This window comes from Salmo salar, chromosome 01 (assembly GCF_965601325.2).
Source record: "Salmo salar chromosome 01, fSalSal1, whole genome shotgun sequence".
Lineage (NCBI taxonomy): Eukaryota > Metazoa > Chordata > Actinopteri > Salmoniformes > Salmonidae > Salmo > Salmo salar.
In genome coordinates, this window is record NC_138291.1 from 42,110,800 (window position 1) to 42,675,000 (window position 564,201).

At 42.9% G+C, this 564,201-nt stretch overlaps 10 protein-coding genes and 2 long non-coding RNA genes across 31 annotated transcripts in view; 3 read left to right on the forward strand and 9 right to left on the reverse strand.

Annotated features, from left to right (window-relative positions):
- Positions 1–19,484: 19,484 nt before the first annotated feature.
- Positions 19,485–68,408, reverse strand: LOC106602443 (nesprin-3). The gene is made up of 19 exons (XM_014195100.3): positions 68,218–68,408; positions 66,443–66,598; positions 57,936–58,108; positions 57,469–57,607; positions 56,955–57,125; positions 53,250–53,405; positions 52,704–53,051; positions 42,415–42,551; positions 39,798–39,972; positions 38,781–38,963; positions 38,247–38,390; positions 37,831–37,965; positions 36,586–36,747; positions 36,174–36,346; positions 34,656–35,751; positions 32,931–33,089; positions 28,257–28,454; positions 27,025–27,069; positions 19,485–22,873 (listed from the first exon to the last, which is right to left on the reverse strand). The coding sequence occupies exons 2-19, from the start codon at positions 66,584–66,586 to the stop codon at positions 22,685–22,687; spliced, it is 3,927 nt and encodes a 1,308-aa protein (XP_014050575.3). The 5' UTR covers positions 66,587–66,598; positions 68,218–68,408; the 3' UTR covers positions 19,485–22,684.
- Positions 68,409–68,800: 392 nt separating this feature from the next.
- Positions 68,801–105,200, reverse strand: LOC106602450 (gamma-aminobutyric acid receptor subunit rho-2). Its single transcript, XM_014195114.3, has 9 exons — positions 103,874–105,200; positions 102,297–102,403; positions 77,094–77,161; positions 76,051–76,274; positions 74,658–74,740; positions 74,264–74,404; positions 73,823–73,975; positions 71,273–71,493; positions 68,801–70,965 (listed from the first exon to the last, which is right to left on the reverse strand). The coding sequence occupies exons 1-9, from the start codon at positions 104,014–104,016 to the stop codon at positions 70,615–70,617; spliced, it is 1,491 nt and encodes a 496-aa protein (XP_014050589.1). The 5' UTR covers positions 104,017–105,200; the 3' UTR covers positions 68,801–70,614.
- Positions 105,201–134,248: 29,048 nt separating this feature from the next.
- rragd (ras-related GTP binding D) lies at positions 134,249–173,913 on the reverse strand. Its single transcript, XM_014195134.3, has 8 exons — positions 173,675–173,913; positions 171,459–171,604; positions 170,881–171,027; positions 170,012–170,211; positions 169,052–169,166; positions 145,572–145,714; positions 139,709–139,857; positions 134,249–137,377 (listed from the first exon to the last, which is right to left on the reverse strand). The coding sequence occupies exons 1-8, from the start codon at positions 173,811–173,813 to the stop codon at positions 137,175–137,177; spliced, it is 1,242 nt and encodes a 413-aa protein (XP_014050609.1). The 5' UTR covers positions 173,814–173,913; the 3' UTR covers positions 134,249–137,174.
- A 33,159-nt stretch (positions 173,914–207,072) lies between these two features.
- ankrd6a (ankyrin repeat domain 6a) lies at positions 207,073–211,330 on the forward strand. The gene is made up of 7 exons (XM_082974494.1): positions 207,073–207,744; positions 208,660–208,758; positions 208,917–208,994; positions 209,280–209,384; positions 209,619–210,044; positions 210,338–210,490; positions 210,920–211,330. The coding sequence occupies exons 1-7, from the start codon at positions 207,694–207,696 to the stop codon at positions 211,109–211,111; spliced, it is 1,104 nt and encodes a 367-aa protein (XP_082830620.1). The 5' UTR covers positions 207,073–207,693; the 3' UTR covers positions 211,112–211,330.
- Positions 211,331–211,720: 390 nt separating this feature from the next.
- On the forward strand, positions 211,721–214,140 carry LOC145878646 (uncharacterized). Its single transcript, XM_082974496.1, has 3 exons — positions 211,721–212,575; positions 212,795–213,156; positions 213,276–214,140. Exons 1-3 carry the CDS (start codon positions 212,143–212,145, stop codon positions 213,462–213,464), a joined length of 984 nt encoding a protein of 327 aa, XP_082830622.1. The 5' UTR covers positions 211,721–212,142; the 3' UTR covers positions 213,465–214,140.
- Positions 214,141–215,589: 1,449 nt separating this feature from the next.
- LOC106602505 (cation channel sperm-associated auxiliary subunit beta) lies at positions 215,590–259,171 on the reverse strand. Of its 5 annotated transcripts, none has more exons than XM_014195189.3 (28): positions 258,955–259,171; positions 257,348–257,414; positions 252,956–253,059; positions 252,564–252,713; positions 252,387–252,441; positions 249,208–249,327; positions 247,876–248,028; positions 246,622–246,711; positions 246,076–246,206; positions 241,332–241,364; positions 241,164–241,230; positions 241,014–241,060; positions 240,776–240,928; positions 234,985–235,125; positions 234,649–234,793; positions 225,304–225,455; positions 224,091–224,281; positions 223,394–223,590; positions 220,861–221,043; positions 220,468–220,608; positions 219,389–219,531; positions 218,883–219,080; positions 218,678–218,788; positions 218,382–218,492; positions 217,482–217,623; positions 216,432–216,532; positions 216,146–216,220; positions 215,590–216,007 (listed from the first exon to the last, which is right to left on the reverse strand). In XM_014195189.3, the coding sequence occupies exons 1-28, from the start codon at positions 258,979–258,981 to the stop codon at positions 215,786–215,788; spliced, it is 3,450 nt and encodes a 1,149-aa protein (XP_014050664.3). In that variant the 5' UTR covers positions 258,982–259,171; the 3' UTR covers positions 215,590–215,785. The 5 variants fall into 5 exon arrangements, with proteins under 5 accessions (XP_014050664.3, XP_014050658.3, XP_014050672.3 ...); XM_014195183.3 differs by having other exon boundaries at positions 234,985–235,128; positions 258,955–259,170; XM_014195197.3 differs by lacking the exon at positions 252,956–253,059 and having other exon boundaries at positions 234,985–235,128; positions 258,955–259,169.
- A 661-nt stretch (positions 259,172–259,832) lies between these two features.
- On the reverse strand, positions 259,833–268,793 carry LOC106602525 (eukaryotic translation initiation factor 2 subunit 1). The gene is made up of 8 exons (XM_014195204.3): positions 268,636–268,793; positions 267,907–268,148; positions 267,619–267,698; positions 266,505–266,656; positions 266,109–266,215; positions 265,115–265,212; positions 261,173–261,316; positions 259,833–260,900 (listed from the first exon to the last, which is right to left on the reverse strand). Exons 2-8 carry the CDS (start codon positions 268,145–268,147, stop codon positions 260,775–260,777), a joined length of 948 nt encoding a protein of 315 aa, XP_014050679.1. The 5' UTR covers position 268,148; positions 268,636–268,793; the 3' UTR covers positions 259,833–260,774.
- A 2,873-nt stretch (positions 268,794–271,666) lies between these two features.
- Positions 271,667–332,387, reverse strand: LOC106602535 (protein PALS1). 2 transcript variants are annotated; one of them, XM_014195210.3, is made up of 13 exons: positions 332,183–332,387; positions 304,201–304,325; positions 290,042–290,654; positions 288,653–288,861; positions 285,608–285,685; positions 284,594–284,740; positions 284,003–284,242; positions 280,806–280,989; positions 280,542–280,685; positions 275,823–275,990; positions 275,374–275,576; positions 274,696–274,806; positions 271,667–274,551 (listed from the first exon to the last, which is right to left on the reverse strand). In XM_014195210.3, the coding sequence occupies exons 3-13, from the start codon at positions 290,421–290,423 to the stop codon at positions 274,375–274,377; spliced, it is 2,043 nt and encodes a 680-aa protein (XP_014050685.2). In that variant the 5' UTR covers positions 290,424–290,654; positions 304,201–304,325; positions 332,183–332,387; the 3' UTR covers positions 271,667–274,374. The 2 variants fall into 2 exon arrangements, with proteins under 2 accessions (XP_014050685.2, XP_014050692.2); XM_014195217.3 differs by lacking the exon at positions 304,201–304,325 and having other exon boundaries at positions 332,183–332,371.
- A 309-nt stretch (positions 332,388–332,696) lies between these two features.
- LOC106601783 (gephyrin) lies at positions 332,697–455,978 on the reverse strand. 12 transcript variants are annotated; one of them, XM_082974504.1, is made up of 27 exons: positions 455,877–455,978; positions 390,500–390,578; positions 384,152–384,209; positions 383,526–383,618; positions 382,066–382,227; positions 381,190–381,363; positions 380,461–380,601; positions 379,777–379,914; positions 378,785–378,919; positions 352,204–352,245; positions 350,839–350,913; positions 349,011–349,076; positions 347,758–347,800; positions 346,893–347,030; positions 346,341–346,385; positions 341,365–341,457; positions 340,949–341,004; positions 340,331–340,450; positions 340,004–340,062; positions 339,678–339,831; positions 339,241–339,362; positions 338,974–339,061; positions 338,352–338,425; positions 338,138–338,202; positions 336,148–336,251; positions 334,837–334,933; positions 332,697–334,618 (listed from the first exon to the last, which is right to left on the reverse strand). In XM_082974504.1, the coding sequence occupies exons 1-27, from the start codon at positions 455,938–455,940 to the stop codon at positions 334,485–334,487; spliced, it is 2,619 nt and encodes an 872-aa protein (XP_082830630.1). In that variant the 5' UTR covers positions 455,941–455,978; the 3' UTR covers positions 332,697–334,484. The 12 variants fall into 12 exon arrangements, with proteins under 12 accessions (XP_082830630.1, XP_045573758.1, XP_082830643.1 ...); XM_045717802.2 differs by having other exon boundaries at positions 380,461–380,610; XM_082974517.1 differs by lacking the exon at positions 379,777–379,914 and having other exon boundaries at positions 380,461–380,610.
- LOC145878648 (uncharacterized) lies at positions 431,415–432,882 on the reverse strand. Its single transcript, XR_014392154.1, has 2 exons — positions 432,148–432,882; positions 431,415–431,921 (listed from the first exon to the last, which is right to left on the reverse strand). It is a non-coding gene; the product is annotated as an uncharacterized LOC145878648 (long non-coding RNA).
- A 285-nt stretch (positions 455,979–456,263) lies between the features above and the next one.
- On the forward strand, positions 456,264–457,664 carry LOC106602761 (uncharacterized). The gene is made up of 2 exons (XR_001328288.2): positions 456,264–456,930; positions 457,456–457,664. It is a non-coding gene; the product is annotated as an uncharacterized LOC106602761 (long non-coding RNA).
- Positions 457,665–556,752: 99,088 nt separating this feature from the next.
- The window catches only part of LOC106602554 (alpha-(1,6)-fucosyltransferase), a 120,152-nt gene continuing 112,703 nt past the window's right edge, over positions 556,753–564,201 (reverse strand). For all 4 annotated transcript variants that reach the window (XM_014195245.3, XM_014195254.3, XM_014195263.3 and 1 more), the window contains 4 exons: positions 563,731–563,977; positions 560,434–560,610; positions 560,044–560,194; positions 556,753–558,518 (listed from right to left, as the gene is read on the reverse strand). In XM_014195245.3, coding sequence (XP_014050720.1) covers positions 558,189–558,518; positions 560,044–560,194; positions 560,434–560,610; positions 563,731–563,977 — 905 coding nt within the window. In that variant the 3' untranslated portion in view covers positions 556,753–558,188. The remainder of the gene's footprint in view (positions 558,519–560,043; positions 560,195–560,433; positions 560,611–563,730; positions 563,978–564,201) is intronic.

A 564,201-nucleotide genomic window follows, 5' to 3' on the forward strand; every position in this document is an offset into this window, starting at 1 on the left:
TTTTAATGGACAAAAAAATGTGTTTTTCTTTCAAAAACAAGGACATTTCTAAGTGACCCCAAACTTTTGAACGGTAGTGTATATTTCCACACTATGTGGTTGGAATAATACTGTGAAATTGTGAAAATTATGAAAATGCCCTTCTAGCATAAGAGCTGTTTGAAAAGACCGCCTGAAATTTCTGCCTGTTTTGGTGGGATAGAGTTTTGGCCTTCCATTGCAACAATTAGTTAAATAGACCAAAAAGAAAGGGCGTTACAAACCTTGAATAGAAGACAACAACATATTTTGGGAAACAGTGCTACCTCTTAAAGGGGCATCATTTTCAAATACAGAAATATTTAATTTGCAGTTATTCTTCTGCTATTTATTCTGTTACCAATAACATCTTCTAATTATAAATATTATGTCCGATATTTTAACAAAATGCAAACTATTAGCTTAAATAAAATTTGAGTAGGTAAATCTAGCTGTCTAATAACACGTTCTAATGGAATGGCTTGTCCTGCACTTGCTAAATACCCAGAGTGCATTGAGTGAATGTCGGAAAAAGATCTTGGTTCCTTTCTAAACATAGCAATGTGAATGCAAAGAGGACTCAGCCCACAAAATAGGTGACGTGAACTGGCAAAAGAGTTGAGTCTTCAGTTAAAAGGAAGAGCAGTGTGAATACAAAGATAATTTAAATATTTAGCTTTTTTCATCCCAGAGTTCACTTTAAAGAGGACAGATTAGTTATTTTAAAGAGGACTGTATGTGAAAACACCCTAAGGTACATAATTGACTCTTTGCTAAGCCCCGCCCCCCTTGCTTACTATTGCAACCTCGGCCATTTTCCCAGGAAGCCCAATTCCCCATGCAACCATTGGCGAAATCTCCTCACAATGATCTCAAACTGTGTTTGTAATACACAATTAAATTAAACACAGACTACCCCTTGATAATTAGGAAACTCTTGGGTCTGTTGTGATGGACTGTCATTACAATTGCTTCACGGGAACCTGGGAAAATTATGTTTGTTGTGTAGCTAGTCACTGAATGGCTCTGAGTTCACTGTTAGCATGCAGTCAAAGCTATAGCCACATTTGGAGCCAATTAGTGCTCTCAAGTCGTATCCTGATGTTGACAGCAGTTTGGAGTTGAATTCTTAACATTGCTAACTACACAGCAAATTGGCAGTGTGACTAGTGTTGATTTTTCAGTGTGACATTTCTAGTGTTGATTCAGGTGTTAAATTAACTCTGTAAGTGTTAAATTAACAGTCATCGGTGTAAAAGAACCCCAGTGTTGGTGTTATTAACCATTGTTAAACAAAACCCATGCCAATCATTACCATATTTCCCAGCATGCTGTATTGCAGGCAGATTTTTTTTTTAAATGGTTTGTTTCAATATCTATGTTTTTGCATGTACATTGATTGATTAATTAGTCTTATGCTACTCAAATATAAATTATATATATATTTTCTAAACTAATCCAATCTGTTACATGGACTTATTGCCCAAGTTACTGAAATGGTTGTTCATGGTTTAGATGGTTTAGGTAGTCTCATATTATTCTGAATGGTTATGGGTGAATAAAAATTCCAAATGCTGGATATCCCCACTTTGGCTGGATTCCAATAGGAATTACACATCACTTTGCAAGCCATCATAATGTGACTTGCAGGCCTGTAAACTTTGAGTTTGCCAATGTACTATGGTAAAACTAGGCCCTCAAAATAAGGCCTTATTAAATTAACAAATACAGTCATGGGTGGTAACTCTACAATTCAGTTGAAAGGCATGTGCAAAATGTGCAGTTCTGTCACACAACACAGATGTCTCAAGTTGAGGGAGCTTGCAATTGGCATGCTGACTGCAGGAATGTCCACCAGAGCTGTTGCCAGAGAGTTGAATGTTAATTTTTCTACCATTGACCTGACTGCAGTTCGGCGTCGTAACCAACTTCAGTGGGGAAATGCTCACCTTCGATGGCCACTGGCACGCTGGAAAAGTGTGCTCTTCACAGATTAATCCTGGTTTCAACTGTACCGGGCAGATGGCAGACAGCGTGTATGGCATCGTGTTGGCGAGCGGTTTTCTGATGTCAACATCGTGAACATAGTGCCGCATGGTGGCGGTAGGGTTATGGTGGGGGCAGGCATAAGCTACAGACAACGAACACAATTGCATTTTATCGATGGCAATTTCAATCCACAGAGATACCGTGACGAGATCCTGAGGCCCATTGTCGTGCCATTAATCCGCAGTCATCACCTCATGTTTCAGAATGATAATGCACGGCCCCATGTTGCAAGAATCTGTACACAATTCCTGGAAGCTGGAAATGTCCCAGTTCTTACATGGCCTGCATACTCACCAGACATGTCACCCATTGAACATGTTTGGGATGCTCTGGATCGAAGTGTACGACAGCGTGATCCAGTTCCCAATAATATCCAGTAACTTCACACAGCCATTGAAAATCAGTAGGACAACATTCAACAATCCACAGCCTGAACAACTCTATGTGAAGGAGATGTGTCGCATTGCATGAGGCAAATGGTAGTCACACCTGATTAAAAAGAAATATATATATATATTTCACTTTTATTTAACTAGGCAAGTCAGTTAAGAACAAATTCTTACTTACAATGACGGCCTACACCGGCCAAATCCGGACAACGCTGGGCCAATTGTGCACCGCCCTATGGGACTCCCAATCATGGCCGGTTGTGATACAGCCTGGATTCAAACCAGAGTGTCTGTAGTGACACCTCAAGCACTGAGATGCAGTACCTTAGACCGCTGCGCCACTTGGGAGTCCCAATATTGACTGGTTTTCTGATCCACGCCCCTACCTTTTTTTTAAGGTATCTGTGATCAATATATGCATATCTGTATTCTAAGTGATGTGACATACATAGATTAGGCCCAGTTAATTTATTTTATCAATCTGCAGGGGTTTGATGTTTCTGGACACAGATGACAAGTGGCGGCAGCTCCGCCTATTTAAACTGTCTTTGTGTCTGTGTCCCAAATGGCACCTTATTCCCTAAAATTGTGCTTCTTTTGACCAGGGACTACATAGGGTGCTATTTGGGACAGTCCTGTGACTTCATAAGGCAGGGACACTTCCTTATTTCTGGGAGAGTTGACACCTATATTTCCTGTCTTGTTGTTATAAGAGAAAGCAGGGAATGTTTATGAATCCCCAGTGGTGATGCTAATGTGGTGGAGGAACTAGCATGGGACTAGTGTGACTCATTAGTCACTCTGTGCTTGGCAATAATGGAACTGGTTTGTAATGAAGCTGTAAGTAAACTTGTAGTGTGACCATTGAGGGGAAAAAAGAAGGAATGCAGAGAAAAGCTTTGGAGGAGATTGTCACGCCCTGACCTAAGAGAGAGGGTTTGTTTCTCTATGTGGTTAGGTCAGGGTGTGGGGTGGGCATTCTATGTGTTGTATTTCTTTTTGTTGGGCCGAGTAGGGTTCCTAACCAGAGGCAGCTGTCTATCGTTGTCTCTGATTAGGAACCATACTTAGGCAGCCTGTTTTTCCTTTGGGTTTTGTGGCTAGTTGTTTTCCGTTTTAGTTGTAAGTACCTGACGGAACTGTCTGTTGTCATTTTTTTTTATTTGTAAAGTGTTCATTCTTTCATTAAACCACAAGATGAACATATTCCACGCTGCACCTTGGTCTACTCATTTTGATGCCTGTGACAGAGATAGAGGCTCTGAGGTTTTAACCATACATTAGAATGATTCTATTTCTGTGATTGTAATGAACATGGACCACTGTACTCTATCTAGAAAAGCAGGTCTAACAAGTCAGTTAGGACATCTACTTTGTGCATGACACAAGTAATTTTTCCAACAATTGTTTACAGACAGATTATTTTACTTATAATTCACTGTATCACAATTCCAGTGGGTCAGATGGAAGAAGCCACTGCTCCAAAACCGTCATAAAAAAAGCCAGACTACGGTTGCAACTGCACATGGGAACAAAGATCGTACTTTTTGGAGAAATGTCCTCTGGTCTGATGAAACAAAAATTGAACTGTTTGGCCATAATGACCATCGTTATGTTTGGAGGAAAAAGGGGGAGGCTTGCAAGCCGAAGAACACCATCCCAACTGTGAAGCACGGGGGTGGCAGCATCATGTTGTGGGGGGTGCTTTGCTGCAGGAGGGACTGGTGCACTTCAGAAAATAGATGGCATCATGAGGAAGGGAAATTATGTGGATATATTGAATAAACATCTCAAGACATCAGTCAGGAAGTTAAAGCTTGGTCGCAAATGGGTCTTCCAAATGGACGATGACCGCAAGCATACTTCCAAAGTTGTGGCAAAATGGCTTAAGGACAACAAAGTCAAGGTATTGGAGTGGCCATCACAATGCCCTGACCTCATCCTATAGAAAATGTGTGGGCAACACTGAAAAAGCGTGTGCGAGCAAGGAGGCCTACAAACCTGACTCAGTTACACCAGCTCTGTCAGGAGGAATGGGGCAAAATTCACCCAACTTGTAGTGTGAAGCTTCTGGAAGGCTACCTGAAATGTTTGACCCAAGTTAAACAATTTAAGGGCAATGCTACCAAGTACTAATTGAGTGTATGTAAACTTCTGACCCACTGGGAATGTGATGAAAGAAATAAAAGCTGAAATAAATCATTCTCTCTACTATTATTCTGACTTTTCACATTCTTAAAATAAAGTGGTGATCCTAGCTGACCTAAAATAGGGAATTGTTACTAGGATTAAATGTCAGGAATTGTGAAAAACCGAGTTTAAATGTATTTGACTAAGGTGTATGTAAACTTCCGACTTCAACTGTACAGTCGTGGCCAAAAGTTTTGAGAATGACACAAATATTAATTTTCAAAGTCTGCTGCCTCAGTTTGTATGATGGCAATTTGCATATACTCCAGAATGTCATGAAGAGAAATCAGATGAATTGCAATTAAGTCCCTCTTTACCATGCAAATGAACTGAATCCCCCAAAAACAATTTCCACTGCATTTCAGCCCTGCCACAAAAGGACCAGCTGACATCCTGTCAGTGATTCTCTCGTTAACACAGGTGTGAGTGTGATGACGACAAGACCGGAGATCACTCTGTCATGCTGATTGAGTTCAAATAACAGACTGGAAGCTTCAAAAGGAGCTTGGAATCATTGTTCTTTCTCTGTCAATCATGGTTACCTGCAAGGAAACATGTGCCATCGTCATTGCTTTGCACAAAAAGGGCAAGGATATTGCTGCCAGTAAGATTGCACCTAAATCAACCATTTATCGGATCATCAAGAACTTCAAGGAGAGCGGTTCAATTGTTGTGAAGAAGGCTTCAGGGCGCCCAAGAAAGTCCAGCAAGTGCCAGGACTGTCTCCTAAAGTTGATTCAGCTGTGGGATCGCCAGTACAGAGCTTGCTCAGGAATGGCAGCAGGCAGGTGTGAGTGCATCTGCACGCACAGTGAGACGAAGACTTTTGGAGGATGGCCTGGTGTCAAGAAGGGCAGCAAAGAAGACACTTCTCTCCAGGAAAAACATCAGGGACAGACTGATATTCTGCAAAAGGTACAGGGATTGGACTGCTGAGGACTGGGGTAAAGTCATTTTCTCTGATGAATCCCCTTTCCGATTGTTTGGGTCATCCGGAAAAAAGCTTGTCCGGAGAAGACAAGGTGAGTGCTACCGTCAGTCCTGTGTCATGCCAACAGTAAAGCATCCTGAGACCATTCATGTGTGGGGTTGCTTCTCAGCTAAGGGAGTGGGTTCACTCACAATTTTGCCTAAGAACACAGCCATGAATAAAGAATGGTACCAACACATCCTCCAAGAGCAACTTCTCCCAACCATCCAGGAACAATTTGGTGATGAACAATGCCTTTTCCAGCATGATGGAGCACCTTGCCATAAGGCAAAAGTGACAACTAAGTGGCTCGGGGAACAAAACATCGATATTTTGGGTCCATGGCCAGGAAACTCCCCAGACCTTAATCCCATTGAGAACTTGTGGTCAATCCTCAAGAGGCGGGTGGACAAACAAAACCCCACAATTCTGACAAACTCCAAGCATTGATTATGCAAGAATGGGCTGCCATCAGTCAGGATGTGGCTCAGAAGTTCATTGACAGCATGCCAGGGCGGATTGCAGAGGTCTTGAAAAAGAAGGGTCAACACTGCAAATATTGACTCTTTGCATCAACCTCATGTAATTGTCAATAAAAGCCTCTGACACTTATGAAATGCTTGTAATTATACTTCAGTATTCCATAGTAACATCTGACAAAAATATCTAAAGACACTGAAGCAGCAAACTTTGTGGAAATTAATATTTGTGTCATTCTCAAAACCTTTGGCCACTTACTGTGCATAGCAAACAGCCACACATGCAAAACCATAGAGCCTAGCTCACACGCTCACAAACATAAACAAATAAACAGCTCCTCCCACCCCCACCCCTCCAGTCACTTCCGAAGCTCTCTGTCTATCTGTCCTCCTGATATGTAGCTTAGATGGTCAGAGGGAGAACTGGCTTTTAACCACAGACACACTGTGCATGCGTCAACCACACTGTGTCAGCACACAGACACTACTCTAGTCTACACACAATCTTATGCATCAGTCTAGACTCTAATGTATTACAGCAGCTGGGCCAAATACATGATACAAATACAATATGAATGGAGGTGTCAGGTGTGAAAACATCCTTTCCCACTCTCACCCTGTTGTGTCATCGTGACATAATTTCACCACACAGAGACCTAATTTTCTAGACCTAGATTCCCTGTGTATAGTTCTACAGTCAGCAAGTGTGTAGAAGTTTCATTTCCTGATGAGCAGATAGAAACACGATTTGTGTGACACTTACCGATGATCTGTCTGGATTAGTAATCACAAAATGTGTGCGGATTAGGAATAAACAGATGTGCCATAAGATTGCAGATATAAAAGGGTGTTGGTGAATCATGGACTAAACAAGCACTAAAGCGGACAGTGAACAAGAAAAAAAAGACCAAGATTCTGAGTGGATAAACTGTAACGATATACTATAACCTTATACGCCTACAGTATAATAGGGTTGAAAAGCTACCGGTAATTTACCAAAGTTACCGGAATCTTCAGTAATTTTGGTAATTAGCAGAAAATCTATGGAAATCTATTGTAACTTTTGTAAAACACATACAGTACCAGTCAAAAGTTTGGACACACCTACTGAAGTTTTTACATTTTTTAAAACTATTTTCTACATTGTAGAATAATAGTGAAGACATCAAAACTATGAAATAACACATATGGAATCATGTAGTAACCAAAAAAGTGTTAACTTCTTATGGATCCCTTCGCACGCCAATCCCTTTAGCGGGATCGATTTGACAACACCCAGTGAAATTGCAGCGTGCCAAATTCAAAAACAGAAATACTCATAATAAGAATTCATAAAACATACTAGTTATACATCGGTTTAAAGATTAACTTCTTGTTAATCCAGCCGCAGTGTCAGATTTCAAAAAGGCTTTACGGCGAAAGCAGACCATGCGATTATCTGAGGATGGCGCCCAGCATACCAACACATGAAAATCAGATTTCAACCAGGCAGGTGCTACACAAAAGTCAGAAATAACGATATAATTCATGCCTTACCTTTGAAGTTCTTCTTCTGTTTGCACTCCAAAATGTCCCATAAACATCACAAATGGTCCTTTTGTTCGATAAATTGCTTCTATATATCCCCAAAATGTCCATTTATTTGGCACGTTTGATTCTGAAAAACACCTGTTCCAACTCGCCCAACATGCCTACAAAGTATCTAATAAGTTACCTGTAAACTTTGTTCAAACATTTCAAACAACTTTCCTAATCCAACTTTAGGTATTTTAAAACATAAATAATTGATCAAATTTAAGACGGGAAATCCTGTGCTCAATACCGGACGAAAACAAAGTGAAGCACGTTCCAGGTCGCGCGCACCAAAACATTAGAGAGCACCTGGAGTGACACATGAAAATAACAGGGCTACTTCTTCATTTCTCAAAGGAAAAACATCAACCAATTTCTAAACTAGTGGAAGCCATAGGAACTGCAAGCATATTTCTATTAAAAAGGGATTGCCATAGAAAACTAATGGAAAACAGATTGAGCTCAACATATTTTTTCCCTGCATGGATTGTGCTCGGGGTTTCGCCTGCCAAATCAGTTGTGTTATACTCACAGACATTATTCAAACAGTTTTAGAAACTTTAGAGTCTTTTCTATGCAAATTTACTAATAATATGCATATCCTATTTGTGGAATTTCTTTCCTTCTTAATGTGTTTGAGCCAATCAGTTGTGTTGTGACAAGGTAGGGGTGGTATACAGAAGATAGCCCTATTTGGTAAAAGACCAAGTCCATATTATGGCAAGAACAGCTCAAATGAGCAAAGAGAAACGACAGTCCATCACTACTTTAAGACATGAAGGTCAGTCTGGAAAATGTCAAGAACTTTGAACGTTTCTTCAAGTGCAGTCGCAAAAACAATCAAGCCCTATGATGAAACTGGCTCTCGTGAGGACCTCCACAGGAAAGGAAGACCCGGAGTTACCTTTGCTGCAGAAGATAAGTTCATTAGAGTTAACTGGACCTCAGATTGCAGCCAAAATAAATGCTTTACAGAATTCAAGTAACAGACACATCTCTCAGGGGTGGCAGGTAGCCTAGTGGTTAGAGTGTTGAGCCAGTAAACAAAAGGTTGCTAGATCAAATCCTTGAGCTGACAAGGTAAAAATCAGTTAAGGAAGTTCCTACTGTTCCTAGGGTGTCAATATAAATAAGAATTTGTTCTTAACTGACTTGCCTAGTTAAATAAAGGTTAAATTAAAACAAAAATAAAAACATCAACTGTTCAGAGGAGAATCAGGCCGCCATGGTCAAATTGTTGCAAAGGAACCACTACTAAAGGACACCAATAAGAAGAAGAGACTTGCTTGGGCCAAGAAACATGAGCAATGGACATTAGACCGGTGGAAATCTGTCCTTTGGTCTGATGAGTCCAAATTTGAGATTTCTGGTTCCAACCACCATGTCTTTGTGAGATGCAGAGTAGATGAGCGGATGATCTCCGCATGTGTGGTTCCCACTGTGAAGCATGGAGGAGGGGATGCTTGGCTGGTGACACAGTCTGTGATTTATTTAGAATTCATGGCACACTGCATTCTGCAGTGATACACCATCCCATCTGGTTTGTGCTTAGTGGGACTATCAAACACACATCCAGGCTGTGTAAGGGCTACTTGACCAAGAAGGAGAGTGATGGAGTGCTGCATCAGATGACCTTGTCTACACAATCACCCGACCTCAACCCAGTTGAGATGGTTTGGGATGAGTTGGACAGCAGAGTGAAGGAAAAGCAGCCAACAAGTGCTCAGCATATGTGGGAACTCCTTCAAGACAGTTGGAAAAGCATTCCTCATGAAGCTGGTTGAGAGATTGCCAAGAGTGTGCAAAGCTGTCATCAAGGCAAAGGGTGGCTACTTTGAAGAATCGAAAATATTAAATATATTTTGATTTGTTTAACACTTTTTTGGTTACTACATGATTCCATATAAGTTATTTCATAGTTTTGATGTCTTCACTATTATTCTACAATATAGAAAATAGTAAAAATAAAGAAAAACCCTTGAATGAGTAGGTGTGTCCAGACTTTGACTGGTACTGTATGTTCGTAGACAGTGTTGGGCCAGTAACCAGAAAGGTTGCTGGATCAAATCCCCGAGCTAACAATGTAAAAATCTGTTGTTCTGCCACTGAGCAAGGCAGTTAAACTACTGTTCCCCAGGCGCTGAAGACATGGATGTCGATTAAGGCAACCCCCCGCACCTCTCTGATTCAGAGGGTTTGGGTTAAATGCAGAAGACACATTTCAGTTGAAGGCATTCAGTTGTACAATTGACTAGTTGTCCCCCTTTCCCTTTCCCTTTGCCTTTCATAGACAGTGCCTTCAGAAAATATTCACACCCCTTTGACTTTTTCCACATTGTGTTGTATTATAGACTGGATTTAAAATTGATTAAATTGAGATTTTTGTCACTGGCTTAAACACAGTACCCCATAATGTTAAAGTGGAATTATAGATTTTTATTTTTTTACAAATTAATTAAAAGCTGAAATGTCTTGAGTCAATAAGTATTCAACCCCTTTGTTATGGCAAGCCTAAATAAAATAAGTTCAGTTGTGAAAATGTGCTTAACAAGTCACATAATAAGTTACATGGACTCACTCTGTGTGCAATAATAGTGTTACCATAATTTTTGAATGACTACCTCATCTCTGTACCACACACATACAATTATCTGTAAGGTCCCTCAGTTGAGCAGTGAATTTCAAACACAGATTCAACCACAAAGACCAGGGAGGTTTTCCAATGCATCGCAAAGAAGGGTTGGTATATTGGTATAAAAAAAGCAGACATTCAATATCCCTTTGAGCATGGTGAAGATATTAATTACACGTTGGATGGTGTATCAATACACCCAGTCACTACAAAGATACCAGCATCCTTCTTAACTCTGTTGCCGGAGAATAATTAACCGCTCAGGGATTTCACCATGAGGCCAATGGTGTCTTTAATACAGTTACAGAGTGTAATGGCTGTGATAGGATGGATAACAACATTGTAGTTACTGCACAATACTAACCTACTTAACAGAGTGAAAAGAAGGAAGCTTGTAAAAAATAAAAAAACATATTCCAAAACATGCATCGTGTTTGTGGCAAGGTAATTAACTCTTTGTCCTGAATACAAAGTGTTATGTTTGGGGCAAATCCAATACAACACATTACTGAGTACCACTCTCCATATTTTCAAGCATAATAGTGGCTGCATCATGTTATGGGTATGCTTGTAATCGCTAAGGACTAGCAAGTTTTTCAGGATAAAAAATAAACAGAATGGAGCTAAGCGCAGGCAAAATCCTAGAGAAAAAAATTGGTTCAGTCTGCTTTCGACCAGACACTGGGAGATGAATTCACCTTTTATCAGGACAATAATCTAAAACACAAGGCCAAATCTACACTGGAGTTGCTTACAAAGAAGATATTCAATTTTCAAAACCTAGATTAGTGTAGCTTTACAGTGTCACGAGGTCATCCCCGAGGTTAAGACCCTGTGACAGCAACACGGTTGTCACTACTTACCACAGACACAAAGTCTCTCCCTATTTCTACAATTTATCTTCTTACAATGTGATTAGATAACGATCAGTTATCATCATGGCTGAACTGAGATGAATGTATAGGAGTTAAAAAATAAGAAAAACAAGGATGGCCGAGGGCGGTGACAGTAAGGTGAAAACAACCTATCAGAGAGGGAGCTGTAAATCTACTCGGACAGATTGATGGCAGGTCACATTCCATGACAGGACTCTGTCTACACACACACACATTCCATGGGGGGCAGAGACAGAACACAGCAGATCCACTGGTCTAGCACCTCACCTTTAAATGAATGTTTTGTTTTCCAAAGATCACACAGCTAAAACAAAAACATACTCAGACCGACTTAGACTATAAAGAGGCCTCAGCATTAGTGCTTAACCTGGTGAGAAGAGAAGAAAGACGAGAGAAAGATATTACATTTTCCAAACCTAGACTAGTGTAGCTTTACAGGGTCATCATATCAAGATTTATGAGGTCATCCCGAGGTCAACACCTTGTGACAGCAATGTGTTTTTTACTAGCTACCAGTCACAAAGTCATAAACCACGCCTATTACTAAAATGTATCTTCTTCAAATGTGAATGCCTAAGCCTAACCTTAAATGAATATAAAAAAGCGAATTATTGATATCATACATTTGTACGATATAGCCAATTTTGACTTTGTGGCTGTGGTAACTAGTGGAAACCCAGCAAGCAGCGGCTGCTATGGCAACGTAGTGAAGGATTAAATATTTACCCATGTGGGTGGTGAAGTGTCGGTCAGTCAATCAAACTACAAAATGGAGGTGGTCAGCAGACAGCAGTAGCAAGACAAAGGGGCCAGGTGCAGTGAGAGGGCAGTTGGAGTTCCTAAGTGGTGTTTACAGGCTAAGTGATCATGGGACTATACTGCTGTGGAGCACCTTTGAGCTGAGAGAGAGCCCTGACTGTGCAAGGACTACTGCACTATGTTATTCAATGCGTTTGTATGGGCTAATAGCAGTAAGGCCAAATTAACATTTTTTTGTAACTATTTTTGCATATATTTTATTTCATACGTCAATGTGTCTTAAAATTCCAAATCAAACAGCAAAAGGGTCCTTTGTATGACCTTAAAATAATTCCATATAGCTTAAGGAGTTAAATACATGTACAAAAAAAAAATACTTTTCCTGATCTTTCTTATATCTCGCACATTTAGGAAAAACACTTCGGAAAAAACTTCCTTTAGATTTTTTTTAGGTACTATCTGTTGTTCCATGTAGTGAATCTGTTATTCAATGACTTTGTATGGGCTAATAGTAGTATGTCGTGTTAAATGTTCATTTAAAAATAAAAAATAAAAACGTTCAGTTTCAATGGTCAGAAAACGTATGGCTTCGTTCCCACATCCAATGTGAAACCAAAAACGTTCCCACAACTCCCAACGAACCAAATGTGCTGGCTGGGTGTTTACCTTGATGCTGTGTCTACCCTCCGCCCCTTGAATACAGCTCTCTCCTCTGTTTACTCTGCAGTCTAATGACAATTGTCTGAATCCGGTTACCATAATAGAATCAACAACCTACTGTTCCGGAAGGCAGGCAGGTAGCTCACTAGTCATATGTCCAGCCACAGTACATACATCCGAAACACTATTCCCTAACTAGTGCACTACTTTTGACCAGAGATATGGGTCCTGGTCAAAATTAGTGCACTAAATAGGGAATAGCGTTCCATTTGGAATGCACACAGTGGTAGCCTTTCAACCTGCCGCTAAGCATTTCCCCCCTTTCATCTAGGTCATTACAAAAACACATAGCAGAGATATACAGAAGCCACTGACCAAGGTCACAAAAAAAAAAGATGCAGTGAAATACACTACATGACCAAAAGTATGTGGACACCTGCTCATCGAACTTCTCATTCCAAAATCATGGGCAGTTGGTCCCACCTTTGCTGCTATAACAGCCTCCACTCTTCTCGGAAAGGCTTTCCACTAGATTTTGGAACATTGCTGCGGGGACTTACTTCCATTCAGCCACAAGAGCATTAGTGTGGTTGGGCACTGAGCCATTGCTGCTCCTAGATGTTTCCACTTCACAATAACATCACTTGCAGTTGACTGGTGCAGCTCTAGCAGGGATGAAATTTGACAAACTGACCTGTTGGAAAGGTGGCATCCTATTACGGTGCCACATTGAAAGTCACTGAGCTCTTTAGTAAGGCCATTCTACTGATAATGTTTGTCTATGGAGTTTGCATGGAGGTGTGCTCGATTTTAGACACCTGTCAGCAACAGGTGTGGCTGAAAGAGCAGAATCCACTAATTTGAAGGGGTGTCCACATACTTTTGTATAAATAGTGTATAATATGATTATTATTGGCTAGTGATAGGATTGGGGGAAAACATTTTCAGATGGAATACAACCAGTCATGCCTTTAACAGTAATTGTGTTAGTTGTCTTGCTTTGAGGAGATATCTCTAAAGTGAATGGATGTGTCCAAAGTGAATGAGGGAGGAACATTTGGACTGTGTAAACAGCAGTAAGTATGCTGCTGTGCTCTCTCAACTGACAGGGGAACATACTGTTACATGGTGGTTACATGGAATCATGATTGATCATCTGGAGAATGGAAAGGACAAATGTGTGTGTGTGTGTGTGGGTATGCATGCACTATGTGTTTGTGCATTATCTACAGAACATGTGCCCTTCAGGCATCATGCAGTGCATTCTGAAAGTATTGAGCCTTTGACTTTTTGTTACGTTACAGGCAGTATTGTATTTTTTCCTCATCAATCTACACACAATACCCCATAATGACAATGCAAAAACAGATTTTTAGAAATGTTTACAAATAAAGAATTAAAAAAATACTGAAATATCCCATTTACATAAGTATTCAGACCCTTTACTCAGTACTTTGTTGAAGCACCTTTGGCAGCGATTACAGCCTTGAGTCTTCTTGGGACACCTGTATTTGAGGAGTTTGTCCCATTCTTCTCTGCAGATCCTCTCAAGCTCTGTCAGGTTGGATGGGGAGTGTTGCTGCACAGCTATTTTCAGGTCTCTCCAGAGATGGTCGATCGGGTTCAAGTCCGGGCTCTGGCTGGGCCCCTCAAGGACATTCAAAGACTTGTCCCGAAGCCACTCCTGCATTGTCTTAGCTGTGTGCTAAGGGTCGTTGTCCTGTTGGAAGGGGAACCTTCGCCCCAGTCTGAGGATCTCTCTGTACTTTGCTCCGCTCTTCTTTCCCTTGATCCTGACTAGTCTCCCAGTCCCTGCCGCTGAAAAACATCCCCACAGCATGATGCTGCCACCACCATGCTTCACTATAGAGATGGTGCCTGCTTTCCTCCAGACATGATGCTTGGCATTCAGGCCAAAGATTTCAATATTGGTTTCATCAGACCAGAGAATCTTGTTTCTCATGGACTGAGAGTCCTTTAGGTGCCTTTTGGCAAACTCCAAGTGGGTTGTCATGTGCCTTTTACTGAAGAGTGCCTTCCGTCTGGCCACTCTACCATAAAGGCTTGATTGGTGGAGTGCTGCAGAGATGGTTGTCCTTCTGGAAGGTGTCCCCATCTTCACAGAGGAACTCTGGAGCTCTGTCAGAGTGACCATCAGGTGCTTGGTCACCTCCCTGACCAAGGCCCTTCTCCCCCGATTGCTCAGTTTGGCCAGGCAACCAGCTCGAGGAAGAGTCTTGGTGGTTCAAGACTTCTTCCATTTAAGAATGATGGAGGCCACTGTGTTCTTGGGGACCTTCAATGCTGCAGAAAATGTTTTGGTACCCTTCCCCAGATCTGTGCCTCAACACATTCCTGTCTCTGAGCTTTACGGACAATTCCTTTGACCTCACGGCTTGGTTTTTGCTCTGACATGCACTGTCAACTGTGGGACCTTATATAGACAGGTGTGTGCCTTTCCAAATCATGTCCAATCAATGGAATTTACCACAGGTGGACTCCAATCAAGTTGTAGAAACATCTCGAGAATGATCAATGGAAACAGGATGCACCTGAGCTCAATTTCGAATCTCAGAGCAAAGGGTCTGAATACTTATGTAAAGGTATTTCTGTTCATTTTTTATACATTTGCAAACACTTCTAAAAACCTGTTTTCGCATTGTCATTGTGGTGTGTAGATTGATTAGGGAATACTTTTTAAAATCAATTTTAGAAGAAGGCTCTGATGTAACAAAATGTGTAAAAAGGTAAGGGGTCTGAATACTTTTCTGAATGCACTGTAAATGACAGACCATTCATTGTCTTGTCTTTACTCTCTCCCATCTTACTATATAAAGGATGGTCTATCGTTTATGATGACAAATCACCCCTTATAGAGAAAGAGGATAATTAATTGTATAATATCATTTAGCCAGGCTTTGAAGATGCTGTATGTGTGTGTGTATGTGTGTGTGTGTAAGCTCCTCAGAGGAGTAAGGGAGGACCATCCTCCTCAGTGAATTTCATAAAAATAAAATGGTGAAACATTAAAAAAGTGACCCTTTTTAGATAAAACTATACTAAATCCATTCACATTTCACTAAATAACTGATTAAAACGCACTGTTTTGCAATGAAGGTCCACAGTAGCTTCAACAGTACTCTGTAGGGTAGCACCACGGTGTAGCCGGAGGACAGCTAGCTTCCATCCTTCTCTGGGTACATTCACTTCAATACAAAACCTTGGAGGCTCATGGTTCTCACTCCCTTCCATAGATTTACACAGTAATTATGACAACTTCCGGAGGTTGTCCTCCAACCTATCAGAGCTCTTGCATGTTGTCCACCCAATCAAAGGATCAGAGAATACATCTAGTACTGAAAGCACAAGCTACAGCTAGCTAGCACTGCAGTGCATAAAATGTGGTGAGTAGTTGACTCAGAGAGAGAAGGACAATAGTTGAACAGTTTTGAACAAATTAATTTGTTACAAAATGAAGGAGAAGCAAGAGAGAGAGCTAGCTATATTTCATATTTCTTTCACTTACTTAGCTAGCCAATGCAGCTATCTAGTTTAGCCTACTCAAACACATGGCTGAAACAGAAAGAGGGATGCTATGTTAGCTAGCTGGCTATGGCTATCCAACACAGGAACTCTTCCAAGTCAAGTCAAGGTTTGGTTTAATTAATTTATTGCCACTGGGGCCCACCGGTGTAACTGCTAATCTGCCTGCTGACTGTACACTGTACTGCACGATTGTAGCGCGTTTGCTAACATGTTAGTTCTAGTAGCTATGTTGACTTGACATTAGCTAATATGGTGACAACGATGTAGGCTGTGCGTAGGTTTTTTCACCTGGTCACACAGCTGATGTGTTGTGCACTGAAGTCCACAAGCGAAGGGAAATGGTAAGAGGAGGAGAGCGTGTAGATGCGAGAAGGAATTATCGAACTATGAAAGGGACCACGCTGTTTGTATGTGGTTGATATGAAAGTTAACTGTGTTTGCCAATTCTGTTGAAAAACGCTTCTTAAACGGAAGCAAACGGAACGGGGATAAACATACCTGAACTCTCGTTTGCAACTGTTGGACTAATGATTACATCCTACATCCTAGGTGCAGGCAAGATTGACACATTCAATACTGCCTTGCACAATGTCTGTCTCCTTGATTACAAAAATGTATCTCGACCTGTGCATCTGTTGTAAACTTTCCTTCATAGACTAGGTTGCAGCAACCTCATGATGGGTATAGGGAAAATTTGAGTATCATGTAGTAGCCTAAACCTATCGATGTTACATTGAACTGGTTGAATGGAATATGAATGACAGTCATCTAATATGCTGTAATAGAAATAAGGCTATGCTCATGAAAAAAAATACAAATTGTCCTCCCTCATCTTAAATGGCACAGACCACCACTGTTGTGTGTATGTCTCTCTATATATATTCTCTGGGAAGTACTAAATATCCTATAGGAAGGCTTTGTGAGTAGGAAGGAGTAGAGTATTTCTATCACAGATGTTTTAACATGACAGATTGAGTGTCAGTGGTGTAGCTGAGAAAAGCAGGGTTGTGTGTGAGCGAGGATGCAGTTTGCAGAGAGTGGGTGGATGGGTAGAGGCAGTGAAATACACATGCACACTGATCGAGAGTGTGGTGAGGTACTGTGTACGTGGGTTTAAGGAAACAATCAGTGCAACACACACACACACACACAAGAGATGTATTAGGTAAGAGTTTGTGATCTGTTGTGTACGTGTGTAGTAGGAAAACACATTAAAAATCACAGGAGTACACATACAGCCACACACATTCACAGGGACACAGTGATTTCAGCTCTACTACCCATATCAGTGAGTGGGATGGTGGTATTCCGCACACATGGAACAGAGAGAGGAGAAGAGAAAACAGTCCCACTACACCAAGAGGGAATTCCACTTGAAGTAATTAGGCCAAACAAGGGCTTGCGCACATAGCAAAGTGTGCCACTGACTTCAGATTCTGACATTTATCCACGTTTATCCAAACGGCAAGTTTCGAAGTTGCTCCAATGTTACATTTCAAAGAGTTTTTGACACCCTGCTCCTACAGCGCAGCATCGTCCCATTTCTCCAAACCAAATGTCGACGTGTTTCTAAGTTAAGGGTTAAGGTGTGGGATAGGGTTAAAACATTACATTAAGAAATTCATTCTGAATGGTTAAGGGTTAAGGTGTGGGATAGGGTTAAAACATTACGCTTAGAAATCCATTCTGAATGGTCAAGGGTTAAGGTTTGGGATTGGGTTAAAACCCCCAAAATATATGAGTGTCTACCACTGGGATTGAACACGAGACCTTCGGATCCAGTCATGACCTTTGGATCCATTCGTAATGAATTCGGATCCAGTCATGGGATTACGGCCATCCGCCACCCACCCCCGTCCACAACGCCCAAGCAAACCCAAGCCTACTTCATGGTAATAGTACTCACTGTTGCCCCTAGTGGCTGGCTCACACACACACCTGGAAGGCAAACGGTCACCTGAGCGTTGCACCAGAGTGCTTGTCATGCACAAGCTGAGCACCAGACATAAATATTGTTTGTTTACCAAGAGGTTGTGTGTGTGTGCGTGGGTGTGTAGAATTGGGAGCTCATCTGTAACTAACAAATCAGATGTTTTGGCAGGGCAGCTAATGTGTCTTCCTCAGATGAGATGCTCTTGCTTCACTCGTGGCCTAAATCACAGCCAAATTAATTTACTGAGAATGTCATACTGCGATACAACTGCACATCTCTTGAGCTGTTTTGCAGAGAGAGAGAGAAATGGCAAGGCAAGCGGTAGAAAAGCTAGTAAATGCTTCATATTTGACTGAGGCAGTGGCTGTGTGTCAGGTTTTGGGTGTCAGTGTGTCTGGCGTGTTCAGTGGGGTCCACCTTGTTAGACCCGTTCAGTCCTAACCCTCTATTCAACACAGGTTAAGAAAAACCTATCTGCACCTATCAGATATGACTAGCTGGGCAGTATTTAATTCCAAAATGTTGTCCCCTCCCTTCTGCCTTTTGCTCACCCCTTCACAGAGCTGATACAACTGGAAAGGTAAAAGCAAGATGGTGGAAACTAGGTGTAGAAGTGAATGCGTACACCTGTTCAGTCATCTCACATCCAAAAAGGGCAGAAAGGAGGAAAGATATTTTATGGAATGAAATAATGACCTATAGAGGTGCAACCTAGTATGTGTATTAGTATGCAACCTGTTGTAATATAATATGCTGATCTCCTATGTTTATTTGTGTTCATATTTTTGTGAATAATTCACCATTTTTGCTAAATCATACTGGCCGCCATGAAGTCTTTTTTTGACATGTACAGGCACAAGTTCACAACCTCACCTAACATCCTGGTATGTGATAAGGAAATGTGTGCTTACTCCAAGACATGCTCAGAGCCTTTCAATCATTGACTAACCAGAGGCTAGTTAAACTAAACAGCCTGCTACACTTTAAACCTGTGTGCATCCCAAATTTACATTTACATTTAAGTCATTTAGCAGACGCTCTTATCCAGAGCAACTTACAAATTGGTGCATTCACCTTATGATATCCAGTGGAACAACCACTTTACAATAGTGCATCTAAATCTTTTAAGGGGGGGGGGGGGGGGGGTTAGAAGGATTACTTTATCCTATCCTAGGTATTCCTTAAAGAGGTGGGGTTTCAGGTGTCTCCGGAAGGTGGTGACTGACTCTGGTTTCACCAGAGCCCTGCTCTGGTCAAAAATAGCGCACTATGTAGGGAATCGGGTGCCATTTGAGTTGCAGATCTGGTAACTCAGGCATTTTACTCATGCTGATCCAGTAATTCCCAACAACAGCAGCTCAACCATGGGCAACACCATACAGACTCAGATATCAATTATACACACTGCATATTTATTGCCAGTTTTGAATACAATACAAAAATATTGGTTAGGCCCAGTTGATACATTTTAAGCATTTCATTCATTTCAAAATATAGTAATAAAATAGAGCATAATATTGTACCGTTTTACAAAAGCTTTGAATCTTCATTCCTGCATGCATGTGCGTTTAAAAGTAAAAAAAAAATTGCAAAGCAGATACTCAATTTGCAGGACACGCTATTCCAATCTAATGTCCATTTTTATTACATTGATACATTTAGCAGAGCACTTAGTAGACAAACTCCTTATAAAACACCTAGAGGAATCTGATTAGGGTTGGAAAATGTTGATAACCTGGGAATTTTGGAAAAGTTTTCCATAAATCCTGGTTGGAATATTCCCGGAATAAGGAGGTATCTGAAATATTCCAACCTTGAGATCTGTTAAAATAAAATTAAAATAAAAAAAGCTGAATTCTTCAACCCAACTTCCTATGCACACTGCGGAGTAATCTGATACAGTATTCCATGATATTCCCTTCATTCTCCACCACTGTTTCTCACCTATCCTAAGAGATTCCCAGTTCCACTGCAGATCCTTTCAAGATGAGCACTTCTGAAAAAGGTTCAAGTGAACGTCCATATGGATGCTCCACATGTATGGCTACACACATACAGTAAGGTTCCTGGCAGGGTATACATTTGAACTTGCATTGATTGTAAAGGTTTGCATACGCATCTAACTCACTAGCAGTGCAAGAAGCAGAGGTGCCAGACTGCCAGGTAGGCCTACTGTTGCTAATTGGTACTCAAAAGAATGCTGCATATTATGGTGACGTTTAGTACTCTGTATTTATTACAGCATTTACGTTTAATATTCTCACATTTAAAAGAGCTAGATATGTTTCATAAATATGTATGAAGACTGAATAAGAGCATTGCATAACTTGTGTATAGATAACAGTAAAATGGTATACATATTTCGGTTCAAGTGTGCTTTGTACAGGTAGGGCAGGCGGGTTTCCTTCAATTATTTCTTTAAAATTAAGTTTGTCATTTAACATTCATGATGACAGACGAAGACAGCCCTCTGAAACCTTCCCTGACGGAGAAAACAGACACAGATTGTGCTTCAACATTCTGAGACAAGGACAGTCAAACGAAACACACGCTCTCCCTCATTCTGAACAAAAGCTAACAGTTCAACTTTAATCAAATGGTAAAAACATCAAACTACTTGTGGGTTATAACCTAATTTTTCTGTCGTAACAAAAATATCTGGGCTGTGTGATAGGACACTAACAGATTTAATGCGATTTGGTTTCCGTTGCCCTAGCAACCCTCGGGTCTGTAAAACAAACATGTGCGGGAGGGAAAAGTACAAAAGTGAATGAGGGAAGAGACGGGGATGCAAGAGAGGAAAGAGAGAAAAGGTCGACTGGGTCATTGCGTCGTTTTAAGAGTCTGCTCAAAAAAGGATATTCTCCCATAACAGGAGCTTTCCATGATATAATCTGGGCCCTGCTGAACATGACGTAGTATAAAGAAAGCAAACTTGGCATCTAAAGTACTCTGTGGTCCAAGAAAACGTCAGGGGCAAAGATAAAAGTTAAACTGTGCGAAGGGATCATTACGACAGTGTTCAAATATAGCATAGCACCTTTAGGAAAGAAAAGCATATTGTTCAAACATACCTACAGTTCAGTATAAATACAATAAACGTATACAGTCAAAAGTAGGTACATCATGTATACCAGCACTGACTGATTTTCTGTATGGTCAGTATCACAAATTGACTGTTTTGTATTAACACTGAAACAAAACATGTCAAATTGATTCACTTGAATTGACACATGATAGAACAGGGGTGTAGTCATTACGCTGATTCTGTTGTAAAACATTATGTCCGTTTACTCCAAACAATGAAAACGAGAGTTCCTACTTGACAATTTCAGGTAGGTCCCTCTCCGTTTTTTTTCCTCTGTTTGCTTCCTTTTGGTCCTTGAAAACGGTAAAGGGTTTCCTTTGCAAGATGTAATGAATACACCCCAGACGTTGTGTTTTGGGATGTGAGCACATCCTGCACCTAAAATGCTGTTATGAACACAGTGCTAAAATTGATAAGGGTACTGTATGCAAAAGGCATTATGTACAGGTAAAAAATAAAGCTTACAATTACGCAAAAATAGAAAAAAGCATAACGTTATTCGCGCAGTTTAAAAGCATTCACATCTCTGTTATACACCAGTCTTTAAAGGGGTAGTGAACCATGATATTTTTCGGGGGTGTATGATCATACGCAGTAATTTTCAAAGACATTAAATCCCTCCAAATAGAGAAAATAAAAATCCACATCCTCTCCTCTCCTAAAGTGCTTGGTGGCCATTATTGTAGCTACTGTAGTACTGTAAAAAGGAGAGGGAGTGGAGCACTCTACTCTGTGGATGGATGGATGTGTTGCCAGCCTGTGTGATAGAGGAGCTGAATTGGCTTGATCATGTGGGTTGCAGAGTGGAGAACAGCTTGAGTCAAGAGGAACAGGTGGAAAGAGCCGAGGCTACCCGCCCACACAGTGACACATCCAGCACAGACACACATTCACACACTAAAGGCGTCAGCATGCTTCAGTTCGACTGGCGCCTAGCCGAACGAGTGTTCTCGCATACTCCCTTAAAAGACATTCACTTGAAATACTAGAAAAAAAGCAGCAACATTACTGTTTGTCCATTTGAAAACACCGTAGCCAGTATACACTTCCTCAAAATAGTAAGAACTAATTCAAGATAACCCAAGAAATCTGTCATTCATTTTGACGTTTTTGCAGAGGAGAGCTTAGTCGCGCAATTTTACATCTAAGATGTTTGGTGCAGTATTTCTCAATTGAAAGAATTTGCATGAAAACGAGTCGTCTCGTTGAATGACAACAAAGACTTTATTGAAGAATCCCTATTGTTGACCAATCACCGACGAAGGGGTGTAGACTTCGGCTCGTCTGTGTGCCCGAACAGCCGAAAAAAACGTCACAAGTCCAAAACGTCACAAAATGTCATAATATATGGACAAACTTCTCCGAACTGTTTCGGCTGGGAAGCATGCGGATGCCTTAACACACACACACACAGACTCTCACACATACACAGTCATAATCACACACATGCACTTACACACACAATGGATTGAGGGTGAAGAGGAATCAACTTATATAATCCTTCTATGTGGGTGGAGGTCCGTCGTAGCGTAGCATGATGTTGAAGGAGCGGGCAAAGTTGTTGGACAGAGAGCAGCTGGAGCCTTCGTCCATCCAGGGCAGGAAGAAGGCTAAGAGGAGTAGGGCCAACAGCAGGAGCCAGAGGGGCAGGGCCACCCGACACACACGGTACAGCAGGCCTGGAGTCTTCCCCTACAGGGAGACAATATTAATACATACACACACACACACTTTCCCATGCCTGTAATTTAGTAAGGGAAATATAGCCAATTACACAAACACTCACAGACATCAATAGATGTGAGTATCGTAATTGAACCCATCAAATCCCATTGTCAAACTTTCTCTCAAATGCACATGTAAAGTAAAAAAAATTTTTTTTACAACTTCTACATTCCTTGTCTATACCATTGAGCGCACGAGTAAATAACCAGTGATTGAGGAGAAACCATAAATCTTTTAGAGGGGCCATGTAATTATATGGGAACCAGAAATGCCTCAAATTCAACCCCAACTGACATCAAAATGAATACAAAAGTGTGTGTGTTTTACTCTCAGCGTATTTCTGTCTCCCATCCAACTGAATGTTAATCCAATGCACCAGACTCCCTGTACATCTGCCTCTCAACATGGAGGAACATTCTGTGATGCTGAAATTTAAATAAATGCTTCTCATACTTGCTAGATAATGACGCCACATTTGACTGGTTCATAATGAAACAACGTGCCAATGTCTCAGTCAGATAGGCATCTTAAAGGGGTAATCTGGGATTCCAACAACAACAAAACGACTGCTCAGCTACATTTTGTTGGTGGTCAGCTAGGCTTAAGAAATGTAACCACTCAAATTCATAGACAGCGTTATGGACTGACAATCCATTATAGTACAATTCTAGTTTTATGTCCCAGTTTGATGTACATATCCCAGATTGCCCCTTGAAAGGGAGTGTTAAACTAAGTCACTTTTAAGATGACTCATACAGTAGGGTCAGTGTTCGCTCGCTACGTAAACAACAAACAGTAAAAGCTCACAGCCCTTTCAATATAATCAGGATTGTGATGACATACACACACACGGAGCATTAACACACACCGCAGAGCAGAGTGCTCTTCCAAGTGAAGCGAGTAAATCCTCGCCCACTCTGTCCTCTCTGCCCTCCACCTTCATGCTCGCTCACTCAGCGAGAACGGCTCCATCAACCCCCTCTCAAACTACTTTCCAGAGCACCTAGGATCGAGAGAGGAGGAAGATGAGGAAGGGCAAGAGAAAGCCTCTCAACAGACCTGCACCTTTCCTCGTTCTACATCAAAACTCCCATCACCTCTGTAAGAATATTCTAAGATAAATACACAACCGCAGAGGACAAGAGGTCAAGAGGGAATTAACGATCAATGGAAATAGTTGTTTTTCTGTAACGGGGAGCTGAAAATTAAATGGGTCATGGACACAGGAGGGGTTTCAGTCCGGGACTCATAGCTAAATGTGGCAAGTTCTCATTGGTCCAAATTGTCTATACATTGTGCCTGAAACGGGATACTTGGTATTTGGCTATTGGCCCAATTTTATTGCAAAGAATTCTAATTGGTCAACGACAGGCTAGGCTTGGGTATAAACTACATCATGGCTCTTTATTCAGTGAAGAAAACACTGCAGACAGGGAAGAATCTACCATCTACTTCCCAGCATAAAAACTATGATTTGAATAAATATATTTTCTCCCCCCGATTTCCTTTTGGGTCTGCGTTATTGAAGAATAACAACTGCCAACACCTCAGTCTCAGATACTCAAACTAAGCAGTCCCAATAGCAATCCATTTGACAGACAGGTGCTAAGCGCCCTTAAAGAGATTAATCAATCAATCAATCATTGTATACAAGCGCTAAGCTCGTCAAGCACCGTTAAACTCAGCCTCCTGCCTGACAGAGCTACAGACAGCTCGGTGTTCAGAGTGAAAATTGCTCAGAGCTGTTCTAACGGGAATAGGGGTGATGAAGAGGATTATTTTATCATTTTTATGCACTTCAATGATAAATGAGATTGGTGATGAATTTTTGGGTAATTCATTATCTGGTGTAAGTGAGGATTGTGTGTAGCCAGTGAAAGAGATTGCTGTTGGCCAGGGGGTGTGAGTTTGTTGGGCAGTGGAGAGGTATAATGCAGGCCAGGTGGTGTGTGAACTCTGAGTTTAGTAAATTGGAGGGGTCCTCTGCAATCTTCCATGCCATCCTCTGCATGTTTGTGTTAAAGTTGACCAGGAAGTTGTTGTTGTTGTTGGGTTTGCCTTTTTTCAGTAGATAGGAAGGTTGTAGTCCAGGGGGCGCGATTATGTAAACAACCCTATGTTTATACTCCAAAGTAATGACAGGTCAGAAAGGAACTTAAACTAGCTAATGAGACCTGAAGAGTTAGCCATCTCCCTTGATCTCTGCATAGGTGTGTGTACGTGGGACAAAGGCATGTGTGTGTGTGTGTGTGTGGTACAGGAGCCATGTCTACAATCATAGGATAGTGTGCATTAAGAATGCTAACAAGCACCTTTAAAACATTACTAAAATAACTAAGGGAAGTAATAACAGTCGTCTATGCAGCGTGAAAATCCAAGTTATGACAGATGTAGAGAGACAGCCTGCAAAACTAGCAACCACAATTCCTATACAGTGATTTGTGGATGGATGAGTTTCAGTGTCTTAGCGCAGATGCTGCAGTGCGCTGATGTTTGTCATTGGGGTACTTTAGAATGTACTTTTGTCTTTGCTGTGAGTCACACTACCATTTTTTTCTTTCATCTGTGTCTGCTGTTTTACTCATATCAACAACCTGGGGGTAAACTCAGTGAGCTACTCTGCTTATTTTTTACATTCCATGCACCTGCTGCGTTCACAGCTCTATGATAGCGACAGAGTGCAAGAGAGAGCGACAGAGAGAGATAAGCGAGAGTGATAAGAGACCGGGTGAGGACAGAGTAGAATGAGGTTGCTCCTAGACAAGGATTTGTTATCCATTCCCCCCTTTCTCCAAATGGTTAAGGTGATGATTGTAGAAGGGTATGCTGATCCTAGATCTGTGCCAAAAGCAAACTTATACCTAGAGCAGAGGACTGGGAAGAGGCTGTCCACTTACTTAGCCATCAACAGATGGAGAGAGAACAAGGTTTGAAACCAAGGCTCCAGGTACAAGTTGCCCTTAAACTGACCTCAGAACTATGCCTGAGGCATCATCTACCTCCGCGACCATGGTGCAAATCCTCTGGAATTTTGTGTAATAGCGAGGGCCCTCAGGCTGTGGGGATCGGAGAGGGTGTGGGAGGGAGGCTCCACTCCACCCCACCGAAGGAGAGAAAGAAAGAGAGAGAGACCTGAGGGTGGGCGAGGGAGGGAGTGACGGGGCATGGCATTTCTTAATCTCTTCTCCACCCAGTCTGGTCTCAAAGACTAGATGTAACTAAGTAAATGTAAATCCGGGACACTCAAATTAGTAAAATATGTTACGTTTGATATGGTTACATAACACAGAAGGTTACTTAAGGTAAAAACGAAAGGAGGGTGGTTGGTCAGGGTGGGCGTATAGCGCAAACATCTAGCAACCCAAAGGTTGCATGTTCGCATATCATCAGGACTACATTACCTTTTTAGCTACTTTGCATGTTAGCTAACTCTTCCATGAACCCTAATCCTTTTAGCTAGCCCTTCCCCTTCCCCTAACCCTTTAACCTAACTCCTAAACCTATCTAACATTTGCCACCTAGCTAATGTTAGCCACAACAAATTGGAATTCGTAACATATTTTCCGTTTTGCAAATTCAAAATATATGGTACATTTTGCAAATTTGTAACGTAATCATACGAATTGTAATTCATAACATATCATATGAAATGGATGATGGACATCCAAAAATTAAGATATACCATACAAAACATATACTAAATGTAGTGTCCTGAATTTACATACAGAATGCTCTGAGACCAGGTTGCTCCACCCCACTGGGCTGCCAAATTAACTTTTTTTTTTTTTTGGAGACAGCAGGCTTGACTTGCTGCCAGTCTTGGGTGGTCAGACAAGTGGCCCTAGAGCTGTGTTTTCTAAACCCAGGGGAGTGGGGAGGCTCAAAGACTCCCCTGAAGAGGGACTTTTACTGCTTTTAAACTCTCTGGAGCAGTCCCACTCCTTGCATGTTTTCTTTCTTAATACGACAAAGACAGATAGGAGAGAGTGTGCTCATTCAAACCCATGTTGTAGCAATAGATGTGTTTAGACCACACGTTTTTCCATTTTGAACTACACTGAATATTAAAAGGAATGTTTGACCATGACACAAGCTCTGAGCTGGATTGATAACTGTACCTTAGCTGTCCTGGTGTGTTCCTCCTGTCCAGCAGCACTTGCACCCTAATGGAAATAAACCCAGAAAACTATACTGTGAAAAAAATACTGTAAAACTATGCTTTATACAGTACAGTTCAGTCAGACCATTACCTAACATTGATGATACACTGCTCCCTTGTGGTAGACCAATGTATTATCTCTTTATTATGGGATACTCTTCAACGCGCTCTGCTGGATGTACATTTTACACAGCACCCTAATTCCCTATATCAGAGGTCACCAACCTTTTCTAAGTCAAGATCACCTTCGAGTCAAAATGCAAACCGTGATCTACCACTCAGATTGTTTAAAAACATGACTTAAAAAATGTAAACCTACGCAACATTAACCAATTAAAAAGCTCTGTAGCAACGAGGTTTGTGTAGTAGGTTATAGGCCCAATACATGGCTATGCTTGAATTGCCCTGCCAATGTTTTTCTTCTCAGACCATTTTGAAATTATATTTAAAAAATGTGGTATATGATCAAACTGGTAATAGATAATTTGTTGTATTAATTGTGAGGCACAGCTGAGTGAACATAAAATATACATGCTTTATTTTTACTGGACTGATGGCCTGCATCTGATGGTCTTTCTTTACTTTGACTATTTTCTACATTGTACACACACCAATTGTTTTAGGGTACTTTTACCCCTTTTTCGTGATATGGAAGTAGTAATCAGGAGGCGAAGGTCGAGAGCCATGCGTCCTCCGAAACACGACCCCGCCAAGCCGCACTGCTTCTTCACACACTGCCCGGTTAACCCCGAAGCCAGTCGACACAGGAAACACCATACAGCTGCCGACCGAAGTCAGCGTGCATGTGCCCACCACAAGGAGCCACTAGAGCACGATGGGACAAGGACAACCCAGCCGGCAAAACCCCTAACCTGGACGACGCTGGCAAATTGTGCGCCGCCTCATGGGGCTCCCGGTCGCGGCCGGCTGCAACACAAACTGGGGTCAAACCCGGATCTGTAGTGACGCAGTGCCTTACACCCCTGCGCCACTCGGGAGGCCCTATCGTTGTTTTATTAACAGAAATGTTTGGTGATCGACTAGGAATTCCTTGGAGTTGGTGACCACTGCCCTATATAGTGCACTACTTTTGACAAGAGCCATATAGATCCTGATCCAAAAATAGTGCACTATAAAAGGGAATAGGGTGCCATTTGGGAGGCACAATACAATGTTTACAGCATCTCTTACCTTGACATTCAACAGAGCCTTGAGGTCTCCTACATCCTTCAGTTTGGACTTGTAGAGCATCCAGCGATAACGTATCTCCTCCATACCAACATCCTCAGCCCAATGGTCAGCCCCGGCCCCGGCTCCGGCTGCAGCCGCCCCAGACATCAGCAGTAGCTGGAACTGCTCCTGACCCCAGCCCACACCGGACCGCAAAGTCTGTGGGAGTGAGAGGAGAGAGAGAGGGGGGGATGGAAGAGAGAGGAGGAGGAGGAGAGAAGAGTCAAGTGAACAACAGGGGGATGGAGGATGAAGGAGACTAAACAGTTGCATATGGCTGAGGGGTAAGCAGAGGAATTGTTGCATAAAGTAATAACAATAAGCAGTGTGTGTGTCTGTGTGTAATGTCTACACAGGATCTTTGCACAGAAGAATAGCTACAGCAGTAAATCCTGAAGGAATACTTCTTAACCCTTTTTCTCTACTGAAACCACAGCAGCACATACATACTGTATATCCCCAAACAAACAAGCATACATCTTCAATCCCCTTTCTGCATTGATTCAATGTCTGCTGACATTGAGGCATGCTTTGTGCTCTGTTATCCTATCCTGACAAAAACATTCCAACATGCCCTGCTAGCATCCAAAATGGCACCTTATTTACTATATAGTGCACTATTTTGGGCCAGTGCCCTATATCAAAAGTATATAAATGTGAGTGAGGTGAGAGAATACACCCAGATGTCAATTCAATGTCTATTCCACGTTGGAAATTTCATTCAAATGAAAAGACGTAGAAACGCTGATTCAACCAGTGTGTGCCCAGTGGGTAGGGTGGCATTTAGGACATAACCTGTCTGACTGTCAGGCAGCTTGTGGTTGGGATGTAAGTGTACTAGCCGTCAGTTTAGCTGCCAAGTTATTTTAGTCGTCTAGAGGAGAGCTTGAAGGTTTGTGGTGTGTATCTGGGGTGTGTATTTGTTAGGGCCTTGCTGTAAGGCATGTTTCTACCAAGCCCAGTAATAAACTAAAGGAGCCAAACGCTACTCCTTATAGTCTAAGGACCTTACATGTTCTGTTTAGAGGCAAATTGGCTCTGGCAGCCAAAACAGCCAAATCCTCTAAAACGTAAATTGATTCTCAACTGCGGTACGATTCTATAAATATAAAGCCTTCTACTTTCATATCACATCAAAATAATTTCACAAATAGACACTTACTGTACACTGTTTTAACCAGTTTTAACACAGTTGCAGCCGACAGTATTTTTCAGTGACAACACGTTTGCGGCGTCCGCCTTCTGTTTACACACGGGTGCTCGGAGACGTAGATAGCTAATTAGCAGAGGTATGCCTCGGTCTTCCGTAAACAAGCGCTGTAACATGGAAATATGGACGTGGGAACTCCAAACAGCCCTATAAAGGTGTAGTAATTTAACCTGTTTTTTAAAAATGATTTCTCGCTAATATGAAAGATGCTATGTTTCCAAAACCGTACAGCAAGCGATCGGGGCTCTTAATAAAACTCAGCCGGCCAGATGATTAGTTTCGACCATCCTAGAGCTTTGTTAGGTGCATTCTGAACATAACGTACTCCAGACGTTCTCACAAAGTATGTATATTACTTAGAAAGTAACTTGTTTTAAGCCAACCCTGATGTCCTAGCCATGTCTGAATCCTGGCTTAGGAAGGCCAACAAAAATTCGGACATTTCCATCCCCAATTACAACACTTTCCGTCAAGACAGAACTGCTAAAGGGGGCGGAATTGCAATCTACTGTAGAGATAGCCTGCAGAGTTCTGTCATACCATCCAGGTCTATGCCCAAACAGTTCAAGCTTCTACTTTTAAAGATCCATCTCTCCAGAAATAAGTCCACCGTTGCTGCTTGTTATAGACCCCCCTCAGCTCCCAGCTGTGCCCTGGGCACCATATGTGAATTGATCTCTCCCCCCCCCCCCCCCATCTATCGTCAGAGTTCGTACTGCTAGGTGACCTTAATTGGGATATGCTTAACACCCCAGCTGTCCTACAATCTAAGCTAGATGCCCTCAATCTCACACAAATTATCAAGGAACAACGCCAAATCCGTAACCATGGGCAACCTCATAGATATCATCCTGACCAACTTGCCGTCTAAATACACCTCTGCTGTTTTCAACCAGGATCTTAACGATCACTGCCTCATTGCCTGCATCCGTTATGGGTCCGTGGTAAAATGACCACCTCTCATCACTGTCAAACGTTCCCTAAAACACTTCTGCAAGCAGGCCTTTCTAATTGACCTGGCCCGGGTATCCTGGAAGGATATTGACCTCATCCCGTCAGTAGAGGATGCCTGGTTGCTATTTAAAAGTGCTTTCCTCACTATCTTAAATAAGCATGCCCCTTTCAAAGTAGAACTAAGAACAAGTAGAACTAAGAACAGATATAGCCCTTGGTTCACTCCATACTTGACTGCCCTTGACCAGCACAACAACACCCTGTGGTGTACTGCACTAGCTTCGAATAGCCCCCGCGATATGCAACTTTTCAGAGAAGTCAGGAACCAATACACACAGTCAGTTAGGAAAGCAAAGGCTAGATTTTGTAAACAGAAATTTGCATCCTGCAGCACTAATTCCAAAATGTTTTGGTACACTAAAGTCCATGGAGAATAAGAGTACCTACTCCCAGCTGCCCACTGCACTGAGACTAGGAAACACTTACCACTGATGAATCCACGATAATTGAGAATTTCAATAAGCATTTCTCTACGGCTGGCCATGCTTTCCACCGTACCAACATGGACAACAGCTCTGCACCCCCCGCAGCAACTGGCCCAAGCCCCCCCCCCCCGCTTCTCCTTCACCCAAATCCAGACAGCTGATGTTCTGAAAGGGCTGCAAAATCTGGATCCCTACAAATCAGCTGGGCTAGACAATTTGGACCCTCTTCCTAAAATTATCCGCCGCCATTGTTGCAACCCCTATTACTAGTCTGTTCAACCTCTCTTTCGCATCGTCTGAGATTCCTAAAGATTGGAAAGCGGCCGCGGTCATCCCCCTCTTCAAAGGGGGAGACACTCTAGACCCAAACTGTTACAGACCTACATCCATCCTGCCCTGCCTTTCTAAAGTCTTTGAAAGCCAACTGAACAAACAGATCACCGACCATTTCGAATCCCTCCGTACCTTCTCCGCTATGCAATCTGGTTTCTGAGCTGGTCACGGGTGCACCTCAGCCACGCTCAAGGTCCTAAACAATATCATAACCGCCATTGATAAAAGACAGTACTGTGTAGCCGTCTTCATCAACCTGGCCAAGGCTTTCGACTGTCAATCACCGCATTCTTATCAGCAGACTCAACAGCCTTGGTTTCTCTAATGACTGCCTCACCTGGTTCACCAACTACTTCTCAGATAAAGTTCAGTGCGTCAAATTGGAGGGCCTGTTGTCCAGACCTCTGGCAGTCTATGGGGGTGCCACAGGGTTCAATTCTCGGGCCGACTCTTTTCTCTGTATTTATCAATAATGTCGCTCTTTCTGCGGGTGAATCTTTGATCCACCTCTTCGCAGACAACACCATTGTGTATACATCTGGCCCTTCTTTGGACATTGTGTTAAACCTCCAACCAAGCTTCAACGCCATACAAGACTCCTTCATCTCCAATCCAAAGTTAAATCTAGAATTGGCTTCCTATTTCGCAACAAAGCCTCCTTCACTCATGCTGCCAAACACCCTCGTAAAACTGACTATCCTACCAATCCTTGACTGCGGCGATGTCATTTACAAAATAGCCTCAAACACTCTCCTCAGCAAACTGGATGTAGTCTATCACAGTGCCATCCATTTTGTAACCAAAGCCCCATATACTACCCACCACTGCGACCTGTATGCTCTCGTTGGCTGGTCCTCGCCACATATTCGTCGCCAAACCCACTGGCTCCAGGTCATCTATAAGTCTTTGCTAGGTACAGCTCCGCCTTATCTCAGCTCACTGGTCACCATAGCAACACCCACCCGTAGCATGTGCTCCAGCAGGTATATTTCATTGGTCATCCCCAAAGCCAACACCTCCTTTGGCCACCTTTCCTTCCAGTTCTCTGCTGCCAATGACTGGAACGAATTGCCAAAAAAAAAAAAAAACGCCCCAAAACAAATCACTGAAGTTAGAGACATATCTCCCTCACTAACTTTAAGCGTTAGCTGTCAGAGCAGCTTACCAATAGCTGCAGCTGTACACAGCCCATCTGTAAATTGCCCATCCAACCAACTACCTACCTCATCCCCATATGTTTTTCTGCTCTTTTGCACACCAGTATTTCTACTTGCACATCCTCATCTGCACACTCCAGTGTAAATTGCTCAATTTTAATTAATTACTTTGCCACTATTGGCCTGTTTATTGCCTTACTTCATTTGCACACACTGTATACAGACTTTTCTATTGTGTTACTGACTGTACGTTTGTTTATCCCAGGTGTAACTCTGTTGTTTTTGTTGCACTGCTTTGCTTCATCTTGGCCAGGTCGCAGTTGTAAATGAGAACTTGTTCTCAACTGGCCTACCTGGTTAAATAAAGTTGAAATACATAAAAAAAAAAAAAAAAAACCCTAAGATGGCCACAGCACTTGAGTACCTCATTATTTCTGTGTGAATATAAACAGGAGCAGAATACTGTATATTTCTGAGAGAATTCATCAGCACCAACCTTGAGTGTGTTCTGCCTGATCTTGAGTTCTCTGGTGCTCAGCGGTCTCTTGATCTTGAGAATCCCTGAAAGAGTATCGTTTTCCTTCTGTAGCCAGGCCTCAAACACCCTCCTCCTGTCTTCGTACTCCGCTGCACTCAGAGCTGACCCTGGACCTGCCTGAAGGACCACAACAACTTACTTTAGGTGATATTTCACAAAAGAGAATCAGTTAGCTAATTTTCTAAATATTCTGGTTTATAACGGCAGTGTAATATCGGTTAATGAGAATATTGAGTGATGAGTCAATTAGTTTTAAGAAAAGGTTGACGCCATCCGCTCCTCATTCACTCTGCCTATTGAGTCCACTGGTCCCACTCAGACAGAACTAATATATTTTTCCATCCTGCGACTAGTGTTGTCCAGCCACCCGACAACATCCCCTTCTCCCTTCTCTGGAGACCTTCTCCCATTCCTCACAGAGCCGCTCCTCTCCCCGAGAAACCAACATTCGACCCCTCTGATGTCAAAAACTACAGACAGATATCCCTTTTTTTCTTCCCAAAACACTTGAGCGTGCTGTCACTGACTCGTTATCTCTCTCAGAACAATCTTCATCCTAACCAGTCTGGCTTCAAAATGGAGCACTCAACTGAGACTGCTCTCCTCGGTGTCACAGAGGCTCTCTGCTCTGCCAAAGCTGACTCCCTCTCTGTTCTCATCCTCCTAGATCTATCCGCTGCCTTTGACACCGTGAACCATCAAATCCTCCTCTCCACCTTCTCAGGGCTGTGCGTGCGTCTCAGGCTCTGCACACTCCTGGATTGCATTCAACCTGGCAGGTCGCTCCTGTCAGGTGGCATGGAAAGGACCATGGTGCGTGCCTACAGAGCAGCAAGGGGAACTGCCCCTCCCTACCTTCAGGCTATGCTCAAACCTTCCATCTCAACCCGAGCACTTCAGTCTGCCACCTCCGGTCTGTTGGCCCTCCCACCCCTACAGGAGGCCAGCTCCTGCCTAGCCCAGTCAAAGCACTTCTCAGTCCTGGTACCCCAATGGTGGAACCAGCTTCCCTCTGATGCTAGGACAGCAGAGTCCCTTCCCATATTCCGAAAACATCTGAAACTGTACATCTTCAAAGAGTATCTTAAATAAGAAATCCCCCCCACCCCAAAAAATAAACCTTTCATTTGTCTTTTCCTACTAGCACTGACTTTGCTGATAACTTCTGTATTGAGGAAAAATTAGCTAATACGACTGTGATATGTGGTTGTCTCACCTAGCCATCTTAAGATGAATGCACCAACTAAGTCACTCTGGATAACAGCGTCTGCTAAATGTCTAAAATGTAAAATGTTGTTATAAACCAGGGTGTTCGAGCCCTGAATGCTGATTGGTTTAAAGCTGTTTTATATCAGACCGTATACACAGGTATGACAACCCCAAAAATATTTTTACTGTTCTAATTAAGTTGGTAACCAGTTTATAATAGCAATAAGGAACCTCAGGGGTTTGTGGTACTGCATATGGCCAATATACCACGACTAACGGCTGCATCCTGTATCCGTGTTGCGTCATCCATAAGAACAGCCCTTAGCCGTGGTATATTGGCCAAATACCACACCCCCTCATGCCATATTGCTTAATTATACCATGCCCATTTGAAGCTGATATTCCTTTATTAACTAGAAAATAATGAGTATGTGATTGTGAGTTAATAGAATCATTGGAGACAGTAAACCGTACCGTGGTGTGTTGACTTGAGCTCTGTAGCCCTCCAGAAGTCTTTCTAGCAAAGCCTTGCTCCATGACTGAATCCTCCATCTTTGTCTTGATCAGGGTGAAGGACCCTCTGTGTCGCAGGTGTCCCCCTCCACTTCCACTCTGGTCTCCCATTTCACTTGTTCCCTCTCCATAGCTGCTTCTGCTGCCCTGACTATGACCTAGCCCTAACCCCACATCTACCTCCATGGCCACAGGTTCAGCCACACCTCTGGACCTCTGCTCATCCACCCACTCCTCTGTCCGCCCGCTACTGCTGGACCCAGACGCCCCGACTACCACCACTCCGCTACTCCTAGAGCCTGATCCCTCCATCACACCGCTACCTGTAAAACCAGTACACCCCACCACTCCGCTACTCCTGGACCCAGAGCCCTCCACCACTCCGCTACTCCTGGACCCAGAGCCCCCCACCACTCCACACTGGGGGCTTCTGCCTCCTGTGTGGCCTGAGGTTATCCCTGTGGTTCCCCCTCTGGTCTCCCCCTCTCCTCCCTGACCCTGACCATACCCCCCTCTCCAGGCAATGGAGTCCACCTCTTCAACGCCAAAGCTGTGCTCACCGCCACCCTTCTCCCTCTCCCTGCAATTGCCCCTGCTTTCAACCCCACTGCCCTGTCCCGGTCTCTGACTGCTTCCTTGGCTTAACATCATTGGACCCAGTTGTTGACCCAGAGTCTGTTGGCCACTGCCCTGTCTCTCCCCATGTTCAGAGAGATCCATATCCTCCACACTGCCCTCGAACCCTCCCTCGACCCACACACCCTCTTCTGCTCTAAAACTTGCCCCTTCGCTTTGCTCCATCCTTGCCCCTGACCCTGTTCTTCCCCCTCTCCCAGACTCTGATCCATAGCTCTGAGAGACCCAGACACCATGGTCCTCTCCTGGGGATCCCTCTGGAGCACCCTCCCTCCTGCTGCTGGAGCCTCTTCCTTTGATCAGGTCTCCTCCCTCCCCAGGAAAGAGCTCCCTAGCTGGACCTGTCAACTCCCCAGCCTGACCTCTCACCCTCTGGATGTCTAAGTCAGGGTCCTCAGAGGAGCTGTGCCCATTCAGCAGTCTGGGAATGGAACAGCAGACAGTCAGTACGTGAAGGAATCTCTTAGGATTGGTGTGTAATTGGCGGCATTAAATACTTTTCACCCAGATGCAGGGAGGGCATATGCAACATATTGACTTCTTTGTAAAAGGCTATGGTTGGTAAAGTTTTTGGAGATAGATGTGCACAAGCCATATGAGGTTGTCAAGAACCTCCACTGAAACACACTAAACTAGAGATGAAGTAGCATTAGTAGTAATGCTACTAGAGTAGTCCTCCCATAGAGACACTATCATTCACTAGAGTGGAAGATTCAATAGATGTGCATAGCTCTAGAATGTGATGATAATAGCAGCCATCTTTGTCAAGCATAGTTGTCGATTCCAAAGTTCTATATCTAATTCTAAGAGGTTTCCCATCAAGCCCGCTATAGTGTAATGTACCTGAAGAGGTTGAGGCTGAGGTCATGCAGGGCCATCCAGGACTCTCTCAGGCGCTTCATGTCCCTGAGGATGTGCACTCGTCCCTCCTCAGAGGTCCTCTTCAGCACCCCCTGGCCCTGCACCTCTGTCTGGTGCAGCTGCAGCTCCTTCTCTGGGAACTCACCTAGTGCCCTCTACAGGACCGGAGGAGGAATAACACGATGGGACCGGACGTATTAACTACATGCAAGTACAGCACTGGATAGAGTTACAGTTAATTTCCCATAACTCTTTGTCAGTAGAGAACATGTTTTCTTTTAACACAGGATATCCTCTCCATAGTAGTCCAGTGCCTTGTCATGTTTGTCTATCTTCATCAAATCCGCCATAATCAGAGTGCCACTTAACAGACAGATGTGTGGTATGTCAGTACCTCAGCTTCATGCTGTCTGTTGTCCACGCTCCACTCCCCAGCAGAACTGCGGTAGGACTCCAGCTTCTGCCTCATAATCATCAGCCACTTCTCTACATTCAGCAGGCTCTCGTGGAAACTCTCGTGCTCCCTGATGCTCTCCTCACTCTCGTTCCCCTTCACCTGCCACACACACACACACACACACACACGTTAATATCAAAGACAAACACTCAGTGCCGGTTTATTAGGTACACCCATCTGGTACCGGGGTGGACCCCACCCTTTGCCCCCAGAACAGCCTGAATTCTTTGGTGCATTCTACAAGGTGTCATAAATATTCTACAGGGATGTTGGTCCTTGCTGACGCAATGGCATCACACAGTTGCTGCAGATTGGACTGCGGTACATTCATGCTGCTAACAGCCTGTTCCATCTCATCCCAAAGATGCTCTATTCAGTTGAGGTCTGGGGACTGCGAAGGCCACTCAAGTAAACTGAAGTCGCTGTCAATGTTCCAGGCAATGTTTTTCCACTCCTCATTTGTCCAGTGTTGGTGATCACGTGCCCACTGGAGCCGCTTCTTTTTGTTTTTAGCTGATAAGAATGGAACCCAGTGTGCTCGCCTGCTGCAATAGCCCATCCATGACAAGGATTGACAGTTGTGCCTTCCGAGATGCTGTTCTGCACACCACTGTTGTACTGAGCCGTTATTTGTCTGTTTGTGGCCTGCCTGTTAGCTTGCATGATTCTTGACATTCTCCTTCCACCTCTCTCATTAACGAGCTGTTTGCGCCCACAGGACTGCCACTGACTGGATATTTTTTTGTTTGGTCGCACCATTCTCGGTAAACCCGAAACACTGTCATGCGTGAAAAGCCCAGGAGGGCGGCCGTTTCTGAGATAATGGGTGCGGCGTGCCTGACATTGACGATCGTACCATGCTCAAAGTCGCTTAGGTCACTCGTTTTGCCCACTCTAACGTTCAATCGAGCAGTAACTAAATGCCTCGATGCTTGCCTGCCTGTTTTTTATAGCAAGCCACATGACTCACTGTCTGAAGGTGAGTGTATAACAAAACTCACACAGCCAAATGAACACACTGATACACAACACATTAAGCAAATGCAATCACATGCTAAAATATTACTTCACAAATACGCAGATTGATGAATGGGAAATGTAATCCATTTCAAAAGCAATGTTTTGCCACTAAAGTATCATCTTTTTCAAAACTTCTGCTTGGTCAAATCCTTCCCGTCTTACCCGGACTGCCTTGTATAGGTTCCTCCAGTCCCCATACAGCCTCTCATACCGGGTCTTGTTAGCGGAGCTGGATGACACCAGAGTCTCCAGAGCTGTGATGTGGGCCTCACAGTCCTCCAAGTCCTTCTTGATCACCTGAGAGACACAAAGCAACTTTATGAATGCTTTATACATGCTTATATGTTCTTTCTACACGAGTCTCTTAGTGCCCCCTGGACACAGGCTCAATCTCAATTAATCTTTCCTCAATTATTTGCATCCTACCTCGTCGCCTCCTTGTCAACCATATTGGAGGAGAAGGTCCCTCCACTCAAACCTTCTTCTCCAAAGCCTTTGAGAAGGAGGTGAGGAGTGAGGATGCGAGGAAAGATTCATTGAGAATGAGCCACAGGTTAAGAATGCAGTAAGTGACCCACCCGTAGCTGGTCTGACTGGCTCTTCTTGGCCAGTATGTCTGGTTGGAGGGTGTCTGCTGAGATCAGTCTGTCTCTCAGGAGGGTCAGCTTGCTCCTGATTGACTCGTAGGCGTCGCCAAAGTCCTTCGTCCTCGAGATCAAACCCTAAGGACATACTTAAGCAATAAGGCACGAGGGGGTGTGGTATATGGCCTATATACCACGGTTAAGGGCTGTTCTTTGTACGACGCAACGCGGAGTGCCTGGATACACGCCTTAGCCGTGGTATATTGGCCATATACCACAAACCCCCGAGGTGTCTTATTGCTATTATAAACTGGTTACCAACGTAATTAGAGCAGTAAAAATACATGTTTTGTTATACCTGTGGTATACGGTCTGATATACCACAGCTGTCAGCCAATCAGCATTCAGGGCTCGAACCACCCAGTTTATAACATAAATTACGTTCCATCCCAAATGGCACCCAATTCCCTAATAATGCCCTACATATGACCAGAGTCCAATGACACACACACGAACGCACTCACACACCTGCAGTCTTCCCTTCCTCTGCAGAAGCTGGCTGTGCAGTAGCTCTCGGTTCCTCACAGCGGCGTTGAGCTCCGTCAGTAGACTCTCTGCTCTGTCAGAGCCAAACACTGAAGCCAGCAGATCTCTCTTCACCTGCAGGAGGCTCAACCGCTCTTGCAGCTGCAGACTTTGCATCATCAACCTCTGTAGGGGGGATAGAAAGAAATGGAGGAAACAAAGACAAAAAAAGAGAGAAAATAAATTCAAGAGGGCCACGCCACAGATGAAAGGTATGTGTTGTAGAAATATGTGCCTCAGGGCATCTAGATCACACATTCCTCTGTGCCAACGTAAAGCAAGCATGATCCTCAGATGTCTCTTTTTCATAGATCAGGGAATGATTGAACTCCCTGACCTGTGCTTTCAGTATTTCCATGTCTGGAGGGGAGGAGGTTATATAGGGAAAGCCACTTTATGCTGTCCACTGCGGAGGATAGATGATGGAGAAGGATGATAGGATGATGGAGAAGGCCCAAATGGCAGTCTCTTCCATATATAGTGCACTACATTTGACACCCTATTCCATATATAGTTCACTAATTTTGACCACAGCCCTATGGGCCCTGATAAAAAGTAGTGCACTAAATATGGAATAGGGTGCCATTTAGGACACGGCCCAAGCCAATCTCTGTCAAGTACTGTCTGTATGTAGGGCTGAATGGATTTCCATAGCTTACCTAATTAAGGTACCATGACTACGGTATATTATTATTACAGTGGAAGTCTCCAGGCCTTGAGTGCCACAGTGACTACAAGTTGGTTTCTCAGCCAATACAATCCTGGTTTAGCTGCTTGATTGATGGGATTGAATGTCACCTTTTCTCAATGCATTTTACCGTGTTGTATTAGCTGCATTGTATGTTTTCTGTATCATATCCTGCTACATCCCTTTTAAGCACATGACCAAACACATTTCCCCTGGTGGAATAATAGTTGATCAAATCAGTAGCAGCCTGCAGTGCAGTGTGGTGTTTATACCTCGATGTTCTGCACTAGCAAGGCGATGTGGGAGAACTCAGACACCTCTGCTGAGGCCTCCAGCACCTGAGAGACCAGCTGGCTCCACTGAGAGAAGCCATGCAGAGGGTCCTGCAGCACCAGTCTCAGGCCTGTCTCTGACTCCACACACAGCTTCATTGCACGACACTTCACACTATAGGCAGACAGGGGAGAGGAGATGGGCTTCAAACAGGTTAGATATGGTGCATTGCATGCAAAGACAAAATGTACTGTGTGTGTGTGTATATATATATATATATATATACATATACACACAGTAAAAAGTCAGAGGAAAAATGCAGCTTATACATTTAGCCTGTTACACTAAGACCAAGTAATAACTGTACGTTTCAAGAAATTATTCTGTTATAGAACAGCATAGACATCCTGTCTTTCCCTATAGAGAGAGCAAAGACTGTTTGCATTAATTATCATACAACATCAAAAGCAAATCCGTAAGGGAAGGTGGAATAAATTGAGCCATGTTTTTACATTCAGCATCACTCCGTCAAGGGGAACATAGTATTCTTTCTAACAAAGATATCTACACGTATTTCAGGATGTTGTGTATCCCTGGGAATAATCAGAATATAGGTAAACGGTTTTGAAAACATACACTACATGACCAAAACTATGTGGACACTTACTCATCGAACATCTCATTCCAAAATCATGGGCATTAATATGGAGTTGGTCCCCCCATTGCTGCTATAACAGCAAAGGGGGGAGCATGGCTTCTCTCCTGTTCTGTGAGCTTGTGTGGCCTACTACTTCGCGGATGAGCTGTTGCTGCTCCTAGACATTTCCACTTCACAATAACAGCACTTAGAGTTGACCCGGGCAGCTCTAGCAGGGCAGAAATTTAACTAACTGCTTATTGGAAAGGTGGCATCCCATGTCTGTGCCACACTGAAAGTCACTGAGCTCTTCAGTAAAGCCATTCTACTGCCAATGTGTTTCTACGAAGATTGCATGGCTGTGTGCTTGATTTTATACACCTGTCAGCAACGGGTATGGCTGAAATAGCAGAATCCACAAATTTGAAGGGGTGTCCACATACTTTTGTATTTAGAGTACCGTCAAAATGTTTGACTTCTTTATTTGGATTATTTTCTACATTGTAGAATAATAGTGAAGACAAAGTAGCCACCCTTTGAATTGATGACAGCTTTGCACATTCTTGGTCTCTCAACCAGCTTCATGAGGAAGTCACCTGGAATGCATTTCAATGAACAGGTGTGCCTTGTTAAAAGTTTGTTTGTGGAATTTCTTTCCTTAATGCATTTGAGTCAATCGGCTGTGTTGTGACAAGAAGATAGCCCTATTCGGTAAAAGTCCAAGTCCATATTATGGCAAGAACAGCTCAAATAAGCAAAGAGAAATGACAGTCCATCATTTACTTTAAGACATGAAGGTCAGTCAATTTGGAAAATGTAAAAGAACTTTGAAAGTTTCTTCAAGTGCAGTCGCAAAAACCATGATGAAACTGGCTCTCGGGAGGACCGCCAAAGGAAAGGAAGACCAAGCGTTACCTCTGCTGCAGAGGAAAGGTTCATTAGAGTTAACTGCACCTCAGATTGCAGCTCAAATAAATGCTTCATAGAGTTCAAGTAACAGACACATCTCAACATCAACTGTTCAGAGGAGACTGCGTGAATCAGGCCTTCATGGTCGAATTGCTGCAAAGAAACCACTACTAAAAGGACACCAATAAGGAGAATAAACTTGCTTGGGCAAAGAAACACGAGCAATGGACATTAGACCGGTGGAAATCTGGCCTTTGGTCTAACGAGTCCAAATTTGAGATTTTTGGTTCCAACCGCCGTGTCTTTGTGAGACGCAGAGTATGTGAACGGATGATCTCCGCATGTGTGGTTCCCACTATGAATCATGGAGGTGGTGGTGTGATGGTGCTTTGCTGGTGACACTGTCAGTGATTTATTTAGAATTCAAGGCACACTTAACCAGGTTGTGTAAGGGCTATTTGACCAAGAAGGAGAGTGATGGAGTGCTGCATCAGATGACCTGGCCTCCACAATCCCCCGACCTCAACCAAATTGAGATGGTTTGGGATGAGTTGGACTGCAGAGTGAAGGAAAAGCAGCCAACAAGTGCTCAGCATATGTGGGAACTCCTTCAAGACTGTTGGAAAAGCATCCCAGGTGAAGCTGGTTGAGAAAATGCCAAGAGTGTGCAAAGCTGTCATCAAGGCAAAGTGTGGCTACTTTGAAGAATCTGAAATATATTTTGACTTGTTTCACACTGTTTTGGTTACTATATGATCCCATATGTGTTATTTCATAGTTTTGATGTCTTCACTATTATTCTATTATGTAGAAAATAGTAAACAAAGAAAAACCCTTGAATGAGTAGACAGGTACTGTATATATAGTGTATCTGATAAGTCCATTATTTGCTACCTAGACTTGAAGCAAATTCTGCTGAACCATCCCTGTAAAGGTGAATCTCAATAGTCTAAAATAGGAAAAGTACTCGCAGAGCTTATTTTTTTTAATTCTCATAAATCTTAAAAAGCACCTTCCTCTCCATCGTCACTCTTCTTCTACACTGTGATGCGCTCTGAGTGTCCACTCACCTCTGGTGCTCCTTCACTACAGCCAGGACGTCATCAGAGAGATGCCGGGAATCTTGGGAAAAGCGGAAGAGTTCTTTAAGCTGGGCCTTGATGTTCTCCACCTGGGATTCCTCTGCTGACAGAGTATTCCGGACATTCTGAGGGGAATACCAAAAGGGAAAATCAGAACAATTGTTTAAAAATCTAATCACAGAGACCAGCCTGGGCACCTGGCAACTCGCTCTCTACACACAAAACACACACCAACAACAAAAACTAGCTAAAACTGGCGAGTGTAGAGAGTATAGAGATATTGTTATCCACGTCGGCACCAACGTCGGCACCAACGATGTTAGGATGAAACAGTCAGAGGTCACCAAGCGCAACATAGCTTCAGCGTGTAAATCAGCTAGAAAGATGTGTCGGCATCGATTAATTGTCTCTGGCCCCCTCCCAGTTAGGGGGAGTGATGAGCTCTACAGCAGAGTCTCACAACTCAATCGCTGGTTGAAAACTGTTTTCTGCCCCTCCCAAAAGATAGAATTTGTAGATAATTGGCCCTCTTTCTGGGACTCACCCACAAACAGGACCAAGCCTGGCCTGTTGAGGAGTGACGGACTCCATCCTAGCTGGAGGGGTGCTCTTATCTTATCTACGAACATAGACAGGGCTCTAGCTCCACAATGAAATAGGGTGCAGGCCAGGCAGCAGGCTGTTAGCCAGCCTGCCAGCTTAGTGGAGTCTGCCACTAGCACAGTCAGCGTAGTCAGCTCAGCTTTCCCCATTGAGACCGTGTCTGTGCCTCGATCTAGGTTGGGCAAAATTAAAAATGGCGGTGTTCGCTTTAGCAATCTCACTAGTATAAAGACCTCCTCCATTCCTGCCATTATTGAAAGAGATTGTGATACCTCACATCTCAAAATTGGGTTACTTAATGTTAGATCCCTCACTTCCAAGGCAGTTATAGTCAATGAACTAATCACTGATAATAATCTTGATGTGATTGGCCTGACTGAAACATGGCTTAAGCCTGATGAATTTACTGTGTTAAATGAGGCCTCACCCCCAGGTTACATTAGTGACCATACCCCCCGTGCATCCGGCAAAGGCGGAGGTGTTGCTAACATTTACGATAGCAAATTTCAATTTACAAAAAAAAAACCAGCAATGACGTTTTCGTCTTTTGAGCTTCTAGTCATGAAATCTATGCAGCCTACTCACTCACTTTTTATAGCTACTGTTTATAGGCCTCCTGGGCCATATGCAGTGTTCCTCACTGAGTTCCCTGAATTCCTATCGGATCTTGTAGTCATAGCAGATAATATTCTAATTTTTGGTGACTTTAACATTCACATGGAAAAGTCCACAGACCCACTCCAAAAGGCTTTCGGAGCCATCATCGACTCAGTGGGTTTTGTCCAACATGTCTCTGGACCTACTCACTGCCACAGTCATACTCTGGACCTAGTTTTGTCCCATGGAATAAATGTTGTGGATCTAAATGTTTTTCCTCATAATCCTGGACTATCGGACCACCATTTTATTACGTTTGCAATTGCAACAAATAATCTGCTCAGACCCCAACCAAGGAGCATTAAAAGTCGTGCTATAAATTCTCAGACAACCCAAAGATTCCTTGATGCCCTTCCAGACTGCCTCTGCCTACCCAAGGACGTCAGAGGACAAAAATCAGTTAACCACCTAACCGAGGAACTCAATTTAACCTTGCGCAATACCCTAGATGCAGTTGCACCCCTAAAAACTAAAAACATCTGTCATAAGAAACTAGCTCCCTGGTATACAGAAAATACACGAGCTCTGAAGCAAGCTTCCAGAAAATTGGAACGGAAATGGCGCCACACCAAACTGGAAGTCTTCCGACTAGCTTGGAAAGACAGTACCGTGCAGTATCGAAGAGCCCTTACTGCTGCTCGATCATCCTATTTTTCCAACTTAATTGAGGAAAATAAGAACAATCCGAAATTTCTTTTTGATACTGTCGCAAAGCTAACTAAAAAGCAGCCTTCGCAAATGGAGGATGGCTTTCACTTCAGCAGTAATACATTTATGAACTTCTTTGAGGAAAAGATCATGATCATTAGAAAGCAAATTACAGACTCCTCTTTAAATCTGGGTATTCCTCCAAAGCTCCATTGTCCTGAGTCTGCACAACTCTGCCAGGACCTAGGATCAAGGGAGATACTAAAGTGTTTTAGTACTATATCTCTTGACGCAATGATGAAAATAATCATGGCCTCCAAACCCTCAAGCTGCATACTGGACCCTATTCCAACTAAACTACTGAAAGAGCTGCTTCCTGTGCTTGGCCCTCCTATGTTGAACATAATAAACGGCTCTCTATCCACCGGATGTGTACCAAGCTCACTAAAAGTGGCAGTAATAAAGCCTCTCTTGAAAAAGCCGAATCTTGATCCAGAAATTATAAAAAACTATCGGCCTATATCGAATCTTCCATTCCTCTCAAAAATTTTAGAAAAAGCTGTTGCACAGCAACTCACTGCCTTCCTGAAGACAAACAATGTATACGAAACGCTTCAGTCTGGTTTTAGACCCCATCATAGCACTGAGACTGCACTTGTGAAGGTGGTAAATGACCTTTTAATGACGTCAGACCGAGGCTCTGCATCTGTCCTCGTGCTCCTAGATCTTAGTGCCGCTTTTGATACCATCGATCACCACATTCTTTTGGAGAGATTGGAAACCCAAATTGGTCTACATGGACAAGTTCTGGCCTGGTTTAGATCTTATCTGTCGGAAAGATATCAGTTTGTCTCTGTGAATGGTTTGTCCTCTGACAAATCAATTGTAAATTTCGGTGTTCCTCAAGGTTCCATTTTAGGACCACTATTGTTTTCACTATATATTTTACCTCTTGGGGATGTCATTCGAAAACATAATGTTACATTTCACTGCTATGCGGACGACACACAGCTGTACATTTCAATGAAACATGGTGAAGCCCCAAAATTGCCCTCGCTAGAAGCCTGTGTTTCAGACATAAAGAAGTGGATGGCTGCAAACTTTCTACTTTTAAACTCGGACAAAACAGAGATGCTTGTTCTAGGTCCCAAGAAACAAAGAGATCTTCTGTTGAATCTGACAATTAATCTGGATGGTTGTACAGTCGTCTCAAATAAAACTGTGAAGGACCTCGGCGTTACTCTGGACCCTGATCTCTCTTTTGAAGAACATATCAAGACTGTTTCAAGGACAGCTTTTTTCCATCTACGTAACATTGCAAAAATCAGAAATTTTCAGTCCAAAAATGACGCAGAAAAATTCATCCATGCTTTTGTTACTTCTAGGCTGGACTACTGCAATGCTCTACTTTCCGGCTACCCGGATAAAGCACTAAATAAACTTCAGTTAGTGCTAAATACGGCTGCTAGAATCCTGACTAGAACCAAAAAATTGTATCATATTACTCCAGTGCTAGCCTCCCTACACTGGCTTCCTGTTAAGGCAAGGGCTGATTTCAAGGTTTTACTGCTAACCTACAAAGCATTACATGGGCTTGCTCCTACCTATCTTTCCGATTTGGTCCTGCCGTACATACCTACACGTACGCTACGGTCACAAGACGCAGGCCTCCCAATTGTCCCTAGAATTTCTAAGCAGGTAGGAGGTAGGGCTTTCTCCTATAGAGCTCCATTTTTATGGAATGGTCTGCCTACCAATGTGAGAGACGCAGACTCAGTCTCAACCTTTAAGTCTTTACTGAAGACTTATCTCTTCAGTAGGTCCTATGATTAAGTATAGTCTGGCCCAGGAGTGTGAAGGTGAACGGAAAGGCTGGAGCAACGAACCGCCCTTGCTGTCTCTGCCTTGCCGGTTCCCCTCTTTCCACTGGGATTCTCTGCCTCTAACCCTTTTACAGGGGCTGAGTCACTGGCCTACTGGTGTTCTTCCATGCCGTCCATGGGAGGGGTGCGTCACTTGAGTGGGTTGAGTCACTGACGTGGTCTTCCCCCCTTTGGTTGTGCCATGGCGGAGATCGTTGTGGGCTATACTCGGCCTTGTCTTAGGACGGTAAGTTGGTGGTTGGAGACATCCCTCTAGTGGTGTGGGGGCTGTGCTTTGGCAAAGTGGGTGGGGTTATATCCTGCCTGTTTGGCCCTGTCCGGGGGTATCATCGGATGGGGCCACAGTGTCTTCTGATCCCTCCTGTCTCAGCCTCCAGTATTTATGCTGCAGTAGTTTATGTGTCGGGGGGCTAGGGTCAGTCTGTTACATCTGGAGTATTTCTCTTGTCTTATCCGGTGTCCTGTGTGTATTTAAATATGCTCTCTCTAATTCTCTCTTTCTGTCTTTCTCTCGGAGGACCTGAGCCCTAGGACCATGCCTCAGGACTACCTGGTATGATGACTCCTTGCTGTCCCCAGTCCACCTGGCCGTGCTGCTGCTCCAGTTTCAACTGTTCTGCCTGCGGCTATGGAACCCTGACCTGTTCACCGGACGTGCTTGTTGCACCCTCGACAACTACTATGATTATTATTATTTGACCATGCTGGTCATTTATGAACATTTTAACATTTTGACCATGTTCTGTTATAATATCCACCCTGCACAGCCAGAAGAGGACTGGCCACCCCTCATAGCCTGGTTCCTCTCTAGGTTTCTTCCTAGGTTTTTGGCCTTTCTAGGGAGTTTTTCCTAGGGAGTTTTTCCTAACCACCGTGCTTCTTTCACATGCTTTGCTTGCTGTTTGGGGTTTTAGGCTGGGTTTCTGTACAGCACTTTGAGAATATCAGCTGATGTACGAAGGGCTATATAAAAATAAATTTGATTGATTTGATTTGAAAAACAACCAAATTGTGATAAACACCAACTTAATTTCCTCCTTAGTGCCAGAGTTAAACTGCTATACAAGATCTTTCTCCCATAGAAGAGAAAATGTTTAAACTAGATGTAATTCACGTTAATGTCAAGCAATTTTAAGCCACTATTGCAATCCTCCTTGACAAGGGTGAAATTCACCTCAGTGGAATGAAAGCAGCAGGGACAAAGTGGCCTCTGATGCTGTAATTGGTTAAGTGGATTTTTCTAGACCAGGGGTCTCTCACCTTTTCTAGGATGAGAGCTACTTTTACAAATTGAAACCTTGCGAGCTACTCATTTTAAAATAAAAAAAATAATCTCTTCTCCACTACCCTGCAACTCTACCATTGGTCCTTGGTGTACAATATATTTTGTCAATAGACCTGGTAAAATAATGGGTAATCAACAACTCTAAGGGGGCCCACAAAAATAATATTTTCTTGGTTTTATTTTTCCTGTTTTTTTTTTGTATTTTTTAATTCCGTTTTTTTTCATCCTCAATATTACAATTATTCATAGAGAAACAATGAAAATGGATGTCCATGTCAATGCTTAAATCACATCAGAAGACCATTTTTGAAGTCTAGAGAAATGTTTTGGTCTGGCGATGCTTCTGCGTTAGGCCTACAAAATATTAGGCCTAGAAAATACAGCATGTGTTGATTGAACAACCCAATTTTGCTGCAGCACGTCATGGCAGAGTTTGCAAAACAATCCCCACCCAATTGATACAAATAATCTTGATATTGTCCTGTCAGGTAAAACTACTTTGCGGTTAACATTATAAGGTTTTGGGGGAAAGTCTGTCTTCCCACAAGATGGTTATCATTAGCATCGCTTAATGGCTACATACAGAGTGATAGACAAATGCGCGCACCAAACAGAGAGACGGGCAATATTGCTGGAAATTAATTGGCAGATAGTGTTACATTTGGCTTTTTAAGGCAATAGTGGCTAACCAGGGGTGGGATAATGTCAATGTGGCTTTGATATTATGAGAGAGTTTGCGATGGAACACGTGAAAAAAAACATTTTCAGAATTTATTGGCAAGCTACTCATAGGTGGGCCACGAGCTACTGGTAGCTCACGATTTAGCTGTTGGAGACGCCTGGGTCCAGATTCACAAAACACTTCTTACGCAAAAAATTAACCAGTCAAGGTATAGGCGGCAGTATTTTCGATTTCGGATGAAAAGCGTGCCCAGAGTAAACTGCCTAATACTTGGGCCCAGAGTCAAATATGTGCATATCATTAGTAGATTTGGATAGTTTTAGAAACTTCAGTGTGTTTTCTGTTTGAATGATGTCTGTGAGTATAACAGAACTCTTATGGCAGGCAAAACCCTGAGAAAAAATCCAACCACGAAGTGGGAAATCTGATGCTTGTAGTCTTTTCAAGTCATTGCCAATCTAACACACAGTGACTGAGGGTTCATTTTGCACTTCCTAAGGCTTCCACTAGATGTCAACAGTCTTTAAAACCTTGTTTCAGGCTTTTGCAGTGAACAGAGAGCGAACAAGAAGGCCGGGAAGTTCGTGACCCAGAAAATGACATGAGTTCATTGGCGTGCCTTCATGTGATGAGGTAGCTGTGTTCCATAACGTTTTTCAAGACATTGGAATCGTCCGGTTGGAATATTATTGAAGTTTTATGTTAAAAAGGCCCTAAAGATTGATGCTATACAACGTTTGACATGTTTCAACGAAGGTAAATATAACTTTTTTTGACTTTTCGTCGTGAAATTTTCGGCGCGCTTCCTACATTTGGAGTAGCTTACTGAACGCGCAAACAACAAGGAGGTATTTGGACATAAACTATGGACTTTATCGAACAAAACAACATTTATTGTGGACCCGGGATTCCTGGAAGTGCCTTCTGATGAAGATCATCAAAGGTAAGTGAATATTTCTAATGCTATTTATGATTTTAGATGACTCCAAAATGGCAGGTATCAGTATTGTATGATGTATTTTTCTGAGCGCCGTACTCAGATTATTGCAAAGTGTGCTTTCCCCGTGAAGCTTTTTTGAAATCTGTCACAGCGGTTGCATTCAGGAGATGTTCATCTATAATTCTTTGAATAACAGTTTAATATTCTATCAACGTTTATGATGAGTATTTTTGTAAATTGTTGTGCTGATTCACCGGGAGTTTTGGAAGAAAAATATTTTCTGAAGATCACGCGCCAATGTAAAATGGGGTTTTTGGATATAAATATGAACTTTATCGAACAAAACATACATGTATTGTGTAACATTGAGTCCTAGGAGTGTCATCTTATGAAGATAGTCAAAGGTTAGTACTTCATTTTAGCTGTATTTATGGTTTTTGTGACCCTTCTCCTGCTTGGAAAATGGCTGTGTGGTTTTTCTTGTGTTGGCACTGTCCTAACATAATCTAACTTTATGCTTTCGCCGTAAAGCCTTTTTGAAATCGGACAATGTGGTTGGATTAAGGAGAGGTTTATCTTTAAAATGGTGTAAAATACACTGCTCAAAAAAATAAAGGGAACACTTAAACAACACAATGTAACTCCAAGTCAATCACACTTCTGTGAAATCAAACTGTCCACTTAGGAAGCAACACTGATTGACAAATGTCACATGCTGTTGTGCAAATGGAATAGAGAACAGGTGGAAATTATAGGCAATTAGCAAGACACCCCCAATAAAAGAGTGGTTCTGCAGGTGGGGACCACAGACCACTTCTCAGTTCCTATGCTTCCTGGCTGATGTTTTGGTCACTTTTGAATGCTGGTGGTGCTTTTACTCTAGTGGTAGCATGAGAGAGTCTACAACCCACACAAGTGGCTCAGGTAGTGCAGCTCATCCAGGATGGCACATCAATGCGAGCTGTGGCAAGAAGGTTTGCTGTGTCTGTCAGCGTAGTGTCCAGAGCATGGAGGCGCTACCAAGAGACAGGCCAGTACATCAGGAGACGTGGAGGAGGCCGTAGGAGGGCAACAACCCAGCAGCAGGACCGCTACTGTCAGAGCCCTGTAAAATGACCTCCAGCAGGCCACAAATGTGCATGTGTCTGCTCAAACGGTCAGAAACAGACTCCATGAGGGTGGTATGAGGGCCCGACGTCCAAAGGTGGGGGGTTGTGCTTACAGCCCAACACCGTGCAGGACGTTTGGCATTTGCCAGAGAACACCAAGATTGGCAAATTCGCCACTGGGCGCCCTGTGCTCTTCAGCAGATGGAAAGCAGGTTCACACTGAGCATGTGACAAACGTGAAAGAGTCTGGAGACGCCGTGGAGAACGTTCTGCTGCCTGCAACATCCTCCAGCATGACCGGTTTGGCGGTGGGTCAGTCATGGTGTGGGGTGGCATTTTTTGGGGGGGCCGCACAGCCCTCCATGTACTCGCCAGAGGTAGCCTGACTGCCATTAGGTACCGAGATGAGATCCTCAGACCCCTTGTGAGACCATATGCTGGTGCGGTTGGCCCTGGCTTCCTCCTAATGCAAGACAATGCTAGACCTCATGTGGCTGGAGTGTGTCAGCAGTTCCTGCAAGAGGAAGGCATTGATGCTATGGACTGGCCCGCCCGTTCCCCAGACCTGAATCCAATTGAGCACATCTGGGACATCATGTCTCGCTCCATCCACCAACGCCACGTTGCACCACAGACTGTCCAGGAGTTGGCGGATGCTTTAGTCCAGGTCTGGGAGGAGATCCCTCAGGAGACCATCCGCCACCTCATCAGGAGCATGCCCAGGCGTTGTAGGGAGGTCATACAGGCACGTGGAGGCCACACACACTACTGTGCCTCATTTTGACTTGTTTTAAGGACATTACATCAAAGTTGGATCAGCCTGTAGTGTGGTTTTCCACTTTAATTTTGAGTGTGACTCCAAATCCAGACCTCCATGGGTTGATAAATTGGATTTCCATTGATTATTTTTGTGTGATTTTGTTGTCAGCACATTCAACTATGTAAAGAAAAAAGTATTTAAGATTATTTCTTTCATTCAGATCTAGGATGTGTTGTTTAAGTGTTCCCTTTATTTTTTTGAGCAGTATAGTTGTTTGTTTGAGAACTTTGAATTATGACATTTTGTGGTTTTGAATTCGGCCCTCTGATTTCTCACTGGCTGTTGAATATTGTGAACCGTGGGTGGGACGGTAGCGTCCCACGTAGCCCTGAGAAGTTAAGATGCTTCTTAATTAAGAAAAAAAAAGTTCATAAGGTAAGTGCAATTCCTCAACAATATCTTAAGATTGAATGATTTTCTTAAACTTCTGAAATATCTTCTTACACCTTCTTAAGATGTTTGTTGCTAGGCAACCATTTTAGCTAACTATGTAGCTAGCAATAGCAATCATGTTAGCATATTTCTTACTGAGATTACTGTTCTAAAACATGTTCTTGGGTTTAAAATAATCAAATAATAATCTCAAGTTTGAGAGTGAATTAAACATTGAATTGATTTCATGAGCTTTTTCTCTCACTGCCCTGAGTGTTTAGCTATCTTGGAATTCAAACATTTCCAATAACTTTATTTTCTAAATCTATTTTCTTAACTTTTTTGCTAAATGAGAAACATACTGTAAGAAATAGTGCAATACATTTTCCAATAACCTTTTTGAGAAACAGCAACTTTGCTTAACTTTCATTTTAAATCTATAGTTAAAGAAAAATAAATGGCAGTTAAGAAGACCTTTCTTCTTAAGAAGGTTTTGTGAATCTGGGCCCTGGTCTAGACACTGGGATAAAATGACTATACTAATTGTTTTGGCCTCTGTCAAATCTTATCACTCTTCTGCTAGCTTTTGTTTCTCAAACTGATAGCTTCCGAGCCCTATGTCCTCTCCATCTACAGTCCTAAATGGAACCCTATTCCCTACATAGTGCACTACTTTTCACCAGAACCCTATGATCTGAAAATACAGGACAGGTAAAAGTATTTTATTGAAAGCCTATGTAGGCATTTCCTTGCATCTGTCCAATTCTTTGACATCAGTAAATTGAAGGAGATTAGAAGAGGAATGAAGCCACTTCAGACAATCAATACAAATCCATAGACTGTGGGAACCTGCCCCACAGCACCTGCACACAACAGGTACGTTTTGACTGTGAGGATACAATACCATCCCACAACCATTATCTTCTATGTCATCTCCACCACACCTCTTCCAGGCATGTAGCCAGAGGGCCAATTCCTGCAAGGTAATAGTTAGAGCAACTTCCCATGCCGTGTCAGACCCTTATTGTAGCTAGTAACTAAAGCTGTAAGCCTTGGGTTGAGGAGTGAAATTGACAGAGAGACATTGAAAGAGAAAAAGAAAGCAAAGAACAAGTAAGGGGAAGGAGATAAGAGTGGAAAAGAGAAGGGTAAAAAAGGAAGGCAGAGGGAAGACTGGAGAGAGAGAGGTAGACAACAAGGAAATCAAATTAGAAAGAGAGCTAGCGAGAGAGAGAAAATGAGAACGAGAGAGAGACAGAGAGTGTGTATAAAGCCCACCATGTACTTCCTCCACTGCCCAACCATCTGTTCCTCTGTCCTGTCTCCCTCCATGGCTGTCTCCAGGTCTCTGGTCAGTCTGTGAAGCAGGTCCTGGAGCTGTGCGATGTCCTCCCCCAGGCGCTGGCAGTGGCTCTGGTACTGGCTCTGGGAGTCTAGGCTGCTCCTCAGGACCTCCCCAGCCTCACACAGGCTCTGTCGGAGCCTCTGCCAGGCCAGACGAAGCTCCTCCACCTCCTCCTCCACCACCTCCACCCCCCCGGGCGATGTGTTGGCCCGCACTGCCTCCGCCATGCCCTCGATGTGCTGCAGCGTCCGCTCCTCACTGGCCACACTGTCGTCCAGGGTCTGACAGAGGGGAGAGGAGTTATTCTGTGTCATGATACTTAATTCAAAGTGCATTAAAAATAACAAACTTTACAGTAAAACAATGTTTTATTTTTGTTTTGTTTTACGGCAAAAAGAAAAAAAGAACAGTGATGTGACTAGGGTGAACGCTCATTTGTCCCTCCCAGGAGTCGAATAACTAGGGTGTACTACTCTCACCTGTAGGGCTCGGAGATTGTTCTCGGCTGTGTCCTCTGTCTCAGTAAGTGTGTTCAGCTCCTTAGCCTTGGACACCAGCCAGGCCTGGAACTTTAGGACGTAGCTATGGTAAATCTGGTGCTCTTCAGCTATCTTCTGCAGCACCGACAGCCTCTCCTGTTGAAGGGGAAATCCACCCCTTTTTACCCTCATTCATCATCTCCAGCACCATACCAGGGTCTACATACAGTATTTGAAAATTACATGTTCCTAGATTCTGTAGGTTTAAAAGATAAGATGAAAACATTGCAAGAAAACTTTTAGAAAAAGCAACAGAAAATGCTCTATAATAACAGAGCTAGGAAATCCCATTGGTGTACTTGGTGAATTGTAGAATAGAATCGTATTCAGTGAGGGCCTACTAGCTTAGTGCCTTCAGAAAGTATTCACACCCCTTTGACTTTTTCCACATTTTGTTGCGTTACAGCCTGAATTTAAAATGGATTAAATTTAGATTTTATGTCACTGGCTTACACACAATAACCCATGATGTTAATGTGGAATTATGTTTGACATTTTTACAAATTCATAAAAAATAAGAAGCTAAAAATGTCTGGAGTCAATAAGTATTCAACACAATTATTGCAAGCCTAAATAAGTTCAGGAGTAAAAATGTGCTTAACAATTCACATAATAAGTTGCATGGACTCACTCTGTGGGCGATAAGTGTTTAACATGATTTTTGAATGATAAAAAAAGGAGGTATTTAACCTTTATTTAAGTCAGTTAAGAACAAACTCTTATTGACAATGACGGCCTACCCAGGCCAAACAAACCTGGACGATGCTGGGCCAATTGTGCACCGCACTATGGAACTCCCAGTCACAGCCGGTTGTGATACAGCCTGGAATCAAACCAGGGTCTGTAGTGACACCTCTAGCACTGAGATGCAGTGCCTTAGACCGCTGCGCCACTTGGGATATCTGTACCCCACACATAAAGATAATTGTAAGGTCCCTCAGTCGAGCAATGAATTTCAAACAGACTCAACCTCAAAGACCAGGGAGGTTTTCCAATGCCTCACAAAGAGAGGGCACCGATTGGTAGATGTGTAAAAAATAAAAAGAAACGCACATTGAATATCCCTTTGAGCGTGGTGAAGTTGTTCATTACACTGGATGGTGTATCAATACACCCAGTCACTACAAACATACAGACATCCTTCCTAACTCAGTCACCGGAGAGGAAGGAGACTGCTCAGGGATTAAAACAGTTAAGAGTTTAATAGCTGTGATAAGAGAAAACTGAGGATGGATCAACAACATTGCAGTTACTTCACAATACTAACCTAATTGACAGAGTGAAAAGAAGGAAGCCTGTACAGATAAAACTATTCCAAAACATGCAACAAGTGCCTTGTTGCAGCTGCAAAAAATGTGGCAAAGAAATTCACTTTTTTTCCGAATACAAAGCGTTATGTTTAGAGCAAATCCAATACAACACATTACAACAGTACCACTCTCTATATTTTCAAGCACAGTAGTGGTGGCTGCATCATGTTATGGGTATATTTGTAATCATTAAGGATTGGTTTGTTTTTTAGGATAAAAAAAAAAAAAGACGCAAAGCGGGTGAGCACAGGCAAAATCCTAGAGGAAAATCTGGTTCAGTCTGCTTTCCACCAGACACTGGAAGATGAATTCCCCTTTCAGCAGGACAATAACCTAAAACACAAGGCCAAACTTACACCGGAGCTTCTTACCAAGAACCATAGTGAATGTTCCTGAATGGCCTAGTTACAGTTTTGACTGAAATCTACTTGAAAATCAAGACCTGAAAACGGTTGTCTAGCAATGATCAACAATCAACTTGACAGAGCTTGAACAATTTTTTAAACAATAAATGGGCAAATGTTTCACAACCCAGGTGTGGAAAGCTCTTAGAGACTTACCCATGAAAGACTCACAGCTGTAATCGCTGCCACAGGTGATTCTAACATGTATTGACTCAGAGGGTTTGAATACTTATCTCTAGTCAAGATCTATTACTGTTTAATTTTTCATATATTCTTTACAAATGTTTTTGTTTTTAATCCACTTTGACAGAGTATGTTGGCAAAAAGTGACAGTTAAATCCATTGTAATCCCGCTTTGTAACGACAAAATGTAGAAAAGTCAAGGGGTGTGAATACTTTCTGAAGACACTGTAGAACTAGGTGGTTCTAGCTCCTTTCAAAGAATAGGGGAACAAATGTTTTCCTCTTTTGAGCAACAACCTCCATATGAAAGAGAATATAAATCATTAGAATGATATTCCCCCTTTGGACCAAACGCACAGCTCTGCCATGAGCTAAGCATGTTCAAACGGGCGAGGAGCACCGAAAGACTGTTCCCTTTGAAAGTAGAGACAGACAGGGAGAGGAGAGGACCGTTGTGGACTGTAAGATGTTTCAAAGACCTAGATGAAACAGAAAGAAACAGGAACGGCATTGCCTTGATTGTGTGACTACAGAAAAATAAAAAAGGACGTACACATCAAAAGAAGCTCGCAACAAATTGAAGAGTATTCACTAACAATGCTTAGAGACTCAAGTTACTCGACTCTGAGAACCTAGTTACTACCCTGCAGCCTGTCTGTCTGGAAATAATACCACTCAATGACAGCAACACGGTTTCGATCATTCTATTGTGTTCGCTATATAGCCTACCTTCGTCCAGATCCAAAATTCGAAATAATATCACGGGTCTGACAGTCATGGATTTCAGGTGTGTGTAATTTTAATTGACTTGTCCGGATTGACTAGTACAGGTCAGAACACGACTGCTGCAGTAGAAAGAAATAGATGTAATCATTTTTGCTGCTGCTCTTGCTTTTCACGACAGTGGCACGTGTAGCTTATTGTCGTTGTTGGCTAATCATCAAAGTGGCAATAGGCTACAGTCATAGAGCCTACATGTGTGGCAAGAGTTAGATATCTAATCAATGGAAAATGGAATTAAAATGACAATTAAAAGTTAAAAGGAAGAAGGATAGGCTACAACAACCAAGAGCCAACAGGTAGACTGCTACTTAATATTTTGAATGGAGTTATTCTTATTTGTAACTGTGTAGGACGAGAAAGCGCATGCCTCCATTAGCCTAGCTAGCTAACATTAGCTTCTCCAGTTTTAATGCAGTCAAGACAGGTAATAGGTAATCATATTTGATGATAAATAACCTAGCTATGGCAGCTATTAGTCTCCTATAGTGCGAGTCGTCTTGGTTGGTTGCGGGCTCTCGTCTCTCTCTCCATCCCCCCTGCTCACCATGTCACTTGCTCACACTCACAGTAGCCTACATACACAGCACGGCCCCTGCTAGAGCGTCAGCTCTCTCTACCTCCTCTCCCTCACGCTTTATCAGCTCTGGTTAATAAAGTATCTTAAAAATGAACTTTTCTGCTGCTTCCCTCACTCTGATCGGCCCGGGTCTGGATCCGACCAGGTCTAGTTTTCTTCGGGTCCGTTCGGAATGGGTCGCTATATTTAACACATTTATTCATGCATATTCTTTCCGAGTGAGAAAGCCCCAGGTCCATTTCGGAATGGGTCCTACTTTTTGGACCCGTTAAGGCCTCTAAGCTCATTACAGGAATGCTAGCTTGAGTTTTGTGCAGAAAATTCAAGGGAATAGATGGAGATTTTGTACGAGTCATCAGAAAGCCTCCATTATACTGCACACACACACCTCAGCCCTGTCCCGTATGCTGTTGTATGCCTCTTGCAGTCTCTCCTGTGCCTCCTGGTCCACACTGGGGTCCTGGGTACGGTTGTGCAGCGCTGCAGCCTCATCCATCAGCCTCTCCAACAGCAGTGCCTGGCCCTGCACGTCACTCAGCAAGACATGCTGGTGGTCCACCTGGAACACACACATTAGATAACATTATATACTTTCTACCTGGAAGACACACAAGTTAGCTACTGTGTGCATCGGTTTATGTGCTCTATAGGAATGATTGGCAGCATTTGAAGGCTAGCTTGATGTAGCTAGGTTTATTATTTCTTATGACCAAACAGCCAGACTCAAAATATGGCAGTACAGTTGGGCTAGTGATATGGTATCAGTAGTATTACTTTATATTCAGTATCCATTGGAACCACGGCCTACCCTCTTCACTCACACTCTAGAGAGTTTCCAGACTGGCTAAACATAGACATTACCATTGTTGACACCCAGGCCAGCGTCAGGTGTGTTCGCTCACCTGCCACAGTTTCTCCTTCACCCCCAGCTGTAGTTCCACCTCCGGCTCCAGACTGCGGCGCATGCGGACCAGCCACATCTCAACCTCCTCGTGCGCCTTCAGGTACTCACTCCAGTGCAGCCACACCCACTCTATCCGGCTGGGAAAGAGAGTAGTAGGGTGGGTTGAAGAGTAAATATCGACCATAGAAAAACAAAGACCTTAGAAAATTGTGTTAATATGGCCTAAACAAAAACAAGGCCTTCTGCCATGCCATTAACAATCAAATATTTTTAACTGAACAAATAGAATGTATTCCCTCATGCATACATTTTCCATGGGTGTGTAATATTTGCTGATGTGACAGACACTAAAACTCATGGCAATTCCTTTTTAAAAGGAGACATAGTAATTGACCTGCCCTTTTCAGCTGCCACAGAAGTCATTGGAGGTCAGGGAAAGTCACGGAGGGGTCGTGGGTTAGCTACCTGTGGCAGTGGATTATGAAGGTGCAGGTCTCCTCCCATGATGCTTTGAGCTCTTTGAGTCTGGCGTGGGTTTTGCTCCTGATCTCCTGGTCTCCATTCTGCAGTAAGACCTCAGCAGCCACCAGCACCATGTCCATCTTCACGCGACCCTCATGCTCAGACTCGTGGATTTTCTGTCCACCAATAACACACAGGAGATGCTTGATGAGATCATGAATTTTGGGCTGACATAATGTGGTCAAGCATAGGGTTATGGCGGTCACGAAATTGTCAGCCGGTGATTGTCAAGTAAATAAACAAACACATTTAGCATCTTCTGGCTTCCACACAGATTACAAGCCATTTAAAAAAGTCTAATAAATCCATGTAATATAGCCTACAACTTCACAATAAATCCATTATTTGTTTTAGACAGGTCTAAAGAAGCATGATATGAAGAAAATGTAGTCTATTTCAGAAGAAAATAATAGCATACTCTAAGTTGTCCTTATGTTAGGTCCTGATCTGGCTATGCCAAATGGCTGTGGGCTACACTACAGTAGTTCATTTAGCAGACAAGATTTGCTTATAAGTATAAAAATGTAACAAAGCTGAATAAAATATTAATATTTTCTCCAAATGATTTGAGGGAGTGTGCACATACGGCTATTCTGTGTTGAGCAGTTAACAAATAGGTACTCCTATATGCTTAAATTTAGAGTTATGTAACTTTAGGTGTTCTACAAACATTGGGCTATATGTTTAGATTTTAATACATTGTAAGGCTGCATGATGAGAGACTAATGATGATTTGAAAAAAGTATCTTGAAAGGCATGAGCTCTGCTTTGTTGTTTTTTTGCGCAGGCTGTACACACTCCAATAGTCTCTCATTCACAATTTGAGGAGCACTTGATAATACCTCGAATTTCACAGCGGCATCCCCTTTGTGGCTGTAATGCATCCTAAAAAAAACATGCCTTTTGCGGCCCGGAGTGCTGCGTTGTGCCTTTCTTCCCGAGTGTGCTGCGCAATCTGAAGCATCTCTCACAAGACTCTCAATCACGTGATCGGGTCTTTCTCACAGGCTACAAGTGAAGACAGACACATCGGGGACGCAACTGCGTGCATCTTTATCCAATTCCACGGTGCATATTGAAGATATTGGAAGAACTGTCCACATTTACTTTTCATCAGCCAACAAAATTAGTAGGCCTAACGAACAGCAAAAGAAGTAGCCTATGTCAATCTACTATCCCCCATAGTACAAAAGTCGACCTATTCTATTCTGTGCGAGAAATACATATTCCAAAATGTCTGGGACAGTTGTGGGATGCGATACAGCCCAAATTAATACAACCACCAGCATCAACTTTTTTTTTGCAATGCAGCTGACGCAACAGATTACAAATTGTATCAACATTTTAAGCTAAATGATTAGGCTATTTCTTCACATTATAAGCGCAGCAATGCACACGTGGTAGTAGGCTAGAATGTTCCATTAGTGGGAAAACACCATTATCAAAAGTGAACGCAAATGCAATTATGCATGTATTGCTTTTATTATAAAAAGGTGCATTTTTATGGTGAAAATGAGCTTCCCCAAACTTGAAACTCACGTGTTATTTGGCCACTTCAGTTGCAATACAAACCTTATTAAAACATATAGGCCTATGGACTAGGCTACATGATGCGTGTGACTACGTTGCAAAAAAAAAAGGCATTGTTTCTTATGCTGGACATCATTCACAAGTGATAATATATAATTCACAAGTGATAGGCTAAGTGTCACCCATCAGACTAATCTTTTATTTAACTAGGCAAGTCAGTTAAGAACAAATTCTTATTTTACAAATGACGGCCTTCCCTGGGCCAAACCCTCCCCTAACCCAGATGGCCCTGGGCCAATTGTGCGCACCCTTACAGTCCCGATCACGGCCGGTTGTGATACAGCCCGGGATCAAACCAGGGTCTGTACTGACGCCCTGCCTGGAGCAGGCCGTCGCACGCATCGGGGCCCACGCTGCCTCTAGATCGCGGTGCCGGCCATACGCGGGGCGCGGACATAACATCTATGCACTTAAATAGCGAATGAAGGATGCTTTTCCCCATGGTTTACTTTCATGCCAGCCAGGTAGGCTATTCTCCTGTTGTAAATATAAGCAATGTGCTTAATATTAGGAAAGTTGAAAAATAAATATAGTAGGCCTAGCCTATAGAAAGCTCATGGGATCCTCCTGTTTTTATTAGCGGCCATCACTCTGTTTTCTCCCGCAATTGCATAGCCTATAAAAATGTTGCGCAACATGAGCTCATGAAGTGTTTGATTAGATTTTATAATACATTTGCATTGATGTCAGAGTGATTAGAGGGACAATAGAGTGCTGAGTACCAGGCAGTTAGCAAGTTTGGTAGGCTAGTAATGACCAGCAGCAGCACCAGAGCTTGGAGAAGCCAAATTACCGTGACTAAACAGTCATGTGGAATTTGCCTGCCTTCATGTCTCGTGACCGCCGGTGTGGTGGTAATATGATCACCGCAACAGCCCTAGTCAAGCATATAGAAGCTAGGGCCTCCCAAGTGGCGCAGTGGTCCAAGGCACTGCATCGCAGTGATAGCTGTGCCACTAAAGATTCTGGGTTCGAGTCCAGACTCTGTCACACCCGGCCGCGACCGGGAGACCTATGGGGTGGCTCACAATTGGCCCAGCATCGTCCGGGTTAGGGTAGGGTTTGGCGGCAGGGATGTCCTTGTCCCATTGCGCACTTGCGACTCCTTTGGCAGTCCGGGCACAGTGCATGGAAACACCGTCCCAAGGTATACAGTGTTTCCTCCGGAACATTAGTGCGGCTGTGTTACGGATACAGGTAGTGTGTATCCTGTATTTGTATTTCTTTTCTCTCCTTCTCCCCTCACAGGTGACAATCATCATTCCCTCAATCAATCAGTCCCCAATCAGAAGACACCTGTTCCTTTTCCCTCAACCAATCACAGCCCCTTTCCCTTGGTTTAAAAACCCAGTCAGTTGTTTCCTCCCCAGATCAATCTTTGTGTTCATTCTCTCAATCTCTCTGTAGCTCATTTCTCACTCTGTGTTCATTCTCTCAATCGCGCCTCTCTCTCTGTGTCCCCAGCTCTATCTATCTATCTCTTGCTCTCGGTGTTGATCTATTTTGTTTTTGCAAACTACATGTCACTTTGTCCATCCCACCTGTGAGTATTGTTTTTGTTAAAGTGTTGACTGTTTGTTTGGTGGGAAAGGGGGGTACCAAGACAAGTCGCCCATGGGCATACATTACCCGTAGGAATACTTTGTCTAAGTACCCTAGTTAGAACTGGGCGGACCACCCACTGTATTTTTGGTTAGTTAGCTAGCTGTTCTTGAAGTAGGCTAGTCTAGCTTAGGGGTGTTTTGGATTATTGTTTCTTTGCTTGGGTCCAGCTCAGCCCCTTTTCTCACACCCTTTACCGTGTGTTTAAAATAAACCTTTAGAGTTTGACGGTAAACTTAAGTTGTCTGTGGTTTTTGATCTCATTGTTACTCGTCACTATTATAATTTGCATGATTTATGTTACGGGTCTCGTATCCATCCCCCCCCTAGACTGCAGGGCCAAAAGGGATTCGTAACAGGCTGGCTTCTGGGTTAAGTGGGCAATGAATCAAGAAGAAGTGCGGCTTGGTTGGGTTTCGAAGGACGCACGGCTCTCGACCTTCGCATCTCCCGAGTCCGTAGGGGAGTTGCAGCAACGAGACTGTCACTACCAATTGGATACCACGAAAATGGGAAATGTATATATATGAAGCATTTATTTGGGCTGCAATTTCTGAGGCTAGTAACTCTAATATCCTCTCCAGCACAGGTGACTCTGTGTCTTCCACTCCTGTGGAGGTCCTCATGAGACCCAATTTCATCATAGCACTCGATGGTTTTTGCAACTGCACTTGAAGAAACTTTCAAAGTTCTTGACATTTTCTGGATTGACTGACCTTCGTATCTTAAAGTAATAAATGGACTGTCATTTTTCTTTGCTTATTTGAGCTGTTCTTGCCATAATATGTATGGACTTGGACTTTTACCAAATAGGGCTATCTTACTCGACCTTGTCAAAACACAATTGATTGGCTTTGAGGAACAAAATTGCACACAGTAACTTTTAAGAAGGCACACCTGTTAATTGAAATGCATTCAGGTGACTACCTCATGGAAGCTGGTTGAGAGAATGCCAAGAGTGTGCGACGCTGTCATGAAGGCAAAGGGTGGCTATTTGAAGAATCTCAAATATAAAATAGATGTTGATTTGTTTAACCCTTTTTTTGGTTAATACATGATTCTATATGTGCTATTTCATAGTTGATGTCTTCACTATTATTCTACAACGTAGAAAAGAGTAAAAATAAAAAACCCTTGAATGAGTAGGTGTTCTAAAACTTTTGACCGGTGGAGTGTGTGTGTGTGTGTGGTGTGTGTACAGTCGAAGTCGGAAGTATTCATAAACCTTAGCCAAATAATTTAAACTCAGTTTTTCACAATTCCTGACATGTAATCCTAGTACAATTCCCTGTCTTAGGTCAGTTAGGATCACCACTTTATTTTAAGAATGTGAAATGTTAGAAAAATAGGAGAGAATTATTAATTTCAGCTTTTATTTCTTTCATCACATTCCCAGTGGGTCAGAAGTTTACATACACTCAATTAGTATTTAGTAGCATTGCCTTAAATTGTTTAACTTGGGTCAAACGTTTCAGGTAGCCTTCCACAAGCTTCCCACAATAAGTTGGGTGAATTGTGGCCCATTCCTCCTGACAGAGCTGGTGTAACTGAGTCAGGTTGGTAGGCCTCCTTGCTCGCACGCGCTTTTTCAGTTCTGCTCACAAATGTTCTATAGGATTGAGGTCAGGGCTCTGTGATGGCCACTCCAATACCTTGACTTTGTGGTCCTTGAGCCATTTTGCCACACCTTTGGAAGTATGCTTGGGGTCATTGTCCATTTGGAAGACCAATTTGTGACCAAGCTTTAACTTCCTGACTGATGTCTTGATGTTGCTTCATTATATCCACATCATTTTCCTACCTCATGATGCCATCTATTTTGTGAAGTGCACCAGTCCCTCCTGCAGCAAAGCACTCCCACAACATGATGCTGCCACCCCCGTGCTTCACGTTTTGGATGATGTTCTTCGGCTTGCAAGCGTCTCCCTTTTTCCTCCAAACATAACAATGGTCATTATGGCCAAACAGTTCTATTTTTGTTTCATCAGACCAGAGGACATTTCTCCAAAAATGACAATCTTTGTCCCCATGTGCAGTAGCAAACTGTAGTCTTGCTTTTTATGGCTGTTTTGGAGCAGTGGCTTCTTCCTTGCTGAGCGGCCTTTCAGGTTATGTCGATATAGGACTCGTTTTACTGTGGATATTGATACTTTTGTACCTGTTTCCTCCAGCATCTCCACAAGGTCCTTTGCTGTTCTGGGATTGATTTGCACTACTCGCACCCAAGTACGTTCATCTCTAGGACACAGAACGCGTCTCCTTCCTGAGCGGTATGACGGCTGCGTGGTCCCATGGTGTTTATACTTGCATACTATTGTTTGTTCAGATGAACGCAGTACCTTCAGGCATTTGGAAATTGCTCCCAACGATGAACCAGACTTGTGGAGGTATACAATTTTTCTTCTGAGGTCTTGGCTGATTTCTTTTGATTTTCCCATGATGTCAAGCAAAGAGGCACTGAGTTTGAAGGTAGGCCTTGAAATACATCCACAAGTACACCTCCAATTGACTCAAATGATGTCAATTAGCCTATCAGAAGCTTCTAAAGCCATGACATTTTCTGGAACTTTCCAAGCGGTTTAAAGGCACAGTCAACTTAGTGTATGTAAACTTCTGACCCACTGGAATTGTGATACAGTGCATTATAAGTGTAATAATCTGTCTGTAAACAATTGTTGGAGAAATTACTTTTGTCATGCACAAAGTAGATGTCCTAACTGACTTGCCGAAACTATAGTTTGTTAACAAGAAATTTGTGGAGTGGTTGAAAAACGAGTTAATGCCTCCAACCTAAGTGTATGTAAACTTACGACTTCAACTGTATGTATGTGTATATATAAAAATATATATATTAAAAAGCATACAGAAGCTTCCCTCGAGGGCAATGAAACTGAGTGAGTGGTGGAAGCATCTGAACGAAAAAGGAAAACTGGACTCCGGTGTCACATACCAGTGTCCTACTGTATTACAGGAGTTAAAGGTGAGGGATCGGTTGAGGGCAGTCTTAACAGCCATGTTGGAAAGGACCATGTGAAAAGACGTATCTGAGCCTGCACAGTATGATTCAGAATGGCTGAACAGTGTGAAACGTCTTTGACCCTCGTTCAGAAGTTAGGGTTCGGTCTCACCTCTTTCCCCTCTGAGCGAGTATGACTGGTTAGTTAGGGCTGGGTTTTGCTCATATCTCCTAAGACCGTGTCAGAGGTTAGTTGGGGTCAGAAACTGGCAGTATTTGTGAGTATTTTGTATGTTGAATTACACTGGGCTGAACTACACACCAATGCATTTTGCATCTCCAATGCAAAATACTTTCGAAAGCTGTAATTTGTATTTTCAAAATACTTTTCTATAGCATTTTTTTCCCCCTTCATAGTGGTTTACAATTTTGTGGCCCCCTTTCAGCCTGCATTGGTATCAAACGTCTGATCGCACTGTTGTGATAAGAGCGTCTGGTAAATTACAGTGCATTCGGAAAGTATTCAGACCCGTTCAATTGTTTCCACATTGTCACGTTACAGCCACAGGAGGTTGGTGGCACCTTAACTGGGGAGAACGGCTCATGGTAATGACTGGAGCAGAATCAGTGGAATGGTATCAAATACATCAAACTTATTTCAATGCCATTCCATTTGCTCCGTTACAGCCATTTATGAGCCGTTCTCCCCTCAGCAGCCTCCACTGGTAATGGCCTTATTCTAAAATGGATTAAAATCAATCTACACACAACCCCATAATGACAAAGCAAAAATAGGTTTTTAGGAATGTTTACAAATGTATTAAAAATTTAAAAAAACATACCTTATTTACTTCAGTATTTCAGACCCTTTGCTATGAGACTTGAAACTGAGCTCAGGTGCATCCTGTTTCCATTAATCACCCTTGAGCTGTTTCTACAACTTCGAGTCCACCTGTGGTAAATTCAATTGATTGGACAAGATCCTCTGTGGAGATGGGAGAACCTTCCAGAAGGACAACCATCTCTGCAGCACTCCACCAATCATGCCTTTATAATAGAGTGGCCAGATGGAAGCCACTCCTGAGTAAAAAGCCACATGACAGCTCGCTTTGAATTTGCCAAAAGGCACCTAAAGAACTCTCAAACCATGAGAAACAAGATTCTCTATTGTGATGAAATCAAGATTGAACTCTTTGGCCTGAATGTCAAGCGTCACATCTGGAGGAAAGCAGGCACCGCTCATAACCAGGCCAATACCATCAATACGGTGAAGCATGGTGGTGGCAGCATCATGCTGTGGGAATGTTTTTCATTGGCAGGGCCTTGGAGACTAGTCGGGATAGAGGGGGAAATTAACAGAGCAAAGTACAGAGAGATTCTTGATGAAAACCTGCTCCAGAGTGCTCAGGACCTCAGACTGGGGGCAACTGTTCACCTTCACACAGGACAACAACCCTAAGCACACAGAGGCTTCAGGATAAGTCTCTGGATGTCCTTGAGTGGCCCAGCTAGAGCCTGGACTTGAACCTGATCTAACATCTCTGGAGAGACCTGAAAATAGCTGTGCTGAGATGCTCCCCATCCAACCTGACAGAGCTTGAGAGGATCTGCACAGATGAATGGGAGAAACTCCCCAAATACAGGTGTGCCAAGCTTGTAGAATCATACCCAAGAAGACTCGAGGCTGTCATTGCTGACAAAGTTGCTTCAACAAAGTACTGAGTAAAGGGTCTGAATACTTATGTATAAAAAAATGAAACTGATATCACATTTACATTTTTAAGAAATAAAATCTAAAAAACTGCTTTTGCTTTGTCATTATGGGGTATTGTGTGTAGATTGAGGGGTAGAAAACGATTTAATCAATTTAAGAATAAGGCTGTAACATAACAAAATGTGGAAAAAGTCAAGAGAACTGAACACTTTCCGAATGCACTGTAACTATATGTATATGTAAAAATGAACAATGTCAAAGCATGATGAGTATTACTCGAATGAGCTCTGCCCAGAAACAAGGCCAATCTTATCCAGAGTGACAGTGCATTCAACTAAGGTAGATAAACAACAACATATCACAGTCAGAGCAAAACGTTTCTCTAACTGTTACTAAGAATGTTGCTGTTCGGCCAGCTACTTGCAAATCTATTTTCGTATTTTAAAATACATGCATTTTAATTAAATACAAAAGTATCTTATTTTGATACATTGGTCTTTAGGGTATTTTGTAGTTATATTTTGTAATTGTAATTTATTCCCATCCCTGGTTAAGAGTTCTGTGTCAGTGTTTAGGGTTGGGTTTCACCTCTGTCTCTCTGAGCCTGGCCTGCAGGGCTGCTCGGGGGCCCTGGGTGTTGTCATTGACCCGGAGCCTCTCCTGAACGACATGTATCCAGGACTGAGCTGCCTCCAGGCTATCGATAAACTCCTGCTGCTCCTGCTGAGTCATGTGGGAGCCAGACTGAGGCGAAACACAGAGAGGAGAGAGAGGTTTAGTCTGTATATAGTGCATTGGTAACCGAAGGTTTGTCAGGTGATGGACTGGAGATGGGCTTGTTTGACATGGCAGCCGAAATAGGAAACTGCAGATTGACTGATCTACAAATCACCTTGCATCATAAATACCTCATCATCATTTGTAGATCAGTAAGTCACAATTTACCCACAATTCATCAAATAATCTATACTCTCAACATGGCCGCTCACAGCTGCGTATTCAGGATGTAAACACTTGAGTAAAACTACACAACACCAGGCCTAGGCCTACTTCTTGGTTCATCGGTTTCTCTAGAGAAGGTTGGCAATACTTTACTAGGGAGGATCTACCACAACACATCTGATTCAAGGAGACACCACCACAAAATAAATCCTTGAACTGATGTAATCCTCATACTTCAGTCAATGCTGCACTGTTGACTCCTGGTTTGAAGGAATGAGGTTGTTACGTTATTGCACTCACCAGACAATATAGCATATCTATGCATTTGCATACTTTCTGAGTGTGTGTGAACATAACACCAATGATACTTGTAGTGTAATAAGGTGTATTTGACATGATGGCTTAATTCAGTCTTGCTGCAGACCTTGTGATGTCTGTAAAAAATGTTGTGCTTTTAAAAAACACAGAAATCTTTGTTTCTAATAGGCTAAAATCTATTTTTCTACTAGGCTAAAATCTGTTTCTACTAGACTCCTCTCTCAAGAAGATTGAAATCCTTGACTAGAATAGTGGGCATTGTAGGCCTTGTCATGATAATGCAATGTTAGGAAGGAAAGAAGGGGTGGTCTGAAAGCACATGGGCACCACAGCTCTTTTTTTTTCTTCACAGGTCAGAAAATGAAGCCAAACTCATTTTTCTGAGTGACTCATTTTCCCCGACAGATCAAAACTCCCCACGTATCCCCTTTTTAGGGAAGTTATACTCAACTGTGGATCTTGTATGTTCTCTAACGACTCATAATATAGAATAACAGAAAAATTGAAAGTACACATAATATAGTAAAAATGTAAGCGCTATATTAATGGAGAAAGTAAACTTTACCTACATTTCAAAGCCAATAATAGTCTAATAGACAAACTTAAAAATGTACTTTCAGAGTTTACGGGTAAGTTACTCCCCGCCATATGTTGTTTGACAGCTCACGCTTCGTAAATAGACTCGCAACATGATTGATATCTTTCACGCACTCGCTAACGTTACATTGCATCACTCCCCTGTGGCTTTATAATTATATATTGCCTGAAACGATAAGGATCTGCAATCTTTGCCCCAAGACTTGATCATTTGCCTGTATCTAAATAACTTTTATGGAAATAGCCCTACGACTGAAACGGGAAGCTATTTCGGGACGTTTTCAAACCTATATTTATAATAGAGACTTCGAATTAAAACATATTGGGATATAGGTCTACAAAGGGAAATGTCTATCCATAATATGAAACTACTGAAGTCTGACAACGTGATATTGTGACGATGGAGTCCATAATACGTTTGTCATCATGCTATTTACGGTACAAATATCCATAACATGAACAGCCCTACCGATAACCGAAATAATAGACGATATGAAATGACTTACCGATTCCTGTGCATTTGGCGAAAGTAACAGCTAGCGTTCCTGTCCACAAATGACCTAATATGCACTGTAAACTTGTAGTATAACGCAGGAAGTGTAGGAGAGGCCTCTGCTATAGCTGCATAGCCTAACCTTAGCGGATTTAGCCAGACGAGAGCAGCAAATCCGCAGAGCAACTGATAATCGTGGGGCGTGAGTGTATTACGTCAACAATTAAAACTGAAAGGCGCGCGTTGAAGAGCTAGACAGATACTGTGGGCTTCTGGACTCAGTCTGATTGACAGAGCAAGTGTGTGTGTGTGTGTGAAGGGGACACCAATTTCAGTCCCTCTTGTCCTTGACTGTGTGTTAAACACACTAGTATGATGAACATAGTTTGTCCCAAATGGCACACTATTCACCAGGCTCCCATACCCATACTGCTCCTATAGGAACACCAGTAAATTAAATAGGATGCAGTAGCCAGGGGAGGGGGGAGTTTAATAGTCTGAACAGTTGTAATGCTTGCAACAAACGGAACAGAAATGCTAACACATTTCATCAATCATATTTTAATACCACCAAATTATACAATACATTTTATTTTCATAATGAAAAATATCAACATGGTGATACATGAAAATCGTTTCCCATACTGATTCCCTATTCAAAATGGAATGGCTAAAGTAGTATTATGGTTTCACAAAACTAATGTGAACTGTTGTCTAGTGAATGAATAGCCTACAGCTGCATTTATGTAAAGCTAATTTCTGCTCACACATTGACATAAAAAAAGGGTTTACTAAAAGCTGTTCCAGCCATGTAATTAGAATGAGAATATCATCTTTCATCTAATTTTAGGGTTGCAGCTTCTCACCTGACTATTAAAGCCTCTAGTGCTTAAAATAAAAGTATATTTCGTTTTAGGCTACAATCTTCTATACTGTACATTTAAGGTCAATATCTCAAGCAAAGCCATATGTGTTGCCTTTCATGGCTATAGCTTGTTAAGGTATGATGGCTGATGGCATGGGACACCTTAAATGTTTTTAAACATGTAATTCATTACACAAATCATTATTAAGTGCTACAGTGGCACGATACAAGGTACTTGTTTTTAGATTTATATATTTACATTATAGGCCTACATTCTTTTTTACAATGGCATGTAACCATACAATAATGACCATATGAGAGGTATCAGAGAAAAGAAAATACATATCTATACAAAATTCCTCAGTTCCTTTACACAGTAAGCTGCAAATGTCCCAGTAACTGTTGCTCACAGCTTGAAATGCTCTACATTGTTGTTACTGTTGTTGTGCTTTAATGACGTCACAGTTGTTTTATCACCACTTTTATTTACTTTCCCTTTATTTAACTAGGCAAGTCAGTTAAGAACAAATTCTTATTTTCAATGACGGCCTAGGAACACTGGGTTTAACTGCCTTGTTCAGGGGCAGAACAACAGATTTTTACCTGGTCAGCTCAGGGATTCGATCTTGCAACCTTTCGGTTATTAGTCTAACACTCTAACCACTAGGCTACCTGCGCCCCTAAGACCTCACTTGAACCACAAACCATTATATACACTGTAGTATATTGCATCATAACATTTCACATATGTATGTAGCAGATGCTCTAATCCAGAGCATCATGTGCATCCCAAATGGCACCCTATTTCCTATATAGTGCACTACTTTTGCCCAGAGTAGTCCACTATAAAGAGTATAGGGTGCCATTTTGTACGTAACCATTAAACTCAACTCTGTTAAACACTGAGTTGTTTCAACAGACTGAACTGGTACTTAGACCTGAATGCCAAATAGACCTGAATGAAAAGCTAACAACATTGTAGACACACCTCTGTGGTCAAATGCCAAGCCCAGAGTACAAAAGACTTGAAATGATAGTTATTTGGACAAAAGAGTTTTTGAACAACAGCTAATACGTACTTGCAGAACTATGAATCACCCTGTGGAATCGATTGAGAGAAATTCACAAACTACAGTGGGATGATGTCTCTGTCTCTCTCTCTGGTGCTTTTCTCTTTGTCCATCAGTGCCAAATATCCACGTAAAACTCAGTCTCCGTCTCTCAGACTTTCGCAATCTCCCTCGTCATTCGTGAGTGAGTCACACTTACCTTAATATACATAATAAACATAAACCCATATAGATCAGTCTCATATGGGCCAATACCCCAGTCAAACCAGTTAGTAGTCCATCCAAATATTGGCCATTAGTATCAAATGTCCATGTAAAACCCAGTTGCAGTCTCTCTTAGCCTTTCTCTTGTCCATGACGAGTGTGTTAAAACACAGTCGTATGATAAACATAGTCTGTGTCCCAAATGGCACCCTATTCAATACATAGTACATTACTTTTGACCAGGGCCCATACTGCACCTATACAGTAGACGCTACGCTCCTATACAGTATGAACACCAGTAGATGAAGTTGAATAGGACGTAGGAGCCAGGGAATAACATCCTGGAGTACTTGTCGATGGCATGTGTATTCTGGATAATTTTGAGGGCCCGGATACCTTTCTTCTTGGTGGTTGTGGACTCGCTACTGACAGACAGGTGGACCACCATGTGCTCCCGAGGAGCCTGCTTCTCGCTCATCACCTCATGTGGCATCTCCACATCCTCCTCGGACACCATAGTTCTTGAGGTGTAGCCGGCCAGGCTGTTGGTGTCCGCCTCGCTGTAGTTCCCGTCTAATATCATGGTCCTGGTCTGGGACATGCCACAGGCGCAGGGCAGCGACTGCAGGAAAGGAGAGAAGGTGAGGGAAAGACCGAGGTTATGGCAGGAAAAATGTATCTAAACTAACTTGAGATGCATGCCTGTCATTTTTTAATCATGCATGTCAATGAGACATTTGACCAAACATTCATGTGTTAGCATGTGTTAAGATAGGCCTAAGAAAAGAAGAGGATGTCTAATGTGTCAGCAGTGTCTCGCAGTCCAACCGAAGTGCATGAAATTAAGAGCAAACTGTATTCACAAGAGATATTCAGTTACTCTTTGAATATTGTCTTAGCTGTACAGTACTATGGTAGCATCTCATTACCTGTGACCTGGCCCTCTCTCTTATCTCGTCTCTCATCTTACGTTCCCTGCGGTCCTGCACGGTGGACAGGTAGTTGACGGCAGCGTACTCCAGCACGGATAGGAAGACAAACACGAAGCTGACCCACAGGTAGATGTCCACAGCCTTGATGTAGGACACTCTGGGCATGGAGGCGTTCACTCCAGTAATGATGGTGGACATGGTGAGCACTGTGGTGATACCTGCAGTGGAAAAAATAAGGAAATAACAAAAGTTCAAGTCTGTCAGTTTAAAAATAAATACAGTTGAAGTCAGAAGTTTACATACACTTAGGTTGGAGTCATTAAAACGTGTTTTTCAACCCCTCCACAAATGTCTTGTTAACAAACTATAGTTTTGGCAAGTCGGTTAGGACATCTACTTTGTGCATGACAAGTAATTTTTCCAACAAATGTTTACAGACAGATTACAGACAGATTATTTCACTGTATCTAGTGGGTCAGAAGTTTACATACACTAAGTTGACTGTGCCTTTAAACAGCTTGGAAAATTCCAGAAAATGATGTCATGGCTTTAGAAGCTTCTGATAAGCTAATTGACATCATTTGAGTCAATTGGAGGTGTACTGTGGATGTATTTCAAGGCCTTAACTGACTTACCTAGTTAAATAAAACTATTAAAACAAGGGGTGAAGATATTTTTCAAGCTTTTTGCTAACAAATTCCAACTGCCCGTTTGTAAGCTTGTCTCCATTACTACAGATGGGGCACCCACTATGGTAGGCCGCATTAGAAGCTTAATGTTATGTCATGGCATTAGCAGCTTCTGATTGGCTAATTGACATCATTTGAGTCAATTGGAGGTGTACCTGTGGATGTATTTCAAGGCCTACCTTCAGACTCAGTGCCTCTTTGCTTGACATCATGGGAAAATCAAAAGAAATCAGCCAAGACCTCAGAAAAAAAATTATAGACCTTCACAAGTCTGTTTCATCCTTGGGAGCAATTTCTAAATGCCTGAAGGTACCACATTCATCTGTACAAACGATAGTACGCAAGTATAAACACCATGGGCCCACGCGCTCAGGAAGGAGAAGCGTTCTGTCTCCTAGAGATGAATGTACTTGGGTGCGAAAAGTGCAAATCAATCCCAGAACAACAGCAAAGGACCTTGTGAAGATGCTGGAGGAAACAGGTACAAAAGTATCTATATCCACAGTAAAACGAGTCCTATATCGATATAACCTGAAAGGCCGCTCAGCAAGGAAGAAGCCACTGCTCCAAAATCGCCATTAAAAAAAGCAAGACTACGGTTTGCAACTGCACATGGGGACAAAGATCGTATTTTTTTGAGAAATGTCCTCTGGTCTGATGAAACAAAAAAAGAACTGTTTGGCCATAATGACCATCGTTATGTTTGGAGGAAAAAGGGGGAGGCTTGCAAGCCGAAGAACACCATCCCAACCGTGAAGCACGGGGGTGGCAGCATCATGTTGTGGGGGTGCTTTGCTGCAGGAAGGACTGGTGTACTTCACAAAATAGATGTCATCATGAGGAATGGAAATTATGTGGATATATTGAAGCAACGTCTCAAGACATCAGTCAGGAAGTTAAAGCTTGGTCGCAAATGGGTCTTCCAAATGGACAACGACCACAAGCATAATTCCAAAGGTGTGGCAAAATGGCTTAAGGACAACAAAGTCAAGGTATTGGAGTGGCCATCACAAAGCCCTGACCTCAATCCTATAGAAAATGTGGGCAGAACTGAAAAAGCGTGTGCGAGCAAGGAGGCCTACAAACCTGACTCAGTTACACCAGCTCTGTCAGGAGGAATGGGCCAAAATTCACCCAACTTATTGTGGGAAGCTTGTGGAAGGCTATCTGAAACGTTTGACCCAGGTTAAACAATTGAAAGGAAATGCTACCAAATACTAATTGAGTGTATGTAAACTTCTGACCCACTGGGAATGTGATGAAAGAAATAAAAGCTGAAATAAATCATTCTCTCTACTATTATTCTAACATTTCACATTCTTAAAATAAAGTGGTGATCCTAACTGACCTAAGACAGGGAATTTTTACTAGGATTAAATGTCAGGAATTGTGAAAAACTGAGTTTAAATGTATTTGGCTAAGGTGTATGAAAACTTCCGACTTCAACTGTACAGTCGTGGCCAAAAGTTTTGAGAATGACACAAATATTAATTTTCACAAAGTCTGCTACCTCAGTTTGTATGATGGCAATTTGCATATACTCCAGAATGTTATGTAGAGTGATCAGATGAATTGCAAAGTCCATCTTTACCAGAATAGAGTTCAGACATTTCAATAATTATCTGAGTATTTTTGAATATGTATTCTTTCTTGTAATCGTACAACACCAATATATCTTCATTAGGACTGACAAAGAGGGCTTTATTGTTCAACGCTCGACGCTGAAAACCATTGTGATACTTACACAATACCACCAAATGCCGGAAATTTGACAATGAGGGGAATAAGCAGCACTAGAGATGACATAAACGGTAAGACTTCTGAGCTATTGGTAGCTATTACACCACCATAATTATACCCAGTGAGACGCGGGCTGGGACAGCCCTACGGTCGATCCAGAAGGACACCCAGGACAGCATGACCATGAGGGTGGCAGGGAAGTAGGTCTGAAGCAGGAAGAAGAAGATGTGTCTCCGCAGGGTGAAGTTGATGTACAGACGATTGTACCAGCCTGTACAGGAGGACACAAAACCAAAGGAAAGTATGGGTCAATAATATCATGGGAATATCAATGCTTATGATTCCCTCCATGTGGTTATTGTGATGACTGAAATTACTGTGTATTGGAGTTTTTAACTCAAATCATAGTGTGGTTGTTTCCTGTGCCAATAACTCATTGACCACTGATCGTGATCCTAATCTTCGTCAATACCTTTAGCTCAACCAAAATTACCCTATTTGTCCGTAAACATTGATCTGCCGTCTTAACTGTACTGCACTGTAATGTACTTTAGTGTACCTGTGCTGCTGTAGAACGCCAGGTGAGAGGTGGTGTGGAACTTCTGGATGAGGAACTGAGACAGGGAGATACGGTCGTCCGTACTCAAGGACTCATCCCCACTCTTCCAGTACAGCATCAGATCCTCATCCGTATAGGCATCTGGGGAGCACAAACATTAGATATACTCTCCATAATATTGTTCTGTTTGTGTATTTACTGTAGTCAAAAATACTAAATGTGGTGCCCAGTGGGAAAAATCCTAACTAGAGATATCGTAGGCATTTGAGTTTATCATCTATTGATGTCAAATGGAGATTTCCGTGTGTATCTTAGTTAGGATTCATCCCCTTATGAAAATTGTGAGAGGTTATGACAGTATCAGCCTTAATAGTAGTTAGTGACAGTTACTCACAGCTCTCCAGCTCCAGTGAGCAGGTCTGGGTGTCCAGAGGGAAGCGGCTGAAGTCCATGTTACAGGCTGCTGTCACTGTCACCCTGTACAGTAAGGACAACACAGATCCATGATGCGACATCAACTAACCTAAGATTCCCCTATGAGCCTGTTTGCAACACATAAGATTCATTGTAGAGGGTGCGCACTCAAAGTTATTGTATGCTATTACAAGATTTTCAAAGTTGTATGGTATTTTCCCTTTTTGTCTTTTGGAATAAATAAATAGCATGACATAACTTTGAAAATCTATTTTTTTGAGTGCGGACTCACTACATATACTGTACATATACAGTACACTGAATCACCTATTTACAACACCAAATAAAGTTGGTCCTTTCTGTTGTCCTTACTATTCCATACAACCAATTCAATACTGATTATAACTGTATGTAAACTCAACAGAAAAATAAACGTCCTCTCACTGTCAACTGTGTTTATTTTCAGCAAACTTAACAAGTGTAAATATTTGTATGAACATAACAAGATTCAACAACTGAGACATAAACTGAACAAGTTCCACAGAAATGTGACTAACAGAAATGTTAGTCACAAATATCTTTGAAAGACAGGGTCCTGAAAAAGGGACGTTTCTTTTTTTGCTGAGTTTCGTAGTCGATCTGAAAAAACAGGGCCATTTTCATGAATAACAATAAACATGTTCTCAATCCATTAGACCACAATTTGTTCATCCAATGTCTGGTGAACGACTTTGGGAAGCATAATAGAACAATCTGGCACAACCAACAACTTAGTAGTACCTTCACATTTTGGCCTAGTTTTCAAAAACAGATTTTTTTTTAAACATCATCAGCCAGAAGCACATTTCAAATTTTAACAAACAGAAGCAAAAAGCAAATTAATCTTCTTGTCTAGATGTCATCCTACATCCTGCACAGAACCATGTTATTTTTAATATTAACATTTAGGATACTATTAACATTCTAAACGGATTACATTTCGTTCTTACATGTCAACAGCTAAATACATAATCCCAGTATTGAGAATTTTAGGAGTTGATCACTTTGTAGCAGGGGAGGCGAATCGTGGCAATGGAAGGCCACAGTGTGTGAAGGCTTTTGCTCCATCCCAGCGCTAGCACAGTGAATTCAAAATTAATTGAAAATTGAATTGACCCCAACCCTGCATGGCATAGAATGACCCATACCATAAGGTTGCGAAATTCCGGTAACTTTACAAAAATGCCCAGGTTTCCAGAAATTCCAGGATTCTGGATTTCCTGCTTATTTCCTTCTCATTCCGGAAATCTTCCATACAAGATTGAAATACAAGGGTATTTTGGAAAAGTGACCGGAATCTTTCAACCCTTGTCCCCAAAGCATCCCAGACCCACCTCAGGCTGTAGAGGACGTGTCCGTCGGGAAAGACCCTGAGCATGATGTTGTCTGTGGTGGTGTCGTGGATGAAGGATCTCTTGGAGTGGACAAAGAACACATCTGGAACCCAGATCTTCTTCACCAGACGCCCGTCGAATGTCATGCTCTTATTGGTGGAGCTGGTGAAGGTCAGGCGCTCATCCTTCCAATAGTGTCTCAGGTACAGGGTCATGGTGAAGTCCTATTGGAACAGAGAAGGGGAAAGTTATGCATTGCCCAGTACCCAGGGTGAGTGGACCAATAGAATGGTCTAAAATGTAGAAACGTTATGATGCAAAATGAAAGTGCCCAGTGATTGTGCAAAACTATACCAAATCGTAATCATACATAACTATGCTACTGTGGTCATAAGGGTTTGACTTATCCCAATGAGTAAGTTACACAAATCTATGTGGAGCTTTGACTTTGAGAATAGTGCTACAGTTTATACATGTAAATAGAAATCATTAACCCAGCTGTCAGTGCTTACAGCACTTTGGGTTGAAATCCTGTTGGGGCTGAAATTAAGCGTAGCCTGAAAGTCAATGGTCAAAGCAGTCTCTTTGATTTCTCTGCAACCTCTCATGCCTCTGGGGTTGAGCTCCACTACAAAAAGACTCAAACCTCCTCCTCAGCTTTTACCCCTTCCTACTCCTCATCTCCCTCCGCATACTCTGACTCCTCACAAAACCCCTAAAGTAGAGATCATCCCTCTCTCACTCCCTATTTCACCCCTCTCCCTCTCCCATTATGTAATGACTAGCAACAGTTGGGAGTACCCATCATTATGATGACCATCTGCATGGTAAATAAAGACGATCCAAATGTTACAGTCTGTTACATAAGGGATTTAGCAGGACAAAAAATACCAACAAAACGTGTCTATTTGGATTCAGGAAGAAATGGCATAAGTGTTAATGATGTGGGTAATTTACTATAAGTTTATTTCCACAATGCGCAGTTGGAAGTTTTTGTGTCCTAACTAACATGGTATTACAAAAATTCGTTAGCCTTAACCTACCATGTCTACTTCTGAGATGCTGTCCAAGCTTTCCACTTGTACGTCCACTCCAACAGGGATAGCCGGGCCTGGAAAACAAAACGAAAGAAACCACATAGAAAAACATATTTGTACAAAAAGATGAAGACATTTGTATATTTGGGTGCAGAAATAAAGCGTTGGGGAGAAGCAATATTCGTTGTGCAGGCCTCTCATTCCTTCATCTCAGTATTATTTCTTAGTCCAGCACCGGTATTGTTAAATTTAAGATATGCATATCACCCTCTTTTTCTTCCTACAAACTACAGTATGGCATGTCAGGTGGCACATAGATGGTGATACCTGGTTACAGTGATTGAGCTGGATTCTTCCACAGGCAATTAGGAGAACGATCAGCGTTGAACTTCAAAGCAAAATCATTGCTTTGTCGTTGCATTACCTGACTCAATGTCACCAGTGAAGAGGCAACTCCGGGATGCTGGCCTAATAGGCAGAGTTGCAAAGAAAAAAAGCCATCAGACTGGCCAATAAAAATAAAAGATTAAGATGGGCAAAAGAACACAGACACTGGACAGAGGAACTCTGCCTAAAAGGCCAGCATCCCGGAGTCGCCTCTTCGGTGTTGTCGTTGAGACTGGTGTTTTGCGGGTACTATTTAATGAAGCTGCCAGTTGAGGACTTGTGAGGCATCTGTTTCTCAAACTAGACACTCTAATGTACTTGTCCTCTTGCTCAGTTGTGCACCGGGGCCTCCCACTTCTCTTTCCATTCTGGTTAGAGCCAGTTTGCGCTGTTCTGTGAAGGGAGTAGTACACAGCGTTGTACGAGATCTACAGTTTCTTGGCAATTTCTCACATGGAATAGCCTTCTTTTCTCACAACAAGTTTAGACTGACGAGTTTCAGAAAAAAGGTCTTTGTTTCTGGCCATTTTGAGCCTGTAAACGAACCCACAAATGCTGATGCTCCAGATACTCAACAAGTCTAAAGAAGGCCAGTTTTATTGCTTCTTTATCAGAACAACAGTTTTCAGCTGTGCTCATGGATAAACATGGATTAGCTAACACAACATGCCATTGGAACACAAGAGTGATGGTTGCTGAATATGGGCCACTGTACGCCTATGTAGATATTCCATTAAAAATCAGCCGTTTCTAGCTACAATAGTCATTTACAACATTAACAATGTCAACATTGTTTTTCTGATCAATTTGATGTTATTTAAATGGACAAAAAAAATTGCTTTTCTTTCAAAAACAAGGACATTTCTAAGTGACCTCAAACTTTTGAACGGTAGTGTATTTTGATTTGTTTAACACTTTTTTGCTTACTAAATGATTTCATATGTGTTATTCCATAGTTTTGATGTCTTCACTATTATTCTACAATGTAGAAAATAGTACAAATAAAGAAAAAAAACTTGAATGTGTTGGTGTGTCCAAACTTTTGACTGGTACTGTAAACGGGAGCGGAAACGTTGGGGTTTAGTACAAATTACGCTGGATAAATTACGCAACTGTATTCTGGTACTAAAAGTAGGGCAAGTACCCAAAAAACCTCTGACTGTACTCTTGTCTTTCATGTAATGGCCTTGCAGTACCTCTGTTCCACCCACAGTGGCCAGCAGTGAGTAACACTTACATCTGTGTAATTCAATAGAGGACCAAGGCCCATATTCAAATCAAATCAAAATTGTCACATGCTCCGAATACAACTTTATCGTAAAATGCTTGCTTACGAGTGCTTGCCAACGATGCAGAGTTTAAAAATAAAATAGTAACACGAGGAATTAAATAAAATACACAAGAATGGAGCTATATACCAGTACAAGATCAATGTACAGATGTCTAATATTAAGGAAGTCTCGAGATATTGCTCGCCTCAGGTAGAGTACCCCATGATAAGTTGTAGACCACACTATCTACAAAGAGAGTTTACATTTAGATTTTCCGTAGCCGTCTATTTACCATCACAGACCGATGCTGGCACTAAAACCGCACTCAACGAGCTGTATAAGACCATAAGCAAACAAGAAAATGCTCATCCAGAAGCGGCGCTCCTAGCGGCCGGGGACTTTAATGTAGGCAAACTTAAATCAGTTTTTGTCACGTTTACTCCCGCTCCCCCTCTCTGGTGCTCGACCTTGCCAGTTATCACATCATTATGCTCACCTGCCACCATTGTTACGTGCACCTGCGCCCCACGACACTCACCTGGACTCCATCACCTTCCTGATTACCTCCCCTATATCTGTCACTCCCCTTGGTTCTTTCCTCAATTGTTGACTCTGATTCTGTTCCTGTGTTCTGTACGTTACTCGTGTTTCTTGCTTTGTTTCATTTATTATTAAATTCACTCCCTGTACATGCTTCCCGCCTCCCAGCATATACGTTACAGAATAACGCCTCACCAAGGGGAAGCAACAGGGATTTATCTTTTTTTTTTACTGGTGACGTCGGGTCCAAGTGCCGACGCAACCAGGGATGCCTCAGCTGGCTCATTAGGCTTCCTTGCCTCGGCTGGCTCGACAGGTTCTCAAGCTCAACAGTTTCTCAAGCCTCGGGTTGGCTCGTCAGGCTCCCGCGCCTCAGCCGGCTCGTCAGGCTCCCGCGCCTCAGCCGGCTCGTCAGGCTCCCGCGCCTCAGCCGGCTCGTCAGGCTCCCGCACCTCAGCAGAAGCGACAGGCACGCTCCTGGTTCTCGGGACCGTCCCTCTGGTTGGTGTATCCCGGCGGCTGGAGCCGCACGTCAGGGAGGGGGAATTGTTATGTTTACTCCCGCTCCCCCTCTCCCGGCGCTCGATGTCGCCAGTTGTCTCATCATTACGCACATCTGCCACCAACTGCACCTCATGACACTCACCTGGACTCCATCACCTTCCTAATTACCACCCCTATATCTATCACCCCCCTTGGTTCTTTCCTCAGGTATTATTGACTCTGATCCTATTCCTGTGTTCTATGTATGTATGCTACTCGTGTTTCTTGTTTTGTTCCATGTTTCATTTATTACTTAATTCACTCCCTGTACTTGCTTCACGACTCCCAGTGTAAACGTTACAGTTTTACCTAAATTCTACCAGCATGTCACATGTGGAACCAGAGGGAAAAAATCTCTAGACCAGCTTTACTCCACACACAGAGACGCATACAAAGCCCTCCCTCGCCCTCCATTTGGCAAATCTGACCATAATTCTATCCTCCTGATTCCTGCTTACAAGCTAAAACTAAAGCAGGAAGTACCAGTGACTCGCTCAACACGGAAGTGGTCAGATGAAGCAGATGCTACGCTACAGGACTGTTTTGCTAGCACAGACTGGAATAGGTTCCGGGATTCATCCAATGGCATTGAGGAGTATACCACCTCAGTCACCAGCTTCATCAATAAGTGCATCGACAACTTTGTCCCCACAGTGACTGTACGTATAGATCCCCAACAGAAGTCATGGATTACAGGCAACATCCACACTGAGCTAAAAGCTAGAGCTGCCGCTTTCAAGGAGCGGGACACTAATCCGGAAGCTTATAAGAAATCCCGCTATGCCCTCAGACGAACCATCAAACAGGCAAAGCATCAATACAGGACTAAAATTGAATCCTACTACACCGGCTCCTACGCTCATCGAATGTGACAGGGCTTACTAACTATTACGGACTACAAAGGGAAACTCAGCTGCGAGCTACCCAGTGACGCAGGCCTACCAGGCGAGCTAAATGCCTTTTATGTTCGCTTTGAGGCAAGCAACACTGAAGTATGCATGTGAGCACCAGCTGTTCAGGACAACTGTGTGATCCCGCTCTCCATAGACGTTCTCTTTAAAACAGGTCAACACTCACAAGGCCGCGGGGCCAGACGGATTACCAGGACGTGAACTCAGAGCATGCACAGACCAACTGGCAAGTGTCTTCACTGACCGAGTCTGTAATGCCTACATGTTTCAAGCAGACCACCATAGTCCCTGTGCCCAAGAAAGTGAAGGTAACCTGCCTAAATGACTAACGCCCCATAGCACTCACGTCGGTAGCCATGAAGTGCTTTGAAAGGCTGGTCATGGCTCACATCAACACCATCATCCTGTAAACTCTAGACCCACTCCAACTCAAACACCGCCCCAACAGATCTACAGATAATGCAATCTCAATCGCACTCCACACTGCCCTTTTCAAGCTGGACAAAAGGAACACCTATGTGAGAATGCTGTTCATAGACTACAGCTCAGCATTCAACACCATAGTGCCCACAAAGCTCATCACTAAGCTAAGGACCCTGGGACTAAACACCTCCCTCTGCAACTGGATCCTGGACTTCCTGACGGGTCGCACCCAGGTGCTAAAGGTAGGCAACAACACATCTGCCATGCTGATCCTCAACATGGGGGCCCCTCTGGAGTGCGTGCTTAGTCCCCTCCTGTACTTTCTGTTCACCCACGACTGCGTAGCCAAGCAAGACTCCAATATCATCTTTAAGTTTGCTGATGACACAACAGTGGTAGGCCTGATCACCGACAACAATGAGACAGCCTATAGGGAGGAGGTCAGAGACCTGGCCGTGTGATGCCAGGACAACCACCTCTCCCTCAACATGAGCAAGACACAGGAGCTGATCGTGGACTACAGGAAAAGGAGGGCTGAACGCGCACCCCATTCACATCGACGGGGCTGTAGTGGAGAGGGTCGAGAGTTAAGTTCTTTGGTGTCCACATCACCAACAAACTATTATGGTCCAAACACACCAAGACAGTCGTGAAGAGGGCACGACAACACCTTTTCCCCCTCAGGAGACTGAAAAGATTTGGCCTGGTCCCCAGATCCTCAAAAAGTTCTACAGCTGCACCATCCAGATAATCCTGACCGGTTTCATCACCGCCTGGTATGGCAACTGCTCGGAATCCGACCATAAGACGCTACAGAGGGTAGTGCGTACGGCCCAGTACATCACTGGGTTCAAGCTTCCTGCCATCCAGGACATACATACTGGGCTGTGTCAGAAGAAGGACCAAAAAAATTGTCATAGACTCCAGTCACCCAAGTAATAGACTGTTCTCCCTGCTACCGCACAGCAAGCGGCACCAGAGCGCCAAGTCTAGGTCCAAATGGCTCCTTAACAGCTTCTACCCCCAAGCCATAAACAATTAATCAAATGACCACCCGGATCCCTAAACAGGACCTGTTACAGGGAATACTGAATAAAGAGATTCCCCCTCCCAGGTTCCTGAGCCTGTTTAGGGATCTAAATAGACATTTGAATATGACTGAAGGAGTACAGTTTTCGTTTTTTGTTCACTTTTGAATGTTAGGAGTATATTTTTTCACCTTTCCCTTCACATTATTTTAGAAATACTAGAAAAAGTAGATAAAGTGGACCCTTGCCTTTTGGCTGATCCATTTGTGGTTTCACAGTGGGTGAAAAAAAGAGTTGGGTAATGTGGAATCGGTGAGGGTAACCAGAAGTGGTCTAGTGATAATTGTTTGTGTTTCTGTTGGTCAGAGGGAGAATGCGCTCAGAGTAAAACGAATGGGGGCAAGAAAAGTGAATTGTTTCATTCTCAAGAAAAGGGAACCAATGAAAAGAGTGATAACTGGGGTAGCAGTAAATATAAAAGTTGACCAGCTGAGGGGAAAGATTTCCGGTGTAGGTGATGCTCGTCGTTTGATGCGAGAGTGGGGAAACAGAAGAGTCATTGTCTGTTCTTCTGAGTTTTGAAGTTGAGTCTTTGCCCGACAAAGTGAAGTTAGGATATATAAGTTAGGATATATAAGTTATCCTGTATGAGCGTATGTGCCGAATACATAAAGATGTTACAGGTGTCAAGCTTATGGGCAGTGTGTAGGAGGGAGGGTTGAAGGGGTGAGAAATGTGCAGAAGGGCATGAGACAAAGGAATGTGTAGCATTGGGGAAAGTAGTGGAATGCGTTAATTGTAGGGGTGCCCATGGAGCTGGGGATCAGAAATGCCCCGTGCGAGAGAGGCAGGTTGCGGTTTCCAAGGTTAGAGTAGTGCAGAAGTTGTCATTAGCTGAGGCAGTGAAGAAAGTAGAGGAAGATGGGCTAAGGGGGAGGAGGGGTGAGAGTAGTAGAGATTTACCAGTACAGAGGGATAGGCCAAAAAGTGATTTAAGTTTCAGTAAGATTGGATTTTTAGTATTTATAGCAATGGTTATCAACTGTACTGCAGGGATGGAACGGAAGTCGCAGAAAATTGAAGTTGTGGTGGCAGCTGCAGAGAGGTATTTGGGTGTGCGAGACTTGACATCAGAAGAGTTGCAGGGTGTGTTAAGTCGTGATGTCCCATCCTTTCAGGATGATGGCATGAGGTAGGAATAAATACATTTAATTAGTGGAGTAGGGTGGTGTTAATTTTATATAATGTTGAAATTAGTGAGTGTAGTGTTAGATGGTAGGGTATTTACTTAGTACATTTTTATTTTTCAAGCAAAGTATAAGGGAGCTGTACTCCAGTCTAGTAGGTGGCGGAAATGCAACAAATTGGATGCCAACCGCCGTTAAACCTCGTAGAAGAAGACGACGATGACCGGGGAAAAGATTGAGGAAGCAGACACCGTTGTGGTTTGTGCATCTAATGGCGGCGGAATCGAGGAGAAGTGGAATATTGTTCAAATAAATGGAGAAAGGCGAAAAGTAGTGCATAGTGCTGAGAATGTCACTTCCTGTCTTGTAGGAGTACGATTTATTGATGAGGATCAGCTGGATGGATGTCAAATCTTGAATCCATTTGAGCTATCCAAACTGGTAGAGAGAGTGTTGGGTAAAGTGAAGTCTATGAGGATCACGAGAGGTGGGCTTGTTTAGATTTTTTGTATTTCTGAGGATCAGAAGGAATGTGTGTTGCTTATCAACCGATTTGAGTTTTAAGTGTCGTGAGTGTTTCTTCGGGAAAGGACACCCCTCATGGTGGTAATACCTGGAGTTTGGTGGGAAGTTGATACTGCAGAAATAAAAAATATTCCTGGAGTGATTGATGCTTGTTGGATGAATCGTGTGGTGAATGAAGATAAAGTGAAGAGGATATCTAATTTTGTTTTTGATATGGAGTATCAACTAAAAGAGCAATTGGGATATATAAACTACAGAGTCAGAGCTTTTGTTCCAAGACCAATGCAGTGTGATCACTGTAAAGCATTTGGACATATTTAAAGTGTTTGTAGAAAGGAAAAGCTGTGATGTTCAAGTTGTGGGAAAGATCATATCCTATCTTATAAAAGGAATGAAGATGTGATATGTTGTAACTGTGGTGAGAACCATGAAGCCATGTCTTCAGAATACCCAACAAGGGTGAACGAGAATGAGGTGGCCAAAGTCAGGGCAGTCCAGAGCATGTCATATGCAGAGGCTGTTAAAGGGGTTGAGGGTTCGAATAGTGGTCCTGAAGAGGTGGTAGGTAGGCCTTTGCTGCAGGGGTTGCCGGTCACCAGCAAGATTCAGATATTTAAAAGTTAAGAAGGTGGACTTTGTGGCCTTTATAGCTATGGTGATTAATGGCACTGCCAAGGTGGAGAGGAAGTCCAGAAAAATATATATTATTGTGGGTGCAACAGAATGTGCAGTTGCATGGAGTTTTGTCACAAGTTTTACCATCCTCTCAGGCCATAGAACCTGAGAAGGGTGATATGGAGATTTGAAGGAAGGAAGGAAGAAGTGGGGAGTTTTAGTTTTTTTGTCAATGTGTAGTTCACCATTAAACCCACAGAAGAAAAATAAGAATAAGATTGAGTTCATTGAGTATTGTATCGCAAAGAATTTCATGTAGGTAGGCTGTAGGTGGCAGTGTATGCACCTTAAATTGGATGCGATCCGCCAATCCAATCCAAAAGAAGAAGGGCACCTTTTTTCATTAAACGTTGAACGTGTTTTCTGTCTTCATAAACACTAGCCAGCTAGCCAACACTAGCCGTGGTGCTGCTCCAGTTTCAACTGTTCTGCCTGCGGCTATGGAACCCTGACCTGTTCACCGGACGTGCTACCTGTCCCAGACCTGCTGTTTTCAACTCTCTAGAGACAGCAGGAGCGGTAGAGATACTCTGAATGATCGGCTATGAAAAGCCAACTGACATTTACTCCCGAGGTGCTGACCTGTTGCACCCTCGACAACCACTGTGATTATTATTATTTGACCATGCTGGTCATTTATGAACATTTGAACATCTTGTTGTTCATGTTCTGTTATAATCTCTACCCGGCACAGCCAGAAGAGGACTGGCCAACCCTCATAGCCTGGTTCCTCTAGGTTTCTTCCTAGGTTCCTGCCTTTCTAGGGAGTTTTTCCTAGCCACCGTGCTTCTACACCTGCATTACTTGCTGTTTGGGGTTTTAAGCTGGGTTTCTGTACAGCACTTTGAGATATCAGCTGATGTAATAAGGACTTTATAAATAAATTTGATTTGGAAACATTTTTGTTATGCTAACCTGTTTGCAATCTCTTTAGCTTTGCTAACTAGCTTGCTGGCTGGTTACATAGGTTAGCTGGGTAGTTAGTTACAGTACTTGGTTACTGCCATCAAGTTGTTGTGTTATTAACAGATTTAGCCTGTTCTGCCGTTTGCAGACGGCATACTAGAATTTGAATATAGCGCGGGACAAGGGAATCTGGACACAACGTAGACATGGTAGGTGTAGACGCATGACATTTTCTGAATTCTATGATCAGAATACAAAAGCTACATGAACTGTCAAGTCTAGACACGGCCTGTGTTTGCGAGATGCCAGACAAAAAGGCCATTTTAAAACTCCTGCTGTGTTTACAGACATCCCCCAAACAAACAAATCTGACTCGGAAAATGAGTGTTCCACGGGGATGCTGGCCCATATTGACTCCAAGGCTACCCACATTTGTGCCAAGTTGGCTGGATGTCCTTTGGGTGGTGGACCATTCTTGATACACACGGGAAACTGTTGAGAAAGTGTGTGTGTGTGGGGTGCAACTCAATATTAGGAAGATCGTCCGTAATGTTTTGTACACTCAGTGTATACTCATCACACAATTTGTTTGTGTTGCATATTTGAAATATTTACCTGAATTTTTTACCACCCCACTAAATTTGTCACTACCGAAGCAGAGTGAAAGAGTTGCAATAAAAGGGAGAACCATGCACAGTAGTGATCATTTTTAACCTTCTATTACAAATTACTTTTAGAAATGTTATTTGCATACCAAATTAGGGGGTTTCCACCATTTAAAAGTAGTCAATGATCAGAGAGCATTGTCTTTTTCAAATTGGGATGCATATGGTTTGTAAACCAAAGACTAAGGTAATATATATCCAGGAGCCGAGACCACGATTTATGCCAGGACATTGGTCCCAAGATCCAGACCCGGTGAGTTGAGGCCATGACAAGGTCCCCCTTTCCTGAGGTCAAATGACTGAAAATCCAGTGTTTCTATGTCAAATGGTTTTGTTAAATTTCAGTCTTCTGTGATGTATATAAAGTGTAATATTTGTATGAAAACTCAAAATGTAATACACACACATATATATATATATATATATCTGACATGGTACAGGTGTCTTTTTTTTAAGCACATAACCATGTTTGTGAGGTGTATACTTTTTATACTTTGTTTAAGACTACCAAGAAACACTCTGTGTGACCCTGATTTAACCCACTGCAGTAAAAGGTTATTAAAGACTGAATTTATGTGGTCTTCAGTGGCCCAACACCAAGACCACTCGATCAAGTGTCCACGGGCCCTTTCTTCAATTGTAAGAAACTCAAGTAAACAGTACAGTAGAGCACAGTACAGTATAGCACATTAAAGACACCTATGTTTCTGCCAAATATATGTAAATGTTTGGGCTCTTGGAGCATTGGAGCCCCTCTGCTGGCTACACTTTTTCCTGAAGTGTGCACTTGTCCACTATCCACATGGTGGTCCTCTGTAGCTCAGTTAGTATAGCATGGTGCATGCAACTTTAGAATGGAGATAACACTGCCGCTGCTGTATATTAGATGTTCGGTAGTGACACTTAAAAATACATGAAGATTTATCAACTTGCTAACTCATTTTCTCAAAAATGTGTGCAAACAGACTACTCACCATGTGGCCATGCTGGAGAGGGGTGCAATCCCATCACCTGGTGATATTTGTATGGGTGTGGCTTAAGGCACATTCATTCTACAGTCTTTCAATGTGTGTGTTTCGATAGTGACATCAAAAGAGGGGAGAGCATTTTTTTTTTTAAAGATTTGTTAAAAACCTACAAATAAACTACAAGATGTTCTATTGAAATAATATAAATAAGTGCATAAACAATGTACTATATTATGTACAATGTACTATATACAGTATGTACAATGTTAATTTTATAATATGTTTGTTATTGCCTTGGATTGAAATAAAACATATCATGATGTAAATAAATGTCCAAAGTTTGGAGACTTAACTGTTTTTTTTAATATAATATATATATATATATATAGTTTTTTGGGGTGGGACTACAATTTGCACCACTTCTGTAGAATGCCCCATGTATGGAGACAGATTCACTCCAGCGAAGACATTATCAGAGAAATTAGTAATAATAGCTGACATGTTATTTCAGAAGAGGTTGTGATTTGGATTGGCCTGCAAGCTGCTTTTTGATTGTCTGTGATTCAAAATCACCTAATGCGGAACGTCTTCACGTTTTCGCTTCTGAATCTGTCTTCGATTATCAATCAAGAGTATCTGAGCTGAGAATTAGATGAGGGTTGCATCCCAAATGGCGCCCCATTCCCTTCATAGTGCACTACTTTTGACCAGGACCCATAGGGCATTATATAGACTAGTATATAGTACACAGTGCCCTATATAGAGAATAGGGTGCCATTTACTGCATATCAAAGTGGCTCTCCGCTCCCTTTTAAGATGCATAGTTATTAGCTTGTCTGTGGAAACAATTATTTAAAAAAAAATCTTTGCTATTACATGATGCAATTTCCAATTTCTGTTTGCATCACTGGGTGAAATAAAGGCTTTGGTTAATTGGGATAACTTGCATAGACAATAACTAACCTAAGTGCTGGAAGTTTCACTCTGTTACATACATTAACATCATGTGTATTTGCATTCTGTCACTCTGACCTTGGTTCGATTTGCCCCAACTTTGTCCCAGTTCAGTCTGACATTTGGCCTAAAAGAGACCCAGGAGATCAATCGTTTCTGACTGTTTCTGCATAGTAGTCATCAATGCAATGTTCTCCTTTTTACAACTTGCGATAAATCAATTGACAGCATGGTGATGGCTTGTACCTAAAATGTCAATAAAAAAAACAACACATGGCAATTTACAGTCAATTTACATTGACATCTCAACTCAGTGAACTAAGTGGTGAATGTAACAGTGCATCAGCCTAGATGTTATTATAAGGAGTATTATACTGTCTACAGTCAGAAGCTGTCTGGAGTCAATTTGTATTGAAATATTTAATAGTATGAACTAATGAATAATATTAATGTAATATTATAAATAATATTCCAAATCCACATAAAAAAACTTGGCAGCATATTGCATATCAAAGGTTTCTAAAGACATCCCAGAGTGATGTCTTTATGCAAACTCCATGCACTTTTGTCAAACGACTTCATGTTGCCCTCAAGTGCTTTGTGGAGCAAAATTGGGGTCAAGTCGACCTACAGACATGCAAAAATGCAGTGCAAACTGGTCATGTCTTCGGGCTACGTCCCAAATGGTACCCTATTCCCAAGTAGTGCATTATGTTTGCATTGAGTAGCCTATATTATCTGGTCAGAGAAGGACATCTGTTTATGTGAGCATAACCTCTGTCGCTAACATGGCTTTTCAAGAGAATGAGCAATCTGCAGATAATTACATTTTAATGCCAACTCTTGATACATGTCCCAAACAAAACCCACCTTCGAGACAGAAACTAATTTCCCTTAAACATTGTACCATGAAACTTTTCAAACCGTTAATCAGGCTAAAATGCTCTGGGACCCTCGTTCCAAGCCTAGAGGAATATTGGGAGGTCATCTGAATATTCTTAGAATTATTTCTAAGAGTGAACAGATAGAACATTTATTGAATGACTCCAATCTTGATTTTTTTCTGTTTCTCTGAGACATGGCTGAAGAAATGTTCTCCTATTTCTGCCTTTAATGAGGAGGGGGTGGATAGCTTATGTACATGAAATATAACTTTGAATGCAATCGTATCATATGGAAACATGCCAATGACCTTGAATGTATGGAGCTGAATGTCTTCTTCTCCCCTCATATGTCTCTCACTATTATTGGATTATATCGACCACCAACATCTGATATCTTGTTTTATGACCATCTAAATGCCATGCTTAAAGAACGTGATCAAAAGAAGGAGATCTTCTTCATGGGAGATTTAAATATAAACTGGAAAACAAAACTTGCAGGAAAAAACTCAAAGAGATCACAGATTATTTCAACCTGACTCAAATAATACAAGGTCCAACCAGAGTAACACAGTCATCCCAGACTCAAATTCATCTGGTGTTTACTAACAGACCTGATCGAATAACTAAGTCCACTAACTGACTAACTGGTTGGTATATCTGACCACAATGTTACATTGGTGGTTAGAAAGCAAACTAAAAAGAGATTTAAGAAACATATTAATGTGCAACAGTACGATAAAAAGAAATCCTGTAAAGTGAGCAGAGTACCGTAATTTTCGGACTATAAGCCGCTACTTTTTTCCCACGCTTTGAACCTCGCGGCTTAAACAATGACGTGGCTAATATATGGATTTTTCCCGCTTTCAAATAAAAAATAAAAAATAAACACATTCTGTGACGTGCTCAGTTTTTTGGCGGCATGAAGCTTTCATTAGACCAATAAAATTGCCGAACGGGTTAAGGTCAAACAACTTTTTGTTTACTGTTTAGATTAAATCGAGCGCGCTCAAACTTCCCATCAAATGCATATGATGCAGCTTTCAAGTTGAAGGCGATTGATCTGGCTGTTGGAAAAGGAAATAGAGCTGCTGCACGGGAGCTTGGTCTGGAGCAATGACTTTCTTGGTAGGCTACTGTTTACTGCAAATTTTTTACTACAAGCCGTATTTTGTTAAAGCCTATTTATTTTTGTTACAAGCCGTGTTTCGTTAAAGCCTATTGATTTTTGTTACAAGCCGTGTTTCGTTAAAGCCTATTGATTTTTGTTACAAGCCGTGTTTCGTTAAAGCCTATTTATTTTTGTTACAAGCCATGCTTCGTTAAAGCCTGTAAAGTTCATTTGTTTCAATGTACCGGTAGGCACCTGCGGCTTAGAGACATGTGCAGCTTATTTATGTTCAAAATAATACTTTAAAAAAAATTCAGTGTGTGCGGCTTATATTCAGGTGCGCTCAATAGTCCGGAAATTACGGTAACTAAGATGCAGCTATAAGTCAAATTGACTGGTCTGATCTGTTACACAATGAAGACCCAGAGTCTGGATACAGAACATTTCTGTAAGCTACTGACAAAGTGGATACCTCTTTTACTCTGAAATTTTAACGTAAACCAAGACGGAAAACCTCTCTACCATGGCTCAACGAGGACCTCTGGAGGCAGATGAGAGAACGGGTCCTTCCCTGAAAAAAAGCACTGAAGTCTGCTCAGAATGTTGACAGACTTATATTTACACCACTGAGAAATAAGGTGGTAAGCAATTTAAAAAAGCAAAAGCAGAGTTCTTTCTTAGAGTGATCAATTAAGCGAAAGGAAATGGCAAAGTGATTTGGGAAAATCTCAGCAAACTAACATTAAATTGAATTAAAGGTTAATGGGATTTTAATTCAAGACTCCAATTTCAAATCTACTAACTTTAACAATTTATTTGGTTGACTCTGTCAGGGAACTGACTCAAAGATTTTCAACCAAGACCACAGTTCTCACTCCCATAGATAATAATAAACCTTCCCTGTAGCTCAGTTGGTAGAGCATGGTGTTTGCAACACCAGGGTTGTGGGTTCGATTCCCACAGGGGGCCAGCACAGAAAAAATTGTATGAAATTGTATGAAATGTATGCATTCACTACTGTAAGTCGCTCTGGATAAGAGCGTCTGCTAAATGACTAAAATGTCAAATGCAATATTCAGAATTCCTGAAATCTCCGCGTCAGCAGTGGGCAGTATTACTAGCTTCTTCAAGAGCGCTAGAACAAAATATGTATTTGGTCTAGACACTGTATTCCTGAAGAGACACAAACATTCTCTGATTGCCCCTATTGTACATCTAGTTAATCTGTCCATCAAATATGGGTTCTTCCCCAATGCTTGAACGTCTGCTGCAGTGATACCTGTTTTAAAATCTGGTGACCCAACACTGGTGGAAAATTACCAACCTATACGCATTCTTCCAGTGCTATCAAAAGTAGCTGAAAGATGGGTGGCTGATCATCTGACTGATCACCTCATTCAGGGCAACTCCATACATCAAATGCAATTTGGATTCACAACTAACCATTCTACCGAAAGAGCCAATTGCTATTTTCTGAAATACATTCAATCTAAACTGGACATAGGTGGTGAAGTCAGTCTTTTTGGATCTTAAAAAGGCCTTTGATACTGTGAATCATGAGGTCCTCCTAGCCAAACTATCCTCCCTTAATGTGTCCACTGAAGTCATTAGTTGGATGTATTCCTATCTGACAAACAGAAGTCAAAGTGTTCGTTTGGGGGACACTCAGTCGGACTCTCTTTACTATAACATTGGGTTCCCACAAGGGTCAATATTAGGCCCCCTTCTGTTTACCATCTATATAAATGATCTCCCACTTGCTTGCCCACAAGTTAACATGCAAATGTATGTGTCACAATCTTCTTCATCAGATGATAAAGAAAAATCATTGTTGGACCAAAACACAGCAGGGTTACGTGCACTCATCTTATTTTATTGAATTGGCAAAGAAGGACAAACCAAAATAAACAATGACGAATAACAGGGCAGTAAGGCTATACCTAGTACAATCTCCCACCAACTACCAACACAAACACATACCTATATATAGGACTCTCAATCAGAGGCAACTAGGAAACACCTGCCTCCAATTGAGAGTCCAACACCCAATGACCTAAACAAAGAAATACTAATACTAGAATGAACATAGAAATACAAAACATATAACATAGCCCAAAACCCGGAAATAATAAATCAAACACCCTTCTAAACAACCAACCACCCCGAACCACATAAAACAAATACCCCCTGCCACGTCCTGACCAAACTACAATACAAATAACCCCTATTACTGGTCAGGACGTGACAGTATGCAGACGATACAGTTCTGTATGTACACTCAAAAAATAGACAACTAGTTGTAAACAAGTTAACTGAAAGCTATGGTACATGTTTCTAAATGGATGACTAATTCTTGCCTGCATTTACATATTTAAATAAGACTGTTTGTATGTACTTCTCTAAGAAATCCATTGATTCCTGCCAACGAGCTGTTCTTGTTAATGTGTCTAACTTCAGGTATCTTGGCGTCATTTTGCACTCCAACTTGACATTTAAGAAACATGTGAACAAAGGTGGTTAACACGGTTAAGTTTGGATAATCCAACTTTAGGTTTATAAGACCTTCCTCTGGAGGCCGCCAAACTATATAGGCTATGATCTTCTGACAGCACGCGCTCCAGCAGGTATATCTCTCTGGTCACCCCCAAAGCCAATTCCTCCTTTGGCCGTCTCTCCTTCCAGTTCTCTGCTGCCAATGACTGGAACGAACTACAAAAATCTCTGAAACTGGAAACACTTATCTCCCTCACTATCTTTAAGCACCAGCTGTCAGAGCAGCTCACAGATCACTGCACCTGTACATAGCCCATCTATAATTTAGCCCAAACAACTACCTCTTCCCCTACTGTATTTATTTATTTATTTATTTATTTTGCTCCTTTGCACCCCATTATTTATATTTCTACTTTGCACTTTCTTCCACTACAAATCTACCATTCCAGTGTTTTACTTGCTATATTGTATTTACTTTGCCACCATGGCCTTTTTTGCCTTTACCTCCCTTAACTCACCTCATTTGCTCACATTGTATATAGACTTCTTTTTCTACTGTATTATTGACTGTATGTTTGTTTTACTCCATGTGTAACTCTGTGTTGTTGTATGTGTCGAACTGCTTTGCTTTATCTTGGCCAGCTCGCAATTGTAAATGAGAACTTGTTCTCAACTAAAAAATATTGCCTCACATGCTGGTCCCAAGCAGGAGCTACTATTCTGAAACCAATTGAATCACTCTACAAATAAACACTTAAGATTTTTGATAACAAACCAAACAGCTACTACCATTGTCATATAATTGACAAACATAATTTATTTAGTCTGCATAGCTTTAAACATTATGTAGATGCAAGCCTTGTCTTTAAGATCCTGCATGGTCTTTCCCCTCCACCCCTATACCGGAATATCATGCTCAAGGAAAGCACCTCCAGGATAACAAGGGCAGTAACTAGAGGGGATTGCATTGTCCCTTTTCGACACAGTAAAATCGGTCAATCTGCCTTCTCTGTTAGAGCTACTATATACTGGAATGCAATGCCCATGGACTTGAGAAGCTGCACTGATTATTGTATTTTTTTTATTTAAATTGAAACATGGCTCAAATCTATCCAAACCTGTACACATGAGTTATCTGTGGTTCCTCATATGCAAGACGACAGTTGATGATAGTGTTGTTGTTGTTGTTGTTAGAATTGTTAGGTTCTAATTATTAGAGTAAGAACTCGACTGTGTCACGCTCTGACCTGAGTCGTTTTTCTCTGTTTGGTTAGGTCAGGGTGTGACATGGGGTGGGCATTCTATGTGTTGTATGTCTATGTTGTTTTTGTATTTCTTTGTTTTGGGCCGAGTATGGTTCCTAATCAGAGGCAGCTGTCTATCGTTGTCTCTGATTAGGAATCATACTTAGGCAGCCTGTTCCCCACCTGTGTTTGTGGGTTATTGTTATTTCTGTGTGTGTATGGCACAGTGCGTTACGTTTCTTGCTGCGTACCTGTTTATTGTTTGGGTTTCCTTCAATAAAGCTGTGGAATTACCGGCACGCTGCGCCTTGGCTCCTTTATGACGGGGAATTTGAAGACAGCACTCGTGACAGATGGACACTGTGAAAGCTTAAACCAAGTCTATTCTTTCCAAAGGATCGAACATATTCACACGAGCACTAGTATTTCAACCTTTCTCCTATGTTGAGTCTCCTCCTACACATCTGAACAGCCAATACATCTCTGTTGCTAGACAGAACCTTTAGTGATATCTGTTCTTCCTCACTTCATATGACCTGACCTCTGCCCCAAAGTGCTCACTCCTCCCCAACTCATGGCTGTCATGGTGACTGGTACCAGACTGTGTCTCTTCTCCTCCCAGAGGATAACTGATGGCTAACAATAACATATCCTGACATAATGTAAATGTTATACATTACCATCTCTCCCTCAGTGACATGAATATTTCCTATTCTCAGAACCCAACAGAATTATATATCATTGAATGTAATGTATTTGTATTTTGTATTGTTTTTGTGAGTATTTGTATAGTGGCTGTGTAAAGTCCCTTACCTGCCCGGGGACTACAGGAGAAAATTAGCTTTTGGCTAACCCCGACAAATTTACATGGATGTTGCATTATTGTAATATTGATGTTGATTAATGTGCATTATCCCCTATATATAAATAAATAAATAATGTAGGAAACAAGGTGCCATTTGGTATTCAGCCAAAATCTACTGGTCACCCCCAAACAGTTGTTCAGCAAGACAATGTCACTGCTAGTATAATGTATGTTACAGTAATACTCTTAGTACTACTCAGTACTGTCTGTACTGTAATTATTTAGTACTACTCAGTACTGTCTGTGTCCTTTAGTGCCCAACTGAGCCAGCCTGGCAGCACATCTGGTCTGTCTGTTGAGACAGTGTTATGGATGGTAAACAGCTGTCAGCAGAAGTCCCTAGTGCATTATGTGCTAATCCACACAGTCAGCAGGAGGATCCCCTGCCAGCTTAATCTGGTCATGATCATTAGCATCGCCGGCTAGGTATCACTGGCCAGGGTAAGCTAAGGCTAGCAGCTAGCTACAGCAGTTAATACACATCTAGATGTGATGGCTAGGCTAGGGTTAAGGCTACAGCAGATGGCTACGGGTTAAGCCAGCCGTCAGTGAGTATTGCTTAGCCTTGGCGACAAATTATTTTGTCGCTAATCAAAAACATCCCAGTTGGGTGGCGATTACTCTAGCGTTCCTCCCAAAGGAGTGGACACACTATACACATGGGACAGGACACACACACACAAATACACACACAAAAATACACACACACACACACCCACACACACACACACACACACACACACACACACACACACACACACACACACACACACACACACACACACACACACACAGGACAGGGCGCACATACACAGGATAGCACGCCACTTGGGTGGTTCAGTATTATGTTAGCGACCACTGCTGTTCGAGACATTTCCGAGTTGGCAGATGAATGTCATAGCAGAGCCATATTCCAGCCATAGAGGAGTAATATATCTGTGTACACAGTAGCAGCAAATCAAATCAAATTGTATTAGTCACATGCAGCGAATACAACAGGTATAGACCTTACAGTGAAATGCTCACTTACAAGCCCCTAACCAACAACGCAGTTTAATAAATACAAATAAGAAATAAAAGGAACGAGTAATTAAAGAGCAGCTGTAAAATAACAATAGCGAGACTATATACGGGGGGGTACAGGTAAAGAGTCAATGTGCGGGGGAACCGGTTGGGCAAGGTAATTGAGGTAATATGTACATGTAGGTAGAGTTATTAAAATGACTATGCATAGATAATAACAGAGAGTAGCAGCTGCGTAAAAGAGGGGGGGGGGGGGGGCAATGCAAATAGTCTGGGTAGCCATTTGATTAGATGTTCAGGAGTCTTATGGCTTGGGGGTAGAAGCTGTTTAGAAGCCTCTTGGACCTAAACTTGGCACTCCGGTACCGCTTGCCGTGCGGTAGCAGAGAGAATAGTCTATGACTAGGGCGGCTGGAGTCTTTGACAATTTTTAGGGCCTTCCTCTGATGATGTGGACACCAAGGAACTTGAAGCTCTCAACCTGCTCTACTACAGCCCCGTCGATGAGAATGGGGTCGTGGTTGGTCCTCCTTTTCCTGTAGTCCACAATCATCTCCTTTGTCTTGATCACGTTGAGGGAGAGGTTGTTGTGCTCGCACCACACGGCCAGGTCTCTGACCTCCTCCTTAAAGGCTGTCTCGTCGTTCGTTGTTGGTGATCAGGCCTACCACTGTTGTGTCATCGGCAAACTTAATGATGGTATTGGAGTCGTGCCTGGCCATGCAGTCATGAGTGAACAGAGAGTACAGGAGGGGACTGAGCACGCACCCCTGAGGGGCCCCTGTGTTGAGGATCAGCGTGGCGGATGTGTTGTTACCTACCCTTTCCACCTGGGGGCGGCCCGTCAGGAAGTCCAGGATCCAGTTGCAGAGGGAGGTGTTCAGTCCCAGGGTCCTTAGCTTAGTGATGAGCTTTGTGGGCATGATGGTGTTGAATGCTGAGCTGGAGTCAATGAACAGCATTCTCACATTGGTGTTCCTTTTGTCCAGGTGGGAAAGGGCAGTGTGGAGTGCAATAGAGATTTCATAATCTGTGGATCTGTTGGGGCGGTATGCAAATTGGAGTGGGTCTAGGGTTTCTGGGATAATGGTGTTGATGTGAGCCATGACCAGCCTTTCAAAGCACTTCGTGGCTACCGACGTGAGTGCTACGGGTCGGTAGTCATTTAGGCAGGTTACCTTAGTGTTCTTGGGCACAGGGGCTATGCTTAAAACATGTTTGTATTACAGACTCGGACAGGGAGAGGTTGAAAATGTCAGTGAAGACACTTCCCAGTTGGTCAGCACATGCTCGCAGAATACGTCCTGGTAATCTGTCTTGTGAATGTTGACCTGCTTAAAGGTCTTACTCACATTGGCTGCGGAGAGCGTGATCACACAGTCATCCGGAACAGCTGGTGCTATCATGCATGTTTCAGTGTTATTTGCCTCGAAGCGAGTATAGAAGTAGTTTAACTCGTCTGGTAGGCACGTGTCACCGGGCAGCTCGCGGCAGTGCTTCCCTTGTAGTCTGTAATGGTTTGCAAGCCCTGCCACATCCGATGAGCGTCGGAGCCGGTGTAGTACGATTCGATCTTGGTCCTGTATTGACGCTTTGCCTGTTTGATGGTTCATCTGAGGGCATAGCGGGATTTCTTATAAGTTTCCAGGTTAGAGTCCCGCTCCTTGAAAGCGGCAGCTCTAGCCTTTAGCTCAGTGCGGATGTTGCCTGTAATCCATGGCTTCTGGTTGGGGTATGTGCGTACAGTCACTGTGGGGACGACGTCATCGATGCACTTATTGATGAAGCCAATGACTGATGTGGTGTACTCCTCGCTGCCATCGGAAGAATCCTGGAACATATTCCAGTCTGTGCTAGCAAAACAGTCCTGTAGCTTAGCATCTGCTTCATCTGACCACTTTTTTATTGAGTCACTGTTGCTTCCTGCTTTAATTTTTGCTTGTTAGCAGGAATCAGGATAGAAATATGGTCAGATTTGCCAAATGGAGGGCGAGGGAGAGCTTTGTACGCGTCTCTGTGTGTGGAGTAAAGGTGGTCTTGAGTTTTTTCCCTCTGGTTGCACATTTAACATGCTGATAGAAATTTGGTAAAACAGATTTAAGTTTCCCCGCATTAAAGTCCCCCGCCACTAGGAGCGCCGTGCAGTCTTATTGCCAGCATCGGTCTGTGGTGGTATGTAGATAGCTACGAAAAATACAGATGAAAACTGTCTAGGTAGATAGTGTGGTCTACAGCTTATCATGAGATACTTCCTTAGATATCGTGCACCAGCTGTTGTTTACAAATATGCATAGTCCGCCCCCCTTGTCTTACCAGTCGCCGCTGTTCTATCCTGCCGATACAGCGTATAACCAGCCAGCTATATGTTGATAATGTCGTCGTTCAGCCATGACTCCGTGAAGCAAAAGATATTACAGTTTGTAATGTCCCGTTGGTAGTTTAATCTTAGTCGTAGATCGTCTATTTTATTTTTCAATGATTGCGTGTTAGCTAGTAGAACGGAAGGCAGTGGGGGTTTATTCGAACGCCTACGAATTCTCAGAAGGCAGCCTGACCTCTGTCCTCTTTTTCTCCATCTACTCTTCACGCAAATTACGGGGATTTGGGCCTGTTCCCGGAAAAGCAGTATGTCCTTCACGTCGGGCTCGTTGGACTTGTTAAAGGAAAAAAAAGCTTCTGCCAGTTCGTGGTGAGTAATCACTGTTCTGATGTCCAGAGGTTATTTTCAGTCATAAGAGACAGTAGCAGCAACATTATGTACAGAAAAAGTTTTTAAAAAATAAGTTACAAACAATGCAAAAAAATGAAGAAAAAAAACACAGTTGGTTAGGAGCACGTAAAACGATAACACGGTTAAATAAAAACGGACCCATTTTTCCTGCAATTTTCCCTAATTCGGTTACGTTACCATGGCCTTTGCTTTTGCTGGCTTTTTTCCAGCTGCAATTTTAGGCACTTTCATTCCAGAAACATAGCACCCTGCATACCACTACTGGTTTCCCTCTGAAACTAAGCAGGGTCGGGCTTGGTCGGTTCCTGTATGAGAAACCAGATGTAGATAGAAGTGGTGGAAAACAATTCAAGAGTGAAAAAATGTAATGTGAAACTTCACATGTGTTTTTTGTAAGGAGAGGGCAAAGCAATTGCATAATGTAAGTCTACAAACTGCATGCAGCCTACAAGTCAGTGTCCCGACATGCATACATTCACTTTAAACTTCCCAAAAAGCACAGACTTTGAAAATGCATGGAGGGACTAAAGGAAGCCAAGCCTGTCCAAGGAAAGCTCCTTTACTGGGCCATTTGCATGCAGAAAGTTACACACCACTAGTTCCTCTGTACTAGTCCTGTGTAATTCCACATACGTGTTTCTCTTCAAGGTGAAGAGAGGAGACTGTAACTGTATGAGCCCTGAGTTAGTCAGTTCCATTGTAGTGTGATTAGATCCATGCACCTTCTGTTGGGATGTTGGGGATGATTGTACTCAGGCTATTTCCAGCTCTGCATGACACTGTGACGCCCCGCTGAACGGTGTGTGTGTGTGTGTGTGTGTGTGTGTGTGTGTGTGTGTGTGTGTGTGTGTGTGTGTGTGTGTGTGTGTGTGTGTGTGTGTGTGTGTGTGTGTGTGGCCCCCTGCTGATCAATATTCCCCTTCGTTCCCCTGCAGTACAAGCCCCCCTACTTTCCTCAGATCATCTCCAAACAAGAAACAAGTTGAGATGAAAACATCAAAAGAAAAGAAAACTTGTTCATGCTCTTTCTCTCTCTTCCTTATTTTTTCTCATTTTCAAATGCAGCATCTACAAACGTTGTTAGAAAAAGCTGTCTTTGTCACGAAGAAAACAATCCTAAAGTTTGAGTTGGTAGATTTCTTGGTTGCAACAAACGAAGCAAACTTTTAAGTGGATCAACGCAAAGACTAGCCCTGAGCAAGTCTCATCTGAACTCATCCAATAATACAAGTCTGCTTAGATTTCACACATTCAAAGTAGCAACGGTCATTTTATTTTACAATTCTAATAAATGCAACAGTTGAACAACGGACGAAGATACTCCAAACTTTTTGAAATTGTATAATTCATCAGATATTGACTGAATTCTAGCACATAAAACATTTCACTGGCACGGACAAAGAGTTCAGGAATTTTGGTGCGAATTCAGGTATTCAATTTATTGTCAAATTGAACTTTATTTTCTTATAATGCACTCTCTCTTATTGTATCAGGCATTTAAACAATATTTTGTGTTAAAATAAAGAAAAGTATATAGTGCATTCAGAAAGTATTCAGACACCTTTCCATTTTTCCACATTTTGTTATGGTACAGCCTTATTCTAAAATGTGTATAAATATATATATATATATATATATATATATATATATAATATCCTAATCAATCTACACACAATGCCCCATAATGACAAAGCAAAACAGGTTTTTTAATTTTTTTTAGCAAATTTATAAAAAATAAAAACAGAATTACCTTATTTACATAAGAATTCAAAGCCTTTGCGATGAGACTGGAAATTGAGCTCAGGTGCATTCTGTTTCCATTGATCATCCTTGAGATGTTTCTACAACTTGATTGGAGTCCACCTGTGGTAAATTCAATTCATTGGAAAGGCACACACCTGTCTATATAAGGTCCCACAGTTGACAGTGCATGTCAGAGCAAAAACCAAGCCATGATGTCAAAGGAATTGTCTGTAGGATTGTGTCGAGCAACAGATCTGGGGAAGGGTACCAAAAAATGTCTGCAGCATTGAAGGTCCCCAAGAACACAGCGGACATCATTCTTAAATGGAAGAAGTTTGGAACCACCAAGACTTTTCCTAGAGCTGGCCGCCTGGCCAAACTGAGCAATCGGGGGAGAAGGGCCTTGGTCAGAGAGGTGACAAAGAAATCAATGGTCACTCTGACAGAGCTCCAGAGTTCCTCTGTAGAGATGGGAGAACCTTCCAGAAGGACAACCTGCAGCACTCCACCAATCAGGCCTTTATGGTAGAGTGGCCAAACGGAAGCCACTCCTAAATAAAAGACACGACAGCCCAGTTGGAGTTTGCCAAAAGGCACCTAAAGGACTCGCGAACCATGAGAAACAAGATTCTCTGGTCTGATAAAACCAAGATTGAACTCTTTGGACTGAATGCCAAGCGTCACATCTGGAGGAAATCTGGCACCATCCCTACAGTGAAGCACGGTGGTGGCAGTATTATGCTGTGGGGAGGTTTTTCAGCGGCAGGGACTGGGAGACGTTCAGGTGGATAGATGAATAGAGCAAAGTACAGAGAGATCCTTGATGAAAAACTACTCCAGCACGCTCAGGATCTCAGACTGGGGTGAAGGTTCACCTTCCAACAGGACAACAACGCTAAGCACACAGCTAAGACAACACAGGAGTGGCTTCGGGATAATCTCTGAATGTCCTTGAGTGGCCCAGCCAGAGCCCAGACTTGAACCCGATTGAACATCTCTGGAGAGACCTGAAAATAGCTGTACAGCGACGCTCCCCACCCAACCTGACAGAGCTTGAGAGGATCTGGGGTCAGGAGCAATGTTCCCTCTAATTATTTTCGGCACTGAGCAAATTTCAGCTCTGCTGAGTGCAAACTTGAACGTTTTGAAAATTCTGTGCAACTTCCAGTTTACTGTGAACACTGCGGCTGTACCCACTTTAAATTACAGTTTTAACAGTGGCCAAGTAGACTACTGTGGTTATTTCATCATACTGTGGGCCTACCAGAGTGGCCTACCATCAAAAACAATGGATAAAATGCGTCCCATAACATCCCATACTTTCTTCTCTGGAGCAGAGCGCTGTTGAAATGAGTGATAACTGGAGTGGCGTTAAGTGTTGAGGAGGATTAACTGAAGTTGAAGATTCCCGGTGTCTGTTACACCCACCATTTGGTGTGATGCAGACCTGGTGGAGAGCGTGGTGAAACAGAGAAGACACTTTCTGTACTACTGAGTTTTGACTTAAATGGGGATGTCCGATCTAATCATTCTAAATATATGAAATGCTTAAAACTCAGCAAATCTAATTGTTTAAACAATACACAGGTACTGTATACTTGTATTTATCCAAAAGTATTTCTAGTTTACAGGATGTAAGAGCCTGACTTTGTGCTTTGCTTTTCTAACAAGCAGGAGAAGGTGTGTAATTGGAGGATAAAAGTTGAGATCATGTTCTCTCACTTTACCTAATGTGCTTAATTGATCTGTCATGTTGGACTGCAGTTGTTACAGTACTGTGAATGGGCTTACAGCTAAACCATTGAACTCAGTAACTGAGTGAAGTCAACTAGCACTAAAGCATTACCATTTTACATTTAGCAGACACTCTTATCCAGAGCGACTTACAGTCCATACATTCAACTAAGGTAGGTAAATACCATGAATGGGAAATTCATGCAGTTTGTGAAAGATGTTTAAGGTGTTTCACATGACATCTTACAGACAAATGGGGTCCCCTGAAAACCATCCAATAGGAGCATATCTGGATTCTTCGGCCAGTGTGTGTGTGTGTGTGTGTGTGGTGTGTGTGTGTGTGTGTGTGTGTGTGTGTGTGTGTGTGTGTGTGTGTGTGTGTGTGTGTGTGATCCCCCTACCTCCGAATGCCGGCCTCATGGTGAAATCATGATCATCTACTTTCAGAAGCTGCTCTGTCTTCAGCTTGCGATTTTTGGTCACATCTGGAGGCTTCTTTGTCAAGGAACTGGTATAAGACAACACAAGACAACATCATAATAAGTCATGACGACTGTCTGGCGGAATAATTCATTTCTAACTTGACACAAGCACATCTGGAATGAGATCAAATAAAATTCTAAATGAGTGGAGAACATCTCACTTTGGTCTCTCTGAGCCTATTAATATTGTAGCGAGTGGGTTAACCCTATTGGCGCAATGTTTAGGGTGCTTGCCTTTCAAGCCAGTTACCACACAGTTCGCTACATTGGCATCCGAAGTGGGATGGCGGACTGTGAGGCCATCCTCTGAGTAGTCAAAGCACAGGGACATGCTTTCCTCGCTATATGAGCCACTTTACAATTCCCGCTAAATGGGCTAACCCTATTTGCGCAATGCATAGGGTGTTTGCCTTTTACACCAGCGACCCGTGTTCACTTTCATGCCCTGACGTTTGCTATAACATAAAGCACAATCAAAGTGGAATGGAAATTCATGTTGCTTTGCTTTATTAAATGAAAACAGTAGCTGCAGTTCTCAACCCCAACTGGGTGACATCCAGATAACTGTGCTTCCCTCCCTGATGGCTTTGACAGGTGGCTTTGAGACACGTGGTCATGCTGATCTTATTCAAGGCACTGGCAGCCAGCTGCTAAACTGTAATTGATGAGCGGGCACAACAAGTAGGCTATACCTAGGGTCTTCCCTGGCTGTCTAGTGTCACAACCTTTTCTCACAGCGTTTCACATTATTCTGTATGTAAATCAGAGACACTCCATTTAGTATGATATGTTACGTTTCGTATCGAATGTAATCATTTGTGGATGTCCATCACCCATTTTGTATGATATGTTATGAATTACAATTTGTATTATATGTTAATAATTAGCAATACGTGTTTTATGTTACAAATTTACAAACCTTCAATATGTTACGAAAATGCAAAATGTATGATATGTTACTAATTTGCTAAACATATGATAGGTTAAGGTTAGTGTTGGGGGAAGAGTTAGCTAAAAGGGTTAAGGTTAGGTTTAGGAGAAAGGTTATCTAACATCCTAAGTAGATGCAAAGTAGCAAGTTGTTGAAAAGGTGCTAATTAGCTAAAATGCTAAAGTTGTCCATGATGAGATTTGAACTCGCAACTTTTGTGTAGCTAGACATTCGCATTATAGTTTTTGCCCCAAGTAACCATTGTCTTATGTAACCATACCAAACTTAACTGTTCATACTAAATGGAGTGTCACGGATTTACATACAGAATAATACGAAATGCTCTGAGAGCAGGTTGCGTGTCATCTACCACTGTCTGTCTGGGTCTTGTTGGATTTTCACCGCCCGTCCTTTATAATTAGTTATTGGATCTTTTTTCCATGTCCAATTTTGCCTATCAAGTTTTGTGAATTTCAATGATGAAGATGAAGAAGACACAACGGATCTTGAACCATTGCACACCAAAGAACCACACCTGGGTGAGCAGTATCGGGTACAAACTTACGTGCCATGATTTGCTGTCTCTGTGCCATGCTTTGCCGTTTCCATGGTTCCCGTCCATCTCCGTACTCGGTGTCCGTGATTACGGCATTCCCCGATAACCACCAGACAGAAGAATAAAAATAGCGATTTAGTCAGATAAAGCATCGTTATGCGTGCAAGTCTAAAATTCCACAAGTGACTTCAAAAGCCTCGTTCAGTTGACCTACAGGCACACAGCTTTGTACGCATCTCCTCGCTCACGGGAAACCAAGCGTTCTGACAGGCATTGCATTGCAACTGCGATGGTTTGGTAATGTGTAGGTTGTGTTTGAATACGGCCGCTTGGGAATCTATACTCCGAGAGGATTCTTCCGATTGTCATTGGTTAGCAACTGCACAGCCGTTTTGATGCCCAGTGCCCCCAGTCACCGTTGGTCATCGTCGCAGCGAACACGCAGGCAGGGAGCTCCGGGTCTACACAGCTGTCATTTTTAACATGCTTGATAAACCCCGGGAATAAGTATGTAACCTAATAATAACACAACCTCCAATGTACGGGGGCGCAGAGAGGGATTGCTACAACTAATCTTGGTCTTAATTCGTTTTTGAGTGGAGATACTGAGGTTGCGGAATGTGTGGGTAAACATACAAACACTATTTATAGGGATAGATGAAGCCCACTTTAAGATTCTCGTTGTGCAGTACAGTTAAGCGAAAAGTGCATGCGTAGAAGAAGAAAAAAGCAGCCCAATTATGCATCACTTCTTTCCAAATTTACACAGTTCAAAGTTGCGCTGTGCTGTGCAACGGCATGGCCATTAGTATTCTCTCTGTGATTCCTCCTTCCTCTCAAGTTGAGATGATAAGGGCCATTCTCAGGGGGGACCTGGGCTCCACGCTGGGACCTGGCTCTCAGATCCGCAGGGGGGTAAGAGGTACCAGGGTCCCTGGGGTACCTCCAGGAGAAGCAGCAACATCAACAGCAGATGGCGCGCGGCTTTTTGTTAAGTGTTTTGTCGTCGCCCACTCAACTCTCACTCAGCTCCAGCCCCTGAAACGCATATTATCTGGATTTCAGTGCAATTCTTCCCGATCTGTGCTGTTTGGGATCCTTGGGACGTCCCTACCCCATTGACGTTGTCAAATAACCCTCCTGTTGTGTTCTGGTCGAATTGGACCGATTTACACGGTTTCTCTCTGAAAGATGTAGTTCATTTAATCTGATTGTCATAAGGTTCCATGACTTTGTCCGCGCAGGGCACCTGAGCACACAAAATACATGTTGATGATTTTTGTTACATTTTGGGTGTTTTATTTAACTTTTGTACACCTGTGGTGTTACTTTTTGACCGGCCAATAAAAATGAACAGGTCAGACTACAATTAGTGTATACAATTGAGTTCAGGCACATGCCCATTCATCAGATGGACACACTTCCTCTCCCAGACCCTCACATGCATGTGTGTTTGAGCAAACACACACACACACACACACACACACACACACACACACACACACACACACACACACCTCACTCCCCTTCTTGGCTTCCATGTCAACCCCCATGGGAACCTTTCACCTGTTGGCATTCTCACAAACAATCGCAGCATTGTTTCAATGATATATAGAACTTTTCTTGCAGCTCTGGTATATAAAGCTTTTTTGAGGCCTTGCTCACAATTCATTCTGTGGTAGCACAATGACCAAACGATATACTGTATGTGAGGCTCTTGATCATATCTTTGCTCATGACACTGGTGAGGAAGAGAGAGGCCAGGAAACTGACAGTGAAGTAGTCTGTGATAAATAGCACAATATGTTTAATCTTAGTATTTGTTACAGTAAAAAATAATCCATACATTATTCCTTTTTTACTCAAAAACAAGTTGTATGAGCTCAGGTCAATGAGGCCTACAGGCCATAAATAGCTAATAGAAGTTCAAAACTTCTATTGAACTTAAGTTAATAAAAAGCCACGGGGAGGGGTGGCATGGCCGGGCCGTCTGCGCCCGGGGGAGGGTTCCGCGCCGTGGACGGCCGACCGGCTGAGGGGGCACTCGGTTGACAGTTAGACTCGGCCGATGTCATGTGGCCCGAGTCTGGGCCGCCTACTGCAGTATTACTTATTGCTAGGATGCGGTGATTGAGCTCGGACCAATTCTGGTGTGAGTTATCTGGCCCAAATGTATTAACTGGGGCTCGGGCTGATTGGGGCTACTCTCTGGTAGATGATTACATGGGCTGGTTTATATAATTAACATTTCATTATTTATTTTTCCATATTTTCTCATTGTTTCTGTGATCAAAAAATACAATTAACATTTAAATGAAATTCTTTAGGAGTCCTGTGTAGTATTTTAGTATTTTCATACTTTGTGCAAGGCAATTGATAAGCATTCAAATCTTTGTGGATGGAACTTCCCGAGGGGCGCAGCGGTCTAAGACACTGCGTCACAGTGCAAACTGTGTTTCTACAGATGCTGGTTCGAGACCCGTGCCGGCCGGGAGACCCATGAGGCGACGCACAATTGGCTCAGTGTCGTCAGAGTTAGGGGAGGGTTTAACCGGCCGGGAGAGTTAGGGGAGGGTTTGGCCGGCCGGGATGTCCTTGTCCCATCGCACTGTAGCGACTCCTGTGTCGGGCTAGGCGCGTGCACGCTGACTCGGTCACCAGGTGTATAGTGTTTCCTCCAAGACAAAATGTATTTTTTTGTGGATGGGGATAATTTGTATGTATAAAATGTATGATAGTAATATTTAAAATGACTAAATCAGGTCATTTTGTATACATTTATTTAAACTTGCATCGGGCCGCTTCTGGGGAGATTCTGGTAGTAGCCGAGAAAGTCGGCTGAATTCTGGTAGACAGAAACGGCCTGATGTCCTTGGGCCGATTCTGGGCAGTCATTCATTTTGAAGAGGGGCGCTTCTGGGCTAATTCCTCATTGCTAGCTGGGTTAGGGTTAGGTAAGGGTTATGGTGCTCCTCAGAGGTGGAAGGGGAGGACCATCCTCAGTGAAATTTCATAAAAAATAAAAATAGTGAAACATATAAAATGTTGTCCTTTTTAGATAAAACTATACCAAATATATTCATATGTCACCAAATAATTCATTAAAAAACACTGTTTTGCAATAAAGGTCTACAGTAACTTCAACAGCACTGTCTGGGGTAGCACCATGGTGTAGTTGGAGGACAGCTAGCTTCTGTCCTCCTCTGGCTACATTGACTTCAATACAAAACCTAGGAGGCTCGTAGGCCTCACCCCCCTTCCATAGACACATGGTAATTATGACCACTTCCAGAGGACGTCCTCCAACCAATCAAAGCTTTTGCAGTATGAACTGACATGATGTCCATCCAATCATAGAATTAGGATCAGAGAACGAACCTAGTGAGATACCAGCCCCCCGCAAGTGCCGTGCTAGAGTGGGCATCCAGCCAGGAAGGAGTATGCCTGCTCAGCACATCTGGCCACCAGTGCGTCTCCTAGGCCCAGGCTACCCTGCGCCTGCTCTACGCACGGAAGCCATCATTCCTCAGCACAGCCCAGTTCGCCCTGTGCCAGCACCCCGCCCGTGCAGGGCTACAGTGACAATCCAGCCAGGACGGGTTGTGCAGGCTGTGCCCTCCAGACCTGCTCCTTGTACTAGCCCTGTGGTGCGTGTCACTAGTCTGGCGCCTCCAAAGCCAGCCCCACGTATCAGGCCTTCAGTGCGCAGTCCCCGTCCAGAGCTTCCGGCGACAGTTCCCCGTCCAGAGCTACCGGCGACAGTTCCCCGTCCAGAGCTTCCGGCGACAGTTCCCCGTCCAGTGCTTCCAGCGACGTCCCACAGTCCGGAACCGACAAAGACGGCCCAAAGTCCGGAGCCTGCAAAGACGGCCCACAGTCCGGAGCCTGCAGAGACGGCCCAAAGTCCGGAGCCTGCAGAGACGGCCCACAGTCCGGAGCCTGCAGAGACGGCCCACAGTCCGGAGCCTGCAGAGACGGCCCACAGTCCGGAGCCTGCAGAGACGGCCCACAGTCCGGAGCCTGCAGAGACGGCCCACAGTCCGGAGCCTGCAGAGACGGCCCACAGTCCGGAGCCTGCAGAGACGGCCCACAGTCCGGAGCCTGCAGAGACGACCCACAGTCCGGAGCCTGCAGCGACGCTCCTCAGCCCTGAGTCTCCAGCGACGCTCCTCAGCCCTGAGTCTCCAGCGACGCTCCTCAGCCCTGAGTCTCCAGCGACGCTCCTCAGCCCTGAGTCTCCAGCGACGCTCCTCAGCCCTGAGTCTCCAGCGACGCTCCTCAGCCCGAGGTCTCCAGCGACGCTCCTCAGCCCGAGGTCTCCAGCGACGCTCCTCAGCCCGAGGTCTCCAGCGACGCTGGAGATGTTTATTCTAGGTTGTCTATGTTTATTCTAGGTTGTCTATGTCTATGTCTCTAATTGGAGGCAGCTGTATCTCGTTGCCTCTGATTAGAGACTATATTTAAGTAGGGTTTTTTTCTCATTGTGTTTGTGGGTGGTTATTTTCTGTTCAGTGTTTCGTGTTCCTGACAGTACTGTTTGGCTGTCCTGGTGTTTTCTTGTTTTGTTTAGTGTTCTAATAAAGTTAATTATGAGCACTCAACCTGCTGCGCCTTGGTCTACTCCCTTCGACGGCCGTTACAGTTTTCTACGCTAGACTGGTAGAATGGCCAATGCTGCCGAAAATGTTGTGGACTTTTTGTTGAAGAACCTCTTTCATTCTCTGGGATACACGAAAAAGGTGCGAATTAAAAGCGAGGTTCGACCTCTGCCTGCGATCAGTTTCATGAAGACGGATGAAATGTGAGGGCGTTCAATACAAACTTGAATCAAAAGTGTAGCTGGTTAACAGGGCGCCTTTCATCAGGCTATTGCTGGCCTTACCTGCTTTTTGGAATGTCTGAGCCTTGCTCGAACGTTGGGTGCAGTGACCTGAAGAACATTGATCGTTCAGCTAAACGAAAAAACAAAAGCAGGACATGCAAGAATTTGCTTTTCGGAGGACAAGAGAGAGGGAAAGTTCCGTTAACAAGGGCAACTACAAGGACCTTGCAGAGGTAATTGCACATTATGATGTTTTACTTGCTGAACATATGCAACTTTCGACTGTCTTTTCTGGGATGTTAAAAACAATTCAGAATGATTTGATCGCTTCCATCGCCTCATCCATGAAGTTATATTAAAGAGAGAGGTTGACGCAGCAAATTATTTAGCGTGCGCTCAGGTAGGCTTTCCACTTTCCTCCGGTATTTATTTAGCAAAGATGATAACACATAATCACTCTGGACAGACACAAGCAAAAACTCATGACATAAATGTTGCAGCAGCCTAGGCCACACCTAAACATTATAACTCTATATCAGTAGATCAGGGCTTTAGTCAGGAACGCTTCTTGGGCTACTTTAATGTGTCAAGTGGGCAAGATGCGCAGTCGGTGTTTGAACTCATGAATTTTGAGATGTCTGAGTTTAAGTTCATAGAGAAACTTGTTGTCCAAACCTACTATGTAATGGAATGTATCTGCTATTTGTATTTACAGCTAAGTCCCCTCATGTTCCCTGATTCATAAGAGGTGATGACTACTCCACTCCACTTCCATTGTCAACTTTCTCCTGACATGAACTGAAGCCACGTCTCATGTGCCGGCTCATCCACTGGCACATTTCTCCTCCAAGCACTGTGAGTACCCCTATCAATTTTCTGTCATTACTGTATGTAGAGTCAATTACTTACACACTTACATTATTACACATCAATGATTTTACTCCTTGCTTGGACTAACTCATTCTTATCTCTTTTGTCTAACTGTGTAGTGTGTTGTCTTACCAGTCAAATCCTGTCCTGCACTGGTCAAGCCTCTGAACACCACAACTCATGCCTCATACCCTCATAGAATCACTGCTATGATCCCTTTCCAACACGGTGTAAGTAGCCCTCTCATTCCCATTCACCATAATATTGTACTTTAAATGTCTTTATTAAATGCTTTAGGTTAAAATAATTAGTCTTTGACGATTTTTGAAATACACTTTGTCGTCTCTGTGCGTTCCTCGTCTATACCGTGGGTCTCCCATCCTGTACATTTTTTCAAGTCACCAGCCTCCACTGCTTTCCACGTACAGTATGCCTGGAGATCTCCCACTGTCACCGAAGCAAGCCACTGAAACGGACTCAAGCTAACGGAACTGTACTGCTGGTTCCCAGTTATTATGTAGGCTAATGAAACGTTAGTCTGCATGGCCTTTTCATATTAAAAAGGGATGAATCCATTCTGTAATGTGTCTGCGTTGCAGCATTGCCCCTCTATTCCCAACGCACTATCAATATAGAAATACAATATGACAAATTGAATTGGTCAAACTGATAAACATACAGTTATTAATTTGATGTTTAATTGAATTGAAGACATCAGTGTGTGCATATAGGAACTTTGCATGTAGCCCAGTGTGCCCCTTATGGAAAAACATGATTTCACATGTGGAAAATCAAATGATTTCACGTGATATTTCCAGAAGATTTCACATATAACATTTTCTCTCGTGTTGCACATGTGAAACCATGTGTTTTTGGAACACTTCAATTGTGATAATGTGGATTTTTACATGTGTTTTAGAACAATTCACGTGATATTTCACATGAAGTTTCACATGTGATCACAAGGTTTCACATGTGGATGAACATTTTCACACAATATTTCATAGGCGATGCCCTGCAGATTAAAGTGAATCATTAGAATACACAGTGCTTTTAACTTACACGGTTTTCAACTGACATATTTGACATACTTTGACTACATTGTGCATGTTTACTTGTTCAGTAGTTATTATTTAACATGTCCTTTCCTGGGAATTGAACTCATATCCTCTGCATTTACAGCATTCCCATCTTCCTGCTATGCCACCATGTCTGTGTCAGTAACTGATTTTACCTGTATTAATACACTTTAGACTTCAAAGTAAATCTCAGCTTTGTTAAAAGATACACTCAAGAAAAACAATTATATTTATCACAGTGGCTTAGGACTAACATGAAAACAGAATAATATGCCCCACCAACATTAGACAACTATACAGAAAACCCTCAAATTGCTGAAATAAGTTGATTAAATCAATGATGAGAATAGTCAGAATAACCCATAACATAAATGGCAGTGCAAATCAAAGCAAATCACATTTTATTTGTCACATGCGCCGAATACAACAGGTATTACAGGTACCTTATAGTGAAATGCTTACTGTCACGTGTGCTCCCTCTCCGGCCTCTAGGTCATCAGGCTGCTAGTTATGGCGCACACCTGTCACCATCGTTACTCGCACCTGCGCGTCATCAGACTCACCTGGACTCCATCACCTCCCTGATTACCTTCCTTATATATGTCACTCCCTTCGGTTCCTTCCCCAGGCATTATTATTTCTGTTCCAGTGCTAAGTCTGTGCGTCGTTCATGTTTCTTGTTTTGTTTTATGTTGCGTTTATTTATTAAAACACTCACTCCCTGAACTTGCTTCCTGACTCTCAGCGCACATCGTTGGACTACTTACAAGCCCTTAACCAACAATGCAGTTTTAAGAAAAAAATACATGTTAAGAAAGTATTTACTAAATAAACTGAAGTAAACAATAAAAAAAGAAGAAATGGAAAAATAACAAATAATTAAAGAGTAGTGGCTCTCTTTTGCTAAGTGCAGAGATGTATTATACAGTAGGTAATGAATGTTTAGGGAAAATCTACAGACTGTGACGCAGCAGAAAGATCTCAAATCCAGGTAGTAAATTCAAATCCCATTTTATTCCCCTTTTTAGCTGAACAGCGATAACACGTGGAATTGTACAGTTGAAAACGTGATCACATGTGAAGTGTTTCAAAAACACGTTTTCACGTGTGAAATGCCACGTGGTGTTCCAAAAATGTTTTCCCTTGATTTCACATGTGGACAATCACATGAATTCACACATGAAACGTGACTTTTCACACACGTGAAGTGTTCCAAAAACACATTTTCACATGTGAAATGTCACGTTTCATGTGTGAATTTATGTGATGGTCCACATGTGAAATCATCTGGTTCAACATGTGATAACATTAAACTACACTGTTAGCCATTGCTGTTAATTTTGTGGTACATTTTACAGTCTTTGTACAGTGTACATTTCTACATTAATGGGATACTGTACTAGTGTTTTGCTATATATTTACTGTCAATCGCAATAGACTTGCGTTATTTTTGGCCCATCCTGCAAATATTAACTTGGCATGTGTCACGTCCTGACCAGTATAAGGGGTTATTGGTTATGGTAGTTTGGTCAGGACGTGGCAGGGGGTATTTGTTTTATGTGGTTCGGGGTTTATGGGATATGTATTTATGTAAGAGGGGTGTTTGATTTATGTGTTCCGGGGTTTTTGGGTAATGTTCTTGTTTTGTATTTCTATGGTTTTCTATGTTGTGTATTTCTTTGTGTTGGCCTGGTATGGCTCTCAATCAGGAACAGCTGTACATCGTTGTTACTGATTGAGAGTCATACTTAGGTAGCCCTGTTTCACCTGTCCCTTTGTGGGAAGTTGTTGTTGTACTGCTGTGTGTTAGCCTGCAACACTGTTTGTTCGATCATTGTCTTGTTTTGTTTGTTACGTGTTCTAATAAAGTTAAGATGAGCACTCAACCCGCTGCGCCTTGGTCCATGATGTACGACGACCGTTACAGCATGCCTCACTTGCAATTGCATTTCAACTTATAGGATACTTTAAATGTGCTTATGGCACAAACTGTTAAAAAACATTTATTGTCATTTTAAAGTAAGTCACCGGCTACTAAGTTGCGGTGAAAATAGTGGAAGCAAGTTTTAATATATTTCTACAGCTAAACTGTATTTTGTCTGTAAATATACAACAGAAATTACAATTCTAATTCAATTATTATACCAGTAAAATACAATTGGGTTCACTTTCTGAATTGACTGGAACTTAAATGGAATTGACATCAACATTGGTTAGCACACTTGGGATGCAACCCCCCCCCCCCCCCATGGGATTTGAACTTACAACCTCTTAGATCAGGGGTTCTTAAACTTTTTCAGCCTGGGACCCAAATGAGAAATTCTGTGTTTTCCTGGTACCCAAGCTTAGAAAAATATGCACCTGTACATAAATATTGGTACATTTCATTGCCAAACTGGACCAGAACATCTACTGCTTTCTCAGTCAGGCAGGAGACTGCTTCCTGCTGTAGATGAACAACCCAGAACTGTGTGAGTGTGTTTGCCTCAAAAAGCATCTTGCTTCAATCAGTTTATTCCAGTTAAGAATAACAATTATTATTGTATTTTAATAGCAACAGTTGCAAACTAGACTAGTTTTCAACAATCATTTCTACAGTAAGATGTACAGTAGGCCTGATAATTTTTCATCTTCATCTGTACTGTTACTTAGGGTTGCACTATCAGTAGCTAGTTCGCTTTGGTCGAATGTTAGCTATTATTCGCTGTGTACAAGGCCAGGGGATTGTTTGAAAGAGAAACTGAGAGTTAGTTAGTACTCCCTTACTTCTGCTTATCATCACCTGTTATAAAATGACAACAATGCCTTGTAAGCTGACTTACTTTTCCACTGTCGAAGCACTTTTTCCTGAAGCATTCTGCCCTGTTCTGAAAGAACTCCCAGGGTTTACCATCATACTGTGGATGTTTGGTCAGGACGTGTCGTTTTATTAATTTATTAATTTACATTACATTTACATTTACATTTAAGTCATTTAGCAGACGCTCTTATCCAGAGCGACTTACAAATTGGTGCATTCACCTTATGATATCCAGTGGAACAACCACTTTACAATAGTGCATCTAAATCTTTTAAGGGGGGGGGGGGGGGTTAGAAGGATTACTTTATCCTATCCTAGGTATTCCTTAAAGAGGTGGGGTTTCAGGTGTCTCCGGAAGGTGGTGATTGACTCCGCTGTCCTGGCGTCGTGAGGGAGCTTGTTCCACCATTGGGGTGCCAGAGCAGCGAACAGTTTTGACTGGGCTGAGCGGGAACTGTGCTTCCTCAGAGGTAGGGGGGCCAGCAGGCCAGAGGTGGATGAACGCAGTGCCCTTGTTTGGGTGTAGGGCCTGATCAGAGCCTGAAGGTATGGAGGTGCCGTTCCCTTCACAGCTCCATAGGCAATCACCATGGTCTTGTAGCGGATGCGAGCTTCAACTGGAAGCCAGTGGAGAGAGCGGAGGAGCGGGGTGACGTGAGAGAACTTGGGAAGGTTGAACACCAGACGGGCTGCGGCATTCTGGATGAGTTGTAGGGGTTTAATGGCACAGGCAGGGAGCCCAGCCAACAGCGAGTTTCAGTAATCCAGACGGGAGATGACAAGTGCCTGGATTAGGACCTGCGCCGCTTCCTGTGTGAGGCAGGGTCGTACTCTTATTCGTTATGAGAGACTTATTACTAAGCACTTCCACACACAAAACACATTGTGGGCACTCCTCGTTATAAGTTTGTATGAAAGAGAGAGAAACTCATCGCTATATATATGTGTTTCATGACAATTGAGCTCAGTCAGAACTTGTGGCTATCATGTGTCCATTTGATGACAGCGGTGAGTGATGGCAAGTGGGAATGACAAGTTAGTGGCAGACAGCGCATCATCTGCTGCTGAAGGACAGCGCTTCATTGTGTGTGTCGCGGAGTGATCTTCAAGAAAACGGAAGAAAAAAGATCCGGTAAACTGCGAAGCACATGGGCATGTCCCTCTCACGTTCACGCAGCTGGCAAACTAAGCAGAGAGCGCATATGCACTTGGCCAAATCAATTCCAGTAATTAAGGAAATCATTATCAAATTTACCCTGACACGTCGCGACCCCCTATTAACAGGTCCGGGTCGCGACCCATACTTTAAGAAAAGCTGTCTTAGATGACAACAACCTGAATTTACTGCTTCGACACAAGGTCTATGGCTGTGACAGAGATCGGCCACAGAATTATTGGCAAGAATACATTTCTGCAAAAAGTTGCCTGGAATCAAGTCAATAATTGTGTGATTATTTGACAACACCAACTAAAAAGAAGCAGTGCTCAGGGACACTTGACATTCAGCAGCAGTGCCACCATAGGGTTATTTGTTACCAAGAACATATATCCAAACACTCAAAAATAAGAGTACCGTTATGGTACAGTGTTGTTCCCTGGTGTACAAAAATATAATTTTGCCAGTAAGTTATTGTGACTTTTACAATAACTTACTGACCAGTAGTTTCCAGTTAAGAAATTACAAATTCACAGCAACTTCTGGCAACAAGTTGCTGTTAAGCTACTGGAAAATGCACAATAACCTCTTCAGAGTGCAACTCATTACTGATAGATTCTCTTACAAAGTTTACAGAACAGACTGTGTCAAAGGAGGTCCTCTACTTGCATTGGAAAAACCATCAAACACTTAAACTGCCGCAACACTTCCACTGACGGTTGGCACAAATACACACACTGCATATTTGACCAAGCCCCCAAATATGCTAATGAGTCCCACCAATACATTGCGCCCACCTATCAAAGTGCAGTGATGATCGTACCTTATATTCAAAATATTGGGTAGAAAAATGTCCCAGTATACCTACAAGGTACCAAACTGTACCACACTGTAGTGTACCCTAATCCTGCCTTTATTTTTTGAGAGTGTGGTAGTATACTTTAAACCATGGCATTGTTGAATACTCATTTCTGATAGACCACAGACCTGGTGGCACAGCAGGTACTTCAGGTAGCTAGCAACCAAGAGGTTGTGAATTCAAATCCTAAGTAAGCAGCACACTGTCTTAACATTAACGGCCGTAACTAGTTGTAGATTTACCATATTTTAACCGCAACTGGACAATAACCTCCAGGGGACCATGACACAACGTTCCTTGAGGACTTCCTTGAGGACGTCCCTGGAACAAACCGGGAACTAGACAAAACCTGCATGGGACCATGACTGTTTAAATTGAATTAATGTAAATTTGCCTTTCAAAGTAAAATATTCTAAAAGACATTTGGGTTTTCATGTGTTCAAATGTCATGTATCACATGTTGAAATTTTGCATCCCCATGTTGTCACATTTATTTCACATTGATTTCACATGAGATCATGTTCTCACATGTTGTCACGTGTATTTTTAGGTTATCACATGTTGCTTCACGTGTTGTCAAATGTTGCTTCACATGTTGTTACATGTTATCACATTAACTTCACATTAAATCACTTGATATCACACGAGATCACGTGTTCACGTGAAATTCGTGTGGTTTTTCCATAAGGGGCCTCCCAAATGACATCATATTCCAAATGGCACTCTATTCCCTATATAGTGCACTAATTTTGACCAGAGCCCTAGGAGCCCAGGTCAGAAGTAGAGCACTACATAGGCAATAGGGTGTCATTTAACAGGACATGCTTGATCTTTAGCTCAATTAAAAGGTGAAAGGACTGAATAGAATATAATGCAACCTCCAAAGCAAATGGAGACATTTAGTTCATCACCACATTGCTCACATGTCAAAAAGGTGATGTGGGAAGTTCAATGAAGCTAGGGAGGACTTTTGAGACTCAAGCCCAATCCCATGTCAGCCCCAGACACATCTTCATGGCCCCACGACAACCTGTGGATAGTAAAGCTATACGGGCTATTAGAGTTGCATGGCAAGACCTCACCCACTGGGCAAAAACTGGTTGAATCAACGTTGTTTCCATGTAATTTCAACCCCCCCAAAATTCTAAGCGATGATGTTGAATCAAAATGGAAAACTGATTGGATTTGTAAAAAGTCATCAACGTAAGGGCATTTCATCTTTTTTTCACCCACATTTTAACCTTCATTTGTTGTTGATTTCACATTGAGTTCACATCAGTTGACACCTGAACCAAATGTAAATCAAAACTAGATGTTGAACTGATGTCTGTGCCCAGTAGGCACACTCTGGCTGCAGAGGCCCTCAGATCCTCCTCAGGGTTAACCCACACTCAACACAACAGGGAATAGGATATACAACAGCCACAGCTGTATTGTACATTCCAAAATAATGAAATATCACAAAAACAAGGGATAACACCGGGAATATGAGCATCAGTTCCATATGGCTCAGGTCATTTTTCCTCTCCTTACATGGATTCACTCCCATTGTGGAAATAAACTCCTTACACAACACATTAATATTTGTTGTGTGATTAAGTTGCGATACTAGCTTGTCTGTATTGGAATCAGTGCAGAATAACTGTAAAACAACACACTGCAGTGATTTTATAAATAGAACGCGAAGGTTCAATTGAATAACAGATTTCAAATGACTGTGTTGCTGTGCTCACTGGCAAACTTACCATTAGGCAGAAGAGGCAATTGCCTCAGGCCTCACATCATGAAGGGGTCTCATGAGCTGGCCATAATAAAAAAAAATTCTCAGCTTGAGCCCCCGCATGCTCCGCTCGAGGCAAAATACATGAAAAAAAAGAAAACCCATCAAAATCCATCTGTTAAAGCTAGATATATGTTTTTTTGAGCATGGGCTGCATCGAAATCCACTGCATCCACCGATTTGGGCCTTCTGCATCTGTGGTGGATGGTGACAAAGCTACAGTGGTGTTTGTCAGACCAGGAGACATCTCGAAAATCTGTCTTCTCACTGAAATGTCTGCAGCGCCCAAATGGTGTGTCACAAGTGTCACAGGACTCATCTGAAGGTTACATGGTACCGGGCCCAAAAATGAATGGAAGTGTATAGGGCATTTCCACGTCAAAGGTATACAGGTATTTTCTCAGGGGGGAAAAAATCCTGAGCTTTCTTATATCTCTCAGATATTGGAGAGACACTTCACGGTCATAACCTGTTATAATATGGTCATAACACTACATAGTAGAATAATAGTGAAGACATCAAAACTATGAAATAACACATTTGGAAGCATGTAGTAACCAAAAAAGTGTTAAACAAATCAAAATATATTTGAGATTTGAGATTCTTCAAAGTAGCCACCATTTGCCTTGATGACAGCTTTGCACACTCTTGGCATTTTCTCAACCAGCTTTATGACATAGTCACCTGGAATGCATTTGAATTAACAGGTGTGCCTTGTTAAAAGTTAATTTGTGGAATTTATTTAATTCTTAATGCGTTTGAGCCAACCAGTTGTGTTGTGACAAGGTAAGACCATGTCCATATTATGGCAAGAACAGCTCAAATAAGCAAAGAGAAACGACAGCATCATTACTTTAAGACATAAAGGTCAGTCAATTCGGAAAATGTCAACAACTTTGAAAGTTTCTTCAACTGCAGTGGCAAAAATCATCAAGCGCTATGATGAAACTGGCTCTCATAAGGACCGCCACCCAGAGTTACCTCTGTTGCATTGCAGCACTGCCACTATTCCCCACGTACACTTAATCCACTATCAATATTTCTAGAAATACAATATGAAAAATTGAATTGGCCAAAACAAACTGATAAACATACAGTTATTAATTTGATGTTTCATTTAATTGAAGACATCTGATTCTAACTGGATTATATTTGATAAGCTTCCATTAAAGAACACCCTCTGTGTTCTGTTAGACAAGTAACTCTTTATCCACATTATAGCAGGGGGTGTAAAGCCATAACACATACGTTTTTCCAGCAGCAGACTATGATCAACAATGTCAAAAGCTGCACTGAAATCTAAGACAACCCCGACAATCATTTTATCATCAATTTCTCTCAGCCAATCATCAGCCATTTGTGTAAGTGCTGTGCTTGTTGAGTGTCCTTCCCTATAAGCATGCTGAAATTCTGTTGTCAATTTGTTTACTGTAAAATAGCATTGTATCTGGTCAAACACAATTTTTTCCAGAAGTTTACTAAGGGTTGGTAACAGGCTGATTGGTCGGCTATTTGAGCCAGTAAAGGGGGCTTTACTATTCTTGGGTAGTGGAATTACTTTAGCTTCCCTCCAGGCCTGAGGGCACACGCTCTCTAGTAGGCTTAAATTGAAGATTAGGAAAATAGGAGTGGCAATATCGTCTGCTAGTATCCTCAAGAATTGTCCATCTAGATTGTCAGACCCTGGTGGCTTGTCATTGTTGATAGACAACAATTGTTTTTTCACCTGTTCCACACTGACTTTACGGAATTCAAAAGTACAATTCTTGTCTTTCATAATTTGGTCCGATATACTCGGATGTGTAGTGTCAGCGTTTGTTGCTGGCATGTCATCCTTAAGTTTGCTTATTTGGCCAATGAAAAAGTCATTAAAGTAGTTTGCAATATCAGTGGGCTTTGTGATGAATGAGCCATCTGATTTAATAAATGAAGGAGCCGAGTTGGCTTTTTTTCCCCAAAATGTCATTTAAGGTGCTCCATAGCTTTTTACTATCATTATCTATATATTTTATCTTTGTTTCATAATGTAGTTTCTTTTTTTTTTAAATTGAGTTTAGTCACATGATTTCTTAATTTGCAGTACGTTTGCCAATCAGTTGGGCTGCCAGACTTAATTGCCATACCTTTTGCCTCATCCCTCTCAACCATACAATTTTTCAATTCCGCATCAATCCAAAGGGATTTAACAGTTTTTACAGTCATTTTCTTAATGGGTGCATGCTTATTAGTAACTGGAATAAGTAGTTTCATAAATGCGTCAAGTGCAGCACCAGGTTGCTCCTCATTACACACCACAGACCAGCAAATATTCTTTACATCATCAACATATGAATCACTACAAAATGTATTGTATGACCTCTTATACACTATATTAGGCCCAGCCTTTGAAACTTTGGTTTTCCTAGATATGGCTATTATATTGTGATCACTACGTCCTATGGATTTGGATACTGCTTTAAAGCAAATATCTATCTGCAGCGTAAGTAAAAATGTGATCAATACATGTTGATGATTTAATTCCTGTGCTGTTGGTAACTACCCTGGTAGGTTGACTGACAACATGATCCAGGTTGCAGGCATTGGTTACAGTTTGAAGTTTTTTCCTGAGTGGCCAGCTTGATGATAGCCAGCCAATAATTAAATCACCCAGAAAATATACTTCTCTGTTGATATCACATACATTATCAAGCATTTCACACATATTATCCAGATACTGACTATAGGCACTGTCACATCCTCACCAGTAAAAGGGGTTATTTGTCATTGTAGTTTGGTCAGGGCGTGGCAGGGGGTGTTTGTTTTGTGTGTTTTGGTGTATTTGGTTTATGTTCTATGTTATCTATTTCTATGTGTGTATCTAGATTTCTATTTCTATGTTGGGGTTTTGGCAATGACCTCCAATTAGAGGCAGCTGGTTGTCGTTGTCTCTAATTGGAGGCCATATTTGTTGGGTATGTTTTCACTTGTGTTTTGTGGGTGGTTATTTTCTGTATAGCCTGGGAGCCTTGTTATCGTCGTTTGTTTGTTTTGTTTAAGTGTTTACTTTAAATAAATTAAGTATGAGCACTTTACCTGCTGCGCCTTGGTCCTATCCTTACAACGCCCATGACAAGCACTTTGTGGTCTATAGCAGCTTCCCACCAGAATGGGCTTTAGGTGAGGCAGATGAACCTGTAGCCATATTACTTATTACAGTATTTAACATTTGATTGTCTCTAAGCTTTACAGGAATGTGGTTCTGAATATACAGTAGACAGCAACACCGCCTCCGTTGGCATTTCTGTCTTGCTACCACTGTATTATCTAAGTGAGTTTCAGAGATAGTCAGAATATAAATGTCATCTGTTACAAGCAAGTTATTGACTTCATGGACCTTGTTTCTTAGGCTACATATGTTAATATGGGCTATTTTTAGCACTTTTCTGGGTTGCTTGATCGTTTTTAATGCTTTACTGGGAAGCTTATCAGAGGTAGACTTACTCATGTTATTTATATTGGAGCTGATAGTGCAGGTTGAGCTGCATAATGTGGTCTTTCTACTATTGCACACCGCCTCAGTGCTAACGGTGTAACTCTGGTTTATAGGCTCATGATTACTGCTTACAATAGCTGTAGAATAAACAGATTTATTCAGTGCAATTAGGGGTACATCAATTACATTTGTGTTTGCCAATGCCCCTAAGATCATGTACATTTGATGCAGCATTATGACGACTCATTGTCACAATGGTAGGGATTAACTGGGCACGTCCTGGATCATTTACCAGTCATTGTTTCAACGCAGCCCTGAAATTCGTGGACAGAGTCCAGGAGCCAAGATGATTTGGATGGACTCCATCATTCCTGTAGAGTATCTTCTGTTTCCAGAAGGTTTCACGTGAAATTTCCAGATGATTTCACATGTAACATTTCCTCTTGTTTTGCACATGTGAAATCATATGAAACCATGTGTTTTGGAACAATTCACATGTTGATAATTCATATGACGGTTTCACATGTGGATTCAAATTTTCACATGTTTAATAGGCGATGCCCTGCAGGCAAAAGTGAATCATTAGAATACACAGTGCTTTTAACTTACACGGTTTTCAACTGACATATTTGACATACTTTCACTACATTGTGCATGTTTATTTGTTCAGTAATTATTATTTAACATGTCCTTTCCTGGGAATTGAACTCACATCCTCTGCATTTACAGCATTCCCATCTTCCTGCTATGCCACCATGTCTGTTTTAGTAACTGATTTTACCTGTATTAATACACTTTAGAATTCAAAGTAAATCTCAGCTTTGTTAAAAAATACACTCAAGAAAAACAATTATATTCATCACAGTGGCTTAGGACTAACATGAAAACAGAATAATATGCCCCACCAACATTAGACAACTATACAGAAAACCCTCAAATTGCTGAAATAAGTACAGTGGGGAGAACAATTATTTCATACACTGCCAATTTTGCAGGTTTTCCTACTTACAAAGCATGTAGAGGTCTGTAATTTTTTATCATAGGTACACTTCAACTGTGAGAGACGGAATCTAAAAAAAAATCAAAAAATCCAGAAAATCACATTGTATGATTTTTAAGTAATTAATTAGCAGTTTATTGCATGACATAAGTATTTGATACATCAGAAAAGCAGAACTTAATATTTGGTACAGAAACCTTTGTTTGCAATTACAGAGATCATACGTTTCCTGTAGTTCTTGACCAGGTTTGCACACACTGCAGCAGGGATTTTGGCCCACTCCTCCATACAGACCTTCTCCAGATCCTCCAGGTTTCGGGGCTGTTGCTGGGCAATACGGACTTTCAGCTCCCTCCAAAGATTTTCTATTGGGTTCAGGTCTGGAGACTGGCTAGGCCACTCCAGGACCTTGAGATGCTTCTTACGGAGCCACTCCTTAGTTGCCCTGGCTGTGTGTTTCGGGTCGTTGTCATGCTGGAAGACCCAGCCATGACCCATCTTCAATGCTCTTACTGAGGGAAGGAGGTTGTTGGCCAAGATCTCGCGATACATGGCCCCATCCATCCTCCCCTCAATACGGTGCAGTCGTCCTGTCCCCTTTGCAGAAAAGCATCCCCAAAGAATGATGTTTCCACCTCCATGCTTCACAGTTGGGATGGTGTTCTTGGGGTTGTACTCATCCTTCTTCTTCCTCCAAACACGGCGAGTGGAGTTTAGACCAAAAAGCTCTATTTTTGTCTCGTCAGACCACATGACCTTCTCCCATTTGTCCTATGGATCATCCAGATGGTCATTGGCAAACTTCAGACGGGCCTGGACATGTGCTGGCTTGAGCAGGGGGACCTTGCGTGCGCTGCAGGATTTTAATCCATGACGGCGTTGTGTGTTACTAATGGTTTTCTTTGAGACTGTGGTCCCAGCTCTCTTCAGGTCATTGACCAGGTCCTGCCATGTAGTTCTGGGCTGATCCCTCACCTTCCTCATGATCATTGATGCCCCACGAGGTGAGATCTTGCATGGAGCCCCAGACCGAGGGTGATTGACCGTCATCTTGAACTTCTTCCATTTTCTAATAATTGCGCCAACAGTTGTTGCCTTCTCACCAAGCTGCTTGCCTATTGTCCTGTAGCCCATCCCCGCCTTGTGCAGGTCTACAATTTTATCCCTGATGTCCTTACACAGCTCTCTGGTCTTGGCCATTGTGGAGAGGTTGGAGTCTGTTTGGTTGAGTGTGTGGACAGGTGTCTTTTATACAGGTAACGAGTTCAAACAGGTGCAGTTAATACAGGTAATGAGTGGAGAACAGGAGGGATTCTTAAAGAAAAACTAACAGGTCTGTGAGAGCCGGAATTCTTACTGGTTGGTAGATGATCAAATACTTATGTCATGCAATAAAATGCAAATTAATTACTTAAAAATCATACAATGTAATTTTCTGGGTTTTTGTTTTAGATTCCGTCTCTCACAGTTGAAGTGTACCTATGATACAAATTACAGACCTCTACATGCTTTGTAAGTAGGAAAACGTGCAAAATCGGCAGTGTATCAAATACTTGTTCTCCCCACTGTATATGAAATCAATGATAAGAGAATAGTCAGAATAACCCATAACATAAATGGCAGTGCAAATAAAAACAAATCACGTTATTTGTCACATGCGCCGAATACAACAGGTGTAGACCTTACAGTGAAATGCTTGTCATAAACTGTTATAATGTGGTTATAACACTACATTGTAGAATAATAGTGAAGACATCAGAACTATGAAATAACACATATGGAATCATGTATTAACCTAAAAAGTGTTAAACAAATCAAAATATATTTGAGATTTGAGATTCTTCAAAGTAGCCACCATTTGCCTTGATGACAGCTTTGCACACTCTTGGCATTCTCTCAACCAGCTTCATGAGGTCGTCACCTGGAATGCATTTCAATTAACAGGTGTGCCTTGTTAAAAGTTAATTTGTGGAATTTCTTTCCTTCTTAATGCGTTTGAGCCAGTCAGTTGTGTTGTGACAAGGTAGGGGTGGTAAACATTAGATAGCCCTATTTGGTAAAAGACCAAGTCCATATTATGGCAAGAACAGCTCAAATAAGCAAAGAGAAATGACAGTCTATCATTACTTTAAGACATGAAGGTCAGTCAAATCGGAAAATGTCAAGAACTTTAAAGGTTTCTTTGAAAGTGCAGTCGCAAAAACCATCAAGCGCTATGATGAAACTGGCTCTCGAGGACTGCCACAGGAAAGGAAGACCCAGAGTTACCTCTGCTGCAGAGGATAAATTCATTAGCGTTAGCAACCTAAGAAATTACAGCCCAAATAAATGCTTCACAGAGATCAAGTAACAGACACATCTCAACATCAACTGTTCAGAGGAGACTGTGTGAATCAGGCCTTCATGGTCGAATTGCTGCAAAGAAACCACTACTAAAGGACACCAATAAGAAGAAGAGACGTGCTTGGGCTAAGAAACACGAGCAATGGACATGAGACCGGTGGAAATCTGTCCAAAATTTGAGATTTTTGCTTCCAACCGCCGTGTCTTTGTGAGATGCAGAGTAAGTGAACGGATGATCTCCACATGTGTGGTTCCCACCGTGAAGCAGACAAGAGAGCTGGGATGCAGACAAGAGAGCTACAGGACTGGTCCTAACAATGACTGTGAGTAAACAACAATGACATAATAGAACATGCCAGCCACTAACTAGTGATCCCCCCTAAAGTGCTGGCATTATTTCCAAGAAAGTTTTGGCAATAGTCAAACATTGGTCTTGTTATCTGGCTGTGATTTGAAGGTAAATGTAACGAGTACGCTGACAGTCGGGAAGCAAGTACAGGGAGTGAGTAATTTAATAAATAAACAAAACATGAAACACAAACAACGCACCGACATGAAACAGAGTCAATAACACCTGAGGAAAGAACGAAGGGGAGTGACACATATAGGGAAGATAATCACAGAGTTGATGGAGTCCAGGTGAGTGTCATGAGGCGCTGGTGCGCTTGACGATGGTAAATTGCTTCTCTCCCGGCCGGGGCAGGGGTATTAGTGTTGCTTCAACAGACACTACAGCTGGATAGGCTCTTTGCCAGGGCACAGGTCACCAGACTCAGCAGGGCTTAGCATTCACCATATTGCAGAGCAAATGGAATGGAGTCATAGTCAGAATAGCCTGGTCACAGATCTGTTTCTGCTATCTTGTCAACTCCTTGTCACTCATTGTAACACCAAACATGACAATTCCATGAGGAGTATAGAGAGCATCAAACAGACCGGCATCCAGGCAAGTCATAGAACACTAACAGGTGGAATTCTCTACCTTGTTGAATAGACACTAGAGAACTTCTGAATGTTTAATGCATTTCTATATCTACCTGAAACATTCTGAACATTGTGTCCTAAATCTTTCCATGTACAGTTATTCTCCCGGCAGTTCTCTATCTTTCTGGAACTGGGACTTTTCCAAGTATTTTTAAGGGTATCCTTGCCAACAAAATTTTTTTTTTTTGTACTATGGTGTTATTTTCCCTAAAGAACTCGATGTATCTGCAATGGGGGCTTCTTTATGAGTATTTCCAAGGGTCCCCATGACAAAATAATATTTTATTGTAGTCTGTTTGGTTTGAATTGCCCTCTGCAATTCCAGGAAATCTGCATTTATATTCAGCTTTAAGAGAGATGTGTGAAATTCAATATCTGCTGCTGTGAAGAAATTGTGATTATAATATGATCCATTTTCATTCCTGTATACTCAGACATATTTCTTCACAAACACTCAATGTTGTGTCCCAATCATTCAACAGTCAACACACTCACTGGGTTATAGTGGATTTGTATTGTGTGTGTGTCTGCATGCATGTGTGTGTGTTTGTGTTTGTGCGTGTGTGTAGTAGTAGTATTTGTCTGTCAGAAGCAGGGTTTGGGGAGTAATGAAAAATCACATGAAATCAGTTATACGTAATCTGTTGACAAAAAAATTGTAACTAATCAGATTAGATACTTTTTAAAAACTAGATGATTACTTCTTGGATTACTTTTAAATTCAGAAAAAAATACATTATGACATCTTTCTCTCTAGCTAGATTTCTATCCAATTGGCAATATTCAACAATTTGCATAAAACAATTTTCCCACAACAGATGTGTTTCGATCAAATTGACTTGTTGCGGATAAAAGGCTGTGCGTGATGATGTAGTGCACATAAAAACTTTTGCGGTTAAATTTACATGTACTGAATATTAAATAAAAGTTAAATGGGTTTCCATTGCATTTTCAAATCTACTGATGGTTTTGTCACCAAAACTATTGCGTTATATTGAAAGTGCCCACAATGTATTGGCATGTGTGCTCTAGCCAACAGCTCTTCTCTATAGCATACCATCATGATGAAATTATTATGGACAAAAGAACGAGATCATTTTTATTTGTCAAACAGCAGCCGTGCATCGATCATCTTATCACCAGAATAAGACCCTTGATATTTATTGGAATAGGGCATCAAGCTCCTTATCGTCCACTTTCACCACCCTTTGAAGTTCATCATAATTTATTTAATCTGTAGCCGAATGCTGCGTTTACGTGCTCGGCGGAGATTCTTATTTCCTTATTGTGATGTCGAAATACAACTTTATTTCATTCGTGTGCTTTTTGGTCGGAACATTTCTTCAACCAATAAGATTTTAGCTAGCTTGATAAGCTAGCTAACGTTGTTTATGATAAAGTTAGCTAGCTTGCTTAACATACACAATATTGTAGTTGTCAAAAACGGATTTGTTATCATCTTTTGGTTGAAAAGATGAAAGGTCAGTGGTGAAACGTCACAACTAGGTAACAAGGGGAACAACATTTTGTAATTCCAACTTGGAGGGTTGTTCAAGTGAAACTTCCCAGTCAGAACTAAGAACTTACGATAACTCCGATAGCATGTGATCCCAACATAATAAACTGCATGCTTTCCCCAAGTCTTAGTGAGAGGACCACACAACATATCATTGCGTGACTCCAAGTTTACTTTGATATGATGGCTGGCAACATAGCAGAAACTGATCTGAGCACCACTTTCAAAAATAGCTGCTGAAATTATACAGTTCTGGAGCATCACATTAAGGGGAAAGTAATCCAAAAGTAACTGAAAGTAATCAGATTGCGTTACTGAGTTTGGGTAATTCAAAAGTTATGTTACTGATTACAATTTTGGACAGATAACTATTAACTGTAACAGATTACATTTAGAAAGTAACCTACCCAACTCTGGTCAGAAGGCCTTGACGCTATAAGACGTGTGTATTTAATATTTTTTATTTTATTTTATTTAACTAGACAAGTCAGTTAAGAACCAATTCTTATTTACAATGACGGCCTACCGGGGAACAGTGGGTTAACTGCCTTGTACAGGGGCAGAACAACAGATTGTTACCTTGTCAGCTCAGGGATTCGATCCAGCAACCTGTCGGTTACTGGCCCAACGCTCTAACCACTAGGCAAGAAGTAAAAGTTTTTGGCTTTGGCACCTTGCTGAAGATTTCTTTAAGACAGAGGATACTATTTCACCTAAGCCAAACTCTACTCAGGGACAGCATGTTGGCTGAATACCCAAAACACTGTCGAACTGAGCCCTTTACTGCAATAGAAGGCTCAGCTGTCGATTATCAATATCTCCTCTTTGTGCAAACCACAGGAGGTTGGTTGCACCTTAATTGGGGAGAACGGCTCATGGTAATGACTGGAGCGGAATCAGTGGAATGGTATCAAATACATCAAACACATGGTTTCCAGGTGTTTGATGACATTCCATTTGATGCCTCCGCTGGTGCAAACATATCATAGATGTTATCAGCTAGTTGCTACCCCACAACTGAAGAACAAAGCCTTCTGAATCTGACCAGAATATGAAACGTATGTACAATTCCAAGTCTTTTCTGATGACCTCTAATAGTTTACTTTAAGTGAGCTGTACAAAAGTAAAGTTTCACGATCTGACGATAGTGTTAGTCAGTTTGATTACTTTCCATGTTCTCTCTCTCTCTCTCTCTGCCAAAGGAAAAAACCCATTAACCCATTCAGTTGACGCATGTTTATAGTAACACGTGTGGTAACAAATAGAACGTGTGTTAATCCTGAGCTTTGGCAAATGTAGCATGTTTTCTACCACTGGAAACAGCTGTTGATCTATTTTAACTATCAATGACTTCATCACATGAATTGGTGTGTAGAGTGTCCGGAATGGAACATGGCTCTGGTCAAAACTTGTGCATTATATAGGGAGCCTTTTGGCACAGCCTACATTTTTTTGTTGTTATATTTTCCCCCCTTTTTCTCCACAATTTCGTGATATCCAATTGCGATCCAACTATGATATTGTCTCATTGCTGCAACTCCCCAACAGTCTCGGGGGAGAGGAGAAGGTCGAGTCATACATCTTCGAAACATAAGACACCAAACCGCACTCCTTAACACCCACCTGCTTAATCCGGAAGCCAGCTGCACCATTGTGTCGGAGGAAACACTGTTCAACTGACGACTGAAGTCAGCCTGCAGGCGCCCGGCCCGCCACAAGGAGTTGCTAGAGCGAGATGAGCCTAGTAAAGCCCCCCCCCAGCCAAAACCTCCCCTAACCCAGACGACGCTGGGCCAATTGTGCACCCCCTATGGGACTCCAGGTTACGGCCGGTTATGACACAGCCTGGGATCGAACCCGGGTCTGTAGTGACACCTCAAGCACTGCAATGCAGTGCCTTAGACCACTGCGCCACTCGGTAGGCTAGCGACATGGTTTTTTAATTAATGTTAAGATGGTGTGTGGGGGTGAAAACATAATCTTGTGTGATCAGAATAGAGATTTGTAGTTAAGTCATCATGAAGCTGTTGATACTGGCTCTCATGAGGACCGCCACAGGAAAGGAAGACCCAGAGTTCCCTCTGCTGCAGAGGACAAGTTCATTATAGTTAACTGCACCTCAGATTGCAGCCCAAATAAATGCTTCACAGAATTCAAGTAACAGACACATCTCAACATCAAATGTTCAGAGGAGACTGTGAATCAGGCCTTCGTGGTTGAATTGCAAAGAAACCACTACTAAAGAACACCAATAACAAGAAGAGACTTGCTTGGGCCAAGAAACACAAGCAATGGACATTAGAATGGTGGAAATCTGCCCTTTGGTCTGGTGAGTCCAAATTTGAGATTTTTGGTTCCAACCACAGTGAGACGCAGAGTAGGTGAACGGATGATCTCCGCATGAGTGGTTCCCACCGTGAAGCATGGAGGAGTAGGTGTGATGGTGCTTTGTTGGTGACACTGTCCGTGATTTATTTAGAATTCAAGGCACACATAACCAGCATGGCTACCACAGCATTCTGCAGCGATAAACCATCCCATCTGGTTTGCGCTTAGTGGTACAATCATTTGTTTTTCAACAGGACAATGACCCAACACACCTCCAGGTTGGGTAAGCGCTATTTGACCAAGAAGGAGAGGGATTGGCCATACAAACGCTTCACACCGCGTGGCCGCTGCCACTCTAACCTGGTGGTCCCAGCGCGCACGACCCACGTGGAGTTCCAGGTCTCCGGCAGCCTCTGGAACTGCCGGTCTGCAGCCAACAAGGCTGAGTTCATCTCAGCCTATGCTACCCTCCAGTCCCTAGACTTCCTGGCGCTGACGGAAACATGGATTACCACAGATAACACTGCTACTCCTACTGCTCTCTCTTCGTCTGCCCACGTGTTCTCGCATACCCCTAGAGCATCGAGCCAGCGGGGTGGTGGCACTGGAATCCTCATCTCTCCCAAGTGGACATTCTCTCTTTCTCCCCTGCCCCATCTGTCTATCTCCTCATTTGAATTCCATGCTGTCACAGTTACCAGCCCTTTCAAGCTTAACATCCTTATCATTTATCGCCCTCCAGGTTCCCTTGGAGAGTTCATCAATGAGCTTGACGCCTTGATAAGTTCCTTTCCTGAGGATGGCTCACCTCTCACAGTTCTGGGTGACTTTAACCTCCCCACGTCTACCTTTGACTCATTCTTTCCTTCTTTCCACTCCTCTCCTCTTTTGACCTCACCCTCTCACCTTCCCCCCCCTACTCACAAGGCAGGCAATACGCTTGACCTCATCTTTACTAGATGCTGTTCTTCCACTAATCTCATTGCAACTCCCCTCCAAATCTTCGACCACTACCTTGTATCCTTTTCCCTCTTGCTCTCATCCAACACTTTTCACTCTGCCCCTACTCGGATGGTATTGCGCCGTCCCAACCTTCGCTCTCTCTCTCCCGCTACTCTCTCCTCTTCCATCCTATCATCTCTTCCCTCTGCTCAAACCTTCTCCAACCTATCTCCTGATTCTGACTCCTCAACCCTCCTCTCCTCCCTTTCTGCATCCTTTGATTTTCTCTGTCCCCTATCCTCCAGGCAGTCTCGGTCCTCCCCTCCTGCTCCGTGGCTCGACGACTCACAGAACAGGGCTCCGGGCAGCCGAGCGGAAATGGAGGAAAACTCGCCTCCCTGCGGACCTGGCATCCTTTCACTCCCTCCTCTCTACATTCTCCTCTTCTGTCTCTGCTGCTAAAGCCACTTTCTACCACTCTAAGTTCCAAGCATCTGCCTCTAACCCTAGGAAGCTCTTTGCTACCTTCTCCTCCCTCCTGAATCCTCCTCCCCCTCCCCCCCATCCTCCCTCTCTGCGGATGACTTCGTCAACCATTTTGAAAAGAAGGTTGACGATATCCGATCCTCGTTTGCTAAGTCAAACGACACCGCTGGTCCTGCTCACACTGCCCTACCCTGTGCTTTGACCTCTTTCTCCCCTCTCTCTCCAGATGAAATCTTGCGTCTTGTGACTGCCGGCCGCCCAACAACCTGCCCACTTGACCCTATCCCCTCCTCTCTTCTCCAGACCATTTCCGGAGACCTTCTCCCCTTCCTCACCTCGCTCATCAACTCATCCTTGACCGCTGGCTACGTCCCTTCCGTCTTCAAGAGAGCGAGAGTTGCACCCCTTCTGAAAAAACCTACACTCGATCCCTCCGATGTCAACAACTACAGACCAGTATCCCTTCTTTCTTTTCTCTCCAAAACTCTTGAACGTGCCGTCCTTGGCCAGCTCTCCTGCTATCTCTCTCAGAATGACCTTCTTGATCCTAATCAGTCAGGTTTCAAGACTGGGCATTCAACTGAGACTGCTCTTCTCTGTGTCACGGAGGCTCTTCGCACTGCAAAAGCTAACTCTCTCTCCTCTGCTCTCATCCTTCTAGACCTATCTGCTGCCTTTGATACTGTGAACCATCAGATCCTCCTCTCCACCCTCTCCGAGTTGGGCATCTCCGGCGCGGCCCACGCTTGGATTGCGTCCTACCTGACAGGTCGCTCCTACCAGGTGGCGTGGCGAGAATCTGTCTCCGCACCATGCGCTCTCACCACTGGTGTCCCCCAGGGCTCTGTTCTAGGCCCTCTCCTATTCTCGCTATACACCAAGTCACTTGGCTCTGTCATATCCTCACATGGTCTCTCCTATCATTGCTATGCAGACGACACACAATTAATCTTCTCCTTTCCCCCTTCTGATAACCAGGCGGTGAATCGCATCTCTGCATGTCTGTCAGACATATCAGTGTGGATGACGGATCACCAGCTCAAGCTGAACCTCGGCAAGACGGAGCTGCTCTTCCTCCCGGGGAAGGACTGCCCGTTCCATGATCTCGCCATCACGGTTGACAACTCCCTTGTGTCCTCCTCCCAGAGTGCTAAGAACCTTGGCGTGATCCTGGACAACACCCTGTTGTTCTCCACTAACATCAAGGCGGTGACCCGATCCTGTAGGTTCATGCTCTACAACATTCGCAGAGTACAACCCTGCCTTGCACAGGAAGCGGCGCAGGTCCTAATCCAGGCACTTGTCATCTCCCGTCTGGATTACTGCAACTCGCTGTTGGCTGGGCTCCCTGCCTGTGCCATTAAACCCCTACAACTCATCCAGAACGCCGCAGCCCGTCTGGTGTTCAACCTTCCCAAGTTCTCTCACGTCACCCCGCTCCTCCGCTCTCTCCACTGGCTTCCAGTTGAAGCTCGCATCCGCTACAAGACCATGGTGATTGCCTACGGAGCTGTGAAGGGAACGGCACCTCCATACCTTCAGGCTCTGATCAGGCCCTACACCCAAACAAGGGCACTGCGTTCATCCACCTCTGGCCTGCTGGCCCCCCTACCTCTGAGGAAGCACAGTTCCCGCTCAGCCCAGTCAAAACTGTTCGCTGCTCTGGCACCCCAATGGTGGAACAAGCTCCCTCACGACGCCAGGACAGCGGAGTCAATCACCACCTTCCGGAGACACCTGAAACCCCACCTCTTTAAGGAATACCTAGGATAGGATAAAGTAATCCTTCTAACCCCCCCCCCCCCCCTTAAAAGATTTAGATGCACTATTGTAAAGTGGTTGTTCCACTGGATATCATAAGGTGAATGCACCAATTTCTAAGTCGCTCTGGATAAGAGCGTCTGCTAAATGACTTAAATGTAATGTAATGTAAATGATTGAGTGCTGCATCAGATGACCTGGCCTCCACAATCACCCTACCTCAACCCAATTGAGATAGTTTGGGATGAGTTGGACCACAGAGTGAAGGAAAAGCAGCCAACAAATGCTCAGCATATGTGGGAACTCCTTCAAGACTGTTGGAAAAGCATTCCAGGTGAAGCTGGTTGAGAGAATGCCAAGAGTGTGCAAAGATGTCATCAAGGCAAAGGGTGGCTACTTTGAAGAATCTAAAATCTAAAATATATTTAGATTTGTTTAACACTTTTTTGGTTACTACATGATTCCATATGTGTTATTTCATAGTTGTTATGTCTTTACTATTATTCTACCATGTAGAAAATAGTAAAAAGAAATAAACTTTTGACTGGTACTGTATATCACTACACAATACTAAACTAAATAAAGGTTAAATCCAACAAATGTTGCATAGCACTATATAGTGGATATGATGCTATTTGGGACACAAACATTGTTGGCATTTCCATGCAAGACCTATTTACAAGAAGAATGCATCTGTTTGATATTGCACAATTATATTGCCTTATATCAATAAGCCACATATGCAAAGTATACTGTATATGCATGCCTTTGTTTTCTTATGCACAATTTTACCCCTGTATAGATACAAGAAATCAGATGTGCACAGCATAATGCATCTGTTCGCACCAATCCACCATTTCCTTCCCATCATGAATAATAGGAGACAAACATGCTATGAATATACTGTACACCAGGGCTCTCCAACCCTGTTCCTGGAGAGCTACCATCCTGTAGTTTTTAGCCAAACCCTAATCTAGCACACTTGATGCTAATAATTACCTGATTGATAAGCTGAATCAAGTTAGTTACAACTGGGGTTGGAGCGTCAACCTACAGGAAGGTAGCTCTCCATGAGCAGAGTTGGAGAGCTCTGCTGTAAACAGTTTACTCTTTCCCTCTCGCTCTCTCTTCCACAGTCGATTCAGAGTTAGAACCCTGGCAGAACTCCCCACGGTGTGTGTGTGTGACAGCTAGCTAGGCCTTAGAAACAGCCTGATCTACACTGACAGTCTCTGACACACAACACACACCTCCCAACCAGCAGCAGGATACAAAGCAAACATCTCTACACACGCAGACACAGTCCACCCTTCTGCCTCTGCTTGTCAGGCAATGTCTGGGTATCCCCCTTTCTATGAACCGCTGGCAATCTCTCTCCAACTATGTAAGGGACTTCAGGGACGCTCTTCAAACAGTCCTCTACTGACTGACAGGCATGAGGCCAGCCCACCCACATCATCGAACACGTCTGAGGCTCCTTACAGGTGATGTGGCCCTTTATAGTGCACTACTTTTGACCAGGACCTAGAGAATAGGGTTCCATTTGGGACGCAACCCCCGAGATATTTAACATTTGCTTGTTCATTTTGTAAATTTTATTTCGGCTCCATCAGATGGCTGTGTTTGTGTGTGGCTCTCGTCTCCTATGCTGTAACAATGAGTGGCGCGTAAGTGAGTAAGTAACAGGAAAAATCCGGAGGTCACAGCTGGGTTGTGCTCTAGCCGAATGGAGGATTTTGGCCCTGTGCTGTGTGGGGGATTATCATTTGAAACATCAAATTGCCTTACATAACACATTGTAGTGCAGACGATAACACACTGTGGCTGTCCAGCAAAGAGCAGCTGTTGCGCAATCCATGTTTGACCTCGCGACACACACAGACAGAAACACGCACACAGCCTCCTCACACAATGTACAGGTATCTCCTGTGGGGTTAGCGTGGTGTGTGTTCCCATAGGGCTCCAAGTGGGTGGTGAGACAATGTGTGTGATCTGTGCAACCTTGAAATTGCGTAATTCCCTAGTGACCCAATGGTGCAGTCATAATGATGACAGAATACTTGTTCTAACAGATGAAAACAGGCAAAGAAAACACTCTCACACACTCATGATGTGGAAATATGTTGTGAATGCATCCATTTTTTCCTAATGGGTTGTGATTAAGGTGACAATGAGATACAGCAACGTAAACAAATCTTATTTTATTGATGAACAAAATAAATAAATAGAATTTAAAATAAATTAAATGGTTCAGTAAATTAGTAAAGTAATAAAAGTATGGGTAAAAATAATTGGTTTAAAGCAGACAGGCTTCAAGAGCAAATTGCTTGTCAAAGTCAACAAGGTGTTGGTAGAACGTTCTAGCATTGCTCAAATAGTAGTATTGATGCCGTGACTGAACTACTTTGAGACACCACAATTGTGATTTAAACTGTCGATTGTAATTGCTAGTCATTTAGATTTGGTGTTCCTATAATTGACATATGTTATCTTGTATAAAGCATGGAAAGAGATGTTTGCATTGGCTACACAAAATCAATACACTATAATAATACATACATAATGCAATACAGCATTTTTGTATTGCATTCTGCTGTTTTAGAGAGTACTGATTTGTGTATTTTGTATGCTGACCTTACAAAATGTATTTCCACATAAATTTACAATAAAGTTATCATATCATACTATTTGAATGGGAGTGTTACAGTTAAATGTGATGTACAGTTAACATTACAGATGATAAACATAGCTATAAGGACGGGTACATAGTTATATTGAACAACCCTTATTGCTATCTTTGATCTTGCCTTTGCATTGTGCCTGAAAAACGTAATAAAGCACCTTTTAAAAACATAGTTATTGACATTCAGTTAGCTGACATTCTGAGACTCTTCTTTCTCTTCTCTATCTTTCAGACCTGAGTTCAAATACTATTTGACATCATTCAAATACTGAGAGTTTGCTTTAGTCTGCATGGAGCCAGGTGGGCGGGGTTTGCACAACTGAACTTTTCTATTGGTTCCAATGCAACAGGCAAGCTACACTACTTGGCCAAAAGGATGTGGACATCTGCTCGTCGAACATCTCATTTCAAACTCATGGGCATTAATATGGAGTTAGTCCCCCCTTTGCTGCTATAACAGTCTCCACTCTTCTGGGAAGGCTTTCCAATAGATGTTGGAACATTGCTGCGGTGACTTGCTTCCATTCAGCCACAAGAGCATTAGTTGGGTGATTATGCCTGGCTCGCAGTCAGTGTTCTAATTCATCCCAAAGGTGTTCAACAGGGTTGAGGTCGGGGCTCTGTGGAGGCCAGTCAATTTCTTCCACACTGATCTTGTCAAACCATTTCTGTATGGAACTCGCTTTGTGAATGGGGGCATTGTCATACTGAAACAGGAAAGGGCCTTCCCCAAACTGTTGCCATCAAGTTGTAAGCACAGAATCGTCTAGAATGTCATTGTATGCTGTAGCGGTAAGATTTCCCTTCACTGTAACTAAGGGGCCTAGCCTGAACCATAAAAAACAGCCCCAGCCCATTATTCCTCCTCCACCAAACTTTACAGTTGGCACTACGCATTTGGGCAGGTAGCGTTCGCCTGGCATCCCCAAACCCAGATTAGTCTGTCGGACTGCCAGATGGAGAAGCATGATTCATCACTCCAGAGAACGCGTTTTCACTGCTCCAATGGCGGCAAGCTTTACACCACTCCAACCGACAGTTGGCATTGCGCATGGTGATCTTAGGCTTGTGTGTGGCTGCTCGGCCATGGAAACCCATTTCATGAAGCTCCGGACAAACAGTTTTTGTGCTGATGTTGCTTCCAGAGGAAGTTTGGAACTCGGTAGTGAGTGTTGCAACCGAGAACAGATTACTTTTACGCACTACAGCTCTCGGCGGTCCTGTTCTGTGAACTTGTGTGGCCTACCACTTCGCTGAGCCATTGTTGCTCCTAGACATTTCCACTTCACAATAACAGCACTTACAGTTAACCGGGGTAGACTCTAGTTGGGCAGAAATTTGATGAACTGACTTGTTGGAACGGTGGCATCCTATGACGGTGCCACGTTGAAAGTCTATGTGCACTTCAGTAAGGCAATCTACTGCCAATGTTTGTCTATAGAGATTACATGGCAGTGCGCTTGATTTTATACACCTGTCAGCAATGGGTGTGGCTGAAATAGCTGAATCCACTAATTTGAAGGGGTTTCCAGATACTTTTGCATATATAGTGTAAGTCAAGCACAGAAATGATTGAAATTATTTCAAATAGTATTTGAACCTGGTCTGGTAGCTTTATGAACATCTGTTCTTACAATCTGTTCCTTTGGTGGGCTGCTTCCATAAAGATCATGGCTGAATCTCAAATGACATCCAAGTCCCGATATAGTCAACTACATTTGACCAGAGATCTATGGGGCTTACACACTATAAAAGCAATAGGGTGCCATTTGGGATGAAGCCAGTGTGATTTAAGTGTCCATCCTACTTCTACAGTATTCAAAAGGCCCATCCATATTACTTTGACTATAACCATGTACTATTATTAGTGACAATATTAAATGACATTACAGGCCCTTACTTGTAAAAAATGATACAACTTCATCTTGCCCTACTATGGGCTGATACTCAACATACAGGTCAACTGTAACAAATGTGGTAAATATATAAATATAAAATATATATATATATTTATTTATATTTATATTTCCGGGTCAGGTCTTGTATGATTAGACAAAAACTTCTGGCCCAAGTTATACAGATGTAGGATCTTAATTTGAGCCCGTTTGCTACAGCAGGAAAATAATCTTTCTGTAACAGGAAATGTGAATTATCATGTTCTCAGCAACAAGAGTGATCAAATTAAGATCCTATATCTGCTGGTTTGTATGGTTGAAATGCAACCATTAGTGATTGTTGAACAGTCGTGAAGACCTGCACTTTCACAAAAATTTTTACTATTAAAGATTGGTGTCTCCACATCTTGTGTTTTTTTTACTCTCTGTTGTATCACAAACTTTGTGCCAAATGTGTTGTACAGCCGTTGTACAACCTGAGTGTGTTTGGGGCCATACAGCCCACAGCCCTTCACATATCACCTCCTCTTTATTTTATGTTGATTTAAAGATGGTTGATTGACATGTGATGCCACCAATGGGGCGGCGTTCAGTGCTGGCTGCTAAGGACTCCATTGGGGCCTGTTTGCTCCACCTCCTCTGGCTGAGGAGCTTTCTGTTTTTCTGCACCTTCACTCGTACATCAAACACCTCCTGAATAGCATTCTTAAAACAGTGAAAGTTGTAGTCAATTAGTCCTGTGGGATAAAGACAAGATAGGATGAGATCAGTATTCAGACAGGACGAGCAGAGTTACCATAGCTATTAGATTGTTAAAATTACAAATTCATCTCGCTCTCACAATATCAATTATGAGCGAAAATATCCTACATTGTGAATCAGATAATATTTGCAATTGCAAGAAACACAAAATGATGTACTTAAATCTCTGTCTCATTAGCTTGTTAGCTTAAAGTTAGGTAAATACATGTTTAATGTATCTGTAAAATTATCAAAGCCTAGCCATCTCTAATTATTTAGATAGTCAAATATGCAAGTTTGGAGCAATGCTATTTACATGAGAGGTTTTTATTTTATATCACTGAATTTGAAGATAAGCTAAATATAACATTGTTGAGTGGTAATTGTCTAAAGAGTTGAAAGTGTCAAAACGCTTATAAAGACTGAAATATTATTTTACAATTCAAGGGAATAGTATGCAGATGCTATGGGCTCATACATGCTTTGAAGACAACTTTTACCCCCATTCTTCCAAAGTTTTGGAGTTTGTAAAAGTATTTGAAACCGCAGGTGAAACAATGCACGATGCGACCTTGAATAATATCACATGTATGATTTGACCTGTTGTAATAACCACTGAAGTTAATGCATACATTCTACATAATAATAAGGTAATTAATGTAACCTTCATCATTGTTGGCCTATTGTTATTTTGGCGAAAAGAGGATATTTTGTGACTCGTTGACAAACAGTTTACCAGATGTAAGAAGCTTCCATGCTTTTGTTCTGCTGACAAATATGATATGGGGAAAGACTTATCAATGCCAATGGAAATGTTAAAATGTAACACATAAAAAAAGTCGAAGACCATACTGTTGAATAAAAATACACACAATAAAAAACAGGAAATACACAACCCTGCACTGACTTCGCTGTCAGCCTCCTAAACTCTCAATTCCGAGACTGCTATATGAGTCTGATAAATACAACTTGAAAATGACTGTTCCCATAGTTTGGGTGCCATGCCTTCCCATGTACTGTACAAAGAGAACACTATGAATGCCTATTATCACAAGTGGTGTGTCATCTGTCGTCCAATCTCTTAGCTGCCGCAGACAGCCAAGGCTCAATCTAACAAGCCGGGAGGAATTGACAAGTTCACAAGTTAAAAGGAAGATGAGAGCCTTTGATCATCGGTGCCAAGGTAACCACACTCTTCTCTTTAAGAGATAGGAGAGAGAGAGAGAGAGCGCGAGAGAGAGCGAGAGCAAAGTGGCTATGGAATAATAGGCTTTCCATTGCAATTTATATTAATTACTTATGTGTTTATCTGTTAACTGAGCGTAAGAAGGGATACTGTATTTAGTCCCTGGACAATACAGCTTTTTGCTTTACATTGTCATCATATTAATTATGTTCTGCCATCTGTCAATTAATCCATATCACTGTGCTCATCACAGATCACACAACATGCTAGCAGCGGCTGGAGCATAAATATTTCAATCCTGGTTAGTCGTTAGCCTTTGGAAGCATGCTATTTAGAGTAGCAGGTGGTCTAGTATCAGCAGGTATTCAGTACAGCACTTGTGGATCCATGTCATGTCTGGTCGTCGTGATATCTGAATATGCGCATGTAGCTTTGCTAACTCTGACCTTGGCATAAATCATGCATTAATGTAACTCAGATTTTTGAATAAATCATGCATTGATTTAACTCAGATTTTTGAATAAATCATGCATTGGTGTTAACAGGAGATATGCGTGACATTTCATGGAAAATCTTTTGTAGTGACAACGACACATCCAAAAACTAGATATGTAACATAAAACTTTGTGTTAGTACAAGCACATAACACCCAAAGTTAGAATTCATCCCTATAAAGTCACAGCACATTCTCCTATAAGGCTAGGGGTTCTTCTTGGACCAGGTTGGGTCCTGGTCAAAAGCAGTGCACTTTAAAGGGAATAGGGTTCCATTTGGGATAAAGACTGACTCTCGCTCACCTTTCCTCTCGAAGCTCTCATCCTTAACTCTCTCACCTTTCTTCTCGAAGCTCTCCTCCCTAACTCTCACTTACCTTTCCTCCTTAACTCTCTCCCCTTTCCTCTCAAAGCTCTCCTCCCTAACACTTTCTCACCTAGCTCTCCTCCCTAACTCTCTCTCACCTTTTCTCTCGAAGCTCTCCTCCCTAACTCTGTTACCTTTCTTCTCAAAGTTCTCCTCCCTAACTCTCTCACCTTTCCTCTTGAAGCTCTCCTCCCTAACTCTCTGTTACCTTTCTTCTCAAAGTTATCCTCCCTAACTCTCTCACCTTTCCTCTTGAAGCTCTCCTCCCTAACTCTCTTACCTTTCCTCTCAAAGCTCTCCTCTCGGAGGAAGCAGACCAGAGCCAGGAACTTGGTGACCTCCTTCAGGTACATGACGGTGGTGTTGTTCAGGTGGATGATGGCCATGGACTCTTTATCATAGGGCTGACCTGCCTTTTCCTCCGTCAGCCTGGGAGAGAGGGATAAGAACAAGGGGATGAGAGAGGGAAGAGAGCGAGGGATGAGAGAGGGAAGAGAACCAGGGATGAGAGAGGGACGAGAACCAGGGAAGAGTGAGTGATATAGGGTGTACCTGCTTCGTCCCACATTAGCCTGGGAGAGAGGGATGAGAACGAGGGGATGAGAGCGAGAAGATAAAGGTTGAGATAGTGAGATTTAGGCTAGAATTCATTCAAAGTAGAAAAGGAGGGTGGTATGCACATCCTAAACTTAGGAATACCAGTACTGGGATTAAAATGAATACAGAGATAAAGGAAACACTGCTGTTGTTGGTTTAATAATGTATTTTGTTTGTGCTTTTACATTGTCGGCCAATGAACTGAAGGAGCAGTTCAAGTCAATGAATATTCAATAGACCCCTCATCTTCAACTCTGGAACTCGAAGCCAGTTCCACTGCATTTTTTTTCATTCTTTCCCTCTAAATCAGAGACCAATTTAGACCTGGAACACCAGGTGGATGCAATTAATTAACAGGTAGAACAGAAAACCAGCAGGCTCCGGACCTCGTAGGGTAAGAGTTTTTTTAAACCTTTTTTTTTACCTTTTAAATTATTTTTTATTCTGTTCGAAATAAAGCCTATTTCCCGTTCCTTTCCCCAAGTTCTCTTCTCTGTTCTCTTTAGGGACTGTTCATTCTCATGGACTCACTGTAGTATCGTGTAAAATCATACAATAAGAACTACTCTTTAAAATTGTTCTAACTTCTGAAACTGGGTTATTCTTGTTAGTTTGGAGAGATGATGATGACTTAGAGTGAGGGCATATAATCTCTCTCTTTGTTAACCAAAGAACAAGTAATAAGGTCATGTACTGTAGCCCCCCACACTGTTTTTAAATAAATATTTCTAGGAATGAAGGCAACACATGTATGGCTAAACTCATTTAGCTCATTTAACAGATATTATCCAGAGCAACTAACAATAAGTGCAACCACATAGCAAAATCTTTGCAAGTAAAACCTTCACAATAGCCACCATCTGCATAATCAGTGATAACAGTCAATTAAAAACAAGTAGAAGAGTTAAGGCATCCATCTTGATTTATTCACTGAGAAAGTCAATGGCATACTGTAGCAGCAGCAGTTATAAGTCAGAGTTGATAGCCTATAGGTTGAATAACGTAGGACAAAGAAAAGGAAAAACCAAGGAGGCCAAGAAACAAAAATATACAGAATTTAATCCATGGTCAAAAAAATGTAAGTTGCTAGAGCAAAGTGCTAAACAAAAAAAAATCACTTTTGCACCTTTTGTTATCATTTCGAGCATACATTAAATTAAGTATATTTTTGCATCTTGCCTCCTTGGTTTTTCCTTTTTTATGGTTTGAGTGCGAGTACTTACATAACTCTACAGATATGTGTTCTCCCACACACCGGCAAACATCCATATTAAACTGAGCACAAACCCTCACACTGGCTTTCCCTGAGATGATATAGAGACACAAATAATCTACTGTATATTCCTACATGCATTAAAATTACAAAGTACATGTGTACCTGTGTCCCCTCTGCCAACACCATCTAGTACGTAAGATAAAAAGCTGTGCTATGTAACAGATGCCGGATCAAATGGTAATTAACAAAATGAATAAAATCTGAAACCTAATCCCATGCTTTCAGGAGCTTTGGGGAGGGGAGTGCATTGACATAAGGTCTGCAAACCAAGAATAGTTTCTCACTGCATGTCACTGGGGAGGAAAACAACGCAAAAAACATGTACAGTTTCACATGGAGTCATAATTTGTGAAAAGAAAAAAAGGATAACCCCAACCAAGAAAGACCCTTTCAAAGAAGGACCTACTTGCAATAACTGTGATGTGTGGTTGTTTTCCCTTACTAGTTGAATGCACTGACTGTAAGTCTCTCTGGATAAGAGCATCTGATAAATGACTAAAATGTCAAATGTAATTACTAGGAAAAGAAGCAGACATTCAATCTGTTGGTCAGGGGAGTGCGTCATTAACTGAATGTGGTGAAAAAATCCTTGCTTAAACCTCTAAATAATGTTAATAGCCCAGCCGTTTTGTCATGGGTCTGCATCCCAAATAACACCCTTTTCCCTACATAGTATATACACTATATAGGGAATAGGGTGCCATTTGGGAAGCAACCCATGATAATGATGTTCAAACTTCATGTGAGTAATCCCAGTATTTGGAGGAGAGTTAAATCAACCGGTCCAGTGAAACCTCAAGAGCCATGATTGGAGCACAATTTGCATGCCTTGATCACTCACACACAATTACCCACCTACAAGAACATTCATACCCCTTGACATTTTGTTGCGTTACATGTTCATAAGGACAAACTGTTTTTAGAAATGTTTCCAAATGTATTGAAAATGAAATACAGAAATATCTCATTTACATAAGTATTCACACCCTTGAGTCAATACATGTACAGCTGTGAGTCTTTCTGGGTAAGTCTCTAAGAGCTTTTCACACCTGGATTTTACAATATTTGTACATTATTGTTTTTTAAACTCTTCAAGTTCCATCAAGTTGGTTGTTGATCATTGCTAGACAGCCATTTTCAAGTCTTGCCATAGATTTTCAAGCTGATTTAAGTCAAAACTTTAAGTCAAAACTCTAACTAGGCCACTTTTTTAAAATTACATTTAACTAGGCAAGTAAGTTAACAACAAATGTACATTTACAATGACAGCCTACCCCGGCCAAACCGCCACCCTATGGGACTCCCAATCACGGCCGGATGTGATACAGCCTGGATTTGAACCAGGAACTGTAGTGACCCCTCTTGCACTGAGATGCAGTGCCTTAGACCGCTGCGCCACTCAGGAGCCCAAGTAACTGTAGTGTTTATTTGGCCTTGTGTTTTAGGTTATTGTCCTGCTGAATTTGTCTCCCAGTGTCTGTTGGAAAGCAGACTGAACCAAATCGTCTCGGATTTTGCCTGTGCTTAGCTCTATTCCATTTATTTTTATCCCCCAAAAACTCCCTAGTCCTTGTTGATGACAAGCATACCCATAACATGATGCAGCCACTACAATGCTTGAAAATATGAAGAGTGGTAGTCAGTGATGTGTTGTGTTAGATTTGCCCCAAACATAATGCTTTGTATTCAGGACATAACGTTTTTAGCAGTTTTACATTTTTTGCAGTTATACTTTTGTGCCTTATTGCAAACAGGATGCATGTTTTGGAATATTTTTTATTCTGTACAGGCTTCCTTGTTTTCACTCATTTAGGTTAGTATTGTGGAGTAACAACACTGAACAAAAATATAAACGCAACGTTGGCCCCATGTTTCATGAGCTGAAATAAAAGATCCCTGAAATGTTCCACACGCACAAACAGCTTATTTCTCTCATTTTTTGTGCAAACATTTGTTTACATCTCTGTTAGTGAGCATTTTATCGATGGCAATTTGAATGCAGAAAAATACGGCGATGAGATCCTGAGGCCCATTGTGAGGCCTATTTTTTTTTAAGGTATCTATGACCAACAGATGCATATCTGTATTCTATGTGAAATCCATAGATTAGGGCCTAATGAATGTATTTCAATTGACTGATTTCCTCATATGAACTGTAACTCAGTAAAATCAATTAAATTGTTGCATTTTGAATTTATATTTTTGTTCAGTATACAATGTTGATCCATCCTCAGTCTCCTATCACAGCCATTCATCTCTGTAGCTGTTTTAAAGTCACCATTGGCCTCATTGTGAAATCCCTGAGTGGTTTCCTTCCTCTCCGGCAAGTGAGTTAGGAAGGACGCATGTATCTTTGTAATGATTGGATGCATTGATACACCATCCAAAGTGTAATAATTACTTCACCATGCTCAAAATGATATTCAATGTTTGCTTTTTTTTATTTTTACCCATCTACCAATAGGTACCCAAAGACCAGGCATTGGAAAACCTCCCTGGTCTTTGTGGTTGAATCAGTGTTTGAAATTCACTGCTCGACTAAGGGACCTTACAGACAATTGGATGTATGGAGTACAGATATGAGGTAGTCATGTTAAACACTATTATTGCACACAGAGTCCATGTAACTTATTATGTGACTTGTTAATAAGCAAATGTTTACTCCTGAACTTATTTAGGCTTGCCATAACAAAGGGGTTGAATACTTATTGACTCAAAACATTTCAGCTTTAAATTTGTAATGAATTCGTAATTTAAAAAAAATTAAAAATCCACTTTGACATTATGGGGTATTGTGTGTAAACCAGTGACACAATTTATAACTGAGGTTGTAACACAACAAAATGTGGGAAAAGTCATTGGGTGTGAATACTTTCTGAAGTCACTGTACACACACGTCCCCCCTTGGAAAAGATCTCAGAGTCTGTGCAGTCTTCCAGACTTATATACGGTGAGAGCTCATCTCATCTAGAGTGTTGTACCCTGAGGCGTAAACACAGTCAACAGCCTTCCCCAGCTCAGCCCTCCTAAACCCCAGCGTGGCATATCTCCATCCCATCCCAACCCACAGCTGCAGTGCCCAGGGTAAGGCCTCGGCCTATATCCCCAGCCCCAGCAGCAGCCTCCCTGCCAGGGCACAGCAGCCCAACGAAGGCACATCAGACCTGGTTCATATTGGGTCAACAGACCCAGAGGGAGCTCACGTTACCACATGGCTTACCTCGGCTGGCTTGTTAACTACCGTCCTCTCATGGCTATGAGGAAGGTTCTACGACAGTCAGCCTGATGGCCAGAACAGGAGGACAGGACATGGCAGGACAGGAGGTGTGTGTGTGTGTGCGCGTGTGGGTGTGTTCAGGGCTAGGGTGAACACTGAGGAGACATAAAACGGATGATCACCTGCTGTGTTTGTCAGGTTTTGATGCAATAGAGCTCCCTGACAGGCAGCCAGGTGGAAGGAGAAGAGAGGTGTTTGCAAAGCAAAGCAGAACTCTTGAGTGCACCACACCGTGCTTAAAAGGCTCAACTTAAAAGGATACACTTGTGTGCCTTCCGTGTTGAGCACCACCTACATTACCATATGAACTCTCTATGTAAATAAACTCAGAGTGCAAATACGTGTTTGTTTTTTTACTTGCAATGACTGTGATGTGGTGGTCTTAACTGCCTTCATTTAATCGACTAACCTTAAGTCACTCTGGATAAGAACGTCTGCTAAACAACTTTGAAGTGAAAGTAAATGTTTTTTTATTTCCCCCAATATCAATAAAGGCTAGATTTCGAGAATATAAATTTCAACTGCGAATGCAGCTAGTCGTGAGAGGAATAACGTCGATGAAGGTGTGCTTGTCCTCATGATTTCTTAATTTGTGTGTGTGTGTGTGTGTGTGTGTGTGCTTGTGTGTGAAAGAGAATAACTATCTACTAAAACAGACTGGGAACTCAGATTAGGATCTAATTAGTGTCTCAGCTGGAGTGAAATTGAACAGAGACACAGTGGGTATGAAGAACAGGATTCACACAGACTCTGTTCTGAGAGCAAAGTGTTTGCTAAATTACAATTTTATTACCAGAACTGGGCTGGAACAAAACCCTGCACAGCCTGTGGGTCCCCAGGACCAGAACTGAAGGGCCCTGCCTGGTGAGAAGGTCTGATTGAGACGGTGAGACTCAAGACAATAACATCTTTGTTGGTCCATTATACTCAGGATACAACAGAAATGTGTTGGTTTTTTTCCGGCACAGTACCTCCACGCAACTTTCAACTCACCCGTAGATGCAGGAGATGTCTATGACCACATCGATCATGTCGCAGCACAGCTCGTAGGTCTGCATGTCCACAGGACTGCTGTCTGTAGCGATGTAGATCTTACTGACCACGTCAAACAGAAAGGCCTTCTCTATGCCCGAGTTCTGAAAGTACACGGAGAGAGATGACACACTACACTTAGAAAACGCATAATAGAGCAAACACACCAGAGCGATTAGAAGCAGCAGGTGGGCACGCTATCGTCTCCGACTAGAATATCATCCATCAATTTCCTGACGATTCTACATGTTGAACTGCCACAGTTCGCCGCCACCCAGCAGGTGATCCCTAAAACACTGAAGCCACCCGCTGCTTTTTAACAGTTCATCATTCTGCTGTGTTTTCTCTCCGACATTCGACACTTGACTACCTCACACAGGGGAAAAAGAAAGCAAGGATGGGGCAAAAACTAAACTGGAGATGCTCTACTTTCTAAGAACTCAAAACAGCAGGGAGGGATATATTTTGGCAAGACCAAAAAGCCCTGTAGAGGAACTAACGAGTGAGGTTGAGAGCCATGGTGTATGCTCGCCAGGGGGGCCAAGGGGGGCAGGGAGGACCAAAGTTAAGTAAATCAAAGAAGAGAAAGTAGAGAGCACCGAGCACCAACCAGGGATATGAAAAGGATTGCGTCCTAAATAGCCCCCTATGACCTATATAGTGCACTACTTTTGACTAGGGCCCATTCAAAAGTAGTGCCGTATATAAAGAATAGGGTGCCATTTGGGACGGAACCAAGAACTCCAGAGCACTAGGGGTCGGTGGTGGGAAAAGGACTCCAACAGAGTCTACACTTTGAAGATATAGCACTAACACAGTCATCTGGGTCTCCCTCTCCTCTGTGAATATTAGATCACTGGAAACAATTTACATAAGCAGAGGGAGTGAGGCAGAGAGAAAGAGAGAGATAGAGAGGCTTGTTTATTTCACTTTTGTTTATTATCTATTTCACGTGCTTTGGCAATGTAAACATGTTTCCCATGCCAATAAAGCCTTTTGAATTGAATTGGGAGAGCGAGAGAATGAAAGAGCACTTACTTGAAAGCTTGGAAATAATGCTTCAAAGCCAAGGTTTTCATACATTCTTCCCATTAACTAAAATCTCCCCAAAAATATATATGTCCCATATGGCTTTTGAACCTTCTTTCCATATGCCGATAATGCATCTTAGATACAGTACTAATATATGGTCAGCAAGAGATTACTGATGTTTGATGAGGTAAAGTGTCTTCTGTATGATCTGTGTTGACACTGAATGACAGGTATTCGCTCTTCTCACTCCTACTTTGATGACCAGTTGATGCAATTGATTGGCTAGTCTACTCATCTGGTTTTACAAGTCTACATCACTCTGGGACGAATCCTAACATACTTGTCTTTCTTGCACTCACTTGTTTTTCTTCCTGGCACTGATTCCGCTATTTTGAAGAAGTCTACTTGGACTGACGCTGATATGTGGTTATTTTTTACTAACTTAGTTGAATGCACTGACTGTATGTCTCTCTGGATAATAGTGTCTGCTGAATGAATTAAATTGTCATTGTAAAGGTAGATTTGCACACATAGAGTAACTTCAATCTTCAGGCATACTGTACAGCGCCTATCATAAGTATTCACCCCCCTTGGATTGATTCACTTTTTATTGTCTTACAAAGTGGGTTTAAAATGTAGAAGATTGTTGACAAAAAATGACAATCTACACAAATTCTAAAATGTATGAAAAATAAAACACGAATATACCTTGATTAGATAAGTATTCACCCCTGAGTCAATACATGTTAGAATCACCTTTGGCAGTGATTACAGCTGTGAGTCTTCTTGGGTAAGTCTAAGAGCTTTGCACACCTGGATTGTGCAATATTTGCAGATTATTATTTTCAAAATTCTTCAAGCTCTGTCAAAGTGTGGGTATCATGGCTAGATGTTAAATGTTCAAGTCTTGCCATAGATTTTCAAGCAGATGTACTGTAAGTCAAAACTGTAATTTGGTCACTCAGGAACATTCACAGTCTTCTTGGCAAGCAACTCCAGTGTAGATTTGGCCTTGTGTTGTAGGTTATTGTCCTGCTGAAAGATGAATTCCACTCCCAGTGTCTGAGGTAAAACAGACTGAAGGTTTTCCTCTAGGATTTTGACTGTGCTTAGCTCCATCCTGCTTCTTTTTATCCTGAAAAACACCCCAGTCTTTGCTGATGTCAGGCATACCCTAGTTTCGCGTTGCCATACCTCCAAAATCACATTGTTGTCACGCCTCCCTTGGAGGTATGGAGAATATTGTATTGCAAAAACGGTTTGAATAGTCCTCTGGCAAGATTATGATTGGATGTTACATTTCAAGAACTCTCCCCCCACATGCCGTAGAAGGAGAGCTGTATGTTATGTGCATTACTGGGTAACTGTTACCTATGCTAGTTTCAAGTGCTAGTTTTTAAGTTATCAAGTGTGGCCGACAGACTGCGATGTATATTTATTCAAACTGAAAGTGGATTACACTGATGAAGTCAAACAGCACAACATGTTCTAAACCTCTCTGGTGACAAACACTTTTTTCCTTCTGTCCACTGTCCTTCTGTCTCTATTCATCCTGTCCACATGGCTGTGCTCAGCTACCACTGAAAATATCTTGAAGATTGCCCATTATTGGGAGAACCTATTCAAGTAAGTAAATACAGTGGGAAAACCTATTCAAGTAAGTAAATACATTTTTCAAATGTTAAGAAATGATGTATTAATAGCCAGCTACTGTAAAAAAATATAATGTACTTGTCACAGTAAATTACTGTACAGTAACATGCTGTATAAACTGAATACAATAGTTTACCGTACATTGTATTTGTGAATATTCAAAATATAATGTCACAAAAAAAAGCACATGGCGCCAAAAAAAAAATCAAAGCACATCCTCAGAATCAAGAGTGAAACCATTTTTGCTAATTATTATTATAAATGAAATATTTTATTCTTAGTTAATTGGTACCTGTTTAGTTATTTTACATGCATTGCTTTGTTTTTGGCCTTGCCATTTTATATTATAGAACAAATATAAAATCAGAAAATGGTTGGTCTAAAGGCATCTTACATACAGGCTCCTACAGTATCACCAGGTCCAATTAACTAGAGCGCCATCTTTACCCATAACTCCATACTACAAGTAAACCCAAATGTATCCTCGAAGTGTCACAATAAGAATAGGGAGATTCCATATACAGTGCCTTCAGAGAGTACAGTATACACACCCCTTGACTTTTTCCACATTTTGCTGTGTTCCAGCCTGAATTTAAAATGTATTAAATTAGAGCTTTTTTTTGTCACTGGCCTATACACAATACCCCATAATGTCAAAGTGGAATTATGTATTTTTTTTATTTTTACAAATTAAATAAAAATGAACAGCTGAAATGGTCTTGAGTCAATAAGTATTCAACCCCCTTGTTAATGGCAAGCCTAACTAAGTTCAGGAGTAAAAATGTGCTCAACAAGTCACATAATAAGTTGCATTATTTTTGAATGACAACCTGATCTCTGTACCCCACACATATAAGTATATGTAAGGTCCCTTAGTCAAGCAGTGAATTTCAGACACATATTCAACCACAAAGAACAGGTAGGTTTTCCAATGCCTCGCAAAGATGGGCACTTATATGTAGATAGGTAAAAATAAAAAAAGCACACAGTAAATATCTCTTTGAGCATGGTGAAGTTATAAATTACACTTTGGATGGTGAATAAATACACCCATTTACTGCAAAGATAGGGATCAGGGACTTCACCATGAGGACAACGGCGAATGTAAAACAGTTACAGAGTTTAATCCTTAAGACTTTATTGACGCACCAGTGCATCAATTCGAAGTAACATAAAAAAAATCCCCATCAAAATCTGTCAGTTTAAGCTAGAGATATCCTTCTCAATCCGCCGCATCCGCCTATGTCGGCCTTCAGCATCTACGGTGGAAGGTGGCTGAGCCACAGTGGTGTTGTCAGACTATGAAGCAGCCCAGAATTTGGTCTACTCACGAAAACATCTGTCGCGTCTGAACGGTTTGGCCTACAAAATGTATATGACCACTCTATGGAAAGATGAAAAGACGACCCACAAGTGTCACGGGACTCGTCTGAAGGTAACCCATACAAATTCATGGAAGTATGGAGGTAGTTTTTTGGCAACAAATTAAGGGGTTAAATGTGTCCAAAATAACAAAAATATTTCCTGATCTTTCTTATATCTCCTAGACATAGAACAAACACTTCAAAACCTTATTCCTTCCAAAAAAAATACTGTCTTTATTTAGCAATTTATGAATGTGTTATTCAATGCATTTCTATGGGCTATAGTAGTAATGACCCCACCCCCCCCAAAAAAGAAATGTGCACATTTGGGGATTTGATAGTATTTCTGATCGCCTTAACTCACCACCACTGTGGAAATTCCCAAAGTGATTTTTTCTTCACCTCAAACAGAAAGTAAAAAAAGTCTGTTTTAGCATCCATTGAGAATGACAATAGTTCCTCAACGTTGCCTATTTGAAAAATCTTTCCATCTCTCTTTCGATAACAGCTCAGCGTGAAAAAAATGTCATGCTCTGATCCGGTGGAAACGTCATAAAATAAGCCTACCTGATTACTTCTTATCCCTTGCGCAAATAGCCTACAGCTATGTCTGTCTGGAGCTCACTGGAGCAGGAAACTCTGAGAGCCCAGAAAATGTTATACAATGTTGCAATTTTTCTAGAACAATCTTCAGGCTGTACTCAAGGTAATAGTTGATAGAATGTTTAGACATTACTCCAAAAAGTACGATCTTTGTCCCCATGTGCAGTTGCAAACCGTAGTCTGGCTTTTTTTATGGCGGTTTTGGAGCAGTGGCTTCTTCCTTGCTGAGTGGCCTTTCAGGTTATGTTGATATAGGAATTATTTTACTGTGGATATAGATACTTTCATACCGGTTTCCTCCAGCATCTTCACAAGGTCCTTTGCAGTTGTTCTGGGATTGATTTGCACTTTTCGCACCAAAGTACGTTCATCTCTAGGAGACAGAATGCGTCTCCTTCCTGTGCGATATGATGGCTGCGTGGTCCCATGGTGTTTATACTTGCGTACTATTGTTTGTACAGATGAAAGTGGTACCTTCAGGCCTTTGGAAATTGCTCCCAAGGATGAACCAGACTTGTGGAGGTCTACAATTCTTTTCTGAGGACTTGGCTGATTGTTTTTGATTTTCCCATGATGTCAAGCGAAGAGGCACTGAAGGTAGGCCTTGAAATGCATCCACAGGTACACCTCCAATTGACTCAAATGATGTCAATTAGCCTATCAGAAGCTTCTAAAGCCATGACATCATTTTCTGGAATTTTCAAAGCTGTTTAAAGGCACAGTCAACTTAGTGTATGTAAACTTCTGACCCACTGGAATTGTGATACAGCGAATTATAAGTGAAATAATCTGTCTGTAAACAATTGTTGGAAAAATTACTTGTGTCATGCACAAAGTAGATATCCTAACCAACTTGCCAAAACTATAGTTTGTTAACAAGAAATTTGTGGAGTGGTTGAAAAACAAGTTTTAATGACTCCAAACTAAGTGTATGTAAATTTCCGACTTCAACTGTATATACCTAAAGGGGTCTTAAAATTAATGGTATGACCATGGTATGACCATCTTAAAACAATTCCATATGTTAGCTTCGTTACTTCACATTACTAACCTAATTGACACTGTTACGTCCTGACCAGTATAAGGGTTATTTGTTATTGTAGTTTGGTCAGGACGTGGCAGAGGGTATTTGTTTTATGTGGTTCGGGGTGGTGGTTTATTTAGTAGGGCGTTTGATTTATTATTTCCGGGTTTTTGGGTAATGTTCTATGTTTGTATTTCTATGTGGTCTCTGGTCTTTTGTATTTCTATGTCTGGGTTATTGGGGTTGGACTCTCAATTGGAGGCAGGTGTTTTCTCGTTGCCTCTAATTGGGAGTCCTATATATGGGTATGTGTTTGGTTTAGTGTTTGTGGGAGATTGTTTCTTGTTTTGCGTGTGTGAGCCTGACAAGACTGTTTTGTTGATCGTTCGTTCTTCTTTTGTTATTTTGGTGTTTTCTTGGTTAAAATAAAATACAAGATGAGCATCCACATTCCTGCTGCGTTTTGGTCCTCCATTCCAGACGACAACCGTTACAGACACAGTGAAAAGAAGGAAGCCTGTACAGAATACCAATATTCCAAAACATGCATCCTGCTTGCAACAAGGCAGTAAAATAATACTGCAAAAAATGTGGCAAAGTAATTAACTTTATGTCCTGAACACAAAGTTTTATGTTTGGGGCAAATCCAATACAACACATTACTGAGTACCACTCTCCATATTTTCAAGCATAGTGGTGGCTGCATCATTTTATAGGTTTGTTTGTAATAGTTAAGAATGGGTGAGTTTTTCAGGCTAAAAAATAAACTGAATGGAGCTAAGCGCAGGCAAAATCCTAGAGGAAAACCTGGTTCAGTCTGCTTTCCACCACACACTGGGAGATTAGTTAATATTTCATCAGGACAATCATTTAAAACACAAGACCAAATCTACACTGGAGATGCATACCAAGAAGACAGTGAACGTTCCTGAGTGGTCGAGTTACAGTCTTAACTTAAATCTACTTGAAAATCAAGACCTGAAAATGGTTGTCTAACAATGATCACCAACCAATTTGACAGAGCTTGAAGAATTTTGAAAAGAATAATGGGAAAATGTTGCACAATCCAGGCGTGGAAAGCTCTTAGAGACTTACCCAGAAAGACTCACAGCTGTAATCGCTGCGAAAGGTGCTTCTACACAGTAGTGACTCAGGGGTGTGAATACTTATTAGGGCTGACCCCATTTAGTCGACTGTTTGGTCGACAAGCTGTTGGTCGACCGAAATTTCTTTAGTCGAGCAGTCGCAATTCATTTTTTCATGGTGCACAAGACACCTGTCTGATTCGCGCCTGTCTCAGTGGACTAATCCATTGCGGAGGCCACGGGGATGGCACAGTCCATCACTAAGAAATGTGATACTGAAATGATATATGGTTATATTATGTAAAAATAATGGTGGTACACTAATAAATCTAATATTATTTTATAACAAATATGCTTTCTCCCGCGTTGGATACGGTCCCTGTCCGCGGTTCTGAAACATAATCTTCACTGTGACCTAAAATTGCCGCCTTTCCCTATGTTGCTATGTGTATAATAGCAAAATTAACCAGCATATTGGGATTGAGAACAATGCGGCGGAGGCAGCAGCAGAGACGAGGAAACAGCCCTTGCCTTAACCTAATTGTCTAAGAAAACTGAGGACAGAGGACACCCCAACTTAATTAGTCCTATAATCAATAGCCTAACTGTACATGTACATTAGTACGTGATAAATTGCAGCTTGCTGCTCCGGCTGCCCAGAGTGGCTCGCTTGTGGGTGTGCTGGCAGCATAAAGCAGCACGTTAGATTGTGCGTCAAGAATTCAACATAGCAAGTTTGTATGAAGTTCTGGTTATTAAATGGGTGAACAGTTTAATCCATTCTCCATTTCATGCATTTATTACAGTGCTACAGTGCAGGCTAACTCAAATGAGCTGCTAACGTAGCTAACTAGCCAACTTTACATAACGTATAGCTAGCTACAGTAAGTGAATTAAATATCACTATCTACCTAAGTTCATATTAGCTAGCTATTATTCAGTGCTGTATTATTTAAGTATTTATCATTGTAAAAAACAAACTCTAAATGCATTTGTAGGTAGCTAGCTAACAGCCATGGAGGAGGGTGAAAGGATAGCAGCCCCAACTGTCAAAGAGAGAGAGAGGCTATTCTGGATAGGGCAGGTACTTGTGTAGTTCCAGTACCTAGAAATGAGGATGGAGACAATAATAACATAATATTCAGTGCTGTATTATTTAAGTATAATGAAGTCTGTTTCCTGTGATGTTTTCTGTCCTCAGACACAGAGAGCTGTGTCTGCAGATGAAGAGGTCCCAATGAAGAGCAGTGGTTCTCAGTCCTGGTCCTGGGGACTCAGAGGTGCCTTAGCACTGCACAGCTGATTCAAATTATCAACTCATCATCAAGCTTCAAGTGTTATTTATGTATTCATTTGTGATGCTATCCTTGACATGATCCTGCCGTTGTCACATGTTACACATGCACATGTCTGTGCACATGCATCTATCTATCCAATGTTATCATCATTTGTTATGAGATATATTATACTTTAGTAATCCACAATGACCTGGTGATGTAAAAGTCGAATAATTACATTGTCTTCCTTGCAACTGGAGATTCCTTCAAAACGATTGCCTTCCGTTACCGTGTAGGGCACTGCAAGGTTGGGGTGACCAGGGCCGACCAGGGCCATCTGGGACTCCCTCTGGGGAATTCAGGCGTGTGAAGGCTACCTGTGTTCTGCATAACTTCATGAGGATGGACACGAGGACCAGGAGGGGATCTGCAGCTCACCGCTGTGTGCCAGAGGAGAGGTCTGCTGCTCTGCAGGATGTTTCAAGGAGGGTGGTCAACAACGCAGCATGGGCCTCCCAATCCATGTGCTGGAGACCTTCACCTCCTACTTCTTCAAAGAGGATGCTGTTCCCTGGCAACACAAACGACTACACTATGCACAACCAAAGGCTTTTTAAGAGTAAGAGTATTCTTCCATTTACTTAGCTACAGTACCTGTCAAAAGTCTGGTCACAACTACTCATTCAAGGGTTTTTCTTTATTTTTTTTTACTATTTTCTACATTGTAGAATAATAGTGAAACATCAAAACTATAAAATAACACATGGAATCATTTTATATTTGAGTTTCTTCAAAGTATCCACCCTTTGCCTTGATGACAGCTTTGCACACTCTTGGCATTCTCTCAACCAGCTTCATGAGGTAGTCACCTGGAATGAATTTCAATTAACAGGTGTGCCTTGTTAAAAGTTAATTTGGGGAATTTCTTTCCTTTTTAACACATTTGAGGCAATCAGTTGTGATGTGACAAGTTTGGGGTGGTATACAGAAAATAGCCCTATTTCGTAAAAGACCTAGTCCATATTATGGTAAGAACAGCTGAAATAAGAAAAGAGAAATGACAGTCCATCATTACGTTAAGAAATGAAGGTCAGTCAATCCGGAAAATGTCAAGAACTTTGAAAGTTTCTTCAATTGCAATCGCAAAAACCATCAAGCGCTATGATGAAACTGGCTCTCATGAGGACCGCCACAGGAAAGGAAGACCCAGATTTACCTCTGCTGCAGAGGATAAGTTCATCACACCGTACCCTAGCCTATCTTGTGCAAATTGATTTTGTCCACCCACACCACACGTTATCCCGAAAAGCATGTTAAAATGTCAAAACAAACTCTGAACCAATTATATTAATTTGGGGACAGGTCGAAAAGCATTAAACATTTATGCCAATTTAGCTAGCTAGCTTGCAGTTGCTAGCTAATTTGTCCTATTTAGCTAGCTTGCTGTTGCTAGCTAATTTGTCCTGGAATATAAACGTTGAGTTGTTATTTTACCTGAAATGCACAAGGTCCTCTACTCCGACAATTAATCCACACATAAAACGGTCAACCACATCGTTTCTAGTCATCTCTCCTCCTTCCAGGCTTTTTCTTCTTTGGACTTTATATGGCGATTGGCATCTCATAGCTACCATGACGACCGACCAAACTCAGTTCATCTTTCAATCACCCACGTGGGTATAACCAATGAGGAGATGGCACGTAGGTATCTGCTTCTATAAACTAATGAGGGGATGGGAGAGGCAGGACTTGCACCATGATCAGCGTTACAAATAGAACTGACTTCTATTTTAGCCCTTGGCAACGCAGACGCTCGTTGGCGCACGCGAGCAGCGTGGGTGCAATAATTGAATAACATGTATATTTACATTTAAGTTGCAACGCTCACACACAAGAGGTGTGGTCAGCATTTTAGAGTTAACTGCACCTCACATTGCAGCCCAAATAAATGCTTTACAGAGTTCAAGTAACAGACACATCTCAACATAAACTGTTCAGAGGAGAATGTGTGAATCAGGTCTTCTTGGTCGAATTGCTGCAAAGAAACCTTACTAAAAGGACACCAATAAGAAGAAGCGCCAAAAAACATAAGCAATGGACATCAGACCGGTAGAAATCTGCCGTTTGGTCTGATGAGTCCAAATTTGAGATTTTTGGTTCCAACCCGGTATGTCTTTGTGAGAAAGAGTAGGTGAACGGATGATCTCGTGAAGCATGGAGGAGGTGGTGTGATGGTGTGGGGGTGCTTTGCTGGTGACACTGTTGGTGATTTATTTAGAATTCAAGGCACAATTAACCAGCATGGCTACCACAACATTCTGCAGCAATACGCCATCCCATCTTGTTTGCGATTTGTGGGACTATCATTTGTTTTTCAACAAGACAATGACCAAACACACCTCCATGCTGTGTAATGGCTATTTGACAAAGAAGGAGAGTGACGGAGTGCTGTATCAGATGACCTGGCCTCCACACCGACCTCAACCCAATTGAGGTGGTTTGGGATGAGTTGGACCGCAGAGTGACGGAAAAGCAGCCAACAAGTGCTCAGCATATGTAGGGAAAGCATTCCTCATGAACCTGGTTGAGAGAATGCCAAGAGTGTGCAAAGCTGTCATCAAGGGAAAGGGTGGCTACTTAGAAGAATCTCAAATATAAAATATATTTTAATTTCATAGCTTAATGTCTTCACTATTATTCTACAATGTAGAAAATAGTTAAAATAAAGAAAAACCCTTGAATGAGTAGGTGTGTCCAAACTTTTGACTGGTACTGTGTCAACTGCAGTTATTAAAATCACATTTCTCTCCCTGTGATTTCTACTTTTCAGGTGAGGGTGCTGTTTAGGTAAGGGTGATGTCTGTACAAAAACAAGCAATTTTAAGAGTCACCTATATTGAAACAATTAGACACACTATAACCCACACCTACTGTACACACTTGTGTATCAATCTGATTGATGGATTGTGTTCTGCAGTAAGCAGGCTCAGGTGTATAACTGCAGCTCCTTCCACCTTCAAAGAATAAGCAAGAGGGCCAACCATAGAGAATAGTAAGACACTTCATTATTTATATAACCACGCTATATTGTTTGTCCTTGTGTGTCTGTGCATGTTTTTCAGTATAAAGTACTCTGCAGCCACTTAGTGTGGACACCAGGTGAGGCCACACACAGATTCCTGTTTAACACTGTCTCTTCAACTAACTTATTTTCTCAATAGCAGTCTCTCTCCTTCACTTCATCCCTCTCCCACCTTCTCCATAAATCCTCTAGATCAGGGTTGCCCAACCAGTCGATTGCGGAGTGCTTGCCAGTTGATTGTGAGATGATTATACATCTACTAAAAATCAGCCACACAAATCAATGCCTATAATCTCTTTCTGTTTTAACGTTCGACACTCCTCCATTCACAGCAATGTCTGAAAAGTCACGTGATTTACATAAAATATGACCAGTCCATGCCCACTTATTGACGTTTGCCTAGTTGGCACGGTCAGATGCCGCCTGCCAACTCCAAGTCATGTAATGGTGATGCCAGGCAGGTAGCTAGCTAGCTAACTTTGTAGCCAGATTCATTCTTAAGTTGTTCTTAAATTGTGTGGTCAACAGCAGCAATAATGAGTGAAGGGAAGGATACAAAAAAACAGAAAATGTATCATTTCCACAAGGAATGGGAGGAGGATAATTTTTTTGTCAAGTCAAACTCAAAATGTGTGTGCCTCATCTGCCATAATAGCATCGCTATCCAAAGAAAGGTAACATAGAACGACATTTTAAAACCACATCCCTGAGCTGACAAGGTAAAAATCTGCCATTCTGCCCCTGAACAAGGCAGTTAACCCACTGTTCCCCGGTAAGCCATCATTGTAAATAAGAATTCGTTCTTAACTGACTTGCCTAGTTAAATAAAACTATTAAAACAAGGGGTGAAGATATTTTTCAAGCTTTTTGCTAACAAATTCCAACTGCCCTTTTGTAAGCTTGTCTCCATTACTACAGACGGGGCACCCACTATGGTAGGCCGCATTAGTGGGTTCGTTGCATTGTGCAAACAAGATTATTCTTTCCCGGACTTTCTTAGTTATCACTGCGTAATTCATCAGCAAGCTATGTGTTGGAAGATGTTAAACATGAAAGAGGTGATGGATGTTGTGATGAAGATTATGTGTTCTATTCGAGAAAGAAGCCTACAGCGGAGGCTATTTCGAGCTCACTTAGAAGAGACTGAAGAGGAACACACAGACCTGCTGCTGCACACGGATGTGCGGTGGCTGAACCGAGGTATATTTTTAGGGAGATTCAGTGAGTTGTTGCCTGAAATCAAGGGGTTTCTCAAGGTCAAACATGCAGAATATGCACAGCTAGAGGACACACATTTAGCTTTTCTCACTGACCTAAATTACATGCTAAATTAATTGAATGTAGAACTGCAAGGAAAAGGCAAACATGTAATCGACATGATCAGCTCTGTGAACACAAATACAAACTACAACTGCTCACAAGAAAGCTGCAACGTTAGGACCTGCACTTCTTTCAACACATGCATTCATATACAGCACAGTTTGACAGTGCACGTTACATGGAGCAAGTCCAGAGAATCTTATCTGAGTTTGACAGTCGTTTCACTGACTTTGCATCACTTGAGCCTATTGCCACTTATATGTGCTTTCCGTTTGGCACAGACATAAATGTGGAAGTCATTGCCTCCAAAATGGGATAACTTTTTCAGTTGGACACCACTATAGCAGAAACTGAAATTCTCACCCTTCAAAATGACATTCAGCTGAAATCCAGGGCAACCACTGAAATTAAGGAAGAGATCTGGGAGCTACTGCTAGAAGAGAAGTATCCTAACATAAGATGTGTTCTTAACTTATCAGCCCTTTTTAGATCAACCTCCGTCTGTGAGTCTGCATTTTCTCTAATGAAGATAATAAAGTCCAAGTACAGATTTACTATGACTGATGACCACCTTGTGGCCGGCATGAGACTTGCAACAAGCTGCTACAGCCCTGACTATGAAAAACGACTTACCTCCACCCATTGCCAAAAGTCACACTAAGGTAGGAAATGAAACTAGTTGCACTTATTTGTGGAAAACATTATTACATTAAATATTATTAGTCCACATTACATTTGGGTATCAAATAAGTATCACAGAGGCAGGTCCATACTCAGTGGTGTGTTGCGTTTCATACATTTTGTTGGTTGGTTTAGATTTAGAGACTGGTAGATCTCATCAGGCTGGCAAATGAAAAAGTAAATCTCATGTCAAAGGTTGGGCACACCTGCTCTAGGTTATATCAGCTGTGTTGGTAAACCCCTCCCGCATCTGAACTGGCTACATAGCGGGCACAGCATGATCAGCGGTGAGAGGTCACTTGGTCAGGTCAACAGGAAGTATTATTAAAGAGACTGTATGGAGACATATCACCTGATACCACAGTACTGTATGGAGAGACATATCACCTGATATGTCAGGTGATGGTATCAGGTGATATCTCTCCATACAGTACTGTGGTATCAGGTGATATGTCTATCCATACAGTACTGTGGTATCAGGTGATATGTCTCTCCATACAGTACTGTGGTGTCAGGTGATATGTCTCTCCATACAGTACTGTGGTATCAGGTGATATGTCTCTCCATACAGTACTGTGGTATCAGGTGATATGTCTCTCCATACAGTACTGTGGTATCAGGTGATATGTCTCTCCGTACAGTACTGTGGTATCAGGTGATATGTCTCTCCATACAGTACTGTGGTATCAGGTGATATGTCTCTCCATGCAGTACTGTGGTATCAGGTGATATGTCTCTCCATACAGTACTGTGGTATCAGGTGATATGTCTCTCCATACAGTACTGTGGTATCAGGTGATATGTCTCTCCATTCAGTACTGTGGTATCAGGTGATATGTCTCCATACAGTACTGTGGTATCAGGTGATATGTCTCTCCATACAGTACTGTGGTATCAGGTGATATGTCTCTCCATACAGTACTGTGGTATCAGGTGATATGTCTCTCCCATTCAGTACTGTGTTTTACATTGAAATACAGATAGAGATGTAGTAGTGTCAGAGTTAATGATCCAAGGTCAGTTTTGCTTTTCACCTCCTGATGATTATGATGATTGACAGTGTTAGAATAAAAAGAAACACAAGGCTTAATCATGCCATTTCTTTCTCCATCTGTCTCTTGTCTGCAGGTATGTTTTGATGTGAGAGAGGATCCCAACCCCCAGTCCCGTCATTGCCATCTCACCAACTCTTCAGATAACCTTCCGGCCAACTGGGGCCCCAGGCTGGTGTCACGCCCTGACCTTAGAGAGCCTTTTTATTTCTCTACTTGGTTAGGTCAGGGTGTGATTTGGGTGGGAATTCTAGTTTTTCTATTTCTTTGTTTGCCGGGTATGGTTCCCAATCAGAGGCAGCTGTCTATCGTTGTCTCTGATTGGGGATCAAAACTTAGGCAGCCTTTTTCCCACCTTAGTTTGTGGGATCTTGTTTTTGTATAGTTGCTGTGTTGCCTGCAGAACTTTACATTCGTTTTTGTATTTTGTTGTTTTGTCGGTGTTCATTTAATATAAAAGTAAAATGTTCGCCTACCACGCTGCACCTTGGTCCAATCTTTACGACGAGCGTAACAGCTGGTTAGGAGACACCGCTAGAGACACTATTATGTAATTGTGATGAACTGAGAGAATATTAAGTTTAGTAGCACTGTAATTCATTAATCATGTGCTGTCTTCCATGCTCCTGTGTTCTTACCACTTTCCCGTTCTGTCTCTTACACTCTCTCACACCTCTCTCGCCACCTCCTCTTTCTTCCTCTGTTTTTATAATGCACACCAGATGTGCATTGAAGTACAGATTGAACTTGTATTTGTGCGTTGTCTTGGCTGTGTGCTTAGGGTTGTTGACCGGTTGGAAGGTGAACCTTTGCACCAGTCTGAGGTCCTGAGCGCTCTGGAGCAGGTTTTCATCAAGGATCTCTCTGTACTTTGCTCTGTTCATCTTTCCCTCGATCCTGACTAGTCCCCTAGTCCCTGCCGCAGAAACACATCCCCACAGCATGATGTTGCCACTACCATGATTCACTGTAGGGATGGTGCCAGGTTTCCTCCAGACGTGACGCTTAGCACGCAGGCCAAAGAGTTCAATCTTGGTTTCATCAGACCAGAGAATCTTGCACTTTACCATAAAGCTTTGATTGGTGGAGTGCAGCAGAGATGATTGTCCTTCTGTAATGTTTTCCCATCTCCAAAGAGGAACTATGGAGCTCTGTGTGGCCATCGGGTTATTGGTCACCTCCCTGACCAAGGTCCTTCTCCCCCAATTGCTCAGTTTGGCCAGGTGGCCAGCTCTAGGAAGAGTCTTGGTGGTTCTAAACTTCTTCCATTTAAGAATGATGGAGGCACCTTTATTTGCCAAGGTAGAGTACATGATCAGTGAATATATTCAATGTACAGGCTACAATGATTGGTAATAACTACATCTATATACAACTTCCATCCTTGGCAGAATAAAGTTATATTATACTCAATCCATAGCCTTCATTAATGTCATTCAGACTGTTTTGAAGTCGATACAACCAACTATGATAGCTGAGGTTCATAGCTACGTTCTGAACTAATATTTATACCAAACGTTCTAGAGTTCATCCACAGATTGGCTACATATCTAGCTACACATCCAAAGGCATACAGGTATTTTTATCCTCCACTACACAATAAGCAAGAAAATAGTTAGCTAGCTATGTTACTTCAGCTGCATTGCATGGCAAATATCAGCAATGCAAGCTTACAAAATGTAACATTCAATTTGCAGTAAATGCTTTAGCTAGCTAGATTTTTTACATCCACTATTTCACAAGACGACAGCCTGGTTTGCTGGTTTTCTCAGGAGTCCCTAAAACATTAAACAACAAGAATTACAATTTCACACTCATGTCACAACTCCCATAAAGTTAGCTAGCTGGCTAATGTTAGCTAGTCAGCTAGCTTGCTAAACTTTATAATCGTTTGTCTCTACATTAACTAACATATTCCTCTCAACTGTACATGTTTTGCATGATTCGTTATGACGTTATAATTACTTACATTTTCTTCCATCCTAGTATTTTTGTCAGCCATCTTTGCTGAAGAAAGTCACCAGCGTTGGGTCGCAAAGCTCGATATGATTGATCATCGCCTACTGGTCGCCGCTGTTGATTTGCATAAAGTTGGGAAATGTTGAACTTTTTCACTGCCTCCCACACCACGTTCGCGCTACCCAACGGCCCCCCGCCAACTTCGCTTCTCACCGCTTTCCTTCCATTGAAAATGAATGGGAAGCAGCGTTTTACCGCAGGGAACTGTATGCTAGTGTACACGAAGGGTAACTGTTAAATGTGCCTGGCTTTATAAATCATCCATATACTGTATATCTACAGAAATAAGACAGATCTTGCTTCTGTTTTCTGTTTGAGTTTTTTATTAATAGCCTACTGATTCCGTGAGCACTAAGTATCATGCAACGGCAAAATATCGGATAAAGCAATTTCACGGATTCAGCTTTTTAATCTTTTCTATGCTGTAATAAAGACGTTACAATTTCTGTTGGGTTAGAACAGAAAGGTATTACTTAGAATTCATATAGTGTTGTTTACACTGTTCCAAACAGGCAGAAAAATAATATTGTAATGTAACAGCACCTGTTTGTCACATATAATATGCACCAAGCTCTTGTTTCTATACACTACTTTTTCTTGATCTCCTTATTGTTATTATTACAAATATTATTATGATCATCATTATAATAATAAGTAATGTCGTTATCTTTAGTAGGCTTAGTATAGTATCCTTGTATAACCACCATCGAGCTGTAGGACTAAGAGCACGTCCTGTTTAGTCTTAATACGGTAACTTATTTAGGCCTATATTTCAATATATTGGCTACAGTATCAATCAATCATTTATTCATTCAAGCCATCACACGAGACATTCATGCTTGAAATGCAATCAAGCATTTTATTTTTTAAATGAAAGAAAGGGAGGGAGCATGAAGGGAAAGGAGCATGAACAATTAGCCTAAACAATAAATACCGCAACCGGCATGCAACTGTTTTTAGTCTGCTTTAATAAAGGCTTTATATATGATTTTTTCCATTATTACAGACTCTCTGTTACCCTCATTTATTTACTGTTGTTTACACTGTTCCAAATGGTCACAAAAAAATATTATATTGTAATCTAACAGCAACTGTTTGGCACACATAATACTCATGCAACACTTGCTCCTATACCCTCCTTTTTCTTTATCTTCCACAGATCTGACTTCCCCTTTCCCTCCTGAGCAACCAGTAAACATTCGCCCATTTCAAGTTTTTCACGTCCTCCACATCCATTTTGCTGTCATGTGTACTATGTTCGGAGTTTGTCATAACCCATTTATTGTTGTGATAATTATAGGCTATAGGTCAGGCCCTATTGGTCACATGCATGCGATGCTTACATGTTTCACGTAAAGAGAGAAAGGGTTGAAAGAATAGGGAATGTTTTTCCTAAACAAATGAGGGATTTCAGTAACAGAACTTTTCAGTCAGAAACAAGTAAGAAACTAAATGGCTGAAATGACGCTGCAGCTTCAGCACAGACAGCACAATAAACACTTACTGTGCTGTGGTGCTTCTTGAGTCATTTGTGTGTCTTAATTATTTCATCAAAAACATTGCTTAAAGCATCAGACAAGCTCAGTGCATACATAGTTGATTTCATTCAAACACATTGTGTGAGACTGTCTATATATGGAAAAAAAAGTTTATACCAATTGATTGGTCAAAAGAACAGGATGACTCTTGGTCAACCAAGATTTTTTTCTATTCAAGATATATTAGTGTTTTATTTTTCATACATTTTTCATAAATGTTAGAATTTTTCTCCCACTTTGACAGAGTATTTTGTGTAGATTGTTGACCAAAAATTACAATTAAATCCATTGTAACACAACAAAATGTGGAAAAAGTCAAGGGGTGTGAATACTTTCTGGAGGCACATATACATTTTCTTATTGTATCAGGTATTTAAAAAATATATTTTGAGTTAAAATAAAAAAAATTATATGTACCTAAATTGCATAAATACACCGGCTCTATTTGCATATATGAACACATTAACATAAAGGGGTGGAAGAGGGCTGCAGCCACCAAACACTTGCTCTGTCTACCCTTCCTGCACTCACCTGCACTGTCTAGACTGCCTAATTAATGAATGTTGTTGTCACGTTCAACAAGTGTGTCAATAGCAGGATACCCTCAGATTAAAAATCAACATGCTTGGCTGTAGATTACGCCTATCTAAACATACTTTACATCATGGTTTCCCAAACTTGGGGTCGCGGCCCAAAAAAATGTACATTTGGTTATTAGAACCGGGGTTACGTCAGTAACCTCCAGTAGCCGCTAGACGCGGTTGTAATAAATAGAGTGGTTTCTGTTTTATTCCTACGAATGTGGCTCTATCTTTTGAATGGTTTAAGCTACAAACTATTATGACTCCATCACTGAAAGATAAGAACATGTATGTATGTACGTACTGTTTCCCTCTACTATGCCCACAAGCCGTTAGAACCGAATGGACAAGACCAGGCACTAAATCAGACTGGGGGACAGAAGATCATACTTGCCTGATGCTCTTCTGAACTTACTGCCTGATGCTCTTCTGAATACCTTTCTGATGCATTTCAGTCACTTAAAACCATAGTCTTCAGATTGAAATACTGTCAAAAATACTGTCTGACTGATTTGTAATACACTGTCATAGCCCAAATAAAAAAAAAGTCAACATTGGCCGTTGATTACAACATTTTTTTTACATGGTGGGGGTTGAGAAAGAAATGTGATACCAAAATGGGGTCGCGGGCCAAAAAAGTTGGCGAACCCCTGCTTTACATTGTTTGCAAGATCAGGGATAATATCACTATAATCTGATTTCTATAAGCTCATTTTTGGAAGTTGCTTTCATTTTAGCGCATCTAATTTGTAAACATTTCAACTGTATTAAATTATTACTTTTTCAATTCCACAAAAAATGAACACCCATCAAAATAAATGTATCTTTCTTCTCTTTCTTGTGATGTAAGTGTCGAGATGGTGAGTTATATCCCCAAAGAAACTTTAGCGTTGTTATAGATTCAACGGTAAGACAATGTATTCAAGACAATGTATTGAGCCCATTTCAGCCATTACCAGGGTGTGTTTGACAGGTCATCACAAACAGTGTAACGTTAACGGGGAAAAACGACAGGCACAAGCAAGAGTATGAAAGAGTCACAGGATTAAAATGAAAGCAATCAGTCCAGCGAGATTTAAGTGGAAAGTGCATTTGAACCCCTCAACACAGGAAATGGATGGCTGAAAAAGACAGATCCTCAGGTGGGCGGGGCATGCACGTTGCTAATGTAATGTCCATTAAGAGATGAATGGTTTCTCATGTACTGTACTTATTTATTAACATACACAGACTAACAAGATACTACAAATGCTTTGCTGATTATACTGAAGAAGGCACAAAAGCAGAGAGGGGCGTTTGCTGCCTCAATATTCCACACTATGCCCATGAATATAAGCATAAAAACAATTTGAAATCTATTTTTCTAAGAAACGTTGTAACCGTGATATGAATAATGATTTAATTCATAGAAATATGTTTTCTCATATGTCTGTAGTTATAAACTGAAGGTGAGGTTATGACTTTGGCTTCACCTACTGTAAGATGTCAGATGTCAGTTACCAATATCTCTCATGTTGTTAATTTTCTGTGCAGCTTGTTTACAAATGAACATCAATGAAAACAAAATCAGTAAATTAATTTATGTGTACACAATAAATGAATTGAATGATGTATTCTGTTTTCAATCTTCTCTCTACACAGTATAATGGCATAATGCCTCTTTCTACAAACCCCTGCCATTCTTACATATTACTGCCACCTTCTGGATGAAATTCAAAGTGTTCATAATAAACGATTTGATTCAGCAATAATAATAATATAATAATAACAATAATAAATGCCATTTTGCAGACGCTTTTATCCACAGCGACATACATTTTTTGTATTGGTGGCCCCAGCAGGAATCGAACACACGACCCTTGGCTTTGTAAGTGCCGTGCTGTCACTCACATTCAGCTGAGCACAAAATTGACCAAATTACAATAGAGATGGGCCTCTGCTTTATTTGCTCAGGCCTTGTCAAAGCACTTCTGCCCAAACAACCAGCCTTTTTGGTCTCTCTCGGCCATGTTCGAAGTGCACTATGAATAGGGTGCCATTTGTCTGAAATATACCCTATTACTCACTCACTCAATAACTCTAGAGGTGTCATGAGGACAGTTCTGTGCATTCACACATAGAAAAATATTAAAGGGTAGGTTCAGTATATTGACAACTTACTGTTGGATGGTTCTCACCCTGAAAGTAGTCTATCGGCCAGGAGAAACTTTGATCCATGGTTCGGTTTTCTTTAAACTGTGACTTTAAACAGCACACAGTAGTGTACTTGTGACAAACAAATATGTCTGGTCATATTTTTGATGTTTTATTTTCATTTGTTATTTTATTGAGCCGTCCCTTGCATAATTTTTTAGGCCTCCTAGGTATTTGCATTTAAATGAATGTGTATGAGTACTGCCACTACGGGGAGCTGTGACGTCAAATGGGAGCATTAGTGAGATCTTTGAGGTTTCTCCTTCAATCTTGTAGAATGCCTACGACTGAACACCACTAACGTTTCTCCATCTCATTATTCTATCCTGTATGGTATGTAATGTGCAAAAGTGCAAGATGACTCTCAAAATATTGAGGTAACATGGTTACTTACATAGTCTGTGAGTTTGGTGACCTTCTAAGGCAATTGGAGGGAGTTTTAATCGAGCGAAAAACTTGTTGATATGTTCCACATTGTAAGTAGGTTGGCTAGGTTGCTAATGGTTTATGTGTAGGGATTAAGATGGTGCACAAACCTTTTGTACTTTTAGCTCCTATTTGTTTTATTTTCTATGAACGAAGGCTCAGTTTAGTTCAGGAAATACAGTTGAAGTCGGAAGTTAACATACACCCAAGCCAAATACATTTAAACATTTAAATTCCTGACATTTAATCATAGTAAAAATTCCATATTTTGGGTCAGTTAGGATCACTACTTTATTTTAAGAATGTGAAATAATAGTAGAGAGAATGATTTATTTCAGCTTTTATTTCTTTCATCACATTCCCAGTGGGTCAGAACTTTACATGCACTCAATTAGTATTTGGTAGCATTGCCTTTCAATTGTTTAACTTGGGTCAAATGTTTCAGGTAGCCTTCCACAAGCTTCCCACAATAAGTTGGGTGAATTTTGGCCCATTCCTCCTGACAGAGCTGGTGTAACTGAGTCAGGTTTGTAGGCCTCCTTGCTTACACACGCCTTTTCAGTTCTGCCCACAAATGTTCTATAGGATTGAGGTCAGGGCTTTGTGATGGCCACTCCAATACCTTGACTTTGTCGTTCTTAAGCCATTTTGCCACAACTTTGGAAGTATGCTTGGGGTCATTGTCCATTTGGAAGACCCATTTGCGACCAAGCTTCAACTTCCTGACTGATGTCTTGAGATGTTGCTTCAATATATCCACATCATTTTCCTACCTCATGATGCCATCTATTTTGTGAAGTGCACCAGTCCCTCCTGCAGCAAAGCACCCCCACAACATGATGCTGCCACCCCCGTGCTTCACGTTTGGGATGGTGTTCTTCGGCTTGAAAGCCTACCCCTTTTTCCTCCAAACATAACGACGGTCATTATGGCCAAACAGTTCTATCTTTGTTTCATCAGACCAGAGGACATTTCTCAAAAAAGTACGATCTTTGTCCCCATGTGCAGTTGCAAACCGTAGTCTGGCTTTTTTATGGCGGTTTTGGAGCAGTGGCTTCTTCCTTGCTGAGAGGCCTTTCAGGTTACATCGAAATAGGACTTGTTTTACTGTGGATATAGATACTTTTGTACCTGTTTCCTCCAGTATCACAAGGTCCTTTGCTGTTGTTCTGGGATTGATTTGCACTTTTTGCACCAAAACATGTTCATCTCTAGGAGACAGAACGCATCTCCTTCCTGAGCGGTATGACGGCTGCGTGGTCCAATGGTGTTTATACTTGCGTACTATTGTTTGTACAGATGAACGTGGTACCTTCAGGCGTTTGGAAATTGCTCCCAAGGATGAACCAGACGTGTGGAGGCCTACAATTTTTTTCTGAGGTCTTGGCTGATTTCTTTTGATTTTCCCATGATGTCAAGCAAAGAGGCACTGAGTTTGAAGGTAGCCCTTGAAATACATCCACAGATACACCTCCAATTGACTCAAATTATGTCAATTATCCTATCAGAAGCTTCTAAAGCCATGACATAATTTTCAGGAATTTTCCAAGCTGTTTAAAGGCACAGTCAACTTAGTGTATGTAAACTTCTGACTCACTGTTATTGTGATACAGTGAAATAATCTGTCTGTAAGCAATTGTTGGAACAATTACTTGTGTCATGCACAAAGTAGATGTCCTAACTGACTTGCCAAAACTATAGTTTGTTAGCAAGAAATTAGTGGAACGGTTGAAAAACGAGTTTTAATGACTCCAACCTAAGTGTATGTAAACTTCCAACTTCAACTGTATATGTAAATATGCAATGTGATGATACAATGTGTTGATATTTGTAAAAAAAAAAAAAAAAGTTTTAACAGTTCGTTAGCTTTATGCTAACCAAATGTAGCTTTGCTAAGCGCTAGCTAGCTTTAGGCTAGTGGGTTTCAGCTATTGTTAGTTTACGTGTTAATGGTTTAAAAGGTCATGGTTGTAGCATTGTTTAGCACAGGCCTCCAGTCATGTGTATCTTTTGAAAATTGACAATGCTAGTACTGTAAGTTATATAATGTAATGTAGCCTCTTATGCTATAATTTGATGGTTTTACATGCCAAATTGATGTTGTTGCTAGATGCTAAATACTACTGATTGAATAGCCTTAGATTATATGCACTATTGGTTTGGCCATTGGTGAAAGGTAATATGTGAATGTGTTTGAATGTGTAGATGTATGGCGAGAGTTTTTTTTAACTTGTGACCATTATTCTTGATACTGAAATACTGCAATGTAACGACGTAATACTACAATGCAATTGTAGTGTGTAATTGATTTTGACAACAAAAAGATTAACAAAAGAGAACAATATTTTTAGAAATATTGTAGAATGCCTACTACTGAACACCACTAACGTTTCTCCGTCTCATCATTCTATCCTGTTAATTCAGGTTTATTATCTGCTGACCAGTCTCAGTCCGAGTCGTGTAACATACTCACACATATCAAGCTAACTGAGGACAGTTGAGTGTACTCACAGATATGAAGATATTGAGTAAGTTCTCTAGAGTGGGCAGCTGAGGGATGAGTTTCTGCACCACTTTGCTGAAGGCCTCAAATATGGAGTGGTCATAGATGCTGGTCAGGTAAAGACTGAAGGGTCAAAGGGGAAAACAGTCAGTTACTTTCAATTGGGTATAACTATAACCACCTACAGCAGCAGTTAGACAATCTACTCACAAGTGCATAGCAAAAATGAATTTGAACAAAATGTAGGTAATGTAGGTTGGAGAGAACACTCTGGCCACACACTAGTAATCCACATTATGGTAGCTTCATTTGAAAACACCTCTTTATAGTCGGGCGGATAAGCAAATCGGTTGTACATTTTGTGATAAAAGCGCCACATTTTTTACAGAGGTAGATTTATTTACCCTGAGATTTAGCCACTGGGGGACGTGGCAGCCATCTTACAAAATGGGCGCTGACGGTATTACCAAAGATTTTTATAACTAACCCAAGATAGACTATTTCCACTGGGAGCAAATCGTTTCCACTGGGAGCAAATCATAGTGGGCAGAACAAGCAAGGAGGTGGGCAGAGCCAAGTACGAGCTAGTAAAATCCAATTGGTGTGTTCTAGCATTTATTTGCATATTTCCATTAGGGAACGCCTACTCACGTGTCCAATCACTCAATCCGCCCTTGTACTCATTCTAAACAACACAATTTTAAAACTTTGGAAAAGGGTAAAGTCTAAAAAATGCAGTTCACTATGTTACAGATTTTAGTTTTGGAAACAGAAAACTGTATGGAGATCAAATGTTTAATCGATGAGAAAATGTAAAGAATGTAGGACAAAATCCATCTTGCTCCATCTTCTCCCACTGCCGGCCACTGGGCTTCTTATATTTGGTAGTTAGTGGAAATACCAACCGGATGCTTCACATTTATACATCTGGTGAAATGTCTGGCTCATTGTTCTATCTGTGGTATTACCTTAGATGTATCTTCTCCAAGCCAGCGTCAGCCAAGTCGTCATTGGCCCGTTTGTGTATGTCCCTCTGCTTCTCGATCTTAGCGTCGTCCGACAGCCCATCCACCTTGTGGATAAACACCTCAAAGTTGATTTCTGGGTTGACCTTGTAGGCCCTGGTTACTGTGAGGTGGAGCCGACTCAGCGCCTCCACATAGTCATCCTAGAGACAGACATGGGGACAGGATGGACAGTTACTGTTATAACAGAGGGAAGGTAACGCTTTCTATGAACAGTCTGTGTGTAATTAATGCATTTATAGCGCCTTATATGGTTAGTATTACACTCATAGTAGTCACTTGAGTCCATCCTTTCAAATCTCGTCTCGTTGACAACGTGAGCGATGTCTGGGCATCCAAGGCTACACCCTAGACATGCTTTAAACATTAATACAATTGTTGTCTACAAATGCATAAATGCCTTTTGATGCATTCACAATACATAACACCAAGGACTTAGACGAGATCTGGCCCTAGCTTTTCAATAACACATAGATGGTTCAAAGACAGCCAAGTCACCAAAAGGATTCCCGATTGCTGATTGAAGCTCTCACAGCAAGACTCCTAATCAAAGAGGTGTGGAACACATCTAACAACCTAGTTTCTATTAGAGACCCAGGAGACGTTGCTTTTCTACTTTCACTGTACACTCAAAAGTTCTGAGAACTTTTTTTAATTTAACTGAACTGAACCGAACTGAACTTTATTGATCCCAGAGGGAATCCTCCAACCTGGCATTCTTCAACAAGGATTTATGGAAAACCAGAGAATTTTCTGGAAGTTTTGGGAACTTTGAAACCCTAACATGGACACCACCGTTTCCATGTAGTCACCTGTGAGTCGATGACGAAGATGAGGGCCCCTGTTCCTCTGAAGATCATCTCGTAGTCAAAGGTGGGGTCGAAGAAGTCGATCTGTCCAGGGAAGTCCCAAATCTGGAAGCTGACGAAGGAACTGTTGGACACGTCCTCTCTGCAGATCTTATTCAAATCAAATTCAACTTTGGTTAAAGTGGATTTAAAATCACAACACACTTTTTTCAGTAAAACAATACAATGATGGAGATAAAAAACAAACAGAAGGCAATAAAAAGAGATGTATAAAGTAACATAAAAAATGCCGTCATAAAAAAACTGTCAAATCATCACCAGGCTAAAAAGGTAGGTTTTCAAACGTGATTTAAAAGCTTCAACAGTGCCTGTGTGACAAAGGTCACTGTGCATGCTTAACAGAATGGCTTCCATAGCCTATCTGGGACGGAACACTGTCCTTTACCAGGCCAGGGATCCTCTGTCTCGTGACCGCACCTTGACAACATCTCAGCTAGTTGGGTCAATTCGATAGCACGAGTGGAGACATTTCTACCTGGGGAGTGAGGTTACGGTGGTGATCTAACTCTGTTACATCTTACCTTATTGGTGCTCTCCAGAAACAGGGTCTCGTTGGGGGACATCTTGTGGAACACCACTTTTTGGATGGAAGACTTGCCGCTACGTCTTAGACCCATGAGGAGGATCCTGGGCTTCACCTCCCCACTGAGGGGGTCACTGAAACCACCTGGGGGAGGGAGGGAGAGATGTTTTTTATGACAATGGTGTGTATTTATTAATATTGATATTTATGTTTTTGCTGTGTATGCACTGTACTGATGAATGATTTGTGTATTTGTTTTGTTTTTAATTGAGCTGCCCTTCGTGGCCAGGACTCTTGTGAAAGAGGCATTGTAACCTCAATGGTGACTTCCTAGTTACTCACATACCAGTATTTTGTGTAGATGCAAGCCAATTAAATACATAAGAGCAACTCATACTCAGGGAACATGTGCTCCACATACACCGACCAACCAACACCACATGAGTGTGGCTCACACTCCGACAGCACAGTTGGTATGATGTGTATCATATGGCATAGAATCTCCTCAACCCCATAAAGCCACAGTTTATCTGACCCAAATGGCACACTATTCTCTTTCTAGTGCACTTATTTTGACCAAAGCACTATGGGCGGCCCCTGGTCAAAAGTAGTGCTCTACATTGGGAAAAAGGTGCCATTTGTAATGCGGACAGTGGCCCTGGCACTGAGCTGGCTCAATCAAATGCTTCCTCTGACTTTGATAACTCTCTACTGAGGGAAGAATGTGGTCTGCATTCTATGTCATCGCCGGGCTGGCCTTCCTAATGCTGTAACATTATAAGGCTGCGGCCAAATGCCACCCTATTCCCTATGGGCCCTGGTAAAAAACAATATGGTGCCATTTGGGATGTAAACCGAGACAGACTTGGCACTCATGTAATGTGGTTGAGATGAGGCACCACAGTGGTAATATATTATGGATTCTGAAGAGCATTCGGGAGTTTATAGCTTCGGGAAAAGGAACTGTTCTATCAGTTATTCTTTCACTGACTGGAATGATTCATGACAAATGGCTGGCGGGTATGAAGTGAAGGCCCAGTTAGGCGTATGCATTGAGATCACTGTTACCCAACAATCTATTGGATAAAGTATTTTAGAAAAAATAAGAAGGACCTCTGAGCATATGAAAGTGTGCTAATGCAGAATTATTGGAAGATCATTGTAATGTAAGAGACAGTGGTGACTGGTCATTTAACAGAACACACACTGTCTGGGAGAATGATGAAATCCCCCCGTTGAATTTCTCAACACTATCTCTGAGACTAGAGAAAGAGAGGCTAGAGAGGCGCTGTCTATCATGTGACAGTTGAGTAATTATACAGACATAACCAACATCCCAAATGGCACCCTATGCTCTATTTAGTGCACTACTTTTGACCAGGGGCCCTAAGTAGTGTGTTTTATAGGGAATAGGGTGCTATTTGGGATGCAAACATTCCACACCTCATGTAGTTTATTTGATCCAATAGTATCATTTGGATTGACTCTTCAATGCATCATTTCACTATCTGCAGGTCACACAGTCCTATCCCTCTGACAGGGATAGTCATAATCTGCCTGCATCAAATGAAAGATTGGAGAAGAATCCGGGAATAAATCTTAAAAGAACAAACTGTAGATTTGTGAGAATGTTTGAGCTACCTATTGGAATACGTGCACATATTTTGGCAGATCTTTAATGGTAATAGATTGTAATCGCTTATTAAACGTTAATAAAGGTATTATCAAATAGTTTAAACAAAAAAACTATGCATAATGCCAACAAAATGTAATAAGACTATGTCAATCAGAGCCAGATGCACTGAATATGTCAGGCAGTATATCCGTGAATATGCAGAGGGCGCAACAGGACAGGCTTCAATTTCTCTAGTCAAAACTGGCCAATGATTCCTTTTTAGGTAACATGACGCATGCAAACAAACACGTTTCTCATAGGCCAACGCTCAATATGAACACAGCTCTCGCCTAGCTAGCCTCGTTGACACAGTAGATTACAGTATGTAGCTGCCGAACGACCACGCGTTCGGTATGAAAGCGCTTGGAGGTTATTTTACGCTGCGCTATGTATAAACATTTCACACAAATAGTGAACTTCAAAGGGTTTAGACACAATTCACCTCGTAGCCTACATAGCTGGGGACACAGTAAGATGAAACATTGTGTCAATATATTCATGACCTTCCTGACGCGGAGGGAGAAAAGTTTTGCCACTACCTCCGTCTTCGCAGCTACAGTCCAGATTCCCGTCTGTGAATGTATCAAAGTCATCGTCGTCGTCGTAATAACCAATCGCCAATGTTTCATCGTCTTCGACCTCGATGTACTTCGAAACCCCCTCGCTGCTGCTGGTCATTTTCTTAAATGTTTCTGTTGGTTAGGCTAAGCCACAGACGTTGACCAACTTTTCCACAGCATTGTCACCTGATATGTGCAAACCATTATGAACTTTCACCCCCCCCCCCCCTTCCTCCGTGTGAATGAAGCATGCTCGCTGGCCTGCATACCAGTCCGCCTGCGAGAGAAATTGCAGAACACTGCAACAATTCACCGCATTCAGACATGTTGGAAAGATGCCAGCGCCGAGTCAGAACAGGGGCAAAACTTGCAAACACAAAATTATAGCATGCACCTCGTCCTATCAATTAGCGTAGGCCAACAAAATCGGCTACCTGGACTTGGTTGCTTTTCTCTCGTGCGGATCTTGGAATGTGTACACTATATTTTTCGTAGAATGAGCTCATACAGTGCCTTCAAAAAGTATTCATAACCCTTGACTTATTCCACATTGTGTTACAGACTAAACTCAAAATGTATTAAATATGTTTTTTTTCTCAACCATCTCCACACAATGCCCATTATAATTTTCAAAATTCTTTCAGTTCTGTGAATTTGGTTGTTGATCATTGCTAGACAAGCATTTTCAGGTCTTGCCATAGTTGTTCAAGTATGTTTATGTCAAAACTGTAATTAGGCCTGTCAGGAACATTCATTGTCATCTTGGTAAGCAACTCCAGTGTAGAGTTGGCCTTGTATTTTAGTTTATTGTCCTGCTGAAAGGTGAATTCATCTCCCAGCGTGTGGTAGAAAGCAGACTGAACCAGGTTTTCCTCTAGGATTTTGCCTGTGCTTAGCTCCATTCTGTTTTATTTTCTATCCTGAAAGACTCCCCAGTCCTTAACGATTACAAGCATACCCATAACATGATGCAGCCACCACTATGCTTGAAAATATGGAGAGTGGTACTCAGTAATGTGTTGTATTGGATTTCCCCCAAACATAACACTATGTATTCAGGACAAAAAGTTAACTGCTTTGCCACATTTGTTGCAGTATTACTTCAGTGCCTAGTTGCAAACAGGATGCATATTTTGGAATATTTTCTATTATGTACAGGCTTCCTTCTTTACACTCTGTCAATTAGTTTAGTATTGTGAAGTAACAGCAATGTTAATCCATCCTCAGTGTTCTCCTATCACAGTCATTCAACTCTGTAACTTTTTTAAAGTCACCATTGGCCTCGTGGTAAAATCCCTGACTGGTTTCCTTCCTCTATAAGCAACTGAGTTAGGAAGGACTCCTGTGTCTTTGTAGTGACTGGGTGTATTGATACACCATCCACCAAGTGTAATTAATAACTTCACCATGCTCAAAAGGATATTCAAGGTCTGATTTTCTTTATTTTTACCTACCAATAGGTGCCCGACAATGCGAGGCATTGGAAAACCTCCCTGGTCTTTGTGGTTGAGTCTATTAGAAATGCACTGCTTGACTGAGGGACCTTACAGATAATTGTATGTGTGGGGTACAGCGATGAGGTAGTCATTCAAAAATCATGTTCAACATTATTATACCACACAGAGTGCGTCCATGCAACTTACTGTGTGACTTGTTAAGCACATTTGTACTCCTGAACTTATTTAGGCTAGCCAAAACAAAGGGTTTGAATAATTATTGACTCGAGACATTTCAGCTTTTCATTTTAGTTTGTAAATATTTCGAAAAGCATAATTACACTTTGACATTACGGGGTTTTGTGTGTAGGCCAGTGACAAAAAAATCTAAATTTAATCACATTTAAAATTCAGGCTGTGACACAACAAAATGTGGGGGAAAATCAAGGGTTGTCAATACTTTCTGAAGGTAGGCTACTGTATGCTGGCCTATGGAGTCCAATGGGAAACCCAACTACCGAACCATCAAATGATTGGGTTGATAAATAAATTATCTGGGCTCTCGAATGGACTGATCTCCATAATATATACTGAACCAGTGGAGATTTTAGCATGTAAATCTTGGTGGGGCAAAAAAAAACTCAAAGTGGGATGCATGCCAGCAAAGCCATTACACAACACAACACTAAACAATACATGAATTGCACTATAACGGTGACAAGCAGTGCCCACAAACTGTTAGAGCCTACATAAAGCTGTCCCAACAGCAGTCCCAACATCTCGCCACTGCTACACCTGGCTATCAGCGGAGCTTTGTCTGGCTGCGAAACTGTTCATTCAGCCTCATTTACTGCCTTTTAAAAAACACATCTGATATGGCTGACTTGCTCAAACAAATGTGGTTTCGGCTGACAATTGAGATGTGCAAACTATGGAATAAGGGGACGACAAGCGGATAACAGGCAATCTGTAATTTCGATTAAGACATTAATGAGTGAGCTAGGACGGACGTAGTCAATATAACTATTTGTTTAGCACTTTTGAATAGTACAGAGACAGAATTCAGAATTTTCTAGCACTACCTTTAGACTTGGCGGTGACATAGCGTCCCCATGAGTGACAAAACACTGAGCCAATCACGGCGCAACGCTCAGCTAGGCTGAAACGCCTGCATTTTGGAGCTGCCTTACTCAAGAAAACAAAAAAGAGGCCATGTCTTTATGCAGCTTTATTAACTCAATGATATATTACATTTTTTTACATTGTTTGCAAACTGATATGTGATACGTATTAATGCCAAAATAACATGCAAAACAGGCAAGCCTGTGGGGGGGAGGGGGGGGTATTTGGAGATCATACGATTTCAGGACCATGGACAGTTCAGCACCATGGACAGTTCAGGGCACGCCTTTCACCTGCGCTTCAGCGCTGATTCCAAAGCTTACAGATAAGCTTTTGATATGGCACTGTCACATATTGACCACATGATAGCGCTGTAGGTACAGATTGTAAAAACTTGAATTTAAAACAACTAGATCTTTACTGCCTCTGATCTGGCAGACTCACACAACACATACTTCTTTGTAAATGATATCTTAGTGTTGGAGTGTGCCCCTGGCTATCCGTACACTAAAAAAATATATGTGTGCAATCTGGTTTGCGTAATATAAGGAATTTGAAATGATTTATACTTTTACTTTTGATACTTAAGTATATTCTAGAAATTACATTTACTTTTGATACTCAAGTATATTTAAAACCAAACACTTTTAGACTTTCAGTTTTAGGTAGAATTTACTGTGTGACTTTCACTTTTACTTGAGTCATTTTCTATTAAGGTATCTTTACTTTTACTCAAGTATGACAATTGGGTACTTTTTCCACCACTGCTGAAAGGTAAATTCCTCTCCCGGTGTCTGGTATGAAACAGAATGAAGCAGGTTTTCATCTAGGATTTTGTCTGTGCTTAGTTAGCTCCATCCCATTTATTTTTACACTGAAAAACTGAACAGTCTTATCCCATGTCAAGCATACCCATACCATGATGCAGTCATCACCATGCTTGAAAAAAGGAGGCAGTTACCCAGTGATGTGTTGTGTTGGATTTGCCCAAACATTTAGGCCAAAAAGTGTATTATTTTGCCTTGTAATTTTGCAGTATTACTTTAGTGCATTTGTTGCATGTTTTGGAATATTTTTCATTCTATATATTGGCATTCTTCTTTTCACTCTGTCATTTAGGTAATTATTGTGGAGTCACTACAATGTTGTTCATCCATTCTCAGTTTTCTCCCATCATAGCCATTGAACTCAGTAGATGTTTTAAAATCACCATTGGCCTCATGGTGACATCCCTAAGCAGTTTCCTTCCTGTCCTGCAGCTCTGTTCAGAAGGACAACTGTATCTTTGATGTGTCTGGGTGGTTTAATACATCATCCACAACATAATTACTATCTTGACCATGCTTAAAGAGATATTCAATGTCTTATTTGTTATTGTTACCCATCTACCAATCCGTGCCCTTTTTATGAGGCTTTTGAAAAGCTCTGTGGTATTTGTAGTTGTCACAAGTATCTTCGTCTTCTGACGATAATGCGAAATCATCGTCGGAAAAAGATGACCAATACGCAGCAGAGTTGATGTAGTTCATTTTGAACATTTAATAAACTCAAAATGGGTATACAAGATAACAAAACAAAACTCACGATAACCTGACAGTCCTGTTAGGCATACTTACACTATACACGGAACACGGAACAATCACCCACACCTAACAAACACAAACACACCCTAATATATGGGACTCTCAATCAAAGGCAGATAGACAACACCTGCCTTCAACTGAGAGCCCCAACCCCAATTAACCCAACATAGAACCAGACATACTAGACTGAACATAGAATACATGGAAACCAAACAGTGCCCAAAAACCCCGGAATACTAAATCAAATGCCCCTTCAACAAACACACCACCCCGAACCACATAAAACGAATACCCTCTGCCACGTCCTGACCAAACTACAATACTAATTAACCTTTATACTGGCCAGGACGTGACAGTACCCCCCCCCCCTTAAAGGTGCTAACCCCGGAAGCACCTTAAAACGAAAAAAAACACAAAAAACAACCCCAAACAACAAAACCAAAATTCCCCTCTACTAAAGGGAGGGAAGGGAGGGTGGCTGCCGTCAACGACGGCACTGTGCTACACCCCCCCTCCCCAACCCACCTATATCTGGAGGTGGCTCTGGTTCCGGCCGTTCCAGGCTGTCGGGCCACTCTGGCATCGCCGGGGGGCAGTCGGGGCAGTCTGGCAGTTCAGGACAGTCGGGGCAGTCTGGGCAGTCTGGCAACTCGGGACAGTCTGGGCAGTCTGGCCACTCGGGACAGTCTGGGCAGTCTGGCCACTCGGGACAGTCTGGGCAGTCTGGCCACTCGGGACAGTCTGGGCAGTCTGGCCACTCGGGACAGTCTGGGCAGTCTGGCCACTCCGGCAGTTCAGGGCAGTCTGGCCACTCCGGCAGTTCAGGGCAGTCTGGCCACTCCGGCAGTTCAGGGCAGTCTGGCCACTCCGGCAGTTCAGGGCAGTCTGGCCACTCCGGCAGTTCAGGGCAGTCTGGCCACTCCGGCAGTTCAGGGCAGTCTGGCCACTCCGGCAGTTCAGCGCAGTCTGGCCACTCCGGCAGTTCAGCGCAGTCTGGCCACTCCGGCAGTTCAGCGCAGTCTGGCCACTCCGGCAGTTCAGCGCAGTCTGGCCACTCCGGCAGTTCAGCGCAGTCTGGCCACTCCGGCAGTTCAGCGCAGTCTGACCTCTCTGGCGACTGTTGACTGGCGGGCAGCTCTGACGACTGTTGACTGGCGGGCAGCTCTGACGACTGTTGACTGGCGGGCAGCTCTGATGACGACTGTTGACTGGCGGGCAGCTCTGATGACGACTGTTGACTGGCGGGCAGCTCTGATGACGACTGTTGACTGGCGGGCAGCTCTGATGACGACTGTTGACTGGCGGGCAGCTCTGATGACGACTGTTGACTGGCGGGCAGCTCGTGCGACGTGACGGCGGGCAGCCTGTGCGCTGGACTGGCGGGCAGCTCTGATGACGACTGTTGACTGGCGGGCAGCCGGACGCGTGCTGGCGGGCAGCCGGTGACGACTGTTGACTGGCGGGCGCCGGGACGCGTGCTGGCGGGCAGCCGGTGACGACTGTTGACTGGCGGGCAGCTCTGGTGACGACTGTTGACTGGCGGGCAGCTCTGGTGACTGTTGACTGGCGTGGCTGGGTTGACGCACTTGAAGGCTAGTGCGGGGAGCAGGAACAGGACGAGTCGGACTGGGTTGACGCACTTCCGGGTCCGCACGAGAGACAGGAGCTGGAAACCCAGGGCTATGGAGGCGCACAGTCGGTCTAGATCTTACCTCCTGCACAACCCGTCTTGGCTGGATGGAACTAGTAGCCCTGTACGAGCGGGGTGCTGGTACAGGGCAGACTGGGCTGGGCAGGGGCCTGATGGTAGCCGTGCGTAGAGCGGGAGTTGGGTAGCCTGGTCCTCGGAGGCGTACCGGCGACCAGATGCGCTGCGCAGGCATCCTCCTACCAGGCTGGATGCCCGCACTAGCACGGCACCTGCGAGGGGCTGGAACAACGCGCACCGGACTGTGCGTGCGTATGGGTGAGATAGTGCGCTCCTCAGCGAAACATGGTGCTCTCCACCCCATACGCTCCTCCATATAACCACGGGTAGCTGGCTTCCGGCTCTTCTTATGCCTAGCCAAACTACCCGTGTGCCACCCAAAAAAAAAATCTTGGGGGTGCCTCTCGTGCTTCAACGCCAGTCTTGATCCTCGGAAACGTTGCCGGTCCTCACCAGCCATACTCCATGGGCCTTCTCCGGCCATAACCTGCTCCCATGTCCATCTCTCCACATAGTCCGTATCCTGAGCGTGCTGCTCCTTTCTCCGCTGCTTGGTCTTGGTTTGGTGGGTGATTCTGTCACAAGTATCTTCGTCTTCTGACGATAATGCGAAATCATCGTCGGAAAAAGCTAACCAATACGCAGCAGAGTTGATGTAGTTCATTTTGAACATTTAATAAACTCAAAATGGGTATACAAGATAACAAAACAAAACTCACGATAACCTGACAGTCCTGTTAGGCATACTTACACTATACACGGAACACGGAACAATCACCCACACCTAACAAACACACCCTAATATATGGGACTCTCAATCAAAGGCAGATAGACAACACCTGCCTTCAACTGAGAGCCCCAACCCCAATTAACCCAACATAGAACCAGACATACTAGACTGAACATAGAATACATGGAAACCAAACAGTGCCCAAAAACCCCGGAATACTAAATCAAATGCCCCTTCAACAAACACACCACCCCGAACCACATAAAACGAATACCCTCTGCCACGTCCTGACCAAACTACAATACTAATTAACCTTTATACTGGCCAGGACGTGACAGTAGTTGAATCTGTGCTTGAAATGCAATACTTGACTGAGGGATCTTACAGATGTTGGATGTATGGAGGACAGAGGAAGGGGTAGTCATTCAAAAATCCTGTCAACCCTTATTATTTCATACAGAGTGAGTCCATGTAACTTATTACGTGATTTGTTAAGCCAGATTTTACTCCTGAACTAATTTAGGCTTGCCATACCAAAGGGGGGTAAATACTTAGGGGAGAGTGGGGTAAGTTGAGGGGGGTTAGTTAAGCCACCCGCCCCTTGTTTTTGGGAAACCATACACACAATGAATCATGTGGGGTTTTAACAAAGTCAAATTAATGTATTGTGTTATAGGTTTCATGATGCTTGTATCTAAACCAAAGTAGATCGTTTTAACATTGTTTTATACATCAGTTGGGGTCTCTATAAGCTACAATATGAGGTCTTAAACCTAGCATGTAAGTGCATCCTTGTAGCTGTGTGGGCTAATATATCAAGTCTTTGCCTTTGGGTAAGTTGAGCCAATGGCCATTGGGTAAGTTAAGATAATGGCTCTCATACCCCATACAAAAGCTTTATGTATAATATGCGTATTTTTGCAATGTGTCATGCATATGAACTCAAGATTTGAATTGTTACCAAGCAGACATCATCAAACACTGTGTAGACGTACATAAAACAAGCAGGGGTCTAGCCCCCCTTGAGATTATTGAAAGCAGCCAATGAAGTGAGAGAAGGGAAGAAGTCAATTTGAGCAGCAAGCGATAAAAATAAATTGACTGAATGACACTGAAGAGGTACATTGACAAAAAAGAAAACGAATATGTAGGTGTGCGAAAGAGAAGCTATGACAGAGTAGCAGAGGAACACAAGGTCTTATCTGATGACATGGAGTCTGAGCTGGCTAAAAATAGAAAGAATCTTGCGGACCAGTTTCATGGACTTAATTGCCTCAAATGCAGAGAACTTGACTATGAATTGGTACATTGAAACAACGTCCCTGTCCCGGACAACTGGTCAAGAAATGGTAGGTAAGTGATATTGAACAGAGAGATCTATAACTGAAAGTAGGCATACATTTAAGACACACAATGTACCACACCCCCATTCTATAAATTAAACTTTGACCTACCAGCACCATCACCCACTGTCATAGGACACCATCACCCACTTACCCCAAGGCGGATCAACTTACCCTGTCCCTATGCTCAATTTACCCCATACCTGGGTTAAGTTGTGCTAAGACAGCACTTTTTTCAGGGACAAGCTATGTTTCAAAACTGTTATGTTTACATGAATTCAGATTTTTTTTCCAGGGATACACAACATCCTGAAATATATGTACTTCCTGACTGATGTCTTGAGATGTTGCTTCAATATATCCACATAATTTCCCTACCTCATGATGCCATCTATTTTGTGAAATGTACCATTCCCTCCTGCAGCAAAGCACACCCACAACATGATGCTGCCACCCCCGTGCTTCACGGTCGGGATGGTGTTCTTCGGCTTGTAAGTCTCCCCGTTTTTCCTCCAAACATAACGATGGTCATTATGGCCAAACAGTTCTATTTTTGTTTCATCAGACCAGAGGACATTTCTCCAAAAAGTACAATCTTTTGTCCCCATGTGCAGTTGCAAACCATATTCTGGCTTTTTTTTATGGCGGTTTTGGAGCAGTGGCTTCTTCCTTGCTGAGCGACCTTTCAGGTTATGTTGATATAGGACTCGTTTTACTGTGGATACAGATACTTTTGTACCTGTTTCCTCCAGTATCTTCACAAGGTCCTTTGCTGTTGTTCTGGGATTGATTTGCACTACTCGCACCAAAGTATGTTCATCTCTAGGAGACAGAAAGCGTCTTTTTCCTGAGCGGTATGACTGCCGCGTGGTCCCATGGTGTTTATACTTGCGTACTATTGTTTGTACAGATGAACGTGTTACCTTCAGGCGTTTGGAAATTGCTCCCAAGGATGAACCAAACTTGTGGAGGTCTACAATTTTTTTTCTGAGGTCTTGGCTGATTTCTTTTTGATTTTCCCATGATGTCAAGCAAAGAGGCACTGAGTTTGAAGGTAGACCTTGAAATACATCCACATGTACATCTCCAATTGACTCAAATGATGTCTATCCTATCAGAAGCTTCTAAAGCCATGACATAATCTTCTGGAATTTTCCAAGCTGTTTAAAGGCACAGTCAACTTGGTGTATGTAAACTTCTTACCCACTGGAATTGTGATACAGTGAGTTATAAGTGAAATCATCTGTTTGTAAACAATTGTTGGAAAAATTACTTGTGTAATGCACAAAGTAGATGTCCTAATCGACTTGCCAAAACTATAGTTTGTTAACAAGAAATTTGTGGAGTAGTTGAAAAACTAGTTTTAATGACTTCAACCTAAGTGTATGTAAACTTCTGACTTCAACTGTAGATACCTTTTGTTAGAAGGAATACTACATTTCCTTGACATAGTGATTGTGAAAGTAAAAAAATATTCAAAATATTTTAGCTTTTACATTTGTATTAATTTGTAAACATTTGAAGAATTTTCTTTTCACTTTGACATAATTAAGTATTTTATGTCGATAATTGACAAAAATGTATCTATTTAAATCGAAATTTGTAATGCAACAAAATGTTTAAAAAAATTCAAGGGTGGTGAATACTTATGATACCCACTGTATAGCATGCAGCAAATCTCTGATTTGACTGAGTCCACAGTAGGGTGTCTTGAGAGAGGAGGCTTTCCTCTCTAATCCTCAAATAATACATTCAAAAAATAATCTCTAAAGACACGCAAAGCGATCATGGGTGAATTGGCCATCTGGGAGTTCTGGCAAACGCCAGATGGAACATATTTTTGTTGGGTGGACTGTTCAAAACTGACAAAAAATATATATTCTTGAAATCACAAAATAAAGGGACATGGCCAGTTGCCCACTGGCCTGTTAAGATGTTTTTAATTATTCTCTTTTGTCTTAATAATTTATGTAAGCATTTGCCTGATCAGTGGGCAGCAGACGACCCCCTCCTATCAAAATGGGCCAGCCCGGTTTTCTGATTGAGCTGTCAGGCAAAAATTCACATTCAAAGTCAAACACACATCAGCAAAGAGACCTGCTGAGACTCTCATCAGTCAGCCCAGAACATGGATCATAAAAAAAAAAGTGGTGCTAAAAAGAGACAAAAAAGGTTCTTGAGACCGACGCTGCTAAATGTGTGAAATTAACCAACTTATTTTGTGAAAGTTCTGGTCTGAGAAATTATGTAGGTGCATTGACAGATCAGATGATGCTGCAGAAGACAGTGCAGTCGAGGTAGGGAGAAAACAAAGACACACACTGACACAGATTTAGCCTACTGCTGCCAATTACTATTTTGTCTGTATATCATATTAAATAGTAGTTTAATTATCACTTAGGCCTAATTATGGAAGGGGGAGTCGGAGGACCAGATATGACAGGTACCAACTTGCAATAGCCTTAAAAGTTGTTAAAATGGCTTTTATAACACATAAGCTAATAGCCATCAAGCTAATCAAATCAACTTTTATTGGTCACATACACATGTTTAGCAGATGTTATAGCAGGTGTAGCAAAATGCTTGTAAATAGCCATTTAAGACATTAAATACAGTGCTGCTTTTTACTAAATACAAGTCATCATGTATTGCAACGAAACACTGGATTAATCCATAATAGCTAAATAATCCTCTGTGAAAGGTCAATTCAAGGACTCTCTGTGTATTTAAATTGTTTTATCAATGTTTATTCTCTCCTGAATCTGAGTCTTCAGCCAGCAAGTGGGTCTTAGTTTATGAGCTGTAGTAACGAGTGACTCTGGTGTCGAATTACATTACATAGCCACAGCCTCTGGAGGCTGGAAAGTCCCACCTATTTCCTGCCTAAGGCCTGTCACTTCTTGGCAGAAAGATACGCATAAGCTGCACTGTCAAATGAAGCAGACGCTGGAAATCTATCAGCATCCACATAAAGTACTCCCGGCATCGTTCTATGAGAAACACTGAAGGTTTTATATTGAATTCAATAGAAGAAAACAGAGGGAGCGGGAGAGAGAGATACTTATACTCCCAAAACATTAAGGAACTGCAGTCTCTCTCTCCTTTTCTTTTTATGTTTTCTGTAACCCATCCATTAGTGAATGAATAAACACATATATTAGACAAAGAAGAAAATCTGTGAATAAATGCCTTATAGATGACCATTGGTATTTGTGTGTCTGTAACTTTCTCACTCATCAATATTCAGTATTCATTCAGGACTATCAGGAATCATGGCAGCATCCACATTAATGTAGAAGTGTTTAGAGACATATTCTATTCATATATACAATAAAAGTGACTCCAAAATGACACAATACATTATTTACCATTAATTTCTATTGGGCACAAAATAATCTGAAACACAACCAAAGCAAACAGCAAATGCATCCAACAAGTTTGTAGAGTCACAAGCTTGATGTAATTATTGCATGCTAGGAATATGGGACCAAATTCTAAACATTTTACTACTTTAATACATATACAGCGGACCACATGAAAAATATGGGTAGGGTTAGGGTTGTAGAAAATCGAAGGACCATGAATGTAATAAGAAATCTTAGGTGCTGGTTTAAGGCCGGTAGCAACCACTTGAGAATGTCCGGTCAGAACAAGGACGAGGCGGATGTCCAGGTTAATGAGAGTTTAATGGAAGAAGATGTCCACATTTACACACACATCACACACACATCTGACCACTCATGGTTCAGATAACTGAGAATCATGTCCAGTGAGAACTGACATTAACTATGTGGTCGTTTAGATGCACGCACAATTAAACATCAGACATACAGGGATTCAGTCCACGGGAGGATAAGTTCAGCAGAAGGGAAAACTGTGGAAGTGCTCATCAGGATATGGAAAGCACGTTTCTGAACACCCAGCGTGCTGGGACATAGACCAACTGAAACTGAAGTTGCAGGAATCAAGGCTGCTGATAGGCTGAACGAGATGTGGTGATAAGTATTTGGCGTCACCTTGACCAAGAAGACACTAACAAAAGTGGGGGTCCTCTGAATAGGAGACTAAGCTGCCCGACCAGAACTAACCATAAAGGATGGCTAGAACCAGCTAACTGAAGCTGGCCATTTTAATAACCGCCCTCAAATTTGTTGTACAGATTTGAAATCAACAACAAAGGGCCGCAAGGGCAGACAGTCACTGAGAGGAATGACGTGAATACTTGTGGTCATCCAGAGAGGCAGAAATGTAGACCAGACGGGTGACTGGTCCAAAAGAAGGCCTGTCTTTTGGTGAACTTGGCCGCCCCATCACAAAGGTTCTTGCGGTCAACAGACCAGGGCAACTGAAACTGTGACGGCCAGTGCAGGCTGTGAAGCAGTTCTGGAATGGGCCCTCTGCCCAGGAACAGGCAACAGGAGTACGTCAATGGTGAGGGTTGTAAGATGTCCCAGGGGAGGAGCAGGAGTCCTATTGACCTCTGGCAAGGTGTCAGCTGAGGACACCAGGGGACGGGGGACCCTGCTTAGCAGGAAACTGTGAAGCCACTAGGGAATCAGGGAACTCAGGGCTAAAATAATCTGAACCTCCTGGAGCTATAGACTGAGGACCTAGTAGGGCAAAAGGTGAAGTGTCTCCTACGAAAGGACACTGAACACCTCGGTCAGGAGGGTCCCCCACGAGGACGTCAGGAGGGTTCCCCACAGGGACGTCAGGAGGGTCTCCCAAGGCTGAAACTAGCAGGAAACAGTGTGGAGGGGCTAGCAAGAACCCCAGGGCTGAGACCGGCAGGTTCCACCAGGCAGGGACTGACAGGGCCTGGACAGCAGATACTGACCGAGCCACTGCAGCAGAGACTGGAGGGAGCTCCCAGGGAGGAGCAGGAAGACGTCTTTGGAGAGCAAGTAAGCTGTACGTCGAAGGTAGGAGTAGGCACATCCCACCACAGAGGTCTGAGTGGCAGGGCTGGTCATGGCACCTTCAGCAACTACAGACAGGGCTCCCGCATTATGGACCAACTGACATCCAGAGGTGTCAGCTGGAGTAGGTGTAGGGTTCTCCCTCAGGATGAACTCTGGTATCTCCTCCGTCCCTGAAGAAGGCTGTAGATCTTCCTGCTCGCGAATAGGCAGGGAGGTAAGGATACATCTTGGGTCCAGAATAGGCGTCGGCATAACCTCTGTCACTGGAGATGGCACAACTGTGGGAACCAGTTGAGACTCTGCGACAGGAGCTGGTTGAAGTACAGTTGTGGGAGTGGCAAGCTGAAGCTCCATGGCAGGAACCGGTGTAGTAGGCCCCACTACTAACTTGAGCTCCATTGTTGGAACAGGCTGGATCTGCATTGCTGGGGTCGGCTGGAGCACATTGGTAGGGTGCTCCACCATGGTGAACTCTAGTAGCTCCTCTGGCCCTGGAGAAAGCTGTAGCACCACTGTGAGGGACTCCACAGCAGGGGTCGGATCCAAGACTGGGGCTAATGTTGAAGCTGATGCGGAATGGCGCTGTGTCTCGAGCATTTAGGGCTCCCGAGTGGCGCAGCGGTCTAAGGCAGTGCAAGAGGCGTCACTGCAGTCCCTGGTTTGAATCCAGGCTGCATCACATCCGGCCGTGGGCGGTGCACAATTGGCCCAGAGTTGTCCGGGTTTGGCTGGGGTAGGACATCATTGCAAATAAGAATTTGTTCTTAACTGATTTGCCTAGTTAAATAAATGTTCAATTTAAAAAATATTTATAATCTTTCGACATCTGGCATTAATGACTGCTTTGACTGCTCAAGAAAACCCTCTAGCTGCTCTCCCTCGTAGGAGTGGTATGTGGATGTGTGTGGTAGTCTGTGCCTTGACTTGTAGCCGTCGTCGTAATTTTAGAGGTATTGTGGCAGGTGAGCTGGTGGGCGCGGACGGACCACATCTTGTGGAGAATCTTCTCTGTTAACTGGCATTCTTGGGCTTTAGCAGTTATCTGGATCCGGCTCGAAAGGACCATGAAAAATAATGGTTGCTACCAGCCTTAATGCAGACTCAGCTTTAATTTGAGAGTATTCTCATCCATATCATGTGAATCTTTTACAAATTACAGCACTTTTTGTACAAATGTACATAAACTAGTATGAAAAATAGGGGTAGGGTTAGGGTTGTAGAGAATCGAAGGATCATGAATGTAATAAGAAACCTTATGTGCTGGCTTAAGCACTTTAACCTCATAGTCAATGTATAATTTCAAATGCAAAGTGCTGGTGTACAGAGCCAAAACAACAACAGTGTCACTGTCCCAATAATTACAGAGGGCACTGTAAATACCTGTGTGAATAACTAGCTTACTAACATTTACAAATGTGGGAGTAATGATTAATAAATGGTGAACAAACGGTTTTTAAATGTGTTATAAATGGTTTGTTATGGAAAATGGTTTATTATGGTTTTGGGCTCAGTACTGTCAGTGTGGTCCGCTGCCGCGCGGGGGGGGGGGGGGGGGGGGGTGGCCCAGTGCCCCTGTGACAACAATTTTGGACCCCCTTGTGGCCCCCCTAAATGTTGAGTATGAAATAATTTTTACATAAACTAATTTTAGCTATCATTCTTTTTTTTACATCCGTTATTAGACAGTGGCAACGCGGAACACTAATTTAATCCACACATTTTCTAGAGGGACGGCTTTAGGCGGAACACAACAGTATCGCTCCACATGCAAAACGATATGACAACAATAACGTCTAATGTAACTGGCCCCTCTAACAGTACAACTGGCCCCAGCTTGGCCCCCCCAGCTGAAATGGTCTACAACCGCCACTGGTCCCCTGGTCTTCTTGTTACAGTGATGCTAGGCTTAGCAGCACAGACAGCTCAGCTGCTGCTGCAGCAGTCAAGTGCAGTGCAGGTAGGAAAGAGACAGAGAGAGAGAGAGAGAGACACACACTGACACATATGTACTACCAGTTTGGTATTAATATTTTAGCTCTATCTTATGTATGTAATAGTAATTAACCCTTAGGATGGGGGGCACATGTATGAAAGTCAGGCACTTTTATAAGGTATAGTGAGCCAGTGGTCATCTATTAGGCATTTATTCAGTAATTTTGCTCTTGATCTTATAAATGTGTTTATTCATTCAGGCAGTGTGGTCCGCTGGTCTTCTGGTAACAGTGCTGTGGGAAAGGATGCTAGGCTTAGCAGAGACAGCTCACAGGTGAGTGCAGTGGAGGTAGGAAGAAAACAGAGAGACACAAATGTACTGCCAGTTCCTTAATATGTTGGCTCTATATGTAATAGCAAATAACACTTAGGAGTGACAGACAGACAGTGACAACAGAGGAGATCACGCGCGGTGATGTGGCTGGTGTGCTTAAAATGACAGGGCTGAATTTTTGTCCCAGTCTGCCCCTGACAGCGATGATACATCACTCTCTGCCTAGATAGCTGAAGAGAATGTGATGTCTCAGACAATAATGATGACAGGTGAGTGTACCACCCGGTCTGTGTTAACCTGTCATGGCACTCCACATATACATTAAATGATTAAACTAAATCCATTGTGATATGGCATCGGTTGGGGTGTAATAAGTGGTGGGGTTGGAAGGGGTATAGTAGAGCTACAGCTGAGAGGGTGAGAACTATACTGGCTTGACAGTGTGACAGCCCACTCTCTCTCTCCCATTCTCTCGCTCTTCTCTCTCTCTTTCGCTCTCTTTCTCTCAGGAAGCATGCAGCTGATGCTCTACTCCAGAGCAGCTGGGTTAAACTCTAGAACACACTGACGCCGAGAGGTCCAGGGACACAGTGAGTAAACTGCTTTTCTTCTCACAAATCATGTTGTATATGTTTGTTCATTCTTTGTATTTATTTATCCTTTATTTATAGAGGTTGTCTCATTTAGGAGTGTTTTCAAGTTACATATTTACTTGTGGAGCTGGATGAGAAGTTGCTGGATGAGAAGTGGACAGGGGGGTTGTTGTGTCATCTCTCCCTATATGATCTTAATGCTGCATTAACATATTTTCAAAAGCTCAGTGAAGTCTTCACTAATCTTTTATGAAAGACTCTTCTCAATTGCTTAGTGGAGACAGTGATAGCAAATGCTTACCCAGGCTAATAGCTGTGCATGCATTCAATGAAAGCAGCTTTTCTCCCAGTCTTTTGCTTTAAACCTATTTAATTTCATCTGCCGTCATAACCAATCACTCCTGAGTTGATAGTGGTTACATTGTGATAGGAAGCTTTATACTGTATATTAGGGGCGAAAGGTATCCTTGAGGTTAGAGCGCTGGGCCAGTTACCAAAAGATTGCTGGTTCGAATACCAGAGCAGAAAATGTACAAAACTCTGTTGCTGTGCCCTGGAGCAAGGCGTTTAACCCTAATTGCTCCAGCCACGCTGTACAATGATGACTGCACTGCCTGCCCGTGTCTCAGGGGGAGTATGGATATGCAAGAAATATATTTCTATTACACACTTGTGTGTAACAGGACAAATATAAGCACCCCCAAATGATTGTATATGTACAGCTAACCCTAGAGAGCTAGACAGAGAATACTTGCACTCTTGTAACAGGCTTAACTGTATAGCTACTTGCTTAACTCTATAGCGTCCTTACCGGTACTTGCTATCAGATCCTCTGTCTCACAAACCCGCGACCACCCTCTTGATAATGACTTAGCCAGCTGCACCATCTAAAAGCTAGCAATTCTTTGGCTTGGGAGTGGACATTTCAAGCATTGTTACAGTCGCACAGTAGAATGTACACTGTTAATTTCTCTAGAAGGAAAGACTCATTCATGTTTATATTATCAACTCAGTCTTCTACCACAACCCTTGATCCTAGTGTTCGAATAGATTAAATGTGTGAAACAACTGGTGGTCCCAGAGACTGGGATGAGAAACATTAGCACCACCACTATGAACACTGGGTACCAGAGACGGAGATCGTTTGGGGGTTTGATGAATGTAAAACCCTCTCCTTATCACTCAGATCATGTAGGGTTGCAAAATTCTGGTACCTTAACAAACATTCCCAGGTGTTCCAGAAATTCAGGTAATCTAATAGGATATGTGAGATCAGAATTTTAGACTATCTCTGATGTGGTTGTTCTAAGAAACCCTACTGAAGGAGGAACAAGGATAAGCTGAGCTGATGGGTGCTTTGTTGTACGTACACACAACACAACACAACCCCCTGATTAAGACCATATAGGCTTTCTGAGTATCAAAGGAACCACAGATTACAGATGCTCCCTGGCAACCATCTTTAATCTGACTGACTATCACGGCTCAGGCTAAGACCCAGATGTAGACACAGGAGGCAGATAGTACACGGGAACACGCTGGTAGGACTTGACGGGACAAGACGAACTGGCAACAGACAAACAGAAACCACAGGTATAAATACACATCCTGGACCCCCCCCCCCCCCCCCAGGGGTGCCACCTGGTGTCCTACCCTGGGACACACCTTGTTGACCGGGGTGTTGACGGCAGAAGTCTGCAATAAGGACTGGGTCCAGGATATTCCTGGCGGGGACCCAACACCTCTACTCCAAGTCATAACCCTCCCAGTCAACCAGGTACTGGAATGCCCTGCCTCGAGGTCGAACACTCAGTAGGCGCCTCACCATGTACACCGGATGGCAATAGAAGGCGAACAGCAGAGGTGCTAAGGACCTTAGAGACGGGGAAAAAGCCGATAAAACGGGGGGAAAGTCTGCGGGACTTTCCCCCCGATAGGCAGATCCAGAGTGGAAAGCCATACCCTCTGCCCAAAATGATGGCGGTCCGACTGTTGTCGATACCTGGAGGTGGTCTTGAGAAGAGCAGCCCAGGCTCTCTTCCAGGTATGATGACAGCAATGGACGAACATCTGGGCAGAAGGTATGCTGACCTCTTCCTCTTGCTCCGGAAAGAGCGGGGGCTGATATCCCAGGGAACACTAAAAAGGTGAGAGACCAGTAATAGAACAGGGAAGGGTGTTGCAGGCATATAAACCCACAGTAGTTGCTGGCTCCATGTGGTGGTATTGGTGGAGACAAGGCAACAAAGTGTCGTCTCCAGGTCCTGATTGGCTCGCTCCCACTGGCCGTTAGACTGGACATGAAAACCAGAGGACAGGCTGGCCGACGACCCAATGAGGGTGTAGAATGCCTTCCAGAAACGGGATGAGAACTGAGGACCGAGATTGGAGACCATGTCGACCGGAAGTCCATGGATCCGGAAGACGTGCTGCACCATGAGCTGGGCCGTCTCCTTAGCTGAGGGCAACTTAGGAAGGGGGATAAAATGGGAAACCTATCCACCACCATAATGATGATGAAGTTGCCATGTGACGGAGGGAGACCCGTGACGAAGTCCAAGGATATATAGGACCAGGCGTGGTGAAGAACAGGGAGTAGTTGAAGGAGGCCAGCAGGAGCTTGCGTCGGAGTCTTGTTCTGCGCACACACAGTGCAGGCGGCAATGAAAGCGGAGATGTCAGGAACCTATCTGGGCCACCAAAAACATTGTCGGACAAAAGCCAAGGTCCGACGGGAGCCAAGATGACACGTGAGTCTCAAGGAATGTGCCCATTCCAGGACTGGAACATGGGCAGAGTCCGGGACAAACATCCGGTTGGGCGGGCCCCCCCCTTTGGACCCCGGATGGTAGGAGGTAGTGAAACGAGTGAATAACAGGGCCCTGCCTGGATTTGAGGTGCTTGGCGGTGCGGCGATATTTCAGGTTCTTATGGTCCATCCACACCAAGAAAGGGTGTTCCTCCCCTTCTAACCAGTGCCATTCACTCCTACAACACCATCTTAACTGCGAGTAATTCACGATTTCCCATGTCATAGTTCCTCTCAGCAGGGTTAAGATGATGGGAAAGGAAATCGCAGGGATTCAGCTTCTGGTCCTGGGCAGAACGCTGGGACATGACAGCCCCCACTCTGACGTCCGAGGTGTCTACCTCCACCACGAGCTGACGAGACGGGTCCAGATGTATTAAGATGGGAGCTGTAGTGAATCACTGCTTGAAGTCTGAGAACGCCCGGTCAGCTGCTGGAGACCATATGAACAAAATCTTGGGAGAGGTGAGTGCAGAGAGGGGGGGATGCAAGGGTGCTGTAACCCCAGATGAAACAATGGTAGAAATTAGCAAACCCCAGGAAACGTTGCAATACATTCTGGATGTGGGTTGAGGCCAATCCCCCACTGCTCTCACCTTCTCAGGGTCCATCTGAATACTCCCTGCAGCGTTGACATACCCTAGGAAGGAGATGGTGGAGCAATGAAACTCACATTTCTCCGCCTTCATGAAAAGCTGGTTCTCCAGGAGACGCCGGAGGACCTGTCGGACATGGAGGACGTGCTCTTGAGCTTACCGGGAATAAATGAGGATGTTGTCGAGGTAGACAAACAAGTCGGTTCAACATGTAACGGAGCACATCATTGACCAGGGCCTGGAACACTGCGGGAGCGTTTGTCAGTCCGAACGGCATCACCAGGTACTCATAGTGCCCGCTAGCCGTGTTGAAGGCTGTCTTCCACTCGTCTCCTTCCGGTATCCGAACCAGATGGTAGGCGTTCCAAAGGTCCAACTTGGAGAAGATGCCCGTCCCCTGGAAATGCTCAAAAGCCGAGGAGATAAGTGGTAGCGGGTAACGGTTTATAACCGTAATGCCATTAAGACCCCAGTAGTCGATACACGGACGCAGGGTCTTGTCCTTCTTCTCCACAAAGAAGAACCCTGCACCAGCGGGGGAGGCAGATAGATGCATAATCCCTGTAGCGAGAAAGTCCTCAATATAACCTTCCTTCACTTTGGTCTCCGGACCCGACAGGGAATAAAGTCACTCCCGAGGCGTTGCAGTGCCCAGGAGAAGGTCGATAGCACAGTCGTAGGGCCGATGCGGAGGAAGAGATGTGGCGCAGGCAGAGTTGAAAACCTCCCGTAAATCCTGGTACTCTGCGGGAACGGCGGAGAAATCCGAGGCTGTATCCAGCAGGGAGATGTCCCGTGGCAGGCTGTAATGACTTCAGTCAATGTGCATGGCAAAACAGACTCCAAACATGATGGAACCCGTAGTCCAGTCAGTTAGGGGGTTGTGCCTTGGTAGCCATGAAAACCCCAAAACCATGGGTACATGAGGAGACTCCAGGAGCAGAAACTGCATAGACTCACTGTGGTTGCCTGACACTCACAGGTTGATAGGTACCGAATTGTGGGTGACTCTGCCAATAGAGCGCCCATCCATCACTCTGACATCGATCGGGATGGAAAGGGGTTGAGTGGAGATACCCAGCTCCAACACCAGGGCAGTGTCCATAAACTCGGGTGACACCAGATTCTCTTGGAAAAGTAGACTTAGGGGATTCCCGGGGTTCATCAGAGGCGAGGTGGAATTCGTGGACGAGAGATGGCAAAAAAGGAACAGACCCCCTCTCCCTCCTACATTCCCATAACCGCCCATTGATCCGGATTGTCAAGGCTATGAGGGAGTCGAGATCCATGGGCAGCTCCCGGGTTGTGAGCTCGTCTTTATTCACCTCCGATAATCCATGAAGGAACGTGTCGAACAGGGCTTCCGGGTTCCAGGCGCTCTCAGCCGCCAACGTGTGAAAATCCACTGCGTAGTCTGCCACACTACGGGAGTCTTGACGTAGTTGGAGCAGCTTACAAGCAGCCTCTCTCCCGGACAATGGAGAATCTAACACTTTACGTACCCCGCCACAAACTCCTCCAGACTGAGGCAAACGGTGGACTCTTGCTCCCACATTGCTGTAGCCCAGGCGAGTGCTCTCCCAGACATCAGCGCTATCAAGTACGCTATCTTTGAGCGGTCTGAGGGGAACGAAGAAGGCTGCAGCTCAAAGATGAGGGAGCACTGGGAGGGAAACGCCCGGCAGGTTCCAAAATCTCCAGGAGGTAAGCGAGGTTCTCGGGACACCAGTGTAGGCTGGGAGCAATCGCAGCTGATGGTGGGGTTGCTAAGAGTCTGGGGGATTATTGTTGTTACTTGCTGCCTAGTAGGGAATCCGCGGAATTCCTCCAGCAATGTATTGATGCATGGTCATGGCGTTCTGCCAGGGTATGGAGTCCCTCCATAAGGCTTTGCAGTAACTCTGAGTGTCTTTCAATGGAAAGTGACAGCGTTGCGGAGCTGGTCCGAGTCTGCTGAGTCAGTCATGGCCAGTTCGTACTATCACGGCTCAGGCTAAGACCCAGATGCAGACACAGGAGGCGGATAGTACGAGTCTCAGAGTTTATTACAGTACAAGGGGCAGGCAATCGGTAGGTGAAGGCAGGCAAAGAGTCGTAATCCAAATCAGAGTCAGGCAGGTACAGGACGGCAGGCAGGATCAGGGTCAGGACAGGCAGAAAGGTCAGAACTGGGAGGACTAGGAAAAGCAAAAACTAGAGCACAGGAAACAAGACGAACTGGCAACAGAAAAACAGAAACCGCAGGTATAAATACACATGAGGTAATGGGAGACACCTGGTGTGGGTTGGAGACAATCACAAGACAGGTGAAACAGATCAGGGTGTGACACTGACTGTGATGGGATTATATTGTATGGTCATTATATCCCCTGGCCAGCCGGAAGCCTTTATGGTTGGAGTCAGGCCATGTACATAAAGAGATCAGAATGCATTAAAGAGGAGTCTTATTGAGGTCATGTACAGAAGAGAGAGAGGAGCCAGGTCCTAGAGTGGTTCAGTGCACTTCTTCCAGGACTCCCAGAAAAAACTGTGGCAATGTCGTCACTCCGCCCACCTTCCTTCTATCCCATGAAAATGCTGAACTCCTTGCTTCTGTCCAATGAAAATGCTGAACACGTTTCTTCTGTCCAATGAAAACGCTTTAGCTGTGTCAACCAGAAGGTAGCCTACTTACAATAGTTGTAACCTTTCCTTAGAGTTTTCTTTACCTCTGATGGTCAAGCCATTTTTACATTAGCAGTCACAAAGTGCGTTACAGTAACCTGGCCCAGACCCCAAAGAGCAAGTAAAGCATAAGCGAAACCACAGTGGCCAGGGAAAACTCCCTAGACGAAGAAGCCTAGAGAGGAACTCGGCTCAGAGGGTTGGTCTTTGATGAGCCATCAGTATGTTGCCGCCCTGACAGTGTCTGAACTGCTCCTCGTAGCCTCCTAGAAAGGCAAACAGGTCCACCATGTGGCTCAACACATCACCACCCAGGGGGACAAAGTAGCCATCACCAAGGTTGCATTTCCTGTGACAAATTCTTAGGTTTTTACATAAAAATGTAATACGATGTGTGCAAGTGACTTTGTCCTACGTCACACTTCCGGGTCCTGTCCCCTCATCTTTTGAATGGCTTGACGATTATATCATCACATTTGTGCCAGATGCCTTTTATGTCATTTTTGCTCATTGAAGACCATTTAAAAAACCTACAAAAGTAAAAAACTACAAGACTATTTCATGGAAAACGACGCATCCCTTTCATACCGTATCTCGGCACCCAAAACCAAATCCGCTACTAATGTTAAGGCAAAAGACAATATGACTGTGGATATACAAAAAACATTATGCAATACACTTCTCACATCAGCTGAGCAGACTTTTCACTCAGTTTGTTGTATGAAATAACTAGAACAACATACTGTAGCTCCAGGCATTCAGCAAAGGAAGCAGAATCCAGTTCAACCTTCCTCCATCTGTCCATTCCGGTGTACAGCTGCAGTGGTAGGAAGTCAACATCTGGAACAGGGCAGCTAAAGCCCCATAGCAGGGTCACTGCTTTTCCTCTCCTCTGCCTGCCTCTCTGACTGTGCTGTGCTCTAACTAGCTGTCTATCTGTACTGGAAGACTTTAGCATCAAGCCTATGTTTAATAGATGGATGTGTCACTGTGTTGCTGCCATAGCTGTCTCTGTGGTGTATATCTCACTTGTGTACTGATCTGATGCACACATTGATCACACCGCTCTGACTGACTGGGTGATGGATAGAGAGGCAATATGGGAAGGGGGATAGAGGGAGTGAGAGGAGAAAAATGAAACCAGGAGGTGTCTCCTGATAGTCCAAGGTGGAGGGAGGACAGATGCAGATTGAGAATAATTTTAATTAGGGTTTAAGCCAATGGGGGAAACTTGCGTTGCATCCCAAATTACAGCCTATTCCCTTTATAGTTCACTCGTTTTTTATCAGGGCCCCATGCACTGTAAAGGGAATAGGGTGCCATTTGGGACACATTGGAGTGACAGGGGCGAGTCAAATGGTAGATGAGGAAACACTATGCATAATAGCAATCTATTTTACCCTGTCATTTTATAATCCCGACAGGTTTATAACCATAGCGATCATACAATTCACTTCTGTGCCTATAGCTTATTCTCCTGACTGGGTGGTCTGGAGGCAGAGCAGTTGTGTGGTAGTATCAGGGCAGGGTTTAACCCTCTCTGCTCTGTGCTCCACTCCCAGCCTTTATCTGTAACAGATAAATAGCAGAGCCAGCTAGCAGGATCCCCTCCACTTCCCCCCTGTGGATTATACATGGGGTTGTTTACTGCCTTTAATTCTGCCAGCTGGCACACACATACGTATGTAGACACACACACCCACAGACTCGCCAACACACATGCACACGCACACACATAACACATAAATACATACTCACCAATGCACATACTGGCTGGCATACACACATGACCACGTACATATGCACGTGGATGTGCACACGCATGCACACACAGCGGCACTCTGTCCGAGAGCAGCAGATTATAGTTGTATGAGGAGTGAGTGACTATTTGCAGTTTACAGTCTAGCTGCGCTCATTTCAGTCCATGTTTATTTTGCCTACTACAATGCTGTAATGCTTTTTGTAAGGAGAGGGCATATTATATATTTTTAATAATACGGATTTGGATTGACCCCATCAATCATCGGTTTGTTGTTTGACTTTTCTCAGGCATACCGCTGCACCCTGACCTTTTTAAAGGGGCAATCTGGGATTGGGATACATCCTGCTGGAACACGGACATCCTGGATGAGGTAAGACAACGCTTTCAGATCAGATCAAAATATTGAGCATTAGATTTGAAATATTTCCATCATATCGACCATTAGATATTGTCCTTGATGTTATTTTTTTTAAGAATGAAATCATTCTTGATGATCTGATACATCAGAGAATATTCCCTATTAGATAATGTTTTTGTTACCCAGATTAGTTTTTCATCCCATTACACTATCTTTACGTGATCATACCAGACTTAATTTGGTACATAGAGATGAATGGCTTTTTTATCTTAGATTTTGTGTTGGAGGTTGATGCACTTTTTTTGTGATTGAGATAGAGTTTACATAATTTGAACCTCAGTGTGTAATGTATGTTGTGTGTTGGGTTGCACAGTAGTGATGTGTGTGCTCGTGCGTGCATGCATTTGTGTGCGTGTATATGCATGTGTGTGTGCGTAAATGCGTACACGTGTGTGTTTAACGTTAGTATTCTGTGTGTTGTGTTGACAGTAGTGAGCAGTGATGAGTGACAGGGAGGCAACCCAGGCCCATGTCCTTCTGTCATCACAGGGCCACCAGACAGCACTCCACCGAGCAGCCATGGTGGGGAACAGTGATATCATAGATGGACTCATCAAGGGAGGCTGCGCTCTAGACCTGCAGGACAAGGTGTGGGAGAGAAATGTCTCTGGATCTGTCCCTATACAGTTGAAGTCGGAAGTTTACATACACCTTAACCAAATACATTTCAACTCAGTTTTTCACAATTTCTGACATTTAATCTGTAAGGAGTGCGTAACCGGTGGCAGGGAAGTCAGACGCAGGAGAGCAGAACTTGGTAATAGCCGGAGCAGTTTAATCACAAAACCAACGGCATAAAAATAACAAGACATGGGTACAAAAACCCTTCGCGCACCAGTCAACACGTGCACAAGCACATAAAATAAACAATCCCACACAAAGACATGGGGGGAACAGAGGGTTAAATATACAACAAGTAATTGAGGGGATTGAAACCAGGTGTGAGGAAAACAAGACAAAACCAATGGAAAATGAAAAGTGGATCGATGATGGCTAGAAGACTGTTGACGCTGACCGCCAAGCGCCGCCCGAACAAGGAGAGGACCCGACTTCGGTGGAAGTCGTGACATAATCCTAGTAAAAATTCCCTGTTTTAGGTCAGTTAGGATCACCACTTTATTTAAAAAATGTGAAATGTCAGAATAATATTAGAGAGAATTACTTATTTCAGCTTTTATTTCTTTCATCACATTCCCAGTGGGTCAGAAGTTTACATACACTCAATTAGTATTTGGTAGCATTACCTTTCAATTGTTTAACTTGGGTCAAACGTTTCGGGTAGCCTTCCACAAGCTTCCCACAATAAGTTGGGTGAATTTTGGCCCATTCCTCCTGAAAGAGCTGGGGTAACTGAGTCAGGTTTGTAGGCCTCCTTTTTTGCACACACATTTTCAGTTCTGCCCACAAATCTTCTATGGGATTGAGGTCAGGGCTTTGTGATGGCCACTCCAATACCTTGACTTTGTTGTCCTTAAGCCATTTGCCACAACTTTGGAAGTATGCTTGGGGTCATTGTCCATTTGAGAGACCCATTTGCGACCAAGCTTTAACTTCCTGACTGAAGTCTTGAGATGTTGCTTCAATATATCCACATCATTTTCCTACCTCATGATGCCATCTCTTTTGTGAAGTGCACCAGTCCCTCCTGCAGCAAAGCACCCCAACAACATGATGCTGCCAACCCCGTGCTTCACGGTTGGGATGGTGTTCTTCGGCTTGCAAGCCTCCCCCTTTTTCCTCTAAACATAACGATGATCATTATGTTCAAATAATTATATTTTTGTTTAATCAGACCAGAGGACATTTCTCCAAAAAGTACGATCTTTGTCCCCATGTGCAGTTGCAAACCGTAGTCTGGCTTTTTTTTATGGCGGTTTTGGAGCAGTGGCTTCTTCCTTGCTGAGCGGCCTTTCAGGTTATGTCGATATAGGACTCGTTTTACTGTGGATATATAGTGCTCAAAAAAATAAAGGGAACACTAAAATAACACATTATAGATATGAATGAATGAAATAATCTTATTAAATACTTTTTTCTTTGCATAGTTGAATCTGCTGACAACAAAATCACACAAAAATAATCAATGGAAATCCAATTTATCAACCCATGGAAGTCTGGATTTGGAGTCACACTCAAAATTAAAGTGGAAAACCACACTACAGGCTGATCCAACTTTGATGTAATGTCCTTAAAACAAGTCAAAATGAGGCTCAGTAGTGTGTGTGGCCTCCACGTGCCTGTATGACCTCCCTACAACGCCTGGGCATGCTCCTGATGAGGTGGCGGATGGTCTCCTGAGGGATCTCCTCCCAGACTTGGACTAAAGCATCCGCCAACTCCTGGACAGTCTGTGGTGCAACGTGGCGTTGGTGGATAGAGTGAGACATGATGTCCCAGATGTGCTCAATTGGATTCAGGTCTGGGGAACGGGCGGGCCAGTCCATAGCATCAATGCCTTCCTCTTGCAGGAACTGCTGACACACTCCAGCCACATGAGGTCAAGCATTGTCTTGCATTAGGAGGAACCCAGGGCCAACCGCACCAGCATATGGTCTCACAAGGTGTCTGAGGATCTCATCTCGGTACCTAATGGCATTCAGGCTACCTCTGGTGAGCACATGGAGGGCTGTGCAGCCCCCCAAAGAAATGCCACCCCACACCATGACTGACCCACCGCCAAACCGGTCATGCTGGAGGATGTTGCAGGCAACAGAACGTTCTCCACGGCGTCTCCAGACTCTGTCACGTCTGTCACGTGCTCAGTGTGAACCTTCTTTCATCTGTGAAGAGCACAGGGCACCAGTGGCGAATTTGCCAATCTTGGTGTTGTCTGGCAAATGCCAAACGTCCTGCATGGTGTTGGGCTGTAAGCACAACCCCCACCTGTGGACGTCGGGCCCTCATACCACCCTCATGGAGTCTGTTTCTGACCGTTTGAGCAGACACATGCACTTTGTGGCCTGCTGGAGGTCATTTTGCAGGGCTCTGGCAGTGCTCCTCCTGCTCCTCCTTGCACAAAGGCGGAGGTAGCGGTCCTGCTGCTGGGTTGTTGCCCTCCTATAGCCTCCTCCATGTCTCCTGATGTACTGGCCTGTCTCCTGGTAGCGCCTCCATGCTCTGGACACTACACTGACAGACACAGCAAACCTTCTTGCCACAGCTCGCATTGATGTGCCATCCTGGATGTGCTGCACTACCTGAGCCACTTGTGTGGGTTGTAGACTCCGTCTCATGCTACCACTAGAGTGAAAGCACCGGCAGCATTCAAAAGTGACCAAAACATCAGCCAGGAAGCATAGGAACTGAGAAGTGGTCTGTGGTCACCACCTGCAGAACCACTCCTTTATTGGGGGTGTCTTGCTAATTGCCTATAATTTCCACCTGTTGTCTATTCCATCTGCACAACAGCATGTGAAATTTATTGTCAATCAGTGTTGCTTCCTAAGTGGACAGTTTGATTTCACAGAAGTGTGATTGACTTGGAGTTACATTGTGTTGTTTAAGTGTTCCCTTTATTTTTTTGTGTAGTGTAGAAACTTATGTACCGGTTTCCTCCAGCATCTTCACAAGGTCCTTTGCTGTTGTTCTGGGATTGATTTGCACTTTTCGCACCAAAGTACGTTCATCTCTAGGAGACAGAACGCTTCTCCTTCCTGAGCGGTATGACGGCTGTGTGGTCCCATGGTGTTTTTACTTGTGTACTATTGTTTGTACAGATGCACGTGGTACCTTCAGGCATTTGGAAATTGCTCGCAAGGATGAACCAGACTTGTGGAGGTCTACAATCTTTTTTCTGAGGTCTTGGCTGATTTCTTTTGAATTTCCCATGATGTCAAGCAAAGAGGCACTGAGTTTGAAGGTAGGCCTTGAAATACATCCACGGCTACACCTCCAATTGACTCAAATTATGTCAATTAGCCTATCAGAAGCTTCTAAAGCCCTGACATCATTTTCTGGACTTCCAAGCTGTTTAAAGGCACAGTCAACTTAGTGTATGTAAACTTCTGCCCCACTGGAATTGTGATACAGTGAAATTTAATTGAAATGATCTGTAAACTATCGTTGGAAAAAGTATGTCATGCACAAAGTAGATTTCCTAACCGACTTGCCAAAACTATAGTTTGTTAACTTCAAATTTGTGGAGTGGTTGAAAAACAAGTTTTAATGACTCCAACCTAAGTGTATGTAAACTTCAGACTTCAACTGTATATAGTGCATTCGGAAAGTATTCACTCTTTGACTTTTTACACATTTTGTTACGTTACAGCCTTATTCTAAAATTGATTAAATATTTGTTTTCCTCATCAATCTACACACAATACCCCATAATGACAAAGCGAAAACAGCTTTATAGACAGTAAAACGTATTTACATAAGTATTCAGACCCTTTGCAATGAGACTCGAAATTGTGCTCCAGTGCATCTTGCTTCCATTGGTCAGAGATGTTTGTACAACTTGATTGAAGTCCACCTGTGGTAAATTAAATTGATTGGACATGATTTGGAAAGGCACACACCTGTCTATATAAGGTCCCACAGTTGACAGTGCATGTCAGAGCAAAAACCAAGCCATGAGGTCGAAGAAATTGTCCATAGAGCTCCGAGACAGGATTGTGTCGAGGCACAGATCTGGGAAAGGGTACCAAAACATTTATCCAGTATTGACGGTCCCCAAGAACACAGTAGCCTCCACCATTTTTAAATGGAAGAAGTTTAGAACCACTAAGACTCTTCCTAGAGCTGGCCGCCCGGCTAAACTGAACAATCTGGAGAGAAGCGCCTTAATCAGGGAGGTGACCAAGAACCCAATGGTCACTCTGAAAGAGCTCCAAAGTTCCTCTGTGGAGATGGGAGAACCGTCCAGAAGGACAACCATCTCTGCAGCACTCCACCAATCAGGCCTTTATGGTAGAGTAGTCAAGCAGAAGCCACTCCTCAGTAAAAGGCAATTCACAGCCAGCTTGGAAATTGCCAAAAGGCACCTAAAGGACTCTCAAACCATGAGAAACAAGATTCTCTGGTCTGATGAAACCAAGATTAAACTTTTTGGCCTGAATACGGGAGGAAGGAAACCTGGCACCATCAGGAGGAAACCTGGCACCATCCCTACGGTGAAGCATGTTGTGGCAGCGTCATGCTGTGGGGATGTTTTTCAGTGGCAGGGACTGGGAGACTAGTCAGAATCGAGGGAAAGCTGAACGGAGCAAATTACAGAGAGATCAATGATGAAAACCTGCTTCAGAGTGCTCAGGACCTCAGACTGGGGCGAAGGTTCACCTTCCAACATGACAACGACCCTAAGCACACAGCCAAGACTTAGCAGGGGTGGCTTCGGGACAAGTCACTGAATGTCCTTGAGTGGCCCAGCTTGAACCCGATCGAACATCTCTGGAGAGACCTGAAAATAGCTGTGCAGCAACGCTCCCCATCCAACCTGACAGAGCTTCAAATCAAATCAAATCAAATTTTATTGGTCACATACACATGGTTAGCAGATGTTAATGCGAGTGTAGCGAAATTCTTGTGCTTCTAGTTCCGACCGTGCAGTAATATCTAACAAGTAATCTAACAATTTCACAACAACTACCTTATACACACAAGTGTAAAGGAATGAATAAGAATATGTACATATAAATATATGGATGAGCGATGGCCGAATGGCATGGGCAAGATGCAGTAGATGGTATAGAGTACAGTATATACATATGAGATTAGTAATGTAGGGTATGTAAACATTATATAAAGTGGCATTGTTTAAAGTGACTAGTGATACATTTATTACATCAAATTTTATATTATTCAAGTGGCTAGAGATTTGAGTCAGTATGTTGGCAGCAGCCACTCAATGTTAGTGATGGCTTTTTAACAGTCTGATGGCCTTGAGATAGAAGCTGTTTTTCAGTCTCTCGGTCCCAGCTTTGATGCACCTGTACTGACCTCACCTTCTGGATGATAGTAGGGTGAACAGGCAGTGGCTCGGGTGGTTGTTGTCCTTGATGATCTTTTTGGCCTTCCTGTGACATCGGGTGGTGTAGGTGTCCTGGAGGGCAGGTAGTTAGCCCCCGGTGATGTGTTGTGCAGACCTCACTACCCTCTGGAGAACCTTACGGTTGTAGGAGGAGCAGTTGCCGTACCAGGCGGTGATACAGCCCGACAGGATGCTCTCGATTGTGCATCTGTAAAAGTTTGTGAGTATTTTTGGTGTCAAGCCAAATTTCTTCAGCCTCCTGAGGTTGAAGAGGCGCTGTTGTGCCTTCTTCTCCACGCTGTCTGTGTGGGTGGACCTTTTCAGTTTGTCCGTGATGTGTACGCCGAGGAACTTAAAACTTTCCACCTTCTCCACTACTGTCCCGTCGCGTCGATGTGGATAGGGGGGTGCTCCCTCTGCTGTTTCCTGAAGTCCAGGATCATCTCCTTTGTTTTGTTGATGTTGAATGTGAGGTTATTTTCCTGACACCACACCTGGCCCTCACCTCCTCCCTGTAGGCTGTCTCGTCGTTGTTGGTAATCAAGCCTACCACTGTAGTGTCGTCTGCAAACTTGATGATTGAGTTGGAGGCGTGCATGGCCACGCAGTCTTGGGTGAACAGGGAGTACAGGAAAGGGCTGAGAACGCACCATTGTGGGGCCGCAGTGTTGAGGATCAGCGGGGTGGAGATGTTGTTTCCTACCTTCACCACCTGGGGGCGTCCCGTCAGAAAGTCCAGGTCCCAGTTGCACAGGGCGGTACTATGGTGTTAAATGCTGAGCTGTAATCGATGAACAGCATTCTTACATAGGTATTCCTCTTGTCCAGATGGGTTAGGGCAGTGTGCAGTGTGATTGCGATTGCATCGTCTGTGGACCTATTGGGGCGGTAAGCAAATTGGAGTGGGTCTAGGGTGTCAGGTAGGGGGGAGGTGATATGATCCTTGACTAGTCTTTCAAAGCACTTCATGATGACGGAAGTGAGTGCTACGGGGTGATAGTCATTTAGCTCAGTTACCTTAGCTTTCTTGGGAACAGGAACAATGGTGGCCCTCTTGAAGCATGTGGTAACAGCAGACTGGGATGGGGATTGATTGAATATGTCCGTAAACACACAAGCCAGCTGGTCTGCACATGCTCTGAGGACGCGACTAGGGATGCAGCCTTGCGAAGTTTAACACGTTTAAATGTTTTACTCACATTGGCTGCGGTGAAGGAGAGGCCGCAGATTTTGGTAGCGGGCCCTGTCAGTGGCACTGTATTGTCCTCAAAGCGAGCAAAGAAGTTGTTTAGTTTGTCTGGGAGCAAGACGTCAGTATCCGCAACGGGGCTGGTTTTGTAATCCGTGACTGACTGTAAACCCTGCCACATGCGTCTTGTGTCTGAGCCGTTGAATTGGGACTCTACTTTGTCTCTATACTGATGCTTAGCTTGTTTGATTGCCTTGCGGAGGGAATAGCTACACTGTTTGTATTCGGTCATGTTTCTGGTCGCCTTGCCATGATTAAAAGCAATGGTTCGCGCTTTCAGTTTTGTGCGAATGCTGCCATCAATCCATGATTTCTGGTTGGGGAAGGTTTTAATAGTCACCGTGGGTACAACATCACCGATACACTTGGTCACCGAATCAGCATATACATCAATGTTGTTATCTGAGGCTATCCGGAACATATCCCAGTCCACGTGATCGAAGAAATCTTGAAGCGTGGAATCAGATTGGTTGGACCAGCGTTGAACAGACCTGAGCACAGGCGTTTCCTGTTTTAGTTTCTGTCTATAGGCTGGGAGCAACAAAATGGAGTCATGGTCAGGTTTGCCGAAAGGAGGGTGAGGTAGGGCTTTGTATGCGTCACAGAAGTTAGAGTAGCAATGATCCAGAATTTTGCCAGCCCGAGTCGCGCATTCGATATGCTGATAAAATTTAGGGAGCTTTGTTTTCAGATTAGCCTTGTTAAAATCCACAGCTATAATAAATGCAGCCTCAGGATATGTGGTTTCCAGTTTACATAGAGTCCAATGAAGTTCTTTCAGGGCCGTTTAGGTGTCTTCTTGGGGGGGATATACACAGCTGTGATTGTAATCGAAGAGAATTCTCTTGGTAGATAATGCAGTCGGCATTTGATTGTAAGGAATTCTAGGTCAGGTGAACAAAAGGACTGAAGTTCCTGTATGTTGTTATGATCACACCACGACTCGTTAATTATAAGGCATACACCCCCGCCCTTCTTCTTACCAGAGAGGTTTTTGTTTCTGTTGGCGTGATGCATGAAGAAACCGGGTGGCTGTACCGACTCTGATAAGGTATCCCGAGTGAACCATGTTTCAGTGAAACAGAGAATGTTACAATCTCTGATGTCTCTCTGGAAGGTAACCCTTGCTCGAATTTCGTCTACCTTGTTGTCTAGAGACTAGACATTGGCGAATAGTATACTCGGGAGCGGTGAGCGATGTGCCTGTCTACGGAGCCTGACCAGAAGACCGCTCCGTCTGTCCCTTCTGCGGCGCCGTTGTTTTGGGTCGCCTACTGGGATCCGATCCATTGTCCTGGGTGGTGGTCCAAACAGAGGATCCGCTTCGGGAAAGTCGTATTCCTGGTCGTAATGTTGGTAAGTTGACGTTGCTCTTATATCCAATAGTTCTTCCCGGCTGTATGTAATAAGAGTTAAGATTTCCTGGGGTAACAGTGTAAGAAATAATACATAAAAAAACAAATACTTCATAGTTTCCTAAGAACGCGAAGCGAGGCGACCATCTCTGTCGGCGCCATCCTTTGAGAGGATCTGCACAGAAGAATGGGAGAAACTCCCCAAATACAGGTGTGCCAAGCTTGTAGCGTCATACCCAAGAAGACTCGTGGCTGTTAATCGCTGCCAAAGGTGCTTCAACAAAGTACTGACTAAAGGGTCTGAATACTTATGTAAATGTGATATTTCAGTGTTTTATTGTGAATATATTTGCAAATGTCTAAAAAGCTGTTTTTGCTTTGTCAGTATGGGGTATTGTGTGTAGATTGATGAGGAAAGAAAAAAAATGTAATCAATTTTAGAATAAAGGCTGTAACGTAACAAAATGTGGAAAAGTCGAGGAGTCTGAATACTTTCCGAATGCACTGTAGGTCCCCATGGGTCCTGGTCAAAAGTATTGCACTATAAAGGGAATAGGGCGCCATTTGGGACATAGACCCTGAAGGTCACATGAAACGTTGAGGAATCTGAAGCAATGTTACTGAAATGTCACTGAATCTTCAAGTCTAAAGGCAAAGTCACATTTCCTTTATTTAATGTACAGAGGGCCAAAAATACAAGCATTCACAACACAGGGAGGAATGTAATGTACCTGAACTGTATTAGCAATCTATATGAGGTCCGGGCATATTAATTAAATGACATTATTAGAAAAACTAATGTTTCACTGCTTCTAATGACAGTGCTTTACGTCTCGCTGTTTCTGATAGGACGGCAACACAGCGCTCCATGAGGTCTCATGGCATGGCTTCTGTCAGTCAGTCAAACTGTTGGTCAAGGCTGGGGCTGACGTTCACGCCAGGAACAAGGTAGAGCAATCCAAATGTGAATATGTTAGGTCTAGATCTGTGACCAATGATGGTAAAACGCATTAGGACTGAAATGTGTTTCTGTCTGGTGCCTGACAGGTTTTTCATGCCACTGTCATTGTGCATCCCAAATGGCACACTATTCCCTATGTAGTGCACTCCTTTTGAAGTAGTGCACTATGATGAATAGGGTGTCGTTTGGAATTGGGATAATTTTTTTAAAATAAAAAAATGTGTCACATACACCGGATAGGTGCAGTGTTGGTTTACAGGGTCAGTCATAGTAGTACGGAGCCCCTTGAGCAAATTAGTGTTAAGACAGATTTTTCACCTTGACGGCTCGGTTCTGCCACACTAGGCTTTGTGTGTTTGTTCTTAGGCAGGAAACACAGCTCTCCACCTGGCCTGTCAGAACGCCAATGCTCAGAGCGCCCACGTGCTGCTGCTGGGAGGCTCCAGACCAGACATCAAGAACAATGTGGGGGACACCTGTTTGCATGTGGCAGCACGTTACAATCACCTGGCCATGATCAAGATTCTGGTGGGCGCCTTATGCTCTGTTACGGAGAAAAACCAGGTAGGTCCCAGCTTGATTTATACTGTTACTACAGCTCCTTTCACGTCATTGATGATTACTTGTTTAGTTTGACGCCACAGTAGAGTTTCTGTCTTTATAACACACCTGTGTCCAGTCAGTGACCGCTCAACTCCGGGTAGAAGTAACCTTTACATAGATGTAGGATCAGCTTATCCTCACTAACCCTAGGGGGGGCTCCTTTGACTGCTCTCACACCTATAGTCACCTCTTCCCTGTGCCCAGCTAGGGGATAGGGTTAGGGCTAGTCACCTGTCTGTTTCCTGTGCCCAGCTAGGGGATAGGGTTAGGGCTAGTCACCTGTCTGTTTCCTGTGCCCAGCTAGGGGATAGGGTTAGGGCTAGTCACCTGTCTGTTTCCTGTGCCCAGCTAGGGGATAGGGTTAGGGCTAGTCACCTGTCTGTTTCCTGTGCCCAGCTAGGGGACAGGGTTAGGGCTAGTCACTTGTCTGTTTCCTGTACCCAGCTAGGGGACAGGGTTAGGGCTAGTCACCTGTCTGTTTCCTATGCCCAGCTAGGGGACAGGGTTAGGGCTAGTCACCTGTCTGTTTCCTGTGCCCAGCTAGGGGACAGGGTTAGGGCTAGTCACCTGTCTGTTTCCTGTGCCCAGCTAGGGGACAGGTTTAGGGCTAGTCACCTGTCTGTTTCCTGTGCCCAGCTAGGGGACAGGGTTAGGGCTAGTCACCTGTCTGTTTCCTGTGCCCAGCTAGGGGACAGGGTTAGGGCTAGTCACCTGTCTGTTTCCTGTGCCCAGCTAGGGGACAGGGTTAGGGCTAGTCACCTGTCTGTTTCCTGTGCCCAGCTAGGGGACAGGGTTAGGGCTAGTCACCTGTCTGTTTCCTGTGCCCAGCTAGGGGACAGGGTTAGGGCTAGTCACCTGTCTGTTTCCTGTGCCCAGCTAGGGGACACTGCTCTCCATGTGGCGGCTGCCCTAAACCACAAGAAAACTGTTCAGCTCCTCCTGGAGGCAGGGACTGACGGCAACGCACGGAACAAAGTAAGTGGATGCATCTCAAATGCTACTCTATTACCATACAGTGCTGTACTTCTGACCAGTGTACTATATAGGGGGGATTGCATTTAAAAGGAGCATTGTCAACAGTGCAGGCTCCTTGTCAGCAATGCGACCTTTCAAGTAATTCCTGTCTGTTCTAGGCAGGGAAGACTGCCCTGGACAAGGCCAGAGACTACAACCACAAAGACGTGTCTCTCCTGCTGGCCAGAGCTCCTCAGGTCAGCATGAGATGTTTCTTTGGACATAGACCAATGATCTGATACACATTATGAACTGATTCTGGCATCAAACACCTCTTATTGAACTTACATTTCCCTCCAAGAGTGACAGTTTATTAAGGAGTATAAAGAGTGCAGATGATTACCCATCGCCTCGATGAGTAGTCAGTTTTTCCAGTCTGTAATCCAGTCTGTTCTTCATTTTATGCACCTTGGCTGGACTGTGAGGTAGCAACAGACAGTATAGTTAGTCGTTCGTTTTCTACTCTCCTGTGTTTTGGTCAGGTCCACTGTTTCACTAGAGGAAGGACGGTGAGGAAGAAAAGGGACCGGCTGAAGGCAGAACGCAGAACCCAGTCTGTCACCAGAGAAGAAATGCTGCCCAACAAGGTAAAGGCTGTCTGGGTGTAAAATTAGGCGGTGTACATTGATTGGCAGAAAATGGATGACAGTAGACGGCGGTATGCTAACCCAATGTTAAATATGATGTTTACATTATTTGTGCCTCTTGAGTTAATGGGTTGGGCTAAAGCGGAAGTCGAACCTTCATGGACCTTCGTGTACAATTGGACAATAAAGTTATCTTCTCCTTCTCCTCTACCTCCTGGCTGTTTCCTTCATCAGGACAGTGGGTACATGGCTGAGGCGTCTCACTGTAGTGAGCGTATGGCCAGCAGGGCCGGCCTCAACAGAGCAGAGCTGCCTCACCATCATCACCACCGCCTTCACTACAGTAAAACATCAGTCCCCCCAACCAGCCCTTACCACAGAAGGAGAAGACATAAGCTTTTCAAAGAACAGGTGCTTGGGGGTGTCTCAGGGGATTGGGTTGTGAGGATAAAGACAATTTCTGTTCTCTGCAAGATAATGGACATTAAAGTCTTCTTCTTCCAGGCCTTGGCAGAGGATACTCCTAGAAGAAGAATGAATGGCCATCTCGACCTCCACAGGAAGAGCAGACTGTGTACACGTGATGAAGCCCCTCCTCACAACGGCAAAACCTATCAGCTATACACCCTGTACCGCGACAAGGACGGCAATGTCAAACAGGTCAGTCACTACGCTGCAAAATTAATTTCCAAAATTCCCAGGTGTTCGTGAAACCCCAGATAGAGGATTCCCATACCACCTTTTTATTTCCTCTTGAAGTTATTGAAATGTTTCAACCCTAGGGGTGGGGTGTCCATAACTGAAGTGGTAGTAGTGGTACAGTACAGTAGAAGTATTGTTGTTGCTGTTGATATTGGTAATATAAGATATCTAGAAAGAAACCAATGAAAGAAACCTAAAGAAAAGATGTAAAACAAATATCACAATTATACATGATTGTGTCCCCTGGTCAGGCCCCAGCCAATGGCTGCCACTGTAAGCCCCTGATCAAGAGGCTAGAGGGAGAGCTGAACGCCACTAAAGAGGAGATGAGGACACAGATGCTGACGGTTCAGGAGCAAGTCTATACTAGGCTTGGGAGGATGGACCGCAAGAGCATACACCAGGTCTGTCTGCTACCAGTCAATTCAATTCAACTTTGTTGCACACATGGCTTTTTCTGTCTCATACAGAAAGACAAACTACAAATACAGCCTGTAATGCTCTACTAGAATTTGTGTGGACATTTGTGTGGAAATGACATGAATGACATACAGACGTAGGATCTTAACTTGATCACTCTTTTGTGGCTGAGAATTTTCCTGCATGGCAGGAAATGCAAACCTGTAGTGTATTTGAGGTTTGAAAGGCTTCTAAAGTTTGTAATATCCACTTAAAAATGTCAGACTTGATTTGCTGCAACATTTAAAAAAAATGTATCAACCTGTTTTTAATCACCATATTCCCCATATAATGAAACACTTTTGAATGCTATTTGAGAGGCAACCATGAATTCTGTTTGACTGATAGCTGCTGTTCGATGTTGTGTTGATCAGATCAAAGTGCTGGACATGCTGACCCAGGAGAGGGTGGCAGCAGAGAGGATGGAGTGCCTCTACAGGATGGACCAGAGAGCTGCCCAGGGCAGAGAGGAGGCACAGAGGAGACAGGTATTGTATTACATGGCACAACCACACCCTTATATACCTTCTGTCTACATCCCAACTGGCACTCTATTCCCTATATAGTGTACTACTTTTAACCAGGGCCTTATTCACCCTTCTTAATAACGTCTGAAACTTATTCACAACATCTCTAAGTAACATCTTCACTAACCCACATCCTCTGAAAACATGACAACATGTATTTCTGGTGTTCATTCACACACCAAGCAGGCAGCAGTGACCCTAACCCCTATGTTTCTCTGATTGCTCACACACAAAACAGGCAGCAGTCACCCTAATCCTAACCCTAACCCCTGGGTTTGAGTCCCTTTGATATTTTAAGTAGAAATTGTGCACCATTTTTTTTTTTTTAAAGCCTGTTAAATTAACTGATGTGCCTTTTAATATAGACCACATTGATAATTTAATAAATCAGAATTTTAATATGAATAAAGACATTCAGCATTTTGACATGTTTCTCCTTTGTGACTTCTATGAAGATCTTATCCTACTCAATCGCAAAATTTCTCCAGGTTTGTAAAGCCCTAGTTATTTTGTTGCTTTGACAAAGTCATTTCTGAAAATTATTATTTAGTTGATGGGATTAGTGATTCATTTACATCTGTCCCTCATTTTAAGGTCAACCCTGATATGTGAACTGAATTCTCATTTTAATGTGTTGAAACTATTCCTTTTTAAATATTTTTTTTCTAAAGAAAAATGTAACATCTAATAGTAAAACTATAGTGTAAAAGCAGGTGAGCTGGTTGTACTCTTTTTGAACATGTTCTGGTGTTTTGTGGTGGAAAAGTGAGCAAGTCGAACATAACATGTCAACCCTGTTACTCACAGATAGACAGGCTAGAAATGTTTTAACAATGAAACATTTTGGGTGAAGCTTACTTTCAATTGTCTCTCCCTGTTGCACACAACAAACTTCCTTTCCCCCGCCCCAAGGATTAATGGCCGTTTCGAGGTGAAATCATCAACCATGTTACAGTCAACCCTGTTACTTTATTTGGCACTTAATAGGCACTTACTATAGTCATTTTGTTATTTAACCACTTGAGAAAAATATTTTTTTATTAAGTTAAACATGTGCTCTTTATGACAGAATGTTAAAATTAGGTGAAATCAAAAGTTACACTACTCAGAAGGCACACAATTTGTGGAACGACCCCCCTATGTCTCTCTGGTGTTCACACTCCAAGCAGGCAGCAGCGACCCAGGAGCTGAAGAGGTGGTGCATGACTCAGATCCAGGATATGGACTTCCACCTCCCAGCCGACCCCCAGTACTACAAGCTGCTCCCCTCTCCGTCGGTGGAGCAGTCTGTGGGGGACGATGGAGACTCAGAGTGCCTCCCCCTGCTCTCTGTCTTCTCTGGGGACAGCAGCAGCTCTCTGGCTACCTACGTCAACCGGCTGCCATGCCCCTCACCCTCGCCCTCAACCACCCACAATGCACCACACAGTCCGGCGATGGAGCAGGGCCAGGGTCAGGGGTCGGGCAGGAAGTACTTTGAGCTGAAGCTGGACAGATCACCAGGTGGGTGTTAGGAGGAGCATGATAATGAGGATGAGACATGGAAAGGTGGTTCCAGAAATCAAGTCACAATCTAACTAAAGTAAGAATTTGTTTAACCTCGTCCCAACATTTTTGGTGATGAAATTGTGGGGTTGACAGTAGGTCTAGGTCTTACACCTCTGATTTAGAAAACGCACAAGCTTGAAAAACAAGCTCCATTTCTCGTTCCTCTCTTCTCAGATAACTACCAGAACACTACTCTTCTCCCTCTGCCAGCTCAACACCATCACCCAGGAATCCTCCTGAGCTCTACCGCCCCCCGGTGTCAGCATCCAGAACTGCTCGACAATCCCATTCCGGGGCTGATCTGGGAGGGCTGCTCCAGCAGTGTCAGCAGCAGCCAGTCTCCCACCAGCAACTGGAAGCAGGGCCGGGGCCAGGACAGTCATGGCTGGCACCACAGGAAGCACCTCCGGGACCGGATCAGGACGCGTGGCCTGATGAGACCACCCAGTGTCGGGACCAGGACCCTGGAGTTCTTCATGGACAGACCCCCTGAGCCCACATTCAGTCAGGAGAGAAACAACCTACACGCCATGGAGGTAACTGATGACAAGATAGCTGTGGACCAATGATTCCTTTTCACTTGGATTCTGGGAAGGGGTTGTGTGTGGAGAAGGGGTAACTTCTTCTTCACGTACTTCATGTATCTTTGTTGCAGGTGACCCAGAGGTTCTTTGAGACAGTGTCCACTCAGCTGGAGTGCTGGTATGAGAGGAAGATCCAGGATGCCAAGCGGCAGGCAGAGCTCAAGGCACAGCAGGACAGGACCGAACTCCTGCAGCGAATTAGAAGCCTGGAGGAGGAGCTTGAACAGCTCAGGATGACCAATGGGAGCACAGACAGTTGATGCTAACCGGGCTGACATCATGAGTTTGAGCAGAGGAAGAGGCGAAGCGAGAGGGTTTACTCTGCCCAAAATCTGTCCACAAAAATAAGACCACAAAGTGAGGAATTTTTTATGGAGGACAATGAGTCGAATTTGGTTAAGAAAAACTTGAATTGCTAACTTGATCAAATAAAAGTTTTGTAATGGTTAGGTTGTTACGAATGCACTGATATAAGTGAACGCATGTGGCATTTCGCCAACTTAAAAAAAATAAAACTTCATCTGAGTTGTGCCTTTTGTTCACACACGTATCTGCCCTCTTATTGGCTAGAATAGTCCCACCTGATGTCGACTACTTTGGCCTGCCTTCCATCAAAGACAATACAGTGCTTCCATCTTTGAGGACACTCATTTCCAATGTTAGTGGTCACTTGACTATCTTGTCAATATAATAGATTGTCTTTGGTTTGACCCTTACCTTAACCTAATTGTAACCAATTTGAAAATGAAATATCACATCTGCTACGTCCCCTTTGTTTTTCCCATTTATTGCTTATACAGTGCCTTGCAAAAGTATTCATCCCCCTTGGTGCTTTTTCAATTTTATTGCATTACAACCTGCAATTTAACTTGATTTTTATTTGGATTTCATGTAATGGACATACACAAAATAGTCCAAATTGGTGAAGAAAAAAAACCCCGGAAAAGTGGTGCGTGCATTTGTATGCACCCCCTTTGCTATGAAGCCCCTAAATAAGATCTGGTGCAACCAATTACCTTCAGAAGTCACATAATTAGTTAGATTGCATACAGGTGGACGATATTTAAGTGTCACATGATCTGTGACATGATCTCAGTATACATACACCTGTTCTGAAAGGCCCCAGAGTCTGCAACACCACTAAGCAAGGGGCACCACCAAGCAAGCACCACCATGAAGACCAAGGAGCTCTCCAAACAGGTCAGGGACAAAGTTATGGAGAAGTACAGATCAGGGTTGGGTTATAAAAAAATACCCGAAACTTTGAACATCCCACGGGGCAACATTACATCCATTATTAAAAAAAGGAAAGAACACGGCACAACAAACCTGCCAAGAGAGGGCCGCCCACCAAAACTCACAGACCAGGCAAGGAGTGCATTAATCAGAGAGGCAACAAAGAGACCAAAGATAACCCAGAAGGAGCTGCAAAGCTCCACAGCGGAGATTGGAGTATCTGTCCATAGGACCACTTTAAGCCGTACACTCCACAGAGCTGGGCTTTATGTAAGAGAAAAAAGACATTGCTTAAGGAAAAAAATAAGCAAACACGTTTGGTGTTCGCCAAAAGGCATGTGGGAGACTCCCCAAACATATGGAAGAAGGTACTCTGGTCAGTTGAGACTAAAATGTAGCTTTTTGGCCATCAAGGAAAACGCAATGTCTGGCGCGAACCCAACACCTCTCATCACCCCGAGAACACCATCCCCACAATGAAGCATGCTGGTGGCAGCATCATGCTGTGGGGATGTTTTTAATCGGCAGGGACTGGGAAACTGGTCAGAATTGAAGGAATGATGGATGGTGCTAAATACAGGGAAATTCTTGAGGGAAACCTGTTTCAGTCTTCCAGAGATTTGAGACTGGGACGGAGTTTCACTTTCCAGCAGGACAATGACCCTAAGCATACTGCTAAAGCAACACTCGAGTGGTTTAAGGGAAACATTTAAATGTCTTGGAATGGCCTAGTCAAAGCCCAGACCTAAATCCAATTGAGAATCTGTGGTATTACTTAAAGATTGCTGTACACCAGGGGAACCCATCCAACTTGAAGGAGCTGGAGCAGTTTTGCCTTGAATAATGGGCAAAAATACCAGTGGCTAGATGTGCCAAGCTTATAGACACATACCCCAAGAGACTTGCAGCTGTAATTGCTGCAAAAGGTGGCTCTACAAAGTATTGACTTTGGGGGGTGAATAGTTATGCATGCTCAAGTTTTCAGTTTTTTTGTCTTATTTCTTGTTTGTTTCACAATAAAAATTATTTTGCATCTTCAAAGTCCTAATGGCAACAAATCCTGGTTTACTTTTTGTGAAAACATTTTTTACAGTTTGTATTTTCTTTGAAAACACAGCAACAACCAATAAAACTCACTCCGAGCATGTGTTTTCCTTTCATTTGTACCTTTTCATCTTTGCTAGTTTATTTCAATCTTTTCCAAATACAAATTTCATAGGACACACATTTGAAAAAAGGATCAATCTGAACAATAAAAACATGTACATCTCATACTTAGGTTAAAAGGTTAAAATGGAACGTACAACTCTATAACACACTCTTACGATGCCAAACTGTATAAATCCTACTCGTGTCCTTGTGTCATGGTAGAGTTCTGGGTTCTGGTTGGAGAGATGGTGGGCTTGTGTTTCTTGAGGAGGGTTTTGATGCTGCTCGTGGTTGGCATGGCAACGCTGTTGTATATGAGAAGGAAGCCAAAGAGCAGCAGGCCTCCCAGGATGATGGCTGCCATGTTGTTGACGAGGTGTTGGGTTGGGAACGCCAGCGGAGGCTCGTCTACGTAGATCTACCCGTATAGGAAGAGAGAGAGAGAAAGGGAGAGCGAGAAAGGAAGGAGAGAAATAGGTGAGGGCCGGAGGTTATCTTGTTCTTCCTCTTTTTTATTAGTTACTGACTTCAGTGTAAAGGCTACAGGGTTCCTTACCTGTACCTCCTCCACCAGGTCACACAACACAACTCCAGGAATGACAGAGATACGGAAGTGGAAAAGCTCAGAGCCCTGTGGAGAATAATGGTGGTGGTTGTTAGGTTGGAAAAATATTATATTTATAACATTGTATCAATGAAACCCCAGATGGAAACTGCTATTTCATAGCACAATTCGCATGAGTGAAATGACAGTATTTCTATGCTGATGTGTGCAGATTACACTCAACTGTTTTACAATTTATGAACATGTCATATAGTCAGGGAGACTGTAGATGATTTACATAAAGGCTGATCTGCAGTCCTTCTGGGTTGTAGAGATTGTTTTCTAGACTGTCTTCAAGATATTGTCTCATCTTGTCCATGGTGGGGGTGGCATGGGTTCCTACCAACACAAAGGATGGGAAAAGACGGGTTAACAACAGAGAATGTGTGTTTCACTATAGTGCACTAGAAACCTGCCCATTAGGCAACATTTTGCAAGGGAAGTCATGATCACACCCTTTTGTGGTTGAAATCAGTTTTTCTGGTTGAGAAGATGACAGAAAATATGTATTTTTCACATTTTAAAGTTGCAATCCTAAATGGTGAAACTGCCACGTCCGTTTGGGATATTACAAAAACAAATATGTTTTTTTTATTTTTTATTTGTACTTTTTACACCTTTTTTGCCCCAATTTCGTGATATCCAATTGGTAGTTACAGTCTTGACACCCTGCCCGCTTAACCCGGAAGCCAGCCGCACCAATGTGTTCGGAGGAAACACCTTACAACTGGCGACCGTGTCAGCGGGATCGAACTCGGATCTGTAGTGACGCCTCTAGCACTGAGACGCAGTGCCTTAGACAGCTGCGCCACTCGGGAGGCCCCAACAACAAAAGAAGTTACTGCAAACAACAAACACAGTTTTTTCCCAACTCGGACATCATTTGGGGGACCGAGTGGCGCAGCATTTTAAGGCACTGCATCGCAGTGCTAGAGGTGTCACTACAAAGCCAGGTTCGATCCCGGGCTGTATCGCAACCAGCCATGATCGGGAGTCCCATAGGGCGGCGCACAATTGTCATCCGGGTTAGGGAAGGGTTTGGTCGGGGTAGGCCATCATCTTAACTGACTTGACTAGTTAAATAAAGGTTAAATAAAAATTGCACACGCGATAGAACAGCAGAATACGTACTGCAAATTAGATTTTTTTACTCGACGCACCTCGCCTCCGTTTCATCCACAAAACAAAAACAAAGGTGCTGGTGCGGACAGTGGTGCTGTTTCCCCTAATGCTGATTCCATCTTTAAAGACATCCATATATTTCAAAGCCTTCTGGGGTGAGACTGACCTGTGACCTTCCAGCTGGTCCGGTTGTTGACCTCTGTGACAGTAACAAAGTAAGGAGAGCAGAGCGGGTGGTCAGCGTGGTTGGTTCTCCTCAGGAACAGGGTGATGTTGAAGTTAGTCACAGGAAACGTTAGCCTCAGCACCTACAGTACAACACAGAGGACATGGGAAAGACTAAAATACTTTTTAAACCAGTATATGATTTTTATATGATTTCATTCATGCTCGCAGTCGACAAGATTGTATTATGCAGAATGCACAGTTACATTAAGACAATATTTTAATATATTTCACTAAGTAGTACTAAATATGAGTGTATAGCATATTCAATATTGTTTTGTGTTATAAATGTTACAATATTTAATGTATAGTACCAGTCAAAAGTTTGGACACACCTACTCATTCAAGGGTTTTTCTTTTATTTATCTATTTTCTACATTGTAGAATAATAGCGAAGACATCAAAACTATGAAATAACACATAAGGAATTTGCTTATTTGAGCTGTTCTTGCCATAATATGGACTTGGTCTTTTACCAAATAGGGCTGTCTTCTGTATACCACCCCTACCTTGTCACAACACAACTGATTGAAATGCATTCCAGGTGACTACCTCAGGAAGCTGGTTGAGAGAATGTCAAGAGTGTGCAAAGCTGTCATCAATGCAAATGGTGGCTACTTTGAAGAATATAAAATACATTTTGATTTGTTTAACACTTTTCTGGTTACTACATGATTCCATATGTGATATTTCATAGTTTTGATGTCTTCACTATTATTCTACAATGAAAAAAAATAACTTGAATGAGTAGACATGTCCAAACTTTTGACTGGTACTGTATATGTAATTGTTTTGTTTTTGGAAGACATTGATGATTGATCACACTGATGCAGATGTGTACCCTCTGTCTGCAGTCAGAGTTGATGGCTAGAGGAGAGACTTTCAGTCCGTCTGTACAGCCACATTCCTCTGCTGACCTTTTCCCTGCACACTGCTTATACCGACCAGAGTTCTGGAGGAAGGCACACAATTTGTCACCCACAAACACTATGTATCACAGCTTACACCCAATGCGAAACACAACACAGAAGCACATATAGACACTTAGTTAAGTTACACTGCACAAACATACAAAGACTTGCTCAGCTTGGACACAAGGTAGTGCTGGCATGTGTGAACCTTGTGACCTGTGCTCACCGTGGAGATGGGGTAGTGCTGTCTGGGACGGGGCTGACTTGGGTCAGCGTTATAGATGTTGTCTGTGGTCGGGATTAAAACACCTAGCTGGGAGGGAGGCCGGTAGTTCACCTGAAGCACACACACGCATCTCATTATCTGCACACAGGTCAACTAATAAAACATTGATCGCATGCCTGTAACCCAGTGTATCTCTATCTCTCACAGGCAGGTTGAAGAGCCTCTTGTTGTCCATGTGATCTACTGGATCCGTGTAGATCCATTCGTGATCACTGATTGGCTGTTGGGAGACATAGACAATTTGGAGTCCCTCGGGGCAGGAGTTCTGTAGCGTGAAGGTGAAGGAGGAGGACCTACACAACAGAGAGGCTTCTGGGATGTATACCATCACTGTGGTGGTTCCCTAGGGGCAGAGGGAAAGATAACGCAACACAATACAATGGAGGAACAGACTTCAGACAACTGCATTCAACAGGGTTGGGGTTTCATTTTCATTCAGTCAATTCAGGAAGTAAACTGAAATTCCAATTCTTTCAATGAAAAAAATGGAATTGAAATTTCAGTTAACTTCCAGAATTGAGTGAATTGAAATGGAATTGACCTATACCCTGATATACTGTATGCAACTACAAAATGTTTTTATGTTATTATTAGTCTATATAGACAAATGTGAGGATAATATGAGGGTGATATGGAGTATTGGAGGTGTACCTTCTTGCAGAGGTGACTGAAGGCAGTGAGGGTGAGCATGTGGTTGTTGGTGTCGTCCCAGGAGTGTCTGGCTGTGACTCGGATGGCCAGAGGGTTGGTCAGAACCACACGCATGAACTTCTTATGGTACACCATGGACAGAGCTACACACACACACACACACACACACACACACACACACACACACACACACACACACACACACACACACACACACACACACACACACACACACACACACACACACACACACACACACACACACACACACACACACACACACACACACACACACACACACACAGATTGTGTTAGAACGAGAGCATTAAAGCTGGAATCCTTAAATGGTGAAACTGTTTGGGATATTACAACAAAGAAGTTACTGCAAAAACAAACTGTCCCCCCCAGACATCATTGAACATGCGTGATAGAACAGCAGAATAATTAAACACAAAATGACCACACTGAAGGAGGCCCCGTTTCCCCTAATGCGGATTTCAATCTTTAACTATAGACTACCCTTTCAAAAGAATGTAGACAGTGATACACAGTGAATAGGAATTGGAGTTAGGTTCTAATTCTCAGAGTAAAAACTCGGACACTATGAAAGCTTAAACCAAGTGTATTCTTCCCAGAGGATCAATACAGCTGCATTAGACAAAGACATTGTTCACACAAGCACTGATATTTAACCCTTTCTCCTAGGCTGAGTCTCCTCCTACCCATCTGAACAAACATTGCATCTTTACTGCTGCAGGAATACGGCCATACATTTTCTTTCTCCCTTAACGTGACCTGACCTCGACCCCCTTCATCAGTAATCCACGGCTCTCTCCCCTTATCAATGCTTGCCACATGTGGTCGCTTTCCCTGCACTCAGCACATTCCAAGCTTAATTGCACCCGCTATATACCTTCCTACAGACAACCATTAACTTCTGTAGACCCTCTAAACCTAAGCACTCAATATTTCAATAGGATACCTGATAATTAACCCTATCCCAAGTTTAGGAGTTATTACCCAGAATCCATCACTGGTAATAACCCAGACACCACAACTCCTACACCACCACTACTCACAGTAGTCGGACATGAAGGCCTTGAAGGTGAAGTTGAGCTCTTCTCTGACGTTGATCCTCATCAGAGCGTTATTCCTCACACCGTCCAATGACTGCAGGGCGTGACGACATGGCCCCTCCTTCATTCCCCAGCTCCCCCGGCCTAGATGGATAAATGGATCTATTTCACACATTTAAAATACATATAGGGTTGGTTTCCCAGAGCTAGGTTAAGTCTCGTCTTGGATTAAGAAGTACTTTCAATGGAGAATCTCTATTAAGCATACTTTTTAGTCCAGGACCAGGCTTAATCTGTGTACAGGAAACGAGCCCATAGACTTACCTCAGGCGAGTACTACAACAATACACATTCAAAATCATTGAGGATTTAATAACACACAACAAACACAGTAACCTGCAGAGTGGAAGAGCAGCCACTCTCCTGACCGGTGGCTGGTCAGGGGGAGCACTAGGGCTGGCATGGTGGGTTTGGCTAGGGCACTGCCGCTGGGCAGCAGCCCTGTGATGAGGTAACTGCTGAAGCCTGGTGCTACCACAGCCTTCCCCACGTGGGACAAATTAAACCCCTGGGATGGATCTGGACAAGACAGGATAGGACAGCTCAGAGTTTACCACAGGAGAAACAGTAGCAGGGTTGACTAAAGCAGGCAGCTCAGTGTTTACCACAGAAGAATGATAGTGTTATCATCTAAGGAATCAAATCAAATCAAATGTTATTTGTCATATACACATGGTTAGCAGATCTTAATGCGAGTGTAGCAAAATGCTTGTGCTTCTAGTCCCAACAGTGCAGTAATATCTAACAAGTAATTCACCAACAACTACCTAATAAACACAAATCTAAATACGTACATGTAAGTATATGGATGAGCGATGGTCGAGCGGCATAGGCAAGGTGCAATAGATGGTATAAAATACAGTATATACATGTGATATGAGTAACGTAAGATATGTAAACATTATTAAAGTGGCATTATTTAAAGTGGCATTGTATAAAGTGACTAGTGATCCATTTATTAATGTGGTTAGTGATTGGGTCTCAATGTAGGCAGCAGTCTCCCTGAGTTAGTGATTGCTGTTTAGCAGTCTGATTGATGGCCTTGAGATAGAAGCTGTTTTTCAGTCTCTCGGTCCCAGCTTCAATGGACCTGTACTGACCTCGCCTTCTGGATGGTAGCGGTGTGAACAGGCAGTGGCTCGGGTGGCCTTCCTGTGACATCGGGTGCTGTAGGTGTCATGGAGGGCAGGTAGTTTGCCCCCGGTGATGCGTTGTGCAGACCGCACCACCAGCCCGTCAGGATGCTCTCGATTTTGCATCTGTAAAAGTTTGGCAGGGTTTTGGGTGAAAAGCCACATTTCTTCAGCCTCCTGCGGTTGAAGAGGCACTGTTGCGCCTTCTTCACCACACTGTCTGTGTGGGTGGACTATTTCAGTTTGTCTGTGATGTGTACGCCGAGGAACTTAAAACTTTCAACCTTCTCCACTGCTGTCCCATCGATGTGGATAGGGGGGTGCTCCCTCTGCTGTTTCCTGAAGTCCACGATCATCTCCTTTGTTTTGTTGACGTTGAGTGAGAGGTTGTTTTCCTGACACCACACTCCGAGTGCCCTTACCGCCTCCCTGTACTCTGTTTTGTTGTTGTTGGTAATCAAGCCCACTACTTTTGTGTTGTCCGCAAACTTGATGATTGAGTTGGAGGCGTGCATGGCCACACAGTCATGGATGAACAGAGAGTACAGAAGGGGGCTGAGCACGCACCCTTGTAGGGCCCCAGTGTTGAGGGTCAGTGAAGTGGAGATGTTGTTTCCTACCTTCACCACCAGGGGGCGGCCAGTCAAAAAGTCTAGGACCCAATTGCACAGGGCGGGGTGGAGACCCAGGGCTTCCAGCTTGATGATGAGCTTGGAGGGAACATGGTGTTGAATGCTGAGCTCTAGTCAATGAACAGCATTCTTACATAGGATTCCTTTTGTCCAGATGGGATAGGGCAGTGTGCAATGTGATGGCGATTGCGTCGTCTGTGGACCTGTTGGGGCGGTATGCAAACTGAAGTGGGTCTTCATAATGACAGAAGTGAGTGCTACGGGGCGGTAGTCATTTAGTTAAGTTATCTTTGCTTTCTTGGGTACAGGAATAATGGTAGCCATCTTGAAGCATGTGGGAACAACAGACTGGGATAGGGAGAGATTGAATATGTCTGTAAACACACCAGCCAGCTGGTGTGCGCTCTGAGAACGCGGCTAGGGATGCCGTCTGGGCCAGCAGCCTTGCGAGGGTTAACACGTTTAAATGTTTTACTTACGCCAGCCACGGAGGAGGGGGGGGGGGGGTGCAGTCCTTGTTAGTGGGGCCGTGACGTTGGTACTTTATTATCTTCAAAGCGGGCAAAGAAGGTGTTTAGTTTGTCTGGAAGCGTGACGTCGGTGTCCGTGACGTGGTTGGTTTTCTTTTTGTAGTCCGTGATTTCCTGCCACATACGTCTCGTGTCTGAGCCGTTGAATTGCGACTCCACCTTGTCCCTGTACTGGCATTTCGCTTGTTTGATTGGCTTGAGAAGGGAATAACTACACTGCTTATCTTAACTTCAAGTGTGCACACTTAAATTTAATTTTCCTTCAAATGGATCTGGCAAGTCAGGCAGCTCATAGTTTACCTCAGGAGAAACCGCAGCAGGCTGGGTTAAATAAAGCTATGAGTTGTGAGTAGTGGCTGATTTATTTTGGATCATGTCTTAAGACTCATGACGAGAGATTGAGATCGTAGCTAGAAATATCACATTAATTTACTTGGAAGGATAGGAAAATATCTGAAACGTAGCATGATTCTGTTAGAATTTCAGGACTAGTAAGCAGCACAAAATAAGTTTGGGAATCACTAAATGTAAATGAACTAACAAGTCAGTTGATGCTATCTTTCTTTCCAGTTACCTAGGTCTTTGAGCTGCAGTGTAACAATGAGCCCCTCGGGCTCCCCCTTCTTCACCAACAGGTCATATAACTGCATAGGCTCCGCATTTAGGCTTGCTCCTTTGATTGGCTCCAGGATCTCCCCGACGACGGCCCCGGAGAACCCCCTCAGGTAGTGAGTCCGGAACACTTCTGTGATCACCACCATCCCACCGTCACTGAGGGAGAACACACACACAGACATGTATGGACATGCACACATGCACATCTGGAGGACACTGATGGCATTTACTAAGACACATAAGACAATACAAAGATATAAAGACACTCAATAGTAGATAGGAAAGTCAATATTAGATCAGGAAGTCAATACTAGATCAGGAAGTCAATACTAGATCAGGAAGTCAATATTAGATAAGGAAGTCAACATTAGATAAGAAAGTAAATATTAGATAAGGAAGTCAATATTAAAGACATTATTAGATAAGGAAGTCAATATTAAAGTCAATATTAGATAAGGAAGTCAATATTAGATACGGAGGTCAATATTACATGTAGACAAGGAACAAGTGTCTAAAATAGTTGAAAAGAGCCACAAGATGACATGTTTAAGAGATTTGGAACATGTGAGAGGTAAATGTATGGTTGAGGATAGTATTGAACAGGTGAAAAGGAAATGGGGAGTAGGGAGAGACTAGGGCTAGAGTCCCCCCCCCACCTGAAGTAGATGACCTTGCCCACGTGGTTAGGTGGGAAGTGGCTGGCGGGTGCCACGGTGAGAGGGTTGTTCCTGCCCTGGCGATTGTTTCCGTTAGCATGGTCATTGATGACAGCGTTCTCGTGGAGCAGGACTGTGTGGTCTGTGATGTACTGGAGGGCCAGGGCTTTGTCAAAACCCATCTCATGTTTCTATTGGGACACAAACACACAGTAGGTTAAAAACCAAGATATCAGTGTATGTCTGCAACAGGCCTGACAGACAGGAGAATATCGTATTGGCCAGTACAGACAATAGATGATGTGCTATAAAGCCATTTCTACACCAACAGTTGTCAAAAACTGCAGTAACCCGATTCTTATGCCTTCTATGGTCTGTCTGAGGATAATCTCCCATGGGCAGATTCTGCGTGTAGACAGAAGAATCTGCCGGGACTGAATGGGATACATGAGATAATGAGCTGCGGTGGTTCCGGTCTTTGGCTTTTGTCACTGGTTATATGGACGTATCAGGATTGGGTGAAGGCGGTGCTTAAACTGCTTCACTTCAAGTGCTTTGCACATGTGCCCATGCGGATCGAAAGGAGCGGGGGTGGTGGCTTTGGCTGAGAGGTTCTTTTTGCAAGGGTGGAGACTTCGCAAACCCTCGGAACTCTCAATTTCAAACACATATAGACCCAGAAGTTAATCACGCAGTTGACCAAATTACGCAAGATTTTACTTCTGGGTTAACTAACATTAGTCTGTAGCTAAAGCAACTTTGGTTGTGTTCAGTATGGCACACCGCAGCAAACCGTTTGCAATACTGACTTCTATGAGGTGGTCAATCTCCATGGTCCTGTAGCTAAAGGGCAATTCCACAGTTGCTGAGACTCAGACTTTTCACTTTAAAATACATGTTAAGTTAAACAAACTCTATGCACAAGGACCACTTTTAACAAAATTACTTTTTTGTGCCATCATTTTTGTGCCATCATTTGTGCCATCAAACTTTGCATCTCCACTGTTCTTCAAGTAAATGTGTTTTTGTAAAAATTCTTAAAAGTTGTCTTTGTGCATTGAGATGTATGGTCTGTTTAACTTTGCAGCTATTGTTTTTTGTTTGGCATACATTTTAAAGTGAAACATCTGAGTCACAGCATCATTATGTTACCTAAAGCATCTGGGGTTGTGTTGAGTAGGGCATACCGTAGCAAAATGCTTGCAACACTGACCTCTATGAGGTGGTCTATCTCGATGTTCCTGTAGCTAAAGCCACTGGGTTTGTCTTTGTCCAGCTGAACAGCAATCAGGATGCCCATGTGATCACACAGTAGAGTACTGGCTACATCCAGGGTCTCGTTCAACCACGCAAACCTGGCAAGACCTTCAGGAGGATAAAAATGGGTGGGGATGGGGGAGATGGGATGTGATGGGAATTCTGGCAGGTTCAAGTAGGGCTGTGGCAGTCATGACATTTTGTCAGCTGGTTATTGTCATGCAAAAGACTGCCGGTCTCATAATTAACATCTCCAGGCTTCCATGCATACAAGCCGCTGATGGGACGTCTGCATTTAAAATAGCTGAATAAATCGATTTAATATACACCATAACAATAAATCCATTATTTATTTTAGGCAGGTCTAAAGAAACATTATATGAAGAATATGTATTTTAGAAGAACAGAATATGAATTGGCCTACTGTATGTTATCTGGCTGTGCTCCATGCCTTAGGCTGTAGGCTTGTTCATTTAGCAGACTAGATACGCTAATAAGTCCCGTGGCATTATTTTATATTATATGATTTTATAGTAACTAGAAAATAATTGAACTTAGCTGAATAAAATGGAAAGGATATTCTTCCCATTCCAGAGCGAGTACACATGGCTATGTTGAGAGTAAAAGTGATCATTTGAAACAGGTCCTATACAATAGATTTAGAGTTATTTGGCAACGCTTGCAGTCTGTTCCTTGCCTCAGGCTGCACACACTGTTCTCTCATCAAGTGATCATATTTTCACTATTCTAAATGTAATCTTGTCTTTACTATTATGTACATTTAGTTTTAATTTAGAATGGGCCATTATCAAATGGGCAGAAACAGAGGCATGGGAAAAAATAGTGAATGGAGGCAACTTTTCAGCTGGTTTGGTTATTTCTCTCTCTGCGTGCGTTGGAGAAAGGAATGAAGGAGAGAGGAAAATATGGAAACGTATAGTGGTGAGATATTCTGTAGCTAAAGGTAATGCCCTATATTACTAGGCATTTCAAAATCAAATACAAATTCATATACAGTGCATTCGAAAAGTATTCAAACCCCTTGATTTAGAATTCAAGGCACACTTAACCAGCCCGGCTACCACAGCATTCTGCAGCGATACGCCATCCCATCTGGTTTGCACTTAGTGGGACAATCATTTGTTTTTCAACAGGACAATGACCCAACACACCTCCAGGCTGTGTAAGGGCTCTTTGGCCAAGGAGTGATGGAGTGCTGCATCAGATGACCTGGTCTCCAAAATCACTTAACCTCAACACAACTGAGATGGTTTGGGATATGTTGGACCGCAGAGTGAAGGAAAAGCAGCCAACAAGTGCTCAGCATATGTGGGAACTCCTTCAATACTGTTGGAAAAGCATCCCAGGTGAAGCTGGTTGAAAGAATGCCAAGAGTGTGCAAAGCTGTCATCAAGGCAAAGTGTGGCCACTTTGAAGAATCCCAAATATATTTTGATTTGTTTAACACTTATTTGGTTACTACACGATTCCATATGTGTTATTTCAAAGTTTTGATGTCTTCACTATTATTGTACAATGTAGAAAATAGTAAAAATAAAGAAAACCCTTGAATGAGGAGGTGTGTCCAAACTTTTGACTGGTACTGTAAGTATTCAGACCCTTTGCTATGAGACTCGAAATTGAGCTCAGGTGCATCATGTTTCCATTGATTATTATTGAGACATTTCTACAACTTGATTGGAGTCCACCTGTGGTAAATTCATTTGATTGGACATGATTTGGAAAGTCACACACCTGTCTATATAAGGTCCCACAGTTGACAGTGCATGTCAGAGCAAAAACCAAGCCATGAGGTCAAAGGATTTGTCCGTAGAGCTCCGAGACAAGATTGTGTCGAGGCACAGATCTGGAGTAGGGTACCAAAACATTTCTGCAGCATTGACAGTCCCCAAGAACACAGTGGCCTCCATCATTCTTAAATTGAAGAAGTATGGATGACGACCTTAAACAAACAGCCAAGACAACACAGGAGTGGCTTTGGGACAAGTCTCTGAATGTCCTTGAGTGGCCCAGCCAGAGCCAAGATTCTTGAACCCGATCGAACATCTCTGGAGAGACCTGAAAATAACTGTGCAGCAACACTCCCCATCCAACCTGACAGAGCTTGTGAGGATCTGGAGAGAAGAATGGGAGAAACTCCCCAAATATAGGTGTGCCAAGCTTGTAGCGTCATACCCAAGAAGACTCGAGGCTGTAATCGCTGTCAAAGGTGCTTCAACAAAGTACTGGGTCTGAATACTTATGTAAATATGATATCATTTAAAAAAAACAACATTTTTATACATTTGCTAACATTTCTAAAAAACTGCTTTTGCTTTGTCAATATGGGGTATTGTGTGTAGATTGGTGAGGGAAAAAAACTATTTAATCAAATTTTATAATACGGCTGTAACGTAACAAAATGTGGAAAAGGTCAAGGGGTCTGAATACTTTCAGAATGCACTGTATACTGAACAGAAATATAAACGCAACATGTAAAGTGTTGGTCCCATGTTTCATGAGCTGATATAAAAGATCCCCAAAATGTTCCATATGCACAAAAAGCTAATTTCTTTACATCCCTGTTAGTGAGCATTTCTCCTTTGCCAAGATAATCCATCCACTTGACAGGTATGGTATATCAAAAAGCTGATTAAACAGCATGATCATTACACAGGTGTACCTTGTGCTGGGGACAATAAAAGGCCACTCTAAAATGTGCAGTTTTGTCACACAATGCCACAGATGTCTCAAGTTGTGAGGGAGCATGCAATTGGCTTGCTGACTGCAGGAATGTCCACAATAATTGAATGTTCATTTCTCTACCATAAACCACCTCCAACGTCATTTTAGAGAATTTGGCAGTACGTCCAACCAGCCTCACAACCGCAGACCACGTGTAACCACGCCAGCCCAGGACTTCCACATTACCCAGTGGGTGTGCCTGGCTCCCAAGTGGGTGGGCATATGCCCCCCAGGCCCACCCATGTCTGCGCCCCTGCCCAGCCATGTGAAATCTATCAATAAAGGCCTAATTAATTTATTTCAAATGACTGATGTCCTTAAATGAACTGTAACTCAGTAAAATCATTGAAATTGTTGCATACGGTGTTTGTACTTTTGTTCAGTATATAACCGCAGGCTTAGCCGCCCTGCACAATCAATGAACCAACAGTATCTCCTAGGCCTATATATTCTCTCCCAGACTCATGAATAGAACATTTGCAGCGTAGCATAAGGTAACCAGTCCATCCAGTATGCATAATAAATCCATACTCAAAGGCAATTTGTCAGGCTGTGGGTAACTGGTGCATGGAATCAGGCGCAGAAGAGCAGAGATGAGTGTACAAGGTAATTTATTCCAGGAACAGCACCAGTATAAAACAAATACTAAAGGTGCGTGAAATACCGGTCACTCGTAAATAACGGGCATAATAACGAACCCGGCAAACAATACCAGCCAACAAGTAATGACCTGAACATTATATACAAACACGCACACAAACATGGGGGAAACAGAGGGTTAAATAATGAACATGTAATTGGGGAATAGAAACCAGGTGTGTAGAAAACAAAGACAAAACAAATGGAAAATGAAAAGTGGATCGGCGATGGCTAGAAAGCCGGTGACGTCGACCGCCGCCCGAACAAGGAGAGGGACCGACTTCGGCGGGAGTCGTGACAGTACCCCCCCCTTGACGCGCGGCTCCAGCAGCGCGCTGACAACGACCTCGGGGACGACCCGGAGGACAAGGCGCAGGGCGATCCGGATGGAGACGGTGGAACTCCCGCAGCATCGAGGGGTCCAATACGTCCTCCACCGGCACCCAGCATCTCTCCTCCGGACAGTACCCCTCCCACTCCACGAGGTACTGAAGGCCCCTCGCCCAACGCCTCGAATCCAGTATGGATCGAACTGCATACGCCGGGGCCCCCTCGATGTCCAGAGGGGGCGGAGGAACCTCCCGCACCTCAGACTCCTGGAGTGGACCAGCCACCACCGGCCTGAGGAGAGACACATGGAACGAGGGGTTAATTCAATAATTGGGGGGAAGCTGTAACCTGTAACACATCTCGTTCAGTCTCCTCAGGACTTTGAATGGCCCCACAAACCGCGGACCCAGCTTCCGGCAGGGCAGGCGGAGGGGCAGGTTTCGGGTCGAGAGCCAGACCCGGTCCCCTGGTGCGAACACCGGGGCCTCACTGCGGTGGCGATCTGCACAGGTTTTCTGGCGCCTCTGGAGGTGCACATGAGTGGCGTCCCAGGTCTTCTCAGCGAATCTAAACCAGTCATCCACCGCAGGAGCCTCGATCTGGCTCTGATGCCAAGGCGCCAGGACCGGCTGGTACCCCAGTACGCACTGGAAGGGAGAGAGGTTAGTGGAGGAGTGGCGGAGCGAGTTCTGGGCCATCTCTGCCCAGGGCACGAATGCCGCCCGCTCCCCCGGCCTGTCCTGGCAATAGGACCGCAGAAACCTACCCACATCCTGGTTCACTCTCTCCACCTGCCCATTACTCTCGGAGTGAAAACCCGAGGTAAGGCTGACCGAGACCCCCAGACGTTCCATGAACGCCCTCCAGACCCTTGATGTGAACTGGGGACCTCGATCAGATACTATGTCCTCAGGCACCCCGTAGTGCCGGAAGACGTGTGTAAACAGAGCCTCCGCAGTCTGTAGGGTCGTAGGGACACCGGGTAAAGGGAGGAGACGATAGGACTTAGAAAACCAATCCACAACGACCAGGATCGTGGTGTTACCCTGTGATGGAGGAAGATCCGTTAGGAAATCCACTGACAGGTGCGACCACAGCCGTTGTGGAACGGGTAAGGGTTGTAACTTCCCTCTAGGCAAGCGCCTAGGGGCCTTGCACTGGGCGCACACCGAGCAGGAGGAGACATAAACCCTCACATCCTTAGTTAAAGTGGACCACCAGTACTTCCCACCAAGACAGTGCACTGTCCCACCGATGCCCGGATGACCAGAGGAGGGTGACGTATGGGCCCAATAGATCAAACGGTCGCGGACAGCAGACGGAACGTACAGACGCCCAGCTGGACATTGGGGGGGAGTGGGCTCTGTACGTAACGCTGGGCTCTGTACGTAACGCCCGCTTGATGTCCGCGTCCAGCTCCCACACTACCACGCTCCTCTGTGTCATACATCCGGGACAGTGCGTCTGCCTTAGCGTTCTGGGAACCTGGTCTGTAGGACAGGGTGAAGACAAAACGGGTAAAGAACATGGCCCACCTTGCCTGGTGAGGGTTCAGTCTCCTCGCCGCCCGGATGTACTCCAGATTGCGGTGGTCAGTCCAGATGAGAAAAGGCTGTTTAGCCCCCTCAAGCCAATGTCTCCACGCCTACAAAGCCTTGATGACAGCCAACAGCTCCCGGTCCCACACATCATAGATTCGCTCCGCCGGGCTGAGCTTCTTCGAGAAGAAGGCACAGGGGCAGAGCTTTGGTGGCGTACCCGAGCGCTGAGAGAGCACGGCTCCTATCCCAGCATCGGACGCGTCCACCTCTACAATGAATGCCAAAGAGGGATCCGGATGAGCCAGCACCGGAGCCGTGGTAAACAGAGCCCTCAGCTGACCAAAAGCCCTGTCCGCCTCAGCCGACCACTGCAAACGCACTGGTCCCCCCTTCAGCAGTGAGGTAATGGGAGCCGCTACCTGACCAAAACCCTGGATAAACCTCCGGTAGTAGTTGGCAAACCCTAAAAACCTCTGCACTTCCTTTACCGTGGTGGGAGTCGGCCAATTACGCACGGCTGAAATGCGGTCACTCTCCATCTCCACCCCTGAAGTGGAAATGCGGTACCCTAGGAAGGAGACGGACTATTGAAAGAACATGCATTTCTCAGCCTTGATGTACAGGTCATGCGCCAACAGTCGACCAAGCACCCTGTGCTCCAGGGACACATGCTCGGCGCGTGTAGCAGAGTATATCAGAATGTTGTCGATATACACCACTACACCCTGCCTGTGCAGGTCGTGGAAAATCTTGTCTACAAAGGCCTGAAAGACTGATGGAGCATTCATCAACCTATACAGCATGACGAGGTACTCATAGTGCCCTGAGGTGGTACTAAATGCCGTCTTCCACTCGTCCCCCTCCCGGATACGCACCAGGTTGTAAGCGCTCCTGAGATCCAATTTTGTGAAGAAGCGCACCCCGTGCATTGACTCGATCGCACTGGCGATGAGAGGTAGCGGGTAACTGTACCTCATAGTGATATGGTTGATGCCTCGATAGTCAATACACGGGTGCAGACCTGCATCCTTCTTATTCACATAAAAGAAACTCGAGGAGGCAGGTGAAGTGGAGGGCCGAATGTATCCCTGCCCCAGAGATTCGGAGACATATGTTTCCATAGCCGCCGTCTCCTCTTGTGACAGGGGATACACGTGACTCCTGGGAAGTGCTGCGTCTACCAGGAGATTTATCGCACAATCCCCCCGTCGATGGGGTGGTAATTGAGTTGCCTTCTTTTTACAGAAGGCGAGAGCCAAATCGGCATATTCAGAGGGGATGCGCACGGTGGAGACCTGGTCTGGACTTTCCACCATACTAGCACCGACGGAAACCCCTAAACACCTACCCGAGCACTTTCGTGACCACCCTGTGAGAGCCCTCTGTTGCCACGAAATAGTGGGGTAATGACAGGCCAACCAGGGTAGGCCCAGCACCACGGGAAACACATTAGAATCAATAAGGAAGAGACTGATTCTCTCCTTGTGACCCTCCTGCGTAACCATGCCCAGTGGAGCGGTGGCCTCCCTAATTAGCCCTGACCCTAATGGTCGATTATCTAAGGCGTGCACAGGGAAAGGCATATCCACAGGAACAATGGGGATCCCTAAACTATGGGCAAATAATCTGTCAATAAAATTCCCAGCTGCGCCTGAATCTATGAGCGCCTTATGCTGGGAATGCGGGGAAAACTCAGGAAAATGAATAAACAAAAACATGTGAGGAACAGGGGGCTCTGGGTGAGCCTGGTACCGACTCACCTGGGGTGACACAAGAGTGCCCTGCCTGCTGCCTCGACTCCTAGAAGAAACTCCCCACCCCCGACCGGCAGTGTGCCCTCTGCGGCCACAGATGGTGCATGGATTGGCCCCTCCTCCGGTCGCCCTAATAGCAGCATCTCCCAGCTCCATGGGCGTCAGAACGGTGGTGCTGGGGGATGGAATCGAAAGACCCCGATCTGGATGTCCGCGGGTAGCCAGCAGGTTATCCAACCTTATGGACATGTCCACCAACTGGTCGAAGGTCAGAGTTGTGTCCCTACAGGCCAACTCCCGACGGACGTCCTCACGCAAACTACAACGGTAGTGATCGATCAGGGCCCTGTCGTTCCACCCTGCGCCGGCGGCCAGGGGCCGGAAGTCCAATGCGAACTCCTGTGCGCACCTCGTCCCCTACCTCAGGTGCACGAGACGTTCACTCGCCGCTCTACCCTCAGGCGGGTGGTCGAAGACTGCCCTGAAGCGGCCGGTGAAATCCTCGAATTTGTCCAGCACCGCTCCTCCTTCCTCCCATATGGCGTTGGCCCAATCCAGGGCTTTCCCTGAGAGACAGGAGACGCTCTCGCGGCCCGAAGGAGCCGGGTGCACGGTCGCCAGGTAGAACTCCAGTTGGAGTAGGAAACTCTGACATCCCGCTGCCTTTCCATCGTACTCCCTCGGAAGGGAGAGCTGAATCCCACTGGAACCGGGTGAAGGAGGGGTGATCAGTGGTGTCCTTGGTGGTGCTGGTGGAGGTGCTGGAGGAACTCCTCTTCTCTCCCAGTGCTCCATAGTCTGTAGGACGCGATCCATAGCGGTGCCGAGATGTTGTTGCATCGCCTCATGCTGCTGGACACGCTCCTCAACCCCTAGTACCGGGGTAACTGCTCCTGCTGACTCCATTTCGGGTGTGTGTTTCTGTCAGGCTGTGGGTAACTGGTGCATGGAATCAAGCGCAGGAGAGCAGAGATGAGTGTACAAGGTAATTTATTCCACGAACAGCACCAGTATAAAACAAATACTAAAGGTACGTGAAATACCGGTCACTCGTAAATAACGGGCGTAATAAGAACCCGGCAAACAAAACCAGCCAACAAGTAATGACCTGAACATTATATACAAACACGCACACAAACATGGGGGAATCAGAGGGTTAAATAATGAACATGTAATTGGGGAATAGAAACCAGGTGTGTAGAAAACAAAGACAAAACAAATGGAAAATGAAAAGTGGATCGTCGATGGCTAGAAAACAAGGAGAGGGACCGACATCGGCGGAAGTCGTGACACGATTACTACAATTAGTTAAATTTTGGAGTATAGGCAAGACCAATTATGTACCAAAGACATCTTAAATCAGTTTTTAAAAACAAAATAATTTTCTGCCATGCGTAATATGCGGTAGGCTATCTATTGTATAACGTCACAATCGTTATTTTAAATCAGGGTTTTTTCCCGGGATAGGGCTCATAGGCCTATACGTATTCATAAGCTCTATGCGTATGGGTGTTTTGAATCACGTGTGGCTCAGTTGGTAGAGCATGGTGTTTGCAACGCCAGGGTTGTGGGTTCGATTCCCACGGGGGACCAGTACGGAAGAAAAAAATGTATGAAATGTATGCATTCACTACTGTAAGTCGCTCTGGATAAGAGTGTCTGCTAAATGACTAAAATGTAAATGTAATCATCACCTTAGAAAGCGCTGTCCATTTAGTTGTGTTTGGCTTTGAAACAACATCCACAACGACCATGTTTTCCACTCAGTTTCCACCTGTTGTTCAACTTCATTCTTCAAAGTGATCAATCACAGTGAGATGAGTTTTAAAAGCATTACACTGTTTTGATGATAAGTGTTTGTGATTTTCCATTGTATTTGCATTGATGTCAGAGTGGTTAGAGGGACAACAGAGACCTGAGTACCAGACCATTAGTAACCTGATGATCGTTAGCGAGTTGGGTACTACCAACGCATGTCCTGAGTGCATAAGAGGAGATTACCGTGACTCAACGGTCACGTGGAATTTAACTGCAGGCATGACTCATGACTGCCGACGTCTCCACAACAGCCCTAGGTTCAAGCCTACATCCTGCAGCATAATCTTTAGGAGTTGATGGTGGTGTTCCAGGTTGTCTATTTTGCAGTCACCCTGTTCTCAGAAGGGTTCACAAACAAACATGGTTCCTTCCTGAGTAGTTACAAACTTCTCCAGGCGTTGTGAGATTGGATCATTTGGGAAGCACGACTGCAAAAAAAGATAACTTGGAACATCACTATTGTAGTTGTCCCACCTGACTTCATGATGTAGAGGTTTCCATGGTCAGTAAAGAACACTACCACGCCAATGACAGTACAGCTCAGCGCGTCTATCACGATCTGATTGTCTAGAGAGAACACCCACGTGAAGGTAGAGCCTCTGTCTGACGACGTCCACACCTAAACACAAAATAATACACAGACAAAGGTTGGGTAAGGGAAATACATTATGGTATCAAATTCATCATACTTAGATAGGACCCTGAGTTTTCCTACCTCCGGGATTTTTTGTTCTGTCAACTTATTTGAACTCTGTGTGTGTGCGTGCGTGCGTATGCATGTGTGCGATGTATGTGTGTGTGTGCTGTCACCTCTGAGCCGTACAGGATAACATGGTTGTCCAACAGGAAGATCCCTCTGGGCTGGAAATCTAGAATCACCGGGGGGAACTTGGTGTGACGTTGAAAAAGATCCTCTGCCTTTACACCAAACACTGACACCATCGCACCCTTCTGCTGGAAGAGAGAGACACACAATATCATTTCATGATCATACTATCTGGGGATGGTGGATTTTTACTTGACTCAAATTGAATCAATCAAATCAATCTCATACAAAGCAAATGGAATCCACACTTAATGGATTGCACTCACTTTGTATGGAGTGTGCTATACACTGAGTGTATAAAACATTAAGAACACCTTTCCATGACATAGAGTGACCAGGTGAATCCAGGTGAGAGCTATGATCTCTTATTTATGTCAATTGTTAAATCAACTTCAATCAGTGTAGATGAAGAGGAAGAGACATGATAAAGAAGGATTTTTAAGCCTTGAGACAATTGAGACATTGTATCAGACCCTGATCGGTTTTACCTGTCTTTGTGCTTGTCTCCACCCCCCTCTAGGTTTCGCCCATCTTCCCCATTGTCTTGTCTGGTCTTACCAGCGTGTTTTCCTGTTTCCCAAGTGTTTGTTTCCTAGTTTTCTCAGTTCTGACCATTCACCTACTAAGGAAATTACCTTGGCAGTTAAATGTAACAACAAAACATTATAAAAATACATAAATTAATATGGTTTTTAACACTATCATTTGTTTACTAGCATGTTACTTGTACTTTTAGTTTGTGGTTGATGTTGCTTGTTGCCCATTAGCCAATTGGCATTTCCCAAACATTTCAAAAACACGTGAATGCATTCAACTGGTATTTACGACTTCACAACTTGTAAATTCCCACCTTCCAAATGGTTATGAACACAGCTTTGTATTTAATATATTGGGTAGAAAACGTAACATTATACTAGATTATCCACGCATGTACCCTAAAAGGCACCGCTCAGTAACATGTGAGTTCCTATATGTTCCTCTGAAGGTCTCTTATGTGTACCTTTGACCTTTTTGTACACCAGGGAAGGGATATAACCATACTCTTATTTTTGAGAGTGTGTGGATATATGTTCTTGGTAACAATTAACCATCTGGTGGTATTGCTGAGACATTAATGCGCTCCAGACCAAAAGGTTGCAAGTTCAAATCCCAAGAGCATTTACGCACTTAGGGCTAAATTCTATCAGATCCGCGCTAGTGGACAACCACAGTGTTTTGTGGTGGGCGATGATGGAGCTGGAACAGCTGGCAAATCCACAAGCGTCTCCTGGCTTTATACCAGAAGCAGAAATTGCCATTGGCTGCACAGAGCTGCATTAAGAGAAATCCCACGCAGCGTTGTTTACAAGTTGGAAAACTGGAATGTGACATAAATATGAATGAAAATATAATGATTTTCAATTTAAGTGTCATTGTTTCTATATAGCCTACACTTTCTTATTCTGAACTTCTAACGCGAGTAGGACGGGTGTGGCTTTGTGGCAATGACCACACGAGCAGCCGCTCACCAATTTGACAGCTCTAATGTAGTAACATCTCTGACACCGTCAAAACACCAGCTATGCGGGTGTCGGCTATCGTTTGCATATGCTGTTCATGCTTGTAGTGAAGAGGGCACGACAACACCTCTTCCCCCCTCAGGAGGCTGAAAAGATTTAGCATGGGCCCGCAGGTCCTCAAAACCTTCTACAGCTGTACCATTCAGAGCATCCTGACTGGTTGCATCACCACTTGGTATGGCAACTGTTTGGCATCTGATCGCAAGGCGCTACAGAGGGTAGTGTGTACATCACTGGGGCCAAGCTCCCTGCCATCCAGGACCTCTATACCAGGCGGTGTCAGAGGAAGGCCCTAAAATGTCAAAGACTCCAGCCACCCAACTCATAGACTGCATGGCAAGCAGTACCGATGCACCAAGTCTAGAACCAACAGGACCCTGAACAGCTTCTACTCAAAAGCCATAAGACTGCTAAATAGTTAGTTAAATAGTTAACCAAATAGCTACCCGGATTATCGGAATTGACCCTTTTTGCGCAAACTTTTTTTGACTCATCACATACGCTGCTGCTACTGTTTACTATCTGTCATTTTTATTCCTAGTTATATGTACATATCAACCTAAATTACTTTGTACCCCTGCACATGGACTCAGTACTGGTACCCCTTGTATATAGTCATCATTACTCATTGCGTATCTATTATTACTTTTATTATTACGTGTTTTCCTTTTCTATTATTTCTCCATTTTCTTTCTCTCTGCATTGTTGGGAAGGGCCCTTAAGTAAGCACTTCACTGCTAGTCCACCTCTGTTGTTTACAAAAAATGTGACTAATACAATTTGATTTAGATTTGATTGAATCTAGGCCTTAATGTCAAGTGTCCCTGAGCACTTTTACTTTTTATTTGGTGTTGTCAGATAATTGCACAATTATTGACTTGATTCTGGGCAACTTTTAGCAAAGGGCAGAAATGTTTTCATATTTTTCATTTTTATCTTTAGCTCACATAATATAATTGAAAATATGCATTAAGGTTTCTGAAATAGAATAAACGTGTCAAAAACAAATAAAGACATTCTTAAATGCATTTCTATAGCTTCCAAAATATATATTTTTTTTTTTTACAATGGAGGAGTACCAAGATGGCTGCGCGGTGGCTTCAATACATCGCCCCCTGTCAGTCATTCCGGGTTTATACACATCATTGGTTGTTCTCCACCAATCTCTATTCGCCACATTGAGTCATGAGTTCTAATTAGTGGAGGCTGGTGGGAGGAGCAAGGAGGATGGGCTCATTGTAATGGATGGAATGGAATTAATGGAACGTTATCAAACATATGGAAACCACATCTTTGGCTTCGTTCCATATACTCAATTTCAGCCATTACAATAAACCCATCCTCCTATAGCTCCTCCCATCAGCCTCCACTGGTTCTAATTATTGATACTAGGGGTTCCGTGGCTAAAGCAAATAAATAACTGTGCAGAGGGCATCCCTGTCATGTCCCTCTTAATAACTTAAATAGATCAGAGATTGTCCATTTGTTCGTATATCTCACATGTGAAAACATGTGTTTTTGAAACACTTCGCATGTGATCACGTTTTCAAATGTGCATTTCCATATGTTATCACTGTTCAGCTAAAATATGAACCCACCTGGGATTTGAAATCACAACCTCTGGATTTGAGGTACGCTGATCTTTCTAGTGCGTCACACATTGATTAACTATCATACATCTCTGCACTTAGCAAAAGAGTGCCATCTGCACTGCTATTTTAGTTATCAGTTATTCAGAATATTCTCTCATCGTTGATTTCATATAATTATTTCAGCCGTTTGAGGGTTTTCTGTATAGTTTTTCTAATGATGGTGGTGCATATTATTCTGTTTTCACGATACTCCTGAATCACTATGATAAATATAATTGTTTATCTTGAGTGTATTTACTTTAAAGTCCAAAGTCTAGGAATACAGGTTAAATCAGTTACTGATACAGATATGGTGGCATATGTGAAAGGTTATGTGATCACATGGGAAAATCCACATGGGAAACCTCATGTGAGAAACGTCAATATTTATTCAGCCGATTCTGTTGAAAAGCGTTTCTTAAACAGAAGCAAACGGAATGAAACGGGGATAAACATACCTGAATTTGTCCAATATAAACTCTTTTTTGCAACTGTCGGACTAATAATTACACCCTAGATCAGCTAGATGCAGGCAAGAGTGTGCAAGGCGGTATTGAATGTGTCACTGTCTGCCATTACTCAACTTTTTCTCTCGACCTGTTGTTGTAAACTTGTAAACCTCTGTTGTAAACTTTCATTCGTAGGCCAGGTTGTAGCAACCTCATGATGGGTATAGAGAAAATGTGTGTATCATGTAGTAGACTAAACCTATCTGGGTGAATGGAATATGAATAACAGTCATCCAATATGCTGTAATAGAAATAAGGCCATGTTCATAAAAATAAAAAGATTGTCGTCCCTCATCTTAAATGGACCCGACCGCCACTGAATTAGAACCACAGTAATACAGTGGTAGCTATTTAAAACGGTGCTACTTTTTGGCCAATTAAGCTAAAAAAAAAAAATCAACTTTAAAACATTCAGGCTATCCTAACTTCCAATTCTTAAAAACGTGTATAAAAGAAATGATATAAATGTGCACTACATTTGCATAAAATAACCAACCCACAGTAAGTGCTGAACCATTCAAGATAGAGACACCAAACCAACTTTCACATGTTCAGGCTATCCTGTCTTCAAATTCTTAAAAAGTTTAATCAAATATAACGATATAAATGTACATACATTAGCATAAATAACTCACCAACATTAACTCTTGAACCGTTCAAGCTAGAGACAATAAACCGACTTTCACATGTTCGGCTATCCTAACTTCAAATTCTATAACACATTATAGGGTATTTTGTGTAAACCAGTGACAAATAATAATAATAATCTCAATTTAATCAATTTTAAATTCAGGCTGTAACACAACAAAATTTGGAAAAGGTCACGGGGTGTGACTACTTTCTGAAGGCACTGTAATGTTTAGATATCTGAGAATTTTGAATTGTCAAGAGGTTCAAAACAAGGTTTCCCTCTAATCCCGCTAATGGTATCTTAAAGGCCATTGAATTGTTAGCAATAAAAATCGGATCCAATTATAAAATTAAGGGAATAGAAATGAATGGGTTAGATACAAAGGTATCAATGTATGCCGATGATTCAAGTTCGGCCTTCTAGGCAGAGTTGCAAAGATAAAGCCATATCTCCGACTGGCCAATAAAAATAAAAGATTAAGATGGCCAAAAAAACACACTAGACAGAGAAACTCTGCCTAGAAGGCCAGCATCCCGGAGTCGCCTCTTCACTGTTGACATTGAGACTGGTGTTTTGCGGGTACTATTTAATGAAGCTGAGGACTTGCGAGGCATCTGTTCCTCAAACTAGACACTCTAATGTACTTGTCCTCTTGCTCAGTTGTGCACCGGGGCCTCCCACTCCTCTTTCTATTCTGGTTAGAGACAGTTTGCGCTGTTCTGTGAAGGGAGTAGCACACAGCGTTGTAACAGATCTTCAGTTTCTTGGCAATTTCTCGCATGGAATAGCCTCCATTTCTCAGAACAAGAATAGACTGACGAGTTTCAGAAGAAAGTTCTTTGTTTCTGGCCATTTTGAGCCTGTAATCGAACACACAAATGCTGATGCTCCAGATACTCAACTAGTCTAAAGAAGGCCAGTTTTATTGCTTCTTTAATCAGGACAACAGTTTTCAGCTGTGCTAACATAACTACAAAAGGGTTTTCTAATGATCAATTAGCCTTTAAAATGATAAACTGGGATTAGCTAACACAACGTGCCATTGGAACAGAGGAGTGATGGTTGCTGATAATGGGCCTCTGTACGCCTATGTAGATACTCCATTAAATGCCGTTTCCAGCTACAATAGTCCTTTACAATATTAACAATGTCTACACTGTATTGCTGATCAATTTGATGTTATTTTAATGGACAAAAAATTAGCTTTTCTTTCAAAAACAAGGACATTTCTAAGTGAACCCAAACTTTTGACCTGTAGTGTATTTTGATTTGTTTAACACATTTTTGGTTACTACATGATTCCATATGTGTATTTCATAGTTTTGATGTCTTCACTATTATTCTACAATGTAGAGCAGAGTAAAAATATAGAAAAACCCTGGAACGAGTAGGTGTGTCCAAACTTTTGACTGGTACTGTATATAAAGACAATATAGAAAAGGTACCTCAGTGTGTGAGAGCAGTATGCCAGTGTGTTGGTGGCGGTCATGGAGGAAGGACAGGTAACGGTGTTTGTGGTTCTTCGCGATGTCAGCAGCGGAGGCCTGGCACAGGAACCACCTCGTGAAGGGGTACTTACTGTACACACACCTAGAATGCTGCCATTGAGAAGCTCAGGTTGAAACACAAGGATAGACATTTGTATAATATAAATTATAAACAAACCCCCTCAATCACACCTACCAGGTTGTCACCTTCTCCTTCATTGGAAATCAAACTGAGCGTGTCATCTAAACAAGAGAGAAAACTGTTTGAAACTTGTCTTCCAAAACAACAAAAAACATGTTATGAATCCATATAGTTCATTTATTTGAGGTCATGATTAAGCCATACCACTGAAATAGATGCGATCTGTCACACATTGAGAGGAAAACCACAAGGTGGTGGCAGAGTAGTCCATCTATGAAGGAGAAACACAATGACTTGTTAACTGTTTTCTTGGGAGGCACTCTGCCCCTACTATATCTGAGAATAGCTTGAACAACTGAAATATTTACAGACCTGAGCCAGTGCAGGGAGGAACAGCAAGGTGAACTGTAATATTCAGAGACAAAGATCAGTACCACAACACAAACTGTTCAGATAAACTATTTATTGACTAGTAAGGACCATAAAGAAGGTTCGTGCCAATCAAATGGCTCTGTGCACAAAGTCAAATAAAATGTTATTTGTCACATGCGCCGAATACAACAGAGCCAGTGAAATGCTTACTTACAAGCCCTTAACCAACATTGCAGTTTTAAGAAAAATACATACAAAAATAAGACATAAAAGAAACAAATACTTAAAGAGCAGCAGTAAAATAACCATAGCGAGGCTATATACAGCGGGTACCGGTACAGAGTCAATGTGCGGGGGCACCGGTTAGTCGAGGTAATAGTTATTAAAGTGACTTATGCATAGATAATAACAGAGAGTAGGAGCAGCATAAAGGGGGGGGGGGTGCAAGTAGTCTGGGTAGCCATTTGATTAGCTGTTCAGTAGTCTTATGGCTTGGGGGTAGAAGCTGTCTAGAAGCCTCTTGGACCTAGACTTGGTGCTCCGGTACCGCCTGCCGTGCAATAGCAGAGAGAACAGTCTAGGACTAGGGTTGCTGGAGTCTGACAATTTCTAGGGTCTTCCTCTGCCACTGCCTGGTATAGAGGTCTTGGATGGCAGGAAGCTTGGCCCCAGGGATGTACTGGGCCGTATGCACTACCCTCTGTAGTGCCTTGTGGTCAGAGGCCAAGCAGTTGCCATACCAGGCAGTGACGCAACCAGTCACGATGCTCTCGATGGTGCAGCTGTAGAACCTTTTGAGGATCTGAGGACCCATGTCTCCTGAGGGGGAATAGGTTTAGCCGTGCTCTCCTCACGACAGTCTTTGGTGTGCTTGGACCATGTTAGTTTATTGAAGACTCATCTCTTCCGTAGGTCCTGTGATTGAGTGTAGTCTGGCCCAGGAGTGTGAAGGTGAACGGAAAGGCACTGGAGCAACTGTAAGGGGTGCGTACTGACGGCAGAGAAGTCAGACGCAGGAGAGCAAAAAACTGTGTTTCCAACGGCGCAGTTTAAGAATAAAAACCCACTGGAAAACAGAACAATCAATAAATGGGTACATAACCTGACGCACACCAGACATAACGTGCACAAGCACTTACAAAAAACAATACCGGACAAGGACATGGGGGGAAGAGGGTTAAATACACAACATGTAATTGATGGAATTGAAACCAGGTGTGTGGGAAGACAAGAGAAGACAAATGGAAAATGAAAGGTGGATCGGCGATGGCTAGAAGACCGGTGACGTCGACCGCAGAACAACGCCCCGAACAAGGAGAGGGACCGACTTCGGAGGAAGTCGTGACAGCAACGAACCGCCCTTGCTGTCTCTGCCTGTTCTTTTCCCCTCTCTCCACTGGGTTGCTCTGCCTCTAACCCTATTACAGGGGCTGAGTCACTGGCTTACTGGTGCTCTTCCATGCCGACCCTATGAGGGGTGCGTCACTTGAGTGGGTTGAGTCACTGACGTGGTTTTCCTGTCTGGGTTGGCGCCCCCCCTTGGGTTGTGCTGTGGCGGAGATCTTTGTGGGCTATACTCGGCCTTGTCTCAGGATGGTAAGTTGGTGGTTGAAGATATCCCTCTAGTGGTGTGGGGTTTTGGCAAAGTGGGTGGGGTTTTTCCTGCCTGTTTGGCCCTGTCCGGGGGTATCATCGGATGGGGCCACAGTGTCTCCTGACCCCTCCTGTCTCAGCCTCCAGTATTTATGCTGCAGTAGTTTATGTGTGGGGAGGCTAGGGTCAGTCTGTTATATCTGGAGTATTTCTCCTGTCTTATCCGGTGTCCTGTGTGAATTTAAGTATGCTCTCTCTAATTCTCTCTTTCTTTCTCTCTCGGAGGACCTGAGCCCTAGGACCATGCCTCAGGACTACCTGGCATGATGACTCCTTGCTGTCCCAAGGCCACCTAGCCGTGCTGATGCTCTAGCTTCAACTGTTCTGCCTGCGGCTATGGAACCCTGACCTGTTCAACGGACGTGCTACCTGTCCCAGACCTGCAGTTTTCAACTCTCTAGAAACAGCAAGAGCGGTAGAGATACTCTCAATGATCGGCTATGAAAAGCCAACTGACAACTGACACTCCTGAGGTTGCACCCTTGACAACGACTGTGATTATTATTATTTGACCATGCTGGTCATTTATGAACATTTGAACATCTTGGCCATGTTCTGTTATAATCTCCACCCGGCACAGCCAGAAGAGGACTGGCCACCCCTCATAGCCTGGTTTCCTCTCTAGGCCTTTCTAGGGAGTTTTCCCTAGCGACCGTGTTTCTACACCTGCATTGCTGGCTGTTTGGGGTTTTAGGCTAGGTTTCTGTACAGCACTTTGAGATATCAGCTGATGTAAGAAGGGCTATATAAATAAATATGATTTGATGTGGACACCAAGGAACTTGAAGCTCTCACCCTGCGCTACTGCAGCCCCGTCGATGAGAATGAGGGCGTGCTCAGTCCTTCTTTTTCTATAGTCCACAATCATCTCCTTAGTCTTGATCACGTTGAGGGAGAGGTTGTTGTCCTGGCACCACACGGCCAGGTCTCTGACCTCCTCCCTATATGCTGTCTCATCATTGTTGGTGATCAGGCCTACCACTGTTGTGTCATCGGCAAACTTAATGATGGTGTTGGAGTCATGCCTGGCCGTGCAGTCATGAGTGAACAGGGAGTACAGGAGAGGACTGAGCACGCAACCCTGAGGGGCCCCTGTGTTGAGGATCAGCGTGGCGGATGTGTTGTTACCTACCCTTACCACCTGGGGGCGGCCCATCAGGAATTCCAGGATCCAGTTGCAGAGGGATGTGTTTAGTCCTTAGCTTGATCTGTTGGGGCGGTATGCAAATTGGAGTGGGTCAAGGGTTTCTGGGATAATGGTGTTGATGTGAGCCATGACCAGCCTTTCAAAGCACTTCATGGCTACAGACGTGAGTGCTACGTGACGGTAGTCATTTTGGCAGGTTACTTTAGTGTCCTTGGGCACAGGGACTATGTTGGTCTGCTTGAAACATGTTGGTATTACAGACTCAGATAGGGAGAGGTTGAAAATGGCAGTGAAGACACTTGCCAGTTGGTCCGCGCATGCTCTGAGTACACGTCCTGGTAATCCGTCTGGCCCTGCGGCATTGTGAATGTTGACATGTTAAAAGGTCTTAATCGGCTGCGGAGAGCGTGATCACACAGTTGTCCGGAACAGCTGATGCTCTCATGCATGTTTCAGTGTTACATGCCTCGAAGCGAGCATAGAAGTAATTTAGCTCGTCTGGTAGGCTCGTGTCAGTGGGCAGCTCTCAGCTGTGCTTCCCTTTGTAGTCTGTAATAGTTTGCAAGCCCTGCCACATCCGACAAGCATCGGAGCCGGTGTAGTACGATTCGATCTTAGTCCCTGTATTGACACTTTGCCTGTTTGATGGTTCGTCGGGGGCATAGCGGGATTTCTTATAGGCTTCCGAGTTAGAGTGCCGCTCCTTGAAAGCGGTAGCTCTACCCTTTAGCTCTGTGCAGATATTGCCTGTAATCTATGGCTTCTGGTTGGGGTATGTACGTACAGTCACTGTGGGGACGACGTCATCGATGCACTTATTGATGAAGCCAGAACATATTCCAGTCTGTGCTAGCAAAACAGTCCTGTAGCTTAGCATCTGCTTCATCTGACCACTGGTGCTTCCTGCTTTAATATTTGCTTGTAAGCAGGAATCAGGAGGATAGAATTATGGTCACATTTGCCAAATGGAGGGCGAGGGAGAGCTTTGTACGTGTCTCTGTGTGTGGAGTAAAGGTGGTCTAGAGTTTTTATCCTTCTGGTTGCACATTTAACATGCTGGTAGAAATGAGGTAAAAGTGATTTAAGTTTCCCTGCATTAGTCTTCGGCCACTAGGAGCACCGCCTCTGGTTGAGCGTTTTCCTGTTTGCTTACAGCGGTATACAGCTCATTGAGTCTGTCTTAGTGCCAGCATCGGTCTGTGGGGGTATGTAGACAGCTACAAAAAAATACAGATGAAAACTCTCTAGGTAGATAGAGTGGTCTACAGCTTATCATGAGATACTCTACCTCATGCGAGCAAAACCTTGAGACTTCCTTAGATATCGAGCACCAGCTGTTGTTTACAAATATACATTGACCGCCACCCCTTGTCTTACCAGAGACTTATGTTCTATCCTGTTGATGCCGTGTATAACCCACCAGCTGTATGTTATTCTTGTCATCGTTCAGTTTTTAATGTCCCGTTGGAAGGATATATGTGCTTTTAGTTCGTCCAATTTATTATTCAGCGATTGTACGTTAGCCAACAGTACGGATGGCAAAGGCAGATTGGCCACTCGTCGGCGAATCTTCACAAGGCACTCCGATCTCTTTCCGCAATACCTCTTCCGTCTTTTTCTCCTGCTAATGACGGGGATGAGGGCCTGTTCGGGTGTTTGGAGTAAATCCCTCTCGTCCGACTCATTAAAGAGAAATTCTTCGTCCAGTTCAAGGTGAGTAATCGCTGTTCTGATTCCCAGAAGCTCTTTTCAGTCATAATGTTGCTGCTACTGTCTCTTATGTACAAAATAAGTTCCAAAAAATGCAAAAAAAACGAACAAAATAGCACAGTTGGTTAAGATCCCATAAAACAGTAGCTACCCCCCCGGTGCCATCTTTAATGGTGCAAATGAGTGTGTGTGTGTGTGTGTGTGTGTGTGTGTGTGTGTGTGTGTGTGTAGTACATTGAGAGTGCCTGTGACAGGGGAATGAAGATCCTGGCTGATGAAGAGCCCCCGGTTGGTCAGCAGGAACAGGTGACAGTTGGTCAGCTTCAGGTCCACGATGGAGATCCCCACACAGCCAGATACACACGCTGTGGAGATAGCAGGTCAGTTACTCACACACACACAAACACGCGCACACACACTGTGGAGGATCAGTAAGTCAGTAAAAGTTACATCCCTGCACAGCCAGACACAGACACTGTGGAACATCAAGAGACTGGTCAGCAGCCAGACACACACACTGTAGACGACAATGAGGACAGCCATTAAGGCATTTTTACGCGATCTCTCAGCTCGGCTCACCTCGGGTGTGTGAAAATGGTATTAGTCATTAATAATCAAATAATACAGAACCGGCTAAAGACAATGCACTGAAAACTACCGTACAACACACTCACTCACTGTATCGTTGTGTATCAAACAGCAGAATAAGGGATGTTGAAACACAATTCTAAGCAATACAGTATATATCAAAGCTGCAACGTGATAGATAAGATGCTCTACCTTCATTGATCAAGCTACATAGTGATCTCGTGGCGTTGAACCATCGTGCCTGAGCGGTGAAGGCAGATCTGGTGACACTGAGAATCACCCCTGCAGTTACAATGAGAGAGGACAGAAGGCCTCAGTAATGATCACTGACAAAGTCCTATGAATGAGCACAAGCAGGGGTAGAATTGAATTGGAATGCTTGAGAACTGAGATCCCAATGTGAAACTAGTTTTAACAAGTGCAATTTGCTTTTAAGCTAAATTACCTGCCTGTGATGTTACAGTGATTTTTTTCTAATTCCACCCCTGCGCACAAGCATGCAGACATACACTTACAGGACAGTTTATTAGGTTCCCAAAAATGGATCAGTGGCCAGGCAGACAGGCAGAGGCATTCAGTTACTGTTCGATTGAATGTTGAATGGGAAAAACGAGTGACCTAAGTGACTTTGAGCGTGGTATGATCGTCGGTGCCAGGCGAGCTGGGTCCAGTATCTCAGAAACGGCCACCCTCCTGGGCTTTTCACGCACGACAGTGTCTAGGCTTTACCAAGACTTGGTAAACATCAAGTCAGCGGCAGTACTGTGGGCGAAAACAGCTTGTTGATGAGAGAGGTCAAACGAGAATGGCGAGAATCGTGCAAGCTAACAGGCGGGCCACAAACAGACAAATAACGGCTCAGTACAACAGTGGTGTGCAGAACAGCATCTCGGAAGGCACAACTCGTCAATCCTTGTCACGGATGGGCTATTGCAGCAGACGAACACACTGTGTTCCACTCTTGTCAGCTAAAAACAAGAAGAAGCGGCTCCAGTGGGCACGCGATTACCAACACTGGACAATGAGGAGTGGAAAAACATTGCCTGGAACATTGACAGCGACTTCAGTTTACTTGAGTGGCCTTCGCAGTCCCCAGACCTCAACTGAATAGAGCATCTTTGGGATGAGATGGAACAGGCTGTTAGCAGCATGAATGTACCGCAGTCCAATCTGCAGCAACTACGTGATGCCATCGCGTCAGGCTGGACCAACATCCCTGTGGAACGTTTCTGACGCCTTGTAGAATGCCTGAAGAATTCAGGCTGTTCTGAAGGCAAAGGTGGGTCCGAACCGGTACTAGGGTGCACCTAATGAACTGTCTGGTGAGTGTATACACAGGGCACATAAATGGCCTGTTTGTCTGCAGTTACAGTTACCTATAGTTAAAGTATGTTCTGTTTGTCATAACAGGTTTGTGTGTGTGTGTATACAGTATGTCTTCCTCACCTGTGTGTCCTCCTGGAGCGAAGACAGGTGCCAGCACAGCCACATCACCGGCACAGGGACTCTGGCTGACCTGTAGTTTCAGGACCCGGTGGAGATGTGGTTCAATGATACGAGACGACAACTCCTCCCCTATCGTCCACTGCAGGATGGGCTCTAAGAGAGAGATGCCACGGCCAATGCATTTCTGACAAACTTATTGAAATTCACACTCATACTGCTAAGATACAACCTTAAAAGGGCAATCATTAGTTGAAACAATAAAAAGCTGAGGGATAGGCCTGGAGAAATGTAACCACTCTCAAATTCATAGAGAGCTATGTATACAAGGACTGCCCATCAAAGATATCAACATTGTAGTTTTAAGCATGTTTTAAGGCTATACAATGTTTACACATTTGAGTAAAACAAGCTTATAATTTGGGTTCTGATGGGCTTTGACAGTTGAACTAAGCACATGAGGCATTTGTAAGTTATATTCTTCAAGAATCAATGGGTATATATATCATTAATTTGTAAGTCTAAAAATGGATGTATCAACTGCAGATTGTACCTTTTTATTTTTTTTACTTTTACCCCCCAATTGGTACAGTCTTGTCCCATCGCTGCAACTCCCCTATGAACTCGGGAGAAGCGATGGTCAAGAGCCATGTGTCCTCCGAAACACGACCCTGCCAAGCCACACTGCTTCTTGACAAACTGCTCGCTTTACCCGGAAGCTAGCCACACCAATGTGTTGGAGGAAACACCATCAAGGTGGCGACCGCCGTCAGCTTGCAGGCACCGGGCTCGCCACAAGGAGTCGCTAGAGCGCGAAAGGACAAGGAAATCCCAGCCGGCCAAACCCTCCCCTAACCCACACAAGGCAGGGCCAATTGTGTGCCGCCTCATGCGTCTCCCAGTCAAGGCCAGCTGTGACACAGCCTGGTATCAAACCTGGGTCTGTAGTGATGCCTCATGCACTGCCTTAGACTGCTGCGCCACTTGGGAGGCCCCAGAATGCTCCTTTAATGTAAGTCTAACTGACTTACTAACTGGATAAAAGCGTCTGCTGAATATAATATAACATAATGTAAAATGTTAATAGGGGCTAGATAGATAATATAGGAAATACTATCAACGCCTTTAACCATATTATCATTGTGGAAAACCCCATCTCCTCTCAGCTATCCGGCGTTATAATCATAAAGAAAAGATTGCCACCTAGAGGTAAACCGGCACCGCAATTAATCAGAGTACACTATTTTCTTTAGTCATTGGCAAAAATATCCAAATTCAAAACACCCAGTGCTTTGTCACAGAATCACAATAGGCCCTTCCGTCCCCTAGTCCAACCTCTGGCCACGTCCAGTAGTGTTCCCTTCAGTGTGTCCAGGATGGATCCCTTGCTGCTGAACATAGAGAAGGCATAGAACATACTGAACTCCACATACCACTCATCCACAGGTGCTGCCACTAGGGGAATGAAGGGGGGGAGAGAGGAGAGACAAAGAAAGAGGGCAGAGAGGGAGAGGATAGAGGTTTAAATAGGCCAATCAAGCCTGTGATGGGCTGCTGCAAGTAGATATTGTAGTAGTACTTCAATATTTCAAGTAGCCTTGGTCTTCAAGTAATAGCTGGGTAGCCTGGGTACCAGTCTTTTTAACTAATATTCCACTCCTTGCCACTCCTGTCATTTGCCAAAGAGACTTTTCATATTTGAAGATTGAAGAAAGGCCATTCTATCATTAATTAGCTTGAGATCACCTATCAGGATCCAAGATGGCGTAGCAGTCGGAGGTGTGTTTGTCTTGTCCCGTGTAAATAGTCTTCGTTTTTTTTCGTATACATTTCGTATATATTTTAATTTCACTTTCCATCTAGGAACTGAATATACTTTCCTGCAACCCGCCTCACCCAATGTGGTACGGATCTGCTATTTTTTATACTTTAGAACCTGAACCCCAATCAGAAGCTAGCCAGATAACTAGCAACTAGCTAGTAGTCAGTTAGCCACTGCTGCGGTCTTCACCCTTAACTCGGACACCAGCCAGCTTCAGCTCGGGCCAAGCCCCCGCCCCCCCCCCCCGCTTCTCTAACACCCAAATCCAGACAGCTGACGTTCTGAAAGAGCCGCAAAATCTGTAACCCTACAAATCAGCTGGGATAAAATGATCTGCCAAAATTGTTGCAACCCCTATTACTAGCCTGTTCAACCTCTCTTTCGTATCGTCTGAGATCCCCAAAGATTGGAAAGCTGCCGCAGTCATCCCCCTCTTCAAAGGGGGAGACACTCTAGACCCAAACTGTTATAGACCTATATCGATCCTGCCCTGCCTTTCTAAAGTCTTCGAAAGCCAAGTTAACAAACAGATCACCGACAATTTCGAATCCCACCGTACCTTCTCCACTATGCAATCTGGTTTCCGAGCTGGTCATGGGTGCACCTCAGCCATGCTCAAGGACCTAAACGATATCATAACCGCCATCGATAAAAGACAGTACTGTGCAGCCGTCTTCATCGACCTGGCCAAGGCTTTTGACTCTGTCAATCACCGCATTCTTATCGGCAGACTCAATAGCCTTGGTTTCTCAAATGACTGCCTCGCCTGGTTCACCAACTACTTCTCAGATAGAGTTCAGTGTGTCAAATCGGAGGGCCTGTTGTCCGGACCTCTGGCAGTCTCTATGGGGATGCCACAGGGTTAAATTCTCGGGCCGACTCTTTTCTCTGTATATATCACTGATGTCGCTCTTGCTGCTGGTGATTCTCTGATCCACCTCTACGCAAACGACACCATTCTGTATACATCTGGCCCTTCTTTGGACACTGTTAACAAACCTCCAAACGAGCTTCAATGCCATAAAACACTCCTTCCGTGGCCTCCAACTGCTCTTAAATGCTAGTAAAACTAAATGCATGTCCTTCAACCGATTGCTGCCCGCATCCGCCCGCCCGACTAGCATCACTACTCTGGATGGTTCTGACTTAGAATATGTGGACAACTACAAATACCTAGGTGTCTGGTTAGACTGTAAACTCTCCTTCCAGACTCACATTAAGCATCTCCAATCAAAAATTAAATCTAGAAATGGCTTCCTATTTCACAACAAAGCCAAATGCTGCTAAACAAACGTACTCATGCTGCCAAACATACCCTCGTAAAACTGACTATCCTACAGATCCTCGACTTCGGCGATGTCATTTACAAAATAGCCTCCAACACTCTACTAAGCAAATTGGATGTAGTCAATCACATGCCATCCATTTTGTCACCAAAGCCCCATATACTACCCACCACTGCGACCTGTATGCTCTCGTTGTCTGGCCCTCGCTACATATTCGTCGCCACACCCACTGGCTCCAGGTCGTCTATAAGTCTTTGCTAGGTAAAGTCCTGCCTTATCTCAGCTCACTGGTCACCATAGCAACACCCACCCGTAGTACACGCTCCAGCAGGTATATTTCACTGGTCATCCCCAAAGCCAACACCTGCTTTGGCTGCCTTTCCTTCCAGTTCTCTGCTGCCAATGACTGGAACGAATTTCAAAAATCACTGAAGCTGGAGACTTATATCTCCCTCTCTAAGCATCAGCTGTCAGAGCAGCTTACCGATCACTGTACCTGTACACAGCCCATCTGTAAATAGCACACCCAACTACCTCATCCCCATATTGTTATTTATTTTGCTCTTTTGCAAAATAAATAACAATATCTCCCTCTCTCTACTTGCACATCTATCACTTCAGTGTTAATGCTAAATTGTAATTATTTTGCCTCTATGGCCTATTTATTGCCATACCTCTCTAATCTTACTACATTTGCACACACTGTACATAGATTTTTCTATTGTGTTATTGACTGAACGTTTGTTAAACCTATGTGTAACTCTGTGTTGTTGTTTTTGTCGCACTGATTTGCTTTATCTTGGCCAGGTCGCAGTTGTAAATGAGAACTTGTTCTCAACTGGCCTACCTGGTTAAATAAAGGTGCATTTTTTTTTTTTTAAGATCAGAGGATTTGATCCAGTCATAGCTATCCTCAAATCAAAGGTTATGCAAATATTGGAAATCGTTTTTTTAAAGCACATTTTGGAACTCTTTCACTTTTGGTGTCTGGTTGCTAAGCAAGAGTTTTTGTTGTCCAGATGAAAAGCAGTCTGTCAAAAGTTTCTAGCTCACTTCTAAATTCTAAAACTAAATACATACTGCAATTACAATCACAAAACGTCTTAGCTTTCCGCTAGAAAAGTATAAAAGCTAAATGTTTATTTTTTTGTACTTTGTTGTAATTGTAATTCTATTTGAGGCTCCACATGCTGTCATGGAAAATATGAATATATATATATATATAATATGTTATTTCCAACAACCAATGAGCAACTCTGCTGGAAATCCAGCTGCATATTAACCGTTGAGATTGCCCAAAGGTCAGTCTCTTAGGCGAATGACAGGAGTGGCACGGAGTGGAATGTTAGCTAAAAAGACTGGTACCCAGGCTAATAGATCGGCTCATTAATGAGAAATAATGACACCTGTGTTGATAGTAATGTTGTATCTGGGGACGTTCACTCTCCAGGTGGATGCATTCTAACAAGCAGAGGGAAAGCACACAATACACATAAGAGAAACAAATAGAAGTAGAAAGTCATTGAATTCAAGTAATTACTGAGACCATTGATTTTGTTCATCTTAATCTTAGCCCATCTCACCAAAATTAATTTAAAGGGGAAGGTGGCTGAGTTAGTGCTGTTATAGATGGCCATGGTGGGCAGGAGACCAGATGATGTGTAGAGCTTCAGTTGGTTCTGATACTGTCTAGCTGAGACGCCTGGTTTCTTCCGTAGCATGCAATCCACCACCTGGAATAAATGAGATAGAACGGCAATCACAAGGACGGACAAATTACAATGGTTCGTTTTTACTCTTGAAAAGTTACTTTGTATGTTTTCCATTGAACATGGTTTTTAATCTAGAATGAGGCTTTATCTGGGTCACGGAAACTGGCCCTAAAATGATTCATCATTATTCTGGGACCCAGCATTTGTTCCAGGCAACACAAGGGGGCGCCAGATGTTTGATGAGAGCTGCTGGAGCAACGTACCAGATTGTCCAGGCCGAGGTACAGTCGAACCCTTTTGCTATCCATATTTCCTGACACACACTGAAATAGTTTCTGTTGCTCTGGGTCATCTGGTTCATCTGTGTCTTAGTACATCAACGTCATGTAAAGAATAAATCAAAAGAAGTCTGCCAGCTAGTAAAACAGTAATCTGTTCACATCCAAAGCAAATAACAGCCCTATGCATCATCAAAATTGGTGGAATTAAATGGTGCCTATCTTTTCCATTCATTTGGGATTGATGCATATGTACACGCCACTACATATTTATTTGGACAGTGAAGCTAAAACGTTTCATTTGTCTCTATACTCCAGCATTTTGGATTTAAGTTGTTTTAAAACAATATGAGGTGACAATACAGAATGTCACCTTTTATTTGAGGTTATTTTCATACAAATCTTTTACCGTTTAGAAATAACTACATCAAGCTTGTGGACTACAAACTCGTTGGATGCATTTGCAGTTTGTTTTGGTTGTCTTTCAGATTATGTTGTGCCCAATAGAAATTAATGGTAAACAATTTATTGTGCCTTTTATTGTAAATAAGAAAATAATATGTTCTGAATACTTCTAAATTAATGTGGATGCTATCTTGATTACGGATAACGGATAACCATTAATGAATCATGAACAATGATGAATGATAAAGTCCTGTGGGCAGATTCTGTGTGCAGAAAGATTATCCAAGACATGCTAACCTCTCACCATTAGCAAAAATAGGGGAGGGTAGCATTTTCTCACTCATCATTATTCATAATTCATTCATGATTATCCACAATAATCCGTAATTTAATGTAACAGGCGTAAAAAGACGCCTGAGCGTAGTCCCCACATCCGTTTTTCAGGTGAAACAGAAGTTAGGTTGAAAATACTAAACCTCTGAAAAAAGGAAACATCCTCTTTCTTTCTGCCGACCCTAAGGAGAGCGAATAACATTCCGTAATCATGACGAGGGTATGAAGTTGATTTTGAGTCCAACCCGCGGAAATACCTCCAAATGGTACCACCTCCCAAGGCCAAACATGGAAGAGATACATTCTAGAGCAGTGAGAGAATGCTCTATAGCCTACTTTGTCTTTTTTTTTTTTTTTACATGATTTTGATATTTTATCAACAATACAAAACATACACAAATGACATCATCATACAAACATCAACTACATCACTGCCCATACCCACTAACCCTCACCCCTATCTCCAGCGCTCGTATCACTTTCTGCCACATGGCGTCAAACTGCACGATGTTGTTTCTCTCCGTCGCCCACTCACTTTACATTTTTAGATAGTAAAGCATTTGACCTTTCCATTGCGTGAACAACGGAGGATTGGTTGATTTCCAGTTTTTAAGGATACATTTTTTTATGACGTTTTTTATTGAACCTTTATTTAACTAGGCAAGTCAGCTGCAAATGACTGATAAGAAATGTATTGTCCAACCCATCGGGTATCTCACTGCACCCTCATATGCCATGTCTTGAAATATATAGACAGACAAATTAAAAGTACATTTACATCGTAATACTTCTGACAGCCATCTTTCCAACTCCACCCATAACATTTGGACTTTATAACATTCCAAGAAGGCATTAATTGTGTGCAAAGCTGTCAGAGTGAGCAAAGGACATATGGCTACTTTGAAGAATCTCAAATATAAAATATATTTTGATTTGTTTAACACTTTTTTGGTTACTACATAATTCCGTGTGTGTTATTTCATAGTTTTTATGTCTTCACTATTATTCTACAATGTAGAAAATAGTAAAAATTATGAAAAACCCTGGAATGAGTAGGTGTGTCCAAACTTTTGACTGGTACTGTATGTTGTGCAGAAAAAAGTCAATTATGAATTATTTTGTCTTAGTTAAGAACAAATCGGTATTACTGAAAATAAATACAAAAACGTTGGGAGCCATGCCAATCTGAAGAGGTTTATTCTACCTGTAAGATTTATGGGAAGATGATTCTATTTAATTAAATCTGCTTTCATATTGTTAAGTAACGGAATAAAGTTATCTTTACAGTGGATTCGGAAAGTATTCAGACCACTTCACATTTTGTAAGTTACAGCCTTATTCTAAAATGGATAAAATAGTTTTTTTTCCCTCATCAATCTACACACAATACCCCATAATGACAAAGCAAAAACAGGTATCGCAAATAAAAAATTCAAATATAACATTTACATATGTATTCAGACCCTTTACTCAGTACTTTGTTGAAGCACCTTTGGCGGCGATTACAGCCTCGAGTCTTCTTGGGTATGACGCTACAAGCTTGGCACACCTGTATTTGGGGAGTTTCTCCCATTCGTCTCTGCAGAGCCTCTCAAGCTCTGTCAGCTCTGTCAGGCTGAATAATTATGTAACTGTGATATTAGATTTTTTTTTTTATATGCGATACCCGTTTTTGCTTTGTCATTATGGGGTATTGTGTGTAGATTAATGATGGAAACAAATTTAATCAATTTTAGAACAAGGCTGTAACGTAACAAAATGTTAAAAGTCAAGGGTTCTGAATACTTTCCGAATGCACTGTACGTACATTGTACATACATTGTACATACTGTACATTTTAAGAAAGACTACCACATAAGTACTGTGGTTGGTTTGTATTATAAGGTAAATGTAAGTATATTGGCTGGTTAGGGTCTACTTGGGGTGAGTGGGCCTTCCAAGAGACTGAAATGGGATGGGTGGAGGACTCAAGCACACCTCAGAGAAGTGTCTGATGCCCTTCCAATCACCCCATCCCAATCCCCTGGATATAGTCCCTCTCCATTATCACCAATAACCACCATTGAATCACAGTACACACAATAATTTGACTTCCTTTCCTATCTGTCCAGAACTCTTATTAATTTTACAATGGATGTACAAGTGATGGACTGTCATTTCTCTTTGCTTATTTGAGCTGTTCTTGCCATAATATGGACTTGGTCTTTTACCAAACAGGGCTATCTTCTGTATAACCCCTACCTTGTCACAACACAACTGATTGGCTCAAACGCATTAAGGAAAGAAATTCCACAAATGAACTTTCAAGAAGGCACACCTGTTAATTGAAATGCATTCCAGGTGACTACCTCATGAAGCTGGTTGAGCGATAGCTTTGAACACTCTTGGCAGTCATCAAGGCAAATGGGTGCTATTTGAAGAATCTCAAATATAAAATATATTTTGATTTGTTTAACACTTTTTGGTTACTACATGATTCCATGTGTCATTTCATAGTTTTGATGTCTTCCCTATTATTCAAAAACTTTAGACTGGTAGTGTACATACTATATTACCTCTTTTATATTGTATTTTCAGTGTCCATGTATCTAATTGGCATCGGCTAATTCTATCATTACTTCCTAGAGGGGAACAGTTACTTGGGGACAATAGAGTCTAGATTGTGTTGGGGGTAGGAATATTGTCTCAACTTACTATACGATGGTCTTGGGCATCACTGTATGTAGCCTAGTGTACTTATCTGCTTTTTCCCGCTTCTGCTTCTCCTCAAGGCAATGGGCTCTCTTTCAACTGGAAAGGTTTCCTGCAGCCTGATTATTTCCCTCATTAAAATGCAAATCAATTTATGACATTTTTGACATGCGCTTTTCTGGATTTTTTGTTGTTGTTATTCTGTCTCTCACTGTTCAAATAAACCTACCATTAAAATTATAGACTGATAATTTCTTTGTCAGTGGGCAAATGTACAAAATCAGCAGGGGATCAAATACTTTTCCCCCCTCACAGTAAATTGCAAAAATTACAAGTTAATTAGTGGGTGATGGTGATTTCAGAACCAAAGTGGGGGGGACAAAAAAAACATAGGCTACATTGCCCCCCTCCCCCTAATTTGATAGTAGTAGTGGGGTGGTAGATGCCTAGTCTCCCTTATGGCTCTGCACAGGTGCCTACATAGTACATACACCATAGACATACATAATTTACACACAGAAGTCAGCTCAGAGGCCCAACGTATCACAACAATTCGTTCTCTAATCAAACCAAATTGTTTCAAACAAACCTATCATCGCTGTATTGTATCGGAGCACATCCCTATGGGACCAAATACATAAAGTGCTTTCATTTCTAAAGGGTAAAACATATGTATGAAAAAAATAAAAAAGGTGACATTATTTACTGTCTCCTCATATGGAACATGTGATCTCGAATCCAAAATGCTTGAGTATACTATAGAGCAAAATTAAACATTTTAGCCTCACTGTCCAAATAAATTCTTAGCACACACCATGCCTGGTAAGACATGGACTGATCCCCTCATTATACTTATTTTGAGGGCTGAGGACATCTGACAAACTTATTTTTGAGTAGATTGTCCGTTTAAAACAAGCTACTTTCTTTGACACAATTTGATCAGCTTACCTGATATGGTGGTTCCAAACTGCACCCTGACTAACAAAATGGTTATGATGAATATCATCTGGGTCCCCTACACAAAAGATTAGGAAATGTAATTTGTGTCATTCATTATTAGTTAGCTACAGAAGGAAATGTGCTTTCACATGCCAAAATCTAGGTTTTAAGACACATTGGGAGTCTGTACCTACACAGAGGGCTTCCGTTAGCCAGTAATAACAGGCTTTCTTCTGATAAAAAAATTGAAAAGCCAATAAATAAAATTGGCACTATACAATTGTCGAAAAGAAAAATCCCATTTCAAAATTTGCCTACTGGCTTTTTAGCCTATTCATTGATGGATTCACCAGTCTATGTACATACAATTGACTGATCATGCTTAATTTGCATAATTTTGTGGAATTAAATTGGTGCATGTGTACACTATATTCCTTATGTATCTTTTTTATCACACACATACAGCATACAGCATACAGAGCCATTGAGAGGAAAATATGTCAGACTGTGCAAGAGCTACTGCTGCAGCATCTTGCTGTCCTTTCAAGACAACTGGGAACTCAGAAAAATATGAGGTCATTTCATGACGTCAGTGATCTTCAGGTCGTAAAGTCGGTGCTCTACAGGCCCGAGCTCCCGAGTTGGATGACCGTTAAAAAAAAAAAGAAATCCCAGGCAGGCTTCATCAGCGCGTCAAACATCACTTCGCAACGAGCTGGAGGCTCTTTTTTTCAAAACATGTATTTTGAACATGTATCATGTATTTTGAAAACATACTTAACTGTTTAAAACCTGAACGTTTTAATAGATATTACGAAGCACGTCTTACCCTGCTTCAAATTAGCCTATTAGATCTCCTCTTTCTACATTTCTAACGGATATTTTAATCTGTCACATGAAACCGCTTGAATGTGCAGTGCCCTCTCGACAATGGTGTTTTCCCCGCCAATTGCATTATGGAACGAACATTCCCGCGTAGCCTACTGCGCTTATAATCATAAGAAATAATAGTTGATCAACTTTAAGCTAAATGTTCTGATCGGTTGCATCTGACTCATTGTTTTTGAACGTTTTTGTTTTATTTAGCGTAGGGCAAGGCCTACTGTTTGTATGAATTTGGGATCTATTTTCCCACAAATGTCCAGACTCTGGAATAGACTGTCTTTCTCGTCAAGTTGACCAATATAATAGGTAGCCTAAACTTTTCTACTATAGTAGATTCACATAGGATAGTGATTTTGCTGTTCATTAACTTACTCACCTTGTTGGCTGAGGAAAAGTAAATGTCGACAGTTATTCCAACATGTTCAAAGTGCACATCAGAATTTGGTAAGAAGGACCGCACGTCGTTACATTCTGTACATGTATGTTCTGTTAATGAATTAACATGATATTCCAAATGTGATTTCTGTCATTCTGAGAACTGTGGGCCGATGTGGACGCCCTAATCAGGTTATGAACCTGATTCATATGGGTCCGGTAAATTAAAATGTTGCCGGTCAAATGTCATGCGCCACATTTTCCTAACATAAATCCTGCTACACAGACTCGCGATGTTGTGTCCCAAACTAAGCTAGCCAAAATCAAACCGCTATGCAAGCCAGCACGATATTTACCTTGATTGAAGGTCGATTCATCTCCATAGTTTGTCGCCCTACAGAGCTAGCAATTTTGCAGAGTCGTTGCCACTGTAATTTATGTTTAGTTTCAGTCAACTAGCTAAACATGTACAACTTTTTGTATATATATTTTGCTACACTACAGATGATTGACTAGTAAGCCTTCAGGGTTGTTACTAGTTACCGACTGCTAACACTGAATTCTGGGATTTATAGTGCAGACAAACTACAACCAGAGATATTAACAAAACTAGAATAATGAGCCAGATGATTCACCGGCCGTTTCTACAGAAAGCTCAGGGGCCGGTAGTGCTAATTTACTCATCGATGAAACATTTGATCTCAATACAGTTTTCTGTTCCCAAAACTAGAATATGTTACGAACAGAGTAGATTAAGTTATGTAGCCTTGACCTTTTACCAAAGTTTCTAAAAAGTGCGTTGTTCAGATGCGCATTTCAGAGTAGATGTTCCATAACGGAAAAACGCAAATATATGCAAGAACGCGCCAATAGGATCTCACTATCTCGTGCTTGTCCTGCCGACTTTGATTAATTTGCTTATTTTGTGAATGGGTGGAAGAAGGCAGCCTAGCTGTTAGTGTTGGACTAGTAACCCAGCCGACAAGGTTGATGTGCCCTTGAACAAGGCACTTAACCTTAATTTGCTCCAGGGGTGCTCTACTGCTATGACAGACCCTATAAAGCAACACATTTCACTGTACATGTGACAATAAAACATCTTATTTAAAATCTTTGATAAAGGCTAGAGTACCTACATGGACCTTTCTGTAACAGTTTCTGCTATAACTGCCTCCCACATTTAATTGAAGTGCATGCTTCACTTTCAATCACTTCTAACCTGACAACACAAATGTACTTTTTTTATTTGTTTAATTTAATGTTAAGAATGTAGTCCTGTCAAAATAGAAATACATCCAGAATGCACCCTAAGTTATAAAGATCTGTGTGAGTTGGTTAGGTAAGCATTATACTCTTTTCCTTCCGACATTTCACTTGAACCACATTGAGCAGGAAAACGACAAGAAAGCTATTGTCCTTTCACGGAGTTGGGGAGAAAGTCAAGGCCACTTTCAAAAGTACTCATTCCTAAAATATTTCCTTGCTATATATAAAACACTCAAGTATTATTATATTCTCAGAATCCATCTAAACCCCTACTCACTCTAGCCTGGTCCTATACTGTATGTGTCACAAACAGTTGGTTACAGAACATTCAGCACGGGACCAGGCTACCACCCTACCAACCCAAGCCTTGTCCCATTTTGTATTATATATGTGCTGTAGCCAACTCTTCCACACAGAGAGGAGTTGGCTACAGCACAAATAGGCTAATCCTACACCAACCCACCCGTTCTGACGCAATTCAAACAGCTAGGGTTCAGTGATCACATTCATTTGTTATTGTGTCCATTGGTATAATCACAGAGGCCTTTCCCAGCCCTGTGTTTGGCAGTATGACAGTCAGTGGCTGTAGCCGTCTCTCTATCGGTCTCCCTGAGAGGGTCCCTGCTACTGATCCAAAGGGTTCAGTTGGCGAGACGTTCTAGAATGCTTGATTTGATATGAAGTTCGTCTCATCAGACAGGGCCTGTATTCATGAAATATCTCAAAATAGGAGTTCTGATCTAGGATAAGTTTAGCCTTTTAGACCATTATGCATAAGATTACATATGGGGGGGTGGACTGATCCTAGACCAGCACTCCTACTCTGCGATGCTTTATGAATACATGCTCTGGACTGCATATGTATAATATGTGTCCTCGTCATATCCAATCCCTCAGTTCTTCATCGAGTTTAGTCCTCTGCCTTGGCCTCCATCTCTCCATCCTCGTCATCTCCGTCCACCTCAGCGTTCTCCCTCTCCAGTTGCTCCAGCTGGCGGGCCAGCTCTGTCTCATCTATGTCTGTCACAACCTTCGCCTGGAGGGGAGGAAAACATATAAGAAGACATTAACAAATGGACATTGAAAGCGCAATGTCCTGAACATCGTTGCTGTTTTAATGTCAGATCTCTGGCGAGTAAGACTTCCAAAGTATGTATCACATACGGCAGGGGTTTCAAAAAAAAGTTTACATGAAACTTCCACCACCCCACCTTGGTCTTTCCATTGTCCCTCTCTCCCTATAGTGTATTAAAAGACAGCAAACATATGATTTTATGTAAATTGGGAAAATAAGGTTATTGTACTGACCTCCATCTGGATGTTAAAGACTCCTCGCTTCTCCTCGATCTTCTCTTTGATGGCAGCCATGGCCTGGTTGAGGACAGAGAGACCCTCTGTGCGCTCCAGTGTGGTGGTGGTCATGACGTAGCGCGGCGGCGCTATCAGATTAATCTGTCAGAGACCCAAAGAGACACTATGTTGTGATACATAGAGGCTTTTCCCAGACACAGATGTTGGACTAAAAGTCACTTTCAGTGGATGCTTTTGTCTTTTTTAGTACAAATATTTATGTATATACACAGTACCAATCAAGAGTTGACACCTACTCATTGAAGGGTTTTTCTTTATTTTTACCATTTCCACATTGTAGAATAATAGTGAAGACATAAAAACTAGGAAATAACCAATATGGAATCAGGTAACCAAAAAATATATGTAATATTTGAGACTCTTCAAAGTAGCCATCCTTTGCCTTGATGACAGCTTTGCACACCATTGGCATTCTATCAACCAGCATCATGAAGTAGTCACCAGGGAATGAATTTAAATTAATAGGTGTGCCTTGTTAAAAGTTAATTTGTGCAATTTCTTTCCTTCTTAATGTGTTGTGACAAGGTGGGGGTGGTATACAGAAGACAGCACTATTTGGTAAAAGACCAAGTCCATATTATGGCAAGAACAGCTCAAATAAGCAATGAAAAATGACAGTCCAGCATTACTTTAAGACATGAAGTTCAGTCTGCGGAAAATTTCAAGAACTTTGAAAGTTTCTTCAAGTGCAGTCACAAAAACCATCAAGTGCTATGAAACTGGCTCTCACGAGGACCGCCACAGGAAAGTAAGACCCAGAGTTACTTCTGCTGCAGAGGATAAGTTCATTAGAGTTACCAGCCTCAGAAATTGCAGCACAAATAAATGCTTCACAGAGTTCAAGTAACAGACACACCAACATCAATTGTTCAGAGGAGACTGTGTGAATCAGGCCTTCAAGGTCGAATTACTGCAAAGAATCCACTACTAAAGGACACCAATAAGAAGAAGAGACTTGCTTGGGCCAAGAAACACAAGCAATGGACATTAGACCGGTGGAAATCTGTGCTTTGGTCTCATGAGTCCAAATTCAAGATTTTTGGTTCCAACCAGTGTCTTTGTAAGACGCAGAGTAGGTGAACGAATGATTTCCACACGTGAAGCATGGAGGAGTACAGGGTCTGAATACTTATGTAAATGTGATATTTTCCTTTTTTTTTTTAAATATACATTTGCTAAAATGTCTAAAAACCTGTTTTTGCTTTGTCATTATGGGGTATTGTGTGTAGATTAAAAGCCTATCATATGCTTCTAAAGCCATGACATCATTTTCTGGAATTTTCCAAGCTGTTTAAAGGCACAGTCAACTTAGTGTATGTAAACTTCTTGACCCACTGGAATTGTGATACAGTGAATTATAAGTGAAATAATATGTCTGTAAACAATTGTTGGAAAAATTACTTGTGTCATGCACAAAGTAGATGTCCTAACCAACTTGCCAAAACTATAGTTTGTTAACTTGAAATTTGTGGAGTGGTTGAAAACGAGTTTTAATGACTCCAACCTAAGTGTATGTAAACTTCAGACTTCAACTGTGTACACACACACACACACACACACACACACACACACACACACACACACACACACACACACACACAAAAGTTAGGGGTCACTTAGAAATGTCCTTGTTTTCTATGAAAACATACATGAAATGAGTTGCAAAATTAATAGGAAATATAGTCAAGATGTTGACAAGGTTATAAATAATGATTTTTAATTGAAATAATTGTGTCCTTCAAACTTTGCTTTCGTCAAAGAACCCTCCATTTGCAGCAATTACAGCCTTGCAGACCTTTGGCATTCTAGTTGTCAATTTGTTGAGGTAATCTGAAGAGATTTCACCCCATGCTTCCTGAAGCACCTCCCACAAGTTGGATTGGCTTGATGGGCCGTTCTTAGGTACCATACGGTCAAGCTGCTCCCACAACAGCTCAATAGGGTTGAGATCCGGTGACTGTGCTGGCCACTCCATTATAGACAGAATACCAGCTGACTGCTTCTTCCCTAAAGAGTTCTTGCATAGTTTGGAGCTGTGCCTTGGGTCATTGTCCTATTGTAGGAGGAACTTGGCTCCAATTAAACGCCGTCCACAGGGTATGGGATGGCTTTGCAAAATGGAGCGATAGCCTTCCTTCAAGATCCCTTTTACCCTGTACAAATCTCCCACTTTACCACCACCAAAGCACCCCCAGACCATCACATTGCCTCCACCATGCTTGACAGATGGCGTCAAGCACTTCTCCAGCATCTTTTCATTTTTTCTGCGTCTCACGAATGTTATTCTTTGTGATCCGAACACCTCAAACTGAGATTAGTCTGTCCATAACACTTTTTTTCCAATCTTCCTCTGTTCAGTGTCTGTTTTTTTTTGCCCATCTTAATCTTTTCGTTTTACTGGCCAGTCTGAGAAATAGCTTTTTCTTTGCAGCTCTGCCAAGAAGGTCAGCATCCTGGAGTCGCCTCTTCACTGTTGACATTGAGACTGGTGTTTTGCGGGTACTATTTATTGAAGCTGCCAGTTGAGGACTTGTGAGGCATCTGTTTCTCAAACTAGACACTTTAATATACTTGTGCTCTTGCTCAGTTGTGCACCTGCTCAGTTGTGCACCGGGGCCTCCCACTCTTTCTATTCTGGTTAGAGCCAGTTTTCGCTGATGGTTGCTGATAATGGACCTCTGTACGCCTATGTAGATATTCCATTCCAAATCAGCCATTTCCAGCTACAATAGTCATTTACAACATTAACAATGTCTACACTGTATTTCTGTCAATTTGATGTTATTTTAATGGACAAAAAAATGTGCTTTTCTTTCAAATACAAGAACATTTCTAAGTGACCCCAAACTTTTGAATGGTAGTGTGTGTGTGTGTGTGTGTACTTGTTTTCCTCCAGTGTTTGTAAACATTGTAAATGTAAACAAACACTGTATAGCCTCATAACATGGTCAAAACAATGTGTGTGTCCAAAAACGGATGTAGCGCCTACAGATTGCCACTTTTTTAATTCTATCAAAAGTGTGCGAGTTTGAGCATGTGTCCATTAGGCCTATGGATTCTAATGTACTTGTCCTCTTGCTCAGTTGTGCACCGGGGCCTCCTACTCCTCTTTCTATTCTGGTTAGAGACAGTTTGCGCTGTTCTGTGAAGGGAGTAGTACACAGCGTTGTACGAGATCTTCAGTTTCTTGGCAATTTCTCACATGGAATGGCCTTCATTTCTCAGAACAAGAATAGACTGACGAGTTTCAGAAGAAAGTTCTTTGTTTCTGGCCATTTTGAGCCTGTAATTGAAAACAAAAATGCTGATGCTCCAGATACTCAACTAGTCTAAAGAAGAGCAGTTTTATTGCTTCTTTAATCAGAACAACAGTTTTCAGCTGTGCTAACATAGTTGCAAAAGGGTTATCTAATGATCAATTAGCCTTTTAAAATGATAAACTTGGATTAGCTAACACAACGTGCCATTGGAACACAGGAGTGATGGTTGCTGATAATGGGCCTCTGTACGCCTATGTAGATATTCCATAAAAAATCTGCCATTTTCAGCTACAATAGTCATTTACAACATTAACAATGTCTACACTGTATTTCTGATCAATTTGATATTATTTTAAAAGGACAAAAAAAAAAAGCTTTTCTTTAAAAAATAAGGACATTTCTAAGTGACCCCAAACTTTTGAACGGTAGTGTATATAAAACCATTTTTTTTTTATGAAAGAAATTCTTGGGGGATAAAAGGGGTCCCCAGAAATTCTGGCGGAAAAAATGGGTTCCCTGCTGAAAAAATCTGAATACCAATGGTCTAGGAATATACCATGATTAATCTGGGGCCGAAAAAAACAGACTATTGAGGGGTGTTTTTTGTTGTTTTATTTACCTTGATTGGCATGGCGTCTGTGGAGCAGCCCAGCCCTGCCCTCAACGCTTCTTTGACAGCATCGATCCCCTCATACCCGTAACAGGCCACCTCAATGTCTGAGGGAGAGATGGGAGTTGGCTTAAGTGGGTTCCCAAAAATATTATTCTAACTCACAGTGGCGGTTCTAGCTTGTATGGCTCCCTGGGCAAACCCCCCTTCAGACATTTGGAACAACACAAATAAATAATCAGAATATTTCAAACTATAAGAATATAAAATATACAAAAGTAAGACTCATAAATATCAAAAAGTAGTAATAAAGACAAATAGAAACAAAGTGTATATAAACACAAATAATACAATTATTACACTATTACTAACAAAAAACCCACAAATAAAAGTAAATTGCACAAATCCTATATTACACAAACACACAAATAGAATAACACACTTATAAACAAGAGAAGCTGATTATTACACTATTGCACAAACAAGAAACACGCAATTAGTTGTGCAATTTAGTTTGTATTAGTACTGTACAAAGTTAGAGGGGCGCTATTTGACAAATACCCCCGCCCCCCTACCTCGGGCTTCCAGTGGGGAGACCTGAGGTCAACCTACCCCCGCCCCCCTCCCAATCTCGTACTTCTGAGTGGGAGACCTTCCCAGGCAGTAGCCTGCCTAGCTCACAAACTAGAATCAGGGCACCCAATCCGACAAGGTTAATTGAACCACAGTCCCACACAGTGACATGATATCATTGATGTGACGTGCAAATGAGCGATAGATAACCGATCGCACAAATGTCACCATTCCAAATTATTATTATTTAAAAAATGGTGTGGGAGCCCCGTGCCGCCCTCGGCAAGATGCCACCCTGGGCGGCTGCCCATGTCGCCTCTCCCTAAATCCACCACTGCTAACACATTAGTATAATGCTATATCAAGATTCACTAAGACACTGCTGTGTATATGATGTACATGTACCCAGTTAAGTGTTAGGTGTACATACCTGCCCTGATTTTGACAGCTTGTGGGGTCAGTCTTCTGTTGATGTTGTCAATGAGGACAGCCTTCTCCTCCTCTGTCAGGTCCAGACAATCTAAAACGGCTGGGTCCCTGTGGGCCAAAACACCAGTCATATTAACACACTCCATCCTGGGAGGTCCAGGGCAATAGCTAAATAATATGTCTATTGATGGAAGAGAAAAGGATTTGCATCTAGTCTCGCTTGGGCAGAATTGTATCTAACCAGGAGACTAATCTATGGAATCATTTTCTTACATTTCTAGTTCCATAAGTCTGTTTGAAATTCTTTGAAACTAAAAATGAAAGTAATATTTTTGTGTTTAAGTGTCTAAACAAGCGAATCCCCTCCACCAACCCTGACCAGGATGTCAGTACTTACGCCACAGCCTGTTTGAAGACATCATAGGCTCCGTATCCAGGCCGCTTGTACTTCTCATCAAACACCCAGGCGGTGCGTGTGAACAGGCTCTCCAGCTGCTCATCTTTGGTGTACTCCAGAACCTCAGCCACATGCCTCAATATGCTGTACACCTGTCATGACAGAAGACACACAAGTCTAGGTTCCCCTCCAGAAATGATATCTGAATATATCAGTTGACAACACATCTAAGAGTACCATAACTTAACATAACCAGCCCTTCTGCATTTTCAGCCCAAGGCAAAAGAGTATATTGTACTAGGGTTGTTCCACCAACTCGGTGACTTTTGAGAAGTGTTAATTGGTATAAAAAAAAAATATTTCACCAAATTTTAACATTGCTATTTATGACAATCAAGAGGTTAAATAAATAAAAATAGCTATAGTAAATTTGAGGAAGAATGTACTTACAAGTGTGATATGTGGTTGTCTCACCTAGGTATTTTAAGAAGAATGCACTAACTAAGTTGCTCTGGATAAGAGCATCTGCTAAATTACTCAAATGTAAACGTAAGTGCCAAATAAAGTAACAGGATTGACGATTTAATCTTAAATCACGCATAAATCCCCTTGTGACAGGGGAGCTTGTCGTGTGCAAAAGGGAGTGGCAATTGAATGAAAGCTTCACAAAAATGTTTTTTGTTTGTTGTTAAAACATTTATAGCCTGTTATGCTCGACCCACTCAGTTTCCCCACCATAAAACACAAAAAAATTGGCAAAAAGAGTAGAACTAGCTCACCTGCTTTTACACTATGATTTGACTATTAGATGTTCAGTGTATCTTAAAAAAAAGATATATTTAAAAAGGAATAGTTTCACCATATTAAATATTGTTCAGTTCACATAACAGGGTTGACCTTAAATGAGGGACAGACGTAAATTATTCACTAATAAATAATAATCTTCAGAAATGACCATCAAAGCAACCAAATAACTAGGGCTTTACAATGATGGTAAAATGTTGGAGAAAGGCTTTGGTTAAGTGGGTTAAAATCTTCCTAGAAGTCAGAGGGTACAAGGAAGGGACATGGAAAAACAAGGAATTTTGGCACTTTAAGTCTTTAAACAACATACCGTTTTGGATTTGGTAAATTTGTCTTCGCACTTGATTGCCTCCTCGGGTGAAACTCTTCTCTTGGACAGATCAATGTAACCTTGAGAGATAGAGAGCAGGGAAGTGAACCGTTCAAGTACAGTATATTCCTATCACAATGAGAACAAGACAACTAGCTTGGTCCCAGATCCATTTCTATCTTGCCAAATCCTATGGTTATCTGTGACAAGAGTTGGCAAAGCAGCACAAACACATATGGGACCAGGCTACAAGTCAACCCATCACATTCACAGCATTTTCCCTCTCACCTTTCTCCTTATCCACTCGGATGACGACCACACACTCGTTGCGTCCGATCCTGATGAGTTTGTTGATGGAGCGGATACGTCTGCGAGACAACTCGCTAAGGAGGATCATGCCTTCAATGTTGTTGTACTCCAGTAGACTTACGTAGGCTCCCATCTCTGCGATGGAGCGCACGTTGACCATCACCACATCTTCCACCTCTGGAAACCTGTGCTGGTAGAATCTACAGCTGAGCGACGGCATCCTGCACACAAGATGATTTCAAGTAGTGGTGCAGCAGAGGATAGTAGTCATTGCATTCTCATTCTGCCTGTATGTTATGACACTCTGCCAAGCAGGCGTAATGCTTGCAAATTGTAGATCACTATATAGAAAATTATCATGGGCGGGGAGAACTAACTTAGTAGGTGAACAGATTTATACGTTGTAGGAAGAAAACCTTTGAACTGTACAAGTAGCTAGCTAACGTTAGCTCGCAGTAGCAAACAGCTACCACAGTGACTGCCAGCTTATTCTGAATGATGGGTTTCTAGCTAACTAGCAAAGCAAATCTAACCAACCTTATCTAGCTACAACACATTCACATGTAGCTAGAACACTAGCTGGATAGGAAACTAGCCTGAGGGATAGGTTAGCTAATGTTAACTAGTTAACGTAACGCTTTTGAGTCTCATGCATTCATCACCAATCATTCATTCTTTCAGAGCTTCACACTCAAACGTTATACTCGCCTTATATAGTATATCCACAACTTGAGCTTTAACTATTTGAATATGTCTGTATTATAAGTTATTACATTAAACTGTAGTAATTGAAATGTATCAGTTGAGGGGATAAACTTCGACTGATTCATCAACATGCATGAACGGGGCGACAACTTGAACTGACCCGGAAGCGGAACTGGAAACATGCACACCAAAAAAATACCATCGGTATTTTAGCAAATAGAGTTCCCACCGAAATTAGCAGTTTCCTATTTCTCCACAAGGTGTCGCCCTGTGAGTGTTTTGAAGCAAGTTTAACAAAGATACTGGTAGATACAGAGTACACAAAACATTAAAAACACCTTCCTAATATTGAGTTACAGGACTAAGATTAAATCCTACTACACCGGCTCTGACGCTCGTCAGATGTGGCAGGGCTTGCAAACTATTACGAACCACAAATGGAAACCCCGCAGTGAGCTGCCCAGTGACACAAGCCTACCAGATGAGCAAAATGCCTTTTATGCTCTCTTTGAGGCAAGCAACAATGAAGCATGCATGAGAGCACCAGCTGTTCCGGGCGACTGTGTGATCACGCTCTCCGTAGCCGATGTGAACAAGACCTTTAAACAGGTCAACATTCACAAGGCCGCAGGGACAGACGGAATACCAGGGCGTGTGCTCAGAGCATGCAATGACCAACTGGCAAGTGTCTTCACTGACATTTTCAACCTCTCCCTGACCGAGTCTGTAATACCTACATGTTTCAAGCAGACCACCATAGTCCCTGTGCCCAAGAAAGCGAAGGTAACCTGCCTAAATGACTACTACGCCAGTAGCCATGAAATTCTTTGAAAGGCTGGTCATGGCTCACAACACCATCATCCCGGAAACCCTAGATCCACTCCAATTCCGCCCCAACAGATCCACAGATGACGCAATCTCAATTGCACTCCACGCTGCCCTTTCCCTCCTGAACAAAAGGAGCACCTACGTGAGAATGCTGTTCATTGACTACAGCTCAGCATTCAACACCATAGTGCCCACAAAGCTCATCACTAAGCTAAGGATCCTGAGACTACATCCCTCGGAAACTGGATCCTGGACTTCCTGACAGGCCGCACCCAGGTGGTAAGGGTAGGCAACAACACATCTGCCACGCTGATCCTCAACATGGGGGAGTGCTTTGTCCCCTCCTGTACTCCCTGTTCACTCAAGACTGCGTGGCCAAGCACGACTCCAACACCATCATTACGTTTGCTGACGACAACAATGGTAGGCCTGATCACCGACAACGATGAGACGGCCTATAGGGAGGAGGTCAGAGACCTGGCAGTGTGGTGCCAGGACAACAACCTCTCCCTCAACGTGAGCAAGACCAAGGAGCTGATCGTGGACTACAGGAAAAGGAGGGCCGAACATGCACCCATTCACATTGACGGGGCTGTAGTGGAGTGGGTCGAGAGTTAGTTTATTGGTGATGTGGACACCAAGGAACTTATCATGGTCCAAACACACCAAGACAGTCGTGAAGAGGGCACTACAACAAATTTTCCCCCTCAGGAGACTGAAAAGATTTTGCATGGGTCCCCAGATCCTCAAAAAGTTCTACAGCTGCACCATCGAGAGCCTCCTGACCAGTTGCATCACCGCCTGGAATAGCAACTGCTCGCCATCCGACCGTAAGGCGCTACAGAGGGTTGCGCGTTCGGCTCAGTAGATCACTGGGGCCAAGCTTCATGCCAACCAGGACCTATATACTAGGCGATGTCAGAGGAAGGACCAAAGAATTGTTACCGGGGTGCCAAGTCTAGGTCCAAAAGGCTCCTTAACAGCTTCTACCCCCAAGACATAACATTTCTGAACAATTAATCAAATGGCCACCAGGACTACTTACATTGACACCCCCCCTTTGTTTTTACACTGCTGCCACTCGCTGTTTATTATCTATGCATAGTCACTTTACCCCACCTACATGTACAAATTACCTTGACTAACCTGTACCCCCTGTATATATTTTACTTTTGTTTATTTAGTAAATATTTTAAACTATTTCTTGAACTGCATTGTCGGTTAAGGCCTTGTAAGTAAGAATTTCACTGTAAGGTCTACACCGGTGGTATTCGGCGCATGTGACAAATAACATTTTATGAGTTGCACTTGCACCCCCGCTTTGCCCTCAATTTGCCAGGGCATAGACTCTACAAGGTGTCGAAAGTGTTCCACAGGGGTGCTGGCCCATGTTGACTCCAATGCTTCCCACAGTTGTGTCAAGTTGGCTGGTGCACCATTCTTGATTCAAATTGTTGAGTGGAAAACCCAGCAGCGTTGCAGTTCTTGACACAAACCAGTGTGCCTGGCACCTACTACCATACCCCGTTCAAAGACACTTAAATGTTGTCTTGCCCATTCACCCTCAAATGGCACACATACACAATCTATGTCTCAATTGTCTCAAGGCTTAAAAACCCATCTACTCCACTTCATCTACACTGATATCAATAAGGGATCATAGCTTTCACTTGGATTCACCGGGTCAGTCTATGTCATGGAAAGCACATGGAATGGAATGTTTTGTACACTTTTATGTGTTGAGTTGACCACTTACATGTCATGAAAATTAGGGGGAAGAGTATGTGGTATGCACTAAAGGAGTGGCTGTTGACTACACTTGATGCTGCCGCCGCCAAGTCTGAGGAGACTGGCCTTAGTTCAAGAAAAGTAATTTAAGGTTAATGGCTCCACCTTGCTTTAAAATACAAATGAATGTGTCAAATGTTTTAATATCCCTGTCAGATCTTTTAAAGGAGGACATTATCATACAATGAAAAAGGTTTCAATCTCACTCAAGTTCCGTTATCTTATCTATATTTTAGTGTCAATCAACTCTGACCCCACAATCTCTGTAGTCTGTGAAGCAGTACCTCTTGGCATCATCACACATTCCCATCATTTCTACAGCAGCTCTTTAAACAGTGCTGAAGAAATAAAAGAACCCGCCTCTACTTCTATCAATCTGGTATTTAATCCACTTGAATAATTCATACAAAAACAGATCTAAAGAAAGTGATTTTTAATAATACAGTAACTTTACATCGATTAGTTCTACTTCCAGTTAACGGCTCAAATCTACACAAGGTGTGTACTGTGCATACTAAAAAGGGATAGACATTCTGAACTAGACTGGTCCCAGATCTCAATGGCCACCATTCTCAGTCTCAGAATAGGAGTGCTGATCTAAGATAATTTTTCCCTTTTTGATAATAATAACAATGAATAGGGATGACCTGATCCTAAATCAGCACTTCTACTCTGAGAAACTAAATACGGCCCTATGTAGCCAACTTCTATGGCAAACATGACAAATCGTCAGAGGAGCTGAGTAAAAAAAAACTGATCTGGGATCAGGCTAGCACTGAGCGGTTCCTGGAGTTTCAGATCCAAAAACGGAGGGATGGATAGGTGGTCGAGTCATCATTCTACAGGTGCATTACTCTGTACTTAAATCTATCTTTAACATTACCAATATATCAAAAGTATCTAGATACACCATGATTATCATCAATAACCAAAAATAAAAATATGTGAAACAGTTTTGCTGAGACCATTTCCCATTGTGTCTACTAGAGATAATACTTGCCTGCATTACAGTGACAGTCCTGTCTCTCTCTGTGCATACACACACACACGCATGAAGACAATCACATAAAGTCAGCATATTATAATCAAGGGTGAGCTGAAACCTATGATCATGGAAACACCAGATGCAAAAACATACAACTATTTTTCGGTTCGGTCGAGTTAATTTCACAGACCCATATCAAAAAGTAGAACAAACATTTCAATAACAGCTTTGAAAAATCATTGACAAATAATAAAAATCACACATTTAAGATGTCACATGTGGTGAAAACTACTGGATTAAAATACAGCATAGTTGGATAATTTATAATGCATTTAAGTGAATTATAAAATGCATCGATTTCAAACAAAGCATTTATGAAGTATTGATTAAGAGAATTCCACAGACAGCGGTGCTCAGATGTTCCTTAGTGTTTTCCATGAATAGAATACTGCTGGTTACACTTATAGAAATATAATTCAATTTCTATGGTCACAATCCTAAAGATTAGCACAGGAAGTGTGCATGATGAATACTGAGATCGAGAAAATGAAGACATAGATAAAGTTACCCCTCAAGATTTTAGTGTCATAACTTCAAAACACCTCTAATAATCTTTCTTCAATATCATCACTGTTGGTTTAAATCCTGTGATTCGGGACAGACCCGTTTTCTATTTAGCGATGACTCGTAGTGCTTGGGTAGAGGTAAGGGGTGTAGTGTTATGACTGGTTTATCCTCCAGTACCCTTTTCACACTACTGAGCCAAGCTGTACTGCACTGGCCTGGTTACGATCCACCATAGTTACTGGAAAGGAAAATGTGAAAATATCAGAGCCAGCACAGTCCAGTTTTGGTTGGCATGATAGTGTGAAAAGAGTATAAGGTAAGTAGGAGAAAGTGGCTCTTCACCATCTCTCAGATCAGATTGTCTAATTAATGTGAAAACACCATTCAGATGAACCTCCAGCATCATACTGTGCTGTAGTGCAGACCAGAGTTCAAATAGCATTTGAAATCTTTAAAATACTTTAAGGTTTTGCTTTTTGCCGACCTGGAGTGCCAGTTTGGGATTACCGTTCTGGAATAATTCTATTGGTTCCTTTGTGCCAGGACAGTTCAATCAAGCACAGCTTAAGTATTTTCAATGATCCAAATATTTGAAAGCAGGGCTGCTATAGTTTAGAGGATAAAGGCCAGATGCAGAGATCATGACTGCATCCCAATGGCACCCTATTCCCTATATAGTAAATAACTGATCAGGACCCATAGTCCTACACCGGGATGTTATCACCTCAGAGATGGTTTCATTAGGTGAGCAAATCACATCCGTGATGATACATTACTGAACAAACACACACCTGACCTCACACACGGGGTCAAGGAAACAGCAAGGGTACAACAACCAGTGTGTGTGTCTATAGTTTTGTGTAGGAGTCATTCACTGCCCCCTTCCCCCAAAAACATTTTTTTTGCTCGCAAAGTAGGGGGGCCCCCAAAAGGCTAAGGCAAGCTCTGACTGCATGTCTGGGTATGGATGTGGGTACGCAGACCCGCAAGCCACTGCAGCCCCTCGTGATGAGTTAAGATTTTTTGTGGGCCCCAACCCCTATCAAAGTTGCCCATCCCTGCCATAGATAGAAGCTATGGGTTCTTATTATCGAAAGCTTCTTAAAAATAGAATATATTTACAATTATAAATAGTTATCAAAAGCAGAATAGAAGCACTAATTCTATTTCTGCCACCAAGTGCCAAGTCTTTACATACTTCTCTGGAATGTGAAAAGTTAATTTAGTGAAGAGAAATCCAGCAACGAAAAAAGGACAAATAATCAGAGCAATAATAAGACAATAATTCATTTTCCCAGGCAGTCTCAGAAGGGAAGAGCTCGACTCAGTTCAGTATCACATGTAGTGATAAGCATTAAGTGTTTTATTTAATCTTCAGCTTGAGTGTTGATTGAGGATCTTCCACTAGTCTCATACTGTGATTCTGGTTGGAGAAGGAGTCAAGGCTAATTTTCAGCTAATAATGGTCTTCCCCCCCGGGTAACTATTGTCCATGATCCAGGGTAGCTCTAGCTCTTCATTGAACCAGTGAGTGCTGTGTCAGGTTAGTGTTGTGTCTGTGTTATATTGCTCCTTCAACGTAGCCAGGAGGAGGGGACCCACTGTGGCTCAGTGTCCAGTTTGTTTATGAGCCTCAGCAGCTCCTGATATGCCTTGTCCTGGTCTGTGTTCACAATGGCTGCATCAAACAGGTGGCCAAAGTTCTGCTCCATCTCACGGGCCTTCTCGATGATGTCTCGCAGCTCCTCCGGCTTAGGTAGAGAAAGGGTAGGTGGATAAGCAATGGAACACAGAGCATGTTTCACTACACAAGGGAGTTAACTTTACTAAGGCTTATTAGATGAACCTTACTAAAAAATCTGAGAAAACAGATTGTGATGTGTTAAAATGACTACCTTTGGGTTCTTGCTCTCCTTGGCCAGGAGGGCTCGCAACCGTTCTTGGGAGGGAGGAGCGATGAAGATTATGTAAGGCTTCAGATCAGAGTTACGCAGAATCTTCAGTGACTATAGCGAGAGAAAGGAGAGAGAAGGAAGGAAGGGGGAGAGAGAGAGAAAGGGGGGGACTTACAGTCAGACAGCAGTAACAGACATTTTATGCTCTCTTAAGGCATCAGCATGCTTCAGTTTGGCTAGAGCGCGTATGCTCGCATACTCCCTTAAAAAGACCTACGCTTGAAAAAAAAAAAAAAAAAAAAGCTGCAATAGTACCACTTGTCCATTTTGAGATACTGTAGCCAGTACACACTTCCTCTAAATAGTCAGAAACAATTTAAGATATTGAAGAATCCCTACTGTTGACCAATCACCGATGAAGGGGCGTAGACTTCGGCTGCCGATTTCCCGGCTTCCTCAAGAAAATATTTTGTGTGCCTGAACAACTAGTCCGAACTGTTTCGGCTGGGAAGCATGCAGACGCCTTTATCCTCTTCTTTTCCCTGTTGCTCTCACCTCCCTCTGAACTCTCTCACCCCCTCCTTACCTCACCTGGGTGTGCCGACACAGAAGACAGGCCTTTGCCCTCTCTCCCTCCCTCTCCCCCTCCCTCCGTCTCTCTACTCCCCCCCTCCTCACCTGTGTGTGCAGACAGAGCAGACAGATCTTGCCCGTGTTGATGAGTTGACGGACAGAGTCGGTACTGGTTCCGTACAGGTTCTTCTCAAACTCTCCCGACTCGATGAACTTCCCCGCGGTGGCATCCATGTCAAAGGCCTGGCGAGAGACGAAGTGGTAGTCCCTCCCACTCACCTCCACATCACGCCTGTTCCGTGTCGTGTCTGGAATAAACCCACATTTTTATCAACATTTGTATTGCTTTTAATTTTAAAAAAATTAACAGGACAGGGGAAGGGGGAACAGACAATGGCCGCAAAACCTTGAAAAATGTCTGGAATTAACAAAAATGACAATTCTCATGAACCAAATTCTATATGTCTTGAGTAATACTAAGCACCGAGTTGTGCAGTTCAAGGGGAAAGTTAACCCTTGAAAATGCACACAGGAATTCACACAAACACACTTACGTGGGACAGCTCCCCCAAATCTGTCTGGCTCGCTGGACAGCAGTCTCTGTCTCAGCTCATTCTGCCCACAGTTGGGAGGACCAATCAGAGCAATGGGCCGCTTGCGATTGGCTGGCTGGTGGTAGAGCGCCATCTCCTCATAGGTCAGGATCTCCTCGTTGTCATAGTCTGGGGAGGAGCAGAGACAGACGGTTTTAGTTTCATATCAATCGGCATTCATATTGTTGGATCGAGAGAGACTTGGAGACTGAGAAAGGCCTTTAACTTCTTAAGTATAGGGGGCAGTATTTTCAAGGCCGGATGAAAAACGTACCCAAATTAAACTGGTTACTACTCTGGCCCAGAAACTAGAATATGCATATTATTAGTAGATTTGGATAGAAAACACTCTGAATGGTGTCTGTGAGTATAACATAACTCATATGGCAGGCAAAAACCCGAGAAAAATTCAACCAGGAAGTGGGAGATCTGAGAATTGTAGTTCTTCTTTCTAATCCCTATCGAAACTACAGTGTCTGTGGGGTCACGTTGCACTTCCTAAGGCTTCCATTGGCTGTCAAAAGCCTTCAGAAAGTGTTTTCATCCGTCTCCTGTAACCGGGCAGAGAAAAGGAGCTCAGTCAATCAGTGGACTGCCTTGGGGACAAAGGGATTGAGGATGCGCGATCCCGCGAGCGCGCCGTTCCTTCTTTTTCTTCTTGAATGAATTTGCTATTGTCCGGTTGGAATATTATCGCATTTGTACGTAAAAAATACCATAAAGATTGATTTTAAACAACGTTTGACATGCTTCCAAGAACGGTAATGGAACATTTTGACTTTGTCTCTGGTACTGCGCTCGGCGTTATGCCTTTGGATAGTGCTCTGTACGCACGAACAAAACGGAGGTATTTGGACATAAATATGGATTATTTCGAACAAAAACAACATTTCTTGTGGAAGTAGCAGTCCTGGGAGTGCATTCTGACGAAGATCAGCAAAGGTAAGAGAATATTTATAATACTAATTCTGAGTTTAGGTGACCCCAGAACTTGGCGGATGTCTGTATAGCTTGCTTTGATGGCGAGCTATGTACTCAGAATATTGAAAAAAAAGCTATTTTAAAATCTGACACAGCGGTTGCATAATGGAGTACTGTATCTATAATTCTTAAAATAATTGTTATGTATTTTGTCAACATTTATGATGAGTATTTTTGTAAATTGATGTGGTCATTCACCAGCAGTTTTGGTGGGAATACATTATCTGAACATCACGCACCAATGTAAAATGCTGTTTTTGGATATAAATATGAACTTTATCGAACAAAACATACATGTATTGTGTAACATGATGTCCTAGGAGTGTCATCTGATGAAGATCATCAAAGGTTAGTGCTTCATTTAGCTGTGTTTTGGGTTTTTGTGACATATATCCTTGCTTGGAAAATGGCTGTGTGGTTATTTTTGTCTATGTACTCTCCTAACAATCTAATGTTTTGCTTTGGCTGTAAAGCCTTTTTGAAATCGGACAATGTGATTACATTAAGGAGAAGTGTATCTTTAAAATGGTGTAAAATAGTTGAGTGTTTGAGAAATTGAAATTATGATATTTTTGCTGTTTTGCATTTCGCGCCATGCTATTTCACTGGCTGTTGAATAGTGTGGGACGGTCACGTCCCACCTTGTCCAGAGAAGTTAACTGAAACATCGACATACAGTGCCTTCAGAAAGTATTCATACCTTGACTAATTACATATTTTGATGTTACAGCCTGAATTGAAAATGGATTACCCATCTACACACAACACCCCATAATTACAAAGTGAAAATGCTAATTTATAGAAAATTAAATATAGAAATCTCATTTACATACGTACAACAAATTGGTTGTTGATCATTGCTAGACAACCATTTTCAGGTCTTGCCATACATAGTTTTAACTTAAATCTACTTGAACATCTAACTCAGCCCCTCTTTACAGGAACATTGTCTTCTTGGTAAGCAACTCCAGTGTAGATTTGGCCTTGTGTTTAAGGTTACTGTCCTGCTGAAAGGTGAATGCTGTCCACCAGACACTAGTAGATGAAGACTGAACCAGATTTTCCTCTAAACTCAGCAAAAAAAAAAAGAAGTGTCCCTTTTTCAGAACCCTGTCTTTCAAAGATATTTCGATTTTTACAAATTAACTTCACAGATCGTCATTGTAAAGGGTTTAAACACTGTTTCCCATGCTTGTTCAATGAACAATAAACAATTAATGAACATGCACCTGTGGAACGGTCGTTAAGACACTAACAGCTTACAGACGGTAGGCAATTACGGTGACAGTTATGAAAACTTAGGACAAAGAGGCCTTTCTACTGACTCTGGAAAAACACCAACCGAAAGATACCCAGGGTCCCTGCTCATCTGCGTGAATGTGCATTTGGTATGCTGCAAGGAGGCATGAGGACTGCAGATGCGGCCAGGGAAATCAATTGCAATGTCCGTACTGTGAGACGCCTAAGACGAACGCACAATATCTCCATCAGTGCTCAGACTGTCCGCAATAGGCTGAGAGAGGCTGGACTGAGGGCTTGTAGGCCTGTTGTAAGGCAGGTCCTTACCAGACATCACCGGCAACAACGTCGCCTATGGGCACAAACCCACCGTCGCTGGACCAGGCAGGACTGGCAAAAAGAGCTCTTCGCTGACGAGTCGCGGTTTTGTCTCACCAAGGATGATGGTCGGATTCGCGTTTATCGTCGGAGGAATGAGCGTTACACTGAGGCCTGTACTCTGGAGCGGGATCGATTTGGAGGTGGAGGGTCCGTCATGGTCTGGGGCGGTGTGTCACAGCATCATCGGACTGAGCTTGTTGTCATTGCAGGCAATCTCAACACTGTGCATTACAGGGAAGACATCCTCTTCCCTCATATGGTACCCTTCCTGCAGGCTCATCCTGACATGACCCTCCAGCATGACAATGCCACCAGCCATACTGCTCGTTCTGTGCGTGATTTCCTGCAAGACAGGAATGTCAGTGTTCTGCCATGGTCAGCGAAGAGCACGGATCTCAATCCAATTGAGCACGTCTGGGACCTGTTGGATCGGAGGGTGAGGGCAGGGCCATTCCCCCCAGAAATGTCTGATCTTGCAGGTGCCTTGGTGGAAGAGTGGGGTAACATCTCACAGCAAGAACGGGCAAATCTGGTGCAGTCCATGAGGAGATGCACTGCAGTACTTAATGCAGCTGGTGGCCGCACCAGATACTGACAGTTAATTTTGATTTTGACCCCCCCTTTGTTCAGGGACACATTATTTCATTTCTGTTAGTCACATGTCTATGGAACTTATTCAGTTTATGTCTCAATTGTTGAATCTTGTTATGTTCATACAAATATTTACACGTTAAGTTTGCTGAAAATAAATGCACTTGACAGTGAGAGGACGTTTCTTTTTTTGCTGAATTTAGGATTTTTTAAACTATAACATGATGGAGCCACCACTATCCTTGAAAATATGGAGAGTGGTATTCAGTAATGTGCTGTATTGGATTTGCCCCAAACACTTTGTATTCATGATAAAAAGTTCATTGCTTTGGCACATTTTTTTGCAGTATTACTTTAGTGCCTTGTTGCAAACAGGATGCATGTTTTGGAATATTTTTACTTTCACTTGTCAATTAGGTTAGTATTGTGGAGTAACTACAATGTTGTTGATCCATCCTCTGTTTTCTCCTATCACATCCATTAAACTCTGTAACTGTTTTAAAGTCACCATTGGCCTCATGGTGAAATCCCTGAGCGGTTTCCTTCCTCTCCGGCAACTGAGTTAGGAAGGACACCTGTATCTTTGTAGTGACTGGGTGTATTGATACACCATCCAAAGTGTAATAATAACTTCACCATGCTCAAAGTGATAGGTATAAATAAAAAAGCAGATGTTGACTATCTACCAATAGGTGCCCTTCTTTGCAAGGCATTGGAAAACCTCCCTGGTCTTTGTGGTTGAATCTGTGGTTGAAATTCACTGCTCGATTGAGGGACGTTACAGATAATTGTATGTGTGGGGTACAGAGAAGAGGTAGTCATTCAAAAATCACATTAAACACCATTATTGCACACAGAGTGAGTCCATGCAACTTATGCGATTTGTAAAGCAAATTGTATTTCCCGAACTTACTTAAGCTTGCGATAACAAAAGGGGTTGAATACACGCAAGACGTTTCAGCTTTTCGTTTTTGATTAATTTGTAAAAAAAAAAATACAAAAATAAACATCATTCCACTTTGACATTATGAGGTATTGTGTAGGCCAGTGACAAAAATCTAAATTGAATCCATTTTAAATTGAGGCTGTAACAACAAAATGTGGAAAAAGTTAAGGGTTGTGAATACTTTCTGAAGGCACCAACTCCCCTGTTCTTGTCATTTCTTCTACTCTATCTTGGGGTCATGCCAACTACAGCCCATAAAGTAATAATGCTAACTTTCACAGTACATTGTCTCTAGGCGAACGCTGGCTAAAATCAGTGATCTTTCTGTAACTCTGGGATATGAAATTCGAGTAACAATCAATAGTGTGATGACAAGGAAAGTGTGTGGGAAAAGTCCATTAAAACAAGCAAAGTCGAAACATTCCAGAACCAAAAAACTCTTACTCAGACGATGTGGGAATACGGGCCGGGTCGTTCTACACCAGCCTGCCTACATCTCTGCTACAGCCCTCTACCACCCTGCTGGTATGGGCTGGCCTTACCGTCGTTCTGCTTGGAGTTGTAAAGGAGCTTCTTCCTCTTCTTCTTGTTCTTCTTAGCACACCACAGCTTTCCTGACTTCTCAGGCTCTTTATCCTCTTCTATGGTCTGCTTCATGGCCTCCCTCTGCTGCTGGAAGCTCTTGCCTGCATTCACAGAGAGGGAGAGATGGTTAACAGTTCTCCAGGCATTGTGAGGTCTGATAATCTGCATATATGACCTGGTACTTGCCCACTGTTGTTGAGCCCTATTGTGAGGTAGTGTACCTGGTACTAGCCCGGCCAGGGGCTGGTTGTCCTCGTCTCCGTCCCTGTAGGCCTGCCACCAGTTGGGGTCATCCTGGCTGATGATGTGGAGGATGTCTCCTTTCTGGAAGCACAGGCCCAGCTCCCTGCACGGCACGTACGGGTCATCAGACGGGTCGTAGTCAAAGTGAGCCTTCACATGGACCTGGTGGAATAGAGGAAACAAAACATGACCTTGGTTTTCTAGTAGCTTGCACTGTATATTATAGAATTAAATTAAAAAGCACCATGCTCTGCAACCAGGGTTGGGGAGTAACGGATTGCATGTAATTCGTTACTTGTAATGGATTACAAAAAAAACCCCGGTAACTGTAATCTGTTACGTTGCAAGCAAATATATTGTACTCAGATTACAAAAACTAGATACCATTTAAATTCAGAAAGGATGTTTGCAAAAAAATAAAATATACAAAAAATAAAATCACACTTTTGTTCAATGACATTCAAATCAGCATTGGAATTTTTTTTGCAAGTTTAAGTTTGTTACAGCTGAGCTAGTCTGACCACAAATCAGAGGCCACTATGGTGACACACCAAATGTGTTTGATGGATCTCGGAAAAAGAGCAGGAATAGGCTTTTGTAGGCTACAGTCCATGCTGTCTTCCAATGGTGCAACTGCTGTCGGCATCCAAAGAATATCCAACTTGAATAAACACTTGGAGGTAAAGATGACAGGAGTGGTGTAGGCTCACTTATTATTAATATCTACATAGTGCATTGATGTGAATCACAACGCAGCTCTCTCATTTAGCTATTTGCGCCTTACGGATTGTGATTGTTGTGGATGGCTGTTCACAAATCTATGTGTATTTGAACCCAATAATGGTTGAATTCAAGAAGTTTAAGCTGCCTATCAATCATTGTCCTTGAAACCAGTGGAGAGCCAGTGAAAATGCACTCTTGTAACAGCTGCATAGCGCAGATCCAAGCCCATGGAATAAAATGGGCCTTTTATTGCTCATTTAATTCATGCTGATAAAAAAAGAATCCATAGGCCTAATGGACACATGCTCAAACTCGCACACTTTTGATGGAATTAAAAATGTGGCAATTTGTAGGTGCTACATCCATTTTCGGACACACACATTGTTTTGACCATGTTATGAGGCTATACAGTGTTTGTTTACATTTACAATGTTTACAAACACAGGAGGAAAACAAATTCACACACACACACACACACACACACACACACACACACACACATTCAAAAGTTTGGGGTCACTTAGAAATGTTCTTGTATTTGAAAGAAAAGCACATTTTCTGTCCATTAAAATAACATCAAATTGATCACAAATACAGTGTAGACATTGTTAATGTTTTAAATGACTATTGTAGCTGGAAATGGCTGATTTGGAATGAAATATCTACATAGGCGTACAGAGGTCCATTATCAGCAACCATCAGCGCAAACTGGCTCTAACCAGAATAGAAAGAGTGGGAGGCCCCAGTGCACAACTGAGCAAGAGCACAAGTATATTAGCGTGTCTAGTTTTAGAAAGAGATGCCTCACAAGTCCTCAACTAGCAGCTTCATTAAATAGTACCCGCAAACACCAGTCTCAACGTCAACAGTGAAGAGGCGACTCCGGGATGCTGGCCTTCTAGGCAGAGCTGCAAAGAAAAAGCAGCATTTCAGACTGGCCAATAAAAATAAAAGATTAAGATGGGCAAAAGAACACACACACACTGGACAGAGGAACTCTGCCTAGAAGGCCAGCATCCCAGAGTCACCTCTTCACTGTTGATGTTAAGACTGGTGTTTTGCGGGTACTATTTAATGAAGCTGCCAGTTGAGGACTTGTGAGGCGTCTGTTTCTCAAACTAGACACTCTAATATACTTGTCCTCTTGCTCAGTTGTGCACCGGGGCCTTCCATTCCTCTTTCTATTCTGGTTAGACAGTTTGCGCTGTTCTGTGAAGGGAGTAGTACACAACGCTGTACGAGATCTTCAGTTTCTTGGTAATTTCTCACATGGAATAGCCTTCATTTCTCAGAACAAGAATAGATTGACGAGTTTCAGAAGAAAGGTCTTTGTTTCTGGCCCTTTTGAGCCTGTAGTTCAACCCACAAATGCTGATGCTCCAGATACTCAACTAGTCTAAAGAAGGCCAGTTTAATTGCTTCTTTAATCAAAACAGCTTTCAGCTGTGCTAACATAACTGCAGAAGGGTTTTCTAATGATCAATTAGCCTTTTAAAATGATGAACTTGGATTAGCTAACACAACGTGCCATTGGAACACAGGAGTGATGGTTGCTGATAATGAGCCTCTGTACTCCCATGTAGATATTTCATAAAGCTATAAGTCATTTACAACATTAACAATGTCTACACTGTATTTCTGATCAATTTGATGTCATTTTAAAAATTGACAAAAAAGTGCTTTTCTTTCAAAAACAAGGACATTTCTAAGTGAACCCAAACTTTTGAACGGTAGTGTATATCTATTGATTCTTGAAGAATATAACTTAGAAATGCCTGATGAGCTAAGTTCTGTCACACTCTATGAGAACCCAAAATAAACTTGTTTTACCCCAATGTTTATAAACATGGTAAATGTAAACAAACACTGTAAAGCCTCATAACATGGTTAAAACAATCATTTTGATATCATGGGTGGTCAGTCCTTGCATCCATTTCTGGGTTATGCTCAGGTAAAACAATTTGGGTAATCTATACTTCGATATTTCCAAGTCCAATTCTTGAAGATCAAGGGGTATAACATTTACTGGAATGACTGGAATTCTGATAGAACTTAATCATATTATTATATGTAGTAGAAAGCGATGGGTTAGAAGAAGTCTACATAACCACCCATAAAGTAAAATTTTACATCCATATATGGCCAGCTATGTAAACTTTAACATTGATTTATCCTGCAATAGATGTCGTTCAATTGGTAACATATATTTTTGTCTTCTTAAAATGTCTTAGGGGGAACGTAATCTAAAAGTAACCAATTACAATTTTGAACAGGTAACTAGTAACTGTAGCGGATTACATTTTGAAAGTAACCTACCCAACCCTGTCTGCAACCCACTGAGCCATTGGAACCCGGGAACAGTGTGATTGCTTCAGATAGACAGACATCCCAGCCCAGGGGCTGAGAGGAGAGGTGAGGGAGGGTTCTTGGATGAAGGTGTGTCTGTACTTACCACAGTCTCCTTGATGGGCGGGGGTTTGGTCTGTGGGCTGGGGATGAGGATGAAGGTCAGGTTGCCGTGCATGTCGGCCAGGATGTCGAAGACCTCGTTGACGTCCTTCCCTCGGATCTCCACTCCGTTGATCTCCAGAACCTCGTCTCCTTCATGGAGCAGCCCGCTGCGCTCCGCCGCCCCACCCTTCACGATGCGGCTTATTATCACGCTGTCCATGTCGTTACGCACCGTCGCGCCCTGCCACACAGACAGTGGAGAACAGAGGTTAGTGACGGTGCAGATACAGGAGGGTTTCAACTTTTTTAGGTAGAGGAGAGCGATGTTGGTTCTGTCTGAAAAGTGTACAAGCGGCCAAATTCTTGATTCCTCCCGTCCTCGATTCCTTGCCACACTCTCAAAGCTCATTGGAGGAGATCCGAAAGGAGGGACCTTGAAACCTCTTCTCCAATAAGCTTTGAGAGAGAGGGGCGAGAAATTGAGGAAACAAAAGAGGGAATCAAGGCTTTAACAGCTTGTACACTTTTCAGACAGTCTGTAACTACTCCTATGTTGATTCATGACAGTGTGTTTTAAAGGGGTCTCTCTCACCAGTGGGATGTCCCTGGCCTTCTCGATGCAGACTATCTTGACGGTCTCCCCTCCCCACTGGGTGAGAGTTTCACAGTGGTCATCTGGGGTCAGGGGCTCCAGCTGCATCTCCTGCTCTGCAACACAGTCATGGGCCAGAAGCACCGCCTGTGGAGGGACAGGGGACATAAGGTTCGTCAGCCTTACTGGGTTAACTTTTAGACACTTGAAAACGCACACACGACAGGTAGATCCATGGACGCAAGCATCTGTGTCTAACAGTACTGTCGTTATTACTTCCAGAGCCCCCTGCTGTTCTAGTTCTGGTGGAAGGAAGACAAACATTACAAAATAAACTTTCATTTCAGTAAGTAGTAACAGACTAACAGCCATAATTTTCCCTGAGGGACAGCAGGTAAATCATTTTCCACTCCCCTGGGGAGAAATGCCTGGTTAGTTACCTCACTAGGTCTACCTCTATGGCAACCCTCAAAACAATACAGGGGAACCCCCACCCCCAACCATTCCTTCTCCTCTATCCTCACCTCCTACTGTGTGGGTTGTGTTCCGCAGGGCACACTGTAGCAAAACATTCAGGTAGTACACTTCCCCTTTCAATCTGTTTCAAACGTTCCCTCCCTATTGAACATGCCCTGGTGTCTCAGAGGAGCAGCATCACCATTGCAGATGTTGGGGACAGACAGAGAAATCAGGTCACTCATCCACGTGTGAGAGTTAAAGAGAGCGAGATCAGGCCTTTGGCCCGGCTTCTGCCAAGAGATGTAGCCAATAGTTGATCACAGCTGAACCAACACAGTCCTGACCTGAAGAACCCCAGCCCTGAGATCCAGGATGATAAAAGGTTATACTGGGAGAGAGACAGATGTTACACTGGGACAGGTTAAACAGAGATGCACGTTACACCTGACACAGGTTATACGCAGAGAGACACAGGTTAGACATTAAAGTGGCGCAGAGAGACACAGGTTAAACTGAGACACCGAAATAGACAGTAGGAATGGATGGAGGCCTCACCTGGACATGTGGGGAAGAGAGCAGGGTGTTGAGCTCCAAGCCCTCCTTGTGTTGGCTGTTATGAACCATAGACTGGACCTGGAGGACACACCAGAACACAGGAAGTATAAGAAAGAGGAGCAGGGATAGGACACACCGTCAACTTGAAAACACATCTGATGATTTACACCCGTTCTCTCAGATCAAAGAAACTGATCAAAACAGAGGACAGCAGCATCTACACAGGAAGGTCGGAAGGGAGGACAATCTGTCATGATTCTTCCCACCTTGATTCAACAGCAACAATTATTTTGTTCCCCAGACTAGATGGCATACATAGGGTTTGTGTTAAAATATTTTCTTGACTGGTTTTAACTTTTTCCTTGTGGGGTGCTGACGGGCCTTCAAAGTGCTTTAGAACGGCCCCAGCCGCAGACCATGTTAGAGTAACCAGTGAGATGGCCTTGGGCCCAGGTTCAGCTTTGGTTGTGTTCATTAGGGCACGCAACAGAACACATTTTAAAACGCTTTGCAATGACAAGTCCAGATAGTCCTTCCATGTTTCAATACATTTTCTTCTAATTGGTGCCTAATGAACACGACTCAGTCAACCCAGAATCCCTCTGGAGCTGACGTCACTGGGACCAGGTTAATCCATTCAAGGCAGGGGGGGTCTAACACTAAGTTTATGGAGGTGGGGTTATACCAGGGTGGCCCCATGGGGGGAAAAAAACCCTCTTCACTGAAGTGGTCTCCTCCAGACATATGCTAATCCCACTATGGTGTTGTGGTAAGGCGCCTGCACAGTTGCCCCTCCCTCGCATGCTGCCTGCCTCACCTGGGACAACTTTAGAGATTCGTTTTTTTCCCCCCACAGTAAAGACTACAATAGCCACAAGGCTGTTTATAACCAAAGCAACCATTACTGCAGTTGTTAAACATAGCAGTCAGCCTATTTCCTGTAGTCTCAAATGATTTAACATTTTGTTTCATGTAATGACGTTTGTTTTTGATTTCTACTTCAAATGGAGCACACTTATTAAAACATTTGAAATAATGTAATTAAAATAAGTTGACTCCCCCCACATCAGTATACCTGGATGCACGTCACAGGAGGTTGGTGGCACCTAAATTGGGGAGAATGGGCTCGTGGTAATGGTTGGCGTGGAATGGTATCAAACACACGGTTTCCAGGTGTTCAATACCATTCCATTTGCTCCTTTCTGTCCATTACTATGAGCCGTTCTCCCCTCACCAATCTCCTGTGATGAACATGTATCAACTTTGAAACATAGGTCTTTGTTTGGGCTAATGGCTTGGCTAATATGGCTTCTAGCACCTGGCACTTGGTAATAGCCTGCAATTCACAGCTACCATGTAGATGTGTTAATTAGCATAACTCAACACTCGCCTCTTTTCCACCAAACATTCCTTTGTTCATTGAGCAGCAACGCTGCGTGAGCTTGGCGGTGGAGACCAACTTCAGCGCCGAGCAATTCGTGGACATCATTTTTCTTGACCACCGGGACGCTTTGTTTTGGCTATATGAACCCAGCGTGAAGCGGAAGAGTTCGCCCATTGGTGGTTGCGTCACCTTAGCTGAGGAAGGCGCCTTGTGACTCTACCGTAAGGTACACAATGGTGACATGGTCCACATAAGGGCTGGCCAATAGAAAACTCCCTACATACTGAGGGCACAACATTCAAGGCTGAAACACCTCTACCTTTCCTGTTTAAAAAAGGCCCGAGTTGATCTTGGAATAGGGTCCATTTGGCATGGGAAAGGTATGTATATTATAGGACAATGTATTCTGTCCACATGCATAAACACACACAAACAAACATGCACACACACACACGTGGGGCAAATTCTGGTATTCCGACCCCGTTTAAGCCCATTTTCTCTCGTTTGGTGCCTAATGAATAAAACAGTGGTGGCTCTGACTGCTGTCAGTGAGTCTATAATGGTGCAGGCAGCAGCCTCAGAGAGAGAGACGCCCTATTGTGAGTGTCCTGTCTTGTCCAGGTCAGTGAGTTTCAGTTCTACGTCTGGGCTCTAATGATGGGGCTTGAGTACAAGAGCTGTTCTGTGCTGCTGGGGCAGAATGAGAGAACAGGGAAACAACAATAAACAAGTTTATTATTGAGCCTCATTAACACTTCTTCACACTACAGCGATTCCAGGCAAAGAGGATCTCTCCTCAATCAAGTGTCATTAGTGGACAAAACATACAAAAAGTCATGTGGTGGTTTCTGCCCATTAAAAACTTCTTACACTGCACAAACTCTGCTGAACATCAACTTCAAGGCTAGTCGGCTACCTAATTTCGGCAACATTTTCCACAACTCCTACAAGTCGTACTTGATCGCTTGTGTGTGTGGGTGGGTGTTTGTGTGCATGCGTGTTTCAGTGTGTCTGTTTATGTGCGTGCCTTTGTGCGCGTATTCCTGTCATTGTGTCACACAGACCCTCCTCAGTCCTCAATTTTTGGCCTGTTGCTTGGCATCAAGTTTGATGTCCCCCTCCCATTTCCTTCTATTCTAGTTCCCACGCAGTCTGAAATGGGCCTAAGACCAGTGGAGGGAAGGGTTGATTTGGAAGTGGGTATACAGGAGCATTATTCCGTATTATTCGACGCTCAGCCCACATCCTCTTCCCTAGCCCTACTCAGTATGCTCCGGGTCGACGTTGCCCAACAGATCCTACGATCAGCGTACTCCTCCACAAATCCTACCCTTAACCATGTTGAAGAAAACACTCTGGATCAGTGTCTAACGGAGTCTTCCTCTTTCCTCCTGAGCCAGTTCCTTTTCGGGGTCACATCTGTAGGCACAGATCTAGGAGCAGTTTACCCTTCGCAAGCCCTACACTAAACTATTACATAGTAATACTGCAAACTGACTTGATATCAGCATCTGGGTCTCACCTCCTGGACCAGGCCCTAAGGGCAGTGTGTGGTGAAGGGCGGGCTGGGTCGGTTCATGTGCTGCTGGGTCAGCTCTGTAAGCACAGCTCTATGATCAGCTAACCTTAACACCCCAAACGGACTCCAGAGCAGGACTCACCTCTTGTGCCAGGCCCTGAGCGCGGTCTGTGTGTGGGAAGGGCGGGCTGGGCCTGTTCATGTGCTGGGCCACAGCGTTGTGGATGTTGAAAGCCTTCTGGAAGTCAGTCTTCTGGACCAGCTGCAGCACCAGCTCCACGTCCTCCTGGCTCTGGGTGTCAGACAGGCAGTGCTGCACCTGCTTTAGGGACATCAGCAGCTCCTCCAACTCTGTATGCAGGGAGAATCAGGCATACATATACCGTACAGACAGATCAACCATACAAATACATTACACAACAGCCAGAGACAAATGCTCAGATTCAGGAAAGAATTACAGTGAACTCATACAGGGACTATGGTCAAGACAGGATATTTATATCAGTGATACAACTCCAAAATAATCATCATATTCTTAAATCTTACCAGCCCTCTCAAATCCAGACCCCTCTCTTAGACATATCTGTCCAGTCTAACTAAGACCAAAATAAGGAGACGGTCTGCGTGTGTGTAAAAGGGAGTATCTAAGTGGGAGGCTAGACGTCTCATCTGATGGAGGATCTACTGTCACGCGCCATTGACTTCACTGGGTACCTTCTGTCCTACATATTGTTTTCTTAGGCTAGGCCTAGGCTACATGATAGGTATCATTTCAATGCATTGTTAACTTGGCAGGAGGAGTGGTAGGGCAGTCGAAAGACAGGAGATGGGGCAGAAAAAGAAAAAAACTAGGGCAGAAAATGGAGGGCCAGAGAGCAGCAATTGCAGCCTGGGTCAGAATGTTATGTAACAGAGTTTTTAATTAACCCCCCCCCCCCCCCGAGGAATGCTGCTACCACACACACACACACCTCTTCCCTCCCTCCTCACGTACCACCTCCTTCCTGCTCTCACTCCCTACTTTCCTCCCTCAGTCTTTCTCAGACCCCAGCCTCCCGATCATTAGAGAATTAAGTGGGAGTGAAGTAGGACTCCCTCAGAGAGCTTTAGAAGAAGAATGCACTGACTACAGGCCTATAGACTGCTGTGTGTGTGTGTGTGTGTGTGTGTTTGGTCTCATTCATAAGCCTACCTGGAACAGGAAAAGTGAACTTGGGTTAAGAGTCTGAGGGAAAGCTACAGACAGCTAGAGGCCTATACTGAATTCCAAACCGACCCTACCCCCACATCCACTCCTATAAATCTGAAAGGATTGTCTTAAGCAAAATGGCACTTTCTTCACCTTGTTTTCAGAGCAAAATGTTTGCCATTTGATTTCAGCACGAGACAGCCACTTGCTTGTTAGCACTTTATTCTTGCTAGTGCTCAATGCTAACGCCAAATAACTATTCTGTTCAGAATCACAACTTAATAGAACACTATTATATTGTATGGCTTTGTTAAGAGTATTGTCATACTCAGTCCTACTCACCCAGTAGAGTAGGGGCCCCCAGGTTGGGCGGAAGTCCCATGGGCCCTACGGGGCCTTCAATGGGGTCGAAGGTGGGGTTATCGATGCCCACCTTGGGGTTCTGAGATAGCTTCTTGAGCCGTATGGAAGCATTAAGATCTAGCTCCTGTCTGTTCCTGCCCTCCTCCTCCCTCCTCCTCCTCAAGTCCTCTTGGTGCTGACGGATCCTCTCCAGCTGGGCAGAGCGCCGCACAGGCAGGGTACGAGCACCCAGGTCCCCTGGGCAGTCCACTGCCATCTCCCTGTGCCACTGCTGGGGCTCCTCCTGGTTCGACTCGCCTCCTCCACTTCCTCCACCGTCTGACTCAGTCACATGACCGTTCATATGTGATGTGGTCATCATTGCCACCCCTGTGCTTCCTCCTGTGTGTATGTATGTGTGTGTGTGTGTGTGTGTGTGTGTGTGTGTGTGTGTGTGTGTGTGTGTGTGTGTGTGTGTGTGTGTCTGCAGGTGGCTGGCTGGGGGAAGTACTATGAGGGGTGATCTCTGCGTGTCCTGGGCCCGGTGGCCATGACACCCTGACTCACTACTGATGACTCAGCAGATGTTGGGATTCCAGGAGAGGAGGGACACCTGAAGAACAGGAAGGGAGGAAAGGTTAGTATGGTACAGGAATGCTGCCACTCAGACAAACCACAACATAGTACGCACATTAGCGTGCCCTACACTACCAAACATTTAAATACAACCAGAGGATTCATAGTCACTCACAATTCCACCAAAAAGAATGAGCATCTTAGACAATCACACACCACTCCTCCCCAGCCCCCAAACCCAATGTCGAAAACCTCTACCCACAATCCAATATAAAACGACCTAACACACTAAGCGGAAGACAGAAACGAAGCTATTTACACAAATAGGCCAACCAGCACAGACCTAGCTACTATACTATTACGGAGCTAGCCAGCTAGCCAGCTGAAGAGTTCCGTCAGCCACTCCTGGGCTATTCCTGAGCTAGCCAGCTGAAGTGTCTCCTGGGCTACAACTCACCTATCCTGACCCGTTTTACTGCCGATGCGGAGCCCCATCGGGTCTTCACGACTGGACCACCGACGTTATCTGCCCGAGGGAGTTATCCAACTGGCCCCTCCGTCGCGACGTAACCTGATCGCCCATCTGCGGCCCGCTAATCGTTAGCTGTCTTTTCGGCTGCGATCTGAATAGGTCTATCGGACACTTTTCTTGGGCCACTATAACTAACTATTTTGCCAACTTGGACTGGTCCCCCCTTCCACACGGAACCCCACTAACCCACAGACGGAAACGCACGAGGTGGCTAAAAACAGACCTCCCTCCCATCTTCCACCAGCTTGCTACCTATGGCCCGGCTAGCTGTCTGAATCTCACTGGACCCTTTGATCACTCGGCTAAGCATGCCTCTCCTTAATGTCAATATGCCTTCTCCATTGCTGTTCTGGTTAGTGTTTATTGGCTTATTTCACTGTAGAGCCTCTAGCCCTGCTCATTATACCTTATCCAACCTCTCAGTTCCTCCACCCACACATGCTATGACATCTTCTGGTTTCAATGATGTTTCTAGAGACAATATCTCTCTCATAATCACTAAATGCCTAGGTTTACCTCCTCTGTACTCACATCCCACCATACGTTTGTCTGTACATTATACATTGAAGCTATTTTATCGCCCCCAGAAACCTGCTCCTTTTTCTCTCTATTCTGGACGTCACAGACGACCAATTCTTATAGCTTTTAGCCGTACCCTCATACTTATTCTTCTCTGCTCCTCTGGGGATGTAGAGGTGAATCCAGGCCCTGCAGTGCCTGGCTCCACTCCTACTCCCCAGGCGCTCTCTTTTGATGACTTCTGTAACCGTAATAACCTTGGTTTCATGCATGTTAACATTAGAAGCCTCCTCCCTAAGTTTGTTTTATTCACAGCTTTAGCACACTCTGCCAACCCGGATGTCCTAGCTGTGTCTGAATCTTGGCTGAGGAAGTCCACCAAAAACTCTGAAATCTTCATCCCTAACTACAACGTTTTCAGACAAGATAGAATGACCAAAGGGGGCGGTGTTGCAATCTACTGCAGAGATAGCCTGCAGAGTTCTGTCCTGCTATCCAGGTCTGTACCCAAACAATTTGAACTTCTACTTTTAAAAATCCACCTCTCCAAAAACAAGTCTCTCACCGTTGCCGCCTGCTATAGACCCCCCTCGGCCCCTAGTTGTGCTCTGGACACCATATGTGAACTGATTGCCCCCCATCTATCTTCAGAGCTCGTGCTACTAGGTGACCTAAACTGGGACATGCTTAACACCCCAGCCATCCTACAATCCAAGCTTGATGCCCTCAATCTCACACAAATTATTAATGAACCCACCAGGTACAACCCCAAAGCCGCAAACACTGGCACCCTCATAGATATCATCCTAACCAACGTGCCCTCTAAATACACCTCTGCTGTTTTCAACCAAGATCTCAGCGATCACTGCCTCATTGCCTGCACCCGTAATGGGTCAGCGGTCAAACGACCTCCACTCATCACTGTCAAACGCTCCCTGAAACATTTCAACGAGCAAGCCTTTCTAATCGACCTGGCCCTGGTATCCTGGAAGGATATTGACCTCATCCCGTCAGTAGAGGATGCCTGGTTATTTTTGAAAAAATGCCTTCCTCTCCATCTTAAATAAGCATGCCCCTTTCAAGAAATTTAGAACCAGGAACAGATATAGCCCTTGGTTCTCCCCAGACCTGACTGCCCTTAACCAACACAAAAATATCCTGTGGCGTTCTGCATTAGCATCGAACTGCCCCCGCGATATGCAACTTTTTAGGGAAGTTAGAAACCAATACACACAGGCAGTTAGAAACGCCAAGGCTAGCTTTTTCAAACAGAAATTCGCTTCGTGCAACTCCAACTCTAAAAAGTTCTGGGACATTGTAAAGTCCATGGAGAATAAGAACACCTCCTCCCAACTGCCCACTGCACTGAGGATAGGAAACTCTGTCACCACCGATAAGCCCACTATAATTGAGAATTTCAACAAGCATTTTTCTACGGCTGGCCATGCTTTCCACCTAACTACCCCTACTGCATTCAACAGCACTGCACCCCCCACAGCTACTCGCCCAAGCCTCCCCCATTTCTCCTTCTCCCAAATCCATTCAGCTGATGTTCTGAAAGAGCTGCAAAATCTGGACCCCTACAAATCAGCTGGGCTTGACAATCTGGACCCTTTCTTTCTAAAATTATCTGCCGAAATTATTGCAACCCCTATTACTAGCCTGTTCAACCTCTCTTTTGTGTCGTCTGAGATTCCCATAGATTGGAAAGCAGCTGCTGTCATCCCCCTCTTCAAAGGAGGTGACACTCTTGACCCAAATTGCTACAGACCTATATCCATCCTACCCTGCCTTTCTAAGGTCTTCGAAAGCCAAGTTAACAAACAGATTACCGACCATTTCGAATCCCACCGCACCCTCTCCGCTATGCAATCTGGTTTCAGAGCTGGTCATGGGTGCACCTCAGCCACGCTCAAGGTCCTAAACGACATCGTAACCGCCATCGATAAGAAACAATACTGTGCTGCCGTATTCATTGACCTGGCCAAAGCTTTTGACTCTGTTAATCACCGCAGACTCAGTAGCCTTGGTTTCTCAAACGATTGCGTCGCCTGGTTCACCAACTACTTCTCTGACAGAGTTCAGTGTGTCAAATCGGAGGGCCTACTGTCTGGACCTCTGGCAGTCTCTATGGGGGTACCACAGGGTTCAATTCTTGGGCCAACTCTTTTCTCTGTATACATAAATGATGTCGCTCTTGCTGCTGGTGAATCTCTGATCCACCTCTACGCAGACGACACCATTCTGTACACTTCTGGCCCTTCTTTGGACACTGTGTTAAACTATTAGGGCTAGGGGGCAGTATTGACACGGCTGGATAAAAAACATACCCGATTTAATCTGGTTACTACTCCTACCCAGTAACTAGAATATGCATATACTTATTACATATGGATAGAAAACACCCTAAATTTTCTAAAACTGTTTGAATGGTGTCTGTGAGTATAACAGAACTCAAATGGCAGGTCAAAACCTGAGAGATTCCTTTACAGGAAGTGGCCTGTCTGACCATTTCTGGAACTTCTTTTCCATCTCTATCATTTACTAAGGATCTCTGCTCTAACGTGACACTTCCCACGTCGTCCATAGGCGCTCAGAGCCCGGGAAAAAACAGAATGTCGTCATTCCAGCCCCAGGCTGAAACACATTATTGCCTTTCTCAAGTGGCCGATCAAGGGACACGGGCTTATGAGCGTGACCCCGACCGCCCCCGCCTTTGGGATTTTTTCCTCAGTTTGCCGAAAAGGAGATTCCCTGTCGGAATATTATCGCTTTTCTACGAGAAAAGTGTCGTAAAAATTGATTTTAAACAGCGGTTGACATGCTTCGAAGTACGGTAATGGAATATTTCGAATTTTATTGTCACGAATTGCGCCATGCGCGTGACACTTCTTTACTATTTCGGATAGTGTCTGGAACGCACGAACAAAACGCCGCTATTCGGATATAACGATGGATTATTTTGGACCAAACCAACATTTTTTATTGAAATAGCAGTCCTGGGTGTGCATTCTGACGAAGACAACAAAAGGTAATCAAACTTTTATAATAGTAAATATGATTATGGTGAGTGCTAAACTTGCCGGGTGTCTAAATAGCGAGCCCGTGAAGCCTGGGCTATGTACTTAGAATATTGCAAAATGTGCTTTCACCAAAAAGCTATTTTAAAATCGGACATATCGAGTGCATAGAGGAGGTCTGTATCTATAATTCTTAAAATAATTGTTATGCTTTTTGTGAACGTTTATCGTGAGTAATTTAGTAAAATGTTAGCGAATTCCCCGGAAGTTTGCGGGGGGTATGCTAGTTCTGAACGTCACATGCTAATGTAAAAAGCTGGTTTTTGATATAAATACGAACTTGATTGAACAAAACATGCATGTATTGTATAACATAATGTCCTAGGGTTGTCATCTGATGAAGATCATCAAAGGTGAGTGCTGCATTTAGCTGTCTTCTGGGTTTTGGTGACATTATATGCTGGCTTGAAAAATGGGTGTCTGATTATTTCTGGCTTGGTACTCTGCTGACATAATCTAATGTTTTGCTTTCGTTGTAAAGCCTTTTTGAAATCGGACAGTGTGGTTAGATTAACGAGAGTCTTGTCTTTAAATAGCTGTAAAATAGTCATATGTTTGAGAAATTGAAGTAATAGGATTTTTAACGTTTTGAAAATCGCGCCACAGGCTTGCAGTGGCTGTTACGTAGGTGGGACGAATTCGTCCCGCCTAGCCTAGAGAGGTTAACAACCCTCCAGACGAGCTTCAATGCCATTCAACTCTCCTTCCGTGGTCTCCAACTGCTCCTAAACACAAGTAAAACTAAATGCATGCTCTTCAACCGATCGCTGCCTGCACCTGCCCGCCTGTCCAGCATCACTTCTCTGGACGGTTCTAACTTAGAATTTGTGGACAACTACAAATACCTAGGTGTCTGGTTAGACTGTAAACTCTCCTTCCAGACTCACATCAATCATCTCCAATCCAAAGTGAAATCTCGAATTGGCTTCCTATTTCGCAACAAAGCATCCTTCACTCATGCTGCCAAACATAACCTCGTAAAACTGACCATCCTACCAATCCTCGACTTCGGCGATGTCATTTACAAAATAGCTTCCAATACCCTACTCAACAAGCTGGATGCAGTCTATCACAGTGCCATCCGTTTTGTCACCAAAGCCCCATATACTACCCACCACTGCGACCTGAAAGTCTCTCGTTGGCTGGCCTTCGCTTCATAATCGTCGCCAAACACATTGGCTCCAGGTCATCTACAAGACCCTGCTAGGTAAAGTCCCCCCTTATCTCCGCTCACTGGTCACCATAGCAGCACCCACCTGTAGCACGCGCTCCAGCAGGTATACCTCTCTGGTCACCCCTAAAGCCAACTCCTCCTTTGGTCGTCTCTCCTTCCAGTTCTCTGCTGCCAATGACTGGAACGAACTACAAAAATCTCTGAAACTGGAAACACTTATCTCCCTCACTAGCTTTAAGCACCAGTTGTCAGAGCAGCTCACAGATCACTGCACCTGTACATAGCCCATCTATAATTTAGCCCAAACTACTACCTCTTCCCCTACTGTATTTATTTATTTTGCTCCTTTGCACCATATTATTTATATTTTATCTCTGAACTTTCTTCAAACTACAAATCTACCATTCCAGTGTTTTTCTTGCTATACTTTATTTACTTTGCCACCATGGCATTTTTTTTGCCTTTACCTCCCTTATCTCACATCATTTGCTCACATTGTATATAATCTTATTATTTTTTTTTCTTTCTACTGCATCATTGATTGTATGTTGTTTTACTCCATGTGTAACTCTGTGTTTTTGTATGTTGTCGAACTGCTTTGCTTTATCTTGGCCAGGTCGCAATTGTAAATGAGAACTTGTTCTCAACTTGCCTACCTGGTTAAATAAAGGTGAAATAAAAATAAATAAAAAAAATACTACTTTCCTCTCTGCTGCTCTCTACAGGTCCCTCCCTCTGTCAGTCTGTTTGCCAGCTGGTTGAGATAGCACAGACCAAGGACGCCATTGTCGCTCTGTTATCACCTTATATTACACACTGTTTTAACCCAAACAAACCTTAGCGCCCTCTCTCACACACACACACACACACACACACACACACACAGCACTTTCAACCCACAGACATACTCCCCTCGCCAACAGATCTCTCACAAAGTTTTCGGAGTGAAAAATCTCTGCAGTTTTACACATCAATCTTACACACTACAAGTAGGCCTAATCTAAACCGTACATATTAGAAGTAGGCCTAAAAGATAATCTCTATCAAGCGAGTGGGGTCATGACTGTTGGGTCACCTTGCACTGTATCAGTATACAGAGAACACATTTCAGTAGGACACAGTTTGTTGTAACCACAGGAACAGGGTTTGATACTGACCAAAACAGTCACATTTGCCACTGTTTGACTTGGCAGTGAAACACACTTTATTTTATTGGTCGCAAGGGTGCCAGTGACATTTTTGGTTCACAAATATTTTCTTACATTTTTTATCAACATGATTTATTCAAACAGTAATGTGCAATTAACCAAAAATCAATCAACTTTCTGAAGAAGCAACATTGGCACAGGAACGCCCTTTTGTGTGTAGGCCCTATATGTCTATACTTTGTGTAGCCATATGTGATGCTAATGATAACTTAACAGTCTTCGGGTAGATGGAAAGGCTGGCAGAATCATGATTATTTGCATCAATCTAGTTTTGAAAGTACGCTAGACATAGGCGGAGTGGCCATAAGCCAAGTTTCCCCTAAAGTAAATTGCCAAAATTATATAGCCTACTCCTGTCTAAACAGAAATACATTTAAAATAGGTTACTACACCAGAAAGCATGATTTCACTAAAGGATTATTAGCTTTTTTAAAAGAATAAGCTGTGGATTGTTTTAAAATCTCACTGCCTACAGTCAGAAGGGCCCGCAATTTGTTGAGTTGCGTCTGTCAGTGAAAAGAAAGGCATATCGCAATATTTCATCATAGTTTGGAAAGGAAATATTTATTGCTGTAAAGAGAAGACAATGAAAACGAATCTCTTTCATAGTTATACTAAATTGAACAGAAGCCTATAGCCTATGTTATTGGCACCAGCGGAGAGCATCAGCCTTATCCCCGGTGAGTTCACATAACCAGCAGAGAACATTGGACATTCAGTCTTCATCATTGTTGGGCCAGTCAACATTTATCCCCCCCTGTGTTTTAATAAAATAAACTACAGTACCAGTCAAAAGTCTGGACATCTACTCATTCAAGGATTTTTTTATTTTTACTATTTTCTACATTGTACAATAATAATGAAGACATCGACACTATGAAATAACACATTTGGAATCATATAGTAAGCAAAAAAGTGTTCAATCAAAATATATTTTAGATTCTTCAAAGTTGCCAGCCTTCGCCTTGATAGCTTTGCATACTCTTGGCATTATCTCAACTGGAATGCTTTTCCAACAGTCTTGAAGGAGTACCCACATATGCTGAGCACTTGTTGGCTGCTTTTCCTTCACTCTGCGGTCCAACTCATCCCAAACCATCTCAATTGGGTTGAGGCCGGGTAATTGTGGAGGCCAGGTCATCTGATGCAGCACTCCATCACTCTCCTTCTTGGTCAAATAGCCCTTACACAGCCTGGAGGTGTGTTGTGTCATTGTCCTGTTGAAAAACAAATAATAGTCCCACTAAGCACAAACCAGATGGGATCGCTGCAGAATGCTGTGGTAGACATGCTGGTTAAGTGTGCCTTAAATTGTAAATAAATTCCCAACAGTGTCACCAGCAAAGCACCCCCACACCATCTCCATGCTTCACGGTGGGAACCACACATGTGGAGATCATCCATTCACCTACTCTGCATCTCACAAAGACACAGCAGTTGGAACCAAAAATCTCAAATTTGGACTCATCAGACCAAAGAACAGATTTCCACCGGTCTAATGTCCATTGCTCATGTTTCTTGGCCCAAGCAAGTCTCTTCTTCTCATTGGTGTCCTTTAGTAGTGGTTTCTTTGCAGCAATTTGACCATAAAGGCCTGATTCACGCAGTCTCCTCTGAACAGTTGATGTTGAGATGTGTCTGTTACTTGAACTCTGAAGCATTTATTTGGGCTGCAATCGGAGGTGCTGGTAACTCTAATGAACTTATTCTCTGCAACAGAGGTAACTCTGGGTCTTCCTTTCCTGTGGCGGTTCTCATAAGAGCCAGTTTCATCATAGCGCTTGATTTTTGCGACTGCACTTGAAGAAACTTTCAAAGTTCTTGAAATTTTCCACATTAAGACATGAAGGTCAGTCAAAGTAATGATGGACTGATATAACAATATCTACTTTCACCTCTAATTTAGAAACATTACTGCTTATCATTTTCAACATTTGGTAGGTCATTATAATTTCCGACATATGGCTGGCCATGTGTTTGTCAACTATAGTTCAACACATTCAGCTTCTCTGTCAACTTGTTGCCCTAGAAGACTAAATAAAGTAGTACTCACCAGAATGTATTTCGATAGATTACTAATGCATTCATTCTAACATTGGTAAAGTTGTCATTTTCGTTTAGGGACCGGGGAGAGAAAACTATTTTTAAAGTGGAAAGATTGTTCCCGTGCAAAATGTCCAAATGTCATCCGTTTGACCGGTTTTAAGGAAATTAAAAGCTGAGAAAACTATGAAACATGTTTCTGACTTCAGTTCCTCTCGGATACATATTATGTGTGGTTGGAACACTGTCTGCTTGAATAACAGTGTCAAAGTCAAGTTACACTCACATTCCTATTTTCTCAAGAGAAGCTGAAAGAATTCACATTTTCCCACTCCTGTTCCTGTGACAAAATTAACATTAGTTATATCATTTTACTGCAAGAAATGCATAATTCTACAGGAGTTAATATTATATTATGCTACATGTGACTTTATAGGCCTATAGTCAGTGTCACTATTCCATTTAACCCATACAAATGTAAAATAGGAATATTCTGTTTATTCATGGTTACAGGGATAAAAGTGAGCGGAATATCAAAAGGTGCAAGTAAATTGCTTATCCTGGAATTGGATAAGCCATTTACATTTTTTTGTTGAAGTGATATTTTGGTATATCAAGTATTGTTTTTTAATTTTTTATTCTGACCTCTAGATCAGTGGTTCCCAAACTGTTTATAGTCCTGTAGCCCTTCAAACATTCAACCTCCAGCTGCGTACCCCCTCTAGCACCAGGGTCAGCGCGCACTCAAATGTTTTTTTGCCATCATTGTAAGCCTGCCCACACACACACACACACACACACACTATACGATACATTTATTAAGCATAAGAATGAGTGTGAGTTTGTCACAACCCGGCTCCTGGGAAGTGACAAATAGCCCTTATAGAACCAGGGCACAAATAATAAATAATTTGGCTCTTTATTTAGCCATCTTACATATAAAACCTTATTTGTTAATCGAAAATTGTGAATAACTCACCACAGGTTAATGAGAAGGGTGTGCTTGAAAGGATGCACATAACTCTGCAATGTTGGGTTGTATTGGAGAGAGTCTCAGTCTTAAATCATTTTCCACACACAGTCTGTGCCTGTATTTAGTTCTCATGCTTGTGAAGGCCGAGAATCCACTCTCACATAGGTACGTGGTTGCAAAGGGCATCAGTGTCTTAACAGCGCAATTTGCCAAGGCAAGAAACTCTGACCGTAGCCCTATCCAGAAATCTGGCAGTGGCTTCTGATTAAATTACATTTTCACAGAGCCGCTTGTTGCAATTTCGATGAGGCTCTCTTGTTCAGATATCAGTAAGTGGACTGGAGGTAGGGCATGAAAGGGATAACGAATCCAGTTGTGTCGTCCGTTTCGGGAAAGTACCTGCGTAATTGCGCACCCAGCTCACTCAGGTGCTTCGCTATATCACATTTGACATTGTCCGTAAGCTTGAGTTCATTTGCACAAAAAAAAAATCAAACAAGGATGGAAAGACCTGTGTTGTCCTTGTTAATGCTCCAACTTCTTAATCATAGCTTCAATTTTATCCCGCACATTGAATATAGTTGGAGAGTCCCTGTAATCCTAGATTCAGATCATTCAGGCGAGAAAAAACGTCACCCAGATAGGCCAGTCGTGTGAGAAATTTGTCATCATGCAAGCGGTCAGACAAGTGAAAATTATGGTCAGTAAAGAAAACTATGAGCCCGTCTCTGAATTTAAAAAAACGTGTACTTTGCCCCTTGATAACCAGCGCAATTCTGTATGTTGTAAAAGCGTTACATGGTCGCTGCCCACATCTTGCAAAGTTAACCATTTGTACTGTAGTGTTCAAAACGTCTTTCAAGCGGTCAGGCATTCCCTTGGCAGCAAGAGCCTCTTGGTGGATGCAACTGTTTGCAAGCGCGTTTCCACTAGTGGTTCCTCCTTTAAAAGTTGCAGCGTACTGCAACTCTCTCTATACCATTTGTATTTCCTATACCTTTGACTATTGGATGTTCTTATAGGCACTTTAGTATTGCCAGCCTAATCTCGGGAGTTGATAGGCTTGAAAGTCAAACAGCGCTGTGCATCCCAGCACTGCTAAGAGCTGCTGTTTGAATGAATGCTTACGAGCCTGCTGCTGCCTACCACCACTCAGTCAGACTGCTCTATCAAATCATAGACTTAATCATAATATAATAAAACAGACACAGAAATACAAGCCTTTGGTCATTAACATGGTCAAATTGAGTGAAATCAGTGAAATACGGAACCGTTGTGTATTTTATCGAACGGGTGGCAACTTTAAGTCTAAATATTACTGTTACATTGCACAATCTTATGTCATAATTACGTAAAATTCAGGCAAATTAATTACAGTCTTTGTTAGGAGTAAATGGCCTTTCAACAGGTCGCAACAAGCCAGGCGACTCAAACTGCTGCATATACCCTGACTCTGCTTGCACTAAACGCAAGAGAAGTGACAATTTCCCTAGTTAATATTGCCTGCTAACATTACATTTCTTTTAAATACATATGCAGGTTTAAAAAATACATACTTGTGTATTGATTTTAAGAAAGGCAGTGATGTTTATGGTTAGGTACATTATTGCAACGATTGTGCTTTTTTCGCGACTGCGCTTTTGTTAAATCATCAAGTTGAAGTAGGCTGTGATTCGATAAATTAACAGGCAACCCCATTGATTATATGCAACGCAGAACAAGCTAGTTAACCTAGCAATACAATCAACCATGTGTAGTTAACTAGTGATTTTGTGAAGATTGATTGTTGTTTTATATAAGATAAGTTTAATGCTAGCTAGCAACTTACCTTGGCTCCTTGCAGCCACAAGGTCATTTTGATGCTGCATTCACGTAACAAGTGGTCAGCCTGACACTCAGTCCCCTCGTGGACTGCAATGTAAATCGGCCATAATCGGCATTCAAAAAAGCAGATTACCGATTGTTATGAAAACTTGAAAATGCCCATTAAATCGGTCGACCTATAATAATCAGTGCTCTAACTCCCTCCTGCGCTGGTTTGGAGCAATGAAGTGGTGACGCAGGGTACCGTACTAAACCACAAATTACTTCTAAGTCCCGCGGCGTAAGCTCGCAACTTTTAAAGGAGGAACCACTGTATTTCTCAATATCCCGGCTTTCGCGCCAGCAGTACAGATAACACATCTTCACCACCAAAGTCTATTTGATGTCACAAAGCTATCGAGTACTTAAAAAATATCCTCTCATGTTGTCCTGGTTTCCAGAAGAGGATGTCTTCCTTAATTGACTCCCCATAAACGTAACGGACATATACCAGGAGCTGTGCCAGGCCCGCCATGTCTGTTGACTCATCCAGCTGTAACGCATATAATTCACTGGCTTGTATGCATAGCAGTAATTGTTACAAAACATTTCCTGCCATGTCACTGATGCGTCATGAAACAGTGTTGTTTGATGAAGGCATTGTCTATAGTTTTATGGGCCTTTATCCCCAGCATTGTCCCAGCCATATCTGCGGCAGCAGGAAGAATTAAGTCCTCCACAATAGTACGGGGCTTGCCTGTCCTAGCCACTCGGTAGCTCACCATATAAGACGCTTCTTATTAAATGGTATCTGTTGCTTTTATACATCTTACTACTCGAAAGTCGAGTATTTTTCAAATGGTCATGTTTTGTTTAAATGTCGGTGCAAGAGTGAAGGTTGCCCTCGAGAGAGTAACGGTTAATGTGATCGGATGTTAATTATTTGACTAGGCTACCTGTATTTGACATTGTGTTGTTATTTCGCTGAACACTAGATGCTTTAATTTTATTTTTGGCAGTGAAACGAGGCTACTCAGGCAATAGAAAAAACCTCACGCAAATGTATAGCCTCGCTGGAAAATATAAATGTACTGTTTGAAAATGTGAAGATTTTTAAAATATTTTTGTTTTTAAAATGCGAATCACATTTTTATTTGGCGTACCCCTGACGACATTGGGAATATCTGCTCTAGATGATTTGGCAGAAAAGAACACACGGCACTTTGAAATCTGCAATAGATTTTGCACTTAATTTAACAGTCTTTTCTGTTAAGGTAAATCTATCCAAATAAAGGTAAGAACAGAAGGGAAGCTAATTTAAAAGATGGATATTCATTATTAGCCTGGTTCTGTATGGAATGCGGGCACATTATAGGACACAAGCCATTATCAATTATTTATTCATTTTTAATTGTTGCGATTGGTGCCATCAACTGAAAAAGTTGGTAGCACCAGTGCACCAGTGGAAAAAGTTGGTTGTCTTCCTGCAGGGTTCTACACCAACATCAGCCAAATCAAGTGTCTCTCTCTCCCCCTCCCACTCATTCCCACAGGCACAGCGCTGGTCACATGACCCCGGACGCTAGGAGAATAGATAACCTTTGTCCCTCCATCCGTGGATCTGCCCCCTTCTCCACATGCCAGTCACATTCCTATCTACGTAGTTAGTCCAACTCCGAGCTGGACACACACACACACAAACCTCTGGCCATGCACTAACGGGCTGTGCGTCACAAAATAGACATGCTGACTAGAAAACTATTAACAATATGTACAACAAGCACTGAAGGTCACCATTAGTAACACCAAGTCCACAAAGAACACCCTAACCGCAAAGCAGCCTGTAGTACTCCTGTGTGTTGTTTATGTGTGGGTGTACGCTGGTCGGACACAATTAAATCTGCTCTGTCATCCTAACCGCCGCACAGCTCTGAATCTGAAAAAGACCTCAGGGCCCCTCCTTGTCTCACACAACCCCCCCCCCCCCCCCCATCTACTCCCCCTTTTTTCGTCCGGGCGCCCCCCCCTGCCCCTCTCCATTGGCCTCTCTGCTGTGTGGAGATTACTGTGCTGCAAAAGTCCCAGACACGTCTCCATGACAACAGCTTTGTCAGCGGGCGGGAGGTCCCCACTCCACAGCCCTGAAAAACAAAGGAGGCAAAACACAAAGACACACACACACACACACACTCAAGAAGGGGGAGGACTGTCAAATAAGGAAGAGGAGAAACATAGGGTCCTATGTCCTTACCCAAGTGTTGGTTGGTTAGTTGGTGCTCTATAGTAGTAGATCAGCTGAGGGCTCTCCTCTCTGTATATAACCCCCCACAGGTAGTGGGTCTTCTCCCAGGCTGTGGATCAGTGGCTATCCCCCTCCTAGGATCAACAGGCAGGCAGGCGATCAGTCAGCTAGCACAGTTAGGGGGAACGGAGAGGACCAGGAAAGGGAGGTGCCAGGGGGGTTGGGATCACTGGTGTGTTTGGAGAGGACGCACCACAACCGTGTGTGACAACAGTGTGAGTGTGTCTGGCTGGAATTGAAGCGTCACCACACCACCATTACACATTTCAATACCAACATCATTGTTGCAGACCAGGTTGTGCCGAAAGTAGCTAAGACATTTTTTCGATTCCTCAAGGTATTATGTGCTGGAACTGTGAAGGTATTTTTTTTATTATTGTAGAAGGTAGAATGGGGAATCTACTAATGAACATATACTGTTGAAGTCGGAAGTTTACATACACCTTAACCAAATACATTTAAACTCAGTTTCACAATTCCTGACATTTATAGTTTGTTAACAAGAAATTTGTGGAGTGGTTGAAAAACGAGTTTTAATGACTCCAACCTAAGTGTATGTAAACTTCCGACTTCAACTGTATGTAGGAAGTTGCCTGAGGGAGAAAATATGACCCACTTCTGAGATGTCACTAAACTGCTGAAATCAGAGTTGGGAAGAACATAACACAGCCCCCCCCGCACTGGGGCCTGTGCTGTCTCAGAGGTGAGATCGTCCTAGTGACAGCAGAAAATAACCATGATGCAAATTGTAAAAATGCAAAACAGCCTAGGAACACCATTCCTGAGCAAAACATAAGGGACCCATTGTTAGGGTGTGTGTGTGTGTAATCACAGCGTAAAAGTCAAACCTTATTAAATTTGAAGCAGAGTGAAGGAGAGGGTTAGATAGCCTGTCCTGTTTGACATCAGAGGAGCAGGAGTGTACACAACAATCAATCATACACAATTTAAGTTAATGTAACCATTTCTACTAGATAGCCCAACCTCACCTGCACAAAGTATGGTAAACAAACACCCATAAAAGACTGGATGCAGTCAAATGTTGGTAAGAGGGTGGCACAAGCCTTCCCAAGGTTGTGGGTTTAATGTATAGCCTATCAGATACATACACGCACCCCATTCATTGAAATCACGCAAAATTGTTTTTCCAAAAGATTTAGAAAAATAACAATTGTCAGTTCATGACTCAGTGCATTCAGAAAGTATTCAAACACCTTCACTTTTTCCACTGTCACGTTATAGCCTTATTCTAAAATTGATTAAATTGATTTCCCTCAACAATCTACACACAATACCGCATAATGACAAAGCAAAAACAGGTTGACATTTTTGCAAAAAAATGTACTAATGAGATGCTATTGAGCCCACACTACTACACTGTCTGAGCCAAGGATTACATGCTTTCTGGTAAGTTTTGATTACATTTTTACATGACATTATTTTTTGTTAACTTGTTATGGATAGGGGGCAGTATTTTCACGGCCGGATAAAAAAAACGTACCCGATTTAATCTGATTATTACTCCTGCCCAGAAACTAGAATATGCATATAATTATTAGCTTTGGATAGAAAACACCCTAAAGTTTCTAAAACTGTTTGAATGGTGTCTGAGTATAACAGAACTCATTTGGCAGGCCAAAACCTGAGAAGATTCCAAACAGGAAGCACCCTCTCTGACCATTTCTTGGCCTTCTTTGTCATCTCTATCCAAAACAGGGGATCTCTGCTGTAACGTGACATTTTCTAATGCTCCCATAGGCTCTCAGAAGGCACCAGAACGTTGAATGATGACTTTGCAGGCCATGGCTGAAAAACAGTAGCGCATTTGGTAAGTGATCGATCTGAGAACAATGAGACTGGCGCACGCGTGCACGAGACGACTCCATGTTTACATTTTCAGTCTTTGAACGAAAACAACGACTCCCGGTCGGAATATAATCTTTTTTTTTTTTTTTACGAGAAAAATCGCATAAAAATTGATTCTAAACAGCGTCTGACATGCTTCGAAGTACGGTAATGGAATATTTTGAATTTTTTTGTCACGAAACGCGCCGGGCGTGTCACCCTTCGGATAGTGTCTTGAACGCACAACAAAACGCCGCTATTTGGATATAACTATGGATTATTTGGAACCAAACCAACATTTGTTATTGAAGTAGAAGTCCTGGGAGTGCATTCTGATGAAGAACAGCAAAGGTAATCCAATTTTTCTTATAGTAAATCTGAGTTTGGTGAGTACCAAACTTGGTGGGTGTCAAAATAGCTAGCCCGTGATGGCGAGCTATCTACTCAGAATATTGCAAAATGTGCTTTCACCGAAAAGCTATTTTAAAATCAGACACCGCGATTGCAAAGGAGTTCTGTATCTATAATTCTTAAAATAATTTGTTTTTTTGTGAACGTTTATCGTGAGTAATTTAGTAAATTCACCGGAAGTGTTCGGTGGGAATGCTAGTTCTGAACGTCACATGCTAATGTAAAAAGCTGTTTTTTGATATAAATATGAACTTGATTGAACAAAACATGCATGTATTGTATAACATAATGTCCTAGGAGTGTCATCTGATGAAGATCAAAGGTTAGTGCTGCATTTAGCTGTGGTTTTGTTTTTTGTGACATTATATGCTAGCTTGAAAAATGGGTGTCTGATTATTTCTGGCTGGGTACTCTGCTGACATAATCTAATGTTTTGCTTTCGCTGTAAAGCCTTTTTGAAATCGGACAGTGTGGTTAGATAAAGGAGAGTCTTGTCTTTAAAATGGTGTAAAATAGTCATATGTTTGAAAAATTGAAGTTTTTGGATTTGAGGAGTTTGTATTTCACGCCACGCCCATCATTGGATATCGGAGCAGGTGTTCCGCTAGCGGAACGTCTAGATGTAAGTTAACTAGTAAATAGTAGCCTACAGCAAAGTGTGTTTAAAACATTTCTAACTTCTCAACAATTTCTGCTAGTTAGTTTTTGCAACCATGTGGGTTTTAGCTTGCTAGTGCCTGCTAACTGAGGAGTGTTAATTCACCTGTTTCCATACATGTTTCATTTTAAAACATTTATCTTACAAAGGAGTTGTTTAATCTCACTGCTTAACTATTTATCTGTACATGGAATTGTATGTTGTTATTTTACTCTTTTTTCCAATCTTTACAGGAAAATGCCACGGGAACTATCTGATGTGTGGAGACATTTCACTGGAACTAATGTAGAAGGAAAAGCTGTGTACATTTGTAAATACTGTGCCAAATCGTATTTGATTTATTTAACTAGGCAAGTCAGTTGAGAACAAATACTTATTTACAATGACGGCCTAGGAACAGTGGATTAACTGCCTTGTTCAGGGGCAAAACAAAATTTCTTACCTTGTCAGCTCAGGGATTCAATCTAGCAACCTTTTGGTTACTGGCCCAATGCTCTAACTACTAGGCTGCCTTCCGCCCCAAATATGTGAAGAATGCAACAAAGATGTAGAATCATCTGGCCAAGTACATAAAAGTTCCCTCAGCGCTGACAACAAGCGACCGCTGACAAAAGTCCCTCTACTTCTATTCGAGGTGAAAATGATGAATCAGACACCTTATCGATAGCAACAGCTCACAGTCCTCCTGGAATCAGAAGTTATTTTGACTCAATGGAGGTACGTAGCTAAGGTGTGTATGCAACTGGTTCACCTCTGATGCTCACTGGCAACGTGTATTGCAAGAGATTTCTGAATGTTCTACGCCCAGCATACACCATGTCTGGTTGGAGGTGTGTATCTACTAATTTGCTGAATGCAGAGGTCAACAGCGTTCAAGTGAAGGTCAAGCAAATCATAGAGAAAGCAGACTGTATTGCAATCATCTCTGATGGGTGGTCGAATGTTCGTGGGCAAGGAATAATTAACTACATCATCTCCACCACTCAACCAGTATTCTACAAGAACACAGACACGAGGGACAAGACAAAAAGGTCTCTACATTGCAGATGAGCTGAAGGCAGTCAATGACCTTGGACCAAAGAACGTATTTGCACTGCTGACAGGCAATGCTGCGAACATGAAGACTGCTTGGTCTAAAGTGGAGTCCTACCCTCACATCACACCCATTGGCTGTGCTGCTCATGCATCGAATCTGCTCCTCAAGGACATCATGGCACTGAAAACAATGGATACACTCTACAAGAGAGGCAAGGAAATGGTTAGGCATGTGAAGGGTCATATATCAGCAATGTACCTCACCAAGCAAAGTGAAAAGAATAAGAGCACCACATTGAAGCTGCTCAGCAACACCCGTTGGGGTGGTGTTGTCATCATGTTTGACAGTCTCCTGGAGGGGAAGGAGTCTCCCCAAGAAATGGCCATATCACAGTCTGCCGATTTGGACAGCCCCATCAAGAGGATCCTCCAGGATGATGTATTTGGGAGAGAGTGGTAAGCAGCCTGAAACTCCTGAAACCCGTGCAATGGCTACTGCTATAGATTGAGGGAGACAATGCCATCCTGTCTGATGTTCAGACTCTGCTTGCAGATGTAAGAGAAGAAATCCGTACTGCCCAGCCCACTTCACTGTTGCTTCAAGCAGAGGAAACTGCAGTTCTGAAATACATCAAAAAGCGTAAAGACTTCTGCCTGAATCCCATACACGCCGCAGTGTACTTGTTGGACCCCAAATATGCTGGCAAGAGCATCCTGTCTGGTGCAGAGAGCAACAAGGCCTATGGTGTCATCACTACCGTGTCTTGCCACATTGGCCTGGATGAGGGCAAGGTTCTAGGCAGTCTGGCGAAGTACACTTCCAAGCAAGGGCTTTGGGATGGAGATGCAATATGCCAACATATCTCATCAGCCACCTGGTGGAAGGGACTTTGTGGATCTGAGTCTCTTTCCCCTGTTGCCTCCATCATCCTCCAAATCCCACCAACATCAGCCGCCTCAGAGCGCAACTGGTCCTTGTTTGGGAACACACACACCAAAGTACGCAACAGGTTGACCAATACAAGGGTTGAAAAAATGGTGGCCATCCGTGCAAATTTGAGGCTTTTTGAGCCTGACAACGAGCCATCCTCAACAAGGTTGGAAAGTGACAGTGAAGATGAGGCCCCAGAGTCTGATGTTCAAGAGGTGGACATTGAGGAGGTCCAGGGAGAAGACATGGAAGCCTGAGAGGAAGACAACCACAGCTTTAGTTTCTTAACTATCATTTTACAGCTGCATGTTGAAAACGTTTTTGGGAGATGCGATGGATCGTTGCGGATCATTCAATATTCCCTTTTGTTGTTCAGCGAAATCATCCCATGCGAAGACAACTCATTTAATTAAAGTTAAATTAGTAACTAAATCGTTTTTTTCCTATTGATAGGATTTAATCATTTGCAATTATGTCTACTTATGATAAGGTAAAAGGTTTGTTTTTCTCCATATGATATGGTAACTAGCCAATGAAAAAAACATCTACATTTAAATGGTATTAATATGCATATATTCCCGTTAATTCCCACGGAAAGTTTCCACATCTGAATATTCCCCAAAATGTGCAACTCTAATGACGCGACAAGCTTGACACACCTGTATTTGGGGAGCTTCTCCCATTCTTCAATGGCGGTCCTCTCAGGTTGGATGGGGAGTGTCGCTGCACAGCTATTTTCAGGTCTCTCCAGAGATGTTCGATCGGGTTCAAGTCTGGGCTCTGACTGGGCCACTCAAGGACATTCAGAGTCTTGTCCTGAAGCCACTCCTGCGTTGTCTTTGCTGTGTGCTTAGGGTCGTTGTCCTGTTGGAAGGTGAACCTTCGCCCCAGTCTGAGCACTCTGGAGCAGGTTTTCATCAAGGATTTCTGTACTTCTGCTCCGTCCATCTTTCCCTCGATACTGACTAGTCTCCCAATCTCTGCGGCTGAAAGACATCCCCACAGCATGATGCTGCCATCACCATGCTTCACTGTAGGGATGGAATTGGCCAGGTGTTGAGCAGTACCTGGTTTCCTCCAAACGTGATGCTTGGCCTTCAGGGCCAGGAATCTTGTTTCTCTTGGTCAGAGTGTCCTTTAGGCACCTTTTGGCAAACTCCACACAGGCTGTCATGTGCCTTTTACTGAGGAGTGCCTTCCGTCTGGCCACTCTACTATAAAAGGTCTGATTGGTGGAGTGCTGCAGAGATGGTTGTTCTTATGGAAGGTTCTCACATCTCCACAGAGGAACTCTTTCAGAGTGACCATGGGGTTCATGGTCACCTCCCTGACCAAAACCCTTCTCCCCTGATTACTCAGTTTGGCCAGCTCTCGGAAGAGTCAAACTTCTTCGATTTAAAAATGGAGGCCACTGTTCTTGGGGACCGTCAGGGCTGCCAACATTTTTTGGTACCCTTCCCCAGATCTGTGCCTCGACACAATCCTGTCTCCGAGCTCTACGGACAATTCTTTCAACCTCATGGCTTGGTTTTTGCTCTGACATGCACTCATCTGTGGGACCTTATAGACAGGTGTGTTGATTTCCAAATTCTGTACAAATCAATTGAATTTACCACAGGTGGACTTCAATCAAGTTGTAGAAACATCACAAGGATGAACAATAGAAACAGGATGCACAAGCTCAATTTCGAGTTTCATTGCAAAGGGTCTGAATACTTACAGTGAGGGAAAAAAGTATTTGATCCCCTGCTGATTTTGTACGTTTGCCCACGGACAAAGAAATGATCAGTCTATAATTTTAATGGTAGGTTTATTTGAAAAGTGAGAGACAGAACAACAAAAACAATCCAGAAAAACGCATGTCAAAAATGTTATAAAATGATTTGCATTTTAAATGAGGGAAATAAGTATTTGACCCCTCTGCAAAACATGACTTAGTACTTGGTGGCAAAACCGTTGTTAGCAATCACAGAGGTCAGACGTTTCTTGTAGTTGGCCACCAGGTTTGCACACATCTCAGGAGGGATTTTGTCCCACTCCTCTTTGCAGATCTTCTCCAAGTCATTAAGGTTTCGAGGCTGACGTTTGGCAACTAACCTTCAGCTCCCTGCACAGATTTTCTATGGGATTAAGGTCTGGAGACTGGCTAGGCCACTCCAGGACCTTAATGTGCTTCTTCTTGAGCCACTCCTTTGTTGCCTTGGCCGTGTGTTTTGGGTCATTGTCATGCTGGAATACCCATCCACGACCCATTTTCAATGCCCTGGCTGAGGGAAGGAGGTTCTCACCCAAGATTTGACGGTACATGGTCCCGTCCATCGTCCCTTTGATGCGGTGAAGTTGTCCTGTCCCCTTAGCAGAAAAACACCCCCAAAGCATAATGTTTCCACCTCCATGTTTGACGGTCGGGATGGTGTTCTTGGGGTCATAGGCAGCATTCCTCCTCCAAACACGGCGAGTTGAGTTGATGCCAAAGAGCTCCATTTTGGTCTCATCTGACCACAACACTTTCACCCAGTTGTCCTCTGAATCATTCAGATGTTCATTGGCAAACTTCAGACGGGCATGTATATGTGCTTTCTTGAGCAGGGGGACTTTGCGGGCGCTGCAGGATTTCAGTCCTTCACGGCGTAGTGTGTTACCAATTGTTTTCTTGGTGACTATGGTCCCAGCTGCCTTGAGATCATTGACAAGATCCTCCCGTGTAGTACTGGGCTGATTCCTCACCGTCCTCATGATCATTGCAACTCCACGAGGTGAGATCTTGCATGGAGCCCCAGGTCGAGGGATATTGACAGTTCTTTTGTGTTTCTTCCATTTGCGGATAATCGCACCAACTGTTGTCACCTTCTCACCAAGCTGCTTGGCGATGGTCTTGTAGCCCATTCCAGCCTTGTGTAGGTCTACAATCTTGTCCCTGACATCCTTGGAGAGCTCTTTGGTCTTGGCCATGGTGGAGAGTTTGGAATCTGATTGATTGATTGCTTCTGTGGACAGGTGTCTTTTATACAGGTAACGAGCTGAGATTAGGAGCCCTCCCTTTAAGAGTGTGCTCCTAATCTCAGCTCGTTACCTGTAAGAGTGTGCTCCTAATCTCAGCTCGTTACCTGTATAAAAGACACCTGGGAGCCAGAAATCTTTCTGATTGAGAGGGGGTCAAATACTTATTTCCCTCATTAAAATGCAAATCAATAACATTTTTGACGTGTTTTTCTGGATTTTTTTGTTGTTATTCTGTCTCACTGTTCAAATAAACCTACCATTAAAATTATAGACTGATCATTTCTTTGTCAGTGGGCAAACATACAAAATTAGCAGGGGATCAAATACTTTCCCCCCCTCACTACGTAAATAAGGTATGTTTTTCTATTTGTAATAAATTCGAAAAAAATTCACAAAACATGTTTTCGCTTTGTCATTATGGGTTATTGTGTGCAGATGGATAACATTTTTTTCTAAATTTTAGTACAAGGCTGTAACAAATTATTTCCGAAAGGACATTATAACTGTCAAACCGCACTACTGAAAATATGCAGATGCTTTTTAGTGCAGAAAACAAAAATAATCTCTCTGGGTGATGTGGAAGTGAAGCAGCCGTTTGTCCTTGGAAACACTCACAGGAGCAGACGCTTTGAATGAATAATGTAGTTTCAGTGAGTGACGTAGGTTTAGGCTAGATGAGTAACTGTTACAGTAGCACACACTGGATGAGTTGGAGTGGGAGGAGAAACGCACACAATCCTCTCGTAGTAGAAAATGTATCCTATTCTCCCCTTTTTGTACTACAGGAGCAGAACAGATAACACTATGTAGATAAAGGCTGATGGCTGATGGCTTCCCATACATTGACAACACTACAGTGGTAGGCTTGATTACCAACAACGACGACGAGACGGCCTACAGGGAGGAGGTGAGGGCCCTCGGAGTGTGGTGTCAAGAAAATAACCTCACACTCAATGTCAACAAAACAAAGGAGATGATCGTGGACTTCAGGAAACAGCAGAGGGAGCAGCCCCCTATCCACATCGACGGGACAGTAGTGGAGAGGGTGGAGAGTTTTAAAGTTCCTCGGCGTACACATCACGGACAAACTGAAATGGTCCACCCACACAGACAGCGTTGTGAAGAAGGCGCAGCAGCGCCTCTTCAACCTCAGGAGGCTGAAGAAATTCAGCTTGTCACCAAACACACACAAACTTTTACAGGTGGACAATCGAGAGCATCCTGTTGGGCTGTATCACCGCCTGGCACGGCAGCTGCTCCGCCCATAACCGTAAGGCTCTCCAGAGGGTAGTGAGGTCTGCACAACGCATCACCGGGTGCAAACTACCTGCCCTCCAGGACACCTACACCTCCCGATGTCACAGGAAGGCCAACAAGATCAAAGACAACAACATCCCGAGCCACTGCCTGTTCACCCCGCTATCATCCAGAAGGCGATGTCAGTACAGGTGCATCAAAGTGGGGACCGAGAAAATGAAAAACAGCTTCTATCAAGGCCATCAGACTGTTAAACAGCCATCACTAACATTGAGTGGCTGCTGCCAACATACAGACTCAACTCTAGCCACTTTAATAACCTGTACATAGCCCATCTATAATTTAGCCCAAACAACTACCTCTTCCCCTACTGTATTTATTTATTTAGCTCCTCTGCACCCCATTATTCTACTTTGCACTTTCTTCCACTGCAAATCTACCATTCCAGTGTTTTACTTGCTATATTGTATTTACTTCGCCACCATGGCCTTTTTTGCCTTTACCTCCCTTATCTCACCTCATTTGCTCACTTTGTATATATAGACTTATTTTTCTACTATATTATTGACTGTATGTTTGTTTTACGCCATGTGTAACTCTGTGTTGTTTTGTGTCAAACTGCTTGCTTTATCTTGGCCAGGTCGCAATTGTAAATGAGAACTTGTTCTCAACTTGCCTACCTGGTTAAATAAAGGTGAAATAAAAAAATAAAAAAATATATATTTTTTAAATCAACTTATCACTAGCCACTTTATATAATGTTTACATACCCTACATTACTCATCTATGTATGTACTCTATACCATCTATTGCATCTTGCCTATGCCGTTCGGCTATCACTCATTCATATATTTTTGCACATATTCATTCCTTTACACTTGTGTGTATATAAGGTAGTTGTGGAATTGTTAGATTACTTGTTAGATATAACTGCATGGTCGGAACTAGAAGCACAAGCATTTCGCTACACTCACATTAACATCTGCTAACCATGTGTATGTGACAAATAAATTTGATTTGAAGTGTCAGACTTGTCTATCTACTTACTGACGCCTCGTGTTCAATGGACAATTTCCATGAAAGTTGGCCAGAGAAAAATATGTTATTGTCCATGTTCCTTACAGAGCCATTTAAACAAGCAATGACTTGATGCCCATACCATTTCAAGAGCATCAATGCAGGTGAAGATTGGAAAATAAGACAATTTGGATTTCAAACTGTTTTTTTTTGTTTGTGTATTTGTGTAAACAACGGCCATTCTAAAAACCCTGTGAGTTTAGTTTCCTTCGCTATAGAATTACAACTGGTTGTCTAAAACCTTCCTAACTTTCAACATAAGGACTGGCTTCCACCCTTTCCAAATAACAGCTGTAGCATGCTTGTAATCTGGTGTGGTGAGTGTGCATTTGTTTGAGAGAGAGGGTGGGACTGATGGGAAGTAAGGTCTGAATGAAATGAATTCTAGTCTGGTCATCTTCTTGAAAAGGTATAGGTTTAACCCTGCTGGTTTACTTACAATTCTCACCAACACCCCAAATTAGTCTACACATCCATTCACACACAGACGGCATCAACACACACTCCATTAAGATCTTGAGCTAATCTCGTCTGGCAAGACCATCCCTCCCTGTAGAGGAGTCATGCCCACGAGGCAGGTTATACACACTGCGCCCTTGAAGTGGACCATCTGTTGCTGTGGTGCTTAGCCAAGCAACCTGGTATAGTCAGTGGTCATCCTCCTGGTATGGCTGGGCGATATGGCCTAATAATCATATTTAACCTGTTATGGCTAGGGGGCAGTATTTTCACGGCTGGATAAAAAACGTACCCGATTTAATCTGGTTACTACTCCTGCCCAGTAACTAGAATATGCATATAATTATTGGCTTTGGATAGAAAACACCCTAAAGTTTCTAAAACTGTTTGAATGGTGTCTGTGAGTATAACAGAACTCATATGGCAGGCAAAAACCTGAGAAGATTTCATGCAGGAAGTGGCCTGTCTGACAAGGTGTCGTTCTTCTTGTCTCTGTTTATTGAAGAGTGAGGATCTTAGCTGTCCCGTGACACTTCCTACGGCTGCCATAGGCTCTCAGAAGGCGGCAAAACGCTGAATCGTGGCTTTGCAGGCTCTGGCTGAAACAAAGTAGCAGTGTGGGTAGTGGCTGGTTACAGTACTGTGAGACTCAGGCTCGTGCCCGCGTCGACCGAAAGCTTTGTTTTCTTTCCTCTGTTTAGCTAAACGGACATTCCCGGTCGGAATATTATCGCTTTTTTACGAGAAAAATGGCATAAAAATGGCTTTTAAACAGCGGTTGACATGCTTCGAAGCACGGTAATGGAATATTAAAAAAAAAATTGTCACGAATTGCACATGCGCGCGACCCTGATTTACCATTTCGGATAGTGTCTGGGACGCACGAACAAAACGCCGCTATTCGGATATAACGATGGATTATTTTGGACCAAACCAACATTTGTTATTGAAGTAGCAGTCCTGGGAGTGCATTCTGACGAAGACAACGAAAGGTAATCAAACTGTTATAATAGTAAATCTGATATTGGTGAGTGCTAAACTTGCCGGGTGTCTAAATAGCTAGCCCGTGATGGCTGGGCTATGTACTTAGAATATTGCAAAATCTGCTTTCACCAAAAAGCTATTTTAAAATCGGACATATCGAGTGCATAGAGGAGTTCTGTATCTATAATTCTTAAAATAATTGTTATGCTTTTTGTGAACGTTTATCGTGAGTAATTTAGTAAAATGTTAGCAAATTCCTCCGGAAGTTTGCGGGGGGTATGCTAGTTCTGAACGTCACATGCTAATGTAAAAAGCTGTTTTTTTATATAAATATGAACTTGATTGAACAAAACATGCATGTATTGTATAACATAATGTCCTAGGTGTGTCATCTGATGAAGATCATCAAAGGTTAGTGCTGCAGTGTGGTTAGATAAAGGAGAGTCTTGTCTTTAAAATGCTGTGAAATAGTCATATGTTTGAAAAATTGAAGTTTTTGTATTTTTGAGGAATTTGTAATTGGCGCCACGCCCATCATTGGATATTGGAGCAGGTGTTCCGGTAGCGGAACGTCTAGATGTAAGAGGTTAAATGTTTTCAAATTTATGGGCGATACACAATATACACTGACTGTACAAAACATTAAAACGTCTTTCAAATATTGAGTTGCCCCCCATTTTTGCCCTCAGAACAGCCTCAATTGGTCAAGGCATGGACTCCACCAGGTGTCGAAAGCATTCCACAGGGATGCAGGTATCAATGGTTGCCAACGGAAGCCAGGCTTCCCCCAAAAACGTAACAAAAATGTATAAATTCAAATAAAAATGTTCTTCAAATTGGCAAGAGGCTGAATGTATCTATGTATCTAACCGGAGAAAGAATCAGAACAAGTGAAACAGTGCCCCTGTATGTACGCCATCTGATGCTGTCTGGTCAAAAAGTATGACATTGCTGCCACCCATAGCATTGAACACAATGGATGCCAGTGAGCATTTGGCATCTCGATAAAAAAAATTAAAAAGTATAAAATAAAAGCCAGTCAGCGTTGAGCTAAACTGAGTGAGCTCAACTGTGAATTGTCCTGGCGCAACAAAGTGTCAGAATTGTTGGGTCTTGCTGTTTTGTCCTCCGGCAGCTAGCTAGCTAAAATTGTCCCTTTCCTAAATTAGCCATGGATGGAGATAGGGATTTGGACTTGTCGTTTTACTTAATTCTCCATACTGGCCAATGAATATAATGGCGATTCTGATCCAACCATAAATTCATACGTTGTGCCCCTGGCCTGAGAGGATGAAAGTTCAAGATATAGCATGCTAGTGTTAACTAGATAATGTTGCCCATGAAAGAAAGTTCAGCTAGCGAGCAAGCATTTTAGCCAGGTAGCCTAGGTGAACAAAAAACAAAAGCATGAACTGTATGACAGTCATAGACCGTTTCGTCAGCAAGAAAGAGAGGATGGGATTGGCGTTTGTTCCTCTACAAGTATGGTGAGTCTACATGTTTGTCCACTTGCACGAACGCACACAAATCAGAACCATGGACAGCCACATCATTTTTAGCTAACGTTGGACTAAATTGTTTTCGGTATCTTTTAGTTGTCACTGTATTAGACTAAGCATAGGTGATTTGATAGTGGAGGCAGCTCCTGTTTTCTTTATGACTTGAGGTAACTCGCCGTGGTTCTAAATCAATAGATGTTTAGTAGTCCGAAAACATTAACCGGCTTGACCATGCTGTAGGTCACGTAACTGTTTGCTACATGCAATATGCTTTGTGGACAAGAAGTTGCTCTCCGGTTTTGCGATGAAACAAAAGGTGTGGCTGAATTTATTCTGCCACTGTCTTATTGTCTCAGCCTTAGGCCTAGATGTCATGGTTGCAAGGCACATGAACTAACAGGTTATAGAGCAAACAACGCAATTATCTGGCTTGGTTTGCCCAGTGATTTTATCCACGCACCGCCTACGCACAAAACGTTGAGCCTGGCACCTACTTACCCTGTTTAAAGTTACTTAAATCTTTTGTCTTGCCCATTCACCCTCAATAGCACACATATACAATCCATGTCTCAAGGCTTAAAAATCCTTCTATAACCTGTCTCCTCCCCTTCATCTAAACTAATTGAAGTGGATTTAACCTCTCGGGTAGGGGGCAGTATTTTCACGGCCGGATAAAAAACGTACCCGATTTAATCTGGTTATTACTACTGCCCAGAAACTAGAATATGCATATAATTGTTTGATTTGGATAGAAAACACCCTAAAGTTTCTAAAACTGTTTGAATGGTGTCTGTGAGTATAACAGAACTCATATGGCAGGCCAAAACCTGAGAAGATTCTGTACAGGAAGTGCCCTCTCTGACCATTTCTTGGCCTTCTACACTCTATCGAAAACAGAGGATCTCTGCTGTAACGTGACACTTTCTAAGGCTCCCATAGGCTCTCAGAAGGCGCCAGAACGTTGAATGATGACTTTGCAGCCCCTGGCTGAAAAACAGTAGCGCATTTGGATAGTGGTCGATCTGAGAACAATGAGACGGGTGCGCGCGTGCACATGTAGAGGCCATTTTACATTTTCAGTCTTTGAACGAAAAAGACGTCTCCCGGTCGGAATATTATCGCTATTTTACGAGAAATCGCATAAAAATTTATTTTAAACAGCGTTTGACATGCTTCGAAGTACGGTAATGGAATATCTTGAATTTTTTTGTCACGATACGCGTCCGCGCATCACCGTTCGGATAGTGTCTTGAACGCAAGAACAAAACAGAGGCTATTTGAACATAACTATGGATTATTTTGAACCAAAACAACATTTGTGGATGAAGTAGAAGTCCTGGGAGTGCATTCTGACGAAGAACAGCAAAGGTAATCCAATTTTTCTTATAGTAATTCTGAGTTTAGTGAACGCCAAACTTGGTGGGTGTCAAATTAGCTAGCCCGTGATGGCGAACTATCTACTCAGAATATTGCAAAATGTGCTTTTTCCGAAAAGCTATTTTAAAATCTGACACCGCGATTGCATAAAGGAGTTCTATATCTATAATATTTCTGTGTGTTATTGTAGTATAATTAAGTCTATGATCTGATAGAGCAGTCTGACTGAGCAGTGGTAGGCAGCAGCATTCTCGTAAGCATTCATTCAAACAGCACTTTCCTGCATTTGCCAGCAGCTCTTCGCTGTGCTTCAAGCATTGCGCTGTTTATGACTTCAAGCCTATCAACTCCCGAGATTAGGCTGGCAATACTATAGTACCTATAAGAACATCCAATTGTCAAAGGTATATGAAATACAAATGGTAGAGAGAAATAGTCCTATAATAACTTCAACCTAAAACTTCTTACCTGGGAATATTGAAGACTCATGTTAAAAGGAACCACCAGCTTTCATATGTTCTCATGTTCTGAGCAAGGACCTTAAATGTTAGCTTTCTTACATGGCACATATTGCACTTTTACTTTCTTCTCCAACACTTTGTATTTGCATTATTTAAACCAAATTGAACATGTTTCATTATTTATTTCAGACTAAATTGATTTTGTTGATGTATTAACTTAAAATAAATGTTCATTCAGTATTGTTGTAATTGTCATTATTACAAATATATATATATATATATATATATATATATATATATATATATATATATATATATAAATAAAATCGGCATCGGCTTTTTTTGGTCCTCCAATAATCGGTATCGGCGTTGAAGTCCTAATCGGTCGACCTCTAACTACATAGTTAGGTGTTATCATCTAAAATAACCCTAATCTATAAGACAGTTCTTATTTGATTAACCTGTTAGGGCTAGGGGGCAGTATTTACACGGCCGGATAAAAAACGTACCCGATTTAATCTGGTTATTACTACTGCCCAGAAACTAGAATATGCATATAATTATTGGCTTTGGATAGAAAACACCCTAAAGTTTCTAAAACTGTTTGAATGGTGTCTGTGAGTATAACAGAACTCAAATGGCAGGCCAAAACCTGAGAAGATTCCATGCAGGAAGTGGCCTGTCTGACAAGTTGTGTGTCATCTTGGCTCTTTTTATTGAAGACTGAGGATCTTTGCAATAACGTGACACTTCCTACGGCTCCCATAGGCTCTCAGAGCCCGGGAAAAAGCTGAACGATATCGAGGCAGCCTCTGGCTGAAACACTATCGCGTTTGGCAAGTGGCCGATCAGAGTACTATGGGCTTAGGCGCGTGCCCGAGTCGACCGAATGCTTTATTTTCTTTCGTCTGTTTACCTAAACGCAGATTCCCGGTCGGAATATTATCGCTTTTTTATGAGATGAGAAAAAAGGCATAAAAATTGATTTTAAACAGTGGTTGACATGCTTCGAAGTACGGTAATGGAATATTTCTAATTTTTTTGTCACGAATTGCGCCATGCTCGTCACCCTTATTTACCCTTTCGGATAGTGTCTTGAACGCACGAACAAAACGCCGCTGTTTGGATATAACTATGGATTATTTTGAACCAAACCAACATTTGTTATTGAAGTAGAAGTCCTGGGAGTGCATTCTGACGAAGACAGCAAAGGTAATAACATTTTTCTTATAGTAAATCTGACTTTGATGAGTGCTAAACTTGCTGGGTGTCTAAATAGCTAGCCCTGTGATGCCGGGCTATCTACTGAGAATATTGCAAAATGTGCTTTCACCGAAAAGCTATTTTAAAATCGGACATATCGAGTGCATAGAGGAGTTCTGTATCTATAATTCTTAAAATAATTGTTATGCTTTTTGTGAACGTTTATCGTGAGTAATTTAGTAAATTCACCGGCAGTGTTCGGTGGGAATGCTAGTCACATGCTAATGTAAAAAGCTGGTTTTTGATATAAATATGAACTTGATTGAACAAAACATGCATGTATTGTATAACATAATGTCCTAGGGTTGTCATCTGATGAAGATCATCAAAGGTTAGTGCTGCATTTAGCTGTGGTTTGGGTTTATGTGACATTATATGCTAGCTTGAAAAATGGGTGTGATTATTTCTGGCTGGGTACTCTGCTTACATAATCTAATGTTTTGCTTTCGTTGTAAAGCCTTTTTGAAATCGGACAGTGTGGTTAGATTAACGAGAGTCTTGTCTTTAAAATGGTGTAAAATAGTCATATGTTTGAAAAATTGAAGTTTTTGCATTTTTGAGGTTTTTGAATAACGCGCCACGGGATTACACTGGCTGTTACGTAGGTGGGACGATTTGGTGCCACCTACCCTAGAGGTTAATGGTCTGACCCATCTATGTGAAGCTTGCCACAATAAGGATTAGCCACAATAGTGGACTTTGCAGTTAGTCTTCAAAATAAAAGTATGGCATAATTCTACTATTCGTATTCATTTGCATCACTGTCAATTACATACTTTTATTTTGAAGGCTAACCGCAAAGTCCACTATTGTGCCTAATCCTGATTGGTGCTAGCTTCACAACACCTAACCCGGTCCGGTCGAGCGTCACTAGCCAGATGAAGCTAGCTGGCTGCTTATAACGTTAGTTTTGGGAAACGGTTAAGAAGCTGGCTAGCTATTTATTTTCATGAACTGAAGTTCAATTTCAATAGGCGAACAACAAGTGGCAACCTTGCTAATACTTACTCACAAGGATTCCTAAATCATTGCTAAGAATAATGAAAATGACTGCGGTTTCTACTGGTCATTGTTTTCCGGCTGGTTGTATTGGTGCTAGCTAGGTACCAAGCTAAAGCTAGCTACCCCAGAAGTTGCAGTCAAACAAATGTAGCTTTATTACCAACGTATTGTAAACACATCGTTTGTGTCTGGGGTTTGCTTGTTTGCAGACTTTTGTACAGTTTTGACAGTGCTACTGTATCTTTTTTGACACACAAAGACCCAAATGGCGTTCCATAGTATGCATGTCGTGAAGCTAATAGCAGTGACACTATTACTGTGTAACTCCGGTAGTGCAACATCTGAAAAAAAGCGCACTTAGTGTGTACCGGCGCTTGACCAGTCAGGAAAAGCCAACATCACCCACGACAGAGAACAGTTGATGGTCAAGGGCAATAAATTCCATTAACTTCGCTTTCATGGATTTCACCTTTGAGTTCTCGCTGAAATGTTCTTACTCTTTCAAATGACTGCTTGATCCACACAGCAGACATTGTGTGGGCTAGGTTAGGAATGCTGTGTTGCACGTGTAGCGCAAAATGTTACGTTACGTCATGTACCTACTGTATGTAGGTATGCACCGTAGCTTTGACATCGGTTTTTAACGTCGGCGTTAAACTAGACATCGGGCCAATATGTTGGCATTTTAAGCTAATAACGTCCGATTCCAATAAGTTCACCGATATATCGTGCATCCCTACTATATATACACAAAAGTATGTGGACATTACTTAAAATTAGTGGATTCGGCTATTTCAGCCACACTCGCTGACATAAAATCAAGCACACAGCGATGCAATCTCCATAGACAAACATTGGCAGTAGAATGGCATTACTGAAGAGCTCAGTGACTTTCAATGTGGCACCATCATAGGATGCCACCTTCATCAAATTTCTGCCCTGCTGGAGTTGCCCCGGTCAAACGTGTTATCTGGAGTGATGAATCACGTTTCACAATCTGGCAGTCCGATGGACAAATCTGGGTTTGGAGGATGCCAGGAGAAATGAATTAATGAAATGTCTGTCAGACATATCAGTGTGGATGACAGATCACCAGCTCAAGCTGAACCTCGGCAAGACGGAGCTGCTCTTCCTCCCGGGGAAGGACTGCCCGTTCCATGATCTCGCCATCACGGTTGACAACTCCCTTGTGTCCTCCTCCCAGAGTGCTAAGAACCTTGGCGTGATCCTGGACAACACCCTGTCGTTCTCCACTAACATCAAGGCGGTGACCCGATCCTGTAGGTTCATGCTCTACAACATTCGCAGAGTACGACCCTGCCTCACACAGGAAGCGGCGCAGGTCCTAATCCAGGCACTTGTCATCTCCCGTCTGGATTACTGCAACTCGCTGTTGGCTGGGCTCCCTGCCTGTGCCATTAAACCCCTACAACTCATCCAGAACGCCGCAGCCCGTCTGGTGTTCAACCTTCCCAAGTTCTCTCACGTCACCCCGCTCCTCCGCTCTCTCCACTGGCTTCCAGTTGAAGCTCGCATCCGCTACAAGACCATGGTGATTGCCTACGGAGCTGTGAAGGGAACGGCACCTCCATACCTTCAGGCTCTGATCAGGCCCTACACCCAAACAAGGGCACTGCGTTCATCCACCTCTGGCCTGCTGGCCCCCCTACCTCTGAGGAAGCACAGTTCCCGCTCAGCCCAGTCAAAACTGTTCGCTGCTCAGGCACCCCAATGGTGGAACAAGCTCCCTCACGACGCCAGGACAACGGAGTCAATCACCACCTTCCGGAGACACCTGAAACCCCACCTCTTTAAGGAATACCTAGGATAGGATAAAGTAATCCTTCTAACCCCCCCCCCCCCCCCCCTTTAAAATATTTAGATGCACTATTGTAAAGTGGTTGTTCCACTGGATATCATAAGGTGAATGCACCAATTTGTAAGTCGCTCTGGATAAGAGCGTCTGCTAAATGACTTAAATGTAAATGTAAATGCATTGTGCAAAATGTAAAGTTTGGTGGAGCAGGAATAATGAGCTGGGGCTGTTTTCCATGGTTCAGGACAGGCCCCTTAGTTCCAGTGAAGGGAAATCTTAACGTTACAGCATACAACAACATTCTAGACGATTCTGTGCTTACAACTTTGTGGCAACATTTGGCTAAGGCCCTTTCCTGTTTCAGCAGGACAATGCCCCGTGCCCAAAGCGAAGTCCATACAGAAATGGTTTGTCAAGATCGGTGAGGAAGAACTTGACTGTCCTGCACAGAGCCTTGACCTCAACCCCATCGAACACCTTTGGGATTAATTGGAACGCCGACTGCGAGCCAGGCCTAATCGCCCATCAGCGCACGGCCTTACTAATATTCGTGACTGAATGGAAGTCCCCGCAGCAATGTTCCAACATCTTGTGGAAAGCCTTACCAGAAGAGTGGAGGCTGTTATAGCAGCAAAGGGGGGACCAACTCAATATTAATGCCCATGATTTTGGAATGAGATGTTAGAAGAGCAGGTATGCACATACTTTTGGTCATGTAGCCTTACACAACCATTACACACTTATGAAGTAATTATTTAATCAAAATAGTTTAACCTGCTTTTTTTGCAATAATCACTGATCTGGCTTTTAAGTCTCAATTAAAATGCCCTTGTTACAAATTCAAATCAGAACCATTCATAATGCACATTCACTAATGACTAACTTGACATTAGACAATGAACACCGGTTTCATAAACAATGTCTCAAGCACAAGCCCATGTGCTCGTGAGTAGGCAGCTAATCTTTATATTTCAAGTTTAGCCAACTTGGATCTATTTGCTAGTTAACAACAGACGGGAAACGGTTGAATTGTTATGAACACACACACACTTCTGTCTGTCTCCAACTGTTTGAACAGCATGCTAGGCTGTCCACTTGGTTCAGATGTTGAAATCAAGTGGCCTACCTTATTTCTCAGAATGAGAACAAGTTGCCAATTCCTTGTAGAACTGTGTTTCATGCTTATTGCACATTTATAAAAACACAGACTAGTATAACAGTCTTACTAGCGGTAACATACGCGGTACTGCAATGCACAGCACAGAAGGAGCGAAGGAGACGAGAACAGAAAGACAACATGAGAACAAGCGGACATAAACACTAAAGAAAACAACAAAAAATGATTATTGCGATACAAGCATTTTGGAATATCGCGCAAAACATTACACTCTAATGAATTCAATATATCGCCCAGCCCTACCTCCTGGTCTTCTCAACCTCAGACACTAGGCTAACTAAACCAACCAACCAAGGTCAGTTAGGCTACATACTCCAGTATAAATAATGGGCCTGGTAGAGAGTGTAGAAAACAGAAAAAAACTACCTTCCTCAACAGCTTATTACATGTATTTTATAAACCTCTTTATACATCAGCAGACATCATTAAGTGCTTTACTGCTACCCGGCCTAACCCCAAAGAGCAAGCAGCAGCATTTAAAGCAGGGATCATCAAATATATTCAACTGTGGGCCGATTTTTTTCGTGAGCGGATGGTCGGGGGCCGGAACATAATTACAAATCCTTTGTAGACCGCAATTTGACCGCAGGAAACCCAAACAAATATAATATTTGACAAAAACATGATAATTTCAAACCTTGTTTACATTTCTATATGATCATGTGTCTCTATTATGTGTGGGAATACTTGGGAACAGATTTCCAAAATTAAAATCACTGGTGTTTTTACAGTCTTATGTCCAACAATGAATAAAATACATTTAAAAATGACTTGTTTTTCTCAGAAAACTTGGGGGCCAAATAAAACCACCCACGGGCCGCCAGTTGGGGAAACCTGATTTATAGATTAGCATGTGACAGTTAAGGTAGTTGGAACAGGTTTATTGCCTGTGGGTAAGGGAGGAGCGGAAGGGCAGTGTGTGTGTGTGTGTGTGTGTACGTGTGCACGTACTGTGCAGGTGTTTTGTTTTTAGGGGGAAGCTAGCAGCAGGTGCAGTGAGCCAGCCCAAGGGTGCCCTAGGCTGTGGGTGTGACTACTTTCTGGTTCAAAGCAGAGTGAGAGGAACAAATCTACAGGCCCCAACTGACTGAGTCAACAAGAGCCATGAGTATAGAGTGTCTGTCTCTCTGATGTCATCTCGCCCACTGGCACTCACAGTGGTCTGTGAGTCCTTACACAACACACACCCTCTCATTAACCAGTACGCACACACAGGCTAAAATAGTGGGTAGCCTCTGACCATTAAATCGCATATCACCATTTAGGACAGTACGACTCACATAAGTGCTAGTATTGCATAAAGCTTAAAACATTCTTGAGGAATTAGACACTCGTCACACCTAAACAAATAACACAATATGACGTCCATCTTCTAGCTAAACATACCACTTCTTCCCTAGGCTACATCAGATTTGGTGACATCGTGGTGGTGTGTGAGGTGAGGACAGCCACACAGGGTCCTGACCTGAAGTCGGTGTCGACTCTACATCTAGGCTACAGGACAAACCTGGGGTGTATTCATTGTGTCTTGCAAAGGAAACCGTTTCAGGCTTTTGCAGTGAACAGAGCGAACAAGAAGGCCGGGAAGTTGGTGACTCAGAAAATGACATGAGTTCATTGGCGCGCATTCACGTGATGAGGTAGCTGTGTTCCATAACGTTTTTCAAGACATTGGAATCGTCCGGTTAGAATATTTTTATAAGTTTTGTTAAAAAGGCCCTAAAGATTGATGCTATACAATGTTTGACGTTTCTACGAACGTAAATATAACTTTTTTTGAATTTGTCGTGAAATTTGCACCGCGCTTCCTACATTTGGAGCAGCTTACTAAACGCGCAAACAACAAGGAGGTATTTGGACATAAATTATGGACTTTATCGAACAAAACAACAATTATTATAGACCTGGGATTCCTGGAAGTGCCTTCTGATGAAGATCAAAGGTAAGTGAATATTTATAATGGTATTTATGATTTTAGATGACTCCAAAATGGCAGGTATCTGTATTGCCTGATGTATTTTTCTGAGCGCCGTACTCAGATCATTGCAAAGTGTGCTTTCCCCGTGAAGCTTTTTTGAAATCTGTCACAGCGGTTGCATTAAGGAAATGTTTATCTATAATTCTTTTAATAACAGTAATATTTTATCAACGTTTATGATGAGTATTTTTGTAAATTGTTGTGCTGATTCAACGGCAGTTTGAGGCAAAATATTTTCTGAACATCACGCGCCAATGTACATTTTTTATTTTTATTTAAATATGAACTTCATCGAAAAAACATACATGTATTGTGTAACATTGAGTCCTAGGAGTGTCATCTGATGAAGATCGTCAAAGGTTAGTGCTTAATTTTAGCTGTATTTCTGGTTTTTGTGACCCCTCTCCTGCTTGGAAAATGGCTGTGTGGTTTTCCTTGTGTTGGCAGTGTCGTAACATAATCTAACTTTATGCTTTCGCGGTAAAGCCTTTTTGAAATCGGACAATGTGGTTGGATTAAGGAGAGGTGTATCTTTAAAATGGTGTAAAATAGTTGTATGTTTGAGAAATTTGAATTATGAAATTGTTGTTTTGAATTTGCCGCCCTGATATTTCACTGGCTGTGTCCCGCAGGTGGGACGCTAGCGTCCCACGTAGCCCATAGAAGTTAAGAACCAAGCGGAAGCAAACAGCTCAAACGGAACAAAACAGGGTGGGACCTACCTGAATTTGTCCAACAAACTCCCGTTTCAAAACGTTTTTGATTTAGAGTAAACTTTTTTGAACAAAATCGGTGTAATGAATACACCCCTGCTATACTGTGGGCATGAAGCAGATCGTCCTGGGAGTGGCACAGCAGTGACTAAGTGACTGCACACACTGCTGTACAGCACCTCGCAACAGCAGCTGAAGCCTGCCCATTACCCAATCAGAGTCTCCTAAAGGGTGGTGTCTGTCTTCCTGGCTCACTTTAGATGAGCCTTCTGAGGCTACAGTAAAGAATGGAAGTCTAAGCATCCCCTCCTCCAGCCCACTGCCCTGAGCCAAGACCCCATATCAACACTGGGCAGAGCCTAACATTCCCCTAAATATATTTGCATTCCCAAATGGTGCTTTTATACTCACTTCTTGGCTCATATTAAAAGGAGAGAAATATAGGCTACAAAAATCAACTAGGCCTATTAACTTTTCTGATACCATGTAATCAAAGAAAGTTAAGTAAAGTCCCCATAACACCTCAGCTGTGGGCCAGTGTACCCTATCCTCTCAGCCCATCACTGTGGAGAAGAAACAGACCAGGATTGTTATCTTCTCCAGAACTCTCATTCCACATTCCAACACAGAATATTGAAAATTCCAGGGAAAGGGAAGAGAGTGATGTACCGTACCACCTCGTACCAGGAGGGGGGTAGAGAGAGGGGACAGAGAAAAGGGAAGTGTGATGGTGGGGAGAGAAATAAAGGGGGAAATATGAAAACCTCTAGTCCATATAAGATCATGGCATTTACAGTCTAACATTTTGCAGAAGTACACTTATCAGCTATCAAACTCTTCCTAAATTAAAGTGGAGTCTTTTCAGCTATTCTATATGCTCAAAAGTAGACCATGGCCTTCAACTTGGCAGTGTAGATAAATGGTAGCTCGGTTAAAACAGCAGGGTAAACTTACTCTATATGTGAACTCTTTTACTCCCATATGGGCAACATTGTGGCAGGTACAACAAAACATTCTTACGCTCTAGCTGTGTTCAAATACCAATACTAACATACTGTATACTACATACTTAATGAGTATATATTACATACTTTTAGTTCATTTTAGTATACTGTAAACTAACAGTCTCTTTTCAGTTGAGCGTAATAGCCCTTCGCCTGTCTACCGGAAGTTGATGCTGTTGCTATGCAACTTCTTGCTCGCATAACAATTTACTAGCTAGATATCACATGACTTCATTAACAATGTCCATTAAGAACACACAACGACTATACCACTTAGCGAAGCATGACTTGATTATTAGGTTGTGTTCCTAAATTCACTCTGGCTATCTAATCCGATTTCAGAGCACTCTCAGAGTGTGCCAGAGTGCAGAATAACTGCAGAATTTACGAACACTCAACACCCGTTTAATATGGCCGAAGTCAGTAAACGTCAGCAAAAAAAGCTTCATTATATTGTTGCCAGTAGCGGTTAGTCAACAATGCTCTGGATAACATGAAAACAGCCGAACCAGCTCTGCTATGGTGAGTAAAACGGTCAGAGTGAGGTGTCCTCTCATTTGTGTATGGAAGTAGCTAGCAAGCTAGCCAACATTAGCCAGTTAGCCTGAGTGCTTGACTGAGGTCAGAAAGTTCAGTTCAACTCTACTCCTCCTCCAGAGCGTCCAGTGTGCGCTCCGAATTTAGAACGGACAAATTGACAACGCTCATTTTACGAACGCCCAGAGGGCACTCAAGATTGAATTTACGAACACACCCTTAGTAGCCAACTTACGTTAGGTAGCTAGCTAACATATCGGTACCTACTGCTGTAATTATATGCTATGTGGTTCGGATAGCATAGCTACAAATTGTCAGCCAACGTACATTTTTTGAAAAGTCATTACACTGCTCAACATGCCATTAGTTAAAACAATGAATTTGCATATGCTCGTCGGACTTCGGCTGCATATTTTCCGCCATTTTCTTTAAATCTGAAAACGTGTCGAAGCCACGCCCATTTTCTGGTGAATCGCATCATGGGCCCTAAAAGCACGGAAATAGTGTCCACTGCTTGTATACGTCGTATTTTGGCGAATGTAGTACAACATCCTAACTATATCAAATGAGATTTTGTTTAACTACAAGGTAAAAACAATTTAAACTGAGCCATGTTAGTTTAAAAAGCTGACTCTTCCAAATGAAAAATGTATCACTTCCAAATGAAAAATGGATCAACTCTGATATAGTTGACCGTTGATCAAGTGATCCATTTTTCATTTGGAAGTGATCAATTTTTCATTTAGAAGAGTCAGCTTTTTAAACCAACATGGATCAGTTTAAATAGTTTTTACATTGTAGTAAAACAAAATCTCATTTGATATGCATTTTGACATAAAATTACTCCATTCTGTAGCAATGAATGTTTTAAAATGCGATTTGATTAAAGTTAATGCCTTCAACTGCAGGTGATGCAAAAAGGTGGCCGGACCATAAAAAAAATGTCATTTGGAAGAGTCAGCTTTTTAAACCAACATGGCTCAGTTTAAATTGTTTTTACATTATAGTAAAACTCAATTTATGTCACAAATAGCATAGTTACTATGAGTATTGAAACACAGCTTCTGTCTCTGGCTAGTCAACCATGACTGTGAGTGGACAAACAAATGCCCCACTGGTTGAAAAGGTCAGACAGAGCCGTTTCTAAATTCTAGCCAGTAAGTGGGAGTAATAAGTAATTCTGAATCAAACCTGGGGTCGCTTGGTCATTGCGTAGGAGTGCTTGTAATATATTGTGTACATGTACTAATAAAACCTTTCTAGGGGGTGCTATGCAATTCTTGAGGGGTCTTCAGCACCATCTTGAACCGAGGTCTGTTCTGAATAGAGAGCAGTAAAAGCACGCAGGGGCCAAATTAACAACGAACAGCAGGGGCGGGGGCCAGTGGGGACAGTGATTCCCCTCACAGTGAGTGAGCGACAGATTGAGAATTCCTGGGGGACACAAACAGGTCAGAGAGAACACTGAGTTACTGTGTGTTCCTGGCCTGGGTCCAGGGCCCAGTCCCTCCCGGAGCAGGCCCTGATCACTGCAGACGTGCTCAACAGTCCTCACCTCGCTACTGTATGTGTGTTTCAAATAAAATGTGAAAGTAGGCTGCTATAAGCTTCCTCACACAAACAAGTAGGATAAATGACAAGAGAAAGACATGATACAGCCTAGCTCTTTGTTCGCAGAAGATCTACTGTACCCATGAGGTGATGCCATTACATCAGCTACATAGGAGAGACTGGCTTGACACTGGACACACACACTTCCAGAAGTTCCTCAGATCAGCGCTGCTAGCTAGGTAACATGACTCGACAGGGAGAAGCATTAGCACTTTAATTTTCCCTCTCCCTGGCTATCACTGAAACCGATACAGAGTCAGAGAGATCCAAGCAGCTAGTCTAATCTACAAATGTAGCCCATAAGCCAAGGAGTCCAGTCCTGGCAGTAGGCCTAGTAGCAAACGCCATTTTCGACTTGCTGTTGCTGGGCATAGTTGACCAGAATGACCACTTTGCATGTGTCCCTAAAGGTCTGAATTTGTGAAAATCGTAAGACTTCCATGTACAACCGTTATGTTTACAAAATTCCCAAAAGCTATAGGCTAGACTATGAGTAAAGTGTCTTCAGGGCCAACCTCTTGCAATTCATTTTTTACTCATTCTGAAAGTGTATTAGAAAGCAGAAGTCATAATAGTTGGGAGTCAATTTTGTTGAGGCTCACTCGGCTGTTGATGAAGGAGGGGAAGTTTCAGAGATACAGGTAGCTGAATACCTTAATGTCAAAATAAAGGGACCACTTTTGGCTATTATGCATTCTGTAGCTTATCATCAGAAATGATAGCACAGGCTAATTTGAGAATTGAGACCCTATTGAACAACTCATAAAAATCGCCACCGTACAATTTACATTGACTGACGAATTTACATTGACTGATTGACACACACCCCCCCCCCCCCCCCCTTCTTGTACACTGCTGCTACTCACTGTTTGTTTGTTACCTATGCATAGTCACTTCGCCCCCAAATACAAGTACAGATTACCTCAACTAGCCTATACCACTGCACACTGACTCCGTACCGGTGCCCCCTGTATATAGCCTTTTATCAGACAAACATTGAATGAAATGATTGATCACAATACTGGCATAACCTCTGTGGTACAGCATACGCCAGTGCTGATAGTTGAGCGCTGGTGACCAAATGAACATCAGCAGTCTACGTTGATTGATGACTATCTGGTCAGACTGTATTGCATTGCTGTCAAAAACAAACTGACAGTATGTCATCGACATGCATCTGTACTGAACTGGTAAACTGGTTAAATCTAACGCTGAGACATAATACAGTAGGGGCAGGGTTGTAAGGCAAGAATCCTGGCGTCCGGACTCCAGGCTGTAATACCAGAATTTTGAGACGCACGAGCCCTTTTCATAGGTAGAATTCCACCTTGCGAGCTAGTAGCAGAACTCAAAATGTAAAACGTTGCCTTATTCAAAAGATGTAAACAAACTGCCTGTTTAAACAGTACATCAATGAAGGCACCCAAACTTCACACACGCAACAGGTAGGGCCATAGAAATAGCTAGAATCATTCAATTTCTATGGGTTGGGCTAGATTCTAGTCCGCTCTGCTAGCCTCTAAGCCAACTAGCCTGGCATTGCGACAATTACCGCTGTGACATGGGTTCGGATGAAAAGCGACATGGACATTTCAGTGTTAATTTTACACAAGAAAATACACTATTTTGTTGTTAACCCACACAGTTGAAATATCAACAGCTTTAGTTTAACCTGATGTGAAATGCTATATTATGCTAGTTTATCAGGTAACATAAACTTTAAAAAGCTCGCGCTAGATAATGCTAGCATGCTAGCTAATGTTAGCTTCCTGGCAACCTGTTGCAAACAATGCCACCCCAAAATACATTTGAAATGAAAGAGAACTAACTCACTTTTTTCCCGCAACGCTTTCAAAAATATATCCTTCATTGAGGTGTCCAATGTTCCTCCATTGGTTTTTGTATCAACTGAGTGATGAAAGACTCAACTTCGCTAACTTAGTGCCACAATATCAGTCGAGATCCTCTCTCCCGCCGTAGCCTTGCATTATTAGAAGTCATTTCCAACTCAAGGGTTGAGACGTCAAGGGTCTCCCATTTGCTCCACAGCGCCACAAGTAACGTTACATTCATGAAACAATATTCGCGATTGGTCAATGTTGCTCACAGGACGTTAAACCATGATATCTCTTGTCCAATGATAGATGACTTTACATCTATAAAGTAAGAGGGTGAATTTTTTTTTTTTTTAAAAGCAGTGTTTTTCTGCAACGCTTTTTGCTGAAATCAAGGCAATCAAATCAAGGACCAATGCTGTAGAAACACATACACTTTTATGTAGCGTAACATAGAATAGTTCGATTTTTCCAAGAGGACATGTCAGTTTATAAATAAGAGACTAAACTAATTGTTTTACATAATGATCAAGGATTTTTTATTTTTCATCAGTTTCATCAATATTGTTACAGAATTTGTTATAGTACAGAGTTCAATATCTCCTCATTGCTTCATTAATTTCTTTAGGAGTGCTGGTCACCATAATATCTGTACAATATCACTCTTTTTTATGTATTTATTTTTCTGTACATTGTTTTAATAGTTGTTAAAAAGGCAGTCAGCACTTTAAATAAGCTGTTTCTTCCTTCTGAAATTAAACAAATAAAATAAAGTTCTCTCCCTACCCCAGTTCCCTCACCTATCTGTACTAGTGTGTGTGAGGTGAGCAGTCCTGAAGGGGTGAGGGTGGGGGGAGAGCGGGGTGTTGGTAGAGTAGAAGGGCAGGGGACAGGTTGGGACCAGAGCCAGAATATACATATCTCTGGGTGGGACTTTAGTACCAGGTGAGGTTAGACTGACGAAGCGGGGCCGCTGCCTTCCTCCACCTTTAAGGCATGTATTCATAAAGGAGTAGGAGTGCTGATCTAGGATCAGTTTAGTTTTATATTTCATAATAACATTATATAGACCGGGGTGACCTGGGCCTGCATCCACAAAGCATCTAAAATAAAAATCAAATCAAAGTTAATTTGTCGCGTACACAGATTAGCAGATGTTAAAGCAGGTGAGGCGAAATGCTTAGAATCCCAGAGTAGGAGTTCTGATCTAGGATCCGTTTTGTATTTTAGATCATCAGGAATAAGATTATATGGACAGATCCTAGATCAGGACTCCTACACGGAGATGCTTTGTGGATACGGGCCCTGATCCTTGATCAACACTCCTACTCAGAGCCACTTTATAAATACAGGCCCAGTTCTCATCATGATGCCCGACACTTTTGGCACTGCGCACATAAACACGACTCACAAGATAAACGACAAGCAAAGCTGTGTGAAGCCATTATGAAGCATAATGAAGCCCATATAATGTGGCATAGAAGAGAAGAATACTAAAGGGAGGTAAAGATAGCTGTCACCTAAAGGCACCCTCAGGACCCTGAAAGCACTCCTCCTATCAAGCCAGAGCACCAAGGTTACATCCTGATTCTCCACTCTTTTCCTGTAGACTTTCTTGCATGGATTGAGCAATGGCGGAAACTCCCTCCAGCCAATGCCTACACCAAACCCATGCATTTAAATGACTGGGAGTGTGCAAGTGCACACTTTAGGAGAAGGGTGGAGAATCGGAACATAGACCAAGGGGGACTTCTGACAATCTCAAAAGGGTTTTCGTTGTAAAAAAAAAAAAAAAAGACGTATTTTTTAACCTTTTTGTGAGATAAGAAAATAGGCTTTCTTTTTTAATCCTGTTAAGCACCTACAGCTTCCTATTGAAATGCTACTGCTATCTATCTATAAGGTCTAGGGTTGAACACACAAAGCAATTGCAAGGATGAAAGAGAAACAAGTTGCTTAATATGATAATATAATATTAATAATTATCATAATAATCATGATACTTATAATAATAATATATTACAGAATAAATCTCTTATGTTTTATATATATTTTTTCTCCACTTTTAAAAGGTATTACATTTTGTCTTTGAAATACAAGGATCTTTTGAAATTAATATTTTCATGATCAATGTATGTACTCATTTATTTTGTGTTCGTGATTAATTATACTTGATCAACTTTATTATCCAAATCAATAAAAACTAGCTGTGCCGTTACATATTACAGAATAGTTATGATATGTGGACATGCACCACTTCCTCTTCCTGTCTATCTATCTGTCCCTGTAAGATGACATCATCATAGTCGTCCTATGACCATCACATCCACAACCTCTCCTTTATGCAGCTCCACGTATTGCTCTGTTTTAGGAGGCAACATCAGCAGCCCGTTGGCACTTCTCATGCTCATCAGTCGACTACTCATCTGATTTCCTGTAGAAGGTGAGAAAGAGAGTGAGAAAAAGAGAGTGAGATAGAAAGGAAAGGGTGGTTTGAAAGGAATAGAGGGGGAGGGGGAGAGGAGGGTGGGGAGACAAAGAGTCAATAAAATGACAAGGATAAACTTTCGGATAAGCATTTTCCCTTATCCATTTTTCCATGCAAACACATGCGGACAAACTATTGTGTATTTACTTAGTATGTGATAATACCTGTGCTCTGTGCCCATGGCAGAGGCTCCTGGTGGTGCCATGTCAGGATGCAGCGGTGGTACTCTGGACGAGGGTCCAACTTTACATCACAGGACAGCTGTTTGCACACACACACAGGAGAGAGCAGGGCGCAGAATGACGACATCACTTAACTTTAAACCCCAACGTATTTTCGTGTGTGTGTAAAACCCTCTCCAGCTCTCGCTCAAACTCCCTAACTTATGCAGCAAGCTCGAAGGACCCGGATATCTGGCTCCAAGGACCATGACTGCAAGGTGGCACGCTTTTCATTATGCGCCTGTATTTCAGCCATGTCCAGACTAGGTAGTACAACGTAATAACGTGACAACGTAATAATTCCATGCAGATGCGTTAGAAAATAAATACATTAATTGGACAAGCGCCGGAGTGAAAATGACTGGAAGTGAATGTTAGCAGTACAGAAAGTTTGCCATCAAAGTGGAAAATAAACAATTGTAGTGAATTTCAGCTAACTACTCAGCAAACACATAGGATAACTGTTTTACTGTCATTCTATTCATTTACAGTGCATTGTCGAAAGTATTCAGACCACTTGACTTTTTCCACATTTTGTTACGTTACAGCCTTATTCTAAAATTGATTAAATAGTTTTTCCCCCTTCATCAATCTACACACAATACCCCATAATGACAAAGCAAAACATGTTTTTAGAAATGTTTGCAAAAAAAGAATATCACATTTACATAAGTATTCAGAACCTTTCCTCAGTACTTTGTTGAAGCACTTTTGGCAGCGTTTACAGTCTCAAGTCTTCTTGGGTTTGCTCTGACATGCACTGTCAACTGTGGGATCTTATATAGACCGGTGTGTGCCTTTCCAAATCATGTCCAATCAATTGAATTTACCACAGGTGGACTCCAATCAAGTTGTAGAAACATCTCAAGGATGATCAGTGGAAACAGGATGCACCTGAGCTCAATTTCGAGTCTCATAGTAAAGGGCCTGAATACTTATGTAAATAAGGTATTTCAGTTTTTATTTTTAATACATTTGCAAACATTTCTAAAAACCTGTTTTCGCTTTGTCATTACGGGGTATTGTGTGTAGATTGATGAAAGAAACAAATTATTGTATCCATTTTAGAATAAGGCTGTAACGTAACAAAATGTCACGTTTTCAATGTTAATCGTTTAGAATCAGCAACAGCGCTGTTCCAATAAATGTGTTTATTTTTTAACGCTACTGCCTTTAATTATTACACTGTCTTAACCTGTATTTTACGACCTACTGTCCAGAAACCCTCCATAACAGCCAGTGCTGTTAACCTACCCTGGCTTTGATGATGGTGGGCCGAGGGTCCAGGATCCCCTGCATCTTCCTCAGAGCAGGGATGACGAAGAGGTTACAGGTGACGACAGCAGACACTGGGTTACCTGACCAACAGAGAGAGAGGTGCTGAGGATGAGAGGGAGACAAGGAGGGGACATTACCACTGTTCAGGGCTGAGGAGGGAGACGGCAGGATAGGCCTGGGAAGGTTTGGACGGGTTGGGGTTGAGGAGCATTGTTGTTGTTGACATGCTCCAGCTAGTAGCCCCTGTAGGACAGGACAAGGGCTCAGTGCTTAGGGCAGTGGTTTTCTTCACCCCACTGGCCTGTCAGTATGCGGCCCAGGCTGCGGCCGTGGACCTGGGCTGGGGCTGGAGGGATGGGGAGGCAGACAGGTGAGACATGTACGCTCCTGCCTTTTTAAGTGTTCACAGAGGAGGGACTGGTGGGTGAGAGCTCTTTGGGGAGAGTGGGACAAGTTTGTGAGTGCTGTCTCTTTACACCAACAAGCAGAGGTGAGGGGTAGCAATAGCAGGTGGAGAGGGTGAGCGGCGCTCTCAAATCACAACAACAAGCAACAGCATGGAATAGATACTCACAGGGGCAGGGGCTCGGGGACACACTGAGAAACAAAACGAGGAGCGACAGAACCAACAGCAACGCCACAGAAACGTTAAAGAAACAAAACAATATTTCTCTCTCAGAAAACAGAAAATCACATAAGTAAAGAAAAAATAAACTTTAGTTTTTCTTTTGTTAAGATTCAAGATTGGGTTCACTAAACGGTGTAGTGATCTTGTTTAGTTTAATCACCAATAAAAAACAGACAAAAATGCCCCCAAACATGCCCAAAGTCTGGGAGACAAAAATAAAATTTATCCATTTGGCCTGATAAAAAGTTAGCATTTTTTAGATAATTTGAAGCCCATATCATTTGAGTTGGGTCGAGTTTCAGTTAAGCACTCTTAAAGAAAAAACATATTTCCCATTTTCAGTTTAAATTCCGTTTTCTGAGCTCAGTTGAAGTAAGCTTGCTTTCAGGTACACTGAACGGTACAGTATGGTCGACCAGGTTGGTAGCACCTACTTCCGCGCGGGGGCGGTGGCACGGGCACCCTGCTTGCCTCACTGTCAGGCACAGGGTCGATGCGAATGGCGCCTGTGTCTCTGAAGGTGAAATTACCTTAAAGGGGGAATATAAAAAGAGTGGCGGTCACCACAGCCACAGACTAGCCCTCCGGACATATGTAGGACGGGCAGAGACAAGGCAGGGGGGCTGGGGCAGGTTGGCAATAGGACGGGCAGAAGCAGGGGGCCTGGGCAAGGGACTAAGGGGTCCAGGGCTGGGGCCTTTGAAGAGGTGTGGAGGGGCCAGGTCGAATGCTAGGAAAGTAGAGGGACAAGAGGCTGTTGTCAGCAGGCTTGAGTAAGAGAGGAGGTAGGGCACTTTGGTTGGTTGGGTGGGTCAAATTTCAGGTTTGGTTTGGATGGGGGTCAGGGCTGGCTGTGGTTTGAGTTTTTGGGCTGTGTGGGTCTGAGATAAAACACTGGAGCACGGTTTTGGAGGGCTTATATAAAAATACAAACACACACATTCCCTCACACAAACATAGTTCTAATACTAATTACAACTCATTTACTAAATGAAAATGATCAATCGGAGAGAAAAAAAGATGGCTGCTGTGGGTTGGAAGGGTTCCAGGATGCTTTGGAAACTGAAAGGGGAGTGTGATTAAAGAGGAACATTACCTCTGTCTGAGGGCATGCTGCTGGATTAATATAACATGTTTCCCTCAGGGAAACATATTTGGTTGGTAAATGGTGGCGTTTTGGACTCAGAGCAGAGACACAGGTGAGTGCCTGAGATCTCAGTCAAGACCAGCGGTCCCCTGCCAGTCCTGAGACTCAACAACAACATTTATACACACAAACACACACAAAATACTGTACACACACAGTGCACATGACATGCAGATCTCATTAAGAAATACCTGGCAGAGCAAATATCAGTTTCCGTGCCCCGTCAATGTCTACAGTGGCGAACGTGGTGGGAAGACTAAAGAGGAGAGAAGACAAACTCAGTGAGACCTTCATGACTGGCTATCCATCTCTTCTAAACCACCCTCACTTCATGAATTAAGAAGGCATAAACTTTGGTACCATAATGTTTTTTTGTTTTTTTAAATAATCCCCATCACGTCTCACCCTGGCTTCATAAAGACCCGTCCAAAGTGGATCTGGGCATGGAGGTCAATGTCCAGCACCTGCTTCAAGTAGTCCTGAAACACAAAGAGATACATTTTATGATATTATATTGCATTTACAGTGTATTTCATGCCGATGAAGTTCACTGAATCGATTCTGATATTGCCAAGAATACATGGGAGAGGGTTAAACTTCGAATCGAATGGAAACTTCGTGCATCTCTAACATGTCTGCCGGTCTCTGACAGATGGTGAGGTGTAAATGTGTGATCCAATAACAGAAGTAATTGGAACAGAAAACGCAAAGAGGGAAGCAGAGAACTCAGCTAAGCAGTAAACATACAAAAGGTCAGCCAAACCAGCAGCTTCATCACTAAGGAGTAACAGCTGGTTCAGAACAACAGATGGCAGCAGAGTGCATGAGTTGGACAGTACGTGAGGTTCAACATAGAAAACAAACTGTTGTGGCAAATTCCAAAATGAGTTCCAGCCCCTACTATCTAGCCATGATGGAATTGATTTCGCTCTCACAAACACACAGTGACCTCTCGCGGCCCCACCTCTCATCCCCTTCTCTCTTTTTTAACATTTTTAATTAACATTTCATTTTGTTTGGATCTTACCTTCTCTCCCATGGACACGCCCCCTGAGGTGATGATGACATCAGCACGGCTAATGCCCTCGTTCAGGGCGTTGAGGAGGTCGTCTGGGCTGTAGGGGAACGGTCATAGTTTAGACCCTCCCATCTTTATGATCGTATATACCTATCTACAGTTCTGCAGACACAGATTTAGTCCTGGACTAGGAGTAATGTGTGTCCATGGAAACCGGCCCAATGTTTTCTAGGAGGTTAGACAAGCCTATAGTTATTGAGGGTTATGTTCACTGACTTGTCTCCGACGATGCCCAGGTTGATGGTAGGATATCCGTGCTCCTGAATGGTGGCCAGCAGTGTAGATCTGTTACTGTCCCGGATCTTCCCTGGGTGCAGATCATCCTCTGGGTTCAACAGCTACACACACACACACACACACACACACACCACACACACACACACACACCACACACACACCACACACACACACCACACACACACACACACACACACACACACACACACACACACACACACAAAGAAGATTATTACTTTATTATCCATTGTCTATTGGAAACCATCTCACATCCTGCAAGATCTTCCCATCAGACCTGGGATTCCACCCAGAAATCGGTTGCTGTCGTACCCGCCTCTCTAACCTCAAACCCAGGTATTAAAGACACCATGAGAGAAGGCAAAAATGTGTGTGCATGCATGCGAGCTTGCGCTCACCTCGTTGCCAGTGGACATGACAGCCACCACGGGGAACTTTTGCACTTCCACCTCAGTGACTCCTACGGTGGCCAGCAGGCCAATCTCAGAGGGGCCCATGTGGGTTCCCTTGGACAGGACACACTCCCCACGCTTTATATCATGACCTATAGGCCTGGAGGGAGAGGAAACAGAGGGCTGGCACTCAGACATACATGGCTGTGTGGTATAGTACTGACACAGAACAGTATTAACTGAAAATGTCAGTTTACTTCCTGAATTGACTGGATTTAAATGGAATTGACCCCACCAGTCCTGATTGGTACAACCTAAAACTTCTCGCTTACCTGATGTCCTGTCCAGGGCGTGCCTGTACCAAGATCCGCACCTCCAGCTCTTCTGTGCCCTGCAACGACATACAGGTTTAGTGAAGAAAATACAGTACAGTATATTGTAAGGAAGAGGATTGTGGCAGACGAGTAAGTGTATGTACAATATAGAAAAGCTGTCAGCTTGTGGAGAGGCGCTACAGGAGACAGATGAGAGTGTTGAGGGAAACGGGGAGTGAGTTGAGAAAGAGAGAGAAGAGAGAGAGAGATCGTATGTTATTGTACAGCGTATTCCAATAAAGCTCGTTGTGACAAATTGAGATCGGGGACAGGAAGTTGACTCACGTCCTCAGACTCTCGGAGCAGTTCAGTGTCCTCCACCTGCACCACAGCATCCGCCCCACAGGGGATAGGAGCCCCCGTTGTCACCCTCATCACCTGGCCCGGCATCACCGTGTGGGTGGGCTATAGGGACACACACAGGTTGGACTTTATAAAAAGGTGTTAAACATGCTTATGGCAAGTCTTTCAAGGCATTATAGCGGCATAATTATGCATTATAACTGCCGGCATGGAGTAGTGTTAACATTTCAATTGGGAAAAGTCAAATCGACTGCACGCCATTTTCACAAGACGCACTTGAGCAACTCTTGAGCATGAGGCTCCATAGCGGAGGCCGTGTGACAATTGTAAGAAAGCCGAGCGGAGCGTTGCAGAGACAGGGTCTGTGTGTAGCGTAGAGCCCGATATAACTCTGTGTACAGGTAGAGAGAGGACATGGTCTGTCTCTGTGGAGCCTTGTAATCACAGCTGAGCCAGTGACCTGTGTAACTCCACACTGCAGGACAGCCCATGGGAATACACGGACTCACACAGAGGTAGGAAAAGGGAAGAGAGCTCTTGTTATCGTTCTCAAAGCAACACTCCAGAATATCAGGGCTCACAAACTGTAAAGGACCTCACCTGCTGTCCTGCCTGTGACTCTCCAATGATGAAGCGATCTCCTGGACCATCAGCCGCTGAGAGAGAGAGAGAGAGAGAGAGAGAGAGAGAGAGAGCGAGAGAGAGAGAGAGAGAGGAGAGAGAGAGAACGGTGAGACATAAATCGCTGAAAAGGGTGCAATGGTCAAAGACACAAAAACAAGCAGTGACACTAAAGTCTAGCATTAAATGTTTGTAATCTCTCAAACTACTGGTCCTGGCATAGAGAGTCCCGTGTGGCTCAGTTGGTAGAGCATGGTGTTTGCAACGCCAGGGTTGTGGGTTCGATTCCCACGGGGGACCAGTACGGAGGAAAAAAGGTATGAAATGCATGCATTCACTACTGTAAGTCGCTCTGGATAAGAGTGTCTGCTAAATGACTTAAATGTAAATCTCACCTCGCACGGCGTAGCCATCTTTGACTGACGCAGGGAATGGAGGCAGGTTGTCTTTGGCGTAAACGTCCTGTGCCAAGACTCGACCCATCCCGTCTACAATAGTACAGCAAAGTACAGTAGAAATAGGAGAAAGGTAGGAGGGAAAGAGAGAGAGAAACAAGTTTGTCATTTCACACATCAATTGGAGGAGTATACAAGATGTGATATGCATGCTGGCGGGGTAGGCTGTGTCCCTCTATGTTTTGGTTAATGCTTGTGTGTGTGTATGCAGTGCAGTGAGGATGGGCCAGAGAACACATACGTTATAACCATGCTGCCACACAATCTGTTGACAACAGCACAGAGACAGATGCTGGTAGGACAAGACAGAGTGTTGAGTAGGTGTTGTGAAGAATACAAAATCGAGACACACAGATAAGCCTACATCACATGAAACCCTTGCTAGATGTGTGTGTGCGCGAGCGCGCATGAGAGAGAGAGAGAGGGAAAGAGAAGGCTGGGGAGCCAAGTGTTACACTGTGACGCTAGCTAACGCTGACGCAGCGGAGCTACTAATTACAGCCTCACACACACACACACACACACACACACACACACACACACACACACACACACACACACACACACACACACACACACACACACACACACACACACACACACACACACACACACACACACACACACACACACACACTCCTCTGGGGAGAGAGCGGGGAGCTCACTCTCAGCACATAAAAGAGAAGAGAAAACACAGCCATGGTGAACAACACAGAACGAGAGAGAGAGGGAGAGAGAAATAGCGAGAGAGAGAGAGAAATAGCGAGAGAGAGAGAGAAATAGCGAGCGAGAGAGAGAGAAATAGCGAGAGAAAGAGAGAAATAGCGAGAGAGAAATAGCGAGAGAGAGAGAAATAGCGAGAGAGAGAGAGAAATAGCGAGAGAGAGAGAGAGAAATAGAGAGAGAGAGAGAAATAGAGAGAGAGAGAGAAATAGCAAGAGAGAGAGAGAAATAGCGAGAGAGAGAGAGAAATAGCGAGAGAGAGAGAGAAATAGCGAGAGAGAGAGAAATAGCGAGAGAGAGAGAGAGAAATAGAGAGAGAAATAGCGAGAGAAATAGCGAGAGAGAGAGAGAAATAGCGAGAGAGAGAGAGAGAGAAATAGCAAGAGAGAGAGAGAAATAGCGAGAGAGAGAGAAATAGCGAGAGAGAGAGAGAGAGAGAGAGAGAGAGAGAGAAATAGTGAGAGAGAGAGAAATCGCGAGAGAGAGAGAGAGAAATAGCGAGAGAGAGAAATAGCGAGAGAGAGAGAAATAACGAGAGAGAGAAATAGAGAGAGAAATAGCGAGAGAGAGAGAAAGAGAGAGAAATAGAAAGAGAGAGAGAAATAGCGAGAGAGAGAGAAATAGCGAGAGAGAGAGAGAAATAGCGAGAGAGAGAGAAATAGCGAGAGAGAGAGAGAGAGAAATAGCGAGAGAGAGAGAAATAGAGAGAGAAATAGCGAGAGAGAGAGAGAAATAGAGAGAGAGAGAGAGAAATAGCGAGAGAGAGAGAGAAATAGCGAGAGAGAGAGAGAAATAGCGAGAGAGAGAAATAGAGAGAGAAATAGCGAGAGAGAGAGAGAGCGAAAGAGAGATGGCGAGAAAGAGAGAGAGCGAAAGAAAGAGAGCGAGCGAGCAGGCTTCTCCTCTATTGAAGGATGATTAGAGGAGACTTACTGTTCAAAAATACCACATCTTATGAGCAGCTAAATATAGAACATGTCTTTTATACCGTGATCAAACAGATGGATACGGAGGTATCTATGGAAACAGACGAATACACAGCGAACGGAGCGCCACGACACACTCGCCTCGCCTCCGTCAAGCTGGCAGACAAGACAACCAAAATGTAGCTGGTTAATAACATCACACAACTCCCCATGGAACGCAAGACAGAACTCAACTACACACACAGTAGAAAATACACGCACACAACGACGAGACAGGCAGACACAAGGGGCCCTCAAAAATAGAAATATACGCTCTCTATTAGCTAAGAAACACTGCAACCTGATGCATTACACATCACAACAGGAGCAACAAACTGATACCATAAAATATTCCCACAACACTTTATTTCCTCATAACAGGACAGACAGACTGCTGCCTGATGTACACTGGTGTGTGTGTGTGAGTGTGTGTGTGTGTGTACACCTGTGATAATTTTACTACCAAAACACCAACAGTGATTCTTACAACACCATTCTGCTACACCGGCACAGCCTCCACCTCCTGAATTTAGTTTAAATATCCAATCTCCATCGCTCTATGGGCCCATCAATCTCTTAGGTGTTCCTTTTATCATTATATTAACCAACAAGACAAAACAGCACTTTGTAAAGTACCCTGAGCCCTTACTTACTGCCATCGGAGAGAGTCAACACGCCATTTCAAAGATTTATGAACAGTTTTTCCTGGCGCAGCCGTTACACCATTGCCCATATTTACATTGGGTTGGTCTCAGAGAGCCTATGGCCCGTCGGGATGCACTAACTCACGGTGTGAGTGATGCTCAACTTTATCCCACACAGTCGGGCCCCTACACCTACTGTTTTCGTTCAGAGACAGGATAGTTGGGAGGAGAGACTGTTCAAAGGACAGTGGGTGAAGAGTGCCTTGGTCCTCCTTTCTTTTTGGACAGTGGGTGGGATTCAAACTGCTAGACCACCCTCAGGCGACCTACAACCACTGTTGATTGGTGAGGTGAACTTATCGCTCTCTCGAGCCCTTTTGTTCTGGGAGTTCAGGGACTTCTTGTGTCATCACCTTCCTGAATGTGTTCTTGGGTGACGTTAGTGACGGGGTCATGCACTGGCTTTGTGATTCCCTGACGCTCTGTGCGTCAACGTCACAAAGAGTGTGTGTTCCTTCCTGTCCCACTGTCTGCAGTGTGCCTCGCTCTAGGCCTTACTCGCTCGCGCCTGATTGGTTGGGTGCCTCCCCCGTCCCGTGGTGGACGACGACCTTGTGCCCAGCGGCTGTTGCATATGCAGATGATGGGAGATGGGAAATGACAACACAGAAAGCGCTCCCAGAGCTGGGTCACTCACTTCTCTCATGGCCGACAGAAAGAGAGAGAGGGAGTAAGAAAGAGAGATAAAGGAGGAAAGATAGAGAAAGGAGAGAAACGGAAACGTCTCTAACATATACAAATCTATTATTCAGGCTTGGGAGCAGAGAACAAATGAAATCAATGGAGCAGGACGCCCTGCAAAAAACTTAACAAGCACAAAGAATGGTGGTTGTTCTGTACGTTTTGTCTGAGCTGTGGGGTCTTTCGTTTCCCCAGTGTTCACCTTACACCTTCTCCCCCGTGTGTCTATGTGCTGCCTGGGTGGGTAGTGGGCATCTCTTCTACCCACATAGATGCCAGTCACAATTGGCAGGGGTGTGGATGAACTCTGAGCCCTCACATTTGACCTTCGCTGTGCTGGCAGAGAGAGAGGGCGGTAGGCATGGCAGAGTAAAGCTCGCCCACTCCTGCATTTACATATGTTTTTTAAATTTTTTACATACATAACAAACTCCTCCCGGGTTATTCTAACACGGCGTGGGTACTGAACCCAACTGCTCAGGCCATCGTGGTGAAAGGTCCTCCATAAATGTTCAATACTAATGTAATATGAGGAGGAGGATAGTGGGTGGGTTTTGCAAGCAGCCAGATCATGCAACAGATTCAGAAGCAACCGCAACATCAGCACTAGTAGCAGCCTATGGCCCGGCCTAGCCCCTCTATTGCCCCTTAGTGGTCAGGAGGTGAAATGGCCCAGTGGAGTGAAGAGAGAGGAGGGTGTCGTCGTCCCGAGACCCCCAACCGGAACCCTGTCTGCCATGGTCTGGGCAGTGGGCATTCTGTGAAGTGGGCAGGCAGTGGGGTGGTGTAGTTTCATTTTCTTTTCAGTGGGGTGGTGCTTGTTGGTGAGGAGAGAGGCATGACGTCACCGATGACATCACTGACCTGTGTAATGCCAGGGCGCCAGGGAGGAGGCGGCATTAGCATGATTGGCCCCCGGGCCCCCAGCCACGGCTCTCCTCTCCTGCTTTGGCGCTCCTCCTGTGGTGGCTGTGGCTGAGATAAAGTAAGGTGTTTTTTTCCAGTCCGCGCCACTCAGGGGCCAAATGGGCTTAATGGGGTCTGCTCCACCATGGCCTGCCGGGGGCCACGCAGGTTAGGGGCCGTCGTTGTTGCTCACACATGTGCTACATTATCCCAACCACCCCCAATATTTAGCACTGCACACCCCTTCCCATAGACACACACAGAAGCCATAAATATACCAAACAGCAACACACTGCAGGCAGCAAGGTGACTGAGGCCATGAGTCATTCAACATGCACCGGACACTGCTCTCAGTTAAGTGTTGGTTGCGAAAACAAGACGATGGATGGAGACAGAAATAAAATACGGACCCGGTTTTCATTATGGACTTGTGTATACTATGGACTCTTGTTATGTATGGGTGACAATGCTCCGTATTCTTGAGAGCCATGGGTCAATTCTACCAGAAGCTAGTTTCCCCAGCTCTATTCATAGTGTAAAATGGTGTCTTTGAAAACCCCAGATTACTTGGTGTAAACAAGCAGCCTAAGCACCTAAAGTTGACCTATGTGAAGTCAAAACCTGGACCATCAATGTGTGGTCTGGGGACTTCCTTGGTATTTTATTAGGATCCCCATGAGCTGTTGCGAAAGCCGCAGCTACTCTTCCTGGGGTCCACACAAAACATGAAACATGATACATAATACAGAACATTAATAGACAAGAACGGCTCAAGGACAGAACTACATACCCTTGGCCAAAGGTCTGGATGGTTAGGGAGGTGTATGCAACAGTCAAGAGGTGTGTGCTGTTTATTGGCTTGCAAAACAATCAATCAATCAACAATCAAGCCAATGAAAGATGAGAACAGGCAGGTAGGCGGGGGACTCAGACAGACCGATAGACAGGGTGGAATGGAGAGCATCTGGGTCGGGTGGAACAGCTGTAGGAACAGAAACATCATGGGCTCAACACACATATGATACAGACAGACAGTACTACAGACAACAGGTAAAAGGAACTACAGACAGAAGGTCAGGGTTATAGAGAGGGTATGGAGTCAACAGCCATACAGAACATCTACAGACAGAAGGTCAGGGGTATAGAGAGGGTATGGAGTCAACAGCCATACAGAACATCTACAGACAGAAGGTCAGGGGTATAGAGAGGGTATGGCGTCAACAGCCATACAGAACATCTATAGACAGTAGTGAAGACTGAGTGAGCAGTATGGCTGATGTTAGGGATCGAAAGAAAGGAACGTCCAGTGACGCGGGCATGACTGAGCTTTCTGTCCGTCTGTTGCTCGGTCACTCCGTCGGTCGGTCTCTATGTCTGTCCGTCCATTTGTGTTTTTGTCTGTCCGGCCGACAATTTTCCTACTCGTCTCTGTTGGTCTGTCCGTCCGTCCGTCCCTCTGTCTGTCAGTCAGTCAGTCCGTCCGACCCACCTCTGTAGTTGATGATCTCAGTGCCGAGCACGGGGGTCATCTCCAGTACAGTGATGAAGGCCTTATCCATGGAGGTGAGGGGGAAGGGAGACATGCGGTGCCGGCGAGCCACCTTGGTGATGTCCACTGCACTGTGACCTGATGGACAGAGAGACGGGAGAATGGTGAAAAGAGTATAATGGGGAGGATAGTTGTCTTTCACCATCACCCATACTATGACTGTGATGTAGTTGTAAGTAAAACTACTCTTCAATAAAGCAGCTATCACCAAAGACAGTGCTAGTAAGAAAAGCCAAGAGCTATAAGGGTAAGGCTCTAATCTTTCACTCAACTTTTGTGAGGACAACTAGTTTTTCCCCTGAGTTTTATTAGGGAGCTGGTCCCCCCCCCCACACACTAGTCTTGAGCGATTAACCGAAATGTCGGTTAAACAACTCATTGACAGACGTCAGTTCAATTATTTGAATTCCATTTCGTTCAGTTTTTTTCTGTGAGTTCAATGCGCACATTGCGCTGCAGTTTCTCTAGAAACAAATCAGATAATGCCCGAACTGTGCAATGTAATAGGGAGTTGCAGTTTCCAATAGGCCAAAGTTCTACATAACTATCACCTTTTCTGTGCTAAACTAACTACAATGACCATAATCCATTGAGCAGGCTACTTAAAGTAATGTGATGTGAATAACTTATGGTTAATAAGTGGTCAGTTACTACCATCACTTTTATTGTTTTATTCAGTGCTATTACAGCATTCAATCCACATTATGCATAGTGCATTTAATGTATTTTTTATTTTAATCAAAACTGAAATTGAGAGAAAAAAAAGCACTAACACACACAGAAAATTCTCGATCAAATAACTTACTAGCTCTCAGGATGTTCTCTTTGCTGCCACACCGCGATTGAACCTACAGACAGCGAGAGAGAGAGAGAGAGAGAGAGAGAGAGAGAGAGAGAGAGAGAGAGAGAGAGAGAGAGAGAGAGAGAAGGAAAATAGAGAAGGGGGAAAAAAATGAAAGAAGAACAGCGAGAGAGAAATGGTTGAGGTGAGACCACAATGGGAATAGAGGCCTCTGTCCAAAAAGGATAAAAACATTCCACACTGGCTCTAATATACTGGAATGGCCATATACATTCTACACATCCTCCACTTCTAACGCAGAACATAGGGACAATCACAATCAAAACAATCCTCAGAACATGAATGGCAATAAACAAATCGATAAGATGACGATCCCTTAGGCCAAGGATAGTGGATTTGTCTCACTGAGCAGAACAGGCGTATGGGGATAGTGGGAATGGTGAAGGGGCACTGCTTCATTGATTGTACCCCATGTAGGCTTAGGTTTGGCTTAGAGTTGGTTTGGGAAAGAGGTGGGATTCGCTGCACATCCTAGTAGTACAGCGGTCTTCTACAGGTATATATATATATATATATATATATATATATATATATATATATAAAATACTGTCTGCAGTATGTATATAACCCCTACCTGGAACCTCTGAGACCCAATGCCCCTGGCCTAAAAGGAGAGTGACACATGAGCTAGCTATGGTCTGGTGGAACAGACAGAGACCCTCTCGACCACAGTACACACAGTACGACCAAGATTAAAATCATCCAACCAACCACAACTCAAAAAAGACCAGCACTGCTGATGACACACCGATGCAGTCAACAACAAAAAAACACTGACGAGGAGAGCAGAGAGAGACAGCGAGCGAGAGAGACAGCGAGCGAGAGAGAGAGAGAGAGAGAGAGAGAGAGAGAGAGAGAGAGAGAGAGAGAGAGAGAGAGAGAGAGAGAGAGAGTAGGAAGGGATGAGAGGGAGGAGGCACAGCATGGTCCTACAGCCCACACCAACAAAAGCGAGAGACCAGAAATACGTGGCATCTTAATGGAGAAAAGAACAGAGGATGAGCAGAGAGAAAAAGACTACTAGTGAACGGAACTGATAATCCATAGATTCCACCACCACACGATACAGCTACTCAAAAAAAGGAGAGAATGTATGTTAGAATAATAAATAGATTGCTACTGAGGAAAGAGTGAGCGATAGAAAGGAGACAGAGAAACAGAGAGAACAACAGAGAGGGGGGGGGAGAGGTAGTTACTCGCGAGTCGTAGGTCCTGCTATGGCCTCTGTGGTCCTCGTTGAGCCCCTCCAACCTAGAGTGGAGCTACAAACAGTAGCATATGGACAGGACATGACAGAGACAAGAGTTTTACAACAGACAGAGCAGAGGAACGCTAGGAAACAGTAGCTACAAGTCATCAGCAGTTTAAGGTTAGGTAACCCGCCAGGGTTGAATGAAACAACAGACAGTAGGAATAAACTGATCTATAACCCAAATAGAGGTCGTCAAGTTCTAGAGTTGAGATGTGAACAGCTGTACCTGAAGATAAAAGTGAGGGAGGGGATGAAGTGATAAAAAGAATGAGAGAACACAGAACGATGCGTGCTCAGGGCGAGGAAGGATGACTGAGCAGGTGCAACACGGCGTTACTGAAACTAACACGTCTCAACACAGATGCACAGTAAGACACTGAGCCGCACTGACTGGGGTAATGGTGGGGGTGGAGGGTAGATTTAGTAGAACCACCTGTTAAAACAGGTCTGTACAGTACACCCATCTTAGTATCATAAGTGCAAGGGAAATAATGGCCACGCAGGCAACAAAACAATGGCAAGCGGTGAGATGAGGTGAAGGTTGGGGAAATGGGATATGGAGGATTCTGTCAACATTGGCCTTGTGTAATACTATGGATCAACCCGCCTAGGCTGGAGATAAACGGGTTAGACTACATAAATAATAGTAAGGCAGGAGCTCAGCTCCCCTTAAGCGCTCAACCTAAACAACCTAAACAACCTAAACAACAACATTGCATTAGACAAACAGCGACTACGCAGAAGGATGAGAAGTCATCACAATAGCTAGGACACAAGACTGGAGGGAAAATATCTGAAAGGAGACGGTCTCTAGGGAGATGCTAGACAGACACACACGCACACACACACGCGCACACACACACACACACACACACACACTCCACTGAGCAGATACGTAGGCAGGCAGCTGCCTTATGTTCAAGCAGGCTCGTCTGCCTTTACCATGACAACGGTCTCACAGGAACATGCCAAGTGGAGGGAACATAGTCACTCGCTTCACTGTGTGGTCGCTGATGCTATCCATCTGCCAGCACTGGGTCTCTCCTTCCCTTTCTCCTCTCTCTTCTCTTCCATCTTTCTTCCTCTGCTCATTATGCCCATACCAGACGTCATGGATGAAACAGTGAGGCGAACAGAGAAGGGAAGGATCGGGTGAATAATTGAATGAATAAATGACAGAGTGAAGAAATGGATGAACGGGAAGGAAATATGATTGTCTTTGCCAGATGCTCCAAAAGATACTGAGAAACAGACACAGGGACAGTACACACACACACACACACACACACACACACACACACACACACACACACACACACACACACACACACACACACACACACACACACACACACACACACACACACACACACACACACACACACACACACACACACACACACACACACACCACAATGTCCACGTTCACAGTATGTCATCAAGATGAGATGTGAAGCAGAAACAGATGAGTTAACATGTTGATGAATGCCAATGAGGACTGATAACTTGACTGAAAGAAAGACATGACAGCGCAATTGAAAAACCCCTTACTAGGTGATTACCCAATCAGATGGATCAATCATAGCCTGTGGGCCAGGATGGCAATACTGCTGAATGCCCTCTAGTGATAAAGGGAGCCTGTCACAGACCTGAGACGACAGGAGGCCTTTCTGATGGCCCTGAGAGTGGTGTGTGTGTGTGTGTGTGTGTGTGTGTGTGTGTGTGTGTGTGTGTGTGTGTGTGTGTGTGTGTGTGTGTGTGTAACCATTTACCTGGTCCAAGGTAGAGTACCTAGACTGGAGCGTGATGACCTCATCCAGGTGAGCCCTGAACTCTCTCCGTGCGGCCTGGAGAAAGCCACAGGACAGTCACTCACCTGGTCCACACACATACCACGGACAACCATGCCAAATACACACACACACACACACACACACACACACACACACACACCCTCCAATTCCCACCCGTCAAACCCACTACAAAGCAAGCACACCTGCTGAGACTGAGATGAGAGATGAGAGATAGAGACTACACAGGTAATGACAGACTGCAATGACTAACAATTAGTTAAACAAACAAAGACAAATCAAACATGAAAAAAGTAAAAACGCCCTGAACCGTATGAATATGAACCTACTATTTATACGTTAACTATCATTGACTCAGTCTGAAAACAACAGAAAACGTTGCGGTGTCTAAATGATCACAAAGCAAAAAAACACGGTTACTCATCCCATGGTTCTATAGGAAGTGTGATGATTAGAACAGGAAGGTATTTTTAAAATGATCCATCTAAGAGTGGATTAGAATTGAAGCCTAAGGAACAAAAGAGTGAGGCTACCTCCCAAATGGCACCCTATTCCCTTTATAGTGCACTACTTCTGACCAGAGCCCTATGGGCCATGGTGAAAAGTAATGCACTATGAAGAAAATAGGGTGCCATTTGGGAGGCAGACAGAGAGGGTTTATAATGAAGAGAAGCGAGAGTTCAGAGATTGACTCTGTCTCCCCTACAGCTACACTGTGTGTGTGTGTGTGTGTCGCAGCCCAGTGTGTACGTGCGTGACTGTGTGTGTGTCCCGCAGCCGAGAGTGAGTGTGTGTGTGTGTGTGTGTGTGTGTGTGTGTGTGTGTGTGTGTGTGTGTGTGTGTGTGTGTGTGTGACAGATACTCCAGGTCAGTGCAGGAGGTCATCAGTTTGCACGATATTGAGGGGCTTTGGAACAAGGCAAGGATAAAAAAGGATATAGAAAAATGATGAATAATGACGTTCTACGATGATAAAAGAAAAAGGGTTGAAAAATAAAACATGGGTCAAACAAGAACATTTAGCCGGTAAACTTAAAAACTCAAGAAATAACCTATATAGAGTATCTCCAGATGTATAAACTCTTGGGTCATCAGTGAGATGCCTGTTTGAGAGGGTGGGGGGGATTACAGTAAGGGGAGAGGAGGGGTGAGGCAGGTGGAAGGATATAGGGAGGTGACGACAGGAGGAGGAAAGGATGGTGGAAGGGTCTCAAAGGAGGCAGGAACGAGGGTATCCGACGGTGGACGGGAGATAGAAATGAGGGTGGGGTGGTGGATGGGGTGGTTGCCATAGTGACGCAGGAAGATTGACACATGCTGAGGTACCTCAGAGACACTATAAGTGGATGAGCAGGAGGGGAGCCGGGCCTAGGGACGGTACCGTGGAAGAGAGCGATAGGGGGAGAGGGAGAGAAAGGGGGGGAAGAAGAGGTGAGAGAGATAGGGGAAGAGGGGAAAGGAGGGAGGGAGAAGAGAACAGGATTAACACACAACAGCCAGTGGCAGCCGCAGGCAGGGCGAGGCAGGAGAGGGAGGACAGACAAAACAGCGCCCCTACTGGGGTGGTGGACAACAGTTGCATCTCACACTGGCCCTGGATACAAATACAAGGCAGGAAGAGGCCCAGTTCAAATGTTGACAGTCAAACAGGGGTTTTGTCCTATGGTTACGCACTTGCTTTCTCCCACCCCTACTCTACTGTACATACAACAGGACAGAGACCTATCCTCACAGTGTTAAGTTCGATATTCAATCCAAAGATGCCTGGAATAATACTACGATAAACCATCACAGTGCTGCAACAGAAAGCAAAACCCAGCTCAGCAACAAAGACATATGCTATTGTTATTATTACATGTGAAAACTACAATGAGAGTTGTGTCAAACTGGCAAATCAAATGGGCCGCTAAAGGAACAACTGCAGAAAAGGATTGGCTTCGTAATGGAGGATGAGACAAGTCCTAAGACAGTATAATGGATGGGGTCACACACACACAAACAAAAGGTCAAATAAGGGGAGCATACATTGGTCCTGTTTCACTGCATGTAGAAGTGGGTAAACTGTACGAGTATGAGGTGTGAAATCATTTTTTTTTTTTTGGGGGGGCATATCCCAACTCCCCGAGACACCATCGGAGAGTGGGGTCACGGCCGAAGGATCAGACATTATTGATGGCCACCCTGGAGCAATTAGGGTTAAGTGCCTTCCTCAAGGGCAGATAAATCAGTCTTTCACCTTATGGCCTCTGGGAATTCGAACAAGCAACCTTTCGGGTTAATGGCCCGACTAGGCTACCTACCTAACCACCTCACACACACGGAATGACACTTTTAAAAAGGGAAGGTGGTATCACACACGTCGCTTGGGTTAGGCTTTAGTTTTGTCAGTTTGTTCACGTATGAGTCAGGTGGCTACATGTACCTTTTCACCTCGTGTTACTGATCTGTCAGACTCGGTGACGTGTGTGCGCTTGTCTCTATATCAACCATAGGGTCCCTGTGGTTCTCCTTGAGCTGACCTCAGACTCCTGCTCCAATCATCAATCAATGTCTAAAGGGTGGGTGTGTGTATTATAGGGGGGTGGGGGGTGCAAGGACAAACCAATGGACATTTATTACAGAGACAAGTGGGAGTGTCATGGGACTGCTGCTCAATACTGATTGTTCATAGTTTCAAAACACACACACACCAATGATAGACTGAACAAAAATAGAAAAGCAACATGTAAAGACCACAGAAATGTTTCATACGCACAAAAATACTATTTCTCTAAAATGCTGTGCACAAATTGGTTTACATCCATGTTAGTGAGCATTTCTCCGTTGCCAAGATAACCCATCCGCCTGACAGGTGTGGCATATCAAGACGCTAATTAAACAGCATGATCATTACACAGGTGCACCTTGTGCTGGGTATAATAAAAGGCCACTCTAAAATGTGCAGTTTCGTCACACAACACAATGCCACAGATGTGTCAAGTTGAGGGAGCTTGCAATTGGCATGCTGACTGCAGAAATGTCCACTAGAGCTGTTGCCAGATAATTTAATGTTAATTTCTCTACCATAAGCCGCCTCCAGTCATTTTCGACTGGAGGCGGTGGCAAAACCCTTGTGGCAATCACAGAGGTCAGACATTTCTTGTAGCTGGCCACCAGGTTTGCACACATCTCAGGAGGGATTTTGTCCCACTCCTCTTTGCAGATCTTCTCCAAGTCATTAAGGTTTCGAGGCTGACGTTTGGCAACTCGAACATTCAGCTCCCTGCTCAGATTTTCTATAGGATTAAGGTCTGGAGACTGGCTAGGCCACTACAGGACCTTAATGTGCTTCTTCTTGAGCCACTCCTTTGTTGCCTTGGCCGTGTTTTTTGGGTCATTGTCATGCTGGAATACCCATCCATGACCCATTTTCAATGCCCTGGCTGAGGGAAGGAGGTTCTCACCCAAGATTTGACGGTACATGGCCCCGTCCATCGTCCCTTTGATGCGGTGAAGTTGTCCTGCCCCCTTAGCAGAAAAACACCCCCAAAGCATAATGTTTCCACCTTCACGTGGGGATGGTGTTCTTGGGGTCATAGGCAGCATTCCTCCTCCTCCAAACACGGCAAGTTGAGTTGATGCCAAAGAGCTCCATTTTGGTCTGATCTGACCACAACACTTTCACCCAGTTGTCCTCTGAATCATTCAGATGTTCATTGGCAAACTTCAGACGGGCATGTATATGTGCTTTCTTGAGCAGCGGGACCTTGCGGGCGCTGCAGGATTTCAGTCCTTCACGGCGTAGTGTGTTACCAATTGTTTACTCGGTGACTATGGTCCCAGCTGCCTTGAGATCATTGACAGGATCCTCCCGTGTAGTTCTGGGCTGATTCCTCACCATTCTCATGATCATTGCAACTCCACGAGGTGAGATCCTGCATGGAGCCCCAGGCAGAGGGAGATTGACAATTCTTTTGTATTTCTTCCATTTGCGAATAATCGCACCAACTGTTGTCACCTTCTCCCCAAGCTGCTTGGCGATGGTCTTGTAGCCCATTCCAGCCTTGTGTAGGTCTACAATCTTGTCCCTGACATCCTTGGAGAGCTCTTTGGTCTTGGCCATGGTGGAGAGTTTGGAATCTGATTGATTGATTGCTTGTGTGGACAGGTGTCTTTTATACAGGTAACAAGCTGAGATTAGGAGCACTCCCTTTAAGAGTGTGCTCCTAATCTCAGCTCGTTACCTGTATAAAAGACACCTGGGAGCCAGAAATCTTTCTGATTGAGAGGGGGTCAAATACTTATTTCCCTCATTAAAATGCAAATCAATTTATAACATTTTTGACATATGTTTTATTTATTTAAAAAAAAAAAAAAAATTCTGTCTCTCACTGTTCAAATAAACCTACCATTAAAATTATAGACTGATCATTTCTTTGTCAGTGGGCAAACGTACAAAATCAGCAGGGGATCAAATACTTTTTTCCCTCACTGTATAATTAGTAACATGACTGTCGTGTGAAATTATGACATGGTTGTGTCAACACGAGGGAAACAAAGGCTTGGGGAATAGATATTCTCCCACAGTTAGCCTTATTTATCTGCAGTGCTGTTACTCACGTCTGGACAGTCGCCAGGTGTGTGTGTGTGTGTATATCCTTAAGCATAGCAGTGTGATTCCTGGATAGAACCAAGGTGATTATAGCCTTCTCTCGTGTCCATCCAGGGCTGACGGTGTTGTTCGACATAGCCAAGTGTGTAGTAGTGGAAAGCATAGCCAACCTATCTGTGGCGTAGCATCGCCCACTATATAGCAATATTAGGTTGGCACACACATAACACTTCACCAGATACACACGCGCTGCATCCAGACGGAAGTGCAAGGCCTCTGGGTAAAACAGAAGCTCCGGTTCCTGTCACTCTCACTCTTCATATTTTCGACCGTAATGTACGTTCTCCCTCTCTTATCACCCTCCATCTCGCTCTCCCATCTGATTTGTCCTGAATGCTGTGCCTCACTCATAATCGCGTTATGCATGTTCTTTATCCATGTGTACAGATCAGACCAAGAGCCAGCAGCCCGTACTCATCCCCAGAGGGCACCACTCTGGAGGCATGCAGAACCCCTCCTCACCTCAGGAAGAGGGTGGAAGGACGGACACACACACACACACACACACACACACACACACACACACACACACACACACACACACACACACACACACACACACACACACACACACACACACACACGTCCTGTGGAGTTGACTAGAGCCAAACAACCCTATACCACTGTAACTGGACTGACAGTGAATTATAAACATTATGAAACGGTCCTTGAGTTCTGTTGCGCTGAATGTGGGCGACTCTGTCTAACTCTCGCTCCATGTTGCAGAAGGGAAACTATTATGGTGACCAGAGGCACTACAACCGTTACACACACAGAGAGAGAGAGAGGGAGAACCTTGTCTTGCTCTGACTAGTAAACAACCTTGCACAATAGCCATCTCTAACTAATATTGAACTGCTTTCAACAGCACTGACGAGATACTAAGCTTCATGATGCCAGTACAAAGCTGCTACAGAGCCAGAGAAAATGAGTCAATACACCTGGATGAAGCTACAGCACAGTAACATCCAAACCGTGGCTTTCTGCCAATACCACATCTATGAACAGCAGCAAGACAGCACCATCACCCGAGGCCAACATCTGAGACCATGTAATCTAAAACCACTTTATCTAATGCAGTACTCCTAGTCCAGTTTTTTCCCCTATGGAGAGAATGTCATGCCTTCTATTCGGATTTCAAAACCCACTCAGATCATTTCACTGAAGAATGTGTTTGTTCTATATGATTGCGATTTGCTTTTAGTGTATTGGCGTGTATATTGATGTGTATGTTTGATACAGGGCTCATCTGTAAAAGAGGCCTTTGTCTCAGCATGTCTCCCTGTCAAAATAAAGGTGAAATAAAACATTTAAAACAGACCATTGGTGAGGTAGCCAGCTACGGGTTTCAGCATGCCTAGATAAGCAATGCTACTGTGAGTTAGTATACCCCAGGAAGAGTAGGTGCTGCAACCGCTAACGGGGATCCAAATAAATAAAAACTAAAAGATATGAAGATGTGAGTGGTAGCTAGCTAACTGACAACAGTATAGTACAAATTGAGCTATAGTACACTTTTTACAGTCAAAACACAAACCTTGACCAACCAACACACACGTAATACACCAACTACTCACAAAGAGACACAATCTCCCCAACCCGCCTAAAACACACAAAAACAATAACCCTTCAACACATGCAGAAAGAGCCACCAAAAACACAAAACCCCAGTCAGTCAGGAGAGAAGAGACAGGCTGCTTACCATGCTTTATCCTGCTCTTGACTAAGAAGATGTAGTCTCCCACGCGCTCACTGGCACACACACACACACACACACACACACACCCCACACAGGCTCAGAGAGGAAGGGAGTGAGAGTGAGAGAGATGAGGCAGCAGAGAAGGCAGAGAGAGCACAGCAGGCAAAGTGAGAGAGTGGGAGAGAGAGAAAGACTGTAGGACAGGGAGAAAAAGAGGGGGAGTGTGGGAGCGTGGAGAAAAGACAGAGAGATAGAGAAAATGAGAGAGAGAGAAAGAGAGAGAAAGAGAGAAAGCGAGCAGTGAGAAAGCGCGTGAGAGAGAAAAGAGCAGAGAGAGAGAACGAGAGAGAGAGAAAGAGAGAGGAGGAAGATGAGTGAACATCAGGAGCTTGGAGCTAATTCTGGACGTGGCTGTAGCAGCTGTATGCTGGCATGTGTGTGTGTTGTCTTGTGTCCTCTTGTGTATGTCAGTACTGATGTGTAATGCCTGCAACCCATCCTCTGTCAGGGCAGAAAGAAAGGATCTTAAGTAGGTTAGACAGTAGTACAGACTAGGAGAGCAGAAACATACACACACGCCACTGTCCTTTACAATACACTGCTTTAAACAGAGACAACAGCGAGAGCATGGGGAGTGGAAAGGAGGAGTGGCAGAGAGAAAGAGAGACCATGGCCATATATGACTCACCGCCTCGATTCGGCCCTGTGTAGCAACATTTGAAATTGTGTTTTTTTTTACATTGGATAAAAGTAGAGACTCAGAGCTAGAAAATTGTATATTATTAATGGCAGTTGAACAAATAGGAAAGTAATTGTGCTTTGAAAGTTAATGAACTTGTAGACACATTTTTTTTAGAAAATGGCCCTTGAATGTTTTGGTACACCTAGTGCAGAGCTGTTCTTTGTCTACACCCATTCAGCATAGTTCACACCCTCTTAAGCCTTAGCCTCATGTGAATCCTTAAAGAGATGGGGCCATGTGAGTAAGTACACTTTATCTAGTCATTGGCCTATATCCTAATCTGACTTAAGTGCAGGTTGTTGTTCTTCAAATTACAGTCTCTGGTAAACACACACTATATCAAATTAAATCAAAGTGTATTTTTCACATGCACAGGATACAGAAGGTGTAAACGGTACAGTGAAATTGTTACTTGCATTTTTGCATAGTAGCAATATCAAAAGAGTCAATAAAGATAAAAAAATTCAATGCCAGTAGAGAAAGAACAACATAATATACAGTATCAACAAAAACAATATCAAAAACGATATCAGTGATACTGGTGATAGATAAGGTAGTTACAGTGCATTTGGAAGGTATTCAGATCCCTTGACTTTTTCCACATTTTGTAACATTAAAGCACTATTCTAAAATGGATTCTTTTTTTTTTTTTTTTATGTCCTCATTAATCTACACACAATACCCCATAATGACAAAGCGAAAACAGGTTTTTAGAAATGTTTGCGAATGTATTAAAAATAAAAACAGAAATACCTTATTTACATAAGTATGGGGTGGCAGGTAGTCTAGTGGTCAGAGTGTTGGGCCAGTAACCAAAAGGTTGCTGGATCGAAACCCCGAGCTGACAAGGTAAAAATCTGTCATTCTGCCCCTGAACAAGGCACTTAACCCACTGTTCCCCGGTAGGCCTTCATTGTAAATAAGAATTTGTTCTCAAGAACAAATTCTTATTTACAATGAAGGCCTACCGGGGAACAGTGGGTTAACTGCCTTGTTCATACTGCCCCCTATCCCTAACAGGTTAACTGACTTGCCTAGTTAAAAAAAGGTTACAAATGTTTTTTATTTTTTATTTAAGTATTCAGACTCTTTGCTATGAGACTCGAAATTGAGCTCAGGTGCATCCTGTTTCCATTGATCATCCTTGAGATGTTTCTACAACTTGATTGGAGACCACCTGTGGTAAATTCAATTGATTGGACATGATTTGGAAAGACACACAAGGTCCCACAGTTGACAGTGCATGTCAGAGCAAAAACCAGAGCCCCGAGACAGGATTACTGCAGCATTGAAGATCCCCAAGAACAACACAGTGACCTCCATCATTCTTAAATGGAAGAAGTTTGGAACAACCAAGACTCTTCCTAGAGCTGGCCACCCAGCCAAACTGAGTAATCAGGGGAGAAGGGCATTGGTCAGGGAGGTGACAAGTACCCAATGGTCATTTCTGGCAGAGCTCCAGAGTTCCTCTGTGGAGATGTGAGAACCTTCCAGAAGAACAACCATCTCTGCAGCACTCCACCAATCAGGCCTTTAAGGTAGAGTGGTCAGAGGGAAGCCACTCCTCAGTAAAAGGCACATGACAGCCCGCTTGGAGTTTGCCAAAAGGCACCTAAAGGACTCTCAGAACATGAGAAACAAGAATCTCTGGTCTGATGAAACCAAGATTGAACTCTTTGGCCTGAATCCCAAATGTCACGTCTGGAAGAAACCTGGCACCATCTTTACGGTGAAGCACGGTGGTGGCAGTATTATGCTGTGGGGAGGTTTTTCAGTGGCAGGGACTGGGAGACTAGTCAGGACCAAGGGAAAGATGAACGGAGCAAAGTATAGAGAGATCCTTAATGAAAACCTGCTCCAGAGCGCTCAGGACCTCAGACTGGGGTGAAGGTTCACCTTCCAACAGGACAACGACCCTAAGCACACAGCCAAGACAATGCAGGAGTGGCTTCGGGACAAGTCTCTGAATGTCCTTGTTTGGCCCAGCCAGATCACAGACTTGAACCCGATCCATCTCTGGACAGAACTGAAAACAGCTGTGCAGCGACGCTCCCCATCCCACCTGACAGAGCTTGAGAGGATCTGCAGAGAAGAATGGGAGAAACTTCCCAAATACAGGTGTGCCAAGCTTGTAGCGTCATACCCAAGAAGACTTGAGACTTAATCACTGCCAATGGTGCTTCAACAAAGTACTGAGTAAAAGGTCAGAAAACATGTAAATGTCATATTTCCATATTTTTTTTGCAAACATTTATAAAAACCTGTTTTCGCTTTGTCATTATGGGGTATTGTGTGTAGATTGATGAGGGGGAAAACAATTTAATCAATTTTAGAATAATGCTATAACGTAACAAAATGTGGAAAAAGTCAAGGGTTCTGAATACTTTCTGAATGCGCTGTATGCATACAATCCGGGGTAAAGTTACTGAGTAGCAGAATAAAATAGTAGCAGCAACGTATGGCGTGTGTGTTAGGAGAGAATCATGTGTATGTCCATAGAGGCACTGCAGATAAACCAGATGACTGGGAACTCGCCCCCAGTGATGCACTGGTCCGTACGCACCACACATGAACAAGGGAATCTATATTCGGAGAGCCTGTCTCTGCGCTGCCCTTGACTTTGGTGCAGGGCATGTGCTGTCCATGGCCCCTCCGTCGCAAAACTCCCTGATCTTCTCAAAAAAGATACGTTTGTCTAGCTGTGTCCAGTCCAGGTGGTGCTTGTACAGGCAGACCATCTATGGGAGGAAGGACGTCAGCGTTGTGCAGCAGCTGAAGCCTTGTCTCGACTGAGTTATATATTATAGACACCGGATTTACAGAGATTTTCAGAAAGAGAGAGCGATACGGAGAGAAACCGATGACAGATGGAGTCCCTTCTCCCTGTATACAGTAGGCTGTATCCCAGCCATCACGAAAAACTGAGAACTATTCCCCTCGAGTGGACCAGCTGGCTGGCTGGCACACACACTGCACGCACATACGCAGGCACAACACAAACGCAAATGCTCATGCCAATGTTCCCGCAAATTATTTTCCGCACTGAACAAATTTCAGGTCTGCTGAGCGCAATCTTGAACATTGTGAAAATTCTGTGCAACTTCCAGCGCGCAGTCACTGTGGCTGTACCCACTTTAGTTACAGTTTTAACAGTGTCCAAGTAGGCTCTGTGGCTATTTGATCATAATGCAGGCCTACCATAAAAAACAAATGGAGAGAACGGCATCCGATAACATTTTAACATGGAAATAGTTATACCAGTCAGCCTACAGTAGAAGCCAATTGTGTGGTGTTCAATGTAGACCTACATTTCATGAGACTTTTGAAGAAAAAAAAAACATGCAGGGCTTGACATTAACCTGTTTATCCACTTGTCCTTCAGACAAGGAGGTGACTCAAAATTGGGTGTTGTTTGATGCAAGAAACCACAAAAAAAAGGTTTTTTATTATTCCCATACCTTTATTAGCTTATTCAATACCACCTCAATACAACACTGGCCCTATATGACATTAAAAAAAACTCTTAGCCTGTCTTGCTTTTCAAAGATGGCTAGAAATGCACACATTTTGTGCTCTTATAGGAAGCAACCACTCCCCCATTGTTGACTAGAAATTAGCTATAACTGGGCTAACAACTCACTAACTAGCAAAGAATATGAACAAATGTGCACGTGGCTACATGCAGCTCTCGCTTTGATCTCAAAACAAGAGCAACTACTCAGGATCGCTCATGCTGTAAACACAGTCCAGTTCAAAGTGAATGGCACAGACAAATATATGGCAATTTGCATATAGGCCTACTGCAGCTCTGATTGGTTATGGCACACCAGTCTGTGTAGAGTACGGGCCTGAGTCGTGGATGTCAATGCAATAGAATTCCACTCCAATGCACCCGCCTACAAGTAAATTGCACAGTTCGTTTTGCATAATAAGTCTTGCATAGTTAGTTTTGTTTCGGTATGTTACATTGAAAGTGGCTAATATTGCATTGATTAGAGCACGATTCCCACAGTAAAGTGAAAACGTTGATAGTGCTAACTAAAGGGGAAAACTCTAGAAAGATGAGTGAAGTTCAATCTCGTGCTTCTCTGTGCTGACTGATATTTCATCTGCAGGAGGGGAGCTGGGCGCAGCTTAGATGGAACATTGGCTTACACACAAGCACAGACACACAAGTGCACGCTCAGACACACACACACAGCGATAGCTGTATGGATCTCTCTCGCTATGTCGGTCTCGCTGTGTTTCTGTGCATTGAGAGCTACGCTCTATGTTTGTGCTGTAGCCCATGTGCCTGCGAGGCTCAAAGCATGTGTGTACATGTGTGTATGTGCGCGTATGTGAGACAAAGAGAGCGATGACTGTGCCTGAGTGTTAACGTACTACCCCAGAGCTAATCACACACACACACACACAGTCATGAATTGCTCACAGCACAGGAGCTGCTTATGTAACTGAGGCAAGGCAGGTTGATATATGCGCGTGTGTGGGTAGCAGTGTTTTTTGAGAAAGTGTGTGATAGAGGATCAGATGTGTGTGTCGCCGAGGTAGCGCTTCATCCCCGCCTTCACACATCATACAGGGTGTGTGGCTGCACAACGCCGATACTGTAAATATCTTGGATAGAAAGACTCGAATCATAGGGGCAGTTTCAGAGTGGGAGACCATATCCTTCTATGTCATGTTCATATCGATCTTTCTCTCCCTCATATCTCTCCCGGTCTTCCTCATGGCGCTGACACAGCGTGCGGCAGGACGGACGGACGGGGTTATCCAGGCAGAGCAGTCAACGGGTGCTTGCGTGCCTGTGTAAGCCGCTCAGCCGAGGCGGAGAATCAGATTTTGCTCTATTTTTATTTTTCTTCCCCCCCAATCGGTGCCGTCGTTGTTGACCAATCACAGTAGAAAACGTAGCCTGCGAGGATGTACGTCAGAACATACGTTCAACAGCAGGACCAGCTAACTTGCCCCCTAAAATATCACATTTACATTTTACATTTTAGTCATTTAGCAGACGCAGTAGTGAATGGATACATTTCATACATTTTTTTTCTCTGTACTGGTCCCCCGTGGGAATCGAACCCACAACCCTGGTGTTGCAAACACCATGCTCTACCAACTGAGTCACATTTAACAATAAAAATCATTGTTTTCAAATCCATTTTTGTATAAATAATTTATGTTGCATGAATATACGTTTTTATGCATGCTGATGGTGTTATTGCAAAGACAGTACAGCTAAAACTGCTTCTCCAATAGAAACCACAGATCACACTTGTAGGCGATGTCATGTCGACGAAAATTAAAACGTGTCAATATGTTACTTTCACGAGGTTGGAGTGTTAACATGATGAAATACGTAATACATTGGCTCAAAGCTAGGTTGTGCCTTTAGATCGAGAAAATTAACAACTAAGGAAGATTGCATTACTTTTCTCGTTGACTTATCAAAACCCCGGGCTGGTCTGTTTCGCAGGTGTTCCCAGAAGTCTCGCGATGTTTCATCTTTGGGTATAGAAACTCTGTGGTTATAGCGATTCCTTTTTTGCACGTCAATAATGTTTGTTTATTTCGTTGCTATGGTCACCCGCTGCTGATTTTACAGTACAATGACTGTAATCCATTTTACTGTAATCAATTTTACAGTACTAAAAATGTAATTACTGTAATTACCCATGCAGCAACATATTACACAGTGTTCTTTGCAAGTTTTAATTTAATTTACATTTAGGTCATTTAGCGGACACTCTTGTTCTTAGCAACCAAGCTTGATAAAAAAAACATATCACAGTCATAGAAAGTATAGAAAGTACAACGTTTCTGTAACCGTTACTGAAAATGTTGTAGTTAAGGATATAATGATCTTCAAAATAATATGTAATTACAAAATATCTAATGACTTTTTCCACATTTTGTGGTGTTAGTCTTAATTTAAAATTGATTAAATTGAGATTTTTTTTGGTCACTGGCCTACACACAATACCCCATGTCAAAGTGGAATTGTTTTTCGATTTTTTTTTACAAATGAATTAAAAATGTCTTGAGTTAATAAGTATTCAACCCTTTTGTTATGGCAAGCCTAAATAAATTCAGGAGTAAAAATGTGCTTAACAAATCACATAATAAGTTGCATGGACACATATTCAGTTGGCTTTGCTGTTTTAAATATATTTTTAAAAAGTATATAATTTTTTTTAAACCAGCGAGGAGGCCTACAAACCTGACTCGGTTACGCCAGCTCTGTCAGGAGGAATGGGCCAAAATTCACCCAACTTATTGTGGGAAGCTTGTGGAAACTTCCGACTTCAACTGCATATAAAAAAGACAATCAGTCTTTACCTGGCTAAAAGAGAAGGAATAAAAAATACATAAATAAATAAACAAAAAAAAGAAGTCTGATTGTTCCTGAGAGGCCGAGTTACAGGTTTGACTTAAATCTACTTGAAAATCTATGGCAAGAACTACAAATGGTTGTCTAGCAAAGATCAACAACCAATTTGACAGAAGCTTGAAGAATTTTGAAAAGAATAATAGGCAATGTTCCACAATCCAGGTGTGGAACGCCCTTAGACACTTACCCAGAAAGACTCACAGCTGTGATCCCTACCAAAGGTGCTTCTACAAAGTTTTCACTCAGGGGAGTGAATAGAAATAGAAAGAAATCTATTGTATCCAGTTTGAATTCAGGCTGTAACAAACAAAATGTGCAATAAGTCAAGAGGTATACATACAGTATCAGTCAAAAGTTGGGACACACGTACTCATTAATGGGTTTTTCTTTACTTTTTACTATTTTCTACATTGTAGAATAATAGTGAAGACATCAAAACTATGAAATAACACATATGGAATCATGTACTAATCAAAAAATCTAAATATATTTTATATTCTTCAAAGTAGCGATTTGCAACCAAGCTTTAACTTCCTGACTGATGTCTTGAGATCCTGCCTCATGATGCCATCTATTTTGTGAGGTGCACCAGTCCCTCCTGCAGCAAAGCACCCCCACAACATGATGCTGCCACCCCCGTGATTCACTGTTGGGATGGTGTTCTTCGGGCTTGCAAGCCTCCCCCTTTTTCCTCCAAACATAACGATGGTCATTATGGCCAAACCGTTCTATTTTTGTTTCATCAGACCAGAGGACATTTCTCCAAAAAGTACGATCTTTGTCCCCATGTGCAGTTGCAAACCATAGTCTTGCTTTTTAATGGCGGTTTTGGAGCAGTGTTTTCGTCCTTGCTGAGCTGCCTCTCAGGTGATGTCGATATAGGTCTCGTTTTACTGTGGATATAGATACTTTTGTACCTGTTTCCTCCAGCATCGTCACAGGGACCTTTGCTGTTGTTCTGGGATTTATTTGCACTTTTCGCCCCAAAGTACGTTCATCTCCAGGAGACAGAACGCGTCTCCTTCCTGAGCGGTATGACAGCTGCGTGGTGTTTATACTTGCGCACTATTGTTTGTACAGATGAACGTGGTATCTTCAGGCGTTTGGAAATTGCTCCCAATGATGAACCAGACTTGTGGAGGTCTACAATTTCTTTCTGAGGTCTTGCCTGATTTCTTTTGATTTCCCCATGTTGTCAAGCATAGAGGAACTGAATTTGAAGGTAGGCCTTGAAATACATCCACAGGTACACCTCCAATTGACTCAAATTATGTCAATTAGCCTATCAGAAGCTTCTAAAGCCATGACATAATTTTCTGGAATTTTCCAAGCTGTTTAAAGGCACAGTGAACTGAGTGTATGTAAACTTCTGACCCACTGGAATTGTGATACAGATTATTTCCCTTATCATTCACTGTATGACGACAATTGTTGGAAAAATGACTTGTGTCATGCACAAAGTAGATGTCCTAACCGACTTGCCAAAATTATAGTTTGTTAACAAGACATTTGTGGAGTGGTTGAAAAACGAGTTTTAATGACTCCAACCTAAGTGTATGTAAACTTCTGACTTCAACTGTATATATTAGAGGTCGACAGATTAATCAGCATGGCCAAATAATTACGGCCGATTTCAAGTTTTCATAACAATCGGTAATCGGCATTTTTGGACTCCAATTATAGCCGATTACATTGCACTCCATGAGGAGACCGCGGGGCAGGCTGACCACCTGTTACGCGAGTGCAGCAAGGAGCCAAGGTAAGTTGCTAGCCAGCATTAAACATATCTTCAATCTTAACATAATCACGAGTTAAACTAGTAATATCATCAACCATGTGTAGTTAACTAGCTTGTCCTGCATTGCATATAATCAATGCGGTGCCTGTTAATTCATCATCGAATCACAGCCTACTTCACCAAACGGGTGATGATTTAACAAGCGCATTCGTGAAAAAAGCACTGTGTACCTAACCATAAACATCAATGCCTTTCTAAAAATCAATACACACGTATATATTTTTAAACCTGCACATTTAGTTAAGAAATTCATGTTAGCAGGCAATATTAACTAGGGAAACAGTGTCACTTCTCTTGCGTTCTCTGCAAGCAGAGTCAGGGTATATGCAGCAGTTTGGGCCGCCTGGCTCGTTGCGAACTGTGTGAAGAACATTTCTTCCTAACAAAGACCATAATTAATTTGCCAGAATTTTACATAATTATGACATAACATTGAAGGTTGTGCAATGTAACAGCAATATTTAGACTTATGGATGCCACCCGTTCGCTAAAATACAGAACGGTTCCATATTTCACTGAAAGAATAAACGTTTTGTTTTCGAAATGATAGTTTCCGGATTTTACCATATTAATGACCTAAGGCTCGTATTTCTGTGTGTTTATTATACTAGAATTAAGTCTATGATTTGATATTTGATAGAGCAGTCTGACTGAGCGGTGGTAGGCAGCAGCAGGCTCGTAAGCATTCATTCGTAATAACTACAACCTAAAACTTCTTACCTGGGAATATTGAAGACTCATGTTAAAAGGAACCACCAGCTTTCATATGTTCTCATGTTCTGAGCAAGGAACTTAAACGTTAGCTTTTTTACATGGCACATATTGCACTTTTACTTTCTTCTCCAACACTTCGTTTTAGCATTATTTAAACCAAATTGAACATGTTTCATTATTTATTTGAGACTAAATAGATTTTTATTTATGCATTATATTAAGTTAAAATAAAAGTGTTCATTCAGTACTGTTGTAATTGTCATTATTACAAATATATATATATACAAATTGTCTGATTAATCGGTATCGGCCTTTTTTGGTCCTCCAATAATCGGTATCGGTATTGAAAAATCATAACCGGTTGACCTCTAGTAATATATATATATATATATATATATTACACACACACACACACAGACACATACCCTGGAATGCGTAGGTGTTCTAAAACCTGGCTTGTACTGTATGTGTGATGGAGTGATGATATTATAGCTGGGTTGGCTGACAATATCAAGGAAATGATGCACGCACATTGATGTGGCCAGAAGCCGCACCTTGTTATGATTCTGAACGGTCAGATAGCTAGCAACAATGACAAGAAGCTGCCATGTAGGGAATCGTAGGTGGCTCGTTGTATCTTCTTATTGATACCATGTCTTGTTTTGAGGTGTTTTGACTGATTTCCACGATAGCATAGCAGTCGGAAGTGTGTTTTGTCTTGTCCTGTGTAAATATAGTTTTTTCCCTTGTTTTTTACGTATATATTTTATATCACTTTCCATCTACGGACTGAATATACTCTCCTGCAACCCGCCTCACCCAACGTGGTACGGATCTGTTATTTTTTATACTTAAGAACCGGAACCCCCATCAAAAGCTAGCCAGCTAACTGGCTACTAGCCAGTAGTCAGTTAGCCATTGCTAGGGCCATCTGCTAGGCCCATCTCCCGGCTAGCTGAAGAGGCCCATCAGCCACTCCTTGGGCTACAATACCTGGACCCCTGCCGACCCATCACAACTGGACTACCAACGTAATTCCGCCCGAGGGGGTTTTCAACTGACTCCTCCATTGCGACGTCCCCTGTATGCACACCCGCTAGCCTGCTAGCCGCGGCCTGTTAGCTGCCTAGAGCACATCGGACTGTTAGCATAAGAGGCCCATCGGACAAATTCTTTGGCCACTATACCTATTTTGCCAATTGGCTTGGTTTACCACACGAAGCCCTGCTGATCCGTCCTCTGAACCGGAACCCCCTAACAGAAGCTAGCCAGCTAACTAGCTACTAGCTAGTAGTCAGCTAGCCACTGCTAGCGGTCATCAGCTACCTTTAGCCCAGACAACTCTCGCCAGTCTGCACAGCGTGACTCAAACCAGAGCAAATCGAACTTATTTTTCTCCATATCTCCGGATTCCTACCGCAAGCTCTGTACCTTTTTTTTTCTCTCACCTGGATCATCACAGCTAGCTAGCTGCTATCCGAGTGGCCACTCCTGGCTAACATCTCTGTTCCGAAGCAAGAACCAATTAGCCTGGAGCTAGCCTTGCTAGGCCCATCTGCTAGCCTGCTAGCTATCTAGAGAACATCGGATTGTTTGCTTAAGAGGCCCATCGGACAAATTCTTTGGCAACTATACCTATTTTGCCAATTGGCCTGGTTTGCTACACGGAGCCCTGCAGATCCGTCTGCCGACGTCACAGCACGAGGGGGCCACAACAGACTTTCTTCTGTTGTAACGTCCCTCAAAGACCCTTCTGCTAGCTTGCTAGCCCCGGCCCGCTAGCTGCCTGAAGCCACTCACTGGACTCCTATGATCACTTGGCAACGCATGCCTCTCCCTAACGTCAATATGCCTTGTCCTTTGCTGTTTTGGTTAGTAATTATTGCCTTATTTCACTGTAGAGCCTCTAGCCCTGCTCAATACGCCTTAATTAACACTTTAGTTCCACCTCCCACACATGCGGTGACATCACCTGGTTTAAATGATATTTCTAGAGACAATATCTCTTTCATCGTCACTCTATGCACAGGTTTACCCCCACTGTATTCACATCCTACCATACCTTTGTCTGTACATTATGCCTTGAATCTATTCTACCGTGCCCAGAAATCTGCTCCTTTTACTCTCTGTTCTGAACGTACGAGACGGCCAGTTCTTTTAGCCTTTAGCCGTACCCTTATCCTACTCCTCCTCTGGTGATGTGGAGGTTAATCCAGGACCTGCAGTGACTAGCTCCACTCCCATTCCCCAGGCGCTATCATTTGTTGATTTCTGCAACCGTAAAAGCCTTGGTTTCATGCATGTTAACATTAGAAGCCTCCTACATAAGTTTGTTTTATACACTGCCCTAGCACACTCTGCCAACCCGGATGTCTTAGCCATGTCTGAATCCTGGCTTAGGAAGGCCTCCAAAAATCCAGAAATGTACATCCCTAACTATAACATTTTCCAACAAGATAGAACTGCCAAAGTGGGTGGAGTTGCAATCTACTGCAGGGATAGCCTGCAGAGTTCCGTCTTACTATCCAGGTCTGTGCCCAAACAATTTGAGCTACTACTTTTAAAAAATCCACCTTTCCAGAAACCGTTGCCGCTTGCTATAGACCACCTTCTGCCCCCAGCTGTGCCCTAGACACCATATGCGAATTGATTGCTATCTTTAGAGCTCTTGCTGTTAGGTGACCTAAACTGGGACATGCTTAACACCCCGGCCATCCTACAATCTAAGCTTGATGCTCTAAATCTCACACAAATGATCAATTATCCCACAAAGGTACAACCCCAAATCCGTAAACACGGGCACCCTAATAGATATCATCCTAACCAACCTGCCCCCCAAATACACCACTGCTGTCTTCAACCAGGATCTCAGCGATCACTGCCTCATTGCCTGCGTCCGTAATGGGTCTGCGGTCAAGCGACCACCCCTCATCACTGTCAAATGCTCCCGAAAACACTTCAGCGAGCAGTCCTTTCTAATCGACCTGGCCCGGGTATCCCGGAATGATATTAACCTCATTCCGTCAGTAGAGGAAGCCTGGTTATTCTTTAAAAGTGCTTTCCTCACCATCTTAAATAAGCATGCCCCATTAAAAAAATTTAGAACCAGGAACAGATATAGCCCTTGGTTGACTCCAGACCTGACTGCCCTTGACCAGCACAAAAACATCCTGTGGTGTACTGCATTAGCATCGAATAGCCCCCGCGATATGCACCTTTTCAGGGAAGTTAGGAACCAATATACACAGGCATTTAGGAAAGCAAAGGCTATCTTTTTCAAACTGAAATTTGCATCCTGTAGCACAAACTCAAAAAAGTTCTGGGACACTGTAAAGTCCATGTAGAATAAGAGCACCTCCTCCCAGCTGCCCACTGCACTGAGGCTAGGAAACACTTTCACCACCGATAAATCCGCGATAATTGAGAATTACAATGAGCATTTTTCTACGGCTGGCCATGTTTTCCACCTGGCTACCCCTACCCCGGTCAACAGCCCTGCACCCCTCACTGCAACTTGCCCAAGCCTCCCCCATTTCTCCTTCAACCAAATCCAGATAGCTGATGTTCTGAAAGACCTGCAAAATCTGGACCCCTACAAATCAGCAGGGCTAGACAATCTGGACCATCGCTTCCTAAAATGATCCGCCAAAATTGTTGCAACCCCTATTACTAGCTTGTTCAACCTCTCTTTCGTATCGTCTGAGATCCCCAAAGATTGGAAAGCTGCCGCGGTCATCCCCCCTCTTCAAAAGGTTGAGACACTCTAGACAAAAACTGCTACAGACCTATATCTATCCTACCCTGTCTTCGAAAGCCAAGTGAACAAACAGATCACCGACAATTTCGAATCCCACCGTACCTTCTCCGCTATGCAATCTGGTTTTCGAGCTGGTCATGGGTGCACCTCAGCCACGCTCAAGGTCCTAAACGACATCATAACCGCCATCGATAAGAGACATTACTGTGCAGCTGTATTCATCGACCTGGCCAAAGCTTTAGACTCTGTCAATCACCACATTCTTATCGGCAGACTCAATAGCCTTGGTTTCTAAAATGACTGCCTCTCCTGGTTCACCAACTACTTCTCTGACAGAGTTCAGTGAGTCAAATCGGAGGGCCTGTTGTCCGGACCTCTGGCAGTCTCTATGGGGATGTCACAGTGTTCAATCCTCGAGCCGACTCTTTTCTCTGTATACATCAATGATGTCGCTCTTTCTGCTGGTGATTCTCTGATCCACCTCTACGCAGACGACACCATTCTGTTTACATCTGGCCCTTCTTTGGACACTGTTAACTAACCTCCAGACGAGCTTCAATGCCATACAACTCTCCTTCCGTGGCCTCCAACTGCTCTTAAATGCAAGCAAAACTAAATGCATGCTCTTCAACCGATCGCTGCCCACACCTAGCCACCCGTCAGCATTACTACTCTGGACAGTTCGGACTTAGAATATGTGGACACCTACAAATACCTAGGTGTCTGGTTAGACTGTAAACTCTCCTTCCAGACTCACATTAAGCATCTCCAATCCAAAATTGGCTTCCTATTTCGCAAAAAAACATCCTTCACTCATGTTGCCAAACATACCCTAGTATAACTGACTATCCTACCGATCCTCGACTTCGGCAATGTGTTACGAGAATTAAGTTATCAATGTTCTTAACCTGTTATGGCTAGGGGGCAGTATTTTCACGGCTGGATAAAAAACGTACCCGATTTAATCTGGTTACTACTCCTGCCCAGTAACTAGAATATGCATATAATTATTGGCTTTGGATAGAAAACACTCCAAAGTTTCTAAAACTGTTTGAATGGTGTCTGTGAGTATAACAGAACTCAAATGGCAGGTCAAAACCTGAGAGATTCCTTTACAGGAAGTGGCCTGTGACCATTTCTTGAACTTCTTTGCCATCTCTATCTTTTACAAAGGATCTCTGCTCTAACGTGACACTTCCTACGTCTTCCATGGGCGCTCAGAGCCCGGGAAAAACCTGAATGTCGTCATCCCAGCCCCAGGCTGAAACACATTATCGCCTTTCTCAAGTGGCCGATCAAGGGACTGTGGGCTTAGGCGCGTGCCCTGGCCCCCGTCTTTGTGATTTTCCTCTGTTTGCCGAAAAGGAGATTCCCGGTCGGAATATTAACGCTTTTTTACGAGATAAATTGCATAAAAATTGATTTTAAACAGCGGTTGACATGCTTCGAAGTACGGTAATGGAATATTTAGAATTTGTTTGTCACGAATTGCGCCATGCGTGCGACCCTGATTTACCATTTCGGATAGTGTCTGGGACACACGAACAAAACGCCGCTATTCGGATATAACGATGGATTATTTTGGACCAAACCAACATTTGTAAGATGTAAGAGGTTAAACCGAACTTCAATTAAACAACTCAGTCTGCCCCCCCAGAGTGTGTAAGATTCTGGTTGAATGAAGCAGACGGATAGCCAGCCTACAAGGGTCAAAACATTTATTAATGAGAGCTCTGAAATCCTTACAATGTACAAAGCCTTTTATATTAACCTCTTACATCTAGACGTTCCGCTAGCGGAACACCTGCTCCAATATCCAGTGATAGGCGTGGCGCGAATTACAAATTCCTCAAAAATACAAAAACTTCAATTTTTCAAACATATGACTATTTCACAGCATTTTAAAGACAAGACTCTCCTTTCTCTAACCACACTGTCCGATTTCAAAAAGGCTTTACAGCGAAAGCAAAACATTAGATTATGTCAGCAGAGTACCAAGCCAGAAATAATCAGACACCCATTTTTCAAGCTAGCATATAATGTCACAAAAAACAAAACCACAGCTAAATGCAGCACTCACCTTTGATGATCTTCATCAGATGACAACCCTAGGACATTATGTTATACAATGCATGCATGTTTTGTTCAATCAAGTTCATATGTATATCAAATAACAGCTTTTCACATTAGCATGTGACGTTCAGAACTAGCATACCCCCCCGCAAACATCCGGTGAATTTACTAAATTACTCACGATAAACGTTCACAAAAAACATAACAATTATTTTAAGAATTATAGATACAGAACTCCTCTATACACTCGATATGTCCGATTTTAAAATAGCTTTTCGGTGAAAGCACATTTTGCAATATTCTCAGTAGATAGCCCAGCCATCACGGCTAGCCATTTAGACACCATTTACATTTACATTTACATTTACACCGACACCGACCAACTTTAGCCCTGATCAAACTCCGATTTACTATTACAAAAGTTTCATTACCTTTGTTGTCTTCGTCAGAATGCACTCCCAGGACTGCTACTTCAATAACAAATGTTGGTTTGGTCCAAAATAATCCATCGTTATATCCGAATAGCGGCGTTTTGTTCGTGCGTTCCAGACACTATCCGAAATGGTAAAGAAGGGTCGTGCGCATGGCGCAATTCGTGACCAAAAAATTCTAAATATTCCATTACCGTACTTCGAAGCATGTCAACCGCTGTTTAAAATCAATTTTTATGCAATTTTTCTCGTAGAAAAGCGATAATATTCCGACCGGGAATCTCCTTTTCGGCAAACAGAGGAAAAAAATCACAAAGACGGGGGCGGCCAGGTCACGCGCCTAAGCCCACAGTCCCTTGATCGGCCACTTGAGAAAGGAGATAATGCGTTTCAGCCTGGGATGACGACATTCAGGTTTTTCCCGGGCTCTGAGCGCCTATGGACGACGTAGGAAGTGTCACGTTAGAGCAGAGATCCTTAGTAAAAGATAGAGATGGCAAAGAAGTTCCAGAAATGGTCAGACAGGCCACTTCCTGTAAAGGAATCTCTCAGGTTTTGACCTGCCATTTGAGTTCTGCTATACTCACAGACACCATTCAAACAGTTTTAGAAACTTTAGGGTGTTTTATATCCATATATAATAAGTATATGCATATTCTAGTTACTGGGTAGGATTAGTAACCAGATTAAATCGGGTACGTTTTTTATCCAGCCGTGAAAATACTGCCCCCTAGCCATAAGAGGTTAACACACACACACACACACACACACACACACACACACATCAGTAGAGAACTCCACCCAGCTTTAGGCGGCTGTATTTTTCCACAGTACACATACATTCCTTATCAAACCTTGCCACCTGTCTTCTAATCTCCTGCCAACTAAGCAGTTCCCAGGCCGTTGTTTCTCTCCCTAACTTAGGGATGCATCTTCTCCTGTTCCTTTCCCAAGGTCGTCTTATCAACTCTGCCCTGCTCATTTTGAAGTGGTAACAGTGTCTTAGTTTTAAACAGTCTACTCACCCACAGCCATAGCCTATATAATTTCTAATACATTTCAACAGGTTATATGGTTTCTGAGTGAAATCATTTAGTCAAACCTTTAATCATATAATTTCCATTACACAATGTCATTTACAAAATAGCCTCCAACACTACTCAACAAATTGCATGCAGTCTATCACAGTGCCATCCAATCTGTCACCAAGGCCCCATATTCTACCCACCACTGCGACCTCTATGCTCTCGTTGGCTGGCCCTCGCTTCATATCCGTCGCCAAACCCCCTGGCTCCAGGTCATCTATAAGTCATTGCTAGGTAAAGTCCCGCCTTATCTCAGCTCACAGGTCACCAAAGCAACACCCACCCGCAGCACGCGCTCCAGCAGGTATATTTCACTGGTCACCCACAAAGCCAATTCCTCCTTTGGCCGCCTTTCCTTCCAGTTCTCTGCTGCCAATGACTGGAACGAACTGCAAAAATCTCTAAAGCTAGAGACTCATATCACCCTCACTAACTTTAAGCACCAGCTGTCAGAGCAGCTCACAGATCACTGCACCTGTACATAGCCAATCTGTAAATAGCCCATCCAACTACCTCATCACCATATTGTTATTTATTTTGCTCCTTTGCACCCCAGTACCGCTACTTCCACACTCATCTTCTGCACATCTATCACCCCAGTGTTTAATTTGCCATACTGTAATAATTTCACCACTATGGCCTATTTATTGCCTCACCCCCCTTATCCTACCTATCCTATTGCATTATTGACTGTATGTTTTGTTTATTCCATGTGTAACTCTGTGTTGTTGTTTGTGTCGCACTGCTACGCTTTATCTTGGCCAGGTCGCAGTTGTAAGTGAGAACTTGTTCTCAACTAGCCTACCTGGTTAATCTTACATCTAGACGTTCCGCTAGCGGAACACCTACTCCAATATCCAATGATGGGCGTGGCGCGAAATACAAAGTCCTCGAAAATCCAAAAACTTCAATTTTTCAAACATATGACTATTTAACACCATTTTAAAGACAAGACTCTCCTTTATCTAACCACACTGTCCGATTTCAAAAAGGCTTTACAGCGAAAGCAAAACATTAGATTATGTCAGCAGAGTACCCAGCCAGAAATAATCAGACACCAATTTTTCAAGCTAGCATATAATGTCACAAAAAACAAAACCACAGCTAAATGCAGCACTAACCTTTGATGATCTTCATCAGATGACACTCCTAGGACATTATGTTATACAATACATGCATGTTTTGTTCAATCAAGTTCTTTATATCAAAAAACAGCTTTTTACATTAGCATGTGACGTTCAGAACTAGCATACCCACCGAAACTTCCGGTGAATTTACTAAATTACTCACGATAAACGTTCACAAAAAACATAACAATTATTTTAAGAATTATAGATACAGAACTCCTTTATGCAATCGCTATGTTCGATTTTAAAATAGCTTTTCGGTGAAAGCACATTTTGCAATATTCTGAGTAGATAGCTCGCCATCACATGCTAGCTATTTAGACACCCACCAAGTTTAGCCCTCACCAAAGTCAGATTTACTATAAGAAAAATTGGATTACCTTTGCTGTTCTTCGTCAGAATGCACTCCCGGGACTTCTACTTCAATAACAAATGTTGGTTTGGTTCCAAATAATCCATAGTTATATCCAAATAGCGGCGTTTTGTTGTGCGTTCAAGACACTATCCGAAGGGTGACGAAGGGTTACGCGCCCGACGCGTTTCGTGACAAAAAAATTCTAAATATTCCATTACCGTACTTCGAAGCATGTCAAACGCTGTTTAAAATCAATTTTTTTGCGATTTTTCTTGTAAAAAAGCGATAATATTCCGACCGGGAAACCCTGTTTTCGTTCAAAGACGAAAAAATTAAAACATGGTGTCGCCTCGTGCACGCGCCTCAGTCTCATATCAACCACTATCCAAATGCGCTACTGTTTTTCAGCCTGGGCCTGCAAAGGCATCATTCAGCGTTTTGCCACCTTCTGAGAGTCCATGGGAGCCGTAGGAAGTGTCACGTTACAGCAGAGATCCTCAGTTTTCAATAAAGAGAGTGTAGAAGGCCAAGAAATGGTCAGAGAGGGCACTTCCTGTAAGGAATCTTCTCAGGTTTTGGCCTGCCAAATTAGTTCTGTTATACTCACAGACACCATTCAAACAGTTTTAGAAACTTTGGAGTGTTTTCTATCCAAAGCTAATAATTATATGCATATTCTAGTTTCTGGGCAGGAGTAATAATCAGATTAAATCGGGTACGTTTTTTATCCGGCCGTGAAAATACTGCCCCCTATCCATAACAGGTTAAATAAAGGTGAAATAAAAAATAAAATAAAAATTTCATGTGAATGCTAATAAATAATTCACTAGCTAGCTAACCAACAAATGTAACAATGTATTTTGAGAGACAAGGGCTCATTGTGCACTTACGTTTTCAATAAACATTTGGAGACTATAAATTGTTGACAATATGTAAACTATCTAAGCCAACGCCGTCCGTTTTGCCCCACAGTTGCACACACGTCGGTTTTGTTGCTAAACAACCAACCGTCTATACCACAGGGTACAGTACACACTTTCCCCAACAGAGGGTGCTGTGGAAAACATAAGAATTCTGTCCACCACACACTATGGCTTAGACTGTTGATGCAGCCTGGTGCTGCGTAGCTCTGTCTCTGCCTCTCTATGCTTCTGCCTATCTGCATCGGCTCAATCAACAACTGCACTTCATTTACATTTATAGGGATTATTGATGCAGGTTGAGGACTGCTTTGCATGGGGCACACACACACACACACACACACACACACACACACACACACACACACACACACACACACACCAGATTGATCACTAGAAACACACTGCGATCTCGGACGTTTGAAAAGGTCCTGAGAAAGTCGATATATGCCTTCCTCGGCGTTTACCTAAAAAAATATTGTCCAACACTGGGAGTAAACAAACTCGTGCTGCTCGGAGCCGGAGCGCGCTGCTTAGACCACTGCTTTAGCATGCCGCCAGAATACTGATGATACCTGATGGTAATAGTGTGTCATTTTTAATTTGTTTGTTTTTAAGCCTTCCCCAAGCCATATCACTAACCTTAACCACTCAGAATTAATACTTAAACCTAACCCTTTGAGTCGTTTTCTGTTTTAACCCTGTAACCATGCAGAATTAACCCTGAAACCACAAAGAATGAATGTGTCAAAAATAGACATTCATCTATAATACGTCGAATTTCGAAGGGAAACTATGAGATCTTGTTGCAAGCACACACACACACACACACACACTCTTTCTTACCCAGTTGATGCGGCCCTATGGGGCTGTGAAGGAGAGGTGAGGGGAAGGGCACTCTGAAAGAAACATGACAGCAAGCACAGAAACAAACCACTAAAAAGAGAAGCTCCCCTTGCTTGATAGAGCCTTCCCCTAGGAAAGGGTTGATAGGGAAAGGCTTGATAGAGCCTTCCCCCCCCCACCTCATCAGGTGGATGACAAGCTCAACACAAGCTCAAGCCAGACTCTCTGTCCCACTGCTTTATAATCAAAGCACTATAAGGGGATGAAAGTATGATCACAGTGGCTGGCAAGCCACAATCATCCACAGAACAGGCCTACCAGTTCAAAAAACATGATGAGAACAGGCTTAGGTGCTGAAAGACAAAGTCTGCCAACCAATCTGATCTAGTCAAGTTACACCCCCCCCCCCCCCCCCCCCGAACCCCTACCACTCGTCCTCTCTCTTAGCTCAGCAACATTGTGAGGGACAGAACACCGGCATCTTTTCTAATCACAGCAACTCAGACAAACCCCAAAACTCCTGAAGTAGCAACTCCTCCAGAGTCAGAGCACTATACACATTAAGCCCATTCATTATCATTACAAACATGGTGAGTTATGAGTGAGATCACATCTACTTAGTTTAGATCACTTACACAAGACCCGGAAACACCTGAACCAAAACGCAGCCCAATATAAAGTCATTAATCATCACTGGAAACATAAAGGAAGAGTTTAGATCACGTATTACCTAGGCAAGGCACCTCAACTGGGGGGTGGGGGGGTGGGTGTGGGGGGGTTAGCGTTAGGACATGAAAACAGCAGCAGCAACATGCATTTTGGTTTCTTTGTTTCCACAGGGTCACAGCGCAGTCTGACACAGATAAACAGGACACCTGTCAATCAAATCATTAAATGGGACACTCCAGCAGAGGTCATTGATCTGACCAACCGCAGGGCGTTTCTACGGTCAAGAAATGAAATGTTAGAATTTTAAAGCGAAGCGTGGGGATAGGATGGAATTGAGGTCAAGGGGACGAGCCTATAATTCCAACCAATCAACAGAGAACATTCTGCACATGATCTCAGAGTTACGGAACCATAGGGATCCAATAGAGGACTTCCCCTAAAACCATGGAGGAGAGGGAGGGAGTTGAGGAGCAATATGCCTTCACCTCCCAGCATTGGTGGGACAGAGCGAGGAGGAGGCAGCGAGGTGGAGGGAGGGAGGGTTAGGAGGTGAGAGGACTGGGTGAGGCTGGGTGAGTATAGGGTACAGGAGGGACAGATGGATGGGCAGTGGGGTAGGTGTAAGTATAGGGCACAGGAAGTGTCTTACTTTGGGTGTGGGGCAGGAGGCGGTGGAGAGGCGCGAGGTGGCCTGGGCGCGTGGCGACTCGGAGGGTGTGGTGCTCAGAGAGGCTGTGTCTCTGGGAAGAACCTGTACACCCCTGGAGATGATGCTGTCTGGGATCTATGGAGAGAAGTTAGAGCCAGTTATTGCGACTCCTACACACAGACAGAGAGGAAAGCTGTGTGCACAAACAGCACTGGGATCTCTACTATACACAGAGAGACATGACATCTCGAAAGCACACACCGATTGGTCAGTCAAGTCTACGTTTTTTGGTGACTCCAGATCATCCGTTTTACCAATTGGCAAGTCAGACTTTTCTAATAAGTGTAACAACATGAATTACATTATAAGCATCATTAGACAAATGCCCCAGAAGCATGTTAAACCCTGTGTGTGAGTGTGTAGATCCAGACACACTGTGAGCCTGTGAGGAGACAAACAGGCCTGGCAGGCCCACAGTTTCCCCCCAGGGCTGCTGCTGTGGATGTGTGGATCTGCGACTGATCCGTGCGGCTCATTCGAGCAGTGCTAACGGGCCCTGGGAGGGCCACTGGGATTTACAGGGGGTTTCCATTGGAGTGCTATGGGCTTAGCGATGCGCTAATTAAGACGATAAGCTTTACTGGCAGCCCAGCACTGAACCCCACTCGGCTAATTAGCAACACAGGCTAACCCAGCGTGTGCTAATAACATTGCCTTGGCTCCACCTAGCGATACACCCCACGTCATGACCTACACAAGACGGGGTGAACCTCAAAAGTCCCTCCTCGATTCCTCGCGTTCTCCCCTCCCAAGATTCCCCTCCTCGGATCTGTGAAGGAGGTGGAGAGAGGACGGGATCGAGCACTTTTGAGATTCATCTATGGCGTTTGCAGGGAGGAATTATGGAAGAGGTGACGTGCAGAGTACACCGGTATGTGATGTAGGGGTGACATGTGACATGAGGGTGGGTGGGCGGTTCTGAGGGGTCTTACCGTTCCCGGCTGGTCTCCAGAGCAGAAGCAGGTGAAATTACGTGGGGCTGGGGGGAGGTCAGATAGCAGGCCAGGTAGATACTGGCTACCCTTTGCCATGACAACAGCATGGTTATGGTGCTGCTGGGGCTTCCCCTTCTGATGATGGATATGGTACACGGGGTCAACACAGGATGGGACAACAACATGAACACACAAATCAGGCAAATGCACACATGCGTACAAAACACACAAACATTTAGACGTGGATTTATGAGTGACGTACCACAACATCACCATGGTGATGGAGCAACACATGGATCAATGCAGTAATGGAGTGAACAGGGACAGGGGATAATAATGTAACAGACAACACATGCATTTAATGAGCTTCAAATCCCTCTCCTCCTCACTAACCCTTCCCTCAGCCCTCTCCCTCTTCTCCTCTTCACCTCCAACTCACCCCGTTCCCCTTCACGCCCTCCCTCCTCTCCTCCGTCAATCCCTCTTTTTGTGCTTAACCTCCTCAAATCATCATCATTCATTCCGATGGCCTTTAGGATATGAGAAACTGACCATGGCACTAATCATAATATAATGAACTAAGATACAGGGCTTCTCCTACCACTACCCCCAGAGTGCTTCATGTAACATTCATAGCCACCAGCAGAGTACATTATTGCACCGTGTTCACAGTGCGTTTACCTTGGCAGCGATGGCGGCGGCGGTGATGTGCGAGTTGTGTCCGTGGGAATGGGAGTGGCGGTGGTGGGAGTGGGTGTGGTGGTGGTCCTCGGTGGACGCCGCCCCAATGTCCTTCATCTTCTCATCTTCGTCATCCTCACACTGCACACCCTTAGAATAATAATGCACTTTATTAGTAAAGAACAATTCATGCAGAAAAACCACAATTTAAGGCGCAGTACTTCATAAAATAAACTTCAAAAGCAATTGATAAAAGATGATTACAGTAGCATGGTAAACGCTGTAACAGCAGCTATATAACGATTAAAAAGAAGTACTGCTACGAACTCTTCTGTGAAGTGAAAACGCTGTGATTATTGGGCAGGAATAAAGCACTCGGGCACAGCAATATTTCAGGTGTCCCCCTTTCCCTTTCGTGGACCTTTTAACATACGGTAGCCAAGCACCTGTATGCTCAAGTGCGGGATGGTTATATCACCCTCTTTCTCACACACACACACACACACACACACACACACACACACACACACACACACACACACACACACACACACACACACACACACACACACACACACACACACACACACACACACACAAACCTCTAAACCTGAAAATACAACACAACAAACACGACAATCTCTCTCTATCCCTCCCTCCCTCCTTCCCCCTACCCCTTTATTACACCGTGAAATAAATAAAACCCACAGGAGAGCTAAAGAGTGTCACCTTCTCCTCTGTCTGGGTGCAGGCGACGCTGTTGAGGGTGAGGGGCGGGGAGAGGGGCGGCGGTGGAGAGGGCAGGTCCTCCAGGGCATCGTGAACCTCCTTCACCTTCACCACCGCGTCACGCAGCAGGTCAATGGCGTGGGGCAGAGCGGGCAGGATGAACTGGAAACACTCCTGTAGGAGGAGAGAGTTAGGGGTCAGAGGTTAGAGGTCAGGGAGCGTAATACACAGCAGGTGTATTGCATGGGCGCAAACACACACAAAGACACGTGCACACACACACTCAGAGGGACACAGACACACACACACACACACACTTGTGCGCATACTCGTGTTTACATATATATTACCATTAGTATAGTATTTATATATTCCTGCTACCAGTCACTTTTCAGCCCTTTTTACATGTATATCCACCTATCACGCCTACACTGACACTCTTGCGCGCGCGCACACACACACACACACACACACACACACACACACACACACACACACACACACACACACACACACACACACACACACACACATACGCCCACACACACTACGCCCACACACACTACGCCCACACACACTACGCCCACACACACTACGCCCACACACACACACCACCCACCACTTATGCTGTTGACATAACTATGATGATTATTTATCCTGTTACCAGTCACTTTCTCCTTATCTCTGCACATATCTCCCTCAGTGCTCCAGTATCCCTGCACATTTGGTACTGACCCTGTATATAGCTTCTCCTCTTATTTCTTATACTTTTTGATATTGAATACCGAACTGTTGGGTTGGGCTTGCAAGTTAAGCATTTCGCTGTACTTGTGCATGTGACAAATAAAACTTGAACGCGAACACATCAGATCTTACCTGTGAGCCCTTCTTGCTGCCAGGTAGGTTGATGATGAGGGTTTTCCCTCTGATTCCACAGACAGGCCTGGAGAGCATGCCCAGAGGTGTGACCTGAAGGGAGCCCATCAACATAGCCAGCGCCATCCCTGGGGCCTCGCGCTCTATCACCTCTCTGGTGGCCTGCAGCATGGGGAGGGAGCAAGGGACAGAGAGAGTGTGAGGGGGGCACATAATTACTTTACTATACGGCACAGACAGTGCGTAGTACAGTTGTCATCACCTGCCTACACTCCACATAACGTGCCCCTACAGCATAGCAGGGTTAGCAACAAGCAACAGCTACTGCTTAATCTACTGTATTATAAACTGGGTGGTTTGAGCCCTGAATGCTGATTGGCTGACAGCCGTGGTATATCAGACCGTATACCACGGGTATGACAAAACATGTATTTTTACTGCTCTAATTACGTTGGTAACCAGTTTATAATACCAATAAGGCACCTCAGGGGTTTGTGGCCAATATACCACGGCTAAGGGCTGTATCCAGGCATTCAGGCATTCCGTTTTGAGTTGTGCATAAGAACAGCCCTTAGCCGTGGTATATTGGCCATATACCACACTCCCTCGTACCTTATTGCTTTAAGTATACAACTGCCACATCCACTGCTAACACCCTTGTGATTAGGGTAGCTACTCCAATGCACCGGAGCCACAGACAAACAGGCAGATAGCATGTTGACATCTTTAGAAATCTTTAGAACAGTGATTCCTTTCATCTCTGATGTTTCTTTCTTTAGCTCAAACCCCCTCACTTGTGTGTGTGTGTGTGTGCGTGTGCGTGTGTGTGTGTGTGTGTGTGTGTAACCCCCCTGTTAGCCCCTCAATCCCCTAGGGAGAAATGCCCTCTGGCAGACCCTGTTCGTTCTATCCCAGCGGGGGAAAAAAGAGTGGAATTGATTTAAGAATAGTGACGTTGTGTGTCCTGGAGTTGAATGACAATTCAAACATGCACATTAGCTGAGAAAGAGCGGAGGACGGATCAAAGAAAGAAAGGAGAGAGAGAAGGGGAGAGAAGGAGGGAGAGAAAGAGAGAAACGACATTCACAGCCAGCAGTAATCCCGCGCTTTCCCTCTCTCTCACACACAATAAAAACATTCAACACAACAACCATAAAATATGACACTCATACACACATTTACAAAATATGCAAGATGCATCATATTGAATTATAACAGAATGAAACAAAATGTTTTATTTATCTGTAATGTGACAAACCTGACAAAGCATAAGACAATCTACGGTTCGACAAACACAATACACACATAAACATGCACACTGACCATGCATGCAGGTGCCAACCAACACACACACACACACACACGTGCAATCACAGCTACATCGGCTTACACTACATCTAGGGTCGACACTCATCCACACTCACATGGACACAAACACAAACTTTGGGGTCCCCATGTACCTCGGGAGTGACATCACGAGGGGCGAAGCCTGTACCCCCTGTGGTCAGGATCAGGTTCAGCTCCTTCTCATCACACCAGTCCACCAACGTCTCCTGAGGAAACAGAGAAGAGAGACAGGCTATTGGCTGGGAGCAGCGTAAATCACAGAAATTACCACCCTATTGGCTGGAAGCAGTGTCAATCATACAGACAACAGAGGCGGGTGAATCTCTAAAGCACTGGGTGAATCTCAATTGTCTTTCCTTGATTCCTCGCGTCCTCTCTTCCCTTTCTCAAAACGCATTGGAGAAGATCAGACCTCTGTCTTTTGAGGAGGCAAGGAGAGAGAGGATGCGAGGCATCATTGAAAGACAATTTAGATGCACCCATTGTGTGGAACAACTGTTTCCAAGATAGGTGTTTCAAACCACAACAGTTGTTTCATGTAGTGAGAGAGAATACATGTGAGAATCCAAATGGTGTCACCTTTGAACTACAGCCTGAGGTGGACTCTAGTGGGCAGCATGTGGCATGCAGCTAAAGGTGGGGAGAGAGACAGAGAGACAGAGAGAGAGAGAGAGAGAGAGAGAGAGAGAGGGAGGGGTGTAAGAGAGAGAGAGAAATAAAGGAGGGAGGAGATCTTCACCTTAATCTCGTCGATCTCATCCGGGACTATTTTGTAGGAAGATATGATGCCTCCGAGCCTGTGGATGAGAAACACAAAACAACAACATAGTTCATATTCAGACTTCACGAACTCACTAGAGACAGAAAGCGAGGGGAAGTGGGTAGAGAAAAAGGCAAACACAAAACAGGGAGTGAAGATATATGTAGCAAAAGTGTGTAAGTGCGCGAGAGAGAGATGAAAAAGGGTTACCCTGAACAAATCCGTACTCTAAGTTCTGAGCTTATGAGTGATCTGTATGTGCAGGTAAAATACAACTGACTCGCCAAAACAGACAATAAAGGCAAAAACAGAGGCTTTAAAGATAAGTCAGTGTTTGCTATTTTTAAAAGAGTGATTGTGTTTCTCTGAGCTGAGGGGAGAGAACGCCATGAGACCGTTAGTTCAAGTCAAATCGTGTCCACTGGCGCCTACCAGTGGCACATTTATTTACTACACCAGGGGAAGAACTACACAGCAGTGTTCTCCTCACTAGTACTCTCCAACAAAAAATACAATTGTCCTTTAAAACCATGAAAAGCAAAAAAAAAAGAAAAAGTGAGTCACAACAGATTCAAACAAACTAAATTGAGACATACGAATATGAGGACGTGTTAAACAAAACAATGCAGGTTTTCATTCATCCAGGTTTCCATTCATCCACTTGTGTTGTGTGTGTGGATTGTGTGTTGTGTGTGTTTGGGGTGAGGTACTCTACAAATCTTAAGTAGGGATAAGGGGCTTCTGGGGCTAAGTAGACACGCACACACACACACACACACACACACACACACACACACACACACACACACACACACACACCCACCCACCCACCCACCCACCCACACACTTGGAATGACACTTTTAGCAGTAGCAATGTGGTTTTAAAAGGGAAGGTTCTGTCATCTCATCTGTTTGTCTTTAACAGCAGGGCTTCTAGTCGAGATGCCCACCTGATCTGATTGATTTTAGGGGCTGGGTGAATGCTACTGCCCGAAACTCCTAATTATTCTAGGCTTGAAGATTGAAAGGACAAGAAACTAACGAGATAGAGAAGGAGAAGGCAATTAGGAATAGCTGGAGAGCAGTAATGACAGAAGGGGGGAAGAGGGGGAGAAAGAGGGAGGGAGGATTGAGCGATTGGTGTGTTTGTTGTGTTGTATTTTTACATAAGGTTGAGCGATTTCTCTCTGTGTGTGTGTGTGTGTGTGTGTGTGTGTGTGTGTGTGTGTGTGTGTGTGTGTGTGTGTGTATACTACCCCCTGCCCTTGTCTACAGCTGCTGCGTCCCAGCTGTGCAGCTCTGCTCTGTTCTAGGACAGCTCCATTAATAAGATCAATCTGCTACTCCCTCTCTCTCTCCCTTTGTCCCTGTATCAATTTAATTCAATTAAAAGAGCTTTATTGGCATGGAAAACATATGTTTACATTGCCAAAGCAAGTGGAATAGATCTCTCTCTGCCTCCCTCTTTCCTCATTCCCCCTCCACCTTGTCTCCCTAACTACTCGGTCAGGCCAGCTAAAAGCTACACTTGAACAAATCTCACAAATGTGCAGACGTACACATACATCAACTAACCTCTCTCTCCCCCCATTGCTCTCTACTTGTCCCTCGCCATCCATCTCGCTCTCCCTCCCTCCTTCGTGATGGGCCCTAACCCATCAGTGTCCGGAGCAGAGCCAGGTATCTAGCTCCATGTCATTGGTGTGAAGGAGAGGCAAGTGTCATCGGTGTCAGTGTGATTTATCGCCTCTCTATTCTTATCGGCTCTCATTAGTAACATTGACACGTCTGTCTGTCTGCCTGCCTGCCTCTATCCCCGTCTGTCTGTCTAATTGCAGCAGCCACCTGAGGTGACAGCACTGGGCCATTATACAAAATGACGTCACTAAACGACTAGCGTCACTTTGATTCGGACACCTTCAAACGTGTCAGACCTTTAGTGATGTGAATGATATTGGAAGGCTGGAGAGCGGGATGAAGGGAGGAACAGAAGGTCAGGGGCCACGGCCAGCATCACTTAAATGACCAGCGACACCTTCAAACGTCTCAGACCTTTACTGGAGGGACTGATGAGGTTAGCAGGATAGAGGGAGAGAGGGATTGAGGAAAGGAGGGGAGGAGTTTGGCAGGAAACACGGAGCAAGTGAAACATGTTGAAGGAGTGTTGCATCAGGAACAGCGCCAGCTACACTATATGACCAAAAGTATGTGGACACCTGCTCTTCGAACATCTCATTCCAAAATCATGGGCATTAATATGGAGTTACTCAGACTGGCCAAGAAAAAGAAAAGATTAAGATGGGCAAAATAACACAGACACTGGACAGAGGAACTAGAAGGCCAGAATTCACTGTTGATGTTAAGACTGGTGTTTTGCGGGTACCATTTAATGAAGCTGCCAGTTGAGGACTTGTGAGGCGTCTGTTTCTCAAACTAGACACTATAATGTACTTGTCCTCTTTCGCAGTTGTGCACCGGGGCCTCCCACTCCTCTTTCTATTTTGGTTAGAGCCAGTTTGCGCTGTTCTGTGAAGGGAGCAGTACACAGCGTTCTACGAGATGTTCAGTTTCTTGGCAATTTCTCACATGGAACAGCCTTCATTTCTCAGAACAAGAATAGACTGACGAGTTTCAGAAGAAAGGTCTCTGTTTCTGGCCATTTTGAGCCTGTAATCGAACCCACAAATGCTGATGCTCCACATACTCAACTAGTCTAAAGAAGGCCAGTTTAATTGCTTCTTTAATCAGAACAACAGTTTTCAGCAGTTCTAACATAATTGCAAAAGGGTTTTCTAATGATCAATTAGCCTTTTAAAATGATAAACTTGGATTAGCTAACACAACGTGCCATTGGAACACAGGAGTGATGGTTGCTGATAATGAGGATCTCTACATAGGCGTACATACACTGCTCAAAAAAATAAAGTAAACACTAAAATAACACATCCTAGATCTGAATGAAAGAAATAATCTTATTAAATACTTTTTTCTTTACATAGTTGAATGTGCTGACAACAAAATCACACAAAAATAATCAATGGAAATCCAATTTATCAACCCATGGAGGTCTGGATTTGGAGTCACACTCAAAATTAAAGTGGAAAACCACACTACAGGCTGATCCAACTTTGATGTAATGTCCTTAAAACAAGTCAAAATGAGAATCAGTAGTGTGTGTGGCCTCCAAGTGCCTGTATGACCTCCCTACAACCCCTGGGCATGCTCCTGATGAGGTGGCGGATGGTCTCCTGAGGGATCTCCTCCCAGACCTGGACTAAAGCATCCGCCAACTCCTGGACAGTCTGTGGTGCAACGTGGCGTTGGTGGATGGAGCGAGACATGATGTCCCAGATGTGCTCAACTGGATTCAGGTCTGGGGAACGGGCGGGCCAGTCCATAGCATCAATGCCTTCCTCTTGCAGGAACTGCTGACACACTCCAGCCACATGAGGTCTAGCATTGTCTTGCATTAGGAGGAACCCAGGGCCAACCGCACCAGCATATGGTCTCACAAGGGGTCTGAGGATCTCATCTCGGTACCTAATGGCAGTCAGGCTACCTCTGACGAGAACATGGAGGGCTGTGCGGCCCCCCAAAGATGCCACCCCACACCATAACTGGCCCACCGCCAAACTGGTCATGTTGGAGGATGTTGCAGGCAGCAGAACGTTCTCCACAGCGTCTCCAGACTCTGTCACGTGCTCAGTGTGAACCTGCTTTCATCTGTGAAGAGCACAGGGCGCCAGTGGCGAATTTGCCAATCTTGGTGTTCTCTGGCAAATGCCAAACGTCCTGCACGGTGTTGGGCTGTAAGCACAACCCCCACCTGTGGACATTGGGCCCTCATACCACCCTCATGGAGTCTGTTTCTGACCGTTTGAGCAGACACATGCACATTTGTGGCCTGCTGGAGGTCATTTTGCAGGGCTCTGGCAGTGCTCCCCCTGCTCCTCCTTGCACAAAGGCGGAGGTAGCGGTCCTGCTGCTGGGTTGTTGCCCTCCTACGGCCTCCTCCACGTCTCCTGATGTACTGGCCTGTCTCCTGGTAGCGCCTCCATGCTCTGGACACTACGCTGACAGACACAGCAAACCTTCTTGCCACAGCTCGCATTGATGTGCCATCCTGGATGAGCTGCACTACCTGAGCCACTTGTGTGGGTTGTAGACTCCGTCTCATGCTACCACTAGAGTGAAAGCACCACCAGCATTCAAAAGTGACCAAAACATCAGCCAGGAAGCATAAGAACTGAGAAGTGGTCTGTGGTCATCACCTGCCGAACCACTCCTTTATTGGGGGTGTCTTGCTAATTGCCTATAATTTCCACCTGTTGTCTATTCCATTTGTCTGGGAGGAGATCCCTCAGGAGACCATCCGCCACCTCATCAGGAGCATGCCCAGGCGTTGTAGGGAGGTCATACAGGCACGTGGAGGCCACACACACTACTGAGCCTCATTTTGACTTGTTTTAAGGACATTACATCAAAGTTGGATCAGCCTGTAGTGTGGTTTTCCACTTTAATTTTGAGTGTGACTCCAAATCCAGACCTCCATGGGTTGATAAATTGGATTTCCATTGATTATTTTTGTGTGATTTTGTTGTGAGCACATTCAACTATGTAAAGAAAAAAGTATTTAATAAGATTATTTATTTCATTCAGATCTAGGATGTGTTGTTTAAGTGTTCCCTTTATTTTTTTGAGCAGTATATTATGTTAAAATAAGTGTTCATTCAGTATTGTTGTAATTGTCATTATTACAAATAAATAAATAAATAAAAATCGTCTGATTAATCGGCACCGGCTTTTTTGGGTCCTCCAATAATCGGCATCGGCGTTGAAAAATCATAATCGGTCGACCTCTAATTTTAATGGACCAAACATTTGCTTTTCTTTCAAAAACAAGGACATTTCTAAGTGAGCCCAAACTTTTGAACGGTAGTGTACTTTTGTATATATAGTGTATAAACTCCCACACCCTCCCCATATATCCGCTCTTTCTCTCTCCCCCTCTGTCAGTCCGTCCATTCCTGCCAACAGTCATTAGCCACTCAGAGCATCTTGTCCCTTGATCACCGCGCCGTCACACACGGTCACTCACTGTCACCCCTGCCGGGGGCCACCCTGTGTGTGTGTGTGTGTGTGTGTGTGTGTGTGTGTGTGTGTGTGTGTGTGTGTGTGTGTGTGTGTGTGTGTGTGTGTGTGTGTGTGTGTGTGTGAGAACCCTGGGTGTGGTTCAGAGGGCAGAACGCGTCTGGACATGGCTCTACACTGACCTTTGTTTCCGTTCTCTGCTGTTCTGAGCTTTGAGGTAAATGGACAATTGTCTTTGACAGCTTCAGAATGTATGTGTGCACGTGCGCTTGTGTCTGTCCGTGAGTGTTTGTGTGTACAATTGGCTGCATATAGCCCAGCATTTAGGAGTGTTGGGCCAGTAACTGAAAGTTTGCTGGTTAGAATCCCCGAACCAACTAGGTCAAATCTGCCGATGTGCCCTTGACCAAGGCACTTAACCCTAATTGCTCCTGTAAGTCTCGCTGGATAAGAGCGTTTGCGAAATTACTAAAATGTAAAATGTAGTAGTCGGGCATTAATAGTGGCCAGAGCCTAGCGTACAGCCCAAGCCCAGCCGGTGTTGGCATTAACCAGCATTAACCAGCACACACACCACGCACACACTGGTGTCTCAACGCTCTGCAACACACACACACACACACACACACACACACACACACACACACACACACACACACACACACACACACACACACACACACACACACACACACACACACACACACACACACACACACACACACACACACACACACACACAGGTGCCTCAACGCTCTGCAACACACCACACACACATTGGTGTCTCAACGCTCTGCAACACACCACACACACCCTGGTGTCTCAACGCTCCGCAACACGCTTCTGCCGCTGTGAAATATCAAGTGTGGCACCAGCATAATTGGACTGAGATTAATCAATTATTTAAATGGCACGTTACACGCTGGTGCCTGACCCCTGACTCTGAGGGAGGGAGGGAGGGAGGGAGGGAGGGAGGGAGGGAGGGAGGGAGGGAGGGAGGGAGGGAGGGAGAAAGAGAGTAGGAGAGGAGGCTCTGTCCTTGGTGAAAGTGGCTTGTCAGGAGGGTGCTACGTGAGAAACAATCTAAGCTAAGACGAGAGCTGAGGAGGCTGCAGAGCAGGATGGTGCAGTGGTGGAGGAGAGAGGCCAGCAGGTTCACGCACACACACACACTACTCAGGACCTGGATGACTGGTATGTGTGTGCTCGTCTAAAAGCGTGTGTGTGTGTACTCACAGTGACGGGTCGTGGACCAGATCTTTGAGGTTTACTCCACTGCGGTCCTCAGCCAGATTCCTAAAGCAGCTGTCACTCACTGTTGATAGAGAGTGGGAGGGAGAGAGATAGTGAGAGGGAAAGAGAGAGAGAGGGCAGAGAGAGGGAGGAAGATTAGAAGAGAGGAGAAAGAAACCATTAGTTCAGGCCTAGGTATGTATTCCAACAGTCTAACAAACACACAGTAACACACATCCATCATCTTCAGACTTCAGACTAAGCGTGGACATGTCCACATTGTTGCGACATCTCCATCAACACTCTTTACTCACGGGACCGAGAGAGAGAAGAGAAGTGAGAGAAAGAGGCATGGAGGAAGATTTGAAGATGAGAAGGATGACAGGATGAGCTAAATATAGAGTGCAGACGTGGAGAGAAAAGGAGAGAGTGAGACAGAAAGAGAGAATGGCTGTAGGGTGTGGTGGCGGCAGTGGCAGTGTGGTGGTGGCAGTGTGGCGGCGGCAGTGGCAGTGTGGCGGCGGCAGTGTGGCGGCAGTGTGGCGGCGGCAGTGTGGCAGTAGTGGTGGTGGCGGCAGTGGCAGTAGTGTTGGGGCGGTGGCAGCAGTGTTGGGGCGGCACCATGGCTGTGTGTTCCATATTAAGGAGCTAACTGACCTATAGCCTATTAAATACATGATAAAGCAGTGACATTTCAACCAGCAACACTGACTGGGCTCTAATCATTGTCTACTGCGCTCTACTCTGCTCCACATCAGGGAGAGAGAGCGAGACGAAGGGATAGAGTGAGAAAGAGAGAGATAGGGAAGGAGAGACAGAGAGAGTAGGGAATAAGAGAGGGAGAGAGAGTAGGGAAGGAGAGAGAGGGATAGGCAGAGGAAGTGTTGAAACACTTGCTTCATAATTGCAGCATTCCCCTAACCCCCTTACTCCCATCTTATAGCCAAACCTCATGTCTTCGCTCTCTCTCTGCGCTCTCCACTTCTATACACCAACTACTCCCTCTTACTCCCCCCCACTCACTCTCTCTTTCGCTCGCTCTTCCCCCTTTTTACTCTCCCTCTTTCCCCTGCTAACCCTTGATCTATAAATAGGCCGATCCCTGCAGGAGACAGCAGGCAGCAGGAGTGATCTCTACATAGAGGAGAGGAGAGAGAGAGAGATGAGAAAGACGGGGAAAGTGTGAACGCGAGAGAGAATCTGACTGCAGTTGGAACAGGCATGAAAGGAAACATTTTCTAAATTCAAAATGTGGAATTTTGAGTGGAGGGTGTAGAGGAGGGTGTAGAGACAGAGAGAGAGAGAGAGAGAGAGAGAGAGAGAGAGAGAGAGAGAGAGAGAGAGAGAGGGGATACCATGGAGGGTGTAGAGACAGAGAGAGAGAGAGCGGAGGGTAGAGAGTGGGGGATACCATGGAGGGTGTAGAGACAAAGCGGAGGGTAGAGAGAGGGGGAATACCTTGGAGGGTGTAGCGACAGAGAGAGAGAGCGGAGGGTAGAGAGAGGGGGATACCATAGAGGGTGTAGAGACAGAGAGAGAGAGAGCGGAGGGTAGAGAGAGGGGGAATACCATGGAGGGTGTAGAGACAGAGAGAGAGAGAGAGAGAGAGAGCGGAGGGTAGAGAGTGGGGGATACCATGGAGGGTGTAGAGACAGAGGAGGGTAGAGAGAGGGGAAATACCATGGAGGGTGTAGAGAGAGAGAGAGAGAGAGAGAGAGAGAGAGAGAGAGAGAGAGAGAGAGAGAGAGAGCGCGGAGGGTAGAGAGTGGGGGATACCATGGAGGGTGTAGAGACAAAGCGGAGGGTAGAGAGAGGGGGAATACCATGGAGGGTGTAGAGACAGAGGAGGGTAGAGAGAGGGGAAATACCATGGAGGGTGTAGAGAGAGAGAGAGAGCGGAGGGTAGAGAGTGGGGGATACCATGGAGGGTGTAGAGACAGAGAGAGAGAGAGCGGAGGGTAGAGAGTGGGGGATACCATGGAGGGTGTAGAGACAGAGAGAGAGAGAGCGGAGGGTAGAGAGTGGGGGATACCATGGAGGGTGTAGAGACAGAGAGAGCGAGAGCAGAGGGTTGAGAGAGGGGATACCATGGAGGGTGTAGAGACAGAGAGAGAGAGAGCGGAGGGTAAAGAGTGGGGATACCATGGAGGGTGTAGAGACAGAGAGAGCGAGAGCAGAGGGTTGAGAGAGGGGATACCATGGAGGGTGTAGAGACAGAGAGAGAGAGAGCGGAGGGTAGAGAGTGGGGAAATACCATGGAGGGTGTAGAGACAGAGAGAGAGAGAGCGGAGGGTAGAGAGAGGGGGATACCATGAAGGGTGTAGAGACGAGTGCTGCTCCAGAGACAGTTCTTCCTGGTCGGGCAACTTGGTCAGGAAAAACTCTTAACCATCTGCTTCCCTCTCCTCCACCCCTCTCCGTCCTCTCTCTCTGAGCTCCATGTGGTTCAAAATATTTGTTTGCAGACGGGAGGGTAGATTAGCCAATATAGAGTAGAGTAGAGTAGGGTAGAATAGTCAGAGCAGACAGCCCAGTAGCAGAGTGAGAGGGTAGGGAGATTCCCTCTCTTCTCCTATCATGTATCGCTCTCTCTGGTGAGAAGCCCCTGTGCCACAGCCCCAGGCAACAGAGAGAGAGAGCGAGTGAGCGAGAGAGGGAGGACACGACTGTGCTGTGCTGTAGTGACTAGGCTAGTAATGATAGAGTGAGTGAGTGAGTGAGTGAGTGAGTGAGTGAGTGAGTGAGTGAGTGAGTGAGTGAGTGAGTGAGTGAGTGAGTGAGTGAGTGAGTGAGTGAGTGAGTGAGTGAGTGAGTGAGTGAGCGAGCGAGCGAGCGAACCAAGCGATGTACAAGGTCAAAGGCCTATTCCAGGGATATTCAAACTGGGGTCCACAGAGGCACTGCAAGGGGTCGGTGAAAATAAAATATATGTTTTTATTAATATTGCTAGTGATAACAGAATAAACTCATTTTGAATTACATACCTACCCAGTTTGCCTGAGCAGGGCTGTCTGGGCAAGAAACGTTTGAATATCCCTATTCCTTCAATAACCCTTTCCCTTTCTGTCTCTCACCCCAATTAAAAGTACTCTCTCTTACCGTCTCGCCTTTCACACCAACAGTGCAAGGCCACACACACACACACACACACACACACACACACACACACACACCAAACCCATGGAAGTGAGACAGAAAGAGAGGAAAGAGAAGGATAAGAACAGAACAGGGCAAAATAGGGCAACGTGAGAAAAAGAAAGGAAGAGACAGGGAGCCAGAAAATGGGAGGGAGAGAGATGGAAGTACGTGCGTGTGTGGTCAGCTCCTCGTAGGGCTGACGTACGGATCAGAGACAGGAACACACTGATCCCCAGGCTCACGGTCAACAGCGGTAGACCGCCGTGCCGTCTGTGTGTGTGTGTATTACATCCACGTGGGAAGTGAGTGAAGTGAGCTAACGAGGGAATGAAAGAGAGGAGAGAGAGAAAACGAGCGAGAAAGGGAGGTACAGAGCGAGAGAGAAGGTCCCTAATCTGAGCTCTATTTCAAAGCATCTCCCTGTACAATGGTAACGTTTCCCGGATAACCATTTAACAAAGCAGAGGCAGAGAGAGGAGAATAAGCTATTTATACAGTGCATTGGGAATGTATTAAAGACCCCTTCCCATTTTCCACATTTTGTTACGTTACAGCATTATTCGAAAATTGATGAGAAATCCATCTACACACACAATACCCCATAATGACAAAACAAAAACAGTTTTTTTAGTAGTGTTGCTATGACATTTTTGGCCGATACCGATATTTTACATACCAAAAAAACATGATACCAATATGCGGTACTTAAAATGTAAGCGTCCTTTTATGTAACGCCCTGGCCATAGAGAGGGTTTTTTGTTCTCTATTTTTGGTTAGGTCAGGGTGTGACATGGGTGGGCGTTCTAGGGTTCTTTTTCTATGTTGGTGGTTTTCTTTGTTTCGGCCGTGTATGGCTCTCAATCAGGAACAGGTATAGATCGTTGTTGCTGATTGAGAGTCATACATAGGCAGCCTGTTTTTCCTTTGGGGTTTGTGGGTGAATAATTTCTGTTTAGTGTTTGCACCTGACAGTACTGTTTGGCTGTCGGTTTCTTGTTTTTTTTGTCTAACGTGTTCTTTCTTTAATAAATTCATTTAAGATGAACACATCCTCCGCTGCACCTTGGTCTCATTCTGACGACGGCCGTTACGTTTTAAGCATTCTAGTACAGTTAAATAGTTAACACACACAGCGGTCTAAGGCACTGCATCTCAGAGCAAGAGGCATCACTACAGTCCCTGGTTCGAATCCAGGCTGTATCACATCCGGCTGTGATTGGGAGTCCCATTGGGCGGCGCACAATTGGCCCAGCATCGTCCGGGTTTGACCGGGGTAGGCAGTCATTGTGAATAATAATTTGTTCTTAACTGACTTGCCTAGTTACACACACAAGTTATTTTGTTGGCATTTACGTATGTCCCCATCACCAGTAAAACATAAGTCAAAATGTATTTCACTTACTTGCTGTGCTGTTTCGTTGTTCATTTGTTCAGTCGTTACATTCTCAATCAGGATTTCATCATACATGTGAAGTTTCAGCTCTCTGTCCGTGGTCTCTCTTCCTCGGTGCGCACTGTCACTGTGTCCATTTCCATCTTGTCCAGCTGCGTATGTAACATTTCACGTAAACCCGGTTTCTTGTCTGCATCGAAGTAGCAGTCCTAGTCCATAGCATGGAGCATGGTGGCGACAGAGTAAAGAGAGAATACCACCGAATAGCTTGTTCCCAACCTGTGTCGGCAGTTTTGTCGATCAGGCGTTTCAATGCCATTACAGAGGGTATCACGTCTGCTGCAGGAACAGTTGATGAGCTTATTTCTCAAGTCAGTTGTTCGAATGGAGCTAGCTGATGTTAGTGTGCTCATGTTTCCAAGTGGCAGCAGCGGTATGACAACCAGCACATTCATGAGCATGAAATACGACTTTCCTCAGTACGAAATCTTTGACGACCCACTGTGCTGTCAGACTCAGCATGCTCATGGGGCTGATATCGGTGGTCCAAATCTCAGTCGTGATGCTAATAGCAGTGAAGCTAATACTGTGTAACTCCGGTAGGGTAACATCTGAACATTTGCACACTCGGTAGTGTGTACCGGTTCTCGACCAGTCGGTGAAAGCCAACATCGCCCACTACAGAGAACGGTTGATTGTCAAGGGCCTCGAAAACCATTATCTTGTCGTTAATGGAGTTGTCTCGCTGAAATGTTCTTACTTTTTCAAATGACTGCTCGATTTATTGACTGCTTGATCCACACAGCAGACATTATGGGCTAGGTTAGGAATGCTGTGAGGCACGTGTAGCGCTAAATTTTACGTGGCGTCATTACGTCATGTACCTACGTTATATAGGTATGCACGTCAGCTTTGACATCGGTTTTGCACATTGGAGTTACACTAGACATCGGCTGATTCCGATATCGTCACCGATATATCGTGCATCCCTAGTTTAGAAATGTTTGCAAATATATTAAAAATAAAAAACAGAAATATCTTATTTACATACAGAACCAATCAAAAGTTTGGACACACCTACTCATTCCAGGGTTCTGACTAGTACTGTAAGTATTTCAGACCCTTTGCTATGAGACTCAAAATTGAGGTGCATGCTGTTTCCATTGATCATCCTTGAGATGTTTTTACAAGTTGATTGAAGTCCACTTGTTGTAAATTCAATTAAATTGTACATTATTTAGAAAGGCACACACACCTGTCTGAGCAAAAACCAAGCCATGAGGTCAAAGAAATTGTCCGTAGAGATCCTAGACAGGTTTGTCAAGCCTGGGGAAGGGTACCAAAACAATTCTGCAGCATTGAAGGTCCCCAAGAACAAGGTGGCCTCCATCATTCTTAAATGGAAGAAGTTTGGAACCACCAAGAGTCTTCCTAGAGCAGGCTGCCCGGACAAATCAGCAGGGCATTGGTCAGGGAGGTGGCCAAGAATCCGTTTGGTCACTCTGACAGAGCTCCAGAGTTCCTCTGTGGAGATGGGAGAATCTTCCAGAAGGACAACCATCTCTGCAGCACTCCACCAAATCAGCAGGAACAGGAAAACTAGTCAGGATCGAGGGCAAGATGAATGGAGCAAAGTACAGAGAGATCCTTGATGAAAACCTGCTCCAGAGCGCTCAGGACCTCAGACTGGGTCGAGATCACCTTCCAACAGGACAACAACCCTAAGCACACAGCCAAGACAATGTAGGAGTGGCTTCAGGACAAGTCTCTGAATGTCCTTGAGTGGCCCAGCCAGAACCCAGACCTGAACCTGATCGAACATCTCTGGAGAGACCTGAAAATAGCTGTGCAGTGACGCTCCCCATCCAACCTGACAGAGCTTGAGAGGATCTGCAGAGAAGAATGGGAGAAACTCCCCAAATGCAGGTGTGCCAAGCTTGTAGCGGCATACCCAAGAAGACTCGAGGCTGTAATAGTTTCGAAAAGGTGCTTCAACAACGTACTGAGTAAAGTCTCTGAATACTTGTGTAAATGTGATATCAGTTTATTTTTAATACATATGCAAACATTTCTAAAAAACAGTTTTTGCTTAGGCCTTATGGGGTATTGTGTGTAGATTGAGGAAAAAAACAAGTTACCCCATTTTAGAAGGCTGTAATGTAACAATGTGGAAAAAGTGAAGGGGTCTGAATACTTTCCGAATGCACTGTATCTGCAGGGTGAACGGAGGCAAGCAATATGAGTATTTGCCTGGGGTACTGTAAGTGTAGTTAGTGGCCTGTGTTCGGTGTTCAGTACAGTGATCGCCTGGTCATAGCCTAGCACACAGCCCCAGTCCCTGCTCATATTTAAACAGTGGTGTGTGGAGAGCAGCCCCACAGCCCCAGCCCCACCCCAAGCCATAGTCCCAGCTCCAGCTGTAGAGAGAGAGAATGACTACGTTTAGTATATCCACTACCCTGCACTGCAGCTGTTCCCCCTCTCCCTCGCTCTCTGGAGTTGGTTGTGTGAGGAGGCTGAGAAGTTGCTGTCCCTTTTTTGTTCATTTCTTTCTTATTTCATGATCTTTTTAAAGCTACAGGATTTAGGTTAAGCTATTTATTTGATTTTAGCCTACATTGTCGGGTGAGTTAGTCGTTTGGGTGGCATTCATTTATGTATTATCACGTGGAGGAGCCGTCCCTGTCTCTTTGCTACTCTTTCACGTGTATGCCTAACCCGTATGTGACGGTGGAGGATGTTCTCCTCGCTGTGGGAGAACAGACTGGCTACGAAAATCTTTCAACGGCTTCGCGAATGAATAAAGCAGTGGTTGTGTTACTGAAAGAGAAGCGCCTTGTCAACTGGCTGGTTGAGACAGTTGTTACTCTAAACTATGTATTTCTTTTGCAAATCGAGCCGCTTTTCTCCCCGGCTACGAGGGTTACTATATCCAATGTGCTACCGTTCATTATCGATGGCAACCTGATGCGAGAGCTCAGACATTACGAGCTCGCACATTATGAGAGTTAATACTTGGATGTAAATAAAGGTTACTGCTTGTTTTTAGTCTCACCAACAAAAGCTTTAGTCTGAAGTGTTTCTAACGTGGGGAGATTGGACATAAGCGACAGGCATGCACGCACAGGGATCCTCTGTCGTGTCTGGCTCCAAATCTGAGAGCGGGCCGAGGGGGTTCGGGGCAGTCCCGGCCTCCATACTCAACGCCAAAAAGTCCATACTCAACGCCAAACTGTTGACGTTAATGTAGCCGAGGTTGCCTTGGCAGGGAGCTCAGGGGCGGGTATGATACACTAGCGGTTCTGGGATGTGGGGGCAGTGCCCCTATGACAACAATTTTGGACCCCCTTGTGGCTCCCCTAAATGTGGAGTTTGAAATAATTTTTATATAACTAATTTTTGCTATCGTTCTTTTTTTACATCCATTATTAGACAGTGGCAACGATGATGATTATGAGCATGGTCTTTTGGCTGCGAAAGCCTGCAATGCAGTGAAGAAAACGATATGACAACAATAACGTCTAATGTAACTGGCCCCTCTAACAGTACAACTGGCCCCAGCTTGGCCCCCCCAGTTGAAATGGTCTAGAACCGCCACTGGCATGATAGTGACTGAAATCCCAACAGTAGTTACCGAGGGCAGCGGCAACGCTGACTCCGAGGCTGATACGCCCGTCTCACAGAAAATGGAGAATGATGTGCCCACTGTAGTTACAGACACGCAGGGTGATGTGTTCAGTGTAATTACAGACACGCAGGGTGATGGTGGGGAGGAGTTGGCTGCAGTGGGGTAGAGTCGCGTTCCGTGGAACTGCCTGATGAGGATGGAGGAAGAGACTGATACGCCGTCAGATATCCCCATCAACGTAGATGTAGCATCTCAGGGTGGATTCCCAGTTAGGTTCACTGTACACATTACAGCGGGATAATGATTTTCTGCAGGATTCATTTGGTAAGAAGATTGACATACAATTTTTTTTTTTCCTAATGTAGAGAAGTTTATCAGGACAGTCAATCTCATCAGTGGGCTTGGATATAGTTAGAGGGGCCGTTGGTGTTTGAATGGCAATGTCACAGCAGTAAGAGAAAGGTCCAACAGAAGGAAAGAAAGTGGTAGAAAAGAAAAATGATGGGTATGATCCTGCATCACAGGGTGATTTGACTCAGCTGTGGGAAGGTATTGACTCAGCTGTGGGAAGGTATTGACTCAGCTGTGGGAAGGTATTGACTCAGCTGTGGGAAGGTATTGACTCAGCTGTGGGAAGGTATTGACTCAGCTGTGGGAAGGTATTGACTCAGCTGTGGGAAGGTATTGACTCAGCTGTGGGAAGGTATTGACTCAGCTGTGGGAAGGTATTGACTCAGCTGTGGGAAGGTATTGACTCAGCTGTGGGAAGGTATTGACTCAGCTGTGGGAAGGTATTGACTCAGCTGTGGGAAGGTATTGACTCAGCTGTGGGAAGGTATTGACTCAGCTGTGCGAAGGTATTGACTCAGCTGTGCGAAGGTATTGACTCAGCTGTGGGAAGGTATTGACTCAGCTGTGGGAAGGTATTGACTCAGCTGTGGGAAGGTATTGACTCAGCTGTGGGAAGGTATTGACTCAGCTGTGCGAAGGTATTGACTCAGCTGTGGGAAGGTATTGACTCAGCTGTGGGAAGGTATTGACTCAGCTGTGGGAAGGTATTGACTCAGCTGTGGGAAGGTATTGACTCAGCTGTGGGAAGGTATTGACTCAGCTGTGCGAAGGTATTGACTCAGCTGTGCGAAGGTATTGACTCAGCTGTGCGAAGGTATTGACTCAGCTGTGGGAAGGTATTGACTCAGCTGTGGGAAGGTATTGACTCAGCTGTGGGAAGGTATTGACTCAGCTGTGCGAAGGTATTGACTCAGCTGTGGGAAGGTATTGACTCAGCTGTGCGAAGGTATTGACTCAGCTGTGGGAAGGTATTGACTCAGCTGTGGGAAGGTATTGACTCAGCTGTGGGAAGGTATTGACTCAGCTGTGGGAAGGTATTGACTCAGCTGTGGGAAGGTATTGACTCAGCTGTGGGAAGGTATTGACTCAGCTGTGGGAAAACATACGGAAATTAGATATTTCTGTATTTCATTCTCGATAAGTTAGCAAAACATTTTAAAAACATGTTTTCAATTTGTCATTTTAGGGTGTGTAGATGGACGGAGAGAAAAATATACACAACCATTCAAAAAGTTTGGGGTCACTTAGAAATGTTCTTGTTTTTGAAAGAAAAGCTACTTTTTTATTCATTAAAATAACATAAAATTGATCAGAAACACAGTGTAGACGTTTATGTTGTAAATGACTATTGTATCTAGAAACGGCAGATTTTTTAATGAAATATCTACATAGGAGTACTGAGGCCCATTATCAGCAACCATCACTCCTGTGTTCCAATGGCACGTTGTGTTAGCTAATCCAAGTTTATCACTTAAAAAAGCTAATTGATCATTAGAAAACCATTTCTCAATTATGTTAGCACAGCTGAAACTGTTGTGCTGATTAAAGAAGCAATAAAACTAGCCTTCTTTAGACTAGTTGAGTATCTGAAGCATCAGCATTTGTGGGTTCGACTACAGGCTCAAAATGGCCAGAAACAAAGACCTTTCTTCTGAAACTCGTCGTGTTGGTAGCAATGATGAATGTGTATAAATCGTCTATGGTTGGTTAGTTCTCAGCTGGCTAGCAATCATGCTGCCAATTTAGTGACGCTAGCTAGCTAACAGCAAGCTGACAATATTGAAATATCCATGATAGGTATGCTTAGCTAGCCAGTCTAATGGAGATGAATGAAATTAGTGGGGTGGTTAAATTGTTTATTGTTCTTTATTTGTTGTAGGTGGTACAGAATCTGATTGCAACATGTGCTTCCAACACCTAGCTCTGCAAGGTGAAGGTAAGTTGGCCAAAATATTTACAAGCTGACGGCTCAGATACAGTGCATTTGGAACGTAAATCAGAGACCTTGACTTTTTCCACATTGTTACATTAGAGTATTATTCTAAAAAAAGTATTGTTTTTTTATGTTCCTCATCAATCTACACACAGTACCTGATAATGACAAAGCAAAAACAGGTTTTCAATATTTTTGCACAATGACGCTTGGCATTCAGGCCAAAGAGTTCAATCTTGGTCCTTTAGGTGCCTTTTGACAGACTCCAAGCGGGCGGTCATGTGCATTTTACAGAGGAGTGGCTTCCGTAAGGCAACTCTACCATAAAGGCCTGATTGGTGGAGTTCTGCAGAGATGGGAGAACCTTCCAGAAGGACAACCATCTCCACAGAGGAACTCTGGAGCTCTGCCAGAGTGACCATCGGGTTCTTGGTCACCTCCCTGACCAAAGCCCTTCTCCCCTGATTGCTCAGTTTGGCTGGGCAGCTAGCTCTAGGAAGTCTTGGTGTTTCCATACTTCTTTCATTTAAGAATGATGGAGGCCACTGTGTTCTTGGGGACTTTCAATGCCGCAGAAAGTTTTTGGTACCCTTCCCCAGATCTGTGCCTCGACACAATCCTGTCTCGGAGCTCTACGGACAATTCCTCCGACCTCATGGCTTGGTTTTTGCTCTGACGTGCACTGTCAACTGTGGGACCTTAGACAGGTGTGCCTTCCCAAATCATGTCCAATCAATTGAATTTACCACAGGTGGACTCCAACCAAGTTGTAGAAACATCTCAAGGATGATCAATGGAAACAGGATGTACCTGAGCTCAATTTCGAGTCTCATAGCAAAGGGTCTGAATACTTATGTTAATAAGGTATTTCAGTTTTTTTATTGTGTGTAGATTGATTAAATATATAAAAAAAAGTCATACATTTTAGAATGAGGCTATAACGTAACAAAATGTGGAAAAGGTTAAGGGGCCTGAATACTTTCTGAATGCACTGTAGCTCAATTTACAGTAAGCATGGTATAAACATGAATTGGGTAGTGTTTGTATGGTTTGTGTTATGGGTAGCCTGAGGACCACAGAGTACCTTCCAGACCATGTAATCAATTTAGTCTACCCCTCTTCTCTTTTTAATTAAAATTATAATTTTTTACTCCAGTTTTCTGGAGTCATCCACAGTGCCCTGCTGAAACAAACCCAAAGCGCGGGAATTTTGGGTACACAAGCATGGTGGAGCTGACACAACTTGCAGTTATGGAGCACAACAGGATTGTGGGACAGAAACCAACACTGAAAAGGTATAAAATCAAGACTACAACAGTAATGACACAACTACCTCATTCTTCTCTCCACATATTCTCAAAACACAATACAAAGACATGTCTACAAAATTCCCCTGCAAAGGGCTACTATTGACAAGAATGATCTGTCAAAGTCAACGGGACAAGGGAGATTTACAGACAGTACTTTGAGATGAGGAAGGGGGTTTCGGTTGTGCTTAGAGAGTAAATGTACTGTTGTGTCAGAGAATGATTCAGGTGCCATTTCTCATCCATCTCCCATACACATACTGTGCAAGCACTGCCTTCCTAAGACTTTTCAAACAAACATTCTTTAGCCCCCCCCAGCCCATTCACTTTGTTGACTGATCTTTCCTCTCAAAAGCAGCTCCCAATGTCCCCTCATTGTCCCTAAACAATATGCTAACCGGTCCCATTCGGTTGACACATTTACCAACTACGTCCAGTCCACAAAAAGTGTAAAATGTTAACACCACAGCCATGTACTTCCAGGAGATGTGAAGTACCATCAAATGTTCTGCAAGAGGACCAAACAGTTGGTGGTTAAGAAGCCCTACACCAGTTTCTGCAGAACCTTATCCAGCTGGCCGTTCACCATAGACAGGACAATTGGCCTTTTGATCAATCAGATGTGATTAAGACCAATTAGTGTAAAAAAAAATGTTTTTAAAGATCAGAATTGGGCTGCCTATGCAGCCAGTGTGGCTCAGCATAAGACCATGTAGAACAGGGGTTGCCAACCCTGTTCCTGGAGAGCTACCCTCCTGTAGGTTTTCGCACCAATCCCAGTTGTAACTAACAGGGTTCAGTTTATCATCAACCATCGAATTATTAGAATCAGGTGTGCTAGATTATGGTTTGAGTGAAAACCTACAGGATGGTAGCTATCCAGGAACAAGGTTGGAGAGCCCTGATGTAGAACCACAATCAAATATGGATATTTTTTATACATTTTTTAAATGTGTCTGCCCTTATAGAGTCACAGAAGATATTCATATACAGTGCATTCGGAAAGTATTCAGACCCCTTTTTCCACATTTTGTTACCTTACAGCCTTATTCTAAAATGGATTAAATAAATAAAAAAAAACTCAGAAATACCTTATTTACATAAGTATTCAGACACTTTGCAAATGGGACTCGAAATTGAGCTCAGGTGCATCCTGATTCCATTCATCATCCTTGAGACATTTCTACAACTTGATTGTGGTCCACCTGTGGTAAATTCAACTGATTGGACATGATTTGGAAAGGCACACACTGGTCTATATAAGGTCCAGCAATTGACAGTGCATGTCAGAGCAAAAACCAAGCCATGAGGTTCGAGACAGGATTGTGTCGAGGCACAGATCTGGGGAAGGGTACCAAAACGTTTCTGCAACATTGAAGGTCCAAGAACTCAGTGGCCTCCATCATTCTTAAATGGAAGAAGTTTGGAACCACCAAGACTCTTCCTAGAGCTGGCTGCATTGCCAAACTGAGCAATCGGGGGAGAAGGGCCTTGGTCAGGGAGGTGACCAAGAACCTGATGGTCAGTCTGGCAGAGCTCCAGAGTTCCTCTGTGGAGATGGGAGAACCTTCCAGAAGCATAACCATCTCTGCAGCACTCCACCAATCAGGCCTTTACAGTAGAGGCCAGACGGAAGACACACTTCAGTAAAAGGCACATGACAGCCCGCTTGGAGTTTGCCAAAAGGCACCTGAAGGACTCAAGATTTTCTGGTCTGATGAAACCAAGATTGAACTCTTTGGCCTGAATGCCAAGCGTCATGTCTGGCGGAAACCTGGCACCATCCATACAGTGAAGAAAGGTGGTGGCAGCATCATGCTGTGGGGATGTGTTTCAGTGGCAGGGACTGGGAGACTAGTCAGGATCGAGGTTCAAGATGAACGGAGCAAAGTACAGAGAGAATCATGATGAAAACCTGCTCCAGAGCGCTCGGGACCTCAGACTGGGGCGAAGGTTCACCTTCCAACGGGACAACGACCCTAAGAACACAGCCAAGACAACACTGTAGTGACTTCGGGACAAGTCTCTGAATGTCCTTGAGTGGCCCAGCCAGAGCCTGGACTTGAACTCAATCGAACACCTCTGGAGAGAGCTGAAAATAGCTGTGCAGCGATGCTCCCCATCCAACCTGACAGAGCTTGAGAGGATCTGCAGAGAAGAATGAGAGAAACTCCCCAAATACAGATGTGCCAAGCTTGTAGCGTCAAAGACTTGAGGCTGTAATCGCTGCCAAAGGTGCTTCAACAAAGTACTGAGTAAAGGGTCTGAATACTTATGTAAATGTGATAGTTTTTGTTTATGGCTACTGGTAGTTGTTTAGCTAGCTAACATAGCTAGGTAGCTACAGTAGTTAACTAAGTTAGCAAAAAGAAAAATTATTTGCCTTCCCCCCACTAACACAGTAGTATGTTAGCCAGCAATACACAATATGGGTTTCAGTGCATAAACTTACTTAGCTAGGCACCGTATTTATCATCTGCCCTCTAGATGCTGGCATCGGCTGTAGCTGAGCTTCTAACGTTAGCTAAATCCAACTACCGGTACTTGTTTCGAATCCTCTGCGCTATATTCCGGTTAAAACGTGTATGGTTGAATAGATGCTCCATGGTCAAATTCGTGTTGATGAGAGGAATCACTTTAAACCATTGCACCTGGTCAGTTCTTTCAGTTTAGTCCAAAGGATTGTTGTTAGCGTCCGCCTTTAAAAAAATGCCCATTTTGTGGGAGGGATGGGGGCCAGAACACGAAGCACCGCGCAACACAAATTGTAGTCTTTCAGAGACTGGAACAAATGTGACTGTTTGTATATTTAGCAGCCACCGGACGTCTTTCAGCGGTTCCTATCAAATAAGGACAACCATGTTTACACCCACAAAAACATACATTGCAGTATAACATAGAGACTTCGCAATTCCACAAAGCAGGAATACAGTAATAGGCTGTAGGCTTGTTCATTTAGCAGACAAGATGTGCTTATATTATATGATTTTATAGTAAGAAGAATATAATTGAACTTAGCTGAATAATATATTAAGGATATTTTTCCGTTCCGGAGTGAGAGTACGCATATGAAGTGGCTATTTTACGCGTAAAAGTGATCATTTGAAACAGGTCCTATATTCTATATTTATAGTTATTTGGCAACTTTAGTTGTGAATGATACAAACCATATAATGCCTTAGAAATCAAGACATATGGACGGCATAGTGCGATTATAGGGTATTGATGTGTAACGGTTGTCTTCATAAATGGACCAAGGCGCAGCAGGTATGTGAATACTCATATTTAATTACAAATAAGGAGTAAAGCATCCACTTAACAATACAATAAAGGTGACAACAGCTACAGTTCTGCAGGCTAGAAACGCAGTGCAAAAACAACCACCCACAACCCCAAAGAAAAACACACACACCTATATAGGACTTCCAATCAAAGGCAACTCATACACACCTGCATTCAATTGGAAGTCCCAATCAACAATACAAACATTCCCCATACACAAAACTGCCACGTCCTGACCCCAAAACTAAAACAATAGCTCCATCTGCTGGTCAGGACGTGACATGACGATTTTATTAAGTCGCAAAAAAAGCTTGCGCTCTGTTCCTTGCCCTCAGGCTGTACACGCTGTTCTCTTATCAAGTCAAAATATTCTCACCCATCAGACTATTCTCAATTTCAGTTTAGAATGGTCCATTTTCAAATGGGCAGGAACATGGGCAAGAGAAAAAAAGACATGTTATCCGTATGCGCTCCAATAGCGAACGGAGGCCACTTTCCTGACGGTTCCTTTCACTAATTTCGGGTAGGCTACTATGGTTATTTCGCTGCATGACAGGTGATATTCCGCCCAGACTCTGTATGCCATGGGCTCTTCAACCCTGCAGCTACCCAGTGCTTAATTTGGGAAACAAAGTGAAATCTGTTCGGGAACATCGATAGTAACATGTTTTCACAAGGAAACATATTTCATTAAAATTGTTTATAGCCCCTCTCTCTCCACGCTGGAGAAAGAAATGAAGGCGAGAGGGAAGGAGATGGAAACGCACAGTGGTGAGATATTCATTAGCGAAAGGTAATGCGTCAGCCTAATAATTATGAAAATATAAAAAACTGCCCTATTACTAGGCTATTCAAATCAAATAAAAATGCACTATAATTGCAGACTAACTCTGAATTTGTTTAATTTAAGATAGACCAATTATGTACCAAAGATATCTTAAGTCAGTATTATTTATGTTTTTCTGCCATATGCGGTAGGCTATATATTGTGTAACACACAATCATACTTTTTTTTGGGGGGGGGGGGGGGCTTGGGCTCATATATAGGCCTTTGCGTTTGCATAAGCTCTAATATGCATATGGGTGTTTTGAATTAATCAATTAGAAAGCACTGTCCATTTCATTGTGTTAGGCTTTGAAACAACATCCACAACGACCATGTTTTCCACTCAGTTTTAACCTGTTGTTTCAACCATTTTTCTTCAAATTGATAAATCACAGTGAGATGAGTTTTAAAAGCACATACTGTTTTGATGATGTTTTGTTTTTTTATGTGATTTTTGTTTGTATTTGCATTGATTTCAGAGTGGTTAGAGGAACAATAGAGCCCTGAGTACAGGGCCATTAGTTACCTGATGATCATTAGTGAGTTGGATACTACGAAGACATGTCCAGAGTGCATAAGAGGAGATTACCGTGACTCCTTCACATAGAACTTTATTGCGGTCATGACTCATGACTGCCGGTGTGGAGGTAATACGGTCACCGCAACAGCCCTAGTCATGGCTCTATGTAGTACTGTGCGCATCCCATAGTCTGTTCTGGACTTGGGGACTGTGAAGAAACCTCTGGTGACAGCTCGGTGTATTAAACATATCAATACTTCTCACAAATACAAGTAGTGATGAATTCAACCTCTCCTCTACTTTGAGCCAAAAGAGATTGACATGCATATTATTAAACTGTTAGGTCTCCATGTACATTTAAGGGCCAGCTGTGCTGCTCTGCTTTGTGACAATTCCAATTTTTGTAAATCCCTCTTTGTGTCACCTGACCACACGACTGGACAGTAGTCCATGTGCGACAAAACTAGGACCTGTAGGACTTGCCATGTTGATAGCGATGTTAAGAAAGCAGAGTAACGCTTTATTATGGACAGACCTCTCCCCATCTTAGCTACTGTTGCATCAATATGTTTTGACCATGACTGTTCACAATCCAGGGTTGCTCCAAGCAGTTGAGTCTCCTCAACTTTCCCAATTTCCACATTGTTCATTGCAGTTTTTTGTTGAGGTTTAGGGTTTTGTGAATAATTTGTTTTTGAAATATTTAGGACAAATGTATTTTTTGCCACCCATTTTGAAACTGACAGCAGCTCTTTGTTAAGTGATGCAGTGATTTCACTTGCTGTGGTACCTGATGTGTAGAGTCATCATCACATATACACACAGGCTTTACTCAGAGCCAGTCACAAGTCATTAGTAAATATTAAAACAAGTAAGGGGCCTAGACAGCTGCCCTAGGGAATGCCTGACGACCTGGAGTATGTTTGAGAGGCTTCTATTAAAGAACACCCTCTGTGTTCTGTTAGGCAGGTAACTCTCAATCCACAATATAGCAGGGGATGTAAAGACATAACACTTTTCTCCAGCAGCAGATTATGATCGATAATGTCAAAAGCGGCACTGAAGTCTAACAAAACAGTTCCCCCAATATGTTTTATTATCAATTTCTTTCAGCCAATCACCAGTCATTTGTGTAAGTCCCATACACATTTAATGCCCTTCCCTTTAACCTGTTGGGGGTAGGGGGCAGTATTTACACGGCCGGATAAAAAACGTACCCGATTTAATCTGGTTATTACTACTGCCCAGAAACTAGAATATGCATATAATTATTGGCTTTGGATAGAAAACACCCTAAAGTTTCTAAAACTGTTTGAATGGTGTCTGTGAGTATAACAGAACTCATATGGCAGGCAAAAACCTGAGAAGATTCTGTACAGGAAGTGCCCTCTCTGACCATTCCTTCAGCTTCTTGACTCTGTTTATTGAAGACTGAGGATCTTTGCTGTAACGTGACACTTCCTACGGCTCCCATAGGCTCTCAGAAGGCGGGAAAAAGCTGAATGATGTAATTCCAGCCACTGGCTGAAAAACATTAGCGCTTTTGGCAAGTGCTCTATCAGAGGACAATGGGCTGAGGCGCGTGCACGAGTCGACCCCATGTTTTATTTTCTTTCGTCTTTGAACCTAAACACGCTTTCCCGGTCGGAATATTATCGCTTTTTTACGAGAAAAATGGCATAAAATTGATTTTAAACAGTGGTTGACATTCTTCGAAGTACGGTAATGGAATATTTAGAATTTTTTTGTCACGAAATGCGTCGTGCGGATAGTGTCTTGAACGTGCGGATAGTGTCGGATAGTGTCTTGAACGCACGAACAAAACAGAGGATATTTGGATATAACTATGGATTATTTGGGACCAAACCAACATTTGTTATTGAAGTAGAAGTCCTGGGAGTGCATTCTGACGAAGACAGCAAAGGTAATAACATTTTTCTTATAGTAAATCTGATTTTGGTGAGTGCTAAACTTGGTGGGTGTCTAAATAGCTAGCCCTGTGATGCCGGGCTATCTACTGAGAATATTGCAAAATGTGCTTTCACCGAAAAGCTATTTTAAAATCGGACATAGCGAGTGCATAGAGGAGTTCTGTATCTATAATTCTTAAAATAATTGTTATGCTTTTTGTGAACGTTTATCGTGAGTAATTTAGTAAATTCACCGGAAGTTTGCAGGGGGTATGCTAGTTCTGAACGTCACATGCTAATGTAAAAAGCTGGTTTTTGATATAAACATGAACTTGATTGAACAAAACATGCATGTATTGTATAACATAATGTCCTAGGGTTGTCATCTGATGAAGATCATCAAAGGTTAGTGCTGCATTTAGCTGTGGTTTGGGTTTATGTGACATTATATGCTAGCTTGAAAAATGGGTGTCTGATTATTTCTGGCTGGGTACTCTGCTGACATAATCTAATGTTTTGCTTTCGTTGTAAAGCCTTTTTGAAATCGGACAGTGTGGTTAGATTAACGAGAGTCTTGTCTTTAAAATGATGTAAAATAGTCATGTTTGAGAAATTGAAGTAATAGCATTTCTAAGGTATTTGAATAACGCGCCACGGGATTCAACTGGCTGTTGAGTAGGTGGGACGATTTCGTCCCGCCGACCCTAGAGAGGTTAAGCGTGCTGAAAATCGGTTGTCAATTTGTTCACTGTGAAAAAGCATTGCATCTGGTCAAACACCATTTGTTTTTAAAGTTTACTAAAAGGTTGGTAACAGGTTGATTACATTGAGAATACCCTTATTGGGCAGCAGGACTCAGGGTCAGAGAGGGAGCTGAGGGCTAAGCGGACACACCTAGGGTATTTTTTTACAGGATCAGGTGAATGGTGCGCTCATTAGAGCATGGATGGCTACCCTGACGGACATGGAGGCTCCGAGTGTGTTCTTCAATTTGGAAGGAAGTCGGTGCAGCAGAAGCAGATGTTCCATCTACGGCGTCCTTCAGGGTCTCTGATGTCGGACCCAGCAGAGATGAGGAGGATGACTTTGGACTTCTACGCAGACCTCAATGGTGACAGCAACACTGATCCTCATTGTGCTTAGGAGATAATACAGGGCCTGCCTAAGCTCAAGCCTGAGCAGAGTGCAGGACTGGAGGGTGATCTTTTGTTTCAGGAACTTACAGCGGCTGTGCAGCAGCTTTCCCCATTCCATGTGCTGAGGGTCGATGAAAGCAGAGTTTTAAACTTTCCTGGGGTGTATTGTGGAGGGACCTCTTGGAGGTCTTTCGGGAGACCTTTGAGAACTCTGTATTACCAGTCATCTGCCAGCGGGTATTGCTGTCACTACTGCCGAAAAAGGGGGACTTAGCTCTATTGAAGAACTGGAGGCCAGTGTCCTTGCCGTGCTTGGATTTCAAAACACTGTCCAAGTGTTTGGCAAATCTTCAGAAAGGTTGTTTGCTACAGTGGGGCAGAGTAGGGATACAGTTTTTAGGTGTGGTCTCGGGGACCTCAGTTTCAGGAGAGAAACTGGGAGGGGCTGGTGGACAAGGTTGCGGCTACGTTGTCTGGAAGGGTCCTGGTCAAATGTTCGCTCTAAGCTGCACACGTGCAGGTATGTGCAGCTCCCCTCGACTGCCACGCAGAAGAAATATCAGCCCACGCAGAGAAGCACTAGATTGAACTTTCTAGAGTTTTCCCCTTTAACACTATCAACGTTTCACTCTACTGTGGGAATTGTGATCGAATCAATGCAACATTTGCTACTTTCAATGTAAAATACCATAACAAAACGAACTATGCAAGACACAGTATGCAAAACTAACTTTGCAAGATAATTTCTTGTAGGCAGAGCACATTGGAGTAGGATTGTATTGCATTGACTCAGGCCCGTACTCTACACAGACCAGCGCGTCATAACCAAATCAGAGCTGCAGTAGGCCTATGTGAAAATAACCATTGCTATATATGGATCTGTGCCATTCAGTATAAGCGGTCGCGAGTAGATGCGCTTGTTTTGAGATCAAAGCGAGAGCTGCATGTAGCCACCTATGCACATTTGTTGATATTCTTTGCTAGTTAGTTAGTTATTAGCCCAGTTATAGCTAATTTCTAGTCAATAATGGGGAAAGTGGTTGCTTCCTACAAGAGCACAAAATGTGTGCATTTCTAACCATCTTTGAAAAGTGAGTCAGATAAAAAAGCTTTTTAAAAAGGGGAAGTGTTGTATTTTGCTGGATGGTCGACCATTCACACCCGGTCGTAAATTACAAGTGAGAAAGATTCTCTCTTTTACCCTTTGGAGACAAAGGCACATTCCTTTAGTTGATATTAAAGACTTTTCCCACCCAACACTCTAACGTCCAAAAAGTGAACACTAGAACAATATCTATGGAAAACTAATGTCTATTTTGAGATGTCATTAAAGTTGGTATAACGAAAATACTGTAACTTGAAAATTATACACTGTATATGTCAGGTTATCTTATATGTTGTGTATGAGACATGAAAAATTATGAAAGTATTTTTGTTAAAGATAGGAATGTAATTGTAGTTTTCTAACGAGATCATAGTTTTGATGATACTTTGCACCAGTAAGTAGCCACGCTCCGAGGGAGCTCAGAGATCATATCAGGATGATGGAATGCCCCTTTTTACGCAGAGTGCATAAAGGCTTGGAAGAGAAATTAACATCAGACCAGAAAGACGTGAGACTGTGGTCCACACATTTGAAATGGTTAGAACGTTGAACCTCAACACGAGGTGAAGAAGATAAACTCACTAGACCCGTACATTGCCAGGCTGCAGCTGTAAAGTGGTTCAAACCCTGACTATCCTTCGAGCTAAGAACAAGTTCTGAACAAAGACACCACTGGTGACCGAACAACTAAGGATATTTTGACCTCTGGTGGACAATCAGAGCCTTACAAGTGAGCTGAGTGAAGAAGGCTTGGTTTCAATAGAGATAGATGACGAACGACAGCATTCACACGTAAATACAATAATGATTTCTTATTCCAAACGGGCAGTGGTTCATGTGCAAGGTATTATGATTACTTTGAGGGTAGTTTCCATCTCTCTATGTTGTAACAAGCCGTCATATCTTGTCAGTCCACTAGGGACCTTTGTAAGTGTGTATGTTTTTCTGTGTTATTATTTAGTTAGCTAGTAAATAAATAATTAAACCAATTTGTGTGGTAGTGAATGATCAGTAAAACTGGGGTTTTTGCAGATCCAAGAAGGTTGAGACCGTTCAGATGAGACTGATATGAGGTAATGATTAATAATAACATATCTTCTAGTTTAATTCGGGAGATGGTAACTCGTTAAACAACTTCTTCCGTGGTGCCCCAAATCCTAATGAGTTAATTGTTACATGATTCATTTGAGTAACAATTAAACATAGTGGATTAAATAAATAAGTCAGATTAATGAAAGTAGACACGACACCTGGATAAACAGGTTAATGTCAAGCTCTGCATGTTTTTTTCCCAAAAGTCTCATGGAATGTAGGCCTACATTGAACACCACACATTGGCTCCTACTGTACACTGAATGATATAACAGCTATTTTCATGTCAAAATGTTATGAGCTGGTAGGCTCTGGTAGGCCTACATTATGATCAAATAGCAAGAGTAACCTACTTGGCCACTGTTAAAACTAACTTACAGCCTCAGTTTTTTGACAAATTTTGACAATGTTCAAGTTTGCACTCAGCAGACCTGAAATTTGCTCAGTGCTGAAATTTTTTTGAGGTAACATTTGTCCTGGTCACTAACAACTTGGCTGCTTCAATGCTTTGGCACAGGCTGATGGTGTTGGACCCCAAACAGAGTCTGGTCAACCAACTGCAGAGGTCACTGGTAGATTTATTTTGGTCAAGACTGAACACTCGCAGCAGTGTTACACCTCCATTGCATGAGGGGGGCCAAGGGCTGATGGACATTGGGTCTAGAGAGTGACAGCTTTCCAGCTACAAGCTACACAGAAACATCTGTACCAACAGGGGGTGTGCTGCAGATACACTGCTTGGGCTGTTCTGAGGAAACAGGGGACCTTGGGTATGACAGGCACTTGTTCCTGTTGGATCTGAAGCAGGTCGATATGTCAGCCATTTCTCCATTCTACTGCGCTGTGCTTTGGAAGTGTAAACGTTTCACAGCCAGGAGCGTGGATAAAGGAGGAGCCATTGTTTCACAACTTACTCATTCAGACCAGAAATCTGCCAGCTTGCAGGCTAGGCTTGTGAGAGCCGGGTTTACTAAATTGGGTGACCTGCAAGAAGAGGCTGGGTGGAAATCTGCCAGCGCCATGGCGGAGGCTTCCTCCATAAAGTCAACCAGGCTGCTGCAGCAGGTGGTGGAGGGGGTCCATGCTGCACTATCGGGCTCGTTCAGAGAGCTTCTGGGGAATAGGCAGAGACTGGACTGTCTAACGATTGACACTGACCTACCTCCTTTCACCATTGCTGCTGCTGCAGGGGAACACCAGGAGGGTGAGAGAATGATTTTATCATTCAAGACTCCAGAGGTGGGGGCCTTATGCACAGCCAGCAAAAGAGCTCTCTGTATGCAGTAGCTGTGAAGGTGGCTCAGAAAGACCAACGGGGTGGCCGGGGGGTTGGGACCAGCCTCTTCTCCGAGAAGATGTTGGCGCTCCCTGTTTAAGCCTCCCACAGAGAAGCGTATTGCTGATCTACAGTGGAAGATTATTCATGGGGCTGGCTATCGCTACAAGCAGATATGTGTCACACCTTGATCCATCAGTGTGGAGGGGGTGTATGTTCTGTGGGGAGGAGGAGACAGTGCAGCATGTGTTTTTTTCTTATTCCAGGCTGGTAGGGTTGTTTCCTGTCCTGGGTGGGTGGTGTGCAGTTCGAGGGTTGGGGCTGACTGAATCTATACGTTGGGAGGGCCTAGGTATAGCTTTACCAATAGGCGAAGGGACTGCCAAGTAAATCACCTGTTGGGGCAGGCAAAAATAGCAATGTGGAAGACTAGGAAACATGAGATGCAGGGGGCGGGGTGTACGGACCCCAGAGCTGTGCTGCTGGGTTTGGCTCGGCTGAAACTAGAGTTTGTGTTTTAATGATGTAACTATTTTCCAAAAATCCCCCCCCCCCCCCCCCGAGTTCTACTATAACGTTGTGGTTAAACCACGGTCACTCTAGTCTAGACCCTAAAAGCCCTAATGCTATAACCACGGTCACCCTGAATGTCTACCACAGTGCAGTCGTGACGAGTAGCAGTGATCCTCACTTAATCTAACCCGACCACAGTCAGACCACGCATTGAACGTCATAGGTGGTGGGCCGATGCCGAAAACAGTGAAGTTAATCGATCTACGTAGAGGGAGGAGCTGATTTTAAATATTAAATATTCTTATGATGATTACTGGAAAATTTGCTGTCACCTTCAGTTCTTGAACATTTTCTCAGAAAACGTTTTGATTGGTTTACAGTTTAGTATTTGGCGGCATTTGCCTGTCCAGCTAGCGAACATAAAAGTAAGTATTTTAATAAAAATGTGCAAGAATTTACATTGCCAACAAATGGAAGTGTTCAGAGGAAATAAATATACACAATATGTAAATACTAACTCCTCCCTCGACAGAGATTGATCATCTCGAAAACTAAAGCAGATAGCTTGCTACTGCTCACCGCCTATCACTGCCCCCTTACCCCAGTGTCTATCAAGGCTAGAGGGTATGCACCAAATCTCATTGAATGTGTGTGTGAGATTATAAATTTTTTTTAAGAGAAAAAAAGACAGAGATAGAGATTGTGTGTGTATACTGTCAAGTCGGTGAGGGTGGCTAGGTGGTGAGGTCACAGGCGTCGAAAGGATTAGACCAAGGCGCAGTGTGTATAGTGCTCATCTTTAGATTTTAATGAATGCACTTCAAACAACAAAATAACAAACGCTCAACAGTTCCGTCAGGTACAACAACTAAACGGAAAATAACCACCCACAAAACCCCAAGGAAAACAGGCTGCCTAAGTATGGCTTCCAATCAGAGACAACGAAAGACACCTGCCTCTGATTGGAAACCATACTCGGCCAAACATGGAAAACGAACGATAGAAATAGAAAACTAGAACAAATTCCCCTAGAAACAACAAACCCCAAAACAACCCCTCTGCCACGCCCTGACCATTCTACTATGGCAAATGCCCCTTTTCACTGGTCAGGACGTGACAGAGGTAGAGACTCGCTCTAGGAATGATCAGCACGTCTATCTATCTGAGCCAAGCTCCATCAGTTGTGTCTTCAGCTGGATAGACAGATTAATAAAACATCACACAGCAGAGCCCTACTGTTACTGCCAGCTAGGAACTTAGTCAGCAAAAGACACTGCACAGTCCATCCCTCAACACACAAAACACGCTGACACTCACACTTATTCACTACGCTATACACTCCCTACAGACATGCACAGAAACACATGCACACAATTAAACGTGGCCTACATGCATCTCAACATCATTACACCCCCTAACACTAACCAATAATATAGTTATACCTGCACACTCCCTATAGACATGCACAGCCCACACACACACACACACACACACACACACACACACACACACACACACACACACACTACACACACCATGCACACCCATTAGCCTACATTCTACACTACTGATGACAGAGAGAACCAGAGAGAGAGAGAAAGGAGCAAAAGAGTGATTAACCTGGAGTTCCTCCATTTTAATTAGTTTGAAATAATTAAAGTTTGCAGCAGCAGAGAGTCCTGAGGCACCCCATGGGCCCTGGTCAAAAGTAGTGCAGGACATCAGGAATAGGTTTCTATGTAGCGGAGAGTCCTGGAGTCTTGCAATAGCAGCTCCATGTAAAGGGCATCTTCTCCTTTATTGATGTTTTATTAAGCGACTTATAAATATTCAATAGACGCTTCTTACTAACGAAGCAGTTCAATGCAGTATTTCAGAGAGAAAAGGGAGGTTTTACAGGAGAAGAAAATTGGAGATTCAAAAATGCTTTTCCTCAAACTACTGTGCTCATCCATCCTTGACTGACTCCTCCTCTCCATCCCCCCTCCCTCCCAATAGCCCCTCATCCCGCTCTTCTTCTGATCATCCCTTCTTTTCCACATCCACTTCCTCTGACCATACAGCGCATTCGTAAAGTATTCCTCAATCTACACACAATACCCCACCCCATAATGACAAAGCAAAAACAGATGTAGATTTTAATGCAAATGTATAATAAAATCAAATAAAAATGTATTCTGACCCTTTACTCAGTACTTTGTTGAAGCAGTGTGTTGTCTTGGCTGTGTGCTTAGGGTCATTGTCCTGTTGGAAGGTGAATCTTCACCCCAGTCTGAGGTCCTGAGCGCTCTGGAGCAGGTTTTCATCATGGATCTCTCTGTACTTTGCTCCGTTCATCTTTCACTCAATGCTGGCTAGTCTCCCTGCGCTGAAAAACATCCCCACAGCATGATGCTGCCACCACTATGCTTCACCGTAGGGATGGTGCCAGGTTTCCTCCAGACGTGACGCTTGGTATTCAGGCCAAAGAGTTCAATCTTGGTTTCAGCAGAACAGAGAATCTTGTTTCTCATGGTGTGAGAGTCATTTAGGTGCCTTTTGGCAAACTCCATGCAGGCTGTCATGTGCCTTTTACTGAGGAGTGGCTTCTGTATGGACACTCTACCATAAAGGCCTGATTGGTGGAGTGCTGCAGTGATGGTTATTCTTCTGAGAGGTTCTTCCATCTCCAGAGGAACTCTGGAGTTCTGTTAGAGTTACCATCGGGTTCTTGGTCACCTCCCTGACCAAGGCCCTTCTCCCCCGATTTCTCCATTTGGCCAGGCAGCCAGCTCTAGGAAGAGTCTTTGTGGTCCCAAACTTCTTCCATTTAAGAATGATGGAGGCCACCGTGTTCTTGGGTACCCTTCCCCAGATCTGTGCCTCGACACAATCCTGTCTCAGAGCTCTACGGACAATTTTTCCGACCTCATAGCTCATAACTTTTTATTTTTCTTTCTGTCGTGTGGTGGTCAATGAAAGAGTGTGAACTGTCTGGACAACCCCTCCCTCTAGTTAATGTCACCTCTCCCAACTCTTACTGACACCTACCCATGAGCCCCCTACCATTCCATTTACTGTAACCAACCCTCTCACCCACTGAGCACTGACCGACTCCGGACGTCCATGGACAATGAATAGTAGTGGACATTTGGTCAGTCCAAATCTGAACTAAATCATAGACATCTGTTTCACAAAGTTTGGACAGCACACTAGTTGGGCGATGTCAATCGTTGTCCTATCGTCATCAAGTACCCATAAAACATAGTGATATACAATGTTATCGCCCCCTATTGGACAACCACTAAAAAGGACCGCTAGCGCGAGCTTGCATGCTACGAGAGGGACGGCAGGAATCACTACAAAATATATTTTGGAGCAAAATCTTTCTCTCTGTTGGAGCTGTAGCACAAAATAGTGTGTCTGTGTGGGCTAATGGTGTGTGCCAACGTGCAAGTGACAGTCAAGGAGCATCGCTGGCTGTGCTTTGTTAGATGATGATTTACAATCTAAGGGCCCGGCTGCAGAGCACGCAACTCTGATGTCCCCAGAACTGGATCATTATTCAATGATTTGCATTTTTGCCTATCTTCCTCTCTTATTAGGCCTAGGCTTCTATATGTTGTAGGTAGGTTGTAGCCTACAGTACATTGCTAGTATAATAGGCTATGGAAATAGGCCTACTCTACACATCGTTTCTTTCACACGCTTTGCTCAGCTGTAAGTGTTCCTTTTGACTTCATTAGATTTTTCTATTTTAAAGATTGTTTGCTCAATTTAATTTCTTGTTGCCTGTAATATTTAATTTGTCATTCAAAATAAAACTGTGATACAGAATCGCCTATAGACTGACTTTCACAATTGTTCCCATTTGAAAGCTGCAACTTCAGGACATTAAATACTCTTCATAACTTTAACATCTCTTAATGCCTTCGATAGGCTATTTTAATTAGTAGGATTTGGCTTTTGGTTCGCAATAGCAAGGACTAAGCTTTGCTCAACTGTAAGGTTTGTTAAACTAGAGCATAGTATAATTTACTGCATGGTACTGTACTGAACTATACTCTACTTTGCTGTGATGTACTATACTCTACTGTGCTGTACTCTACTGTGATGCCCAAACTTCTGAAACAAAGACCATGATTGGTACAGATTTGGTCCGGTCCAACCAAATGTAGTCTTGTTTGGGGGCTCATTAGAATAACTGTGTAGCATAATACTGTGTAGAGTAATACCAAAACATGCAAAGGAGGATATTACATATTTCTACCTTTGTGTACCTATTCAGGATACATCCCCACAAAGAGAATGACATTCATTATAATGCATTTCTCTATAGTACAGATCAGGGACCCATGATGTTATTCTGTTACCATCATTATTTTACCAGGTGACAGATTTTTTTCTAACTCAAGGTGTCATATCATAGCTGACATCTTTGAATCTTAATTCGGAGTAGATATAACAGATTTTAGGAAAATGTGGTCAAAAACAAAAAGGGAGATTTTACTATCATTCTGTTACCAAACTTTACATCTGCCCTGTTCGTCGAGTAAATGTGGTTTCCTACAAACGTCTATGGAAATTGTTAGCCATTGTAGTCATTGTGCATAGAGTGGTATAGTTTGTTCAACTTTGCAATCAATGGTTTTTGTTTGGCATACATTTAAATTGAAAAATCTGAGTCTCAGTCATATTCTGATACCATGGAATTGCCCTATAAGAATAATGGAGGAAAAAAGAAAAAGAGAAAATGGAAAGCAGGGGAAATTGTATGGAGGGATGGAGTGAGTGAGGGCGTGAGTGAAGGGGGAGGAGAGAATAACAAAGGATGTAAAGAAGAAAGGATGGAGAAGAGATGTATGGTTTGGCCCTCATCGTTCATCTTAGATTGACAGGTCTGTCTAGAGCGAGGGAGGAGAGGAGGAGGAGGAGGAGGAGAAGGGGAAAAAAAGACTATGATGATTTTGGAAATGTTCATAAAATATAATCCATAGAATTGTCCTTTAGAACAGTGGTTCCCAAACTTTTTATAGTCCCGTACCCCTTCAAACATTCAACCTCCAGCTGCGTACCCCCTCTAGCACCAGGGTCAACGCACTCTCAAATATAGTTTTTGCCATCATTGTAAGCCTGCCACAAAAACAGACACAACATAAGAATGAGTGAGTTTTTGTCACAACCTGGCTCGTGGGAAGTGACAAAGAGCTCTTATAGGACCAGGGCACAAATAATAATAATACGTAATTTTGCTCTTTATTTAGCCATCTTACATATAAAACCTTATTTGTTCATCGAAAATTGTGAATAACTCGTGCTTGAAAGGATGCACAACTCTGCTGTATTGGAGAGAGTCTCAGTCTTAAATCATTTTCCACACACAGTCTGTGCCTGTATTTAGTTCTCATGCTTGTGAAGGCCGAGAATCCACTCTCACATAGGTAAGTGGTTGCAAAGGGCACCAGTGTCTTAACAGCGCGATTTGCCAAGGCAGGATACTCTGAGCACAGCCCTATCCAGAAATCTGGCAGTGGCTTCTGATTAAATTACATTTTCACAGAACTGCTTGTTGTAATTTCGATGAGGCTCTCTTGTTCAGATATCAGTAAGTGGACTGGAGGCAGGGCATGAAAGGGATAACGAATCCAGTTGTTTGTGTTGTCCGTTTCGGGAAAGTACCTGCATAATTACGCACCCAGCTCACTCAGGTGCTTCGCTATATCACATTTGACATTGTCTGTAAGCTTTAGTTCATTGGCACACACAAAAAAAATCATACAATGATGGAAAGACCTGTGTGTTGTCCTTGTTAATGCAGACAGAAAATAGCTCCAACTTCTTAATCATAGCCTCAATTTTGTCCCGCACATTGAATATAGTTGCGGAGAGTCCCAGTAATCCTAGATTCAGATCATTCAGGCCAGAAAACACTTCACCCAGATAGGACAGTCGTGTGAGAAATTCGTGATCATGCATGCGGTCAGACAAGTGAAAATGATGGTCAGTAAAGACAACTTTAAGCTCGTCTCTCAATTCGGGATGCTGGCCTTCTAGGCAGACTTGCAAAGAAAAAGCCAACTCTTAGACTGGCCAATAAAAATAAAAGATTAAGATGGACAAAAGGACACAGACAATGGACAGAGGAACCTGCCTAGAAGGCCAGCATCCCGGAGTTGCCTCTTCACTGTTGATGTTGAGACTGGTGTTTTGCGGGTACTATTTAATGAAGCTGCCAGTTGATGAATGAAGCTGCTGTTTCACAAACTCGACACTACATGTACTTGTCCTCTTGCTCAGTTGTGCACCGGGGCCTCCCACTCTTTCTATTCTGGTCAGAGCCAGATTACGCTGTTCTGTGAAGGGAGTAGTACACAGCATTGTACGAGATCATCAGTTTCTTGCAATTTCTGGCATGGAATAGCCTTCATTTCTCAGATCAAGAATAGACGGACGAGTTTCAGAAGAAAGTACTTTGTTTCTGGCCATTTTGAGCCTGTAATCGAACCCACAAATGCTGATGCTCCAGATACTCAACTAGCCTAAAGAACACAATTTGTATTGCTTCTTTAAAACCAGGACAACAGTTTTCAGCAGTGCTAACATAATTGAAAAATGGTTTTCTAATGACCAATTAGCTAATCCAAGTTGATCATTTTAAAAGGCTAACACAACGTGCCATTGGAACACAGGAGTGATGGTTGTTGATAATGGGCCTCTGTACGCCTACGTAGATATTCCATTAAAATCAGCCGTTTCAAGCTACAATAGTGATTTACAACATGAACACTATTTCTGACCAATTTGATGATATTTAAAAAAATATATATATGCTTTTCTTTCAAAAACAAGGACATTTCCAAGTGTCCCCAAACTTTTTGAACGGCAGACCTAAACTGAACAAGTTCCACAGACATGTGACTAACCGAAATGGAATAATGTGTCCCTGAACAAAGGGGGGGGTCAAAATCAAAAAAGTAACAGTCAGTATCTGGTGCGGCATTAAGTGTTGTCCCGTGTGGCTCAGTTGGTAGAGCATGGTGTTTGCAAAGCCAGGGTTGTGGGTTCCATTCCCACGGGGGACCAGTACGGGGAAAAAAAGTTGTATGAAATGTATGCATTCACTACTGTAAGTCGCTCTGGATAAGAGTGTCTGCTAAATGACTGAAATGTAAAAATGTAAGTACTGCAGTGCATCTCTTCTTCATGGACTCCACCAGATTAGCCAGTTCTTGCTGTGAGATGTTACCCCACTCTTCCACCAAGGCACCTGCGAGATCCAGGACATTTCTTGGGGGAATGGCCATAGCCCTCACCCTCCGAGCCAACAGGTCCCAGACGTGCTCAATGGGATTGAGATCCGGGCTCTTCGCTGGCCATGGCAGAACACTGACATTCCTGTCTTGCAGGAAATCACGCACAGAACGAGCAGTATGGCTGGTGGCATTGTCATGCTGCAGGGTCATGTCAGGATGAGCCTGCAGGAAGGGTACCACATGATGGAGGTGGATGTCTTCCCTGTAACGCACAGTGTTGAAATTGTCTGCGATAACCACAAGCTCAGTCCGATGATGGTGTGACACACCGCCCCAGACCATGACGGACCCTCCACCTCCAAATCGATTCCGCTCTACAGTACAGGCCTTGGTGTAACACGCATTCCTTTGACTATAAACGCGAATCTGACCATCACCCCTGGTGAGACAAAACTTACAACAGGCCTACAAGCCCTCAGTCCAGCCTCTCTCAGCCTATTGCGGACAGTCTGAGCACTGATGGAGGGATTCTGCGTTCCTGGTGTTACTCGGACAGTTGTGTTGCCATCCTGTACCGCAGGTGTGATGTTCGGATGTACCGATCCTGTGCAGGTGTTGTTACACGTGGTCTGCCACTGCGAGGACGATCAGCTGTCCGTCCTGTCTCCCTGTAGCGCTGTCTTCGGCGTCTCACAGTACGGACATTGCAATTTATTGCCCTGGCCACATCTGTAGTCCTCGTGCCTCCTAGCAGCATGCCGAAGGCACGTTCCCGCAGATGAGCAGGGACCCTGGGCATCTTTCATTTGGTGTTTTTCAGAGTCAGTAGAAAGGCATCTTTATTGTCCTACGTTTTCATAACTGTGACCTTAATTGCCTAAGCTGTTAGTGTCTTAACGACCGTTCCACAGGTGCATGTTCATTAAATGTTCATGGTTCATTGAACAAGCATGGGAAACAGTGTTTAAACCCTTTACAATGAAGATCTGTGAAGTTATTTGGATTTTTACGAATTATCTTTGAATAACAGGGTCCAGAAAAAGGGACGTTTCTTTTTTTGCTGAGATATATATAAATATCACAGTTGAAGTCAGAAGTTAACATACACCTTAGCCAAATACATTTAAACTCAGTTTTTCACAATTCCTGACATTTAAACCTAGTAAATATTCCCTGTCTTAGGTCAGTTAGGATCACCACTTTAAATAATGAGAAATGTCAGAATAATAGAAGAGAGAATGATTTATTAAAGCTTTTATTTCTTTCATCACATTCCCAGTGGGTCAGAAGTTTACATACACTCACTTAGTATTTGGTAGCATTGCCTTTACATTGTTGGACTTGGGTCAAACATGTCGGGCAGCCTTCCACAAGCTTCCCACAATAAGTTGGGTGAATTTTGGCCCATTCCTCCTGACAGAGCTGGTGTAACTGAGTCAGATTTGTAGGCCTCCTTGCCCGCACACACTTTTTCAGTTCTGCCCACACATGTTCTATAGGATCGAGGTCAGGGCTTTGTGATGGCCACTCCAATACCTTGACTTTGTTGTCCTTAAGCCATTTTGCCACAACTTTGGAAGTATGCTCTGGGTCATTGTCCATTTGGAAGACCTATTTGCAACCAAGCTTTAACCTCCTGACTGATGTCTTGAGATGTTGCTTCAATATATCCACATAATTTTCCTACCTCATGATGCCATCTATTTTGTGAAGTGCAACAGTCCCTCCTGCAGAAAAGCACCCCCAAAAACATGATGCTGCCACCCCCGTGCTTCACGGTTGGGATGGTGTTCTTCGGCTTGCAAGCCTCCCCCTTTTTCCTCCAAACATGACGATGGTCATTATGGTAAAAGAGTTCTATTTTTGTTTCATCATACCAGAGGACATTTCTCCAAAAAGTACGATCTTTGTCCCCATGTGCAGTTCCAAACCGTAGTCTGGCTTTTTTTAAATGGCGGTTTTGGCGCAGTGGCTTCTTCCTTGCTGAGCGGCCTTTCAGGTTATGTCAATATAGGACTCATTTTACTGTGGATATAGATACTTTTGTACCTGTTTCCTCCAGCATCTTCACAGGGTCCTCTGCTGTTGTTCTGGGATTGATTTGCACTTTTCGCACCAAAGTACGTTGATCTCTAGGAGACAGAACGCTTCTCCTTCCTAAGCGTTATGACGCCTGTGTGGTCCCATGGTGTTTATACTTGCGTACTTATATTTTGGTCAGATGAACGTGGTACCTTCAGGCGTTTGGAAATTGCTCCCAAGGATCAACCAGACTTGTGCAGGTCTACAATTTTTTTTCCTGAGGTCTTGCCTGATTTCTTTTGATTTTCCCATGATGTCAAGCAAAGAGGCACTGTGTTGGAAGGTAGACCTTGAAATACATCCACAGGTACACCTCCAATTGACTCAAATTATGTCAATTAGCCTATCAGCAGCTTTTAAAGCCATGACATCATTTTCTGGAATTTTCCAAGCTGTTTCAAGGCACAGTCAACTTAGTGTATGTAAACTTCTGACCCACTGGAATTGTGATACAGTGAGTTATAAGTGAAATAATCGGTCTGTAAACAATTGTTGTAAAAATGACTTGTGTCATGCACAAAGTACATGTCCTAACCAACTTGACAAAACTATAGTTTGTTAACAAGAAATTTGTGGAGTGGTTGAAAAACTAGTTTTAATGACTCCAACCTAAGCGCATGTAAACGTACGACTTCAACTGCACACACACAATAGTCGTGCCAGAGTGGGATCTCTGCTAGATTTAAAGTTATGGCCCATTTTATACAGAGAAATTGGCATAGTAGGCAACGTAACCAATCCTTTAACTTGTATGGTTGCACATCCTGTAAATTAACAGCAGTGTTGGTAATGCTTACAAATTGGATCCTAACTTTAAAAATAGCAGAGATCCTACTCTGGAAACTTGATATGGGGCGGCAGGTAGCCTAGTGGTTAGAGCGTTGGACTTATAACCGAAAGGTTGCAATATCGAATCCCCGAGCTGACAAGGTACAAATCTGCCGTTCTGCCCCTGAACATGGCAGTTAACCCACTATTCCTAACCTGTCATTGAAAATAAGAATTTGTTCTTAACTGACTTGCCTAGATAAAGATAATAGAAATATGACCTTATGTTATGTTCTACAACATATAGAAAAATGTGCCTATTTTAAAAAATATATATTTTCTATGTTTATATTTGTCCATTTTCATAAATTAATGTTTGAAAATGGTTATTTAAATACTACTCATATTACAGAGCAAGCTGTAAGTGCTTTGTAGCACCTACAGAGGAAACAGTCTTAAAAGGAGGCCAAAATAAAAAAAAGTTCAATATACCAACTCCGATTCATTATTTCTCAGTTATGCTTTAAGATACAAATGTCAAAAATATGTTAACAATCATTCCTCCAAAGGACCATTAATTCTATGGATAAAATTTTGTGAAAATCCCCAAAATCAGAGTATTTTTTTGTCCTGGTTTCAGGAGGCATTACCCAAAGGAGAGGATTAAATGGGATGAGAATGAGGGGAGGAGGAGAAGAGGAGTGAGCAGGCTGAGAATGAGGGGAGCAACAGAGAAATGTTGATTTATAGAGGGGAGTGACGCAATTTCCCTGTGGCGCACACGCAGTAATTACCCAAAAGCCTTCACACTAATGACCTCCGTCGTTGGCTGGGCCTACTGGACACACACAATAATAATAATCATAATAATAATAATAATACACAATTACTGTGGACACGGGGGGAGGCATGTCATTATCATAACAGTCCTACACCACGTCAACACCATAGCCCTACTGGGATAAACAGTTTCAGTAAACACTGCACATGATGAAATGGCTTGGGCCTACATCCCTAATGTACAACTGCACTATGTATGGGATATGGCGCACTGTGGGACAGTTTCCTGGACCCAGACTCTCCTTTAAAAGTTATTTTAAAGTCCAGGAATAGGATGAAACGCTGAATGTCACTGACGTATGTAACCGTATTGTGCTTACTAGGGGAAACATACGTGTCAGTGCTGTTGCCCTGCTGTGGATGGATACGCTGTCATTGCTGTAACCCTGTTCTTAACAGGCTGACAACCACAGTCACTGCTGCTTACCGTCGCTCAGTAAACAGGATGTCATTCCCATTACATGTAATTCCTGTAACTCAGCTGCCGCTAAACAGGCTGATGACATCTTGTCATTCCCGTTACTGCTGCAATAAAAACTAAACAGACTAAGAGATGCCACGGTCACATCACATACAGTACCAGTCAAAAGTTTGGACACACCTACTCATTCAATGGTTTTTCTTTATTTTTACTATTTTCAACATTGTAGAATAATAGTGAAGACATCAAAACTATGAAATAACACATATGGAATCATGTAGTAACCAAAAAGTGTTAAACAAATCAAAAGATATTTTATATTTGAGATTCTTCCAAGTAACCACCCTTTGCCTTGTTAACAGCTTTGCACTGTTGGCATTCTCTCAACCAGCTTCACCTGGAATGCTTTTCCAACAGTCTTGAAGGAGTTCCCACATATGCGGAGCACTTGTTGGCTGCTTTTCCGTCACTCTGCGGTCCAAGTCATCCCAAACCATCTCAATTGGGTTGAGGTCGGGGGATTGTGGAGGCCAGGTCATCTGATGCAGCACTCAATCACTCTCCTTCTTGGTCAAATAGCCCTTACACAGCCTGGAGGTGTGTTTTGCGTCATTGTGTTGTTGAAAAACAAAATGATAGTGGAACTAAGTGCAAACCAGATGGGATGGTGTACTGCTGCAGAATGCTGTGGTAGCCATCCTGGTTAAGTGTGCCTTGAATTCTAAATAAACCACAGTGTCACCAGCAAAGCACCCCCACACAATCACACCTCCTCCTCCATGCTTCATGGTGGGAACCGCACATGCGGAGATCATCCGTTCACCTACTCTGCGTCTCACAAAGACATGGCGGTTGGAACCAAACATCTCCAATTTGGACTCATCAGACCAAAAGGACATATTTCCAACAGTCTAATGTCAATTTCTCATGTTTCTTGGCTCAAGAAAGTCTCTTTTTCTTATTGGTGTCCTTTAGTAGTGGTTTCTTTGCAGTAATTCGACCATGAAGGCCTGATTCACGCGGTCTCTGAATTATTCTACAATGTAGAAAATAGTAAAAATAAAGAAAAGCCCTGAAATGAGTAACTGTGTCCAAACTTTTGACTGGTACTGTAAATCCATACATAAATGGGCTGCCTGCCCTGCAGATGGCAAAAGTCTGAGGGACAGGCTACATACAGTTGTTACATTCCCATAAATGCAGCACTAAACAGGCTGATAGCATGTCATTCCTGTAACTCTGCTGTACTAAACAAGCTAAAAAGACAAGGCATGTCACTATCAAATACTTACTATATGCCTTGCAGATTGCAAAAAACCTGTCTGCCGCTTACGGTCTCTTCGTAAAAAGGCTGATGATGATGACATGTCAACCCTGTAACTCTGCCTCACTAAACCTCACTAACTCTGCCTCACTATACACTGCATGTGCTGACCTGCAGATGGCAAAATGCCAAAGGATACATATTCTAATGTAATCTCTACTCAATATAATCTGATGATCTCATCCATAGAAGAGGCTGAACGCTTTCTGCGTCCCAAATGGCACCCTCGTCCTATATAGTGCACTACATCGGGAATAGAGTACCATTTGGGACACAACCTATGTGTATCAGCCTATTACTATATTAATGTCATGTCCACACACACCATTTGTCCACACACACACACACACACACACACACACACACGGAACGGTTTGAGTTTTTACTTTACCTATTACGGTATTTCAATATTTGGTTTGGTAGCCCTTTCCTGCTGTCAATTGCATCCCAATATGTTATCAATATTCTTCATAATTTTACAATTAATACATTTTAAATTCAGAAAATCCTGTGTTTCTATGTCAAACAGTTATATTTCATTATTCTGTGAATTATATAAGTGTAATATTGGTATGCAAACTCAAAATGTAATACATTTCAACTCTATATCTGACATGGTACAGGTGTATATATATTTTTAAGCCCATAACCATGTGTGAGGTGTATACTTTTCTTTTCAAAGTAGATTTGCTTAAGACTACCAAGAAACACTCTGTGTGACCCTGATTTAGTCCACTGCAGTAAAAAGGTTAAATGTAATACGTGCGTGTAATATCAGTTTTTATAGTTTACTCCATTTGCTATTTGAGTCTCTCGCTCCCTCTCCTGCTGCATGCCTCTTCCCAAACCAACCCCTGTCACTCCAGCACTTGTTGTCAGTGTTGCCAATTAGCAACTTCGTCGCTATATTTAGCGAGTTTTCAGACCTCTTCAGTGACTTTTATTGGTAAGAGGCTAGCGACAAATTCAGATACTTTTCAGGCTACCTTTGAGGAGTGCCACCGAGAGTTTCTATGGTTTTGATAGGATTTTGCAACTTTTCCCACTCAATTCTGCCGCAAACGAGAGTGGGAGAAGCTGTCTAACAGAAGTCACAGTAACGACCCACACAGGCAGAGAAGCACAAGGATAGGGGGTGCAGCTGTGCCACAGCAATGCAAATTGGTGCTGTGGTGTAGTCACGGCAAAGGCAAAACATAATCTAGCCACAAATCAGGGAGCAAATAGCGATTCTCACTGAAAAATTGTTGGCAACACTGCTTGCTGTGCCATTCACTCTGTCTGCATGTTCAGATGCAACAAGATGTTGGTGACAACGATGCTTATTTTCACTTTGCTACTCAATATAAATCAACAAGTGTTCTATAATTACACTTGTAGTTTGTGTATGTGTGTATGTATATATATTCTTACAAGTTGTGGCTAAAATAGTGTTTTCCGATAATGCTAATTGCTAGTTCTGGCTAGTTAGCTAGCGAAATGTCGAAATGTACAGTGTGTCAGAGCAAACGTATAGCCTGATACAGGAACGTCACTACAGATTCATGGATGGGGGGGGGGGGGGGGGGGGCTAAGCCTCTTAGGGGGGTCTGGCATACTCCTTCGTGTCCGTTTACTGTTAGCTACTTCTGTGGCTTGAGACTGCTAGCTAACGTTAACCAAAATGTTAGCTACAAGTAGGCCTAATGGTGCATGAACACTAGATAGCGGTAAATTGCCGCGTGCCGCTTAGGCCGCCCATTGTGACTCGCTTGTGGGCATGCTGGCAGCATATGGCAGCATGTTCGATTGTGCGTCAAGAATTCAGCATAGCAAGTTTGCTATTCGTTATTAAATGGGTACTGTGGCGTACAGCAGGTCAGCCACCAGGGGGAGACTCGTCGAGGCCTGGTGACAGACGGAGTATACATCACGAGGCGATGGCCCCATCTGCTCTCCGCCCAGGACTAATTGCGGAGTTGGTGAGTAATCAAGGGCTGATTGCTCAACAGCTGTACAAGCCCCATAAAGCTGCCAGAAGGGCAGCACACAGGGGAGGACTGGGGGAAGTAAGGTGACTTCCGTGTAGTTGGAGACGGTGCCCAAGCTAAGACAAGGGAGTTGAGTTTGTGTGCCCGACAGGCTACAGCAAGACCCGGAGCGCAGAAGACGGTATCCTTTGAGAGGGTCTCATGGGGAGACCTATCCTTTACTTTTGATTTATTATTTAATAAACACCCTTGAAACCGAGCTAATCATACTCTGTCCGTGTCTGATCTGTGTAAACGTCTTGACCAAACCCCCTGGTCTGCCACAGTACATAGTTCTATAGTAATATTCTCTAAGCACTCTGGTGACAAACAAACTTTGCTGCCCTGTTTCCAATTGTCCACATGGCTGGGAGAACCTATTCAAGTAAGTAAATACATTTTGAAAATGTAAAATAAAAACCGATGCATTATTAGCTAATTAGCTACAGTGCAGGCTAACTCAAATGAGCTGCTAAATGAGCTAGCTAGCTATCTAGCCAACTTCACATACTGTATAGATAGCTAGCTAAGTGAATTAAATATCACCAGCTAGCTAACTTCATATTAGCTAGCCATCTTGATGTACTTATCACAACAACAAAAAAACTCCAAATGCATTTGTAGGTAGCTAATATTCAGTGTGTTGCAATTTGACTATAATGAAGTCTGTTTCTTTTTAGGTTTTCAGATAAAGAGAACTATGAAAGCCTGTCTACATATGAAGAGGTCCCAATGAAGAGCAGTGGTTCTCTGTCCTGGTCCTGGGGACTCAGAGGTGCCATAGCACTGCACAGCTGATTCAAATGATCAACTCATCAAGCTTTGAGTGGTAATTATGTATTAATTTGTGATGCTATCCTTGATATGATCCTGCTGTTGTCACATGCACGTGTGTGCCCATGCATCTATCAATCCAATGTTATCATGATTCGTTATAAGGGATGTACTTTAGTAATCCACAATGACCTGGTGATGTAAAAGTCTAATAATTACATTGTCTTCCATATTCCTACAGATACCTTAACTGGAGATTCCTTCAAAACGATTGCCTACAGTTAACGTGTAGGGCACTAAGGTTGGGTGACCAGGGCCATCTGGGACTGCCTCCTGGAGGAATTCAGGTGTGTGAAGGCTACCTATGTCCTGCATAACTTCATGAGGATGGACACGAGGACCAGGAGGGGATCTGCAGCTCGCCGCCGTATGCCAGAGAAGTCTGCTGCTCTGCAGGATGTTTCAAGGATGGGGTCCAACAACGCAGCAATAGAGGCAATCCATGTGCGGGAGATCTTCACCTCCTACTTCTTCGAAGAGGGTGCTGTTCCCTGGCAACACCATAGACTACACTATGCACAACTAAAGGCTCTTTTAAGAGCCATTCATATTGCAATAAGAGTATTCTTCCATTTACTTAGCTATGTCAACTGCAGTTATTCAATTCACAGTTTCTCTCCCTTTGATTTCTACTTCTCAGGTAAGGGTGTTATGTCTGTACAAAAACAGGCTATTTTAAAATCACCCATATTGAAAATGTAGAACAATTAGACACCCTATAACCCACATCTACACACTCATGTATCAATCTGATTGATGGATTGTGTTGTGCAGTAAAGCAGGCTCAGGTGTATAACTGTGGCTCCTTCCACCTTCAAAGAATAGGCAAGAAGGCCAACCATGGAGAATAGTAAGACACTTCATTATTTCTATAACTATGCTATATTGTTTGTCCTTATGTGTCTGTGCATGTATTTCAGTGTAAAGTACTCTGCAGCCACTTAGTGTGGACACCAGGTGAGGCCACACACAGATTCCTGTTGAACACTCTCAACTACCTTATTTTCTCAATAAGTCTCTCTCCTTCACTTCATCCCCCTTTCCTTTTCTCCCTAAATCCTCTAGGTTATATCAGCTGTGTCAGTGAACCCCTCCTGCATCTGAACTGGCTACATAGAGGGCACAGCATGATCAGAGGTCACTTGGTGAGGTCAACAGGAAGTATTATTAAAGATATGCTTTACAATGAAATAGAGATGCAGTAGTCCCACAGTTAATGATCCAAGGTCAGTTTTGCGTTTCAACTCCTGATTATTATGATGACTAACAATGTTAGAATAAAAACATAAGGCTTAAACATGCTCTCTCTCAGTCTCTCGTCTTCAGATATGTTTTGAAGTGAGAAAGGATGCCAACCCCCCGTCCCATCATCGCCACCTCACCCGCTTTGAAAGAACCGTCGGGCCGACTAGACACTTATGTAATTGTGATGAACTGAGAATATTTGGGTTGCACTGTGATCATATGCTGCCTTCCCATGTTTTACCTTTGTCTTTTACATCTCTTTCTTCCTCTGTTATAAATGCACAACAGATGTGCATTGAAGTACAGATTGAACTCGTATTTATAATATAATAATAATGCATGTATATGTAACACTTGGATAATGAACTTCTTTCAATAAAGCGTTTCATATTCTCTATTGGTTGAAATTAAGTCTAATTTGATGAAATACTACACCTATCCTGTTTATCAGATCAATGCAGATGAAGGGCATTAGATAGAGATGAACCGGTTTGAGTATTTACATGATGCATGGGAAGTGCAGTGTACTGTTTTAACTTCTGTATATATTTATTACAAATCAGCCTTTAACTAGTTAAATCCTGTTTCTAGTCTATTAGCTACAATGGGTTACCATTGATGTTCCAGGACCAAGATTAGTAAACACTGTTGAAGTGTATAATTGTAATACATACATGCAGACACAGTGTCATTCAAAGACTGGAATTTGAAACTCCTGGTATTGGATATGACTGAAAAATAATCTCCAAGACATTCATACCTGAACTGCACCTTTATTTGCCAAGGTAGAGTACATGATCAGTGAATATATTAAAATGAACAGGCTACAATATGGGGGGGGATCTCATGCATGGTAATAACTACATGTATATAAGACTTGCATCCTTGGCACAAAGTTATATTATACTCAATCCATAGGCTTCATTAATGTCATTCAGACTGTTTTGAAGTTGATACAACTGGCTATGATAGCTGAGGTTCATAGCTAGGTTCTGAACTAACATGTATACCAAACATTTGGGTCGATACACAGATCGGCTAGATAGCTAGGCATACAGGTATTTTTATCCTCCACTACACAATAAGCAAGAACATAGCGAGTTATGTTATTTCATCTAGCTGCATTGCATGGCAAATGTCAGCAAGGCAAGCTCACAAAATTGTACATTCAATTTGCAGTAAATGCTTTAGCTAGCTAGATTCTTTACGTCCACTGTTTCACAAGACGACAGCCTGGTTTGCTGGTTGTTTCAGGAGTCCCTAAAACATTAAACAACCAGAATTACAATTTCATACTCATGTCACAACACCCATGAAGCTAGTCAGCTAGCTGGCTAATGTTAGCTAGTCATCTAGCTTGCTGAATCGCGATTTTCATAAATGAACTTTGATAAAAAAATATGCATAATCGTTTGTCTCTACATTAACATATTCCTCTCAACTGTACATTTTCTGCATGATTCGGTATGATGTTATAATCACTTACATTTGCTTCCATCCTAGTATTTCTGTCAGCCATCTTTGCTGAAGAAAGTCTAACAGTCACTAGCGCGTGCAGCAGCCTCTCCCAGGTCCTAGTGCCCGCAGGTAAGACATTTAAGATGCGATGGAACGGTTGACGAAAAAAAAAGAAATCACAGAGAAAATATATTGATCTATTTAGAAGGGGGCTAATGAATAGGCCTAGCGACATCCCTGGCCTGACACTAGTGCTGGTGTAGGCCTAAATCAGCATGTTGTTTGTGCAAAGGTATCTCTTAAATCTGAGAGGAATAGGCGAAGCATGAACATGTTAGCTAGCACTAACAAAACATGTAATGTAACATCTAATTAGGGTCCCGTGTGAAACACTGACGAACACTGACTCCTACCCGGTCACAATGATTCCTCCCTGGCTTTTTCATTCGTTGTCATGTCAAACAACAATGTATTCAAAATGTTGCCCACTATAGAATAAGAATAATCATTCTATTTCCATGATTCCAACAGGTCACCAGTTAATTAGGCCTAGAATTCTTGCCCATATCATGCAGCACTACGTGGAACTGCGTGGAAATTATAACACGAATGCAGGAAATGCAGAAATGGCTGAAAATGCTGTAAATTATTTTTGGTTGAAGTTGGATTGAACAGCATAAACAATCAGAATGGAGAAAGCCCCATTGAAATACCTTATAAATGTAGGCTGTTGCCACCCTAGGGTCATGAACTACTCATAAAGGATATTTAAAACTTTATTATTCAAATACCATTAAAAAGTATATATATATATATATATATATATATATATATATATATACTTTTTAATGGTATTTGAATAATAAAGTTAAATATCACAGTATATATATATATATATATATATATATATATATATATATATATATATATATATATATATATATATATATACTGTGATATTTTGCCAATATCGCCCAACCCTAGTGTGATGTGTGTCTTTATTTAGAACGGTAGGCACTATATGATAGGATTACAGTACAGGTCCCCTGACGAAGGAGGCTACAGCTGTGCTGCTGCAGCTGGATTCAGGAGATGCAGAGCTGATAGGAAAGTCTGACCTACACACATCACATTATTCTGCCTGGCCCTACACAATACTTGACAGAACACACACACACACACACACACACACACACACACACACACACACACACACACACACACACACACACACACACACACACACACACACACACACACACGATGAAGATAGAATCAAGACAAACAGACAGTAGCTACCTTTCTCCAAGGATGGTGTTCTGTGTGTTCAGGGCAGGAGAGGTCAGAGTTAACAGATGTAATCTCACTCCCTCTTGCTCTCGCTCGCTTTACCTGGATTAACAGTACAGCTGTTTGAGCTGAGCCCTCTCACTCCACCCCCGCTTGTCCCCCTTTCTACTCTCTCTCACGCACACCAAGCTAGAGAGGGGGGAAAAAAATCTGAGCATGACAGGCAAGCAGTTCTAGAGAGTAAAAGAAGTGGTAGAATGAAAGAGAGAAAAGGGGGGAGAGAGACCAAGATAAAGGAGAGACTGAAAGACTAAGTGTCCACAATTTTTTTTTTACCTTTATGAGCCCACATTTCACTCTCTCTGGACTAGTGTTACACGATATACCGATACTTAGGTACGTCTTCGATCCCCCCCTCTCCACTAAAAAAACAGTTTGGTACAAAAAAAATTGTTATAGAACATTTTTGGCCGATACAGATATCTAATATTTGCCTTGCTCTTCACTGGCTTGCCTAGTTAAATAAAGGTTACACACACAAAAAGTTATTTTGTTGGCATTTAGGTATGTCCACATTACCAGTAAAACATAATCAAAACCCATTTCTTTCCCTTACTTGCTGTGCTGTTTCGTTGTTCATTTGTTCAGTCGTTTCATTCTCAACCAGGATTCTATGGAACGCCGTTTGGGTCTTTGCGTGTCAAAAAAGATACACATCAAATAACACAACATAAATCTGTTTCAGTAGCTATAGTTAGCTAGTTAACGCAAATTTATAAGACAGTTCTTATTTGATTAATTGTGGTCGGACCCATCTATGTGAAGCTAGCCACAATAAGGATTAGCCCCAATAGTGGAATTTGCGGTTAGACTTCAAAATAAGTGATGCAAATGAATACAAATAGTAGAATTATGCAATACTTTTATTATTTGTATTCATTTGCATCACTGTCAATGACTCTTATTTTGAAGGCTAAATGCAAAATCCAATATTAGGGCCTAATCCTTATTGTGGCTAGCTTCACAACATACAACCCGGTTCGGTCGAGCCTCACTAGCCAGATGAGGCTAGCTTACTGCTTATAACGTTAGCTTTGGGAGCTGGCTAGCTATTTATTTTCATGAACTGAAGTTCAATTTCAATAGGTGAACAACAAGTGGCTAACTAGCTAATACTTACAAGGTTTCCTAAATCATTGCTAAGAATAATGAAAATGACTGCCATTTCGACTGGTCATTGTTTTCAGGCTGGTTGTATTGGTGCTAGCTAGGTACCAAGCTAAAGCTAGCTACCCCAGAAGTTGCGGTCGAACAAAACTATGCTTTATTACCAACGCGGTATTGTAAACACATCATTCGTGGCTGGTGTTTGCAGACGTTTTTGTACAGCTTTGACAGTGCTACTGTATCTTTTTTTGACATGCAAAGACCCAAACGGCGTTCCATAGTATGTATGTCGTGAAGCTAATAGCAGTGATGCTATTACTGTGTAACTCTGGTAGGGCAACATCTGAAAAATAGCGCACTTGGCAATGTGTACCGGTGCTCGACCAGTCGGCGAAAGCCAACATCACCCACGACAGAGAATGCTTGATTGTCAAGGGCTATGAATTCCATTATCTTGGCTTTAATGGATTTCACCTTTGAGTTGTCTCGCAAAAATGTTCTTACTCTTTCAAATGACTGCTCGATCCACACAGCAGACATTGTGTGGGCTAGGTTAGGAATGCTGTGTTGCACATGTAGCGCATGTACCTACGTTATAGAGGTATGCACGGTAGCTTTGACATCGGTTTTAACATCGGCGATACCAATGTTGGCACTTTTAGTCAATATCGGTCGATTCTGATATGTTCACCGATATATCGTGCATCCCTCGTACTTTTGTAAAATGTGTCTCACGATACTGAGAGGACCAAGTCTGTATCAGTACAGCTCCTTTATAGCGCGATGAGCAAAGTGCTCCACTTACTCATTTCATTGCTAGAGCTGTCTGGGCTGCATTGTTAGCTCCCCACTCATGTTGCACAGAAGTTAACACACTTGAATAACGCAACACGGCATAGAAATGTTGAATGTTCATTACTGTCGCAAAACAATGTCCATAGAGGCGAGCATACTTTACCAATGCAAGACGTTACCGGTAGCTTCCAGCTTTAAACGTAAGCTGCATTTCCTTGCTAGATTACAGCTGAATTCACTACCCTAGTACTACATAATGCAAAATATGCTGATTTCAAAGCCAAATGTTAATAAAAAACACTATTCATTCAATTTTTCCTCCCTCGCCATCTGGTTTCCACTAGATTCCATAGGCACAAAGTCAGATTCCACCAATAGTGTGGGATAGCCACCTGGGGCTTTCCTGCACCCCCCCCCCCCCCCCCCGAGTATCCCATTGGTTCCTGCACGAAGGCCCCCCAAGCACAGCATCTTTATGCTTGAGTGACACTTTTGAATGTGGGTCAAAGGGGAAATAAAAGTATTATCTGAGATTTTCGCCCCTGCCTCCCGCCTGATGTATGCCGGAGTCCTCCTTACTAGCTAGCAGGAGGCAGTGTCATTCGCTCCCACCTGCACTTACCATCGTTAACGGAACTGCGGGTAAACAATGCCCGACTGGTGGGGGCGAAAGTCAGTCTACTGGTTGCTTGCTAGTTAGCGACACCATGTGGTTGCTTCTTATATGCAACTGTTGTTGATCAGTAGAATGAAATAATATGTTCTCCTAGTAGTTGCCAATAATAGCAGTAGCTGACTAGTGGTGGCTATTCAGCAGCCTGATGGTCTGAGGATACAAACTACTGGCCAGTCTTTCAGTTGTGAATAGAACTAGGCTAGTCTACATTTTGATTTACCCAGTTTATCAACAGAGATTTAACATTCAAATAACTGACCATGTTGTTTTGTAGTAAGTTATGTTTATACAATCAAGTCAAATTGATTGCATACATGGTGGTCTCAAAAAAATGGACATAAAGATTTTCCAATCCAATGATATTGGGACGGCAGGTAGCCTAGTGGTTAGAGCGTTGGGCCAGTATCCGAAAAGTTGCTAGATCGAATCCCTGAGCTGACAAGGTAAAAATCTGTTGTTCTGCCCCTGAACAAGGCAGTTAACCCACTGTTCCTAGGCCGTCATTGTAAATAAGAATTTGTTCTTAACTGACTTGCCTAGTTAAACAAAGGTTAAATAAAAAACATACAAAATATTAGGGCTGACCCCATTTAGTCGATTGTTTGGGCTGTCGGTCGACCAAGATTTCTTTAGTCGAGCAATAGCAAAAAAGTAATAATTTTTACATGGTGTAAAAGACAACTGTCTGATTTACGTCTGTCTGAGTGGACTGATCCATTGTGGAGGCCATGAGGAAGGCACAGTTCATCACTCCAAGACGTGCTACTGAAATTGTATATGGTTATGTTAAGTAAGAACAATGGTGCAACACTAAGAAAAATTATATTTTTTAACAAATGCGCTTTCTCCCGCGTTGGATAGTGGTCGCTATCCACGGTTCTGAAACACATCAGTGTGTCATTTAATTGGCGTCTTTTCCTAGACCATGTTGCTATGTGCATAACAGCAAAGTTAACCAGCATATTGGTGTTGAGAACAAAGCGGCGGAGGCAGCAGCAAAGTTAGAAGATGAGAAAACAGCCCTTGCCTTAGTTGTCTAAGAAAAGTGAGGAGAGAGGAAACCAACTTAATTAAGCCTATAATCAATAGCCTAACTGTTAAAATATGCCTGGCTTTATAAAATCATCCATCCATCTATATCTATATATACACAGAAATAAGATAGATCCTGCTTCTGTTGCCTGTTTGAGTGTTTGTTTAATAGTCTACTGATTCTGTGAGCACCCCTTACGCAACCACAACATGTCAGATGAACAATTTCACTAATTCAGCCGTTTTTAATCTGTGCTATGCTTTAATAAAGGCTTTACACTTTTTTTCTCTCGTTAGAATAGCCTCTAGTATTATTTATCATTTATTAAGTGACGTTTACTCTGTTCCAAATTGTCAGAAAAATAATACTTATAATAACAATAACAACCCTCCTTTTTCTTGATCTCCTTATTGTTATTATTATGATCATCAATATAATAATGTCATTATCATTAGTAGGCTTAGTATAGCAGCCTTGTATACCATCATTGAGCTGTAGGCCTAAGAGCACGTCCTGGTTAGTCTTAATACCTCTCTGGTAGGCTTATAACTTATTTTGTGTTTACATCGTTCCAAACGGTCAGAAAAGTTATATTGTAATTTAACAGCACCAGTATGGGACACATAATATGCACGCAGTGCCTGCTCCTTACCTTCTTTTTCTAGATCTCCAGTATTTTCCACAATTAGTCAAATTTATTCCACACATCTGACTTCCCCTTTACCTCCTGAGCAACCAGTAAACATTCCCGTGTTTCGAGTTTATTTTTCACGTCCACTGCATCCATTTTGCTGTCAATGTGTGACGGTGTTCAAAGTTTGTTTATAGCCAATTTATTGATGTGATTATGATTGGCTATAAGTCAGGCCCTATTGATCAGGTGCATGCAATGAATACATGTCACGTAAAGAGAGCAAGGATTGAGGGAACAGGGAATGTTTTTCCTAAACAAATTATGGATTTCAGTAACAGAACTTGTCAGTCAGAAATGGCTGTCATTTTTTTGCAGCTTCAGCAACACGGATATCGCGATAAACACTGATGTTCTGTGGTGGTCGCTGCAGAAGGGAGGCGAGAGAGACAACGGGTGCTAGTCACACATTCACTCAGCCCGGCACAATCAAATCAATTGCGGTCAGACTCCCTCTAGTCATATGCTCAGTGCATATAGTTGATTTGATTAAAACACATAGGATGTGTGTATATATGGAAAAATATTCGACTAAGATGTTTTTTTTGCCCTAAATGATACTGAACTCAAAACAGAGCACTAGCTGTCTGGATCAAGTACCATTCAGTGACTTTGGCTAATACGCCCAAATTCAGGTATCGTGACAACATTACTCTGGACAGCTGCATGAATCCCTGCTTTCCATGCTGCTACTGACTGTTTGAGCTAGAACCATGGGCTATCTCCAGTACCTGTGTGTTTGGCTGGGGGTAGGGGGGGGGGGGGGGGGGGGGGGTCTGAACAACTCACCATGACCTCCATGCCAGGCAGCATATACCTGGCCATCCCCAGGCAGCCCACACCCCCAGACTAAAAGGCCTCTTTTGACCCAGAGTAATGTGGACTATAAATCATTGATACACCTCCTTCCCTAGTCCTGATGTTACTATGACAGGACAGGAGGGAAAGGGAGTGCTCTTCTATGTCCACAAAAAAATATATTGGTAATCTCTGCAGGGGGTTGGAACTTGGAATGGCAGAAAATTCCAACATGTAAAATCCACGAGGAGGAGTAAGTAAGTGCACACTCCTAAGAGAAATGCAGATAGAGAATCAGACCACGTGCGGCTAGGGTCACGGGTCTTGGTAGCATCAGGTTAGAAGGAAACAGACTCTCCTTAGCATCAGTGTTCAGCTTAGTGCTCAACTCCTGTAGGTCATAGTCAGTGGCTCAGAGAGATACTGGACTCTCACCACATTAGTCATGTTGAATGACATACACTAATACAAAAACAAATTAGGGTACAACTAAAGCATATCTGATTGACTGTGACCTCTTCCTACTTCGCCTTCCCCCATCTATCCTTAACTAAATTGTTGTGACGTTTAATAATCATAATAAACAGTCAAATTACTAAGCTGTGGCTGTGCTGTCAGGGTGATTTAAAGCTGAGGAATAAAGCAGCAGAAAACAACAGGAGGAAAAGGCTGAACTAAAATGGGCTGCCTCACTCTTTAAAGCAACTACCCACACTAACTAACTGACTGACTCACTCACTAAGTAACTAGGCCAAAACATAAGAGCACTGTTAGAGCAGGCTGGCATCATGAGGTGGTGAGGAAAGACCAGGGGGTTAGGCATTGAGCCTTCTTTCCTTGTTTTCTTTCTCCAATCCTTCTCTGTGACTTAGGCACGTGGAAAGGAGTATGACTCATCACTACTCAACATACTGAATCCCAATGAGTCCAAAACTAATTTGCACACACACACCCACAATCCATATCCTCCCACCCACACATTGGTTTTGAGGATATAGATTACTGAGGGATTAAGGATGGGTGAGGATTTTAGCCCGGATACTCTTTTTGTTGTTGTCTTCCTCTGCCACCCCTGTGTGTGTGTGTGTGTGTGTGTGTGTGTGTGTGTGTGTGTGTGTGTGTGTGTGTGTGTGTGTGACCTACGAGGACTGAGCTGCCACCGTGCTGTCGAGAGAAAGAGAGCGAGGAGACCGAGGGGAATAGAGAGAAGAAAAAGAGCGAACGAGGGGGAGAGAGGGAAATAGAAAGTGTGTAGGGGGAGACAGGCAGAGCAGAGGCACTCACGTGACAGCAGCAGAGAGCAAGAATGCACCCAGCATGCTTGTGACCCAGCACAGCTCCATTCACATCCTAATGGACTTAACACGCCTCTGATCCTTCCATCCGCCCGCCTGCCACCCAGGCAGCAGCACTCTTTCAGTCTCTTGCTCTCCTTCCTTTCCCTCGCTCTCTACCTCTTTATCACAAAGGCACTCCACCAGGGCAGGGAAGAAGGGAGACTAAGGGCCAAACTCCAGTACTCACACTGCGTGGCTGGGTCTACAATACACTGCACTACACACCAGCGACCACAGTATCCCAATGAAACCTAGTTCTAACAGAACAGCAGCGATCACAGTGAGGGGTCAGGGAGAACATTGATTATCCCTCCTGACTGAAGAGGTCACATTGTCACTGTATCAAATCAGTCACAATGCTCTGATTCAGATCCCATACAGTAGCAGAGTATGGAGATAGACTATTTATCCCTAAACACATGTGCCTGTGAATGCTCACACAGCAGAACAGAGATACTCAAAGCTGGCCCAGGGGCCATTCGAGAAGATCTTCCAACCACCAACACCGAGTACGTTTACCTGCACAGTAATCATTCAATATTAAACTGATTATGCTATGAGCCAGGTTATGCAATACTCATGTAAAACTTTACTCCTTTTATCTAAAAAAATAATAATAATAAAATTTTACAAAATTTAAAAAAAGAAAAATACAAATAAAAAAATTAGGCACATGGTCAAAATATAAAGAAGCATACGCTGATTAAAACACCTGGTGTTCTGACCAATTTTTCACATTACTGGGAAATGTAAACACCTTAAATCAGCATTCCAGCTGTGTATTTGATCTGGGCATGTGCTAGCACCAGCCAAGTGAGCCTCCCTCTTTAGTGCGAGTGAAGTGAGTTCGGAACAAATTAATGTATGCATCTTAGAAGTAGTTTTCACATACAAACTTTATATGTCCGAACTCAGAATCAAATATGGTTCCCAAAAATAACATAGGTCGCTGTGGTAGAACATTTATTTTGATTGGTGATTTTCTGCATTTATCAGAGTGCCATCAGGTAGTGGGATTTCAGATGTGTCCATGTAAACACGACTATTAGGGAAAACGATCTTCTTGCAAAGCATGTAAATGTTTTAAATCAAAACTATTATATTAATTCTGACTATCCACAATAAATCACATTATTGTGTGCATGTAACCGTACTCAATGATGTAGTGTTAACATAGATGCTTTTGGGGCTTAGCTATGTCATTAGGTAGCCTATAGGGCCATAGAGCTAGTAGCCAGGCAAGCAGACAGGCAGAAAGTGGCAGCGAAGAGCAACTCGGAGTGCTCTAAATATACAATCGTGTCATGAAGACATGCTCTGCGGCGTTACACATTTATGAATGAGGCATGTACTGCCTCAAGAGCATCGTCCGACCCCATAGGCACTGCTACCCGAATCCCACCCTACCAATAACAACAGCAGAGAGAAGAGACCTTGGGAGCCTCGGGGCAAGGGCCAGGTTAGTGGTTTAGCCAGTCTAAAAGGCTACAAGCACCTCCGGCTCTAGGAGCTCATTACGTCCCTTATGGAAAAACCACATGAATTTCACGTCATCACCTGATTTCATGTGAAGTTAATGTGAAGCAACATGTGACAACGATCTTGTGAAATAAATGTGACAATAAAGATACAACATTTCAATATGTGATATCAATACACTACATGTGACAACATTTGAGCACGTGAAAACTTGATCTTGTGATTTTTCTTTTTACAACATGGGGATGCAACATTTCAACATGTGATCCCATGAAATTACGTGACAGCATTTGAGCACATGTGAAAGCCGATTAGCCGAGATGTCAAACGTCTTTTATAATACCATACTTTAAAAGGCGTAATTTACATTATTTCAATGTTTAAATAGTGATGGTACCCAGCAGGTTGTGTGTAGTTCCCGGTTTGTTCCGAGGACGTTATTAGGATGTTCTCAGAACGTTGTGTCATTGTCCCCTGGAGGTTGTCTAGTTGCAGTGAAAATTCGGTAAATCTACAACTAGTTACTGTATTTGTACAGCTAAACTCAGGTGTTAATGTTAAAGGACAGTATGCTGCTGATTACTTGGGACTCAACCTCACTTGGGATTGGAACTCACAACCTCTTGGTACAGTAGCTAGCTACCTGAAGATCCTATTGCGCCACCAGGTCTATGGACATAATGGAGATTGGCGATAAATATATAGCCAATAATATTTCTCTGCACTTGTCCTAAATTTCAGTAAAAATAAAAATGTACATCAACTTGGTGATATTTCTATAAAATGACAGTATGCTTCTGCAATCTGATTTTAATTACTGTAAAAACTTTGAACTAATAACCCCTTGCTTGCTAGCAACCTGTAATGTCCTGCTACAGTGCAGCTACACCACCAGATCTGTGAGCATAAAATATATGGCCACAGACTTATTGGCAGAAATGCATTTCTGCACTTTGCTAAAAACCTGCCCAGATTCAAGTAAATAATTGTACAATTATCACCACCAACATTACATGAACATAAAACTAGCAGTGATCAAGGACACTTGACAGAGTATTCAATAATTCTTTGTGGATTTAAACTTGCAACCTCTTGGTTGGGAGTGTCTCGTTCTTTCTGCAGGTCCATACTTATTACTTGGAACATATATTAACACAGTTTAAAAAATAAGGGTATGGTTAGGGTACAGTGTTGTTCCCTGGGGTACAAAAAGGGAAACTTCCCAGCTACACATATAAACTCACGATACAGTTCGGTACCTTGTAGGTATTGGACATTTTTCTACCCATTATCTTGAATAATAAGGTACGCTCATTACTGTGCTTTAAAATATAGCCCGGGGCAATGTACTGGTTGGGGCTCATTAGCATATTTGAGGGTGTGGTAAAACAAACGTGTGTTTGTGCCAACTGTCAGTGGAAGTGTTGGAGCAGTTTGAGTGTTTGATGGTTATGCTGATACAAGTTGAGCAACTCTTAACACTGTTCTGCAAACTTTAACCTGTTGGGGATAGGGGGCAGTATTTGCACGGCCGGATAAAAAAACGTACCCGATTTAATCTGGTTACTACTCCTGCCCAATAACTAGAATATGCATATACTTATTGGCTTTGGATAGAAAACACCCTAAAGTTTCTAAAACTGTTTGAATGGTGTCTGTGAGTATAACAGAACTCATATGGCAGGCCAAAACCTGAGAAGATTCCATGCAGGAAGTGGCCTGTCTGAAAAGTTGTGTTTCATCTTGGCTCTTTTTATTGAAGACTGAGGATCTTTGCAATAACGTGACACTTCCTACGGCTCCCATAGGCTCTCAGAGCCCGGGAAAAAGCTGAACGATATCGAGGCAGGCTCTGGCTGAAACACTTTATCGCGTTTGGCAAGTGGCCGATCAGAGAACTATGGGCTTAGGCGCGTGCACGAGTCGACCGAATGCTTTATTTTCTTTCGTCTGTTTACCTAAACGCAGATTCCCGGTCGGAATATTATCGCTTTTTTATGAGAAAAATGGCATAAAAATTGATTTTAAACAGCGGTTGACATGCTTCGAAGTACGGTAATGGAATATTTAGAATTTTTTTGTCACGAATTGCGCCATGCTCGTCACCCTTATTTACCCTTTCGGATAGTGTCTTGAACGCACGAACAAAACGCCGCTGTTTGGATATAACGATGGATTATTTTGGACCAAACCAACATTTGTTATTGAAGTAGAAGTCCTGGGAGTGCATTCTGACGAAGACAGCAAAGGTAATAACATTTTTCTTATAGTAAATCTGACTTTGGTGAGTGCTAAACTGGCTGGGTGTCTAAATAGCTAGCCCTGTGATGCCGGGCTATCTACTGAGAATATTGCAAAATGTGCTTTCACCGAAAAGCTATTTTAAAATCGGACATATGGAGTGCATAGAGGAGTTCTGTATCTATAATTCTTAAAATAATTGTTATGCTTTTTGTGAACGTTTATCGTGAGTAATTTAGTAAATTCACCGGCAGTGTTCGGTGGGAATGCTAGTCACATGCTAGTCACATGCTAATGTAAAAAGCTGGTTTTTGATATAAATATGAACTTGATTGAACAAAACATGCATGTATTGTATAACATAATGTCCTAGGGTTGTCATCTGATGAAGATCATCAAAGGTTAGTGCTACATTTAGCTGTGGTTTGGGTTTATGTGACATTATATGCTAGCTTGAAAAATGGGTGTCTGATTATTTCTGGCTGGGTACTCTGCTGACATAATCTAATGTTTTGCTTTCGTTGTAAAGCCTTTTTGAAATCGGACAGTGTGGTTAGATTAACGAGAGTCTTATCTTTAAAATGGTGTAAAATAGTCATATGTTTGAAAAATTGAAGTTTTAGCATTTTTGAGGAATTTGAATAACGCGCCACGGGTTTACACTGGCTGTTGAGTAGGTGGGACGCAAGCGTCCCACCTAGCCCATAGAGGTTAAGAGAATGTGCCAATATTGAGCTGCACTGTAAAGAGGTTATTATTTAAAAAAAAGTATAACTCAATGGCAACTTGTTGCTGTGAATTTGTCAATTCTTAACTGGAAACTACTCGTCAGTAAGTTATTATAAAAAGGTCACAATAACTGACAAAACATTGCCAGCAACCTACAAGACACTTACTGCCACTAGCAATCCTTGCCAGTAACCTACTGTGCCTTCACTGACATTTCTGTTGACAACATGCACATTACTTGCTGATTGGCAGCATACTGTAGCAGCGTCAGCCTTTCATAAGATTGCAGGAGTGGCTTATTTGAGGCGTCGCTTCAGCTAGCTCTTTTTGGTCTCCCATGAGAGGGAAAGTCATCCCAATGTGCTCTGTTGTATTCTGTTCATAAACATTAAGCTTGTACACTGTCAGTGCATGTGATACCAAAGAGCCATGTTATTGTAATACTCACTTTCCTACCAGACCGTCAGGTCAGTGAACAGGCAGATTAGCTACAGTAAATTACTGTGAATTATACAATAACCCACATGCAATTAGTTAATAGTAAGTTATTGAAAAATAAACATTAACTTCCTATGAAACAGCTGCCATTAAATATTTTGGAAGTAGCACATTAACCTCTAAATAGTGCAGCTCTGGATTGCTACAAGTTCTTTACAAAAATTGCAGAAATCACAGCGTCAAAAGTGGTGCTCAACCAACAACATAACAATAAAACCGATATTAGCTAAAAATGACAACATCGGCCTGATGTCTAGTTTAATGCTGATGTGCATAACCGATGTCAAGGCTGACATGCAAAGAAGATCTCCACCCCGCTGACCCTCAACACTGGGGCCCCACAAGGGTGCGTTCTCAGCCCTCTCCTGTACTCCCTGTTCACCCATAACTGCGTGGCCATGCACACCTCCAACTCAATCATCAAGTTTGCAGACGACACTACAGTAGTAGGCTTGAATACCAACAATGACGAGACAGCCTACATGGAGGAGGTGAGGGCCCTCGGAGTGTGGTGTCAGGAAAATAACCACACACTCAACATCAACAAAACAAATGAGATAATCGTGGACTTCAGGAAAAAGAAGAGGGAGCATTCCCCCATCCACGTCGATAGGACAGTAGTGGAGAAGGTGTAAAGTGAAGTTCCTCAGCGTACACATCACAGACAAACTGAAATGGTCCACCACGCAGCAGCTCCTCTTCAACCTCAGGAGGCTGAAGAAATTTGACTTTTCGCCTAAAACACTCAAACTTTTACAGATGCACAAATCGAGAGTATCCTGTCGGGCTGTATCACTACCTGGTATAGCAACTGCTCCGCCCACAACCGCAAGGCTCTCCAGAGGGGTAATGCAGTCTGCACAATGCATCACCGGGGGAAAACCTACCTGCCCTCCAGGACACCTACAGCACCCGATGTCACAGGAAGGCCAAAAAGATCATCAAGGACAACAACCACCCGAGCCACTGCCTGTTCACCCCGCTATCATCCAGAAGGCAAGGTCAGTACAGATGCATCAAGGCTGGGACCGAGAGGCTGAAAAACAGCTTCTACCTCAAGGCTATCAGACTGTTAAACAGCCACCACTAACAGAGTGGCTGCTACCAACATAGAGACTCAAATCTCTGGCCACTTTAATAAAAGGTATCACTAGTCACTTTAAATAACGCCACTTTAATAATGTCTACATATCCTACATTACTCATCTCATATGTATATACTGTACTCTATACCATCTACTGCAGCTAGCCTATGCTGCACAGCCATCACTCATCCATACACATTTACACTACCGTTCAAAAGTTTGGGGTCACTTCGAAATGTCCTTGTTTTTGAAAGAAAAGCATATTTTTTTTGTCCAATAAAGTAACATCAAATTGATCAGAAATACAGTGTAGACTTTGTTAATGTTGTAAATGACTATTGTAGCTGGAAATTGCAGATTTTATTATTATCAGCCACCATCACTCCTGAGTTCCAATGGCACGTTGTATTAGCTAATCCAAGTTTATCTTTTAAAAGGCTAATTGATTATTAGAAAGCCCTTTTGCAATTATGTTAGCACAGCTGAAAGCTGTTGTTCTGATTAAAGAAGCAATTAAAATGGCCTTCTTTAGACTAGTTGAGTATCTGGAGCATCAGCGTTTGTGGGTTCGATTGCAGGCTCAAAATGGCCAGAAACAAAGAACTTTCTTCTGAAACTCGTCAGTCTATTCTTGTTCTGAGAAATGAAGGCTATTCCATGTGAGAAATTGCCAAGAAACTGTAGATTTCATACAACGCTGTGTACTACTCCCTTCACAAAACAGTGCAAACTGGCTATAACCAGAATAGAAAGAGGAGTGGGAGGCCCCGGTGCACAACTGAACAAGAGGACAAGTACATTAGTGTGTCTAGTTTGAAAAACAGATGCCTCACAAGTCATCAACTGGCAGCTTCATTAAATAGTACCCGCAAAACACCAGTCTCAACGTCAACAGTGAAGAGGATACTGGACTCCTGGTTGAGACTGAACAAATGAACAACAAAACAGCACAGCAAGTATGTGAAATAAATAGGTTTTGATTATGTTTTACTGGTAATGGGGACAGGTAAATGCCAACAATATAACTTTTTGGTCAGTGTGTGTTTCAACTATTTAACTGTACTAGAATGCTTAAAGGCCGCAACATTTTTAAATAAAATCTGTATCATTTTTTTGGCAATGAAAATTTAATATCGGTGCATCCCTATTTGAGAGTAGTGGATATATATTATTGGTAACAAATAACTATCTTGTGGAACTGCTGAGACATTAAGGCACTCCAGACCAAAAGTTAAAATCCTGAGAGCATTTATGCACACATAGGCCTAGATTCTAAATCAGATCTGCACCAGCTATGTGAGTTTCGGCAATAGTGTGTTTACATTTGATTTAATCTTGAATTTAACATCAAGGGTCCCTGAGCACAGCTACTTTTTCATTGGTGTTGTCAGATAATTGCATGATTATTTACTTGAAACTTTTAGCAAAGTGCAGAAATGTATTCTGAAGTGAAAATGCACCGGTGCCAATATATCCTCCAAACACCGTCTTCAAGGGCATTATCACTTTTATACAACATATTCAAATAACAATTGACATATTTTCATTAAAAACATTATTTTGATTAATTTATTCATGCCATTTCATCCTTCCACAAGATATAGTCCCGACACAAATCTAGGGTTGCTACCCAAGCTGGATGGTCGTTCATTCTATTGGTTCGGTTGCCAGAGACGCGACCCAGTTGTTCAGTGTTTTTGTTCGTTCTAAATGTTCCATTGTCATACTGGCTCGCAATGTTATTTTCCCTTCTTTGCTAGCTAGCCAACTACGGCTAACTTAAGGTCACATCAAAAAGTGCAGCCTGAATAACAGCAAAGTAGCTGCATTTGAATTTGTTCAAGCTGTATTCTAGTGACATTTATTTGGATACATCCATACAATGAGCTAATGAGGCGCGATTTCGCTTGGCATTGAGAATGTGCTCACTCGTCAGGATACTGTTGTTCAGAGGAGCTAGCCAACAACACAGCAACAGTAACACAATCAGTTCAAACTGAAAAGACTGCAAATTAGCTGCGTTTCATTTGACCTTTTTATTTATATATCCATCCATAAAAATGATGCCAGCTGATTCATGATTTAGACCGGTTGAGAAACGCTGCCTGCCTTTGTCTCGTCCCGACTCCAGACACATTCAATACTATGGGACAGCAGGACATCGAATTTCTATATTGACACAATGTTGAAAATGTTGGAGAGACAGCAAGGTTTAGACAAATCTTCACTGATGAAAATGAAATGTTTGTCTAAAAGAAATAGTAAAGATCAAGTTTATAACTTGCCTGGCTGGGTTGATGAGACAGTGGATTGCGCAGTCAGATGGAACAGAGTAAAGAGGCCTTTTAACTAGAGGTCGACCGATTAATCGGAATGGACGATTAATTAGGGCCGATTTCAAGTGTTCATAACAATCGGTATTTTTGGACACCGATTTGCCGATTTATTTTTTTAAATATTTTTTATACACCTTTATTTATCTAGGCAAGCAAGTTAAGAACACATTCTTATTTTCAATGACGGCCTAGGAACGGTGAGTTAACTGCCTTGTTCAGGGGCAGAACGACATATTTTTAAATTGTCAGGGATTCGTTTTTGCAACCTTACGGTTACTAGTCCAACGCTCTAACCACCTGCCTTACATTGCACTCCACGAGGAACCTGCATGGCAGGCAGACTACCTGTTACGCGAGGGCAGCAAGAAGCCAAGGTAAGTTGCTAGCTAGCATTAAACTTATCTTATAAAAAACTATCAATCTTAACATAATCACTAGTTAACTACACATGGTTGATGATATTACTAGTTTATCTAGCATGTCCTGCGTTGCATATAATCGATGCGGTGCCTGTTAATTTCTCATTTGAATCACAGCCTACTTCAACAAACGGGTGATGATTTAACAAGCGCATTTGTGAAAAAAAGCACTGTCGTTGCACCAATGTACCTAATCATAAACATCAATGCCTTTCTTAAAAATCAATACACAACTATATATTTTTAAACCTGCTTATTTACTTAATATTGCCTGCTAACACGAATTTCTTATAACTAGGGAAATTGTGTCACTTCTCTTGCGTTCCGTGCAAGCAGTCAGGGTATATGCAGCAGTTTGGGCCGCCTGGCTCATTGCGAATTGTGTGAAGTCCATTTATTCCTAACAAAGGCCGTAATTAATTATGACATAACATTGAAGGTTGTACAATGTAACAGCAATATTTAGACTTAGGGATGCCATCCGTTGGTTAAAATACGGAACAGTTCTGTATTTCAATGAAAGAATAAACGTTTTGTTTTCGAAATGATAGTTTCCGGATTCTACCATTTTAATGACCAAAGGCTCGTATTTCTGTGTGTTATGTTATAATTCAGTCTATGATTTGATAGAGCAGTCTGACTGAGCGATGGTATGCACCAGCAGGCTCATAAGCATTCATTCAAACAACACTTTTGTGCGTTTGCCAGCAGCTCTTCGCAATGCTTCAAGCATTGAGCTGTTTATGACTTCAAGCCTATCAACTCCCGAGATTAGGCTGGTGTAACCGATGTGAAATGGCTAGCTAGTTAGCGGGGTGCGCGCTAATAGCATTTCAAACCTCACTCGCTCTGAGACTTGGAGTAGTTGTTCCCCTTGCTCTGCATGGGTAACGCTGCTTCGAGGGTGGCTGATGTTGATGTGTTCCTGGTTCGAGCCCAGGTAGGAGCGAGGAAAGGGACGGAAGCTATACTGTTACACTGGCAATACTAAAGTGCCTATAAGAACATCCAATAGTCAAAGGTATATGAAATACAAATCGTATAGAGAGAAATAGTCCAATAATTCCTATAATAACTACAACCTAAAACATCTTACCTGGGAATATTGAAGACTCATGTTAAAAGGAACCACCAGCTTTCATATGTTCTCATGTTCTGAGCAAGGAACTTAAACGTTAGCTTTCTTACATGGCACATATTGCACTTTTACTTTCTTCACCAACACTTTGTTTTTGCATTATTTAAACCAAATTTAACATGTTTCATTATTTATTTGAGGCTAAATTGATTTTATTGATGTATTATATTAAGTTAAAATAAGTGTTCATTCAGTATTGTTGTAATTGTCATTATTACAAATAATAAAAACAAATAAAATCGGCCGATTAATCGGTATCGGCTTTTTTTTGGGTCATCCAATAATCGGTATCGGCGTTGAAAAATCACAATAGGTCGACCTCTAATTTTAACGTCATAGATTTAGCCGATGGTAACTTGAAGAATAGACACCGGCTGGAATGCGGTTTTAACCAATCAGCATTCAGGATTAGACCCACAAATGGGAGCTGGACCAAGGCACCCAGCAGCCAACACCAGACAAACATTAACCCATAAATTCATAGGAGTATGATCTATGAACTTTAATCCAATGACAGGTAGGCCATAAATTCCCCACCAGATGTAGATGAAAACGATAAGAGATGTATTGTTGTTGACGTATCAGCATAGCAAACCTCCCTTTACTTCAAACATAGCTAGACACAGAAGGCTATATAACAAAGCGCTACTATGCTTCTTCAAGAGGCACCTTGGTACTAGTGACTGACCTTGGTGACAAAACAATATCCCATCAGATCCCATTAGACCATGTAAAGTTGATGTAAGTTTGATGTAAGGTTGGCTGACTCCCTGTAGAGTGGGACTTGGCAGAATCTGAGGCCACTCGGTGACACAGCTCTGTAATTCCTAAAAGGGTGTCAACATGAGCTCTAGATTGAATTAGCTGCCTACCGGTGTCCACTTCTCCTCAGCCTCCTCTTCTCAGCCAGCCAGGGTTTATAGGGGTTACATTTACAATATCTGATCACAGATCAGCCAAGTACTTCCTCTGGAAATATGTGTAGCAGTGGGGGAAAGGTTGAAAGGGAGATCCCTCCCCCTCTTGTTTTGGAGTTCCGGGGTTCCCCCCAGATACGTTTTATGTAGAAGGACTGAGAAGCTCAGTTCGTGACTTTTTAAAAAGGTCATTCTACTCCAAAACGAATTAAAATTAAACTATGCTGACATCTAAAATAAAATGTCCACCTCCAGAAATGAGCCCAATAACATATTGGTAAAACATTGGAATATACATGTAGACGATGCATGGTTCATATGACCAGGTATGCTATTAGCAATAAGCATTAACACCTGTAGCCCAACTGATGCAGCATAGTGGCTATAAATAAATAGGCTGAAGCATAGGGTTGCCTATCTGCATTTACCCTATTGGGCTCATCATTAGCTAGATCCCAAATGTAATCTTTTAATTAGTTAGCATCCTATTGATTAATTTTATGTCCCAAAAATGTGCATAAACACAGTGATGTACGCCTACCTATTAGGGCAACTGGGGTAAATGCCTGCCTGGACTTCTTACAAAAAACACAATTTTTTTCTCCCACTTTCCCTGGTTGGCACTACTCTTGTTTGACTAAAAATGAAATCCGTCTTATCACAATTTTAAGTCACTACAGAAAAAAATTGAGGTAAAGTCACATTTTACCCCAAGTTACCACATTTTACCCCAACTGACCTGTGTAACATTTAGCCCTACTCTTCCCTATGCACTCAAGGTGATTGCAGAGCAGTAACGTGCTTAACCATGACACTACTAAAAACTCTGTGTTTAAAATAAAAATGGTGCAGTTCTCACATATTTACAAATTTAGAAATAAATAAAGGAATGGAATGCTGGGAACCTACATTTTTTGTTTGTTTTACAAAGGCGATTAATACTGCAGTTTTCAGCCTCCCGAGTGGTGCAGTGGTCTAAGGCAGTGCTAGCTGTGCCACTAGAGATTCTGGGTTCGAGTCCAGGCTCTGTCGCAGCCGGCCGCAACGGGGAAACTCATGGGGCGGCGCACAATTGGCCCAGTGTCACCCGGGTTAGGAGACAGTTTGGCCTGCAGGGACGTCCTTGTCCCATCGCGCACTTGCGACTCCTGTGGCGGGCCGTACGCTGACACGGTCGCCAGGTGTACGGTGTTTCTTCCGAAACATTAGTGCGACTGGCTTCCGGGTTAAGTGGGCATTGTGTCAAGAAGCAGTGCGGCTTGGGTTGTGTGGTTGGGTTGTGTGTTTCAGAAAACACACGGCTCTCGACCTTCGCCTCTCCCGAGTCTATAGGGGAGTTGCAGAGGTGAGACAAGACTAACTACCAATTGGATACCACGAAATTGGGGAGAAAAAAAAAATCTGCTCTTTTCCCCGCAATTGCAAGAATTGTTGTGCTTTGATTGGTTGTCAGAATGCAGGTTTCCCTCCCTATGGCATACGTAGCTTGAATGCACCCCGAGAGGAATGTTTCTCTCTCATAAAACACACAACAAGCCAACTAGGTAAATAGTCTATTCTGCTATGGGGTTGTCTGATTTTTCAAATTATTACTAGTTTTGTTTGCTGAGGAAAAGTAAATGTGGACTGTACTAGCATCGTCAAAGTGCACCTTGACAGAAATATTTGTTTATGTTTAATATTTTCGGGGCATGGCGGCAATGATTTTCCTGTGGCGCAGCGGCAGTGAAATGAGTGCAGCGGAAACCTGGATCAGCCAACAAGGGCTTTAGAAAGGTGTTACACAGTTATCACAGATCTGTGGAGTGTTGAATGTCCAAACAGACAAGATGCCACAGAGGTGTCCACTGTCAACACGTTCACTCACCTCATCAACGCTAACTTCTTTCATTGCTCGCTGACAGACTTGAGTTGGTTATTCAAGGTAATTTGTCTACTACGTTTCAAAAGGCTTATAGACCTTGTAAAAAAGTTGAACACAGACAACCCTTCTGCTATTTTCACAAATAGGAGATATGGTGATTAACAGGGGACACGCATCGGAGGCTGTTTTGCAAAGACAGGGGAGAGAGGGACAGCAGAGACTGAGTATATAGCCTTGCGTGGTGTAGCATTAACAGTGTGGTTGTGATCAGTGCTTTGAACAGCACAGAGACAGGGGCTGTCAGGCAGACGCTCTACTCTACTCTGCTCACCCTGAAATAATATTTGATGCCAGCCGCAGCTCCTTTGAATGCAACTTTGGAAACCAAAAGAACAAAATCACTTTTTTGAAAAGGTATTTAGTTTTTGTTTCTCACCCCAACTTAGTTTATTTTGTTTATCAAAGAGAATATCGTCACAAAATGTTAAATAACTCACCGACACACTGCAGGACTACTATGAGGCTAGAGAGAAAAGGTGACACGCAGATCGACAGGACAGTCAAACAGACAGCGCAATTGCAAAGTCCCATCACACATCTCCCCAAACAAAATAAATGAAGCACACCACACAGCTCAGCTTAAACACACAAACACACCTGCGAGGACAATACCATAGCTGCCACTAGACACACACGCTCACACCTGACAAGGTCCACTTTCATAGCTGCCAGGGCGCTAGACACACAGCAGGAGGGTAAACAGGAGTAGTGGTTTCACTACAACACAGGGCCTGTCTCTCTCTGGCACAAACAGACTGATACTGTACTGACTGGCTGGTAGGATATCTGGTACTTTTATCTGCCCAATACACACTGTCAGTCCGCTCACCACGACCACACACACAGGCATACCCCACACACAAACACTTCATAATAATAAATCAGTCATAGTAAACTCTTATTTGAAAACACAGGCCTACTGTTATGTCTAATTGAGAACATACAGTTGTCTAATATTGGTCCAGACTCGACCGATACAGTAACTTCAGAAGCCCCTGCCCACCATAGACTGTATATACAAAGCTGCCCACACACACACACACACACAATTCTGACGGGCTCAGTTTGCCTGTTATAGAAAGGGAGAGAAAATGTGTAGTCTGCCACAAAAGTGAGATCTCGCACTGAACCCTTCCATTGACATTTTTCAGTGAGAGGCTTCATAGAGAGAATCCTGACATCTCTATTTGAGGAAAGACCATACAACAGAGGCGATAGGACAGATGGAATTTCATGTTGGGTGGGGGAGTTTGTGTTCAATTTTTCAACTAGGCCCATCTCTAGACACTAAGACAATCATTCACAATAATCAACAGTAAAATACTTACAGTAGTAGTCAAAGTGGTAACCTATATTAGTATTTTTTTATTTGAATACAAAAACCTAATAGTTCGTAATAACTGGTGGACTCTGGAATGGCTGAAGGTCAAAGGTAACAAATGTATTTGCTTATTTTTAGACCTATTGTTTGGAACAATATACAGTGCTATTCCAACACATAACATTTCCAGAGTGGGCTCCCTGATACTTTGAATGATATGACCCATGTTATACATACAAATTGACGCTATGGGTAACTAACCAATCACAGCCCTCCTTTAGGATCGCACATTCAGCAAATTTATCAGCAGAAGGAGTTCCCTTTAAATCCATTTTGTTGGTGGTACTCATAAAATGTATCAAAACATCAGAATTAGCAGAAAGCCCACTCTGGAAATGTGATGGACTTGTCTAGTATATTGTTCCAATCAATTTGTCTTCAAATGAACAAAATCAAAAAGGGTAGTTTTGATGTTGAATAAATTAATGTGAACATTTGTATTTGAGAATCTAGACATAGGTCTATTCTATATGATAGCCTACTCCTTATAAATGTGCTCTATGACACTAAGATGTATGCATCATAGGGTCTTACGGGAGCCCACTTTCATCATGATTTTCTCAAACATGAGAATTGCCAGAACAATCGGAGATATACAACATTTTCTGCTCCAGCTGGCATGGAATCGCCCTGTAACATTACATGTCATTTGGGAAACCCCTATGCCCCACCCAACCTATCACAATCCAAAAATTCCAGAGATATTGCTCGAACAAACCGCCGCACGGACATTTCGGTTGAATGCATTCAGTTGTGCAACTGACTAGGTATCCCTCCCGACTTCAATGAACAGCGCCTAACCCCCGAAACTAGGGGGCGGGGTACCCGTGTGTGATAGCAATCTAACTACTGCAGAGGACCTATGTCAAAACACTGTGTGTACTTATGTGCACAGAGGCAGCGGAATGCCAATGTTGACCGACGGAGTCATCGTTAAACTATTATTCTTGCCATAAAAAAAAGGGTCCGGTGAGTGGGACAGGGATATCAAGTCCAAGCTCAGTAGAATTGAAATTAAACCACGATTATACTCCACGGCTAGCTATACGGACTACAGCTGCACCAAAATACAGCTCCATTTTGTCATGCATCCAAATAAGATGTATTTCAACAGTCATCTGTATTGGTTGGCCTATATAACTAGCAATCTGAATAAATCCGACAGAAATTTTAAATGACACGCTCGAGTACAAAATTACATCGCAAGCGCCCCACACTAAAAACGAGCTAATCTGAAATAATCGCCTATTTTCCAAATGAATAACAATACTAATTTAGCAAGCAACATCAATTAATTCAGTAACAGTATAGATTAGCAAACATGGCGAAAATAAGAATGTGAGAATTTATTCGAATTAATTTAAAAAATAATATTCGAGTCGGTGACACTGACAGAATCTGGCTCGTGCTGCTCTGCTTTGCCAGGCTAGCTGCAGCTTGCGTACAAGACATGAATTATTCAAATCAAAAAACTGGTTTCTACACAGCGAGAAAATGCTGCAAGTTACACCTTCATGAACATATATTTTACTTAGCGTATAAAAACCATTGAAAAGGTGCAAATGACAAAAAAAACATATACAGAGGAAAACATCTGTAAATCACTAGGAGTATAAGAGTCGAGGAATACGGTCAAGCAGTAATGTTACAGTAGCGAGTTAACCGTTTGACAGGCTAGAGAAGCCGATGCAAGACAGCCACAACTCATCTAGCTAGCTGGCCACAACCCGGTGGAGAGCAAGACAGCACGGACAATCACATAAAATGAACACACAAAAGTAGCCGGAGATGGCATCAACGATTTAGATATATTTAGAAATTACCCGTTAGAATTCCGACTCGAATTTGGTGGTCGTGGTTGGTTAAAATCATCCCTTCCGACGCCATGTTTACCACCGCTCTCGCCCGCACTGAGGATCCAGAGAGAATCGATAGCAGAGCACATCGAACGAGAGGAGGCGGGATGAGGAATATGGGGTTTCCACTAGTTACCACAGCCACAAAGTTTTAAAACATCGCTATGTCGTAAAAATGAATGAAAACAAAAATGTGCCTTTTGGTCTTAATTTAAGGTTAGGGTTAGGTATAGGGTTAGCAGTGTTTAAGGGTTAGGTTTAAAAACACATTTTAAGAAGAAAATGTGTATAAATGGGCGGGGTTTATGACTTTGTGTATGTGGTAACATGTGACGACCAAGCCAACCAGGCAGGAGAAGCCGAATTCAGACCATGCAGAAACACGATGTTCATAGATACATTTATATTTGGAACTAACCCACACTTCTTTACTGTGCGTGGGCGCTCAGAAATGAGTGTAAATATATGGTATATGCGTGCATTATTGCGGAAATCCTTACAAGTAGGTTGTATCCGAAATGGGAGGTGTTTACAGGCCTAATGCGCATAATGAATTGCCTTAGTGGTCTCCTCGCTGTGAGTGTACTACTGTTTTTTCCAACAGGCCTGGGATTTTATGGCACAGTTGGTAGGTAGCGCGGAGCCACTGGGCTGCATGTGAGAATACTACTGTTTCTTCACAGCTAGTTACAACGAATGTCTTGTTTCTCAGTGGTGTAGTGGTACCTGGAGAAATGGGTATAACCCACTATATTTTGCCAACAACTTACCAAACGGCCTTCCTAGCGAAGGAAAGACGCCCCGAGTGAAAAATTCAGTTTTCCTATAGTTTTTTTTGCAGGGTTTCACTGTCAATATCAAACTTTTTTTATATAGCAAAACAGCAAAAATTGCGCACCTAGCACGTTTAGGCTAACTGTGTTTATGTACTGTACAACATTGTAGGCCTACAGTGTACATGTGATTTTGCTAAACAAATGCACCCCCGATTGATACAAATCATCATGACGTAATCTACCAGGTAGGCCTACTTTGCAGTCAACATTTAATTGTCAAGGTTTTTGGGGAATGCCTTTAGAAATGTTCATTCAAACGGTGCATGACGACAGAATTGCCCATGGCAAAGATTCAACCAAGACTTCGGACAAAACGTTTTCAATACTTTGTTTGCAGACCCATTGTTGCCTTTTAGTTAGCATTTACTGGTAAACTCTTTAGAAAGAAGCTATTATTTAGAACTGAAAATGGTTATTTGGGCTATGCCCATAGAAGAACATGAATAAATGACTTAAATGTAAGAACATAGGCCCTCTAGTAATTTAATAGGATCTCTACGTCATAAACCCTCAAAAGTTCCATAATGGGGCAAAAATGGCAGCCATCTTGGTCAGGAAGAAATCTCAAAACCAGTCTAATTTAAATGAATGGCAGCAAAGGCATGTGATGTATCAGATATTGTGTAATGGAATTATGGTGAACCTTAAACGGTATATAATGAGTTATATGACAATAGTTATGTTACGTCTACACCCTCTCCGGCCTCTAGGTCATCAGGCTGCGGATTATCCCGCACACCTGTCACCATCGGCTCATGCACCAGCGCCTCATGACACTCACCTGGACTCAATCAACTCGTAGATTATCTTCCCTATGTCTGTCACCTTGGTTCTTTTCTCAGGTGTTAATGACTCTGTTTCATGTCGGTGCGTTGTTTGTGTTCATTGTGTCTATTTATTAAAACACTCACTCCCTAAACTTGCTTCCTGACTCTCAGCGCGCTCGTTACAGTTTCTATGGATTTTATACCAATGTTCTGTGTAATAGCCTCAAATGTAAACAGACCATAAATGCCAGATTTTATTTTCTTGAAAAGCTGTGAGTACTATTATATGATACAATATCAGTACTTGTGTTTACAACTTGTCTAAGTCCTATCATCAACTGATTTGAGCCAGTCTATGACTGTGTATAGACTGCATTGTTTGAATTGAGTGTTAGCACAATGGCAGTTAATTTGAAAAATGACTGTACTCATTCCTCTAAAACTGTCTGGCTAGCTAACATACATACAGTGCAGATACATTTGTCACATTTATTGTTTTACACATTATCTTATCACAGCACTGACAAACCATGGTTGGCGAACTCCCTGACCAACATGGCTGACCTTTGGACCATCATAAGAAGGTTGTCCATTCAAGTATTCTAATTCCTATGTTGAATAACCCCGTTTGGTTCCAGGTAGAACCTGTTTGGTTCCAGGTAGAACCCTTTTGGGTTCCATGTCGAACCCTTTTCAAAGAGGGTTTGACATGGAACCCAAAAGAGTTCTACCTGGAACCAAAAGGGCTTCTCCTATGGGGACAGCCGCAGAACCTTTTTGGAACCCATTTTTCGAATAGTGTAGATATCATAAATTGAAACGTCCTTCCTACTTACCCGACCGACTACCACTGTTGTTCTTCTGTGAGCTGCTCCATGAGAACCAGTTGAGAGCTGCAGGATCTGGCTGCCTGACAGATGATATTCCGCTGAAACTAGGATATGTGTGCAGCTTGCATTAATATATTACATGTGCTTTGCGTTTGTGTAGGCTACTTTGTGCATGATTTCTCTGTTGTTTTACATAATAGATACAGCGTATACCTCCACGAAACTATTTTTTATATGCATCAGTGGGGATTAAGAAGTGCGTATACGCAATTCCCACTGAAAAAAAGTGAGTATTGGGCGTATACCTGCGTATAGTCCCCACTACCCACTACACTTCTGTTTTTAGCACGGCCCCCACTCCAGATGATCCAGATGCCAACCCTTTATTGGTGGCAGCAGTGGGATAGTCTCTTGGGCATTTTCTGTGTGCAGAATCTCTTCTAAGATTGCTAAATAATAATAAAAACTAAATACTATTAACATTATTACCATTTTATTCCATGCTGTACTATAAAGTGCTACCCCGCCCATATAATAGGATCAACAGACTCTCGGAAGAAAAATACAGCCATTAGTATGAACTCATTGATGCTGCTTTCCCAACAGAGGTCACCCAAGAGTACTTGGTAACCTGATTACAAATCAGACCAGTCATGGTGACTGTTCCTGTTCAGGCTCAAGATCAACAGAGGTGACTAATGGAGACTGTCTGGAGAGAAGCAAGGGTCTTCGGCCTGCCAGGAAGAGAAGGCTCCTGAGTCCTGCTATCTTTCTCTCTCTCTTGTTTGGAGCCTGCCCAGAAACAGGGAATTATCATTCAGTTTGACCAGCCAGACATATTCCCTGGTTCACAAGAACAAGGCCATCTCTAGTCTTTGAAGTCACTATGCAACTTAAATAAAAGTTTCTTTGATGTGCCGAATATGTCCCTAGTTTGTTGCCGTAGAGAAAAAGACGTTACGACAGGACACTGGATATAGATAGACATAGGGTAGAGACGTAGATAACCATTGATAATTTGGTGTGTTGCTGTATTTGTTCCTCTTATCTAGTTCCCTTCCCCCTTCTCTTTCAATATTGGTACAACACAATGGTTGCTCACCCACAGCCCCAGATTCCAAATGGTAGTTTAGTTTACTGTAGCCCAGGGCCAGGCTCCTAATGTTAAAGTTTACCTTTGTCAAAAATTAAATGTGCTTTTGCGTGTCTTTACTGTACATGTCCCACCTCACTAATGAATTGTTATTAAATGTGACCATGGATAGGAGAAATAAAACAAGATCCTAAATAATGGTTTATCCTCCATATGTAGTAGGACTGACCATATGTGACTCTATATATACTCAGAGAAACCCAGAAGTACTGAAGCGTATCTGCATAATTATCACCAGTGGAGTACATTATGGGGTGTAAAATGTAAAAGCAGTGTGCCAGTATGTGTCTCCCAAGACACATACATGGCTCCTTACTTAACCCCTCTAATAGACCAAAATATAGGTAGTGTTACAAATGGCACCCTATTCCCTATTATATAGTGCACAACTTTTGTCCTGGGCCCATAATAGTAGTGCATTACATCGAGAATAGGGTACCATTTGAGAGCACAAATTGCTGTATGGTATTGTCCTCATCTTTACAGTGTCCACATCGCTCTAGTTTCTCATCACTATATGTGCTGAACAGCTTCAAATATTCAGTTGTTGGACTAATTGGAACACCTGTCTGCTATGTCTTTCAAAGTAGGGGAACATAGAAGGGACATCTAACAGTGTTGAGAGAGTGCAGGTTGAATTCTGATCAGCCACAGCCATACAGTAACAAAGTCCCTTTGTCTAACCTAATGGATTTACTACAGAATAAAATAAACTTTCATGAATCAAAGATCAAATCAAAATGTATTTGTCACATGCGCCGAATAAAACAGGTGTAGACCTTACAGTGAAATGCTTAGTTACATGCCCTTAAAACTTCTTCGGGATCAGTGTCCCGTCCATGGGACGGTTGAGCTAATGTAGGCTAATGCGATTAGCATGAGGTTGTAAGTAACATCAAATTCCCCCAGGACATAGACATATCTGATATTGGAAGAAAGCTTAAATTCTTGTTAATCTAACTGCACTGTCCAATTTAGAGTAGCTATTACAATGAAATAATACCATGCTATTGTTTGAGGAGAGTGTGCAGTTTTGAACATGAAAAGTTATTAATAAACAAATTAGGCACATTTGGGCAGTCTTGATACCACATTTTGAACAGAAATGCAATGGTTCATTGGATCAGTCTAAAACGTTGCACATACACTGCTGCCATCTAGTGGCCAAAATCTAAATTGCAGCTGGGATGAAATAATACATTGTGGCCTTTCTCTTGCATTTCAAAGATGATGGTACAAAAAAATACAAAATAACGTTTTTTTTTCTTCTTTGTATCGTTTTACCAGATTTATTGTGTTATATTCTCCTACATTCCTTTCACATTTCCTCAAACTTTAAAGTGTTTCCTTTCAAATGGTACGAAGAATATAACCTTGCTTCAGAGCCTGAGTTACAGGCAGTTAGATTTGGGTGTCATTTTAGGCAAAAATTAAAAAAAAGTGTGGATCCATAACCAACAATGCAGTTGAAAAAATAAAATAAATAAATATCAAAAATATAATATATAAAAATACAAAATATATGAATAAGAAATAAAAGTCAACACTTGAAACCGAAGTAGAGTTGAGAGGTCAAAGGCCAGATTTTACATCACAAGGTTTTCACACCTAATAACCAGTCCTGTGCCAGAAGACCACACTTTGCCTCACATGGCAACCATGTAAATCTCTCAGCATGTGGCCCTGACCACCACTCATATGTTAATTTATGCCTCACTTTGAAACCCCGGACTGAAATATCTTTATTCACAGATATCTTTATTCACAGGTATAAATTAACATTTCTCCAGCTGTTTTTTCTGGGGCAAGGTGATATTATTCTCCTATTCACAAAACAAGAATCTCAACAACCCCGACAGTCCAACTACATACCCAGGGGGGCATACTGCTTCTCTCCCTAACCTGCCTTCTCCCTTTCCTCTTCCACCCTTCTCCCTTTCTCCTTCTCCTTTTTTTCTCTAGCTCTCCTCCAATTAATACTGAAGTTGTTCATTAGTCATTGTGGTTTTTAGCATTTCCATCTGAATCTATGAACCTTTAAGCCTTCACACAACTGAAAGTCTAACAACATCTCAAAATATATGCGATCAGTCAACAGCTTGAGGAGAATGTGTTAAAGGATATGTATATCTTCAGCCCGTCGCTGCCCTGCCCCTTAACACTAGATCTAGTACATTAGACAGAGAAAAATGAGGGCTGTGGAGTTTGGAGAGACTGTCTGAAATGCATTCATTCACTTTCCCTTTTTTGCTAATATAAACCTTTAAACGTCATGCATTGCTGAAATTTACATTTAAATTAAATTGACTTGGGGCCAGAAGATGAGTGTGAGTCCCCAGACACAATCTGGTGGCGGTGCTGTGGTCTTTATTTACTGGTCTGTGGTCTCAGGCTGTTTCCCAAATGGCATCCTATTCCCTAAATAAGGGAGAGTGGGGTAAGTTGAGCTGTTTTTTACATTCAGCGTCACTACATCAAGGGAATATAGTATTCTTTCTAGCAAAGATATAGTATCTACATATATTTCAGGATGTTCTGTATCCCTGAAAATAATCAGAATTCATATAAACATAACAGTTTTGAAAACATAGTTTGTCCAAAAAAAGGATGAGCCACCTTGGGGTAAGTGGTGGACAGTGGGTGATGGTGCTGGTAGGTCAAAGTTTAATTAATGGAATGGGTGTGTGGTATATTGTATATCTTAAATGTCTGCCTACATTCAGATACAGATATCACTGTTCAATATCACTTAACCTTCCATTTCTTGACCAGTTGTCTGCGACAGGGATGTTGTTTCGTTGTGCCAATTTGTAGGAAAGTTCTCTGCATTTGAGGCTACTAAACCCATGAAACTGGTCCGCAAGCTCAGACTCCATGTCATCAGATACAGTAAGACCTTGATGTAGGAACTTAATTTGAGCCAGTTTGCTACAGCAGGAAAATAATCCTGCAGCAACAGGAAATGTGAATTATTATGTGGATTATAGTTAATGGACTTTTTTGTAGGGGTTGATGCATTTTTTGCTCGGGCAAATCAAGTCTGACATTTTAAAGTGGAAAATACAAACTTTAGAAGCCTTTTTAAACATTTAATACACTACAAGTTTGCATTTCCTGCTATGCAGGACAATTCTCAGCTGCAATAAAATTATAAAATTAAGATCCCTTATCTGTACTCTATCAAAGCCTCTGTTGTTGTTTTTTTTCAATGTACCCCTTCAGTGTCTTCAGTCTATTTTTTCATCCGTCAATGCGTTCTGAGTATGGTAGGGTGAACGGCACCCGGCCCTGAACTGACAGTAGTCTCTCAAGAACCTCAAGGGGGGCTAGACCCCTGCTGTTTTTACGTTTGTTTATATACACGGAGCATAATGATGTCTACTCGGTAACAAAAACAAGTCACTATACTATCTAAGATGGAAATTTACTGTTAAAATAACTGTACTTACTGTTATTAAAGATGTAGCCAGTGATCTTAAGCTCACAAATTCATAACATATTGTATGAATTGGATTCGTAACATTTCATACGAATTGAAAACCCCCCCGTAATATATCATTTGAAGTGGATGACGTAGAACACAATAGGATGAAGTAGTACACAAAATATATAGTATATAATAAACATTTTATATTGCCTACAATAGAGTTATTACAGTTCTTCACAGATTACAAATGCATGTAAAAAAAAAAAGAGTGTCTGAGTATGGTACAAACTTTTATGAGCTATAACTCATGCTGAACACAATTAAACTGAGCCATTAAGCTTTGTGGATAATTATAGGATTTTGGTAGGCTATTAGATGGTGCCATGGCATGGTGCGGGTCTAGAGAGGTACACAGTAGACTGTTTCCTCCAGATAGTTGTGTGAGGCAACAAAAAGGTTGTGGGTTCAATTGCTGCAGAGATCACAAACTGTACACATAAAACGTAGTCCTATGCGTTCACTGAATTTGTAAGTTGCTTAAGATAAAAGTTAAATAAATATGCATACATTTGATCAAATATAAATATGCATAAATATGATGATGTCCTAATACAGGTAGTCAAGTGGGTATACCGTTCCTCACTAACTGATCTCAGTGGTTGAACTAAAAGAGGTAGTTTAGCACCATCATGTGGTCATTTCAAGATTTATCACACACAGGCTGTTTGGCTGTTTGAATCAGTTCAGGTTCCTCCTCTTCATCATCTTCATCCTCCTCTTCCTCCTCATATTTCTGTCTGTTGCAGATCTTGTAGCAACATTCAGAGTTATTGTCTTTCTTACTGTGAGTCTTATCTGATGAGGAATGATTGTGAAGATCATCAAGGACCTCAGCCACCTGAGCCACGGCCTGTTCACCTCGCTATCATCCAGAAGGCATCAAAGCTGGGACCGAGAGACTGAAAAACAACTTCTATCTCAAGGCCATCAGACTGTTAAATAGCCATCACTAGCCGGCCTCCACCCGGTACCCTGCCCTGAACTTAGTCACTGTCACTAGCCGGCTACCACCCAGTACCCTGCCCTGAACTTAGTCACTGTCACTAGCCGGCTACAACCCAGTACCCTGCCCTGAACTTAGTCACTGTCACTAGCCGGCCTCCACCCGGTACCCTGCCCTGAACTTAGTCACTGTCACTAGCCGGCTACCACCCAGTACCCTGCCCTGAACTTAGTCACTGTCACTAGCCGGCCTCCACCCGGTACCCTGCCCTGAACTTAGTCACTGTCACTAGCCGGCTACAACCCAGTACCCTGCCCTGAACTTAGTCACTGTCACTAGCCGGCTACAACCCAGTACCCTGCCCTGAACTTAGTCACTGTCACTAGCTGGCTACCACCCAGTACCCTGCCCTGAACTTAGTCACTGTCACTAGCCGGCTACAACCCAGTACCCTGCCCTGAACTTAGTCACTGTCACTAGCCGGCTACCACCCGGTTACTCAAACCTGCACGTTAGAGGCTGCTGCCGAATGTTCATAGACATGGAACACTGGTCACTTTAATAATGGAACACTGTTCACTTTAGTCATGTTTAAATACTATTTTACCCATTTCATATATATACCGTATTCTAGCCAAGGCCATCCTATTCAACTACTGCTGTACATACTGTATACTATTCTATCTAAGTGTTCTTCAGATATACTACATGTTCCATCCACATGCTGTCCATAATGTCTATACATCACATTACATTCACTACCGGTCAAAAGTTTTAGAACACCTACTCATTCCAGGGTTTTTCTTTATTTTTAGTTTTGATGTCTTCACTATTATTCTACAATGTAGTAAATTGTAAAAATAAAGAAAAACCCTTGAATGAGTAGGTGTGTCCAAACATTTGACTGGTACTGTAAATATATACTCCAGATTCCGACATTGCTTGTCCTAATATTTCTATATTTCTTAATTCCACTCTTTTACTTTTAGATGTGTGTGTATTGTTGTGTATTGTTAGATATTACTGCATTGTTGAAGCTAGGAACACAAGGATTTCGCTACACCCGCAATAACAAAATGTGAGCGTACAACCAATAAAATTTGATTTGCGTATTGGGTAGAACCTTGCTTCCCTAAGAGGGCACTAGGGGGCAGTAATACAGTCTTAACAATTTAGGCTGAATGTAAACTGATGACAACAGTGATTGAAGTATGCTCAGATAAATCATATAGCACATATCCGAGACATATCTGGTTAATGCCAATACACAGACGTCTGGCTTGCTTCTTCATAAAGAGTTATTCAGCCTGGTGTACTACAATCAAATATGTCCTGTTATGATTGATTCTGCTAATTAGAGGCTGATTTCTGAAATAGTGATATTATTCCACTGCCCACAATCATTTTAAATCATACTGATCATATTAAACTGTAGCAGAACTGGTTTATTGCAGTTGTAGGCTACATTGCGAGAGATACAGAAAGGGGAAGGAAATATGTGGTATGATAGAGAGAAGTGGGATTGGGACCATGGGGTGCTGTGATTACGTGATTGCCTCACCAGCGGTTGCAGATAGAAATAGAATGAATAGAGTTGTCACGATTCCCTATTCTATCTGACCAACAATCATATCAATCCTATCTGTTCTACATAGTACATTTCTATCTGAATGTTCTGTAACATTATCCCACTGAACAGGTCAGTTCAGTCAGCTTGGAGAGGAGGATGACTGTGAAGAGGAAGAAAAAACAGAACAAGGGAGAAAAACATATGTCCTAACAACTGTACGTATGAGTGGGTGTAGTACTTGTTCATTGTTATAAACATGTTGACATTTCGATTGATGAAAGAAAAAATAATATCGCCTCTTCACCCTAGCTGTTCCTCAGTGGGTTGATTGCTACAAAATCACCTCTTTGAATGGTTGTTTTTCTCTTCATCCCCCACTGTGTGTGTGTGTGTGTGTGTGTGTGTTGTGTGTGTGTGTGTGTGTGGGTGTGTAATATATAATATTGTGCGTAGTGTATAACACCTGTGATTTAAATAGCCCAAAGCTAATTAGCCTGAACACTCAGCCCAAAGTGTGGGAGAAGAAAAATAACAGAACTTTAAAACCTCCATAAAAACATGACAATAATTGCAGTTGAGAAATATTGGTTGGTTGTCGCCCTGACTTTTATGAATACGGCGTGTGTGTGTGTGTGTGTGTGTGTGTATTTGTGCACTGGCGTGTGTTCCCCTCCCCTCTCTGCTTCTCCTCCCTCCAAATCCTCATTGATACTACAGTAGCTGTTGGAGGGATGCTGAACTGACTGTGTCTGAGCTGTGGACCTGTCTCTGTTGTGCTGTAAATCTGAGGGTCATGGAGTTGGTTCATCTCCAGAGTTATCCGTCACCCAGGGAGACACACACACACACACACAGTGGGACTGAATAAATGTCTAGTTCCTCCTCTCCCTCGACCCTGCGCTACACTCCTCTCAGAGTGTGACTCCCAAATGGAACCCTATTCCCTACATAGTGCACTTTGTAGTGCACAATGTAGGGAATAGGGTGCTATTTGGGACGCGGACAGAAAGAGGAAATATGACCAGTAAATTCAAACAGTTAGTCACTGCAGGACCAGGGCACTGCCAGTCCCTAACTCTTTTTCCTGTTGCCTAGCCTGTGTGTTTAACGAGCCAGGGGACTGGCTGAAGAACTACCTGATGACACTGAGGAGATGAGAGATATGAAAGAGTGGAAATGTGGAGGGAAAGAATGGAGAGAGAGGCTGGGATACTAGAGTCCCAGATCTGTTTGTGCTGTCTTGCCAACTCCTATGTCATTGTCCCACTGACCAGGGAGGGGTGGGGAATAGGAATGAAACAGGGCCAGTGAAAGTTGGAAGGAAACTGGTAGGATGTGCTGGATACGTGATCGAATGTCTCCTCATACACAAATAGAGAGAGACCACACACGTACATGCACGCACATGCACGCACGCGCACACACACGCGCCCCCCCCACACACACACCACACACACACACACACACACACACACACACACACACACACACACACACACACACACACACACACACACACACACACAGCACACACACACACCACACACACACACACACACACACACACACACACACGGGAACTGCAACTGGAAGGAAACTGAAATGATGTGCTGAATACATGATTGAAAGTCTCCTCATCTCCTCAATTTGTGCTCTGTGCTGTGTGTTACACCATCCTGTTTTCACTAAATCATTCATAGCAAATTAAGTCTATTATTCAAATACAAACTCCCTCACACACAGACTGAGATTCATTCCCATCGCACGTTGTCCAGAATGCATTTTTTAAAGGCAATGTTCCCGCATTCGCGGAGACCATACTCGCGGTAAATTCTGTATATGTCGGCTCAATGGGAAATTACCTTTAAATGGCACATTGTCCTAATCCGCAATCTGATTGAATCTCGACCATAGTCTGCGTTTGAAAAGTCACCATATTCCCTATATAGTGCACCAGGTTCCATAGGGCACTGGTCAAAAGAAGTGACCTATATAGGGAATAGATGGCTATTTCAGACCCAGCCACTGTCTCACCAACAGTCTCATCACATTGTAAACAAACACACACATAAAATAAGTAATTCATACCAGATGAAGTCTATTCAGTTATGAACTTGCTCACACTGTCTCATAAACACACACGCACACACACACATTAATCCTGTCAGTCAATATTATGGTTTCATCCCTCCACCCCATCCAGCAGTAGCTGTCACATCAGACAGAAGTCTGGCATGTGATCCCTCTTCATTAATAAAAGGCCACTGCTCCAGCTCTCAGTTGAGCCAAGCCAACCACAGGAGCCAGCCATCCAACATCTGTGCATTCCTCCAGGGAGCGTCAACAACAGACATAGGTTATGTCCCAAATGGCACAAGTAGTGCACTAAATGGGGAACTGGGAGCCATTTGGAACGTAGGCATACTCACTAAATTCTCCCACCTCTCCATCTACAGTACAATTCAAGGACCATCGCCTTGGATCCAGAGGCCTTTGCTTTTCTGGGTCAGTGGTATTAATGGTGCTTCTTGAGTAGAACGTGTTATTGGGTCCCAGGGTCACCCTCAAAAGCTTACCACCAAAACAAACAGAAATACAATTTTCAACTCTACCAACATAACACACCTTTCCAAAAAACATTGCACTTTAATCTCCTTTGCAAGACCAAAGAACAAATCCCTGCCTGAGAAAAAGAGAAAAAGATCCAACTTTTAAACATTAAACACATAATTAGCCATTTAATATGTACGATGTGAAGTATAAAAGGTCTGAGTACACACCCTTGAGGCACCCGTAACCCCTTCTGTTCACGTCCTTGTATCTTGCCTGGCCCCGAGGCCTGGACTCTCAGGGTGTATCCCAAATGGCACCCTATTCACTATATAGAGCCGTAGGACTCTGGTCAAAGTACAACAATATATATAGGGAATTGGGCTCTTATCAAAAGTAGTGCACTACAGTGAATAGGGTGCCATTTGGGAAGCAGCCTCTCTCTCTCAGGGAAAAAAGGCCCATTTACCAGAATAATTCATGTAGCTTTGCCTGGCTAATGAAGATAGAGATTAATGTTGGGTCCTGCTATGCCCTTTCTGCACAATCGTTATTATTGTATTTCTCAGACATTGCGGGGGTAACCTGCTGTATGGAGGTAACTGCTGTAATTATGAGGGCTTTTTTCTTGAGTTAGTTTTTCTTCTTCTCGCTGTGTTCTTTATTGCTTTTCAATGTGAGGAAGAGAAACTGACTGGCTCTCTCCCCACTCTGACACTCATGATCTCTCTCGCTATCTTCTCTCTCTCTCTCTCTCTCTCTCTCTCTCTCTCTCTCTCTCTCGCTCTCGCTCTCGCTCTCTCTCTCTCTCTCTCTCACACACTCTCTCTCTCTCTCTCTCTCTCTCTCTCTCTCTCTCTCTCTCTCTCTCTCTCTCTGTCTCTCTCTCTCTCTGTCGCTCTCTCTCTCTGTCGCTCTCTCTCTCTGTCTCTCTCTCTCTGTCTCTCTCTCTCTCTCCATCCCTCTCAATTTCCCCACTTTCTCTTTCTCCACTACATCTCTCCCTACTCACTCTCTATCTCTCCCCACCCTCTCTCTCTCCCCACTTTCTCTCTCGCTCTCTCTCTTTCTTTCTTTCTCTCTCTCTGTCTCCTCACGCTCTCACCTCACTCTCTCTCTCTCTCTCTCTCTCTCTCTCTCTCTCTCTCTCTCTCTGTCTCTCTCTCTCTCTGTCTCTGTCTCTCTCTCTCACTCTCTCTCTGTCTCTCTCTCTCACACACAGTCTCTCTCTCTCTCTCTCTCTCTCTCTCTCTCTCTCTCCCTACTCACTCTCTCTTTATCTCTCCCCACCCTCTCTCTCTCCCCACTTTCTCTCTCGCTCTCTCTCTTTCTTTCTCTCTTTCTGTCTCCTCACTCTCTCACCTCACTCTCTCTTTCTCTCTCCCTCCACTCTCTCTCCCCACTCTCTCTCTCCCCACTCTCTCTTCTCGCTCTCTTACCCCTCGCTCTCTCTCTCTCTTTCCCGTCTGTCACTCCATGCTCACAGGGAGATGATGAGCTTCTTTAGCAGGAGCCTAGATCATCAGACAGCTTGCATCTCAATGGTTATCTCTCACTCTCTCCATGACTCCTGTTGATTGTTTTACAGGTTTAGTTGGTTTCTCACCTTTGATACAGTTAATTGACCGGGGAGAGGGGTGAGAAGGGGAGAGAAGGGTGAAAGGGGAGATTCACTTAGACATCGATATTGGTATTCCACTTGGCTTCTGGTTGAAAACATTTCTCTTTCCCCGTCTGTTGTGTGTCTCTGTTGGTTTCCAGTCAGAGGACATTGACAGTGAGATTAGCTCTTAGTTTTTACCGCTGGAGAGTGTCAGCATCAGAGAGACAGACAGCAGTGTGATCACATCACCTGTGTAGTCTGTGGTGGTGAGGCCAATAGAAGCTCATGTTTCATCTCCAAGGTGATAAAAATTTTGTCTAACAACAACGTCAACCTAGCTCTTTTTCTGAGAAGTCTCAGCTGCTTTCCTTTTTCAGAAAAAAGGCCTTGTTTGGCATATTAGAGCTGCCCGATTGCTTTCTCTGATGCATGCCATGCACATATCTGAACACACACATGCACTCCGTCTATCTCTCCATGGACTGGTTGTCCAGATCAGTTCCTTTGATCTCATGTCCTCCCTAGGCAACTGTGGTGGTTAAGGGACCCTTCAAACACACGCACATGCACCGCATACAGACACACGCTCACACACCCGCCACTAGCACAGAGTCAGTCCGGAAGGAAATGCCCAATTAAACTTCAAAGGTGAGGAAATGGGAAACTTTTTACGAGATCACCTCTGGGTCACCTTACAGCTCCTCATCTCTCTCCTCCCACTCTCCTCCGTCCCTTTCCCCCTCTGTCGTTATCTCCCTCCATCTCCCTGTCATCTCTCTCTCTGTCTCGCTCCTCACATACATATGAGCAAGCACATACACACACACACACACAAACACACATACACACACTTACTTATTCCCACACATACTCAAACACAGAGAACTCAAGAAAATTCAGTGATCCCTATCTCATTGGGATTAGCCTAGCTGCTATTTTAAAGTTAAGCTAAGCTTTACCCACTCACTGTGACTGCTAACCAAAAACAGCAAGGACCATTTTTACCACTGTCATTTGAATATCAAAATAAGACCAGACAATTGGTTTGTGATTCCTGACGTGTCTCATTTTCATTCTTGGATGGCATGCAAACCTCTAACAGCTTAATGCAAAATGGAAGTCAGCCAAGTTTGGCCGTGACACGTTATACACTTGTTAATCAGATGAGGGGGGAAAATACAAGCAATATCCCATAAGACCTAGATACATTAGCACTAGCATGAAAATGTGCTAGTTCTTCTTCCACCATAGTGGTCAGCATTAAAAAGATGTATGGTTTAGATAAATAATTTGGGACAGAGCATGCTGCATGGGTCTTGGAGAACCTCAGATACCCCGTAAAGTTTTAACACAGGACTAGGTTTAGGCTTAAACAAGCAGGTGAAATATTTAGTGGTACTATGTACAACAATTGAAATGATCCACTGTGGTGTCAATATTTGATATAATTGCAGTGTCAACACGTAGCCCATCACATCTCCCCATCCCATATTGAAGAAGATTCCCGTAGAGCAGCATGCTTGATGAAAACCTGCTGGCTGAAAACAATCTGTGTGATGTATGCCAAAAGCCAGGGATTTTAGTTGTTTATCTGTTTAATCTCTAGCACATTATATAAATTAGCCAGAAGAAGCTGACAGGAAGCTACTGCGAGAGAGAGGAGAGAGCTCCAACTCCCATTCATCTGCTTGCCAAATTTTAGCGGCTTGAACACTTAAAACCAGATAATTCACGTATCTGTCAAATAAAAAATGTATTTGTCACATTTGCCGAATACAACAGGTGTAATAGACCTTACAATGAAATATTAGCCCTTAGCCAACAATGCAGTTTTAGGGGGTACAGAGTCAATGTGCAGGGGCACCGGTATCGAGGTAATTGAGGTAATATGTACATGTAGGTAGAGTTATTAAGTTGACTATGCATAGATAATAACAGGGAGTAGCAGCAGTGTAGTAGGGCAGGCGGGAGCAATGCAAATAGTCTGGGTAGCCATTTGATTAGATGTTCAGGAGTCTTATGGCTAGGGGGTAGAAGCTGTTTAGAAGCCTCTTGGACCTCTCCTCAGCCATACCAAATGGTACCTGGTCATTTGGCACGCAAACAGGACTAGCTTTGACCAGTTTAGAGACCTACATAGGACCAGTAAAATGTTACATATATCTTCTTAATTGCCTTCAAATAATATTACAGATGAAATGATTTGGGAGATGTAGGCTAGTCCTCCTATTTGGCCTGTTCTTTCTTCCCAGAACCAGAACCGTTGCTCATATTCTAAGCCACCACGCTTTCTTTAGCTCACTTTGTCTATGTCTACCTTATCATCCGCTTCTCTTCCTTTTCCCTCTATTTCTTTAGAGTTTATGTCCTTCTCATCTTCCTTTCTGTTTTTTCAACGCACCTTGACATTTTTTAGATTTAAAAAAAAAATCTCTTACTCAATCTCAGTTCTTTCTTTTTTCTCTTCATCTCATCTCTCCCTCTCTCTCTTTCTCTCACCCACCTCTCCTTCTCTCTCTCTCTCTCCCACGATTAGATTAAGCTAAGCACACTAATCACTCCCAAAGCTCAGTTAAATCTTCAAATGAAGAGCAGTCAGAGCAGCGGCAAAATAGTTGAAAAAGTAAAACAATTTCTAAACAGGAGCCAAACCGGACGATATCATCCATCATGTTTTATAACGGACCCCATCACTCCTGCACCATCTGATTAAGCAACTTGGACACTTTCCAAATGGCACCTTATTCTCTATATAGTGCACTACCTTTATGAAGGGAATAGGGTGCCATTTGGGACACATTCCAGACGAAGATCATTCATCTGATTAATCAACAGACAAAGATTATGGAATCAGCATGAGGTGAAATGCCCCTCGGAATTTAAGGGATTCAATTTTGAGTATTACTCTCCATCTCTTTCCCATAAATGCCAAAGTGTGCATCATTATCCTGGCTGTCGTTAATCTATGGTGTCGCGGGGGAGAGGAAGGGGGGTAGTGAGTGGTCGTGTCAGAGACAGAGCGCTCAGCCAAGGGGAACAAGAGAGGATGGATCAAACCAAACTGGCAAGGGGAAGAGGGGGGTAGATGGAGGCACATGCATGGACCATAGGTATATAAGCTTACATGTACACAGATACAGAAATATCTTGGTCCAAGATTGTCTTGTGCACTGTGTCAGTCCTGGATCATGTTGTGTACTGTGTCAGTCCTGGATCATGTCATGCACTGTGTCAGTCCTGGATCATGTCATGCACTGTGTAAGTCCTGGATCATGTCGTGTACTGTGTCAGTCCTGGATCATGTTGTGTACTGTGTCAGTCCTGGATCATGTCATGCACTGTGTCAGTCCTGGATCATGTTGTGTACTGTGTCAGTCCTGGATCATGTCGTGTACTGTGTCAGTCCTGGATCATGTCGTGTACTGTGTCAGTCCTGGATCATGTTGTGTACTGTGTCAGTCCTGGATCATGTCGTGTACTGTGTCAGTCCTGGATCATGTTGTGTACTGTGTCAGTCCTGGATCATGTTGTGTACTGTGTCAGTCCTGGACCATGTCGTGTACTGTGTCAGTCCGGGATCATATTGTGTACTGTGTCAGTCCTGGATCATGTTGTGTACTGTGTCAGTCCTGGATCATGTCGTGTACTGTGTCAGTCCTGGATCATGTTGTGCACTGTGTCAGTCCTGGATCATGTCGTGTACTGTGTCAGTCCTGGATCATGTCGTGTACTGTGTCAGTCCTGGATCATGTTGTGTACTGTGTCAGTCCTGGATCATGTCGTGTACTGTGTCAGTCCTGGATCATGTCGTGTACTGTGTCAGTCCTGGATCATGTTGTGTACTGTGTCAGTCCTGGATCCTCTTGTGTACTGTGTCAGTCCTGGATCCTCTTGTGTACTGTGTCAGTCCTGTATCCTCTTGTGTACTGTGTCAGTCCTGGATCCTCTTGTGTACTGTCTTGGTCCTGGATGGTCTTGTATATTATGTCCTAATGATGATATCAGGAGGATCAAGGTCCAGTGCATTTCATGTTGTTTGAGTATGGCCTGTATGTTTACCATCTCATCTTCTCATCGCCACCACCTGGACTCTGCATGGTGGGCGGCAGGAATAGAGCAGCTGCTTCTCTTGGCAACTGTGTGTGTGTGTGTGTGTGTGTGTGTGTGTGTGTGTGTGTGTGTGTGTGTGTGTGTGTGTGTGTGCGTGTGTGCATGTACTTATGCTCATCCTTATGTCAAAACTGAGAAATGATTTATCGAGTTGATGTCTCATTCATTCCAACAAACCATTTTAATGTGATGCGGGGTTTTGGCTCCATCGAAGTGTCTAGTCCCAGTTTGCTATTTCTTCCTTGGATGTTCCCTTGGTGGATGCACTGTGGTTTCCATTTCATGAAACATACATGGAGAGACTGTTACAAAGCCATGAAGTTCAACTGCAGGGGCAGCAAGCAGATGTTAACACTGCTAACACTAGGACGCACGCTAGATGTTAACAATGCTAACACTAGGACACACGCTAGATGTTAACAATGCTAACACTAGGACGCACGCTAGATGTTAACAATGCTAACACTAGGACGCACGCTAGATGTTAACAATGCTAACACTAGGAAGCACGCTAGATGTTAACAATGCTAACACTAGGACGCACGCTAGATGTTAACAATGCTAACACTAGGACGCACGCTAGATCTTAACAATGCTAACACTAGGACGCACGCTAGATGTTAACAATGCTAACACTAGGACGCACGCTAGATGTTAACAATGCTAACACTAGGACGCACGCTAGATCTTAACAATGCTAACACTAGGACGCACGCTAGATGTTAACAATGCTAGCACTAGGAAGCACGCTAGATGTTAACAATGCTAACACTAGGATGCACGCTAGATGTTAACAATGCTAACACTAGGACGCACGCTAGATGTTAACAATGCTAACACTAGGACGCACGCTAGATGTTAACAATGCTAACACTAGGACGCACGCTAGATGTTAACAATGCTAACACTAGGACGCACGCTAGATGTTAACAATGCTAACACTAGGACGCACGCTAGATGTTAACAATGCTAACACTAGGACGCACGCTAGATGTTAACAATGCTAACACTAGGACGCACGCTAGATGTTAACAATGCTAACACTAGGACGCACGCTAGATGTTAACAATGCTAACACTAGGACGCACGCTAGATGTTAACAATGCTAACACTAGGACGCACGCTAGATGTTAACAATGCTAACACTAGGACGCACGCTAGATGTTAACAATGCTAACACTAGGACGCACGCTAGGGTTGGGGTGGTATACCTTATATACCGTATTTCAAAAGCATTTTCTTAACATTCTGGTAAGTGATGTTTTTGGGGCTATTTTTATGTTTTAAATTTAAAAAAGAGTGCCCCTTGTGTGCACTACTGGTAATACCATTTATCCCAGGATGGCACCATATGAAGGTATGGAAATCTGGATAGCACACACACACATGTTTGTTTTACTGTCCTTGTAAGGACCAAAACATTTATTCCCATTCAAAATCCTATTTTCCCTAACCCTTAACCTAACCCCAAACCCCTATACCTAAGGCCTAAGCCCCAACCCCTAACCCTTAACCTTAATTCTAACCCTAATTGTAATCCTAACCCTAAACCTAAACCTAAAATAGTACTTTTCCTTGTGGGGACTGGCGAAATGTCCCCACTTCTGGTCCCCACAAGGATAGTAAAACCAAACCACACACACAGCAGTTAAAACTCTCTAATATTTGCCATCAACTTATATACTGAGTCAACTGAGTGAGTATGAATATAGGATTACTTGAAGCAGAAGGCAATCCTTAAGAGCGTGTCATTACAGGTAAGTGAAGAAGAACACTATATTATTCATATATCAGTATTCATACATCACCTATTTTCAGCCTTCAACTAAATCTTTCCCAGAAAATGGCTTGTGACTGATTTCACAGTCCCTTTCATGTCAAGAGTAGTAGTGGAATCCTTTTAGTTGAGTAAATGTGTGTGTTCTGTGGAAGGGAAGGGTCGTTATGTACTGTATGTGTGTGTGTGTGTGTGTGTGTGTGTGTGTGTGTGTGTGTGTGCGTGCGTGCGTGCGTGCGTGCGTGCGTGCGTGCGTGCGTGCATGCATCAGTGAGAGACCAGATCACAGTGGTCATCACCATCAATATTGATGAGAACACACAGAGAGACCCAGCAGCTGATGATGAAGATGGTGATGGGGATAATGCAGTGACCACGGGGGTGATGCAGTAAAGTGAACTAGCCTCGTATGGTCTAATGGTCATATTAAGACTGTCACTGTGTCCCTAATGGCACCCTATTCCCTATATGTTGCAGTGTGTAGGGAATAGGGTGCCATTGACACAGCCCCTGGACTCCCTCTGAAGGAGGCTTAACCAGCAGGAACCACTGATAAAGCAGAGGAGACTACAGTATATCTGAATTATTCAGAGAAGCAGAGCTCCTTTTCTCTCTCCTCTCCCCCTGAGACAGAGAGAAAATGCTCCCCACTGTGGAGTAGACACAGTTAGCCCCCTTACTGTGGTAGGAGAGGAGGAGGAGGGAGGAGAGGACAGGGGAGAAGGGGAGGAGGTGGAAAAGTGTGAGGGGATGGGGGGATTGAGAGGGGAGGTGGCAGAAGAGGAGCGGAGGAGGAGGAGGGGGTAACATGGGAAAGAGAATCTCCAACTACTGTATCTGAAGGATGCCTGAGAACAGAGTGCAGCATAGGGAGGAAAGACTGACAGACAGAGTAGTTTGGCTACCTTCATCTCTCTCCCTGCCTGCCTGCCTTTCTTTCTTTTCTCTTAAGGGGATAGTTTTATTTGAAGAGCTTAAAGTGCTTTTATTTCATCCCTCATCCCTCCTAACCTTGTAGTGTTGAAGGACAGAACCAGAGCTTTGTATCCCTCTTCCGCTCCTCTCTCTCTCTTTGTCTGTCTGTCTGTCTGTCTGTCTGTCTGTCTGTCTGTCTGTCTGTCTGTCTGTCTGTCTGATGATCACACATGCACGTGCGTGCGCGCGCGCACACACACACACACACACACACACACACACACACACACACACACACACACAGACACACACACACACACACACACACACACACTCTCTCTCTCTCTTTCTCTGTCTTAGTCTGTGATGAATATTAGATGAGCTTTGGTTCCGTGGATCACTGCTCCCCAAAGCCACCGTGAGAGATAGGAGAGAGCCTTGGTGTGTCTGTGTGTGCATGCGCGCATGCGTGTGTGTTTGAAAGGCTTGGTGCAGCGGACCGACTCTTCCTGCTACGACTATTCTGGAACCCCTGAAGGGTCTGGTTACCGTGGTTATAGTGTGGAGAATGGGTTCTGATTGGACCTGACTGATTCCAGTCGAGCTGGAATGGCAACAAGGAGGTGGACTGACACACAGTTGCAATGACAGAGCCTTTCACCGTGTGTGATGTGGTTCCACAGAGGCAGCCAGGGCTTTGTGCTGCGCCAGAGCAGAGGGGCCCTCCTGTTGACAGCCATAATGGGATGTGATGTGCTGACTGAGCACTAAGGGGCCGAGAAGGGAGCGGGGGTCCGGTGGGAGCTTCTGTCACTGGAGGAGAAAGGGAGGGAGGAAGGGAGAGACAGATAGACAGAGAGAGTGGGCCTTTTTGTAGCTGTGCGCCAAACAGAGCTGTTCCGTTTAGCTCTGAACATGTCCTCTGAGAGAGGTACAGGTAACTGCCAAAATAAAGGAAACAGCTTCCACACCTGCTTTTGGTTTCTGATTTAATTTTGTAATTAACATCCCATAATGCTAGGGTCATGTGTAAAAATGCCCAGTTGTCCATTATTTTGGCTACCGTGGCTAGAAGAAGAAATCTCTGTGACTTTGAAAGAGGGGTCTCAATGGAGCATAGTGGTTTAAAGGGTGTGTGTTTGTGTGTGTGTCTCAGTCACCAGATCTCAACCCAATTGAACACATATGGGAGATTCTGGAGCGGCGCCTGAGACAGCGTTTTCCACCACCATCAACAAAACACCAAATGATGGAATTTATGGTGGAAGAATGGTGTCGTATCCCTCTAATAGAGTTCCAGACACATTGTACAATCCCTGCCAAGGCGCATTGAAGCTGTTCTGGCTGCTCGTGGTGGCCCAACGCCCTATTAAGACACTTTATGTCGGTGTTTCTATTATTTTGGAAGTTAGTTTGATGTATCTCACACTGGACAGAATTAGTTACTAGATCTCTGTTGTGAAATGCCTTTTGATGAATATATGAATTGGAGCTGTACCGTACTATTGGGCAGAGGTTTCAAATCGACACATATACTGCCCACACCCAAATCCCCCCAACACACACACCAGTTAAGTGCGGTGAGGTCAGTGGCTGGGTAAGCATGGGCTATTATCAAAGCCAGATTTACTCACAAATAAACCTTGATGAAGCTCAAGTTGACCATACAACAGATGGCTCCAACAACCATAATGACATAAGCTAAAACAACACATTTCACTGCACCTATCCAGTGTGTGACAATAAAACTGAATTTTTGTATTAACCGAAATTGACAAACAATTTTCACAAAATGTAAATACCAATGCAGCCAAGATACACAAGCGACAACCTTCGATGGCAGAATATTTCATATGATCCGACAAAATGACATCCTGCACAGATCAGCTCAGCTATAGACCGATGTAGCATCCACAGTTACAACTGATAGGTGACACTAAAAGACCAATATATGGACATATTTCACCCAAATAATTTGCAAAACAAACTACTCAGCCTTTCACAATGGATTTACAATTCTTCCAATGCGCAGTGCGTGCAAGCACGCACACACACACACACACACAGACACACAGACAGACACACACACACACACACACACACACACACACCCCCCCCCCCCCCAAATGATTGACACCTTTGATTAAGCTTAGCCGTAATGACTGTATAAAATAAATTATTCAAATACTTATGTTTCTATGCTCAATTGTACTATACTAAGAAGACTGCACAGAAAAAACAATTCTGTTTAGCAAGTATTAATTTTTTTCTCCAAAAGGTAGGGGTCAAAGTTATTGACATCCCCCCTTCTTATAAATTCAAAAGTCAAGATAATGATGAGTGAAAAAGTTACAGAGGGTCAAAGATCATATCACCAAGACATGCTAACCTTTCACCATTCCCAATAACAGGGGAGGTTAGCATATCTTGGGGGTATGATCATTGACCGTCTAACTTTCTCACTCATCATTATCCACAATTTATTCAGGATTATCTGTAATCATGGTAGCATCAACATAATGTACAAGTGTTTAGCAACATATTTACATATTACATTTGAGTCATTTAGCAGACACTTATCCAGAGTTGATAGATTTTTATAATTTAATTTATATTATATTCTTATTTACAATAAAAGTGACTCCAAAATGACACAATACATTATTTTCCATTCATTTCTATTGTAGAGTCACAAGCTTGATGTAGTCTGAGTGCTACGAATATGGGACCAAACAAAACTTGACTTTGTTCATAAGAATCTTTAGGGGTGTCAATCATTTTGACCCATAAAATCCTTTCTCTGAGCAAGTGTATTAGTATAAAATAATTTCCCCATTTATGTTAGCATACAATATAGCTCAGTATTAGAATAATATATTTTATACAGTCATTATTGCTCATCTTCATGAAGGGTGCCAATAATTTTGGACCCCACTGTATACAGTTTTTCAATTGTTTAAGCACAATTTTGAAAACAGGGCCCGGTTTGTCAAAACACTACACACAATTAGCACAACCACACAAAGTAGCACAACACTTCAGATCATTTGCAAAATGGAACACTTGTCAAAACTATACACAACTTCATAAAAACAATATTTTGTTACCATACGAAACACACATTTCATATGACTTCAATCTTTTTGAACCAGTTACACACTGCTGTTGCTAACCTAAAACACTTTTAGCAAGTCTAATTATCAGTGATTAGAGTACTGTAAATGAAGTACACAGAGAAAGTGCAACTATACCAACACTACACAAGACCAATGCTGCAGACTGAGGAAAATATAATTTATTTCTCTCCATATACCTAAATCAGTCAACATGGAGAATCACAACAAAACTTGTCCCAGTTTTCATGCTACTACAGTAGTGTGCATAACACTGTTAGCTCAGCAAACAGACAAACGTAAAATACTGTATCCAGTACAGGTTACAATTACAGTAAATAACAACAAACATAAAAAATTATCTGAAAAAACTGACAATATTGTACAGAAAATACTACAGTAAACATAGTATACATTATCTCTTCGCCTAGCTGGATCTGGCCAGAGAATTTCATCAACATCACAAGCAATATCCTCATTAGCAAGACAACGCGGGAAGAACCGTCTTGAATGTCGAATCCATCCTTGCACAGCTGCGGCGTCGACTTGGTCACAGACGTCCTCCATGGCCTGAATGAGGGGTACCTGAGCCTGGGGCTGGAGATCGTAAATCTTCCACCGCCATGCAGAGAGAAACTCTTCGATAGGGTTTAGAAACGGAGAGTATGGTGGAAGGTATAGTACTGTCAACTGTGGATGGTGTTGAAACCAGTTCTGGACCAAAGCAGAGCGGTGGAATGACACATTGTCCCAGATGACAGTGTATTGCATCTGGTGTATTTCATTACCTGCTGTGACGATGTGGTGCAATCGGTCCAAAAATGCGAGAATGTGAGGTGTGTTGTAAGGGCCCACTTTGGCATGACGGAGGAGAAACCCATGCTGTGAAATGGCAGCGCAAAGGGTGATGTTACCCCCACGTTGCCCTGGGACATTGATTATAGCCCTGTGGCCAATGATATTTCTGCCTCTCCTTCTTGCTTTTGTGAGGTTGAACCCTGCCTCATCAATATATATGAATTCATGCAGTATTTCCTCAGCATCCATCTGCAAAACTCCCTGAAATACAGTGAAAGACAAGATTGTGTAGTTCAGGATAGGTCTAGTATACAGTCAATGTAAAAAAGTTGTGTGCAGTATGCAACATCACAGTGCTAAAGTGAACAATACAAACCGCCACATACTCATGTGCAGCCGTTTGACCCTCTGAATTCCGCTCAAAAGGCACTCGATAAAGTTGTTTGATTTGAACCTGATGTCTTTTCAGGATGCGTGCCAGTGTTGACTGAGACCTGATGGACATTATTGAAAATGGCATGGTCACCGATAATGTTGGCTTGTAGTTCTCTGAGCCTGATAGCATTGGCCAAAACCATGTTTATTATCTCTTTCTTATTCTTGCGTGAATATGGGCCCCCTTCCTCCTTGTCGTTTCCGGCCCTCAACCCTATGTAGAGAATAATACATGTAATTTACTGTACAATGTCACAGGAAGGGGTATCACAAGTGCTGATATGGTTCATACAATAAGCAGCTGATTACTGTAACTGTAGACAGATCTTTTACCTGTTTTCCTGTCGAAAAGTCCTTATGACAGATGCCACTGTATATCTGCTAAGATTTGGCTGAACTCTCAGTCCAGCCTGCCTCAGCGTCAATCCGTGGTTCACAACATGGTCCACTAGTGTTGCACGAATGTCATTTGATAAGTTTGGTCCTCTTCTTTGTGCACGTTCTCCTCCTGCTTCAGGTCTGGCTCGGCCTCCGGCTCGGCCTCCGGCTCCGGCTCGGCCTCTGTGTTCTCCTCCTTCTTCTCCTCCTCTGTGTTCTCCTCCTTCTCCTCCTCCTCCTCTGTGTTCTCCTCCTTCTCTGTGTTCTCCTTCTCCTCCTCTGTGTTCTCCTCCTTTCACCCTCACTCTTCTTCTGACTCCTTCCATTTTGGTTGAAGGCAGGTGAACCTACCTGCTGCATTTTTATAGTGCTTAAACCTGATTGGTGTGTCTACAATTTAGCAATCATGTGCTTGTGCACCTGATGGCTGTGTTTAACAGATTGGCTCATAGGTGTGGTAATTTGACAGTCAGTGCTTTGGAATTGCAAGGAAGTGACATCATGATATACTTCTGTGTCTGATGTATACAAGTGTGTTTAGTGTTTTGCAAATCACTGTGTGTAATGTTTTGCAAATAGTGTGAAGCTGACAATGTGCTTACAGTTGTGCAAATCTAGCCTTGTGTTTTGCTCCTTGAGTGTAAGGTTTTGCTAATTGTGGGAAAAGTCAAATTTTAGTGTTTAAGCAATCGTAAAAAAACTGTAATAAATAAAGCTCTAACGAAATGTCCATATCAATAATTAATTCATTTATTTGTAAATGAAGTCCATTCGTCTGGTGAACCTCTCAGTGACAGCATTGTTGAAGTCACAACAGAACCCCATGCCAATTACTTTATTCTGGGGGAGACGTATCCCCAAGGCTTCCTTCGATTCCATTTTCACATTGACACAAAAAGTAATTCCCCACTGGGCACAGACGTCAATTCAACGTCTATTCCACGTTGGATCAACATCATTTCAGAAAGAACTTTGATTAAATCAGTGTGTGCCCAGTGGGTGCCATTCCCATTATTGTACGTCCACAAAGCAAAAGTATATGTCCAAGATGTGTAAAATTCAGGCTGGAAAGTATTAATTGGTAATGACGTTTCAGACAAGTAGACAGTCCAGTACTCTCTGTTCGCCTGCCCGACAGCTAGCAGTGAGGGAAATGGTGGTTGCCCGTCATGTCACGTCTTGTGTGTTAACCTCCTGTAGAGATGCTGGATCTTAATTTGATCGCTCTTTTGTTGCTGAGATTTTTCCTGCACAGCAGGAAATTAAAACTTGTAGTGTATTTGATGTTTTAGAAGGGTTCTGAAGTTTGTCATTTCCACTTTGAAATTTCAGACCGGATTTGCCCCAATTTCAAATGTATTATCCTCTACAAAAATGTCCATGAACTATAATCCACATAATAATTCATGTTTCCTGTTGCTGCAGGATTATTTTCCTTCTGTAGCATACTGGGTCAAATTAAGATCCCACGTCTTTATGCTGTTGATGTTGTCACGGCCGTCGTAAGGACTGGACCAAAATGCAGCGGGTACGTGAATGCTCATTTTCTTCTTTATTAAATAAATGAACACTGAACAAAAAGACCGACAAAAACAGTCCTGTCAGGCACACAGCTAAACAAGAAACAACTATCCGCAAAACCCATAGAAAAACACCCCTACTAAATAGGACCTTCAATTAAAGGCAACGAGGAACAGCTGCCTCCAATTGAAGGTCAAAACAATAAACTAAACATAGAAATAGAATAACTAGAAAATAGAACATAGAAATACAAAACATAGAACACTACCCAAAAACCCCGACAACACAAAACAAACACAACCCTGCCACGTCCTGACCAAACTACAATAACAAATAACCCCTTAACTGGTCAGGACGTGACAGACGTTCCACTCTTCGAACTCTCCAAACGGCGGGTTAAAATTGTTTGAGGTTCAATAGTGCTGCCAGGTTATTTTTTCTAGCTAATTCAAATGTTAGAGCGGCACATTATGTAGACACGCCCAAATGTGCACAGTTTACCCCAGGCAAGACCCACACAACCTGCAATACGCATGTGCAAAATATGAAATCAGCTCAATTCAACGAATGAAGTCTAGGACAAGCAACGAGGTCTATGCTGACCCTGTCCATCAACAATGACTGAACTCAGGAACTGCCGTAGTGCCAACGATTTAAATGTATTTGAATGGCTGGAAAGGAAGGCATGAGATTATGATCCAGTTTTAGCACATGTGATTTTGAGTATAAAACCACCAGCATAATTGAGAAAGAACATTAGATAACAAAGAATGACAATTTTGTAAATAATTCTCACAGGGTAAGCATTGCCTTCCCTGCCTACCCTGACTGTACATCACTGTCACACACACACACTAACAACAGCTTCATTATTTCATGCTAACCAAGCATGAAGCAAAGATCTCATGCTGCAGCTGAACCGAGTAGAACCTTGGGAAATCTGGCTTCCACAGGAATATTCCCACATTACCAGGTAGCTGAAGTATGTGTGTGTGTGTGCGTGTCTGCGTGTGCATGCGAATTCCCAAGCAGCTGAGAGCTCAGCGCTCCGGCCAATCACACTCCATCAGAGCAGATTGGGAGGGGAGCAGTGAGGAGAGCAGGTCCTTGGGCCTGCTGCCAGGCCCAAGGACACCTCCATCTCCTGGGGAGAGCAGGAGGGATGGGACGGGGGGAGAGGGGACTGGAGGGATGGGAAACAGAGGGAAGGAGAGATGGCAAGATGACACAAGGGGTGAAAGTAGGAGGGATGGGACAGGGAGAGGAGAGACTGGAGCTTACTGTATCATCACAACCTGCTTTCTGGGAGGCAGATTGGCACGATAACAGTCACACTACCTTCCTCCGACTCTCAGCCTCCCTCTCTTCCTCCCCTCCTCCCTCGCAGGTACATACAGTATTATGCACGCACGCACACACACTCACACGGTTCCATATCATATTTAACCTCCTGTTGTTGAAAATGTGTGTCTTGCCTAATATGAGAACTGCATTAGTTCCATCCAAACACCCCTCTGCATCCAATCCATACAAATATTTACGTTAACACTGTATATATGATTCAGCCAAAATCAATCAATGCCTCTCTGGATCTGTAGAGATTTATTATCAAGGCTTTGCATGAAGGACAGAGAAAACAAAACTTTGAATAAAAAGATGTGCAAACACACAGTTTGCACCCCAAATGGCACCCTAATGGCACTTGGTCAACAGTAGTGCCCTATAAAAAGGGAATAGGGTTCCATTTGGGACATATACCGTGTACTACTATGGGCCTTGGTCAACAGTAGTGCCCTATAAAGGGAATAGGGTTCCATTTGGGATGCAGACAAAGTGTACCTCCAAACACAGGGATAAACACACAATGAGAGACTATGATTCCATTGAAATGAGTCCATCTTCCAAGGACAAACCCCACAGAGACAAACACAGCTGCTGTGACTGACCATCCTGCCCACACACACACACACACCACACACACACACACACACACACACACACACACACACACACACACACACACACACACACACACACACAGGGTGAACTTAGCACTTGCATAAGAAAACAAAGGGTTTTATAGTAAAGTAATTTATAGTAATTTATCTATTAAAATGTATTACCTTTTAATGTGCCATGATATGAACACATCCAGTCATGGTGTTTTCATCTGACTGCCAAACAAATCACTTCAAAAAGTAAGTTACCTTCGCACGTTCATCCAAAATAATTCCAGCGTCTGAACAACGCACTCTACACCCGGAAACTTTCCTTAAATTTGCAAGTGGCTGAAACTATCTCACCGGAGCATGGGGGAGAGAGGTGCCTCAAGCAGAGAAATGATTTAAAACATTTAAAATGACTGGTATTATTTATTTTGTATTATGTCCAGCTCATGAGGCCCCTTGATGATATAAGGCCTGAGGCAATTGCTTATTCTGCCTAATGGTAAGTCTGCCACTGCACACATGCACACACCACACACACACACACACACACACACACACACACACACACACACACGCACACACACACACACGCATACACGCACACAGACACACAAACACACACACACACATAACCCTGCTGAGAGGCCTTCCCAATATTCCCTCAATATTCCCTCAATATTCCTCCTCCATCCACCTCCCTAAACTCCTGTCTTCCAGACCCTCCACCCTCACTCCCCCTTGACCCATCTACACTCCTCCAACTCCCACTCTTTCTCGCCCAGACTCGGCCCCCTCTCCTTTCTTCCCCCATCCTTCCCTAAACCCCTCATCTCCTCTACCCCTCCATCCCTCGATTCCCCTCCTAAACCGTTATCCTCTAGTCCCCTCATCCTCACCCCAAACCCTGAGGTGACTGTATTACTACTGTGTTATTATGAGTCAGAAACACACACACACACACACACACACACACACACACACACACACACACACACACACACACACACACACACACACACACACACACACACACACACACACACACACACACACACACACACACACACACACACACACACACACACACACACACGTTTTCACAGCGTAGACAAAATGAACATCTGGTAACAGAGTTGGATGGCTGTCACACTCTGTGCATAGTCATTTCTGACACACAGAGACACACCCACACACACACAGACGTTGTCAAAGCATAGAGAAGACAACATCTGGTAACGTAGTTGGATGGCTGTCACACTCAGCATGAACCTGCAGCTTGATGAGGGGAAAAAGAGAATGTTGGGTCACAGAAGTCTGGATGAACAAAATGCAGTGGTGGAAAAAGTATGTCATTGTCATACTTGAGTAAAAGTAAAGATACTTTAATAGAAAATTACTCAAGTTAAAGTCTAGAAGTCTAAAAGTATTTGGTTTTAAATATACTTAAGTATCAAAAGAAAATGTATAAATCATTTCAAATTCCTTATATTGAGCAAACCAGACGGCACCATTTTCTTGTTTTTATTTACAAATAGCCAGCGGCACACTCCAACACTCAGATTATAATTTACAAACAAATGTGTTTAGTGAGTCAGCTGGATAAGAGGCAGTAGATGACATGGGATGTTCTCTTGATAAGTGCGGGAATTTGACAATTTTCCTGTCCTGCTAAGCATTCAAAATGCAATGAGTACTTTTGGGTGTCAGGGAAAATGTATGGAGTAAAAAGTACATTATTTTCTTTAGGAATGTAGTGAAGTAAAAGTTGTCAAATATAAATAGTAAAGTACAGTACATATACCTAGGGCTGTTGCAGTCACCGTATTAACAACAGACTGGCAGTCAACAGCTCTGACCACAGTAAAATTCCTCGTGGCCGTTGAGTCACGGTAATCTCCTTTTATGCAATCTGGACTCTGGCTCTATTGTCCCACTAAGTCCCACTCCAATAATTTCCCACTATGTCTTGCCTTTTCGATTGAATTGTAGAGTTACCACCAATGACTGTATTTGTTAGTGACAGAGACTTGGTTGTTGAATTTGTTCACTTTCAGTCCTGTGTCCTTAACCAAGTGAGTTCCTAGGCGAATATTATCATTATAATTCAACTATTACAAATATCATAAGCCTTATATAGCCACATCAGGCCTGCAAGTAGGGTTGCAAAATTCCACAAACTTTGGCCCAAATTTCTCAGTAATCTACCAACCAGGATTTCTGAAAACCAAATAGGAATTTTGCAACCCTAACTGTAAATCACAACATGCTGGCTTGCAAAGTGACGTGTAATTCCTATTTGAATCTAGCCAGCATTAGGCTATCCATCAGCTAAAATGTGTATTCACCCGCAACCTGCATTAATATTGACTGCTAGGGTTAAAACAGTGGGAGGAGACTACCTAAACCATTTAACTGTAACAGCCAATTCAGTAATGGGTGCAAAAGTGAAATTATTGGATTAGTTGTCACGGCTGTTTGAAGGATCGGACCAAAATGCAGCGTGTTTGTAGTTCCACATCTTTATTTATTTGTGAAACGTAATGCAATACACTAAATACTTTAACTAACAAAAACAACAAACCGTGACACAGCGAGAAAACACACTACTCAAAATATAATCACCCACAAAAACAGGTGGGACAAACATCATCTTAAATATGACCTCCAATTAGAGACAATGACAACCAGCTGCCTCTAATTGGAGATCATACCAAACAAAACCAACATAGAAATACAAAACTAGAAACTGAACATAGAAATACAAAAAACAGACAAACACCCCCTGTCACGCCCTGACCTACTCTACCATAGAAAATAACAACTTACTATGGTCAGGACGTGACATTAGTTTAGAACAACAACAAAAAATGTCTCTTTGGGTAGCATAACATTTAACCAATCAATCACATAATGTACAGTACATGCAAAAACAGAGATATTAAAAACAATTCCCCAAAATCTACCTGCAGTAGAGCATGCTGGGAAAAAAGTAAATTTGTTATCATATCTTTAAAACATTTAGTTGGTGACTTCTCATTTAGTTTTGTGTCAGTACCACATAAACATATTAAGTAATAATTACTTTTAATTGACTTTGAGTACAACATACTAGAAGTATTGCAGTTAAAAAGGCCTTGGGGTTTGCAGTGCATGCGTTTCAATCTCCTCTCTCTCCTTTATTTCTTTTTTCAGCATGCAGAGGGGCTTCCAACAGTTTAGTGAAATATGTTTCATTGAGAAAACCTGTTACTATCAATGTTCCCAAACAGATTTCCCTTGGTTTCCCAAATTAAGCACTGAGTAGCTGCAGGAACAGGGTTGAAGAATCCATGGCGTACAGTTTAGGCGGAATATCACCTGTCGCGCAGCGAGAGCATGGAGTGAAATAAGTGTTCTTATATTTGTTTCTCAGCTGCTCATATTAAGCACATGCTCCACTATAAAACTGAAGTAGCCTACCCCCATCATTGAAAAACAGACAGGTGGGAAAATGAGCGGCCTCCATTCGCTTCCCTTGTTCCTGATCATTTGATAATGGGCCATTCTTAATCAAATCTAATTTGACATATTAGTAAAGAGAAGATTAAATTGAGAATGGTCTGATGGGTGAAAATATGATCACTTGATGAGAGAACAGCTGTGCAAGGGACGTAAGCTTATAGTGGCAACATGCAGCCCATATATGTCTTGATTTCTAAGACATTCTAAGGTTTGTATTATTCCCCACTAAAGTTGCCAAATAACTCTAAGTCTAGAGTATAGGACCTGTTTCAAATTATCGCTTTTATGCTCAACATAGCCACTTCACTCCGGAATGGGAATAAGATCCTTTCTATTTTATTCAGCTAAATTAAATTATATTCTTCTCACTTTTAAATCATATAATATAAAATAATGGCACGGGACTTATAAGCATATCTTGTCTGCTAAATGAACAAGCCTACAGCCTATGGCATGGAGCACAGCCAGATACCATACAGTATCTAGTCTGCTAAATGAACAAGCCTACAGCCTAAGGCATGGAGCACAGCCAGATAACATACAGTATCTAGTCTACTAAATGAACAAGCCTACAGCCTAAGGCATGGAGCACAGCCAGATAACATACAGTATCTAGTCTACTAAATGAACAAGCCTACAGCCTAAGGCATGGAGCACAGCCAGATAACATACAGTATCTAGTCTACTAAATGAACAAGCCTACAGCCTAAGGCATGGAGCACAGCCAGATAACATACAGTATCTAGTCTACTAAATGAACAAGCCTACAGCCTAAGGCATGGAGCACAGCCAGATAACATACAGTATCTAGTCTGCTAAATGAACAAGCCTACAGCCTAAGGCATGGAGCACAGCCAGATAACATACAGTATCTAGTCTACTAAATGAACAAGCCTACAGCCTAAGGCATGGAGCACAGCCAGATAACATACAGTAGGTCAACTCGTATTCTGTTCTTCTGAAATACATTTTCTTCATATCATAATGTTTCTTTAGACCTGCCTAAAATAAATAATGGTTTTATTGTGATGGTGAATATTAAATTGATTTATTTGATTTTTTAAATGTACACTACCGTTCGAAAGTTTGGGTCACTTAGAAATGTCCTTGTTTTTGAAAGAAAAGCACATTTTTTGTCCATTAAAACAACATCAAATTGATCAGAAATACAGGGTAGACATTGTTAATGTTGCAAATGACTATTGTAGCTGGAAATTGATCCTTTTTTACGGAATATCTACATAGGCGTACAGAGACCCATTATCAGCAACCATCACTCCTGTGTTCCAATGGCACGTTGTGTTATCTAATCCAAGATTATCATTTTAAAAGGCTAATTGATCATTAGAAAACCCTTTTTAAATTGTGTTAGCACAGCTGAAAACTGTTGTCCTGATTAAAGAAGCAATAAAACTGGTCTTCTTTAGACTAGTTGAGTATCTGGAGCGTCCGCATTTGTGGGTTCGATTACAGGCTCAAAATGGCCAGAAACAAATACCTTTTTTCTGAAACTCGTAAGTCTATTGTTGTTCTGAAAAATGAAGTCTATTCCATGCAAGAAATTTCCAAGAAACTGAAGATCTCATACAATGCTGTGTACTACTCCATTCACAGAACAGCGCAAACTGGCTCTGACCAGAATAGAAAGAGTGGGAGGCCCCGGTGCACAACTGAGCAAGAGGACAAGTACATTAGAGTGTCTAGTTTGAGAAACAGACGCCTCAGAAGTCCTCAACTGGCAGCTTCATTAAATAGTACCCGCAAAACACCAATCTCAACATCAACAGTGAAGAGGCGACTAGGCAGAGTTCCTCTGTCCAGTGTCTGTTCTTTTGCCCATCTTAATCTTTTCTTTTTATTGGCCAGTCTGAGATATGGCTTTTTCTTTGCAACTCTGCTTAAAAGGCCAGCATCCCGCAGTCGCCTCTTCATTGTTGACGTTGAGACTGGTGTTTTGCGGGGACTATTTAATGAAGCTGCCAGTTGAGGACTTGTGAGGTGTCTGTTTCTCAAACTAGGTGCTCTAATGTACTTGTCCTCTTGCTCAGTTGTGCACTGGGGTCTTCCACTCCTCTTTCTATTCTGGTTAGAGACAGTTTGCGCTGTTCTGTGAAGGGAGTAGTATACAGCGTGGAAGAGACCCCAGTGTGGAATAGCCTTCATGGAATAGCCTTCATTTTTCAGAACAAGAATAGACTGACGATTTACAGAAGAAAGTACTTTGTTTCTGGCATTTCAAACCCACAAATGCTGATGCTCCAGATACTCAACTAGTCTAAAGAAGGCCAGTGTTATTGCGTCTTTAATCAGGACAACAGTTTTTAGCTGTGCTAACACAATTTAAAAAGGGTTTTCTAATGATCAATTAGCCTTTTAAAATTATAAACTTGGATTAGCTAACACAACGTGCCATTGGAACACAGGAGTGATGGTTGCTGATAATGGGTCTCTGTACGCCTATGTAGATATTCCATATAAATCTGCCGTTGTCACATCCTGACCCTAGTAAGATGTCATTTTCTATAGTAGAATAGGGCAGGGCGTGACAGGGGGTGTTTTGGGATGATCTATGTTTTCTAATTCTATGTTGAAGTTCTTGTTTTCTATTTCTATGTTGGGATTTATCTCTAATTGGAGGCAGCTGATCCTCATTGCCTCTGATTAGAGATCATATTTAAGTAGGGGTTTTTCTCATTGTTGTTTGTGGGTTATTATCTTTTGAGTAGTGTGTTGTCCTCTCTGCGGCACGGTTTGTTGTTTTGTATTTTCAAGTTATTTATGTATTGCATTAAGTTTCACGTTTAAATAAATATGTGGAACTACGAAAACGCTGCATTTTGGTCCGCTCCTTCGAACAGCCGTTTCCATCTACAATAGTAACATTAACAATGTCTACACTGTATTTTGGATCAATTTGATGTTATTTTAATGGACAAAAAATGTGCTTTTCTTTCAAAAACAAGGACATTTCTAAGTGACCCAAACTTTCGAACGGTAGTGTACATGTTCCAAAGGCGCGCATCAAAGGCTTGGAAATGCTAAACATGTTTATGTTAATTAAGGGTAAATTAAAGTGAGACCGGCAGTCTTTTGCATGACAATAACAGTCTCTCTCTCTCTCTCTCTCTCTCTCTCTCTCTCTCTCTCTCTCTTCAGGGGAATCATGTGCAGGTAGTCTCTCTCTGTCTGGACTGGGGTCAGGTCAGGCAGGTCAGGAACTATCTTGTGTGAATGGCCACATTAAAAAGACATGTCTGAAGACAGGCTGCCAATATATTCGCTTTCTAACTGTGTTATCAATTAAACATATGCTTTTATCCAAAGTGACTTAAATAGAGAGATGTCATATGGCCTACATAAATTCTTCTTCATGATTTGTCTGCTTGGTTGCGGAAGGAAGTCAAAGGCCGTGTCCAAATACCTGTACTTGCGTTCTAAATAGTAGTCTTTGGGTATGTGAAAATATGTTTTAGTAGGCAAGTACCCTCACAGAAAAACCACATGGTTTCACATAACATTTCTACAGTGGTGGAAAAAGTACGCAATTGACATACTTGTGTAAAAGTAAAGATACCTTAATAGAAAATGACTCAAGTAATAGTGAAAGTCACCCAGTAAAATACTACTTGAGTAAAAGTCTCAAAGTATTTAGTTTGAAATATAATTAAGTATCAAAAGTAAATGTAATTTGTAAAATATAAATCATTTCTATATTCCTTATATTTAGCAAACCAGATGACACCATTTAATTTGTTTTTATATGTTACGGATAGCCAGGGGCACACTCCAACACTCAGACATATATAATGTCTGATCACTGACAACGATGAGGCAGCCTATAGGGAGGAGGTCAGAGACCTGACCGTGTGGTGCCAGGACAACAACCTGTCCCTCAACGTGATCAAGACAAAGGAGATGATTGTGGACTACAGGAAAAGGATTCTCATCGACGGGGCTGTTGTGGAGCAGGTTGAGAGCTTCAAGCTCCTTGGTGTCCACATCACCAACAAACTAACATGGTCCAAGCACACCAAGACAGTCGTGAAGAGGGCACGACGAAACCTATTCCCCCTCAGGAGACTGAAAAGATTTGACATGGGTCCTCAGATACATCTGCACCATCAAGTGCATCCTGACGGGTTGCATCACTGCCTGATACGGCAACTGCTCGGCCTCCGACCGCAAGGCACTACAGAGGGTAGGGTGTATGGCCCAATACATCACCGGGGCTAAGCTTCCTGCCATCCAGGACCTCTACACCAGGCGGTGTCAGAGGAAGGCCCTAAAAATTGTCAAAGACTCCAGCCACCCTAGTCATACACTGTTCTCTCTGCTACCGCACGGCAAGCGGTACCGGAGTGCCAAGTCTAGGTCTAAGAGGCTCCTCAAAAGCTTCTACCCCCAAGCCATAAGACTCCTGAACATCTAATCAAATGGCTACCCAGACTATTTGCCCCCCCCCCCTCTACATTGCTGCTACTCCCTGTTATTATCTATGCATAGTCAATTTAATAACTCTACCTACATGTACATATTACATCAATACCGATGCCCCCGCACATTGACTCTGTACCGGTACCCCCTGTATATTGCCCCGCTATTGTTATGTTACTGCTGCTCTTGAATTGTTTGTTATTCTTATCTCTTATATTGTTTTGGTATTTTCTTTAAACTGCACTGTTGGTTAAGGGCTTGTGAGTAAGCATTTCACTGTAAGGTCTACAACATTGGTTAGCACACTTGGGACACAATTTCACCTGGGATTTGAACTCACAACCTCTCAGAAGACAACAACCTGAATTTCCTGCTTTGCCACTAGATCTGCCGCCGTGATAGAGATCGGCCACAGATTTATTGGCAAGAATACATTTCTGCACTTTGCTTAAAGTTGCCCGGAATCAAGTCAATAATTGTGTGATTATCTGACAAAGTAGCAGTGTTCAGGGACATTTGACATTAAGGCCGGGATTCAATTAGATCAAGCTTAAACATGCGATAGCCCACATTGCTGGTGTTTTGGCAGTGTCGGAGGGGTAACTGCGTTAGAGCTGTCAAATCGGTGAACAGCTGCTCTTGTGGTTATCACGAAGCCACACGTGCCCTACTAGTGTTAGAAGTTCAGAATAAGAACATTTTTGCTATATAGAAATAATGACACTCAAATTGAAAATAAATAAATAAATAATAAGATTTCTATTTTTCGATTTGATTTCTATCAGTCTTATGGAGGTGTAGATTACATAGCACATTCCAGTGTTCCAACTTGTAAACAAGGCTGTATGGGGTTTCTCTCAATGCAGCTCCATGCAGCCAATGGCAATTTCTGCTTCAGGTATAATGCCGGGAGACGCTTGTAGATTTGACAGCTCTAATGCAGTTCCACCTCTGACACTGCCAAAACAACTGCTATGCAGGTGTCCACGCGGATCTGATAGAAACTATCGCTAAGTGGATAAACGCTCTTGGGATTTGAACATGCAACCTTTTGGTCTGGAGTGCATTAAGGAAGTGTACACATAGGGACTTTTAAGGTACATGTGCAGATAATCTAGTATAATGGTACATTTTTCTAATCAATATATTAAATATACTGCTCAAAAAAATAAAGGGAACACCTAAACAACACAATGTAACTCCAAGTCAATCACACTTCTGTGAAATCAAACTGTCCACTTAGGAAGCAACACTGATTGATAATAAATTTCACATGCTGTTGTGCAAATGGAATAGACAACGCATGGAAATTATAGGCAATTAGCAAGACACCCCCAATAAAGGAGTGGTTCTGCAGGTGGGGACCATAGACCACTTCTCAGTTCCTATGCTTCCTGGCTGATGTTTTGGTCACTTTTGAATGCTGGTGGTGCTTTCACTCTAGTGGTAGCATGAGACGGAGTCTACAACCCACACAAGTGGCTCAGGTAGTGCAGCTCATCCAGGATGGCACATCAATGCAAGCTGTGGCACGAAGGTTTGCTGTGTCTGTCAGCGTAGTGTCCAGAGCATGGAGGCGCTACCAGGAGACAGGCCAGTACATCAGGAGACGTGGAGGAGGCCGTAGGAGGGCAACAACCCAGCAGCTGGACCGCTACCTCCGTCTTTGTCCAAGGAGGAGCAGGAGAAGCACTGCCAGAGCCCTGCAAAATGACCTGCAGCAGGCCACAAATCTGCATGTGTCTGCTCAAACGGTCAGAAACAGACTCCATGAGGGTGGTATGAGGGCCCGACGTCCACAGGTGGATGTTGTGCTTACAGCCCAACACCGTGCAGGACGTTTGGCATTTGCCAGAGAACACCAAGATTGGCAAATTCGCCACTGGCGCCCTGTGCTCTTCACAGATGAAAGCAGGTTCACACTGAGCACGTGACAGACGTGACAGAGTCTGGAGACGCCGTGGAGAACATTCTGCTGCCTGCAACATCCTCCAGCATGACTGGTTTGGCGGTGGGTCAGTCATGGTGTGGGGTGGCATTTCTTTGGGGGGCCGCACAGCCCTCCATGTGCTCGCCAGAGGTAGCCTGACTGCCATTAGGTACCGAGATGAGATCCTCAGACCCCTTGTGAGACCATATGCTGGTGCGGTTGGCCCTGGCTTCCTCCTAATGCAAGACAATGCTAGACCTCATGTGGCTGGAGTGTGTCAGCAGTTCCTGCAAGAGGAAGGCATTGATGCTATGGACTGGCCCGCCCGTTCCCCAGACCTGAATCCAATTGAGCACATCTGGGACATCATGTCTCGCTCCATCCACCAACGCCACGTTGCACCACAGACTGTCCAGGAGTTGGTAGATGCTTTAGTCCAGGTCTGGGAGGAGATCCCTCAGGAGACCATCCGCCACCTCATCAGGAGCATGCCCAGGCGTTGTAGGGAGGTCATACAGGCACGTGGAGGCCACACACATTACTGAGCCTCATTTTGACTTGTTTTAAGGACATTACATCAAAGTTGGATCAGCCTGTAGTGTGGTTTTCCACTTTAATTTTGAGTGTGACTCCAAATCCAGACCTCCATGGGTTGATAAATTGGATTTCCATTGATTATTTTTGTGTGATTTTGTTGTCAGCACATTCAACTATGTAAAGAAAAAAGTATTTAATAAGATTATTTCTTTCATTCAGATCTAGGATGTGTTGTTTAAGTGTTCCCTTTATTTTTTTGAGCAGTGTATAAAGCTGCGTTCATTACCATGTGGGAGGTGGGAATTTACCATTTGTTAAGTCGTAAATACCAGTTGGATGCATTCACATGCTTTGAAATCATTAGGAAACACCAATTAAAAGTACAGCTATCATGCTTCTAAACAAATCATAGATGTCAAAAATAGATAGCTATTAATAGATAGCTTTTTTATATTGTTATATTTAACTGCGAGGTCATTTCCTTACGTCAGAGGTCAGCATGTGGGAGAAGTTGGAGCTGAGAGATGATTGACGCGTTTCCCACTAGTAATTACCAGTTGGATGGACCGTTCAAGTGGATTTTTCCAAGTCGCATGTGATAAGTTCCCACCTTGTTACGAACGCAGCATAACACTTCAGCTCCACTATAAGCGTGCGTTGCTTTTCCAGCAGAGTCGTGTCAGTGTGACGTTCTACCTGCTACACAGACACATTGTTGAGAGCAGAGGAGCAGAGCGGAAGAGCGTCTTTATTCTGTTTTTCCCTACTGCACTGTACAATATTCATTGATTATGCGTAAGTTCAATAGCTTTGGTCCAGTTTTTTATTTATTGTTGTTAGTGGTTGTACTAATCCTCTAATTACACATGTTACTTTTGTTTACATTGTGAACATAGTCAATGTATCTAGCTATCTACAGTTTCTGCTAGTTAGTAGGTTCTTGACTTCATAAATCTTCGTAAAATAGCCAGTGGTGTCTACTGGAGGCCATATGCAACCAAAATCAACTTTATTTCTCATTATTTCAATTCACAAGATACTGTAGAATGAACTCGTGCGTCAGCTGTACAAATGTTTACCTCAGCGATTCTTGAGCTTGGATGCTACCATTGCACATTACGTAATGCGAGTGCAACACAGGTAGTAAAGCAGCTTTCATTGATTTGAAAGGAAGCATTCCCACAACACTCAATGTTTGTAGTGTAACAAGGGCCGTTAGGTACAATCATTACTGAAATTTGAAATGTAGATTGCGGAAATGTGCTGGCGGGTGTTTATTTGCATATTTGGGGGCATGGTCTAAAATATAGTTGAAGTCAGAAGTTTACATACACCTTAGCCAAATACATTTAAACTCAGTTTTCACAATTCCTGACATTTAATCCTAGTAAAAATTCCCTGTCTTAGGTCAGTTAGGATCACCACTTTATTTTAAGAATTTGAAATGTCAGAATAATAGTAGAGAGAATGATTTAATTCAGCTTTTATTTGTTTCATCACATTCCCAGTGGGTCAGACGTTTACATACATTCAATTAGTATTTGGTAACATTGCCTTTAAATTGTTTAACTTGGGTCAAACGTTTCGGGTAGCCTTCCACAAACTACCCACAATAAGTTGGATGAATTTTGGCCCATTCCTTCTGACAGAACCGGTGTAACTGAGTAAGGTTTGTAGGCCTCCTTGCTCACACACGCTTTTTCAGTTCTGCCCACAAATTTTCTATGGGATTGAGGTCAGGGCTTTATGATGGCCACTCCAATACCTTGACTTTGATGTCCTTAAGCCATTTTGCCATAACTTTGGAAGTACAGTGATGGAAAAAGGTATTTGATCCCCTGCTGATTTTGTACATTTGCCCACTGACAAAGAAATTATCAATGGTAGGTTTATTTGAACAGTGAGAGACAGAATAACAACAAAAAATTCCAGAAAAACCCATGTCAAAAATGTTAGAAATTGATTTGCATTTTAATGAGGGAAATAAGTATTTGACCCCTCTGCAAAACATGACTTAGTACTTGGTGGCAAAACCGTTGTTAGCAATCACAGAGGTCAGACGTTTCTTGTAGTTGGCCACCAGGTTTGCACACATCTCAGGAGGGATTTTGTCCCACTCCTCTTTGCAGATCTTCTCCAAGTCATTAAGGTTTCGAGGCTGCTGTTTGGCAACTCGAACCTTCAGCTGCCTCCACAGATTTTCTATGGGATTAAGGTCTGGAGACTGGCTAGGCCACTCCAGGACCTTAATGTGCTTCTTCTTGAGCCACTCCTTTGTTGCCTTGGCCGTGTGTTTTGGGTCATTGTCATGCTGGAATACCCATCCACGACCCATTTTCAATGCCCTGGCTGAGGGAAGGAGGTTCTCACCCAAGATTTGACGGTACATGGTCCCGTCCATCGTCCCTTTGATGCGGTGAAGTTGTCCTGTCCCCTTAGCAGAAAAACACCCCCAAAGCATAATGTTTCCACCTCCATGTTTGACGGTGGGGATGGTGTTCTTGGGGTCATAGGCAGCATTCCTCCTCCAAACACGGCGAGTTGAGTTGATGCCAAAGAGCTCCATTTTGGTCTGATCTGACCACAACACTTTCACCCAGTTGTCCTCTGAATCATTCAGATGTTCATTGGCAAACTTCAGACGGGCATGTATATGTGCTTTCTTGAGCAGGGGGACCTTGCGGGCGCTGCAGGATTTCAGTCCTTCACGGCATGGTGTGTTACCAATTGTTTTCTTGGTGACTATGGTCCCAGCTGCCTTGAGATCATTGACATGATCCTCCCATGTAGTTCTGGGCTGATTCCTCACCGTTCTCATGATCATTGCAACTCCACGAGGTGAGATCTTGCATGGAGCCCCAGGCCGAGGGATATTGACAGTTCTTTTGTGTTTCTTCCATTTGCGAATAATCGCACCAACTGTTGTCACCTTCTCACCAAGCTGCTTGGCGATGGTCTTGAAGCCCATTCCAGGCAAGTGTAGGTCTACAATCGTGTCCCTGACATCCTTGGAGAGCTCTCTTTGGTCTTGGCCATGGTGGAGAGTTTGGAATCTGATTGATTGATTGCTTCTGTGGACAGGTGTCTTTTATACAGGTAACAAGCTGAGATTAGGAGCACTCCCTTTAAGAGTGTGCTCCGAATTTCAGCTCGTTACCTGTATAAAACCACCGGGGTTCCAGAAATCTTTGATTGAGAGGGGGTCAAATACTTATTTCCCTCATTAAAATGCAAATCAATTTATAACATTTTTGACATGCGTTTTTCTGGATTTTTTTGTTGTTATTCTATCTCTCACTGTTCAAATAAACCGACCATTAAAGTTATTGACTGATCATTTCTTTGTCAGTGGGCAAACATACAACATCAGCAGGGGATCAAATACTTTTTTCCCTCACTGTATGCTTGGGGTCATTGTCCATTTGGAAGACCCATTTGCGACCAAGCTTTAACTTCCTGACTGATGTCTTGAGATGTTGCTTCCATATATCCACGTAATTTTCCTTCCTCATGAGGCCATATTATTTGTAAAGTGCACCAGTCCCTCCTGCAGCAAAGCACCCCCACAACATGATGCTGCCACCCCCGTGCTTCACGGTTGGGATGGTGTTCTTTGGCTTGCAAGCCTCCCCCTTTTTCCTACAAACATAACAATGGTCATTATGGCCAAACAGTTCTATTTTTGTTTCATCAGACCAGAGGACATTTCTCCAAAAAGTACGATCTTTGTCCCCATGTGCAGTTGCAAACCGTAGTCTGGCTTTTTTATGGCAGTTTTGGAGCTGTGGCTTCTTCCTTGCTGAGCGGCCTTTCAGGTTATGTCGATATAGGACTCATTTTACTGTGGATATAGATACTTTTGTACCTGTTTCCTCCAGCATCTTCACAAGGTCCTTTGCCTTTGTTCTGGGATTCATTTGCACTTTTCACACTGTCGTGTCTTTGGGGGTACCATTAAACTGAAGATATGTTTATCAATTAGCTCCCTGTAATTATTATCACGCGATTAAACTGATTAATCGTTTAATTGTAATTAACTAGGAGATCGGGGCACCAAGGAGAATATTCAGATTACAAAGCTATAATTTTCCTAATATAACTTTCCTGTACTATAATATTATATTCTATTATAGTATAGGCCGATTATCTTCTGGTTTAAATGGTGTAGTTTACCTCTAGTCCAGTCTCATTCCAAACGTCGTAAATTGTTGTATCTGCACGAACCCAGTCTTTACTAAATTCATCCATACATCAATTGTCTTAAAATCATTTATTTACTACACTAAGTAATTAACAGAAAACATACAAACAGTAATTATCGTCACAAAGGATTGGTAGAGGAATGTGCCCTTGTGGGCTAAACAGGCAGGTCGGCCTGTTGAACAATGGATCATAAAAGGTCAGCTGTGGCACACAGAATTCATTAATATTAACAATTGACAATTGAAGGCTCGCTCATTCGGGAACAATTGCAATCAATATATATTTACGCTCATGTGTCGTCGAGATCCTTGTTCGAGCGTCGTTCTGATGGAGAGTCTCTCTCTCGGTTAGAATGGATCTTTCAAAGCGACATTCATTAATGTCGTTATAGAATGGTTGTTTCGTTGGTCTTCGCGTTCGATGATATAATTTACTTAGCTGCAGACTAATAATGAATATCAAAGACTTGTTCTTATTCTGTCGGTATCAATAGTCTAAAAGTTAACCCACGTGGTATGGTTCACTTTCAGTAGAGGAATTGGATGGTAAAACCTATTGGCCATCGAGTGGAGGCCTGGTCTGAAGAAATGTAAATCAGGGGGTGTTTTATAGTGCCCATAGAACAGGCTTGTCAAATGACACCTGGTCCTGTATGGGTCCCTGGGGGCGTGCCTATGACTGAGTTCGATTTGGTTACAGAAATACAATTCTATCACATTACATCAGTACATCGCATCTCAATGTATTATAAAAGCTTTATCCTTATTACTACATTCCATACACCCATTATGATGCAAGTCTCAAGCTGAGTCTATTATATAAACAGTTTTATGGTAATATGGCTATATTGTCTCTTCTGAGTATCACAAAATTGTACCAAGCGGATCAGTTCGTAGCTGGATTCTTCACCAATCTTCCATACCTTCTCCAGAACACAAAATGTCGCTTGGCTCTCCAATTCTATGAGTTGGAAGAATTTCCTGTGTCTCTCTATGGGCCATGTGGCCAGAGACTCTCCTGGAATTTTAGAGTTTTTACAACCCTTTACACACAGGGTGGATTGGGGGGAAGGTAGGTTGGGTGGTGGTGCAAAAGGGAGGGGGTCAACTGTCCTCCCTGTACCAAAAGAGGCCAACGTCATGACAACACCAAAGTACATTCATCTCTAGGAGACAGAACGCGTCTCCTTCCTATGCAGTATGACGGCTGCATGGTCCCATGGTGTTTATACTTGCGTACTATTGTTTGTACAGATGAACGTGGTACCTTCGGGCATTTGGAAATTGCTCCCAAGGATGAACCAGCCTTGTAGAGTTCTACAATTGTTTTTCTGAGGTCTTGGCTGATTTCTTTTGATTTTCCCATGATGTCAAGCAAAGAGGCACTGAGTTTGAAGGTAGGTCTTTAAATACATCCACAGGTACACCTCCAATTGACTCAAATGATATCAATTAGCCTATCAGAAGCTTCTAAAGTCATGACATAATTTTCTGGAATTTTCCAAGCTGTTTAATGGCAGTCAACTTAGTGTATGTAAACTTCTGACCCACTGGGATTGTGATACAGCGAATTATAAGTGAAATAATCTGTCTGTAACGAATTATTGGAAAAATTACTTAGTAAATTTCCTAACCGACTTGCCAAAACTATAGTTTGTTAACAAGAAAATTGTGGAGTGGTTGAAAAATTTGTTTTAATGACTCCAACCTAAGTGTATGTAAACTTCCAACTTCAACTGTATGTCGTGCCAACCGTCTGTGAAAATGTTGTACCAGTTTACGTGGTTTTATGATTATGTTAATTACATTTTAGCACCTCTTTTGACAGTTAAGAGCTGTACTGTCAGAAGAGCTTACTTTGTGTTTTCCAGTAGCTTAATGGCACCTGTTAAGCAGGAAGTTAATGTTTAATTTTCAATAATTTACTGTCAACTATCACTACAGTTACATGGCAACTATGTGTAAATTAAATATAATATGGTGATTCACATCCATTTTTGTAAGCCATTAACAAGGCTTCAGAACTGATAGTATATAATCTTGATGTGTATGAACAGATCAAATTAACTGGTATGACATTCTTTCTCATGGGAGACTAAAAAAGCTAGCTGAAGCCACGCCCCGAATAAGCCACACCTGCAATCTTCTGATAGGCTGCCACTGTTACAGTATGCTGCCAATCAGCAAGTGACGTGCATTTTGTCAACAGAAACGGCAGTGAAGGTACAATAGGTTACTGGGAAGTTTGCTAGTGGCAGCTAGTGTCCTGTAGGTAACTGGAAACATTTTCTAGTAAGTTATTGTGACTTTTATAATAACTTACTGACAAGTAGTGATGTTACATTTGATACTGGAGCTCTGAGGCATGTGTCGAAAACGCTAAGCAGCTAACTTCCAAGCAGTGTGCCAATGTGTGTATCACTTTATCAGAAGTACGTCAGCAATGACGTCCGAAGCTTCGTTTGATCACATGCTTTTTCAAACCATGTGTTGCAAAATACGAGATGCCACTGATTTTGCCGTGGTTCCGGTGCTTTCTTCGATTAAGCTGCTTTCAAACGCTGACCTCTACCGGATGCTGTACTTATTCATCTAGTTAGACTTTTGTACATGCAATTACACCTGACTGGTAGCTTAGCAGGTAGAGTTGCTGATTTTGGCACATTCAGGGACCTGAGGCTGAGGTCGAATCCTGTTGAAGGCACACTATTTTGAAAATAGTGTTATGTGAAACAACACTTTCTGCATTGTTGTTCAAATAATTTGTTTAATTTTGTACAGTATAAGTTTCTGTTTTTATCATCCTAAATAATGCCATAGATTATGTTTTAGAAAAATAGTAAACTTGAATGCAAAAAAGGGAAGCAATATCAAGATGTGAACCTGGCTAGCCAACAATTTACCACTACTCCACAGAGTTTTAATAAAGTCAATAGAGGGGAAAAAAATACATCAATTCGATAATCATACGTTGCTTTTTATTGCTGACCAGCATATGTCATTAATGTGCATTGTGAACGGATAATGAAGCTCCGAGTAATGACTATTTCTGACACAGTTGTCTGGAAAGCCGCAATGATTCAGGAAGCCTCATTTCCCCATCACTACTGACAAGTAGTTTCTTGTTAAGAAATGACTAATTCACAGTAACTTCTGGCAACAAGTCACATTCATTTACTAGAAATTGCACAATAACCTCTTCACAACACAGCTCATTACTAACACATCCTCTTACAGAGTTTGCAGAACAGACAGTGTTAAAGGAGGTGCTCTACTTCAAACACCTAAACTGCTACAAGTCTTCCACTGACGGGTTGGCACAAATATTCTGTACCACACCATTTCAGGTTGCTAGTGACCAAGAGTTTATGAATTCAAATCCCATTTAAGGCTGAGTCCCAATTGTGATCACAGTATGAGTTTCTACAGTATTTGAAATCAGAATTTAGCATTTTTGTCAGAATGCTCAAGGAAGCAGGAGGGTTGAAGTCAGGCGCAGGAGACACAAGTCCGTGAACACTCGTTTTTAATAAACAATCCACACTTGCCAAAAACAGGTAGGGCAGGGCAAGGTAAAACAAATACCCATAAACAGCCCGAACACAGCGTAGGGACGCAGCCCAAAACACACTGCCAGAAAACCCACAGGCAGAAGGGAAAAAACACCTGTTCCCCAGACGAAAATAATCACGCACAAACACAGACATACCTTGCTAGACTAAATAACCCCCCCTACTAATAACTAAATCAAAACAGGTGCGTGCCTACCTAGACCTAACCAACAGAAAGTGAAACAAAAAGGATCGATGGCAGCTAGTAGGCCGGCGACGACGACCGCCGAGCGCCGCCCAGTCGAGGAGGGGCGCCACCATCCGTCGGTGTCGTGACAATTTTATAGAAATAAGACCTTTAAGTTGTTGAATATATTTACTTTATTTTTACTGCAACTTTATGCGATGTGCAGAAATGTATTCTTGCCAATCTGCATTATGTCCACAGACCTGGTGTTGCAGCAGGAACTTCAGGTAGCTAGCAAATCCCAAGTGAGGTTGAGTCCCAAGTAATAAGCATACAGCAGCATATTGTCCATTAACACCGGAATTTAGCTGTAAAAATACAGTAACTAGTTGTAGATTTACCATATTTTCACCACAACTAGACAACCTCCAGGGGACCATGGCACAATGTTCTAAGAACATCCCAAAAACGTCCTTGGAACAAACCGGGAACTAGACAAAACCTGCAGGGGACCATGACTGTTTAAATTGAATTCATGTAAATTATGCCTTTCAAAGTAAAATATTCTAAATGACATTTGACACCTGGATTTTCACAATTTTGCATGCCCATGTTGTCACATTTATTTCACATTCATTTCACATGAAATCATGCTCTCACATATTGTCACATGATGCTTCACATGTTGTCACATGCTATTACATTAACTTCCCATTAAATCACATGATACGAGATCACACGTTGTCACACGTGTTCACAAGTGAAGTTCATGTGTCTTTTCCCCGTAAAGGTAGGCAAGGCAAATTCAAAAGGAATGCTTAAAAAGGTGAAAAAGGTGGGTAGGCAGGCTTGTTCTCTTAGTTAATGTGGAATAAAGGAAGTGTCCTTGTTTCTATATTTACAATCTTTCCATTAAGTCTTATCACCATGGCCTTAGTTGTCTCTCTCACAGTCTTCTTTGTCTTTGTTTCTTCAAAAACCAAACATTTAAACTACTCATTATGATTTTCTTTCAGTTCCTCTCTCCTTCCAGGTAATCTATACCTTTCTCTATATCTGAATACCACCTATAATTCCTTTCCCTCTCTCTACCTGTCTCTTTCTCTCTCCATTATGTCTCTTTCTACCTACCTCCCTCTCTCATCCTGTCGCTCTCTCTGTCTGCAGCGCACGGAGGACGATGGTGTTTCCATCAGACACAGAAGAGTCTGACCTCATCACATATTTATTGAAATGTCACAGTGACACCTTAATTACAGAACAATGGATGAAGAGGGAATACGGCCTTCACTACTTCCTGAAACATCCTCTGTAAACCTTCCCTCTCTTCCTCTCTTGTCCTCCCTCGTTCACTCCCTGCTTCTTTCTCGCCATCGCTCCCTCCTTGCCATATTCTCTCCCTCCCTCCCTCAAATCAAATCTTACTGGTAACATACACATGGTTAGAAGATGTTATTGCGAGTGTAGTGAAATGCTTATGCTTCTAGATCTGACAGTGCAGCAGTATCTAACAGGTAATATCTAACAAATTCCACAACAAAACCTAATACACACAATCTAGTAAAGGAATGGGATGAGAATATAAGTATAAAATACATGGATGAGCAGTGACAGAGCAGCTAAGATGCAATAGATAGTAAAGAATAGATAGTGAAGGATACAGTATACAGTATATGCATATGAGATGAGTAATGCGAGATATGTAAACATTCTTGAAGTGGCATTACTAAAGTGACTAGTGTTACATTTATTAAAGTGGCCAATGATATCAAGTCTGTAGGTAGGCAGCCGCGTCTCTGTGCTCGTGGTGGCTGTTTGATCTCGCCTTCTGGATGGAAGCGGAGTGAACAGGTAGTGGCTCGGGTGGTTATTGTCCTTCATTATCTTTTGCACCTTCCTGTGACATTGGGTGTTGTAGGTGTCCTGGAGGGCAGGTAGTTTTCCCTCTGTGATGCGTTGTGCAGACCGCATCACCCTCTGGAGAGCACTGCGGTTGTGGGCAGTGCAGTTGCCGTACCAGGCGGTGATTCAGCCCGACAGGATTCTCTCAATTGTGCACCTGTAAAAGTTAGTGAGGTTTTTCGGTAATAAGCCACATTTTTTCAGCCTCCTGAGGTTGAAGAGGTGGTGTTGCGCCTTCTTCACCACACTGTCTGTGTGCGTGGACCATTTCAGTTTGTCGGTGATATGTACACCAAGGAACTTAAAACTTACCACCTTCTCCGCTACTGCCCTGTCAATATGGATAGGGGGCTGCTCCCTTTGCTGTTTCCTGAAGTCCACGATCATCTCTTTTGTTTTGCTGACATTGAGTGAGAGGTTATTTTCCTGACACCACAGTCCGAGGGCCCTCACCTCCTCCCTGTAGGCTGTCTCGTTGTTGTTGGTAATCAAGCCTACCACTGTAGTGTCGTCCGCAAACTTGATGATTGAGTTGGAGGCATGCATGGCCACGTAGTCGTGGGTGAACAGGGAGTACAGGAGACGGCTGAGAACGCACCCTTGTGGGGCCCCAGTGTTGAGGATCAGCGGAGTGGAGATGTTGTTTCCTACCTTTACCACCTGGAGGCGGCCCATCAGGAAGTCCAGGACCCAGTTGCACAGGGCGGGGTCGAGACCCAGGGTCTCAAGCTTAATGACTATGGTGTTGAATGCTGAGCTGTAGTCAATGAACAGCATTCTTACATAGGTATTCCTCTTGTCCAGATGGGATAGGGCAGTGTGCCATGTGCAGTGTGATGGCGATTACATCATCTGTGGAACTATTGGGGCGGTAAGCAAATTGGGGTAGGTGTAGGGTGACAGGTAGGGTGGAGGTGATATGATCCTTGACTAGTCTCTCAAAGCACTTCATGATGACAGAAGTGAGTGCTACGGGGCGATAGTCATTTAGTTCAGTTACCTTAGCTTTCTTGGGAACAGGAACAATGGTGGCCAACTTGAAGCATGTGAGGACAGCAGACCGGGATCGGGATTGATTGATTATGTCCGTAAACACACCAGCCAGCTGGTCTGCGTGTGTTCTGAGGACGAGGCTGGGCTGGCAGCCTAGCGAAGGTTAACAAGTTTAAATGTTTTACTCACGTCGGCCACGGAGAACGAGAGCACACAGTCTTTGGTAGCGGGCCGTGTCGGTGACACTGCATTGTCCTCAAAGCACGCAAAGAAGTTGTTTAGTTTGTCTGGGAGCAAGACGTCGATGTCGTCTGGGCTGATTTTCTTTTTGTAATCCGTGATTGTCTGTACACCCCACCACATACGTCTCATGTTTGATCCGTTGAATTGGGTCTCCACTTTGTGTCTATACTGATGTTTTGCCTGTTTGATTCCCTTACGGAGGGAATAACTACACTGTTTGTATTCTGCCATTTTTCCTGTCGCTTTGCCATGATGAAATGCGATGGTACATTCTTTAAATTTTGCGCGGATGCTGCCATCAATCCACGGTTTCTGGTTGGGGAAGGTTTTAATAGTCATCTCCTAGCACATGTCCAATAAGTTAAAGAGTTCCAATCCTCTCTGCCAATAACAGCTAGTTTTCAGTTTTCCCCTCCCCCTCAGACAGTCCTAGCAACATTCTTGCTGACAAATTGCTCTTTCCTTACCTCTGGTTCATTCAGCCATTCCTATGAGGGAAATTAATGGGGGAAAAATTGGGTTTTGGGATAAATGCCGAAAATAAGGTCTGAGGTTAACACAGGCTTAGGATATCTTATAAGTTTTGTTCTATGAGGTAATATAAGTCATTTAACATGACCTTTATGAATTCTGAATCCTTTATGTGCTTTATGTGGTTGTTTTGATTACATAAACGCTTCAAAATGCACAAAAAGTGATATTAGCAGATGAAGATTATCTCATAGAGCAAAACTTCTAAGCTCTCCAAGGCCTGTGTTAACCTCAGACCTTGTGTTTACCACAGACTTTATTTTCAGCGTTTATCCAAAAACCCTCCAAAACGCCCATTAATTTCCCCATAGGCTTTGATCAATGAGCCATGGCGGAGTTGGTATCTACAAAAAGACGGCATTACTATTGCTCTCTATACTGAAAGTGTCTATGGAGCTTGTCAGTAGGTAAAGGCCTTCTACATCTTCAGAGAAGACCATAAGATTTATACAATTATTCATCATTTTTTATTTAAACTTCCTTTTCATTTATCCATCTTTTCTAATTCTGATTTCATCTCTTCAGTTTGTGATGGAAAGGGAAGGGTTAACACTGAGAGAATAGAGCCAATCAGGATTTTTCTTTGGTAGTTTATGGGTATTAAAATTGAGCTAGCTAAGTCAGCCATTGGCTAGGCCCTCACAAGCTAGACAAAAGGCATCTGCCATTCAAGGCTCCAAATAAATAAAAAATATATTTTTTTAAAGTTAGGAGCACCATATGAAATTTAGGAGCACAGAAAATAATACTTTTTAAATTGATTTAAATACAGCCTGTATGAATTCTAGCTACATTTGAAGCACATGTTGTGCTCGAGTAACTAATATGTAACGCTGTAAAGACGTTAGTTTATTAGAAAAGTAGATTTAAGAGGGAACGTCCTAGAGCAAAACAACGAAGATGTACATGTCCAGGAGAGACTCACCTTTGCACAGATGGGTCAGTGTGCACAGTGTGTAGCCCAAATGGTTCAGACGCTACAGACAGAAGTTGTGGAATTGTGACATATGTGCTGTGGATTGAGATGCATCCAATGCAAAAAAACAGATATCTCTACTTTAAACTGACAGATTTTTATGGGATTTTTTATTTTGTTATGCTCATTAAATATCCTCTTGGGCGTGGACATCAACCTTAGGGGTTTCATGTGTGGCTCATCAGGCTGAGGTATTTTTTTTCTATTACATTTTTCCATGCAAATATTCTAAAATCTGTAGAAAAACAATATTCACATCTCAGTGTTTCCTTTCGGAAACTTTGGCGCCGGACAAACTTTGGCGCCGGCATTCAGATCTGACTTTAAACAAGGGATATTGGCCAAATGAGACACATTTCCATGTCCTTAAAAACAACCTATAACAAATTACAAAAACACTACTCCTTGTGTTTCAATGTGTAGCATAGGCAAAACTACATAGCCAGTTCAAAAAAAAAATTGGGGCTACTCCTAAAAAAGAATTGTCCATTTTATGGTTCGGCTGTCAGAGATTTGTCACTAAACACATCTGGGCATTGCACGCATAGGCCTATAGACTGAGGTGTCCACTGTATGATATTAATATAAAAAAAATATATATAGGCTATATAAAGGAAGAGAAGATTATGCCTAGCTACATAGAGAGAGATAAATATATGCCTGCAGCATGCTATGGCACCGACACACATTTCTTTATGTCAGATGGCTACTCCGTCTGCTATACAAATATAGATGGAGGCTAATTCATACATTTTCAATCAGAATATTTTGTATAAAGATAAGCATTATATTGTCAGATTACAGGAGAAACTCTGGTAGGCCTGAAACACTCTTACATTTTACATTTACATTTTAGTCATTTAGCAGACGCTCTTATCCAGAGCGACTTACAGTAGTGAATGCATACATTTCATACATTGTTTTTTTTTTTTTTTTTTTTTTTTTTTTTTTTGTACTGGCCCCCCGTGGGAATCGAACCCACAACCCTGGCGTTGCAAACACCATGCTCTACCAACTGAGCTACAGGGAAGTTCAACTGGAGTCAGTTGGAGCGCTGGTGCACACTGCCTTCATATCATAGGCTTGCAGTAGTTAAAGCTTAATAATAGCCACACCAAACCTTCAAAAAAGTTACTCAACTTTATTAGGGTAGTATCAAAAGTAAATCAAGCCATTGTTAATAGGGAAAATTTGAGCAGGCTATTATATTGCAGCAACAATCTGTATAAAAATTGGCCAAAGAAAATGGCTCAGCAGAATGAAAAAAAACACTTGTGAACTGGTTTAAATCTTCACAAAAGTTTTGAATAGGCCATGTTTGTCACGGCTGTCGTAGGATGAAGGAGCGGACCAAAGCGCAGCGTATGTATTGTTCCACATTTTCTTTATTAAACTGTGAAACTATGCAATACATACAAATTAACTGACTGAACAAAACAACAAACCGTGACGCCGCGTTAGAACATACACTTACTCAAAAACAATCTCCCACAAACCCAAGTGGGAAAAACAACTACTTAAGTATGATCTCCAATTAGAGACAACGATGATCAGCTGCCTCTAATTGGAGATCATCCCAAAAAAAAGCCCAACATAGAAATACAAAAACTAGAACATAACAACGTAGAAAATCTAAACTAGAAAGAAAACCTGTCACGCCCTGACCTACTCTACCATAGAAAATAACAGCTTTCTATGGTCAGGACGTGACAATATTGCAGTAATTATAAACAAAAATAAGTGCCTACCATACCCAACAGATGACAGAAATAGGCTAATGTTATTTATTTTACAACAGACCTACTTATAATCTATCTTAACTAAATACGGAGCACACAATTAAAAAGACAGACCGAATTTAATTTAGTCAGTTAAATGTAACTAAATGTAATTGAAAGTGTAAACTACGTAATCCCCAAAAGTAATTATTTATCATGAGGGCCATAACCAATAACTACAAATGCTGCATATTAAAAGAAAGGTTAAAATCTCACCTTACTGATAAAAATATGAAGTATTTTATGATGTATTTCCTATTCAACAAAACTGTACGAATAATGTGTTAAATGACACATATTGTCACGTCCTGGCCAGTATATAAGGTTAATTGTTTTGTAGTTTGGTCAGGGCGTGGCAGGGGGTATTTGTTTTATGTGGTTCGGGGTGGTGTGTTTGTGTAAAGGGTGTTTGATTTAGTATTTTCGGGTTTTGGTTTATGTCTAGGTAGTTCTATGTGGAGTCTAGTGAGTGTATGTCTATGTTTGGTTAATTGGGGTTGGGACTCTCAGTTGAAGGCAGGTGTTGTCTATCTGCCTTTGATTGAGAGTCCCATATATTAGGGTGTGTTTGTGTGTGTGATTTGTGGGTGATTATTCTGTGTATAGCCTTGTGCCTTACCAGACTGTTTATTTGTCGAGTGTTCGTTTTTCGTGTTTTGTTATTTTGTATGTTCATTTTTGAGAGTAATTAAAAATCAAGATGAGCATTCACGTACCTGCTGCGTTTTGGTCCTCATTCACCGACAACAACCGTGACACATATGCTTTCTAAATATAACATAATGAATTATAAAATTACTAACTATAAGATTTCACCTTCTTTATAACTGCAAAATGCATATTTGTATGTATAGGGTTAGAGAAAATTTGCATATTTTCTAATGGTCTCTCTTGATCAAAACATCTGCCCCCACTGCTGTGAGTCTCACAGAGCTTCAGCTTAGTTTGCTGAACTCATTAGGAACTTGCCCTTTTTCTCATATTAATTTTGTCCGTCTATGAGAAACAGAAAGTGTTTGTTTATTTAAAATCTATTAAATATTTTAGATTGATTTATAGCCATTAATCTTTGAATGTGCTACTGTGATGAAACCACTCTCTCCTGCTGCTCTATGAAGTAATAGTTGCAGCATGTGCTTTATCAGTAACTATGATGTAGGGTTCAGCCAGGAGTTGATGGACAGTTGGAAGAGCGAATGAAATGGTAGGAGGGACATCCCAGCTTCAAGTGGTTTCAGATTTCACATCCCACTGTATGTTATACAGGCTCAGAAAAAAATACTACTGTGTCCGTGGGAACTTTCGCTCAATGAATTTCGATCTACGGCGTCCACAGCTCAATTTATAAGCGAAAATGTCAATCGGAACCACTACCAGAACCACGCAGGTCCCCTAAACAGGGGCCCTTACATCTAACAGGTTTAAACAAAACAGGTTTTGCATATTTAAAGAAGGTTTGGATTAATAAACAGGCTTACAATAATAAAAATGATATACAGTAATAATAATAATGATGAAAAAAAAAATACATTCCAAAATTGTATCCTACATGAATAGGGAGTTGCACAGTACACTACATTCTTCTCATCTTATTCCACTACAATATTGTCACGATCGTCGTACAGAGCGGACCAAGGCGCAGCGTGATTTGAGTTCCACATACTTTACTTAAGTGAAACTTCTACAAAACAATAAACCAACAACAAAACGTGAAAGTCGTGGTGCTACATGCACATACACAAAATAATATCCCACAAATGCAGGTGGGAACAGGGACACCTTAAGTATGATCCCCAATTAGAGACAACGATAATCAGCTGCCTCTAATTGGGAACCATACTCAAACCCAAACAGAAATATATCAACTAGAACACCCCCTAGTCACGCCCTGTCCTACAACACCATAGAGAACCAAGGGCTCTCTATGGTCAGGACGTGACAAATATTAAAACTTAGACTTTTCATTATAGGCATAATGTTTTTCCACTAACTTTTGTTTTACTTCAATGAAAAAGGCCTCTATTTTAGGAATCAACAGTAGCCTAGGCCAAGGCTCCTCTGTTGCTCGCTCTCTCCTCAGCAGCAGGTGCACGTGCGTGCAAGGCTTGAGAGAATGGTGCTGAAGCTGAATTTGGGGTATAGGTTATGATAGACAGCCTCTCCCTCAACAATTTGGCCTGCTACATTTTTATTTATCGGCTTTTAATTTTTTTTTCTGCCAAATTCTGTTGAAGCAGTTGTGTGAAGGCTTACAGGTGTACCAGCTTGTTGATGTCATGGAGAAGAACACGGAACACTGTCCCAGTCTCTTCGTAATTGGCGATGTCAATATGTTATGGCCAACTTCTCTATCTATGTTGTGATTACATGACTTATTTTGGTGTATTATATCGTATTCTTTGTATGTTTCTAAGGTGGACGTGCACTACATCACGTCCAACCTGTTCCCAAAGATGAGTGAGAGTGATACCCTGAAGCAAGTGAAAGAGATGCAACCCCTGACCTTCCTCCAGGATTTCCTGATCAACCCTGAGAGTTTAACTTTATTTTTACTATTTTCTACATTGTAGAATAATAGTGAAGACATCAAAACTATGAAATAACACATATGGAATCATGTAGTAACCAAAAAAGCTGGTGTAGTACGATTCGATCTTAGTCCTGTATTGACACTTTGCATATTTGATGGTTTGTCATAGCGGGATTTCTTATAAGCTTCTGTGTTAGAGTCCCGCTCCTTGAAAGCGACAGCTCTAGCCTTTAGCTCAGTGCGGATGTTGCCTGTAATCTATGGCTTCTGGTTGGGGTATGTACGTACAGTCACTCTGGGGACGACGTCATCGATGCACTTATTGATGAAGCCAATGACTGATGTGGTGTACTCCTCAATGCCATCGGAAGAATCCCGGAACATATTCCAGTCTGTGCTAGCAAAACAGTCCTATAGCTTAGCATCTGCTTCATCTGACCACTTTTTTATTGACCGAGTCATTAGTGCTTCCTGCTTTAATTTTTGCATGTAAGCAGGAATTAGGAGGATAGAATTATGGTCAGATTTGCCAAATGGAGGGCGAGGAAGAGCTTTGTACGTGTCTCTATGTGTGGAGTAAAGGTGATCTAGAGTTTTTTTTCCCTCTGGTTGCACATTTAACATGCTGATAGAAATTTGCATTAAGGTCCCCGGCCACTAGGAGCGCCGCATCTGGATGAGCGTTTTCCTGTTTGCTTATGGCGGAATACGGCTCATTGAGTGCGGTCTTAGCGCCAGCATTGGTCTGTGGTGGTGTGTAGACAGCTACAAAAAATACAGATGAAAAATCTCTAGGTAGATAGTGTGTACTGCATCTTATCATGAGATACTCTACCTCAGGCGAGCAAAACCTTGAGACTTCCTTAGATATTGTGCACCAGCTGTTGTTTACAAATATACATAGTCCAACCCCCTTATTTTACCAGGCGCCGCTGTTCTATCCTGCCGATACAGCGTTTAACCAGCCAGCTGTATGTTGATAATGTCGTCGTTCAGCCACGACTCCGTGATGCATAATATATTGCCGTTTTTAATGTCACGTTGGTAGTTTAGTCTTCCTCGTAGGTTGTCAATTTTATTTTCCTGTTAGCTAGTAGAACGGAAGGCAGTGGAGGTTTATTCGCTCACCTACGAATTCTCAGAAGGCAGCCCGACCTCCGTCCTCTTTTTCTCCGTCTTCTCTTCACGCAAATGATGAGCATTTGGGCCTGTTCCCGGGAAATCAGTGTCTTTCACGTCGGGCTCGTTGGACTCGTTAAAGGGAAAAAAAGTTTCTACCAGTTCGTGGTGAGTAATCACTGTTCTGATGTCCAGAAGTTATTTTTGGTCATAAAAGACAGTAGCAGCAACATTTTGTACAGATTAAGTAAAAAAATACGTTACAAACAACGCAAAAAAACAAACAAAAAAACACATTTGGTTAGGAGCATGTAAAATGTCAGCCATCTTCCCCAGCGCCATGATACAATGTGTTATTCCATATGTTTTATTTCATAGTTTTGATGTCTTTACTACTATTCTACAATGTAGAAAATGAATGAGTAGGTATTCTAAAACCTTTGACCGGGTAGTGTATATTCCCTTGATGTGAAAGCCACACACACAATTCTCTCCATAGTGTGATTTTAATGTGAAATGCTGTAATGTGATTGAAACTATATGAAATGAGTATTGCTATCTATCTGTCACATTAAAATCCAGGCTTGTTAAACAAAATTAAGTCAGATGTTACATGCATACTGTGCAAGGGATAGTTGCCACTTGCCTGGGTATTGTAAGGGCAGATTATTTGAACACAGGCTAAATCTAGTTTAACAGGCAGTGTTTACCGTGAATGGAAACTCCGCTAACGCGGGAAACATTGCCTTTAAAAGCGACATTGTCTATAACCTGTGATTGGATAATTCAGAAACTCAGTCCTGTGTGTTTGACTGATTTTGTGTTTTTAATTTCATGACGCGACACCTGAAGACGGAAAGACAATGTCTGTCTCACAGGTCATGCAGTGGTTAACAGGGCAGGCACACAGACATCTTCTGCTGTCAGAGAGAGAGAAGTTCAAGATAGGGGTCCGTTTTGACCATGACTGTCTGGAATGCAATCCAAACCACAAAGTTTGCTATTCAGTTGTAAGGGCATGCAGAAACACCATTACATTTCCTACAGCCCACCTGGGGTGTTATGAGGAATTTAAATAAATAATGAAGACTGCCATCACATTTGGTGGGGAATTTAGTAGGCTGTAGGTAAAGGGCAATAGCAGAGGTGCATAAAGGTGGCAGCCCCCACGCGTTTATAATATTGGGGAATGATAATCCATGCCTTCTGGGAATATATTGAAGTCCAAAAATTATGGGCGGAGATTAGAAAGTTGGCTGTCAGAAGTATTAAAAAGGAAATGTACTTTTAATCCCTCCGTTTGCATATTTCAAGACATGACATATAAGGGTGCAGTGAAATATTCTATGGGTTGGACAATACGTTTCTCATCTATCATCTTGAAAAAACGTATACTTATAAACTGTACATCCACTACTGTCAGCCTTCAAATACTTTATTATACAAATGTTGAAAGTTCATGGGCTACAAAACAAAATGGTGCAATTTGAGGCCATGTGGCGGAGAGTCTCAACGTCAACAGTGAAGAGGCGACTCTGGGATGCTGGCCTTCTTGGCGGAGTTGCAAAGAAAAAGCCATATCTCAGACTGGCCAAGAAAAAGAAAAGATTAAGATGGGCAAAAGAACACAGACATTGGACAGAGGAACTCTGCCTAGAAGGCCAGCATCCCGGAGTCGCCTCTTCACTGTTGATATTGAGACTGGTGTTTTGCGGGTACTATTTAATGAAGCTGCCAGTTGAGGACTTGTGAGGCATCTGTTTCTCAAACTAGACACTCTAATGTACTTGTCCTCTTGCTCGGTTGTGCGCCGGGGCCTCCCACTCTTCTTTCTATTCTGGTCAGAGCCAGTTTGCGCTGTTCTGTGAAGGGAGTAGTACACAGCGTTGTATGAGATCTTCAGTTTCTTGTTAATTTCTCGCATGGAATAGCCTTCATTTCTCAGAACAACAATAGACTGACGAGTTTCAGAAGAAAGTACTTTGTTTCTGGCCATTTTGAGCCTGTAATCGAACCCACAAATGCTGATGCTCCAGATACTCAACTAGTCTAAAGAAGGACAGTTTTATTGCGTCTTTAATCAGCACACCAGTTTTCAGCTGTGCTAACATAATTGCAAAAGGGTTTTCTAATGATCAATTAGCCTTTTAAAATGATAATCTTGGATTAGCTAACACAACGTGCCATTGGAACACAGGAGGGATGGTTGCTGATAATGGGCCTCTGTATGCCTATGTAGATATTCCATTACAAATCTGCCATTTTCAGCTACAATAGTCATTTACAATATTAACAATGGCTACACTGTATTTCTGATTTGATGTTATTTTAATGGACCAAAATTTTAAAGTGACCCCAAACTTTTGAACGGTAGTGTACACACACACACACACACACACACACACACACACACACACACACACACACACACACACACACACACACACACACACACACACACACACACACACACACACACACACACACACAGACACACACACACACGATGAGCAGATTAACTTGGTCAAAACATTTCATTATTTAAGATGATCAGAAAGAATGTTGGTACTCATTTATTTTGATCCAAAGCCACGAATGAGTCCCACTCAGCTTTACGCTGACAAATAAAGCTTTATGCTGAAAAATAGCCTACTAAATCGGCCAAGCCTATTAAATAAACTAGTATATTTCATAATTAAAATAAACAAATTAAGTAGCTCAGGTCTTTTAAATATTTGCAACCTTTTTCCCCTCCCTATCCTCGCTGGACTCTTTCATTCAGTTTCTTCTTCACGTCAGCAAAGAAGGACTCCATGTTTCAGAAACTCAGAAAATCGCTCTCACACTGTGGTAATTAAAGCCGATATGTTATTTTACATTTTTTCTTTCTTTTTTTTAGAGGGATAGTAACCAAAAGGCCCACTGTGCCTGGTTACAGGCTCGCAGCTTGCTTCTCTCTGAAACCATAAATCCATCTGTAGGTGACGCTTTATGCTTTGGAACCACACAATTACTAGGTGACAGTAGGCCTCTTGAAGCGACAGAGGAAATCAACAAGATCCACAAGTATTCTTTCACAATAGCTGGCCTTATGTTATCTGCAGTTTTGAGCTGCAATGTCCTCCTCCGTGGTGGATAACACCCACTCTTCGTTTAAGTAATGGGCTGTAAGGCACAAGTATACTATTTTTCAAAAATCGTCAGTCAACATGTCAAGTGTAATTGTGCCATTGTATTTACCCAAGTTCTCTCTCAACTCCGGGACCACCCACCAGCTGTTTTTTTTCCCCTGATGCAGGACTCTAGTGTGAGAGGAGAGAGACTCTCGGACTGAAACATTCACACCTCCATTAATTTACAAAACGATAGTCTAGTAGCTCACAATCTGCCACCATCTACCAGAAATTGTCGCAGCATAAGCTCAAAACTTTTAATTGAGGAAACACTGTACCACAAGTGCCTCGTTTTATATTTTTGCTAAATTGTACAATGCTCTCTGTTACTCTTTTTGTGTCTCAGCATTAGTAGTCTACGTGTTCCCAATGGTACTTTTCTCAGGCCTACATGTTACCACAAATGCCTTGTTTGCTAGGTTCGCCGTAACGTACATTGCTCTGTTACTCTTTTTTTGTATCAGAATTATTGGCGCAGTATACATGATCCCAATGTTATTTTTTGGTAGCAAGCTTCCATTCAGGAGAGCCTAGGATTTTTTATTAATTTGCCTGTAAATTTCATAAATGTGTTCTTACAGGTCTACATGTTGTTTGGACTGTTTTTTGGATAGGATGGAAGATTCTGATATTGTAATGTGATTACAACCCTAAAGTAAGGTGAAATGCATTCAAGCAATATCAGGACATTTATCAGGATATTTTCAGCTTCATTCTGCTTGTTCCCCAGAGTTGTAGTTCTGTCTGGTTCGGCAAAGTTTTCCTTATGGAGAACCAGCATTAAGAGCAGGAGTGTTGATTTAAGACCAAGCAATCCCTCTTATCCATAATATTATTTTGTGTAATCTAAAAGGTTAAATTGATTTCTAGAGGCTAGATAACATCCTGTCTCTGCTGGGGCACAAACAAACTTAAATATTCTACAATAGGCCATTGTTGTAGTGACTGATTAAGAGTAGATTCAAAATGATCACTGCACAATGGAAAGGTCTCAACAATTTACTAAAATCTGCATCTTTAGCATCATACATTACATTTATCAGAGCAGTGCAATGTATCCCTGCTCTTTAAAATGAGTTTCAATCTAAAACATTGAATTTCTTTGGCTGCGTTTAGACAGATTCTGATAGTGACATTTTTTGTTTGTTATTTTGACCAATCAGATCTGAAAAGGACATGAGGTGAAAAGGTCTGATATGATTGGTCAAAAGGCCAATTAGTGGAAACAAAAATCAGAATTGGGTTGCCTGTGTAAACAGCCATTATCACCAAATAACGCTGGCCAATTGACATCTACTGCCAGTCTAATGTATACCCTACAGTCACACATGGTGGTGCTATGACTAGCTAAATCAGGCAAAACAAACTATGTCCATGTAAAATATGCAAAGATGAATGATAAATGTAGCTTGACGTTATCATCATTCTGCTGTAGTACAGCTTAGCTTCCCAGCACTCACTACAGCTATCGCAATAATCTTTGTGTCAGTTCAAGTGTCTGCATGTAGACATCACGCCCAAATGTTGTGGACACCATGGTGGGGCCTCCTGGGGGTCTGCCAGGTTGTGGTGAGAGAGTCTGGCAACACCACTCCATGCTCTGGGTCTGCAGGGGGACACCCTGGTAAAGGTGCTGCATTTGCTGAATCTGGAAAGACAGACAAAGTAACATGATTCACATAACTTTGTGCCAACTTATCTGACTGGATACCAAAAGAGTCAGGCCTCAGTCTCCATTGTAGCACTTGTGTGTGAATCTCTGCAGGGTTTACAATTGGTTGTTGACTTTCACATTTTCAGATGGAGTTACTCAAGCCGTTATGGAAGGAGCAGTTGCTTAAAGTAAAGTCCCGGTGAGGAGAACCACCACTAAAATGAAAGCCAGACATCAATTATATTTTGTTTGTACTATCAGTTTTGACCAGTTATAACTCCACATCATCAGACCCCAACACTGGAGTTTGAAGCATCCCAATGTGACTGCAGATAAAAATGCTGGTGGGCATTTAGCACATTCATGAAAATAACATTATTAATACCTCTGGTTATAGACACTTTTCCCTGCAATAAAGCTGCCACAACCTTTTCCTTGTACAGTAAACAAGCGACGAGCAATGTATACGTATACTCTGACAAAAACAGTAACCATTTAGCTGTTTTAAGCATCTTTCATCATTCAATGTCATTATGTGGACAAAAAAGTAACATATCCAATATACTTCGATACCAAAACTGAATGAAGTTCATTCATATATTCTTGCAATCCTGGACTGCTGGTACAAAGCTGTGTCGTTGTTGGCAGCAGTGTTGAGATACAGGATCTAGACAATAAGAAGCTACCAGGTTTGGTTGACATTTTATTCATAACAAATTACTTATACTTACCCTCCTAGAGAAAGCCTCAATTCCCCCCGAATATAACAATGTTGAATCTAAGGAGAGAAATATCAAATACAAGTGAAAGTTGGAAAAACAAGATTCAGCCTATGGTGGGTGGGTGGGGGGGGGCTACCCTGATCAGTTTATGGTTGGTGTCTACACTTAGTATACAAAATATTCTATTATACTGAGTTGCACCCCCTTTTGGGCTCAGAACAGCCTCAATTTGATGGGGCATGGACTCTACAAGGTGAGAAAGCATTTCACAGGGATGTTGGCCCATGTTGACTACAATGCTTTCCAACATTGTGTCAAGTTGGCTGGATGTCCTTTGGATGGTGGACCATTCTTGTGAAAAACCCAGCAGCGTTGCAGTTCTTGACGCACTCAAACCGGTGCGCCTGGCACCTAATACAATACCAGTGGCCTTCAGTGCCGTTTAAAATGAGGGAGGACACATTTTTTTCATGAGCATGGCCTTATTTCTATTACAGCATATTGGATGACTCTCATTCATATTCCATTCACCCAGTTCAATGTAACAGCGATAGGTGTAGGCTACTACTTTCTCTATACCCATCATGAGGTTGCTACAACTTAGCCTATGAATGAAAGTTTACAATGTAGGTGCACACAGGTCGAGAGACAAATTTGAGGTGACAGAGAGTGACACACTTGCCTGCATCTAGCTGATATAGGGTGTAATCATTAGTCCAACAGTTGCAAACAAGAGTTTCTATTGGACAAATTCAGGTATGTTTATACCCATTTTGTTCCGTTTGCTTCATTTGAGATTTTTTTTTCAACAGAATCGGCGGAATGAATACACCCCTGATCACATGTAAACACAGTTCACTTTCATAGCAGCCACGTTGTATTCCTTTTGGCATCTATGCGCTCTCCTCCTCTCACCTCTTTCCTTCACTTGTGGACTTTGCACAACACATCAGCTGTATGTGACCAGGCGAAAAAACCTTTCCAAGCCAAACTGCTACACACAGCCTACATCTTTGTCACCATATTAGCTAAAGTAACGTCACAGTCAGCATAGCTAATAGAATTAATGCGGTAGTAAACCCGCTACAATCATGACGTAACGTCAGTAAGCAGTTACACCGGGCAGGCCCCGGTGGCAACAAATTAGTAATACCAAAAGCTTGTACAAAAGCTGAAGAACATACGGACATCCAGGTATTTTACGCAGGTGCTGGAGTTGTAGGCAAACTCATGGAAAACAGAAAGGAAAATGTGGTCTGTCTTTCATAGGGAAAACCCGTAGAAGCCTTAAGGCATGGATCAGTGAGCATCGCAGCAATATACAGACAGGTGAGACAAAAATCTGGTTCCTGCTCATTTTGTACAAGCTGGAGATCCTAATAGTTCTCTGAGATACATTGGAATAGAAATGGTCAAGATGTCACGCAGGGGATGGAACATTGAGAGGAAACTTCTTCAAAGGGAATCTTTCTGGATCCACAGGCTCAACACACTGTCTCCTCTTGGCCTTAACGAGGACTTTGACTTGAAACTGTTTTTATAGTTTCAATATGTGCAAATTGTATTTTTTTTTGACTAATTGAATATTGTATATGTATGTATATCACTGTAAATATTATTCACATTCCGTGTGTATGATCATATATTTTAATACATTGAATGTTAATATTGTGAAACTATGTTATACATTTTTTTACTTCCTGTTTCAGGAAGTGATGTCACTGAGTACTGCCCCTATATATAGGACCTTCCACCCCCACCTGGGATAAGATGCCTGATGAAGACCTAAGGGTCAAAACGTTGTTGTAAATAAATAGCACCTAGGAGCATGAGCAGCAGTGTGCAGCGTTTTCCTTTCTGTTTTCTAATACCAAAAGCTTACCTTGACTTAGAAGAATTCCAGTGTTGTGTTTGGAAAGTCATAGCCAGCTAACTAACATAGAATCCCTCTGTTTGAGCAGGGTGTTTCAGTAGGCTAAACTAGCTATCTAGCTGCATTTGCTAGCTAAGTAAGTGAAATTGAAAGTGAAAAGAAATTATATATTTCTCTCTTGCTTCTCCTTTGTTTTGGAAGAAATTAATTTGTTAACTGTTCAACTAATGCCTTTCTCTCTCTTTGAGTCAACTATTCACCACATGTTATATACTGCAGTGCTAACTAGCTGTATCTTATGCTTTCAGTACTTGATTCATTCTCGGATCTTTTAATGAATTGGACAACATGTCAGTTCATGCTGAAAGAGCTCTGATAGGCTGGAGGACGTCCTCCGGAAATTGTCATAATTACTGTGGAAGTCTGTGGAAGGGGGTGAGAACCATGAGCCTCCTAGGTTTTGCATGGAAGTCAATGTAGCTAGAGGACGACGGAAGCTAGCTGTCCTCTGGCTACACTATGATGCTACCCTAAAGAGTGCTGTTGAGGTTACTGTAGACCTTCTTTGCAAAATAGTGTGTTTGAATCAATTATTTGGTGACATGATTATATTTAGTATAGTTTTATAAAAAATATATAATTTTTTAATGTTTTACAATTTTAATGAAATTCACTGAGGAGGATGGTCCTCCCCTTCTTCCTCTGAGAAGCCTCCATTGTACCAGCTTCAAGTTCCCTGGTGTCAACATCACCAACGAACTATCATGGTCCAAACACACCAAGACAGTTGTGAAGAGAGCACGACAACACATTTTCCCCCTCAAGAGACTGAAAAGATTTGGCATGGGTCCCCAAATCCTCAAAAAGTTCTACAGCTGCACCATTGAGAGCATCCTGACCGGTTGCATCACCGCCTGGTATGGCAACTGCTCGGCATCTGACCGTAAGGCACTACAGAGGGTAGTACGTACGGCCCAGTACATCACCGGGGTCAAGCTTCCTGCCATCCAGGAGCTATATAGTAGGCGGTGTCAGAGGAAGGCCCAAAATATTGTCAAAGATTCCAGTTACCCAAGTCATAGACTGCTCTCTCTGCTACCGCACGGCAAGCGGTACCGGAGCGCCAAGTCTAGGACCAAAAGGCACCTTAACAACTTCTACCACGAAGCCATAAGACTGCTGAACAATTAATGAAACAGCCATCCGGACATTTACACTGCTGCTACTCGCTGTTTATTACCTCTGCATAGTCACTTTACAAATTACGTCGACTAACCTGTACCCCCGCACATTGAATCAGTACCGGTACCCCCTGTATATAATCTCGTTATGTCTTTTTTTTTTTACTTTAGTTTGTTTAGTAAATATTTTCTTAACTCTATTTCTTGAACTGCATTGCTGGTTAAGGGCTTGTAAGTACATTTCACAGTAAGGTCTACACCTGTTGTATTCGATGCATGTGACAAATACAATTTGATTTGATTTGATTCAAAGGCAATGGAAATCTTTTGTCTTGCCCATTCACCCTCTGAATGGCACACATAAACAATCCTTGTCTCAATTGTGTCAAGGCTTAAAAATCCTTATTTAACCTGACTCCATGTCATGGAAAGAGTGTTCCTAATGTTTTGAACACTCTGTGTATGTGGACCAGAGATAATGGGGCAGGGACAGAATAAATTCTGTGAGCAACACAACCAACATGGATCATTCTTGACAACAGTTTGGCTCCATCCACTCAATGCATGGACGATTTCACTTGATGCCGTTGTACACGGTGTCCCATTGTTACAAGATTACCTTTCACCAGTCTGTACCCAGCATAAGGCTTCCTGGCTTTGATGGACCTCACACATTTACATTTGAGTAATTTAGCAGACATTCTTATTCAAATCGACTTACAGGAGCAATTACTCCCGAGTGGCGCAGCGGTCTAAGGCACTGCATCTCAGTGCTAGAGCCATCAATACAGACCCTGGTTTGATCCCGGGCTGTATTACAACCTGCCGTGATTGGGAGTCCCATAAGGTGGCGCACAATTATCTCAGTGTCGTCCAGGTTAGGGGAGGGTTTGGCCGGGGTAGGCTGTCATTGTAAAAAAGTATTTGGTCTTAACTGACTTGCCTGGTTAAATAAAAAGCATTTAAAATTAGGGTTAAGTGCCTTGCTCAAGGGCATATTGACAGATTTTTCACCTAGTTGGCCCTGGGATTCAAACCAGCAACCTTTCGATTACTGGCCCAACACTCTTAACCACTAGGCTACCTGCTAATCAAGCACATTAGCTCATAATCCATTTTGAGGCGTGGCCTCCCATGATGACCCCAAATGACTGACAGCTTCTGAGGGATGTGGAGGATTTCCCGTCATCTGGGTGACCTGATGGCTGAGAAGGTGTGGTGTGTCAATGTGGTCTCTAGCTGCTCTTGCCAATGTAAGTTCTTGCAAATAAACAAAGTTCAGGTACTCAAGGTCTACTGGGTCATTGGCGACTACTGTGCTCAGCCTTGTTCTCACTCTCTCAAATAGCTGTTGTCTTATTTGTCCTTGCAGGAGAGAACATTGGTGAGTATTTTCATGGATGCCAAGCAGGCACAAATGACTACTGAATTAGCTAGAATGTTATTTTCATGGAATGTTTGATCTATCTCTCTCACACACACATACACGTGTGGCTCATACTAACCTAGCTATTTATTCATAGCTAGTTCATAGTTATCCTGTTAGGGCTAGGGGGCAGTATTGACACTGCCGGATAAAAAACGTACCCGATTTAATCTGGTTACTACTCCTGCCCAGTAACTAGAATATGCATATAATTATTGGCTTTGGATAGAAAACACCCTAAAGTTTCTAAAACTGTTTGAATGGTGTCTGTGAGTATAACAGAACTCATATGGCAGGCCAAAACCTGAGAAGATTCCATGCAGGAAGTGGCCTTTATGACAAGTTGTGTTTCATCTTGGCTCTTTTTATTGAAGACTGAGGATCTTTGCAATAACGTGACACTTCCTACGGCTCCCATAGGCTCTCAGAGCCCGGGAAAAAGCTGAACGATATCGAGGCAGCCTCTGGCTGAAACACATTATCGCTTTTGGCAAGTGGCCGATCAGAGTACTATGGGCTTAGGCGCGTGCCCGAGTCGACCGAATGCTTTATTTTCTTTCGTCTGTTTACCTAAACGCAGATTCCCGGTCGGAATATTATCGCTTTTTTATGAGAAAAATGGCATAAAAATTGATTTTAAACAGCGGTTGACATGCTTCGAAGTACGGTAATGGAATATTTAGAATTTTTTTGTCACGAATTGCGCCATGCTCGTCACCCTTATTTACCCTTTCGGATAGTGTCTTGAACGCACGAACAAAACGCCGCTGTTTGGATATAACTATGGATTATTTTGAACCAAACCAACATTTGTTATTGAAGTAGAAGTCCTGGGAGTGCATTCTGACGAAGACAGCAAAGGTAATAACATTTTTCTTATAGTAAATCTGACTTTGATGAGTGCTAAACTTGCTGGGTGTCTAAATAGCTAGCCCTGTGATGCCGGGCTATCTACTGAGAATATTGCAAAATGTCCTTTCACCGAAAAGCTATTTTAAAATCGGACATATCGAGTGCATAGAGGAGTTCTGTATCTATAATTCTTAAAATAATTGTTATGCTTTTTGTGAACGTTTATCGTGAGTAATTTAGTAAATTCACCGGCAGTGTTCGGTGGAAATGCTAGTCACATACTAGTCACATGCTAATGTAAAAAGCTGGTTTTTGATATAAATATGAACTTGATTGAACAAAACATGCATGTATTGTATAACATAATGTCCTAGGGTTGTCATCTGATGAAGATCATCAAAGGTTAGTGCTGCATTTAGCTGTGGTTTGGGTTTATGTGACATTATATGCTAGCTTGAAAAATGGGTGTATTTCTGGCTGGGTACTCTGCTGACATAATCTAATGTTTTGCTTTCGTTGTAAAGCCTTTTTGAAATCGGACAGTGTGGTTAGATTAACGAGAGTCTTATCTTTAAAATGGTGTAAAATAGTCATATGTTTGAAAAATTGAATATTCCATTACCGTACTTCGAAGCATGTCAACCACTGTTTAAAATCAATTTTTATGCCATTTTTCTCATCTCATAAAAAAGCGATAATATTCCGACCGGGAATCTGCGTTTAGGTAAACAGACGAAAGAAAATAAAGCATTCGGTCGACTCGGGCACGCGCCTAAGCCCATAGTCCTCTGATCGGCCACTTGCCAAACGCGATAAAGTGTTTCAGCCAGAGGCTGCCTCGATATCGTTCAGCTTTTTCCCGGGCTCTGAGAGCCTATGGGAGCCGTAGGAAGTGTCACGTTATTGCAAAGATCCTCAGTCTTCAATAAAAAGAGCCAAGATGAAACACAACTTGTCAGACAGGCCACTTCCTGCATGGAATCTTCTCAGGTTTTGGCCTGCCATATGAGTTCTGTTATACTCACAGACACCATTCAAACAGTTTTAGAAACTTTAGGGTGTTTTCTATCCAAAGCCAATAATTATATGCATATTCTAGTTACTGGGCAGGAGTAGTAACCAGATTAAATCGGGTACGTTTTTTATCCGGCCGTGAAAATACTGCCCCCTAGCCATAACAGGTTAAGTTAACACACTCCCAGGAATGACATAAATGCTGGATAATTAGCTTCCCTACAGAAAGGGGGGGGGGGCAGACACAGCAAGGGTTCAAACTGTAGAACCCAGTTCCTACATTTCAATATAAAAATTGATTTTATCAAACAAAACTATACTACATTTTATCTCTGGGACCCTCAGGATGACAAATCAGAGGAAGATAACTGAATGTAAGTACATTATTTACCTTCAGAGGTGAATGTATCAGTTGCCGTGATAAAAGTTTTTTGTTGTTGTGCACTCTCCTCTAACAATAGCATGGCATTTTTTCACTGTAATAGCTACTGTACATTGGACAGTGCAGTTAGATTAACAAGAATGTCTTTGTCTATGTCCTGGGAAATTTTCTTGTTACTTATAATGTCACGCTAATCACATTAGTGCACATTAGCTCAACCATCCCGCAGGGGGGACACTGATCCCGTAGAGGTTAAAAGGACTTGCTAACTAAATTTACATGGGACAAAAACATGCCGGGTTGCTGACAGCGTGTAAAGTGGTCCTAGCTGTACCCTGAATAATTGACTAGAGAACGTAAGGATGTGGTCCACATGTTGAAATGGTTAAAACTACAAGACCAGACAGCGTGGAGTGGTGGCTATCCGACTGACAACGGTAAGACCCTCTGAAACTCTCGACGAGTGAAGAAGGTAAAGACCAAACATTCACAGTCTGCAGCTGGGTATGTAAAGTAGTTTAGGACATTCGACCAAAGACGAGAGGGAAGAACAAATCCCTCTCACCACCGTGTGGTACACATTCTAAGAACACTCCAAGACAAAGAAGCCTACAACTAAGAAGGACATTGTGACCTCTGGTGGACAACCGTAGACTTACATCGAACTACTCCCCATAGACGGATCAAGTGGTTTCAACAGAGAGACGACAGAGAAAGACACCTACGTGTACATATGTATTGCATTTCTAATCCGAATGAGCGGTTGTTAGGGTGCTAAATATTCTGGCTATGGTGAGCATAGTTCCAAATGTATGTACGATAAGTTGACTCTCTTTGTCGCCCCCTTCCATTGCATAACCAAACGGTCATGCTTTTGTTAGTCCACTAGGGACCTGTTTCCCTTGTATTACGTATGTAATCAATAACCTATGCTCTGTGTGTTTATGTATTCTGTGTGATGATTTAGTTAGTTAGTAAATAAATATTAAGCCAATTTGTGTATCGCTGATTCATCACTTAGGTTAGGGTTCGTACAGATGTCCAAGTATTATGCAACGTTCAGAAGGAGACTGATGAGGTAATAATTAATCACTGACTGTTATTGATGTAAGAGATATTTAGAGTTTAAGTGGGGGATAGTTACTCGTTAAAAAACTTTTCCCGTGGTGCCCCAAACTCCTAATGAGTTAATTGTTACATTATTAATTTAATCGAGTGTCAATTAAACATAGTAGGTAATTAATGATAGTCACGTCACGACACTAGATCACCGGTTACTTTGTGAGCTGAACATGATAAACATGTTTGCAATGGGAAATAATAGTTGTAAATTCCGATTTGGAAATGCTTAATGGTTGTGTTTTTGTATTCTTATGATTGGGACCTATTAGCTTATTATGAATGCGTTGCTTTTAACAGTATGCTGTGTGTGACTGCTCTCTATCGGCCGTGTCTATGTGTTTTATAAAAAGTGTTCTCTCCTACACAGATTACGGTTGCTGTCCTTTCAGCACCACACGCCTGTCACCTTTGATGTGCCACTGTTGATGGTGTTAGATTACCACAGGTTGTTTAAGTGGTTGTTGTTGCTGGTTGTATTATTCCATGCTGGGCGTGTGAGTGACAGCCTGATGCGTGACTCAGGCTGGTTTGATTATTTCATCATGTCATCAAAAAGGATTTCTATGCCTGCATTAGAGCTAGATTAAATATTGTGCGCATTAAGTGATGATGTTTCGGTAATTGTTCTTGATTTTTGAGTTTGAAGTATGAGAAGATTTTTCCCCCCCCATTGAATGCCTAGGTCCGATAGTCATGGTTCACCACTGGAGCTTGTTAAAGACAGACTTGAAAGTGAGAGTGTAGGCCTACACATCATTACAAATGTTATGAAACTAAAACCACACCTCATCTGATAAACATGGACTGCAAATGGCTTGGCTGTCACACACACACACACACACACACACACACACACACACACACACACACACACACACACACACACACACACACACACACACACACACACACACACACACACACACACACACACACGCAACCTGTGTAACAACTCACACTGAGAGTAGCATCCTCCTGCTGCCTATCCAGTAGAAGAGGAGAACTAGCGAATAGGGGATGAGGCTAGGAGGATGAGGGATGGCTGGAGAGGTGGAGAGCTGGGTGTAAAAGTGAGGACGTGTGGCATGTGAAGAGATAAGAGACACGCTGCAATCCCTCTCCTGCATCCAGTGTAGAGACGCAGCCACTAAATCACCAACAGTATCTGATCCTGCTGCAGCCGCAGACATTACTGTCCCATTCTTAGAGGAGGAGGAAAGAAGGGAGGAGGAGATGGGGGGACAAGGGGGATCCTGGACATTGATGGCATCTTCTGAGCAGAGGAGGGAAGAGAGGAGAAGATTGAGGAAAAGGGGAGGGAGAGGGAGAGAAGAAGGCGAGGGGACCACGATGGGAGAGAGACAGGGGGAACCTATAGAATTAGGAATTAGAGTACAATTTAAGCATAAATAACTTTGAGGGTTTATGTCATACCTTCGATAGTAATTTAATAGTATCTCTATGGGGGAACCGGCCTAGGACTCTCATGTCACCAGCTGTGTTGTGATGGCCCTGAGAGATAAGAATGATACAGTAGATGCCAGCAGTAGTGGTGTGTGGTTAAAATCACTTGGGAAGCCAAGCCCCACCGCTCCCCAAAAAGCCATATTACAACCTGTGTTGTGATAATTGCGTTGTTCTCTATAACCTGTTAATTCATATACCTTGCGACCATGATATATAGGCCTAAAGGAGCAACCTCGGTCCGGTGAAGTCCACAAAGCATATTGCATGTAACAGACAGTTGTTACATGACCTACAGCATGGTCAAGCAAGTTAATGATTCAGCACCATTTCAACTTCAACGTAAATGGCGCCGGAGGGGATGGCTTCCGTTTTATTGGCTCCTAACCGACTGTGCTATTTTGTGTGTTTTTTCGCATTGTTTGTAACTTATTTTGTACATGATGTTGATGCTACCGTCTCTTATGACCGAAAATAACTTCTGGATATCAGAACAGCGATTACTCACCTCGAACTGGACAAAGATTTTTTTTTTTATGAGTCTGATGCGAAGGATATATTGTTGCTCCCGGACAAGGCCCAAATTCCCGTCATTCGCATGAATAAAGAAGGAGATACCGGGGGTGCAGATCAGGGTGCCTTGTGAGAATTCGTCGGCGAGTGGGTAACCCTCCTCTACCATCCGTTCTATTGGCCAACGTGCAATCACTGGAGAATAAACTGGATGAGCTCCGTTCTAAACTATCCTACCAACCAATTAAAAACTGTAATATCTTATGTTTCACCGAGTCGTGGCCGAACGACGACACGGATAATATACAGTTGGCTGGGTTTTCCATGCATCGGCAAAACAGAACAGCTACGTCCGGTAAGACGAGGGTGGGGTTGTATGTCTATTTGTCAATAACAGCTGTTTAATATTAAGGTAGTCTCGAGGTATTGCTCGCCTGAGGTTGAGTACCTCATGATAAGCTGTAGACCACACTATCTACCAAGAGAGTTTTCATCAATATTTTTTCGCAGCCGTCTATTTACCACCACAAACCGACGCTGGTACTAAGACCACACTCAATGAGCTGTATAAGGCCATAAGCAAACAAGAAAATGCTCATCCAGAAGCGGAAATCCTAGTGAATCCTATTCAAATCAAATCAAATTTTATTGGTCACATACACATATGTGCGGGTGTAGTGAAATGCTTGTGTTCCTAGCTCCAACAGTGCAGTAGTATCTAACAATTCACAACAATACACACAAATCTAAAAGTCAAAGAATGGAATTAAGAAATATATAAATATTAGGACGAGCAATGTCAGAGTGGGATTGACTAAAATACAGTAGAATTGAACACAGTATATACATATGAAATGTGGACGCAATATGTAAACATTATTAAAGTGACTAGTTTTCCATTATTAAAGTGACCAGTGATTCCATGTCTACGTATATAGGGCAGCAGCCTCTAAGTTGCAGGGTTGAGTAGCCGGGTGGTAGCCGGCTAGTGATGGCTATTTAACAGTCTGATGGCCTTGAGATAGAAGCTGTTTTTCGGTCTCTCGGTCCCAGCTTTGATGTACCTGTACTGACCTCGCAGTCTGGATGGTAATGGGGTAAACAGGCCGTAGCTCTGACGGTTGATGTCCTTGATTATCTTTTTGGCAAACCGCACCACCCTCTGCAGAGCCCTGCAGTTGCGGGCTGTGCAGTTGCCGTACCAGGCAGTGATACAGCCAGGCTAGATGCTCTTCGTTGTGCATCTGTAAAAGTTTGTGAAGGTCTTAGGGGCCAAGCCAAATTTCTTCAGCCTCCTGAGATTGAAGAGGCACTGTTGCGCCTTCTTCACTACACTGTCTGTCTGGGTGGACCATTTCAGATTGTCAGTGATGTGTACGCCGAGGAGCTTGAAGCTTCTCCACTGCGGTCCCGTCGATGTGGATAGGGGCGTGTTCCCTCTTGATGATTTAGTTGGAGCCGTGCGTGGCCACGCAGTCATTGGTAAACAAGGAGTACAGGAGGGGGCTGAGCACGCACACTTTTGGGGCTCAGCGAAGTGGAAGTGTTGTTTCCTACCTTCACCACCTGGGGAGGCCGGTCAGGATGTCCAGGACCCAGTTGCACAGAGCGGGGTTCAGACCCAGTGCCCTGAGCTTAATGGTGTTGAAGGCTGAGCGATAGTCAATGAACAGCATTCTTACATACTGTAGGTATTCCTCTTGTCCAGATGGGATAGGACAGTGTGCAGTACGATGTCGATTACATCGTCTGTGGAACTATTGGAGTGGTATTTCAATTGAAGTGGGTCTGGGGTGTCAGGTAAGGTAAAGGTGATATGATCCTTAAATAGCTTCTCAAAGCACTTCATGATGACAAAAGTGAATGCTATGGGGCATTAGTCATTTAGTTCAGTTACCTTTGCTTTCTTGGGAACAAGAACAATAGTGGACATCTTGAAGCAAGTGGCGGACAGCTTCAATCAGCTGGTCTGCGCATGCTCTGAGGATTCGGCTAGGGATGCTGTCTGGGCCGGCAGCCTTGCGAGGGTTAACACGCTTAAATATCTTACTCACATTGCCCACGGAGAACGAGAGCCCACAGTCTTTGGGAGCTGGCCACGTCGGTGGCACTGTGTTATCCTCAAAGCGGGTAAAGGTGTTTAGCTTGTCCGGGAGCAGGACATAGCTGGTTTTCCCTTTGTAATCTGTGATTTTCTGTAGACCCTGCCACACACGTCTCATGTCTGAGCTGTTGAATGGCGTCTCCAATTTGACTCTGGACTGACGTTTTGCCTGTTTGATTGCCTTACGGAGGGAATAACTACACTGTTTGTATTCAACCATATTCCCAGTCAACTTGCCATGGTTAAATTTGGTGGTTCGCATGAATGCTGCCATCTAGCCACGGTTTTTGGTTTGGGTAGGTTTTAATAGTCACAGTGGGAACAACATCCCTATACACTTCCTGATGAACTCAGTCACCATGTCCGTGTGTACGTCAATGTTATTCTCAGAGGCTACCCGGAACATATCCCAGTCCACATGATCAAAACAATCTTGAACCATGGATTTCCGATTGGTCAGACCTGTGCTGAATAGACCTTAGCACGGGTACTTCCTGTTTGAGTTTCTGCCTATAGGAAGGGAGGAGCAAAATGGAATTGTTGGCATCCCGGAAGGGGGAGTAGCAGTGGTCGAGCTTTTTAGCAGGGCGAGTACTACAGTCAATGTGTTGATGGAACTTTGGTAATGTTTTCCTCAATTTTTCTTTGTTACAATCCCCAGCCACAATAAATGCGGCCTCAAAATAAGTGGTTTCCAGATTGCACAAAGTCCAGTGTAGTTCCTTGTGGGCCGTCGCGGTGTCGGCTTGAGGGGGAAATACACGGCTGTGATTATAACCGAAGAGAATTCTCTTGGGAGGTAATACGGTCAGCATTTGATTGTGAGGTATTCTAGGTCGGGTAAACAAAAGGACTTGAGTTTCTATACGTTATCATAATCACACCATGAGTAGTTAATCATGAAACATACACCACCACCTTTCTTCTTCCCGGAGAGTACTTTATTCCTGTCTGCGTGATGTACTGATAACCCTGCTGTCTGTATGGACGGGGACAGTATATCTGGAGAGAGCCCTGATTCCTTGAAACAGAGTATGTTACAATCCCTGATGTCTCTCTGGAAGGATATCCTCGCCCTGAGCTCGTCTACTTTATTATCCAGAGACTGAACATTAGCGAGTAATGGTGGATAGTGTGCACACCTTCTGAGTCGGACTAGAAGTCCACTCCGAATACCTCTTCTCCGTCGGTAGTGTCTTGGAGCAGCCTCTGGGATAAATTTAATTGCCCTGGTGGGTACGAACAAAGGATCCAATTAAGGAAAGATGTATTCCTGGTCGTAATTCTGGTGAGTTAACGCCGCTTTGATATCCGAAAGTTATTTCCGGCTGTATGTAATAACACAAAAAACGTTCTGGGCTAATAATGTAAGAAATAGCACACACCCCCAAAAAATACAGCAAAGTTGCTTAGGAGCTAAAGCAGAGTTGCAATGTATGTCGGCGCCATCTTGCTATTTACTCTGACACTCGTTGGATGTGCCAGGGCTTGCAAACTATTACGGACTACAAAAGGAAACCCAGCCGCCAGCTGCCCAGTGACGTGAGCTAACCAGACGGGCTAAATGTATTTCATGCTTGTTTCGAGGGAAGCAACACTGAACCATGCATGAGAGCATCAGATGTTCCAGGCGACTGTGTGATCGGCCTCTCCATAGCCGATGTGAGCAAGACCTTTAAACAGGTCAACATTCACAAGGCCGTGGGGCCAGAGGGATTACCAGGATGTGTACTCAGTGCATGGGCGGACAAACTGGCAAGTGTCTTCACTGACATTTTCAACCTCTCCCTGACCAAGTCTGTAATACCTACATGTTTCAAGCAGACCACCATAGTCCCTGTGCCCAATAAAGTGAAGGTAACCTGCCACGTAGCATTCACGTCGGTAGCTATGAAGTGCTTTGAAAGGATGGTCATGGCTCACATCCACTCCAATTCTCATACTGCCCCAACAGATACACAGATGACGCAATCTCAATTGCACTTCACACTGCCCTTTCCCACCTGGACAACAGGAACACCTATGTGAGAAAGCTGTTCATTGACTACAGCTCAGCGTTCAACACCATAGTGCCCACAAAGCTCATCCCTAAGCTAAGGACCTTGGGACTAAACACCTCCCCTCTGTAACTGGATCCTGGATTTCCTGATGGGTCGTCCCCAGGTGGTAAGGGTAGGCAACAACACATCTGCCACGCTGATCCTCAACACGGGGCCACCTCAGGGGTGCATGCTTAGTGTGGTGCCCGAACAACAACCTCTCCCTCCATGTGAGCAAGAGACATTGAGGGAAACAGGGCTCCGGGCAGCCGAGCGGAAATTGAGGAAAACTCGCCTCCCTGCGGACCTGGCATCCTTTCACTCCCTCCTCTCTACATTTTCCTCTTCTGTCTCTGCTGCTAAAGCCACTTTCTACCACTCTAAACTCCAAGCATCTGCCTCTAACCCTAGGAAGCTCTTTGCTACCTTCTCCTCCCTCCTGAATCCTCCTCCCCCTCCCCCCCCTCCTCCCTCTCTGCGGATGACTTCGTCAAACATTTTGAAAAGAAGGTTGACGACATCCGATCCTCGTTTGCTAAGTCAAACGACACTGCTGGTCCTGCTCACACTGCCCTACCCTGTGCTTTGACCTCTTTCTCCCCTCTCTCTCCAGATGAAATCTCGCGTCTTGTGACGGCCGGCCGCCCAACAACCTGCCCACTTGACCCTATCCCCTCCTCTCTTCTCCAGACCATTTCCGGAGACCTTCTCCCCTACCTCACCTCGCTCATCAACTCATCCTTGACCGCTGGCTACGTCCCTTCCGTCTTCAAGAGAGCGAGAGTTGCACCCCTTCTGAAAAAACCTACACTCGATCCCTCCGATGTCAACAACTACAGACCAGTATCCCTTCTTTCCTTTCTCTCCAAAACTCTTGAACGCGCCGTCCTTGGCCAGCTCTCTTGCTATCTCTCTCAGAATGACCTTCTTGATCCTAATCAGTCAGGTTTCAAGACTGGGCATTCAACTGAGACTGCTCTTCTCTGTGTCACGGAGGCTCTCCGCACTGCTAAAGCTAACTCTCTCTCCTCTGCTCTCATCCTTCTAGACCTATCTGCTGCCTTTGATACCGTGAACCATCAGATCCTCCTCTCCACCCTCTCCGAGCTGGGCATCTCCGGCGCCGCCCACGCTTGGATTGCGTCCTACCTGACAGGTCGCTCCTACCAGGTGGCGTGGCGAGAATCTGTCTCCGCACCACGTGCTCTCACCACTGGTGTCCCCCAGGGCTCTGTTCTTGGCCCACTCCTATTCTCGCTATACACCAAGTCACTTGGCTCTGTCATATCCTCACATGGTCTCTCATATCATTGCTATGCAGATGACACACAATTAATCTTCTCCTTTCCCCCTTCTGACAACCAGGTGGCGAATCGCATCTCTGCATGTCTGGCAGACATATCAGTGTGGATGACGGATCACCACCTCAAGCTGAACCTCGGCAAGACGGAGCTGCTCTTCCTCCCGGGGAAGGACTGCCCGTTCCATGATCTCGCCATCACGGTTGACAACTCCCTTGTGTCCTCCTCCCAGAGTGCTAAGAGCCTTGGCGTGACCCTGGACAACACCCTGTCGTTCGCCACCAACATCAAGGCGGTGACCCGATCCTGTAGGTTCATGCTCTACAACATTCGCAGAGTACGACCCTGCCTCACACAGGAAGCGGCGCAGGTCCTAATCCAGGCACTTGTCATCTCCCGTCTGGATTATTGCAACTCGCTGTTGGCTGGGCTCCCTGCCTGTGCCATTAAACCCCTACAACTCATCCAGAACGCCGCAGCCCGTCTGGTGTTCAACCTTCCCAAGTTCTCTCACGTCACCCCGCTCCTCCGCTCTCTCCACTGGCTTCCAGTCGAAGCTCGCATCCGCTACAAGACCATGGTGCTTGCCTACGGAGCTGTGAGGAGAACACCCAAAGGCCCTACACCCAAACAAGGGCACTCCGTTCATCCACCTCTGGCCTGCTCGCCTCCCTACCTCTGAGGAAGCACAGTTCCCGCTCAGCCCAGTCAAACTGTTCGCTGCTCTGGCACCCCAATGTTGTATCAAGCTCCCTCACGACGCCACGACGCGGAGTCAATCACCACCTTCCGGAGACACCTGAAACCCCACCTCTTCAAGGAATACCTGGGATAGGATAAAGTAATCCTTCTAACCCCCCCCTTAAAAGATTTAGATGCACTATTGTAAAGTGGTTGTTCCACTGGATATTATAAGGTGAATGCACCAATTTGTAAGTCGCTCTGGATAAGAGCGTCTGCTAAATGACTTAAATGTAAATGTAAAACAGACCAAGACAGTCGTGAAAGACACGACAAAACATATTCCCCCGAAGGAGACTGAAACAATTTGGCATGGGTCCTCAGATCCTCAAAAGGTTCTACAGCATTGAGAGCATCCTGACAGGTTGCATCACTTTCTGGTATGGCAACTGCTCGGCCTCTGACTGCAAGGCACTACAGAGGGTAGTGTGTACGGCCCAGTACATCACGGGGGCCAAGCTTCCTTGCCATCCAGGACCGCTATACCAGGCAGAGGAAGGCCCTAAAAATGATCAAAGACTCCAGCCACCCTAGTCATAGAATGTTCTCTCTGCTACCGCACGGCAAGCGGTACCGGAGCGCCAAGTCTAGGTCCAAGAGGCTTCTAAACAGCTTAAGAATCCTGAACATCTAATCAAATGGCTACCCAGATTATTTGCATTGCCCCCCCCCCTTTTACACTGTTGCTACTCTCTGTTCTACTCTATTCATAGTCACTTTAATAACTCTCTCTATCCGTACATATTACCTCAATTACCTCAACTAACCGGTGCCCCAGCACATTGACTCTATACCGGTACCCCCTGTATAGAGCCTAGCTATTATTTTACTGCTGCTCTTTAATTATTTGTTACTTTTATTTCTTATTTTTAGGGGTATTTTTCTTAAACTGCATTGTTGGTTAAGGGCTTGTAAGTAAGCATTTCACTGTAAGGTGAAATGCTTACCTGTTGTATTCGGCGCATGTGACAAATAACATTTGATTTGATTTGATTTGACTAAGGACTTCAGGAAAAGGAGGGACGAACACGCCCCCCATTCACATCGACGGGGCTGTAGTGGAGCGGGTCGAGAATTTCAAGTTCCTTGGTGTTCATGCAAGTGACTGATTGAACGAATCCTCACTATCAGTATCTGCAATTTGGCAGTACGCCCAGAACCTTGTTTAGAGAAAGGGATATCTCAATTTCAAGGTCTCATCTTCGTGAGGTATTGGTTTGTCACATGCATGACCCAGTATTGGTTGTCACATGAATGAAACAAATATTAATTATGAATGATGAATAAGCTAAATCATGCTAATATAATTTGTCAGTATATAAGGGAACTAATGGTACTGCCACGTTCGAGCTCCTGACAGGCATTCACTATGGTGCATCAAGTTTGTTGGAACCTCTCCAACGCGCTGACAATAAACAATGATTTATTTAAGATTGACTTTGAGTGTCCCTGTGTAAGAATTTACACAACAATTTGGCGTCAACGAATAGGATGATTGATTCTGCTTGCGGAGCTTTCCAGTGGGGGTCTGTGAGGAAAACCGATGGCGCATTTTATGAAGCGTGAAGGAACTTCCTGTCTGACCAAAAGACTGCGAGACCTGCCCGGACCAGGCCCTTACTGTGAGCTGCCCAGGAGGAGACACATCATCCATGAACAATTGAGGCGAGTAACGCATAAAAAGATACCCATAGTATTATAGAGAGAAGGCTATTCACTAGTTTTATGAGAAGACTAGAGCGAGGGTGTAACGGTACCATGGAAAGCGCAGCTGACAGCTGTCGGTAGGCATTTATAAGAAATGTCTACATGGTCTGCAGCCACTACATATAGCACAAGGTGTTTTTGAATACGTGGTGTTATTAAATATGTACAGGATACATATGGTGCATACCAAGTAATGACAAGAGAATCGTTGAAGATGCACATGAGTAATAAGGGAGATTACCAAGTGTGTTCGGAATAGTACTAAGTGAATGTGGATGTGAAAGTGTGTGATTGTGAGATATGACATATTAAGCTGATTGAAATTTGGATAATAAATAGATTGAAATGACTACTATTAAGATTGAAATATGGATAAGAAGAAATTACAAAATTGAAATTTGGATATTAAGCTGATTGAAGTGTAGATAATAAGATGATTGAAATTTGCATAACAAGAGATTGAAATGTGGACATTAAGCTGATTGTACAGAGTGAATGAGAGCTGTCAGGGGACTAGCTCCAGTGTGAAAGAGGATTACTGAGTGCGTGAAAGAATGCATATCCCAATCAGTTTTGTGTGAGCTAAGTTTTTAGATATATACGTTATCTATGGGTTCTGTCCACCACCGCCCATCGATCTACATGTAGTGAGCACTGACAGGAGAAGCCATTGAAAGATTTGAGAAGGTAACAGCCCCTGGATACTGATTTCCTTGATATGAAAGATATGTGTACCTCTCGGGCTGCTGCGCTGTGATTGTTGCTGCGGTGTGGAGGTGAAAACCTAAAGATTTAAAACGTTATAAGGGGATTCTGAATGGAGATATGAAAGGAGAAAGTACTTTTCCCGAATATGCTGTTAAATTGAACGCGAGTGAATATTTCAACCCCTGTATGAATAGAACACTAGTGTAGAGGAGGAATGTAACACAAATGTATAATGGGTTGCTAGAGATCTGATGAAGTAACAATAAAAAAAAAAATATAATAATATACGATTTGCACACCCACATGTAGACGTACATAAGTGGTGTAAAAAGTATTATGAGAAATGTTCAGAGTGGTCCCTTTTTGGATCATTTGAGGTATGACAACGCATTGTACGGGACTTGACTTACCCATAACCAATAAACCTATAAATAGAACCAATGAATGTTGAACATGTTTTTCTGTTAACTAAACTTAAGGCTACAATTTATTGTACTCCTTATGGAGTTTTCATTGATATCCCAAACAATGAGATATTAAACCAATGAGCAAGCAGGCAAATTGAACCACTCCCCCAGGAGGAGTGGGGGTCTGACACTGCCTCCCAGTCTATTCTGTCTCAGGGGCCAGAAATATTATGGATAGAGCATTCCAATGACAGAGGACTGATAGGCAGTGCTAGCCCAGTTATAATAACTGTTTATCTCTCCCCTTCTGAATTGACCAATATATTTTATCCATTCGGCATATTATATACAGTGGTTCTTCCTGTAAAAGTTGCGTCATACTGCAGCACACCTTGTGGGCTGCCGTAGAATTCTATGGCACGTTATTTAATTATCAGCCATTGTTGGCATTAATGCTAGTTAGTGCTAGTTTGACCACCAGAGGGCATATTTGAGAAGCATTTGATAGTCTTCAATATTGGCTGTACTAGAGAATTTAAAATCTTTTTTTGTAAGAATATAGTATATGGGATTGATTTAAAGAAATTTTGCTTAATATTATGGTGTTTCAAGAAAAACTAAAAAACTAAACCCTCAGGTTTATATTGCGCTGTACAATGTGACATTTGGGAGTAGGCTACAGTACTAAGAGCATAACATTTCCACACCCTAATTGTAGTGTAACCAACACCCAAACGGAGATTCTGTGAAAATAAAAATCTCATTGATTTATCAAGACCAGTCCTCAGAGCAGCGCGAAACGGTGATGAAATAGTTGACCACACGAGGGTAGGCTATTGCTTCAAATCCTATTGCTTCTAACTTCAATAGGCTTTTAAATAAGACCTACATCACTTTTAAGAGCACATTACTCAACACTAGTGAGAGCCATGTCACCTACGGTAGGCCTACAGTATATCTAAAAAAAAAAATTCAATGACGTGACTCTCTGCCAATAATTAAATGTAGAGAGTTGAAGGATTCTAAATTGATATCCAAGGGGCATTTTTCGTTAGGGCAATTCTGATCTGTGAGAATATCGAAGGGGCTTTTATATTATTATAAATGAATTAATAATAATAATAATCGCTTTGTTTAAAAATGTACAATATTTTTGAGAATATTTTGTTTTCAAATAACTGAAAGTTGAGCGAGAAAAAGGCCATTCTTGAACATGGGGTGAGACATTCTTACTAATTTGTAAATAAAGCCAGTTTGTTATTTATAATTATTTATTTCTGTTTTTAGAGGGTGAGGAACCAAAAGCCCATCGTTGCCTCATGGGTCTCCCGGTTGCGGCCGGCACGGGTATCAAACCAGCATCTGTAGCAACGCAGTTTGCACTGCGATGCAGTGTCTTAGAACGCTGCGCCACTCTGCTATATTTAGATCCAAATCCATGAATGCGTGAGTCACTCAGCTTTATGTAGGTGCCGAGGCTATCTGACTGCGCAATCAACTTGATTATTTTAGCAGACATCACTTGCTTATATTCAGTCATGACATATATCTTAAGAATATGATAGAATATAATTGAATATTTTAATTTCTCTTAGAATAAAAACCTTAGTGTAACAACAGTTTTAGTAAGTAATAATGAGGAGTATTAACAAAAAAATAACTGTATTTTTCCGGGTGTGCGTGTGCAGGACAGAGGAATAACAATTCTTACACTATTGTTCTAAATTCCATCCCCTTCTTCATCCTCATCATTCAGTTAATTGAAATTCAATTTTGAAGTTGTGCATAATTATCAGTTTCTGTCGCCCATTCATTGTCAGTTAGAGACACATTAGCACCTTGGGACCCAATAGCATAATCAGTGCTCTAACTGCCCCTTGCGCTGGTCTGGAGCAATGAAGTAGGGACGCAGGGTACTGTACTAAACCACAAATTAAGTCCCACACCATGATCTCAAAACTTTTAGTTGAGCAACTACTGGATGAATCTTAAAATATCAGACATTTAATAAGTGTGAAGCAGAAAGTGAAATGAAAATAATGCCTTCCAATATGGAGAAAGTTATCATGTTTGTTTTGTTTTAAACCTTGCAATAGGGGGAGTCCTAGTTGAAGGAAGGTCTTCCTATTGGGAAGAAGTGAGTCCTAGTTGAAGGAAACAGTAGGGAGACTAGTGAATGGTAATTGGCTTCCAGATAGCACTCCAATAATGCAGTGTTTTGGTTATTTGAAGTAAAACAGAGGGATTGAACATTGGGACTGATATTAAATTAGAGGCCGCTCACTCTTCAAGGCCTGGTCCACTGCTCTCGTGTTTAAGTCATCTGTTGTTTGGGATTTAAGATAAGCTTCCTGTGGAACAATAGATAGCCTCCAGTACACACTGAAATCAAACAGGCTGTAAAAGAGACAGTGGGGAAATTTGGCACAGAGGTATGAATCATTTAATAAGACACGTTTTTGACAATTTATTACTAAATTCTATAGTTTGGGTATCACCAGGGATTTAAGTAAGAAGGTAATGTCATCTAAAACAATAATCTGTTTTCATTACATGGAACTGTGTCCAGAATGAAGTAGATCCAACTAAATGTTTTAGTATAGAAAATTAAGCTGATAAGCCAGCACCAACATTTTGAAGGCTCTAGCAGATTTGTTAAACAACAGGTTTTATATTTTGATTAAGTTTATGTCCCAGGGAAAGTTTGTACAGAATTTTATGTCAATGCAACAGGTCAAAATGACAATGATGACAAGCGAGGGGCTCTGGGATTGTTTACCTTAGAAGGTGCCTATTCAGCTTGATGGGACACTGTATCATCTGATGGGTCTGAAGTATAATTTTACATATGACTGATGGAATGTCCGCTACTAAGCTTTTGTAATGTTAATCAATGATTCTGTATCTCTCCCTTTGAAAGGATTCCTAACGCAAGTGCCTAGGGAGAGCAGTTAAAGGTACCCAGATCCAGCTGTTAAGGGAGCTCCCAAATTAAGTAAGGCCTGGCCATTTTTATTGTTTTTACCCTATGATTTTTACTACGCACATGCCAGCACCCACTCACAGCCCACCTGTAATGAATATTTGTTCATGGTGTTAATACTCTGTGTGGGGTCCTTTTTATTTTGGTTTTAGTGTTTTTTTTCATGGGTTAAAAAGGATGCTGTACACAAGTTTCTTTTGTCAGAGTTTTGGTTGCACACATGTAAATTATCCTGATAAGAAATGTACTGAAAAACCCAATGTAAACCTGATACACAAAATATTTGAAATGTTTGAAATATCTTTAAATAATGTCTGAGGTACAGGGAAACAAAAACTCACTTAATGGGGTTGAATGACCTCTGACCTCTGTTCTGACTTTCTGGTGAGGCCTGATCACCCTCACTAGAAGATGAGATTTAAATGGGCTATGTAGACACTAATAAGTAGAAGAAGTTTATGATTGATCAATAGTCCTATGTGGGATTCAGACCACGAGAAGGACAGAGAGTGCTGCCCCTGAATGAGGGACACCTGTCTCTTATGGGATACAATTATTTCCTTATGGAGTTATCAAGAGTTGTAATTCTAATTTCATTTGTTATTTTAATTTGTATATTTTTTATTTAACTAGCAGTGTTGTAGTTTTTTTGGACGCATGACTCACAATGTGAGTCATGTGTCCAAAGGGGGAATTACCAGTCCCCTGGGGCCCCTGGCCCTTTGGTGGGTCCTTTGGTAAATATGCTAATAGATTTTCTTCACATGCCTGCCTGTAAAAGGAAAACATATATGTTGGTAATGGTTGACAGTTACTCCAAATGGATTGAAGTTTTCCCCACATCAAGTAAAATGTTTGTCGCTGTTGTTGTTGTTTTCTTTCCTTTCATTTGTTTTTGTCTTGCAACAATAACAATTTCTCCCTAAGGATTAACCCTCTATCTCCCTGACCTGTAACTCTGCAGTGAGATTGCCAATATGATAGGGGACTATAAGCCAATTTGGGGGAAAAAATATACTGCTCAAAAAAATAAAGGGAACACTTAAACAACACATCCTAGATCTGAATGAAATAAATAATCTTATTAAATACTTTTTTCTTTACATAGTTGAATGTGCTGACAACAAAATCACACAAAAATAATCAATGGAAATCCAATTTATCAACCCATGGAGGTCTGGATTTGGAGTCACACTCAAAATTAAAGTGGAAAACCACACTACAGGCTGATCCAACTTTGATGTAATGTCCTTAAATCAAGTCAAAATGAGGCTCAGTAGTGTGTGTGGCCTCCACGTGCCTGTATGACCTCCCTACAACGCCTGGGCATGCTCCTGATGAGGTGGCGGATGGTCTCCTGAGGGATCTCCTCCCAGACCTGGACTAAAGCATCCGCCAACTCCTGGACAGTCTGTGGTGCAACGTGGCGTTGGTGGATGGAGCGAGACATGATGTCCCAGATGTGCTCAATTGGATTCAGGTCTGGGGAACGGGCGGGCCAGTCCATAGCATCAATGCCTTCCTCTTGCAGGAACTGCTGACACACTCCAGCCACATGAGGTCTAGCATTGTCTTGCATTAGGAGGAAGCCAGGGCCAACCGCACCAGCATATGCTCTCACAAGGGGTCTGAGGATCTCATCTCGGTACCTAATGGCAGTCAGGCTACCTCTGGCGAGCACATGGAGGGCTGTGCGGCCCCCCAAAGAAATGCCACCTCACACCATGACTGACCCACCGCCAAACCGGTCATGCTGGAGGATGTTGCAGGCAGCAGAACGTTCTCCACGGCGTCTCCAGACTCTGTCACGTCTGTCACGTGCTCAGTGTGAACCTGCTTTCATCTGTGAAGAGCACAGGGCGCCAGTGGCGAATTTGCCAATCTTGGTGTTCTCTGGCAAATGCCAAACGTCCTGCACGGTGTTGGGCTGTAAGCACAACCCCCACCTGTGGACGTCGGGCCCTCATACCACCCTCATGGAGTCTGTTTCTGACCGTTTGAGCAGACACATGCACATTTGTGGCCTGCTGGAGGTCATTTTGCAGGGCTCTGGCAGTGCTTCTCCTGCTCCTCCTTGCACAAAGGCGGAGGTAGCGGTCCTGCTGCTGGGTTGTTGCCCTCCTACGGCCTCCTCCACGTCTCCTGATGTACTGACCTGTCTCCTGGTAGCGCCTCCATGCTCTGGACACTACGCTGACAGACACAGCAAACCTTCTTGCCACAGCTCGCATTGATGTGCCATCCTGGATGAGCTGCACTACCTGAGCCGCTTGTGTGGATTGTAGACTCCGTCTCATGCTACCACTAGAGTGAAAGCACCGCCAGCATTGAAAAGTGACCAAAACATCAGCCAGGAAGCATAGGAACTGAGAAGTGGTCTGTGGTCCCCACCTGCAGAACCACTCCTTTATTGGGGGTGTCTTGCTAATTGCCTATAATTTCCACCTGTTGTCTATTCCATTTGCACAACAGCATGTGACATTTATTGTCAATCAGTGTTGCTTCCTAAGTGGACAGTTTGATTTCACAGAAGTGTGATTGACTTGGAGTTACATTGTGTTGTTTAAGTGTTCCCTTTATTTTTTTGAGCAGTGTAGTTTGAACCGCGTCTTGTTATTCTCTTTGAAATTTGTTTTAGAAATCTGTATTAAGAATATTGGCAGTAGTAATAATTTGTCATACAGTAAATTATTTGTCTGGATTTCCAGAATAAGAAATGCCGAAACTAAACTGTTGTTCTGGTCTGTCCTCTCTATAGGTTATGGCGAAGGTGACCACAGATGGTGTCTAGATGCATGGAAGGGTTCATTTGACCAAGAACAGTATTAACATCAACCGCCCCTAACCGGCTGAAGCAATGGCGACATTGGCGTTCAGTATGGTCCTTCACCACTTCTACCGTGAGACCTGAGTCTGAGCCAGCAACCTGTAGACAGCATCCAGTTGGAGCAATCAACTGCCTTTTCTCTCATGCATTTTTTTCTCAGGAGTGCGACATGAGTCCACGTGGAGTGAGCATGGCGAGAGATCCGATCCAAACTTCTCTCATGCTGCTGGTGTACTGGAAGAAAATGTACAATACATAATGGACTGTAAAGGACAGTGGCGGCTCAGGTGAGAAACATTATCAACGGCCATCGACTTTGAACATGTGCCATTGGGAGGACGAAATGAAACACTATCTGAAGAAGAACATGAAGAAACGCCAGAAGGATGAGTGCTGGGGGGGAGGCGGGTGGGCAAATGTGCCCGTAATTGTTTATTTGGGGTTTCAGGTTGATGGTGGAGTTCTGCACACAACAAAATATATAGTAATTTAGACTAAGAATGCATTGAGATACCAATCTGTCATTACCACAAGTGATGAGAATAGTTAATACTAGAAATATAAGATGAATATATTGTATGCCAATGTAAATCTACATTCTGCCAGTATTGGTGTGTGCTAAGTTACTTACTTACTTACTGACTTTATTGTCCCGATGGGGAAATTTTGTTGTAGTGTCATGTACACGTTTAAAGTGGCGTTTAAATACAAAACAAAATTGACAATACAACTTTAATAACAGTTACATACCAATAAAACATTTAGAAAAAAAGACTAGCCTGCTGGCCTAACTGAGTCGATAGGAACATTAGCCCGAGCTATTTAGGAGGGATATCACACCTGGCACAAATTATTGTCTAGTTCTGTTTTTCCTGCTGAGGGGTGCCCTATACCTGCACCCAGAGGGGAGTAGTTCAAAGTCCGGCTACAGGGGGTGGCTTGGGTCTAAAATAATTTTGTGAGCCTTGCGGAGGGCCCTGACCTTAAAGATCTCATCCAGGCCTGACTGTTTGACTCCCAGTACCTTGCTTGCTGTGGTGATAATCCCTCTCAGCATATTTCTCTGGCTGACAGTGGCATTGCCAAACCAACAAAAAACTACAAAAAGTGAAAATACTCTTAATGAAAGATTTGTAAAACCGAGTCAGTATAGTACAGTCTACATTAAAAGATCCTAGCTTTTTGAGAAAGTACAATCTCTGTTGGCTATTTTTGTAGATCAGGTCTGTACATTTACTCTACTGAAGCTTATTGTCCAATAGGACACCCAGGTATTTATATTCCACTACAATCTCTATATTCTGACCTCTGATAGATGTTGCAGAGGTAGGTGTTGTACACTTCCTGAAGTCTATGCACATCTTTTTGGTCTTGTTGGTATTGAGGACCAAGTGTGATTGCTCACACCACTCTACAAAGTCAAAGTCATCATGCAACAGGCTGATCAAGGCAGTGTCATCAGCGAACTTAACAAGGTGTCTGTCAGAATGGGAACTTATACAACTACTAGTGTACTAGATGTACAGGAGTGGGGACAAAACACATCCCCGAGGAGAGCCTGTGATGGTATTGCGTATTTCCGATACAAAGTTGTCTGATTCAAATCTTGAGAAGAAAACATTCAGTTCATTAGCCATGTTCTGGCCCTCATATCTCCCAAGGTCAGCACGGGTTTTTTTTCCCTGCCTATGTGGGGGGCACTAGCCATGGATTTAATCCCTTACCAGGCCACCCTTGCATTTCCTGAGGAGAGGGTCCTCTCCACCCTTTGCTTGTATGCTTCCTTGTCCACCAGTATCTGTCTTTTGATCTCACGTTGTACATCTCTTAAAGCCTGTCTATCACCCTCAGCATAAACTGCCTTCTTCCTATCATGTAGTGATTTTAGATGTTTTGATACCCACGGCTTATTGTTAGGGAAGATTTTACAGGTTTTAGTAGGCACAACTGACTCAACACAGAAGTTTACATAGTCTGAGTTCATCAAGATCAGAGCTGCTGTCCTCAAATACCTCCCACATAGTACAGTCAAAACACCCCTGGAGGCAAGTGATACTGTTGTCATTCCAGGTCTGGACAGTTTTAACTGTGGGTTTCTCCCTCTCCAGGAGCCGACACTAGGTAGGCCTCAGATAGACCACATTGTGGTCTGATGTCCCCAGGGGAGGTCCGGTGGTGGCAGAAAACGCATTTGCTATTGTCCCATAGCACAAGTCAAGAGTCCTATTTTTCCTAGTGTGACATTTCACATATTGGTGGTTTGTGCGCAGGACTTTGTACAAGGTACAGTTGTTAAAATCCCCTAAAATAAATTTGGTTGAGTCGGGGGAGATGGATTCCAGTTTCTGTGACAGATTATAAATAATCTCTGATGCCTTTGTTATATTAGCTTTAAGTTGAATGTACACAACGGTAACAAACAATTGGGGGAACTCACAGGGCAGAGAGTAGGGTCGCAGTGACACAGAAAGCAGTTCAATGTCAGGGGTACAGAGTCTCTCTCTTACCAGGATCGATTTACACCACTGGTCCCTGACAAGCAGGCAGACGCCCCCGCCGGGAAATTTCCCTGTGATGGTCAGATCACGGTCCGCTCTGGCCGGCCGGTCGGCTCCACTTCTCTGTCCGGGACTGTCATCCAGCCAAGTCTCAGTAAATGCCAGCAAACAGGCCTCCCGGTATTCGTGTTGGAAGCGCAGATTCGCTGACAGCTCATCCGCTTTCCCCCTCAGTGACCTGGCATTAATCAGCAAGGTGGTGGGAAGTTTGTTCTTTCATTTTTTAAGTTGAGGGTCTTAAATTAAAGTGATAGAACCAACGTGAAGCACTAAGGACTAAATTTGGGTTGAATAATTTATCAATATTTATAATTATCATTTGGAAAGGCGAGGCGTCTAGAGACAGAGCTATGCCCCTAAATTGTGAGGAGAGACACTAGATTGTAGCTTGTGCTAACCTTGCCCCAATCTCATTCTTATCAAGGTTGGTGTGAAACTGTTATAACATGTGTTCTCTCTCTCTTCCCTGTGAAAGTCAATATGTGATCCGTTTCAGGAAACTAGTCGTATGTCGTAGGTCACTACTTCACAGGAGAGTCGTTTAAATGTAAACTGAATTTTTTTATCAAAATTGTTTTTTGGGGGGCAGAAATGCCTTCTCGAACATGTGAACTTTCATGTGCCTTAATAACAAACGTGTACGCCATCTGTAAATACAAATAAAATGGTTAAAATTACGAGCCTAGTTGGTTAAGCCACAGAAAAAGTCAGCAACCTTTCCGCTAGCCATGATTGGCTGAGATAATGAGTGGGCTTGACATGCTGAGAGATGAGTTTGGATTGGTCTGCCATATAGCACGCTTCTGTCTATTTGAGCTGGTCAGTATGTGTAGGGTAATCCTGTCTAACGTGGCTTTTTTTAATGTATTGCATATTAAAACTTAACAAAAGACTCCAGTATGCAAGTATCCATTTCAATAGAACGTCACTGCAACAACTGTTTCAGAGCACTCTCGTCTGAGTGTACCAGAGTGCAGAATAACTGATGAATTTATATAACACAGGTTGAATATGGCCGGTAAACGTCTGCAAAAATGTGTATTTAAATTGTTGCCAAGAGCACAGTTACAGTCACCAACGTTCTGGATGACATGAAAACAGCCTAAACAGCTCTGCTAGGGAGAGTAAAATGGTCAGAGTTTTGGTGGGGGCTAAAGCTTAAGATGATTCGTATGTCATTGCACACGGTCTGTGTGAACCAGAGTGACTTGACACAACAACGGGCCAAGCAAACGACACAGGACGTCTTATTTAATGAAAGGGGTTGCAGTCTACCGTGAAGCTTTCATCCATGTATACTGGTAAGAGTCTAGATACAGTTTCAGATATTATACGTTTCTAATTTTGTCAGAAAGTTGTTTTCATTGCAAGTTAAAGCTGACTGTTAAGTAGCTAGCTGACATTATATGGCTGACTCGCTAGCTAACATTACGTTTATGATCTGTGTGTAGTAATGTTATCTCAGAATGCCATTTCACATTGCCAGTTATAGCCTAATTTTAGCTAGCTAACTAACATTGAACCTATTTGCTTAACTTTAGCTAGCTATGACAATCGATTGGTATTGCTAGTACTCTATGGATTGGGATTGTGATTCCTTGTTGAACTAGCTATCTTGCTCCATGTATAAACAAAAGACTCCTTAAAGCTGACTGTTAGCTAGCTAGCTGACGTTAGATGGCTGGCTCGCTAGCTAACATTACGTTTATGATCTGTGTGTAGTAATGTTATCTCAGAATGCCATTTCGCATAGTTAGTTATAGCCTAATGTTAGCTAGCTAACTAGCTAACATTGAACCTATTTGCTTTACTTTAGCTAGCTATGGCAATCGGTTTGTATTGCTAGTACTATATGGATTGAAGAAGGCCAGCATCCCGGAATCGCTTCTTAACTGTTGACGCTGAGACTGGTGTTTTGCGGGTACTATTTAATGAAGCTGCCATTTGAGGACTTGTGAGGTGTCTGCTTATCAAACTAGTCTTGAAGGAGTTCCCACATATGCTGTGCACTTGTTGGCTGCTTTTTCTTCACTCTGCGGTCCAACTCATTCTAAACCATCTCAATTGGGTTGAGGTCGGGAGATTGTGGAGGCCAGGTCATCTGATGCAGCACTCCATCACTTTCCTTCTTGGTCAAATAGCCCTTACACAGCCTGGAGGTGTGTAGTCCAAATGATAGTCCTACTAAGCTAAAACCAGATGGGATCCTCTATCGCTGCAGAATGCAGCCATGCTGGTTAAAAAACCTCTTCAGCGTCTGATCCCGTTAGCGGGATCAAAATCCAGCGAAAAATCATATCGCCAATTAGCATTAAAAAAAATCATAATTAAAATAAAATAAAAATTAATAATTTTTTGGGGGTTTTATAGATACACCTCTCCTGAATCGACCCACGTCGTCCGATTTCAAAAAGGTTTTACAGGAAAAGCAAATCATTAGATTATGTTAGATGAGTCCATCGTAAAAAGCAGCAACATAGCCATTTTCCGACCAACCACTTGCATCACAAATAACCAAAAAACAGCTAAATGCAGCACTAACCTTTTACAAACGTCATCAGATGACACACCTAGGACATCATGTTACACAATGCATGCATTCTTTTGTTCAATAAAGGTCATATTTATATATAAAAACAGCATTTTACATCGGCGTCTGACGTTGACTTAACTATTTTCCCCTCAAATGCATCCCGGGAAACAATGCTACAATTCCCTAAATTACTATTCAAAAACGATTTTTTAAATTTATATTGTCAATCTAACATTTATAGATGAATATCTCTTGAGAACACCTGTCATACCAGATTTTAAATTAACTTTACTGGGTAATCACACTTTGCGATAAAAGGAGATGCGATACTCAGAAAATGAGCTAATATACCGAGCTCGGCGCCATCTTGGAACAATCGCATGTCACATCTCATCTTGTATAATATTGTCAATAATCGCCTACCTTTAGTTGTCTTCATCAGAAAGCACTTCCAGGAATCCCAGGTCCACAACAGATGTATTTTCGGTCGAAAAAGTCCATCCTTCACGTTCCATTAGCCTGCTGTTGGTAGCGCGTCCTAGGGCTCTCTCCAAATTCTCTGATGTGTGCAGGGCTGCAGTTTCGGATAAAATTAGATTTTCCCGCCTGTAGGTTCGTTCAAACATGTCAAACGTTGTAAAACATTAATCTTCAGGGCCTGTAACACCAAGAGAGCCAATAAGATTCGAGGGGGATTATTTCATTGTGTTTCTAAACGTTTCCAAAGGTGGGGGTAGACAGGGCCGCCGGCGTCATAATGGTGATGGCCCATCCCCTGTGACCAATTTCCAATGCGTCTCATTCACTGAGTTTCGACTGTATAAGGCTCAAACCACTGTGAAAAGACTGGCGACATCTAGTGGAAGCAATAGGAAGTGCTCACTGAACCATGGTTAACGGTGTGATTAATAGGGAAAGATGAGAAGTCGAGTCCACAATTCTGAATTCCACTTCCTGTTTCAATCGGTCTCGGGGTTTTGACTGCCATAGGAGTTCTGTTATACTCACAGACACCATTCAAACAGTTTTAGAAACGTTAGGGTGTTTTCTATCCATATATAATACGTATATGCATGTCCTAGCTTCTGAGTTTGATTAGTAGGCCGTTGAAAATGGGAACACATTTTTTTCAAAATGCGCTGTGGCGCCCCCTATCTTAAGTGTGACTTGAATTCTAAATAAATCACAGACAGTGTCACCAGCAAAGCTGCCCCACACCATCACACCTCCTCCTCCATGCTTCACGGTGGGAACCACACACGCAGAGATCATCCGTTCATCTACTCTGCGTCTCACAAAGACATGGCGCTTGGAACCAGAGGACCAAAGGACAGATTTCCACCGGTCTAATGTCCATTGCTTGTGTTTCTTGGCCCAAGTAAGTCTCTTCTTCTTACTGGTGTCCTTTAGTAGTGGTTTCTTTGCAGCAATTCAACCACGAAGGTCTGATTCACCCGGTCTCCTCTGAACAGTTGATGTTGAGATGTGTCTGTTACTTGAACTCTGTGATGCATTTATTTGGGCTGCAATCTGTGGTGCAGTTAACTCTAATAAACTTATCCTCTGCAGTAGAGGTAACTCTGGGTCTTCCTTTCCAGTGGCGGTCCTCACGAGAGCCAGTTTCAGCATAGAATTTGATGGTTTTTGCGACAACACTTTTAAGAAACCTTCAAAGTTCTTGACATTTTTCAGAATGACTGACCTTCATGTCTTAAGGTAATGATGGACTGTCGTTTCTCTTTGATTATTTGAGCTGTTCTTGCCATAATATAGACTTGGTCTTTTACCAAATAGGGTTATCTTCTGTACACTACCCCTACCTTGTCACAACACAACTGATTGGCTCAAATACATTAAGAAGGAAAGAAATTCCACAAATGAACTTTTAACAAGGCACACCTGTTAATTTAAATGCATTCCAGGTGACTACCTCATGAAGCTGGTTGAGAGAATGCCAAGAGTGTGCAATGCTGTTTTCAAAGCAATGGGTGGCTACATTGAAGAATCTGAAATATAAAATATACTTTGATTTGTTTAACACTGTTTTACTACATGATTCCATATGTGTTATTTCATAGTTTTGATGTCTTCACTGTTATTCTACAATGTAGAAAATAGTGCAAATAAAGAAAAACCCTTAAAAAAACTTTGACTGGTACTGTATATACTAGGCGGTATCAGAGGAAGGACCAAAAAATTGTCTAAGACTCCAGTCACCCAAGTCATAGACTGTTCTCTCTGCTACCTCACGGCAAGCGGTACCGGAGTGCCAAGTCTAGGTCCAAAAGGCTCCTTTACAGCTTCTACCCCCAAGCCCTAAGACTACTGAACAATTAATCAAATGGCCACCTGGACTATTTGCATTGACCCCCCCCCCCCAAATTACCTTGACTAACCTGTACCCCCCCGCACATTGACTCGGTACCTGTACCCCCTGTATATAGCCTCATTATTGTTATTTTATTGTCTCACTTTTTTTTATACTTTAGTTTATTTGGTAATATTTTCTTTACTCTATTTTCTTAAAACTGCATTGTTGGTTAAGGGCTTGTAAGTAAGCATTTCATGGTAAGGTCTACACCTGTTGTATTCGGTGCATGTTTCAAATAAAATGTGATTTGATTTTAACATTTCAACATCATCAAATCACAGCTGCTTAGTCTAATAAAAGATACCAAAAACAATATAGTCCAATCACCGTAAGCTAAATATGATGTGGAAAGGGGGATACCTAGTCAGTATGGGGAATTAAGTAAAACCACAAGTCCAAATCCCTATCTCCATCCATGGCTAATTTAGGAGTGGGACAATTTTTGCTAGCTAGCTAACTAGCCAACGGAGGACACCAGCACAACGAGATGCAACAAATAAAGGTTGTTAGGAGAGGAGAGACATCAAATCCAAGCTGGCTTCCCTTAACCCTTTTTTTTTGGTGGGCCAGGACCATTTACAGTTGAGCTCGCTCAGTTTAGCTCAATGCTGATTGGCACATATTTGATACTTTTTTTGTCAAGGGATCCCAAATGCTCGCTGGCTTCCCTTGCATTAAATTCTATGGACGGCAACAATGGACGGCAACAATGCAACTCATTTGGACCAGACAGCATTACTTTATGTATATTTTATATTTATCTTGATACATTTTTGGGGGGGAAGCCTGGCTTCCCTTGGCATCCATGAACACACACCCCTGGAAGCCAACGGTCACTGACAGAGCTGGTATGGTACTGAGAAATAGTTGATACTGACAGGCCAGTGATGTCGATGACAGAGTTTTCATATTCCAACAACAAATGCCCTTGGTGGTGCATGTAACTGCACACCGGTACATCGGAGTCATATTGCTACTATGATGGATATATTGCATCCGCCTCACATAGTATGATTGCCTACAGTTCATTTAGAAGGAATATAGATCTCCAATTGGAATCACCCTGGTCAATCTATCTGCTGTGTGAGATAGATACTGTAGGTCTGTGGGCAGACTTCAGGCAGAGAGGACACAGCAGGAGCCAGTGTGGCTAAACATCTAATTGACATTGGTGTTATAGTCCTCTGAAACAAACACACGTTTATCACTGACCGAAGCAGAGGCCCAAAAATATCATTTCATTAATCAAAAAGAGAATGAGTGAAGGAAGCTGACAAAATGTTTCTCCCTTCTGTCTTTAAGAGCGACAGCTCAGTGGCAGCTAATTAGCAAAATAGTTGAGTGAAGAGACTGTTGAAATGAGAGTTTAAGACACGCTGCTCTCTCCGCCACCACATCACCGCATCTCTCTGTGGTTTAATTAAAGTGCCCTTTGAGTGGACCCTGGTCGGGAAAATACACTTTTCTCTGTAAACGGCAATATGGGGAGGGGAGGAAGAGAGAGAGAGACACACACACATACACACAAAGAGCCACCTCTTCCTTTGATGAGTCATTTGGGGTCTGTCACTGAAGACCTCATTTGCTTTTACTTGTTGATGGAAAAGAGACAATTACCTCTCTCTTTTGCTCTCTCACTTTTTCTCTCTCGCTGTCTGGATACACGCATACACAGACAAAGTACCCCTTACACAAAACTTCACAGGCTCACCAATAACCTGCACAAATGCAGTTTGACAGACAGAGTAGCTCAAAGTGCAGTTGGTAATGACACTTTAAAACACAGGGTGTTGTTCTTACAGTAAACACAACAAATGTGGTAGCAATTATCAAGGAGGTAGAATGTGTAAGTGTGTTTAGCTAGGGAAAGCGTACCCATTAAGCCCACTTCGATCTTTGGATAACAATTTATTATTATTATTTTTTTTTATGTTCTGCTGTTTAAGGTTTCAACTAATTTCAACATTTGGTTGTGATGCAGTGCCTTCAGAAAGTATTCACACCCCTTGACTTTTTCAAAATGTTGTTGTGTTGCAGCCTAATTTAAAATGGATTCAATTGAGATGTTGTGTTTCTGGCCTACACACAATACCCCATAATGTAAAAGTGGAATTATGTTTTTAGACGTTTTACAAATTAATAAAAAATGAAAAGATGAAAATGTTTTTAGTCAATAGTATTCAACCACTTATGGCAAACCTAAATAAGTTCAGGGGTAAAAATGTGCTTAACAAGTTACATAAGTTGCATGGACTCTGTGTGAAATAATAGTGTTTAAAATTATTTTTGAATGACTACCTAAGTACCCCACACATACAATTATCTGTAAGGCCCTTCAGTCGAGGAGTGAATTTCAAACACAGATTCAATCACAGACCAGGGAGTTTTTCCAATGCATCGCAAAGAAGGGCACCTATAGGTAGATGGGTAAAAATAAAAAGCATACATTGAATATCCCTTTGAGCATGGTGAAGTTATTAATTACACTTTGGATTGTGTATCAATACACTCAGTCACTACAAAGATACAGTTGTCCTTCTTAATTCAGTTGCCGGAGAGGAAGGAAACCACTCAGGGATTTCACCATGAGGCCAATGGTGACTTTAAAACAGTTACAGAGTTTAATGGATGTGATAGGAGAAAACAGAGGATGGATCAACAACATTGTAGTTACTCCACAATACTAACCTAAATGACAGAGTGAAAAGAAGGAAGCCTGTAGAGAATAAAAATATTCCAAAACATACATCCTGTTTTCAATAATGCATTCAAGTAAAACTGCAAAGAATGTGGCAAAGAAATTAACTTCATGCCATGAATACAAAGCGTTATATTTGGCAAAAATCCAACACAACACATCACTGAGTACCACTCTTTCATATTTTCAAGCATAGTGGTGGCTGCATCATGTTATGGGTATGCTTGTCATCGGCAAGGACTAGGGAATTTTCTTTATGATAAAAAGAAATGGAATAGAGCTAAGTACAGGCAAAATCCTAGAGAAAAACCTGGATCACCGTGAGAAAAATGATAAAGTAAAATAAAGTAAAACACAAGGCCAAATGTATACTGGAGTTGCTTACCAAGACAACATTGAATGTTCTTGAGAGGCCTAGTTACAGTTTTGACTTAAAACCTTTAAACTCAATATTAAGGTGTTCCTTATGTTTGGTATACTTAGTGTATATTGACTCAGGGCCTGTCAATGCCAAGTGTGTGCAAAGCTGTCATCAAAGCAAAGGGTGGCTACTTTGAATAATCTAAAATCTAAAATATATTTACATTTGTTTAATACTTTTTGGGTTACTACATGATTCCATATGTGTTATTTCAGAGTTTTGATGTCTTCACTATTATTCTACAATGTAGAAAATAGTAAAAATCAAGGAAAACCTTTGAATGAGTAGGTGAGTCCAAACATTTGACTGGTACTGTAGATAAATTAGATATTTCTGTATTTAATTTTCAAAAAATACAAAACATTTCTTTTCACATTGTCATTATGGGGTATTGTGTGTTTTTTCATCCATTTTTAATTGAGGCTCTATCACAACAAAATATGGAATAACTCAAGCGGTATGAATACTTTCTGAAGGCACTGTATCAATAACTTATTTTATTCTAAACCAATCAAATATTTTGTTATTAAAGGGACATTTTTAAAATGTATATTTTCCATCTCCAGCACCACACTAACATCAACATGTGAAAATGTCAAGTTTCTATGTTTTGTAGTAAAAAGATAGAAGTAAGTAAGTGTTTCCAATTACATCATCGGTGTGCATTGTGTGATTTTAACCAATTAAGAGTAGGCATTACCTACTAATTGCTTAGTAATTGTCTACTAATTGGTTGACGATGTCATTGGAAACACTTATCTTCCTCACTACAAAACATAGAAACACGCCATTTTCACATATGTTGATGTTGGGGTGGTGCTGGATATGATGAATATAATTAAACATTTAGAAGTTTCTCTTTTAAGTTATTTACAATTATGTTTAAATTCCCACTAGTGGCTAATTTCAAAGCTGCAAAAAAACTTTGGTGTTGAGGCTACCCTCAGATAAACACATCTTTCAGATATTTTTAGTACCTTCTAAGTGATCATACTTTATCTAAAATTAAGAGATGTATGCACGATAGCATATTTCATGAGAATTCATTACCCCTTCTTGCCAATTGAAAATATGGGGTTTTCATGCTAGCAATCGTGCCTGCATGTCACAGTCTCACAGTAGCAACATAACTCTGCCAACTCCAACAAGATAATAGATTTCAGGCAGGCGCAGCTTGTTTAACTGTTAAATGAACATTGCATTGCTTTACATAGATGCAATTTTTGTGTAAATTTGACATTTATCTCAGGTGGGGTTAAAGCACAAAAACACTCCCTCTATAGAGAATGTAAATGACAATGTAGCAATATTGGTCAATATGATCCATACTAACTTCGAATAATATTGTAGTCTATAGTGTATATTTATACCCCAAACCATTGGTTTCCAAATATTTTATGGGTAGACTTTGCTATTCTGTCATTTTCACCATAAATGACTGTTGTTAATGATCTATGCATAGTCACTTTAACCCTACCTACATGTACAAATTACCTCGACTAACCTGTACCCCCACACATTGACTCGGTACCGGTAACCCCTGTATATATATATATAAATTTGTATATACATCTATTGTTATAAAAAATATATGTTTACTATATTTTATTTAGTAAATAACTTCTTAACTCAATTTTCTTAAAACTGCATTGTTGGTTAAGGGCTTGTAAGTAAGCATTCCACGGTGTTGTACAATTTGATTTGATTTGTTCCAATTAAGCTTGGTATGCTCCTATTAAGCTAAGTTTGTATAGAAACACATGGGGATAGTGTGTTGATATCCCTAATATTCAATGAACATGAGCATAAATGTTTTTTTTTGTTCAGATTTAAGTTGATTAAAACACATACAAACTACAGCTAGGCATATTGTGCATCTAGCCATGGTGCCTTTACCAAGATTAGCAACAATTAGAAACCTCTGTACTCTCTGCAAGACGTTTGGAGTGGACAGGTAGTCGTTGATGTAGAGAGAGACTGTAAGACCAGGGTTGAGGAATATCAGGGATAGAAAACCTACAAGTGGTAGATAAAAATGCAAACAAATGAGGGACAAGAAGATGACTATTGGGCGACTACTCATGCACTTTTGGGTGGGGGCATTGTGTTGTCTTTCATTCATCCAGGTGATTCAATTTTTTGGTCCACCACCTATACCTTTTATAACACACAGTAGAGAGGGAGATTTGAATATGTCTTCAGATTGGCTTCAGAAAGACAAGTTGAACTAATCAACAACAATAGCAGTACAGCAAATGTGAATCAGCTTTCAGATAATTAATTGAAAGTTGTTTGCGTTATGGCCTTTGTTACATGGTTTATTATCCAGAGCGCCAGTGTGGTGCAGGTTTGTGTTCTAACCAAGCAATAACACACCTGATTCAACTAATCATGTCTTGATTGAAGTCTATGATTAGTTGAATCAGGTGTGTACTGGTCGGCAAGAACAAAAGTCTAAGTCCACATTGATCTCTGTGGATACCCCCTGCTATGAGTGCTACTGTCATGATGAATAGTAATGATCCGTTTATTTGAATAACTTTAGGCTAGATTAATAGAATCATTTTTTTTTACAAGAAATGTCCGTTTGTAAGTTTTGAACATTTGGAAATGAATTAAAATTGATTATTTAAGAGGCGGGCTTATGTGGAACACCCATGGGCTTAAAGGGTACACTTGGTAACCATTAAGCCCAGCCTGGACTTGTCTTATTAAAACATGTTGTAAGTAAATCCATTAAACTTCACATGAGAGATTCATCTTTCAGTTTATATCCACATATTCTTACAAAAAATTAGGGCAGTATATGTTAGAAATGTCTAAACTTAGATTTTGGTGGGCTTAATAGGTACACTTGGTCTACTCTGAACAACACAGCATTTGAGTGGACTGTGGGAACAGACACAGAAACACAAACAAGTTGAGCCGATCACTTTATTTGATCTGCTTTTATCAAAGACAATGCCCAGAAACATAAAATATGAACATTTCTTCATGGTGGACAATAATCATATTCTTCGTTAATTATCATCTTCATCAATTCTATCATCATCATACGTAAATAATCGTTGCTTGTAATCTTTTAAAGTGTAGTTGTCAATTTTCATTTTTCTTTCAAATTCAATAACATTAAAATAACATTTTAAAAAGGACATGAACAACCGAAAATGAGTAAGACACAGTTAAGTGAGTCTGGACTGGAGTGTACAGTTTTCTGCATGTAGCATTCTGCATATACAGTATTCTGCATATACAGTTCTCTATTATGCATGTAGTATTCTGTATGTACAGTATTCTGCATCTAGTATTCTGCATATACAGCATTCTGAATGTGGTATTCTGCATATACAGTATTCACATGTAGTATTCTGCATATACACTATTCTGAATGTGGTATTCTGCATATGCAGTTTTCTCTATTATGTACAGTATGTAGTATTCTGCATGTGCAGTATCTGCATGGCAAGGCCTGGGTCCTTATGGCTCTGACGTCACTTTGACACTAACAAAAACAGAGACACTTGGAGAGAAGAAGTACAGAAGCCATTTTCCTTAGTAGGCACCCTATTTGGACTCACACACACCACACACACATGCTTGAACGCTCACACACGCGCACACTCTCGCACACACCAACGACAACAACTAAAAACATTAAAATCACTTATCCAAAAGCACAATATGGCGGTGAAAAATTCATAGAGGGTGGGCCAAAAAAAAATGCATGAGTTGGCATAAGTTGAAATGGAGTGAGTGAAGAAAGGAGGAGAGGAAGCAGGGGCAGGAAGGAAAGAAGGAGGAAAACAATTGGCTACAACCAATGTCCACAAGAAGAGAAGAGAACAGCACAGGAGGAGAGGAGAAAGTCAAGAGTTTGTTTGTTGGCTCTTACAGTTCACAATTAGTTCTCTTTGTAGTTATTTTTTCAGTCATCATTCTGAGGTTTCTCAGTTATTTCAACTATTATTTAAATAAAGAGCTCTGATTGGGCGATCCCTTCATCATTCCACCGGAGTGCTATCATTTGTTTATTCCTTATTTTCGTTTTTTTCTTTCATTTCTTTGCTAATTGTAGTCTTTCATTTACCCCCCTGGTGGAGGGAGTCACCGGAGGGTCCTAGTCCCGGAGGGTCAGGTTGGTGAGGAGTAAGTCAGATACCCTGTAGACACTCCGCATGTCGCATTTCACAAACGCGCACACACACGCACTCATACTCACACACACTTCAACTGACCAAGACCCACGCTCATTCAAAGTGCTTTCCCCTTCGTCCCCTCTCTCGGGCTAAAGGTCAACGTTTTCTCTCATAAATTAGCAGTGTCTGTCTGCGCAGCAGTCCGTATCTCAGTCCATCTCTACTGATTCAGCATCTTATCTGCCTCGGGGTACGTAGGATACTTTACGGTCTCGATCTTCTCCTTCACCTTGTAGGACGGGTAGAGGCCGGTGCGGCCCGTCTTGCGGTTGATGCCCTTGGAGTTGCCGTCCCAGTGGTTCCCCGCCACCCCGATCAGGTCGCCGGGCTCTAGGGGGATGTCGTCGGAGCTCCGGGGCTGGTGGGAGTACACGGCTAGCTGGTTGTGGGCGTTCTGGCCCCCGAAGTAGTAGATGTCATCCAGGGAGTGGAAGTGAGACGAGGCGTCAGGGTGGAGGGTCTGCATGATCTCATAGGCCACACGGCACACCTGGAGCAGGAACACAACACAATATACAGGACAGCATGAGAAATGGAACACAGAGGCTAATATACAGTGCATTCGGAAAGTATTCAGACCCCTCTACTTTTTCCACATTTTGTTATGTAACAGACTTATTCTAAAATGGATCAAATTCATTTTTTCCCTCATCGATCTATACACAATACCCCATAATGACAAAGAGAAAACAGGTGTTTAGAAATACCTTAGTTACATAAATATTCAGACCCTTTACTATGAGACTCAGAGATGCAGTTAATTGCAGATTTTTGAGGTTGGTAACTAATTAACTCATCCTCTGCAGCAGAGGTAATTCTGGATCTTCCTTTCCTGCACTTGAAGAAACTTTCATAGTTCTAGATTGACTGACCTTCATGTCTTAAAGTAATGATGGACTGTCATTTCTCTTTGCTTATTGGAGCTGTTCTTGCCATAATATGGACTTGATATTTTACCAAATAGGACTATCTTCTGTATACCAACCCTACCTTGTCACAACACAACTGATTGGCTCAAATGCATTAAGAAGGAAAGGAACTCCAAATGAACTTTTAACAAGGCACACCTGTTAATTGAAATGCATTCCAGGTGATTACCTCATGAAGCTGGTTGAGAGAATGCCAAGAGTGTGCAAAGCTGTCATCAAGGCAAAGGGTGGCTACTTTGAAGAAACTCAAATATAAAATATATTTTGATTTGTTTAACACTTTTTTGGTTACTACATGATTCCATATGTGTTATTTCATAGTTTTGATGTCTTCACTATTATTCTAAAATGTAGAAAATAGTAAAAATAAAGAAAAACCCTGGAATGAGTAGGGGTGTCCAAACTTTTGACTGGTACTGTATTTATACACACACTGAGTGTACAAAACATTAGGAACACCTGCTCTTTCCATGACAAACTGACTAGGTGAATCCAAGTGAAAGCTATGATCCCTTGTTGAAGTCACCTGTTAAATCCACTTCAATCAGTGTCGATAAAGGGGAGGAGACGGGTTAAAGAAGGATATTTAAGCCTTGAGACATGTATTGTGCATGTGTGCCATTCAGAGGGTGAATGGGCAAGACAATAGATTTAAGTGCCTTTGAACAGGGTATGGTAGTAGGTGCCAGGCGCACCGGTTTGAGTAGAATCCATGCACTGACGAATTGAGGCTATTAATAATACATTCCATTGAGCAGACAATTTTATCCAAAGCGACTTACAGTCATGCGTGCATACATTTTACGTACGGGTGGTCCCGGGAATCAAACCCACCATCCTGGCGTTATGCTCTACCAACTGAGCTACATAGGACCTATAGTTCTATGGTGGTGACTATGGGTAGGTCCTTGTGACCTGACCAGGAAAAGGCAGTAGTTATGGTACAGTATCACTGAATGGCTTATTACTCAGGTCTTACTATTGTATGGGCCTTCCCAAAGTAAAGTTTTGAGGAAGAGAATGAGGAGAAGAAAGGGGAGGAGGAGGAGGAGGAAGAAGAGGAGGAGGTAGAAGGTGAAAGGTCACCTGTGAGGAGAAGGTGCAGACCAGGAAGTTGGTCTGGGACAGGAAGTGAATATCTAGGATGACTCCTCTCAGAGAGTTCTCTGTGTAGCGGTTATGGAGCCCCGCAGACCACGAGATGGAGTTATCACTGATGAACTCATAGTCTGGGTACCTGAGACACACACAGAGACAGAGGCAGTCAGAGAGCTAAAGGATCATACAGATGTCAACGTGCATACGGCATTCATTCTTTGTATTCTCAGTACTTTGGGCACACATCAAATACAGCTTCTCGTCATCACAAACAGGTCCATAATACCACAAGGCAGTCCTGCAGACACACACACCCACACTGCCAGCGGCACGTAGACACACACACACGCACACGCACACACAGCCAGGCATACGCACTTAGCCTTGGCCTCCTGTAGTAGTGAGGGGTCGTCAGTGGCCAAGTAGACTCTCTTCTTGTCCACCAGCATGCGCCTGGCTAGGTGTTGGAAGTGGTCCTCTACATGTACCATGTACTCCTCTATAGGGTGGAAGGCTGCCTCTGTCCCAACCTTGTCTGTCCGTCTCACATGGACCCTACAGGACAGGACATATAGGGAAGATAGTGAGAGGAGTTAGGAGAGTGTGTGGTGTGTGTCTGTCTGTGCGCGCGTCTAAGAATGTGTGTATGTGTGTCTGTCTGCGTGTCTCTACAGGTGTGTGTGTGTGTGATTGTGTGTGTGTGAAGCAGAGCGCTCCTCTCCTAGAGTGAAGGTCATGGTGGTTTCTAGTGATGGATGGCAGAGTGGGTTGTTTGGAGAGTGGCTGGAGCACGCAGCACTCTGCCTCTGATTCTCTTTAGCTCTCTGCGTCTAGCTCTCTCCCTCTCTCCCTCTCTCCAGCTCCCTTCACACTCTCTCCCCCTTCGATTTCTCCTCTCCTGCTCTCTTTCTCAAATTAAAATCAAATAAAATTGTATTTGTCACACGCTTCGTAAATAACAGGTGTAGACTAAAAGTGAAATGCGTGCTTACAATGCAGAGAGAAGAATAAAATAATAATAAAACAAGGAATAAATACACAATGAGTAATGATAACCTGGCTATATACATGTGCAGGGGTACAAAGTAATTGAGGTAGATATGTAGGTAGATATGTACAGTGTCTTCGGAACGTTTTCAGACCCCTTATCTTTTTCTACATTTTGTTACGTTACAGCCTTATTCTACAAAGGATTAAATAAAACAATTTCCTCAGCAATCTACACACAATACCGCATAATGATAAACCAAAAAACAGGTTTTTAGAAATGTTAGCAAATGTATATATATATATATAAAAAAAAAAGTATTTACATAAGTATTCAGACCCTTTGCTATGAGACTCGAAATTGAGCTCAGGTGCATCCTGTTTCCATTGACCATCCTTGAGATGTTTCTACAACTTGGAGTCCACCTGTGGTGAATTCAATTGATTGGACATGAGTTGAAAAGGCACACACCTGTCTATATAAGGTCCCACAGTTGACAGTGCATGTCAGAGCAAAAACCATGCCTTTAGGTCAAAGGAGTTGACCGTAGAGCTCCGAGACAGGATTGTGTCGAGGCACAGATCTGGGAAAGGGTACCAAAAAATGTCTTCAGCATTGAAGGTGCCCAAGAACACAGTGGCCTCCATCATTCTTAAATGGAAGAAGTTTGTAACCACCAAGACTCTTCCTAGAGCTGGCTGCCCGGCCAAACCGAGCAATTGGGGGAGAAGGGTCTTGATTAGGGAGGTGAACAGAAACCTGATGGTCACTCTGACAGAGCTCTAGAGTTCCTCTGTGTAGATGGGAGAACCTTCCAGAAGGACAACCATCTCTGCAGTACTCCACCAATTAGGCCTTTATGGTAGAGTGGCCAGACGGAAGCCACGCCTCAGTTAAAGGCACATGACAGCCCGCTTGGAGTTTGCCAAAAGGCACCTAAAGATTCTCAGACCACGAGAAACAAGATTCTCTGGTCTGATGAAACCAAGATTGTGTTGTGACAAGGTAGGGGTGATATACAGAAGATAGCCCTATTTGGTAAAAGACCAAGTCCATATTACGGCAAGAACAGCTCAAATAAGTAAAGAGAAATGACAGTCCATCATTACTTTAAGACATGAAGGTCAGTCAATCCGGAACATGTAAAGAACTTTGAAAGTTTCTTAAATGTGCAGTCGCAAAAACCATCAAGCACTATGATGAAACTGGCTCTCATGAGGACCGCCACAGGAAAGGAAGACCCAGAGTTACCTCTGCTGAGGAGGATGAGTTCATTAGAGTTACCAGCCTCAGAAATTACAGCCCAAATAAATGCTTCACAGAGTTCAAGTAACAGACACATCTCAACATCAACTGTTCAGAGGAGACTGTGTAAATCAGGCCTTCATGGTTGAATAGCTGCAAAGAAACCACTACTAAAGGACACCAGTAAGAAGAAGAGACTTGCTTCAGCCAAGAAACACGAGCAATGGACATTCGACCGGTGGAAATCTGTCCTTTGGTTTGATGAGTCAAAATTTGAGATTTCTGGTTCCAAGTGCCATGTCTTTGTGAGACGCAGAGTAGGTGGACGGATGATCTCTGCATGTGTAGTTCCCAGTAGGTGTGATGGTGTGGGGTTGCTTTGCTGGTGACACTGTCTGTAATTTATTTTAGAATTCAAGGCACACGCAACCAGCATGGCTACCACACCCTTCTGCAGCGGTACGCCATCCCATCTGCTTTACGCTTAGTGGGACTATCTTTTGTTTTTCAACAAGACAATGACCCAAAGCACACCTCCAGGCTGTGTAAGGGCTATTTGACCAAGAAGGAGATTGATGGAGTGCTGCATCAGATGACCTGGCCTCCACAATTACCTGACCTCAACCCAGTTGAGATGGTTTGGGATGAGTTGGAATGCAGTGTGAAGGAAAAGCAGTAAACAAGTGCTCAGCATATGTGGGAACTCCTTCAAGACTGTTGGAAAAGCATTCCAGGTGAAGCTGGTTGAGAGAATGCCAAGAGTGTGCAAAGCTGTCATCAAGGCAAAGGGTGGCTACTTTGAAGAATCTCAAATATAAAATATATTTTCATTTGTTTAACACCTTTTTGGTTACTACATGATTCCATATGTGCTATTTCATAGTTTTGATGTCTTCACTATTATTCTACAATGTAGAAAATAGTACAAAATAAAGAAACCTTGAATGAGTAGCTGTGTCCAAACTCTTGACTGTTACTGTATATAAATCCCACCTGTTGCCGACACCTACAGTGTGGTACTTCCTGAGAAGGTTTTAAAGGAGAGAAGATCCCACTGTGCACTACAAAGAGACAGACAACCCAGCACTTCATAGGACTCTATCTTCTCCCTCCCTCCCTCCCTCCCTCCCTCCCTCCCTCCCTCCCTCCCTCCCTCCCTCCCTCCCTCCCTCCCTCCCTCCCTCCCTCCCTCCCTCCCTCCCTCCCTCCCTCCCTCCCTCCCTCCCTCCCTCTACATAAAAGGAAAATAACTGCTTTTACTTTTCAATTACATCTCTCAGTGGGGATAGCGATAAGGAATGTGTGTGCATGGGTGTTTGTATCCATTAGGACAGAGATAGATAAAGGGGCCAAAGAGAAATAGCACGTGTGTGTCTGTGTAGGCGTGTGTGCACGCGCACGTACAGTACATGTGTGCTTGCATGCATAGTGTGTCCACCTACCCTATGATGGGGTGCCTGAAGCCCAGTTTGGCGGTGGTATCCTGGATCTCCTTCTCCAGCCAGGCCTGGGGGCGGATCAAATACTTGACAAACTGAGACACCCACCAGACGGAAGGGTCACCATGGAGCCGGTGGAGGCGCTGGGCCAGGTCCTCGGGAATGGCCAGGGGCAGGTAGGGGGGGCGGGGGTGCAGGCTGTCCACGATGGGTAACTCTACCACCTGGACGTCTTTGTCGTTAGCCTCGCCTGCGGGAGAGAGGGAGGAGCGGGGGTTAATAAAAAGAGCGGAAGGAACGGCAGATAGGTAGAGGGCAAGAGACCGAGAGAGAGAAGGTAACAATAGAGTGCTTTTGACATACAGACAGAGAGATATATAAATGATCAGATCACTAGCCTCCAGCACAGGGGTTTGATGCATGTAGCAGTGAAGATGCACTAAGCATCATGGTGTACATGAGGAGCTGTCTGAG

What these genes read in the sequence shown, in the direction of transcription:
- LOC106602443 (XM_014195100.3), bottom strand. Translation starts at nt 66,586, where the DNA reads ATGACTCAGCAGGAGCAGCAGGAGTTTATCGATAGCCTGGAGGCAGCT. An exon ending in CCAGGCTCAGAGAGACAGAG is followed by an intron (nt 58,109 to 66,442) that starts GTGAAACCCAAC and finishes ATTGGTGGACAG; the next exon opens with AAAATCCACGAGTCTGAGCA. An exon ending in ACCTATACAAGGCAGTCCGG is followed by an intron (nt 36,748 to 37,830) that starts GTAAGACGGGAA and finishes TGTGTGTGGCAG; the next exon opens with GTGAAGGGGAACGAGAGTGA.
- LOC106602450 (XM_014195114.3), bottom strand. Translation starts at nt 104,016, where the DNA reads ATGCTTTATCTGACTAAATCGCTATTTTTATTCTTCTGTCTGGTGGTT. An exon ending in CACGTCCTCTACAGCCTGAG is followed by an intron (nt 74,741 to 76,050) that starts GTGGGTCTGGGA and finishes CTTACTGTACAG; the next exon opens with GGTGACAGTGACAGCAGCCT. An exon ending in GAGAGAGGGCCAGGTCACAG is followed by an intron (nt 70,966 to 71,272) that starts GTAATGAGATGC and finishes CCTTTCCTGCAG; the next exon opens with TCGCTGCCCTGCGCCTGTGG.
- rragd (XM_014195134.3), bottom strand. Translation starts at nt 173,813, where the DNA reads ATGACCAGCAGCAGCGAGGGGGTTTCGAAGTACATCGAGGTCGAAGAC. An exon ending in GACATCTCCTGCATCTACGG is followed by an intron (nt 139,858 to 145,571) that starts GTGAGTTGAAAG and finishes CCTCTCTCCCAG; the next exon opens with GCTGACGGAGGAAAAGGCAG. An exon ending in GGAGAGCTTTGAGAGGAAAG is followed by an intron (nt 137,378 to 139,708) that starts GTAAGAGAGTTA and finishes TTTATCCCACAG; the next exon opens with GACTAATTGACTACAACTTT.
- ankrd6a (XM_082974494.1), top strand. Translation starts at nt 207,694, where the DNA reads ATGATCAAGATTCTGGTGGGCGCCTTATGCTCTGTTACGGAGAAAAAC. An exon ending in TGCTGGCCAGAGCTCCTCAG is followed by an intron (nt 208,995 to 209,279) that starts GTCAGCATGAGA and finishes TGTTTTGGTCAG; the next exon opens with GTCCACTGTTTCACTAGAGG. An exon ending in AGGACGGCAATGTCAAACAG is followed by an intron (nt 210,045 to 210,337) that starts GTCAGTCACTAC and finishes TCCCCTGGTCAG; the next exon opens with GCCCCAGCCAATGGCTGCCA.
- LOC145878646 (XM_082974496.1), top strand. Translation starts at nt 212,143, where the DNA reads ATGTTAAAATTAGGTGAAATCAAAAGTTACACTACTCAGAAGGCACAC. An exon ending in GAAGCTGGACAGATCACCAG is followed by an intron (nt 212,576 to 212,794) that starts GTGGGTGTTAGG and finishes CTCTCTTCTCAG; the next exon opens with ATAACTACCAGAACACTACT. An exon ending in ACAACCTACACGCCATGGAG is followed by an intron (nt 213,157 to 213,275) that starts GTAACTGATGAC and finishes TCTTTGTTGCAG; the next exon opens with GTGACCCAGAGGTTCTTTGA.
- LOC106602505 (XM_014195183.3), bottom strand. Translation starts at nt 258,981, where the DNA reads ATGGAGATGAATCGACCTTCAATCAAG. An exon ending in GGCCTTCATGTCCGACTACT is followed by an intron (nt 219,532 to 220,467) that starts GTGAGTAGTGGT and finishes GTGTGTGTGTAG; the next exon opens with CTCTGTCCATGGTGTACCAT. An exon ending in AGAGGCTCTTCAACCTGCCT is followed by an intron (nt 218,789 to 218,882) that starts GTGAGAGATAGA and finishes TGTGTGCTTCAG; the next exon opens with GTGAACTACCGGCCTCCCTC.
- LOC106602525 (XM_014195204.3), bottom strand. Translation starts at nt 268,147, where the DNA reads ATGCCGTCGCTCAGCTGTAGATTCTACCAGCACAGGTTTCCAGAGGTG. An exon ending in AATTTACCAAATCCAAAACG is followed by an intron (nt 266,657 to 267,618) that starts GTATGTTGTTTA and finishes CTGTCATGACAG; the next exon opens with GTGTACAGCATATTGAGGCA. An exon ending in AGCTGTCAAAATCAGGGCAG is followed by an intron (nt 265,213 to 266,108) that starts GTATGTACACCT and finishes TCTCTCCCTCAG; the next exon opens with ACATTGAGGTGGCCTGTTAC.
- LOC106602535 (XM_014195210.3), bottom strand. Translation starts at nt 290,423, where the DNA reads ATGATGACCACATCACATATGAACGGTCATGTGACTGAGTCAGACGGT. An exon ending in TCTCTTCCCCACATGTCCAG is followed by an intron (nt 284,741 to 285,607) that starts GTGAGGCCTCCA and finishes GTCCCTCCACAG; the next exon opens with GCGGTGCTTCTGGCCCATGA. An exon ending in CAACTCCAAGCAGAACGACG is followed by an intron (nt 275,991 to 280,541) that starts GTAAGGCCAGCC and finishes GCTCCTCCCCAG; the next exon opens with ACTATGACAACGAGGAGATC.
- LOC106601783 (XM_045717802.2), bottom strand. Translation starts at nt 455,940, where the DNA reads ATGGCGTCGGAAGGGATGATTTTAACCAACCACGACCACCAAATTCGA. An exon ending in TGCTCCGAGAGTCTGAGGAC is followed by an intron (nt 340,063 to 340,330) that starts GTGAGTCAACTT and finishes ATGTCGTTGCAG; the next exon opens with GGCACAGAAGAGCTGGAGGT. An exon ending in GCCATGGGCACAGAGCACAG is followed by an intron (nt 334,619 to 334,836) that starts GTATTATCACAT and finishes CACCTTCTACAG; the next exon opens with GAAATCAGATGAGTAGTCGA.